At 44.0% G+C, this 576,716-nt stretch overlaps 1 protein-coding gene and 2 pseudogenes across 2 annotated transcripts; 1 reads left to right on the top strand and 2 right to left on the bottom strand.

The window, feature by feature from the left end:
* Positions 1-102,426: 102,426 nt before the first annotated feature.
* Positions 102,427-498,575, bottom strand: LOC126419043 (atrophin-1-like). Of its 2 annotated transcripts, none has more exons than XM_050086112.1 (5): positions 498,296-498,575; positions 134,528-135,412; positions 121,947-122,334; positions 117,604-117,971; positions 102,427-103,317 (listed from the first exon to the last, which is right to left on the bottom strand). In XM_050086112.1, the coding sequence occupies exons 2-5, from the start codon at positions 135,296-135,298 to the stop codon at positions 102,841-102,843; spliced, it is 2,004 nt and encodes a 667-aa protein (XP_049942069.1). In that variant the 5' UTR covers positions 135,299-135,412; positions 498,296-498,575; the 3' UTR covers positions 102,427-102,840. The 2 variants fall into 2 exon arrangements, with proteins under 2 accessions (XP_049942069.1, XP_049942070.1); XM_050086113.1 differs by lacking the exon at positions 498,296-498,575 and adding an exon at positions 241,464-241,501.
* LOC126420150 (5S ribosomal RNA) lies at positions 194,426-194,542 on the top strand (annotated as a pseudogene).
* LOC126420027 (5S ribosomal RNA) lies at positions 323,544-323,661 on the bottom strand (annotated as a pseudogene).
* Positions 498,576-576,716: the final 78,141 nt, after the last annotated feature.

Genomic DNA, 576,716 nt, shown 5'->3' with positions numbered 1-576,716 from the left:
CTATACAGGATCCAGCACAGGTGGATGAATGGATAGACATGATTCCAAATTGCAGACAGCATTTCCAGAATAAAGTATTACACTATCAGCGACTCGTGTGTGTACCTGTGCACTCAAGACCGCATTTATAGAACCGTGACGGTAACGTAGTCGCGACGATCGTATTTTAAATAGCACGGTCCTTACGCGAAATGTATGTTGTGGTCTTTAGATCCCTCTGTGGTCAGCTTCAGATGTCATTTCTCAATAGCGTTCCTCGAAAAGAACATCGTATTCCCTCCACTGATTCCCATTTGAGCTACCTGTTGAGTGTAATCCACCTACAGAAAAAAAATACTCGCCGTGCAAAGTGACTCTCACGATCAATTTAATTTCGAATTGACGAGGAAATTCTGCGGTGATCGGTAGTTTTGGCATCAAAATAGTCGAAGTTTTTTTTCCTGGTTTTACGCAGGGTGGGAATGTCTCTGCTGATGACTTGTGATCCGTGGCAGTACACTCCGCTGGACGTCACAAAATAATGAGAGGCGACTGTAGTCGAATGTATAAACGATACCGATTTTGCTAATAAAACTAAATGATAATGGACTTGTCTATTTTTGCGGAAAGAGGACATTTATTATCGTCGCGAACGTTTTTTTCCCTTTTTTATTAGTTGCTTTATTAGAGGAGACAAGTTGATGTTAAATAGTCCAGCGTAGAACGGCGAGTGCCTTCCCTACAAGGCCGTGGCTCTCCCTTGGTCCCATCTGGAGTGTCCTACGGATGGGTCGGGTTACGCTACTTAATTTCCCTTTTGTGTTGTCAAGGAGGGCCGCCTAAAGGCATGGTGCATATCACTAGTGCCACGGAGGGCCTGCAGCTGTACGAGGGTCGGAAGAAAAACAGAAAATGGCGCTGGACACAACCGCCCTCTTTCTAGGAGAACCAGTGCTTGGGGGATGTGTGGCTATATTTTACGCAAACAAGTTGCACTTGGGTGGTCAGCCGTCCTTTTACCCCTATTTTAGCGACTATACACATTTTTGTTCAGGCATAGGGTCATCGCCTTAGGGCAGCGGGCAACTTGTGGAAAGCTGAGTGCGGGTAGCGAGCTGGACAGTTCTCCAGAATTTCATTGTTGTCCCAAAGGGTTCTGGTCATTCTGAGATTTACTTTTAACATATTGCAAGAGAGAATTTCTGATGTTAAATAAAAGTGTTTTCCATCTCAGAACGAGAGGCCTATTGAAGGTGTTAGGGACCTGCCTAATCTGTGTCAGGTCGTCACCGCAGGTGCGCCCCCTAACCATTAGGGGTGGATGTGTCACTATACTTTAGACGAACAAGTTGCATTTGGTACAGCCATTCTTTTATCTCCTATTGTCTAAATTATACCAGCTTTTGTGTCGGTGAATAACCATCAACTCAAGGCGGATAGTGGCCATCATGTGCCGGAGGCTGCTGGTGCAGTAGCTCCCTCCCTCCATCCAGCCATCCTGCACGAGGATGGAGGGAGTGACGGGAGTGGGCCTCGATTTTCGGCAGTTTCGTGACTGTATATCGAGGAGAACGCACATTCAACCACCGCCTCCTCGGTAGTCTTTTAGGACGATGATTTTCCTCAGTGCATGTGTTGCATTATGACCCGTTCATTACGAGTACTGGTTCTTACACAACAATTTCGAACTGTAATTAGAAGTGTGATGCATTTTTTCCATCAGCTGTGACAGTGAGTATTGGCTTCGATTACGTGGGCCGCAGAATGGTCTTTAAGCAGGCATCTGTAGCGAACTCTGACTTCAAACAGCGATAGATACTGCATGCTTACAGGTAATACACTTTTTGAACTCCTCTCTATCCAGCACCAGCATCTCAGCAATTGAACGTATTTCCCTCCAAAAAGAATAAAGATAGTATCTTATACCCTAGGCTTTTTCCCGCCAGTTTGTAGGTGTAGGGTAGAGTTGGTGTGTTTCTGCCGTTGGTTCTGAGTGGTACTGCGAAATTTTTTCCCTGCAGGATAACACCAGTTTTATGGTATCGTCAGTTTTTGGGCTGTATCGCGATTTTATGCCGTCCTTGTGCAGCTCTGTGCATGTTTTTGTTGTGGTCTTCAGTCCTGAGACTGGTTTGATGCAGCTCTCCATGCTAATCTATCCTGTGCAAGCTTCTTCATCTCCCAGTACCTACTGTAGCCTACATCCTTCTGAATCTGCTTATTGTATTCATCTCTTGGTCTTCCTCTACGATTTTTACCCTCCACACTGCCCTCCAGTACTAAATTGGTGATCCTTTGATGCCTCAGAACATGTCCTACCAACCGATCCCTTCTTCTAGTCAAGTTGTGCCACAAATTTCTCTTCACCCCAATTCTATTCAATACTTCCTCATTAGTTATGTGATCTACCCATCTAATCTTCTGCATTTTTCTGTAGCACCACATTTCGAACGCTTCTATTCTCTTCTTGTCTAAACTATTTATCGTCCATGTTTCACTTGCATACATGGGTACACTCCATACAAATACTTTCAGAAACGACTTCCTGGCACGCTGTGCATACAGTTGTGAAATTAGGACCAATCTTTGTGATTAACTACGTAATTAGGATCGATCTTTGCTTCAGTTTCCCCACCCAAAAAAAAAAAAAATAAAATAAAATAAAATAAAATAAAATAAATAAATACTTTACGCTAACCTAGCCTCCCTCTTCTGCATATGGACAGCTTACATGTGTTGGAGGTGCACTTGGGTTTTCCATCCAGTAGAATCAGGGTTAGAGTCCCATAAAGGGCACAGCCATTTTTAATTTCCTGTCAATTCCAAGTGCCTCTGGTGGTTTAATTGTGTTAAGAGGGTTTCACTTGGACTTTCCACCCAGGAGGACCAGGGTTTGAGTCCCTGATTGATACCACCAATTTTAATTTTCCGCGAATTCCCGGGTGGAGCGGTGGGTTGGGAAGTCAGCACAGGTCTGGGACAAAGAAATTTCCACGAAAATTCGAAGTTCCCGCCAAAATTAGAAATTCCCGCCAATAGGACAGGTTGGTGGGAGTGGGGGTGGGGAGGGGGGAGTGGGAGGAGGAGGCCGGGGCACACATACAGCTGAGAAAACACGTGGCGTCATCTGGGGGCGGGGGTGGGCATGGTCGGTGGCGGCAGAGAACGGGTGTGTGCGGGGGCGGGGGTGATGAATTGATCAATTTAATTAATTTGCATATCAATTTGTTATCAAAATTGCGCTGAGACCCCCACTACCCTACTACTCCTAATACCTTTCAAAATGCCTCTCATAAAAAACAGGATTTTTCTGGGGCTCATACATCGATTTATTTTGGTGATAGAAAGGTAGGATCAAGTGTTCTGGATAGCCTTGGGCTTGGCACCATTCGTATATCTAACAGAAGGGTCGTTTTAGTGCTACTATCCTACAGCATATGGTTATAGTACGAATTTTACACTCTTCCTCCTGTTTAGGCAAAACGAGTATATCAGTTGATTCTTTTTACATTCGATATAGTCTACCGTGGGCCTTAAGGAGCTTATAGAGGTACCATAAGCTCATAGGCAGTTGCTTAGAAAAAGAAAAAAAAAAAGATTATTTCCCATTGTTTTGTACCGAAACCGAGCCGCAGATTTCAAGACTTCCATGCACAGAAAACTGCTGAAATTTTTACGTCACATTGCTGTGATACCCACCTCGAACTACCTCATAAATTTTCTTATGTCTTCGTCCATTTTCGAGATACAGAGATTCACTCTTACTCTACCGATACACGCAAAATACGCGGGTAAAATCTCGTATGTAGCGAAAACGTAGTTAAGAAAGTGGCGTATCACGGAAAAATATGCTGCAAAGTGTCTCCTTTATCATCATAAGAGTTCCGTGAAACCCATTAGTAGTATTGAAAAACATGTAAAATTTTTGTGCACGTAAAATCCGGTGTGAGGTGTAAAATATATAGTTTTGCATTATTTCAATCCTTCATAAGTAAACTATCAAAACTTTACAGACACATTAAATACTTTTCATACAATAATACGCTCTGCCGTGTGAGGGGGAAGAAGGGAACAAATGGAAAAATGCTTCCATAGAGCCCAAAAGAGACGAATATGCTCCAGTTTAAAAGACTCTGACTGAAAGGTTGGGTACTAGCTGCCTCAGTCTACTTTTCTGAGCACTTTTAAAAATTTTGCCGCGCAAATATATTCGCGCTTTTTTCTGCTGAGAGAGGGAGACAGTGGGAGTGGGAAAGAGGTGGAAAAGTAAAAAATACTGGAAGACAGTAGTAGTGGTTATGGTACAGAAAGAGGGAAGGAGACGGTGGTAGTATGAGAGAAAGAGAGGGCCATAGCGGCAGTGGAACGTAGTTGACAGTAACAGAACAGTGCTAGAAAAGGAGTGAGGGAGGCAGTGCCAGTGGGATTAAAATAAAGAGGAAAAGGAAGTGGAAATGGGTGAGAGAAAGTGACAGTGAGAGATAAGAGCCTGTGACAATGATAACGAAGAAAAGAGACAGATAACGACAGTGAGAAGAGACCGCAGCAATGGGAAGGAATGAATGAGATAGTAGCAGTAAGAGAGAGCAAGAGTCTGACAGTGATAGTAAGAGGAAACACTAGTAGTAGGATAGAACAAAGAAGACTGTGGCTGTGAGACAGGAGACAGTTAGAGAGACGCAAAGAGGTAATGACCATAGTTGGACTGAATGAGTGAGTGAGAATGGGCAAGCGGGAATGTATGTGGATGAGCGACTTACAAGTTAGGGGGGCTTGTGGGAGAGAGGGGCGATCTGCATTTAAAAATGTGTATGAGTATGTTCTCATGCCAAAATATTTGGGAAAATTTTTAAAGGTACTGAGCAACGTAGAAAGAGGCAGCTGGTGTATCATTTTTCAGTCAGAGTCATTTAAACAAGAGAATATTCGCCCTTTTGTGCTACAATAGGAGCATTTCTCCGCTGGTGACTATACTCTGGATTTTTTTCTCGACTGAGGTCTTGCATGAACTGAACATGTTGTAGTAACCCACGTGCTCAATAAATGTTGATTTTATGAGACACTCTTTACAGCATCGGGGAAATCGTTCTACATATCAACATTCCGGGTTGCACATGAGCCGATAGAATCTTCAAGTTCCTTCCTCGCAAAACCGTTCATAATGTGTAATGGCCACAGAGCTCTTACTGCGATTTTTCTCTTCTAGAATAGCTTTAACTTTCAACGGTATTCTGGTCCTATCACGCGCCATTAATCGCGACGTTGCCTCACACATTATTACGACCTCAGCTCAAGAATGCCGTAATGACAGCTTCAAGTGCTGCGTCGACATTCTCAGTGAATCCTCTGATTTTTTTTGTCCATGTCTGTCCACAGTTAACGAGGCAAAAGTCCTTTTTCTGAAACGCCCGTCTCTTAAGCTTTTGTACGTGGGATGGTTTCGGTAACGATTTACAACTTGTAAAAAACGCTATTCCTACTCAGGCACCAACGAGAATACTGTACAAGAAACCTTTTACTAATGAGGACACGTTACTTAAGCTGAGGCTTGTGTTTTTAATCATAACTCAACTGCTCATACTGCACTTAAAGTTCTAATGTATTATACAGGGTGTATCATAATTAATGGCGTAAACGCATTCAATTGAAAGTACACGATACTAGAAGCAAAAAAGTCCCAGTAAACATAGGGCCGAAAATGCATTCCCTTAAGAACTAAGAGCAATTTTTCATCTTCGATACTGTGAAGCAAATCTCTTCTACTACAAGCTCTTTGCTTTCCACATTTTGTGAAGTGATAATATGGCCCAAACAAGAAAAAAATGTCCGGTAAAAATGTCCATACCTTAAAAGTTATGAGCACTTGTCCATTAGAAGAGTTTTGTTCCAAATTACCGCAGATAAACAAGTGCTCATAACTCTTAAGGTATGCATTTTAGAGCACATGTTTACTGGACATTTTTTTCTTGTTTTGGTCCATATTATCACTACCCAAAATCTGGAAAGCAAAGAGCTTGCAGTAGAGGAGATTTGCTTCACAGTATCGAAGATTAAAAATTGCTTGTAGCTCTTACGGTATGCATTTTCGACCCTATGTTTACTGAGACTTTTTTGCTTCTAGTATCGTGCACTTTCACACTATATGCGTTTACGTCATTAATAACGATACACACTGTAAAACGAGGTAATGTAGAGTTTAACTGCCAGAAACTAATTCAGGAGGTACGGCATTCAGATCTTCGCTCGGTCATTCTGATTTCTGTTTTTGCCATGGTGTGTCTAAATCCCATGATCGCTTCACAAAATTATGTGACCGTCGATGATAAATTACAGTGAAGTGGCAAAAGTCATGCGATAGTGATGTGCACATTTACAGATGGCGGTTTTATCGCGTACACAGGGCATAAAAAGGCGTTGACGGAGCTGTTGTGATTCATGTGAAAAGGTTTCCGACGTGATTACGGCCGCATGACGAGAATTACTAGACTCTGAACACGGAATGGTAGTTGGAGCTGGGTGCATCGGACATTCAGTTTCGGAAATCGTCAGGGAATTCAATATTCCGAGATCCACATTGTCAAGAGTGTGTAAGAATACCAAATTTCAGGCATTGCCTCTAACTACAGCCAAGGCAGTGGCCGACGACCTTCACGAAACAACCAAAGGCAGAGGCGTTTGCGTATAGTTCTCAGTGCTAACAGGCAGGCAACACTGCGCGAAATAGCGGTAGAAATCAATGTGGGGCGTATGACGAACGTATCCGTTAGGACAGCGAGGTGAAATTTGGCATTAATGAGCTATGGCAGTGATCAGAGAAAGGGCATTTGCTAATAGCATGAAATTGCCTACAGTGCCTCTCCTGGACTCTATATCAGTTGGACTCTAGACGTTGGTCGGATGACTTCCGATTTCAGGTGGTAAGAGCTGGTGGTAGGATTCGAGTGTGGCGCAGAGCCCACAAAGTCGCGAACACAGGTTGTCAATAAGGCACTGCGGAAGCTGGTGGTGGCTCCATAATGGTGTGGGCTGTGTGTACATCGAATGGACGGGTTCCTCTGGCCCAGCTGAACAGATAATTGATTGGCAGTGCTTGTGTTCGGCTACTTGGAGACCATTTGCAGCCGTTCATGGACTTATGTTTCCCAAATAACGATGGTACTTTTATGAATGACAATGCGCCATGTCACGAGGCCGCGATTGGTTGTAAGAACATTGTGGACAGAATGAGATTTTCACTCTGCAGCGGAGTGTGCGCTGATATGAAACTTCCTGGCAGATTAAAACTGTGTGCCCGACCGAGACTCGAACTCGGGACCTTTGCCTTTCGCGGGCAAGTGCTCTACCACTGAGCTACCGAAGCACGACTCACGCGTGGTACTCACAGCTTTACTTCTGCCAGTACCTCGTCTCCTACCTTCCAAACTTTTAACATTCTGGACAGTTCGAACGAATTATTTGGCCTCCAAAATGGCTAGACATGAATCCTGTGGAACGCTTATGGGGCATGATGGAGGGGGCAGTTAGTGCACTAAATTCTCCGCCAGCAACACTTCTGCAATTATGGACGGCTATAGAGGCAACATGGCTCAGCATTTCTGCTGGGGACTTCCACCGACTTGTTAACTCCATGGCACGTGTAGTTGGTGCACTACGGCGGGCGGGAGGTGCCCCGATGCAGTATTAGGAGGTATCTCACGACTCTCGTCGCCCGAGTGCGAGACCACGCCTTGCCTTTTTCCTTTAAAATTTTCTACAGTTTTTGGTGATTGTCTTTCGGGATACCAGAAGATTTCTTGGAACGATTTTTGGGAGCTTTTGAAAGGGAAACACAGATTTACAGATAGGTTTTACAGGAAAAAGATTGTCTGGTCACCTCTCCGTTAACACGTGCATATGAATCAGGAACATATGTAACCATTGAGGCTCTGATTGGTAGACTGTGACGTGTCCGTCCATATGTGCTGTGAGATCATCACTAAATCCTTGACTTCACTTGGTCGCTGGAGGAGGAGTGTAAGCTGGTCTGAGGTATTCGCATTTGCCAAGAAAGATCAGGTGGTTAAGGAAGTAGAAGAATGTAGCAATACTGCAGTTACACTCCCGTGTTATTCTCATGGAATCGGGTCGCGTATTGTCTTCCTGATTCAAAATGGTTCAAATGGCTCTGAGCACTATGGGACTTAACTTCTGAGGTCATCAGTCCCCTAGAACTTAGAACTACTTAAACCTAACTAACCTAAGGACATCACACACGTCCATGTTCGAGGCAGGATCCGAACCTGCGACCGTAGCGGTCGTGCGGTTCAGGACTGTAGCGCCTAAAACCGCTTGGCCACTCCGGCCGGCTGTCTTGCTGGAAACTGCCACGTGAATGCACTGGTACGCGAAGCACCACTTGTAGCTCCCGTAATTCTTCAAATAATTCTACGCCCTGGCAACACAGTTAAGGATGACCATTTGTCGAAACCAGCCAAATGAGCTCGACCGGTAATGGAGTCAGTATGGTGTACGTCAGCATATTCAAATTTTAGGTCCTTCGATAACTGTGTTTAGTCTACAAAATATTTAACATATCCCAAATACTGAATGAGTCCAGGAAATGTCAGGATACCAATAGTCCAGCGGGAAATTGAACACCAACACTTTCTACAACAGCCTCCATTCTTATCTTGGAGGAACACATTTATGCAAAAAAAACCGGGTTATGATGTTGTCAGAGTCATGATCGCCGGTGTTGCTGTCAGATCATCGTAGTAACAACAACAAAAGCAATTATCTCTTGGAACACATCTTAGAAGAAGCATAGAAGACTTCGACCTAGAATGAAACAATCATTTTGGTCTGGGTGAAGAGTCACGTTGGAATTAAAGACTATGAAGAAATCGATATTTGGGCTACGGAAGTGGTGTACTCCAGATTAACCAAATACGTCTTTGTACTACCAGGATTTAAATTAGAAACCAATGGAGTGTCAAGCTACAATTGTCATATGAAAGTACGGCGATGGATTTTTGCAGTAGTGGTCCCACATATACTAAAACATTCTCGCTATGATAAAAGTAAATTGCAACAGAAATTACCAAGTGTCTATATCGTGTCTTATATCTAGTATTCTGCTCATCTGCCAGAATGGAGAAGTGGAAGAGGGAGAACGAGGTAGGAGGAAACAAAACGTAGAGTACGAGGGGCGTCGAATAGGTAATGCAACACATTATATTCCTCGGCCAATTTCGGTTGAAAAAATTCGAAATTTCTAGTAGGGACTATTCCGCTTCAGCCCCTATAGTTTCATGAAGTTTCGATGTAGCCTTCAAAGTGGCATCTGTAACGAAGGAGCGTTCCAAGGAGAGAGCTGTCATTGAGTTTCTTCTGGCGGAAAACCACTGAATCGCAGATATGCAGAATGTCGACGGAGATCTGGCAGATAAGAGAAGCACGATGAGCTGGTGGGCGCAACAAGGTCGCGTAAACCTGTCCGGTCTCCTAGTTGACGGTCCCCCGCACACAGCTGACTGCTGCAGTGCTGGAACGTGCGGACACTCTCATTCGAGCTATGCGACCGGTCACAATAACAAGCCTTGCTGCCCAACTGGATGTCACTGTTGATAGTGCTGACACGTTCGTTCACCAGTTAGGGTACTCAAAGGTGTGACCCCACTGGGTTCCTCGCCGCTTAACAGAAGACCACAAGGAGCAACGGAGGACCATTCGTGCGGAATTGATTGCGCGTTACGAGGTTGATAGCGATTACTTTTTGTCGAACATCTTTACAGGTGACGAAACACGGGTTCATCACTTCGAACCGGAAACAAAACGGCAGTCCATGTGGTGGACTAGGAAGGACAAGTTCAAAACCGCACCCTCAGACGTTGAAGTCATGGCGAATCCTGCCTCGGGCTTGGATGTGCGTGACGTCTTTAGGTTAGTTAGGTTTAAGTAGATCTAAGTCTAGAGGACTGATGACCTCAGATTTTAAGTGCCATAGTGCTTAGTGCCATTTGAACCATTTGAACTCAAGGTTTCAGACAAATATGTGAACCCGAGAAGAGCTCGTAAAACTTCATTAGACTGCTCTTCTTCATCCACCCTACAGCCTGTATCTCACAACTTCCGACTTCCATCTGTTTGGCCCACTGAAGAATACACTCCGGGTGAAGCTGTACGTGGATGATGGGAAGGTTTTCGATGTAGCAAGACATTAGCTCCGATGTCGACCAGTAGGGTGGTACCACGCTTGCATACAGGTCCTACAAGTAATGACAGTAATGTCGCGTGTGGCCGTCACATTAAACGGATATTATGTTGAAAAATAGGGTTTTGTAGAAAAAAGAGTGCGGAACAATATTGTATTTTGGAGTCCTAAATGAAACCAACCTGCTTTGAGGGGAAAAGAAGTGTTACATTACTTACTGAACGTTTCTCAGTATCGATTCAGCATCTTCCCACCTCCCTACTGTTATTACAGCACCGAAGAAGATATCATCATGGTTTTTCAATGCCTCAGAAGACGTTATAAAACAAAGGAATTCCTGCAGGAATTGGTGGCGGCTGGATACGAACTTCCAAATAAAGTGAAATCTTCGTTAGAGTCGAACGATATAACCATATACAGAAAATTATACTATTCTTAGTAGACAGTCAAATATAGATATAGATAAGGTTCCAGATACATAAAGCAGTAAGTAATTATCCTGTATGATAATAATATTTCTAAATTAGGGTAGTTTATACAACAACTTTTTGTGAGTAATTATACCCTGTTATGTTAGAGGCATCACCACGAGTGATGTAATGTGCCATGCGAAACTACAGTTCTAGACCAGGGCAACTGATACAAGAGAATACATCCGCATTTTTCGAAGGCCCACAGAAGAAATATTGAATTTAATTGATGAAAGGAGAAAATATAAAAATGCAGTAAATGAAGCAGGCAAAAAGGAATACAAACGTCTCAAAAATGAGATCGACAGGAAGTGCAAAATGGCTAAGCAGGGATTGCTAGAGGACAAATGTAAGGATGTAGAGGCTTATCTCACTAGGGGTAAGATAGATACTGCCTACAGGAAAATTAAAGAGACCTTTGGAGAAAAGAGAACTACTTGCACGAATATCAAGAGCTCAGATGGAAACCCAGTTCTAAGCAAAGAAGGGAAAGCAGAAAGGTGGAAGGAGTATATAGAGGGTCTATACAAGGGCGATGTACTTGAGGACAATATTATGGAAATGGAAGAGGATGTAGATGAAGATGAAATGGAAGATACGATACGGCGTGAAGAGTTTGACAGAGCACTGAAAGACCTGAGGCGAAACAAGGCCCCCGGAGTAGACAACATTCGATTGGAACTACTGACGGCCTTGGGAGAGCCAGTCCTGACAAAACTCTACCATCTGGTGAGCAAGATGTATGAGACAGGCGAAATTCCCTCAGACTTCAAGAAGAATATAATAATTCCAATCCCAAAGAAAGCAGGTGCTGACAGATCTGAAAATTACCGAACAATCAGTTTAATAAGCCACAGCTGCAAAATACTAACACGAATTCTTTACAGACGAATGGAAAAACTAGTAGAAGCCGACCTCAGGGAAGATCAGTTTGGATTCCGTAGAAATACTGGAACACGTGAGGCAATACTGACCTTACGACTTATCTTAGAAGAAAGATTAAGGAAAGGCAAACCTACGTTTCTAGCATTTGTAGACTTAGAGAAAGCTTTTGACAATGTTGACTGGAATACTCTCTTTTAAAATCTAAAGGTGGCAGGGGTAAAATACAGGGAGCGAAAGGCTATTTACAATTTGTACAGAAACCAGATGGCAGTTATAAGAGTCGAGGGACATGAAAGGGAAGCAGTGATTGGGAAGGGATTAAGACAGGGTTGTAGCCTCTGCCCGATGTTATTCAATCTGTATATTGAGCAAGCAGTAAAGGAAACAAAAGAAAAATTCGGAGTAGGTATTAAAATCCATGGAGAAGAAATAAAAACTTTGAGGTTCGCCGATGACATTGTAATTCTGTCAGAGACAGCAAAGGACTTGGAAGAGCAGTTGAACGGAATGGATGGTGTCTTGAAGGGAGGATATAAGATGAACATCAACAAAAGCAAAACGAGGATAATGGAATGTAGTCGAATTAAGTCGGGTGATGTTGAGGGTATTGGATTAGGAAATGAGACACTTAAAGTAGTAAAGGAGTTTTGCTATTTGGGGAGCAAAATAACTGATGATGGTCGAAGTAGAGAGGATATAAAATGTAGACTGGCAATGGCAAGGAAAGCGTTTCTGAAGAAGAGAAATTTGTTAACATCGAGTATAGATTTAAGCGTCAGGAAGTCATTTCTGAAAGTATTTGTATGGAGTGTAGCCATGTATGGAACTGAAACATGGACGGTAAATAGTTTGGACAAGAAGAAAATAGAAGCTTTCGAAATGTGGTGCTACAGAAGAATGCTGAAGATTAGATGGGTAGATCACATAACTAATGAGGAGGTATTGAATAGGATTGGGGAGAAGAGAAGTTTGTGGCACAACTTGACCAGAAGAAGGGATCGGTTGGTAGGACATGTTCTGAGGCATCAAGGGATCACCAATTTAGTATTGGAGGGCAGCGTGGAAGGTAAAAATCGTAGGGGGAGACCAAGAGATGAATACACTAAGCAGATTCAGAAGGATGTAGGTAGCAGTAGGTACTGGGAGATGAAGAAGCTTGCACAGGATAGAGTAGCATGGAGAGCTGCATCAAACCAGTCTCAGGACTGAAGACCACAACAACAACAACATTGATATGCTACAAAGGGAGATCATAGTTTCAGCTTAGCTGGCCTACAAACCCAAAGCAGTTTCTAAGGATCATTGCCAGTTTGAAATTCAGCCACGGCTACTACCGACAACATCTTCATAGGCTCCTTTTTGTTACCACACCTTATACCATCGTCATACTGTAACTGTGAGGAACTCCTATTCTTACGTCCTCGATAGAGAAGGGAGTCCGACTGCCTGATTACGGCACTGGTCCGTATGCTCAACCGCTTCCTCTTCATGTGATAATCCTCTTGTGTACGAAGAATTGAGATACTAATATGTTAGTAGTGTCATCTGTTTTAAAAGTTGAAATTAAATTGTAGCTGTTAAGTTTCGATTCTGTCGCGCACGCTCGCACGTGTGTGTGTGTGTGTGTGTGTGTGTGTGTGAAATCTCATTGGTAACTTAAGGAGCGAATGTATTTTTTGCATTATTCACCATGTAACTGAAGTTTTTTTACTGTATAAAACGATGTATATTTGGTCTGGTTGTATGGATGTATTCGAAGGGCAATAAACGCACACGAAAAAACGCTCCTCTATAGTGTGAACTCCAAGTATAACTAGGTGAAAGACATGGTGACTGGCTTTATGAGTTATGTCCGGAGGCCAATAAATCAAAGAAAAAGAGACAGTTTCTAACGAGTCTCTAATGATACAACGTTAATTACAACGTTATAGCAATCTTCATAAACGACGCTGGTGATTCGTGCTGACGCGACAGCCTTCAATCTTACAAATCTGCTTCGAATTCAGGCCATATGAAAAATAAAACATCTTATCGGTACATCTTAAGCTGAATTGATGATTATGTTTTATGTACCAAACGTAGTATCATTCATGGTGCATTTTCAGTGGTATAAACTGAACGCATAAACGTCTGCATCAGTGATTCCAATTTTCAGCTTTACAACTTATGGAAATTCCAGAGGTGAACTACATATACAAGTGTGTAGTGTCTGTTCTCTCGGACATGCCCGACATGTTGCTTGATACAGCGGCCGTAAATATAAAATTTCAAATGAGAGACCGGCAATAGCTGCAATCGAGCATCGAAATAGTTCGATGGTAAATGTTGAAAATCTGTGCCGGAGGAGGATTCGCACCCGAAGCTCCCGCTTAATGCGAGCCTCAGCCATTGGAATACGCTGCTCGTGAGACCCCAATTCTAAATCCGTCACACGCTAGTAGCGTCCACTGTCCATTCTCCCATTCACCCACCTGCTCGCACGAGTCCTGTATTCCTGCAAGAGACATGGACCCTGTTGTGTATTCACATTTAAGTTATCAAGGCACACACACACACATACTCTAACTATACCAACACAATTTCCATAACGCGCATTACCAAGCGAGGTACTTTATGCCCTCCCAAAAAAGTTAAAAAATCAACAAAATTCGTTAATTGTTGTTGACTCGTATTAACGGCATAGACTCATGTTCAGAAAAAATCAGAACACCTTGAACGACTAGAGATAGGACGTTCATGTTCAGGGGACATGTACATTAGTATGTTCTGCAGAAATGATTAAGATTACAGTCACCTCGATTCGGTATGTGTCCTGTTGCCCAGTAGGCACGGGATTCGCCATTGGCTCTGATAACTTGTTCTGCACCTGATGGCATCGACGCGTATAAGGTGCGAATGGCGGCCTGTGGTTTAGCCATCCTAGCTGCATTCACCTGGTTTCAAAGTTCGTCTGTGGTGGTTGGGTCTGTCTCACAACGCTGCCCCTCTCGTTTCACCATATCCCACACATTTTCTAATGGCGACAAGTCCGGTGATCTGGCAGGCGAGGGCAAAAGGTTGTCTTCCTGTGATACCAAGAGGCACGTGCTCGTGCAGAAACATGTGGTCGTGCATTGCCTCGCTGAAAAAAAAAAAAAAAAGTCTGGGGTGTTGCGCAGAAAGGGTATGGGTGGTTACGTGTCGCAGGTTGTCATGCACATGGGGGACAATGGTCACAGTGCTCTGAACATACACCAACTGTGATCTGTACCCAATAGCACCCTTTGCCATAAGGCCTTGAGCTGGCGCTGTATGTCTTGTGCGAATGCAGGCACTGTGATGCTGCGCCCCCTGTCTATGGCGAGCCGAAATGCGGCCTTCATTTTTGAACAAACAGAACCGGGATTCGTCCGGAAACACTATCCAATGCCCTTCCTGTCCCCAGTGACGTCGTTCCATACACCATTGCCGTCTAACATGTTTCTCCACATTTGTCAAAGGTAGGCGGAGAAGTGGGCGACGTGCACGTAATCCATGCCGTAATAAGCGGCGACGGACAGTCACTCTGGTAGTGTACGACGTGTTACAGTGTACCACTGTTCCGGAAGAGCCGAGGAAGAAGCAGATCCTGCAATGCTGTTCGAAGGAGGTGTCGATCTCCTCGAGGGGGGGGGAGGGGGGGGGGGGAGGGAGCGTGTAGTCTGGGTGGTGGGGCCTGACCCATCTCGCCGTGTTCTACGGCCTTCCGTGAATCATTCGGCATACATCCCTTGCATTGCCGAAACATATCGTCCACACGAGCAGCAATTTCCCTATGGATATATCACGTTCTCTCGTGCCAATAACGCGCCCGCTTTCAAACTCACCGGTTTGACGGTACGGTTCTTGCGTATATCTGCGAGGCACCCTGAACGTCTTCAAGTTACACTGACCAATTACCATCTGTTCATAGTGACAACTTGAGCCGCAGGCACATTTTACCGGTAGGTGGTATTGCGTCACGATATCAATATTGCCGCTGAACCCGCGGGTCAACAAGGTTCAAACGCCAGTCATTTCTGCATGTCGTACTAACGTGCATATAATGTGAATCTGAACGTCCTGCCTCCAATCGTTCAAGGTGTTCTGTTTATTCTGAACATGGGCATGCATTATTGCATTATAGAGAGGTGATGATGTGTTAGTGGGGTCCATAACCTGAAAATATCTTTTAGCACACCTTTAACAACCTCACCCCATTTTTAGTAACGTGTTTACCAAGCCGAGGGGACATTATGACCACCACAAAAATTTAAAAAATGCAAATTTCGTCAATTTTTATTCATTTTTACTCACAACATACATTTTAAAGAGATACAGCTGTTCAGGTTAGGTCCTGAACTTGAAAATATTGAATAAGGCAGTCATCGTCCAAAGTGACATTTACTACTATGACTTAAATTTTTGGTCGCCGGTTCGAATCCTGCCTCGGGCATTTATGTGTGTGATGTCCTTAGGTTAGTTAGGTTTAAGTAGTTCTAAGTTCTAGGGGACTGATGACCTAAGATGTTAAGTCCCATAGTGCTCAGAGCCATTTTGAACAAAATCGTGAGATATGATGCACTGAACGTCAAGAATTAGATAAAAAGTCTCTGATCATTTCACTGTAAAGAATAAGTCTCGATGTAGAAAAATACAGAATAATATGTCTAAAAATTTTATGAAATGTGCAGACAAAATAGTGACGGTAATTCATGTCGTGCCGATTTAATCGCAAAACAATTAAGAAGCCTGTCATCTGAATTAAAGAACTGTTAGGATAGGTGTAACTCAAAAAACTGCTAGAAATTAAAATTAAGGCCATTGATGAAGCAAAATATACAAAATTGGGAAACAGAATCTTCTTTATACTGATTCTGGGGTCTACGGCACTATCGCGTTTGTCGCGTACGCCTATGTTAATCTACATATAATCTCTTTTGAATCTAACGTGGATGAACAGCTTTTTATTTTAAAAAAATACAAGTTTCTTTTTGAAATTGGATTAAACTTCACAGGACGACTAAAAACCTCCCTTGAGTGTTTTTCAGTGTCAAGAATATCGGTGAAGCGCTCTGTTTTGAAATGCAAAATAAATAACTCAAACTGGTATCCAAGTCGCCGGTTGATAGCTAATGAAATGCTATTGCCAGCCTCATCGCTGGAGTTTCCAAATCAGAGAATCTCGAATATCGTCGTTGCCTCTTTCTGAAATTTTCAAACGAAAACGTCGAACGTCGCTTTGTATTTCTCGTACCTCCGTTATTTAGATACAGTTTTACCCACAGTCACCTTGTGTTTTCTTTTTATGTCAGCTTTCCTCACGAAAAACCCAGCACAGATTACTGACCAATGAAATGGTTACATAGGAAACGATGGAGCAACTTTTGGACACAAGAATTCGCATGCGTACGCGTGTTCTCTAATGATGTTTGTGCATGCGCTTTCCTTTCCACGTGTCAACCATTGTACACGATGGAAGAGCCATCGTGTGGACGCACCGCGTACAGGGAAAGCGGAAAACATCAACCGGTAAGTAATAAAGCAGGCGAAAGTGTGTGTTGAGTGTTGGTCATCGAAGAGGATTGTGACGACAAATAACAGGACGAACCTTCAAAAGTCACTGCAGCTCTGTATGTCGCACTCGTGACCCCTGTTGTTTGTTGTTGTGGTCTTCAGTCCAGAGACTGGTTTGATGCAGCCCACCATGCTACTCTATCCTGTGCAAGCTTCTTCATCAAAAAGCGGCTCTGAGCACTATGGGACTTAACATCTATGGTCATCAGTCCCCTAGAACTTAGAACTACTTAAAGCTAACTAACCTAAGGACATCACACAACACCCAGTCATCACGTGGCAGAGAAAATCCCTGACCCCGCCGGGAATCGAACCCGGGAACCCGGGCGTGGGAAGCGAGAACGCTACCGCACGACCACGAGCTGCGGACGCTTCTTCATCGCCCAGTACCTACTGCAACCTACATTCTTCTGAATCTGTTTAGTGTATTCATCTCTTGGTCTCTCGTGAAACCTATCAGCATCAAAATAATACGAAGGGAGCTCCATAAGCAGTAAATTGCATGGCGAGCTGGAATTCCAAAACTACTCATGGGTTATGCAACTACCCATAACAGGGAAATGTGGTGCCGAAGGCATAGAACGTAGAGTATGGAGCAATAGAAGGAAGTGCCGGCCGGGGTGGCCGAGCGGTTCTAGGCGGTACAGTCTGGAACCGCGCGACCGCTACGGTCGCAGGTTCGAATCCTGCCTCGGGCAAGGATGTGCGTGATGTCCTTAGGTTGGTTAGATTTAAGCAGTTCTAAGTTCTAGGGGACTGATGACTTCAGAAGTTAAGTCCCATAGTGCTCAGAGCCATTTGAACCATTTTTAGAAGGAAGCCATTTGGTGGGATTAGTCTTGGGTCCCCCGCCCCCTCCCCCTCATGAACCATGGACCTTGCCGTTGGTGGGGAGGCTTGCGTGCCTCAACGATACAGATAGCCGTATCGTAGGTGCAACCACAACGGAGGGGTATCTGTTGAGAGGCCAGGCATACGTGTGGTTCCTGAAGAGGGGCAGCCGCCTTTTCAGTAGTTGCAGGGGCAACAGCCTGGATGATTGACTGACCTGGCCTTGTAACACTAACCAAAATGGCCTTGCTGTTCTGGTACTGCGAACGGCTGAAAGGAAGGGGAAACTACAGCCGTAATTTTTCCCGAGGGCACGCAGCTTTACTGTATTCCTGGGAGATGAAGAAGCTTGCACAGGATAGAGTAGCATGGACAGCTGCATCAAACCAGTCTCAGGACTGAAGACCACAACAACAGTCTTGGTTCACACTGTTACCAACTTAGCCGGCCGAAGTGGCCGTGCGGTTAAAGGCGCTGCAGTCTGGAACCGCAGGACCGCTACGGTCGCAGGTTCGAATCCTGCCTCGGGCATGGATGTTTGTGATGTCCTTAGGTTAGTTAGGTTTAACTAGTTCTAAGTTCTAGGGGACTACTGACCTCAGCAGTTGAGTCCCATAGTGCTCAGAGCCATTTGAACTGTTACCAAGTTCTGGCCATTCCAGTAGTGAAACATGGGTTTCGTCATGATATGGGCACCCATATCTTAGCATTTCATGTGGCCTATGTTATTCTACAAAGTCGCTTTACTGACAAGGATTATATGACTATTTTTGCTGATCGCGCTCATCCCACAGTAAAATATTTGTTCGCGAATGGTGAAGCTGTGTCCCAAGAAGATAGAGGGCCAGTTCACACAGCTTGTATCCTCCTAGACTGGTTTTGTGAGCACGAGGATGAATTGTCGGATCTCCTCTGTCCATCACCGTAACCAGATCTCGGTGTTACTCAGCCTTTTTGGTACGCTACGGAGAGAGGAGTGCGTGATAGCTATCCACCTCCATCATCGTTACCTGGATTAGCCACTATTTCGCTGGATGAGTGATGTAAGATGCCGTTCAAAACCGTACAGGACCTGTATTTATCCATTCCGCGACGGCTGTAAGATGTTCTGTATGCCAGCGGGTTTCCTGCACCGTATAAGCACGGTAATTGCGTTCGTGGTGTTTCCATATTTTCGTCCACCTCCTGTAGATGAAGGTAAGGAAAAGGAACAAGGCATGTTGGGATAATCCGGTGAGATAACCAAAGCGAAGTCCTTCCAGGACCGGCCCAGGGCGCAGTTGCGGGAGCGTCCAGAGACCGTGCTGGACGGCCGCACCTAGCGCGGAGCGCCGGTGTACTGTACGGTCCGCCGCCCGTTGTCTGCGTCTCCACGCGTGTGGGTCGTCGTTTGCCCGGCGCAATTAGCCGCCGCTAAAGGCGAGTGTACACGGGGCCACAGGGCTAACCGCTCGCCTCACAAAAGCGGGCGGGCAAAACAGAAGAAAAAGCCGCGTTGCGTAAGAGTTAGGACGGGTCCCTCCACGAGAAAGTCGTCCCGGCAGACGCGCTCACCCACCGATGACTATTCCCAGGCACCGCTCCGAGATTTCTCGCTCGTGTCTTGGTACGTATTCATATGTGCCCGGGAAAAGAAGAGAGAAGAATGTACCCATATACACCGCTGGCCACTTAGACTACAACACCAGTGAGGATATCAAATTACGAAATTTTACTAACTGTGCGAATACGATGCTGTGTGAAGAATACATGATTAAGTTTGTACGAGTTTTCAGGCTACAAAGGTTGCGAAATTTAGTGCACAGAACTGCCGTCTTTAGCAGCAACAATAGCTCTGGCCCAACTGGGTAAAAAGAGGAAGTGAGTGTAGATACCAGATACACTGTCATCAAAAATATCCGCACACCTGGTTGAAAATGACCTAAAAGTTCGTGGCGCCCTCCATCGGTAATGCTGGAATTCAAAAAGGTGTTGGCCCACAATGACAACGTCCACTCTCGCTGGCATAAGTTCAATCAGGTTCTGGAAGGTTTGTTGGGGAATGGCACCCCATTCTTCGCGGAGTGCTGCACTGAGGAGAGGTATCGATGTCGGTCGGTGAGGCCTGGCACGAAGTCGCAGTGCCGAAATACCCCAGAGGTGTTCTATAGGATTCAGGTCAGGACTCTGTGCAGGACAGTCCATTACAGGGATGTCATTATCGTGTAACCACTCCGCCACAGGCCGTGCATTATGAACATGTGCTCGATCGTGTTGAACGATGCAATCGCCATCCTCGAATTGCTCTTCAACGGTGGGAAGCAAGAAGGTGCTTAAAACATCAATGTAGGCGTGTTCTGTGATAGTGCCACACAAAACAACAAGGGGTGCATACCCCCCACATGAAAAATACGACCATACCATAACACCACCGGCTCCGAATTTTGTGTCAGCACTACACACGCTGTCAGACGACGTTCACCAGACATTCGCGATACCCACATCATACCATCAGATCGCCACAATGTGCACCGTGATTCGTCATTCCACATAACGTTTTTCCACTGTCCAATCGTCCAATGTTTACGCTCCTTACACCAAGCGAGTCGTCGTTTGGCATTTACCGGCGTGATGTGTGACTTATGAGCAGCCGCTCGACCATGATATCCAAGTTTTCTCACCTCCCGCCTAACTGTCATAGTACTTGCTGTAGACCCTGATGCAGTCTGGAATTCTTGTGTGATGGTCCGGATAGATGTCTGCCTATTACACGTTACGACCCTCTTCAACTGTCGGCGGTCTCTGTCAGTCAACAGACGAGGTCGGCCTGAACGCTTTTGTGCTGTACGTGTCCCTTTACGTTTCCACTTCACTATCGCATCGGAAACAGTGGACCTAGAGATGTTTAGGAGTGTGGAAATCTCGCGTACAGATGTATGACACAAGTGTCACCCAATCACCTGACCCCTTTCGAAGTCCGTGAGTTTCGCGAAGCGCCCCATTCCGCTCTCTCACGATGTCTAATGACTACTAAGGACGCTGATATGGAGTACCTGGCAGTAGGTGGCAGTACAATGCCCCTAATATGAAAATGCATGGAGTTGTGCTTCCTTGGTGTATCAATTCTTTGCCATAGTTCGTCAGCTGTAGTGGCTCTCAAGTGAAGGCATGCCTGTCTTCTGGTAAGCCATGCCTGTCTCGGGCAACAGCCCAACACGTTCCATTACCTTCTTGAAACATACACTTAGGTGACAGTCAGGGGATAAGGATATGGACTTATAGATATGACGATGGCATCACATGCACAACGTAAAAGATGGCAGTGCATTGGTAGATTTGTCATTTGTACTCAGGTGATTCCTGCGAAAAAGTTTCCGACGTGAATATCGCCGCACGATGGAATTAACATACTTTGAAATCGAATTGGTAATTGGAGTTAGACGCATGGGACATTCCATTCCGGAAACTGTTAAGGAATTCAATATTCCGAGATCCACAGTATCGAGAGTGTACCGACAATACCAGGTTTCAGGCACTACCTCTCATCGCGGACAACGCAGTGGCGACGGTCTTCGCCTAAAGACCGAGAGCAGCGTAGAGTTGTGAGTGATAATAGGCAAGCAACACTGCGTGAAGTAACCGCAGAAATCAATGTGGGACGTACGACGAACGTATCCATTAGGAGAGTGCGGCGAAATTTGGCGTTAATGGACTATGGTAGCAGGCGACCGACGCGAGAGCCTTTGCTAACAGCACGACGTCGCCCTCAGTGCCTGTCCCGGGCTCGTGACCGTATCGGTTGGACCCCACACCACTGGAAAACCATGGCTTGGTCAGATAAGTCCCGATTTCATTTGATAAGACGGCTGATGATAGGGTTCGAGTGTGCCGCAGACCCCATGAAGCCATGGACCATAGTTGTGAACGATTCACTGTGCAAACAGGTGGTGGCACAGTAATGCTGTCCGCAGCTCGTGGTCTCGAGGTTGCGTTGTCGCTTCACGAGCACGGGGTCCCAGGTTCGTTTTACGGCGGGGTCAGGGATTTTCACCTGCCTCGAGATGACAGGGTGTTTGTGTTGTCCTCATCATTTCATCATCATTCATGCATATAGTGATGGAATGGACTGGTTTCTGTGGTCCAACTGAACTTATCATTGGTTGGAGAAGTTTTGTTGGGCTACTTGGAGACCATTTGAATCCATTCCTGTTCGCAAGCAACGCTGGGATTTTTGTGGATAACAAAGCGCCATGTCAGAACAATCTGGACAGTTCGAGCGTATGGTTTGGCCACCCAGATCGTCCAACATGAATCACGTCAAATATTTATGGGAAATGACTGAGAGGTAGTTCCTACACAAAGTGCTGCACCTGCAACACTTTCGCAATAATGGACGGCTATAGACGCAGCATGGCTCAGTATTTCTGCTGGGGACTTCCACCGACATGTTGAGTCCATTCCACGTCGAGCTGCTGCACTACGCGGGCAAGTTGGTGTCCGACACGATATTGAAAGGTCTTCCACGACTTTTTTCGCCACAGTGTGATGTCACAAAGACGTCGAGGACAGCGCATAGCCAACCGTCTAAAGACGTCTGGAATATAACACTTATTGTCGATATTACCTGCTATGCGAAATATAGGTGTTGGTGTTATGCATCCAATGGCACTCCACACCAGTGCAGTAGGAACCGGGCGCGTATGGCGACGAGAAACGCAATCTGGCAACGTTCATTCTCCTCGTATCTCCTTATAATGATTAGACCCAGAAGCAGAACCGGGACTCGTCTGAAAAGAGGGCGTGGTTTCGCAACAACTGCCTCCGCTCCGACAATTACGTAAAATGACAACGGCCGGCGGAGCAGTGTGCTCACAACGTGCTCCTCCATATCTGCATCCAGTGACGCCTATGGGCTAAAGGATGACACGGTCGTCGTTCGGTACCGTTGGACGTCTGTGGCGTGTTCAGATTCAGCGGTGTTCCAGACGTCATCGCTGTGTGTGTGTGTGTGTGTGTGTGTGTGTGTGTGAGAGAGAGAGAGAGAGAGAGAGAGAGAGAGAGAGTGAGTGTGTGTGTGTGTGTGTGTGAGAGAGAGAGAGAGAGAGAGAGAGTGAGTGTGTGTGTGTGTGTGTGTGTTGACACTGGTCTTGTAGCAAAAATGCCCGTTTCCCGACTCAAGGTATGTGACGTTGCAATACGGTGCTGCTAGACTAAACGAACGGGTTTTTTTCTCCCTGCGGCTAATTACCTGAGGTCGCAACCCTTCATGACGTTGAGACTGGTCCTCCTGAGCCAATGGATTACATATTCGCTTGACAATCTACGTACATGCTTTGAAAGCCACCGTATGGTGCATGGAGGAGGATACCTTCCGCTACTACTAGACATTTTCTTTCCTGTTTCACTTGCAAATAGAGAGGAGAAAACAACTATCTATATTCCTCCGTACGAGTCCTAATTTCTCTACTCTTATCTTCGTGGTCCTTGCGCAAATTGTACGTTGGCAGTAGTAGTATCGTTCTGGAGTCAGCGTTAAAAGTTGTTTTTCTAAATTTTCCCAATACTATTCTGGGAACAGAACATCTTCCCTCCAAGGATTCCCATTTGAGGTAACGAAGCATCTCCATAATACTCATTTGTTGATCAAACCTACTGGTAACAAATCAAACAGCCCACATCTGAACAGCTACGAAGTCTTCCTTTACGCCGACTTGGTGGTGATCCCAAACACACGAGCAGTACAAAATAACGGATCGCTCTAGTGTTCTATGTGTGGTCTCCTTTATAGATGTGTTAAACATCCCTAAAATTCTTCCAATAAACCAAAGTCGACCATTCACCTTTCATTTTACCGCCCTTACGTGCTCGTTCCATTTCATATCGTTTTGCAACGTTACGCCTAGATATTTAATCTAGGTGGCTGTGTCACACTACCGATACTTTATTCGAACATTAAGCAATTGTTTTTCTTGCTCTTCTACATTAGCTTACGACATTTAGAGCAAGCTGCCACTTATGACACCAACTGGAAATTTAGTCCAAGTCATCTTGTATCCTCCTACAGTCACTCAACGAAGACACCTTCCCGTACACCTCAGCGTCATCAGCAAACAGCTGACTCACTCTGAGCGCTATATCGTTTATGTCTATAGAGAACACAGTTCCCTGGAACACTCCTTACAATACACTTGTCTGATGAACACCCGCCGTCGACGACAACGTGCTGGGTTCTGTAACATAAGAAGTTTTCGAGCCATTCACAAACCTGGGAACCTAATCCGTACGCTCGGACCTTCATTAACAGTCTGCAGTGGGGCACCGTGTCAAACACTTCTCAGAAATATAGGAACATGGAACCCGCTTGTTACCTTTCAGTCATTTTTCGCAGGATATCACGTAAGAAAAGGTCAAGCTGTGTTTCACACAGTCATGAATTTCCGATCAACTTGAACAGTAATATTTCGGAAAGATAAATCATTATCTCCATTGCCACGTTCCTGTCACTGTCATTTTCCAAATCTACCGGGAGACATTCCTCTTCTTAAACGAAGCGTAATACGATATACTGAGAAACAAACCAATAACCCTCATTATCTTTCGTTCCTTATATGCAATGGAGATGACGTTACCCCAAGGGACTTTGTGCGTCTGCACTAAAGTGTTTATTATCAGCATATGACAGCCTCTAGCGCATTGTGTGCTTATTTAACGCTTCTTGTACGCTACTTTCAAGATACTTAAATCTAAATTGATTCAGGACGATCGTCGTATCACTCAGAGAGAAATTGCAAACAATCGTCCTGAATCAACCTGTCAACATTTTGCTTGTGAAACTCGATGGTTGCTGTCACAGGACGTCCAACACATTGTGTGCCACGCAGGTCAGATGTTCCCGTCTCAAAACCTTTAAACTTACTCGCCCAAGACGCACAGTACTCACATCAACACAATCACCATAAACAGCTTTCATTATCTGATGAATCTCCTTTGGGGTGACACATTCTGCTGTCAAGAATTCAATGACTGCACGTTGCTTAAATCGCATTCACCGACTATCTGCGCTGGCTTCCATACTTTACAGTGTAGCAACACAACCGTTTAATGCTAATGCTTCCCGCCAACTGGAGCTAGAGAAGAGGCTACGGGACAAGCCAGTGCCTGCTGCATACCAATGCTGCCAACTGTTGAAGAGTTACGAAGATGGAGGCATTACTTTTCAGTCAACCCTCGTAGGATACAGTGTTAGACAAGACAAAAAAAACTCGACATGCGTAAATTTTTTGTCCCGTACTTCAGTTGACCTACGACGGTTGGAACTTAAACAGTGGCAACTATTTATTTACAGCTCGTACAAAATAGATACGTGTTTCAAAGCTTTACTGACCTTCTAAGTAGTCACCAGTATTGTGTATAACCTGTTACCAGCGATGTGAAAGTCGTAGGATACTCTTAGCAGTGCCAGTTGTGTTGACAGTTCGAGCAGCGCGGTCGACTGCCCGACGAATTTGTAGCAGTTCTGAAGTGAATGCCGTGAAGTGTTTCCTTCAGTTTAGATATTGAGTTGAACTTACGAGGGCTTAAGTCAGTGGAGTGCAGTAAGGGGTATAGCACTTATCAGCCCCATCACTCAAACAAATCGGTAACATCTTGCACTCTACATGCTTGAGCATTGTCCATCAAAATGATGGTCAGGTCCTGCAGAAAGTGTCATCACTTCTGTTTCTATGCTGTTCATTTTTGGAACACAACCTACACAATGCTGGTGACTACTTTCAAGACCAGTAAAACTTCGAAACACTTATCTATTTTGTACGAGCTGTAAATAAATAGTTGCCACTATTGATGTTCCAACCCTTGTACATAGGTCAACTGAAGAATAGGATATTACTGCTAGTGAACAACATACGTAACACTGGAATCCTGTACCTCAGATGAACTACTAAGGCTCTTCATTCGAACTATACAAGTCAACTGAAGAACGAGATACTAGTGCTAGCGAGGTCGAAAAAAGCGACATACGAAAAATTTGTATCCTATTCTTCTGTTGACCTATGAAGGTCAACTGAAGAAAAGGAGACTACCTACGTAGTTCAAATGAGGTACTGGATGCCAATGTTATGTAAGTCGCTTTTTTCGTCTTTACTAACACTAGTGTCCTATTCTTAGGTTGCTTTTATATACAGGGTGTAAATTTTAATTTGACAAATCAAAATAACTCGAAAAATAAGCTTCACACGAAAAAATTTGTAGTATCCAAAGTTGATTATTTTCGAGGAGAACATCTGCTGGTGCTAAAATTAGCCCGCCACCCCAGCCCGCTGGCGGTGGTGTGGGAGGCAACTTTAAAATTTCAAATAGGAACCCCCAGTTTTATTGCAGAGTCAGATTCTACATAAAAAACTACGTACATTTTGTCTTAAACATTTATTTGATTCTTGGTAATTGGCGCTGTAATTAAAGAAAATCAATGTTCTCATTTTTGCGAGGAAAATGGTTACGGATAAACAAAAAATACTTATTTACTTCGTAAATTATGATTCGTTAGAGCTGAAACTCTCACTCTCTCCCCATAGGGTGGGGTTTGAGAGAGAGGAATTAGAGTTTTACAAATGTAGACCCAAACTTATCCGAATCTGCGGAAAAAATTAATATTTGGGTCAACATTTGTAATAATCTAGTTCCTCTCTCTCAAACCCCACCCTATGGGAGAGAGGGAGATTTTTAGTTTTAGCGAATCAAAAGTTACGAAGTAAATAAGTATTTTTTATTTATCCGTAACCATTTTCCACGCAAAAACAAGAACATGGATTTTCTTGAATTACAGTGCCAACTACCGACAATCAAAACAAGTGTTTAAGACAAAACTTACATAGTTTTTATGTATAATCTGATTCTGCAATAAAACATTAGGGTTCCCATTTGAAATTTTGGAGTTTCCTCCCGCCCCATCCCCAGGGGCTGGGGTGGCGGGCTAATTTTAGCACCAGCAGATGTCCCCCTCGAAAATAATCAACTTCGGATTCTACAAATTTTTTTGTGTGAAGCTTATTTTTCTAGTTATTCTGGTTCACCAACTTAAAATTTACACCCTGTAGGTCAACTGAAGTACGGGATACAAATTTTTCATATGTCGGTGTTTCCACCTTCGATAGTACTACTATCGACTGAAAAATATCGTAGTAATACTAGTGCTAGCTAAGGCAGAAAAAAGTGACAATGTTTATTTGTATCGCATAATGTAATTAAGGTAGATAAATCCATACCTACAAACGAAGATCAAAAATTAAAAATTATCCAGAATGAAATACAATTCTTCCAAAATATCTATAACTCACTAAGAATGAAAATAAGAACCAAATTACTTAGAACTAACAAATTATTTAAATTAATATAAGCGTCAAATTCTTATATATTGCCTAGTCCTGTCTTTTAAAAACTTATTCATTTATTTCAGTTTACAACGATGACGCCTCACAACAGAAGAATACCAATTTATTATCTACGTCTCGAAAATATCGATATTAATATCCGTGAGTAATCTATGATATCATTGGTCAAAGTCGACGGCCTGTATCCCATTCTTCAGTTGGGAGGAGGGGGACCCGAGAGTAACAATGTCAGGTGTCAGAAACGATGTGTCGTCATCCTTCGATGGCAGCCCATTAATCCACTTTCAAATAGCGCAGTAAATATTTCAAGCTTCAACTGTAATTGTCCTTTGGGAACGGCCATTTGTATCACGACGCTGTGTAATATACTCTATTTACAGTCTCTTTATTGATTAAACTGATTGTAATCGGCGATGTAGAAGAAATAGATAAAGTGCTAATTACGATAACAGATGTTGCTTTGATCAGCGACGAAGTAAACATGCGTCGATATGAACAACGTGGCGACTATAGCGTCATATCCTTTGAAACTAAATAAAACAGTCAGTTCTGACGACGAGAATCTACTGAATCGGGAAAAGAAATGTTTCGAGTTACAACTACGATGTTCAACTAAAGATTATTAAGAGAAACGTTTGTTGGAAAGAATGTAAATTGACTATAGATTCGTTAAAAAGCTCTCCACAGTTCTAATAGATATTGCGTAAAAAAATAAAAAATAAAAAAATAAAAAAATAAAAAATTTATTTGGTCATATAGGTAAAGTGAAGCGTGCGACGCACGCTTATGAATATATCTATGTATCATGAGTAAATCTTCTACAGTGAGAATTTCAGATATTTATCGGAAATAAACACGAATCGAGTGTCGTACAAAAATCTGCAAACCTGTAATGGAAAATAGGACGCAGAACGAATTTAAAAAAATGATCGTCGAAAAGAAAAAAGAAAGATAACTCGACTAAATATTATAATTTCTTCCTAAATTCCTTTTGAAACAAACTATGATTGACAGTCTTACTCGGAATCTATTATTACCCTACTCTTCGCGTATTCAGGTGACACTACTTTCCAATATTAGCACCGTCACACTAAAGCAACATTGTGAAGCCAGCAAGGGACTCAGCGTCAGCGCTACTTAGCAAAGGCGGAATGTGCTGAAGTACTCACGTTTCGCAAACGTCCGCTCTGCGACTGCAGCGAGGGGGGCGATGCCGTCACTATGACCGTTGTCAACTGCTTGGTTTCCGCGGAAACCACATCGGGACAATAACAATCGTCACCGTTCACTTATCAGCAAATAATCCGTTTTGTGATCTCTGTAAATCACATACTTTTCGATTTTCATCACTCAGTCTGTTGATCGAACGATTTGGAAAAGTAGAAGTGAATCATGGGCTGTGTGGCAACCGTAAAAGATGAAGCGTTTGAGATATACTGTTATAGAAGGACGTTGGAAATTAAGTGGACTGATAAGAAATGGAGAAGTTCTCTGCCGAATCGCCGAGAAGTGGAACATATACGTAATTTCTTTACTGGCTACAGTAATGAAGCTTTCAAATGTTACAGGGTAAGGATGAAGTATTTAATGCTGTGCTTACAAATTCTCTAGTCATTACCCGTTTGTTGCGAATTCGACAGCCACAGTCTTTTCTATGTGCAGCTCAGTTTTCAACGAAAAAACTGAGTTTTAGCTATAGATCATATTTAAAAACGAGATAGTTGGTACAATGTAATTAAAACTGAAGTGAGAGTAAATGAAAACGATGTGTACCTCTCTTGATTCCCAGAAATTATGTATGAGGACACTAAGTATTCGTAAAAAAAGAAGTCAAATACTCACACAGTACAACGTCTACTTCACTTGATATAAATAGATTTAGACAGACACAGAAGCAATGACACAAGGAAAAACCAACAGCGAGCAGAAAAACATTGCTAAAACGCAACAAGCATCTGAGCTCTATTAATGCTGAAACGTCTCCGATCACTACAAAGATAGCAGCTGTGTGCGTAATACCCTGAAAGACGTGGTTGCTTGAATACGTCATATGGCCATTCTCTTCATTTAACTTATCAGCGCACTAATGTATTATGTTCATATTAGTCAGATTCTTCATTCGTGTGTTCAAGTTAAAAGCAGCTGCTGTGCAAATTGTTTATTGATTCTGGTACTGTGTGTGTAATAACTGAATGGATTTTTTTCGCCACGCTATACTCTTCGTTTTATTCGGTTAGGCCATCGTCAATGGTGGGTTTTTCTTTTCAGTTTCTTGCTTAAAATGGAGATGTGATGTCTGTTTGCAAGTTGCACTAGATTTTTTTCTTATGGCACCGATACTGTAAATAAAAAATTAATACAAATTGGAAACTAGAAACGATGAACAACGAAATACATCACAACGAGGCTGACAATGAAGTCTACTAGTAAAGCAATGTTTTTCGGACGGCCAGTAACGCAGATTGGTCAATAACAACAATCGTATAAAACAACGGGGTGGTATGGAGGAAGGCGAAGGCCGCCTCATTCCTCACAGACATTCTCGTCAACTGTCTGTACTGACTTTACTAACAATACAAGGCGAATTCTATACACCACACACTATTCAGATCAGCACTAAGCAGAGCACTGAAACCGGAAAGTAAAATTATTATGCGCTGGTAAGCGTGTTAAATGGAGTGAACAGTCTAATGAGCACACACCATGGACTGAGAGTACACCGAAGAGAGAGAGAAGCATTGAATAGCAGAAATGAGATTGGTGATAAAACATCGAAATTGAGGACGACTAAGTAGGCCAAGTGATGTAATTCAGTCTTTATTTGAGAACGAGTTTCCGAGAATGTAGGTTTGAAACACTACATTTCACAGAAGTTGTAATTTTATCCCATAAAAAGTTTAGAATAAATGTGGAATGGTAAACTGCATTTCACCTCAGGATGAGAATTATTCGGTGGTGGGATAAAACACAAAGACTGCAGCGCAAGTAAAAATGATAAGATTAGTTTGCAGTTAGGATTTTGTTCAAACAAAACTCCACACTGAACCACTTTCTGCTCTTTGTTAATATGCAGTACAACGCTACAAAATACGTCGCAGTGTACAGCAAGAATGATAGGGCTTCGTATATAAACTAACTTAGACCTGAGGTTCTAACAGAAAGGATGAAAACACGCGTGTGGTGGCACGCTTATTGCGCGCACTCCACAGCTGAAACATAAAATAAATCTGTATAGATAATCAGTGATGCCTAAGGTATGTGTTAACTCGTTTTAACTTACTATTAACATTATTATTCATAATGAACTTAGAAATAGAGGAGTGGTGATCTTACGTTTGTAGAGAGAGAAGACGAAGTCGATAGCAAGAATGCCTCTAAGAGAGCTTCCTTTGTTTTATGAAAATGAACAAAGAAGTAATTCTATCAACTCTAACACATTGAATCGAAGGATACACGTATTTCTCAGCATTCTACTTCGTTACAGGACAAAATTTAATTTGGTTCAAAGTGAATAATAGACTGTGTGAAATCCGGAGAGAATCGAAGCGTTTCAGACGTGTTGCGGTAGAAATATGTTGAAAATTACGTGGACTAATGAGATAAGAAATGGGCAAGTTGGCTGCAGAATTGGCGAGGAGAGGAACATGTGGAATACACTGATAACAAGGAACTGACATGTCTTAAGACACCAGGAAATAACATCCGTGGTACTAGAGGGAGCTGTAGAAGGTAAAAACAGTAGCTGGAGACAGATGTTGGAATACATTCAGCAAATAATTGAAGGCTTTGGGTGTAAGCTCTACGATGAGATGAAGCTGTTGCCACAGGGGAGATATTATTAGCTAGCCTCATCAGACCGGTCCCTGATGACAGGAAAAAACTGACTTTCGTGATGCTGTCCACAGAAGACTCCACTTCTTACGAGGTGGTTTAACTGGTGTGTGATGTCGGCAAGAAAGAAGGAAGAAAGGTTAGGTTTCAACAGATCCTTCACGAACAGATCAGTGGAAATGCAGCTCGAGCTCAGATATGTCAAGGATTGGGACGAAATCGAAGTGCCCTAATCAAAGGAAACATAAAGGCGTAAGCTTAAATCGAATTAGGGATTAGGAAAACTACTGAAGCTTCATAACTGGTTTTCCTGGCTGAGTTTGGGACCCCGATCGTCCCAAAAGTGAGTCCAGGTCATTTACCACTGCACCACTTAGCTCTGTTTTTATAGTATGCACATACATATCACTCGATGTTTGCTTGCGTGAGGGACTCTGTTTCGAGCTGGAGAGTAGCCTCTGAGGAAGCTTCTTTCGCGATCTGTTTTCGAACTGTTGTGATGAACATGCATCGTGAAAATGAATTAATTACAAGTAAAATGCAGATTCCGTAATTTGCTCAGGCGGCATCGGTAGGAGAACGCTGCCTGCGTAAGTGATTATTTAACCGTGCCATGTGAGTAAGGAGAGCGGCCAGTCCGTACTCTGTTGTGTACACTAAATTGTGCCCCTGCATGGCCGCTACCCGCCGTGACGATTTCAGACTCGCAGCTTGTCTACTTCGGTCACCTGCCGCCGTAAAGCATGGGGGAAGACTCAGGTGTCCTGTGTTAGTAACATCACTGGACGTGGGAATAGTCTGAAAGGGTATTTCATCTCGAAGTTGTGATAAGTCGCAAAGAGAAATTGTCGTTGCTCAAAGTTTGAGCACTGTCGTCTTTGAGCAAATGAAGAGCGTCGATTTGACCCTGTACATTTGCCGATATTATCTTCCAATCTTTCATTTAGATAACAATGCTTCATCAGATGTAAATAATGGCGTATCTCTAACTGCTCACTGGCGCTTCAACCCAATATATCTTACATCCTAGTTTGCTGTTACATCGCTTCCTGGTTACTTCACCGTAAGATTCACAGTTTCAAGCTGCCCCATAAACCGAATTGTTACTTAATATTACCCCACTAATCAACTTAGGAGCTCCAAACTCGTAATTCATAACTCTGGCAAGCCCTTCAAATCATTGTAGTGCGTCGCAACTAGACGTGACCGTTCCGCACGAAACCCGAACAACGGCTCCTTCCTCACCTTCAGGCGCGTGATAGCTAGCGCTTAAGCACTATTGAACGTAGAATAGCAAGACAGTACCCCCGCCGGACAAAGGCGCGACGCCCAGCAAGTTCCAGAGAACCACCGATGCATAAGAGGTACGATGTACTACGTCATATCACTATTGGTATTAGTATCCCTTACAACATGCAGCATCCCAGCAGCAAATCACAGCGTACGACAGAGCCGTTGGCGTTACATTAGTTAAATAAAACCGCCAACCAAACTATGCTGCGAGCGCCTGCTACAGCACATAGGATGCTTTGCCTAATAATAAACTAGATTATCTGCAGATGACGCTATCGTTTATCGACTAGTAAAGTCATCAGAAGATCAAAACGAACTGTAAAACGATTTAGAAAAGATATCTGTATTGTGCGAAAATTGGCAATTGATCCTGAATAACGAAAAGTGTGAGTTCATGCTAAAACAAATCCCTTAAACTTCGGTTACACGATAAATCAGTAAAATCTAAGGGCCCTGAATTCAACTAAATACCTAGGAATTACAATTACAGACAACTTAAATTGGAGGGAACACGTAGAAAATGTTGTGGGGAAGGCAAACCAAAAGCGACGTTTTATTGGCAGGACATTTAGAAAATGGAACAGTCATACTAAAGAGACTGCCTACACTACGCTTGTTCACTCTCTTTTAGAGTACTGCTAAGCGGTGTGGGATCCTTACCAGATAGGATTGACGGAGCATATCGAGAAAGTTCAAAGAAGGGCAGTACGTTTTTTATTACCGCGAATATTCATGTAGATGTAGATGGAAGTCCCACAGTCCCGATATTGGCGAGGGATCGCACAAAGTAGCGGGAGAGCTACAGTAACTCCTAAAAGGTATCCGGACACATACTGGTGGATATGGTATGGTGTCTATCCTTCGACTTATGGCGGCTTGACTGTCTGACTGTAGAGGAACGGCAGCCGATTCTTCCTCAAAAGCCGAAACTAGATAAGGTTGCAACGCTGAATGCTGGGGTCTGGAACAAAGTCAACCTTCTAATTCATCCCAAAGCTGTTCCATAGGATCTAGGGCAGGGCAGGGCACTCCATTTCAGAAATTTTATCATCCACAGACAGTTGCCTCACGGGTGCTGTTTTATGACAGGCTGCATTGTCATGGTGGTACAGCTAGTCACCATCATCAAAATGTTCTTCTACTGTTCGCAGTACACAATGATGCAGAGTGTGTTCATACATTTCTGCGTTTAGCGTTTTCTTAAGCGCAGTAAGGGGACCACAGATTAACTATGAACAACACGAGCGTACCGTAGCGCCACGTCCCCTGTACTTCACTGTTGGTACTACACATGATAGCAGGTAAACATTCTGTAGGCATTCGCCAAACACCAACCCCATCATCTGATTGTCATGAGGTACAGTGTGATTCATCTCTCCAAATCACTAGTTTCCAGTCATCCATGGTCCTTTGGCGTTGCCCTTTACATCACCCCAATCGTTGTTTAGCACTGATTACAGAAATGCGTGACTTACGAGGAGCTGAGCGATCATTGTATCACATTGTTCTTAACACCCTACGTATAGGTATTGTGCTAGCTAGACTGCTGATAGTACTTTGGAACTCATGAGTGATTCTTTCCGTTCCATTCATGCGTTTTTTTAACCCCCCCCCCTCCCCCCAACACTTCACGGTCCCTTTCCGTGGGACAGGGAAATTTGACTGGCCTTGGTTTATCGGTGGCTGTTTCTTTGCATTTGCAGCCCACATTCGCATCACCAACAGTGAACTCGGGCAGCTTTAAAAAGGTTGAGATACACCTGAGGAATTTGTTACTCAGGTGACATTCAATGACTAGTTATCGTTTAACCCGCAGCTCGTGGTCGTGCGGTAGCGTTCTCGCTTCCTACGCCCGGGTCCCCGGGTTCGATTCCCGGCGGGGTCAGGGATTTTCTCTGCTTCGTGATGGCTGAGTGTTGTGTGCTGTCCTTAGGTTAGTTAGGGTTAAGTAGTTCTAAGTTCTAGGGGACTGATGACCATAGATGTTAAGTCCCATAGTGCTCAGAGCCATTTTTAGTTATCGTTCAAGTTACTGACCTCCCCCGACCGACTGTCCCTCTACTGACAGAACGACGTTCCCCACGTCCTTTTACATTGGCAGATCGGCCTCTCGTGACGTCTAGTGCTCCATTCCGTATTACATAGGGGTATCGTCATCGGTAGTGCACATTAAACCAGTCTCCGGTATTAAGGCCACAACGAAAACAGCAACAAGGCTCCATAAAAAGCTGGATTGCGACGAACGTATTTACTATGAGGTTTAATACCGTTGAACCAGTATATAACACAACCACACGCGGCTCATTTGCTTTGAACAAAATTGTACACAATCAAAATCTTAAATATGGGTGTAAATACAGCAACTGTACGACAGTAAACATGGAGAGGTTGAAAAATCATCCAACCAGTTGCAAATGATGGTTTATTTTAACCATTAACCTAGGTTTCGACGATTTTAAAATAGCCTTCTTCAAAAGGTACGAGGGTTGCCCAGAAAGTAATACACCGCATTCTTTTTCGTCAACAATTCTGTATTGAACATAACGAGAATTATACATGGGAAAGAATGGTGTTTTATCTCGTCATCCTATTTTTCCACGTCATCTCCATTCCATTCTATGGCTTTCCTCCAGCGTGAAACAAGGGCGTGTATGCCATTTCGGTACCAATCCTTGTCCTGGTGGCGGAGGCAGTTCTTCACTGTATGAATCACCTCCACATCGTCCTCAAAATGTTTTCCACGAATGGGATCCTTTAATGGCCCAGACAAGTGGAATCCGAAGGGGCTTTGTCTGGGATGTAGAGTGGATGGGCTGACACTGTCCAACCCTGTTTTGCGATGTGTTCAACAGTCCTCAGACGTGTGTGGGGCCGAACGTTATCGTATTGCAGCAAAATACCTCCTGGGATGCTATGGCGCCGAAGTAGCTGGAAGCGCGTCTTGAGTTTTGTTAATGTGTTGACATATGCTTCTGAATTAATGGTACCGCCTCTTGGCATCACATCAATTAGAATCACACCTTCACAGTCCCAGAACAGGGTGATCTCGACATTACCAGCGGAAGCAGTGGCTTTCCGTTTTTGCTTCTGTGGGGAGTGGGAATGGCGCCATTGCATCGCCTGTACTTTTGTTTCGGGCCCAAAATGGTGAACTCCGGTTTCATCACTTGTCATCATCCGGGACAGGAAGGCGTCCCCCTCAGCTTCAAAACGCTGCAACAAATCAAGACAATGTTTTTCCTGTGCGATTTGTAATCCACCGTTAGGCGCCGCGGGACCCATCTTGCACACACTTTTGAATATCCAAGAGTGCGGATAATTGCATGCATACTTACTTTGCTGATTGACAGATGCAGCGCCAGCTGCCGAGTCGTAATGTGTCTGTTCTTGCGAATGACAACATCAAATCGCTGCAACATGTCAGGTGTGACAGCCGTGGATGATCTCCCCGGCTACTGCAAATCGTGGAGCTCCGCCGAACCGCCTTCTGATGACTTCACCCTCCATGCCCAGCGACTAACTCTTCTTCTGTCAACAGCAGATGCTCCACAGACTCTGCTCAAGCGTTTTTGAATATTCCCCACAGTTGTTTTCTCTGCAGTGAGAAACTGATTGACGGCACATTGCTTGTAACGTGCATCACGTGCAAACGCCATTTTGAAACTATCCTGCAGCTACGCTGTCTGTCGGAAGTGAGGGATACTTAGCGCGCTCACTCAAGAGACTTCAAATAATACTTACTTAGCGTTTCGCATTCGTAGCATCGTTTTCGGCTGAGAAAAAAAATGCGGTGCATTACTTTCTGGGCAACCCTCGAATAATGGACCCTAAAAATTCCATTGGTGCATACAAAAATATTTCAAACAAAAGATGTAGTAACAATTGTAATGCTGTTTATGACATACTACTGTTCAGCACTTGCTAGCTTGTGCTGTTGTTTCGTGTCCTATTTGCTAAGGAGATTTCAGTACCATGTAAAGTTGTATGTAGTACTTTGTTTATTGATGAACAGTGTAACCACTTGGTTTCTCTTCGTCTAATTAGGCTGATGACCATTTTCATTTACGTAATTTACGGTTTATTTTAAAACTGCCTTAACTTCGGTCTGTATCCCGCTAGCTCAACTACTCCTCCCTGACAAAAGTAATCATTCGGTTAGCGAAAAATAGTCCGATATCTTTTCCATTACGCACGATCACGGTCAAAACTAAATTCCTTTCATAGGACTGAAATTATCGATGAACTGTTATAATAGTAGTAGCCGGTAGTGCTATAGCGTGTCCTGTATTCTGCGGCCATTATATGATCGTACGATGCAATACGCAACTTTTGGCTTCAATTGAGACATTTCACTTTTTTCTTAGTCCATTTCACATCAAAGACAGCATCCAGTACTCTGAATATGAACAAGATTTTGCAACAGGTAAGGTAAGTCTTTACGCGTATGCAGGTTGCAGAGACGTGCTTTGTTCTGCAGGTGGGTATATTTCGATGCCCTACATTCAAGTATTATTATTACAGACTGGGGCTCAGAGCCTCATTGCACGTCAACTGGATACAGGCCACGCTGGTTAAACACTCTCATATTTGCTGAGATACTAGAGATGATTTCTCCTGTTCAGAAAAATACGAGTTCTTCTTGCAATGCCTTCTGTTAACCGTTGTGGTCGTAATGTGAGTGTTAACTGCTCAGGTAACTTTCTTTTATGCTGTTGTAGTCAGACTACATTCCTAAATTTGTCGAATGGGTCAAAACTTTATTTATGACCGGGCGTAGCTTTTCCAAATGAGGTCACGTTAGAATTTACTTGCACTAGTAATCCAACATTTGACCGAGCGGTACGCTTACAAGCTTTATTTACGTCAAGACGCGTTTCGGGCTTCACCGATCTTTATTTGACATAAGGTAGTTAAATGTTCGTCAATAGGCGTACAACGTTTTTTTCTCTTCTGCGTGATAAACGCTGCAGCTGCCCTGTACAGAGCTAAGATTTTCTTAGGTACCAATTTTTATATTTAAAATTATCTGACTCCTAGCTCTTTTTTTTGCCTTTATATGCATATCACGATCACTTTTAGCTTCGCCGATGCGCTGAACTACATGTACATCACTCTCCGCAAGCCACTTCACAGTGTGTGGCGGAGGCTACTTCTGATACTACCAATCTACATCTACATCTTCATCCATACTCCGCAAGCCACGTGACGGTGTGTGGCGGAGGGTACCTTCAGTACCTCTATCTGTGCTCCCTTTTATTCCAGTCTCGTATTGTTCGTGGAAAGAAGAATTGTCGGTACGCCTCTGTGTGGGCTCTAATCTCTCTGATTTTATCCTCATGGTCTCTTCGCGAGATATACGTAGGAGGGAGCAATATACTACTTGACTCCTCGGTGAAGGTATGTTCTCGAAACTTCAACAAAAGCCCGTACCGAGCTACTGAGCGTCTCTCCTGCAGAGTCTTCTACTGGAGTTTATCTATCATCTCCGTAAGGCTTTCGCGATTACTAAATGATCCTCTAACGGAGCGCGCTGCTCTCCATTGGATCTTCTCTATCTCTTCTATCCACCCTATCTGGTACGGATCCCACACTGCTGAGCAGTATTCAAGCAGTGGGCGAACAAGCGTACTGTAACCTACCAATCCCCCCTTCCCTGTTTCAATCAGAATGACTGACGGTAAGTCTCTGTATTACATCTAATCTTCCGAATTTTCTTGTCGTAGTCGTTTCGCGATATGTGTGCGTCAGGATGTAATATGTTGTCCATCTGTTGTTCTCTCTATAAATTTCAATAGTAAATCTCTCTGTGATGCAGTGCGCCTCTCTTGTAGCGCCTGCAGCCGCGCGGATTGGCCGCGCGATTTGAGGCGCCACGTCACCCACTGCGCGGCCCCTCCTACCGGAGTTTCGAGTCCTCCCTCGGGCATGGGTGTGTGTGTTATTCTTAACGTAAGGTAATTTAAGTAGTGTGCAAGTCTAGAGACCGATGACCTGAGCAGTTTGGTCCCTTAGGAATTCACACACGTGTGAACGTTTGTAGCGTCTGCCACTGGAGTTTTTTGAGCATCTCAGAAACGCTGTCGGGCGGACTAAACGAACTTGAGACGAAACGTGACGCTGTTCGTTGGATCTTCTCTATCTCATCTCTCGGTCTTACCAGGTGAGGAGCACAGACTGGTGAACAATACTCAGGAATCTGTCGAATAGGCACCTTCTAAGCCATTTCCTTCGTGGATGAGTTACATTTCCTTAAGATTCTTCCTATGACCCTCAGTCTGGCATCTCCTTTTTCGACTATTAGTTTACGTGGTCATTCCACTTAAGGTCGCTCTGGATTTTACGGTAGACAGAGTTTCCAGCAGTTTCTCATCAAAAGCATATTTATACAGCAGCGAATTTATTTTTTATGTGTAGGAAATATGTTACATTTATCTACGTTCAGTGTCAACTGACAGACCCTGCACCATTCTCAATCCTCTGCAGGTTATTCTGCGAATCTTCTGGCGTTGCTACTTATTAATAGACAACTGTAGCATTTGCGATCATCCTTAATGACTTCCGACGCTTTCTAGTACATCACGTATACACATTGTAAACAGTAACGGTCCTGTCACACTTTCTTGGGGTGCTCAGGAAATTATCTTTACAACTGTCGATTTTGTTCCATTAAGAGCGACGTGTTGAGTTGTATGTGTAAGGAAGTCTTGTATCCAGTCGGAAATGTGGTCTGATATTCCGAAAGCTCTTATTTTTTTCACTGAACCGCAGTGCGGGACGGCGTCGAATACCTTCCTGGTTTCAAGGAACACGGAATCAACCTGAGAGTCGTTGCCTACAACTCTATGGATCTCTCGAATGAACAGAGGGAAGCGAGTTTCGCAGAATCTCTGTTTGGGAAAGCTTGTTGATTTTTATAGAGGAGTTACCTCGTTGTACGAAAACGTTAGAATACATGGGCACAAAGCATATTCCATAGTTCTACAACAGACTGACGTCGACGATATAGTCATATTTGTGCTGGTGTAAGCTGTTGCTGGCACACCGGTAGGCGAAGATGAAGCGCGAAAATCGATATTAGGCACTGGATGATGAGCGCCTATCACGAGAGAGGCCAGAGACACACCGACAGGCAACACACCGCCAACACCCTCTCGACAGCATGCGTTTAGGCTGTCGCCTCTGACAAGATGGCCTCACTGACACACTCTTCCAGTTTGGCGTCCGTCAGTATCGTCTCAGGCTACTACAGTCCATGGCGACCAGATTAGTGCCTATAGCGGGACTAGCAATGAAACTAAGGTTTGTAATAGCCAGATTACCGATACTGTCCGCAGGGGGACTATTATTGTAGAGCTTGTACCACAGAACATTGTCTCTATTCCAGTTAAGTAAATTCTTTAAGTTCATGTAAATAAATAAGCGTATTAATCCACATGTGCATTTGTGTTGTCGAAAGAGGGTACCGGCCACCCATAACAGCATCCTCTCCCTTGCTTCCATACGATACAAGACTATAGTGGGAACGAGGGTACTTTATTGTGTGCATGTGGACCACGACCCTTCTGGAAAACGGGGATATCCTGCGCTGTTTTCCAGCAGCTAGGCACCCTTCGTTGCTCCAGCAATCTACAACAAACTTCTGCTAGAAGGGGACAATATTCTTATGTCTAATCTTTGTAGGATCATGCAGGTATCTCATCTGGTCCAGATACCTATCAACTACTAAGCAATTATAGTTGCTTTTCTACACTCATGCCGGCCGGAGTGGACGAGCTGTTCTAGGGGCTACAGTCTGGAACCGCGCGACCGCTACGGTCGCAGGTTCGAATCCTGCCTCGGGCATGGATGTGTGTGATGTCCTTAGGTTAGTCAGGTTTAACTAGTTCTAAGTTCTAGGGGACTGATGACCTCAGATGTTAAGTACAATAATGCTCAGAGCCATTTGAACCATCTACACTCATGCTCATAAATTAAGGATAATTGCAGAATGTGGTGCCACACAACGTGGCACTACACAAAACTGGCGCTAATAGCATAGGCACATAGGGAACACACAACACAGATCTATAAGTCCACGGTATTGGTGATAAATTGAGAAAACCGTCCCGAGACGCATGTGCTACAAAACGCCACTGGTTCCTGCGCATGTACCCCGACATCAATATGGGATATGATCACCACGCACACGTACACAGGCCGCACAACGGGTTGACATACTCTGGATCAGGTGGTCGAGCAGTTGCTGGGGTATAGCCTCCCATTCTTGCACCAGTGCCTGTCGGAGCTCCTGAAGTGTCCTAGGTGTTTGAAGACGTGCAGCGATACGTCGACCGAGATCATCCCAGACGTGCTCGATGGGGTTTATGTCTGGAGAACAGGCAGGCCACTCCACTCGTCAGATATGTTTTGTTTCAAGCTACTCCTCCACGATGGCAGCTCGGTGGGGCCGTGCGTTGTCATCCATCAGGAGAAAGGTGGGACCCACTGCACCCCTGAAAAGGCGGACATACTGGTGCAAAATGGCGTCCCGATACACCTGGCTTGTTACAGTTCCTCTGTCAAAGACATGCAAGGGTGTACGTGCACCAATCATAATCCCACCACACATCATCAAACCACGACCTCCATACAGGTCCCCTTCAAGGACATTAAGGGGTTGGCATGTGGTTCCTGGATCATGCCAGATGAAATCCCGGCGAGAATCACTGTTCAGACTATACCTGGACTCGTCCGTGAACATAACCTGGGGCCACTGTGTGTCTGGAGACAACAGTTCCAGTGGCTGCGGTAAGGTCCCGAGCAAGGCCACCTGCAGTGCTCCGTGACCGTGTGCGGGCACTGATGGTGAGATATCGATCTTCTTGTGGTGTTGTACACTGTGGACGCCTCGTACTGTAGCGCCTGGACGCGTTTCATGTCTGCTGGAATCGTTGCCATAATCTTGAGATCACGCTTTGTGGCACACGGAGGGCCCGTGCTAAGAACTGCTATGTTTGTCAAGCCTCCAGTCGCCCTAGTATTCTACCCATCATAACGCCATCAATATGTGTTCTTTGAGCCATTTTCAACACACAGTCACCATTGGCACGTCTGAAAACGTCTTCACATTTACTCACTGCTGCGTACTTTGACATCCACCAACACACCTCTGCGTACGTGGGCTGCTGCCAGCGCCACCGTGCGATGAGCGCAGGTCAGATGCACCGCATGGTCATACCCCGAGGTGATTTGAAGCAGCAAACCGTCCACTAGAGCGTTGTTTCACCATGTATCAGCATTATCCTTAATTTATGAGCATGAGTGTATTTAGTGATCGGTTATCTCAGTATACGGAATACCACCGCAGATTATCTTCCCTGCATAATGCAGTCTCCATTTTATGCACAAAAAATGGCTTCCTCTCATGTTAAATCAGTGTCCGGAGGTAAAATAGTCCCCCATTCGGATCTCCGGGGGGGACAACTTGAAAGGAGGCAAAAAATCAAAACGAGAATTGGTACCTGGAATGTCAGAACTCTGCTACAAGCAGAAAAACTAGAAAACCTTAAAAGAGAGATGGAAAAGAATCATATGGACCTCGTAGGAGTTGCTGAAGTAAGATGGAATGGACATGGAGAGTTGCAGTCAGATGAATATGTATTCTACTACTCAGGAGGAGAAGTAAAAGGAATTAATGGAGTAGGAATGATTATGACAAAGGAATTGGCTAAATGTGTGGAATATATAGAGTATGCAAATGACCGGGTTATTGGTGTAAGGCTGAAAGGAGCACAAAAAGATTTACTGATTGTCCAGGTGTATATGCCAACTTCAGAACATGATGACCAAATTGTAGAGGAAACGTACAATGTAATAGAGAGAATAATGGACGAAAATAAAAAATGCTGCAAAATAGTAATGGGAGACTGGAACGCCATTGTGGGAGAAGGGAAAGAGGGAAACATAGTAGGCAGTCATGGTCTTGGAAAGAGAAATGACAGAGGTGAATGGTTAATTGACTTCTGCAGGGAAAGGCAGCTGATAGTGGCAAACACATGGTTCAAGAACCATAAGAGGAGGCTCTACACTTGGAAATCACCAGGGGATAAATATAGAAACCAAATCGATTTTATACTGGTAGAAGAAAGATACAGGAATGGAATCAAGAAGGTGCACACATTACCAGGTGCAGATATTAATAGTGACCACAACTTACTTATGGCAGAAATAGAAATAAGAATGAAAAAACTGAAAAAGGCGACAATGGTGAAGAAATGGGATCTAGAGAAGATAAGGTCCAACAAAGAACAAATTACAGAAATGCTGTCTCGGGACTTTCTAAACACATTACGAGACAAAGAAGCACCTGATAATGCCAACGAGTACTGGAATACGCTGAAAGAAGGAATCATTAAAGCAGGACAGCAAAATATAGGATATGTAAAAGGGAAAAGGTCAAAAAAACCATGGGTCACACAAGAAATGATTTCCAAGATGGAGGAGAGAAGAAAATTGAAAAACAAGAACACTGAAGATGCAAGAAAGATATACCGAAGGTTAAATAACGAACTGCGAAGAGAAACAGAGCAGGCTAGGAAAAAATGGCTAAAAGAGGAATGTGATCAAATTGAAGAACTGGACAGGAAAGGAAGATACGACTTACTATACAACAGAGTAAAGACTATGACATGGGAACAAAACAGAGCAGGAAGTGCTACTATGGAAATTTTGAGTAAAGACGAAGAGGTAGTGTATAAAGATCGTGACGATGTCCTCCAGAGATGGGAAGAATATATAAAAGAGCTATATGACACAAATAGCAAACCAGAAACTCTGGAACTTGAATCACACAACAGTGTAAGTGATGAAGAGAAAGGACCGACCATCATAATGGAAGAAGTAAAGTCTGCTATTGCTGCAATGAAAAATGGCAAAGCAGTAGGTACAGATACAATACCGGGAGAAATACTAAAATGCTTGAACCACAATGGAATAAGAGAAATATTGCGGCTATGTAATAAAATATATGACAGTGGTGAATGGCCTGAGGACTTTTTGACAACAGTAATGATTCCATTGCCGAAAAAACAAGGAACCAAGAAATGCAGCGAGCACAGGACAATCAGCCTCATTTCACATGCAGCCAAAGTGATGTTAAGAATAATTAATAAAAGACTTGAAAAAGTAATAGAGGAGAATCTCGGCGAGGAGCAGTTTGACTTTAGACGGAATACGGGCACCAGAGATGCAATAGGGCTCCTACGAATCTTAGGAGAAAGGTTTATTGAAAAAGGAAGAGACCTATATATGTGCTTCATCGATTTAGAAAAGGCATTTGACAATGTGGTTTGGGACAAGCTGGCGACTATTATGAGGGAAAAGAGAGTGGACTGGAAAACCAGAAGACTTATAAACTCATTGTACCTTAATCAAAAAGTTTCAGTTAAAGTGAGAGGAGAAAGTACAAACTGGATCAGACTAGGGAAAGGAGTAAGACAAGGATGCTGTTTATCACCTACTCTTTTCAACCTGTACTTGGAAAATATGATTGACCAATGCTCATTAGATGACAAAGGAGTAGAAATTGGAGGAAGAAGAGTAGGGTGCTTGAGATTTGCTGATGACATGGTCCTTCTAGCCACAGGGGAAAAAGAATTACAGGATTTGGTGGACACCATTGCAACTAACGGAAAAAAATATGGAATGAAAATGAACACAAATAAAACAAAAGTATTGGCAATAGGAGGAAATAAGGAACTAAAAATTGTGCTGAATGGAGAAAAACTAGAACAGGTGCAAAATTTTAAGTATCTTGGAAGCAGGATAGACACCGACTGGAAGTGCACCACAGAAATTAAAACAAGGATAGCAATGGCAAAAGAGGCGTTTTATAAGAAAAGGAGAATCTTCTGCAGCGGTATGGACAGAGAACTCAGAAAGAGACTCATAAAATGTCTCGTATGGAGTGTTCTTCTATATGGCGCTGAAACATGGACTATGAGGAAAAAAGACAGAGAAAGGCTGGAGGCTTTTGAGATCTGGACATGGCGGAATATGGAAGGAATAAGTTGGATGGACAGAGTAAAAAATGAAGAGGTACTGAGAAGAGTGGGAGAGAAAAGGCAGTTACTAGATGTAATAAAGAGAAGAAAAAGAAATTGGATTGGGCATATATTAAGAAAGAATGACGGACTGATAAAAACAGTTTTAGAAGGTTGTGTAGAAGGGAAAAGGAAGCGAGGAAGGAAGAGATTCCAGATACTGGACGACATGATGGACGGTACAACATACAGCAGCTTTAAGAAGGAAGCAATGGATCGCAGAAAATGGAGACGCAAAGGACCTGCTAATATAGCAGATAACTGATGATGATGATATCTCAGTATCTCGTACAATTTCCACGTCGTACGATGATTGAAAGGAGGAACTGTTTTATGATCCTTCGCTGTGAAACATCCGATTATCTCATTGCTCTCTTTACGGTCATTTTCGCCTCGGACAATTATCATTTTTTGGCTAGTTTTTGACTTCTCTTGAGTCTGTGATGCAGCACAACACCAACCAAATTGCCGACGTATGCGTTTATGCGCTTGTTTGTACCGGAATTACATATAAATTCAATTAGAATTATCTTACACATTCTAAAACTACATCTAGAGACTGTTGTGTACATAGACTTAATAATGATGACACTGAAACTTGATACATGACAATGTAAGGCTATAAAATTGGTTAATAAAGCATGTATGTACCGCAAAGAGTTGCTATAACTTGTGTTGTAAGTACTGTAAGGCTCTAAAATTGGTTAATAAAGCATGTATGTACCGCAAAGAGATGCTATAGCTTGTGTTGTAAGTACTGACTTTAAACTAATGATTTAAAATTGCTATATTAGTCAGTAATATGAATGATTATCTACCTAGTGGAGTAGAGACAGGCTAGCATTAGCAGAATGATAAATAAACTAGAGTGTTACAGAAGATCTTGTGTGTGCCGGCAATTCAGGTATGCAGGTATGACATGGTTGTGTTGTAGAAGACAATTCTGACAGGTATTCTTTTACTACAGGAAACTCGTAGGTGAGGACGCCTACTGGAGCCACAAATGCCTTCACTGTGGGAACTTTGGTTCGCACGAAGACAATCGCGCCCCTTTGTTTTCCCATGACTTCGATTTTTGGTCCCATGTTGAACATAAAATACAAGACGGACACAGGTTTACACTGTCTCGAAGTACCCACTAGTGTCGCGTATCTCTCTCAGTAGGCCGCACCCGCTCCAAATCGTTTCATTCTATCTGGGAAGAAGCTTCGAACGATCGTCACGCTCTTTATACCGAATGTAGTAACACGCAACTCTGCCTGAAGACACTAACAGCTTGTACGTGTCAAGTAACTAATATGTAGTTGCTGAACATACTAAATTTGGTCGGGTGTTGACTATGTAACGCGCCAATTGGACATACTTTATATGATCAAAAGTATACGGACACCTGGCTGAAAATGATTTACAAGTTCTTTGCACCCTCCATCGGTAATGCTGGTATTCAGTATGGTGTTGGCCCACCCTTAGCCTTGATGACCACTTCCACTCTTGCAGGAATGCGTTCAGTCAGGTGCTGGAAGGTTTCTTAGGGAATGGCACCCCATTCTTCATAGAGTGCTGCACTGAGGAGAGGTATCGATGTCGGTCGGTGAGCCCTGGCACGTCGGCGTTCGAAAACATCCCAAAGGTGCTACTTAGGACTCAGGTCAGGACTCTGAGCAGGCCAGTCCATTACAGGGATGCTATTGTCGTGTAACCACTCCGCCACAAGCCGTGCATTATGAACAGGTGCTCGATCGTGTTGAGAGATATAATTGTCATCCCCGAATTGCTCTTCAACAGTGGGAAACAAAAAGGTGCTTAGAACATCAATGTAGGTCTGTGGTGTGATATTGCCACGCAAAACAACAAGGGGTGCAAGCCCCCTCCATGTAAAACACGACCACACCATAACACCACCGCCTCCGAATTTTACTGTTGGCACTACACACGCTGGCATATGACGTTCACCGGCCATTCACCATACCACATGTGCCATCGGATCGCCACATTGTGTACCGTGATTAGTCTCTCCACACAACGTTTTTTCACAGTTTAATCATCCAATGTTTACTCTCCTTACACCAAGCGAGGCGTCGTTTGGCATTTACCGGCGTGATGTGTGGTTTATGAGCAGCCGCTCGACCATGAAATCCAAGGTTTCTCACCTCCCGTCTAACTGTTATAGTACTTGCAGTGGATTCTGATGCAATATGGAGTTCATATGTGATGGTCTGGATAGATTTCTGCCTATTACACATCACGACCCTCTTGGCGGCCTCTGTCAGTCAACAGACGAGCTCGGCCTGTACGCTTTTGTGCTGTACGACGTCCCTTCACGTTTCCACTTCACTAACACATCGGAAACAGTGGACCTAGGGATGTTTAGGAGTGTGGAAATCTCGCGTGCAGACGTATGACACAAGTGACACCCAATCATCTGACCACGTTCGAAGTCCATGAGCTCCGCGGAGTGTCCCATTCTGCTCTCTCAAGGTGTATAATGACTGCTGAGGTCGCTGGTATGGAGTATCTTGCAGTAGATGCCAGCACAATGCTGGCATCCCCCCTAAAATATATGTTTTTGGGGGTATCCGGGATACTTTTGATAACACAGTGTAATTTGCGCGGTATCGCTAAGGACGGCATCCAACAACTCTATCATTCAATGTCAGGCGGAATAACCGCTTGCGTAAGTGCAAGAGGCGGAACAAGCGTTATTGACTTGTTAAATTTGTGATAAACTTTCTCTTTAATAAATAATGCAATTTTTTGAAATTTTCACCATTTGTTTATGTGTACATGTAAATCACATTTACCGATTTCCGTCCCACTCGAATAATTCCTTCGCGGTGCTTCGCTTTTCCTGTTCACAGAGTGCACATTTCAAATATAAAGTCACGGTCCAGATTATCCCAAAAGAAATGTAACTAACATAAACATTATAAGAGCTTTTGAGATATATAGATCCTATCTTTTCCAGAATGCACATTCCTCATACACTCAGAAAACTACCTGCCAGACGGAGAATCAGCGGTACAAACGTAGCTAACCTTCTGGGCTTGAGGTCGTTTACATGGGGAACCGTTAACATTGAATTTCATCACAAGATGTCTTGTCACCTCCCTCCTCTGCAATTAGGATAATGAATCACCATTCAGAGACGGCTGCACAGAGTAGATAAGATTAATTCCTGTGCCGCACTTAGCGGCAAATTGCGTAATAACCGCGGGTAGAAGTTGTACCTGCACCACACGAACAAGGGAAAAAGAAGAAGAACTAAGAAGCGTTTCTCCGTTCTGTGAACAAAAAAGCAACGTCGAGTCGCTAGTCCTTGGTTGGTTGCGCAATGGAGCGCATGACTTTTTCTTCTACTCCGCTCTTCGTTAAGAAGCGGCACTGCAACAGGACTCTCCCTTCTGCTATCATCTCCTGTGACGAGCTGTGAATTTTGTGCTTCATCAGCATCTTTCATAGTAAATAATTACCATACTACATATCTTCCATGTCCGATAGATGTACACTACTCATAATAAGCTACCTATAAGCGTGTCTTGCAAAATTTTTCTTTGTGGTTACGTAGGTATAGCGGAAAAACATATGGGCTTCAGTTTCACTGAAACTTGTAGCGTGAGCTGAAGAAAATATATGGAAGAGAATTAACTTACAACAATGAAGATTATCGCTGCAACAATTCACTTCAGCAAACACCATGGTAATGCGTCGTGCTTTACACTATGAACATACAGCTGACGTTATTTACTGGCTAATACAGCTTTTTGTTAGTTTAGATTTTAGCCGTGTAGCCGAGACGGCATAAGGAGGTCTCTGACAGTTCATAGTGCTGTTGCTCTGAGGCATTGGCATGGAGAGATTTACAAAATTGCGTTACGCTATTGATTGAGGTAGGCTCGTGCAGCTGTCGCACCCAACCCACTGCAACTGTTACAGAACAATGTACGCCGGCTCAGTTGTAGTTGAGGCTATGTTCCACAGAGACAGAAAACATTTGTTTTTCTCTACAGAGCAAACATAATTGCAGTGGCAACAAAGGAGGAAAAGATGCAAATATTAGGAATATTATAATAGTAAGTGAAGTATTTCAATCGCAGACCGTAATACGTACGGTAAGAGTCTATTCCATTTCTACAAGGCAAGAAACAACTTGAAATTCGACAAACGTCTTGCCATTATCACCCGATTTTAAAATCCATTTATGTAGTGTTCAGAAGTAATGATTCTCAACTGCATATAATCACAATGAAGGCCTTCAACACGTATTTCACCCAAGAATAATCACTAACGTACAACACAGTGCAACAGGAACATAATTGTTAGAAAAAGATTTTACGTGTAATATTGATAAAAGCAGAGTAACAAATTTGTACATTAGGGAAAGAAGTAGTAAAAATCCAAACAGTGATATAAACACAAGAACAATAGGAAAATTTTAAGTAAAACAAGTAAATCGCTTCATAAACATGCTCGTAGAAACAAACAGGGAGACAACATAGAAGCATTAACAATTAAGTCAATAGAGAAAAAAAAACTACAGGAGTGGGAACAGTAGCAGACAGAAAGTAACATGCAGTGCCCATGGATATTCAAGAATATATGAATAACACAAGTACATACTATAAAACAGTAATTTGAGAAACCATAATCTGATCCAACTCTTAGGTTCCAAATGAAACTCGTTGCAAACAGGTATTCTAGTGACGAACATCCAATGTTTCCATTCTTAATGTTTCACGAGTGACAGAGAAGCTCATATGATCGAACTAATAATACAAATATAGTAATAATTATTACAAGATGTGACATTCTAGGAGAGGGCTGATAGTTATCAAATGCAGCTCCAACAAATGCACTATGAACTCAAGATTGTTCGTAGAAATTTACTGAATTTTCCTGTGTTCGTTTTCAGTTGCATTATAGAAGGAAGAAAAAGCTAGAATGAAGTGAACGTTTATCGTGCTATCTGTGTAAAGGACTTAATTGCTATAGTTGCCTTAGTCATTGTTTTATGAAGGTGCTGTCCTCAGTGAATATGAAATAGAATGACAGGATCTCTCGGTTGGAATGAACAGTCTAATGAGCACAGGATATGGACTGAGTGCAAACCAGAAAAAGGCAGTTAATGCTTTTCTAAACACTCACTAATTTACATTTGTAAATAAAGAAAATTTGCGTCTTTACGTTCATGTGCTAGCGCTATGACGGATCCGTACCAGATAGGGTTGATAGAAGAGATAGAGAAGATCCAACGGAGAGCAGCGCGCTTCGTTACAGGATCATTTAGTAATCGCGAAAGCGTTACGGAGATGATAGATAAAATCCAGTGGAAGACTCTGCAGGACAGACGCTCAGTAGATCGGTACGGGCTTTTGTTAAAGTTTCGAGAACATACCAGTATATTGCTCCCTCCTACGTATATCTCGCGAAGAGACCATGAGGATAAAATCAGAGAGATTAGAGCCCACACAGAAGCATACCGACAATCCTTCTTTCCACGAACAATACGAGACTGGAATAGAAGGGAGAACCGATAGAGGTACTCAGGGTACCCTCCGCCACACACCGTCAGGTGGCTTGCGGAGTATGGATGTAGATGTAGATTAAGTTCCTTGTGAAAAATCACTAAGTGCAGCACATCACATTACTGTTGAATAGTAATATTTTCGGCTAACCCTCGAATATCTAAATCTCGAGTTCAGCACTTGTGCTCATATGTTAAAGTTCTACAGCCAAACAGTGTAAAATAGTACAAGTTTGGCTCTTCAGCTCTTAGTAAAGTCCAGCGCTAGCTAACTGGCGAAAACTATTATAAGCCCAGCTCTTGCCCTCGTAAGTTAGAGTACCACTTTTCTATAACAAGACCCCAGGTGTACATTTGTACAACAGTCTTATATACACTCCTGGAAATGGAAAAAAGAACACATTGACACCGGTGTGTCAGACCCACCATACTTGCTCCGGACACTGCGAGAGGGCTGTACAAACAATGATCACACGCACGGCACAGCGGACACACCAGGAACCGCGGTGTTGGCCGTCGAATGGCGCTAGCTGCGCAGCATTTGTGCACCGCCGCCGTCAGTGTCAGCCAGTTTGCCGTGGCATACGGAGCTCCATCGCAGTCTTTAACACTGGTAGTATGCCGCGACAGCGTGGACGTGAACCGTATGTGCAGTTGACGGACTTTGAGCGAGGGCGTATAGTGGGCATGCGGGAGGCCGGGTGGACGTACCGCCGAATTGCTCAACACGTGGGGCGTGAGGTCTCCACAGTACATCGATGTGGTCGGCGGAAGGTGCACGTGCCCATCGACCAGGGACCGGACCGCAGCGACGCACGGATGCACGCCAAGACCGTAGGATCCTACGCAGTGCCGTAGGGGACCGCACCGCCACTTCCCAGCAAATTAGGGACACTGTTGTTCCTGGGGAATCGGCGAGGACCATTCGCAACCGTCTCCATGAAGCTGGGCTACGGTCCCGCACACCGTTAGGCCGTCCTCCGCTCACGCCCCAACATCGTGCAGCCCGCCTCCAGTGGTGTCGCGACAGGCGTGAATGGAGGGACGAATGGAGACGTGTCGTCTTCAGCGATGAGAGTCGCTTCTGCCTTGGTGCCAATGATGGTCGTATGCGTGTTTGGCGCCGTGCAGGTGAGCGCCACAATCAGGACTGCATACGACCGAGGCACACAGGGTTCAAAAATGGCTCTGAGCACTATGGGACTCAACTGCTGAGGTCATTAGTCCCCTAGAACTTAGAACTAGTTAAACCTAACTAACCTAAGGACATCACAAACATCCATGCCCGAGGCAGGATTCGAACCTGCGACCGTAGCGGTCTTGCGGTGGCACACAGGGCCAACACCCGGCATCACGGTGTGGGGAGCGATCTCCTACACTGGCCGTACACCACTGGTGATCGTCGAGGGGACACTGAATAGTGCACGGTACATCCAAACCGTCATCGAACCCATCGTTCTACCATTCCTAGACCGGCAAGGGAACTTGCTGTTCCAACAGGACAATGCACGTCCGCATGTATCCCATGCCACCCAACGTGCTCTAGAAGGTGTAAGTCAACTACCCTGGCCAGCAAGATCTCCGGATCTGTCCCCCATTGAGCATGTTTGGGACTGGATGAAGCGTCGTCTCACGCGGTCTGCACGTCCAGCACGAACGCTGGTCCAACTGAGGCGCCAGGTGGAAATGGCATGGCAAGCCATTCCACAGGACTACATCCAGCATCTCTACGATCGTCTCCATGGGAGAATAGCAGCCTGCATTGCTGCGAAAGGTGGATATACACTGTACTAGTGCCGACATTGTGCATGCTCTGTTGCCTATGTCTATGTGCCTGTGGTTCTGTCAGTGTGATCATGTGATGTATCTGACCCCAGGAATGTGTCAATAAAGTTTCCCCTTCCTGGGACAATGAATTCACGGTGTTCTTATTTCAATTTCCAGGAGTGTAGTTTTCACCCATTTTGAATTTTAAATTATCAGTCACCTAATTAATACAGAAACTTCAAACATTGAGGTTTTGTGTCTGAATGAATGAGCAAGCATGTGAGTATGTGTGTGTTTATGGACATGTGTGATAAACTATACATGCTTCCACAGGTATTAACAGTAGTCAGTGTAACATATTTGTCTATCATTATCTTGCTGGGAACTCTCTTCAGTCCATACAGTTTTAGATATTTCGAAAATACATCTGCCAACAACAGAAGATAGCATCGTCCACCCTTGCTAATGGGCAGTAGTCCGAAAATGTCAACTGCTTGCAGCTTACCTACTTTACTCAGTGAGATGTTCTGTATCTCTCCTTGGGTGGCAGTTGTGCTCCACCCTCTGGCACCTATCATATGCACTCAGTTGTTTGCTGGCGCAGTTAAATAAAGCATAACAGTGCAAGGCACCAATACCTTCCTTTGACCGATGGTGTCTATGACTATGAACTGCACATGTTCTTCTGGAAATCAAAGCTGCCACTCATCTTTACTTCTGTCTTTTCTTCTGAATAGTACCTGTTTTCAATTTTTGTAAGATCTCATCAGCATTTATTCCCATTTTATCCCGTAGCTTACTTTTATTAATTTTAGAATTGTGTCAGTATTCTGTACCTGTTTTATGTCCTTATACTTCAAATACTCTTTCCCTTCATGTAGATCATTTTCAATTCATCCTCTCTGTCATCCTTCACAATATTTTCTTCACTTCCAAGCATCATGGAAGCACATCAGAAAGCACATCAGAAACCGCACTGTCTGGACCTTTCATATACTCAGACCTATACTGAAACTATTGAATCTACCATTTAACAGTTTGCAGTCCTACAGGTAGCTGAAGGATTTATGGTCAGTCGCAACGATGGTTTCATGTTCTTGCAAATTTATTTGGAATTTCATGAACCCCATACTGCCGCTGAAATGTGCTTATCGGAAATTCCATGTGCTCTCTCATGATTAAACGAAAGCAGCACTCCGATATTCTGTATTACCTCCCTCTATTTTCTTTTGGGTGAGAGAAACACCAATCACAATATCCGAGACAGCAGTTGCAAAATAAAAAAGAGTAGACGTGGCAGCATAGTAAAGCAGTTCACTGTTTTATAAATTGCTTTTTATTTTCTCAAAATCTCTATTACAATCAGGGATCCATATTCATGACACATTTTTCTGTAATGGTCATGACAGTTTAGATGAATTTAGGGTTTCGTCATTCAAAAACATTTGCTACATGATGCACGTGCCCATAAAAGTCTTTAGTTGCTTCCAATTCTTCAGCTTTGCACATTATGCTATTGCTTTTATTTCATCATCATTACGCAGAACTCCTTATGACGATAGAACGTGTCCCAAATAATTTAACTTGGCCTTAACAAATTCAAATTTCTTTCACTTTAGTTTCATTTAATCTTTATGTTAAACTGTGAACACATCCTATATTAAATTTTAGTACTCCTGCCAAGTTGCTTTCACACCATTAATATGTAATTGGTGTAAATAGTAAGCTTGCTCATTAGTTCACTACCAAGCACAAAACTTACCATCCTTAAGAACACAGCAACAGAAATGTGAGCTCGAGAATTACCACTTTGCATTGGTTTACCCTAGCTTATAACAGAAATGCAGTGTATTTTTTGCTCTTCTGTATTAATGACAGTTGACTAAACACAGCTGTCAGGCCCATGCTCAAGATTAACCTAACGTTATGAAAATCTTGAATTATCTAATTCATATTTTCAGGATGGTCAATTTCCTTAATCATTACGTTATTTCTCTTTTTCACATTTAAAATAATTCTGACAAACTTCTCCACTTTCTTTACAACTGTCACAAGTTTTCTGTACTCACTTCTACACCAGTCAGGCACATCCCAATCTAACGTAGGTTCGAGTTCTGCTGTTATAGTACACTAATGGCCATTAAAGTTGCTACACCACGAAGATGACGTGCTACAGACGCGAAATTTAACCGACAGGAAGAAGATGCTGTGATATGCAAATGATTAGCTTTTCAGAGCATTCACACAAGGTTGGCGCCGGTGGCGACACATACAACGTGCTGACATGAGGAAAGTTTCCAACCGATTTCTCATACACAAACAGCAGTTGACCGGCGTTGCTTAGTGAAACGTTGTTGTGACGCCTCGTGTAAGGAGGAGAAATGCATACCATCAATTTTCCGACTTTGATAAAGGTTGGATTGTAGCCTATCGCGATTGCGGTTTATCGTATCGCGACATTGATGCTCGCGTCGGTCGAGATCCAATGACTGTTAGCAGAATATGGAATCGGTGGGTTCAGGAGGGTAATACGGAACGCCGTGTTGGATCCCAACGGCCTCGTAACACTAGCAGTCGAGATGACAGGCATCTTATCTGCATGGCTGTAACGGATCGTGCAGTCACGTCTCGATCCCTGAGTCAACAGATGGGGACGTCTGCAAGACAACACCCATCTGCAAGAACAGTTCGACGACGTTTGCAGCAGCATGGACTATCATCTCGAAGACCACGGCTGCGGTTACCCTTGACGCTGCGTCACGGACAGGAGCGCCTGCGATGGTGTACTCAACGACGAGCCTGGGTGCACGAATGGCAAAACGTCATTTTTTCGGATGAATCCAGGTTCTGTTTACAGCATCATGATGGTCGCATCAGTGTTTGGCGACATCGCGGTGAACGCACATTGGAAGCGTGTATTCGTCATTGCCATACTGGCGTGTCACCCGGCGTGATGGTATGGGGTGCCATTGGTTACACGTCTCGGTCACCTCTTGTTCGCATTGACGGTACTTTGAACAGTGGACGTCGCATTTCAGATGTGTTACGACCCGTGGCTCTACCCTTCATTCGATCCCTGCGAAACCCTACATTTCAGCAGGATAATGCACGACCTCATGCCGTGAAACATCTATTTCTCTTTAAATAATTCAGTATCGTTATCCCCATCAGGTATTACACTGAAATTATCTCTAAAGACAAAGTTCTCCGCACTTACCAACTCTAGCTTCCTCGCAAAACTAAACTTCTCATTCTTCGAGACTTCAGAACTAACAGCTGATAGCATCCAGCATGAGCTACCCAATCACTGGCCTTATAATTAGTTTCATCTTTTTCCATCGAGTAATGGCTTAATTCCTTACTCATAAACGTCATCATCAGTTAAATTGATCTGTACGATGTCTTCAACAAAACTAGATACCAGTGTACTATCTACTGTATCCACAACCATTAATTGCATCCACAGTCAATAAGTGCAAAAAACTCTGGATAACACACAAATCATTTGCACATGCACAGCCTTGTAATTTCTCATCAACTTCAGCTCCTGTTAGAAGTTCCATTGTCTGCACAAGAGAAACCCCATTACTGGAACATGCACTCCCCTGTACATAGCTGTCCAAAAAATCATTTGATGCAGGCTGCACTGCCTGCAAACAACATAGATTAACCACAGCCAGGAATGATCTCACTGCATCTAATTCAATGTCATTTATGTTGTCATTCACACAATCACTAAACTCTGGGTAGCATATATTTGTTTCCTCTGGTTCAAAATGGTTCAAATGGCTCTGAGCACTATGGGACTCAACTTATGAGGTCATCAGTCCCCTGGAACTTAGAACTACTTAAACCTAACTAAGCTAAGGACATCACACACATCCATGCCCGAGATAGGATTCGAACCTGCGACCGTAGCGGTCTCGCGGTTCCAGACTGTAGCACCTAGAACCGCTGGCCACTCTGGCCGGCTTTTCCTCTGGTGTCACAGGTGATTCTGATTCTTACATTTGCACGAGATAAAAAGCTGCTAATTCAGTACTATTATCCTCAATCTCCACAATCATTCTACTCTCTTAATTAAATAAACTCTCGATATCAGCCTCCTCTTCCTGACCTTTCTATTCTCTACTTTTTCTACCTTTATTAATTTTCTTTTATCATTTAAGCTGAAAAAAATGTCCACAGAAATGATTTTTTCGCAAGACTGCATGTATTTTAGAAATTATTTCTTCTTTATCCTCTTTATTATTACTATTATAAAATTCCCACTAGTATACCCATTAGCATTCCTTTCTTTGGTCCTATTCTGTACAGAAATCATTGTCCTATCTAGGATTCCAGTTGGAATCATTTTTAGTTTCCTGAATTTAACCTTGTTGCTCCCCTCAGTTAACTTCATAAATTTGTGGTCCATAATTTTGCATCCAACTGTGATCATTCCTGTGCTACAAATGACCTCTCTGATTTCTGTTTCTCTCAGTAAATCTTCTGCTGCTGCTTCTCTAATTCCCATCATGATCCTTGTTTCTGTAATTGATGTGGTCTTCATTTTCCCAACACCTATTCTGTCTGTATTATCATGCTGGTTTCTTTGATTGTCACTTTGATTATTCACCCAGTATGTCTATAACAAATTGATAGATCTATCTTTTCAACAAAATCTAAAAATCTCTCTACTGAGACAGCAAGGTAGTGAATTAACTCTCGCTGTAGCGGCTCAGGTAATTTCTTTTCAGTGTTGACATTTCTCTTAATGCACAAAGTGGCTATCAAGATGACCCAATTTCTTCGAAGCCTCCTGAAAAAATTCCCTCATTGAAAATCTTCCAGGTCCATCCAGGAGTCTACTTTGTTTAACTTGACTATAGTACCTATTCAAAAACCTCTGTTTAAAAACTTCAGATGTACTGAACTGGTGAAAATTGAAGTCTCTGCAGATTCCACCAGTAATCATTATAGAAAATTGATTTTCGCTTCATTATTCATGCATGGTACGAAAAAATCCCTACAAGAAGCTAGAAAACCAACAGCATGATACGTTTTTTATTACAAACTACGATCACAGGCCATTTCACATTTGCAATAACATTTTCAGTTCTAAATTACTTGTTCTGCTATTTACTTTAATAAGTTCATTTTCTTTACAATTACCTCTTCTATCTCAATTCTTAAATTGTCAGCAGTGATCACCACTTGCCTTTCAGAACAGATCTGGGTTTGTCATTGCTAACTACAATTCTTCACCCATTCAGCTAGTGCCTGCATCGTCTCTGCGTCCCTAGCATCACTCGTCTTCTTGCTTAAATCACTAGAAACTATGCAGAATGACATCTTACATCTATTCAAACATGTGCTTACCTCAACGTACTTTTTATTTAAAGTACAATATTTTGAGCAGACTGACGGTGTTGCTATGGGTAGCCCTATGTCTCCCATAGTAGCTAATCTTTTTATGGAAGGCTTCGAGGAAAAGGCACTTCAGTTTCTGGAGATATGTGCACGACACATTTGTAGTTTGGCCACACAGACCAGCAAAGCTTCCTGCATTTCTGGATCACCTTCACTCCCTCCATCCCAGCATTTGCTCCACCATGGAAGTGGAGAAAAATGAAGACCTCCCGTTTCTTGATGTCTTGGTCCGCAGAAAGAAGATGGTTCCTAGGCGCACAATGTGTTTCGCAAACCGACCCACACTGACCTATATCTACGAGCTACGAGCTGTCGTCACCCTTCTCAACACAGTAGCGTGTTGCGGACTCTCGTTCATAGGGCTAGAACTATCTCTAATGCAGGGAACGTATCAGCAGAGCTTATCCATCTGCTGTCTGCATTTGTACGAAACGTATACTCTGATAAACAGATCCGATCCGTAGTGCATTTAAACCTGCACGCACTAAAGCTCAAGAACAACCAGAAGAAGCGGAGAACTCCAAGAGGATGGTTTTTCTACGGTATGTTGGTGGTGTATCCTTTAAGATTGGCAGGCTATTCAAAAAACATCAAATAAAACGTGTCTTCCGCCCTCCATCGCGTGTGCAAACCATGCTGGGTTCAGTTAAAGACGACCTAGGTCTAAGGAGATCAGGGGTATATAAAATCGCTTGCTAGTGTGGGAAATCGTACATTGGCCAGACGTGTCGCACTGTTAAGGATAGACGTGCTGAACATAGACGTCACATCAGACTGGGTCATCAAGAAAAGTCTTCTGTGCCTGAAAACGGTTTTGACACGGGAACACAGCATGAACTACAGAGAGACAAAGATAATTTCGTTCGCTTTCATGTACTGGGACTCCATCATTGAAGAAGCAGTCGAAATTCGTATAAATAACGACCTGATCAACAGAGACACGGGATTTCAACTCGTCAAGGCATGGGAACCAGCTCTACCGGTACTAAGGCACAGTCGGCCGTAGTCGATCGAATCCGAGTCAACATGGGCGGAGAATCAAAGTCCGCACACTTAAACTGGGCGCCAACACTCCGCCCACACGCTTGCTGGGCTGCTATTTGCAGCCTCGTTTTTCGCACTTCGTGAATTAGAAGCCCATGGCCCGTTTGTATGGCAGGGGGCACTGGATGTCACTGTGCTCTATGATTCGTCTACTATGACGTAATAGCCGTAACCCTTGCTGCCTGCGCTCTTCTAGCGAGTCAGCGTATATATTGGCGAGCCGTTGCAGCAACATGACTTTCTACCTAACCATTTACGAACTTACTATCCACCTCACTCCTACTCTCAAAGACCTTGGTCTCACCCTCGACCTCCACCTCACCTGGACTCCCCATCTCCTTACAATCAAACACAAAGCCCACAACAGACTCCCCTCCCGAAATTCCTGTCCGACCAGACATAGGGAAAGCATCCTTGCAACATCCTTTACACATACAAATCCTTGATCTGCCCCATCCTTTGTTATGCTTGCGCTGCTTGGATTTCCACCCCTTCCAGGTTCTATAAGCCCTCCAAATCCTAGAACGCCATGCACTCTGCTTCGCCTTCCATAGCCGTCTGCTATCCCCCACGCGCATCCTCTATGACCTCATCCTCTTCCTCTCTTCCTCCTTTTCCTTGAAAACATCCACACCCTGTATATTGTCCGCTGACTCTATCCCCCCCGCCCCTTGGTCTACCCCTTCCTCTCCACCCCCACCCTGTTGCTAGATCTTGTCTTCCCTTTTCATCTCCTGCCCTGCCTGTCTCCTGCCTCATGGTGCACACCTTGTCCCCCCCTTTTTCCTCTTCCTCCCGCCCCCTCCCCCTCCCCTCTTTTTCCCTCCTCACAGACCTCCAGTCCCTCAGCAGGTCCCTATCAGTGGTTTTTATTTTTTGAGAGTGTTCCCTCGTTTCCAGTGGTTTTGTTTTTTAAGTTTCTCGCTCTGTGTGATTTTTATACTGTGGCCGACTTTTAACTTGTGTTTGAGTACTGTGATTTTAAGTGTGCAGTGAATTGCCAGCTGTGTTCTTTTAACTTCATGTCAACTTTTTAACTGTCCCCCCTGTGCATGTCCCCATATTAGTGTATGTCTTAATTCCCATCATCTCCATTTGATGTGTTTTTTATGTCCCCCTTTTATCACCCCCATTTTTTGTAAGCGTTCCCCTTTCACTGTTTTAAAACCTTTAGCTGAAGAGCGGTGGAATGTGCAGCTGCCAGCACACTAAAATAAAGAAAAAAAAGCAACAAGACCTCCCGCATTTTTTCTCTTCTCTCAGGCCTCCTGTCCCTCGGCAGGTGCCTACCAGTGGTTTTTATTTACTGTTATTCTTGGTCTGTGCTCCTTCGTTTACAGTGGTTTTTCAAGTGTTACTTGGTGTGAGTATTTCTATGCTGTGGCCGACTTTTAATATATGTGAGGCTCCAGTGTATTTTAAGTGCCCCTCAATGTCAGCTGTGTTCTTTTATTTGTACGTCGACTTTTTAAATGTCCCCCAGTGAATGATCCTGTGTTAGTGTATATTTTAACTTCCATTATCTCCATTTTCTGTGTTTTTATGTCTCGCTTCTTCCCCCTTTTTATGTATGAGCTCCCCTTTTTATATTTTTTCTAAAGCCACTTGGCTGCCCATATGGGGCAGGGGCATTAAATTACAATAAAGAGAAAAAACAGCAACATATCAGTAGTTACCTGAAGATGACGAGCAGCTATCTCGTCGAAATATTGTGCAGCTTCCACAACATTATCTGACCCATGAACCATTGAAGCAAATTTTTAAGTTCTCATAGCTGCAACTCGAAAATATTACAAATCCACATAAACTGTCCTTCGAAAAAATTCGATCTTTTTAAAGTTGCGACCGATATGCTATTCTCTGAAATGCACGTCTGTTCTTTTCCAAGTATCGAAACGAACTCTCCACAATCAAAACGACAGCTGTCGTTGTGAAAATGTTCATATACACATCTCTCCTATTACTAGCAGACAAACGGTATATTAAATGGGTCTATAATTTCAGCAGCTTCCTAATGATGTCCTTATATTTTTTAATGGAGTTCATAGTATTTAAATCATTCATAGATTAATCAGTTGGGTAGCTAATTGGCAGTTATTTGCTATTCATTTTTATCAAACATAAGGAAAATTAAGAGATTATGGATAACTACTGTAACCGCTTTTTTCTGCTGCCACTACTTTTACAATATACAGTTTATTTTACGTTAAACTACATTTTTTTCATTTTCAAGTGAACATTCTAGCTTATAATTCAAAATACTCTGTATTGTATCTATATAAATGTCTGAAACTACATTTCTGTAGACACTTGGTTTGTTAGATTCGCTTAAGGCGTGTAGGAGACATTAATTTTCAAAATTGTCTTAAGCCTGATAATGCTTTAGTGACTGGATAAGGCAGGTCTATTCGTTTTTGAGTTCACTCGTCGAATGAAAATATTTACAGCCGCTATTAAACCAGATGTGGAGCGCGACTAATCCAAACGGCAATAATAACAAAACAAATTCCCAATGGCAAAAGACATTTGCAGGCAACTGAATTAATGTGATGAAAAAGTTTTTCTGTTCTGCGGCAACGCATACTTACTTTCAGGTATTTCTTGCCTTAGTTGGTCCAAAACACTTTCGTCCTTTTCAAATGGTCAATAAGAGGAATCCCAATAGTGCTCCAGGAAGGAGCCACAACTTTCAGACAGATGAAATTGACTTCACCTTTTTGCACTACAGACTCGAGCATCCACCCCAGACTCAATCAGTATTTCATTTCTGATGTGAAGTGGTAACAAACTGGTGAATGTAATCACTGAGTTCATCTTAGAACGCTCCAAAAATTTCTCAGAATTTCGTTTTCTCATAATTCAACAAAGATTACAAATAGGTAAATTCATTATGTAAAAGGTCTCGTTCTCTTTCTTGTGATTTGCCTACGATGTTATCTATTTGAAACACTTTTAACTATCTATCGTATGATACCAAAATGGACATTTTCTTGTTATTTTCATCTGTGGTTGAAGTTATGGGTCATTTTTGGCATTCATTAGCATCTGAAAATATGAGGCATGCTGTAATTCGGCCATGAATTTGTTAACTGTTTTAAACGAAGAACATACTTCTTTTAAATCTTCACCAATATTGGCTATTGGGAAGAAACAGAGGACTGTAGTATTAGTGTCATCTTAGTCTTAAGAGACACCGTGGTAAGATAGCGGGTCCAAAGAATGCTCAGGAACGCATGGCGGTTTCTGCATTCGTAGATGCAGACAGCTGTGGAAGTACATTGTTTCGAACTTGATGTCAGTTTGCAGCTAGGGGGCTAATGTACTTTTATGTGGCACGATATGTCTGGATGACGTCATTTTCTATCAACAATTTTCTCGTCCGGCTGAACACCGCATTGGAGATGAGTCCTTCTTAGCCAGTCGCTACTAGGTCAGACCTGTGCCCAAAACATACGGCCTTCTTTCGTCAGGCAGTATGTTATGCTATGCAGTGGGCGAGCCGCCGATCTTTTATGGGAAACTAGGCTACGGGTCACGCAAGGCCAAATGTGTCCAGCGGCGCTGCAGAGAAGCCTGCACGAGGTCTACTTGTCTAAATTCAAATCAAGGTGAATTTTTGTTAGTAGGACTGAATTTATCAGGGTAACATTATTTTGATTAACGTTGACAACAGTCTCGAACGTCAAGAACCCTTCACTTGAATGTTGTTAATTGCATCCAGTTTGAAACCTCCTTGTCTTCCTGCGCTCCCTTACGAGGAGAAGCAACAAATAAGGCATTCCTCTTGAAATATTGGTCCACAGAAGCTTCAGATTTGGTGGGTATCCATATTTTGTTTCTATAAATTTATTTTCCCTACATGATTTTAATATCAGTTTCATGTACTTAGAAGGTTCAAACATTACGTCAATGTGCCGAATCAGTCGTTTGGAAATTCCGAACTCTCTCTAACAGGAAGGTAGGACAGCCTTTAGTTCTACTTTGTACGTACTGATTCACTTAAAATCAACAGCACTGTGAATATTTCCGATTCTAGATGGAGAATTACTGTTGTGATTCCCCATAAAAAAGCAACAGGAATGATTCACGAAGCTAATTTATGCGTTGATAATGACAGTGGGGGTGATTTGAATATGCATGGGATACTGTTGCAGAGTTGTAGTGTTAATACTTCATCACTGCACCCGCACTCACTCTCCCACAGCGTATAGAATGACAAATGTAAAGTATGAGACATGCTTTCCCGCTTCAGCCACACATGGCAAGTATAGGAAATGTTTTATCTGTATTTTTGCTTCTATTATTCGTTTAGCATAAGAATATTGATTTCTGGCGCTTTGTTTCATGTTTAACGTGCACCGTTCGGGACGCAAACGAGCGACATCCATCCAAAGCAACCTGCAGCCAACCGACGGAACTAGCCATAAGACGACAGCCTGTAGTGAGTATGTGATAGTCGGAAGATGGGTTTCGGCCAATTGCGTCGTCTTTTGAAATTGTTAAGACATTGAAAAATTCATTGTGACTGAAATTATCACATACAGAGATATTCAATCTCACCTCTCTCATTATCGTAACTGAGGTAATATGTCGGCTTTTTAAAGACGCCGTTGAGCCTACATCACTTTATATTTTAAAGCTGAAATTTGAACAAGATCATGTAAACTGCGTACAAGAAAATACAGTTATTGCAGGAACAGAGTAAATTTATTTGTTGCATAATAACCTGTTTTTCTCATTCATTAAAAATGAGTGACGTAAGGAGAGAATAACTGCTGCAATCAGAGTGACTAGTTGTCTGTTAATAGAAGTGGTGTAAAATACAAATTTTGTGTTCCAAAGAAAAGAACTTCATTGCTCAAAAACCTTATAGCACAGGTATTGATACGGTGGTTTTAGATTTCTGCGTCGACCCTATATCATTAAGTAAAAGTGTTAATTTAGCAAAATCCACGAGTATCTACCAATTAAAAGTTCAAAAGAAGCTGGAAAGAACATTCACTTAAGTTTTCAGAACTTTGTTGCGACTCTGTAAAGCATATTTAGACGCTTCTGTGCAAACAATATCATCTTTGACTTTTAGACACTTCTTTAAAATTATATCAAATGGCGCTCTGTAAATTCAGTGGTTTTTACAAGGTGCTTAATTTAATGAACGTTTTTAAGTCACCTACGCTGATGTTAGGTTAGTTGAAAGTAGCATCAGTTTTTCTAAATTTGTCACCAGAAGTATGAGTAGTTACACGCTTTAAGCAGTGTCGCAGTAGCGTAAAGTGGAAGTAACTCTGTATTTAAAAATCAAAAACCGCAAACGCAGACTATGACGTCAAGACAGAGCCGATATTTTGATGGATTCTGAGAATTAAAACCTTGCACCACCAGAAAATATATAAGATCACAAGTGGCACGGGTGCCTCAAAGGGGTCAATAACACATATGTATTGTAATGATGGCATTTCATGAAATAATTGCACTAGCTTATTGTGACAACCGCCACTGTGACTCACAGCACATCTGCTACCACCTTTGCAGTAAACATGCACATTCTTTCTACTTAAAAATGTTTACATGTTCCAATAGTATAAGTTTTACATTGTTGTTCGAATCACTGTATTGGTCCATTCTGTAAGCTGCAGATTATTTCATTTCAGTGAAAACAACACACTTGCGGGCTTTCAAAAAGAAATGACATGGTGACGTGTTGGCCATCAGATACGTACCCTCCGACTCAGAGTTAAAATATCATAGATTTTGGCTGGTTTCGTTGTCTAGGGGCTGAGATACGTAGTTGCCGCATTACAAGCCAAATACTGCTGAGTCTACAGTATACAATATGAATATACACATGAATCGAATGGCCGAAGGTTCCTATCACTTGGCAATACCGAATTTTGAATGTTATATAGACATTTATTAATGAAACACTGCAATTAAGTAAATTCTGCAGGTACTATTTTAATGACTTTAAATTATGGGTACGAGAGCAGAAGTACCTTTAAGAACGCCCTTTATTACTGTAAAACACTTATTCGAGTCGATGGTCCAGCAATTAAGTAAAATATAAGTTGAATAACTGGGAAACAATAGATTCCTACTTCATACAATTAGTTATGAACATCAACGTATCTTGCGAGATATTCACTTCTAAACGCATACTACGAAATATTTCTATCTCCCGCAACCACGTGCAGATTGCTCCACTCTCCATTGTAGTTCTTGCGACCGCCCGCCGCTGCTTCACGTCCAGCATCCTGTGTTCATGCGTCCGTCGCGCCGTACTGTCCAGGAATCTCCCGTACTGTTCAGAACTCCCCTGTCCTCTCTCGAAACGATCCTCTTCCCCCACTTCCAAGTAGTCTCTCCATGTGTCCTTTTTGGAACGATCGCTGTGATTGGTTAGAGCGCTCCTGCCCTGTCCCCAAGCCTATGCACACTTACAAACATAATGAAACACATTCGAAATATTGGATTTACATTTAAATAACTTGAAATTAAGTAAATATTCCTATGGCTGGACCATAAACACGCTCTAACATACATTTTTAAATACATAAACAAATTAAATAAACATATATCAAAGGAATACAACAGAAGTAAGCCAGTAGCCTGAGGTCTCTGTGCTTTCTAAAACACAGTAAATAATTGACCAATTTCTTCATGAATAGTATATATCGGATATAAACAAAGACATACATGAATAAATATATTTATAAGCACGCTTCTAACGTTTTTTCGTGTAGCTGTGGAGTACTTATGGCCTGACGCGATCGATAGTGACAGGCCACTTAGACCTCCATAAACTCATGTACTATTCAAGTTACATGCCTGTAATTTATACAAATTTAGGTTTACGCTAATAGCTTTCTAAAGACACGTCGATCAAGAAAATCGGATGAACCGTTTTGATTCTGGAAATTTGTTGCTGGGTGTTAATTGTATAATTTATCGTCAGATACTAGTCTTTAAACTAATAAACATATTGAAAACCTGATTATGCCATCAGAATTGTCATGCAAATAATGGGAACGTACATGTTTCTTTTTGAGGTATCATGATTCATCTGGCTACTATTAATTTCTATACGAACTGTGAAAGGTTTCACAAAGTCTGCCTTCTTTGGCACTCCCAGCATGTCTTCTTCACCGACACAGCGTCACCATTGAATTCCGACACGGCAGGCTGAACCCTGGCTAACGTTCGGCACCACGCAGCCGCCAAAAGCCGCGGCCCACCGAGAGGTCCCAGCGTGGCCACACCAACTCCGAACTTAGAATATTTTCAGCGTGCCACAAGTTGTCTGTTACCTCACACACTGTTTGAACATCTTGCATAGGAAACACATATCCAATACAGACAGATTCCCAGTCGACAGCTAAATTAAAATCCTACTACTGATTACCTCTATTTCTGGGCAGTCTTATAAATTACTAGTCGTTACCCATGGCTGAGCTCACATATCAGTAGTTTTCTTATGAAGAGTGATGGTAAGTAAGCTGCCGGACGTGCAATGGCATCAGCTGCCATCATGTGTCTGCCTGTTTGGATAAGCATAACTCACAATACAGGTGGGCATGGACGGGAGAGCGCATCTATGCATCGTGTTACTGAAGTAACTGTACATTATACCACTTGCACATTATGCAGCAATAGTGTGGATGTATAGATTAAACACAATGAAGATTATGTAAGCATTGTATTCATTACTTTACACCAACCAATAAAAGCATTTTCATAAATGTGATTAAGATCAAAATTATAAGAATAAATAGCATTTTGAAAGAGGAAATATTTTTCCACAAAATTCATAAGTATATTTTACTACACGCTTTCTAAAGCGGCCTATGCCATTCCTCAGGGCTCAAGCTGTCTCCATACCAAATTTCATCGAAACTGGATCAAAGGATTAATTGTGATAATCTAATAGGCAGAGTTACTTTTGCATTTATAATATTAGTACTATAGTTAAAACTTTCAGTTACGGTATCTTTTATTTCATGATAGGATTTTGATTAAATAAAACCTAACAGTGCCCCAAGCAATGCTCAAAATGTCTGTGAAAACTTCATGAAAGAGACTAGCGTGTTCAAACAGACAGACTCGATGGTTTCATATAAAACTTTAAACCGAGATATACTTTTTTCCATGATCCAATTTTCAGGAAATAAAGCCTATACGGTACTCCAAGCTATGCTCAAGTCATCTGTGAAAACTCCATGACAATTTGTCTGGTAGTTTTGGAGGTTAGCGTGTTCAAATAGAAAGACAGATATGAAGGATTTTGTTAGAACCATCATCATTAGTGTTCTGCCAAAATGCAGGTTTTCACATGGTAGTTTTTCAGGCTTTCCGGTCTTCTGCCTTCCTCTTCAGGTCCGCATAATTTGCTCTTCCCTTTGTGTCGTCTATCATCTTGTGTCTCCTTCTTCCTCTCAGTTTCTCCCACAAACCTTCATCTACTAGCAAGCACTCCCTTCTCAATGAATATACCAACCAGTCCTTTTTCCTTTCTCTTATAACATTCAGCAGACGTCTTTTCTCACCAACCCTTTCCAATGCTCTTTCATTACTCTCTCTTTCCATCCAGCTTATCCTCTCCATTCTCCTCCACAACCACATCTCAAATGCTTCTAACCTTTTTTTCATCCACTCGTCTCAGCGTCCATGTTCCTGCCCCATATAGTATAACACTCCAGACAAAACACTTCCCAAGCCTTTTCCTTAGACCTTCATCTAATTTGCCACTTAACAGTCTCCTCTTTCTGTTGAATGCCCCGTTTGCTATGGCAGTTCGAGTTTTCACCTCCTGGTGACACATCAAGTCCTCAGTTATTGTGCTCCCAAGATATTTAAAATTTAAAAAAAATAAAAAAAAACATTAACTACATCTTATTTTCCGTTGTCTGGTCCTAATGAAATAAAATGTGTACGGTGCCCCAAAGCAAAGATGGTTGCCCAGAAAGTAATGCATCGAATTTTTTTTATCAACCGAAAACAATGCTACGAATGCGAAACGTTACGTATGTGTCTCCTGAATGAGCGCGCCAAGTATCCGTCACTTCCGACAGATAGCATAGCTGCAGGACAGTTTCAAAATGGCGTCTGTAAGTGATGTACGTTACAAGCAACGTGCCGTCATTCAGTTTCTCATTACAGAGAAAGAAACTGTGGGGAATATTCAAAAAGCTTGTGCAAAGTCTGTGGAGCATTTGCTGTTGACAGAAGGACAGTTAGTCGCTGGGCATGGAGGGTGAGGTCATCAGAAGACGGTTCGTGGGAGCTCCACGATTTGCAGTAGTCGGGGAGACCATCCACGACTGTCACACCTGACATGCTTCGGCGAGCTGAAGCTGTCATTCGCGAGGACGGACACATTACGACTCGGCAGCTGGCGCTGCTTCTGTCAATCAGCAAAGTAAGTATGCATGCAATTACCCGCACTCTTGGATATTCAAAAGTGTGTGCAAGATAGGTCCCGCGGCGCCTAACGGTGGATTACAAATAGCACAGAAAAAACATTGTCTTGATTTGTTGCAGCGTTTTGAAGCTGAGGGGGACGCCTTCATTTCCCGGATGATGACAAGTGATGAAACCGGAGTTCACCATTTTGGGCCCGAAACAAAGCTACAGTCGATGGAATGGCGTCATTCCCAATCCACACAGAAGCAAAAACTGAATGCCACTGCTTTCGCCGGTAAGGTTGTGATCACCATGTTCTGGGACTGTGAAGGTTTGAGTCTCATTGATGTGATGCCAAGAGGCGGTACCATTAATTCAGAAGCATATGTCAACACATTAACAAAACTCAAGACACGCTTCCGGTATCTTCGGCGTCACAGCCACCCAGGAGACGTTTGGCTGCAACACGATAACGCTCGGTCCCATACAAGTCAGAGGAGTGCTGAAGACATCGCAAAACAGTGTGGAACAGTGTTATTCCATCCACTCTACAGCCCTGACCTAGCCCCCTCTGACTTCCACTTATTTGCACCATTAAATGATGCCACTCGTGGAAGACATTTTGAAGACGACGAGAAGATGATTCAGACAGTGAAGCACTGGCTCCGCCACCAGGACAGGGATTCGTACCGACTGGGCATACACACCCTTGTTTCGCCCTGAAGGAAGGCCATAGAACGGGATGGAGACTGCTCAGAAAAAAAAATAGGGTGTGTAGATAAAGCACCATTCTTTCGTGTGAGTTAATTCTCATTATGTTCAATAAATAATAGTTGACGAGAAATATGCGGTGCATTACTTTCTGGACAACACTCGTATGCTCAATTTTCCTGGAAAACACCATGAAAATTCGTCTAGTAGTTTAGGGTGTTAGGGTGTTAAACAGACCAATGGCCGGATACAACGGTTTTAGATAAGTCGATATCCTTTTTCTGCAAACTGATTTTGACTTAGTACAGTCTATGTGGTCCCCAGGCTGTGCTCTGGTTACGTGCGAAAACTCCGTGAAAATACTTCTAGTAGTTTTGGAGAACCGTATTCAGACAGACACGACAGTTTTACAAATTTATTATTAGCACGATTCTGATTTTGTAAAATCAGTCTGATATTATGGGGTTCCTATCTATTGAATGTGGTACTTTCCCACTTACTTTGGGTTATAAGCACTCTCAGTAGGCATCACGCCAGTACAGTGTAACAATGACTCTGACGTTGATAGTTGCTTCAATTCGGCGAGACAAAGAGTCTATGAATTTCTTTCAAGTGTACCATATCCAGCTGCAGGCACTCATTGACGATTAGATTCCACTGAACTACCTTAACGAGGCGATACTGATTGTTATGCACCACCTGTTGTTATAGATAGCCCCAGAGATTTTATATGGGATTAAAGTTGGTGTTTTAGTGGGCCAATACAGGCGTCTCAATGTTCCTGAGTGTTCGTGAAACCAAGAACGTGTGCTTTATGCATCGTATAGGGACATGCACATATTCAAATGACGGTAGTATCACGTAAACAAGGTATAAAAGGGCAGTGCATTGGAACAGTGTCATTTGAACTCAGGTGATTCAAGTGAATAGGTTTCCGACGTGATTATGGCAGCACAAAGGGAATTAACAGACTTTGAATGAGGAGTGATAGTTGGATCTAGACGCATGGGAAATTCCATTTCGGAAATAGTGTCAAGAGTGTGCCGAGAATACCAAATTTCAGGCATCACCTCTCACCACGGACAACGCGGTCGACAGCCTTCACTTAACGACCGGCAGCAGCAGTATTTGCGTAGAGTTGTCACTGCTTACAGTCAAACAACACTGCGTGAAATAACAGCAGAAATCAATGTGAGACGTACGACGAACGTATCCGTTAGGACAGTGAGGCGGAATTTGACGTTAATGGGCTATGGCAGCAAACCACCGAAGCCAGGGCCTGCAACGCCTCTCCTGCGCTTGTGACCATATAATTTGGATCCTAGACATCTGGAAAATCGTGACCTGGTCAAGTGAGTCCCGACTTCAGTTGGTAAGAAGTGATTTAGCGTTCGAGACTGACGCAGACCCCACGAAGCCGCGGACCCAGATCCAACAAGGCACTGCGTAAGCTGGTGGTGGCTCCATAATGACGAGGGCTGTTTTTACATGGAATGGACTGGGTTCTTTGGGCCAACTGAACCGGTTAAGGACTGGAAATAGCTCTGTTCGACTACTAGGAGACCGTTTGCAGCTATTGATGGGCTTCATGTTCCCAGTCAACGATGCGATTTTTATGAATGACAGTGTACCATTTCATCACGCCACAGTTGTTCGTGATTGGTTTGAAGAACGTTCTGGGCAATTCGAGCTCCCCACATGAATCTCGTCGAACATTTATGAGACATCACTGAGAGGTCAGCTCGTGCACAAAATCCTTAACTAGTAACACTATCACAATTATGGACGGATATAGAGGCAACACGGCTCAGTATTTCTTCAGGGGCTCTCAACGATGTTTTACGTCCATACCACGTCGAGTTGCTGCACTACTTCTGGCAAAAGGAGGCCCGATATGGTATTAGGAGGTATCCCATGACTTTTGTCCACTTAGTGAATACACACAGCTGTTGTCACTTTCATCATCGGAAACATTAAAATGAAAAATCTGAGTGAGTGAGTGCAAATCAGGGTACGAAAACCAAATCCAAAACATATCAGAGAACCATATGAGAAAAAGTACCCCAAGAGCTGTATCTTTATTCTACCGCACGACCAGTTTCGGCGGCACATTACAGCCATCCTCAGGCCTCACCAATGCGCATTTACTATGGGATCCTTGTGACTAACACACGAGAACTAGCTTTCATCAGGAGCTTCCAATTGGAGACAAAATGGTGTCGAGTATAGACTCCTGATGAAAGTTAACCCACCCGTGCTAACAGCAAGGTTTCCATAGTAAATGCGCCAAGGAAATCAAATACTCTTTTGGCAGTGGTGGGGTCTGAGGATGGTGGTAATATGCCGCCGAAACTATTCGTGTGATAAAGACGTTCTCAAGATACAGCTGTGGTGGTACTTTTTCTCGTATATATCATCAGCTGGAGTCCTTCGTCCATGCAATAAGATGAACATCCATAGAGGACCACCTCAGGTCTGAAGTATACCCTTAACAAGCTAAGGGTACAAAAAATGGAAATGAGAGTACGGCGTTGTTGGCTGGGAGTCCCCCATTCGGGGAAGTTCGGCCGCCGAGTGCGAGTACTTATTGCATTCTTCACCACATTGAGCGACTTGCTACACGCTAAGGGTAACATGTCTCATTAGTCCGTCTGTGCACTTGATGCCTTGCATAATTTGAAAAGAGGCAAAATCGCGACTCAGTGGTCCAAATTTCATGGCTACAGTCAGCTGCAGACCGGTTTCTGTGTTTGGCCCATTGAAGACGTGTAGTTGTATATTCCATTGTAAGCAATGGGCTTTTGGAAGGTACTCGACGCAAGACATTCAGTGAATGTAGCAGCCTCTTTAGTGAGCACTCTTATGGTGGTTAAGATGGACACGCATTCACTGAAAGCAGCAATTCCTGCCTGGTTTGGAACCGATTCTCTTTGATGGTCCGTGACACTGGTGTTCGGTCCTAATCCTTTAAGATCCTTTTACGAGCAGCCTTCTTTGCTATGCTACATGGCTATGAATGGTACATCGTTTCTTGGTGATAGTCTGAACAGTCCGGATTGGTATCCCAACAAATCAGGCAAATTCATTCGCCTTGTCGCCATGGGCACGTCCAAACGGGCTAGCTCCGATAAGCCATTCTGCAAGTATCCACGTCAACCTGTCTCACTGCACAAATTCCAAACAACAGACTGGCACATGTGCAACACTTCACTGGCGTGATGTGAGTGCTGAAGAGTCAGATGAGCGCCTGGTACCATATCTACAACACTTAAAAGCATTGGTTCCCAATCGGGGAGTAACTACCTCCTGAAGGATACAATTATATTTTCTGAGGGCTAAAAACTAAACGATTCGACCCTGATTCAGTCCCAAAACTAAAGTGTTTTCAAAAGATCGTTACTATTATCAGAATTTTGTAAGACTCAAATACTGATTATACACTCCTGGAAATGGAAAAAAGAACACATTGACACCGGTGTGTCAGACCCACCATACTTGCTCCGGACACTGCGAGAGGGCTGTACAAGCAATGATCACACGCACGGCACAGCGGACACACCAGGAACCGCGGTGTTGGCCGTCGAATGGCGCTAGCTGCGCAGCATTTGTGCACCGCCGCCGTCAGTGTCAGCCAGTTTGCCGTGGCATACGGAGCTCCATCGCAGTCTTTAACACTGGTAGCATGCCGCGACAGCGTGGACGTGAACCGTATGTGCAGCTGACGGACTTTGAGCGAGGGCGTATAGTGGGCATGCGGGAGGCCGGGTGGACGTACCGCCGAATTGCTCAACACGTGGGGCGTGAGGTCTCCACAGTACATCGATGTTGTCGCCAGTGGTCGGCGGAAGGTGCACGTGCCCGTCGACCTGGGACCGGACCGCAGCGACGCACGGATGCACGCCAAGACCGTAGGATCCTACGCAGTGCCGTAGGGGACCGCACCGCCACTTCCCAGCAAATTAGGGACACTGTTGCTCCTGGGGTATCGTCGAGGACCATTCGCAACCGTCTCCATGAAGCTGGGCTACGGTCCCGCACACCGTTAGGCCGTCTTCCGCTCACGCCCCAACATCGTGCAGCCCGCCTCCAGTGGTGTCGCGACAGGCGTGAATGGAGGGACGAATGGAGACGTGTCGTCTTCAGCGATGAGAGTCGCTTCTGCCTTGGTGCCAATGATGGTCGTATGCGTGTTTGGCGCCGTGCAGGTGAGCGCCACAATCAGGACTGCATACGACCGAGGCACACAGGGCCAACACCCGGCATCATGGTGTGGGGAGCGATCTCCTACACTGGCCGTACACCACTGGTGATCGTCGAGGGGACACTGAATAGTGCACGGTACATCCAAACCGTCATCGAACCCATCGTTCTACCATTCCTAGACCGGCAAGGGAACTTGCTGTTCCAACAGGACAATGCACGTCCGCATGTATCCCGTGCCACCCAACGTGCTCTAGAAGGTGTAAGTCAACTACCCTGGCCAGCAAGATCTCCGGATCTGTCCCCCATTGAGCATGTTTGGGACTGGATGAAGCGTCGTCTCACGCGGTCTGCACGTCCAGCACGAACGCTGGTCCAACTGAGGCGCCAGGTGGAAATGGCATGGCAAGCCGTTCCACAGGACTACATCCAGCATCTCTACGATCGTCTCCATGGGAGAATAGCAGCCTGCATTGCTGCGAAAGGTGGATATACACTGTACTAGTGCCGGCATTGTGCATGCTCTGTTGCCTGTGTCTATGTGCCTGTGGTTCTGTCAGTGTGATCATGTGATGTATATGACCCCAGGAATGTGTCAATAAAGTTTCCCCTTCCTGGGACAATGAATTCACGGTGTTCTTATTTCAATTTCCAGGAGTGTATAAGTTATCAATAATTACCTTTTTAACTTAGTAGCATTAATGCGGAGGTTATAGGTTCCTCACATAGCCACCAAGTAGACACATATGTTGTCCTTTGCCTAGAAAATCACTGCTGATAAAAGTGAGACATACACGTAACAAATGTTAAATGTCTCAAGAAAATGTCGTCTCCGTAGACAGTACCTGCAGTAGTCCAGAAATTGCTTCATTACAAGCTTCAAAGCAGCTACATGAATTAATTGACAGCACGACACAGCAGTAGCTACGAGTTGCATTCAAGTTCTAAGGCCTCCGATTTTTTTTCTAATTAAATACTCACCCGAAATCGATGAAACTGGCGTTACTTCTCGACGCAATCGCTCTGCAGACGTACACATTTTTCACAACGCTGACGCCACGATTCCAAGGCACCTGCGAAGGCTTCTTTAGGAGTCTGTTTTGACCACTGGAAAATCGCTGAAGCAATAGCAGCACGGCTGGTGAATGCGCGGCCACGGAGAGTGTCTTTCATTGTTGGAAAAAGCCAAAAGTCACTAGGAGCCAGGTCAGGTGAGTAGGGAGCATGAGGAATCACTTCAAAGTTGTTATCACGAAGAAACTGTTGCGTAACGTTAGCTCGATGTGTGGGTGCGTTGTCTCCCTGAAACAGCACACGCGCAGCCCTTCCCGGACGTTTTTGTTGCAGTGCAGGAAGGAATTTGTTCTTCAAAACATTTTCGTAGGATGCACCCGTTACCGTAGTGCCCTTTGGAACGCAATGGGTAAGGATTACGCCCTCGCTGTCCCAGAACATGGACACCATCATTTTTTCGGCACTGGCGATTACCCGAAATTTTTTTGGTGGCGGTGAATCTGCGTGCTTCCATTGAGCTGACTGGCGCTCTGTTTCTGGATTGAAAAATGGCATCCACGTCTCATCCATTGTCACAAGCGACGAAAAGAAAGTCCCATTCATGCTGTCGTTGCGCGTCAACATTGGTCGGCAACATGCCACACGGGCAGCCGTGTGGTCGTCCGTCAGCATTCGTGGCACCCACCTGGATGACACTTCTCGCATTTTCAGGTCGTCATGCAGGATTGTGTGCACAGAACCCACAGAAATGCCAACTCTTGAGGAAATCTGTTCAACAGTTATTCGGCGATCCCCCAAAACTATTCTCTCCACTTTCTCTATCATGTCATCAGACCGGCTTGTACGAGCCCGAGGTTGTTTCGGTTTGTTGTCGCATGATGTTCCGCCTTCATTAAACTGGCGCACCCACGAACGCACTTTCGACACATCCATAACTCCATCACCACGTCTCCTTCAACTGTCGATGAATTCAAATTGGTTTCACACCACGCAAATTCAGGAAACGAATGATTGCACACTGTTCAAGTAAGGAAAACGTGCCATTTTAAGTATTTAAAACAGTTCTCATTCTCGCCGCTGGCGGTAAAATTCCATCTGCCGTACGGTGCTGCCATCTCTGGGACGTATTGACAATGAACGCGACCTCATTTTAAAACAATGCGCGTGTTTCTATCTCTTTCCAGTCCGGAGAAAAAAAATCGGAGGCCTTAGAACTTGAATACACCTCGTACATAAGGGCTACTATAGCACTGTAGACAGTTCTATTACTATTATTATTATCAGAGTGGTTGGACACAAAGAAATAACAGCCTAAAGTCGCTCAAATTCTGTCAGTTCAGAAGTAAGGAGTACAGAAATCGAGCGATTTAAGAACAGTAAGTATAGTGTACACCTCTGAACTCGTTTGATTTTAAATGGGGTCCCAGTCTGCAGGTCAAGCAAGTGTCACAGTGGAGAGGAGTAGTGCAGGGGAGGCATGTTTTGTAAGAAGTGTCTAAGCTCACTATGGATAGTTAGCTTTCTTTTCTGAGAAGGAGTTGTGGGTTGCACTTGGCGATGTACCATGAATTCCTTCTTCATTCATTCTCAAAACATACACACACACACACACATACACACACACACACACACACACACACACACACACAGAGAGAGAGAGAGAGAGAGAGAGAGAGAGAGAGAGAGAGAGAGAGAGACGGAGAGAAATGCCTCAAATGGCTCTGAGCACTATGGGAATCAACTTCTGAGGTCATCAGTCCCCTGCAACTTAGAACTACTTAAACCTAGCTAACCTAAGGACATCACTCACATCCATGCCCGAGGCAGGATTCGAACCGGCGATCGTAGCGGTCGCGCGGTTCCAGACTGTAGCGCCTAGAACCGCTCGGCCACTCCAGCCGGCATATATATATATATATATATATATATATATATATGCACACACAAACTAAATACCATTCCTCTTTCATCATTTTAAAAATAAAAGTTTTCGAAAAAAACCTTTCATTTTACATTTTATTTAGGTGCTAAAGTTGGTGATAACGTGGGGTGGCAGCAGATGGCAGTGGAATGGGAGGGCAGGGGGTACTATCTAATGTCTGAAAATGGTCTAAGAAAGATTGGGAACTACTGCTATAAAGCGATCAGAGCGCTCTATTAAGGGTGACTAATATTTTACATCTGCAGCAATAACATCAATAATCCGCAAGCCATCTGACGGTGTGTAGCGGAGGGAACTTCTGATACCACTAACTGATCACTCCCCTCCTTTTTCCACCCACAAATGGCGCATGGGAAGAATGATTGTCGGTAAGTCTCTGAATAAGCTCTAATTTCGCTAACTGTATGTCAGAGGAAGTAATATGTTGTGTGACTCTTCCCAGAAAGTACTCTCTCAAAAATTTCAATAGTAAACCTCTCCGATATGGACAACGCATCTCTTGTAGCGTCTGGCATTCGAATTTGTTGAGCACCTCGGCATCGCTGTAGCGCCGACCGAACGATCTCGTGACGAAACGCACAGCTTTTCGTTGGGTCTTCTGTACTTCTTCTATCAGTCCTGCCTGGTAAGTGTCCCAGACTAATGGACAACACTCAAGAATCGATCGAACATGCGCCTTGTAAGACACTTCTTTCGTGGATGAGTACGTTTTCTTAAGATTCTTCTTCTGAATCTGTCTGGCGTCAGCCACGCGGTCTAGGGCGCCTTGCTACGGTCGAGCGGCTCCCCGCCTCCTCCCCCCCCCCCCCCCATTCGGAGGTTCGAGTCCTCTCTCGGGCGTGGGTGTGTTGTTCTTAGTGTAAGTATCGATAAGTACACTGTCGTACGATCTCCGGAGCGAGCGCTAGTATTTCTGGGTCGTTGTCTGTCGGGAGTGGAGTCGGGGAGGAGCACCAGTGAGTCGCGGACAGCCAGTATATGGCGAACGCTGGCCATACACATGAAATGTCCGACGGAAGGAGATTGGAGCGGGAACGACCGCCGGTTGGTCGTTCGGTTGGTCGTCTCATTGGGCGACGTGTATTTGGTCTTTTGACCGTTTCTGGGCCTCGTCAGTTGGTGATCTTACCTGACGTGGGTCGGTTCCTTCCCCGTGCAGCGAAGTTGTCGCCGATGGGCAAGAGTTACCTCTGCATGGGTGGGTCCGAGCCAGTCTGCCCGGGTCGCATTGTCTCCGAATCCCTAACGGATAGCCAAGACTCGCCGAACCGTTGCCGTCACTCATAACTTGAGTGGGGACGACCTTGGTTGGTCGTTCGGTCGGTCGTCTCATTGGACGACGTGTGTTTGATCGCCGACCGCTTATGGAAACTCTGTGTGTGTGACTTGTCATTTCTCCTTGTTGTTCCACGGTGATTGGTTTTGGATTGTCGCAGTTCTTGGTGCAAGTGTTTGCGTGGAGCTGTGTATAACTTCTGTGATTTCAGCTCAGCAGATGAATGCTGTCTGCGTACTGGAGTAGCCAGTCGGTCGGTTGCGAGAAAGGGAATTGATTAGGTTGTTGACTGGTTCGTCAGCCGTCCCTAGGTCGTGCTGCTACCCGATTATTTAGTGTTACGCTTGGCTGCCTGTCTCACTGAAACTGTTGTTAGAGTTTCCTCCCCAGTCCGACCCTTGGAACACTTCTGAGCACCACTGTTCTGTTGTTTGTGATTGTGATTTTCTTTTGTCGCAAGAACTGTGCCAGACCTTGAGCCGTGTATTAATGTTGTCTGTTCTGTGTTCCGTGGGTTCCCGGGTTCGATTCCCGGCGGGGTCAGGGATTTTCTCTGCCTCGTGATGGCTGGGTGTTGTGTGCTGTCCTTAGGTTAGTTAGGTTTAAGTAGTTCTAAGTTCTAGGGGACTTATGACCACAGCAGTTGAGTCCCATAGTGCTCAGAGCCATTTGAACTTTGTTCTGTGTTTAGTAGCCGGCCGGGGTGGCCGAGCGGTTCTAGGCGCTACAGTCTGGAACCACGCGACCGCTACGGTCGCAGGTTCGAATCCTGCCTCGGGCATGGATGTTTGTGGTGTCCTTAGGTTAGTTAAGTTTAAGTAGTTCTAAGATCTGGGGGACTGATGACCTCAGAAGTTAAGTCCCATAGTGCTCAGAGCCACTTGAACCATTTGTGTTTAGTACTTGCCTTCAGCCGAACATTATGTGAAGTATTTTTTGATTAGGCCTTCAGCCGTGTTTTATTTAAAATTCTTGTTTACTCTGTATTTAGGCCTTCGGCCGCGTTTGTTTTAAAATTTGTGGCTTTCAGCAGTAATGCGTAAATTCCTGTCTGTAAGGTTTCTCTTCAATTGTCTTGAATTCTTTAAATGGCCTTCTGCCGTACTGCGTAAATACTTATATTAAGGTTTGTCTTTAATTATTTTGAATAATTATTTGGGCCTTCAGCAGTCATGATATTTCAAGTTTTCTTAAGATGGTTTTCTGTTGTACTACGTAAATGCTTGTCATTAAAGGTCGCCTTTTATTATTTTGAAGTATTATTCAGGTTTCAGCCGAGGAATTAATTTAAATTTTCCGTAATATGGCTTTTAGCCGAAATTGGTAAATGCTAGCCTTTTAAAGAATTTCCTTTGCTGATCTCAAATATTATTTGGGCCTTTAGCTGATAAGATATTTTAATTTTACTTAAAGTAAGGCCTTCAGCCATGTCTCTAAATCCCTGTGTTTTAAAAGGAATTATTGCAACCTTATTATTGAGAAGTTACTTGGGTCCTCAGCCGTGAATTGATCTTTGTTGTTTTAAAGAGAAAACTGTGCATTGTGTTTTCGAGGAATGAAGTTCTGTGTTCTTGTGTAACTAACAGTAACTGATTTTGACCCCTTTTCACAACCTGATCCGCCCCGTCCTGTGAGACCGGATTTCAGTGGTCATTCCAATTATTTGTTTTATGTGGTCATTCCAGTTAAGGTCGTTCTCGATTATTACTCCTAGATATTTTGCGGTACATATTGTTTCCAGAAATTTGTCGTCAATACTGTAGATGTACAGTAGTGGATTTCTTGTCCAATGTATACGCAGTATGTTACATTTATTTACATTCAGGTTCAACTGCCAGAGCCTGCACAGTTCTCAGTCTTCTGTAGCTCATTTCTTCTGGCGTTGCTACTTTCTTACAGACAACCGCATCATCAGCAAACAGTCTTAAAGAGCGTCCGATGCTTTCTACTACAGCAGTAACGGTTCTATGACACATCCTTGGCGTACTTCGGAAATTTATTCTGTCGATCTTGCCCCGTTAAGAGCGAGGTGTTGAGTTCTGTCTGTAAGGAAGTCTTATATCTAGTTACAAATCTGGCCCGATAAAGGGTAAGCTCGTACTTTTATCACTAAACTGCAGTGCGGGACAGAGCCAAATGCCTTCCTGAAGTCAAGGAACACGGTGTCAACTTGAGGGCCGTTATCTACACCGCTGTGGATCTCATAGAGGAACAGAACTAACCGAATTTCTCAACATCACTGTTCGCGGAATCCAGGTTGCCTTTTATAAGGAGATGTTTGTTCTGAAAAAAATGCCATGATTCTAGAGCGTAATATTATCCGGTTAGTTCATTACCTGTATTAATGAATAAGGGTCACTACTGACCGTTTAATGCTGACTATTCTGATTTTATTGACATTGGCAGTAAGGATGATTAACGTTTTCATGAGGTATCACTACAATGACGCGCTGCGTTTCAATGGTCACCATAAATCAAATGAGACGCACATAAACGGGACATATTCATTGGTTACGAGGACATTAAATAAAGGAAGATGGCGACAGCAAGGTGCGAAGGCATGCCGACGGAACCCGAGGTTGTTACAGGAGGTATACGGCCCACTTTCGTCGCGTTTATAGCCGCTGGCGAACACGCCTGAGTGTCTCGTAAGATATGCGCGTCTGCATTCCTTTCTTTCGTTAGTGTCGCGCCTGTCGGATGAGCGAGCGGCGATCCCAGGGCGCAGGCGCGCCTGTCAAGGAGCGCCGAGTGCTCAAGTGCAAAGCCCGCGCGTTGTGTCAATGGCAGACCAGGAATTACGCCACGGGAGGCCGTGGGCGCTGCCACAGTATTGGGGCCACGGTCGCGCTCCTCATCCATAAAAGGAACAAACGCGCACAGCGCTATTAATCGCCAGGCCGATTGTCCTTTCAGGTTATCGAGGACGAGGAAACTTAGTTCTGCGTACCCTCTATAAGATAGCGCCACAGGTTCTCTCTACGAATTGTATATCCAAGAGCTACTCCTACACTACTGGCCATTAAAATTGCTACACCAAGAAGAAATGCAGATGATAAACGGGTATTCATTGGACAAACATATTATACTAGAACTGACATGTCATTACATTTTCATGCAATTTGGGTGCATAGATCCTGAGAAATAAGTACCCAGAACAACCACCTCTGCCCGTAATAACAGGGTTGATACGCCTGGGCATTGAGTCAAAGAGAGCTTGGATGACGTGTACAGGTACAGCTTCCCATGCAGCCTCGACGCGATACCAAAGTTCATCAAGAGTAGTGACTGGCGTACTGTGACGAGCCAGTTGCTCGGCCAACATTGACTGGACGTTTTCCATTGTTGAGACATCTGGAGAATGTGCTGGCCAGGGCAGCAGTCGAACATTTTCTGTATCCAGAAAGGCCTGTACAGGACCTGCAACATGCGGTCGTGCATTATCCTGCTGAAATGTAGAGTTTCGCAGAGATCGAATGAAGGGTAGAGCCACGGGTCGTAACACACATGAAATGTAACGTCCACTTTTCAAAGTGCCGTCAATGCTAAAAAGAGGTGACCGAGACGTGTAACCAATGGCACCCCATACCATCACGCCGAGTGATACGCCAGTATGGCGATGACGAATACACGCTTCCAATGTGCGTTCACCGCGATGTCGCCAAACACGGATGCGACCACCATGCTGCTGTGAACAGAACCTGGATTAATTCGAAAAAATGACGTTTTACCATTCGTGCACCCAGGTTCGTCGTTGAGTACATCATCGCAGGCGCTCCTGTCGGTGATACAGCGTCAAGGGTAACCGCAGCCATGGTCTCCGAGCTGATAGTCCATGCTGCTGCAAACGTCGTCGAACTGTTCGTGCAGATGCTTGTTGTATTGCAGACGTCCCCATCTGTTGACTCAGGGACCGAGACGTGGCTGCACGATCCGTTACAGTCATGCGGATAAGATGCCTGTCATCTCGACTCATAGTGATACGAGGCCGTTGGGATCCAGCACGGCGTGATGGTACCCATTTCTCCTCCTTACAAAAGGCATCACAACAACGTTTCACCAGGCAACGCCGGTGAACTGCTGTTTGCATATGAGAAATCGGTTGGAAACTTTCCTCATGTCAGCACGTTGTAGGTGTCGCTACCGGCGCCAACCTTGTGTGAATGCTCTGAAAAGCTAATCATTTGCATATCACAGCATCTTCTTCCCGTCGGTTAAATTTCGCGTCATCTTCGTGGTGTAGCAATTTTAATGGCCACTAGTGTGCATTCGTAGTTCCTGCGTCTTGTGCAATCAATCCACAAATAATGACACGAGGGTAATTGTACTGGATGCGTAAGTGGGACAGAGACAGCATGGAGACTGTCACCGGTCGAAAGATCGCTAATAAGCAAAAGCTGCACATATCCGAGGAGAGGCAAAAAGCATTGGACGAAACGAAGATCGGAGCAAACGTCCATCGGCTCCTACCAATTGTCGGTGGCCGGTGCAAGAGGAAGCGTCCGCGTCATCCAGGTTTATTATACGCTTAATCGCTGATCGCGGCCGTATCCCGTGTACTTACACAGAATAGCCTAGTTTCCCCAAGGCGCTGTGTATGTGTGGTGACATAGGGGCGCCAGAGCATATGGAGTTTCATTGCGACAAACTACTTAGAACTTGTAGTTCAGAACTCCACTTATGACGCAAATACACTCCTGGAAATTGAAATAAGAACACCGTGAATTCATTGTCCCAGGAAGGGGAAACTTTATTGACACATTCCTGGGGTCAGATACATCACATGATCACACTGACAGAACCACAGGCACATAGACACAGGCAACAGAGCATGCACAATGTCGGCACTAGTACAGTGTATATCCACCTTTCGCAGCAATGCAGGCTGCTATTCTCCCATGGAGACGATCGTAGAGATGCTGGATGTAGTCCTGTGGAACGGCTTGCCATGCCATTTCCACCTGGCGCCTCAGTTGGACCAGCGTTCGTGCTGGACGTGCAGACCGCGTGAGACGACGCTTCATCCAGTCCCAAACATGCTCAATGGGGGACAGATCCGGAGATCTTGCTGGCCAGGGTAGTTGACTTACACCTTCTAGAGCACGTTGGGTGGCACGGGATACATGCGGACGTGCATTGTCCTGTTGGAACAGCAAGTTCCCTTGCCGGTCTAGGAATGGTAGAACGATGGGTTCGATGACGGTTTGGATGTACCGTGCACTATTCAGTGTCCCCTCGACGATCACCAGTGGTGTACGGCCAGTGTAGGAGATCGCTCCCCACACCATGATGCCGGGTGTTGGCCCTGTGTGCCTCGGTCGTATGCAGTCCTGATTGTGGCGCTCACCTGCACGGCGCCAAACACGCATACGACCATCATTGGCACCAAGGCAGAAGCGACTCTCATAGCTGAAGACGACACGTCTCCATTCGCCCCTCCATTCACGCCTGTCGCGACACCACTGGAGGCGGGCTGCACGATGTTGGGGCGTGAGCGGAAGACGGCCTAACGGTGTGCGGGACCGTAGCCCAGCTTCATGGAGACGGTTGCGAATGGTCCTCGACGATACCCCAGGAGCAACAGTGTCCCTAATTTGCTGGGAAGTGGCGGTGCGGTCCCCTACGGCACTGCGTAGGATCCTACGGTCTTGGCGTGCATCCGTGCGTCGCTGCGGTCCGGTCCCAGGTCGACGGGCACGTGCACCTTCCGCCGACCACTGGCGACAACATCGATGTACTGTGGAGACCTCACGCCCCACGTGTTGAGCAATTCGGCGGTACGTCCACCCGGCCTCCCGCATGCCCACTATACGCCCTCGCTCAAAGTCCGTCAACTGCACATACGGTTCACGTCCACGCTGTCGCGGCATGCTACCAGTGTTAAAGACTGCGATGGAGCTCCGTATGCCACGGCAAACTGGCTGACACTGACGGCGGCGGTGCACAAATGCTGCGCAACTAGCGCCATTCGACGGCCAACACCGCGGTTCCTGGTGTGTCCGCTGTGCCGTGCGTGTGATCATTGCTTGTACAGCCCTCTCGCAGTGTCCGGACCAAGTTTGGTGAGTCTGACACACCGGTGTCAATGTGTTCTTTTTTCCATTTCCAGGAGTGTATATTAGATCAAATGGAAACAAACAGACTTGACTTCTTTGAGGATATCCATACCGAAGGTGACATCAGTGAACACGAGGCAGTTATAGCAACAATGAATACAGAAGTACAACTGGCAACTAAAATGAGCACGACGATTAATACGTTCAGCGAACTAGACAGAGAAGTCGTAGTGTTATTTCTTAATGAGACACTTGAAATTTTTTATCCTTGTACAGGATCATCTATTGCAACTATGGCAAAAGATCAGTGGACCATGCACTGGACAGGTACGTACCCAGTAAAACAGTTTATGATGGGAAAGCTCCTCAATGGTATACAGTCACTGTAAAGAAAATTCTACAGAAATAGAGACTATTGCATAACAGGTATAAAACATGCTTAGAGCTGCAGATAGAATGAATGAAACGCGTTTGGTAGTCAAGAGAGCAATGCGTGAAGCCTTCGGTGACTAGCGTACCAGAATATTGTCGAAAGACCTCTCTCGAAACATAAGGAAATTCTGGCCGTCGTTCATGAAGGCTGTTAGTGGTACCAAAATTTGCGTCCAGTCACTCAGCCGGCCGCGGTGGTCTAGCGGTTCTGGCGCTGCAGTCCGGAACCGTGGGACTGCTACGGTCGCAGGTTCGAATCCTGCCTCGGGCATGGGTGTGTGTGATGTCCTTAGGTTAGTTAGGTTTAAGTAGTTCTAAGTTCTAGGGGACTTATGACCTAAGATGTTGAGTCCCATAGTGCTCAGAGCCATTTGAACCATTTTTTTTCCAGTCACTCATGGACAAGGCAGCAACTAAAACAGTGAATAGTAAAGCAAGAGCATAAGACCTTAACTCTGTTTCCAAATGTTCATTTCCAAAGGAAAATCCCGGGAGTATTGGACCAATTTAATCCTCGTATAACTGAAACATGTGTGAAACAGTTATTAGTGTCAGTGGCGTTGAGAAACAGCTGAAATCTTTTCATTGAACACAGCCATAAGAGCCAGTGGAATCCCTGTCAGACTCTATACTCAGTTTGCGACTAAGTTAACCCGTATGTTATCTATTATCTATTGTAAATCCCTGGAACAAAAAATCGTCCCCAGCAGCGGGAAGAAGACATAGGTCACACCTGTCAACAAGAAGGGTAGCAGAACGGATCCACAAAACCACTGGCCAGCGTCCTTGTCAATCATTTCTTGTTAAATCGTAGGACATATCTGAGCGCAAACATGAAAAGGTATCAGGAACAGAACGTCTTTCTCCATGTCAACCAAAACATGGATCATGTGAAACGCAGCTTGCACTTTCTCATATGACATCCTGAAAGCCATGAATCAAGGCAGTCAGGCAGATGCAGCATTTCTCGATTTCCAGAAGCATTTGACTCAGTACCACATATACGCTTATTATCAAAAGTACGATCGTTGGTGTATCAGACGATATTTGTCAATGGACTGAGGATTTCTTGGTGGGGAGGACACAACATGTCATCTCGGGTGGAGAACCAGTGACAAATGTGGAAGTAACTTCGGGTGCAGCACAGCGTCGGGTGATGGGTTCTCTGCTATTTATGAAGTATATTAACGATCTTTCGGGCAATGTTAATGGTAAGCTCGAACTTTTCACAGATGATGACTTTATTTGCAACGCAGTCTGAACGAAACTGTATAAATATTCAGTCAGACATTGATAAGATTTTAAAGTGGTGCAAAGTTTGGCAACAGGATATAAATGTTCAGAAATGTAAAACAGTGCACTTCACAGAACGAAAAAAAGCACTGTCCTATGAATATAAGTGAGTCACAGTTGGAATTCATAGACTCGTACAAATACCTCTGTGTAACAGTTAATAGGGACACGAAATGGAACTGTCGCATTGTCCCAGTCGTGGGTAAAGCAAGTAAAGGTCTTCAGGATATTGGTCAGGAAAATGCAATGAGTCTACAAAGGAGATTTCTTACAAATTACTCGTGCGACTCATCCTGAAACACTGCTCAAGTGTTTGGGCCCCGTATGAAATAGAACTAACAGCGGGTATCGAACAGATACAGTCAAGGGCAGCCGAATGGTCACAGTTTGTTTGACCTGTGCGTTAGTGTCACAGATATGATGAAAGAACTGAACCGGAAGACTCTTGAAGATAGACGTTCGACTGTCCAGAGAAAGTCTACTAACAGAATTTCAAGAACCAACTTTATATGATAATTTCAAGGATATATGAGTGTTTATACACTGAAGAGTCAAAGAAATTGATACACCTGCCTAACATCATGTAGAGCCCCCGCGAGCACACAGAAGTGCTGCAACACCACGTGACTTGGACTCGACTAATGACTGAAGTAGTGCTGGAGCGAACTGACACCAAGAATATTGCGGGGCCGTCCATAAATCCGTAAGGGTGCGAGAGGGTGGAGATCTCTTCTGAACAGCACGTTGCCAGATATGCGCAATAATGTTCCTGTCTGGGGAGTTTGGTGGCCAGCGAAAGTGTATAAACTCAGAACAGAGTTCCTGGAGCCACTCTATAGCAATTCTGGATCGTCCTGTTGGAATTGCCCAAGACGGTCGGCATGCCCAATGGACATGAATACATGCAGATCATGAGACCGGATGCTTACGTACGTTTCACCTGTCAGAGTCGTATCTAGATGTATTACGGGTCCCATATCACTCCATTGCACACGTCCCGCACCATTACAGGCCCTCCACCAACTTGAGAAGTCACCTGCTGACGTGCAGGGTTCATCGATTCATGAGGTTGTCTCCATACCCGTAAACGTCCATCCGCTCGATACAGTTTGAAACGAAATTCGTCCGACCAGGCATCATGTTTCCAGTCATCAACAGTCCAGAGGAGGCGTTAATCTTTGTGTCGTGCAGTCATCAAAGATATACGAGTGGGCCTTCCGATCTGAGAGCCCATACCGATGATGTTTCGTTGAATGGTTCACACGCTAACACTTGTTGTTGGCCCAGCACTGAAATCTGCAGCAATTTGCCACTTTGAACGATTCTCTCCAGTCGTCGTTTGGTCCCGTTCTTGCATGACCTTTCTCCGGCCGCAGCGATATCGGAGGTTTGATGTTTTACCAGATTCCTGATATTCACGATACACTCGTGAAACTGTGGTACTGGAAAATCCCCACTTCATCGCTACCTCGGAAGTGCTGTGTGCCATCGCTCGTGCGCCGACTATAGCACTTAAATCTTGATAACCTGCTATTGTAGCAGCAGCAACTGATCTAACAACTGCGACAGACAATTATTGCCTTATACAGGATTTTCCGATCGCAGCGCCGTTTTCTGCCTATTTACATATCTCTGTATTTGAATACGCATGCATATACCGGTCTCTTTGACGCTTCAGTGTACATTAGTTATACAAAAGTAACCTTTAATTGTGAAAGGGGCAAATAATTTACAGAAATGTTTGATTCAGCACTGAGTGCTGAATATCATCAAGTTTTATTCCAGCCTAACACCGTTAGTTCCCGTAGGTGGCATTCGCGATGAAGTTTTTCTAATAGTCATCATATAACAGTGTAGAACACGAGCAGTGTTGTTCATGGTTTCACGAAACCATATCCGCTACTACATTTCAGAGACAATTCCGGACTAAATATCGCAAGCCATCAGTTCAAAGACAAACTGTTATTAACTGGTACAATCGTTTCACCGAAACTGGCTGTGTATCTTGTCTTTGATGCTGCAATTGAATAAGTTCGGCATATCGCACCTGGACGTATCTGAATGTGCAGAGAATTTATTTTGCAGCAAGATGGCGCACCACAACGTGACCATTGTGAAGCTGTTGCATATCCCCGTAGAAAGGTGCCGATTAGGATTAGATGCAGCGGAACAAAACCCTAATCCGCAGCTCGTGGTCGTGCGGTAGCGTTCTCGCTCCCCGCGCCCGGGTTCACGGGTTAGATTCCCGGGGGGGTCAGGGATTTTCTCTGCCTCGTGATGACTGGGTGTAGTGTGCTGTCCTTAGGTTAGTTAGGTTTAAGTAATTCTAAGTTCTAGGGGACTGATGACCATAGATGTTAAGTCCCATAGTGCTCAGAGCCATTTGAACCATTTGAACAAAACCTGATGGATCTCCGGCGGTACACTGAAAGGTTGCCGCCCTTCGATAGTGCACTTCCAGCGCTTATCGAAGTGCTAGGTGTTCCAGGTGCCAGCCAGCCAGCCAGCCAGCCAGCCAGCCCAGCGGAGCCGCCGCGGTCCAGCAGCAGCAGCAGCAGCAGTCGTCCCGTTCCCGGTCCCGGCCTGCAGCAGCGAACCCACCGGCAGCCAGCCAGCTAGCCAGCCCTCCTCCTCCTGTGGCACCAGCAGCAGTAGCAGCAGCAGCGGTCCAGCAGCAGCAGCAGCAGCAGCCCCGGCCCCGTCCGCGGCAGCAGCAGCTGCGGCGTTCCTGCCGTCGCCGTCGCCGTCGCCGTCGCCGTCGCCGTCGCCGTCGCCGTCCGACCCTGGTCGTCCGACCCTGGTCTTCGTTCGTCTGCGTCTTCGTCTTCGTCTATTCCCAGTTTGTGTCCTTCCGTTTTCGTGCCGTGCGTTTTTTCTCCCTGACGTCACGTCCGCCCCCACCACCACCGCCACCACTACCACCACCGCCATCGTCTATACCTCACCTTCCGCCGCCTCCACTACTATAACTTGGTGTGCTCAGTCACACCCCCCTCCTTCCATCCCACCTCTCCTCACTCTCCCTTCGCCCTCGCTGTTTGTCGCCCCCTCTCCCCTGTCTTCCTCTCGCTCATCTCGTTCTGACCCTTTCCCCCCACTCCCCCCGCCTGTCACTGCAGCTCCACTGTCCACGCCCAGCTCTCCCCGTCGCCTTCGCCATCACCGCCACCACCGTCATCATCGTCGCCGTCACCATCACCTTCCCCGTCACCATCTCCGGCGCCGACTGCTGCGTCCACGCCGGGACCTGTCCCTTCCCACCACCTCCCCATCGCTCCCGTCCCTCATGTCACCACCCGCCCTTCTGCCGCCGTCAAACGCCCTAGTGGCACCCCCACCTCCTCCGCTCCCAAAAAGGCCCCGCCCCGACCTCCATCCCCCCCCCCAGGGTGCCATGGATGTCTCCCCGCCTGGCCCTGCTCCCACCTCCTCCTCCTCCTCCCCCCCCAGTTTATACAAATATCTCCTGTCCCATCCCGATCCTTCCTTTCTCGAGGCCCGGAACCTCTCCCTCCTCCTCCGCCAACATTTCCCTGGTGCCCCCATCTCTCTCCTTACTCCCAGACGGGATTCTGTTCTCATCTCCTCCCCCAGCCCAACCCTCCATACTGACATCCTCTCCCGTCTCCCCATCACCCGTTTTGGTCCCAACGCCTCCCTTACCCCTGCTCCTTCTCCATCTCCTACCCGCCAACCCCAACACCCGCGTCGCCCGCCGACCCTCACCGCCGTGATCACGCGGCTCAGTCCATCGATCACGGAGGAGGAGGTGTTGGCGGAGCTCAAGGCCCATCCCACGCTGGAGGTGCGGGCGGTCCGCCGCATTTTCAACTCGGCCGGCCCCACCCGCCTTATGCGGGTTTTCTCTGAGGACGCCCCCTCCATTGACCGTCTCCTGAAGGAGGGTGCCCTCCTCTTCCACCAGCGGTACAAGGTCGACCCCTCCCGTTCCCCTCCTCAATCCCTGCGCTGCCAGAGGTGTCCGCGCTATAATGCGCACCCCACAGCTGAGTGCCGCGAGGCCCCCACCTGCCCGCATTGTCAGCAAGCGCACTTCCTCCGGCAGTGCCCTAACCTCCAATCCCCTCCCTCCTGTAATACCTGCAATCTCCCTCATCCCACCTACTCCCAAAAGTGTAAAGCCCGACCCCCTCCAACCACTCCTGAACTCACCGTACCTGTCCGTCCTCTGGACGCCCCCACCCCTCCTGGCAATTCCCTTTGTCCCCCACCCACCGCTGAGGACATCATCAGGTTCCTCACCATCGTCCTCCAGAATGTTCATCCCTTTCAGCGCCCCCACACTCTCCAACAAATCTCCCTCGCCGCCCGTTCCATTTTTCACCTTAAAATGTACGCCACCTATTCCAACAACCAGGCCCATTTCACCTTCTCCCGTCTTGACACCCTCGTCTAAATCCCTATCATGGCGCGACAGCACCGTATCCTTTTCAACAACATCCGCTCCCTTCCCGCCAACAAGAACCTCTTCCTGCACACCCTTGCTACCCACCGTGTGGATGCCTTCCTCCTCAATGAAACCTTCCTCCAACCCCACCACTCCATCCACACATCCCCCTATCTCCTCCACCGCTCCGATAATCCCCTCCCAGTTGCGCGTGGCGGAGTGGCCATTGGTCACCACCGCCAGATCCCCGTTCGGCTCCAACCTCTCCTTCCCGACCCCACCGAACACCTGATCCTTAGTCTCTTCTTCCCCGGCCTTACCATTACCTGTGCCACCATCTATGTCCGCCCCAACGCCCCTCTTCCTTTCGACTTCCTCTCCCACATCGACCGTACCTTCTCCTCCTACGTGATCGCCGCCGACCTCAACATCCATAGTCGCTCCGCTGCCCAGTTACGGCGGTGGCATCGGTTCCTCTCCTCCCTTCAAGGCGACCTCATCCCCATCCCCCAGCACACCCGACCCGAATCCAACTCCGCTCCCGATGTTCTTCTCTCTTCCCCCAACCTCCTTGGTCGCATTACGGTGGATGTCCTGGAGCCTATTGGTAGCGACCATCTCCCTGTCCTCCTCACCGTTTCAGACGGTCGTCGCCCCCACCCTGACCCTCGTAATGACCCTCCCGCTAAGTACATCCATGACTATTCCCATGCCAACTGGAATGCCTACCGGGATGCCCTCTCCACCCAGGTCGATAGCCACCCTCTCACCTATCGCCTTCCCGATGATGTCACCCATGCCGCCTCCTTTCTCCAGCAGACCTTGTCTGAGGCCGTGGAGGCCCACGTCCCTACTGTTGCCATCCACCCCCACCGTCCTACCTTACCCCCACAGGCCGTCCTCCTCCTCCGTGAATCCCGTCATCTCTACCGTGCCTTCTTCCGCACGCGTGACCCGGACACACTACGACGCCACTGGCAACTCCAGAGACACATTCGTAATTTGCTCGCGGCTAAGAAACGCCGGGACTGGCGACAGACATGCACCCGTTTAAATGCTACCCTCCCTATAAACTCGTCCAAGTTCTGGTCTGCCTTCCATCGCCTTACCGGAACTAAGCCCTCCCCCTACTATCCTCTTCTCCATGATGATCACCCCTTCCCTGACGCCCTTAGTAAGGCTAACCACTTTTCCTCCTACCTGTCCGATGTGTTTTCCATCCCCGATGATCCCCAGTTCGACTACTCCCTCTTCCCGGATATCTGCGATCGAACTGACACCTCTGTCCCTCCCCTCGCTCCTGGTTTCCAGTACTTGGACAACATTGCACACACGGACCTCAATACTCCTATCACTGCACAGGATCTCATTGCTACACTCCGCACAAAACGCAACACCGCTCCTGGTCACGATCGTGTCACCTACCGTCACCTTCGTGAGGCTCCTGTCTCTTTTCTCTCCACCCTGGCCAGGCTCTACAATGTAGTCCTGTCCACCGGTTACTACCCCGACCTGTGGAAAACCTCTCGTATCCTCATGTTCCTTAAACCAGGCAAACTGCCGTCCGCCGTCTCCTCCTACCGTCCCATCAGCCTTACCTCGGTCTTCAGCAAGGTCCTGGAATCTATCCTCACCCGCCGCATCCACCAGCATCTCCGCCAGCACCGCCTCCTTCCCGTTACCCAGTGTGGCTTTCGGCCGTCCTTCTCTTCCGACGATCTTCTCCTTCACCTCACTCATCTCCTTTCCGAACAGCTCAATTCCCGTCGCTCCGCAATCTTCCTCTCTCTTGACCTCGAACGCGCGTATGACCGCGTATGGCATTCCGGTCTCCTCTTCAAGCTCCAAACCTTCGCCCTTCCCATTAACTACGTCCGTCTGATCGGTTCCTTTCTCTCCCGCCGTCCTTCCTATGTCACCATCCATAACACCGATTCCTACACCTTTTTCCCCTCCGCCGGTGTGCCCCAAGGCTCCGTCCTCTCCCCCCTTCTGTACCTGTTGTACACGGCGGACATGCCACCGCCGTCACCCCCCATCCACCTTCTCCAGTTTGCCGATGACACCGCCTTCCTTGCCCTTGCCCCCACCCTGCAACGCTCTCAACGCCTTCTCCAATCCCATCTTGACCGGTTCACCACTTGGTGCAACCAGTGGTTGATCAAGGTCAATCCTTCCAAAACCCAGGTGATCATTGTAGGCAAAACCACCCCTTCCTTCCGCCTCCTTGATTTCTATCTCACCGTCTATGGCCGTCCCATCGCCCTCACTCCCACCCTTAAGTACCTTGGCGTCACCCTCGACCGTCGCCTCTCCTGGACTCGCCATCTCCAGACAATCCAAGCCAAGGCACGTTCCCGCCTCCGTCTCCTCAAGCTCCTTTCCGGCCGCACGTGGGGTCTGGACCCCTTCATCATCCTCCATACCTATAAATCCCTCATCCGCCCTATCCTTTGTTATGCCCATCCAGCATGGATCTCTGCTCCCCCTACCTTTTATAAATCCCTCCAAATCCTGGAACGCCATGCTCTCCACCTCGCCTACCGCATCCGTCTCCCCTCCCCCACACGGATCCTGTATGATCTCATCCCCTTCCCCCACCTCCTCCTTTTCCTTGAAAGGATACGGATCCTGTACACCTCCCGTAAACTTGATCCTCCTCACCCGCTCCTCTCCCACCCCCGCCCGCTGCCGCGCCTGTATTCCCACGTCCCGCCCGGTCTCCATCTCTCCACCCTCCTTACTCTCTCCCAAGGTGGCTTCCGCCAGCTCCCTCTCCCTGATGATGCCCTCCTCCCCTCCATCTACCCCTCCTACCAACTTTGATCCTCCCAACCTCCTCCTGTACTTACTCCTCTGGGCACCCTCCCTCCCTTCTCTCCCTTTTCCCTCCCTCCTCCTTTTCTCGTCCCTCGTCCCCCGGGCCTCCCCTCCCCTGTCCCTATCCTCCTGTCCCCATCTCCTAAGCCGTGGCATCCTCTTTTCCTCCCCTCTCCCCCTCCTCACCCCTGTTCCCCTCTTGGCAGGTTCCCGGACTCGCACACGCTCAGTGGACATTCGCGCGCCGGAGATCACCGCCATCAGTGTATCGTGTGTGCCGTCATGTTTAGTGTTCAGTTTCGCCGTCACGCTCCATTGTTCACCAGTGACATCGTCTTCTTCAGTGTTTGTGCGTCGGGTCTCCAGTTCATAGTGTGGATTGTCATCAAGTGTGAACGGCTTCTTGTGCTTTTATATTCTTGTGTCTCCTATTTTTTCCCGCCGTTTTTCTATGTGATGTCTCTTCTTTGTTTATCTCCATGTACTCTCTTCGGCTGAAGAGCGGCGTATTGTGCTGCTGCCAGCCTACCTGGTTGTTCAGGTATCAAAATTACAATAAAGTAAAAAAAAAAAAAAAAAAAAAGATCACCTGATGCAATCCCAATGGACTTCGGTGCATGGAGTTACATTAAAGACGGGATATTTGTTCCGCACCTTCTGGAGAAGGTCGACGAGCTTCGACAGCTAATTTCACAAGCAGTTGCACCTTGCATCAAGACTTGCTTCATGGGATTTGGCAGGAAACTGATTACAGATGGGACATTTGTTGTTACAAATGGTAAACACATTGAACGTTCGTGAATAAAACTTGAAAATGTACTGCATTTAGTGGTGTATCTAACGTTTCTGTAAATTATTTACTTTCTTCACATTTAAAGGCTACCTTTATGTAACTAACTGTCGGCCAGCCGAGCGGTCCTAGGCGCTGCAGTCTGGAACCGCGCGACCGCTACGGTCGCAGGTTCGAATCTTGCCTCGGGCAAGGATGTGTGTGATGTCCTTAGATTAGTTAGGTTTAAGTAGTTCTAAGCTCTAGGGGACTGATGACCTCAGAAGTTAAGTCCCATAGTGCTCAGAGCCATTTGAACCATTTGTAACTAATTTATAAACACCCTGTACTACGACCCCCTACGTATAGCTCCCATACGGATAGTGAGGACAAGATTAGATTAGTTACACCACGCACGGAGGCACTTAAACACTCTTTCTCCCCGCGCTCCGTACATGAATGGAATAGGAGAAAGGCCTAATAATTGCTACAGTGGGATATATCCTCTGTCATACACTTCACTGTGATTCGCAGATTATAAATGTAGATGACAGTTACGATGTCACTACTGAGACAGAAAATGATCCCACCAGAGGCAACACCTTTGTACGACATTCGACTTCAAAACTAGCTGTGTGGAATGATATACATCCTAACAAACAACAATGTACATGTAGAGCTCCGACCGTACTTCCTTGTGCCCCACGTAGGACGCTAAAGGTATGATGCCACAGCTGTACTTGCCAAACTTCAGTCCAGAAATGCAAACCAGGCCGCGCGGGGTAGCAGTGTGGTCTAGGCGCATTGCCACGGTTCGCGCGGCTCCCTCCGTCGGAGGTTCGAGTCCTCCCTTGGGCATGGGTGTTTGTGTTGTCCTTAGCGTAAGTTAGTTTAAGTTAGATTAAGTAGTGTGTAAACCTAGGGACAGATGACCACAGCAGTTTGGTCCCATAGTATTTACTACAGTTTCCAAATGGAAAACAGACAAGGCCCGCTTGGCTTTTAATCTGAATGAAAGGATTACTTTCGTAATGTTTGTAAGATTAAAAGTAATCATAATATTAATAAGTAGTGTAAAATAATACAAATACGTATTAACAATGTATATCTTCACTCTTTGTATTTGTAGTATATTCTATCAGCTATAGCTGCATGGGAGATCATGGAAACAAATACAGCGTCAAAATAAAATACTAAGGCAATATAATAGCCTTAGTAATGTGTCGATGTTTCTTGAGCAAACAAATGTTTTTCCATATCATTAGACTAGTCGACAAATTTTTTTGTCCTTTACTTTCAACTTTCACTGGATTCATGCTAATATTTCCCTCTAGACAATCTTTTTAAAACTGTTGTGTACCTCCACAACGTATCCTTTCTACTGTTCCTTCCAGTGCCACGTGAACTCTTGATGCGAAGTTTGGGTGTGCGTTAACTTATGCCTTGTTCTCGCTATGGATTCTTTTATGTTATCTCTTCACTTCATACTTTCCAGATCATATATTTTTAACAGCAATCAGTTGCAACATCTTTGTTCTGAGTGTCTTCTCGTCGAGTTTTCTCACGAGCTATGATACAATTCTGTGAATCGAACGACATGACGTCATCAGTTGACTCTCATTCAGGACACGGATTTAGGCACCGTCTAGTTACACTGATTAGGGTTTCCCTAAATGTCCTTAAACGCTGAGCTGATTTCTTAAGCACCGGGCTAGATGGCGCACTGGTTGAGCCAGCGGATTCCCTTCCGAGAACAACAAGCTTCCAGTATTGTGTGGTCATCCAGCATCAGTTTTCTGTGATTTCTCTAAGTTGCTTAAGACGAATGCCAGGGTGATTTCGTTAGAAAGGAGACGGACGATCTCCTTTCGGAACATTCTCCACCCAGATCTAGTGTTTCCTCTGACAAAACGTCATCATCTACTTAACACTAAATCATGGCTGCCTTTCTCCCTTCCTTAAATTCATGAAATGAATGTTCCTGGCGCACTGTTTCAGGAGCTGCTGTATCAATCCTGTGATAATTTTTTCTTCATAAGTTGAGTTATTTTGCTGAAGAAAACTTTATTTGCCTGAACTGTTCGGTATCCTAAGTTTAGCTTCTTCCACGCCGCGTTGTCTAGGTCTACGGCATGTAAGTGAATTAGGTCGCTATCAAGAGGCAATTTTTGTGTCAAGCAGTCATTATTTTCGTCTTTGTCTATTATATACATAACCTAAATTCTATGTCAGTTCGGATGTGCCTTCCATTCAATAATCATTACAGACTGGTAAACCACAACATTATAACCATTGCCTGCCGCGACGTTATGAACACGTAACGTGGCAACAGAAGCACGTAAACTGGGAAGACACGGACTGGGGATCACCCTAGCGAAGATGTGGGTTGTAAGTGGAGAAATCCATTGAAACAAGTGACATTGACAAAGGACAGATTATTATTACTCAGAACCTGTCAACGAGTATCTCGAAAACGGTGAAGCTGGTCGAATGTTCGCGTGCTACTGGCGGGAGCATCTAACGAAAGAGGCAGAAGGATAATGAAACTACCACTAGGCACTAAATGGTTGGACATCCACGACTCTTCACACAATGGGGGTTTGGAGGCGTATCTGCTCTGTAAAATAGGATAGATGGCAATCTGTGTTTCTGAGCACACCGTTCACCGTACATTGTCGAACATGGAGCTCCGCAACAGACATTCCCTATGTGTACACATATTGACCCAACGACTTTGTCTATTACGACTGTAGTGGGCGCGGGACCATCAGTATTGCTCTTCGAGTGAATCACAGGTTTGCTAAACTAGGTCTATCGTCATCTCCACACACGCCGTCATCAATGTGAACGGCGGGTTGTCATGTGCAACATGCCACGGAACCAGGATGCTGGGAGCAGTATTGTGCTATGAGATATATTCGCCTCCACTTGCATGGGACCTGTGGTAGTAATCGAAGGCACGTTGACAGCTGGGAACCACCTACATCCTTTCATGCTTGATTTCTTCCACGACGGCAACTTACAACAGATTGTCCACATCTCGGAGTCAGAACTGTGCTACAGTGGGTTGAGGTATAGTGAACTCACGTTGCTGTCTCGGTGATCAAATCCGCCTTGTGCAAATCCCGTGGAACCCATCTGGGTCGCTGTCGGACGCCATCACTGTGTACGCAGGTCAGCGGCCCGTTGTTTACGTGAATTGCATAACCTGTCCATAGACATCAAATGACACATACCTCCACATTCCACAAAACTACCGTCAGATTCTTGATACACAGAATCAGTGATCTATTTCGTTCCAAAGACAGACAAAGAAGCTACTAAGCAGGTGGTTATAATGTTCTCGCTCATGAACATTCGTGTCTTTCTTGTACGTTCACTTACAACGCCCTCTGAGAAACTTAATAAAAGTAAATAATTTTCTTTACTCGACTTAAAAAGATGTTTTTTGGCACCAAAAAAGTCCTTATTGCTGGTTTTCAGTTCATTTTCTGTTTTCTATCACGTTAGTTCCATTAAAATTTCTTCTTTATTCTTAGAAAAGACGAAAAAACGCGGAAATGTTCCCTCCATTTTCAGATGTATCCTTTTTCATTCTTTCTAATGCCTTTAATCAAGTATCTGACTCCATTATTTTTATGTTAGTTCGTTACTTACATTAATTTTATTAACATAAGGGTTGTAAACCCTACTGTCTCTAGATAACTTTCATTCTCGTAATTATTCACATCCAGTCTTCAAAAAAAATTGTTGGTAGAAAAAAATAATTGATAAAATTTCACTAACGCTTGTAATTTATTTGTTCCATAAGTGATTATAAAACTTATTCTGCCCTGTGCAAGATAACAATATAATTTTGAGACTTATATAACTGACAAGATGTAAAATACTATAACTACATTAACAACTCCACAAGTTTCATGTGTCAACATACAAACAAAATTTTAAACAAACAAACGTATTTTACGCATGTGTCTGTTGTCACTTCCTGTACACTTTAGCGCTGTCTGCATTGTTGTAATTTCTGGCTGCTGCTTACTGTGTGGACAAACAACTTTCATGGGTGGTTAGAAAAGTTGGAAATTTTAATTGTCTGCACATTAAATATTATAGATCTCTCAGACAACAAGCAGAATTTGTTTTCATTTATTTTTGTTAGTTTTAACCTTAAAAACTATTTGGTGATATGTATAGCACTCTTGATGAAGTGCGTTGTAGTCACATTTATAATGAAAGATTGTACGTCAAATGTGCATGCTGATTCGGAAAGTCTTGCAGTCAATTCGGAAGTGGTTTTTCCCCCTATCCTTATTGTGTCATTTTCTCTATGGGTAATATTGATGACATTGATTTTGTGTGTGAACTTTGCAGTAATAAGTTCAATGGTGAAAGACAGTGTGTCATTTATTATGTTACTCTTGAATTTTTTCCAGTATCAAGTTCTTCATTATTAAAGTCAGTTGTGACTTTTCTTCTAACTTGACTGGATACCTGACATGACCGTAATAGCGTCATGATGCCGATTTCTCAGTCACATAGATTGACTATAGATTAAGCTCTATCATAATTGATAAAACAGCTTTATAGTGAAACGATGCTTAATTCGAGGTACTTGCCACTTTTGTATAAAGCAAACTCCTGTTTGTCTGTGAACTTATGTGTAGCATGAGGAGTAGTTATAATGTGAACTGCTGTAGTTGTTTATGTTGCAATCTGTAGCCTGAACACTGTTTTGAAGCAGCTCTCCACACTAGTCTGACCTGGGCTAGGCTGTTCATTTCTACATAGCAATTGCAATGTACGTGCACCTGAACTTGGTTTCTGTATGTGAACATTGGCCTATGTTTACAGCTTTTACACCCCTGAATACTCTTCACTATTGATTGCTCCTCAATTTCTCAGGATATGCCTGGAAATGCAACCTTTCTCTAGTAACTTTGAGCCATAAAGCTCTGTTCTCACAAATTTGATGCAGTATCTCTTCAGTAGTTACAAGGATGTAGCCAAACAGGGGGTCCAGGTGTTGTGGAACCCCCCCCCCCCCCCCCACTGCTCCCTCAACACCATGCACCACATAAATGAAGTTACACATGAACTGGCTGCCATGTAGTGAAAATGAAAGATTTTTGATTTTCAGTCATATGACGAAAAATGAATATGCACTATCAACAGTCAACAATGCCATCGATATATTTAATCATCATTAGGTATTCTGCTGCACAAATAGTAAAACTCAATTTCTGCTTCTACTACCTCAGTTCTTAATCTAGTTCATCAACCATCTTCCAATTTAATTCGGCTGCATTCCAATACCTTAGTTTTACATTTGTTGATATTCATCTCATAGCCTCTTTAGAGGGCACTGTGCATTTTGCACAACTGTTCTTCCAAAAGTCTTTTGCTTCTCTGACACGATTACAGTGTCATTGACAAACTTAAAATTTTTATTTCTTCTTCTTGAACTTTAATTCCCTTTCCAAATTTATCACTGGTTTCCTTTGTCACGAGCTGTAAACACAGACTGAATAAAAAAAGGGATAGCTGCAACTGAGTCTCACTCACCCCCTAATTAGTGGTTCCCTTTCATATGCTATGACTCTTGCAATGGCAGTCTACTGTTCACACTATTTGTAGATATCTTTTTCCTCCCTCTACTTTTTCCCTGCTGTGTTCAGAATTTCGAACAATGTGTTCCTGTCAACATGTGTATCTCATTGTTTGGTGTAGATTCTTGGAGCTAGATAGAAAATAATACTTACCATATTAAATTTGAAATTCATGCTACATACTTATGTTACCTGATCAGTCATGAAGCTGCAACAGGTAGTCAGCTGTTCATTGGCTTTTTCACTTTGACTCCATAAGTCTCATGTTAAACTGGTTACTACTGTACATTCTAAATAACATATATTTTCTGGCTGTCTTACAGCAGAAATTCATCACACAGTGTTCAAAGTTATAGGTCCCTAACATGAGACTTACTTTGGGTATTCCTGAATAGAGCAAATTTGAAACATGTATACTCACTTTGGTTTGTGGTGGACATTTTAAATAAAAAACAAGTAATGATAAAACAAATATAAACTAGTATTGAAAGCAGCAATGTTTATGTTGTGTTAGTGAAGTGACTTCATGTTAATGTCACTTTCTTGGGCAAATGACTTGAAAGATAATCTCTTGGACTAAACTGTTTCAACTCAGACATAAATATGGAGGGAAAAACAGTCAATTCTTTCAACATTTTTTAAAAAGCTTTGCAAAGCCAAAAGAAGCAATGCTTGATGAAGGCTTGCTATGTTTCAAGACAATACATGTGTGGTTTAGTAAACAAAGTATATAATGCTATGAAAGCTAGCAAGCTTTCTTTCTTTTTTGTGTGTGTCTGTCGATGACTCAACACTTCTACTTCTTGGTGAGTGGTCTCCTTTATTCCTAACGTATTTATATTGTACCAGAACATTTCTACTAAAGTATATGTTACATATCTCATGAAATAGCACTGATATTTCTGCAAGTGCCAGTGAATTAAAACATATCACAGCTGTTCGTTAAATTGATGTATTTGCAGCCCTACTCAGTGGTATTCAGATTGTTTCTAGACTATTAACCTATGTAGAATTACATTAGGAACATAGACAATACAACTGAAAGACAGTTAGAGTAGTGCTCAGACAGCTTACTAATTTGTTTTTGAAGTTTTCTTTTGTCACAGTATGTTTTTGGTCAAAATGATCTGGAATTTGTGACACACAGGATTACTGTTCAGCTGATAATTTTTTTAAATATGAGAGAGATTCATAAGGGATTGTAGGTGCTCGGTACGACATGGGTCAAAGAAGCATCACTTCAAATTTTCATACAACTATTTATATATTATTGAAAGAATGTGGAAAGAGTAAAAGCTACAATATCCTTATTAAAGACTTTTAAAAATTTGAGAGTTTGTTTCTAAGCTTCACTGGCTATTTCACATTGTTCGAGAAAGAACAAATTTCAAACAACAAGTAATTACTAAATAAAAATTTATAATTCATTACATATAATAAAAAACTTTTAATGGCTAAGTGAGGTTCCAAGTTAATGTAATTTTAAAAAGTGAGCAATGTAGGAAGTTTCAATTTCCTTCAGATGAAACATATTTACATTAGTCTTAAGCCATAGTTATTTGGTTACAGTTTGATTAAGTGGTCCTTCTCTATTTTACTCATACATAAAACAGAAAAGCATTTGACTTATGAATGAAATGACTTCAGTCAATATTTAAACTTGTTGATTACTTCCATAAGATGAAAGAGGTTGCTGCTATGTACATATTACAGCAATGTGATGGTTGTGCGATTATAATACATAGGTGCGGGTGAAAATACTGGATAACATGTTCTACATCATGCGTAGAAATGTTACAATATTTTGCATCCATTGCTGGAGTGTATGTTGGAACAGGAAGAAGAAGGAATATACAATATGACATAGTCATTAAAATACAATCATAAAAACTTAACAGTTTTCTGGTATACTGCAGTTTACTTTAGGTTCCATTAGCTTTCATATGGTTTCAAAAGTAAGAGCTGCATTCTACTGCCACAAAAGAAGAAGAGATTAATGCTGATGTAGTTCCACATTGTGGGCTTAAGTCACCCAAAATTATCCTTATCAATTCTTGTTCGACTGCCAAACTGACTTGTGAATGTCCAGATGACACCAACTTAATAAAGTGTGTACATTAACACAATCACAAAAATTGTATTTTTTCTTTCCTTTCTTTTTATTGTGTGTTTGCCTTTGTAGTGCTGTGTTCAATGAAAAATGTAATTCACTTTGAAACAAACATTCACTGTGGTGAATGCAAACTATATAGCTTTTGAAATACTTTATTGTACATTTAAACAGTTTGTCTTATACTGGGAGTCCTGGTTTAGTATGTATTTTCTGCAACATAGCACAAGTACTCATAAATACATATTCCTAAAATGTCAAATTTATGGTTGGTATAGTACGTTCTGTACAGATAAATTTGTTCTTTCATCACCACAATAAGAGAACTGTCATTTCAGTAGTACTGTAATGTTTTGCTTAGATCTGTGATTGTGACTTTGTAGAGATACTGTAAGGTGGAAGCTGAAGGATGTGGAACAATGAAACAAAATAGCTAACATACATATGCATGATGCAAGCAACAATAAGTATTTCAATGGTTCTGATATTGACAGAAAAAATCTTACAAACCAATTTCCAAATTATTCGTATATGTTCAAACTTGATAGCCAAGCTGACTGTATTCTATTAATGACATTTTTACACTGCCTTATAGTGTTAATCGAATTCAGACTTTCAGTCCAGCAAAACTCTGTGATGAACCAGGAAGCCTGAAACAGTGTCATGTAAAGAAACAAGTGACAAAGGCTCTGCCATGACTGAGGACCTTTTTTGTGAGATAGCCATAAAATTTTAATTATCATTTCAGAAAATGTAGTTAAATAAAAATTTGTTTGTGTGCAGTATATCCTCCCAGTCCTGTTACATAATGAAATCACTGCGCTACAGTACCATAGCACATCACCAGAACATGAGCCAGATCACAATGGTGCAGTCCATCTCCACTTTGTCAGTAGGCTACACCATTTTGTTTTGGGCACTCTACCAGTGTGCTTCAGTACTTTCCAACAATGATTTCATTGTGTACCAGGACTGCAGACTTGCACCTACAAAGAAGGAAGAAATACATTACCTAAATTAATTTGTGGAAGGTGTCAGTTAGAACATTATGAGTAAATCTGGTATTCACATGGGGTGTGGTTGCGCAGCATTTAATTCCTTTTTATCTGTCGCAAACCATAGCATAACTGTATCATGAGATGGGTAAGGAAGTTCTGACACACCAGTTGTCGAAATGTGTAATTAAATTTATTTGGAGACATGTGTTTCTGAAAGACACAATCGCATCATCAAGAAGCAAATTCTATTAATGCCACCATTAATTATGAACACTGTACCATGATACGTATTATGTTTCACACGTGTGACAATGCATGTTTGCCATTTGTTTATTTTTGATTGTGCCTAATGGCAACGAGGAACGTGGGATAAAGTGGCCTGCATGGGAAATGGCCCAATACATATTTTTTGCCATGAACAGTGCTGCAGCCTGGTGAGAACTGGTCAGACTAGATGTAACATACATTTTCAGTCTGACAGAAGACGTTTGTCCTACTATTTTTGCGTAAAATTTTTCTAATTTTCAGTTGTCTGATGTAAGGTAAGTCATTTGTATTGTTCTTGTTATCTCATATATATGCTGAATAATATATTTTTACGATATGAGTGTTTAAACAATGCGTTTTAGGCTACAAATGAAGTTCTTTGTTGCTTCTTTCAGTGTGATGGTTTGCTCTGTGAACAACTAATGCTGACAAGGTGACTGATGGGGGAAAGTGACCACGGTACTTGGAAAGAGTGGTCAAGGTTTCTACTCCAATAACAGTTACTTTCACATATCAAAAACAATACTACAGATGAGATAGAGTTTTATACTCTTTTATATACAAAGCTGTCATCCATCATTCGATCCCTCTAAGGGATTTTGAGTTAATTAATGTATAATAATTAAGACCACCTCTGTTCTCTTATATTTAGCGTAATACAAACACGACTGGAAACGGTCTGCTGCAGGTGCTTGGTATTATTTCTGATATTAGGGCATCAAATTGCCTAGGAAATACGACCAGAATTCAGAACAACGGCTTGGCATCCTGTTGCAATGCCACATTATCTGCTTCGGTAGGGGAAAATGGACACTATGTAAGCCTTCAGAAAAATGGATATGGTTCCTATATATATATATATATATATATATATATATATATATATATATATATATATATATTCCTTTTTCACTTAAAAATGTGTGGTATGCTGTAACACACTTCTTTAGAATGGCCACTTTACCTCACGTTTTTCTAGTACTTGATAGTGGTGTCGTGTGTTGCTGAAACACATTGTGTTGGAAATTAAATAAATGACACATTTGAGCACTGGTGCGTCTTGATTTACGTTTGTCTTCCGTTCTTCGACAGAGCTCTATTGCGCCAGCCTTTACGATGGGCAAATTTTGTGATCATGACTATATATAAGATCGTATCCTCACGCAAGGACGGGAAAATTCATCAGCATTAATTTTTACCCCTGGCAGCTCAGTAATCAGCGCGGAACGCCACATCTCGTTTTTGCATTTCGCGTCGCGGCGCACTTTCTCGGCGGTGACGAAGGAGCGGGGGGCTCAGTCGACGACTTGGACGGTGGCGTAGGCGCTGAAGGTGACCTTCTTGGGCTCGGCGCGGCAGTCGGGGCGGCGCGCCTTCTTGATGACGGACTTGAGGCGGTGTCCGCCGGCGCCGGCCAACAAGTTCTCCGCCGACCGGAAGACGTCGGGCGTGCTGCGCCTGCGCGCCGCCGTGCCGTACAGCGAGCACTGCTGCTGCTGGAGGTGGTGCTGGGGGTGGCCGCCGCCCCCGCCGCCTCCGCCGCCCCCCACGGCGTCGCGCAGCCGCTGCGACAGGCCGCCCAGGAACCTGGCCGCCTCGGCGTAGCGGCTGCTAGCGGCTGAGGCAGCCGCGGCTCGCCTCGGCCTCGGCGGAGACTTGCTGCGGCTGCGCGGCTGCGTATGCGCCTGCGGCTGGGCGCACCACGCGCTGCCGCGCACCACGGTGTACTGCGGCCACGCGCTGCTGGGAGACACCAGCTGCCCGCGCAGGACCTGCCCACACACACAAACACATCTACATCCATACTCCGCAATCCACCATACGGTGCGTGGCGGAGGGTACCTCGTACCGCAACTAGCATCTTCTCTCCATGTTCCACTCCCAAACAGAACGAGGGAAAAGTGACTGCCTATATGCCTCTGTACGAGCCCTAATCTCTCTTATCTTATCTTTGTGGTCTTTCCGCGAAATACAAGTTGGCGGCAGTAAAATTGTACTGCAGTCAGCCTCAAATGCTGGTTCTCTAAATTTCCTCAGTAGCGATTCACGAAAAGTACGCCTCCTTTGCTCTAGAGACTCCCACCCAAGTTCCTGAAGCATTTCCGTAACACTTGCGTGATGATCAAACCTAACAGTAACACATCTAGCAGCCCGCCTCTGAATTGCCTCTATGTCCTCCCTCAATCCGACCTGATAGGGATCCCAAACGCTCGAGCAGTACTCACGAATAGGTCGTATTAGTGTTTTATAAGCGGTCTCCTTTACAGACGAACCACATCTTCCCAAAATTCTACCAATGAACCGAAGACGTCTATCCGCCTTCCCCACAACTGCCATTACATGCTTGTCCCACTTCATATCGCTCTGCAATGTTACGCCCAAATATTTAATTGACGTGACTGTGTTAAGCGCTACACTACCAATGGAGTATTCAAACATTACAGAATTATTTTTCCTATTCGTCTGCACTAATTTACATTTATCTATATTTAGAGTTAGCTGCCATTGTATACACCAATCACAAATCCTGTCCACGTCATCTTGTATCCTCCTACAGTCACTCAACGACGACACCTTCCCGTACACCACAGCATCATCAGCAAACAGCCGCACATTGCTATCCACCATATTCAAAAGATCATTTATGTAGATAGAAAACAACAGTGGACCTACCACACTTCCCTGGGGCACTCCAGATGATAACCTCACCTCCGATGAACACTCAACGTCGAGGACAACGCACTGGGTTCTATTACTTAAGAAGTCACGTCGCGAGACGGTCAGCTGGCGCTCCCTCCACTGTACAACCGATACTGGAACACTTCTGCTCTTACGTGTCGTACGATTTAAAAAACTGAAGGGTCACGTTTTTGAAACTCCGCCAGTCCGACGCAGAAGTGTGAAATTCGGCTAAATGTATAGTTGCGTTTACCAGAACTATGGTTCGGTAGTTTTAGAACACTACATAAATGATTTAGTAAATGGTAGGATTTCCGGGAGTGTTGGTAGCATTGGTAGGGGAAGAGAAACAAATCAGTGTGTGAGAGAGAATATGAAAGTCAATGACTTCGCTTTGTGTTTTGTTTGTTTGTTTTGCATATTATTGGAAACACAAATCGTTCATTATTAGTCCACTGTTTATTTTATGCCCTTGCAAAATATAAATTGCATCAGTTCTGCGTTTTATGTAATCACAGCAATTGCTTTTGATGAAAGTACAGCTTTCATGCACACAGGGTGAGTCACCTAACGTTACCGCTGGATATATTTCGTAAACCGCAAATACTGACGAACCGATTCCACAGACCGAACGTGAGGAGAGGGGCTAGTGTAATTGTTTAATACAAACCATACAAAAATGCACGGAAGTATGTTTTTTAACACAAACCTACGTTTTTTAAATGGATCCACGTTAGTGTTGTTAGCACATCTGAACATATAAACAAATACGTAATCAGTGGCGTTTGTTGCATTGTAAAATGTTAATTACATCCGGAGATATTGTAACTTAAAGTTGACGCTTGAAACCTCCGACGTTCAGTTGCGTGTTGTAACAAACATGGGCCACGGTCGGCGAGCAGCATCTGCAGGGACATGTTTACGATGAAGACCGTGTTTACGAGTGTGGCTGTAGTGCACTGTTGTTGTTTGGTCTAGCTGTCGCAGTGTCCGCATGTAGCGCTTGCTGCTATTGTTATTCTGCATTCGTCTCCGCACGCAGACCAACTGTAGTACACCGTGTTACCAGACGTCTGTGATAGTGTAGTGTTGTAGGAACTGTGACCATGGTGTATTAGAACTCTGAAAAGGCGGAGATGATACTCATCTATGGCGAGTGTCGACGAAATGCAGCTGAAGCCTGCAGAGCGTATGCAGAACGGTACCCGGACAGAGAGCATCCAACGTGCCGCACATTGCAAAACATCTACCGCCAACTGTATGCAACAGGTATGGTCGTAGCACGCAAACGGGTCTGTAACAGGCCCGTCCCAGGAGAAGCGTGTGCAGTTGGTGTGTTAGCTGCTGTTGCCATGAACCCACACATGAGTACACGGGACATTGCGACAGCCGGTGGACTGAGTCAAAGTAGTGTCATGCGCAAACTGCATCGTCACCGCTTTCACCCGTTTCGTGTGTCGCTACATCAGCAATTACATGGTGATGTCTTCAATCATCGAGTGCAATTCTGTCAATGGACATTAACAGAGAATGCGTTGCAGTTCTACCTGTTTACCGATGAAGCGGGTTTCACAAACCACGGGGCAGTGAATCTACGGAACATGCATTACTGGTCCGTGGACAATCCTCGCTGGCTCAGACAGGTAGAGCGACAGCGACCGTGGACTGTAAATGTATGGTGCGGAATCATTGGCGACCACCTCATTGGTCCTCACTTCATTGCAGGGGCCCAAACAGCTGCAACATACATCGCGTTTATACAGCATGATCTGCCAACGTTGCTCGAAAATGTCCCACTGGAAACGCGTCGACGTATGTGGTATCAGCATGATGGTGCACCTGCACATTCCGCAATTAACACTAGGCTGACCCTTGACAGGATGTTCGACGGGCGTTTCATAGGACGTGGAGGACGCATAAATTGGCCAGCCCGTTCTGCTGATCTTACACCTCTGGACTTCTTTCTGTGGGGTACGTTAAAGGAGAATGTGTACGGTGATGTGCCTACAACCCCAGAGGATATGAAACAACGTATTGTGGCAGCCTGCGGCGACATTACACCAGATGTACTGCGGCGTGTACGCCAGAGATTGCAATTGTGTGCAGCAAATGATGGCCACCACATTGAACATTATTGTCCTGACATGTCGGGATACACTCTATTCCACTCCGTAATTGAAAACGGAAACTACGTGTGTACGTGTACCTCACCCCTCATGGTAATGTACGTGTGCGTCAGTGAAAAAGACCAATAAAAAGGTGTTAGCATGTGGACGTAATGTGCTGTTCCAGTCTCTTCTGTACCTAAGGTCTATCACCGTTCCCTTTGGATCCCTACGCAATTCGGTGCTCTCCGATACACACGATCGAACAGCGGAGGAGTGGTACTCAAGCGTAAACTTTAGGTTACAATATCTCCGGATGTAATTAACATTTTACAATGCAACAAACGCCACTGATTACGTATTTGTGTATATGTTCAGATGTGCTAACAAAACTAACGGGGTTCCATTTAAAAAAAACGTAGGTTTGTGTTAAAAAACATACTTCAGTGCATTTTTTTTATGGTTTGTATTAACCAGTTACACTAGCCCCTCTCCTCACGTTCGGTCTGTGGAATCGATTCGTCAGTATTTGATGTGGTTTACGAAATATATCCAGCGGTAATGTTAGGTGACTCACCCTGTATATGAGTGTATGTATGCATGGAAGGTGTACTTGTAGCCTCGATCAGGTAAGATCGTAACTGCATTACCTGTATGTTGATTGAGTTGCATACCTATTGGGCGTTATCTCATTTTTATCGCTTTGTATGCACATACGATCAGTGTCCCACTGGATTCACAGAGAAATTGGAGGCTGTGAACGATCTAAAAACTGACACAGGATATATACAGGGCAGTGTAACCTACGGAACGTTTTCTTCTACATAGTTATTCTCCTAAATATAAACAGTATTTATGGTATAATTGAAATTTTCGATGATTTGTAATGTGGAACCAAGGGATATTATGGTTTAAATTAAAAATAAACACAGATTTATCACTTAGCACTAGAAAATGCAATACCTTCATATATATGAGTGTATGTATGCATGGGAGGTGTACTTGTAGCCTCGGTCAGATAAGATCGTAACTGCATTACCTGTATGCTAATTGAGTTGCTTACCTATTGGGCGTTATCTCATTTTTATCGCTTTGTATGCATATACGATCAGTGTCCCACTGGATTCCCCGAGAAATTGGAGGCTGTGAACGATCTAAAAACTGACGCAGGATATATACAGGGCAGTGTAACCTACGGAACTTTTTCTTCTACATAGTTATTCTCCTAAATATAAACAGTATTTATGGTATAATTGAAATCTTCGATGATTTGTAATGTGGAATCAAGGGATATTATGGTATAAATTAAAAATGAACACAGATTTATCACTTAGCACTAGAAAATGCAATACCTTCAAAAACAAAAAACAAAAACCGCAGTATCCTCAAAAAAAGTAAGACAAAAGATGTGAACAAAAAAATCTCAAACATCGCTTCAATATGTCTATAAATATATAGATAGAACGTTTTTCATCATGATATATATATATATATATATATATAATTATTTCTCATCATGACACACTCATATGTATATATATCATGATCCAATTGAACGTTTTACATCATGATCTATATGAGATTTTTTTGTTCACCTCTTTTGTTTTATTTCTATTGAGGATACTGCGGTTTTTTTTTTTTTTTGAGGATATTTTATTTTCTAGTGCGAAGTGATAAATCTGTGTTCTCTTTTAATTTATACTATAATATCCCTCTATTTCACATTACAAGTCAACAATTTTTGGATAAAACCTGAATTAGACATCGGCGATTTCAGTTATTCCATAAATACCGTTTGTATTTAAGTAACAGGCAGCAGAATAACTATGTAGAAGAAAAAGTTCCGTACGTTACACTGCCCTTTATATATCCTGAGTCACTTTTGAGACCATTCACCGCCTCCAGTTTCTAGGGGGAATCCAGTAGGACACTGATCGCATAGCATACAAAGCGATAAAAATGACGTAACGCCCAATAGGTATGCAACTCACTTAACGTACAGGTAATGCAGTTACGATTTTATCTGATCGAGGGTACAAGGAATACTGCTGTGGACTACGATTATTGATGATAGTCTACGGTAGCCTACTGCAGTTTAAGAACTCTAGTTACACGTCTACAGCCATCCTCTGTGATCGCGAAAAAGAGCGGCGCCCTGCAACATCACCCACAGGCTCAGTGACACTTCAAACAGCAAGGTGTTGACATATGTGAAAAAGGTCAGAGGTGTAAGGTGGGTTAATGATGTCACGTTTGCATCAAATTTCACCACACTTCTGCCCAATGCCATTATGGACGTGTCACCTGATAGGAAGGTCGTCATACCCACTCCTGGCCATTATTCACCCTTTATTGACGGCCGTGCGATGAAGTTTATAGCGGTGACACTCAGCGTTGTAATCACGCAGTTTTGCTATGTGTGGTCGAGGAAAATATTTCAGACACAGCATCGCTCAGAATCGACACGAAAAGCCCTAGGAGGAGGCATAAAGGGCGTCGATAAAATCCCTTGGGGCGTTCATTTGCACACATTTCGTGGTCACCGAGCGAGGTGGCGCAGTGGTTAGCACACTGGACTCGCATTCGGGAGGACGACGGTTCAATCCCGCGTCCGGCCATCCTGATTTAGGTTTTCCGTGATTTCCCTAGATCACTTCAGGTAAATGCCGGGATGGTTCCTTCGAAAGGGCACGGCCGATTTCCTTCCCCATCCTCCCATAATTCGAGCTTGTGCTCCGTCTCTAATGACCTCGTAGTCGACGGGACGTTAAACACTAATCTCCTCCTCCTCCTCCATTTCGTGGTCGAAAACAGCAATTTGGAGTGATGTGCAACATAATGACGTTGCTGACAATCTTTGATATTGCTGAAATCCACCGGACGATTCAACTCTACTCTAAGGACGCTGTGGTACTGTAACCCAATTGAAAGTGAGTTGACTCCTTTGGAATTCAGCGCTGCCGCAATCTTTGCTCTGATATGCAGGGAGAAACCACTACCGAATGTCCAAAACAATTTGACGAAATTTGAACACGATCCGAAGCAACGAAGTGTGTTTAGGTTTTTTTTTCAGCTCTCTTGTTTGCGCAGTCATGTCGCGTGATCATGGGGGTGGGGGTGGAGGGTGGGTGGGTGGCGATATTGACACGTGACATGCATGGGGGCGGGAGGGGGGGGGGGAAGGCAGAGGGTCCCTCTAAGACTCTCCAGATACACAACACACTTGGTGCAACCCGTGGACATTTGTTGGGCACTTTAAAAATGTTCCCGTGCAGAAACAACCATTCACTGATTCCTGGATGCCGACATGACAGGCATCCCTTTCGGCAATCTTCAGATTCTGCATGCCCACGAGCAGACGCTATAACAGCAGTGTAGCGCTACATAGCTGTAGGATATCGAAGGGATTGTCTGCCCACAGGCACCTAAGAATCTGTGAAGAGTTGTCTCCGTATAGGTACATTTTTTAAATGCTCAAGAAAGGTGCGTCAGTGGCGCCAAGGGTGTTACCAAACTTGGGGAGCCACAGAATGAACCTTTGCCGTTTTTTTAATGGATATGTCAATGTTACACCCCGCCATATGAGCACAAAGTGCGAGAACCAGGAGTTGAAACACCCCGAAAGCTCTTCGCTGCTTCGAATCACGTTTAAATTTCATCGAATGAGTTTGAAAGGTCCCTAGTGGTTTCACCATGTATACCAGAGCAAAAATTGCAGTCGCGTTAAACTCCAAAGCGGTCAACTCACTCTCAATTTGATTACAGCCCTAAGATGCCCTTCGTAAAAAATTGAACCCTCCGGAGGGTGTTAGCAATGTCATGGATTGTGAACAACGTCATTCTGTTGCACATCACTCCAAACTGCTGTTTCTGACCGCGCAATGTGTGTAAGCAAACGCCCCAGGGGAAGGGGCAGTTTCATCGACGCCTTTTTACCATGTCCTGAGTCCTCTTATCATCGATTCTGAGCGGTCGTGTCTCTGAAACGTTTTTCTCGGCTATCCATAAGAAAACCACGTGATTTCAACTTGCTGTTCTGAACTCCGTCACAGAGGCACCAAAAAAAGGGGTGAAATGTGGGCAAGAGGGAATGTGTCGATCTTCCCATCGTGTGTCTCTTTCACGGTGGCGTTGGGCAGAAGTATGGAGCAATTTTGTGCCAATGGCACTTCGATAACCCACAGCAGAGTTCAGGTGAACTTTCGAGCTTTGGTCTTTTCCTGCACGGGACAGGTGAAAATGTGTACACTGACCGGGCGTCGAACCCGGGATCTCTTGCTTACATGGCAGACGCTCTATCCGACTGAACCATCGAGGACAGAGAGGGTAGTGCGAGTGCAGTGATTTATCCTTGGCACGCTCCCTGTGAGACCCACATTTCCAACTTGTTGGCCACACACTACATTTGTAGATCCCGGGTTCGAGTCCCGGTCGGGGCACACATTTTCAACCTTCCCCGTTGATATTTATCAACGCCTGTAAGCAGCTAAAATGGTCTGCATTTCATTGTAATTTCATTAAAGAGGAAGGTTGTAGGCACCTTTGCGCCAAATTTCTACATCGTAATGGGAACAATTACGGAGTTTTGAAAAAGTGGCCCTTTAATTATGTTGACTAGTGTACTTTGAATCGAAGTATAATATTGTGCAACGTCGCTACGAGGTACGCAGACGAATGCATCTGAGTGTTTTGAGCAACACATGCAGAAAAAATGGGCAAACCTTTCTTACATCAACAAGTAACATGCCACTGGCAGAAGCACTACAAGACAACTTTTTAGTGTGACCCTGCCTTTATTGTATTAATCATTTATGCTGTTGATAGTTCTACATATAAGTATATAGATAGAAACTCCGTAGATCGCATGTTATTTGATTTATTGAGTAGCTCCGTTTGTCATACGCGAGCATCCTCAGATCTGTGGTACTTACAGTGTATAGCAACACGTGTGATTAAGTTAACCAAAAAGACTCGACTTAAAGAAACGATTTCAGTTCGGTTACTCAGCCACATTGACGTACAACTCTACTTTTATCCATTTTCTGATGATAAACTTCTTTGTTGAAGATAATAGCTGTTGTCGATGTGTTGGTTTCTGCGCTATTAATGAAAGTTAGGAAACGAGATCGTATTTAAATTGAAAGGACAAAAGTTCCGAAATAGTTTTCATCTCGCAAGAGGAAATATTTGTGTAAGAGGGAAAAATTTCTTGAATGGGAGTCATGGGGTGGTTTTCTGCTTACCGTGAGGTAGCCTTAAAAGCGGTAGTCGGTTTTTTTGTATATATATTCGTTATTTACATGGCCCCTTTTGCAGGCAAGCCGGCAGCAGCCAGGTTACTTCTCTTCGGCCTTCGGTTGACAAATAAAAGACATACACAGTAAATTTTTGTGATGATAGAACGCATGACAAGATGATGGTGGTGTTTTTTTTTCGCTCAGTGATGACCAAGACGATGAGGTTGGGGAATGTTCCTGGTTTTGTATGGTATAACATCTGAATGAGAAAGGTGTTGAAGAGGATGTTATGAAAAGAGTTTATGTGATTGTGTATTGTAGTCGGGATGTGTAAATTGCGTTCCATTTCTCCAGATGCACGGTTGACAGTTGCCGCGCGGGTTTAGCCGAGCGGTCTAAGGCGCTGCAGTCGTGGACTGTGCGGCTGGTCCCGGCGGAGGTTCGAGTCCTCCCTCGGGCATCGGTGTGTGTGTTTGTCCTTAGGATAATTTAGGTTAAGTAGTGTGTAAACTTAGGGACTGATAAACTTAGCAGTTCAGTCCCATAAGATTTCACACACATTTGAACATTTTTTTTTTTTTAAATTGCGAGATTTTTGGATTATTCAGACAGAACAGGGAGGATTGGAGCCTTAAGGAAGGGACACTTGGTGTAGCCTATTACTGGTAGAAGAAGTACAACTCAGGGATTATCCTACAGTCTGCGAGAAGGAAGGGGTTAAAAAAAGTTACTCCAGAAGAGGGTGTAGACTTTAGAGTGATCTTAGACGAAAGGAAAATGGGATACGCTGATATACGCGTGACAGCATGTCAGGAATCTCAAGGATGGGGGAGGGGAGATACAATATAGTGATAAGGAGGGTATAACTGATAAATTTTGGGAGTAGTGTAAGTTCCCGCAAAAATTCCATAAGTGAGGTTGAGGCAATTTATCTTTATTTTGTCTCGTTTGGTAAAAGATGATATAGCTGGAACGTGAGGTTTCATGCAACTGTATTGCTTTAACAAGTTTTGCTTAGATTGTAGAGGAATTACGTCTGCTCCGACCGACTTTGGAGCGGTGAGGTAAGAACGGTAGCCGAAGACAGCGAAAGGACAATTTCCATTCGAAAGCGAACTGGCGACAGTCGACGAGACTGGCCAGGATGACACAACGTCCGTTGGACGGTCCTGTGGCTCCACCGCCGTTTCGTCCGCGCCTCAGCGCTACGGAGGGCCGCAGCTCTCGCATTAATGAAAAGACTTTCTCCTCCGCCGGGAAGGCGGGCCCCGCTCCACGCGCTGTGGCTAACGACTGCCCCCGCAGCCAGATTACGGGGCCGTCGCCGCGAGGAACTGCTAGGGCAGATCTTCTGTCTGTTAGCGTAACAGGCTTGCGGAAGAACGATTTAATAGACAGAGCGTCTTCTGTGAACGCCGCGACGGCTTTAAAATAAAGTTATTCGCAAATACTGTCAGCTTAAATATTACACTCGTACACTCTTAATTTCTCTTACTGACTTCTCAGAGAGCTGATCTTCTCGATATTCGCCATTCAAAAAGACCTGGACCGATAATACTTCTCACAAGGGAACCTCCCCATCGCACCCCCCTCAGATTGAGTTATAAGTTGGCACAGTGGATAGGCCTTGAAAAACTGAACACAGATCAATTGAGAAAACAGGAAGAAGTTGTGTGGAACTATGAAAAAATAAGCAAAATATACAAACTGAGTAGTTCATGGCAAGATAGGCAACATCTAGGACACTGGGAACGCAGAAGCGCCGTGGTCTGGTGGTAAAGTGAGGAGCTGCGGAACAAAAGGTCCTTGGTTCAAATCTTCCATCGAGTGAAAAGTTTAATTTTTTATTTTCAGTTTATGTGACAAACTCTTATGTTTTCATCACTTTTTCGGGAGTGATTATCACATCCACGAGAAAACCTAAATCGGGCAAGGTAGAAGAATCTTTTTACCCATTCGCCAAGTGTACAAGTTAGGTGGGTCGAAAACATATTCCTGTCATGTGACGTACATGCCGTCACCAGTGTCGTATAGAATATATCAGATGTGTTTTCCTGTGGAGGAATCGGTTGATCTATGGCCTTGCGATCAAATGTTTTCGGTTCCTATTGGAGAGGCACGTCCTTTCGTCTACTAATCGCACGGTTTTGCGATGCGGTCGCAAAACACAGACACTAAACTTATTACAGTGAACAGAGACGTCAATGAACTAACGGACAGATAATAACTATGCAAAAATAAAGAAAGTAAAATTTTCACCCGGGGGGCGGGGGGGGGGGGGGGGGGGGACTTGAACCAAGGACCTCTACTTTTACAGCTGCTCACGCTACCACGGGACCACAGCACTCCTGAACTCATGTTCTCCTTGATGTTGCCTATGTCGCCCATGGACTACTCAGTTTGTATATTTTGCTTATTTTTTCGCAATTCCACACAACTTCTTCCTGTTTTCTCAATTGATCTGTGTTCAGTTTATCAAGGCCTATCCACTGTGCCAAGTTATAACTAAATCTGAGGGGGGTGCGATGGGGAGGTTCCCTTGTCAGTTTTTGTGTCAGGCAGTGAGTTTTCTCGGAATTCCATTCACAAAGACCTGGACCGAAAATACTTCTCAGTCTTTGTGTCAGGTAGTGTGTGTTCTAAATTATCTACATCTACATCTACATGGATACTGTGCAAATCACATTTAAGTGCCTGGCAGAGGGTTCATAGAACCACCTTCACAATTCTCTATTATTCCAATCTCGTATAGCACGCGGAAAGAATGAACAGCTACATCTTTCCGTACGAGCTCTGATTTCCCTTATTTTATCGTGGTGATCGTTCCTCCCTATGTAGTTCGGTGTCAACAAAATATTTTCGCATTCGGAGGAGAAAGTTGGTGATTGGAATTTCGTGAGAAGATTCCGTCGCAACGAAAAATGCCCTTCTTTTAATGATTCCCAAACCAAATCCTGTACCATTTATGTGACACTCTCTCCCATATTTCGCTATAATACAAAACGTGCTGCCTTTCTTTGAACTTTTCGACGTACTCCGTCAGTCCTATCTGGTAAGTATCCCACACCGCGCAGCAGTATTCTAAAAGATGACGGACAAGCGTAGTGTAGGCAGTCTCCTTAGTAGGTCTGTTACATTTTCTAAGCGTCCTGCCAATAAAACGCAGCCTTTGGTTAGCCTTCCCCACAACATTTTCTATGTGTTCTTTCCACTTTAAGTTGTTCGTAATTGTAATACCTAGGTATTTAGTTGAATTTACGGCTTTTAGACATACAGGTTTCCTTCGTTGTTTACATGTCTGAATTCTGTCTGGGCACCGAGCGAGGTGGCGCAGTGGTCAGCACACTGGACTCGCATTCGGGAGATGACGGTTCAATCCCGCGTCCGGCCATCCCGATTTAGGTTTTCCGTGATTTCCCTAAATCGCTCCAGGCAAATGCCGGGATGGTTCCTGTGAAAGGGCAAGGCCGACTTCCTTCCCCGTCCTTCCTTAATCCGATGAGACCGATGAACTCGCTGTGTGGTCTCCTTCCCCAAACAACCAACCATCTGTATGGGCGTCTTCAATGCAATTTTTGAAATGTACTCGTAGTTGCGAATATCGACAAGCATAAGCTGGACGATGGCATGACGACAATGAATATTTATACTGGACCGGGACTCGAACCCGGATTTCCCGCTTACTGTGAGCGGCCATTTACCATTAGGCTGTTCGAGCACTCTTCAGGGTCAGACGAAAATGTGCATATGTCGTCAAGCATGCATCTACATCATGCACTCGTAAGTCCATTATGTATACCAGCGGAAAAATGCTCCTACCAGAGCACAAAAAATACCAGTATGTTCCTATTTATTCAAAAAAGCTCTCTCACGCATTCAGTCCAGTTCATTGTCATTATCTTTAAGTGTCTCTCTAACTGTCACTGTCTGCACAATCCTCTTTGTTCTATCCTACTTCTGCAGTCTCCCTCTTGCTGTCCCTTGCTGCTAATTTCTCATTCTTTCCCCCTGCTGCTGCTGCCTCTTCTCACTGTCTATGCCTCTCTCTTCCTCGTTGTCACTGTCATACACTCTGTCTCTCATTATCGCAGGCTCTCATTCACTCCCGTTTTCTTTTTATGCTACCTCTCCCGCTCAGGCACTGTCTCCTTCACTTTTCTCCTATTCTCCTGGCACTGTTCTGTCACAGTCAACTGAGTTCCATTGCTGCTCCGTTCCTCTATTTCTCTCACACTGCCGTTGTCTCCTTCGCTCTTTCTATAACACAACTACTACCATCTTCCAGCATTTCTTCCTTTTCCGTCTATTAGTCACTGCCAATGTTTACTTGTCCTTTAGCGTAAAAAGTCGTGACTATGTTCGTGTGTCAAAATTTTTTGGAAAAATTTTAAATGTGATGAGGAAGGTAGAATGAGGTAGGGACATATCCATATTTTTTGTGCTCCGATAGGAGCATTTTCTCTCTAGTTCGTTTCTTTTCCACGTTGCAGCAGGACATGTAGCTAATGTGAAAAGAAATGCATTGGTCAGTAAAGTTTAGATAGTTTACTTACGTCAATCTGAAATAACGCAAAATTAGTTTTACACCTCAGACCAGATTTTATGTGCAAAAAGTTGTTGCTTGTGCTTTAGTACTGTAACACGGGGTTACCAATAATATCGGAGACGTTTTACAGCACATTTATCCGTGGTACGGCACTTTATAAACGACAGTTTCGCCTCACAACCCATTTTACGTGCGAATTTTACGTATACAAGTAGGGCAATTCTGATCATGAGTATTTTACACGGATAGAGATATAAAGAAAATTTTCAAAATTGTTTGAGATTGGGATCATACGAATATATGGTAAAAATGACAGCCATTTGCTGTTCATAGACGCCTTCGAATCCTCAGTTGTGTTTTGGTCCGCTGTTGCCGGCCGTTGTGGTCGAACGGTTCTAGGCGCTTCAGTCCAGAATCGCGCAACTGCTACGGTCGCAGCTTCGAATCTTGCCTCGGGCATGGATGTGTGTGATGTCCTTTGGTTAGTTCGGCTTAAGTAGTTCTAAGTTCTAGGGGACTGATGACCTGGGATGTTAAGTCCCATATCACTCAGAGCCATTTGAACCATTTTTGGTCCGGTATTGATGCCGGAAATATAGTAAAAAATCTTTTTGGGGGGTGTTCTGAGGAACCGCCCATGAGCTAATGCTGCCTCCATAAGTTCCATCAAGGCAATCGTACACCACGTTAAATACAAAAATGATCAACCGGTTTGCTCCATTTGCCTAAGTATAAGGAAGTTTGTAATATTCATATTTGGATGCTGTACTGTTGGCTAATGACACGCCGCATGGGATTAGCCGAGCGGTCTAGGCGCTGTAGTCATGGACTGTGTGGCTGATCCCGGCGGAGGTTCGAGTCCTCCCTCGGGCATGGGTGTGTGTGTTTGTCCTTAGGATAATTTAGGTTAAGTAGTGTGTAAGCTTAGGGACTGATGACCTTAGCAGTTAATTCCCATAAGATTTCACACACATTTGAACATTTGGCTAGTGACACTAAAGCGATCCTTCTGTTCGGCATACACATGCGCTCTAACCGAAAGTCTATCCAAAACAACTGATCCTACCTTTGTATCGTCGACAGAACCCGAAATATGAGCACCGGAGTATCCTGTTTATATGCGTGGCGTTTTGGAACACATTCGCTATGCATGCTGGTGCATGCATATCCATTCCGGTACAGGAGAAGTATTTTAATTGAAAGTCGTTTGCCCAATACATGCGGATACATATGATATTGCAGTGCCTGTGTTGTCCGGAAGTACGATACTATGTTCTTTCGGAGATGAATGCATTGAACAAGACGGGCGCGGTAATATCGTATCGAATGCAGTATTTTCACCGAAGTAAAGTTCAGTACCGAAGTCATGATGTTTAGACCATTAGTAAGTAAATGAAGCGAAATGAATACCGGAACACGTTACAACTCACGTATTGGCTCGTATCACATTATCAGGATGTGAAGGAATGAGACTAGACTCAGACTGCTCACCTTGTTGCGATCCCCCTTGGAGCCGCCTGAGGGTGGGTGCTGCTGCTGCGCAGGCGGCGACGGTGGCGGGGGCGGCGCGGGCGCCTTGTGGCTCTTGCGCGCGAAGCGGCGGCGCTCGGGCCGCTGCGGGGGCGGCGGGGGGCTGGGTGGCGGCCGGGGGCTCCACACTTTGCGCAACTCTGCCGCCTCCAGCTGGTCGGAGCGCGGGCCCAACACCAGGATGGGCCGTTGTTTACCGGTGGTGGCGGGGGCGGCGGGGGGCGGCGCAGGCGCTTCCGGCGTGCTCAGGCTGATGATGCTGGACGGACCGCTGGCCGTCGACGGGCCGCCGCGGCCGGGGGCCGGCTGCGACTCCTGCAGCGGCGTGTCTGCGGAGAGGACTCACAGTGCTGACAGCTGTTTACATGTCACCACTTTCGAAATAAACAGTATTTCTGTCATTAACGGTAATCACATGGTGGAGAGAACCTTTTCCTAGAAATCTGTTGGAGCAGTTTTAGACGACAAACAACCAAATAACCGATTTCAGACACCATGAGCTATCGCAAGATTTACAGTATAGTAGCTGTGAGCTTGGATAAGAAAGTGGAGGCTGTGGTGTCACCGCCAGACACCACGCTTGCTAGGTGGTAGCTTAAATCGGCCGCGGTCCATTTAGTGTCGCCACTGTGTGATCGCAGACCGAGCGCCACCACAAGGCGGGTCTCGAGATACGGAATAGGACTCACCCCAGTTGTACGACGACTTTGCTAGCGACTACACTGACGAAGCCTTTCTCTCATTTGCCGAGAGATAGTTAGAATAGCCTTCAGCTAAGTCCATGGCTACGACCTAGCAAGGCGACATTAGCCTTACATAGTTGATAGTTATCGTATGAAATGTCTCATCAAGAACGATGTATACAACAAGGACGATTAAAAGTTAAGTATTAAAACAGCTACGTACTTTTCTTGTTACCACTTATTACGTATCCTGTTTCAGACCTCTATCTAGCCTAAGTGAGAGTACGCGTGCCTTTCGGCTACTTCAGTGTGGCGTAGCTGTCTTGTTACGCCACAACAGAGGAATCATACAATGCGGACTTCCACCACCGGTATGTGCGTCATTGATGATTTTTATTTTATGAGCTTTAGGCCGTGGTCCTCTGCATATTTCTCTGCCTAATGTTTCGTCTTCCAACACTAGACATCATGAGAGGTTATAAGGACTGTGGAGTTTCATACATAAAAGAGGTCAGATGGCCGAACTCTTTATACACTATCTGATCAAATACAGCGGGGCACCGTTAAGTATGCGAAACTGACCCTGCACGTCACGAGAGGCAGGCCGGGAGTATTGTGCTGTTGATGCAGAAGTGTTAACAGCAGAAAAGATCGATCAGGGGAGCTCAGTGAGTTTGACAGTGGACTTGTCATTCGATGACACCTGCGTGGACATTTCGATTGTCCAGTGGGGGCATTTCAATGTCTCTAAGGCTGCACAAGTCACCCGTTGGTGGTGTGATTGTGTAGTGGAAGCGCAAAGATATAATGACAACTAAACCAACGCCAGGCAGACCGCAGGCAGCGTAGAACATTTTGGTAGGAGGTTACAAAAATTGCGTGGAATTAGCGGGAGGTGTGAACGGCGAGTTCCAAAGTGCTAGCAGCAGTCCAACTAGCAGAACTCAGGAACTTAAAAATAGTCCGGTACAATGGTCGACCAGTTTCTGAAGAGTAATCAGTGCTAGTCCAAGCTTAGGGCAACTGTAATAAGCGACACCACTGGGCAGTGGATGATTGGAAAGAGTACTTTGGAGTAATTAATCGTGCCTTGCAGCACTGGTAACAGCGGTTCCCGTCAGATCACCGAAGTTAAGCGCTGTCGGGCTGGGCTAGCACTTGGATGGGTGACTATCCGGTCTCCCGAGTGCTGTTGGCAAGCGGGGTGCACTCGGCCCTTTTGAGGCAAACTGAGGAGCTACTTGATTGAGAAGTAGCGGCTCCGGTCTCGGAAACTGACATACTCCCGGGAGAGCAGGGAGAGCGGTGACCACATGCCCCTCCATGTGACGCCTGTTGGCTGAGGATGACATGGCGGCCGGTAAGCACCTATGGGACTTCATGGCCTGTTCCGGAGGAGTTTAGTTTTTAATCGTGCTACAGCCAGTGACAGTTCGTTTTTCGTCTGTTCCTCTATTGTACGCAGTACACAATGCTTTGGAACTCAAGGGTGATTCCTTCTGCTGATTTCATGCAACTTTTTACAATCACTTTCTCAATGCTCGACGGTCCCTCGCCGTCAGTATGTGAGTCCTGCCTGGTCTTGGTTCAGCTGTGGTTGTTCTTTCACGTTTCCACTTCACTATTACATCACAAAAAATCGACTTCGGCAGCGTTAGAAGGGGTGAAACGTGCCTGATAGATTTGTTACTCAACTGACACCCAATGACCAGTACACATTCGCAGTATTACCTGTCTTGACGACCTATCCAGCTGTTATCATTTCTCTACTGACAACAGAGACTACCCATTTCAGCTGATGATGAGTCTTTCGGACTCCTTTTATACTGGTGGATCCACCTGTCGTGACATCTCCTGGTCAGTCCGCATTACATAGCGGTGTCGGGAGACTTTTGAGCAGACAGTGTACATCTCGATAGAGGACAGACTCATATCGACATCCGTGATAATGAATTCCTTGCCCCCTGCTTATGGAATTGAAAGTGCCAGCACAGAGCGGCCTCAAGAGCAATAGCAAATAAAGCAAGCCCTTTAAATATAGCTGATGGATTCATTCATAAAAAAATTAGTAACTGCTGGCGTCTGCCGATTATTTGAAGATGGACATACCATACTATGGAGAGGAACACTGAATCATGAGCGGTGACTGGAAAACTGGATGCATGGTACGAATAGTTCGATACAGTTCCCCACAGTCGTTTAATGAACAAAGTAAGAGCATATGGACTATCAGACAAATTGTGTGATTGGACTGAAGAGTTCCTAGATAAAAGAACGCAGCATGTCATTCTCAATATAGAGAAGTCTTCCGAAGTAAGAGTGATTTCAGGTGTGCCGCAGGGGAGTGTCGTAGGACCGTTGCTATTCACAACATACAGTGTGGTCAGCAAATGTCTGAAGCGCTTGTAGGGGTGTTGCAGGGCAGGTTGTACTGAGAAAATGTTAAGAAAAAAATTCGATACGTTGCACAGTTTCCGAGTTATTTAGCATTGAAGTTAGCCAATCGGGGCGTCGCGCGCATAAATTCAAGTTTCAGCTAACGAGACAAAGAACTCGTTGGGCAACACCGCCCCTGTGAGGCCGCTTGAGTGTGAGCGCGCGACGCCCCGATTGGCTAAATTCTATGGTAAATAACTTGGAAACGGAGCAACGTATCGAATTTTTTTCTTAACATTTATGCCTTAGTACAACCTACCCTGTAACATTCCTACAAGAATTTCACACATTTTCTGACCACCCTATATATAAATGACCTTGTGGATAACATCGGAAGTTCACTGAGGCTTTTGCGGAAGATGCTGTAGTATATCGAGAGGTTGTAACAATGGAAAATTGTACTCAAATGCAGGAGAATCTGCATCGAATTGACGCATGGTGCAGGGAATGGCAATTGAATCTCAATGTAGACAAGTGTAACGTGCTGCGAATACATAGAAAGAAAGATCCTTTATCATTTAGCTACAATAGCAGGTCAGCAACTGGAAGCAGTTAATTCCATAAATTATCTGGGAGTAGGCATTAGGAGTGATTTAAAACTGGATGATCATATAAAGTTGAACGTCGGTAAAGCTGATGCCGTACTGAGATTCATTGGAAGAATCTAAGGAAATGCAATCCGAAAACAAAAGAAGTAGGTTACAGCACACTTGTTCGCCCACTGCTTGAATATTGCTCACCAGTGTGGGATCCGTACCAGACAGGGTTGATAGAAGAGATAGAGAAGATCCAACGGAGAGCAGCGCGCTTCGTTACAGGATCATTTAGTAATCGCGAAAGCGTTACGGAGATGATAGATAAACTCCAGTGGAAGACTCTGCAGGAGAGACGCTCAGTAGCTCGGTAAGGGCTTTTGTTGAAGTTTCGAGAACATACCTTGACAGAAGAGTCAAGCAGTATATTGCTCCCTCCTACGAATATCTCGCGAAGAGACCATGAGGATAAAATCAGAGAGATTAGAGCCCACACAGAGGCATACCGACACTCTTTCTTTCCACCAATAGTACTAGATTGGAATAGAAGGGAGAATCGATAGAGGTACTGAAGGTACCCTCCGCCACACACTGTCAGGTGGCTTGCAGAGTATGGCTGTAGATGTAGAATAGGTTTGAGACGTGAACTTACCCCTGGCCACCTCTAGGTGCGTGACTCCATCGCCGTCGGTCCTCTGCAGCAGGTTGAACCTGGCGACCACGGCGGGCGCCTCGAGCCGCTTGAAGACCTGCTGCTGCTGGTGAGGGGAGACTCTGGCCGGCTCCACCCTCTGCTGGGACTTGGCGCTGCCCCCGCTGCTGGTGCTGACGCTGCTGCTGCTGGAGATGCCGGAGGACAGGGAGACGGCCGCCTGCTTGCCCACCGGCGAGGGAGACGGGGACGATGAGTACGAAGAGGAGGGCGACGGCGACGGCTGCGCCAGCGACGAGTAGGCCGGCGGCCGGCCCGGCGCCGCGGCGCCCTCTTTCCGCCGGTGCGGGTGCCGGTACTGGTCCAGCTTCAGTCTTCTGCTCACATCCTGCACACCACACCGCCACTACACTCACTTCCGCCCGCGGCACTGCCGTCACACCCACAGAGGTAACCACGGCAACCAACGGTGGTTAGATCACTGAAACTCATTGTACACTGCCGAAAAAAAATGCCACACAAACAAGGAGTTGTGCGACATAAACGAAAGTCGGTAGGCGCGTTTCCACATCTGAAACGTGATGTCTATTGACATTTTGTGTCGGTCGTATCAGAATGGCACTACTAGCCCCACTATGGGGATGCAAAGCAGGGTTACTTTACGCTACTGCCCATTAAAATTGCTGCACCAAGAAGAAATGCAGATGATAAACGGGTATTCATTGGACAAATATATTATACTAGAACTGACATGTCATTACATTTTCACGCAATTTGGGTGCATAGATCCTGAGAAATCAGTACCCAGGACAACCACCTCTGGACGTAATAACGGCCTTGATACGTCTGGGCATTGAGACAAACAGAGCTTGGATGGCGTGTACAGGTACAGCTGCCCATGCAGCTTCAACTTGATACCACAGTTCATCAAGAGTACTGACTGGCGTATTGTGACGAGCCACTTGCTCGGCCACCATTGACCAGACGTTTTCAATTGGTGAGAGATCTGGAAAATGTGCTGGCCATGGCAGCAGTCGAACATTTTCTGTATCCAGAAAGGCCCGTACAGGACCTCCAACATGCGGTCGTGAATTATCCTGCTGAAATGTAAGGTTTCGCAGGGATCGAATGAAGGGTAGAGCCAGGGGTCGTAACTCATCTGAAATGTAACGTCCACTGTTGAAAGTGCCGTCAATGCGAACAAGAGGTGAACGAGACATGTAACCAATGGCACCCCATACCATCACGCCGGGTAATACGCCAGTACGGCGATGACGAATACACCCTTCCAATGTGCGTTCACCGCGATGTCACCAAACACGGATGCGACCATCACGATGTTGTAAACAGGGCCTGGATTCATCTGAAAAAATGACGTTTTGCCATACGTGCACCCAGGTTCGTCGTTGAGTACACCATCGCAGGCGCTCCTGTCTATGATGCAGCCTCAAGGGTAACCGCAACCATGGTCTCCGAGCAGATAGTCCATGCTGCTGCAAACGTCGTCGAACTGTTCGTGCAGATGGTTGTTGTCTTGCAGACGTCCCCATCTGTTGACTCAGGGATCGAGACGTGGCTGCACGATCCGTTACAGCCATGCAGATAAGATGCATGTCATCTCCATTGCTAGTGATACGAGGCCGTTGGGATCCAGCACGGCGTTCCTATTACCCTCCTGAACCCACCGATTCCATATTCTGCTAACAGTCATTGGGTCTCGACCGACGCGAGCATCAATGTCACGATACGATAAACCGCAATCGCGATAGCCTACAATCCGACCTTTACCAAAGTCGGAAACATGATGGTACGCATTTCTCCTCCTTACACGAGGCGTCACAACAACGTTTCACTAGGCAACGCCGGTCAACTGCTGTTTGTGTACGAGAAATCGGTTGGAAACTTTCGTCATGTCAGCACGTTGTAGGTGTCGCCACCGGCGCCAACCTTGTGTGAATGCTGTGAAAAGCTAATCATTTGCATATCACAGCATCTTCTTCCTGTCGGTTAAATTTCGCGTCGTTAGCACGTCATCTTCGTGCTGCAGCAATTTTAATGGCCAGTAGTGTAAATGCATGCTGTAATGGTCATGAGCGTTAGTTACCATTGAGATTGGACTTAGTGAGTTGACGTCAGTCAAGGACGCCTTTAAGGCGACAAAGATGCCACTATCAACCCCTCACCAGGTCATGTAATACGGCTACGAGCAGCTGGATATTCCTTCTGCCATATTGCAGAACGACTTGGCAAGAACGTAGCCAATGTACATGATTGCTGAATGTGGTGGTCACGAGAATGTACGGTCGCAAGAAGACCGGGCACCGGCCGGCCACATCGAGAGGAAAGACCGCCGTGTTCGTCATATGGCTCTGGCGCATCGTACTACATCTGCAGCAGCAATTCGATCGGCAGTTGGCACCACAGTAACACAAAGAACTGTTACAAATCGGTTACTTCAAAGGCAGCTCCGAGCCACACTCCCTGCAGCGTATATTCCACCGCCCCAGACTACCGCCACTAGCCACTTCAGTGGTGTCAAACGAGAGCTCTTTGAAGGGCAGGATGGAGGTCTGTTGTGTGTTTTCTGATGAAGGATAGTTGCCTCTCGGTGCCAGTGATGGCCGTGTGTTGGTTAGAAGGAGGCCAGTTGAGAGCCTACAATCAACCGGCCTGCGTGCTCGACTCACAGGACCCACACCTGGAGTTATGGCATCTGGTGCATTTTCATATAACAGCAGGACCACTCTCGTGGTCGTCCCCCATACCGTGATACCAAAACTGTAAGTAAGTTTGATGATTCGATCTGTTGCACCCTTGCACTGCCATTCGTGAACAACATTTTAGAGGGTGAAACTTCCTGGCAGATTAAAACTGTGTGCCGGACCGAGACTCGAACTCGGGACCTTTGCCTTTCGCGGGAAAGTGCTCTACCAACTCCTTTCTTCCAGGAGTGCTAGTTCTGCAGGTTCGCAGGAGAGCTTCTGTGAAGTTTGGAAGGTAGGAGGCGAGGTACTGGCGGAATTAAAACTGTGAGGACGGGGCGTGAGTCGTGCTTGGTTAGCTCAGTCGGTACAGCACTTGCCCGCGAAAGGCAAAGGTCCCGAGTTCGAGTCTCGGTCCGCCACACAGTTTTAATCTGCCATGAAGTTTCATATAAGCACACACTCCGCTGTAGAGTGAAAATTTCATTCTAGAAGGGGGTGTTTTCCAACAGGACAAAGCTCGTCCATGTCCTGGTGTCGTAACCCAATGTGCTCTACACAGTGTGAACATGTTACCTTGGCCTGCTCGATCACCAGATCTGTCTCCAGTCAAGTACATGTGGGAGATCTCTGGACGACGACTGCAGTGTCATCCGCAAACATAATCAACCGACCCCGTATTGACCGACCAGGTGCAACAGGCGTAGGATTCCATCCCACAAAATGAAATCCGGCAACTGTACAACACAATGCATGCACATTTGCAATCAACGTTCTGGTGGTTACACCGATTATTAATGGACCACCATTTCACAGTGCAACGGCTTACCTCGATCTTACGTTAACCAGTGATCTTACATCTACATCTACATTTATACTCCGCAAGCCAGCCAACAGTGTGTGGCGGAGGGCACTTTACTTGCCACTGTCATTGCCTCCCTTTCCTGTTCCAGTCGCGTGTGGTTCGCGGGAAGAACGACTGCCGGAAAGCCTCCGTGCGCGCTCGAATCTCTCTAATTTTACATTCGTGATCACCTCGGGAGGTATAAGTAGGGGGAAGCAATATATCCGATACCTCATCCAAAAACGCACACTCTCGAAACCTGGACAGCAAGCTACACCGCGATGCAGAGCGCTTCTCTTGCAGAGTCTGCCACCTGAGTTTGCTAAACATCTCCGTAACGCTATCACGCTTACCAAATAACCCTGTGACGAAACGCGCCGCTCTTCTTTGGATCTTGTCTATCTCTTCTGTCAATCCGACCTGGTACGGATCCCACACTGATGGGCAATACTCAGGTATAGGTCGAACGAGTGTTTTGTAGGCCACCTCCTTTGTTGATGGACTACATTTTCTAAGGACTCTCCCAATGAGTCTCAACCTGGCACCCGCCTTACCAACAATTAATTTCATACGATCATTCCACTTCAAATCGTTCCGCACGCGTACTCTCAGATATTTTACAGAAGTAACTGCTACCAGTGTTTGTTCCGCTATCATATAATCATACAATAAAGGATCCTTCTTTCTATGTATTCACAATACATTACATTTGTCTATGTTAGGGGTCAATTGCCACTCCCTGCACCAAGTGCCTATCCGCTGCCGATCTTCCTGCATTTCGCTTAGAATGTTAATCATTTAAATACGTGACCTGGACAAATATATTCCCGAAAGTCCATTTCGCTAATTTACTTATTTCTTGGTTTCTTCGTCAACCTATAAAAATGTAGCGTCATACTTCATACTTCGATCTGTCATGTGGTGTTGTTACTTATTTCCCTCTCTCTCTCTCTCTCTCTCTCTCTCTCTCCTTTCACTTTACTCGTTACCGTTTTATTAGTAGACGAAGAGGAATGAGTACGAATGTATGACGTGTGTGAGAAATATAATGGGACTGGCTACACTGCGAGCGATCTGGCAAAACCGTGTTGTTCTACTTGTGTAGACCTGTGTGTTCATCCCTTCCAGGTGCTCAGCCCGAGTTTCAGCCTCCCGTACAGCCGTCACGTTTTCTTTGAGAGCGCCATTAATGAAGTTGTGTTTTGTTGAGTGTTACTAAAATGGAATAACGGAACTTGGAGCATCTTTATGCAGTCAAGTTTTCTGTTAAGCTTACGGAATCTGCCAGTGTGATCTTTGAAAAGTTGAAACAAGCCTATGGGGAACATTTCTCAGCAATAGCACAAGTTTTTTCTCAGGCAGAAATCATTTTTTGGAAGGCTGATAATAGTCTGAAGACGAACATCGCCCAGGGAGACCTTCAACTTGTAAAACCGACTAAAACGTCGAACATGAGCGTACTCTTGTGACATCAGACCGACATTTAACAATAAGGATGAGGGTGCTGTAACGTTCCTGCCTCACCGCACCCACGGAAATCACGACATATTTGTAAATAAATAGCCAGATATTTCTGAGAAGCAAGAATATAAATGCCATTATATTGAGGCAAGGACTGCCACCGATCTGTTCAGAGCGAATGCACATCAAGCACGAAGTCTTACGGGAATCAGCGAAATGCCGCGAGTAATGGGGATATGGGGCGAGGGTCGCTAAATTAGCAGCATGTGGGTAGGATGAGGATTTGGAACTGGCGGCAGGCGTGCTGGGGTCGTGGTAACCACTGTGTCCGGATGGCAGCCGGCACGGTAGCTCAGAGTGTTCGGTCAGAGGGTTAGGAGTCCTCTGTAATAAAAAAACTGAGTTAATTGATCAGCAACGAACTTAAACGGGTGTCTTGCGACGTCCGCCCCGAGCAGACACAACGAACAAACACGAACAAAATGAGATTAAGAAAAAAAAAAAAAAAAAGAGATGGCGCAGTGGACAGCGCATCTGTCTAGTAAGCAGGAGACCAGGGTTCGAATCCTGGTCCGGCACAAATTTTCAAATTTCGCCCTTCATTTAAATCAATGCCCGCTCGCAGTCAATGTCTATAATTCCTTTCTGTCATAAATATTTCACTTGCAGCAATTTAAACTATGCTGTGCCTAAGCACACGCTCGCAAATCGCAGTACATTCAAATAAAACAACCAAATATTTGTGACAGACACGGCCAGAGATTGCATTTACTCTTCTATTTTTAATCAGACTGAAGTCACAAAATCGAAGACACTCACTACTGAGAGAGAGCAATTTCATATGTAAATAACATGGTGTATTACAGAAGATACTTCTACTACATAATAAAAAAGTACCTAAAACGCAAAGGCGTTTTATAAAAAATGTATTAGAATACGGGAGGACACGAACCACTTCTTGTGGCTGCAGAACATCAGAGCAAACATTGGAACACATTTTGCACGACCGACCAAAAAGGAAATTGATGGGTTCCTGGAAACACATTGCAAACGCAACACATCCTGCAGTCAACTGGCTGGAGTCTTTGTATATCCAGTTGTCAAGGCAATTTCATATCTCAGTTTCTTTTTAGCTACTGGCGGTTCTCCAGCTTACACTATTACCTATACATACATCTGCAGGGTGACTTCATCATGGCGTTACAAACTTTCAGAGATGAAGAAGGGTAAATGTATTAATTTAAGGTGAGGAAAAATTGTCCAGAAACGACCGAGTCGAAAGTTATGAACTAAAATCTTTGTGGTACCTCTGAAAATAGCACTGTTCTACTACAAGTTCTTTGCTTTCCATATTTTGGGGGGGATGTGCTATGGACCAAAACAAGAAAAAATCGTCCAGTAAACATGGGCTCTAAACCGCATATCTTAAGAGCTACGGGCACTTGCTCAGTAGAAGAGACGTGCTTCAGAGTAGCAAAGATGAACAAGTGCCCGTAGATCATAACGTATGGGTTTTAGAACCCATGTTTACAGAACAGTTTTTATTGTTTTGGTACATACTACCACTTCCCAAAATTTGGAAATCTAAGAGACTGTAGTAGAGGAGGTCCACTCTCGGAGGTGTCAAAACAATTTCGCTTGCAACTTCCTACTCGATCGTTTCATGACCAGGGTCCATTACCTTAAATTGAGACACTTACCCTTTCCGTCATCCAAGAAAGTTTGTAACATCATCACGGATCACACTGTAGACAATCATTTTACCGCTTTATTTATTAGTGAATACGCTAACATACTGTTTTATTTATTTTTGAATATACCTGCAATAACCCCAGTTTTAATAGAGTCGTGGATTTGCACTCGTTGTGGTTCGCTTAGAGAAAAATGACAGAGAGAAAATGACGTCGTTGCCTATAGTGAAGCACCATAAGTGTTGTACCGTTACAGTTTAAGAAACTTGCTCCTAAAGGAAATTTTCAATAATAGTTTAGCAGTATTAGTGCAACATAATGAGTAGAAATGATGTGGTGAATTTTCTAATGCGTTCTTTAGCCTAACTTAATAATTAAATAATTATTTTGTATTAGAGTAAGGCAATGGAAAGGCGTTATGGAAAGTGAGGCATAGATGAATTTCATTTACCTCTGACAGTATATCTAAATGCGGATCGTGGATTAAATGAATGTGCACAATATAAAATGTGCCGGCTATTAAGAAGCATGCCGAAAATAAAAACAAAAATGCGAACGAACGGTCATATAAAAATATTTGACTGCACTCAAGTGTTTTTGAGCTAAGTTGAAAATGAATTGGAAGAACATATTCTTACATTTGAAGAGATGATATTCGATTAAGCATATCGGAAGTAAAAAAACTAGCCTTGATATTGCAGAAACTAACTGAAGCAAAGGTGAACAACTCCAGAACTACAGCTCCATCCGTCAAAAGGAAATGTCTTGTTGGGAGATTCTGAGGGGAAGCTACCACAGAAACTTATTGGTAAAACGGAGAAACGATACTGCTAGTTATGAGAGAAAGATCGAATGGAAAAAATGATCAGTTGCATGAAATGAAGCATGTGGATTCATGCAGTGTGTGCAGGGGTGTGGAAAGGAGCGGAGAAGTGAAAGTGTGATAGCTGCAAATAGTGATTTTATGTAAGAACTCAAGTACAGGACTTTTCTTAAACTCAGACTAGTATACAGGGTAAATCAGCTGCCCCTACGGACCTTGTTTTTTGCAGCCCCACGTTATAGAACAATGTTACTGGCCATTTCTCTCTGGAGATGTGAAGCACACTGTCAAAATATCGCAGAATAACTATGCCAAGATATCTTAGACATATTGCACCAATTTTCTTTATGAAACTGCCGTGGGACATTAACCTAGCGAGTCGTATATTAATCTTTTCATCGAGTTGTTACTTCCACGCTTCACATTTTGATATCTCCTCTTAATTCCATTGTTTCCGATGGTGAAACATGCTTTCTAAGGCAATGATTATGAATTGTATACGAAAGATTAAGTTGCGAAAGATTAAATCCTATAAACGGAATAAAATTACAGAGACAACAAAAACTTCTATGACTACACCGTTAATTATACAAAGAAATATTTGAGACACTTGGATAGGAGTAGCATAAGTAAGGTACGTCTTGGTCCAAAAATACCGCGCAACGCGTGGCCAACGCTCATTTGTATATTTTTACCGTATGGCCTCGTTTGCTAACAATCGCCCAAAGCTCTGAGCGGGGATTTAGATCGATTACGTGGCTGTTGTCTGTCTGGATACCGATCCTGGTACAAACGTAATGTGGTTTGCCTAAAACGAAGTCAGTATGGGCAGCTAAATAGCCCAGTATATCTTTAAGCTCAGGGACATAGTTTACATGAAGGGCAGGGGGGGGGGGGGGGGGGGGGAAATACAATTTGTGGACCCATTGATACAAACTAGGAAAAAAAAATGAAGTGATGATGTGGCATCGATGGTCAAAGTTCTGGTGCCGACTTGTCTTTTCAGTTGATGTCTCAATGGGCGACTAGCTTGTCGATGTGAAATAACGATTAGGATAACATAACACGCAGTCCCGTGTGGAGAAAGTCTTCGACGCAGCTGGGACTCGAGCCCATGCCCGCAACAGGGCACCAGATTTGCTGACCATTCAGCTAAGCAGGTGGACGCAAATTATGTAAACAGATACCTACGTTTCACCACTTTCTGATGTTTGGAAGTTTTAGATTAGTGTTTTAATTTATCTCAAAATTAGCATTCTTCAAATGAAATACCAGCAGCATCATCCTCCTCTTAAGGATGATATTTTTAAATGATATTCTAACTTGTTGTTTAGGCCTTAATGAATAGAGATACAAAAGAATTAAAGACATTAGCTGTTAGTGGGCACTGATTTATATCAATGGGGCAAGTTGAAAATTTTTGCTGGACTGAGATTCGAACCAGCGTCCCCTGCTTACTAAGCAGAGGCGCTGACCACTATGCTATCTGGACGCAGCGATCGCTTCAACTACACGGACTGTCGTAGCACGCCTTCCGTCAGATCCAAATTCTCTACTTACACCACTCACTTCTGATGTAGTACCCTTATTCAGAAACGTGATTACTCGCGGCGTCTCACCGATTCCCGTAAGAGTTAGTGCTTGGTGTGCATGTGCGCTGAAGGGCTCACTGTTCGTGATCATTTTAATTACATATATGTTGTCTGTTGTTTCAGACATGTCCGAAACGACAGACACCACATATACGAGGGCGAGTCAAATGAAAACCTTAAAAATTTCTTTAAATATTATTTATTATGCAGAAGTGGTACAAAGCTATATCACTTTTCAACAGAATCCCCCCCCCCCCCCCCCCCCACGCTCAATGCAAGTCCTCCAGAGCTTACAAAGTGCATAAATTACTTTACAAAAAAATTCTTTTGGTAGTCCGCGCAACCACTCATGCACCGAGTGGCGTACCTCTTCATGAGAATGGAACTTCTTTCCTCCCACTGCGTCTTTGAGTGGTCCAAACACATGGAAATCACTTGGGGCAAGGTCTGGGTTGCTCGCTCTCTTCGTTTCCGGTTGGTGGAAGTGAACCCAGGTTTCGTCCACAGTAATGATTCTTGCAAGGAAGCCATCACCTTCTCGTTCAAAGAGCTGAAGAAGTTCTTCACAAGCATCAACACGTCGTTCTCTCATTTAAGGAGTCAGCTGCCGTGGCACCCATCTTGCAGACACTTTGTGAAACTGGAGCTCATCATGTACGATGTGGTTTGCTGACACATGAATAATCTGTAAACATGCTGCAATGCCTTCAGTGTCACTCGGCCGTTTTCCTTCACTATGGCTTCAACTGCTGCAATGTTCTGTGGAGTCGCAACTCGTTGTGCCTTACTTGGACGAGGAGCATCTTCCACTGAAGACACACCATTTGCGAACTTCATACCCAATTCGTAGACCTGCTGCTGTGACAAACATGCATCACTGCACTGAACCTTCATTCGTCGATGAATTTCAATAGGTTTCACACCTTCACTACGCAAAAACCGAATAACAGAACGCTGTTCTTCCCTGGTGCAAGTCGCAACGGGGCGGCCATGTTTATACTGATACTGCCACGGTGTGTGTGCATCTGCACTATGCTGCCACCTACAGGCCATTCTGAACGCTGTTTGTAGCACGCTTACCAACTTACAGGATAACGGCGCGAAATTTAGATTTGTTATTACAAATTTAAGGTTTTCATTTGACTCACCCTCGTATTTAAGGAATAGGATCTCAAACGTAGCACATTAAGGCAAATGTCTCCTAATTTTTGATGTCATTATTGGGAACAGCGACCTGTCAGTAAAGTAAAATTAATAAAAAAGAAAAAAAAAACAGTCGCGATCACACAAACATTTATTAAAAATGTGACCGGTTTTGACCTCTAGTTGGTTCAAATGGCTCTGAGCACTATGGGAGCCGGCCGAGGTGGCCGAGCGGTTCTAGGCGCTTCAGTCTGGAGCCGCGCGACTGCTACGGTCGCAGGTTCGAATCCTGCCTCGGGCCTAGATGTGTGTGATGTCCTTAGGTTAGTTAGGTTTAAGTAGTTCTAAGAAGGGAACCTCCCCATCGCACCCCCCTCGGATTTAGTTATAAGTTGGCACAGTAGGCCTTGAAAGGCTGAACAGAGATCAATGTAGAAAACAGGAAGAAGTTGTGTGGAACTATGAAAAAAATAAGCAAAATATACAAACTGAGTAGTCCATGCGCAAGATATGCAACTTCAAGGACCGTTTAAGCTCCGGAGCGCCGTGGTCCCGTGGTTAGCGTGAGCAGCTGCCTAACGAGAGGTCCTAGGTTCAAGTCTTCCCTCGAATGAAAAGTTTATTTTCGCGAAGTTATGATCTGTCCGTTCGTTCATTGACGTCTCTGTTCACTGTAATAAGTTTAGTGTCTGTATTTTGCGACCGCACCGCAAAACCGTGCGATTAGTAGACGAAAGGAAGTGCCTCTCTAATGGGAACCGAAAACATTTGATCGCAAGGTCATAGGTCAACCGGTTCCTCCACAGGGAAACACGTCTGATATATTCTATACGACACTGGTGACGGCATGTGCGTCACATGACAGGAATATGTTGTCGACCCACCGAACTTGTACACTTGGCGAATGGGTAAAAAAATTCTTCTACCTTGCCCGATTTAGGTTTTCTTGTGGATGTGACAATCACTCCCAAAAAAATTGATGAAAACATAAGAGTTTGTCACATAAACCTAAACAAATGAATGCAACAGTTTCACAGTCGCACAGTTTTCCCTGTGCTCTGTCAAAGCATATGTTTTAAACGTTTTCAAATTTTTTCGTGTGTACACCGTCAAATCCTGTATATGTCCAAGCAAATGTCCTGGAATTTTGGAGAGCGAAGTTGATTATGTGTGAGTGCCTGAACTTTGATAATTGCCTGAAAAAAAAAATTAAACTTTTCACTCGAGGGAAGACTTGAACCAAGGACCTCTCATTACGCAGCTGCTCACGCTAACCACGGGACCACGGCGCTCCTAAGCTTACACGCTTCTTGAAGTTGCATATCTTGCCCATGGACTACTCAGTTTGTATATTTTGCTTATTTTTTTCATAGTTCCACACAACTTCTTCCTGTTTTCTCCATTGATCTGTGTTCAGTTTTTCAAGGCCTATCCACTGAGCCAACTTATAACCAAATCTGAGGGGGGTGCGATGGGGAGGTTCCCTTGTAAGTTCTAGGGGAATTATGACCTCAGAAGTTAAGTCCCATAGTGCTGGCTCAAATGGCTCTGAGCACTATTTGGATACTTGGTCACTGTGGCTTTTGATTCATTAATTGATTTGCGCAAAAAAAACAGTGATTTCACTCACTATTGTGCGCACGCAAACTGTCTCCGTGTTATTCTGTTAAAGCCAACTGGCACCGTTAAAGAGTAGTTAAAAAATGGCTGTGAGCGCTATGGGACTTAACTGCTGAGGTCACCAGTCCCCTGAAACTTGGAACTACTTAAACCTAACTAACCTAAGGACAGTACACACATCCATGCCCGAGGCAGGATTCGAACCTGCAACCGTAGCGGTCGCGCGGTTCCAGACTGTAGCGCCTAGAACCGCTCGGCCTCCACGGCCGGCTGACCTCTAGTAGTAGGCTAGCTTCGGATAAAGCACGATTGACGTTGATAGCGCTTGGAACAGAGAAACTGAGACAATTTTGCGGCTGGGGTCAGTGCAGCTGTTCCAAGCGTCATCATCACCAACCAGATGGTGCATTATCTGAAGACGGCCCTCTACTACAGGCCGAAATCGGTCATATTTTTAATAAATGACTGCAGTCGAGATCTTTTTTTTATACATATAAATAAAGGTCTCCTACATCTCACAAAATGACCAGGACGAGAAAATCAGAGAAATTTGAGCTCATATGGAGGTTTATCGGCAGTGGTATTCCTATCAGTGAATATACCATGAAAATATGAAAACAAGTCTCCACAAAACACAGTAAGTTGGTCTGAGGAGTAGAGTTGTAGAATTTGGTGTTTACGGTATCCCTCCCCTGGTGAACGCACCTGGAAATGGTTGCAGAGCTTCCGCAGAGCCCGCTCGTTGTTGGTCTCGAAGACGATGGCCTCGAGCCCCGCCGGTGCCTGGGAGGCGGCGTCGTCGGACGTGGCGGCTGCCCAGGCCGAGCGACGGCGCCGCACCACCCAGACGGCGACGCGCGGCAGCGCGGGGTCCGTGTGGCAGAAGGCCACGTCCGCTACGGGGATGATCTCCGGCTCGTGGGCGGCGGCGGCGGAGGCGGCGGGGACGGCGCCGGGCGTCTTGACGACGCGCTGGTAGAGCGACAGCGACTGCACCAGCGCCGCCACCGAGCCGGCGGCCGCGGGCTGGTGGTCCGCCTCGTCCGTGTCGGAGGCGCCGCTGCTGTTGGCGCTGTCCGACGTCGTGGAGGACGTGGAGGCAAGCGGGCCCGCCACCCCCGGGGGCGGCACGGGCCGCGGGGGCGGAGGGACGCCGCCAGGCTTGCCCACCCCAGCTCCCGCGGCGCCGCGCCGGTACACGTGGTCGTCGACGAAGCAGCAGGAGGACGAGTTGCTGACGGCCGTATCGTCGGAGGCGAGCGAGCGCGAGTCGTCGTCCGACTCGAAGCCCTCGTCGTCGTGCCGCGCCGCCAGCTCCAGGCGGTCGTCGCGGCAGCGCAGCAGCGTCGGGGGGCGGCGCTGCGGCCGCGGGGCGGCGGGGCCCAGCGAGCGCACCAGGCGCGCTAGCGACGCCGCGTCGACGGGCCCGCCGCTCAGCGGCCGCCGGCCCAGCAGCCAGCCCTCGCACTGCCACATGCCGGCGGGGGCGGCTGAGGCGGCGCCACAGCCACTGTCGGTCTTACGGGCGTGGGCGGCCGTGGCAGAGGCTAGGGCGGCGGCTTTCGCATCTTTCGCCGCCTCGGACACCGCCTGTGAACAACGAATAACAGACCTGTCGTTAGAACCGGTATCTATTGTGTTAACACAGCACTATAGTTTTGTTATAAGCACGCAAGTGAGCCGTGGTAAATATTGCTGTTTTGAAGAGCGTGCCGCAGCGCGCAGTGTGAAGCAGTCGCCGTCCGTTTCTGGCGGTGGCGCCGCTGTGGCAATCGCAGCTTTGGTGTCTCCCTCTGGTGCGAAAGGTTGCCTGTTCACGTGCATTTAAGGGGCGCTATGAGCTCGCCAGCCGGTCAGTTGATCAGCCGGGTCAGTGTGGGGCAGTCAGTGTATGTCTGTCGTCAGGAATGCTAGTATGCGATAGGCCGCCAGTCTGCTCGAGTTTGTTCAGGCAATGGTCATTGGCGGTTGGATCGATAGGTTGGTCGGTCGCGCACTGAGAACAAGATGATTAGTCCGTCTTGAACGTCGGCGCATCTGAGGTCGCCACGTGAGTCCAGTGGGCCGCGCCGTATAGCGAGGAGTAGTGGCTTCGCGGCCGACACGAGAGCAACAGGAGTCAACCCACGACATCGGTCTGGCCGGCGCGAGCTGCGACGCCGTGAGACGGAGGCGCGCCTTCCTGCGTCCGTTGAAGCGGCTGGCAGCGGACGGTTCGGGAGAGCGTTTTGGGGGTGCTGCGCCAGGTCTTCGCCAGACATCGCAGTTTATTAGACGTTAAGTGATTCGTGATATGTTGTTTCATTTACTTGTTAAATTCTACTTGTTTTCTTGGTGAGTCTCTCGACCCCAGCTTGCTCGTTTGTCTCTCGTCCGCATTTGTTAGGCAGTTAGTGTCTGTCTGTCTGTCTATCTGTCGGTCCGTCTCCCGTACGTTAATAGCTGCCTCTGTCATGTTTGTCGGATTCGGTGTTAACGAATTTATTGCTTGAAGTGTAAAGGCCGAATACCTGAAATATGTTTTTATCTGGCCTATCATCTTGAGAGACGGTATATGTGTAATGTAGAGCATGTTTGTATATTTTATGTACGACTGCATTTCATGGGTTTTTTATTTAAATGGTCATTTTAGTCTATAAAGTTGCCACCCTTCCACCGTAAGAGTTTTTTTTTTATTAAATCAAGTCACACCTTCGGTGGCAAGTTAATTTTTTTAATGTTAGTGTTTTGTACCATGTCCATCCCTCCTACAGGGTGCATAGTTTATGTGCTCGTGTGAGTTGTTAAAATTTTTAGTTTAAAGTAATCTGGTGTGTTGCAGATTTGCACCAGTGTAGTCTTTAGGTGGTTGTTGTGAGCGGTCGTGACTACGGCCTTGTCAAAAGGGAGCGGCAAGGTTCTCAGCCCGAAACCTTATAGTGTCAAAAATTGTTCTTTCTGCCTCTGAATAAATTGTAACTTGATATTTACGGGGTGCTTTCTGATTATAATTTCAAATCTGTTTCAAAAAGAAAAGGGCTTTTAGGAATAAAATTTCCATTTGTTGAAAGAAATTTAATTTGTTTTCATCAGTTATCCACTGGCAACTACTTCCACGCTCACATAGTGTGAATAAATGTCTTAATGTTCTTGATGGAGCGCTGGTAAATGAAGTAAATTCTTAAGAAAAGGTTTTGAAAGTAAATTCACGGTTCAACATGATTGCTGCACCATCGTCCACAGCCATGGACGAATGTTTCAAGAAACCACTGGGAATACGGAAATACAACCGGTACGCCTCGGTTTGAAAACGAGTACTACGCAAAACTACGTTCTCTGTTCTCAGTTGTCTGCACATAACATTGCATCAGTCGAATGAGGCAATCTTTCCGGCCATGTTTTTTTTGTTTTCTGTAGTTCTCCTACATCATTTGAGACGAATTCCGGGATGGTTCCTTCAGCAAGGCCACAGCTGACCAACTATCATATCCTCATAAAAACACTCCTACGTACTCTATCTCAACGAATAATTTGGGTTTCTCTTTTCACAGCATTATGATGGAAAATCTTATATCGTTGTAAGTTGGTAAATAAATTAAAAAAGTAAAAATATTGTGCTCCATTGCCTACTTAGAAAGCAATTTGGGTACGTTCCTGGAAAGACGTTGTTGTTGGCAGACGATAGTGCCGAGGTTCCTGTCAAACATAAATAAAAGGCAAGGGTTAGGGTCCCTTCAACGACAGCGTTATCGTAGAGGGATTACGGTCTCGGTTTGGGCAAGGATGGGCGAAGGGAGTCGTTAGTGTTCTTTTTAACGTCTCCATCACCGCATTCGTCCTACCTCGATATATCTGTTACTGCTGATGCTTACACTCCGCACAGCTCGACGCAGCTAAGTACGTGCCTGGACATATGGCGAGTCCATTCTACTGCTGTACAAGCAAGCAATAAAAGTTCAGTGCAAAGCGCCAGCAATGTAACATTTCTAGATACCGTATCTATACCTTCTTGTCAAGTTTTGTATTATTGTCATCAGTATCGGCAAGACATCTATGCCCTTTATACACTTATATTCAAACTTGTCAGAGTAAGCAAGTAAACGATCTTCAATGTTGCGAGAGCGAGCCGCAAACTAACACTTCCAAATTTTTAATGTGATAACTACTAAAGCTGATTAAATGAAATAAACGTTATAAACCTTCTACATCTTTTTATTCTTTATGTCTACATATTTTCAGCCCTCTGTCGCTAGACGGCTCCGAATTGTATTAGGTAACATGGCGACTTGTAACATAACTATGTCGGCGCGTGAGAAACGGCGCGCTGGAATACAGTTTCTAATTCGAACTGTTGGTAAACACATATAAATATTCTCCTTCAACAAGACAATACCAGACTACACATTTTGACATCTGCAATAACCATACGCCTTGCGTTCAGTGTTGTCGATCATCCTTCATAGAGTCCCGACTTAACCAACAGATTTTCATCTGTTTCCAAAGCTTAAAGAACACCTTCGAGGAGTTCAGAACTGTAGTGATGAAGTGGTGCAAGCAGAAGGGAGGTTGTGCCTCCGTCGCTAGAGTCAAACATTCTACAGTGACGGTATCACCAAACTGGTTGCTCGTTGGGAGAAATATGTTCATAGTCAGGATGACTACGCTGGGAAACAATTATGTAGACATGAAGAATTAAGAAGTAGGATGTTAATAACATTTGTTTTATTTTTAAAAAATCTTAGGAGCTGGGAAATAAATGATCGTAGAAGCAAACGATCATCGAACAAACGACGGGAGTAATGGAAACACGGAGAACTCGATTACAAAAACTCAAGAGAGTTTTGCGGGAGGACACATTACATCCACAATCATACAAGGAATTCGGCCGTGTTACTTTTCTGCACGCCCTCGTATTTTAACACCATGGATTTCGACGTATCTAGTCTGATATTCAGATGTACCAGTTAGTGGTTCCCGTATCTTAAGTGAAGTTTTTGTATATTTAAGCCGCCCATTGTTGACGGAATTGTTGAGACATAAATGTGAAGACGAGGCAGAATTATGCCGACTGCTCTGGTTCTCATACACACTAATAGACACTTGTGGTTCTAACGGTACACTCTTCTCTTGAGAAAGCTGAAGCCTTTGGTTCTCGAATGTGTCGACGCTTATGTTCTCTTAGACAGCTGTAGAGAATGCTTGTCTGTACCAACGGTCGTTATTACTTATGGCGGTAAAATTGCTGCTGCCATCTCTGCTGAAATTATCTGGTTGTTCTGTCAGTTTTACAACTTCTCGCACCTTGGTCTTGAAACATCTGCGACTGTTAGGAGTGGGCGGCTTCGAGGAGGGGGTTGGGGGGGGGGGGGGGGGAGAGGGGCAACGTGTTGGTCGACTACCTGCCCACATTCCTGTGGTTTCCACAACTGCAGATTTTGAAGTCTAGCGAAGGTCGCAGCAGAATTTGTAACACATCATTTCCTGACCGCTCAGATGTATGTTAGCCATGACCGCTTTTGTAGTCGCCTCAATAAGTTTCTGGCTGTAGGGGAGACGATTTTTTTTTTTTTTTTTTTTTTGCAATTCTCCTAATTTGGTGCTTATCGGGGACGATTAGGCTCGTTTTAAGGGTGAGTAATTCCCGTGGCAGCCTGTGTGTGAAAGTCCTAGCAGGAAGCAGTACCGTACAGAAATGCTGTTATTTACAGCGGGGATTTGCCATTGAAACTGCTTGCACGCAGCCACTGAGTCTGATTGGCCGACAGGTCTGAATGTTACATAATTCCACGTAGAGGTTTGGAGCTCGAGATATTGACTGGTCCGCCTGGAGTCCTCGTGGAGTTCAGTTGGCTATCAGCGAAACTTCTGGAATCGAGTTTGGAATATTTAAATGTTTATTTCGCAAGTCTGCAATTACCCTCCGTGATCGACGACATTACTTTCCTGTTACTGAAAGTCTACAAAACATTCGACAGTGCAGTCAGCCCGCAGCGCGTGGTCTAGTGGCTAGCGTTGCTACCTTTGGATTACGGGGTCCCGGATTCGATTCCCGACCGGGTTGGGGATTTTCTCTACCCGGGATTGGGTGTTTGTGTTGTCCTCATCATTTCATCATCATTCGTGACAGTGGCTAAATTGGACCGCGTAAAAAAAATTGGCCTGTGTGAAAAACTGGGACTTTGTACGGGCGCTGATGATCGCGCAGTTGAGCGCTCAACAAAACCAGACGTCTTAAAAACAGTGCAATCCCGTGCGCGGGCCTTGAATTCTGCTTCGGTACTTTCCTGCTTTTCTCTGGGAGTGTTGTGAATTGGTAATCGTGGAAATCGTGGAGTTGATCTGTACAGAGAGGCTCAGAGCTTTCCATGGAGCCATCAGCTAAGTGGAAGTGGTGGTGAGCGGAAAGGACTGACTAGTCTACGGTTAACTGACTGCGTGGAATGTCAGAAGCTTGAACGGGGTAGGGAAGCTAGAAAATTTGAAAAGGAAATGATTGATGTTCTCTAAGGCTATAGATACAGCAATGAGGAATAATTCAGCAAGCAGTACAGTTGAAGAGGAATGGACATCTGTAAAAAGGACAATCACAGAAGTTGGAAACAAAAACATAGGTACAAAGATGGCAGCTGCAAAGAAATAATTAGTAACAGAAGAAATACTTCAACTGATCGACGAAAGAGGGAAATACAAAAATGTTCAGGGAAACTAGGGAATGCAGAAATACAGGTAACTGAGGAATGAAATAAATTGGAAGTGTACGGTAGTTAACACGAAATGGCCTCGTGAAAAATTTGAACGAATCGAAAAGAAATGATAGTCGGAAGTACTGACTCAGCATACAGGAAAGTCAAACAACCTTTGGTGAAATTAAAAACAAGGGTGGTAACACTAAGAGTGCATGGGAATTCCACTGTTATATGCAGAGGGGAGAGTGGATAGGTGGAAAGAGTACACCGAAGTCCTCTATGAGGGGGAGGACTTGCCTGATGATGTGATAGAAGAAGAGACAGGAGTAAACAGGGAAGAGAGAGGGGATCCAGTATTGGAATCAGATTTAAAAGAGCTTTGGAGGACTTAGGATCAAGTAAGGAGGAAGGTGTAGATAAGATTCCATAAGAATTTCTAAAATAATGGCTGGTCCCGGTGGAGGTTCGAGTCCTCCCTCGGGCATGGGTGTGTGTGTTTGTCCTTAGGATACTTTAGGTCAAGTTGTGTGTAAGCTTAGGGACTGATAACCTTAGCAGTTAAGTCCCATAAGATTTCACACACATTTGAACATTTTCTAAAATAATTGGGGGAAGTAGCTGGTGTGTAGAATGTATGAATCTGGCGACATACCATCTGACTTTCAGAAAAATATCATCCACACAATTTCGACGACTGCAAGAGCTGACAAACGCGAGAATTATCGCACAATCAGCTTAACAGTTCATGCATCCAAGTTAATGACAAGAACAATATACAGAAGAATGGAAAAGAAAATTGAGGATGTGCTAGATGACGGTCACTTTGGCTTTAGGAAAGGTAAAAACACCAGAGAGGCAATTTTGACATTGCGGTTGGTAATGGAAATAAGACTACAGAAAAATACAGACACGTTCTTAGGATTTGTTGACCTGGAAAAACCTTCGACAATGTAAAAGGGTGGAAGAGTTCGAAATTCCGAGAAAAATAGGGGTAAGCTATAGGGAGAGACAGGTAATATAGAAGGGCACAAGAGCCAAGTGGGAATAATAAGAGTGGACGACCAAGAAGGAAGAGCTGGGACTAACAAGGATGTAAGACAAGGATGTAGACTTTCGCTCCTACTGTTCAGTCTGTACATGGAAGAACGGAGGTAAAAGAAAGGTTCAGGAGTGAGATAAAAATTCAAGGTGAATGGGTATCAATGATGCGATTCACTGAAGACATTACTATCCTGAGTGAAGGTGAATAATTACATGATCTCCTGAATGGAATGAACAGTCTAAAGAGCAAAGAATACGGAATGAGAGTAAATCGAAGGGACACGAAAGTAATGAGAAATAGCAGAAATGAGAATAGCGCGAAACTTGACATCAGGATTGATGGTCACGAAGTAATGAAGTTAAGGAATTCTACTATTTAAGCAGGAAAATAACCAATGACGGACGAAGCAACGATCATGAAAAGATTAGCACTAGCGAAGAGGGCTTTCTTGAGCAAGAGAAGTATTCTATTTGAGGAAGGAGTTTCTGAGAATGTACGTTTGGAGCACAGCATTGTATGGTAGTGAAACATGGACTGTGGGAAAATCGGAACAGAAGAGACTCGAAGCATTTGAGATGTGTTACTATAGACGAAATTTGAAAATTAGGTGTACTGATAAGGTAAGGAATGAGGAGGTTCTGTGCAGAATCGGAGAGGAAAGGAATATGTAGGCAACACCGACAAGGAGAAGGGACAGGATCATAGGGTATGTGTTAAGACATCAGGGAATGACTTCCATGGTACTGGAGGGAGCTTCAGGGGGAAAAAACTGTAAAGGAAGACAGAGATTGGAATACATACAGAAAATAATTGAGGACGTGGATTGCAAGTGGTACTCTTGAGGTCAAGAGGTTGGCTCAGGAGAGGTCGTGGCGGGTCGCATCAAACCAGTCAGAAGACTGATGACAAAAAAAAAAAAGTTTTTCATGTAAATTCGAGTGTAGTGCTTTTGAGCGTCCCTTTTCCAAGCTTACTTTGAACTGTGTTCTTGTTTTGTTGCTGCAGTAAGTAATAAGCAGTGTCAGTTCTTAACAAGCCAGCTGAAAGGCGTACAGTGAACTGTTAGTGATAAACACATTCTGATCCAGTGGTCGGATCTCGGAATCTTTCCTGAAATCAGTTAATTAGCTTCAATGCTTTTAATTATTGACGTTGATTGAAACTTAACCCCGAATCGTGGGTCAAAGCGAGGCTGGAGACATTTATATCATCGTCAACATCATCATTATCATCATCTCATCTCCTACCAACGATTAGATGTCATAGTCAGCTTTACCGTTCTCTGTCATGCATTCACCTCTTACAAGGTTTTCCTAGTTCTCTCTTCCCAGTTTTTTTTTGTAAATAATTTTCCACAATTCTGTCAACATGATCCTTCCATTTCATTCTATTCTCCTTTATCTTGTCATCACTGAAAAGAGTTATATGTATGATCGTGTGCTTCCATTCGTTATATCCATTTTATTACATCCCCTTAAATACCTCTTGAAATTCATCTCTGCTGCCTGTATACGGGATTTTGCTTTTGTGTTATTGTCCATGATTCAGAATAATATACAGGAGTAGGTGTAACGGTAACTTTATAGAAATTCATTTGAGTTTTCTTTCTTGTTTGTCTTCTGAAAGTTCTTCCACTTGTTCCATAGATAACTTGAAATTTATTAACCTTCTTCTCTTCAACTAACAAACCATCCTTGAGAGCTGAAATAGAACAATTGTTCTAAACTTTTGCAACCGACTGGATTCTTTCCTTTGAAATTATTTATCTTTGTCTTACTCGAAGATATAGTTGAACTATAGTAGGCCTATATTGTATTTTGTTTCAGTCTATATAATGCTCTTTGTATAAGTAAATTATCTTCCGTTTGCAGTACAGTCAGCTGCTCTTCACGATGTAACAGAGTATTTAATGGTATGCTTGATCCTGTTTTAATTCCTAATTGTGTTTCGTCTTCCCAATTCGTAAGTAGGTCGTCGACATATAAATTGAACGAAATCCGGTATTTTCGAGCCTGAACTTATCACAATTTTCATATTTACATATACGAGACTTGCAGACTCTTTATGGTATTAATAAGGTGTTCAAGAACACCTATTTCTCAAATTTTTCACGGAGGGGTGTTTTAATCGAAACCTTTCTCGTAATCGATAAATGATAAATTCGTTTTCAAGGCAAACTCCCGTCGTAATTTGTGTCATTATAAATATGTTTTCACTAAACGTCCCTTCTTGCCTGTTCTTCTGAAATTATTGTGCCTGCAATAGTTTGCAGTCTTTCATTAAGAATTTTCCCATAAATTTTTCTCTTGCATTTAGTAGACTTTTTTCTCTATAATTTCCTGTGTCTTTCCTATGCCTCTTTTAAAAATGGAAATAGCTTTAGCTGTGTTTCAATCTTGAATGGTGGAACAGTGCTTCCACCACATACTTAAAAAGAGAGAGAGAAAGCAAAGTTCTAAGCAAAGTTCTGAAATGATTCCTCCGTGTTTGATTAATTCATATTAATTCGATCTAGGTCAATAGCCTTGCTACTTTTCCTTATATATAGGGCTGTTGTTAATTATTTTACATCTATTTGATCTACAGAGTTACTATCAATTTTTAAATAATACCTTTTATCATTATCTTAGTCATACCATAAATTTGTGTAATGTTGCACCCATTGATTTTCTGTTATACTATTAATGTCTGCAGTATCTTTCTGCGTTTTATTCGTATGCTTCATAAGTTTAAACGCTACGTTCTGTCTTCCGCGAATGTCATGTTCAATGTTCTCCGAATTCAGTACGGTATCTTTTTGTTGCATTTTTCTTTTCTGTTGATATGTTCCCCAGGCTTCATACGTCCGTATTTGTAAGTAGCTGTTATTACCATTTTGTTGTTCTTTAATATTGTTGGCTTTTTCTGTATTCAGTATTTTCAAACCTCTTTTCCGGTTTGATACTTTACTTTCCTCTAGTAATTCATTAGCTATTTTTTATATTTATATGGCAACATAGCAGTGCAGACGAAACATTCTGCGTCACCCAATAAACGTTCGCAGTTGAATCCACGTAATTTCTCTCTCGTGACGCACGTCGCCAAATGGGTGTGTATTCCGACTGCGTCTGGACTGTGACTTTGTGCGGCGCTACGGAAGCTCTGAGGCACGAACGAAGCGAACGTTTTAAAGTATGAGGTCTCACAGGCACCCGAACCGTTTTACGGCCGCGGTAGCCGTACAGCCAGGTAAACTGTCAGTGTAGGAAACGTTTAACGCCGCCCGGCTGGATACCAGGCCGCGTGTGGTGGTCACGTGACCGCAGAGCAGGCTGTAGCGGTGTGCCAGATAGGAGCCAGCGGTAGGAGCCAGCAGTGCTGGTCACAGGCGAACTCTTGCGTCTCCCAGAGTCGCGTTACTGCGGCGGCGGCCGGCAGGCAATGCGATACACCTGTCCACTGGCCGACAGGACGGCTACACGGTCGCGCCCACCCTCTGCTCCCTGAGACTTGTCTGCCTACCGCACGCCAGCAGACAGGTACTCGATTCCTTCTGGTGCTTAGCGTACTTCTGGAATAAGCATTAATTATGTCTTTACCTGCTCGTATTACGTAGGATCGGCGCGTCAGATCCAGACACGAGTGTGCGGTAGAACCGGATCGAGCCCGCGCGACAGGACGTTGACCTAGGTATGGTTTACCGCCGAGCTTGTGTGTAGTTTTTAGGTGGCTCCCATACGTGTCGAGGCTGATGCTTGTTTGATGCCTACGTACTCCTCGACAAAATAGGCCCGCTACAAGACCGATGAATCATCGGAAACTGTACAGAACAAATTAAGCAGTGCTGCGGCTCGCGTTGGTGCTGTTTGTAGGTTTCCGCCCTCTGTTGGAGACCAGGAGTATCGTTTAGTTAACATGGTTGCAGTTGTTTGTCTTCTTCTCGTGTTGACTGGCGCCACTCGGTTCACAAGCGTTGCCTGTCCTCTAGTGGCAGCAGCGGCGGGTATCTTTGAGGCGACGTCGTCGTTTTTATGGGTCGTATGAGTGTACCAGTTCGGTTGGGGACTCAGGAGGAGCCAGGTCCGCGCAGTGCCAGAATACGCCAGAACCGCTAGCGGCACGCATGGACTGCCGGATGGAAGGGCTGTGGTCACGAGGGTGCACGACCTCGTCGTAAACCGGATCCAGCAAGCTTTAAGAAGAGTACATTTCAATCCCGGTAGAGAAATCTCCACCACTGTGATATCTCGCGAGCGATTCTCCAGTGACTTCATGTTGCTGCTCGTAGTGTTAAAAAGGGTTCAAATGGCTCTGAGCTCTATGGGACTTAACATCTGATGTCATCAGTCCCCTAGACCTTAGAACTACTTAAGCCCAACTAACCTAAGGACATCACACACATCCATGCCAGAGCCAGGATTCGAACCTGTGACCATAACTGTCGCGCGGTTCCAGTCTGAAGCGCCTAGAAGCGCTCGGCCACAACGGCCGGCGCTCGTAGTGTCACCGAGGCGAAGAGCAGGGGTGATTCTTCTACTCTGGTGGTAGTGGTTCCTTTCTCATTCTGGGCACTCTAAACACAGTATTCTGGGGACGTGGTGCAGACCGCCGGTTCCGGCTTTGGCGTATTGTTCCATCGTTGCATTTGGTTTATCGGGCGTCAGGTACCTTCAGCAAGATTATTATTAGTCATTCGTTAGACTGCCACTAGTCTGATTTACCATCTTGTGAATGCAACTCTTGGCTGCCTATCTCATCGCTCGCGAAAGTGTTTGTTGCCGGACCTTCTCAGAGGTCGATTCCTGGAGCACCGTCTGGATCAGTTGCTTGTTTTTTAATTAATTTTTGGTATTGTATTTGCTGTTTTACAGCAGGTTTCATAATTTTTTATACTATTGCCGTTCCTGGCGTGCAAGGCCTTCAGCCGTGATTGTGGTCATTTGCCTTAAAATTCTAATCTGGTATTGGTATTTTAGCAGTAAACTTTAAAACCTTATTTACTGCCATTCCTGGCGTCTGATGCCTTCTGCTTTGTTTGTGGCGACTCGCCTTTAATATTTCAATACCTATAATTTGTAAGTTGCAGTGAATTTTGAGCAATTCTTAATTTATTGCCATTCATGGCGAGTAAGGCCTTCTGGTCAGGTCATAGTGGCTTGCTTTTAAAACATTATCTGTTGTATCTGTATTTAATGGCGATTTGCTACATTGTAACTCACTGAAAACACTATTATTTACACTGTTGTTTATTCCTTCGTTAATAACATGTGGTATTTTTTTATTTATTGTTGAGTCTGGAAATATTGGTTTCAAATTGCGTGTAAGTGTAAAAGGCAACCAATAGTAACTGATTATGGCCCCGTCCACAATCGTAACCGAACCCTGCCTTCCCTTGACTACCAGGTTACACAAATAGATAACTGGCGTTCACGTCCGTTCCTTGCGCCGCAGTGCAAACGACTACGCGGCGAGTGATGACTCGGTGTGGTGTGATGTCCTTAGGTTAGTTACGTTTAAGTAGTTCTAAGTTCTAGGGAACTGATGACCATAGATGTTAAGTCCCATAGTGCTCAGAGCCACTACACTGCGAGATGGACGTCGAAATAGAGAAAACAATGACTACTGAAGACTGGACGATCAAGTGCATCGTCAACTGTATCGTGTGTACTCAGAACGGCTCAACGATATGTAAACGGCAATAGTATTAACGAAAAAGAAAATTTTCAGGAAAGCTTGACTTTCGATTTATGGCTATTTGGCGATTCAGAAGCTAACGTCATCGCTCCTTTTTTATACAGGGTGTTTAAAAAACGACCTGGTTGTGGACGCTAATAATTACGAAACATGTGACGTGACTGCGCGGTTGTTGTGTTGTTTGAATGGGCGTGGCTTAGAGTCTAAGAAAATCGCCGTTAGGTGTCAAGTCAATTAGTCTTCTCAATTTGCAGTCAGTCAGAAGTAAGATGGCGTCCGCTCAACAAAAGGCGTTTTGTGTGCAGCAGAATGCAAAGATTGAGTCAGTGATTTCGGTCTAGCGTGCTTTTTGTCAGCGTTTCGGCACTGGTCCGCCTGCACCCAAAAACAGAACAAACTGACTGCAATGAGTTATCTTCAAATACTGCGCAACTGGCTTTTTCGACAACTTCAGAAGGATGCGATGATTTAATTTTCCAACACGATGGAGCTCCACTACACTGATACAACAACGTTAGTCCGTTCGTCAGTGACGCTCTGCCTTAAAGCTGAACAGGGCGCAGTGGACCCCGAGACACTGCTCTGCATTCTTGGCCTCCAACATCGCCAGACATGACCTCATGCAACTGTTTCTTCTGGGGATATGTGCAGAAAAGTGTATTCACTTCCTCTTTACCTCACGACATAGAACAACTGTAGAACCGAATAACAGCCGCCATAACTTCTGTAAAAGGAGAGAAACTGCGTAAAGTTCATAACGAATTTAGCTATCGTCTAGATGTTGTTCGTGCTGCTGCTGGTGGGAACATATAGCATTTGTAATAGCGTAGCTAAAACTTCAAGATTTTGTGAGTATTTTGCAACTCATCCCATATTTGTAGTACGTTTTTATCAATAAATATGGAGTTTTGAAATCAGGTCATTCTTTTGAAACAATTTGTATTTCTTAATGTCAACAAAGCAGCTGCTGTGTTCTCCGCACGAGCTCGATTCGACAGGCTTGCAGACGATTGTGGTCCAAAACAATTTGAAAACGTCAGGATAATTTCAACACAGGGATCTCTGTCTTAATAGTTAATGACAGTAGTTACTCGCTAATAAAGATGTGATTCGCTGGGCCAGTTCGCATCAATAGATACTTAGTGAGCTAGTGCCTCGTGGTATCCTCTTTATATTGATATCTGGTGAAATTGATGACGAGCAAATCAACTGAATTCCATGATCATTCTCCTCAAACCACTCTAGTACAGTTTTTGTCCTATCAGAGTCTCTTTTTTTGATAGAGAGGCCATGAACCACGGAGGGATGACAGTGGAGAGCAATAATTTTGAGGTAATCTGCAGATTTCTTGGAACAACACAGTTCCAGTTACCATCGCCGCTGCCGCCAGAAGAACGTTCACTGCGACTGAGCTCTCCTGACCGACCCACTCTGTTGTTACCGCGTTTTTGCTGATACACAATGTTTAGTACCTCCTTTTATGTGGCGGGCAGTTCCGACTTACACGGGTGTGTGTGGATTGTTTTGATCAGACAGTTATGTCTGTGGTGATTACCGACTCAGTATGCTCGTCGAAAGACCATCGAATGTATACACGGAGGAGAGAAAAGTCCATGGGAAACCTCCTAACATCGTGTAAGATATCCTTCTGCCCGGCGTAGTACAACAGCTAGGCATGGCATGGACTCAACAGGTTGTAGGAAATCTCCTGCGGAAATACTGAACTATGCTGCCTCTAAAGCTGACCATAACTGCGAAAGTGTTGCCTGTGCAGGATGTTATGCTCGAACTCTCACCAATCGATTACGTCCCATAAATGTTCGATGGGTTCATGTCGGGCGATTTGGGTGGCCAAATCATTCGCTCGAATTCTCCAGAATGTTAAAATCAGTCGCTCAGTAGCCCAGTGAGACGACATAGTTGCTTGGGAACATGAAGACCATGGATGGCTGAAAATGGTCTCCAAGGAACAGAAAATACCGATTTCCAATCAATGATCGGTTCCGTTGGACCAGAGCACACACTCCATTCCACGTAAACACAGCCATCACCATCAGCTTGCACAGTCCCTTGTTGACAATCTAGGTCCTTGGCTTCGTGGGGTCTGCCCAACACTCGAACCATACCATCAGCTGTTACCAACTGAAATTGGAATCGTCTGAGCAGGCTACGGTTTTCCAGTCGTCTAGGGTCCAACCGATATAGTCACGAGCCCAGGAGAGGTGTAGCAGGCGACGTCGTGCTCTTAGCAAACGCACTCGGGTCGGTCGTCTGCTGCCATTGCCCATTAACGCCATATTTCCGCACAATGTCCCAACAGATACGTTCGTCGTACGTCCCACATTGATTTCTGCGGTTATTTCACGCAGTTTTCAAAAAAACGGTTCAAATGGCTCTGAGCACTATGGGACTTAACATCTAAGGTCATCAGTCCCCTAGAACTTAAAACTACTTAAACCTAACTAACCTAAGGACATCACACACATCCATGTCAGAGGGAGGATTCGAACCTGCGACCGTAGCGGTGGCGCGGTTCCAGACTGTAGCGCCTAGAACCGCTCGACCACACCGACCGGCTCATGCAGTGTTGCTTGTCTGTTAGCACGGACAACTCTACGCAGACGTCGCTGGTCTCGGTCGTTCAGTGGCGGCCATCGGCCATTCCGTTGTCCGTGGTCAGATCTAATGCCTGAAATGTAGTATTCTCGGTAGTTTCTTGACAATGCGGGTCGCGGAATACTGAATTTCCTAACGAGTTTAGAAATGAAATGTCCCTTACATCTATCTCCAAACTACCATTCTGCGTTCAAAATCTGTTAATTCTGTCGTGCAACCACAATCACGACGGAAACCTTTTCACATGAATCATCTGAGTACAAATGGCAGCTGCGCCAATGCACTGCCCTTTTATACTTTGTTCACGCTATCCTTCCGCCATCTGTATGTGTGGATATCACTATCCCATTACTTTTTTCTCCTCAATGTACTTTTGACGCATCCACGTTTACTCCACAGTGTAAAGTGCGTTAAAAATCTCGCAAGTGATTTCTTTGAACATCTCTGAAAACCTGTCAGCCGAAATATCGACGCACTTGTTAATTATATCCCGGATGCGCTCCCGAAAACTGATGGTAAATACAAGTTGTTGCTAACTGTCTTAATTCCCAGTACACGTGTAAGTAGGCTGTTTAGGTTTTGTATGTTGGTAACGCCACGTAGCGCTCTGTATGAAAATCACTGACTGTGCTGTTGTGCAGTCTGTGGCTGGTTGGCATTGTTGGAATATTCGCTATTGTAGTGTAGGGCAGTTGGATGGGAAGAGCGCGTAGCATTGTGCAGTTGGAGGTGAGCCGCCAGCAGTGTTGAATGTGGGGAGAGAGATGTCAGAGTTGTGAGAGCGGACGATCTGGACGTGTGTCCGTCAGAAAAAGGAAATTTGTAAGACTGGATGTCATGAACTGATATAAATATTATGTCTTTTGAACACTATTAAGTTAAATATTGTTTTTTCTCCATCAAGATCTTTCATTTGCCAACTATGCCTATCAGTAGTTAGTGCCTTCCGTAGTTAGAATCTTTTATTTAGCTGGCAGTATTGGCGCTCGCAGTATTGCAGTACTTCGAGTAACGAAGATTTTTGTGAGGTAAGTGATTCATGAAAGGTATAGGTTATTGTTAGTCAGGGCCATTATTTTGTAGGGATTATTGAAAGTCAGATTGCGTTGCGCTAAAAATATTGTGTGACAGTTTACTGTTGATCAGATTAAGTAAAGAGGGAAATGTCTGAGTGCGTTCAGTTCTGCTCAGCTGTTTGAAAATCAAATAACGTAAGAGGTTTACCAGCACAGTCATTTATAATTTTTCTTAGGGGATGTTTCACGTGGATCCTGCTCCGTAAACAGTGTGACCTGTTGATACACTGTGTTTCGTGTCTTCTACCAGTACGCGATGTTCTTGAGGACAATATTATAGAAATGGAAGAGGAGGTAGATGAAGATGAAATGGGAGATATGATACTGCGTGAAGAGTTTGACACAGTACTGAAAGACTTAAGTCGAAACAAGGCCCCGGGAGTAGACGATATTCCATTAGAACTACTGACAGCCTTGGGAGAGCCAGTCCTGACAAAACTGTACCATCTGGTGAGCAAGATGTATGAGACAGGCAAAATTCCCTCAGGCTTCAAGAAGAATATAATAGTTCCAATCGCAAAGAAAGCAGGTGTTGACGCCCGGGTTGTCGGGGTCAGGGATTTTCTCTGCCTCGTGATGACTGGGTGTTGTGTGATGTCCTTAGGTTAGTTAGGTTTAAGTTGTTCTAAGTTCTAGGGGACTGATGACCATAGATGTAAAGTCCCATAGTGCTCAGAGCCATTTGAACCAAAGCAGGTGTTGACAGATGTGAAAATTACCGAACTGTCAGTTTAATAAGTCACAGCTGCAAAATACTAACGCGAATTCTTTACAGACAAATGGAAAAACTGGTAAAAGCCGACCTGTAGAAATGTTGGAACACGTGAGACAATACTGACCCTACGACTTACCTTAGAAGCTAGATTAAGGAAAGGCAAACCTACGTTTCTAGCATTTGTAGACTTACAGAAAGCGTTTGACAATGTTGAATGGAATACTCTCTTTCAAATTGTGAAGGTGGCAGGGGTAAAATACAGGGAACGACAGGCTATTTACAATTTGTACAGAAACCAGATGGCAGTTATAAGAGTTGAGGGACATGAAAGGGAAGCAGTGGTTCGGAAGGGAGTGAGACAGGGTTGTAGCCTATCCCCGATGTTATTCAATCTTTATATTGAGCTAGCAGTGAAAGAAACAAAAGGAAAAATTCGGTGTAGGTATTAAAATCCATGGAGAAGTAATAAAAACTTTGAGGTTTGCCGATGACATTGTAATTCTGTCAGAGACAGCAAAGGACTTGGAAGAGCGTTGAACGGAATGGATAGTGTCTTGAAAGGAGGATATAAGATGAACATCAACAGAAACAAAACGAGGATAATGGAATGTAGTCGAATTAAGTCTGGTGATGCTGAGAGAATTAGATTAGGAAATGAGACACTTAAAGTAGTAAAGGAGTTTTGCTATTTGGGGAGCAAAATAACTGATGACGGTCGAATTAGAGAAGATATAAAATGTAGACTGGCAATGGCAAGGAAAGCGTTTCTGAAGAAGAGAAATTTGTGAACATCGAATATAGATTTAAGTGTCAGGAAGTCATTTCTGAAAGTGTTTGTATGGAGTGTGGCCATGTATGGAAGTGAAACACGGACGATAACTAGTTTGGACAAGAAGAGAATAGAAGTTTGAATAGAAGCTTTCGAAATGTGGTGCTACAGAAGAATGCTGAAGATTAGATGGGTAGATCACATTACTAATGAGGAGGTGTTGAGTGGGATTGGGGAAAAGAGAAGTTTTTGGCACAGCTTGACTAGAAGAAGGGATCGGTTGGTAGGACATGTCCTGAGGCATCAAGGGATCACCAAATTAGTATTGGAGGGCAGCGTGGAGGGTAAAAATCGAGAGATCAGTACACTAAGCAGATTCAAAAGGATGTTGGTTGCAGTAGGTACTGGGTGATGAAGAAGCTTGCACGGGAGAGCTGCATCAAACCAGTCTCAGGACTGAAGACCACAACAACAACACCAGTACGCGTACTTCATGTTAGGGGGTTTTTCTTTTTTGTGTCACTGCTTTAGCTGACGTAATTCTTAATTCGATCGTCCACAATTAAAAGTCGTCATGTTGAATAACAGTTGAGATACTCAGCGGATGGATACAGTATGGTTCTGTAGCTACCAGGGCAACGGAACACCGCACTGGAGCGAGGCAGCGCAGAGGAGGCCCGGGTACAGTGCGGCGCAGTGCTGTGTGCTCGTGTTGTGGCGTGGCGTGGTGTGGGTTTCATACAGGTAGCCCTGCTGCGCGCTTCCCACGACGGCCACGCGCCAGTGGCGCCGTGCCCGCCCACACACAACACGACACACAACACAGGCACGGCGCACATGCCACCGCCTGGGCACGCCAGCAGCGCCCAGATAGCCATATGGAGAGCCTTATAATGTATTATTTTACTAAGCAACACTGCATGCTTCCTACAGCTTGTAACACTTTTCCGCATGGCCCACCGCAGCTCAATGCTGATTTATGTTCACATGTGGCACTGTTTTAAGAATGACATTCAGGATGAGCTTCTTTGGTATAGTTTGATGCTATGTACCACCTTGAGTAACAGAAAAAATACCTCAGTTCATAAAAAAAAGAAGGATCTACAAAACTGTTCGGGGAAATTAAGGAATACGGGAATACTAGTCACTTACACTACTGGCCATTAAAATTGCTACACCACGAAGATGACGTGCTACAGAAGCGAAATTTAACCGACAGGAAGAGGATGCTGTGATATGCAAATGATTAGCTTTTCAGAGCATTCACACAAGGTTGGCGCTGGTGGCGACACCTACAACATGCTGACATGAGGAAAGTTTCCAACCGATTTCTCATACACAAACAGCAGTTGACCGGCGTTGCCTGGTGAAACGTTGTTGTGATGCCTCGTGTAAGGAGGAGAAATGCGTACCATCACGTTTCCGACTTTGATAAAGGTCGGATTGTAGCCTATCGCGATTGCGGTTTATCGTATCGCGACATTTATGCTCGCATCGGTCGAGATCCAATGACTGTTAGCAGAATATGGAATCGGTGGGTTAAGAAGGGTAATACGGAACGCCGTGCTGGATCCCAACGGCCTCGTATCACTAGCAGTCGAGATGACATTCATCTTATCCGCATGGCTGTAACGGATCGTGCAGCCACGTCTCGATCCCTGAGTCAACAGATGGGGACGTTTGCAAGACAACAACCATCCGCACGAACAGTTCGGCGGCGTTTGCAGCAGCATGGACTATCAGCTCGGAGACCATGGCTGCGGTTACCCTTGAGGCTGCATCATAGACAGGAGCGCCTGCGATGGTGTACTCAACGACGAACCTGGGTGCACGAATGGCAAAACGTCATTTTTTCGGATGAATCCAGGTTCTGTTTACAGCATCATGAATGATGGTCGTACCCGTGTTTGGTGACATCGCGGTGAACGCACATTGAAAGCGTGTATTCGTCGTATCACCCGGCGTGATGGTTTGGGGTGCCATTGGTTACACGTCTCGGTCACCTCTTGTTCGCACTGACGGCACTTTGAACAGAGGACGTTACATTTCAGATGTGTTACGACCCGTGGCTCTACCCTTCATTCGATCCCTGAGAAACCCTACATTTCAGCAGGATAATGCACGACCGCATGTTGCTGGTCCTGTACAGACCTTTCTGGATACAGAAAGTATTCTACTGCTGCGCTGGCCAGCACATTCTCCAGATCTCTCACCAATTGAAAACGTGTGGTCAATGGTGGCCGAGCAAGTGGCTCGTCACAATACGCCAGTCACTAATCTTGATGAACTGTGGTATGGTGTTGAAGTTGCATGGGCAGCTGTACCTTTACACGCCATCCAAGCTATGTTTGACTCAATGGCTAGGCGTATCTAGGCCGTTATTACGGCCAGAGGTGGTTGTTCTGGGTATTGATTTCTCAGGATCTATGTACCCAAATTGCGTGAAAATGTAATCACGTGTCAGTTCTAGTTTAATATATTTGTCCAATGAGTACTCATTTATCATGTGCATTTCTTCTTGGTGTAGCAATTTTAATGGCCAGTAGTGTAGAAGTGAAATAAACAGGAAATGCAAGGAGCTAAGTCGAAATGGTTATATGAAAAATGTGAAGAAATCTAAAAGAAAATGACTGTCGGAAGCACTGACTTAGCGTACAGAAAGTTCAAAACAACCTTCAGTGACCAGAATGAAAATTTCACTCTGCATCGGAGTGTGTGTTGATATGAAACTTCCCGACAGATTAAAACTGTGTGCCGGACCGAGACTCGAACTAGTGATTTTGCCTTGCGCAGGCAAGAGCTTTGCCGACTGAGATGCCCAAGCACGGCTCACAGCTTTGATTCCGCCAGTACCTCGTCTCCTACCTTCCAAATTTCTCAGAAGCTCTCCAGCGAAACTTGTAGAATTAGACTCCTGGAAGAAAGAATATTGCGGAGACATGGCTTTGCCACAGACTGGATGATGTTTCCAGAATGAATGTTTACAGCATATTCAACACAATCTAGTCCAAAATTACAAAAAACAAATACAGATTAACGTTATTTGACGAAGACATTCTGGCACTACGATAGAAAGCTTTCTTCAAGCAAAAGCTGCCATCTGCCCGGAACAGCCAGATATGGAAACAAGTGATGCACAGAAAGGACTTGGAATCGGCTACCACGAATTTATATTAGTCCCTGAGCTAGAAAAAAAGTGAAGGTTGGATGTAGCATAGGAGTACGTAAGGACTAAAGAGGTTAACATATTCTGCTCTCTTTGTGTGTCTCCAATTTTTGTCTCTTTTTTAATTCTGTACTTTGTCAGAAGTCCGCAGACTTGTAAGAAACAGTCTCGGTTTATTTTCTGCGCTAAATATGCGCAAAATCTCGATCTTTCGACGAAATCCCCCAAAATCTTCTTGTGGAGCCACCAACTGCTGTGATGACCGTTTACAGCCATTAGACAGTTTGTAATTTGTCCGCGTAAGTCACTATTATGCCGTGGTACCAGGGATTTTCTAGTGATTTCGTAGTAACGTAAACATTTCAGTGTGTTTTCCTTTGTCTTCTCGACGTCGAGAGCTCGCTTCCACTAAGGTTATAGCCGCTCTTCTGATTGGCGATGTTCTCGCACGTTGTAACTTCTACTGCTTCTTGTTGGATCACATATCGATACCATCCTACCGGCGCCTTTAAGTTTGCAATGGAATTGCAGTTTCCGTCAGAAGCCGGTAGCGGCTGCGTTGGATCCGCCGGACCGAATGGTGCACCTCCGCTGAGTCACTCCTCCAGCAGCTATGGACTAAGGAGCGCCTTCTGTCGCTGCAGTGAAGGATGGCCAGCGGCAGCCAGACACCCCATTCGTGCTCTGGGCCACTACGCTATGCAGACGCCGCCTAGTCGTGGCTCTGACTCAGTTACTAATGGTTTTGTTCAGGGAGCCTCATCCTTGTTGAAACAGAGACCTAGACTTTACTTCTTGCTGTATTACTTGCAGTGAGTCTTCGTACTCTTGGTGAAAAACAAGTTAAGTAGATCTCAGCTTCCCTACAACGGCAGTTGCCTCACCTCAATGTAGCCCACCTCTCCTTACCATTGTGGACGAATGCATACACAACATTCATGAAATAACAAAATCCCATTACGTAGAAATGTGGAGCAAGAATCTACTTTCATCGAACACCATTCTGTGCTTATTTGTGAGAATGTGATCAGCAGCTGTTGATTTCCGAAGTTCTCGATTTTTAACGTGTGTTTTGTGTTGTACACAGCGGTACGGATAAGGCTTAATGTCGTCACGAGAAAGTTTGAACTCATAGTCCAAAGACTTATGTTACGCCTTGACGTGCTACACTCTACGTCATCAGTAATGTGTCTTACATATTTAAATAACCGTCAATCCGTTCCGCCGTCTCCGTGTATTATTATTATTATTATCATTGTCTTCGTAGATGTGAGACAACAGAAATACCATACTGCTTCTACTGTGTTCTACATAGACATAGCGATTCTTTCTTTTTTGTGTTCATCAATACGTAGACCGTCGACCCCACAGAAAACATTTCAGATCGAAACTCAGATTCAGATACTTTAGAATCGAAACTTCCTGGCAGATTAAAACTGTGTGCCCGACCGAGACTCGAACTCGGGACCTCGCTTGATGATATCTACCAACTGACAGTGTTTTGTGCTAACCTTCCGTCACTTAAGACTTCTTTACACAATGTCCTCCTTAATCTATTAAGAAATTCTATGCTTTATACACTTCTCAAATTGTTATCTACATTTATTTTAGTCTCATGGCATGTTTTGATTACAAAAACATCGATTATGACGAACGTAATTAATAATCTGTTATAGTTAAATGTCAAGTATTGATCTCTGTGGTCACAGCCTTTAGCTATTTGTTATTACTGTATAACACCTGACGTAGACACTGCTTTACCTCGAAACCATGGCGTAATTGATAGCGTCATACCGCATCAGGGGATAGGCAGCAGGCCGGCCGAAGTGGCCTTGCGGTTAAAGGCGCTGCAGTCTGGAACCGCAAGACCGCTACGGTCGCTGGTTCGAATCCTGCCTCGGGCATGGATGTTTGTGATGTCCTTAGGTTAGTTAGGTTTAAGTAGTTCTAAGTTCTAGGGGACTGATGACCACAGATGTTAAGTCCCATAGGGCTCAGAGCCATTTGAACCATTTTTGACTGGCAGTCGGTCAGAAAGCAAACAGAAGTTGTAGCCCTGCGCGGTAGCCGCACGGTCTACGGCGTCTTGTCACAGTCCACGTGGCTCCCCCCGTCGGAGTCCTCCGTCGGGCATGGGTGTGTGTGTTGTCCACAGCTTACGTTAGTTTAAGTTAGATTAAGTAGTGTCCAAGCTTAGGGACCGATGACCTAAGCAGTTTGGTCCCATAAGATCTTAGCACAAATTTACATTTATTTTTTCAGAAGTTGGAGCCTGGAAGTTCTTATTGTTAGGAAGCTTTGTGTAAGAGGTTTATCACAAAGCAAGTTTTTATTCCAGAATGCCCGCGAATGGTAAAGGTCCCGAGTTCGAGTCTCGGTCGGGCACACAGTTTTAATCTGCCAGGAAGTTTCAAGTTTTTATTGTTAGGAAGCTTTATGTAAGAGATATAAACCATCCCTTGATTTTTTACAGACTGCCTCAAATTTGCATTTTGCCACTACATATCTTTTTCGACGATGGTGTGTAACTCCGGGAAAAATCTGCTATCCAATCGAATGAAATTACGAAACGAATCTCCATCTAGAAACCTGTGAGATGAGGTATGTTACTTTAATAGAGTGATGGTAGCCTATGTAATACAGAAAATATGGATATGATGCATGCACAAACTTATTTAAAACCAATAATGTGATGGAGGTTCAATTAAGTTAACTGCGAGTAATAACTCTTACTAGTACGTATCTCTGATCGTCGTGCAACATACGTAGTGTTTGTTTGACAGCAACTCGCTGGCTCTGAGGCTCTGAGCACTATGGGACTTCACATCTGAGGTCATCACTCACCGAGAACTTAGAACTACTTAAGCCTAACTAACTTAAGGACATCACACAGATCCATGGCCGAGGCAGGATTCGAACCTGCGACCGTAGAGGTCGCACAGTTCCAGACTGAAGCGCCTATAACCACTCGGCCACATCGGCCTGCTAGCAACTCGCTGTTCAAGCTAACGTTTAGTCCAGATTCTTCTTCGCGACTTTCTCCGCTCTTCTTCGACGATCGCTAGGACAAAAACGAGGTACCACGAAGGAGTTATGAAAATTGGTCACAAATTGATACTGATACAGATATCGACGGAAATGGAAAGTTGTAAACTTTCGCAGCCGGTGGATGACTGTGTGACGCTGCAGAGAAATTTCGCCTCGCAGCTGGCAGGGATTGTAAACCGGGGGCATGTTGATACCGGGGCGCAGAGTCTTTGTGAATTTCATTCAGTGTTCTCACTTGGACAGTAACTATGCCTCGCAGACAGACGCGTGAGAAATACACGGAGGTGTCAGCGTTTCAGAGACGACGTGTAGTTGGGCTCCAATAAAGCATTCACTCCGTCTGCAAGCCACCGGAACCATCCGACAGCCGTGTCATCCTCGGTGGAGGATGCAGATAGGAGGGGCGTGGGGTCAGCACACCGCTCTCGCGGTCATAAGATGGTATTCTTGACCGAAGCCGCTACTATTCGGTCGAGTAGCTCCTCAATTGGCGTCACGAGGCTGAGTGCACCCCGAAAAATGGCAACAGCGCATGGCGGCCTGGATGGTCACCCATCTAAGTGCCGACCAGGGCTCCAATAAGCCGGTTGGAATAATCGACGAAACGCCCAACTTTTGAATAGGAGTGATTCCAATGATTGGCGATGTTGGCGGGGATGGGCGAACTATGGCCGAACACAGGGTAAAGATGGGACTGGTCGGCTCAGAGAGACGACAGAACAAGATGATGGAGCAATAGTCAGAGACGCCTAACAGTTCTGGACTCATCAACATCATCGATCCGGCGTGCAACTGCTGCTTCAGCTACCACAAGGACCAATGACAGGCGGCTCACAGGAAGGAAGCTGAGATCATGGTGCCCCTTGAGCCGACTGCCATTGAACTCTGTACACCAACAAGCCAGTCTGCAGTCTAGTCGGGCATACTCGACTTGGAATCTCATCGAATGGAGTAGAATTATCTTCAGTCATGAGTCCCGCTTAGAGCTGAACCCTGACGACCAGCGAAGACGTGTCTGGAGGCGCGCCAGACAGCGGAATAACTGCTTGCATAAGGGCCAAAGGCGGACCCACACTTTATTGACTGCTCAATTTCTGAAGCTTTTTCTCTTGAATAAATTATGTAATTTTTATGAAACTACAATACTTTGTTTGTCTGTAAATATACATCACCTCCACCGATTTCTGGATAATTTCCAAGAATGATTGCCTATCGAAGTTGGAGGGCTCCAAACAATACATATCGAAGTATAGTAAATCGATTATAGAAGTCTCGTGGCGCGCGTTATGATTAATTATTTGTGATCGTCATTTTTATCAGTTTTGCGTTGTTTCTTCAGTTTGAGAACATTACATCCCCGCCGTAACTGTTTGTGATTCCATTGGGAAATCGACACAGTTTCTCTCCATAGCGAGTGTAACGTGTGCTGCTTCTCGAGTTTTTTCTGCGGATTGCCTCACATGCAAAACTCTAATTCCATGCATATCCGGCGTAGACAAATGTTGAACTTTTTGCCGGAAATATGGACTTCCGCCGGACGAGGAAAGGAGGGACTGCGTTGACTGTGGTGCTGTGAAGTCTGTGAAACTCAGTAAGAGGAGTGTGGACACTGAGATTCCGTTGCAATTTCATTGCGTACTTTGCGGAAAGCGAATCAACATCAGGAAAACTACGTGGTTCGAGTCCTCCAAATTATCGATTCAGACGAGCGTAATTCTTGTGTCGTGCTGGATTCGAAATTACGCGTTGGAAGCCATAGCATCAGAAACTGAGTTATCGGCAAATACCGTGTGTGATTACTTCGGGTTTTGCCGAGAAGTGTGCTACGTGGTAGTGACAAATGACAGTGTGCCAATTGGTGGACCGAAAAAAGTAGTAGAAGTAGCCGAGTCTCGTATTGCTAGACGAAGGAATCGGAGAGGACGACCTTGTAAAAGTGAAGTAGATCATATTTGGGTTTTTGGTGGGATAGAAAGGGAGTCACGCAAGTGTTTCGTTGTGAGGGTATTGTCCCGAGACAAGGTGACTTTAGTGGGTCTCATAAAACATTTCATACTGCCTGGAACAAAAGTCATCACAGACGGGTTCCAGTCGTACCAGACTCTCAAAGCTGAAGGGTTCGAGCACGAATTCGTGAACCACTCTGTGGAGTTTCTCTTCAGACGACGCCAGTGTCCATACCCAGAATATAGAACGGCTGTGGAAGTCTGTCAAGTCTACCACAAAAAGAGAAGGGCGTCCAGGACAGAGGGGCGAGCTTTATTTGTTTCGCTACCTATACTTTCACAACTTGCGTTTGCAGGGGAAAGCCGACGCATGCGACACTCTGCCGATATTCCTGCGCGATATTGGCAGAGTTTACCCTGCGTACGGGAAAAAAGAATTGTCCCTGCATCACGCAGACTGTCACAACACGATAACACCGACGTCGAATAAGGTAAGTCGTCTCCTTCCTAAATTTACAAGTGCTTCTCTAACGCTTTTCTTTTGGCGTCGTTGTAGTGACAACTTGAAACATACTCGTAACGCGCGCCACGAGACTTCCATAATCGATTTACAATCGCAACTTCGATATGTATCGTTTGGAGCCCTCCAACTTCGATAGGCAATCATTCTTGGATATTACCGATTTTTGTCTCGTTCAGCTAATTCTTTCGTGGTGCGTCGTTCTTTCTTTCTTTCATCTTAGTGTGTGTTTTACAGTCGTCTACTTTCGTAAACAAACTGTGTGATTAGTGCGCCAGATGCAGCCGACAGCTAGATAGCTGGATAGCGCCGCGGTCGTTAATCACGAGGAGGAGCACGTTCCACGAAACGCAGCAGGTCGTTTCAGAACGCGCAGCAACCACGACGGATATACGACGGCAGGCGTGCTCGGCGATGAGAAACACGTTACTTTGAGGACGGCATTAAGCAACATAGCGATAAGTGCGGCTTCAGTCGACTGGACTGGATCCGACCGTTTTAAATGCAGACTTGGAGATCGTGTTGTTTCTACAATTTCCCCGTGCCTGCCGGTCTGCCCCAGTAACTCTGTCGGCTCAAAGGCGAGCGGCCGCGTCCCAAGGCAGGCGGCATTTCGCGGCGGTGAAAGGCGCTCGGGACAGGTGCCGTGAACGTGTGTGTGTGTGTGTGTGTGTGTGTGTGTGTGTGTGTGTGGCCGCAGCCAGCCGGCTCAGCAAGCGCGCCACCGATACACACAGCTCACAACAGCGAGCGCGGAGCTAGGAAGCAACGCTTCCACGTCTACAGCTATGGCAGGCGTAGGCAACCTTTCGTAAGCTATCGGTTTGATTTAGAAACTTATTTAAGCTCGCGGGCCACCTCGTCACGTGGCGCGGTAGTAGCGCTCCTAGCACATGAAGTCAAACTCCTTGACCGCGCGGTTCTAGGCGCTACAGTCTGGAACTGCGCCACCGCTACGGTCGCAGGTTCGAATCCTGCCTCGGAATGGATGTGTGTGATGTCCTTAGGTTAGTTAGGTTTAAGTAGTTCTTAGTTCTAAGGGACTGACGACCTCAGAAGTTAAGTCCCATAGTGCTCAGAGCCATTTGAACCTTGTCCGCGACATTGTTTATGGGGTACGAATGGCACTCTTTCCCCGACGCATCACACTAACGAATTATGCTTCAAAATCCGAGTTTTGAGGGAACATTCATTTTATGTTTATTCCGTATTCAGATGTTTACATGAACACTGATTTGTTTTTCACTGATGTGATGGATGGGATTACATTTTCCTTGAGACATATGAGTCTCAATTTTATCTTCGATAATGATAGAAGCTGATGAAATGATTTGAAATTTGTACGACGAACAAAGCTGAGGTGCTATTTCAATAATGGAGATGCTTCGCGATACTGATAATTCAAGAAGGGAAAAATGGACTGAAAGGCGTGAACTGGAGTTTGTGTTAGGGAGTGCACTGGGCTACAGTTGCCGGTGCACCCGTTTCAGGCGTGTGGCTGCAGCAGTACAGGGATATTACAAATAATTGAAGCGATTTCATAAATTCACTGTAACTCCATTCATTGACATATGGCCACGACACACTACAGATACGTAGAAAAACTCATAAAGTTTTGTTCGGCTGAAGCCGCACTTCAGGTTTCTGCCGCCAGAGCGCTCGAGAGCGCAGTGAGACAAAATGCCGACAGGAGCCGAGAAAGCGTATGTCGTGCTTGAAATGCACTCACATCAGTCAGTCATAACAGTGCAACGACACTTCAGGACGAAGTTCAACAAAGATCCACCAACTGCTAACTCCATTCGGCGATGGTATGCGCAGTTTAAAGCTTCTGGATGCCTCTGTAAGGGGAAATCAACGGGTCGGCCTGCAGTGAGCGAAGAAACGGTTGAACGCGTGCGGGCAAGTTTCACGCGTAGCCGCGGAAGTCGACGAATAAAGCAAGCAGGGAGCTAAACATACCACAGCCGACGGTTTGGAAAATCTTACGGAAAAGGCTAAAGCAGAAGCATTTCTTAAACAGGAAACTGGAAAACCGATGGATCGGTCGTGGTGGAGATCATGATCAACAATTCATGTCATGGCCTTCACGCTCTCCCGACTTAACCCCATGCGATTTCTTTCTGTGGGGTTATGTGAAAGATTCAGTGTTTAAACCTCCTCTACCAAGAAACGTGCCAGAACTGCGAGCTCGCATCAATGATGCTTTCGAACTCATTGATGGGGACATGCTGCGCCGAGAGTGGGAGGAACTTGATTATCGGCTTGATGTCTGCCGAATCACTAAAGGGGCACATATCGAACATTTGTGAATGCCTAAAAAAACTTTTTGAGTTTTTGTATGTGTGTGCAAAGCATTGTGAAAATATCTCAAATAATAAAGTTAGTGTAGAGCTGTGAAATCGCTTCAATCATTTGTAATAACCCTGTATAATGGTTAGCATGTTTTCTTACAAGGGGAAGGCCTCAGACATGGCCAACCGATTCGGCTCAGATTTGGTAGGTCGCTTGTGGACAACCTAACACGAAGGAATCTAAGATATTTTGGGTCAACACCCCCGCGTTTTTGAGAAAATCACCCCTAAAGGTTATGACGAGCGGTCGACTCAAAGTTGGCGGGATCGATAGATAATTGTAAATAGAGCATTTTTCATCATGAGGTATGGGGTCAGAAGACGCATACTTTTCCAGAAATCGAGGTAAGAAACTTTTACAACAGCCGCTTCTGTACCCACATGGCAACGCTTTTCGCCGACAGCACCGATACCGCAACGGTCAAGGTAACTGGCTGCGAATCTCGAATAAACGTAGTGGATGTTATTCTTTTGATTTGTATTTTTCCATATCTCAATTGATAGGGATAGGAGGGTTAATAAGGTAAGGAAATCAACAAGGAATGATAATAAGGCAGGCAAATAAATTTCTCAAACCTCTTGGAATAACAAAGAACTAAAATGTTACTCCAGGTCACTTTACGGTGGCTCGTCCAGTCACTGTTACGTATCCTCACTTTTCTTCGAACAACTAGATGGATGGTACTTGTCATATAAACATTCGAAACAAATATACTCACGGCACCAAGACCATCTAATGAATGCAATCTTTCGATAGCTACACTGTTCCTTCCCTATGAGATGACGGAGAGGCAACGGGGACAACATAACTCTCTCCGCGTGCATTCTATCCGATGCCTCGCTGTAAACAAGCGTCGCAAGGTTGGCTATCTGTGATCCCTCGTGAGGAAGTCCCAGCACTTTTACTCGGAGTTGTTTGCATGTGACAAGGCTTAAAAGTTTAATACTTTACTAACTCACGGCGTTTGGGAAATTAGTTTGCCTACCTTATTATTATCATTCCTTATTAATTTACTTACCTTGTTAACCCTCCTATCCCTTTCAGCTGAGACAGGGAAAAATACAAACGAAAAGAATAACATCCGCTAGGTTTCTTCGAGATTCGAACCCGGGTTTCCCGATTCCCAGCCACATACCTTGCCCGTTGCGCTATCGGCGCTGTAGGCGAGAGGCGTTAACCATGTGTGTACAGACGCGGCAGCTGTAAAAGTTTCTTACCTTGATTTCTGGAAAAGTATGCGCTTTCGGACCCCATACCTCATGATGAAAAATGCTCTATTTACAATTATCTATCGATCCCGCCAATTTTGATTCGATCGCTCGTCATAACCTTTAGGGGTGATTTTCTCAAAAACGTGGGGGTGTTGACCCAAAATATCTTAGATTCCTTCGTTTTAGGTTGTACACAATCGACCTGCCAAATCTGAGTCGAATCGGTTGGCCGTCTCTGAGGCCTTCCCCTTGTTAGTAGGTAGCAGCTGTTGGTTCAAGTTCCATATGTAACACAGATTTTAATTCACTTCTTCAGCAGCTATCAGTGTCGAAGGTACTGTTTTCTTACTGACTACATTTTACAACAGCTCTTTTAAAACTTCCCATTGCAAGATTCTCCAACGTGTTTATTAAAGAAACGCTGTACATGACACAAATAAATGTAAACCTCTGAAGGTGGGAGGACATTCATCTTGAAATGTCATTATGGCAAAACAAAAGTCTATAGAGACAACAGGTTGCAGCTAATTCGTTATAAATTACCTTCAGTTTCAAAATTTGCAGTGTTTTATATACACACACTGCACGAGATTTATTTACTAATGTAAACGAGGGAAAGAATATAAAAAGAAAATACGGAAATGAGACAGGCAATAACAGTCGACTAGCAATAAAGAACAACTTTGCTCGTTTTGGCCGTAGACAGGTTATTCGAGCGCGTTAATATCTACAAACTCTATTACCAAGCGTTTTTTAAACATTTGTTCAAAAATACACTTGATAACTGATCGCACAGACATGTGTTGTTTCTGTAACATTAGATAAATGAAACCATCATTTATTGGTTCATTTACAAAAGTTTAAAAGTCTAAATCGCTTGGACTTGGCATATAGCGGCTGTATTATACAGAAGACAAACTGGAAAAATGCGAACAACAGAATGGTGAATTGTTGAACCTATAGTACTCGCCCTCACACGCTCAATGGAGAGTATTTTGCTCGCATCAGTAATTCCGGCTATATTTCTACTATTGACAGTACACCAATACCGGTCTTTAGACGGTCATTACATTAGCATATTGAGTGTGTCAGGGGCTCTTAACCCGCTCTCTTTTCTCTGACGAATTTCTTCCGCGGGTCGAATTGAACCAATCGGAAATGAGTGACGGGGAGTACTTTTTATTGCAACACTAATCAAAATTTCTTACCGTCCCATTCACGAATGGATTATGGAAGACCGACTGCATGTACTCCTCTCCGCAAAGTGTTATTTGTTCTGAAAAGAAGTTCTCGGTTATCTTGCAGGTATTGTTTGACTCTCTTGAGGTGGGTAAGGCTCCTTGAGGCGAGTTCTCGTTCTCTAGATTACGTCACGTTGCGCCCTCTGCAATCGTAGAACGTATCTGCTCGCTGTCCAGTATCGCTTGCAGAACCACAACTTACAACAGGCGGCGAATTACGCGAAGTCCTTCTCTACGATATTCCTTCACCGAGTGCTTCTATCAGCCAAGAAAGAGTAGATCGATTTCATTCAGCAACGTGTTGACTAGAGTTTGTTTACATATCAGAACTCACCATAAAGCATCATTGCTGATTCACTGTTGGCGTGTACCAGTAATAATTTCAGTGAGATCTGAGAACAGTCGAAATCTTACATTTTTATTTGTACCAAGACTATGTACGAGAGATCTTACACTTATTTAAGTAGCAGTGTCTAGGTATCCCTCTCCTTTTTAGAATTTTTTTGAAAGACCTTGAACATAGTCGTCGCTCGTGGAAGCATCCTGTACAGTTTCTCCCTTTGGATTCGCTCTGATCTCTCACAGCTACGCTTTTCCAACTCACTGACATTGTATTCCAGAATCCTCAATAACCACATCACACTAGTCAGAAATGAACATTGTCTATCAAAATACGCTGTTGTAACACAATTTTGACTGGAATACACTGTCAAATTCTGGAAGTTCCAGGGGGAAAATACAGGGAGAGAAAAGTTGTAGACAACTTGCACAGAAACCAGACGGCAGTTGTGAGAGTCGAGGGGCATGAAAGGGAAGCGTGATTGGGAAGGGAGTGAGACGGTGTTGTAGCCTATCCTCGTTGTTATTCAATCCGTACGTTGGGCAACCAATAAATTAAGTCAAAGAAGAGGTCGAGAAGGAATTAAAGCTCAGGGAGAAAAAATTAATACTTTGAGGACTGTCGATAAAACTGAAATTCTGTGAGAGACAGAAGGTAACTTGGAATAGCAGTTGAACGACGTGGGCAGTGTCTTGAAAAGTGGATATAAGATTAACATTCAACAAAAGCAAATCAAGGGTAACGGAATACAGTAAATTAGGTTAGGAAATGGGACACTAACAGTGGTAGATTAGTTTTGCTGTATGGGCAGTAAAACAGCTAATGATGTCCGAAGTAGAGACTGGAAATGGCAAGAAAAGCGTTTCTGGAGAAAGGAAATTTGTTAATATCTAATACAAACTTAAGTGCTAGGAAATCTTTCCTTAATGTATTTGTCTGGAGTGTAGCCTTGTACATGGACGTTAAGCATGTCAGACAAGAAGACTAGAAGCTTTTGAGATGTGGTGTTACAGAATAATGCTAAATATGAGATGGATGGATCGCTTAGGTAATAAGCAAGTTTTGGGGAGAACTTGGCGTAACTTGACTACAAGAATCGCTTGAGAACCCAAGAGACGCGTACAGTAAACAGGTTAAAATGGATGTAGACTGCGATAGTTATTTGGAGAAGAAGAGGCTTGCCCAGGACGGTGCAGCGTAGAGAGCTGCGTCAGACCAGTATTGGGACTGAAGACCATAACTCCAAGAGCAAGACTGTTGATGGAATTGGTCGTTTAAGTAGCAAGTCGTCCCGTACAGCTCCGCTGCGTGGCGTGGACAGGTGGATATGGGTCGCAGGCTAACGAACTGCGGCCAGCGGCCCCAGCGCGCCGCGTCGTGTTACTTTCACTGCTGCTCTCAGCCGCCTCCGGTCCTCGCCTCCAGGAGCGTCCTCATCCCCTTCCCACGCAATGTACTGCCCTTCACCGGGCGGCGATACACAGGCAAGAGCAATGCTTCGCTACAGTACTGGAATGACATTTTGACCGGCAAAGATTTTATGACCTGAATGTCATAGGTAAGGCTATGACGGTGGCGTCGAGAACGCCAACATTATCAAAAAATGGTTCAAATGGCTCTGAGCACTATGGGACTTAACATCTGAGGTCATCAGTCCCCTAAAACTTAGAACTACTTAAACCTAACGAACCTAAAGACATCACACACATCCATGCCCGAGGCAGGATTCGGATCTGTGACCGTAGCGGTCGAGCGGTTAGACTGAAGCGCCTAGAACCGCTCGGCCACACCGGCCGGCCGCCAACATTATCAGTGAACTGTACACTGAGGATTCAAAAGTCGTTGAATTCCACCTAATATCGCGTCAGACCTCCTTTTATCCGGCGTAGTTAAGCACCTCAGCGTAGCATGGACACAACACGTCGTATGTTGTGGACCGGTGACAATTCTGTTTGGGAACATGAAGTTCATGATTTCTATGTAGCCGTACATAGCCGTTTCCAGGCGATAGTCGATTCAGTTCGTTCCACTTAACACAGTCACACCGCTATGGAACAACCAACAATTTTCTCAGAGCCTTGTTAGCTACTTGGGTCCATCGCTTCATGGGGTCTGCGCCCCACTCGAACTCTACCAACATCTATTACCAATTGAAATAGAGACTTATCTGCCTTGGCCAGTGTTTTCTAGTCACCGAGATTTCTTCCGGGTCCATGGAACTCTTCAATCCCTCACGTTTCGTCCAAAGCTACGTTGGACATCTTCGGAGGTGCTCCTGGTTGTGCTGAGTCTTGCCGGTCGTGAAACCCTTCATTGTATGGTCCAAGCGATATGGTCGCGAGCCCAGGAGAGGCGCTGCAGGCGATGTGCTGCTGCTAGCAAAGGCACTGACGTCGGTCGTCTACTGCAATAGTCTGTCAAGGCAAAATTTTGCAGCACTGTCCTAACGCACACGTTCGTTGTACGTCCCACATTGATTTCTGCGGTCATTTCAAGCAGTGTTGCTTGTCTATTAGCGCTGACAACTCTGCTCAAAAGCCGCTGCTCTCGGTTGTTAACTGATGATCGTCGGCCATTACAGTGTCCGTGGTGAGAAGTGATTCCTGAAATTTGTTATTCTAGGAACCGTTTTGACATTGTGGATCTTGCAATATTAAATTCACTATCGATTGCCAAAGTGGTATGTCCCATATGCGGCCATAATCACGTCGGACACCTTTCCACACGAATTATCTGAGTAGCCTACCTTTCTACCTTGTGTACGCGATACTACCGCCATCTGTACATGTGAATATCACTATTCCATGACTCTTGACACATCAGTGTATAATTATTTTAAGAACTACAGAAACAAGGCACATTTTATGTGTTTTTATGTACGTCGCTACGCGCTTCGGGCTTTCAGTCCTCTTCAGTTGGCCTGATAGGTATTTGTATCTTCAGTACGTACAGCAATCTGGATGCTGCAAATGGTTTTCTACTCAGCTTGTGCACAAAAACGGCATAGTATCCGCCATCTTACCGATTACAACATGGCGTATACTACGCCGTTTTTGTGCAAGCTTGTGTGCAAGATACAAGCTAAAAAAGTGGTTGTTCCACTTCTACAAACGCGAAAATCGGAACAACAACAACAAGCAGAGAAGAAAGCCAAGTGCAACATCTCAGCTGCCGTTGAAGTTTTAACGATGTACTACTAACTGAAGATTCATGTATGTATTACGCCAACTGAAGATGGATGCAGACCCGAAAAGCGTAGTGGTAGATGTACCACAGCCGCGTAGCTCAACAACCGGTAAAATGGATAAATTATTGTTGAACTGTATAATGTGGTGATGGTGAGGATTCGGACCCCAACCCATTAAGTGGGAAAAGCTTGACACCATCATCGAGAAATGAGATGCTGATAAAGCTCTGGACACTCCAATTTATGCACATCGTGGTTTACCATGTAATTATCGAACGAATGTGCCCGGTATCGATTCCCATCTTCAAGGAGATCGATTTCTGCTCTCTGCTCTATCTCGAACTAATCGCCGAGAAATCTGGACCACAGTAAAAGTGCATTCATCTTTCAAACCACAGTGAAGTGCATGGTAGAGTGTAATTCCCGCTGTTATACACGTATTAGGGCTTGTTCTCATTCCATTCACATATGGAGCGCGAGATGAATGATTTCTTAAACATCTCCTGTGCCCACTGCAACTAGTCTAATCTTGTCGCCAAGATCTTTACGGTACCGATAAGTTGTAATATATTTCTAGAGTCGTTCATGTAAATCTGACCGAAACATTGTAAGTAGGCTTTCTAAGGATAACTTGCGTCTATCTTCAAGAGGCTGCCAGTTCAGTTCCCTCACACTCTCCTAAAAGTCAAACAAACACGGGACAATTCGTGCTGCCCTTCTTTGTATACGTTCAATATCCCCTCTTAGTACTATTTGGTACATGTCGCACACAGTTGAGCAGTACTTCAAGGTGAGTCGCACGAGTGATTTGTAAGCAGTTTCCTTTGTAACCTGACTGCAATTCCCTAGTATTCTACCAATGAACCGCAGTCTGACATTTGCTTTGCCTACGACTGAGCGTTTGGAAATAGTTCCACTTAATATATCTACAAGTGCTTGCTTAGGCCCACGTATTTGCAACCGTTGGCATTGTTCTCATAGGACACTGCATTTTTTATGTTGTGTGAATTACATTCTGAGCATTTAAAGGTAGTTGCCGATGTTTGCACCACTTTTAAATCTTACAGAGGTCTGACTGAACACTCGCAGAGCCTTTTTTTTATTTCAAATAGTACTTCATTATAGATAACTGCATCACCTGCGAAAAATCTGACGTCATACTGATATTATTTTACTGATGTGCCACTTCACTTTTTATCATGCTGGGTGAGTCTTAACGAGCTCCCCGTTTTCTCTCTGTAAGTTCGTGTCGAGAGTAAGTAGTAAGTGACAAGAAATCACCAGAGGTGTTTTTAAAGGGATACATGTGCCGTTCTTAGGGCCACTGCAGATAATCTGATTGTGGTGAAGCGATGTGGTTTCAAAATCCTCTCGACCTGGACTTTTTTGTTTTTTAGAATTTGGGCTACGAACATTTGTTTCCATCAACAGAGGTATTAATGGAAACATTTTAGGCAAGAGCCCGGTTTTCACACTGTGGCAACAATTTGGAATCAAAACTTTTCTTTAGCAATAGGGAAATATTTTCATTCACAAAGCAATAAACACCGTACGGTAGTTCTCAGAAAAACAGGTCGATCTATTGGTTTGGCCTGTTCAAAACACCGATGTGAACCAAATGTAACCTTTACAGAAGACACTGACTACTGTTAAGGGGAATTTATTTTGCTACCATTTGCGATCGTAAACGTCCATCCTCGAGCAAAGAAACCATCACCTCAGCATCACATTGTAAATGACCATTGATGTTTTATCCTCGATACTGGCATTTGTACTAAGGTACAGCTTGAGATTATTTCACAAATGTCAATCATAATCTCAACTTCTGTTTGATTACATATGTTTTAAGCAGAATTTTTCAAGTGAAATGAACCTATGTCGACACGTAATGGTCATTTCCACTTAAGGATGCTAAAATAATAATTACTCTCTGTGTCTGAGAATGATCGTTTTCGAGCGACAATGATTGCTAAATGAAGTCATTCATCTTAGTAGTTTTCGTTTTTTCCAATATGACTTTCTTTATCTAATATACTTGAAACATCGCTCACATAAAATACTATTGCATCTGCTTTAGAATAAACTATAGAAACGCTGCTTCCCAAATGAACGCGTTCGTACACGCAGCAACGACCATTTCGTACGATCATGGGGAACGTACAAAATTTATGCCTGTAGTGCTTCAGAATACTGTGCGAAGTCCTCTACGAAAATGCGATATTGTAACAAAAGTAAAAAGATGTCGATTACCTTCTTGGCTTTTGTTTCTCAAAGAAACTGATGTCCAGAGACTTCCAGGTGCATTGTACGTGTGCAAATCATTTGATGTTCCACGTTTCAATTTCTGGCTTGACGAAAAAATGCGGGGGAAAATTTTACAATCGATTGTAACGTTATTCCACGTACCTCACAGCCCTTATTGTCATCACGTTATATTCAGCTCAAGTTGTACGACACGAAGAAACCATCCAGCTCCTCATTCGGCCTGTCCCTTTAGAGGAGATATAGTTGCGCGAGAAATTTTTCCCTGGATCAGCAACATCTTTTTATCTTTTCGCTACACACCTTGCGCTCGGCTTACACAACGAAAGCGGCAATTTTCGGAAGATCAAATATCTTCAAAGACCCCGGTAGCCAGTATGAAGCAATCGCACCGAAATGGGCACGTGAACCTGAGTCGACTTGTTAATGAGCAGGTGCACGCGAGACAGCCGAATGCCGTGCTGAAAGCGAAAGTGGGGTGTGCATTTGGGACAGGTCGCGAAGGACCAGCGTACTGCATAACCCAGCGTCTGCCGAGAGACTCCCATAAGGCAATGGTATCATCTAAGTTGTATTTGGGACCATGTAGATTTTACTCTTAAAGGTAGCTAAGCTAACTCAAGTTTTCATGAGATATCGTTTCCTGTGGAAATACCAATACAGACCAGGGATCACTGCGTTATACCATTACATCCTTAAGCTTCTTTCAGCGACATACCGCTACTTAGTAATTCGACAGTCATGTTCTACTCATCGGCCATTTTACACCACTGGCCATTAAAACTGCTACACCACGAAGATGACACCTACAACGTGCTGACATGAGGAAAGTTTCCAACCGATTTCTCATTCAAAAACAGCAGTTGACCGGCGTTGCCTGGTGAAACGTTGTTATGTCTCGAGTAAGGAGGAGAAATTCATACCATCACGTTTCCGACTTTGATAAAGGTCGGATTGTAGTCCATCGCGACTGTGGTTTATCGTATCGCGACATTGTTGCTCGTGTTGGTCGAGATCCAATGACTGTTAGCAGAATACGGAATCGGTGGGTTCAGGAGGGTAATACGGAACGCCGTGCTGGATCCCAACGGCCTCGTATCACTATCAGTCAAGATGACAGGCATCTTATCCGCATGGCTGTAACGGATCGTGCAGCCACGTCTCGATCCCTGAGTCAACAGATGGGGACGTTTGCAATACGACAACCATTTGCACGAACAGTTCGACGTTTCCAGCAGCATCGACTATCAGCTCGGGGACCATGGCTCCGGTTACCCTTGACGCTGCATCAGACAGGAGCGCCTGCGATGGTGTACTCAACGACGAACCTGGCTGCACGAATGGCAAAACGTCATCTTTTCGGATGAATCTAGGTTCTGTTTACAGCATCATGATGGCCACATCCGTGTTTGGCGACATCGCGGTGATCACACATTCGAAGCGTGTATTCGTGATCGCCATACTGGCGTGATGGCATGGGACGCCATTGGTTACACGTCTCGGTCACCTCTTGTTCGCATTGACAGCACTTTGAACAGTGGACGTTACATTTCAGATGTGTTACGACCCGTGGCTCTACCCTTCATTCGATCCCTGCGAAACCCTACATTTCAGCAGGATAATGCACGACCGCATGTTGCAGGTCCTGTACGGGCCGTTCTGGATACAGAAAATGTTCGACTGCTACCCTGGCCAGCACATTCTCCAGATCTCTCACTAACTGAAAAAGTCCGGTCAATGGTGGCCGAGCAAGTGGCTTGCCACAATACGCCAGTCACTACTATTGATGAACTATGGTATCGTTTTGAAGCTGCATGGGCAGCTGTACCTGTACACGCCATCCAAGCTCTGTTTGACTCAATGCCCAGGCGTATCAAGGCCGTTATTACGTCCAGAGGTGGTTGTCCTGGGTACGTATTTCTCAGGATCTATGCACCCAAATTGCGTCAAAATGTAATCACATGTCAGTTCTAGTATAATATATTTGTCCAATGAATACCCGTTTATCATCTGCATTTCTTCTTGGTGTAGCAATTTTAACGGCCAGTAGTGTATTTAGATGTCCGCCCCTCGTGGTCGCGCGGGAGTGTTCTCGCTTCCCAAGCACGGGGCCCGGGTTCGATTCCCGGCCGGGTCAGGGATTTTTCCTGCCTCGAGATGACTGGTTGTTGTTGTGTCGTCTTCATCATCATCATCATTCATCCCCATTACGGTCGGAGGAAGGCAACGGCAAACCACCTCCATTAGGACCTTGCCTAGTAAGGCGGTGCGGGTCTCCCCCATCGTTCCCCTACTCTCTGTAAAGAAGCATGGGACTTCATTTCCATTTCCAGTGTATTTGGATACTTTGTAACTGTGGCTTTTGATTCATTGATTGATTTGCGCAGGAAGTCAAAAGAACAGTGATCTTAAGTTGAATCCGTATTTCTAGATATTTGGAAAGCTTTTAACACCGTTCCTCGCAAGCGACTTCTAATCAAGCTGCGGGCCTATGGGTATCTTCCCAGTTGTGCGGGCCGGCCGCGGTGGTCTAGCGGTTCTAGGCGCTCAGTCCGGAACCGCGCGACTGCTACGATCGCAGGTTCGAATCCTGCCTCGGGCATGGATGTGTGTGATGTCCTTAGGTTAGTTATGTATAAGTAGTTCTAAGTTCTAGGGGACTAATGACCACAGATGTTAAGTCCCTTAGTGCTCAGAGCCATTTGAACCATTTTGAACCAGTTGTGCGACTGGATTCGTGATTTCCTGTCAGGAATGTGGCAGTTCGTAGTAATAGACGGCAAATCATCGAGTAAAACTGAAGTGATATCAGGTGTTCCCTGGGGAAGCGTCCTGGGACCTGTGCTGTTCCTGATCTATCTAAATGACCTGGGTGACAATCTGAGCAGTTCTCTTAGGTTATTCGCAGATGATGCTGTAATTTACTGTCTAGTAAGGTCATCCGAAGACCAGTATCAGTTGCAAAGCGATTTAGAAAAGATTGCTGTATGGTGTGGCAGGTGGCAGTTGACGCTAAATAACGAAAAGTGTGAGGTGATCCACATGAGTTCCAAAAGAAATCCGTTGGAATTCGATTACTCGATAAATAGTACAATTCTTAAGGCTGTCAATTCAACTAAGTACCTGGGTGTTAAAATTACGAACAACTTCTGTTGGGAAGACCACATAGATAATATTGTGGGAAAGGCGAGCCGAAGGCTGCGTTTCATTGGCAGGACACTTAGAAGATGCAACAAGTCCACTAAAGAGACAGCTTACACTACACTCGTTCGTCCTCTGTTAGAATATTCCTGCGCGGTGTGGGATCCTTACCAGGTGGGATTGACGGAGGACATCGAAATGGTGCAAAAAAGGGCAGCTCATTTTGTGTTATCACGTAATAGGGGAGAGAGTGTGGCAGATATGATACGCGAGTTGGGACGGAAGTCATTAAAGCAAAGACATTTTACGTCGCGGCGAGATCTATTTACGAAATTTCAGTCACCAACTTTCTCTTCCGAATGCGAAAATATTTTTTTTGAGCCCAACCTACATAGGTAGGAATCATCATCAAAATAAAATAAGAGAAATCAGAGTCGAACAGAAAGGTTTAGGTGTTCGTTTTTCCCGCGCGCTGTTCTGGAGTGGAATTGTAGAGAGATAGTATGATTGTGGTTCGATGAACCCTCTGCCAAGCACTTAAATGTGAATTGCAGAGTAATCATGTAGATGTAGATGTAAATGCAAATTGTGCGCACACAAACTGTTTACTGTTCGTTTCTCTCCGTGTTATTCTGTTAAAGCCAACCGGCTCCGTTAAAGGGTGATTAAAAAATGGCTCTGAGCACTATGGGACTTAACTTCTGAGGTCATCAGTCCCCTAGAACTTAGAACTACTTACCTAACTAACCTAAGGGCATCACACACATCCATGCCCGAGGCAGGGTTCGAACCTTCGACCGTAGCGGTCGCGCGGTTCCAGACTGTAGCGCCTAGAACCGCTCGGCCAGTCTGGCCGGCTAAAGAGCATTTGAGGACTCCTTACAAGCTCTTTATTAGACGCAGTTTCTTCAGGAATTAATGATCGAATATTCTGTGTCTTGTGACATCCATAATTTCCCAATGGACGATTAAATGTGATGCGGTTTCATCCTCTTCACAACATAGTCTACACAGAGGGGCTTCTTCCTCTATACCCATCACGTGCAGATCTTTCTTAAAGTTTCCATGGCCAGCAATTAGTCGTACCAGGATTACAGAACTTCTCTTGAAACAGGCTTAGGCATCATTATCTTGCCAAGTTTCTATTGTTGGATCTTAGTTCAGAATTCTGCTTTCTGTCACCCAGTCCATTTTCGTAGTTTTCATTTGATTATCTCCGTATTGATGGTTCATTGCCGCTAATTCCTCAGTGACCAGGAACCCACAGCAGGCTTACCCTGTTACTTTGCCCTTGTCTCACAAGTGCTTCATGGCATTCTGCAACGATTATTGATTTCGTTGTAGGAGCTGATAGAGATTTCGGAGCCGCTCGGCACCGTGGATTTCAATACTAGATTACTGCAGACACTTAAAATTGTGTCTACACGTTGTCAAGCGCGCATACAGTTCCATTCCGCTGTGTTTTAATCCGTTCAGTGAAACGCTCCATTTGCGCTTTGAAGACGAAACTTCTGTTTTGGAAAATGCGGCTCGACAAGTATTGCATTGGCTATCATGTTTTGTTTCAGGCAAATTTTTAGTTTTTTGCCAAATAGTAGGTCATTCATGACTATGAATATGTTCATAATCTTCAGCGACTTGTGCGCTGAGCATCACGGAGAGGTTTGCTATTGAAATGCACAGAGAGCACTTCAAGGGAGGACTCGGACAACGCCTTATTCCCCCCTCCCCCCCCCCCCCGCATGCATCTCGTGAAATGACCACGGCGAGAAAATTCGAGAAATCAGAGCTAATACAGAGACTTACCGACAGTCATTCTTCCCGCGCGGCATTCGCGAGTGGAACGGGGAAAGGGAGATACCATAAGTACCCTCCGCCACATACTGAGGGTGGCTTGCGTAGTATGATGTAGATATAGATGTAATGCCTAGATTAGACACCCTTCAAAGACCGATTGTAGATACAGATGTAATATTTGGATTCGTAAACATCAATCGTACACAAATGCAGAGCTTTACAGATAACCAATCTTGACGGGTACTAAAACAGACACATCGACCTATTTTAAAAACAAGTTTTATTCAGGGTTGGCTGTGTCTATACGTTTTCAAGCGCGCATGCAGTTCCATTCCGCTGTGTTTTATATATAAAATTAATTGTTGGTAAGGCCGATACCACGTTGAGATTCATTGGGAGAGTCCTTAGAAAATGTAGTCCATCAACAAAGGAGGTGGCTTACAAAACACTCGTTCGACCTATACTCGAGTATTGCTCACCGGTGTGGGATCCGTACCAGATCGGGTTGACGGAGGAGATCCAAAGAAGAGCGGCGCGTTTCGTCCCAGGGTTATTTGGTAAGCGTGATAGCGTTACGGAGATGTTTAGCAAACTCACGTGGCAGGCTCTGCAAGAGAGGTGGTCTGCATCGTGGTGTAGCTTGCTCGCCAGGCTTCGAGAGGGTGCGTTTCTGGATGAGGTATCGAATATATTGCGTCCCCCTACTTACACCTCCCGAGGAGATCACGAATGTAAAATTAGAGAGATTCGAGTGCGCACGGAGGCTTTCCGGCAGTCGTTCTTCCCGCGAACCACACGCGACTGGAACAGGGAAGGGAGGTAATGACATTGGCACGTACAGTGCCCTCCGCCACACACCGTTGGGTGCCTTGCGGATATAGATGTAGATGTTCTAGCCCTGGTACTTCCCTTGTAAGCGAAGTCATATGAAAACGGCGCCTTCTTCCGAACTGTTAGTAGTTTGCGATGACGAATGGCCTCACACCACATTAATTACCCAAGACGACATACTTATAATCAGTCTGAGTCCCTAGTAGTTACTCACAGCCTTAAAACAGTCACCGCCGGAAGGAAAGTCGTTTCGTGAAGCTGGGCCCTGGAGCACACCGAATGGCTAGGCCACGGATCACAGTCTTCCGACCGTGGTTGTGCCACCGTTGCTCATCTGCCGTACATTCTTGGGAGGCAATCATCATTTCTATGTCCACTCTTCCTACTTTCGCTCGTTCCAACAAGTCTCTTCCTTAATTCACCTGGCCTGCTTAAACGTAGTAATTCGTTTGTGGCTTACGAAGAAATCGTGAAAGAGATGTCTCACGCTTACGCCAACCTAGTCCTCGTTAAATGAGACGAAAAGATAAAGTAATTCCCTTTTGCAACGCTCGTTTCGCAGATGTTCTTCCGCCTCCCCCCCCCCCCCCCCCTCCATCGCTCTGATTTCGCTCTTCCTCTCCTTCGTCCCCCTCCTCACTCCTTTTTCCTCCTCGAGATTAAATCCGCCCCGGGAACGCTGCCCGTTTCAACATAATTAAAAGCTCACTTTCTGTCTATCGGATAAACCGTTTATTACGAAGCTGGAAACGATCGTGTCGAAAACATCAATTATGGCAGCATTCCATTAAGATTACAGCCGGCGCGGTGCGGCGCGGGTGCTCTCCGGGCGGAATCCAGCGTTACAGCCTGCGGCGTTTTTCAGCAGCTGGAACGGTTGGGGGAGGGGAGAAGCGGGGGTGGGGCGGATAGGCGAGAAGATAAGCTGGGGGGGGGGGGGGGATAGAAAGTACAGTCTGCTGGCCCGGATAACAATGCCTCTCTCCAGGCGTGTTCATAACTGCGCCCAACTGCCAACATTCTTCAGTGTATGGGGCAAGTAATTGACAATCGCCATACGAAGTGCGTCCTAAAACGTCAGCCTATGGTATTGCCCAAGAGAGGAAGCAGAATATAAACATAAAATACTTTCACTCGCCAAGACAGCTATATCCATTGGACTGATTTCAGGTTTGGCAATGTGCATCAAGTAGTTGGAAATCATAGGTTTCTTCTTTTGGGATCAATCGATTTGTTGATGCCACACGTCTTTGGAAATCAATTGTATTACGTATCTAACTGGTAGCTCTCAACCAGTTCCGTAATGGTTTATTTCTCGTACGTCTATTTTTGTTATTCGCAGTGTTCTGTTTCGGACTTTCACCCTTCATTGTAGGCCTCATTATATATAGTTCTGATCAATTTTTCACTGATGTAAAATCAGTGCGACGTAGTTGTAGTAATGTTATACTGCGAATGCCTGATATCGTTGTCACAAAAATGCAACTAACAAAGTTCACGAAGAAGCGGCACCTATCGCCGTGTGGACGTAGTTTACTGGTTACGCAGCCAACGTATTATAGATAAAAATGCATACAAAAGCTCACGCAACTTTTCACACAACATAGTTTAATTAGTTAGTTAATTTCTTGTTCCGTAAATAATTTTGCTCGATAAATCGTAATGATGTGGAATGAGTCATTTCACAGTCACATCGTAAATTAATTTGTACCTATGGTTACTTCCTGAACATTTTTTTGGCAAAATGAAGAAAGATATACAGATGTTGTGAGATAGTAAGTCCTAACCACATTACGCATTAGAGTAATAGAAATTATTCCACGAAATTTCTTTTCAAATTTTACTTTGCTTTATGTCAGACATTTTGTATCACTGGGTAAGTGATCAAAACATTTTGTTGCAGCATTGTGCATCCCTTTTGTGCTAAAGAAAATCTTAACGTGTAGAAATGCGTTTCATTTTTTCTTCTGGTTTTATGTTTCGGCCCAGTGATACAAGTGCCTCTCAGCTTTACTTCGTAATGATATCTATTCTGTTCCGCGGAATTGCACGTAACAGATGTCACCGTCTTCCACTTTCGCAGTTTGTAACAGAATTGATATTTACTCCTTGCTTCATGGTACAGTGACAAGAGTGTGCGCATTAAGTTCGAGTGCCTGCAGTAGACAATTCTGCTTCAGTTTAGTGTGTTTGACGGAAGGTACAACTCTATACACGCCTCCACGCTTTACGTGTTTGAAGTACATGTAAAACACTATATACACTTCTTCTAAAACAACGCAGAAGATGTCACGATTAGATAGGTAAATAATAAAGTGAATACAGAGTCTTAACACTATGCAAAGGAAAAGAATCGGTTTTATCGTTGAAATGTTAATTCCAAAAGTTACATATTTAGTTAACACGTATGGTGACTTAAAGAAAACATCGGTTTCACCTGCTTTCGACTTGCGTTAGCATATGTGCTTAAATGCCAGATCCATTAGAATCGCACGTTTTGCGTCATTGCGGCACGGAAAGCTATCTTCCTCTCGGGACTCGCTAAGTGCTAAATCTAGTCTGTAGGGGAGTTAGTGCGGACTCGGCAAGCACACACGTATTGACTGGCGCATTCTTCTTTCATTTTTCCTTGTCTTCATTCCGTAATGACGACTCAGAGTTTTACGCAACAGAGATTTCCGGTGATACACCTGTCCTTGTATTGCAACAAGGGAAATCGCTTTCAGTGTCAGTAGATTATGGCTGTTTTAGTCGAAGTCTCTCTTGATCGCCTCCGCTTTCATCGCAATCGACAACATTTTTGTGGAACTTTGGTAAAGATGAGTCGTTCTTAGATCCGACGTAATTACGAAATCTGAATGTTTTCGCTCATTCTCTTTACATTGATTTAACAAGTGTTTGGGGCAGTTCCCACTGGCTCCTTTTCATTGACGACGGAAGTCATGGCATCAATCTTGCATTGACCTTCTTCACGTGTAATTTGTTGTGAATGATCTGAAGTACTATTTTTCATAAATAACGTACTTTTACTTTATTATGTGTATCTGCTGTGAACGGTAAGGAAAAAAAAAAGAAAAAAACAGCGGCCATATTGTAGTTTGCTAATAATACTGCATATATCCCCGGTAAGAAATATTTTCACTAAAATGTACTCGTGACTGGATCACGTATCTGTAAAACACAAATCAAAAATAATCTGGGCCCAAAGTTAGCCTTTGTTTCTGAAGATCCCCCAAACCTTATACTTTATTTTCCAAGACTGCTGCAGAATTCTGCTTTCACCGCATACGACCAAAGCGACCATCGTTGTTGCGACGACATACGAGCACATTAAACTTTTGCGACCTCCGCTGCCAGACAGCCAATTACGCAATAATGGGATGAAATTTATTTGCTTGAGGCAGCCGACCTTTCGAAAGCCGACGGGCCCCGGCGCAGGGCACTGCATTCCTGCGCGGTTCGATACGGACGATGCGCTACGACTGTGTGTGTGTGTGTGTGTGTGTGTGTGTGTGCGTCGCTCTTACTTTCTAACACGCCCGAGGAACATCATAGCGGGCCTCCTTTAGAAGAGGGGGAGCTACCTCTTCACGGAGGGCTGCAACTTCCGCATTTCACCGCCGCGCGCCGCCACCGTCGCGTACAGCATGTCCAGAGGCTAATTAGAGACCGCGAGCGTGCCCTTGTCATCAATGCGTGACGGCCGCTGCGTGCCTCGTAACACATGTTCCTCTATTGGATAGCTCACCCGCGTTGATGTTCTAGCGACCGTAAGAGAGATAGGCGAGTTGTACGTGCGAAGACGCAGAGGATAGGGTACTCTCTTCTGCCACTGGTTCGTGTACAGTTAACTGGTCTATCTAGCAGCTTCAGGTAACTGATGCACATCCATTAAAGAAATTGGAGGCCCAGGACAAGTAATGATAAGCTAAACGCCAGATGCCCACATACCTCGTCTGTCTCTTTAATGTTCGTTAAGTTCCTCACTGGCCAGGTATCTGGTTAACATGTTCATTGGAATCTCCAAATGACATCAGTCATATTTTCTTTCATTTGCATTTCCAGAGCAATGCAAATATAGTTTTTCTCTTGGCATGATCCTCCATTATAGCTGCAACTTAGACATCCTGTACATACTCAGCATAGAGTTCGATCAATCGGCATGAAGAGTTTCTTCACGATTCCTGGCTCCGACTGTAGGAGATGCTGAAACTGTTGGAGAGTCATCCTGATTCATCACCTCTCAATCTACGCCCATAAGTTTCGTAGACTGGTCAAAGCTTTCCAGAAGACGCTCACATCTCACTAGAAGCCTTCTCATATCTTCTCATTGACAATAGCAGTCAAGTGATCGGAAGGCTACGATAGCAAAGTCATGCTCGCAGATTCTCTCTCAAGCAATTCTGACTCAATCTGGAACGATAAAGTACATCATTGTCCTGCATTTTCGCCTGTAAGGTTCTTCAGCTGAGCAAATATATGCACAGGATCTGCCGTTGGGATGTAGGTTACTATATCGCTCGCTGCTGAAAGGCGTGTTGAGAACACTTCTCTTCCCACTCAAACATGACCGGGCCAGAGTACTTCCACCGCCTGCTTAAACGGTGCGCTGTTGAAATATAGTGTCCATCACCTTGACAGATATTCGACGTACATTTACCTTGTCACCACCGTGCGTGGTAGCCGTGCGGTGTAGGGCATCTTGTCACGGTTCGCGCGGCTCCGCCCGTCACAGGTTCGAATCCTCCCTCGCGCATATCTATGGCTCTGAGCACTATGGGACTTAACAGCTGTGGTCATCAGTCCCCTAGAACTTAGAACTACTTAAACCTAACTAACCTAAGGACATCACACACATCCATGCCCGAGGCAGGATTCGAACCTGCGACCGTAGCAGTCGCGCGGTTCCGGTCTGAGCGCATAGAACCGCTCGACCACCACGGCTGCTCCTCGCGCATAGGTCCTAGGCCTAGGGACCTTAGAAGTTTGGTCCCATAGTCCTTACCACATTTCCAAAACTTGCCCTGTCACTGGTGGTTACTATCGTGTTCCGTTGGGCGTGCCTTCCAGACTACGAAGACCCTCAACAGATACAGAACAAGGGTGCCAAACTGCAAAATCAGTGTGAAGACGTGGGATCGCAGCAACGATTAAGTTTGTAAATCAGGTTCAAGGCAGAACTCCGAACACTGGTTGGTTTGCAGTAATCTGAGCGAATCCTGTGACACGGAAGACTGTTTGTAGCTAATGACCGTGCCATTCTGACTGCTGAACACTGGACTCACACTCCGTGATATCTCTGTCATTAATATTAGACTGCAGATTTAGAATTGTATTGTGTTTTAACGTTTTCTCTGTTTTGAACTGTGATGAATAAAAAAATTTAGCGCACGCCGTCAGTACGAGTAGCTTGTTTCCATGCTTCGAGCGACAGGCAGCTGTTTTCCTACGTCCATGTTAAGTTCTGCTCTGTCATGAGCGGTGAGCAAACCACACATTTGTGTGACGGTAGCTCCGGTGCGCTATAGCGAGAAGCAGGTTGTCCAATGTATGGCTCTTCAACTAACGCTCTCTGTGTCACTCAGATGACCACTGATTTAATTCGCTGTGGATAATCTATCCACAATAACGCTCATCAGTAGCTAACTGCGACCTGTACAATTAATATATTGCTGTCCACGACAGTTGACTCTGGTTTTCCTCTTATCGACGTAATCACGGCAAACTTTTCACGCCATGGAATATGAAAAGCCGTAAAAGCTGTACGACGTCAAAAATGATTTTCTCACCCTCCGTCAGGTCCAACAAAACTAGCTGGTTTTGTGCGACTTGCTCTGAGATCGGCTGTCACGTTGGCGGCAAATACTACACCTATCGTCATCAAAATCACGTGACAGGCCGAACTAATCTGTCGTTTCAGAAGCCGTTCTCCAACAAAGCAGCAAAGTTCAATTCAAGTTCTTATGTACTATCTGATCAGAAGTATCTGGACACTGATATGAGTTTTTTCGACCCTTCGCCTTGATCTCCGTCTGGGAAACTTTGAGAGAGGTGTCTAAATGTCTGTGGCTAGACGACAGCCAGTTATTCCTCAAGAGCAGAATCCAGAGAAGGTAGTAACCTTAGCCGCTGAAATCTTATGGGACTTAACTGCTAAGGTCATCAGTCCCTAAGCTTAGAAACTACTGAACCTAAATTATCCTAAGGACGAACACACACACACCCATGCCCGAGGGAGGACTCGAACCTCCGCCGAGATCAGCAGCACAGTCCATGACTGCAGCGCCCTAGACCGCTCAGCTAATCCCGTGCGGCTACTGTTTAATTCATAGCAAAGCTGGGTGCAGGTCGGGACTCTGGGAAGACCAGGCCACTTTAGGAAAGTTATTATCTACAAATCATTGCCTCACAGATGCTTCTTTGCGATAGGTTGCATTGTCATGCTCATACAAACAGTGATACTGGTAGTCTCCAAGCTGTTCCTCTACTGTACGCAGTACACAACGCTGTAATTGTGTTCATATCCTTCCGCAATTAGCGTTTTGTTAGGCACTACAAAGGAATCACACCCTAACAACGAAAACGTCACCTCCTTGTCGTTGCCACTACATATGATGGCAGGTAACGCTCTCCATGGAGTAGCCAAACCCAAACCCTCCCGTCGGATTGCCACAGGATATGTCGTGATTCCTCCCTCCAAACACTCGTCTTTTGTCATCCACTGTTCATCGGCGTTGCACTTTACACCACCTCAAGCGTTACTTAGCACTGACTACAGAAATGGGTGGCTTCTGTGGAGCAGCTCGACGGTACCACCACACCCTACGCACATTGTATTATCTGGTACGCTGGAAGCAGCTTTGAACTACAAGTGATTCCTTCCGTCGATTTCTGGCGAATTGTTAAAAGCACTCTCCGCATGCAGGACGGTTGCCGTTCGTCAGTACGTGCGGTCTGTCTGGCCTTCGTTTTGATGTGGCTGTTCCTTCGCATTTCCGCTCCACAATCAACTGTCGACTTGGGCAGCTTTAGAAGCGTTGAAATTTCACTGTTTTCAGGTGACTCAGATGACTGGTCCACGACCGAAGTCACTCAGTTCTCCTGATCGACTCATTCCGTTGTTACTGCTTTTCTAGGCGCTACAGTCTGGAACTGCGCGACCGCTACGGTCGCAGGTTCGAATCCTGCCTCGGGCATGGATGTGTGTGATGTCCTTAGGTTAGTTAGGTTTAAGTAGTTCTAAGTTCTAGGGGACTGATTACCTCAACAGTTACGTCCCATAGTGCTCAGAGCCATTTTTGAACTGCTTTTCTATAGACAACACAGTACACCTTGTCTCCTTCTATACTAGCAGGTCCACCTCTAGTGATGTACATCCCGTCAATTCGGCATTACATAGAGGTGTCCGGCCACTTTTGATCACCTAGCGTTATGTGTCTGTTTGTGAACATGAAAGCTGCTAAGGAGATTTTTTAAAACGAGGGACGAGACTATATTGAAATATACTTCAAAATAAAATTGAGATAGAAACCGAGAAAGTAGAAGAAAAGAGTGACTGTCGGGCGAGAAGGTCTTGTATCAATAATATATGCAGCATTAGACAGGTGACTGGCAAGACACTATCAGGTAACTTGCAGACACACATGGGTTTTATAGATTTTCAGAGGGCTTTTGAAAGTGTTGCAAGATCTAGGTTAGAGGAAGCAATGAAAAACCAGAAAATTCATAAATCTGATGTAAGGGCCGTTAGAAAGCTGTATTCAGATAAAACTTGTCGTGTTAAAGTTGGGGAGTTACCATCACAGAAACTTAAGGTTAGCAAAGGACTCAGACAAGAAGCTGTTGACACCTACCCCATTTAAAATATTTTTGAACGAAGTATTACAAAATTGGAAAAGGAGGTGCAAAAATGGGAATTAGAGTAGGCGATGACAGCCAGTTCTCTCTGAATCTCTTCAACGATCAGGCCATCTTTGCCAAGGAAGAAGAGGATTTATGTTACATGCTGAGAGAGCTCAAAGAAGAATATGAGTAGTGGGGCATGAAAATTTTTGCAAAGACTGAAACTTGGCTGTCGGAGGAGTAGGAAGGGAGTTTGTTATCGATGATGGATCTATAGTAAATTGTAGCCGTTCATATAAATATTTAGGGACAATCATTTCGGATGAAGATGGAAGCAACGAGGAAATCAAGCACAGAATAGGAAAGGTGGAAATTATGCAGTTACACTCCATTACATGGAATAAAACGACGTCAAAAAGTTTGAAAAGGAGGATATATGAAACTGTAGTTGAGACCTTTCCTCTGTATGATGCTGAACTGCGGGAAGTCTCCAGGGTCAGTGAAAAGAAATTAAAGGCAATGGAATAGGGTTTTGAAGACGTAGTTGTGAAGTGACACGACGAGATAAAATAAGAAACCAAGTCCTACAAGAACATATGGGAGTTTCAAAACATATTGTAGACACAATTGAAAATAAACGCCTAACATGATACAGATATCTTAGAACAATGTCAGAGGAAAGATAGCCCTCTAAAATATGGCACTGGAGACCTCTGCGACACAGAAAAGGAGGAAGACCCCGGCTACATTGGAACGATGGAATGAAGCGTGCACTGCAGGGTAGGACCACTCAACAAGAGGAGTAGCAGGGTTGAAGGAGATGGAAACTGGGACACGAGACACACCGCATGGTGTAGAAAACTCGCCGAAAGAAGGAAATAAGGCTTGAAGGTCTGATACCAAAGAACGCGGCGAGTCGCTCTGGTGGAACGCACACTGAAGGTGTACAAACTGCATGACGTGTGTGTACAGCGTGGCAATGGTGAGTGTTGCGGCACGGCGCGGACCCCATTTCCGATAATAGCGCCCCCTCTCTTCACCGCTCACACACAATCAGCTTCGCCACCGAATGGGCCGCCAGCCGGTGACGAAACGCAACGCCTGCAGCTGGAGGTAGAGGTGGTGGCTCCTTTCTTCGCCGCCGGCGTTCTGCGTCGGCGGAACAACAGGTGTGTTGACTGACATTCAGCGTAGCTGTCGCTGAAATCTCGTATAAGCAAATGGCACCGTTTATTCGTTAAATTTGTCTGTCTCAGGATGGAGTTTCCGACACTTGCACTGAGTGACGTAGCATAACACACTTAAGTTAGTAGTGGTTCGGAAGAGGCTGTTCCTAAAGTAGGATACATCGGCCGTCAGCCGCTGACTGCTACATACTACTGGGAAAGTCCTCTTCCTGCACTAAGAACTCCGCCCTCGCTTTAGTTTATTGACACACCAAAACGGCTGTGGTGCGTGGCTTTCTTCCAGCATTCGGAGCTGCTGTTCATCCCGGACTGGTAAATAGTTATCCGTGTTCTTAGTGTTGTGGAGGTGGAGTTCATCTACGCCACCAAGGGCAGTCTTTATTAATTAACAACTGGTTCAAAATGGTTCAAATGGATCTGAGCACTATGGAACTTAACTTCTGACGTCATCAGTCCCCTAGAACTTAGTACTTAAACCTAACTAACCTAAGGACATCACACACATCCATGCCCGAGGCAGGATTCGAACCTGCGCCCGTAGCGGTCGCGCGGTTCCAGACTGTAGCGCCTAGAACCGCTCGGCCACTCCGGCCGGCGATTAACAACTGGCATCAGTATGTTGTGGATCATCCCAACAAAGAACATGTAACATTTCGCGTTGTGTAAACTATAGAAAGAATAAGAGGAAAGGAAGTTTACTCACTAAAAAACTATACTTTTAAGCGAGGGTAGCCATGTTTGTATCCCAACTAATGAAGTGCAAAAACATTTTGGTAACATTTTGGCGTTGTGTAAACTATAGAAAGAATAAGTGGAAAGGAAGTCTACCCACTAAAAAACTATACTTTTAAGCGAGGGTAGCCATGTTTGTATCCCAACAAATGAAGTGCGAAAACATTTTGTAAATGTAAAACAACGTGCAAAAGAAATAGATACTACAATTTCACCAATTTACGCTGAAGTACCAGGACAGCTGTTCAGTCGATGCTACGAGTCGGTAACTTCATTACCGCCACATGGAAGTGCGAAACAATCGCTGTATCGCATTAGGCTAAAATATGTGGAACTTACACAAGACCTAATCAATGCTGGAGAAATATTCTTTCAAGAAAATAATTCACTGATGAATGACGGCAGCAGATTTTTACTTGTAAATGACAACAGAGGAACTAATGACAGAATATTGGCGTTTGCCAGCATCAAGGGAAAATCATGTTTATCACGCTGTGAACCATTCTTTATGGACGGAACGTTCGCGAGCTTGGACCCTCGTGTATCGGGCACGCTGATCTTAGAGGTACTTGAGAGGAAACAAACACAATGCCATCTTTCTGAGCTTAGCTGCCGAACAAAAAGCGAGCAAAATGTGATGTTAAATCCAAGGTGATGGGCTGGAAACCTATTTCCCCCATAATGAATTTCGAAATGGCTGTCTTCCAATAAGCAGCAAGTTTCTTTCCTGAAACAGAGATTTCGGGTTGCAGTTATCATTTTAATCAGAGTTTGTGGAAATAAGTGCAGTGCCAGGACTTTGTTCCTGTCTGTAAGGATGATGAAGCAATTCGCTGTCACATCAGAGCGTCATCAACTACAGCTCTTCCTCTGGAAATGTTGCATGCCTTCCACTTGAGTTGGCGTAGCTACTGCATTCGGACATTCGAGATACAGGCCTGTGCATTATCATGAAATAGCGGTACCCCCTGGAGCACTATTAGACAAAGACGGTTCCCGACACATTCGCCACTCTCCGGCGTTTGTTCTTCGGCAGACAAGAGAAGAATTGGATGGTTGGTTGTTTTGGTGGAAGAGACCAAACAGGGAGGTCAACGGTCTCACTGGATTCGGGAAGGAAGTCGGTCGTGTCCTTTCAAAGGAACCATCCTGGCATTTGCCTGAAGCGATTTTAGGGAAATCACGAAAAACCTAAATCAGTATGGCCGGACGCCGGATTGAACCGTCGGTCTCTCGAATGTGAGTCTACTGTGCTAACCACATCGCCACCTCGCTCGGCCAAGAAAAGGATAACAGCACGTTGGTCCTGTATGGACGCATTTGTTAATGAAGTCACCGTAGTTCACGTCTCCGCATTTGTCGCGTGCACTTCGGGAACACACAAATTCCACACTAGACACTTGCCTACATGTTGGTGCGTATACACCAGCATCGGTGTTGTTGACACTCTGCAGCAAGGCCCTCAGACTGCAACTTTTTGATCGTCTCTTATACAAAAGAACACTTTACAGCTATCTAGTACGCCCTCGACAGTGAAACTATCATTTTGTAAAAAAACGAGTGGTTTGCAGAGGAATAACAGCACCAATGCTCAGTTAACACTGTCCAGCAGTGGACTCACTAAAACACAGATAGTTTCGTGACTGCTAGTACGTGTTATTACGAGTACAACTTATTACAGAGTTTCATACATATCTAGAGTTTACTTAGAATTATTAACAATTGATACGTAGAACTTATTCATACGTAAAAACATTGATGATGAATCAGCTTGTTGTGCCTTTAAACAGCCACAACGCTTCAACATCATCATCATCAAAAACAACAGCCTGTTTTGCAGCCAAGACTGTTTAGCTCTTCAAACCTGTACATTTTGCTCCAGTTATCACGCTTGCTCTCAATCATAAGAAATAATGGTTCTACATGCAGAACAAATACTTATTATGCAACGTCTCAACCTCAGAACAACCGGTAAGCTTAAGCGATAGTCTACTTTTTTGTGATTTTTATTTGTTACCAGCTGGACAAGAAAGGCAAGTACTGGATGCAGTATGGCGCGGCAAAATGAAAAGGCCTGTGGAAATGAGTCCAGCTCCCAACTAAGCACCAGCACTAATAAGCTTGTATGCCGTGGAACAAGTGTCGTAAGAAGTGTGATGAAATACGGGCGCAGATGCGAGGCCAATTTGTAACAAGGCTTGACGGAGCTACTGATTGAACACCTTCAACGTCGCAGCTTGCGTCCGGATCATCTCGTAACAGGCTAGCTCCTAGTGAGTTCTTCTCGGACACACATTACGATCAGAGCAGAATTGTGTCACACACTTATTTCGGAAAATAGCACTGAAACATATGCTTAGAAATGCAACAGCATAAAAAGAAACACACATCAGTTAATCCCTATAGGTTAGCCAGATGTCCCGTTTTTCCGGAACAGTTCCTGTTTCAGGTTAAAGAACTCGGTGTCCCGAATAATACTTTCTGAACGGCACTTTGTCTCGGATTTCAGGTTACAGAGAATGGTTAGAAATGCAATAGCATAAATAGAAACATAATCAGTTAATCCCTATAGGTTAGCCAGATGTCCCGTTTTTCCGGGACGGTTCCGGTTTCAGGTTAAAGAACTCGGTGTCCCGAAATATACTTTCTGAACGGCACCTTGTCCCGGATTTCAGGTTACAGAGAATGGTTAGAAATGCGATAGCATAAAAAGAAACATAAATCAGTTAATCCCTATAGGTTAGCCAGATGTCCCGTTTTTCCGGGACGGTTCCGGTTTCAGGTTAAAGAACTCGGTGTCCCGAAATATACCTTCTGAACGGCACCTTGTCCCGGATTTCAGGTTACAGAGAATCGTTAGAAATGCGATAGCATAAAAAGAAACATAAATCAGTTAATCCCTATAGGTTAGCCAGATGTCCCGTTTTTCTAGGACAATTCCGGTTTCAGATTAAAGAACTCGGTGTTCCGAAATATACTTTCTGAACGGCACTTTGTCTCGGATTTCAGGTTACAGAGAATGGTTAGAAATGCAATAGCATAAAAAGAAACATAATCAGTTAATCCCTATAGGTTAGCCAGATGTCCCGTTTTTCCGGGACGGTTCCGGTTTCAGGTTAAAGAACTCGGTGTCCCGAAATATACCTTCTGAACGGCACCTTGTCCCGGATTTCAGGTTACAGAGAATGGTTAGAAATGCGATAGCATAAAAAGAAAGACAAATCAGTTAATCCCTATAGGTTAGCCAGATGTACCGTTTTTCTAGGACAGTTCCGGTTTCAGATTAAAGAACTCGGTGTTCCGAAATATATTTTCTGAACGGCACTTTGTCCCGGATTGCAGGTTACAGAAAAATATTATCATACCATCTATTTGTTTTGCCAAATTCTTGCTTGTATCGAAGTTTTCAAAATGGTTCAAATGGCTCTGAACACTATGGGACTTAACATCTGAGGTCATCAGTCCCCTAGAACTGAGAACTTCTTAAACCCAACCAACCTAAGGACATCACGCACATCCTTGCCCGAGGCAGGATTCTAACCTACGAACGTAGCAGTCGCGCGGTTCCGGACTGAAGCGCCTAGAACCGCTCGGCCACATCGGCCGGCTTCGATGTTTTCAACTCCTGCTATTAACCTAAATACCGTAACTTTTGATTATTGCCGCTGACTGACTCCCTTAAGGAATATTATTGCGTGGTAACGCTGATGAGTTTCAATTAATGTCCCTTGTCTCTGTTCAGTTCATGCTTTGCACCAACGTATCTCTGTTACTCTGTTTGAGTCGTATCACCGTCGATTCCTTATGAAAATGTATGACTGTTTCAAATTAACTCAGAATACGGGTACCTAATAGAAAGTGTGCATTCATAGAAAAATATTCAGAAAAATGGTTCTTCATAAAACGAGGGGCCGGCTGGAGCTACCGAGCGGTTCTAGGCACTACAGTCTGGAAAAGAGCGACCGCTGCGGTCGCAGGTTCTAATCCTGCCTCGGGCATGGATGTGTGTGATGTCCTTAGGTTAGTTAGGTTTAAGTAGTTCTAAGTTCTAGGGGACTGATGACTTCAGAAGTTAAGTCCCATAGTGCTTAGAGCCATTTGCACCATAAAACGAGGGAGAAGTGACTGAAGCAGAATGTGTAATTTGTGTTATGTTTCCATCTGCACGTGGAGGAAGAGCACATATTAAGGGTCATTCAGCTATCGTAAACCATAAATCAGACATGTGCCCTCCAAGCTCTTCAAAATGGACAGTTATTTTGTTTCAAATTAATTCTAATAGGGCAAATTAGTAACGGCAGCGGAATTGGTAATATGCTATCATACCGTTGAACATCATACGTCTTTGAAATCAGTGGAGTGAACTTCTAGGCTAAGCTCCAAACTTTTTAATGATTCAGAGTCAACAAAAAACGTGACGCTGGGTGGAACAAAATCGACAGCAGTTGTGAAGTCTGTGTTAACTCGCGACACTGTCAAACAAATATGCAGTGATCTTTCAAAGGTCCGTTATTTTGGTATAGCTATAGACGGTAGCAATAACAAACAAAAGTGGTTCAAATGGCTCTGAGCATTATGGGACATAACTTCTGAGGTCATCAGTCCCCTAGAACTTAAAACTACTTAAACCTAACCAACCTAAGGACATTACACACATCCATGCCCGAGGCAGGATTCGAACCTGCGACCGTAGCGGTCGCGCGGTTCCAGACTGTAGCGCCTAGATCCGCTCGGCCACCCCGGCTGGCTAGCAATAACAAACTGAAAATCTATTTCCCTTAATTAATAATATTTTTAACCTTAAGAGAAGAGTCCCCGTTTCCGTTTTCCAAATTATGCCCAGGTTTAGTCAGTTTAAGAGAAATTCCCGGTTTGTTACACAGAACGTACGCCAATCCTAAATACTTACAACTATGCTGATGTAATGGAGTCACATAAAATCGTATTGAAATGTAGACATTGTTCAGAATACGGTGAACGTATACATTTCGCGTTACACCTTAGAAACACCTTACAATTAGAAGCAACATAACACTTCATTTGCCCGTGAGTTAACTGAGAGAACGGTCCTTGTTTAGCATACCATCCAGAAGTGTCGGTTTCATAACTGCAAACTTGACTGACTAGCTACGCTGATTCTATTTACGTCTATCAAGACAATCCAAGTCCGCTGCCCTCACTTTTCAATAAGTCTGCAAAGCTTCAAACAGTCTCCTAGTATGAGCGTAGATTATTAGTGTTTAAATTTCCAGCTTCACGCCCACACTTCCCAATGGCCAGCAGTCGTGCCACCCTTCACTTTCAGTTGCTGATACAATGCTCGACCTACTCGCCACCAACAAAAAAATGGTTCAAATGGCTCTGAGCACTATGCGACTCAACTTCTGAGGTCATCAGTCGCCTAGAACTTAGAACTAATTAAACCTAACTAACCTAAGGACATCACACACATCCATGCCCGAGGCAGGATTCGAACCTGCGACCGTAGCGGTCACGCGGTTCCAGACTGAAGCTCCTTTAACCGCACGGCCACACCGGCCGGCCGCCACCAACAGAATTGTCTACTAAACCGCAGCCACAGCCACATCATCATCAACATCTGTATCTTATACCTCACTCGCTTTTCTTTGAAGCTTCTATTCACCAATTTGTTGGCATGCACAAAGCTTTAGCATAACTTTCTGTTTAATCTCACAACTTCGTATTGGAGACTTTGTTTCCCGATACTGGGCTACACGGTAGTAATATTGCTTTTTGTTATGTTTCACTTATATATTCAAATCAAACCTACATACTGCCAGTGCACATATTTGTTCACCAGTGTTAACATTAATTGTACGACAGCTATCTGCTGCGGTCCGTGCGCTTGATCTCCATACAACGATCTATTGTAAGACGTTTTTACATAATTTGAAGGTTGCATAAGTGATATTATGCCGCTATAAATCTACGTGGAAGTCACAAGTTGCTTGGTGACTGCCTTGTTTAATAACGCGTTTCGATATATACATCTTCAGCAGATTAACAAAGGTTTGGGTGATTGTTTCGCATTGCCTTTTGATAAGATAGGTGACTACATACCTATATATGACGTGTTCACCTAAGGCATTATTAATCTGATGATGATGTATATATCGAAACGAGTAATTGAACAAAATAGTCACTACATATAATGTGATTTCCACTTTTTTCTTTTTTTAAAGCGCATAATAGCACTGATGCAGTCTGCAAATTCTATCGTTTCTATTCTTTATCGAGAAGATGCGTGCAATATCGTTACCTTTGGTTCTGGGGCCATACTAGAGACGACGGAAGTTTAATTGGACTCAACAGCCTCTACAGCCGTCCGTAACTGCGAAATTGTTGTCGGTGCAGGATTTTGTGCACAAACTGACCTCGCAATTATGTCCCATAAATGTTCGATGGGATTCACGTTGGGCTATGTGGGTGGCCAAATCATTCATTCAAATCGTCCAGAATGTTCTCCAAATCAGTCGCTAACAATTGTCTCTCTGTGACATGGCGCATTGTCATCCATAAAATTCCATGGTTGGTTGAGGACATGAAGCCATGAATGGTTGCAAATGGTCTCAAAGTAGCCCAACATAACCATTTCCAGTCAATGCTGGGCTCAGTTGGAACAGAGGACTCAGTCCTTTCCATGTAAGCAAAGCCTACACTATTAAGGAGCCACAACCAGTTTCAACAGTGCCTCGTTGACAACTTGGTTCAAAAATGGCTCTGAGCACTATGGGACTTAACATCTGAGGTCATCAGTCCCCTGGAACTTAGAATTACTTAAACCTAACTAATCTAAGGACATCACACACATCCATTCCCAAGGCAGGATTCGAACCTGCGACCGTATCAGTCGCGCGGTTCCGGACTGAAGCGCCTAGAACCGCTCGGCCACAAGGACCGGCGTTGACAACTTGGATCCATGGCTTCGTGGGTATGCGCCACACTCGAAACTTACTATCAGCTCTTACCAACTGAATTCGAAACTCATCTGACCAACCCAATGTTTATCCGTCTAAAAGACGGATAAACAATCGATATGGTCACGAGCACATGAGGCAAGCTGTAGGCGATGTCGTGCTGTTAACACTGGCGCTTGCGTCGGTCGTCTGCTGCAATAGCCCATCAACCCCAAAGTTCTACGTACTTTCCTAACGGATATCTTTTTCGTATGTGCGGGGCTGATTTCTGCCGTTATTTCACGCAGTGTGTGTTGTTTTGTTGGCAACGGCCTTGCTGCATTGGATACACCGGTTCCCCTCAGATCACCGAAGTTAAGCGCTGTCGGGCGTGGCAGGCACTTGGATGGGTGACCATCCGGCAGCCATGAGCTGTTGCCATTTTTTCGGGATGCACTCAGCCCAATGATGCCACTGAGGAGCTACTCGACCGAATAGTAGCGGCTCCGGTCACAGAAAACCATCATAAAGACCGGGAGAGCGGTATGCTGACCTCACGCTCCTCGTATCCGCAACCTCTGCTGAGGGTGACAACGGCGGTAGGATGGTCCCTATGGACCGCTTGTGGCCTGAAGACGAAGTGCTGGTTGTTTGTTAGCACTGACCACTCTACGCAAACGTCGCTGCCCCTGGTCGTTAAGTGAAGGCCGTCGGCGACTGCGTTGTCCGTGGTGAGAAGCAATGCCTGGAATTTGGTATTCTCGGCACATTCTTGACTCTGAGGATCTCGGAATATTGAATTACCTAGCGATTTCCAAAATGGAATATCCCACGCATCTAGCTCTAACTACCGTTACGCGTTCAAAATCAGTTTATTCTCGTCGTGCGGCCGTAATCACGTCTGAAACTGTTTAATATGAATCACCTGAGTACAAATGACAGCTCCGCCAATGCACTGATCTTTTATACCTTGTGTACGCGGCACTAGCGCCATATGTAGATGTTCATGTCACCTCAGTGTAGTGGGGTTCAAAGATAACAGTGGTTTCCGAACGCTACCCCACAAAGAAGAATTATCTTCGTTAAATAATAAACTAATCTTTTGCCACAACTTCAAAAAGTGCGTTAAGTTTCTTTCACTTCCTCAGCCTGTTTTCCTTGATACTTAGAGAAATTTTAATTCTTTTGTTATTTTTAACACTAAATGTGCGAGCAGGGTCGCAAGCGTTACTATCGGCACTCTCTGCAGGTATTATGAGCTACTAACAAAGCTACGGTAGCTTCTAGTCTAATTAAGAGCTAAGTGCGCCACGGCAGACAGCTGCTGGAACATGGGCCGTATCTGCGCGGATCTCAGTGTGGTCGCTTGGACCTCCCGCAGCGGTCTTTTCCCTGTGGAAACAATGGTTAGCCGGCCCCGACAGTGTGCGCTTGACGGAGAAAGTGCGAATGAGGTGCACGGTGCTTTCTCCGCAGTTGGAGGAGCTAATTCGCGAACAGCCGTGGCGGTCAGGACCAGCTCGTGGTCTGCACAGCCCGCAGCCGCCCAAAGATCCGGAGGAATTGGTGTTGCTAGGCTGGAGAAAAGTCACTCCTGCTGCTAGTAGACTGTTCGTAAATTCAGCCGTTTATCACTTTCGGGAGGGGCAAGAAACCGAATGAAAACTTGGTGAATCGTTTCTTTAGTAACACTAAAGCTACACTGAAGAGCCAAAGAAACTGGTAGATCTGCCTAATATCGTGTAGGGCCCCCGCGAGCACGCAGAAGTGATTCAACAAGAAGTGACATGGACTCGACTAATATCTGAAGTAATGCTGGAGGGAACTGGCACTGTGAATCGTGAAGGGCTGTCCATAAATCTGTAAGATCACCAGGGTTGGAGATCTCCTCTGAACAGCACGTTGCAAGGCCTCCCAGATATACTCAATAATGTTCATGTTTGGGGAGTTTCATGGCCAGCGGAAGTGTTTAAATTCAGAAGAATGTTCATGGAGCCACGCTGTAGCAATCCTGGACGTATTCCGTGTTGCATTGTCCTGCTGGAATTGCCCAAGTGCGTCGGAATGCAGAATGGACATGAATCGATGCAGGTGATCAAACAGGACGCTTACGTACGTGTCAACTGTCAGAGTCGTATCTAGACGTATCAGGGGTCCCATATCACTCCAACCGCACACGCCCCACACCATTACAGAGCCTCCACCAGCTTGAACAACTCCCTGCTGACATGCAGGGTCCATAGACCCATGAGATTGTCTGCATGTCCGTATACGTCCATCCGCTAGGTACAATTTTAAACGAAAAATATCATTGCAGTTTCTAACGGATACGACAACTAAATCACAGTCGTGCACAAAATGGCGATTAAAAGATCGCGAATCAAATGAAAAGTGCCGAGTGCATACTTCATTGGGCCAAACAGATGGAAGCTCGTCATGGTCTTGTGTTAGGCGGCGAAGAACCATGCGGGCACAAACACACCTTTGAGTACCCCAGACAGGGGAAAAGTGCATCAACAACATCATCAGAGACATCTAGTTGTGCAGTGAGGCGTTTTATTGTGATCCGTCGATCACCTCGAATGAGTGTTCAAATACTGCAGGAGTCCCAACTGTGTGCACGTGGGAGATCACACAGGTTTGCGCTCCGTTGTTGCGATGATGACAGACGCCTCGCCCAACGATTCATCGTCCTTTAGTTCATTGCCAGATCTCTCAAAGTGGTTCTGTGAAGACTTAAGTGTGGATTGCGGAACAATCACATAGATGTACATTGAAAGTTGTACGTGAATGTCAGAACGCGACAACGTGCTAAGGATACTTCGGGTGAGAGCGGTGCATTGTTTCACTGCAAGGCTAAAAGATTACTTGTCCTCGGATGAAGAGCCCGTTGGGTGACAGGTGGTGTTGTGACGGTGAGAGTAGTTGTGAGGCGGCCCACACAAAGAAGTTACACCGCAAGAGAAATTCACGTGGTGTGGGCCGGGAGGTAGGACTCTCTCCACCTGCAGCTGTGGGCTGAGGAGCGAGGAGTCGGCTCGACCACAGTCGCTCGCCTCTGGCAGCGCGCGTGAGCTCGTGGCGTGGCGTGGCGTGGTGAGGCGAGAAAGTGTGAGATGCGTCTGTCCGGGGTGAAAGCACCCGGCGTTTACACGGCCGCTCTGACGGCACCAGCGGCGCCGGGATCGGCGGGCGGTGGACACAGAGCGAGGAGGCCCAGAGCTGTAAAACTACCGTAGGCTACCGTATACTACCGTAAGCAAGCGTAGACTACGGTAGTTTTACAAGTAGCTTTCGTCAGTTAAGGTCGTATCCGCATTACCTGTACGTTAGGTGTGTTGCATAGTTATAGGGCGTTTTTCCCATAACGGCTGTATTTTTTTTTTTACATAGACGATCAGTGTACATTCCACCCGCCAGGCTAGCCGAGAGCGCTACTGCGCTGCTTCCTGGACTCGGGCAGGCGCACCAGCCCCAGATCGAATCCGCCCGGCGTATTACCATCGTCGGTCGGTGTGCCGGCCAGCCTGGATGTGGTTTTTAGGCGGTTTTCCACATCCTGCTAGGTGAATACCGGGCTGGCCTCCACATTCACGTTCCGTCTCAGTTACACGACTCAGAGACATCTGAACATACTCCCACTTTTCCATTAATTACACTTGAGGAAGACAGCAGGGGTACACTAATTCCATCCCGGGGGTACGGGGTGGCGGCGGGAAGGGTATCCGGCCACCCCTTTCCACTATCCTTGCCAAATCTGTTTCTAAAAATGCCGACCCTGCGACAGCGCAAGACGTGGCACCAGTGAAAGAAAGAAAGAATCAGTGTACATTCCTCTAAAACCCAGAAGCAGTGGACTGTCTAGAAACTCAGGGATAATATATAAAGGGCCAGGTAACGTACAGAACATTTTTGTTCTAAATAGTTATCCTCCTGTCTGCTATTTGAGAACAGACAGTATTTATAACAAAACTGAAACTGTCAATGTTTAGTTCAGGTTTTATTTGTATATTGTGGATTTGTATCCTGAAACAGAGGGATGTTGTTGTAAAAATAAGAGAAAACGATGTAGATTTATCGTAAAGTGCTAGAAAACGCACTTTCCTCAACAAAAAGGTAAAAATAAGGGAAAAATGCCGCAAAACAAAAATACAACAAATTTCTCATAAATACTTTCCAGAGCTTTTATAAAAGATGTTTCTATTGTTTATAAACAACTTTCGCATTCATCATTAATAACAGGAAACTCTTACCTTAGATCATGATGAAGAACGTTATATTGAGTACATAATAACAATACTTACTCATATTTTTAATATTTGTGCATGTAAGCTGTACTTGCATCAAAAATAATTGCTTTGGTTACATAAAAGCGCAGAAGTTATATGATCAACTAATTTTTATTAATTATGAAATGCAACTTATGTTTTATGAAAATGTAAAATACATAATGGACTAATACTGAATGACGTGCTGTTCTAAATACAAGCAAACAAACAAAGAGAAATCGTCGGTTCCCAGATTTTCTTGTTATACATTCATTTATGTTTCTTTCCTTGCAAATTCTATCAATATGTCCGATAATTCTAAAATTTACTTCGTCATTTATGTAGTGTACCAAAATAAGTGAAGCGTCGTATTGGTAGAGCGCAACTCTAGTCAGTCCCATCGAAGGAACATAATATGGGGCTACTCGAACCTCACAGGACTGCTGCTCGGAAGAGCTGGAAATTGCGGATTTGGAGACCCATGAGCAGATGCTTCCGGATAACACATGTATTTATGGATGCCATAATAACGTCTGCCCTTTGTAGACCTACCGAGAAAGATCGTGCAGAAGTTACGACACAGGTCTCGCTCTTAGAAGGGCTATGGTTTAATTCCCTACCGAATCCTTCAGATTTAGATTTTCCGTGGTTTCCGCAAATTGCTCAGGATAAATTCCAGAATAGTTCATCCGAAAAAACAATCTGATTTCCTTCCCCATCCTTCACTAATCCAATCTTGTGCAACGTCTCCGATGATCTAGTCGTGGGCGGAAGTTAACATCTTAATGTTCCTTCTTTTCGTCTTTTCAGCTATTAGACGAGCTATGGAAACCTGTTCTACAGTGCATTCTGAAAAGTAATGCCTCCGGACTTTTTAATGTGAAAACTGTTAAAGCTTTTTAACTAAGCCAATCGTTATTAATGTTCTATATCATTATTCTTCATGTCTACATCTTTACTGCTCAACATAGTCACCATGGCAATGAACACATTTCTCCCAACGAGAGACCAGTTTGTTGATTCCGTCTCTGTAAAATCTTGTTGCAGCGTTTGTGTTTCGTTTGGCACTGTCTTTCTGAATCAGAGGGTGCTCAATGCGGGCGTGAACTCTTCGAATTCAAAACTCGATAACAGGACACTGTTTCTCACGCACCGTCATAGTTACGTTACACATCACCATGTTACACACTACAATTCTGCGGCCTCTAGCGGCAGAGGGCTGCAAAATATTTAGACATGAAGAATAAAGATGTAGACAGTTAATAACGTTTGTTTAATTTAAAAAGCTTTTAAGATTTTTTACATAAATTCGGAGGCATTACTTTTCAGCACCCCCCGTCCCCCGCCTAAACTACATTGCACATGTGAACCATTTCCATTTCTTATCTATATAATAGAAATAAAATAAATGTTGCGTGACATGTTTGTTAGTGCGGCCATTTTCCGCAGCGTGTACGTACTAGTAAATATTCGTTTTATATCATGAAGAGTTACAACAAAAGTTCTCGGCAGAGTAGCACTGAAGTGTCTTACATCTTGCAGCCGATTAGAAACAAAGTGTGAAAGCTACAAAGCCAAAATATCTCGACGTAAGTATCTGACAATTTTTCGTAAGTTTATTGCAAGTGCGCCTACAGCGAAACAACATAAGAGAGGGAGTTCTAATCTTGGAAGCACAAATGAGTAAGTATAAAATCCACTAAGGATGCGTTTAGTACAGGATTAGCCATGAGTATCTACGGGATTTGACACGATCTTTGCGCAAGACCTACAAAGCATACAGAAAAATGACACGCATTACCGGATAGAGAACCTCTTCGAGTTTCCATTCGTAATACACGCGCCGGCGTAGTTGCACACGGTCACAGGCGTGACAGAACCTGTGGGCGAATCATACACTCCGTGACGTCTCATCGAAGTAGTTCGCGCCTGCAGACAGGCAACCCAATGAACACTTTACAAAGCGGGTTTCCTGGGGAATTCTTTTTTCGCTATTTTAATGAAAAACACGCACGTATTGATGTTTGCCGTGTTACAATCGGCATCCATACTGAGCATTTTGTTGAGGTGTTCTGTTAAAGTCCGATACATAGAAGAAAATAACTTTCTCGTGTCCCTCTGTGGTACCAATATCAAATCTATAATTACGTTTCTGTTGTGTTCAGTGTTTCATTTAGGTTCTTACTAAACGTGAATGTGTAACTTTTCAATCAGTAAATACTCCTAGCCGCAGTTAGAGTATTCCTCTACATAACGCTCTTACACTGTGATAAAATTTCTAGGACAATTTTTCACTGTTCCATTGTCAACTGCATACATTGTGTTAGATAATATTTACTTAAGATTATGGAGAATATTACTGTAGAGATATAACAAGCTGTCTGCAACTAGGGCAGTTGATAACATTATTATATATCGATTTTTTTTACAAAAAATAGTGATATATGTTTGCTATATTTTCCACCAGGTGTATCGATATGAAAATGGCAGTATCGGGTACCGATATTTTTATTTTACTTTTTTCTCAATTTTCGTTAAATACTTGAAATTGTAGTGGAACATAATTTTACTTTCACTGTGTGAAGGTATCTTGCTACTTTTTCGGGTTTCATTACGTCCAGTCTTTCTCTTTGACTATGTGAAGCATGCATAGGCGCCACAAAGAAGTCCGATTGCACTGAGGGGTATCTTTTGAATGGAGTAACAATATTTCCGATGTGGAGATATACCACACCAGCTACTTTAAAAAAACAATTTTTTACGCAACTAATGTGCTATTTCTTCACACCAGAATTCATCAAAAACAGTTTCTGGAAATGGTGAAGAAAAATCTAAATGACAAGACTGGCATTTCCGGTGGGCGGTGACGTGCGAGGGGAAATGCCGGCGTAATCGGCACTAGTCGCTTCCAACAAAATCTGCAGAGTTTAACTTCACCACGTAATTATGACACTACAACTGCTTGGTCGCAGGTGTTGGCAGAAATGAAAAGATGGCAAAGCAGACATCAAGTGTTCCCGAGGAATGCCATATGTGACGAAACCGAACGACTGACCCATCGGACACCATTTATCGTGCCACTGACTTGCAGTAATCATTGTTAGCCAAGTGGTTATCGCCAAGCATGAACGTGCATCGTTTTCCTTTCAATTCTGTCTCTAAGGGGGATAGGCAGGTTGCTAGTTTGGTAATGTACAGAATACCTAATAATGAATCAGTACTAAAATATATAGCCCTACAACCGGCAGTATGTTTAAAATGTGCAGCTGATATATTGATAGGCCAGTTTATCGATATTTTTTCTTCGATATATCGATATCTTTCTCCGATTCAACGCGAGACGATATTAATAAATTTTTAAATATCGATTTATCGGATATATTTTTATTTTTTAAAATATCAACAGACCTATCTGCAAGTACTGCTAGGAACTCATGGGGTCCTGGCTATTTCCTTTTCGCAACTACCATCGGGGCCTGACTTTCTCTTTTGGTAATTGCTGGACACCGGCATTATCGAATCATTCATTTTTCACTGTGGAAATAAAACGACTAGTTTTTCGTGCAGAAAATTGCGTTTTCTCACACAGATTGGCTTCGCAGACTGCAGGGCTGCGTGAACTCCTCCAGTAGTAGACTTTGTAACATCCAGTAAGCGAAGCAAATTAATTACGAACGGTGAAATCTGAATCTGAGGCTTGATCGAAACTATCGTCGTTTAATCTGCTCACGCGCACGTTAGGGACTTTCTAATTAGAGTAAAATAAAAAGAGCTATCTTCCACGCAGACTGCACTTCTCCAGCTTCACACTATATGTCGCACGATTTCAAAATCTTCGATGCCATTCTTCCAACCACAAATTCCTATAGCTCAGTTTACACCTCTTTCCTATAAAAATCTTTTGATCTCAGACTAAAGACTTAATTCCTAGTAAGGAACAGTACATTTCAGTCCACATTGATACTACATCTCGAAAATGAATTAAACCGATCCATTTTTTCTACAGTGGCTGTGCTATAACAGCTGAAATGACAATCATGTGTAATTTGGGCTTGACTAGCAATACGACAATCAGTCAAAAAATCCCATTACAGATATTATGAGATGTGTCAGTCGGATGCTTAATAAACGGTAGATGGAAACGGACGTTAAAATTCTGCATTTACATACATATTCCGAAAGCCACTATATGATGTTGAGGTCAGAGGATACCTCAGACCACTGCTAGTCATTCCGTTTCCTGTTCCCTCGCAAACAGAGCGGGGGAAAACGACTGTCTATATGGCTCCACAGGATCCCTAACTTCTCTCTTCTCATCTTCATGGTCCCTACGCTGAATGTACGGTGACGGCAGCGTGATAGTTCCCCTATTAGCTTCAAATGCTCTAAATTTTCATAACAGTGTTTCTCAAAAAGAACGTCGCATTCCCTCCAGTGATTCCCATTTGAGTTCAACAAACATCTCCGTAATATTTGTGTGTTGCACGAACCTATCAGTAAAAATTCTAGCAACCAGACTGTAAAACTGCTGGGATGTCTTCCTTTAATCCGACCTGGTGAGGATTCTAACTACTCTAGCAGTGTTCAAGAACAGGTCACATTAGCATCCTATATGCGGTCTCCTTTACAGATTAAACAAATTTTCCCAAAATTCTCTCAATAAACCAAAAAGAAAGGAATGAAGGAAGACTGGGTTCAACGTCCCGTCAACATCGAGGTCATTCAATAAACCGAAGTCGACCATTCCATCTCTCTATTACCACTCTTACATGCTCGTTCCATTTCATATCGTTTTCAAACTTTATAGCTTCGTATTTAATCAACGTGACTGTGTGAAACAGCACACTTCTGATGCTGTACTCGAACATTACTGGACTGTTTTTCCTACTCATCTGCATCAAATTACATTTTTTTTACAGTTAGAGCAAACTGCCATCCATCGCACGAAGTAGAAATTTCATCTAACAAGGCGACTACCAGACGTGTTAGCCACGGATTTTGATGTTTCTCCGGCATGTTGCAGAGAGTGCTGTCCGCAGTGCTTCGCTAGCGGTTCCCATGTTTGTGAGAAAATAAATGTTCAAGTTTTATGTGTAGCTTCTTACCTTGTAATGTTAGCCCTGTTTCGACAACGCGGAAGTATCGGAATGGCTAATGTTCCTGGCAGTCACGCTTGCGGTACAGGCTTAAATCCTGTTCCTATACTTTCTTCCTCTTTCAGTTTCATCGTACAGAATACTATTAAATAGAACATGTCATACAAAGCTATTGACAAGTAGTTGTTTTCGCCGTAGGACTTTCACAATCATTACAGTATAAATTATATATTCGTCTTACTCGCTATCACTTGCTGTGCTAGAACAGAATTGCCGATGTTAATTGCCGTAGAAGTAACCAGGACACAAATTCGTAGAGCAGCAGGCATGTTTAGTGAAAGTTACTGCCTTGCAGGCACAGGGATTTTTTAGAAGCGGCACCGGAAGAAACCGTCTGAGTTCAAATAGACTGTACTTTCTTCGACCAGTCTGGATGCGAACCACGTTTATTTGATCATTCTCGTTATGACAGGTGCAGTTTACTGAGGCAGAATTAAAGAATGTATTTTTATGGAGTCTTCACTCGGAGCGATTTCTCTACTAGTCTTTAGCAAGCTGGGAGCATGAAAATTTTAACCTGTCTGTAAAAACAAACATCACTGTATTGTCAAAGTGGAGTATACTTCGGTGATATAATTTTTCCGGTCCAGACGAATCATTTCCTTTCATCTACAAAGATCTGATGGTCAAGTATCTGATCTGTCTGCCCTCCCTACGAATCAAGCGAACGTTGTCCAAACATTTGGACTTTTAACTAGGAACCATAACTGGAACACACATTTGAAGAAAATTTGCAGTAATTATTGATATATTTATGAATTTACAATGACAAAATAACTATTCTTGATAATTGTCTATGACATATACTTTCTAAAAATATTCTGTGCGGTGAAACCAAGAAAAAGTACACTGGCGGGATCTGAGTCTACACCACCAGCGGGACAGCTTGGAACATCATCCATTGCACTACTTCCGCGTTATCGAAACGCATCTACCGTTACAGGTATGGGAGGTACGCATAAAGTTTCAGTATCGATTTGATTGAAAACTAAGGGCTGTCGCATGAAAAGTCGCTAGCCACCTATTCAGCATAGGTCCCTCTACAACTCATGAAAACCCATGATTAACAGATCTGATGGTCCTCTAGTAAGTCATCTGGTATCCTCCTACAGTCACTCAACGATGACATCTTCCCATAACTACAGTATCGTCAGCAAACAGTTAGAGATTGCTGCTCACCCTGTCCGTCAGATCATTTATGTGTATGGAGAATGAGAGCAGTTGTCACACTTCCTTGAGACTCTCCTGATGATACTCTTGTCTCTGATGGACACTCGCCCTCGAGGTCAAGGTACTGGATTCTTTTTCTTAAGAAGTCTTCGAGCTGCTCGTATATCTGGGAAACTAATCCGTATGCTCCTACTTGCGTTAACATTCTGCCGCGGTATTTAGTTACTAATTACACTACTGGACATTAAAATTGCTACACCACGACGATGACGTGCTACAGACGCGAAATAAAACCGACAGCAATAAGATGCTGTGATATGCAAATGATTAGCTTTTCACAGCATTCACACAAGACTGGCGCCGGTGGCAACACCTACAACGTGTTGACACGAGGAAAGTTTCCAACCGATTCCTCATACACAAACAGCAGTTGACCGGCGTTGCCTGGTGAAACGTTGTTGTGTATGTGAAATCTTATGGGACTTAACTGCTAAGGTCATCAGTCCCTAAAATTACACACTATTTAACCTAAATTATCCTATGGGCAAACGCACACACCCATGCCCGAGGGAGGACTCGAATCTCCGCCGGGACCAGCCGCACAGTCCATGACTGCAGCGCCTTAAACCGGAAACGTTGTTGTGATGCCTCGTGTAAGGAGGAGAAATGCGTACCATCACGTTTCCGACTTTGATAAAAGTCGGATTGTAGCCTATCGCGATGGCGGTTTATCTTATAGCAGTCGAGATGATAGGCATCTTATCCGCATGGGTGTAACGGATCGTGCAGCCACGTCTCGATCCCTGAGTCAACAGATGGGGACGTTTGCAAGACAACAACCATCTGCACGAACAGTTCGACAACGTTTGCAGCAGCACGGACTATCAGCTCGGAGACCATGGCTTCGGTTACCCTTGACGCTGCATCACACACAGGAGCGCCTGCGATGGTGTACTCAACGACGAACCTGGGTACACGAATGGAAAAACGTGAATCGAGGTTCTGTTTACAGCATCATGATGGTCGCATCCGTGTTTGGCGACATCGTGGTGAACGCACATTGGAAGCGTGTATTCGTCATCGCCATACTGGCGTATCACCCGGCGTGATGCTATGGGGTGCCATTGGTTACACGTCTCAGTCACCTCTAGTTCGCATTGACGCCACTTTGAACAGTGGACGTTACATTTCGGATGTGTTACGACCCGTGGTTCTACCCTTCATTCGATCCCTGCGAAACCCTAAATTTCAGCAGGATAAAGCACGACAGCATGTTGCAGGTCCTTTACGGGCCTTTCTGGATACAGAAAGTGTTCGATTGCTGCCCTGGCCAGCACATTCTCCAGATCTCTCACCAACTGCAAACGTTTGGTGACCGAGCAACTGGCTCGTCACAATACTCCAGTCACTACTCTTGATGAACCGTGGTGTCGTGTTGAAGCTACATGGGCAACTGTACCTGTAAACGCCATCCAAGCTCTGTTGGACTCAATGTCCAGTCGTTTCAAGGCCGTTATTACGGCCAGAGGTGGTTGTTCTGGGTACTGATTTCTCAGGATCTATGCACCCAAATAGCGTGAAAATGTAATGACATGTCAGTTCTAGTATAATGTTTGTCCAATGAATACCAATTTATCATCTGCATTTCTTCTTGGTATAGCAATTTTAATGGCCAGTAGTGTATCTCACTCCTAACCGGTGTGAGAGTACTGACTGAAGTGAACAATCAGGAGATCTTGCTTGAATTAAAATATGACACGGCTAGAACACCGAAAATCTTGTATGACGGCATGAAAACTCTGAAGCCATACCGAACCTCTGCGGTGTAGTATTAACCGGGTCCGTGCAAATTCACGCTTTCAGATTATACCACATGATGCCTGCGTCCGATTCTGGAGCCAGTACCAGGTGCAGGAAGCTGAACCACTTGCTCATCAGTCGGCCAGGGAGGCTTCCTACGCATTCCTCTAAAAGGACGGACCAGTGAAGCGGCTGTTTTCCTCAGCGTCGCCCACGTCTAGCGGTACTTAGCCAGCCAGCTAGCTGGGGTAGAAAGCGGGCTACCGCCGTGGGTGGTGGCCGGTCATTTCGATTAGTGAAACCGCAGCTGCCAAAGTGGCTGAAAGCCCTCTATATCACTTACCGGAAGTTGAATTAACTCGACAGATAATCAAGGTTTTACCAGTAGTAGTAATTGGTAGCATTCGACCGTTTTAAGTCCTACACACAGTTCAACAACCTCTTTTTGAGAGACAATGCTTCCATCGTCAGGTTCTCAAACTCACCTAATTGTTAACACATTTTCGGCGTCTGTAAATAAAACGGAATGCAAGCACATCAGACTGTGGCTCTTGGTCTTACATTAAAATCGGCCACATATGTGCGTAGGCCTCACATCCCTAACCTGACCACGTCTTCCTGATCAGCGTGGGCTCCAAAATAGTCAAGTTGACGCTTCTCCAGTTGTACGGAAGTTGCTGTGAGCTGACGTATCCGAAGAATTACTTTGAAAGGACAGCTACTGGCTTAATCATGTTGCTTTCTGATGGTCAACTACTTACCTTCATTTCCATGATGCAACTTGCGTGTCATCCTCTAAGATCTTCAGACGCTATCGCTATCGTCAAAGAATTATTGTAAATTTATAATTATGCATCTGATTTAAAATAATTCTAAAAAGCCTTTAAGAAATCTCATTCCATTTTCTTTCACTTTCACGTCAAGAATATTGTCGTATTTCTGTCGTATTTCGTTTCTTGAATAGGAATCTACGATTCTTCAAACGAATCTAGTTTTCGTCGTTTTTTTTCGTACAGGATTTGTACCTCTAGAACTTGTAGAGGGGAGTCAGTACATAATATTTTGAATATGAACCGCTGTTCGTAAATGTACCGTTTCTGTTCCACGACGTTTTCAACTCGCATGTGTAACGCATCCACGTCTGCTAACGAAAAGAGAAAAGTTTGAGTTGCTTTTTCTGGTATGCAATAGGGGAGAGAAGATGACATGCACTACTCATATGGACTATTCCCTGTGGAGTCGTAGGCAAAGTTTAATTTATGAGGCTCCTGCAGAGATAGAGAAAGATCTGCTGGCACGAGTTCTGGCCGCTGCAAAAGAAACTGAAGAAACACCAGATGGGATGGAATGTGTGTATCAGATACGCTTCGTAGGTACAATGTCTGTAAGAACGTTGGTCACCACATCGAGCCGCTGTTGTAATGCATCAGTATTGTCAGTATTGTTCTGTACCTACAGTATGTTGGGTTCTTTTTTGTCTTGAAACAATGTAAACACGTAGTGTTTAAGTGTTAATACAAACAAATGCGCTTAAGGGAGAAATGGATGTTTCGTTATGTTTGCTTTTGAATTATTATCTTACAAGAGTACTGCGTCACGCCTAATTCAGTACAATTGTATTGTGTCACGTCCAGTTCAATTCCTTAAGCAGAAGTGGATGCGTTAAGCATCTGAACTGAAACCACCGTAGAACTAAAACGATACGTTTCCGAAGATGATTTTCTATTCAAAATTTTATGCACTCGCTCCCCTCTACAAATCCTAGAAGTTTGTAAAGGAAATCTCCGAACACCCTGTATGTCATTTTCTATTCCCTTAAGGAGATGGCCTGTTTCGTACACATTGTTCGCAGCAACTGGTTTTTTATAGTTGCTTAGTCTGAAAGCAGCTTTTTGTTTCTAGTATACGATCGAAAATGTTGTCCCAGTCTGTCCAGTATACGAAATTGAGTCAATAACTAGGTCGCAAACTGGGACAGCGGCATCAGACCCACGTGTACTACCCTGAAACTTATTTTCCTTGTAAACTTAAGCCATCACCTCATCGTTCGACAAGGCCTTGAAAGCCTGCAGCATTGAGTTCTAGCGGCAGCCTTCACATACAAGGAGTGAGCTCCCTGCATATAAGCTTTTCTTTTCTGCTGACCGCTACGAATTCCTCTCTCGTACAACTGTCTTCAACTCAAGAGTAGAACTTGCAGTCTACGGCCTCAGTTAGATGTACTCCAATATCTGTCTTCCCCTACAGCTTTTGCCCTCTACAGCTCACCTAATACCATACAAGTGATTCAAATGGTTCAAATGGCTCTGAGCACTATGGGACTTAACTTCTGACGTCATCAGTCCCCTAGAACTTAGAACTACTTAAACCTAACTAACCTAAGGACATTACACACATCCATGACCGAGGCAGGATTCGAACCTGCGACCGTAGCACTAGAGCGGTTCCAGACTGTAGCGTCTAGAACCGCTCGGCCACAGCGGCCGGCTACAAGTGATTCCCTGATGTCTTAACAGATGTCATACTGTCATTCTCCTTGTCAGTGTTTTCCACATATTCCTTTGCTCTCCGATTCTTCGCGGAACCTCCTCATTTCTTACCTTATGAGTCCACCTAGTTTTCAACATTCGTCTATAGGACCACCTCTCAAATGCTTCGATTCTTCTCTGTTCCAGTTTTCCCAACGGTCCATGTTTCACTACCATGCAATGCTGTGCTCCAAACGTTCATTCTCAGAAATTTCTTCCTCAACTCAACACCTATGTTTGACACTAGTAGACTTCTCTTGGCCAGGAATTCCCGTTTGGCTGTGCTAGTCTGCTTTTGAAATAAAAAATAAAAAAAAATGTTCAAATGTGTGTGAATCCCTAAGGAAGCAAACTGTGAGGTCATCGGTCATTAGACTCTCACTACTTTAACTAACTTATGCTAAGAACAACTCACACACCGACGCCCGAGGGAGGACTCGAACCTCCGGCGAGAGAAGCCGCGCAATCCGCGACATGACGCCTCAAACCACGCGGAAATTGCACGCGGCTTGATACCCTCCTTTCTCCGTCCGTCATTGGTTGTTTTGCTGCGTAGGCAGTGGAATTCCGTAACTTCATATACTTCCTGACCATCAGTCCTGATGTTAAGTTTCTAGCTGTTCCCATTTCTGCTCCACCTCATTACTTTCGTGTTTCTTCGGTTTACTCTCAGTCCATATTCTATAGTCATTAAACTAGTCATTCCATTCAGCAGATCATATAACGCTTCTTCACCTTCAGTCATGAGAGCAATATCATCAGCGAATCGTATCGCTGATATCCTTTCACCTTGAATTTTAATTCCACTCCTGAACCTTTCTTTTATTTCCATCATTGCTTCTTCGGCTACATTCTTTAAATTCCTGCAAACCACAAGAGAGATGTGTCCTTCGAGTGACGAAGTACCTCTAGACGATGGAATGAATCTACCACCATCGGATAACCAGGGCGGCCGTGACGCTCTCGTTTGTGACTTTTTCTTGTCATTTGCTAAATTATTGTATCCAATTGAACACAAAAAATGGAAATGTGTGTAGGGCATGATGGGCCGGGAGTCCCCCCTTTGGGGAAGTTCCGACGCCGAGGGCAAGTACTTATTGCATTCGACGCCACATTGGGCGACTTGCGCGTCAGAGAAGGTGATGAAGTGGTGAAGATAACAACAACGCAACACCCAGTCCCTGAGCGGAGAAAATCTCCTTCCCCAGCCGGGAATCGAACCCGGGCCCCTTGGCGTGGCATTCCGCCACGCTGACCACTCAGCTAACAGGGGCCTGTGAAATACAATTGTAACCGTATACGGGACGAATTTTGCTGTGGGCGTGCTCTGCGGACAGTCTCTCAGCTCATAAAAGCCGTGCTGTTCTACTCGGGTACACAGTCACAGCACATCTGCCATCTTGTTCTGACTGCAGACAGTAAACCATCGCACGTGTAACAGTGTGTATCGCCTACCTTCGACGCGGAATGTGCTGCTCCCTTCTAGATATGGATAGACAAGAAATTTAAAGTGATAGGCGGTATTCTGGCGTTTGTGACTTATTTATTGACTTACCCTCGTACTTTATCCTCTTACCAACATAATGCTTCAAATTATATCTGACTAGATGATTTTTCTGGAGCGCTACTTTGATGCCGCGAGGTTTAAAAATGTTCTTGATGTTATGCGAGGCCGGCCGGGGTGGCCGAGCGGTTCTAGGCGCTACAGTCTGGAACCACGCGACCGCTACGGACGCAGGCTCGAATCCTGCCATGGGCATGGAGTGTGTGATGTCCTTAGGTTAGTTAGGTTTAAGTAGTTCTAAGTTCTAGGGGACTGATGACGTCAGAAGTTAAGTCCCATAGTGCTCAGAGCCATTTGAACCATTTTTTTTTTTTTGTTATGCGAGGTAGTTCCGCAAAAGGGCATAATAACTATTTTCTTTGTTTAATTTCTGCTCCTATTCTCATCACTTAGAATGAGAAGCAGAAAATAAACAAGGAAGAAATGAAAGCGGTAACTATGCCGTATTATCATACCGCTGCCTCACATCCATAAAATGGAAGGTATTGAAAAGGTTTCACCAAATATGTGTGAGTAGACCCATAGAAAGCGCCGGACTATAATTCAAAGGAGGAAACCTTCTGGCGATATTTCCGAAACCGAGTAAATCGGTAATTTGGAAGTTACAGGAAAACGAAAAAGGTTCAGTTCCAAGACACAGGATAACGAGAGACTGTATACTGATTGTGAGAAGCTGCATAAAACCACGCACTCTACGAATGTAGATTCTAACTATGGAAATTTAATCTATAAACGAAGGCTTTTGAATTCTTGGTCTCCAGTGGTTCATTATTCGTTTCGTTTGTTATTAAACTTACTTTTATGGGAACAACTATTCACCAGTGAACTGCGTGTAACACGATGTGTGCCGAGTACGTAAAGAAACAGTTCCATAGCACTCGTAGTGCACGCTATCAACAACACTCCCAGGCTCCACTCTCGTCAGATTGCAGCGCGGACGGCAGAGAGACGTGCCAGGAGACTGTCACGTGAGGCTCCGGATGGTACCGACAGGGATGTGGAGCCATCCACGCTGATTCCAGTGCTGCCTGTGGCCAGCTGCACTGGGTTCCTCGGTTGAGGATCCAAGGCACGAACAGCCCGATCAAAGTGGTCAAAGAGATTCTGGATTATGTTCAAGTCCGCGACGTTTGATGTCCAGGAGAGTACGCTAAACTCATCCTGGTGCTCTTCGGACCAGGCAGGTACACTGTACGCTGGTACACTGTACGCTGGGTAACACGTTGCGTTGTCATACTGGTAAAAGCCATAGTGCTGAGGACAAACGAACTGCATGTAGGGGTGAACGTGGTTCAAAATGGTTCAAATGGCTCTAAGCACTATGGGACTTAACATCTGAGGTCATCAGTCCCCTGGACTTAGAACTACTTAGACCTAACTAACCTAAGGACATCACACACGTCCGTGCCCAAGACAGGATTCGAACCTGCGACCGTAGCAGCAGCGCGGTTCCGGACTGAAGCGCCTAGAACCGCTCGGCCACAGGGCCGGCGTGTACCTAGTCCCCAGCGATAGATGCATGGTTGTATTGATCCACTGTGCCTTCCAGAATGACGCGATCACCCATAGAATGGCATGAAAATATTCGCGACACCAAAACGATCCCTCGATTGTTGCGGCATGTTTGCTTTCAGACATTTCACGCCGTACACGCCAATGGCCAAGTGACTCGTCTGAAAAGGCCAGCAGTCGCCACTCTGTGGGCGTCCAGTTACGGCGTTGGCGTGCAAACTGCAGCCTTCGTCGCCGATGCACAGCAATCAGCATGGGCGTATGAAACAGGTGCCCGTTGCTAAAGCCCATATGCAGCAACGTTCTCTGAACGGTCGTTGAGGAGACAATGTTGGTAGCACCTTGGTTCGTCTGGGTGGTCAGCTGGTCACTTGTTGCATTTCTATTCGCCCGTACAAATTACCAGAGCTATCATTGACCCCTATCGTGGTGTGGCGTGTAGTACAACAGAGTTGCTTCGGCGTCGGTTTTGGATAGCGTTATTTTTCCATGCACGGTATATTCCAACCAGGCGGAATGCGAACAGTTTACAGACTTAGCAGTTACGGCAACGCTTCCACCGTTGGCTAGAAAGACAATGATGATGTGTCTTTGGACGTCAGATAAATCGCTCGGTTTTCGCGTTACGATAACGACTATACTGTTTTACGCGTCCCCCCCCCCCGCCTCCCCCCCCCCCCCTCCAGAAAAAATGTCTTTCGTCTTTCCACCGATGCCGGCTGCCGTCTGAATGGTTATTGCGTTGACATCGAACAAAGGCGGTGCTCAGATTAACGTGACTGGATCGCGTATATCAGCTATTGTAGGGGTATCGTAATTGCATAAATATATGGACATAATAAGCTGCACTACAGAAAAAGCAATGCAGTAAGTTGGTCGAGGTTTTAGATAAGGTACGGTGCAATGCGCCTAATAATGAAATACAAAGTATAGGTGTTTTAGCTTTTACTAGTGTGCCGGAAGAGTGAATGAACTTTTATTCTGAAAGGTAGATTAATTATTGTAAAATAAGGCGCTTACGATAAAGAAAGTAGAAACTGAATTTAAGACATTCTTGTTTTCTCTAATTTCAGTCTTCTTAGTAATTGATAAAAATTTCTATCTTCAGTTACGCTGCATAGTTTACGTCTTTGAAGAAATGATTGGCTCACGACAATTCTTGGTGTGCTGCGTATGATTATTTCTGCCTCACTAAACACTGCCGACCAGCTCGTAATGGATACTGACTTGCCCGTACTCGTGACTAAAATTGGTCGTGGTGACAGTGCGCTTCCGACTTACGGTTATCTGGCACATTTTGTCTGATTCCCTGGTGTTATGTGATGACATTTTTATCATATTTTGCCTGCACCATGTTTATAAATTTACTGTCTATTTTCATATAGCTACACGTCTGAAAACGCTGATATATACAAGCGTATGTCACATTCGTGTCATTTGAACTTTGGGCCTCCCTCAGAGTGTGAGACCGTTTCTCTTACTTCCAGATCGTATTCCTGCGCCTTCATTATCCGCCGTGAGTAAAAACCTGACGAACAGAGTGTCACGCAAAGAGCGTGAGTGCCTTCCAGGCCCTGCGGCTGCGAGTTAACTGCCGGTGGCTCTCCATCCCGTGGGATTCCTTTTTGTAGCTCTCGTAGCGCGACTTTCTTAGAAGCCGGCAACTGCACTGATTACCGAAGTAAGAGCATCGACCTCCAAATGAGGCGCACGGAATGAGTTATGTGCGGCAGGGTTAGAAACAGGGAGACGGGTGAACGAGTTCCATTGGAATGGTTTTTCGACGCATCTACTGTGCTGCGGATATGAAAAACGGTTCGACTATTCATGCTATTTCTAGCAGAATAGTTTCTCTTCCAGCACCTGCAGTCATCTACTGCAGAAGGGGAGGAATGATTAGGTGAAATGTTATGCTTTAGCCAAGGACCAAACACTCGAAACGTAGATGCCGCCAAGGATGTAGACCTATTTCTATACTTGGTGCTGCATAAATGGTCAGTGTTACCACCTTACGTAAAAGTTCTGTTTTGAAAACCGTGTGTACTTTAAGGGAAAAACTTCAATCGGTATCCTGCCAGATTTTCCTGGACACAAAAGAGGAAAAATAAAGGAAACGAAATAAAAAAATCAGCAATTCTTGGAATCAAATCTGTTGTGTAATTTTGGAACCTTTAAATACAGTCTCTGATTTAGTAAATGTCTAAGCAGAGTTCCCATCAGCAGATTCTCAAATCCACAACTCCCATGGATACCTTGTTCTGTTTTCCTCGGTGTTTCAGGTCAACGTGGTCCAAATTGGTTCAAATGGCTTTAAGCGCTATGGGACTTAACGTCTGAGGTCATCAGTCCCCTAGACTTAGAGCTACTTAAACCTAATTAACCTAAGGACATCACACACATCCATGCCCGAGGCAGGATTCGAATCTGCGACCGTAGCAGCAGCAGCGCGGTTCCGGACTGAAGCGCCTAGAAAACAGATTAGCAGATAATATCATTAATCGTGGTAATGGATACCCGCTAACTAAAACGTGGAAGCCTGTTTTATCAGATATGAAGAAATAACGGCATCTGAATCGGCAGGCTATGAATAATCATTTGTAACGATATACCACTTTCAACAGTATTCACCACCGTATGCGCAGCAATTCTTTTTGCGCCAGGGGGCAGCAGGAACGATTGAGCGAGTGCGCACTGTATCTAGCACATGCGCTGTTTACTTCCGATGCATATAAAGGTGCAGTCATTTGCGAGTGGAATCAGTTATCGCCGAGAGCGGCGTAGTTTCTCACCTGATGATGGCGGCCAGGCGAACCGCTGAAATATTGTGTTCAGATGACAGTTTGATCCGGCTGGAAACCCGACAAGAATTTGATATAGCCTACTAATAAGCCGGGAAAGTCTACATCGTCACAACACGGCATTAAGCTGAGCACCGTTGTCGACAGCGTTATGGATCTCGTAGAGAAACAGAGCGAGCTGTGTTTCGCAAAATCTCTGTTTGCGAAATCCATACTCAGTTTTATAGAGGATGTTTTTATCCTGCAATAATCTCATCATTCTTGAGCATGAAATATGTTTCATTATCCTACAAAAGTTTAACGTCAACGATACAGATCTATAATCATATGCTTCTGTCCTGCGACTCTTCTTGAAAAAAGGAATGTCCAAGCACTAAGTGTCCTTCATGGCTGCAGCGACCTACCGGTTCGAAGCTCGGTTCCGCACACAATTTTAATAAGGAGTGAAGTTTCTGATCAGCGTACATTTCGTTGCAGACTGAACATTATTTCTAGAATTTGTGACTGGTGACGGCCCACAATGTGTTCTTTCAAATTATTATCTTCCACAGTCACACTATATGTGATCTCAGAACGTTCGCCTACGCAGACGAGTGTGCTGTGTGGCACGCACGCATTTCGCAGCGCGCGCGTGGTCCGGAGACCGCGGCGGCTACGAGTGGGCTCCGCGCTGCCAACGTCCCGCGAGTGGCCGCGACCTCGTCAAGGTCGTGCTCCCAGTTCCACGCGGGTGGTCGTGGCGAAAGCTGGACGCGGTCGAGCCTGTCCGAGGAAGCACGATCACAGTCCGCTGTCAGTACTATATTCGAGAACGCGCTCAGAGAGTAATGGGGAGGAACAGCTTTGTTGTGCGACGCAACCTACAATTTTGACACTACAAATGGCCAGCTTAAAGAATCAGATTAACCTGTCGAAACAAATCGTTTTTTTTCGGTATTATTACGGCTGCCGGAGAGTTTCGCACCTCAACTACATAACGATGTAATAAGAAAAAGAAATCAGAGCGATGCAGCTGTCACGAGTACTTCGCAATAGCCTCACTGGGGTTGGTCTCAATCTCCCTGACCAAGCCTCTGAAGACCAGCCAGACAAATGCACGGTGCCACAGATCTTCTGCAGCAGAAGTCGATCAGATAGTCGACTTTACTCTCTTACGTACGCTAGCAAAAACACACACACTATTTGGCGCATAATGTCCTCGAAACAAGTGACACATACTTCTAATCACACGCGACAAATGCCGTCGGGAGGTTTCCCTTGACTATCGGAAATGATCATCCCTGCCGCCCGAGGTGGCCGAGCAGTTCTAGGCGTTACAGTCTGGAACTGCGCGACCGCTACAGTCGCAGGTTTGAATCCTGCATTGGGCATGGATGTGTGTGATGTCCTTAGGTTAGTTAGGTTTAAGTGGTGTGGGGAAGGGAAGTGCCAGTGAGGTGCAAGCTGGTGCTACACAAGACTTACTCCACGCCCATACTAATTTACGGCTCAGAGACTTGGACTCTGACTACGAGAGAGAAGAATAGGATACAGTCCAGTGAAATGAAGTTTCTGAGGAGTATACTAGGGAAGACGAGGAGAGACAGAGTGAAAAATGAAGATGTTAGGAAGGAAATTGGAGTGGAGAAGTTGACTGAGAAAATTGAAAAGAATAGATTAAAATGGTTTCGGCATGTGAAGAGGATGGGAGATGGGAAGAATACCAAGAAGAATGATGGAGTTCAAGATTGAGGGCAAGAGGCCAAGAGGAAGACCGAGAACAAGATGGATTGATACAATAAAGATGAGTTTAAGGAGGAGAAACCTGCAATGGAAACAAATTGTGGACGAAAAATGGTGGAAAGAATGAGTAAAGTGGCGAAGTACCATTGATACCCCAACCAGACCAGATGTTGGACAGAGGGGAAACGAAGATAATGATGCTGACCATTTTAAAAGGGCTGTTAAGTATATGGGGCTATTAAGTTTTCGTATGAGGGCGTTGCTGTTGCATATATGCAGCGAAACACGATTCCTATACGTGTGTAAGCACGAACACGTAGGCAAGCGATCAGTGTGCCACCTACTGCAACCTACATCCTTCTGAATCTGCTTAGTGTATTCATGTCTTGGTCTCCCTCTACGATTTTTACCCTCCACGCTGCCCTCCAATACTAAATTGGTGATCTCTTGATGCCTCAGAATTTGTCCTACCAACCGATCCCTTCTTCTAGTCAAGTTGTGCCACAAATTTCTCTTCTGCCCAATTCTATTCAGTACCTCCTCTTTAGTTACGTGATCTACCCATATAATCTTCAGCATTCTTCTGTAGCACCACATTTCGAAAGCTTCTATTCTCTTCTTGTCCAAACTATTTATCGTCCATGTTTCACTTCCATACATGGCTACACTCCATACAAATACTTTCAGAAACGGCTTCCTGACACTTAAATCTACACTCGATGTTAACAAATTTCTCTTCTTTAGAAACGCTTTTCTTGCCATTGCCAGTCTACATTTTACATCCTGTCTACTTAGACCATCATCAGTTACTTTGCTCCCCAAATAGCAAAACTCATCTACTTCTTCAAGTTGCTTCAAATGGCTCTGAGCACTATGGGACTCAACTGCTGAGGTCATTAGTCCCCTAGAACTTAGAACTAGTTAAACCTAACTAACCTAAGGACATCACAAACAGCCATGCCCGAGGCAGGATTCGAACCTGCGACCGTAGCGGTCTTGCGGTTCCAGGCTGCAGCGCCTTTAACCGCACGGCCACTTCGGCCGGCACTTCTTTAAGTGTCTCATTTCCTAATCTAATTCCCTCAGCATCACCCGAGATAACTCAACTACATTCTATTATCCTCGTTTTGTTTTAGTTGATGGTCACCTTATATCCTCCTTTAAAGACACTGTCAATTCCGTTCAACTACTCTTCCAGGTCCTTTGCTGTCTCTGATAGAATTACAATGTCATCGGTGAACCTCAAAGTTTTTATTTCTATTTCATGGGTTTTAATTCCTACTCCGAGTTTTTGTATTGTATACTTCACTGCTTGCTCAGTATACAGCTTGAATAACATCGGGGTTAGGCTACAACCCTGTCTCACTCCTTTCCAACTACTGCTTCCCTTTCATGCCCCTCGACTCTTACAATTGCCATCTGGTTTTTGTACAAATTGTAAATAGCCAATTACACCAACTCAAATGGGAGAGTTGGTGAAGCCGCCTTATAGTCCCCGCCTTATAGTCCTGTTCTCTCTCCATGCGATTTATGACACCTTCGGTCCCTTAAAAAAGGCCCTGAAGTGTCAACTATTCCTGTGGGACGAGGATGTGCAGGAGGAAGTTACGGATTACTTCCTGCAGCAGGTGTTTCACGAAACGGGTTTCTTGAATCTGGTGCGTCGGTGGGATGACTGCCTCACTGTTCGGGACGATTTTACCTGATTGCCGTACCGAGTCTGGACTGTACGGCCTCTTGGTGGAAACTTTTTGATTGCCCCTTATACAAAACATTTCGACTATATTACACGAGTCGACGATAGCTGAATGCGTGGCGAAAGAGTCTTGTAATAACGAAGTAGATGGTTTTATTATCAAGTGAAAATTTTAATTAAAAAATACAGAATAATATTCTAATAAAAATTACACCATTTTATTTTTAATTACTAATCGCATGAAAATGAATTAAAATTTGGCACTGACGAGTGAACTGCCTTATTCTTAAACGAGAAAATTATAAAAGAAATCTGTCATCAACTGGAAGGTAGCATTGAACGCCGCAATGCGCTACTGTGCATGGATCTATTGAAGGTTGTATGCTGTTCCCTTCTCCCGACCTTTGAACTGACTTACACAGCCAGTTGCAGTGGCACCTACAGTTCCACGTGGGCTCCGTAAAACGGTGTAACTTTGCGCTTTTCAGATTAACAGGCATGGGCAGAAGTGAACGTAGTGATGAGTGACATAAAAAATTGATGATTAAACGGGGATCTAAAGCGAGATGTTGAATCCGTTGTCTGGAATGAAAAAATTACGGACATCAATAATACTGTTTAGTCCTATAAACAAAACAAAAAAAATTCTATTTGTTGTTTCCTTTTTTGTGTCAGATTTTAATTTACTGAGAATATTAGCTTTTCTATGCGATTACTGAGCGAGGTTTCGCGGTGGTTCGCACACTGAACTCACGTTCGGGAGGATGTCGGTTCAAGTCTGCGTCCCGCTTTCCATGTGTGGGTTTTTCGTGATTTCCCTAAATCAGTCCAGGCAAATGCCGGGATGATTCCTTTGAATGGACACGGCCAATTTCCTTCCAATTCCTTGACACAAATCGAGCTTGTGCTACGTCTCTAATGACCTCGACGTTGACGGGGCATTAAATCCAGTCTTCCTTTTTCCCTTTTCCAGGCTATTACTAATTTAAAATTGAAATATATTGTTTTTATTTCAAACATAATTCTACATTCCTTATTTAACAGTTCCATCCTATAAATGAGACGAAACTAGGAAGGGGCCAGTGACTGACGTTGTCCTGTGAAAAGCAGAACTGACCGAATCCCAAACAATCTGAAATTTTGTAGGAAGCCCAACCCTTCGTCACTGCTTTGTTTACGCCTAAATTCATCTACACACATCAAAAAAAGTTTTGCATCACCTCGGTTCCGAGAGTTCCGGATTCTGCACAGAAAATTGGAATAGAGATCAACATAAACATCATTTACATCCTTTTTATTGCTCATGAAAACCACACAATGCATGTTGAACCAACACACAGAGAGACCTTCAGAGATTGTGGTCCAGATTGCTGCACACACGTACCTCTTCCACTAATGCATGCCTGTATTCGTCGTGGCATACTATCCACAAGTTCAGCAAGGCACTCTTGGTCCAGATTGTCCCACTCCTGAACGGCGATTCGGTGTAGATCCCTCAGAGTGGTTGTTGGGTCACGTCGTCCATAAACAGCCCTTTGCAATCTAGCCCAGGCAAGTTTTATAGGGTTCACATCTGGAAAACATGCTGGCCACTCTAGTCGAGAGATGTCATTATCCTGAAGGAAGTCATTCACAAGATCTGCACGATGGGGGCGCGAATTGTCGTCCATGAAGACGAATGCCTAGCCAATATGTTGCCGATATGGTTGCACTATCGGTCGGAGGATGGCATTCACGTATCGTACGGCCGTTACGGCGCCTTCCATGACCAACAGCGGCGTACGTCGGCACCACGTAATGGCACCCCAAAACAGCAAGGAAACTCCACCTTGCTGCACTCGCTGGAAAGTGTGTCTGAGGCGTTCAGCCTGACCGGGTTGCCTCCAAACACATCTCCACGATTGTCTGGTGGAAGGCATATGCGACGCTCATCGGTGAAGAGGACGTGATGTCAATCCTGAGCGGTCCATTCGGCATGTTGTTGGGCCCATCTGTGCCGCTCTGCATGGTGTCGTGGTTGCAAAGATGGACCTCGCCATGGACGTCAGGTGCGAAGTTGCGGATCATGCAGCCTATTGAGCACAGTTTGAGTCGTAACATGACGTCCTGTGGCCGCACGAAAAGCATTATTGAACATGGTGGCGTTGCTGTCAGGATTCCTCCGAGCCGCAATCCGAAGGTAGCGCTCATCCATTGCAGTAGTAGTCCTTGGGCGCTCTGGGCGAGGTATGTCATCGACAGTTCCTGTCTCGTTTTATCTCCTCCACGTCCGAAGAATATCGCTTTGGTTCACTCCAAACCGTCTGGATACTTCCCTGGTTGAGATTCCTTCCTGGCACAAAGTAGCAATGCGGACTCGATCGAACCGCGATATTGACAAAGACGGTCTTAGTTGAACTACAGACAACACGAGCCGTGTACCTCCTTCCTGGTAGAATGACTGGAACTGATCGGCTGTCGGACCCCCTCCGTCTAATAGGCGCTGCTCATGCGTCTTTGGGTTGGTTTAGTGATATCACTGAACAGTCAAAGGGAGTGTGTCTGTGATACAATATCCACAGTCAACGTCTATCTTCAGGAGTTCTGGGAACCGTGGTGATGCAAAAAATGTTTGGTGTGTGTACATCGCTTCTTCGTGGGCGACCACGTTTATTCGATTCAGGTGACCTAGATCGCTTAGCTCGTTCTTAAACTGATTCCTTTCGGCCTCCCAATAATATTTTGAAGATCACATATATATGTTTTCGGTAGTTCTACACGACTTCTTAAGTCGATGGCGTACTAGCTGTCTGCTACCGTTTCGTCCGCAGCTCGTGGTCGTGCGGTAGCGTTCTCGCTTCCCGCGCTCTGTTTCCCGGGTTCTATTCCCGGCGGGGTCAGGGATTTTCTCTGCCTCGTGATGACTGGGTGTGTGTGATGTCCTTAGGTTAGTTAGGTTTAAGTAGTTCTAAGTTCTAGGGGACTGATGACCATAGATGTTAAGTCCCATAGTGCTCAGAGCCATTTGAACCATTTTTTGCTACCGTTTCAGGGGCACAGTGTATATGAGTAGTAAAGAAGAGATGAGAAACCATACGGGACGTTCGCAGTTATCCGCTGTACACCGCTTTTCGCACAGTAAAACCTTTTACGCGACCTCGTATACGTACGGAATGGGTACTACAGCTCAGCATGTGTATTCGTTTTGTGTGTTTGTCTGGCGTGTCGCTCGGTAGCTCAGTTCGTTACCTCTCAGGTTAGTGACCCAACGCTATATTTCTTGAGCGCCAGTTAGTCAAATATCTCTATCTTGTAGTCAGAATCATCTTACGACTGACGTACGTATATCTGAATAAAAGTTGTATATACGAAGCATACAGAACTTTTAGTTTGCCTTTAACTGCCGCATAGTTGATGCAGAAACTAAAACGAGGAGTTAGGAATTTGTCTGTTATTTTACTAAAAAAACAGCTGTATAAACTGTTTAGTGTTTGTAATTCACCGATAGCTATTTAATTCACCATTAAGTACAGGCAGACAGAAACAAACGAACGAAAACCATTACACACCACTTGGTTTTGTCAGCATTGTTGTCTACGAACGCAATTATTTCTGAGGAACGAAACAGTTATCCACTAAAAATAGTTCATAAGATGGTGAAATATGTATAAAGAAAAGAGAAAATGATCTCCTTGTACAAGCTGAAACGATTACGCTAACTGTTCCTTAGCAAGTAATGGTCCGAAAAGATACTATAGTATCTGAAAAATGTGCAATTATGTTTTCCCTTGCTCCTAAAGGATGAATATTTGTCACTGCGTGGATGCAAAAGTTAGAAAAACTAACGTCACAAGAAATAAGAAATATACTAAGAAAAAAATGAGAAGTAAAAATTTTTTCTGGAACAGTAGGCTATTCACGCAACTCAATGAATCATTGACTTCAAGTACGATCTCATGCAGTTTACAGAGACTTATGTTTGTTGATATCTCAGTTTTTCCGGCAACTATGAGAAAGTACTTGTCAATCGATTTGTTACGAAGGTTTAAGTTACCGTCGACACAGTGAATACAGTTACCAATATCAGTCAGTTTTGTAACTCAGCACTTAAAGTTAAGAAAGGCACATAACGACGAACCGTATACATTTTATGACTATGTAATATACGGTATTCTGAATCTGACTGCAAAGCAAATCTTTCTCGCCTCAAGTGAAAGTTTGTTGTTGTGTTTCTGTCTTTATTGACCACTGCCTTTCTCCCCTTTATGCCGTTGGCCTTTAGCTACAGTCGTTGTTTTTTTTCCTTTTTAGTTCCCGTTCCGCCATGGCATTAGCGTAAGCTTTACGACGGACTCAGTGAACTTTCCCCACCTAATATGCCAGCCTAGCTATAAATAGCTGTCATCGTTCCCTTAAACGTTCGAAATACCCGTTTACGCCTTTCGTGGTCGCTTTCCGAATTTTCGACCGATGTCACAAGTACATGCGCATCATTATTAATTGTTGCTCTTATTAAAAAGTAAATCAAATTTAATGTTCAAAAGTACATCACATTTCTCGATAAATCCTTTATCTACTAAAAATTTGAATTTGCTCATTAGCTGTAGAATATACGGCCACATCTACATGACTACTCTAGAGTTGACGCTTAAGTGCCTGGCAGAGGGTTTATCTAACGACCTTCAAGATGTTTCGCTGCCCTTCCATTCTCGAACAGCGAGCGAGGAAAGGAGCAGTTAAAAAGTGCGAGCTCTGGTTTCTCTTACTGTATTTCGATGGTCATATCTCCCTTTGTATGTGGGCGCCAGTAAAATATTTTCTCATTGGGAGGAGACAATTGGTGACTGAAATTTCGTGAAAAGATTTCGCGGAACGTAAAACGTCTTTGTTATATGATTTACACGCTAGTTAGCGTATCACGTCGGTGACACACGCTCCCCCGTTTCACGACAATACAAAACGACGTGCCCTTCTTCAAACTTTTACGTCCTTCGCCTATCCTATGCCACGGATCCCATATCGCGCTGCAATACTCCATGAGAGGACGGACAAGCGTAGCGTATGGCAGTCTCCTTAGAAGACCTGTTGCATCTTCTAAGTGTTCCGTCAATAAAACTCATTTCCAGAATGAGATTTTCACTCTGCAGCGGAGTGTGCGCTGATATGAAACTTCCTGGCAGATTCAAACTGTGTGCCCGACCGAGCCTCGAACTCGGGATGGTAGGAGACGAGATACGGGCGTGAGTCGTGCTTCGGTAGCTCAGATGGTAGAGCACTTGCCCGCGAAAGGCAAAGGTCCCGAGTTCGAGTCTCGGTCGGGCACACAGTTTTAATCTGCCAGGAAGTTTCAATAAAACTCATTCTTCGGTGCGGTGTTCCCACAACGTTAGCTATGTTATCATTCTAATATAAGTTATTCGCAATTGTAATCCGAAAGTATTTAAATGAATTGGCAGTCTTTGGGTTTGTGTGATTTATCGTGTAACCGAAATTTAGCGGATTCCTTGTAGTACTCGTGTGGATGATTTCTCGCTTTTCGCACAGTACACATATGTTGCCTGAATCATTTTGCAATTGGTTTTGATCTTCTGACGACTTCTCTAGACTGTGAATAACGGCATCGCCTGCAAAAAGTCTAAGATGACTGCTCAAATTATTTCCTAAATCGTGTATAAAGATTAGGAACAGCAGAGGGGCTGTAACACTTAACTAGGGAGCACCAGAAAACATTTCTGTTTTACTCGATGATTTTCCATCAGTTACTACGAACTGTGACCTTCCTGACAGAAAACCACGAATCCAGTCGCACAACTGAGACGATACTCCATAGCTACGCAATTTGAGGAACGTTGTCAACAGCCGTTTGGAAATGTATCAATAATGAATTAATTTCAAATAACCCGTCGATAGAACTCATTACTACGTGTGGATAAAGAGCTATTTGTGTTTTCTAAAATTGTTCTGACTAATTGTCAATAGACTGTTTTGTTCCAAGTAATTCAGAACGTTAAAAAATAACGTTTCAAAATCCTACTGCAAATCGACGGCATTGATATGGGCCTGTAATCCAACGGCTTACTCCTGTCTCCTTGCTAGAGTGTTGGTGAGACTAGAGCAACTTCCCAGTTTTTACGTACGTTTATATCTTTTGTACTGAGAATATTACGTGAAATCTGTGACAAAGGAGACTTAACGTGATCCGCGAACACGATACTACCCATCGGAGTAACGTGATCTTTACTCCAGGAGGAGTGTGTGAAAGTAAAGCAAGTCTGTTTACAAAGTAAAGAGTTAGCATCAGAACACCTGCTCTGATGAAGGCAATAAGTACTATGATACTGCCACACCTGCACCGATCTAGAAAGGAGATTTCTTACTTGAATTATAGTGTTTTCTGGAAGTCATAAAGTTTTGTATAAATTACGAAGAGATCGAAAGTTGCTGTATCTGATAAGGGAACCGTTAAGCTACCGGACTCGATCCGACTTAGTGAAGTGAGAGGGAAGTGTGTCAGACTCTTTCATAACAGAGCCTGCATCTTTCCCCTTCCATGTTTGACAATCTGTTCAACATTTACCGCTGGACGAGGCATAATTGATTGTCTGTTTGTTCAACAATATGTACTTACTGTACGGTAACTTAGTTATCTTTCTGTGCTCGCTGTAGACACTTGAGAGTTTGTCTAGCTGTAAGGTTCAGTTATTGCATTTCGCATTTGTAAGCACATGTACATTGTACAAAAAACATTTGCTTGCGAATGTGCCTCATGAATGAAGTGATATGCTTGAAAACGATGGAGGAAAAAACTTATGCTGTTACTAAAACGTTAAAAACGCTTTTCTTGGATTATTTGGTAAGTTTACCCTACTCATCTTTTCCACTATTTCGCACATATTTTCCACGTGTGACTTACGAAGTTCGTAACCTAACATCATTCCTTTTCGTGACAGGAATATGCATTTCATCTCATTCAAGAGAACAAATAAATCATGTATGAAGACGAATTACACCTGAAGATGGACCACAGGGTCCGAAATGCATCGTGTACTGAATAAAACACGAAAAATTGTGACTGAAGGCGTGTTTCAATTCATACCAGTCCAAGCAGTAGGTTGTGATGGAGATGGGATTCACCAATGCAGTAAAAGCCGACATGCTCATGGTGTAGGGAGAATGTAGAAAAATGCAATTTGTTTTCTTACAGTGTTTGTGGTAAGATATCCCAATAGACGTCAACCATACCGGCAATTATTTATCAGCTTAGGTGAAAGTGGTAGTGTAACACCTAGACAACGTAGCATAAGCAAACAAGTGACGACAGAAGAGAGGAAAATTAAAGTTCTTGCTGCTCTTGCAGATGATCTGTACCTTAGCTCGCGCGCAATCTCACGTCGAAGTGGAATGAGTCAGATAATTGACCCGCACACTCTCCGTCGACATCGGCCACATCCCTAGCACATCTGTCTCCATCAAGAGCTGCATGGAAACGATTATGATAATCGTTTTAACTTCTGTACATGAGCACCGAGGCAGGATACTCGAAATGTATCATGTATTTTGTTTAGCGATGAAGCCACATATACCAATCAAGGCCAGGTAAACCGCCGAAACATGCACTAGTGGTCTGTTGACAGTCCACATTATCTTTGTCAGGTGAAACGTCAGCGTCCATGGAATATAAACGTGTAGTGAGCAGTGTTTCATAGACGGAACACTGAACGCAGACAAGTATCGTAGCCTCCTAACAGACAGATGGTAGAAGACGTTCTTCTGCAGACTAGGAGGAAACTGTGATACCAACATGATGGCTGTCCAGCCCGTAGTGCACGAAGTACTACAGCATGTTTTCATGAATTCGTTTACAAATCGGTGGATGGGATGCAGAGGACCTCTACCTTGACTGGCCCGTTCCCCGGATTTGACGCCTGCAGACTTTTGTCACGCTGCCTACAAGGACATACCAACTACACGTAATGATATGCAACGACATATTACTGCAGCCTGCTCGGACATCTCCGTTAAAATGCTAGCGCGTTTGGAGCAGTCGTTCCATACCAGACTGGAAGCGCGTATTGAACACAACCTGTGATGGTCAGTTGTCTCGATAGTGATCAGAACACACGTAACTAGTGTATGAACTCGTTTTGTTCTTTAGTGTGTGCTACCACACAGAGCACTCCGTTTTCAGGCCACAAGTGGCCCATCGGGACCATCCGACCGCCGTGTCATCCTCAGCTGAGGGTGCGGATAGGAGGGACGTGTGGTCTGCACACCACTCTCCCGGTCGTGTTTTTTTGTGACCGGAGCCGCTACTATTCGGTCGAGTAGCTCCTCAATTGGCATCGCGAGGCTGAGTGCACCCCGGAAAATGGCCACAGCGCATGGCGGACCGGACAGTCACCCATCCAAGTGCCGGCCACTCCAGACAGCACTTAACTTCGGCGATCTGGCGGGAACCAGTGTATCCACTGCGGCAAGTGTGCTACCACAGGCATTTTACAAATGTCGGTGAGGGAACTTTTCAAAATACGATATCTCGTAAACGACTAGCACTAGAATCTTGCAACAAAGGCCGCAGACATTCCAATTTGCCTACTTTTAGAATGTTAATATCAATAGCTATTGTTCCGTTTAAAAAGTGTACGTTTGCACAAAAAGTATACTTTCTAAGTGTTATTAAAATATGTTAATTGGCTAACAACATGAGCCCATGATTACGAATCCATTCAGTGAAAACTGCACATCAGTATAACGTCCCATTTCGGTAAAATTTGCGGTTCAAGTTTTAGGTGATTGACCCTGTATACCTGCTAGCGCTGTCTTTGCTGTCGGTAAATGGTTACAGCACGTTGGCGCCGAACATAGGTGATGGTACATTAATGCAACTTGACCGTGTATTTACTATGGTCCTGCACGGGAGTGCACAAGAAGTACAGACCCACCAAGTAAACTCTGCGGTTCAACGTACTGCAGATTCCAGAATATCCGTGCAGACACAGAACTTGAGGAGACGATGGGTGAGTGTAACCTTTTGCTGAGGCTCCGTGGGAACGAGCTGTAGGATATTCGTCTGGCGGCGGTATGTGTACGGACCTGCAGGCGGGGGGAGTGCCCGCTGGGAATGAGGAAGAGAGCGCAGTACGCGGCGAACACCTGTGCCGAGCGCAGCGGGTCTAGCGCTGCCTCCTCCCGCCCAGCGCGGCTATTAATAACAGCGTAGCGGCCGCTCTGCGCAAATACACACAGCACGCCTCCCCGGCGAGCGGTTAGTGTAGGTCTCACCGGTACACTCGTTTTGTTCGTAATCCCAGCAAGCGAAGAGCTCAGTACCAGGAATCTGACACATGTAAATTAGCACCTTACAGCTGCAACGTTTACTGCTACCAAGTCACGCAACATAAATTCGCTACTGCTGTTGCAATTGGTCATAAGCTGCCTGCGGGGCCGAGGTCGCTAACGAACGCTTGTGCGGTGGCAGTCGCCCCGGGGGTAAGCCGGTTCGAATCCTGATGGTGGAAAAAGTTTTCGCTGTCAGTGTCTTGCGGGCAAGGAGAGAAGAGACGGTGGTGTAAAGTGCCTGATCAACAGACTTTGCTCCAGTGTCCTGGTTTAAATACCAAGAACTGCCAGTGCCTCAAGAACTGAGGGCATGTGACATTGTTGATGGTGATCTGCCGGCCGGAGTGGCCGAGCGGTACTAGGCGCTTCAGTCTGGAACCGCACGACCGCTACGGTTGCAGGTTCGAATCCTGCCTCGGGCATGAAGGTGTGTGATGTCCTTATGTTCGTTAGGTTTCAGTAGTTCTAAGTTCTAGGGGACTGATAACCTCAGATGTTAAGTCCCATATTGCTCAGAGTCATTTGAAACATTTGATGGTGATCCGTCCGTCGGATGGGGACATTAAGCCCCCTTGGTGGTATTCGCGAGAAATAGACTATGTGTAGGCACCGGGTTTCACCTTCTCCCTTTTCTCATCATCATCATCATCACACAATACAAACATTACACTACGCTCCACAGAGGTACACTAAACATACATGTAGTATTACAAAAAGCTATAATGGAACTTGTTGGAGACAAACAATCAAACAAGTGGTCATAAAGATAGTGTTAAAGACCTTTACCAGTATGTTACATAGAAATGTGTCCACTGCAACAGGCTTCCGTACATTTCATCTGTTTCTACCGTATCTTTCTCAGGTCTCACAGTCTGTCGATAATGGTATCATCAAAGACGTAAATCGGATTCCACTGAAGCAAATCGGACTCCTCCATGATCTAGCGGCTTCGCTCGCCAACAAAGACGACCGTTTCTCTGATATGGCCCTTCGCAGTAATCTAATAATTTTTCGTCGGGTTTTTCTGCCTCGTGATGACTGGGTGTTGTGTGGTGTCCTTAGGTTAGTTAGGTTTAAGTAGTTGTAAGTTCTAGGGGACTGAGGACCATAGATGTTAAGTCCCATAGTGCTCAGTGCCATTTGAACCATTTTTTCAGTACTTAAATGTCACTGTCATTGCGTCTACATAACACATGAATGCCTATATAATTTCACATTTCGAAACCTGACTTTTGATTTTTAGTATTACCGAATGCAAGTATGTTTCGAAATACCTTTTCTATGCTTTACTATTCCCTGACCTCCAGGTTGCGCGGCAAAGCGTGTTTCTGGATTCCGATATGAAGACAAAGCCAGGGATTATAAATGATGATTCTTGATTCGATTTAGGACTCGATCTGCACGTATTGTCATATGACTATACAAAGCAGTTAATAAATAAAATATCTTGAGCAGTATCAAGTATGAAGTTTGTTAAACGTATTTGTTATGCGTTATGTATTTGTTATACGACGACCGCATCACAAATCGTATATCTCTTCTTCGTATCCTCAATTATCCCGTTTTCTACAATGTCCCATTAAGACGAGCAATAACGTAGAATGGATGTCTTTTGAGACACAAACATTAAAGATATGCGACATGCCCTCAGAATTCTCCTAACGATTTGCAGCCCGCCTGATGTCTTTCTCAGCTAACACTTAAGACATTCTTCCCTGCATATCCACAGAGTTTAACTTCCAGCAGAACGTTTGCTCATTGGAGCGAAGCGCGAACTCTTTTGGACAGGAATAATATAGACAAACCTTCGTGTTCTTCTAAACGGATGCACCAGGACACTCATCTGAAACTTTTTAAGCAAACAACATACACGTATGGCTGGATAGATATCTATGGAATTGAATCAAATCATACCAAGTCACTGGTTGCTTAAGCGATGTCGCTGCAGATTCCCCTTCTCCATTTGGAAAACACATGGGAAGGATACGTTGAAGCACAACTGGCCCTCCGCAACAAAATATAATGAAAATTTACTTCTTATAAAAGATATTTCGTCCGTGTATAGAGGAGAACGAAAGTATACAACAAGAACGACGGTTCCAAATATTTTAACGTTTATGGGATTAGGCCATTCTGCAAACAGATTTAGTCTGCTCTCACGCTTTGTAGTCATTAGGAGACGAATGCCTACATTTAAGACTTCCCACCATTAGTATTATACTTCTTTTTCAGAGTCCAAAGCCACCTTACCCACCCTGTTCATTAAAGTACCAATAATTAAGAAGGAAACATTAAGTACATAAATGCAGATACGAAGTCTTCAACAACACCACTCTTGGAAAAAAACATTCTAGGTACCCAGCCTGCTATAAATTGGAATTGTCTCAAACTTTCAACGACTTTTTTTGTTGTTTGCCTACGCCATTATTGCCACGTATGGGCCAGAATGCTCGGTCGGTGGAACGTGACCTTGTGATATTTCGCAAAGCAGTGTTGATTCATGTTTCTATAATTTTTATGAACTCAGTATTCTGCAAAAGTTTTCGAGACAGTTCCAATATTTCCACAGTTTCTGTCTGATTCACACAGAATATTGCAATTACCTTGAATCCATTTAAAGGGAGCCGGCCGTGGTGGCCGAGCGGTTCTGGGCGCTACAGTCTGGAACCGCGCGACCGCTACGGTCGCAGGTTCGAATCCTGCCTCGGGCATGGATGTGTGTGATGTCCTTAGGTTAGTTAGGTTTAAGTAGTTCTCAGTTCTAGGGGACTGATGACCACAGAAGTTAAGTCCCATAGTGCTCAGAGCCATTTGAACCATTTTGAACCATTTAAAGGGTTCAACACCTTTGATTTTCGCATGTAGCTGGGAGAGGGTCTTTTACCTTGCAAAGCTAAGAAGTATCGCTATATGATGCCGATAATACGTTCCTCGGATAGGCTGACGTCTTTTTTGTTTGGAAACCTTATCTAAATAATCAACTGAATTCCACACTGCCAATTTTAAGAGCTAATTGACACTGGAATGAGTATCAGTAGTTATAACAAAGACAGTGTCTGCACGCCCTTTGCTTCTTGGTAACCTGCGGTGTAAGCAGGGTGATCGTACATGAATACGTTCAACGTATACGTGAGACGTGGCGCCTTAAATGAGCATGAAGTGCAGCGTCGACGTAATCTTATCTAGACGTGACGAATTCTTCGTTGAAATACTATTTTCTTCACCCCCTTTGCCCACGATCAATAGCTTCTATTATTTGTCTGTTCGTCTTTTGACAGTCGATGACATCCCTTGCCCTTATGCTGACTTCCACAGTATTTTTATTCCTATCCACATCTAATCGGAATATCTTCAAGGATATTTTGTTTTCTCACATACGTTGTAAATTTTCAGCCTAGCATTTTTCCTGTGTTTGATTTTATTTAAGTTTCTGGTTTACGTATATTGATGCAGCAATTCCTTGTGCTTTATATCCTACATTCTTGAATTTCAAAGTCTCTTACAAGGCAAAATATCTTTCAGTTTCCATCCAAAACTGTCAATATTTGTTAACCGCATCAAGTGTAAATTTTAGTCTTCTCTGCGACGTTGTGGCAGTGTTCCAACAGTCTTTGGTTGTTACTGAGCACAAACAGAAAATTTAGGTTTATTTTCAACAGATAATAGCTTGTTTGAAGGCAATCGTAGGAAGATTCAGATCCGATCTAAACTTGACGTCGTAAGAAAACGGAATACGTTTTGTCCAGTTAGAATAGAAAATAACTAAAACATACCAGACTGACACCAAGTGGTACGAATACACTTTTCTTTAGCTACGAGATCTGAGGCACCACTTCCTGCTGTGTTGTGATGACTCAGCGGCCACCGAAGGAGGTCTTAGCTAACTCGTTCACAGAATTCGAAACGTGTTTACGTCTGCCCAGAGGTCGCGACTGCCGCTGTTATCGGTGTCCGGATCTGCTTGGTCAGAAGGACTCGCGCTTTCTCATGACTAAATCGGCCCACGCGGCAGTCGTACAGCTTTCTGGAGCCACGATGATCAATGCGAGCTCCAGCAGTACACCTGCTGCTCCCAGCGTATCGCAAAAGCGATCTCGGGCAGCAGAGGATCAGATAACCTCGCAGCTGTCGTAAACACCATCGCGGCGGACCCACTAACTGTTATAAGTAGCGGTTCCGATGACGGCTCCATTGGGCCTTTCTATGCCAGCTACAGAAAACACACGCCATTAAACGAACAGGTGGCCCTAGAGGCAGTTTTCCAGTGGTGAAATTCTTACGTCGTGCTCGAGCGCCTCCCATGATCACAGCGTGAGAAACTATCTATGGACCAACAGTTACAACCGTCGCTATCATCTCTTTCTGTTGATACTGTACGCACATTCCCACTGTGTCTAGCGGTATGGACCAACAGTTACAACCGTCGCTATCATCTCTTTCTGTTGATAGTGTACGCACATTCCCACTGTGTCTAGCGGTAAAAGTACACAGAGTAACTCAGCTGCCCCTGACACTGCGTTTTGCGCAGCCTGCAACACCTAAAAATATCACACAAACCATTAGTACTACAGCAAAAATTAACAGGACCATTTTGTAGAAAGTTTATGTAGTTAACTTTTGTACACAGATACGTTTTCGTTGGAGGGCACGCTTTTCGAGTTATTCAAGAAAACCGTGTCTGAAGTTCACCTTCGTACATTTTTCTTGAATAATTCGAAAACTGCGGCCTCTAGTGAAAACGCACTCGAATATAAAATTTAACTACATTAAATTTCCCATAAAAACTCCTTTTCATTTTTCTGCAGGACTAGTAGTTTGCACGTAGTGAACGAGAGAAAATGTAACTCATGCACTTGACATTTAAAGGTGTTTTGCGTTGCATAAAAACCACAGTAGAGACAGCTGACTCACCCCTCGTATCTTCCATTATCTCTTCGAAGACACGTTCCCCATTTCTTTTCAGTGCTGTACTGAGGCAACAGCTACAGTACATATATATTGGCCCCCATTTTATCGATGGCATTCTAAATGGTGCTATGTATGCTGATTTCCTACGTAATGTTCTACCGATGTTACTATAAGATGTTTCACTGCATGACAGAATGGCGATGTACTTCCAACATGATGGATGTCTGGCACATAGCTCGCGTGCGGTTGAAGCGGTATTGAATAGCATATTTCATGACAGGTGGATTGGCCGTCGAAGCACCATAACATGGCCCGCACGTTCACCGGATCTGACGTCCCCTGATTTCTTTCTGTGGGGAAAGTTGAAGGATATTTACTATCGTGATCCACCGACAACGCCTGACAACGTGCGTCTGCGCATTGCCAATGCCTGTGAGAACATTACGGAAGGCGAACTACTCGCTGTTGAAAGTAATTTTGTTACACGTATTGCCAAATGCATTGAGGTTGACAGACATCATTTTGAGCATTTATTGCATTAATATGGTATTTGCAGGTAATCACGCTTAACAGATGCGTTCTCAGAAATGATAAGTTCACAAAGGTACATGTATCACATTGCAATAACCGAAATATAATGTTCAAACGTACCTACGTTCTGTATTTTAATTTAAAAAACCTACCTGTTACCAACTGTTCGTCTAAAATTGTGAGCCATATGTTTGTGACTATTACAGCGCCATCTATCTCAAAGCGAAAAAAGTGGTCCAACTAAAACATTCATATTTCTTTACGTACTACATGAATATGTAATAAGAAATGGGGGTTCCTATTAAAAAAAAGAAAAAAACCGCAGTTGATATCCGTTTGACCTAAGGCAGCGCCATCTATCAGGCCAACCATAGCGTCATCTGGTTTCCCCCTTCAAGCCAGACAAGTTTCGTTCTTTGTAGTTTTTTCGTTTGATGCTTATTTCGTGAGATATTTGGTCCAGTCACTATCAATGGACCATCCTGCACATATATGACACCTAGTGAATTTAATCGGAAAAATTTACTGGTGGACCCGAAATAATTCTCTGCCCTGTTACGCTACCAAATCAGTCTAGAACCCCAATCAGTTTACAACCACGTTTTTGACTCGCAAGACAAAGTTAAACCCCTCACTAAACGAATGTCAATGATGAAAACTATGCAGCAATGCAGCTACTTTCGAAAAAATTCTGAAGGTCCGACCGTTGATTTGGAGTATGTACACCACTTACAGGTCCTACACCGCCTACAGGTGGCTCCTAAGAACGTTAGTCGATATCTATACATAAAAAAAACCAAGAAAACACTTCAACGCAAAAAAAAAAACAAGGAAAAAACACGCACACTAAAATATAACGCTCATGTTTTCACAGAAACATTTGTAATATCTTGCTGTCTATTAACCTTCACCAAGACTGTGTCGAAACAATACCGTCCAGCTACCTACTGGCTCCGCGACTTGCCTACCAAGGCACGCTCACTTAACGCAAAGCTCGCGAAGGGAAGTGTTTGAGCACCATTTCACTCTGGCGCACAGCGACGGACTTTCAGTTCTTTTAGACTTTCTGTACTGGAAGAACACCGCGGTTGACGGCTCTGTATCATCGCCACTGACTTCAGAAACTCACTGTTGAACACTATCTCTGTCCCAGAGAACACCTATACCTGCGCGGGTTATCAGCCAGTTCCACGATTTCGTGAGCTCCCAAAACACCCCACGGAATTGTTTTATGTTTAGGTCTTCCTGGAAATCAGAATCAGAATCAGGCTTTTTCGTTGGCCATTTTCTGCTCCAGGTTGTAGTGCTGCTGTAAGGCGCTGCTTTCTGCATGTCCGCAGCTCGTGGTCGTGCGGTAGCATTCTCGCTTCCCACGCCCTGGTTCCCGGGTTCGATTCCCAGCGGGGTCAGGGATTTTCTCTGCCTCGTGATGACTGGGTGTTGTGTGATGTCTTTAGGTTACTTAGGTTTAAGTAGTTCTAAGTTCTAGGGGACTGATGACCACAGATGTTAAGTCCCATAGTGCTCAGAGCCACTTGAACCACTTGCTTTCTGCATGGACTTCTGGAATTTTCTCTGCAACGGCGTTTAAATACACCGTCCGTCAGGGGAAAATAACTTGCTCTCGAGATTCAGCCTCGTCGGCTCCAAGCACCATCCACTCTGAAGCATCAAGGGAAGATCGGCAAACGAACACCCCTTCCCCTGCTACTGGACACTGGTCATTGTGGCCGCATAGGGAAAGCACTAGCACACGCACACATCGAAGAGACGACATGTTACACAGTTACCAAATAAAATGAAACGCAGATTGCTGTTTCTATTCCTTTCTAATAACCATAGTCGCCAAGAATATTATTTCGAGTCCAGTAATTTAGAAAATTATCATTGCTAGGAAGACAAGCAGTGTCTATTGAGCACAGTTTTAATGAGGTCAACAATAGTTCTTTGCCAGTCAAGCTGAAGAGAAGCGTATTATTAGTACGTCTATGCCGACTTGAGTGCGCTCGCCGGCCAGAGTGGCCGAGCGGTTCTAGGCGCTACAGTCTGGAACCGCGCGACCGCTACAGTCGCAGGTTCGAATCCTGCCTCGGGCATGGATGTGTGTGATGTCCTTAGGTTAGTTAGGTTTAAGTAGTTCTAAGTTCTAGGGGACTGATGACCATAGATGTTAAGTCCAATAGTCCTCAGAGCCATTTGAACCATTTAGCCGTGTGTGTGTGTGTGTGTGTGTGTGTGTGTGTGTGTGTGTGTGCGGTAAATATCTTTGCCATTTTACATGAACCTGTCATTTTTAATTTTCATTTTGATATAAGGCTGTGAGTGGCTGGATATAGGGAGGAGGGGGAGGGGGGAAAACGGGTGCGGCTTTTTTCTTTTTCTTAATTTTCACACCTGCAAAATTAGACTAGTTCCACCATCTCGGATTTTTCATTGTTTGCTTCATTTTATTACTGTATTTTGATAGCTGGGGAGGGGGAGGGAATGAGAGAGGGAGAGGGGGGCATGGTTCATGGAGCAGTCAGTGACCTGAGTGGAGTGAAGTAAACAAAGTGAGCCAGAACATACCATGAAAACAAAGTGCAACAGAATGAGCAAGCGATTCACCTGACTATTCTAGTTTTCAGTATCAGCGTTAGAAAACTGATCACTGTTGGTGAAAGAGATAAATATATTGCCCGTTGTCGTCAAGAACTAAACGATTTCTCTGTTTCCAATGAAACATAAAAATTAAAAAAATATTATTTTCACTGAGAAAGAGGGAATGAAAAAGTGGAAAGGAAGAAGAAATACTCCCAATTAAAAAGCCACAACACAAGTAATTGTTTGCATTGTCCTTGGTTCAAAATATCTCTGAGCACTATGGGACGTAACATCTATGGTCATCAGTCCCCGAGAACTTAGAACTACTTAAACCTAACTAACCTAAGGACAGCACACAACACCCAGTCATCACGAGGCAGAGAAAATCCCTGACCCCGCCGGGAATCGAACCCGGGAACCCGGGCGTGGGAAGCAAGAACATTGTCCTTGGTTGACTGAATTTGATGAAGAAGAAGATGAAGAAAAACATCAACAAAAACAACAAGATTGCCTTCTTTAATTGTAAGTGAAGAGTAAACAAAGGACACACATCTCATTGATGAAACTTATCTTCTCTCTCTCTCTTTTATTAATATCGTTTTCGAACTTTCATCCAGTCAGCTAGCTTCCACTCCTGATGTTCGCTCCACACTACTGTGCATATTATGTTCTCATTTATTTCAAGGTCGTTTTTCGTTTGGTTCTGTTCTGCAGACGTATGTCTGCATTTGATGGAGTATCCGTGTATGAGACATACAGTAAGGGTACATCTAAGACCAGCACCCAAACTGAAACTTCCAATTTATGTTTTTCTGCAAAATGAGTGGGATCTATTTGATGCAATAAAAATATTTGTGTTCTATATTTCATGGACAACACACAGTTTTATTAAGAATACGTAAAATCATTTTCAATGATTCACCAAGTTAGTTCCAAACTTTTTGCCATGTTACCAATTCCACTCACAAATGAAACATACACTCCAGTGTGTCACCTGTTATTCTCAACTTTTGGACTGTTTTAGTACGTATTCAGATATAACAAATACTTTAGTACGATGTGCGTCTCAACCGTTGTCGAGAAGAGGCGGTTTAGTTGTATGTGCCCGTTGAGAGCTGCGTTTTGATTACTACGCTCCACGGTCAGTTTAGGTTTCGTATGTGCTGTAAATCGAAACAAAATGTTTCTTCCACATGACTTGATTTTGCTTACGTGGTAAAGTGGTATGGCAGGATACCGGTGGTCTTCGGCTATTCATGCAAGGACGAATTTCATTGAATCGATACAGCCGTGACTCGTTTCCCAGATACATCTGGTTAGGGAATATTGCGGTATAGAACCTGCCACAGTGTTGTGGGAGAAGTCGAGACGAATAGTTAAATTTAGAAAACTTGAGGTAACAATTTGAAATTGACCTACAAAAGCCACCTACTTTACAGCGCACTCACCGGCCGCAGAAGATTTTCTTTCTTACGCCACCAGCTTAGTCGTCCTGTTCCGTCATCATTATTGATTTAAAGTTTCCCATGAGGGTAGTGGAACAGAAAAACTTTTGTAAACTTGATGCGAAAACCAAACTTTATGCATAAACTAATTAGGTTTTGAGTTAGTACGCAGTCTGGACATACAACCAGTACGTCATCACAATGGACTCGTTGGTGTATGCATACCTCGTCAGTATAAAAACATCTCTGGAATTGAGAACTGGTAGAGCACACGCTTCGCTTAGCTCATACTGTGACAGTAACAGTATCGGCTGCAGGCCAACAATACGTCAGGCTTCGGATCCGCGAATCTCGGGTGCAGCCGGTGGCCGCGCGTGGCGCTGGCATCGCCCACGCGGAGCGCGAGCGCCTCGCGGGCCGCACCGCACGCGGACGGTCAAGGTCAAGGCGAAGGTCACGGAGCTGGATGTGGATGGCGCTGCGTTCCACTGGCTGGGCGACCCGCAACCGCTGCGTTGGCGCGACAGGCGTGGGCGGCAACTGTCGGCTGCCCGCTGCGCACTCAGGTAAACAACCAGCGCCGCTGCCGCTTGCTGGGCCCTATCCCGTCTACAATTCCGCGCAGCGTGCGCCAGAGCTACGTAGTACTGTACGGCATACAACTACAGATGATATAGGCCACCGCAAGATACTTTTATTTTAAAACTAAAGATGCGCTCTACCAAAACTACGGTTCCATAGTTTTAGTACACTACAAAAATATAGTAGTAAATAACTGTGTTACCTGTGGTATCGGTAGAATTGGTAGGGAAAGAAACAAATGTATCTGTAACACATAAAGTGTGAGCCGATGACTTCCCTATTTTTTTCTGTTTGCTTGGTTCCTTCTTTTGCACATAATTAGAACCATGCATCATTTAATATTAATTCATTGTGTATTTTATACGCTTACGGAAATTAATTGCATTTTATAAGTAATTAAAGATAGTTGATCTCGTAACTTCTGAGGTTTCATCTAACCAAAGCAATTACTTTTCGTTCAAGTACAGCTTGGGCAACGGCCTTGCCGCAGTGGATACAACAGTTCCCGTGAGATCACCTAAGTTAAGCGCTGTCTGGCGTTGTCGGCATTTGGATGGGTGACCATCCAGGCCGTCATGCACTGTTGCCATTTTTCGGGTTGCATTCAGCCTCGTGATGCCAATTGAGGAGCTACTCGACCGAATAGTAGCGGCTTCGGTCAAGAATACCATCTTACGACCGGGAGAGCGGTGTGGTGACCACACGCCCCTCCTATCCACATCCTCCACCGAAGATGACGCGGCCACTCGTGGCTTGAAGACGGAGTGTCAAGTTTATGAATAACAGAAACAAATTTTATATAAGTTCGACAAAGTACTAAAGCGAGGTTTGATATTTTTTGTTTTTCGGTTTTATTTTGCCTTTTTTGTCGAGGCTGTTGAGTTTTCTAGCGCTATATGATAAAACTGTATCGGTTTCTTTAATCTTACTACAACATCTTTCTGTTTCACGTTACAAATCAACAATTTTCGAATAAAACTTGAATTAAACATTGAAAATTTTAATTTTGCTACAAATAATATTTATTCTTAAGTAACAGACATGAGGACAATTACGCAGAGCAAAAATATTCCGATGTTAACTGGTCCTTCATATAGCCTCACTCATTTTCTAGCCGGTTCCCTGCTTCCGGTTTTTGCGTAAATGTAGAAATACACCGATGCCAAATATTAATGAAACCGAAACTTCCTGGCAGATTAAAGCTGTGTGCCGGACGTAGACTCTAACATGGGACCTTTGCATTTCTGGGGCAAGTTGGTAGAGCACTTGCCCTTGAAAGTCAAAGGTCCCAAGTTCGAGTCTCGGTCGGGTACACAGTTTTAATCTGCCAGGAAGTTTCATATCAGCGCACACTCCGCTGCTGAGTGAAAATCTCACTCTGGATAATGAAACCGATCGTTATGAGTTAGCGGCCGATAGGTGTGCAAAACGCCTAAACTACAGGTAGTACGGAAGCGACCTTAACTGACCAAAGCTACTAGGTAAACTAACGCAATCTACGACTACTTATGGTGAGTTACGGTAGCCTACGATAGTTTTACAACTCTAATTCAAACCGATGTCTCGATCAGCTGTCGGATGGCAGTATCCGTTTGCACACTATTTCTGGAGTACAGCTCAATTTATCTTAATTGCAGTACCTACTGTTAAGGTTTCTTCATTTCAGTAGTGAAATATTTCGATGTTTGGTTACACCAAAAGCTGTGTTAAAGCAGTATTACGTCCCGCAGGTAGAGTTGTTTAAAAAATATAATAACCACGTTTTTGAAATTTAAGTAACTGAATTTACGGCTGAAGCTGAGGACTGATATCGTTACCAAGCAGACGAGAATGGCCCTCTGGTTTAGAGTATTTATTTGTCACAAAATATTACGAACTGAATGACGGTGTTCATTATATGTGTATCTCGTAAAAGTACTTTGGTCCTCAGATCTAAAAGTTCAAGAATAAAGAAAATTTTAAGACAGCAGGATGTTAATATCGAACTCAATAGACTCATTATTAAAAAATAAACGCTTTTTTTGTGCAGAAATCGGACATTATGCGTAGAAGCGGATTCAACTCTATCCATAGTACTATATAAAGATACGATGTTTTTTGACGTTTTTGCCAAAAGTCTCGAAAAGTTCTTTACTGATTTAGTTCAAACTTTCACACTATACTGTAAGCCACATTCAGACGGACATAGGCTATGTACGTTTTGAAACAATAATGTACAGGTTTTCTGTTAAAACCGACTGTGTGAAAGAAAATGCTTTGCTGTGGTGTAAAAATGTGCGGTTCCGTTTTCTTTCTTAGTTAGTTTTAACTATGGTAGCAGGGAATTTAAACCATTAGACAGATTGTATCACAGATATCTATTCTTTCTCTTAATGTATAATTTTAAACAAAAATTGTATACACGACAATGTGTTGTTTTCTTTTCTTCCACGCTGTAGGTTTCAACGAAAAACAAGGAAATTATATTTATAGCTTATTGGCTTATGTTTACAACATTGCTACTCCAAACTTTGCAGTCCTACCCCTTCGCAGATTAAACTTGTGCAAAATACTGTCGCTGAAGCTGCTTACCGTCACAGACCCAATAGTGGATAGATCTCTCTTATACTCCGAATACCAATGATCCCAACCGGTTTACCCATTCATTCCAAAGACTTCAATTCCAAATCAAGGTTTCGTTCGCAACAATAGAAAAGGCTCATAGTCATTATGAGGAGCGAAAAGAATATAGACAGAGAGAGGGGAGGAAATGGACGTAGATAGGTGGCAAGAGCAGGAAACGGACAAAATGGGGGGAGGAGGAGGTGGCCAGAGAGAGGAGGGGGGGGGGGATGCGGAGATTAGGACGTACATCCAATCTCCCATATATTTAGCAATTGAGAAGCAATGCCAGATTCGCTAGTTTCTTATAAAAGTATAATAAAACATTTCATTCGTATTGTTGAGGAATAAATCAGAAAATTAAATGCTTTGTTCCAAACAGATCTCTCGTTTTTCTTTCCTGTCGAATCGGTGAGCTATATTACTCACAGAGCAACAAAAACAGGAATTCACTAAAGAACAGTAATACTATTGCTTGTAAAACGAAAGAACTGTCAATACAAAGTTCCAAACTGTCTTTTACCCTTTAACTTGGCGAAATGCACAAGCACAAGCATTGATTACAATCGTCCAGACGACACAAATTCACACTTGACACTTCATTACACGTCGCAGACGCTGTCAAGTTACCTGGCCTAAGCCCTTGCCAATGTCGCAGCGATGATCCAAATCGTAAGCAATCTTTGCACTTTGCACAATGATTTGGTCAGTTGGAAGGTTGGATTCGCGCTTCTCATGTTCATCCAACAATATCCTTCTCTTAAAATAGCGCAGTTTTGAGTTCCATAAAATTGCCCATTAAATATGCGAAGATGGCTTGTCTCTTTTGACATCAACTGCAAACTGAAACGAAAATCTTATTGCAAGAACCTTAATTTCTATTTTAAATCACCCATCATATTAACCTTCTGTTGAATGAAGAAGGAAGATAACAAATGTCAAATGGTGTGTTGCACACTCAGGCAGAAGTTTGGAATTGCTTTAGCCCAATACATATCTATCCAAGAAGTAACATTATTTCACATTATTCCAAAATGAACTCTGTGAAACCCCATGGGGAAACATTTATTATATACACTTCACTGGTATAATTTTATGAAACTCTATACTGAGAAGTTTTGGCTAATCTAAAAACTTTAATTATGCTGTTTAAACTTATTTTCATTACTTGGATACTTACGAAACCGCACGTTATTACTTGGTTACGGGCGATTTGGTACGTACCTGCAACAGAGGAAAGACAGTCACTTCATATTTCAACTTATTTACTGGCATGCCTAAGAAACACGTCAGATTTCAATGCTTTTTCTTCTTCAATAGGTTACCTATACTAACGTATAACAGATGAGAAACGGTGGTACATGGTATCCATTTACATGCAGTTAGGTTTCTTCATGCATGAAGGTGAACAACGTACTACATTTATTTATATGAAATAATTTAGTTTACCACACAGTGAGGAATGGCTAGACGTCTAAGTTAAAGCAAATAAATCTCTCACAGAGCGTATGTGCGAATACGATTATGCAATAAACTAAAAATGTTTACGATATTAACTGCAGAGCATTTAATAAGTTTTCTTTCAATTTTTGGCGTGCTCATTGAAAAATTTACTAGAGCAAGACAGATTAAAAATATATTTATAGTTAATGTAATTCTATTAGGAAATCTATTAGGGTTTACTACTTTCTCAACGATATTTCAGTTAACTTTGGGCGTAACATCACTAATACACCACAACACAAAACGCAAGGCTGTAACATCCGTTGGACCTAGTTTAGGAGATAGACCGAAGAAACACAAATGTACGTTTCTGTGGCATTCACGGCTTTAGAGAAAGCTTTCGGCAGTGTTGACTGAAATACACTCTGCGAAATTGTGAAGGCAGCAGGGATAAAACATAGGGAGCGAAAGGTAATCTACAACTTGTACTGCAGTTATAAGGAGCAGTCAAACGAAAGCGAGACAGTTGGAAGGAAAGTAAGTAAAAGTTTATTATGTCAAAAGCAGCCGCCGTAACTGTTAATACAGTTATAGCGCAGTGGGGCAAGATGATAAGTGTATTCATGGAAAAATACTTGCGGTTGACTACGGAATCGTAATTGAACCCCGGGGTAGAGCTCTTCGTCCGAAGCAAATCGACGGCCACGAATGTCTTACTTCAGGGACCCAAAAATTAGAAAATCGCATGGAGAGATCGGAACTGTCTGGAGGACGTGTGAGGGCTTCCCAGCGAAACCTATGCAGCGTAGTCAAAATAACAACATGCGGGCGAGCTCTCCGAAGTGAATTCATTCTTAGCTCTCAAACACATTTCATCATAGTCTTCAACTGTTTGGCACTAAGTTTTTGTATTTCTCTTAATACAATTTAAAAAGGCTTACAACTGAAAAAAAGGTTTAAAAATACTTCACTTGGATGACTGTATGGAATAGTCGGGAAATACGGAATATGTTGTAATAAATGTACATAATCATATAAATTTGGGAAAAACTTTTATGTACACAAAATACAATTCTAATTTTGCTCTTAAATCAAACTCTTAAAGGAATTATCACTAACATAAAAACAATTTGATTCGGTAACAAGTCTACTAACTTTGTTAACTGCAAAAAGAATTTCTGTAACAATTATTTGTTTGCATAGTAGAGGTGATTCATATAACACGCATCTATACACCACACATATAAGCTTTATCCTCAACACCTGCATGGTCCAGATGGGTTTTATTGGATACCAGTTATTTCGTATTGCCCCACTTGGACTTCAAAACATAACAACAAAACCTACTGTTTCCAAAGGCAACAATGGAGCAACACATAACTGTCTACGACTGTTTAGCTTAATAAATTACACAATTATAATCTTAGTGTACATTTTCAGTAATTGCTGAATATTTTTGAAAACTCATCTCCGAAAATATTTTCAATCTACGAAAACAATTTTCATGTGCCTCAACTCACACGATGTCTGCAGACAAACTGGACGTGCTACGGAAACATTTTGACGTATACAGCGCGTCTTCTGTTTTGGAGCATCATTAGACGCGTCAGAAAGCACGGCACTCCGTAATGCTTGAGTACTCCATAACACCTGAAGTTCATCTATCTCCACAAATGAATGTGGGTTTTCATCGGACCAGCTGCCTAATTTATGCTAGTGATATGAAATCGAGTGAAACTGGAGTATCAACACGTGAAACAGAAAAATTACGGCTGTCTCTGCAACCAGTAAAACTAGGACGCATGTTACATTGCATGTTTTATTAGATATTATTCTGAAACATCAGGTACTTGAATATCGCTTGTAAATCTTTTTATTGATTACCAGTCTCGACAGATCTGTGCTGTCATCATCGAATCTGAAAGTTTAGTAAAGAAACAATCAAAGTCAAGGTGGCTAATACATATATGACCTCATTTAAACACTGTGTACATTACTGAAGAAATAGAACATATCTTATAACATATTAACAGAAGTTAATGATCTGTACAGAGTTGCGCCGGCCTGGGTGGCCGAGCGGTTCTAGGCGCTACAGTCTGGAACCACGTGACCGCTACGGTCACAGGTTCGAATCCTGCCTCGGGCATGGATGTGTGTGATGTCCTCAGGTTAGTTAGGTTTAAGTAGTTCTAAGTTCTAGCGAACTGATGATATCAGAAGTTAAGACCCATAGTGCTCAGAGCCATTTGAACCATTTTGTACAGACATGCGAGCCCTAGTGATGTTGCGTCGGTTTACAATAACAGGTAGCAAGGAACATCAGAGTGTCAAATATAAAATGTCACAAGTGTAAAACCTACATCATGGCGGTCTATTTGTATCAACTGCTGTCGATGCATATCTTATGTGTATATAAATTACCTGAACTACATTTTTATCTTGAATTTATATCGTAGAAAATGTCATTTATATTTTCAGAATATAATTTATCTTAAATCTGTAGTTTTAAAAGTGTTACCTAATTATGTCAAAAGTAATTTTTAATGAGATTCTACTGAAGAAGGAATCTGTATTGTGTCACATGTAGTTCCAGAAGACTGTGAGTACTACAATGTAAACAACTGTATCCAGACTTCTCTGTGCAAATATCACACTAGCTCAGTAGCCACTGTGATGGACTATGACATCAGCACCACATGATGTATGTTTATACTCGTGGTATAAAACTCCTCACCCTATGGGGAGAGAGGGAGAGGTTTAGTTTTAGCGAATCAAAATTTACGAAGTAAATAAGTATCTTCTATTTATCCGTAACCATTCTCCACGCAAAAATGAGAACAAGAATTTTCTTGAATTACAGGCCAACTACCAAGAAACAAAACAAATGTTTAAGACAAAATGTACGTAGTTTTTTACGTAGAATCTAATTCTGCAATAAAAAACGGGGGTTCTCATTTGAAATTTTAAAGCCTCACGTCTCACCCCCAGGGGGCTAATTTTAGCACCAGAAGATGTCCCCCTCGAAAATAATCGACTTTGGATTGTACACATTTTTCCGTGTGAAGCTTATTTTTCGAGTTAGTCTGGCTTGTCAACTTAATATATATATGAGTTAGTTTACACTAGCACCTCTTAAAACGTTTGTTATTCCTCCTGAAAACCTCCGTGTATAAAATTTCTAAAGCTTAGAATTCTAATAGAAGTTGGGGGGAGTGCTTACAGAAACAACGTTTCATTCCCACGGGACCGAAGAGATTTAAAAGATCCCTGTAGCGGTCCACGGCAATCTACGTCGCCCCACGGAGCAGGTGGAGGCACTAAAACGTCTTTCATGTTCTGCAGTCCTGGGGAGAGATGAAACGGACCGAAGGAAGGCGGATGTGAGCCCTCGGCTGACACCCACGCAGGGTGACTCGGTGTGGGGTGTGGGGGGTCCCCGTATCGTAAAAAGAGCCCGGGCAGCGGCCAGGTAGTCGGCTGCAGGCGGCAGGTAGGCCCAGAATGCGGATCCTGGCCTCGCGTTATACGACCGCGCACCCCAGTTACGAGCTGGGTCCAGAACGCGACGGCGCTGCAAGCCGAGTCCTGCGAGCGCGCGTCTGGATCTGAACTACCCTCAGCGGATCACTTCCGACGTCAATGATACGGCTCCGCAGAGTGTTAGGGGCAAAGTTTTATCACCTCGAAATATCCAAGCAACATGAAAGGCAAACAGAAATTATAATTAAAAGAAAAAGATTCGTGCAAGAATAGAATAACACAGATACGAATGATCCTCTACATCCACATTTACATGGATACTCTGCAAATCACGCTTAACTGCCTGGCAGAGGGTTCATCGAACCACCTTGACAATAATTCTCCATTGTTTCTATCTCGAACAGCGTGCGAAAAAAACGAACACCTATATCTTTCCCTGCGAGCTCTGATTTCCCTTGTTTTACTATAATGATCAACGCCAACAAAATATTTTCGCATTCGGAGGAAAAAAATTGGTGATTGAAATTTCGTGAGAAGATTCCCCCGCAACGAAAAACGCCTCTGTTTTAGTGAAATTTTGCGTCGTGTCAGTGACAATCTCTCCCCTATTTCTCGATAGTGCAAAACGTGCTGCTCTTCTCGATGTACTCCGTAAATCCTTTCTGGTAAAGATCTTACACCGCATAGCAGTACTCCAAGATACGACAGACAAGCGTAGTGTTGGCAGTCTATTTAGTATATCTGTTACAATTTCTAAGTACTATTCCAATAAAACGCAGTCTTTGGTTTGCCTTCCTCAAAACAGTTTCTATGTGCTCTTTCCAATTTGAGTTGTTCGTAATTGTAATTCTTAAGTATTTAGAATGCGATTTGATTGATTTATCGTGTAACCGAATTTTAGTGGATTCCTTTTAGCACTCACGTGAGTGACGTAGCACTTATCATCATTTAGGGTCAGTTGCCAATTTTTGCACCATACAGATATCTTTTTTGAATCGTTTGGAATTTGATTTGATTTAATGATGACTTTACTCGACGATAAATGACAGCATCAAATGGTTCAATTGGCTCTAAGCACTATAGGACTTAACTTCTGAGGTCATCAGTCCCCTAGACTTAGAACTACTTAAACCTAACTAACCTAAGGCCATCACACATATCCATGCCCGAGGCAGGATTCGACCCTGCGACCGTAGCAGCAGTGCGACAGCATCATCTGCAAACAACCTAAGACTGCTGCGCAGACTGTCTCCTAAATCATTTATATATACACTTCTTACATGTTTCAGACTCTCCCCTATGCTGACCATCTTTCTTTGCGCTGATTTGTATTCACTACCTTGTTCTGGTTCCCGTTCGGTTCGGCAGTGATCATTCTCAGGGTTGTCTTTCGCGCAGATGTGAGCATTTTGAGACCAAGAGCTAAGGTATACAGCATCCGTCATTACAACCTTAAGGAGAGCAGCTATACTGAAAAAGCTACAAGTAATTATTTGCACGAATCACGTCGCATATCCAGCTCACGATCGCTTAATTCATTGATGCTGCTGCATCGAAATGAACTGACTTCTTTCTTCCTCCAACGATGCATGGAGGGCTTGGGGATGTTCATCTCCGCCGACCGCTACCTTGTCGATTTTGCTGGTGGGCGAAGCAATGATGCATTTGGGCGTTTAGTGTCTTCACTATCGTTGCCTCATTTCTTGTGTCTTCCACTGTGTGATGAATCTGCCACAGATCCAATTGCAAAGGCCTTTCCTTCCAGTTTCCGAAGATTAGCCGCCATTGTGGCTTCTTCTTGAAGTGATAAAAGAAGTTTTCCATAATTTCATCATATGTCACACCCGTTCGTTTCTTTTACGCACCCACACACTAAGAAGAATGCGTTTTTCAGGTGTGTATCTGCTTGTATCCGCCATTATAACACAAATGTTTACAGCTGTATCACTGTGGAAGCAAAACAGAAAACGATCGCATGCCATAGTATTTTCCAGAACCACAAACAAAACAACAGGATTACATGCAGGATTACATGCAATAACGTCTGAATTGTAATTTTAGTGTTCTCTACCAGAAGACTACCAGGAGCACGGAACATTATTTTCAACCTAGAATAAATTTCCCGAACCATGTAACAGCGAAACTATATGTCATTTGAATAGCTTCCGATCGTGACTTCTAGCCCACTCTGCATATAAGCAGCCATCAACGTGACCCTTCTCAACCAACGGTGGTGGAGACCTTGGTTGTAGAAGTATGCATTTTGGCTACACAGGAACCTTCCACCTCTAAAATCAACTCGTCGTTCGTCACTCGGAAATACCTGTCAGGCAATAGCTTCTCATCTGACGAAAGGAGAAGACTTCACTTCGTGCCATGCCAGGAGAATATGATAGGCTGAGAGGTTCATTCTATTTTGGACAGTTTTATTTTCCTGGATTTTACATTTCGTTGGAAGCTGCAGCTGGCAGAAGTAATTCGCTTCCCTAAGCAGCACTGCAGATAACAGAAACACAAGAGTACGACGCTGTTCCCAACGCAGCCGTCGGTAGTGGAGGGACAGGCGCAGTAGTAAATCACTGGGGTGAGAAGAGGTAGTAGAGAGCCATGAGAACGATTCTTGCTTGGCTATCGACACGTAGGGGAACCACATACACTCACGCGCGAAACACGGTCTTTCGTTAGTAACGTTTATTATTGGAAGAACCCTTACGAACAACGATTCCATTCGCCACGCCTTGCAGAAGCGAAAGTAGACTTTCATCTGCGATAGAAATGAAAACAGAAGAACTTGGTAAAAGACTTGTGACGTGCAAGGGCATACTCCATACCGAATGTAGATCTGACTGTTAAGAAATAACCAGAACTAAACAAACTATTGACTCATTATTTTTTGACTTAGTGAAAAATCTAGAAAACGTGTGATTTCTAGTTGTTTGACCATTAACTAAGTATTATAATTAATCTGTCACTTTAAAGATAGGACTGATAGTTTTTATACAGTCAAGTGTTTAATTAATTCTCAAAATCTGTCTGTCGAATTGTATGACATTTGATCTCGTTCACTGGTAACGAATGGTCTCAGAAAGATTAGAAACCACTGTTCTATTCAAAATATCCACGGGTGTACTGCCGGTCTACAGTGTCCAACGGGCACAATATTTCGGCCATCATATATGTCGCCATCATCAGGTGAACTGACGGACTGAACTCCTGTGAACGTGCCGGCACGGTGATCCGTACGCGTACGGATCTCCGTGCCGACACGTTCACAGGAGTTCAGTCCGTCAGTTCACCTGATGATGGCGACATGTATGATGGCCGAAATATTGTGCCCGTTGGACACTGTAGACCGGCAGTACACCCGTGGATATTTTGATTATCAAATACGCCGGGAGAAACTCAAGACTCACACTGTTCTGTTAGCATGGTATTGTACCGTGGGGCCTGGATTTCAGTGTGTAGCAAGAATGCAGCCGTACCTGCAAACAAATATAAAATCGTTTGTACTGCTCTTAGGTGTCAAGCCGGGTGCTGCCGTTTACGTTTTCGTAAACGAAGGCACCCAGCTGTACACCCGAGAAGCAATACAAACACTTGTTTAACGAGGAATGCTGAAGATCGCACAAACATAACAGTAATTAAGGAATTATTTTTTTTGAGGTGACAGTTCAAAATTTATTAGTACCCGCCATACACGCAGCATGGGTGAGAAATGCAGCAACTGTGGCGTTAAATTAGCCACCGTGCGACGTCCTCTCTGCTTACCCACCAGCCACGGCACTCGTTATTGGTCTAGACCGGCGTTTCCCGACCTGGCGGTAATTACCCCTGAGGGATGAAAATTTTCTTAGTGGTAAAACCAGAATGGTTCAATTGCGTTTCGTCATGGAACTAAATTGTTTTTCTATTACTTGATGTAGAATTACTACCATAGGCAGGCGACCATTCAGGTTTGGCAGAACGTTGAAATATAGAAGGGTCTTGATCGCACAATTCTTTATTAGGCTTTACGTGTTTCAAAATTTCATCAGATTGAAGCTGCAGAATGAAGTGTACAAGAAATTAATAACAGAAAATATGCATAAGTGTGCTAAGTATTCTAACATACAGAAATTCTAAATAGTATCGCAGTTACATAAAAATCAAATTTTAGTACAACGCTCACGAAAGTGAACACTTAAACTGATTACAATAAAAATCTTAGTGCTGTCTATCGAACAGAACCAGTATCAGACTGAGTCCACTATCAGAGAGGTAAACGATAGGCAGTAGATAGCGCTAGCAGTGACCACAAGAAGCAAGTCAAAGTATAACTTTACAAACTTCTATACACTGTGATTAAGGACATGTCAGCAACTCGTGAACAAATTTGACAACAAAATTTTTGCTACTTTTGTGGAAGATAAACTCATACTGACAGCATAAAATGTGCGTCGTTGGGTCACATCGTGAAAAACGTTACAGAAGTAGTCTTCAGTCAGTAATCAAAACAGAAGACTATTGTAACCAACAACTGGTTTGGTACAAGATAAACTTAAAACAAATATGAGTAATAAGTAAAAGATAAGTGTGAAGGCATATGTTCACAACTATCACAAAATAAATGTACATAAGTATCACAAAATGAGTAAAATTACAGGAGACGAATATGTAATAAATGACATAATAGAATCATGTAGGTAAGCCAGCACTGATTATAACAACTTGAAACTTACTGATCAAAGGGGCATTTTTTCTAATACTCTTTAACTTCGTGTTAGATAATGTTAGATCCATAAAAATAGCAAAAATGTTTTTGTTAAATTTGTTCACCAGTTGCTGACATTTACTTAATCGCAATGTATAGAAGTTTGTAAAGTTAACTCTGACTTGCTTTCTATGGTCAATGCTAGCGCTACCTACTGGCCGTCATTTACCTCTTCGATAGTTCCATCGCCACACTTAGTTTGGCACGGGTTCTATTTGACAGACGACGGCACTGTCAAATTTGCCTACATGAGATGAGATTTGTATTGTATTCAATTTAAGTGCTCACTCTCGTGAGCTTTGTACTAAAATTTGATTTCTATGTAATTGCGATACGATTTGGAGTTTCTGTGTATTGAAATGCTTAGAAACACACTTATGTATATTTTCTGTTATTAATTTCCTGTACACTTCATTCCACAGCTTCAGTCTGATGATGAAATTTTGAAATGTGCGATCAAGAGCTTTCTATACTTCGAAGTTGTGCTAAATTATTTTTAAAATATCATTACTACTATCACTATTTCGTAAGACAACAATAGCAATTACATAAGGAAGCAATAATTACATTCCTTCATTTCCTATTATTATGGGTGACACGGTGTGGTGAAAGTTACTGCTTGCGAAACGAATGTTTTAACAGGGTCCACTCACTACACGCACTTTGTACGATCCATCCACGACACTAAAATTGAGTCATATGCACTAAATTTTCTTAAGTACCGCATGAAAATGCCTGCCCCGTGTTGTGGGTAGTACTCGTAATAGACGAGTAATTTCTTCATCATTCACTTTGCAACAACAAACTAACTATTCAACACAACAGTAACTGCTACGTAATTATAAAGTCTACACTGCATTATTATTATTATTATTATTATTATTATTATTATTATTGATGTTATTGTTAATGGCAGCGCTTAGACACAAAGCACTGGCAGCCTGAAGGCTTCCACTTTCTGTCAGTTCAGAAATAGGGAGTCCAGCAATCAAGTGATTTACAAAAGTAAGTATAGTGCATACATTTTAATTTGGTTAATTGTAAATGAAGCTGCAGAGTGTGGGTGAAAGAAGTGTCGACAGGCAGAGGGATGGTGCAGAGGAAGCATGTTTTGTGTGGGCCCTCAGTGTGAATAGTTGACTTTCTTTTCAGACAAGGAGTTGCATGTAGCACTTGGGGTGCACTGTGAATTACTTCCTCATTTTACAACAGATTGTGAGAAATAAGCAATACTAATTGTCTTATTGATTCATTAGTCAGTGTTTTATTAAAACAGTTACAAAAACTGAATATAATTTATCTTTCATCATTTTAGAAATGAAAGTGTTCAAAGAAAATTCTTTTGGTGATTTGTCTTGTAATAAATACGCAACCAGTGGTTTTTTAAAGATTTATTCAACCATGAACACGTTTTCGAGCCACTGAAGGCTCATCATCAGATGGGGGTGTTACAAGAACATTATCTTATGGACCAAGTGTAGCTAGATGCAGTGCTGGTGCTGCTGGCGGAAATGACGGAAATTTAGTAATAGGTAGCGAGTTTTTTATGTTTCAGATAATTACAGTGCACTGCTTTCTGATATCCATATCAATTTCTTTCAATATCGTACATTATTAAGCCTTGTACACAAATATACACAATATTAACTACACTTGGTTTTACACTGATAACGGGAAGTAAACGCTGGATGTTTTTACAAAGAATATGGACGTGATAGACATTACACTTTACTACATCATGGTCTTTGCCAAGAGATAGGTTGTGTTGTGGTACAAATGTCACGAACACAGATATTACATTTCAGTAAATGTTGCTAGCTGCTGGAGTGTATTTATTTGGCAACAAAATTAATAATATGGGCTGACAGTTATACAGAAGGTAAACAGATAGAGTGAAACATTTAATGCATAATTAAAAACCTTTTGTAAGTTACAGAATACCACAACACTGTATCAGTATGTACGTCATTTGTTGACTAATAATTATAGCTAATATAAGTCGTATGGTTTTAGGTTGGTTAGTACCTCCAACAATGTTCAAGAGAATTCCCTTAATGTTCATTTTCCCGTTTCAGGTGTTGAAGTGTGGACGCTTGGACGGGTAGTCTACACTGACATGCGTAGTCCACTTAGTGGTGCAGTTATGACCATGCAGGAAACATCTCGTCTTAAGGTTTGTGAGGTGCCTGTGGGAAGATTGTTCGGCACAGAGAAAAAACAACGAAAACACAGATATCTGTTCATACTAAGGTACCAGAGACAAAAATATCCCGGCGGAGGTTCGAGTCCTCCCTCGGGCATGGATGTGTGTGCTTGTCCTTAGGATAATTTAAGTTAAGTAGTGTGTAAGCCTAGGGACTGATGATCTTAGCAGTTAAGTCCCATGAGATTTCACACACATTTGAACATTTTTGAACAAAAATATCTGCACTCACAGGCATTTAACCCTGTATGTCAAAAATTTATTCGTAGTCAGTTGAGGCAATGTGAGCAGGCTGTAGGAATTTATAAGTAGGCTCTTAGCTCGTCAAGATAATCATTCTCACGAAATGTAAAGGCGTTAATTCAGCTAGTCGCTGGTTTTTATTCCTCCTTCTTGCCGTTAAGATATCTTTCGTGTGAAGTGGAAAATGCTACAACTGTTCCTGCAATTTAGGGAACGTTTCCGACGACTTTCATAGCCAGAATTTCGTAACCAGGGAGATTTAATGCGCTGCTGAGGCCAGTGCGACTGCTGAGCTAATGTGATTAACACGGGGAACACACAAGGAAGACGAAGCACGTTGCCTCTCACGCCCTCTGGCGCTAATTATAACCGCAGGAGGGACGATGCTATCTGCATGTTCCCGGCGTTTTCCATATAAAGACTAATATCTAGTAATTTATGAGACACATAACTTTATTTTCATTATTCTAGCAGTAATTTATCGTAGATCGCTTGAGCAACGAAACGTACCTAACGACTGGAAAAAAGCGCAGGTCATTCCCGTTTTCAAGAAAGGCCGTAAGACCTATATCGCAGACGTCAATCTGTTGTCGCATTATGGAATATGTTTTATTGTTAAGAATTATGACGTTCTTGGAAAGTGAACAGCTCCTCTATGAAGATCTACGTGGATTCCGCAAACAGAGATCCTGTGAAACTCCACAGCGCAGTGGACAACGGCGCCCAGGCTGATTCCGTGTTCCTTGATTTCAGTCAGGCATTTGACACCGTCCTGCATTGCCGTTCAATGAAAAAAATACGAGCTTACGGGGTATCGGAGCAGAACTGCGATTGGATTCAAGACTTTCTTGTAGATAGAACTCAAAACGTCGCTCTTAACAGAACCAAATCGACAGATGTAAAGGTAATATTCCCAGTACCACAGGGAAGTGTGATATGACCGTTGCTGTTCACAATATAAATAAATGATCTAACAAAAAGGTTTGTATGCTCTTTAAGGCTATTCGAAGATGATGCAGTCTTTTATACCAAAGTAGCAACGCCAGAAGGTAGTAACAATTTGCAGAACGACCTGCAGAGAAACGGTGAATGCTGCAGACTCTGGCAGTTGACCCTGAACGTAAATAAATGTAACATATTGCGCATTCATAAGAAAAGACATCCACTACTGTACGGCTACACTGTTGATGACACACAGTTGGATACAGCATCTGCCGTAAAATATTTAGGCGTAACTGTCCAGAGCGACCTTAAATGGAATGACCATATAAAACATAGTGGGAAAAGCAGACGCAAGACTGAGTTTCGTCGGAAGGATCTTAAGGAAATGTAACTCATTAACGAGAAAAGTGCCTTATAAGGCGCTTGTTCGCCCGATTCTTGGGTATTGTTCATCTATCTGGGATCCCTATCAGGTAGGACTGATAGAGAAGATCCAACGAAGAGCGGTGCGTTTCGTCACCGGATCGTTTAGCAGGTGAAAGAGCGTTACGGAGATGCTAAACAAACTCCACTGGCAGACGTTGCATGAGAGACGTTGTGCATCAGGGAGAGATTTACTACTGAAATTTCAGGACAGCACTTTTCAGGAGGAGTCGGACGACATATTACTTTCCCCCACATACCTCTCGCGTATTGACCACGAGGAGAAAATTCGAGAAATTAGAGCCAATACAGAGGTTTACCGACAATCATTCTTCCCACGCACTATTCGCTAGTGGAACAGGGTTGGAGGGATCAGATAGCGGTACCGAAAGTACCCTCCGCCACACACAATTAGGTGGCTTGCGGATTATGATGTAGATGTACTTTTATTATGTGTCACAAGAAAAAGATTTGCTCTTCTAAGCGACAGTAACGCTTATAAGCTACCTTGTCTGACAAGGACCACACCGATGGTCGTCTAGTACATACATACAACGCATACACGAGGTATGAATGGGCAGTGCATTATTGGAGCGGTCAGTTGTACTCAGGTAATTCATATGAAAAGGATTCCGACATGGTTACGGCCGGACGACGGAAATCAACAGACTCTGAACGCGGAATGGTAGTTGGAGCTAGACGCATAGGTCATTCCACTTCGGAAATTATTAGAGAATTCATTAAAACGAGATCCACGATGTCCAGAGCCGGGACTATGAAATTTCGGCCTTATCTCTCACCACGGAGAAAGCAGCCGCGATGATCTTCACTTAAAGACTGAGACCAACGCTATTTGCATAGAGATGGCAGTGGTAACTTTTGTATCCCGCCTGGAAGGCGGCGCGGGGGTCTGCTCCTGTAAACTGAAGAGTAGGTCGAATGTAGGAAGTGAGTAGGAGCAGGAAGAGGTGAAAATCTCTCGGTACTGCTCTTAGAATTGGTTTTACTATATCACAATATTAACTGAATACGTAACTTTGCACTGAGGTGCGAAGCCCTAGACCCGTCATATGTAGAGCAAAGCTGAAGTGTACCGGCCGTCTGCTCTTGATAAAATGGGCAGAATCTGCAGCGGAGCTCGTAGAACTGCACAGCGCCTGCTAGAGGGCGCTATCGTCGGTGTCGGTCTTAGTGCCAACTTCAGTACTTGCGCCTACGCCGTGGTATCGTGGCTATCGATACCACAGTAACAGACAAGCAACATTGCGTGAAGTAACCGCAGAAATCAATGTGGAACGTACGATGAACGTGTCTGTTAGGATAGTGCGGGGAAATTTGGCGTTAATGGGCCGTGACAGCAGACGACATTTTCTCTACTAACAGCACGACATCGCCTGCAGCATCTCTTCTGGGCTCGTGACCATGTTGGTTGGACCCTAGACGACCGGAAAACCGTGGCCTATAAGATAAGTCTCGATTTCAGTCAGTAAAAGCTCACAGTTGGGTTCGACTGTCTTGCAGACCCCAAGAAGCTATGGACCCCAGTTGTCAATAAGACACTGTACAAGCTAGTGGTGGCTCCACAATGGTGTAGGCTGTGCTTACATGGAATGAATTGGATACTCTCGTTCAACTGCACCGATCAGTGACTGTAAATAGTTTTGTTCGGATGCTTGGAGACCATTTGCAATCATTCATGGTGCCAGACAACAACGGAATTTTTGTGGATGGCAATACGCCATACCCTGGGTCACTGTTCGCAGTTCGTTTGAGGAATGTTCTGGATAATTCGAGAGAGTGATCCGTCCACCCATCGAACATTAATGGGACATAACCGAGAGGTCAGTTCGTGCACAAAATTCTGCACCAACAACACTTCCGCAATTATGGACGGCCATAGAGGCAGCATGACTCATATTTCTGCAGGGTTCTTCCAACGACTTGTTGAGTCGATGCCACGTCAAGTTTCTGCACTACGCTGGGAACAAGGAGATCCATCACAATACTAGGTGCCAACGGCATTACTGCAGTGGTAACAGTGGTTCCCGTCAGATCGCCGAAGTTAAGTGCTGTCGGGCTGGGCTAGCACTGGGGTGGGTGACCATCCGGTCTGCGGAGCGCTGTTGGCAAGTGGGGTGCACTCAGCCCTTGTGAGGCAAACTGAGGAGCTACTTGGTTGAGAAGTAGCGGCTCCGGTCTCGGAAACTGACATGGGCCGGGAGAGCGGTGTGCTGACCACATGCCCCTCCATATCCGCATCCAGTGACGCTATGGACTGAGGATGACACGGCGGCCGGTCGATACCTTTGGGCCTTCATGGTCTGTGCGGGAGGAGTATATATATAACACAATACTAGGAGCTAGCCCAGGATTTTTGTCATCTTGGCGTATTTCACCACAATCAGGCACTATTTTGGATTTTACGTAACGTACTCGTAATAGGAACACTAAGACACTAAATATTACACAACCGCTCATTATATTTTGCACTGTCACCCCACGAAGCGGCCAGTTACGCTCCCTGCCCAGAAACTCATCTTCCTGGAAGTTATTTTCAAGTGTGTCTTATGATATGACGCCGCTCATGTTCAACATCTTCGAAGTTCTAGATCTAGAACTGAAATCCCAAGCCTTCCGGATGAGCTCTAATTCATCTGCTTGTCTGGTCGTCGTCATTTCGAGGGACATGCGCTATCCTATCAAAAGTATCCGGACGCTGTTACGTAGCACCAGATGTTACAAGGGGCAAAAATGCCTGCACAAAAGGAGGCTGGGAGTATTGTGATGTAAGTAGAGAAACTGATACTGCAGAATGGGTCGGTCTTGAGAGCTCGGTGACTTAGAAGGTGCAGTAGTCAATAGATTTCGCATGGATAACACACGCATCAGGGTGATTTCAAGCCTTGTACAGACTATTGTCAGTGATGTGACTGCAAAGTGGAAACGCAAAGGAAGGACCACTGCTAAATCAAGATCTGGCACACCTCATGTACTGAAGGACAGAAAACACCAAGCATTGCAGAGGGTGGTTCTAAAAGAATCGCATGAAATCAAGGGAAGAAATCATTTGTGAGTTCCAAAGTTCTGGCTAGCACAATAACTGTGAGCAGGGAGTTCAAAAGAATGAGGTACAGTGATCGAGCAGCCCCTCATAATCCAGACATTTCTGCTGTCAACACTAAGCGACGCCTGAGCTGGAGTACAGAACGCCGCCGCTGGACAGTGGATGACTGCACACGAATGATCTGGAATGATGAATCACGTTGGATCCTGTGACAAGGCGATGGAAAGGTTTGGGTTTGGCGAATGCCGCGAGGACGTAACCTGCCATCATGTGTAGTAAACAATGAAGCACGGATAAGGTGGGGGTATTTTCCGTGGTTAGGGTCCAGTTCCTTTACTGGGCTCAAGAAGACGCTAAACTTGGAAGAATATGAACACGTTTTACAGCACTGCGTACGGCATACAGTTGGAGAATTGTTTGGGACGATTACTGTTTGTATCAGCACGACAATGAACCTTGTCATAAAGTAGCATACGCTTGGCAACGGTCTGTGGATGTCCATTAATGGACTGGCCTGACTGACCTGAATCCACTGGAACACCTCTGAGATGAGTTACAATGTCGACTTTGCTCCAGACCCCAGTGACTGACACCAGTGCCGATTTTGGCTTCGTCTCTCGAGGACGAAGGGGTCGCCATTTTGCCGTATTCACATATTTCATTAAAGGCGTTCCCAGCAGAGATGAAGCCATCATATAGGAGAAGGGTGGAAACATCCATTATTAAAGGATGGAAACACCCAATATTAGGTCTCTGTATGTCCATCTTTTCATAGATGTTTGTGGGACTCGGCTGTTCGATACAGGATGTCAAATTAAACACCTTTCAGCCGTCCAGTTTCCAAACTTATTTGATTTGGCTACCAGTTTCGGTGACTTACTACATCATCTTCAGGCCCCTTACCGACGTGAAGGAAGACTCCACCTTGCTTCTGATCAAAACAGGGGCCCGCAATACTGGTATTAGTAGATTTCTGCCTGCTATAGTGATACTTTCAAACAACATCTGCCGAATAATATTAATGTCCACTAATAGTGATCCGGATACTTTTGATAGTGTACTGTATGTGGGAGAAGTAATATATTAATCGACTCGTCTTCGAACTAACTCTCTTCAGATTTCAACAGACAATGTCTGTCTTGCAACGGTCGCCATCCAAACGATCTAGCAAAAAACGCATCGCTCTTTGTTAGATCTGCTTTCTCTCTCTCTCTCTGTTCAATTAATCGAACTTGGTAAAGATCCAAGACTGATGAGTGGTCGTACAGAACTGTTCGAACAAGTGTTTTGCATGCCACTTCTCTCATGAATGAATTACATATTCGTAAAAGTGTCCCATTAACTCTTATCGTGGCATCTACTTCGCCCATAATAAACTCTATGTGGTGTAGGTAGCTCCGAAGGTTACTCCTATATATTTTGCGACTCTCACTGTTTCCACTGATGTTTCACCAGTAGCGTAATCGAAGAATAATGGAATTCTCCGCCTATTTACATACAGTAACACTCATTCAGTGTACAATCGTTGATCGCTTATTGTATTTTTCCACACGGGAAAGGTAAGCACAAGAAGTAGAAAGTCCCGTTAGTAGGTGTCGGTAAGTGGCAACGACATCCAAAACAAATACAGGACGAGGGAACAACACTAAATATTTATCCAGCGGTCTTTTTCCACTCGACAGAACCGCCAAATACCGTGACATGGAATCACAAATAATCTCCGGACAGTCGCATTACAGCAAAGTTCTTCGTAAACTTAATACCTCTACACGAAAGAACATTTAAATAAATAGCAGGCAATTTGGGGAACATGGAAGGAACTAATTACATCCACAGTGAGACACAGAATTTTTTATTTTTATTTTTTTCGAGATCTGGACTTTACTGTAGCAGAATTTGGTGTTTATCTGAACAAGAGGTAATTGAGGAAGCCATTAGAACGAAAGGAAAACTGCTATGTCAGGACGAGAAAATGTGACAGCTGCATAGTACTTCTGCGACAGAGATGATGAGAAAAAGAAAACACCTCTTGAGGTACGTAAAGAGCCAGTGTTGAGACCAGTCGATGACTAGACAAAATCAACGTTGAGTCATGTCGTCCAGGTGACGAACAAGAACGGCGACAGGTTTACATGACGATTCTCGTCCAGGTCTCATTACGAGAGGTGCACACAAAAGAGAGGATGCCATGGTGTTTTTCATTTCTCATCGTACAGACATTTGCCTGCACCCGTTTTACTAATTCGGAGTGAGATTTACCTACCTGCCTGCATTTCTTATTTTTCTTCACGGAAGAAATAATGTTGCCGCTTTTGTAAGGCAAAATGCTCTTAGCTTTGTGTGTTTCCCCTGATGCTGGCGACTTGGGGGACATCCCGACAGGATGGCAATTGTAATGACCTGGCACTTTTTTTCGTGTCTTCGGGGAGCGGATGGCGTCGCAGGTGCACTGAACTCTAGACCAAACGGCCATTGTTCACAAACAGCTACTATGAATTCAGTACCCCTTTCCAAAATGGAGAGTCATCGTAGTAGGCAACCATAACATAACGTGGGGTGGCCTCAAACCGGCAGCTGTTGTGTCACCGTTTCGAAGGTTGCGCACAGGGAGGTCAAATTGTTGCGAAATGTGGGATCACCTTCAAATAGCCGATTTTCGGTGTATATTGCCAGCTGATCCCCTACATGATTGAATGCAGTTTATTGTGTTTAAAAAGGCGACAAGATGTGATATAATTTCGCAACACTGAGAAGTGACTGGAAATTCTCATGCGTCAGACTGAGTATTTATTTGGAACGATTTAAGCAAATGTGAAGGAGGTAATTTTTAGACTGTTGTTCGTTGGAATCTACATCTACATCCATACTCCACAAGCCACCTGACAGTGTGTGGCGGAGGGTACCTGAGTACCTCTATCGGTTCTCCCTTGTATTCCAGTCTCGTATTGTTCGTGGAAAGAAAGATTGTCGATATGCCTCTGTGTGGGCTCTAATCTCTCTGATTTTATCCTCATGGTCTCTTCGCGAGAAATATACTGCTTGACTCCTCGGTGAAGGTATGTTCTCGAAACTTCAGCAAGAGCCCGTACCGCGGTACTGAGCGTCTCTCCTGCAGAGTCTTCCACTGGAGTTTATCTATCATCTCCGTAACGCTTTCGCGATTACTAAATGATCCTGTAATGAAGCGCGCTACTCTCCGTTGGATCTTCTCTATCTCTTCTATCAACCCTATATCTATAATACACTCCTGGAAATGGAAAAAAGAACACATTGACACCGGTGTGTCAGAGCCACCATACTTGCTCCGGACACTGCGAGAGGGCTGTACAAGCAATGATCACACGCACGGCACAGCGGACACACCAGGAACCGCGGTGTTGGCCGTCCAATGGCGCTAGCTGCGCAGCATTTGTGCACCGCCGCCGTCAGTGTCAGCCAGTTTTCCGTGGCATACGGAGCTCCATCGCAGTCTTTAACACTGGTAGCATGCCGCGACAGCGTGGACGTGAACCGTATGTGCAGTTGACGGACTTTGAGCGAGGGCGTATAGTGGGCATGCGGGAGGCCGGGTGGACGTACCGCCGAATTACTCAACACGTGGGGCGTGAGGTCTCCACAGTACATCGATGTTGTCGCCAGTGGTCGGCGGAAGGTGCACGTGCCCGTCGACCTGGGACCGGACCGCAGCGACGCACGGATGCACACCAAGACCGTAGGATCCTACGCAGTGCCGTAGGGGACCGCACCGCCACTTCCCAGCAAATTAGGGACACTGTTGCTCCTGGGGTATCGGCGAGGATCATTCGCAACCGTCTCCATGAAGCTGGGCTACGGTCCCGCACACCGTTAGGCCGTCTTCCGCTCACGCCCCAACATCGTGCAGCCCGCCTCCAGTGGTGTCGCGACAGGCGTGAATGGAGGGACGAATGGAGACGTGTCGTCTTCAGCGATGAGAGTCGCTTCTGCCTTGGTGCCAATGATGGTCGTATGCGTGTTTGGCGCCGTGCAGGTGAGCGCCGGCCGCGGTGGTCTAGTGGTTCTAGGCGCGCAGTCCGGAACCGCGGGACTGCTACGGTCGCAGGTTCGAATCCTGCCTCGGGCATGGATGGGTGTGATGTCCTTAGGTTAGTTAGGTTTAAGTAGTTCTACGTTCTAGGGGACTGATGACCACAGAAGTTAAGTCCCATAGTGCTCAGAGCCATTTGAACCATTTTTTGCAGGTGAGCGCCACAATCAGGACTGCATACGACCGAGGCACACAGGGCCAACACCCGGCATCATGGTGTGGGGAGCGATCTCCTACACTGGCCGTACACCACTGGTGATCGTCGAGGGGACACTGAATAGTGCACGGTACATCCAAACCGTCATCGAACCCATCGTTCTACCATTCCTAGACCGGCAAGGGAACTTGCTGTTCCAACAGGACAATGCACGTCCGCATGTATCCCGTGCCACCCAACGTGCTCTAGAAGGTGTAAGTCAACTACCCTGGCCAGCAAGATCTCCGGATCTGTCCCCCATTGAGCATGTTTGGGACTGGATGAAGCGTCGTCTCACGCGGTCTGCACGTCCAGCACGAACGCTGGTCCAACTGAGGCGCCAGGTGGAAATGGCATGGCAAGCCGTTCCACAGGACTACATCCAGCATCTCTACGATCGTCTCCATGGGAGAATAGCAGCCTGCATTGCTGCGAAAGGTGGATATACACTGTACTAGTGCCGACATTGTGCATGCTCTGTTGCCTGTGTCTATGTGCCTGTGGTTCTGTCAGTGTGATCATGTGATGTATCTGACCCCAGGAATGTGTCAATAAAGTTTCCCCTTCCTGGGACAATGAATTCACGGTGTTCTTATTTCAATTTCCAGGAGTGTATATATCTATGTCTATAATATTACGACTTTAAAGTTATAACAAAAAATAAGTACTTTGCTCATGTTCTGCAACAATTTTTATTCTTCGATGGATGGTTATTGGTTTCATACGCTAACATCGTGTGACGACTGACTGTCATACACACGCAGATAAAGTAGCAAGAGGCGTACACAGATATTAGGTGACGAATTATGACATTTGAAACTCTTGTGGCTAGTAATACATACAGATTTCATACAATAAGAAATTTTTACGTTTCAATAAATGATTATGATTTAACTACTGTAAAAATTGGAAAAAGGAAATTATTATTCTGTACCATACGGTTGCTGATTTCTAGTGTAATCAGAAAAGTTATCGTTCTGCCTTTCTTTGATACTTGAATAATGTCACACTATGTATCAGTTAGTTTTCCACTAGCAGATGTTTCCCAGTGGTTGAATCTGTTATTTGTAGTCTCCAATTACTTTCGTGTTTGTTACTACCTAATTCAACAGCTATGTTTGGTGGTTATGAATATAATTTTCTTACGTACCTTCTGATATCTCTTAAATACATGTTGCTTTGTACCAAATGGATAATATCTTCTATGTTGAATAATATCCCAGCTATGTTACTGTTATTAGGTCATGCAGGTCTAGATGCAGTATTTTTTCTTTGTTGAGTCTCTGAGCGTAAAATATCAAAAAATTATTACATAAGTTACATGAGTATTATTAAAACGCTTAGGCACATTATGTTCACTTTTGTTACGGTGCTGTTCTGTTACTGTCGGCATCCGTTTCCATAAACTAGATGTTGAAACCGTCGACTATCATCGTCACGATGGATGAACAACAACTCACCGAGGCCATTTGGAATGCTTTGGCGTTTCGCCAGTTAAGGTTTACAGCTTCAGCGGCTGCAAGAATTATTTAGAGTGAGCTCCATAACAATGTCGGTTTAAGTCTTCCGGCCTAACCCTCCCCATGAATCCAGGGAAAAAAAGTTCGTGGAGATTGTGTCTGTCCATATAACAGATCCATCTTGTTTATTTTGAAACTAATTAACATTTGGCACAATCACACGCTATTTCAATATGAAATTACATATTTCGTCAACGTGTGTGACTGTGCCGAAGATAAATTATTTTGAAACCAAGCATTTGGAGACTCACTACAGTCTCCAGTAGGACTGAAATGCTGTTCATTCAGAAAAGATTTACCCCGATAGCCCATCGATGCACGAACTGCACCACGTGCAAGCTGAGTATGTTCTCCATCATGATGAAGCCATGTAATACTACAAATTATGTGCTACTCGTCTTCAGAGAAGTGTAAAAGCATGTGTTTAAGTAACGTTTTGCATATGTCTACGTTCAGTCTTTGGCGAAATGTTATTACTCGGCAGGGAGCGACTGAAAATGTGCTTTCCTTTTGTTAAGTCACAAAGCAAATATATTTGAGAAACTATCGGTGGAACTCTCATGCGTCCAGTATACATGCTGGTCAGAGATTTATCGTTGTTATGGAATGCTGTATTCCATCGGTGAATCTAATGAGAGGTAGTGCAATGTAATGTTCTGTTTGTGTTGCACCGAAAGAGTGAAACTCGGTGCTACTGTGTTGTGACCTGCGCAGAGGTGCCGTGCAACTTACCATTTCCACCTCGTGACCGGATTATTGCCAACAGCATCTCCGTCGGTTACATCAGAGACAGTGCATACTTTTCGTATTAACTTACGGCACTCGAAATCCCATACAATTCCTCCACTTACTGCCAGAAGAAAATCTTTTTCACGACAATCATTTTTACTACTGGGAAAAAAGAAGATTTTGGTTTCACGTCCCGTCAACGACGTGGTCGCTACAGAGGAAATAAAAGTTCAGATAGGGGGAAGAATGGATCAAATAATCGGCTGCTCTCTTTTTAAACACAGCAGGTGACATATAGTTTTAGGAAAACCGCTATAAACTTGACTCTGGATGACTGGACGGAACATTGAACCCTGGCTCTCCGGAATGTGGTTTCTGTGCCTCAAACCTTGTGCGTCTTCGTTCGGTGCAGCATTGGGGTTCGAATCGGCCACTCGTATCTCGAGAGATAAACGCTGTCACGCGTTTCCAGCAATGTAAAAGCCTCCGCAACTTACAAAATATAGAAAGAGTGACCGTTCTCGCAAATATCTGCGTTTGGAACTGGCGCGTACAGTATATACAGTGAAACAGACACAAGGTTACATTACAAAAATCCGAAGATTTATGAGTTTCGAGGTATACTGGTGTGTCAGAATAGCAGCCTGCCGACGCGGGACCATAAAATCCAGTAACAAGGAGGCCAACAGCTGGCGGACTGACAGCAGCAAAAAACAAGTAGAAGGACAACGTTTGTTTTCCATTAACAGGTTAGCCGCGGTAAAACTGAACTGCCAATGCTACATTCTCTACCAACGCGGTAATTTTTCACCGGCAGTGTTACAAGAAGCTGTACGTGCTACTAACGCGAAACTCAAGCAGATGTGCTAACGACTCCTACGACTGAGCAACTATTGAACTTCCTGGAAAATTTTGCTTCTTCGTATGAAGGGGGTCTTCAGTCTGTTAAGAAAAACAGGAATAATTGAAGTTTAATTAGTGAAATACATAAGTAGTTTACAAAGAATCCTTGCAGATATTGTTTGACTTTAAAGAATAGTTTCTTTCAAACAGCACCATATGATACTGTCAAAATAATACTTCATTCGGCAGCCGGTTTGATTCTACTAATCATCTCTTGGCACACCTTGTGTTCAACAACTCTTTCATTGACAAAACAATGATGTCGTGATGCGCTGCACAAAAATGGTTCAAATGCCTCTGAGCACTATAGGACTTGACATTTGAGGTCATCAGTCCCCTAGAACTTAGACCACTTAAACCTAAGTAACCTAAGGACATCACACACATCCATGCTCGTGGCAGGATTCGAACCTGCGACCGTAGCAGTCGCCCGGTTCCGGAGTGAAGCGCCTAGCTAGAACCGCTCGGCCACAGAGGCCGGCATGCGCTGCACAGCACAGTGTAACCAGATATTTGCTAGCCGTTCTAAGATCTTTGACATTTCGTCGTGTGATATGTAATCCAACATATCTGCCTGGTTTCACATACAGGCCAATAACAAACGTGGACGACAGCTGCGTAGCATCTACGAGAATGCAGAATGAAATTCATGACAATATGCAAGTCTTCTCCATCTCAGACTATTTCGAACACGCTAGTATATTGGTCATCATAATGCCTGGATGATCATCGTATATATTACACGATGAAAAATATATGGACACCCTTATGTATCTACATCTACATGGATACTCTGCAAATCACATTTAAGTGCCTGGCAGAGGGTTCGTCGAACCACCTTCACAATTCTCTATTATTCCAACCTCGTATAGCGTGCGGAAAGAATGAACACCTATATCTTTCCGTACGAGCTCTGATTTCCCTTATTCAATCGTGGTGATCGTTCCGCCCTATGTAGGTCGGTGTCAAGAAAATATTTTCGCATTTGGAGAAGACAGTTTGTGATTGGAATTTCGTGAGAAGATTCCGTCGCAACGAAAAACGCCTTTCTTTTAATGATTTCCAGCCCAAATCCTGTATCATTTCTGTGACACTCCCTCCCATATTTCGCGATAATACAGAACGTGCTGCCTTTCTCTGAACTTCTTCGTTGTACTCCATCAATCCTATCTCATAAGGATCCCACACCGCGCAGCAGTATTCTAAAAGAGGACGGACAAGCGTAGCGTAGCGTAGGCAGTCTCCTTAGTAGGTCTGTTACATTTTCTAAGTGTCCTGGAAATAAAACGCAGCCTTTGGTTAGCCTTCCCCACAACATTTTCTATGTGTTCTTTCCAATTTAATTTGTTCGTAATTGTAATACCTAGGTATATAGTAATGTAATGCGGAATTGACTAGATGCCACTAGAAGCTGACCCACCAGTGTAAAATGAAGCTGGGACTATTGTCTTGTCAGTGCAGAGGCAGTAACAGCAGAATGGGTCTTTCAGGAGATCTCACTGACTTCGAACGAGGACTAGCCAACGGATGTTACCAGAGTAACAGATCCATTGGGGACCTTTCGACACTTATAAGGCTGCCCAGGTCGACTGTGTGTGTGGAAACGCGAAGGAGCAGCCATGGCTAAAGCAAGAGCAGGTGAACCTCATGTACTGACAGACAGGGAATGTGGGAAGGGAGTAGAATAGGGCACAATGGCCGAGGAACTCTTCATAAGCCACATATTTCCGTAGCCTGTGTTAAGTGAACCTTGGGGTGATCTAAACATCGACGGCACTAGACAGTGGATGTCTGAGAACGAGTAATCTAGAGTGATGAAGCCTTGTATCGTTTCGCCATATGGTATAGCGATAACCTGTGGCGAAACGATGGAAGAGTTTGAGTTTGGCAAATGTCGGGACAGCGTTACGTACCATCATGCGTAGTACCAATAGTCAAGTACAGAGGATGTGGGAAGGTACCCATATTGTGCTTAAGAAAACGCTAAACGCGGAAGGATATGAACAGAGTATGCAGTTTTGTGTACTGCGAACAGTAGAGGAAGAGCTCGGGAACATGATTGTTTATATCAGCATAACAACGCACATAGTCATGAAGCAGCATATGTGAGGCAATGGTCTGTGAGCAATAATTCCAGAAGTGGAATAGCATGCTGTGAGACCAGACTTGATGTGACTTGAATCCAATGGTTTGAGTTGGGTCGACGTCGCTGCAGGCCCCAGCGTCCAACATCAGAACGTTCTCTGGGGTCGGCTCTTGAGCAAGAATGGGGCTGTCATTCCTCCAAATGGTTCAAATGGCTCTAAGCGCTATTGGGACTTAACATCTGAGGTCATCACTCCCCTAGACTTAGAACTACTTAAACCTAACTAACCTAAGAACATCACACACACTCTGCCCGAGGCAGGATTCGAACCTGCGACCGTAGCAGCAGCGCGATTCCGGACTGAAGCGCCTAGAACCGCTCGGCCACATTGGCCGGCATGTCATTCCGCCACAGACTTTGATGCACCTCACTGAAACTGTCCTCGGCAGCGCTCAGGCCGTCAAAAGGCCAAGGGTAAACACTTCCCATTTAGTGCCCATTAAAAGGCATCGGGATTTTTTTTGATTATGTTCGTGTATAGTTCATGATTGTAGGATAAGTGCTTCAGTGTGTGTGTGTGTGTGTGTGTGTGTGTGTGTGTGTGTCAGTGCGTGTTGTTGCGTGCGTGCGTGCGTGTGTGTGTGTGTGTGTGTGTGTGTGTGTGTGTGTGTGTGTGTGTGTGCGTGTGTGTGCGTGCGTGTGTGTGTTTGTGTTTGGATATTACGGGCGCTCAAGGCAGAGGTTATCAGCACCCACGTGGTTCAGAGTTTATTGCAGCCTGAGACGTTTCTATGTATGAAACGATAACAATTCTTTTTTTTTTAAGTTTTGATTTAGGAATATAGCTCGCGCATCCTCGCTCTCCTTCGCCAGCGCTTTGGAAAACATCCAAAAAATAACTGTGTTATGTGGGCCGGCAAACAGTCTCTCACACTATTGCTACATACCTGTATGTGGAAACTTGCCCAAGAACACGATCCCAGTGTTACGCAGCCTACATTTCTAGCCCATGAAAATAAATAATCGCTGCTGTCAGTCACAGTTCTTATTATTTACTTTATCTTGCTGGCGACGCATTTCGTGACACTGTTCACATTTTTTAGAGCGCGTTTATTCTTTATCTCATCTGTGATGTTAGAACTGTATGTGCCTCTACAGTAAGTACTCCGTAAAGCAAGATGATCTAAATGTATCAACAACGTCTTCCTTCGCCGTACAGGTACATTGAAATGTGGTTGTAAATTGTACTTACAAAGTTATGAAAATCCTTTATGCACTGTAAATGTACATCAAAAATTTTTTAACGTATTCGGAAATGCCATTTTCGACTTCGTTATCTTGATTTGAGAACGGGTCTCGGCCCAAAACTAGTCATCGAATGAAAAATAAAATATTTGAGAATTCGATTGGGTTTTACTTTTAGGGATGTTTTTGGTTCTACTACTGTAACTGCTGGTAAATGATAACCCAGTAACTGATTAAGTCTGCATGATTTGCAACAACAAAAAAATACTGCTTTTAATAATATGTCTATTTTCGAGCTTTCTGCCCTAAATTCGTGTTTAATAACTCTCCTAATGTTCTTGATGGAAAGGACAGAATTTCTGCTTATCGTCGGTGAAACTTATTGTGGAATACTCTCTCATTAGATAAGAATATGCACGACCTTGAACGTTCGCTGAAGCAAGCGCCGAGAAATGTTTCGTGTTCTCGAAAGATGTATGCAGATGGCGAAGAGAAATAATATTCCTCTTCTAGTTAGCGTATATGCGGCCTGTCGATGAAGAACATGGACGTTACGCTCTCTTCAGATTTCCATGGTCAAGAACCAACCAACATAGTACAGCTTTGCCATGTAAGGAGACAGAGATGAATAATGCTTCCCGTTTTGTATTTTTATTGGTCGCTTATAGCGAAAGCAGGGACAGGACCGCTTATATGGGCAGACCACGGCTGTCCCGAGCAGTCGGCCATGCCGTCACGTGCCCATGAACTGCATATCGAGTTGGAGGCTATACACCTGCAAGTCACACGCAGCCCGATCATCTTTCAGGGTTCTCGGAGCGGTTGCTGTAACCCACGATGATGGAGGAACTGCCGATCCGTAAGCGCCCTACACAGAAACAACCGTCATTCAGATGTTCCACACAAAATGATCTGAACATTTCTTTCAGTTGCCAGCGCAGGCTTTTTACCGTGGCACTGACTACCGGCTAGGTGGTTTTCACAAAAAACATAGTTCCCCGTTACTTGCAGTATCTTGACTAGGACATCACAATTACTGCGAATTTGTCTGTATGTGTGATATTTATGTGGAAATATTCTGTTCACTATGCACTTCACATGTCTAGTTTACATAAAACTGCATCCATGGTTGTTTTCTTGGCGAAGCTACGAGGGACAATTGGAAAGTAGGGTCCGATAGGGCGCAGAATGGAAACCACAGTGAAAATCCCAAGAAGCTTTGTACAAATGTGTTGGGCACTGTCTCTACTATGCTCGTCGATAGCGTCACATCGCTCTTTTCAGTTCTAAGCGCGTAGTGGGCACGTAAAGGTGCCTAGAAAATAGTGGCTCCCGCCAAGTATGAGAGTCTGGTAAGAAATTTCGCCTGATGTCATGCAGCCAACATAACTTAACCGTCACGCGGTTCCTTCTTCATGACACTCCTCGGTCGCGTTCTGCAGGGGCCATGAAGATGCTCCTGCAACGTTTTCGATGAGATGTGTGTGATCACCCACAGTACAGTCTGCCATTAGCTTCCCCAGAGTTTCATCTCAGGTTATGAAGACAGCATCTTGACACAGACAATGAACTGTAGACCAGCCTATAGAATTGGGGGAAAGCACAGGCGGCTACCTTCTATGACGAGGGTACTGGAAATTTGGCACAACGCTACTATAAAAGTCTAACTCGGAGCACCTGCTATGTACAGAAATAGCAGAAGGTATCGCTAACTGTTGCAAATAAAACAATTTTAACTTTCAGAGTGGTTTCCATTTTGCGACCGATCGGACCTTAGTTTCCAAACAGTCCTCGTATTTCCAAATGTCAGTTTGTGAATCATAAATGAAATTTCCATCCGTATTTCTGTGCTGAAAATCGGTTAAAAAGAGCGAAAGGTGGACGTAACTATTTTTTTCGGGCTTCAATCTTCTGAATGGTTTGATGTGGCCCGCAACGAATTCTTCTCCTGTGATAACCTCTTCATCTCAGAGTTGTTGTTGTCGTCTTCAGTCCTGAGACTGGTTTGATGCAGCTCTCCATGCCATCTCAGAGTAGCACTTGCAATTATTTGCTGGATATATTCCAATCTCTGTCTTCCTCTACAGTTTTTGCCCTCTACAGCTCCCTATAGTACATGGAACTCATTCCCTTATGTCTTAACAGATGTCCTATCATCCTGTCTCTTCTCCGTATCAGTGTTTCCCACATATTCCTTTCCTCTCCGATTCTGCGTAGACCCTCCTCATTCCTTACCTTATCAGTCCACCGGATTTTCAACATTCGTCTCTAGCACCACATCTGAAATTCTTCGATTATCTTCTGTTCCGGTTCCCACAGTCCATGTTTGACTACTATACAATGCTGTACTCCATACGTACATTCTCAGAAATTTGTTCCTCAAATTAAGGCCGACATTTGACATTAGTAGACTTCTCTTGGCCAGGAATGTTTTTCTTTTTTTTTTTTTTTTTGTGCCATAGCTAGCCTCATTTTGATATCCTCCTTACTCCGTCCGTCACTCGTTATTTTACTGCCTAGGTAGCAGAATTCCTTAACTTCATCGACTTCGTGACCATCAATCCTGATGTTAAGTTTCTTGCTGTTCTCATTTCTACTACTTCTCATTACCTTCGTCTTTCTTAGAGTCGCTCACAATCCATAATGTGTACTAATTAGACTGTTCATTCCGTTCAGCATATCATGTAATTCTTCTTCCCTTTCACTCAGGACAGCAATGTCATAAGCCGAATCGTATCACTGATATCCTTTCACCTCGAATTTTAATTCGACTCCTGAACCTTTATTATATTTCCATCATTGCTTCCTCGATATACAGATTGAGCAATCGGGGTGAAAGGCTGCATCCTTGTCTTACACCGTTTTTAATACGAGCACTTCGTTCTTTGTCGTCCACTCTTATTATTCCCTCTTGGTTGTTGTACATTCTGCATGAGACCCGTCTCTCTGTAGCTTACCGCTACTTTTTTCAGAATTTCGAACATCTTGCACCATTTCATATTGTCGAACGCTTTTTCCAGGTCGACAAATCCTATGAACGTGTCTTGATTTTTCTTTAGTCTTGCTTCCATTATCAACCGCAACGTCAGAATTGCCTCTCTCGTGCCTTTACTATTCCTAAAGCCAAACTCATCGTCATCTAGCGCATCCTCAATTTTTTTTTTCATTCCTCTATATATTATTCTTGTAAGCAAATTGGATGCATGAGCAGTTAAGCTGATTGTGCGGTAATTCTCGCACTTGTCAGCTCTTGCCGTCTTCGGAATTGTGTGGATAATGCTTTTCCGAATGTCGGATGGTATGTCGCCAGGCTCATATATTCTACACACCAACGTGAATAGTCGTTTTGTTGCCACTACCTCCAATGATTTTAGAAATTCTGATGGTATGTTATCTATTCCTTATGCCTTATTTGACCTTAAGTCCTCCAAAGCTCTTTTAAATTCTGATTCTAATAGTGGATTCCCTACCTCTCCTAAATCAACTCCTGCTTCTTCTTCTTTCACATCAGACAAATCGTCCCCTTCAAAGAGGCTTTCAATGTATTGTTTCCACCAATCCTCTCTCTCCTCTGCATTTAACAGTGGAATTTCCGTTGTACTCTTAAGGTAACCACCCATGCTTTTAGTTTCACCAGTTTCACCGAAGGTTGTTTCGACTTTCCTGTACGCTGAGTCTGTCCTTCCGACAGTCATTTCTTTTTCGATTCCTTCACATTTTTCCTGCTGCCATTTCGTTTTAGCTTCCCAGCACTTCCTATTTATTTCATTCCTCAGCGACTTGTATTTCTATATTCCTGAGTTTCCCGGAACATTTTTGTACTTCCTCCTTTCATCAATCAACTGAAGTATTTCTTCTGTTGCCCATAGTTTCTTCGCAGTTACCTTCATTGTACCAATATTTTCGTTCCCAACTTCTGTGATGGCCCTTTTTAGAGATGTCCATTCTTCTTCTTCTGCCTACTGAGCTGTTCCTTATTGCTGTATCAATAAACTTAGAGAACTTCAAGCGTATCTCGTCATTCCTTAGTACTTCCGTATCCCACTTCTTTGCATATTGATTCTTCCCGACTAATGTCTTATACTACATTCTACTCTTCATTACCACTGCATTGTGATCTGAGTCTATAGCTGCTCCTGGGTACGCCTTACTATCCAGTACCTGATTTCCGAATCTCTGCCTGACCATGAAGTAATCTAACTGAAATCTTTTCGTATCTCCCGGCCTTTTCCAAGTATACCTCCTCCTCTTGTGATTCTTGAACAGGGTATTCGCTATTACTAGCTGAAAGTTGTTACAGAACTCATTTAGTCTTTCTTCTCTCTCATTCCTTGTCCCACACCGATGTTCTCCTGCAACCTTGAAATAATAAACAGTTTAGTTACTTCATTTCCATCTGTCTTGTTTTCATTTTATTGCGCCACATGGTTAAGTACACTTTACGATATGAATAGTTGGTGAAAACTGTAGCTGAAGGGATTGCAGGAGGAAAAGATCGCAGCAGCAGACCCAGATATGGGTAGATGCAATAGTTTTGCTGAACAGTTGACTTGTGAAGTGAACAACAGCGGAATATTTCGATCGGAGCAGTGGCAGGCAAGAATGAGCAACTAGATTAGCAGCAATCGAGAAATGAACGTTCTCTGGGAAGAACTACTGCGACTTTTATCACATCCTTCTTAGAAAGTTAAAAATATGGAATGAGAAGTCTGTCAGACAACATTTTTAATTCATAAAATGGCTGAAGGTCACATGGCGCTTTAGTCTTGCCACGTACTTCGTCACACATATACCGTATACAGTATGTACTTCGGACTTACAGCTGAATTAACGCGTTGATTTATGATTGGTGCTCGTTAATAGTTACGACTTACTTATGATGTCACATTATATTTCGGTCCATTTATCAGCAAAACTGGTTGTTTAATGAAGTGACAATACAGCTGTGTGCTAAGCAATATTTTCTAAAAACAGCCGGCCAGTGTGGCCTTGCGGTTCTAGGAGCTTCAGTCCGGAACCGTGTGGCCGCTACGGTCGCAGGTTCGAATCCTGCCTCGGGCATGGATGTGTGTGATGTCCTTAGGTTAGTTAGGTTTAAGTAGTTCTAAGTTCTAGGGGACTGATGATCACAGATGTTAAGTCCCATAGTGCTCAGAGCCATTTGAACCATTTTTTCTAGAAACTCATAGAATATTGAAAATTCATAGCACAACGATATGTGGAAGCACTTCCATTATATTTTGTGGTTAATATAGTAGCGCTCTACCGAAACTACGGTTCGGTAGTTTTTGTGGAGTACATAAAGGACGTAGTAAATGGTAGGATTATTGGTAGTAATGACAGCATTGCTAGGGAGAGAAACATAAAATTCAATTTGCTCTTTGTTTGTTCGTTTCTTTTGGATATAATTGCAATCAGACATCGTTCATTGTTAGTGCTTACAAAATATAAATTGCATTTTATAAGTGATAAAAATTAATTAGTCGCATAACTTCTGCGCTTTTATGTAAGAAAAGCAATTACTTTTGATGCAGGTACAGCTTACTTGTACAAACACAACAAAGTCTATATTATTATTATTGTTTTTGTCCCCAACAGAATGTTGATGATGTAAGTAGGCTCTTTAGGTTTTATGTTGTTAACGCCACATAGCGTTCTGTATGAAATTCACTGACTCTGTTGTGTGCAGTCTGTGGCTGGTTAGACTCATTGTTGGAATATTCGCTTGTGTAGTGTTGGGCAGTTGGATGTGAGCAGCGCATAGCGTTGGGCAGTTGGAGGTGATCCCCCAGCAGTGGCGGATGTGGGGAGAGAGATGCAGACGATCTGGACGTGTGTCCGCAGAAAAAGGAAATTTGTAAAGATGGATGTCATGAATTGATAGATATATATATATATATGATGACTTTTGAACATCATTAAGGTAAATACATTGTTTGTTCTCTATCAAAATTTTTCATTTGCTAGCTATGCCTATCAGTATTTAGTGCCTTCAGTAGTTAGAATCTTTTATTTAGCTGGCAGTATTGGCGCTCGCTGTATTGCAGTAGTTGGAGTAACGAAGATTTTTGTGAGGTAAGTGATTCATCAAAGGTATAGGCTATTGTTAGTCAGGGCCATTCTTTTGTAGACATTATTGAAAGTCAGATTGCGTTGCGCTAAAAAAAAAAAAAAAAAAAAAAAAAAAAAAATATATATATATACATATTGTGTGTCAGTTTCGTGATGATCAGAATAAGCAAAGAGAGAACTGTCTGAGTACGTTCAGTTTTACTCAGCTGTCTTTGTATCAAATAACGTAGAAGTTTATTAGCACAGTCATTCATAAGTTTTCTAAGGGGACGTTTCAATGATGATCAAACTGAAGAGTTTCCTGTTATTATTGATAGGTGCGAAAGTTGTTTACGAACAACAGAATCATGCTCTATACAAGCTCCGCAAAGTAGTGAAGTAGTGTTTGATATATTGTTGTTTAGCGTTTTTTTGTTTCAGCTTATTTTTGAGAAAATTGTGTTTTCTAATAATACATGGTAATTTTTTTTTCAATTTTCACTACAACGTCCTTCTAATTCATGTTATAAACAAACAATTTTCCAATAAAACTAGAAGTAAACATCGAAAATTTTATTTTTGCTATAAATACCGTTTATTTTTAAGTAACATACCAGGGGATAACTACGTAGAACAAATTTTTCTGTAGGTTACGCGGCCCTTTATACACTGAAGAGCCAAAGCATCTGGTACACCTGCCTAAATCGTGTAGGCGAGCACACACAAGTGCCGCAAGAGGACGTGGCATGGACTCGACTAATGTCTGAAGTAGTGTTGGAGGGAACTGACACCATGACTCCTGCAGGGCTGTCCGTAAATCCGTAAGAGTACGATGGCGTGGCGATCTCTTCTGAACAGCGCGTTGCAAGGCATACCCAGATATGCTCAATAATGTTCATTCCTGGGGAGTTTGATGACCAGCGGAAGCGTTTAAACTCAGAAGAGTGTTCCTGGAGCCACTGTGTAGTGTGGGGTGTCGTATTGTCCTGTTGAAATTGCCCAAGACCGTCGGAATGCACAATAGACACGAATGGATGCAATTGACGAGACAGAATGCTTACGTACATGTCACATGTCAGAGTCGTATCTAGACGTGTCTGGCGTCTCGTATCACTGCAAATGCACACGCATCAAACCAGCATTACACCAGCTTTGAACAGTCCCCCGCTGACATGCCGGATCCATGGATTCATGAATTTGTTTCCATACCCGTAAACGTCCATGTGCTCGATACAATTTGAAACGAGTCTTGTCCGACCTGTCAGCATGTTTCCAGTCATCAAAAGTCCAATATCGGTGTTGACGGCGCAGGCGAGGTGTAAAGCTTGAAACGTGCCCTTAGAAAAAAATTAATGAATTACTGTGCTGATAAACCTCTTACGCTATTTGATTTTCAAACAGCTGGGCAAAACTGAACGTACTCAGACATTTCGCTCTTTACCTATTCTGATCAACACTAAACTGACACACAATATTTTTTAGCGCAACGCAATCTGACTTTCAATAATCCCTACAAAAGAATGGCCCTGACTAACATTAACCTATACCTTTCACAAATCACTTACCTCACAAAAATCTTGGTTACTCGAACTACTGCAATACAGCGAGCGCCACTATTGCCAGCTAAGTAAAAGATTCAAACTACTAAAGGCACTAACTACTGATAGGCATAGTTCGCAAATGAAAGATTTTGATAGAGAACAAACAATTTATTTACCTTAATAGTGTTCAAAAGTCATTATATATATAGCAGTTCATGACATCCAGTCTTACAAATATACTGTCTCTGATGGACACACGTCCAGATCATCCGCTCTCAATACTCCGCCATTTCTCTCCCCACATCCACCACTGCTGGCAGCTCACCTCCAACTGCGCAATGCTACGCACTGTTCACACCCAACAGCGCAACACTACAATAGCAAATGTTGCAACAAAGCCGACCAGTCTCAGACTGCAGACAGCACAGTCAGTGATTTTCATACAGAGCGCTACGTGGCGTTACCAATATTAAAACGTAAAGAGCCTACTTACAAGCTTAGTGAGTGTCGCGCATTCATCAATGATACACGAGTGGGCCTTCGGCTCCGAAGGCACATATCAATGATGTTTTGTTGAATGGTTCGCACGCTGACACTTGATGTCGCAGCACTGAAATCTGCAGCAATTTGCGGAAGGGTTGCACTTCTGTCACGTTAAACGATTCGTTGGTCCCGTTCTTGGAGGATCCTTTTCCCGCCGCAGCGGTGTCGAATGTTTGATGTTTTACCGGTTCCCTGATGTTCACGGTACCCTCGTGAAGTGGTCGTATGGGAATGATACACGAGTGGGCCTTCGGCTCCGAAGGCACATATCAATGATGTTTTGTTGAATGGTTCGCACGCTGACACTTGATGTCGCAGCACTGAAATCTGCAGCAATTTGCGGAAGGGTTGCACTTCTGTCACGTTAAACGATTCGTTGGTCCCGTTCTTGGAGGATCCTTTTCCCGCCGCAGCGGTGTCGAATGTTTGATGTTTTACCGGTTCCCTGATATTCACGGTACCCTCGTGAAGTGGTCGTATGGGAAAGTTCCCTCTTCATCGCTACATCGGAGATGCTGTGTCCCATCGGTCGTGCGCTGACTACAACACCACGTTAAACCTCACTTGAATTTTGATAACATTCCATTCTAGCAGCAAAAAGCGAGCTAATAACTGCGCCACACACTTGTTGTTTTATAAGGCGTTGCCGACCGCTGCACCTTATTCTGCCTGTTTACGTATCTCTGTATCTGAATATATCTGTATCTGAATATATCCTCACTTATTTTAAATTTTCAGATGTTCACAGCTTCCGATTTGTAAGGCAATCGAGTAACACGCTGATCAGACATGGAAACGAAGTGATCGAAATGTGGTAACGCCCGCTAAGTATGTACTCTGTCTTCAGGCCACGAGTGGCCTACCGGGACCCTCCGACCGCCGTGCCATCCTCAGTGGAGGATGCGGATAGGAGGGGCATGGGGTCAGCACACCGCTCTCCCGGTCGTTATGATGGTATTCTTGACCGAAGCCGCTACTAATTGGTCGAGTAGCTCCTCATTTGGCATCACGAGGCTGAGTGCACCCCGAAAACTGGCAACAGCTCATGGCGGCCTGGATGGTCACCCATCCAAGTGCCGACCACGCCCGACAGCGGTTAACGTCGGTGATCTCACGGGAACCGGTGTAGCCACTGTGGCAAGGCCGTTGCCCGCGCTAAGTATGCAATACACGTAACGACCAGCTAACGCGGCAACGGTCTTAATTGACCAAGGCTACCTGGAAAACTGCTGTAGTTTACGCTTACTTGTAATAGTCTACAGTAACTTACGGTACACAACACTAGTGGTTGAACTTGGCCGCAGTTTTGTTTCAAGAGTAGCCCTACCAGCAGATGGCACAGCAGCGGAGTGGATGAGATTGCGTGGAAGCGTCAGAAATAGTGCTGGCCGATGCGCAGGGCGCGCCGCGGGCGCCGTGACCGACATCCGTACCCTGGCGCTCCACGCAACGCACGCTGGGCCATGCCCAAGCCCTCAGCCGCAGCCACAGCCAAGACGGACTGCTGGCTCGCTTCACAACAGGGCCACGGCCGAGTCTCACGCTAACATCACCTCTCGCTGGCAGCCGACGGTCATAGGCCCAGCGCCACGGCATACCGGCTCTCACCATCTAAACTACATGGAGTGCGTGTCGTTCACACACACACACACACACACACACACACACACACGAGCACACACACTATACAGGGTCTCCCAGCAGGAACGATCAGGATTTGGGGATTGTAAGTAGGCTGTTTAGGTTTTTATATTGGTAACGCCACGTAGCGCTCTGTATGAAAATCAGTGGCTGTGCTGTGTGCAGTCTGTGGCTGGGTGGCATTGTTGTAATATTCGCTATTGTAGTGTTGGGCTGTTGGCTGTTAACAGCGCGTAGTTTTGCGCAGTTGGAGGTGAGCCGCCAGCAGTGGTTGATGTGGGGAAGTGAGATGGCTGATTTTTTAGAGCGGATGATCTGGAGATGTGTCCATCAGAAACAGTACATTTGTAAGAATGGATGTCATGAACTGCTATATATATATATTATGACTTTTGAACACTATTAAGGTAAATACATTGTTTGTTCTTTATCAAAATCTTTCATATGCTAACTATGCCTATCAGTAGTTAGTCCCTTCAGTAGTTTGAATCTTTTATTTAGCTGGCAGTAGTGGCGCTCCCTGTATTGCAGTAGTTCGAGTAACCAAGATTTTTATGAGGTAAGTGATTTGTGAAAGGTATAGGTTAATGTTAGTCAGGACTATTCTTTTGTAGGGATTATTGAAAGTCAGATTGCGTTGCGCTAAAAAATATTGTGTCAGTTTAGTGTTGATCAGAATAGGTAAAGAGCGAAATGTCTGAGTACGTTCAGTTTTGCTCAGCTGTTTGAAAATCAAATAACACAAGGGATTTACCAGCACAGTAATTCAATAAATTTTCGAAGGGGACGTTTCAGGATATCACAGGGGCTATTACGTGAACAAATAACTTCATATGTGCGTATGCCCTAATTCGAATGATTCCCGAGACAGGACACATAAAAGTACACTTTTATTTATTTTCTGTACTATTCATTACATAGTCGGGTTTACAGATGCACAACTAGAGTTTTAAGACTACGGTGGCCTACTGTAGATTACCATAATAAAGCGTAAACTGCGGTAGTTTTCCTAGTAGCTTTGGACAGTTAACGATTCCCGTCAGATCACCGAAGTACTGTCGAACTCGGCTAGCACTTGGATGGGTGAGCATTCAGTCCGCCGAGCGCTTTTTGCAAGCGGGATGTACACAGCCCTTGTGAGACTGAGGAGCTACTTGACTGAGAAGTAGCGGCGCTGACTGGGGCCAAGAGGGCGGTGGTCTGACCAAATGCCCCTCCATAGCCGCATGCAGTGCCACCTGTCGGCTGAGGATGACACGGCGGCCGGTCGGTAGCGTTGGGCATTCATGGCCTGTTCGGGAGGAGTTTAGTTTTTATTTCTGAAATGGTCTGATCTGCCCAGAGTTCAGTTTTTTTTTTCTTCTTGGTCAGTGCCGGCCGATGTGGCCGAGCGGTTGTAGGCGCTACAGTCTGGAACCGCGGGACCGCTGCGGTCGCAGGTTCGAATCCTGCCTCGGGCATGGATGTGTGTGATGTCCTTAGGTTAGTTAAGTAGTTCTAAGTTCTAGGGGACTGATGACCTGAGAAGCTAAGTCCCATAATGTTCAGAGCCATTTGAACCTTTTTTTTTTTTTTGGTCAGTTATGATTGTAACAGCGTTACCTGCGTGTTAGGTGTGTTGCATACCTATTGGGCGTTACTTCCTTTCGATCGCTTGGTTTGCGATCCGTGTCTTACTAGATTCGCCTAGAAACCGGAAGCTATGAATCGTCTAGAACCTGAGTGAAGAGATACAAATGGGCCGCTTAATCTACGGAACATTTTTGTTCTACATAGTTATGCTATTTAATTCACGTTGTATTTGAAAACTATTGATTTTTAATGTGAAACAGAGGAATGTTGTAGCAAATACTCTAAAACAATGCAGATTTATCATATAAAACTAGAGAAAACAGTTGCATCGACAAAAAGGCAAAATAAAAACCGCAATATATACACTGGTCTGCATCCGTGATGCAGTGGATTCTTCGAGCAGCTGTTCACCTGAATGAGGGTATATTCTGACGTAGCATACCAAGAAAGTGGAGTCAGCCGATGAGGTGACACGTTTCCACTGATCCACGGTCCCTTCTCGACGATCTCGTACCTGCTGTTATTAAGGAGGCTGTTGAAATAAGAATGAGGGAGAAGAACTTTAACCGTGATAGCGGATACCATCTGAGCTGTGCATGGAAACCAGCGCTCGATGCAGAGAAGCAGCAGAAACGTTCCTTGCAAGGCTTACGTTCAAACGGAAGCACTGGCGCCAACAGCACACACATTGACACCGTCTGCGACAGCAGTACGTAATCGCCGACCAATCACAAGACGACCAATCAGAAGCCGTCCACGGGCTATAAAAGGCCACCATAGCAGCAGAGAAGGCCGTCAGTTGCTCCTGTCGATGCCGATGGAGGCTATCGTCGAAAGCCTGAGATTTTATCCCCAATTGACGCGGCAAGAAAACCGAGAATGCCTTACATATAGGTGGCTATGTGTTTTTATATATTAGTGTGCGACACTCATTCTCCATTCATCTATATTTTAATTAGTTACCAAATCGACCTTATATGTTTTAACTAACAAGACTTACTATCTGTCTCTTTATTGTACAAAAAGTTTATTTTTGTCAGTAGCCATGTCCAGCTTTTATACCACAAGAAATATTACTCTTTTATGGGTGAAGAACGGTAAATTGTATCCACTGACAGCCCATCCCCTGCCCATAAGGGGCGAGGGTCGGGGTGATGGTGAAATAACAATTAATAAAAAAAAGAAAGCCATACAATGAATAACCCTTTGGAGATGCCGCTGAGAAAGTAGTCAGTCAACGGTAACTGACAATTTTCCTCTGCTGCAATGAAGGATTTGGTTGCACGAGATATCGACAGTCACTTGAGAAGTGTTTGCTGCGCGTTTCGCTGAAGCAGTACACATTGTTCGTTAAACACGTGGTTGATTCGAACGTGTTACACGATCATTAGCACGAAAATGCCAGTTGTGCAAAGTATATCAAACGATTCCGTTTGATCAGAAAATAACGAAACTGAAATTACATTTTGTCTCGCAAAGTGTTACGAATTTTATTGATATACCTTTATCGATGTTTTATGTACTTAACAGTAATTGAAACATCATGTATTAAGAATTAGGTGAAAATTAAAGTGAGTATTGTTTTCATAAGAGGCTTTGTAGGATTAACTGACGGAAGCTACTCTCTACAAAACCTGTTATGTCTCCGCGAATACGCCGGCCGGAGTGGCCGAGCGGTTCTAGGCGCTACAGTCTGGAGCCGCGCGACCGCTGCGGTCGCAGGTTCGAATCCTCCCTCGGGCATGGATGTGTGTGATGTCGTTAGGTTAGTTAGGTTTAAGTAGTTCTAAGTTCTAGGGGACTGATGACCACAGATGTTAAGTCCCATAGTGCTCAGAGCCATTTGAACCATTTTTCTCCGCGAATAAGAGTTAGGTCTGACTACCAGTACATGTTAGTAATCTTGGAGATAGTAATTCTGTGAAATGGTCAAAAGTTTGTGGTCAACGGCATCAGAACCAACTTTTATTGCGTTATGACGAGGAAATTCGTTTTCATCTGAAGCAGTCGGTTTGGAAAGGATTGGTTTGTGAAAAGTGCGACGAGTTGAATGGAACTGTATTAGTCTGTGCAGTGTATTCTGTGTCCCTTCGGACAGCTTGCCAGGCCAGGTCCTGCAACAAAACTCGGCAGCCAGGCTGTAGGTGGCCGGGTCAGAGGTGAGCCGGATCTGCGGCTCCTCTCTTTCCGCTGTCGCACAGGTGGGACAGTAAGGCACAGAACAGGACAGCACGGGACGGCAGAGGCCTCGGCGTGTCGCAAGGCTGGAAGCGAGTGGGGGACACGAGAGTGGAGACCTCGCCGCACCGCGATATTATCCTGGCGCTGACTGCCGTGTATCCTCAGGAAGGGGGAAGAGGCGGCTCCTACCGTAACTGCCGGCCCCCTCAGTAATTAGGCACGAGAATTCCCTCGGTCACTCCCCAGGACGACTAGCAGCAGCAAAGTACCAGTCGAATAACGTCCCTGAAACGCAAAACTGGAAAATACGACTGTCCGCCTTCATCGATAATTGAAGTTGTACATGCTAACGCGTTACGCCCACAGCCTTCCTCGAAAATTTTCAGGGAACAGAACAAATGAGAAATAGTATTCCTACAAGTGTCGCAATAATACATGTTGTTGTTGTGGTCTTCAGTCGTGAGACTGGTTTGATGCAGCTCTCCATGCTACTGTATCCCGTGCAAGCTTCTTCATCTCCCGGAACCTACTGCAACCTACATCCTTCTGAATCTGCTTGGTGTGTTCATCTCTTGGTCTCCCTCTACGATTTTTACCCTCCACGCTGCCCTCCAATACTAAATTGGTGATCCCTTGATGCCTCAGAACATGTCCTACCAACCGATCCCTTCTTCTGGTCAAGTTGTGCTACAAACTTCTCCCTAATCCTATTCAACACCTCCTCGTTAGTTATCTGATCTACCAATCTAATCTTCAGCATTCTTCTGTAGCACCACATTTCGAAACCTTCTATTCTCTTCTTGTCTAAACTATTTATCGTCAATGTTTCACTCCCATACATAGCTACACTCCATACAAATACTTTCAGAAACGACTTCCTAACACTTAAATCAATACTCGATGTTAACAAATTTCTCTTCTTCAGAAACGCTTTCCTTCCCATTGCCAATCTACATTTTATATCCTCTCTATTTCGACCATCATCAGTTATTTTGCTCCCCAAATAGCAAAACTCCTTTACTACTTTAAGTGTCTCATTTCCTAATCTAATACTCTCAACATCACCCAACTTAATTCGACTACATTCCATTATCCCCGTTTTGCTTTTGTTGATGTTCATCTTATATCCTCCCTTCAAGACACCATCCATTCCATTCAACTGCTCTTCCAAGTCCTTTGCTGTCTCTGACAGAATTACAATGTCATCGGCGAACCTCAAAGTTTTTATTTCTTCTCCATGGATTTTAATACCTACTCCGAAATTTTCTTTTGTTTCCTTTACTGCTTGCTCAATATACAGATTGAATAACATCGGGGAGTGGCTACAACCCTGTCTCACTCCCTTCCCAACCACTGCTTCCCCTTCATGCCCCTCAACTCTTATAACTGCCATTTGGTTTCTATACAAATTGTAAATAGCCTTTCGCTCCCTATGTTTTACCCCTGCCACCTTCAGAATTTGAAAGAGAGTATTCCAGTCAACATTGTCAAAAGCTTTCTCTAAGTCTACAAATGCTATAAACGTAGGTTTGCCTTTCCTTAATCTAGCTCCTAAGATAAGCCGTAGGGTCAGTATTGCCTCACGTGTTCCAATATTTCTACGGAATCCAAACTGATCTTCCCCAAGGTCGGCTTCTACTAGTTTTTCCATTCGTCTGTAAAGAATTCGCGTTAGTATTTTGCAGCCGTGACTTATTAAACTGATAGTTCGGTAATTTTCACATCTGTCAACACCTGCTTTCTTTGGGATTGGGATTATTACATTCTTCTTGAAGTCTGAGGGTATTTCGCCTGTCTCATACATCTTGCTCACCAGATGGTAGAGTTTTGTCAGGACTGGCTCTCCCAAGGCCGTCAGTAGTTCTAATGGAATGTTGTCTAATCCCGGGGCCTTGTTTTGACTCTGGTCTTTCAGTGCTCTGTCGAACTCTTCACGCTGTATCATACCTCCCATTTCATCTTCATCTACATCCTCTTCCATTTCCATAACATTGTCCTCAAGTACATCGCCCTTGTATAGACCCTCTATATACTCCTTCCACCTTTCTGCTTTCCCTTCTTTGCTTAGAACTGGGTTTCCATCTGAGCTCTTGATATTCATACAAGTGGTTCTCTTTTCTCCAAAGGTCTCTTTAATTTTCCTGTAGGCAGTCTTACCCCTAGTGAGATAAGCCTCTACATCCTTACATTTATCCTCTAGCCATCCCTGCTTAGCCATTTTGCACTTCCTGTCGATCTCATTTTTGAGACGTTTGTATTCCTTTTTGCCTGCTTCATTTACTGCATTTTTATATTTTCTCCTTTCATCAATTAAATTAAATATTTGTTCTGTTACCCAAGGATTTCTACTAGCCCTCGTCTTTTTACCTACTTGATCCCCTGCTGCCTTCACTACTTCATCCCTCAAAGCTACCCATTCTTCTTCTACTGTACTTCTTTCCCCCATTCCTGCCATTTCTTCCCTTACGCTCTCCCTGAAACTCTGTATAACCTCTGGTTTAGTCAGTTTGTCCAGGTCCCATCTCCTTAAATTCCCACCTTTTTCAGTTTCTTCAGTTTTAATCTACAGTTCATAACCAATAGATTGTGGTCAGAGTCCACATCTGCCCCTGGAAATGTCTTACAATTTAAAACCTGGTTCCTAAATATCTGTCTGACCATTATATAATCTATCTGAAACCTTTTAGTATCAATAATAGATGTAGAGGGTAAAAAGAAAATATAGTACATATAAAATTTCGATTCGTTGTTCGAGGGCTGTTCAGTAAGTAAGGTCCGATCGGTCGCGAAATGAAAACCACAGTGAATATCAAACATTTTTTATTCGCAACATCTAGCCACACCTTCCAACTCCCTCTCTAAATATTCGCCGTTCCGACTTAGACATTTGTCGTGTAGTTGTTCAAAGTTTCCAGTACCCTCGTCACAGAAAGCAGCCGTCTGTGCTTTCCATCGATTCTCTATGCTGGTCTTTCTTTCGTTCTTTGTGCCAAAATGTTGTCATGGTAACCAGTGGTTCATCTGTGCAGAGATGAACAACGGATTGGGGCAATTAAGGGCTGTATTGTGTGTGGTAAAACATTCCCCAATGGAAACGCTGGAGGAGCGTCTCCATGGCCCCTGCAGAATGCGGCTGAATATCGTCTTGAAGAGAGAAATGCATGACATTTATGTCATGTGGGCTGCTAAGTTTCAGGCGAAATCTCTGGCGAGATCCACATACTTGGCGGGAGACACTTGGTTTAGGCATTTCTAGGTGATCACTTAGCGCTCTGAACGGAAAAGAGCGATGTGAAGTGATCGACAGGCACATTTAAAACACTGACATACACATCTGTGCAAAGTTCCATCGCATTTTCACAGTGGTTTCCATTTCGCGCCTAAGCGGACCTTACTTTCCGAATACGCCTCGTATCTAGCTGTTCTCGTGTACTCTTCTACCATAAAATAGTGTTCTTTGCGAGGCAGTCAACCTGAAATCTCGATCTGTGAAGTTTAACGCCATCCAACGACCACTGATTTAATAACTAAGGAGAAGGGTAGGCCTCACACAGGAAGCATCAAGTATCAATGGCCAGACGTCTTGACTGGCGTAGCATATTTTGCTTCCGGTCGACGTATAAAAGTATTCAGATAAAAACGTCAAGTGAGTGAATATCATCGCTTTCATATAACTTAGATAATGTAAGTAGGGCATGGCAGGAAAGATGTCTGGAGGCGTGAATGCTAAAGTGTTCCATACAGAATTGGCGTTTGAAGTGGCATCTCATGGCAATGATGGGAGCACACTGCGATATAAGTAATAAGTTTACAATCAATCAATGTAAATATTGGATGTGAATAATGTGTGTGTGTAAATATGTACTGGAGTCTAGCAAAAAAAAAAAAAAAAAAAAAAAAGAACCACGCACGATGAACATGCTTAGGTCATGTTACAGACGACTTCTTGCGAAGCTTCGTACACACTGTGATGGACTGATGAGACTCATTGTCACAGTTCTTTATCGTGTACAGTCTATGGCAGACTTCTTCGCTGTGCCACGCAAAGAATCTATCCACATTGTAAGTTTCACGTAACTTTATGAGGTGGTTGTCTTTTCGTTATTGGTCATATTTATTAGAATACTTGCAACTTGAGTAACTGCCCGAAAAATCAGATGAATTGTCAATGAATTAAGAGTGCAAATTTCGATTGCTAATGTGAGGGAATCAGAAACTGGCAGTCTGAAATTGTTGTCATATTTCTAAATGCTTCGCCCGTGGAGATTCCTTTACAAGTTATCTACATAATTTCAAAGTGTCCATACAAATAATATCTTCCGCCAAGTGTTCGCATCTATGTTTGACTCAATGAAAAGTTGAGTCATACGCAGGGCTGCGGTAAAAGTTCCTTAATATAAATGAAGCAGAGCTGCACACAATGCTGCGTTTTACTTTATGCATAAGGAATACTGAAAGTCACAGGTTTTTGATTCCCAAACTATATTCGTTATGCAGTTGTCCCGAAACAATTGCAATCAATTTGTTGCCACTTAGCGACTTTCATGTCCCTAACCAATTATCCAACTAGGGAAAGGGCAGTCACAGCTTTGTGTGGTATCCGAGCCAAGTTTCGTTTCTGGCGTATCTCCACATGATTAAGAGGTGAACGCTAGGTTAAAGGGCGGAGTGAAATAAAGTGACCCAGTCGGGATTCGATACTACAACCTTCCGGTTTCCAGCCAGATGCTTTACAGCTTTTTTTTCTTCAATTTGTTCGTCATTGTTCTCGGTATCTGGCCTGGGCGGACTTAACTGACACCCCTTCAAATTCACAGATGCATACCTCATACCGCTAGGCCACCACATCAGATACCGCTCTCTTAAGTAATTGTTCCTCCCTCGAATTATAGTGGCTGCTCGCTATGCGATAATGCCGTCCCTTTCACAAATGACCTTTAAGTCATTGTAATTCAGACACTTTGTTCAAAATACCCGTATTTATAAATTATATACAAGAATCTTCTTCGTGAATCAGTTTGTTTATTAGTTAAAACCGGATCAAAGTCCCTATAGCATTTCCTGAGAGTGTCCTGCTCCCTAAAGCGCGCGCGCACACACACACACACACACACACACACACACACACACACACTTACATGGTGAAAATGAGTGTGTCCTGGCATTCAGTTCGTTTAAGTGTTCATGATGACATTCCCAATGCAGTATATGCTGTATCGCTGTTGAAATGGTGGAACACAATGGAGATCCATCGTTGTCTCGACTAGCGTTACCACTGGAGTGTAAACGACAGGCAGTCAGCGTTTCCGCATGCGGCTCCCTGGACAACTTCTAGTCATCGTCAAGATCTGTTCTAGCACACATACTGTGATAAAGGCTTTGATAAAAATGTGGCCGACTCTTTGTTAATCTTAATGCAGTAGGCTTCGATAAAGAACACTATTGTCTTATCCAAACTGGTTTCAACGAAGATTCACCATCACAAAACAGCACGTGATTCGGAAATCATTTTTAGTTACATTGGAGCACCAACAGCTACTATGATGAATCACTCTGCTTTGTGGCGATTCCCTTATCAGCCGGACTTGTACTTTCCTCGGATGTTGATGTTCTGTCCACTCTTCGACCTACCTGAAACCTGTAGTCACCGCTTCAGGGGAAACCCATACAAACCAGGGGCTAAACTGCGAACATATAATTCCCTCCGCAAGAAAGCCTTTTGCTAATCTTTCACAGACTCTGACTTCAGATTTACTCTGACTAATCCTATTCTGACAACACGTGAAAAAAATTCACAGAAGTCAAGGAATAATCCTCTTCCTCATAATAAGTCAAACGTAGCTCGCGAACTAATCATTAGTTCAGTCACTATTATTAATTTCAGCAGAACATCACCGAAAAATCCTCACGAAACACATCCCACTTCTCATCCACTCAGTTCGACGCTGTCTGAACTACTGAATCACGTCCACCAGCAGTTAACAAAGCACTCACATGCTTTCTCATAAATAATACAACTTTGCGCCAACCAATCGCTAACTAACTATGAAGTTCAGCCATCAGAATCAAAATTCAACTGACAAACTTTCTGGGCGCTTCAGGAAAATCATAGCAATAAGAATGTGACAGAACTCATCTTAATTTGTACGTATGTCATGAATTTCAGCAGGCGAAAAATAGGAAAAACGTAAATTGAGACACTGTTGGCTACAGTTCCCTAGGATTTCAGCCCCCTGAATCAAACATTTCCTTTTCTCCCCTTTCTTGTCTCTTATTATTTATTTGTTGCACCCATTGGCCATCTTCCGAATGAGGGCTGTGACAGTTGTGTCTCAAGTATCGTGACTGAAGAGTGCGTATGGAGTTCTTTTGTTCATAAACGGGAGGGAAAGGGTGAAATCGGGTGCCAATAACCATCCCGATCATCTTGAATAGCAACAATGGCTGTCATCATCCCACTTACACAACTCCAGTACTAAAGTCGCATGCTCTTAAGCAACCAGAGTCAATGCCGAATTACTCGTCATTTATTAGGGGAATGCTATAAACGTTTGATGTTAATTGAGAGGGCCATTAATAGCGATAAATGTTATTAATGAAGTTTATAACCGTGTTTCGTTCACTGTAAAAACTCATATACGACACTGAGCCGTAAACCTCTTTACTTAACAGCCATTAAACCACGCGTGTAAATGAAAGTGTTTTGTCAACTTCGTGATGTCGATTGTCGATGGTGCCCTCCAAAAGGAGAAAGTTCAAAGCATAACAACCTGATAATAAAGTAAGAATATAATAACGTCATGCGTGTTTCAGAGAACAAAACAATTATTGCGACTACTTCGTAAGTGTAATATATTTTGAAGAGGCTAACCCTCTTGATTCGTCAACAAATAACTTATGTTTTCGTACAGCTGCGGTTTCATAACATGTTTTCGGTAAGTGTGATTACTTTTCCAGTAGTGGTTTGATTTAATTTGTTTCATTTTAGACAGGTTGAGAACTGTGTCTGGAAAGTATGTTATTAATGGGAAGTATTGCTATAGATTTATATTTAGCTTTAAAAATAGATCTATTTAACTTCAGCAATGCAGAAGTTTATAGTTTGCAGTAACAGACTCCAGTTAGCAATCACAACCGGTTGCTCAGTGTGCTGTCGCATCGCCGATTTTCGCTTGCGTCTCTCTCTCTCTCTCTCTCTCTCTCTCTCTCTCTCAGCTACAATAGGATAACACTAAGTAACTCACATTTTTCTATAAGTAATAAAATAAACTCAGGTGATCTAAGGTGGTGTTATAGGGTGATGCCCTTGACGACTTTAAAAAAGCTAGGTATTTTCGTGGTAAGCTTCAGTATTTCACACAAACTTCAATAAACAGCTTGCCACTTAGTGTGCAGATGTGGGTGCAGCTTCTAATATTCTCGACTACAGTGATTGGTCCCATGAAATTAACAAGCTATTATCTTTTAAAGGCCACCCTTTTCACACAGGGGGTGCACTCAGCCTCGTGATGCCAATTGAGGAGCTACTCGACCGAATAGTAGCGGCTCCGGTCAAAGAAAACCATCATAACGACCGGGAGAGCGGTGTGCTGACTACACGCCCCTCCTATCCGTATTCTCAGCTGAGGATGACACGGTGCTCGGATGGTCCCGATGGGCCACTCGTGGCCTGATGACGGAGTGCTCGCTTTTCACACAGAGTGTGCTCTGGGCTGCACTCTTAATTTCTTGAGAGTTTGCTTTTTTCTACTATCTCCAGAATACCATCTTCTCTATTCACTTTTACAAATGACTTTCGTCTTTAGATATACTTGTTGATAGGCTGTTTTGTCTAAATCACGTGACGAAAGTTTTGTGTTCCTTTTCTGAATATTAGCAGTGAGACTTCTTTCTCTACTCATATTTTTCCCCACAAATCCTTCACTTATCACTTGTGTACCTGGTCTTCATTCATGTATTTCAATGACATCTCCATCACTTTTTGTTTCTTGCCACGACTGTGAGGCTTTCGATGCGAAATAGCAGCACACCCTAAGACAAACGTCTTGTTAGGCTGTTTCTTCTTTTTCGTACTAAGGAAACAATTTACTTTTACTTGCCGTTTTCACTACAAAAGTGATTTTGCTATTAAAGTTTTTAATTATGTGTAGTGTCTGTTTTTTTTAAACAATTTTGATGTCAGTCGATTTTATATCCTTTTGAGTTGCAGACAGTCATCACTTTCGCTTCAGTAGTTTTGGTATTTTAACCACGTTCAATTTTTTTTGAAACTGTAGCAAATTTTACGCTGTTCATGGTGTTTTCTCCTTTCCGCTCAATCACAACGTTGCACAGTCGACGAAGGGTGTAAAATAACTGCAAGTGGTGACCTGCTGACAGAAGCAAGCCGCTTCCCACTTGCCGCGGCACCGATTCCCTCAGACGAAACGGATGCCGTGTCCTCAAGGCCGGGCTGGCCGCTATTGGTGTCAGGGAGAGGAGCGGTCAAGGGGGGTTGGGGGGGGGGGGGAGGGAAGGGAAGGGAGTTCCCACGGCTCGCGGCGGTACCAGCTCCTCCGCGTACATCCTCGCTGCTACTTACAGCACCGAGACTGCTCTGGGTACCGGAGGGGATCGAACACGCCAGTGTGACAGTATATGTGAAATCTAAGTCGGACTGAACACACGCAGCGGAATGCTCAATTCAAATCTAAGCCACTGCAATGTACATCGCATTAAGTCACGTCTCCCAGTTCCTGATCTGCAAATTATGAGGAGGTACTCAAATGACGTTATGCCAATTTTCACTTCTTGGCAAGATATTAACCCCGTTATTGGTGTTATGAAGTAGAAGAATGATACTTTCTACATCTACATCTACATCCATACTCCGCAAGCCACCCGACGGTGTGTCGCGGAGGGTACTTCGAGTACCTCTATCGGTTCTCCCTTCCATTCCAGTCTCGTATTGTTCGTCGAAAGAAGGATTGTCGGTATGCCTCTGTGTGGGCTCTAATCTCTCTGATTTTATCCTCATGGTCTCTTCACGAGATATGCGTAGCAGGGAGCAATATACTGCTTGACTCCTCGGTGAAGGTATGTTCTCGAAACTTCAACAAAAGCCCGTACCGAGCTACTGAGCGTCTCTCCTGCAGAGTCTTCCAATGGAGTTTATCTATCATCCCCGTACCGCTTTCGCGATTACTAAATGATCCTGTAACGAAGCGCGCTGCTCTCCGTTGGATCTTCTCTATCTCTTCTATCAACCCTATCTGGTACGGATCCCACACTGCTGAACAGTATTCAAGCAGTGGGCGAACAAGCGTACTGTAACCTACTTCCTTTGTTTTCGGATTGCATTTCCTTAGGATTCTTCCAATGAATCTCAGTCTTGAATCTGCTTTACCGACGATCAACTTTATATGATCATTCCATTTTAAAACACACCTAATGCGTACTCCCAGATAATTTATGGAATTAACTACTTCCAGTTGCTGATCTGCTATATTGTAGCTAAATGATAAGGGATCTTTCTTTCTATGAATTCACAGCACATTACACTTGTCTACATTGAGACTCAATTGCTATTCCCTGCACTATGCGTCTATTCGCTGCAGATCCTCCTGCATTTGAGTACAATTTTCCATTGTTACAGCCTCTCGATATACCACAGCATCATCCGCAAAAAGTCTCAGTGAACTTTCGATGTCATCCACACTGTATGTTGTGAGTAGCAACGGTCCTACGACACTCCCCTGCGGCACACCTGAAATGACTCTTACTTCGGAAGACTTCTCTCCTTTGAGAATGACATGCTGCGTTCTGTTATCTAGGAACTCTTCAATCCAATCACACAATTGGTCTGATAGTCCATATGCTCTTACTTTGTTCATTAAACGACTGCGGGGAACTGTATCGAACGCCTTGCGGAAGTCAAGAAACGCGGCATCTACCTGGGAACCCGTGTATATGGCCCTCTGAGTCTCGTGGACGAATAGCGCGAGCTGGGTTTCATACGATCGTCTTTTTCTAAACCCATGCTGATTCCTACAGAGTAGATTTCTAGTCTCCAGAAAAGTCATTATACTCGAACATAATACGTGTTCCAAAGTTTTACAACTGATAGACGTTAGAGATATAGGTCTATAGTTCTGCACATCTGTTCGACGTCCTTTCTTGAAAACGGGGATGACCTGTGCCCTTTCCAATCCTTTGGAACGCTACGTTCTAGAGACCTACGGTACACCGCTGCAAGAATGGGGGGCAAGTTCCTTCGCGTACTCTGTGTAAAATCGAACTGGTATCCCATCAAGTCCAGCGGGCTTTCTTCTTTTGAGCGATTTCAATTGTTTCTCTACCCCTCTGTCGTCTATTTCGATATCTACCATTTTGTCATCTGTGCGACAATCTAGAGAAGGAACTACAATGCAGTCTTCCTCTGTGAAACAGCTTTGGAAAAAGACATTTAGTATTTCGGCCTTTAGTCCGTCATCCTCTGTTTCAGTACCATTTTGGTCACAAAGTGTTTGGACATTTTGTTTTGATCCACCTACCGCTTTGACATAAGACCAAAATTTCTTAGGATTTTCTGCCAAGTCAGTACAGAGAACTTTACTGTCGAATTCATTGAACGCCTCTCGCATAGCCCTCCTCAAACTACATTTCGCTTCGCGTAGTTTTTGTTTGTCTGCAAGTATTTGACTATGTTTATGTTTGCTGTGAAGTTCCCTTTGCTTCCGCCGCAGTTTTCTAACTCGGTTGTTGTACTACGGTTGCTCTTTACCATCTCTTACGATCTTGCTTGGCACATACTCATCTAACACATATTGTACGATGGTTTTGAACTTTGTCCACTGATCCTCAACACTATCTGTACTTGAGACAAAACTTTTGTGTTGAGCCATGAGGTACTCTGAAATCTGCTTTTTGTCACTTTTGCTAAACAGAAAAATCTTCCTACCTTTTTCAGTATTTCTATTTACGTCTGAAATCATCGATGCAGTAACCGTTTTATGATCGCTGATTCCCTGTTCTGCGTTAACTGTTTCAAATAGTTCGGGTCTGTTTGTCACCAGAAGGTCTAATATGTTATCGCCACGAGTCGGTTCTCTGTTTAACTGCTCAAGGCAGTTTTCAGATAAAGCACTAAAAAAATTTCACTGGATTCTTTGTCCCTGCCACCCCTTATGAACGTTTGAGTCTCCCAGTCTATATCCGGCAAATTAAAATCTCCACCCAGAACTATAACATGGTGGGGAAATCTACTCGAAATATTTTCCAAATTATCCTTCAGGTGCTCAGGCACAACAGCTGCTGAGCCAGGGGGCCTATAGGGACATCCAATTACCATGTCTGAGCCTGCTTTAACCGTGACCTTCACGCTTTCTGTATCTTCTTGGCAAAAAGTGAACACCGTGGAACATAATTTATGTTCAGCGACGGCCACATGCTCCACCACATACTTATGTGTTCCACTTTCTCCATAAGTAGGCAGTACTACTGTCCAATTTTGTTTTTTATATGCACTATATGAGTACTCACCGTTGCCCAGATATGTATTATCCCAATTTTCTATTAGTCCATCTCTTCTTTCTTCATCTCTCTATCCATCTCATCCTTCATTCCGTCTGTGCCCATCTCCTCCTCCCCCTCTCTCTGTCCATCTCTGCCTCCCCTCTCCCTCGTCATCTTCTCTTTTCCTTTCCCCTGCTTCACCTTCTGCCTACCCCTTCCTCCCTCTGTCTCTGACCATCTCTTCCTCTTTCCTTTCTCTGTCCATCTCCTCTCCTCTCTCTGTCCATCTCAACCTCTCACTCTCTCTGTCCACCTTCTTCTGTCCCTATTTGTGTCCATCCTTCCTTCCCCCTCACTGTATGTCCATTTTCACCTTCCCCCTTGCCGTCTGTCTATATCCCACTCCCCTCTTCTCTATCAACGTTATCACGTTCGCCCAATAGCACGCTGGTGGTTCTAACTCCCGCAGTAATTTATTTCCAGTTCGTGTGTTTGCTTCTTTGGTTAGCATCCACTCCTGGGACTTCTGAACTGGATTCTGTTATAGCAGTGTTATTCATGCTTTTTCTAACCCTAGAATTAGCTTCCAGTGTATTAGTTAGTCCTGTCTGAAATAAACAACTATTTCAACAACCTGTTTGTTCAAGAGTCTCCACAACGAGTTCTCTACCGAGTCTCACCAGCTGCATTTCTAGTAAATGCCTGTACCAGTGTTGGCCCAGATAGAAGAAAACAGTCAAATGCCTTCACTGTGAATTGTCGTTCTGCCTCCTGCTCTGTACCGCTCGGAAGCGCAGACTGACCAGTAACCCTTTTTTCCCTCTCCCACCTATGTCAGGACATGACAATCTGAAGAATATGTGTGTATCATTAGCTGATTTTCCACTACGTTCTTCTGTCAAGCCTGACTCTCATTTCTTCGTAATGAGATGAGAATACTAGCGTCATTATCCAGAAATTGTCTTGGCAGAAGAGTCCTGCAAGACAAATGTTGGAGCGTCCGTCAGGCCTAGATCTAGCTTTCGGTTCTCGGATGGGGAAAGAGATTGGGGCTGCGGAGAGTACAGTCTTTTACTGCGTCGTCCTCCGTCCCTAACATAACTTCTACAGGTGATTAGGATTTTAACAATAACAAAAATTACACATAAAATGTTGCAAAGACCACAATAGTCTCCGATAGCAAATATTTGTTTGTCCAGTTACCGGTTTCAGTCATTACGATCATCTTCAGACTGATCTGTCTTCATGAAGTTACCAGAGTAGGCACAGTACGCCAGCGACGACTCGACATTACGTGTGAGAAGTGTTTACGATTTTATCACCATTTAATCGATGTGACGATGCCATTTGCGGCTATATATTTCATTTGCTTACGCTGTTGACTTCAAGAAGACAGATCAGTCTGAAGATGATCATCATGATTAGGAATTTTGTGACACCGGATAGCTGTCAGCTTCCTAGTAAATGATGTAATACACTACCCTATCACGTTACTGTGGCCATTTATCAAAAGTCTGAATAACCACTTTTTGCACCGCGTACCGCTGCAAGACCTGCACGAAGAGAGTCAGTAAGGTTGTGGAAGGTACCGACATGGATGAGTTGCCACGCATGCTCCAGTGCCGTGGCCAGCTGCTGTAGGTTTTTATGAAGAGGTTCCACGGCGTGAATAGCCAGATCGAGCTGGTCCCATAGATTCTCTATTGGATTTTAGTCTGGGGACTGGAAGCCAGGAGTGTACGGTAAAAGCATCATGGTGCTCTTTGAACCACGCATGTACACTGCAAACTATGTGACACCTGCTGGTAGATGCTGTCGTGGGGGGAAGGGGGGGGGGGGGGGGGGAACGAACTGCATTTAGGGCTGGACATGATCCTCAGAGATAGATACATACCTGTATCGATCTTTTGTGCCTTCCAGAATGATGAGATTACCCAGAGAATGGCACGAAAACACTCCTGCTGCTGCCTGGACCCTTCCGACGATTGTTTCAGGGTGCTTGCTTTCAGATGTTTGAACCTGTATGGACCTTGAAACGTAATTCATCTTACAGGGCCCCGTATGAAGCGTTGGTTCGCTGTGCAGTGATTGAGAAGACACTGATGGTAGCCCCTAGGTTCGTCTGGGCGGTCAGTTGCTCTACAGCTATACGTCCATTCACCGTACACATCTTCGCAGCGTCGTTTACGCGTGCACACCTGTCATTTATGGCCCGTGGGGCACAATGGTTACCTCGGCACCCCATTTTTTTCTTTATTGGATTTCGATTTTCCCCCCCCCCCCCCCCCAGAGGGGGTGGTGGCGGGCTGGCAGCAGCACGATACGTCGCTCTGCAACCTACAGAAAAGTTAAAAAACAGAAGCAGATGATATGAAAAACAAACAAAAGCAAGGCGATAAAACGGTGACTGTTAAAAACTGAAACATGGAGAAAAAGATACGAAGAAAGTATAAAAACAAAACGGTCGGCGATGCTGATTAAAACGCATAGTAAATAGACAGACAAAATTTAAGAAACACGTCGACAGTCTGATTTCTGTTTGCACAAGATAAGAAAACAACTAGAGACAGTATGGTGGCTGTTCGCAACACTGACAGGGGACGCAGGACACTGAACACTTACTTAAAACAGCACTATACTGACGACACGGTGGCATATAGGGGGGGGGGGGGGAGGACCCGGACCGATGAGGGGAAAAAAGGGGGGAGGAGAGGAAAGGAAAAAAGGGGAGAGCCGCTGGAGCGAGGGGACATAAAAAAAAGGGCGGGGGCTGTGCGGACGCGGGAAGGAGTGGGAAAGGCAGTGGAGAGGAGAGCAGACAGGACTCGAGGGAGAGAAGGGAGGCAGAGAAAGGGTAGGAGGGGAATCGGCACATCTTTTGGGTAGCATAGTTCTACCACGCATGGTAATTTTTAATTCCAGCGAGAGCGAACATTTTACGCACTTACCGTTTCGTAAATGCTTCCACCCTTGGCCTGAAAGCCAAAGACCATGCTGTTTTGGACGTCAGATAAATCGCTCCGTTTCCGCATTACCACAACGACTGCATTATTCTCCGTGTTCCGCATCGACAAATTTTATATGCCCTCCACTGATTGTGCTGCCACCTGAAGTCTTTGATTAGTTATCGCACGTTGACGTTGAGCGTAGGCTGTGGTCACATTAATGGGACTGGATCGTGTATGATCATACGAATTTGTTTACATCAGTGGGTAGTATAGTGCTCTAGATTGTTGAGGATCGGGTCATATCCCCTAAGAGGATTTATTCGCGGTGGCCTCTAGGGACAATAGCTGGCTACAGGGTGGTGCTGAGGCGAGGGTCGGCATTCGCTTAGGTGACAACGGGAGCCGGGCGCGTCGACCGGAGGTTTAAATTCTCGGCGCGCCTCTCGGATTACGACCGCGGCGTTCCGCGCCTGTGCTGTGGCTGCGCCCACCCTGCGCCGTGGGCGGAACGTAAACACTGACTCAGTGCCGCCATGGCGGAGGCGCGGGTGGCCTTGGCGCCGGACGCGCCCGCATCTGCTGCGGACACGCACAGCGAGGCTGCAACCCGGCAAACAGCCACACACCTGCTGTGGGTGCTGCTCCAGCACAGGAGCTTCAGCCGCGTCCTGCTGTACATGGGGTTCTTCATCCCTCTTCCTGTACGATGTGGTAGTTTTTATATGCTACGAATAAACGCCGTTCGAAGCACCAGCACATTGAAGTTCTCTTGGAAATGCGTTCTCTTTGGTACTATATTTTATAATAAAACCAGGGAACGCGACAATACTTCGCAATTGTTGAATATCTATAACATACGCCCTGAACCCCTTCTCCCTCCTCTTTCTACCCTCTCCTCCTCCCAGTCCCTTTGTACATCTTTCCTCCGCCCCCAATCTTTGTCCATCACCCCCCCCCCCCCCCCACACACACACACTGTACATCCCATACTACTCATCTCCTCCTTCCTCATCTCTCTACCCGTAAATTTCTTCCCCGTTTTCAAAATGGCTCTAAGCACTGTGGGACTTAACATCTGAGGTCATCAGCCCCCTAGACTTAGAACTACTTAAACCTAACTAACCTAAGGACATCACACACATCCATGCCCGCGGCAGGATTCGAACCTGCGACCGTAGCAGCCGAGCGGTTCCGAACTGAAGCGCCTAGAACCGCTCGGTCACAGTGGCCGGCCTTCCCCGTTTTCATATCCATTTCCTCCCCCTTTCTGTGTCCATTTCTCCTAACTCCTAGGTCTGACTTTATTGCTTCTTACTGCAAACGGAACCTTGACTTGGACGGAAGTCAAAACGAATGGGTAAATCGATTGGAAGCATTAGTACACGAAGTATGAGAGAGACCTTTCCAGCTGCTGGATTTGTGAGGATAATAGCTTTAATGACCGTATTTCACATGGCTTGAAATAAGAACAGACTGGATTATACAGTTAGCCATATACACAATTTCCCTGTTTTCTGTTAAAAATGTCTCGAAAAGGAGACAAAACCGCACATTTTCGCCATACACCTTGACATGTTCTTTCTGACAGTCCGTTTAAAAGAAAATGTTTATTGTATAACATGTCCGCATCTCCAGTGATTTGGGTTGTCCGTTATCTCTAAAAGTGAAGAATTATTGATTTATGATCCTCGATGAAACTTCGTGAATCGTCGATGTTTGTTTGTGTGCTGTGTTCGTCATGTATGATGCAGCCGAAAAACAATGTACCCTAGGAGTTGCGTTAAAACCCCGTTCTTCGATAATACTCGCCCCAAATGATGTTTGCAAGGAACTCCTTTACTTTGTGTATTCTGCAAGAGATGTTTCCATCGATGCTCTTGGTGAGAAAGCAATGATGCCAGTGGCGCCGGTGGTAGCGTCAATTGTGGTTATTTTACCTTTCCACTAGCACAGCATAATCTTGGCGGTTTGTGTAGACACTTCAAAGAATTGCAGTGTTGATAAACATTGTTAATTGTTCCAAGGCGACCAATACATCAGCTTGATAATAGACTGTTGGATCGTATCTGAACGCCAAACGTTCAGTTCGAATTGTCACGTTTGGTCGTCTGTTTAGTCAACGATCCAAATTATTTTGAGCATAAGCTGCAACTGAGCGAGTGGAATTCGATTGTATCAGTCATAATGGATAGTGTTTGAGAAACACTTGTTGTTGTTGTTGTTGTTGTGGTCTTCAGTCCTGAGACTGGTTTGATGCAGCTCTCCATGCTACTCTATCCTGTGCAAGCTTTTTCATCTCCCAGTACCTACTGCAACCTACATCCTTCTGAATCTGCTTAGTGTATTCATCTCTTGGTCTCCCTCTACGATTTTTACCCTCCACGCTGCCCTCCAATACTAAATTGGTGATCCCTTGATGCCTCAGAACATGTCCTACCAACCGATCCCTTCTTCTGGTCAAGTTGTGCCACAAACTTCTCTTCTCCCCAATCCTATTCAATACTTCCTCATTAGTTATGTGATCTACCCATCTAATCTTCAGCATTCTTCTGTAGCACCACATTTCGAAAGCTTCTATTCTCTTCTTGTCCAAACTATTTATCGTCCATGTTTCACTTCCATACATGGCTACACTCCATACGAATACTTTCAGAAATGACTTCCTGACACTTAAATCTATACTGGATGTTAACAAATTTCTCTTCTTCAGAAACACTTTCCTTCCCATTGCCAGCCTACATTTTATATCCTCTCTACTTCGACCATCATCAGTTATTTTGCTCCCCAAATAGCAAAACTCCTTTACTACTTTAAGTGCCTCATTTCCTAATCTAATTCCCTCAGCATCACCCGACTTAATTAGACTACATTCCATTATCCTTGTTTTGCTTTTGTTGATGTTCATCTTATATCCTCCTTTCAAGACACTGTCCATTCCATTCAACTGCTCTTCCAAGTCCTTTGCTGTCTCTGACAGAATTACAATGTCATCGGCGAACCTCAAAGTTTTTATTTCTTCTCCATGAATTTTAATACCTACTCCGAATTTTTCTTTTGTTTCCTTTACTGCTTGCTCAATATACAGATTGAACAACATCGGGGAGAGGCTACAACCCTGTCTTACTCCCTTCCCAACCACTGCTTCCCTTTCATGTCCCTCGACTCTTATAACTGCCATCTGGTTTCTGTACAAGTTGTAAATAGAAACAAGAGAAACACTTACTCGTTTTGTTTCCAAACGCTGTTTATGCTGTTCGTCAGCCTCGGCGACTCGATGATCATGTAGTTGGCTGCATTGGATGTACGCCCACGTATTTTGGCGCCTCACTGGGGGCATTTTCTTTCCAGAGAAATAAACCACAAACTAAAATCAACTGTATGTTTACAGCTTAGTAAACTACCACGAACTGACATCCAGTCAATCTTTTCAATACACCACAGATATGAGTTTGGTCGGGTTGTTTGGGGGAGGAGACCAAACAGCGAGGTCATCGGTCTCATCGGATTAGGGAAGGACGGGGAAGGAAGTCGGTCGTGCCCTTCCAAAGGAACCATCCCATCATGTGCCTGAAGCGATTAAGGGACATCACGGAAAACCTAAATCAGGATGGCCGGAGGTGGGATTGAACCGTCGTCCTCCAGAATGAGAGTCCATCGTGCTAGCCACTGCGCCATCTCGCTCTGTGACCACAGATATGATTATCACCGTTAACATACTGAAATATCGCTTTAAATTGTATTCTTTTCTGCAAAATCTCAATATTTAATACGGAATTTGTTGTACTTATGAGCCGGCCGGTGTCCGAGCGGTTCTAGGCGCTTCAGTCTGGAACAACGCGAGCGCTACTGCCGCAGGTTCGAATCTTGCCTCGGGCATGGATGTGTGTGATGTCCTTAGATTAGTTAGGTTTAAGTAGTTCTAAGTTCTAGGGGACTGATGACCTCAGATGTTAAGTCCTATAGTGCTCAGAGCAATTTTTTTTGTATTTATGAAAACAACTGACAACAGGACTCTCAAACTAAACGTTGCATTTTGTTGTTTTTGTGAAAACGTTTGACAGCAGAAGTGTCAAACCGACCGCCATTTTTATTTCATTGGGACTTTCATACAAGATTACCATCCAAATTTCCGTCTTCTGCAGTGGATTTCCAAAAAATTTTATTTCATACAAACCTTGTCCTGACAATTACGAACACAACAACAACAACCAAAACGTCAGCCAAATCGGTGGAGCCGTTCTCAAGTGATGATCTTTAATTACATGCGGCAACTGATTTTTATTTGTATAAATGAAGGGAAACGACATGTTGCTAATCAAAAGATTTTCTTATTAGGTGCTTCTCATTATTATAACATGTTTGCTATGAAAGCTGTAATACGTGACTCCAAGTTATTTGTTGATTTCTACTTGATTATTACTTGCTATAGTCTGGCTGGTTGGTAAATTAGGCGCCGGATGTTCGTAAGTGCCATTTTCGGACGGCAAACTTTCTTCCAAAGAACATGCACCGAAAACTGAAGTTCTGACAGTATGCCTACGACGCATGGCCAGTCTAGCTTCCCATACTGTTAAGCAACACAGGCCCTTCCAAAATATTCTATTAATAGTGAAAAGGTTGCAATATGAGAACTCTTTCGTTCAACTTAGTTAATTTATTTTGCTTTAATTTCAAGCATTACGTCCCTACTTATTCTGTTCGTAATCACACTACAGTTATAGTCACTCATTTATAGCCATCTTATATGAGTTCGGAACAGCCAATTTCTCACCTTTAATTACATATCAACTCCATAGATACGAAATTAATCCTTTGTTTCAAAACCATTACTGTTACCACGATCGCTTTTCGCACATACATATGCGTCCTACTCGCATGACAGCTCTGGTGCGACTGACTCGTTCGTTCGTGCCAAACAATCTCCAGCTCAAACCTGTCCCTCCTGGGACGACGGGACATCTGTCAGCTAGGTCATTGGGCTCTAGCAAAGTAGCGCAAAGGTGGACTCGATTCGTCAAGTTTACGATCGATGTCTGTACGCTTGCAAAGTTTACAGGTACAGGCAGCGCTGACTGTAGATTTATCGAAAATGAGTCGCGTTTGATACCAGTTTTACAATTAAATGTCAGTTAATGACTATCCATGGTTCAGAACGCCGTAGGATCAAAGATATAGGGTCAAATTACCATCTGTGGACCACGATGTAGTAGTTACAAGTACTAACTGTCATCAGAAAGGATACTGGTTCGAGTCCTTTCTAAATAAATTTTTTTTCATCTGTGCGTTTTTTAAAAGATTCTAGGACTTACAAATTTAACACAAGCGTGTTCTGTAATATTGGAGTTTTAAGAGATCTGCTTTCATGAGTAAGTTTGTCCTATTTTGTAAATGTTCCAAGAACACGGAATAACAGACTCCACGCTTGCTCTCTAAGTCATTGCCTGATTTGCTCGCAGTTCGATATTTGTTTTTTCATCCAAAGAACTCCCCAAAGTTCGGCGTACATCATCCCTTTATAAATACTGTGTGTGAATGTGTACACACACACACACACACACACACACACACACACACACACTTAGTCTTACATGAAATGCGGAATAGTTGATAGTAATATTGCCACGAGCGGTAGCGGATGTAGTGTAGAGCAGCGAAGTGGTTAACGTGTTGCACTTCACCGACGATCTTCGGATTTGAATGGAGTAGCAGCAGTAATCAGAGAAGAATGCTCTTAGACTTGTACTAAAACGTGTTAATAATGAAAGAATTGCTATCCTATGTACAAGACTGCAATACATTTGTCTCGCACTATTTGTAACGGAAGTTTTAAAATCTGATGTGACGACTGTCTGAACATGGACCATCTATTTTTGCCTTGGATATCATAGTTTTTATTTATATCTGCCACTTCAGTATTTCCAGCTTACTGATCTACAAAAGCTGTACGGCACAGTACACAGTAACGTAAGATACAATGCGGCTGAGCGCTGTGTCTTAATGCCCTACGGTAATGCAACTGGAGCCTTATATCGCGAATGGACTAGCTCGGTGAAAGTGGGTAATGTGTTATCGGGGGAATTTAAAGTTAGCGAAGCTCTTCAATACGGTTGTCCACTGGAACCTCAGTTGTAAAAAAAAAAAAAAAAAAAATCTGGACTAACTGTTAAAGACATGGAGAAGTAACTGTAGCCCGATGGCAATACCAGTGAAAGATAATAGACTATAGGCTCTGCTACACGCTGATGACCATGTGATAATGGCAGAAGATACGTATACGCTGAGACTCTAGCTGAGGAAGTTGAAGAATATCGCAAATGGTTGTTGAATATAAATATAAAAAAACTGTGTAAAAGATACTGGGTGGTGGCGTATGACACGTCTTATAAGCTGAAAATTTCCGTATAAAATGTTGTTTTTCTTTTGAATATCTAGATCAAAGTATACCTACGAATGGAAAGAGTGTAGATGATTTTAAAATAAGAATAGACTAGGGAAACGTGTTACTGGATAATTAAACTTAACCCATTGGAATAATAGGATCACAAACAAAACTAAAATGATTATATACAAAACAATAGTAGAGACCATATGTACAAAAAGGTCAGTAGTTTGGGACATAAGAAGAAAATGGTCAACTGTTCTGAATTGAAACGGGTTACTGGAGTAGGTAGCATGCAACGCATCTGGGTAGAAGACCCTGTTAGTTCGGTGAAATCTCGTCTTGCCTTCGGCACAAGCAGGTGCTGTAGGTAGACGAGGCAATTGGACTGCGGTTCCAATGGTTTATATATTGTAGTCAGATAACATGTTAATTAATAAATGTGTTAATTAAATTCCCTTAGAAACTTTGAGTACAGATACCTTATTCGAAAACAAGAAAAAAGTGTCTACTAAATACGGGCTCTAAAATGCATGAGTGAAGGGCTATGAACACTTGATCATCATCGTTGCCGTGAAACAAAACTCTTCTACTGTACAAGTGCTCCTATGTGTTAAGCGATGCATTTTAAAGTCCGTGTTTGCTACACATGATTTTCTTGTTTTGGTGCGCTAACAAACGTATGGGAGAATGACGGTTTGGCGGTGAACTAATTCAGAGCTTGAAGAGATAAATCTCAAAGCAGCTGTGAAGAATGGCGATGAACATGTGATGGTGTGGGAGTGCATGTCGGCGAACGGTGTTGGTGAATTGGTTTTTGTTGAGGGTAAAATGGACCAGTTTAAATACCTCAGAATACTGAGGTACAATTTGCAAAAGAGCGCTGGAAACATGTGGATTGGAGTACATTTTAAGTTTTATCAAAATAACGACCCGACACGTACAGCCTGAAAAGTGCAGATATGGCTGTTTTTTAACTGTCGAAAGGTGCTTCAATGTAATTGTGAATTTTTGGGACAAACTTGATAAGGAAATGAGGAAAACACCAATCACCTCTACAGAACAGCTGAAAAACAGACTGCAAGAACAGTGACCGAAAATATCTCCCTAGTATACCGGGAAATCAGTGGTGAGCACTTCAAGTCATCTCAGAGAAGTAATTAAGATAAACAGACTACCTACCCGGTTCTGAATTTTTGGACTACGAGTATAAGTAGAAAGAAAGGCGTCCGAATAATTTTGTGCAATACTAGTTTTGTTTTTTATTGCCTTTGTTAATTTTTACGTTTGTATTTGCAGTGTTCTTTAGAAATACGATGGAGATTAAATTCTTACATTCCTTAGAGGCACTTGTATTTACTTTATGCCAGTGCTTTATCATTACTGAAATCACCAATACAAAGGGAAATATAATACGTCATGTGTGTTCGAATAATCATGTGAGCATGTATTTTAGATTTGAGCTAAACCCGATATTATTCAAAGAGTTTACCGGTTGAAATTTTGCTAACTTACATTGCTAAGGCTTTCTGTCTATTTACGTCACAGTAATTCCTGTGCATCTGGTTTCAGCCCAGTCTGTAATTAATGCATATTACTTGTGTTCATCTTGTTTAACTTATTTTTATATTCAGGATTAATTTCACAGCGTGCTGTTTTAGTTAAAGTGTTGTGGATGTTGTTGCCTAAGTTTTATTAATAAAATGGCTTTATAGAAGTAGCTCGGTTAATTTGGATCCACTTAAACAATTGAAGCACTACTTCTCTAACACTTGAAAAATTTCACAGCGTTTTATAATTGCCTATTGGCTGTTCTGATTTGGTGAACTTTCAGGTGTGACACTGGAAGCGTTGGATAAATGTCAAGTATATTTGGAACATGTACTAACAGAAATATTTTTTGTCTGTTATATAAGGGCCGAATCCACACAGTGCTTTGCTCAGTTTATTTGACACAGAAGTTGTAGTAATGTTAATACTTAAAGCTTCAAGAGAAAGTTTCTCAATTTGCAAAGATTAAATCTTTCGCTTGTTTTCTTAAATTACTTTGAGACTGTTGAATTTATAGTGTTTTAAAGAAAAAGGAAATAGTTTTCTGCAACTTTTTAAATTAATTTTTTTTTCTGGGTGACGTGTTATGTTTTTGTGCCCAGACACGTCAACACTCCCAGCTCTGTGGTTGCTAAGACATTTCAATTTCCCTGTCACCAAATTCATGAAAGGTAAGTAAAGTCCTTTCAGGAGGCAGCAACAGTCCCGTTATCACGCTAAATCCATTCGTGTAATTCCTAATGTGTTCTGTGACCAACGCAGTAAGGACGTACTAAGTTCTCGCGAGACAAATGGACGTGGAGAGCGTGGAGGTTGTTGAACGAGCCTTTCTGGGCGCCTGTCGAGGCTAGGGCGGCGAAAGTGGCACAGCACAAGCCCAGCGCAGCGCGGCCGTATGAGCGGGTCTCATTAGCGACTCCACGCAAGCCGGCCCCACCACGGGACACAGCTGCCCGAACTGCTGCCGGTACCTGTGTGGGTCTCCGGAGGAGGCGCCAACTCGATGCGACACATGAAGTGTCCGGAACAGCTCTGTCTGCGGAGCGTCAGAGAGCTTTCGTAGACCCTTGCTGCACATCGGACACATAGTGTGACAAGTCATGGGATAGCGATATACGCATGTACAGATGGCGGTAGTATCGCATACACAAGGTATAAAGGGCACCGCACTCGCGCAGGTGGTTTATGTGAAAAGGTTTCAGATGTGATTATGGCCGCACGACGGAACTTCGAACTTGGTGAAAGAAACATGGGACATTCCATTTTCGGAAATTGATAGGGAACTCAACATTCCACGATCCACAGTGCTCCGAGTGTGCCAAGAATACCAAATTTCAGGCATTACCTCTCACCACGGACAACGCATTGGCCGACGGGCTTCACTTAACGACTGAGAGGAGAGGCGTATGCGTAGATTTGTCAGTGCTAACTGACAAGCAATACTGGGTGAAGTGACCGCAGAAGTCAGTGTGGGACGTACGATGAACGTGCGAAAGTTCGGCGAAACTGGCGTTAATGGGCTATGGCAGCAGACGACCGACCCTAGTGTATGTGTTAACAGCACGCAATTGCCTGCAGCGCCTCTCCTGGGCTCGTGACCATATTGGTTGGTCCTTAGACTACTGGAAAACCGTTGCTTGGTCAGATGAGTCCCGATTTTAGTTGGTAAGAGCTGATGGTGGGGTTCGAGTGTGGTGCAGAACCCACGACGCTAGGGACCCAATTTGTCAACAACGCGCTGTGCAAGGTGGTGGTGGCTCTCTAATGGTGCGGGCTGTGTTAATATGGAATGGGATAGGTCTTCTGGTTCAGATGAAGCGATCATTGGCTTTGCAAGGTTAAGTTTGGCTACCTGGAAACCAGTTTCAGCCATTCATGGACTTCATTTTCCCAAAAAACGACGGATTTTTATGTATGACAACGCGCTCATCGGGTCACAGTTGTTCGCAATTGGTTTGAATAACGTGTGGTTTCGCAGGATCGTTCTTTTCGGAATTGATGCTGACTGCTACGGAAGAGTGCATTTTAATGACGTCTTAGTGTATTCAAACAACACGTCTACGCGTATGTGCTCGTGCAAGTCAATGTGGTTGTAAGGCCGGCCAAGTCATTCTACACATCTTTTGTAGGGAATTGGTATGAGTAATTCAAGATGACTCTTTGTTCCATCTAAACTTGTGCTCCGTACCTTGTGACCGTCAAATTGTTCCGGCACTTCTTCTTCGTGTTTGATGAATTAATAATCCTCAGGAATGTGTTTCAATAAAATTATCATTTCTGAGTTCAGTATTGCCTTCCGAACGTTTATTTGTTTTTATAGGTGATTTACAAAACCTTTAAGAGATTCGGGAAACAGAAGTTTTTGAGAACATCGCTTGTGGAGAACAGTAGTCTGGGAAAAGTACTTTAAAAATGAACTCAAACAGTCTCGAACACAAAAACATACGTTTTGTGGTAACCGATGTCGATCAGTCGACGTTGGTGGAGTTACACCACCTGCTCCAGTCACCACCTCCACCTATCATCATGGTATGACGGTCTGAAGATGGTCAAAAACTGGCCGAAACCGGATATCACAAAATAAATGTTTCGTCTGCCGAGACTGTTTGTGCTCATTTTTAAACGATTCGAGAAATAATTGAGACGAATTGTTGTTCAGTGGAGGCATAGATATCTCACATCACATTCACATCTATTTAATCAAGATACACGTCGTTCGATGAAGATAATGAACTCGATATAAAAAACTGAATATCAGAGTCAATGCAGTGCGAGTGAACATTATAAGGAAATGAAATACACACTTAGTACGCCGCGATAGCCGTAAAGAAACTTCATTTGTTGCAAGATGGCCGGTTTCAACAGTCTTATGTTGCCATCATCTGGTCTAAGAGAACATTAAAATAATGAGGGGGGGGGGGGGGGATGGAAAGATTACAACTAAATTCAGGTAATACAGAAAATACAAAATTTCTCTTACCTTATGGAACTTAATATAAGTTTCACAGTGTATGTGAAATTGTGTACTTTATATAAGAGGTAAAATTAATTGTGATCTCTCCAACTCATTATTTTCATGTTCTCTCCTTGGATCATATAATGACAGCATAAAACTGTTGAAACTGGTCAGCATGGATCAATGAAGTTTCTGTACTGCAATAGCGACGTGTCAGTCAGATCGCCCCACAGCACTATATGTGTTCCTTTCTAGGCAGACATTATACGTCGAAAGACATTTAATTATGAAAATGGAACAGCAGATTCCAGCCTTGGAAGACAAACGGAAATTTCGACGTATGATTCTGGATCGATGAAAATTATGCACAGTCCAACATGTGAAATGACCAACAAGTAATAAACGAATCAAAAATTTCAAAAAGTAATGGGGAATCGAACCAAAACACGCCCCCCCCCTCTAATAATATCAAACCCATCTCTAACTCCCTGACTTTCTTCACTGTCAGCATGTGTAACACAATACACCCACCTCATAGCTAAGTTACACTATGTTTCATGTTGTAGTGTAATAATTCATCGACTTTAGAAGTAGCAAAGGGAAAAAGTTTTCATTAGAGGTATTGCCTGTTAAAAAGATGATTTTGTTTGATAATATGACACACCACAGTGTGATTATGTTACTCTTGTCTATAAACATTCTCGTAATGTACACCCCGAAGCAGAGATTGTGACATGTTTGCTCCACTACGTTTGCCCAATCGCTTCTTTACTAACCTGTCTTGAAATATAGCATATTCACAAAATAAATAAATATGGGTGCGTCTGGTTCAATTTCTCCTGCGTTTATATTGTAGCACTCTGCTCCCAGCAGTCACTGGAGGAAAACTGTGTGGTGATTACCCTATCAGTTAGATCTGCGAGCACTGTCTACGTTTCCGAGTACAGCGGGAAAAGGCTCATGAACCTCCAAGCAGCCATATATTGCGCTGTGAAGGTTGTCAACTAAAACTCTGGCTCCGCTGAAAGAGCTGGCTGGGATCCCGGTGTCCTTGTCCCAGTGACTTTGGCGCCACACGGCGCTGTTGTTTGTGCTGGCGACCGCGGCGAACAGCCGAGCGAAGCCGAACTACTTCCGCAGCGACCTGCGCCCGACCTTCCCTGGGAGCCTTGGAGCCGGTGACAGTCAATGATGGGGGTGCGCCGATCACGGGCGCTTAGCTGTGCTTTGCGGGCTGGCCGACCTCGCAGGCGGCGGGACCTCCGCTAACGCAGCTGATGCTCTCGCAGCGCTATATTTAACACGAGGACACCGCGCCATATGGGTGTCCGAAACCTTTGTTATCTGGCACTGTCCTACAGGACAGATTTTTTTCCTGTCTCGTCTTTGCAAATTAGAACCTGTAAATTGGGAAAGAGTAATCTATCTATAAGGCGTCTTTAAATTAGTTATGCACAAATAACCTTTAATTATGGAAAGGGTAAATAACTTACAGAAATATTTGGTACAGCACTGAATGGAGTATACCTTCCAGTTTTATTCCCTCCTAACAATGTCATTCCCTGATAGATGAGCTATTCCAACAGCTGTCATAGAGTCGTATAACGGTGCAGAGCGTTCGCAGTGTTGTTTACGGATTCATGAATCCAAACCAATAGTAAAGTTCAGAGACAATTTAGGGCTAAATAACGCAAGACAAGCCACCATTTCAAAGACAACTGCTATTAATTCCTACAATAGTTTGACAGAAACTGGCTATGAATCGCATAGGACGGCAGTCAACTGTAACTGACGTATTGTACCGTAACATGGTTGAACGTGCAACAGAAGATGGGCGCAGAACTTATTTTTCAGCAAGATGGCGCGCCTCCCCATTATTATCGTGAAGTTGTCGCGAATCTAAGTAGGAATGTACCGATTTAGATTAGATGCAGTGTAACAAAACCCTAGCCACTACGATCATCTGGTTTAACCCCAATGGTCTTCTATGTATGGGGTTACATTAAAGACAGAGTGTTTGTTCCTCCGCTTCCGGGAAACGTCGACGAGCTGCGACAACGGATATCACAAGCGCCTGCCACCATATACCAAGTCTTATTTCACAGGATGACAGGAAAATGGTTACAGAGGAGACATTTGTCGTATTACAGAAGGTAGCCACACTGAACATTTGTAATAAAACTGGAAGATATACTGTATTCAGTGTCGTATCAAACATTTATGTAAGCTGTTTGCCTTTTCCGCAGTTAAAGGTTACTGTTGTACAACTAATTTATAAACATTATATGTATACGCGTATTTATAAAAACCATTATATATATATATATATATCTGCATATGTAATGGTTCAAATGGCTCTGAGCATTATAGGGCATAACATCTGAGGTCACCAGTTCCCTAGACTTAGAACTACTTAAACCTAACTAACCTGAGGACAGCACACACATTCATGTCCGAGGCAGGATTCGAACCTGCGATCGTAGCAGCCGCTTGGTTCCGGACTGAAGCACCTAGAACCGCTCGGCCACAGCGGCCGGCTCTGCATTTGTAGATTACACGTCTCCTCCTAAATCAATGGAACATTTCAACCAAACGTGTTACATACATCACTTACTGTTTATAAAGAAGTGAATGCAACGACCTCTGTAAACAACAAAGACTGGCAAAAACGCCACCATATTTGAAGCCAACTGGAGACTTAGCCACCAAATTTTTCGGTGCCACTTGAGGGGTACTAGTCTTCTGCTAGCACGGAATTATATGTTTGTTTTTTGTTATACACTAGCATTTGCTGCTACCGGTTGGAGAAACGACGAGTTTCGAGAAATGATTCCCATTATGAAGTGTGTTTGTCGTTCAAATGGTTCAAATGGCTCTGAGCACTATGGGACTCAACTGCTGTGGTCATTAGTCCCCTAGAACTTAGAACTACTTAAACCTAACTAACCTAAGGACATCACACACATCCATGCCCGAGGCAGGATTCGAACCTGCGACCGTAGGAGTCGCACGGTTCCTGACTGCGCGCCTAGAACCGCGAGACCACCGCGGCCGGTGTGTTTGTCGTATTCTACGTCATCTTCAGCATGATATTTGTGATGTGCGAACTGCTGCATTATTTTAGTGACTTCACTATAATGTAAACAAGTGTATTTCAGCAATTACAGATGTATTTCACTATAAATATTAGCTAACACGTTTGGAGGTTTAACCTTTCGCTTATTCTGCTTCTGCTTCGAATGACATTTCATACTTGGAAGTACTGCCTTACACACTTATGAGAGATACTTTTAACAGGTCGTTGGTACTTATAATAAAAAGCAAACGATATTTGGGTGAGCAAACATTCAAAAACGTGGTTCAAACGCTTAATTATTGTTGCTGTTCATAAGAAATCCAGCTATGTAGACAAGATTTTTTTTGTTCTAGCGTTATGTTGTTTTTGTGTGACTTTGAGCAGTTGTAATAGAAACGAGGACTTTCATCTTTTTTCTCGTATTGAGTTAGGATACTTTTAAGTCGGAAAAGGGCAATTACCAGATTCCTTAAGATCAATTCATCTAGGTTGAATGTTCATACATTTGTATAACCTGCTGTTTGATTCAACATCCTACAGGACACAAATATCTGACGCGCAAGCTGCTGCTGTCATTGTATTAAAGCAAGTATTACTATTTAATAAGCAAAACCATTGTTTTTACAGTCGCACTTTTTCAGCAACAGTATGATAATGGATAAAATACAACTGAATCTTAAAACTGTACACTGTTCACTGAGCAAAAAACAAACCTCTACTGACGACCTAATATTTCTGTGGCAAATCTGAATTGAATGTGGAGCAATGAAATAAAACAGGTTTATGGTGTACACTAATTGGCAAGTTTAATAGTAAATAGTGTTCCTTATATGTGTCTACACTTATTCGATATTAACATGTAGTTGACGCTATATTTCTACATTAAGTCAGCCAATTTATAAGAAAAGCCCATTATTGTTCTGAGACAATATCAACTTTGTCTACATTTGTCTGATTTGTTTCCTCGTCTTCCATTGATTAAATTTTGCTGTAATGATGTAACCTATTAGTGAATTAATGTTTTAAGAACAGATTAATCAGAGGACACCATATTACATTCCACTCCAAATTCATAGGAAAACATTAGGTGATCAAACCCAATAAATAAGCGCGATCTACGTCCGAACATTCTGAATAAAGCAAGATATAACCTTACGAGAAAATTATTCTTCCCTACTGGCGTTAGACAATTCCTTAATACCCCTTCTACCACGTTGGACACATACTATACACGCTTTGTGACTCAGAAAAATACTTTTACTTTATATTTCGGTCACAAAACAGTTTTTGTTGCATACACCGAATTAATAGGTACAGTGTGTTGACGTTACAAAATATGGCGGCCGGTTTTGCTTGATGTTACCACCCATGTATGGCACCGCCGCATATCGGAACTTCATGAAACTACAGGAGTTGCAGCGTGTGTATTCCACAATGTTCCACAACAAATTCCGCGCTTTATCAACCGAAATTGGCGTAAATAAAGTGTTGCGTTACTTACTGAACGTCCTCGTACGTTATTATCTGTAACAACGGCCACAAAACTCTGCGGACTTATATGAGGGATTGGGATTTTCCATGTATTGGTTCAAATGGCTCTGAGCACTATGGGACTTAACAGCTGTGGTCATCAGTCCCCTAGAACGTAGAACTACTTAAACCTAACTAACCTAAGGACATCACACACATCCATGCCCGAGGCAGGATTCGAACCTGCGACCGTAGCAGTCGCACGGTTCCGGACTGCGCGCCTAGAACCGCGAGACCACCGCGGCCGGCCTTTCCATGTATTGACAAAGTACTATTTCAGAAGTTTGAAGACGGGGTTTGAGAGCACCAAGAGCCGAGACCTGTTACGTAAAATAGTGTAATCAAAATATTCCGTAATTCATTTACATGGCATTGTTCGTAAACACAGTAACAAAAAATATGCAAAGAGAAAGAGAAAATCTATTCATCATCTTAAGAAAACATTTTCTTTCGAACAAGAAATGAAAGTTAAACAGGGAGAGTTTGTCAAATACTTTACAAAAATTATTCTTGAAAAATGATGAAAATTTGCGAAACTACAGGTATTCCTATACGGCATGCAGCATTGATAACAGATGGTCAATAATTAATGATGTTTTTACTTCACCTAGGTGATTTCAAGCACGCCAAGCACCTTTTTAATAGCTAATGGTTTGTTTTGTATTTGTACAACTTGGGATGTTCGGCATAGCAATCAAATAGGAAAATCCAGATGCTCTCATAAACTCCGTCATTTGATAATGTCAATTTGTATCGTGATTCGCAACCAACGTAAAACTGTAGGTCCCCGATAAAAGGCTGAGTAAGTTAATTGAAAAGTCTGTAGGTTGCGTTCTTCATCCTCGTCTTGCTTCGTAAACAATTGTAAATGCCAATAGCCACAGCTGATGCAGAGTCTCCTTTACGGCTTATTCGTGTTTCTGTGAACTTCATTTGAATTTTGGGATAGCTCTAGTCTGTATTTACTTCTACCATATCTTCTCAGTTATGGAGTTTCTGACAACCACTGCATAAAACAACAAGAGACTTAGTGCAGAGATACGGAGTCTGAAGGTTCTTCTAGCTCCATTCACTCGATACATACTCCACATGAGAGTAGCTTTCAGCAATAAACTCAACAGATACACAACATGCGTACGTTATGACCTAAGCCGATTGCACCGAGTCTGACAGGTGAAAGTCCGTGTTGTTATTGAGACTTCCTTTAAAGTCGATGGGCCAAGGTTAGCACATTCCCTGTGCAGAGCGCTGTAGGAACGCTTCGCCGTTGGAGCAGACCAGTGTTGCGTCACCGAATAACGATGGACCTCGGGCACAATATGGACAATCAAGCCGTCAGGCTGCTAGTCACGGGTCCTGAATCAGGGCCAAGTGACATACATGGCGGTAGCTGCTCATTCTGCTGACACTGTCGTCCGTTGCTCACCTTCCATGTGTTAGTTTGCTCCGATGTACTCCATCGTATATGTTAATATGGAAAGGGGTCAGGAATTGAAAGACAAAGAACGGATGGGCCTTTTCGGTGTACACCTTCCTTTGTATTACGATCCTGCTCTATGCTCGAGGACGACTCCAGGTAGTTTATGCTCGGTGGATACGACGCTGTCCTGTCAATGAGTTCTTATATTGTTTGTTACTGTTACGAAGTAAGCTTCATAGTAGAATATATTGAAATACTCAAATAGGACTAGTTATGGATTCACTGGAAAATCTTTGTGAAACGGTACACTGAAATGTTGTAAAATGTCTTTGTATATTCTAAGGCTCCTTTAACTAATGAAATTACCTAATGATGACCCCATTTTCTGATGACAAACTTCTTATAGCCTTCAAATTGCCAAGTTAAATTAAATTTAGCTGCCAAGAACTATGCCTTAAAAATCTCGACGTAATAAACTTCATGGCTTTTAAAGACCGTAAGCGAAAAGAAATAGAGAATAGAAAGAATGACTGAATTCACCTTTAGGGAAAATACTATCTCCTTCACAAACGAAAAGCACATAGCGAAAAAAATCGGAAGACTGAATTAGCCCGCTTCAGCAGGACCATATACACAACACCGAATAAAACTGCAAAATAAGAGCTGTTCTATCTATGCTTAATGGCAGTGAAATACGAGCAATAATAACTGGAAATGAACAAAGAATAGCTGTGGAAATGAGGTTTCAAGATGAGCAGCTGACTATAGACTATCTGATAGGATATGGAATACAACAGTCACACAAGCACTAGGACTTCAATCATAAATTCAAGAGATCAACAGCATAGAAATATATGGAGACATCAGTTCATAAAAGTGAATGAAAATAGGATGCCTAAAATAATAGGGAAGTGTTAGCCCAATAGGGAAAAGATCAGTAGGTAGATCAAGAACGAGGTGGAGAGATCAAATAGAAACTAACCATAGACAACAGGGATACAGAATAAAAGAATGTAACAGCCAAACACCTAACGATGAAAGAAGGAGAAAGAAATATACTACATTCTCAATGAATTTGGTACTTACGGAACTACATGCAGTAGCTGGGCAAGTCATGGATCTGCTACGTACCTGTAACAAAATTAAGAATGTCAGTTGATATTTGCTACGGCTCAAAAAAAAGTTTCACATCACTGTTTTTACATCTCGTTCCTTGATTCTGCATTAATTTACGTAGTAGTACTCGAGTAGATCTTCATACGGGTCAGTCTGAAAACGTGGATCGTGTTGATCGTGGATGCTTTCAACTACGGTGATGTGCCCCTTTTATCGCTCCGTAACCTACGTAAAGCATTTATGTTGCATCATGTGAAAACAGTATTTGTGCCACGACTCTACATAGCACCATTGTTAGAATATTTTCGTGTTACAGTTTCAACAAGCACATTCAGTGGACAATTGTGTTTTACAAGCTTTCGAAAGAACGCAGCCATTCTGAAGACAAAAGAAAGTTCTCGAAGAACTTCTGATGTACGGTATTTCATAAAACTTATTATTCGCACAACGTCTGCTCTAGCATCCAAAAATGAAGCACAGTCAAATAACAGCTTACTTCCTGGACAAAAGTTCGGAAGAGTTATCGGACTGGTCACCAAAATATGAAAATAGAGTGGTTCGGACACCAGAGTCCTTTAAAAAGAATGCAAGAAAATCAAAACATTTCTTTCATACCAACGAAACAGCTAAAAAGTCTCTGGTTGCCACACGTAAGCGTAAGCAACAAGGCGTGGTGTTGCGATAACAAAGATAGGTGCATAAACAGTATTTGTTTTTTTTGCGTCTTTCATTTGCGAACGTAGCAGTATAAGTACTGACGGCATATCAGTTGTGCAACGCTGTGCGATTTTACTGTCAAAACTTAATTCGCAAGAAAATTATAATAAAAAACCATACTCTTTATAAGAAACTGTTATAAATGTATCTGCTTCAAGCGAGTAGACTGGCAGGCACTGTTTGCCTGATCTATGGACGCCTGAGAGCGCTCTATCAAAGTTCAAACCGCACGGGTAAACTCTGCGCTCACTGGTCTACAATAAAGGTAAAGCCGAAGCGATTAGTTGTGGAGCGTGGGATGAAGTAATCGGGTGAGGAAGGAAGGCGAAACGTGCAACAGCTGCGTAAATTCAAAATGAACATTCTGCTACTGTTGCTTAATAGACATTTTATTTGCCGAGAATTGCACTTCCGTTCCTGTTCCCTTTGCAGTTATCTCTAATAATGGTACTGTGGACTACGGTCAGTTATGTTATTAGAACGGATGAGAAATTCGTCACTTTATGTAGAACTAGTTGGCCACCCGGCGTTGCCCGGGTATTTATTTATTGGAGTCTTCCATTAGTTCATCTTCACCTTCCCCTCCATCTGTCCATCTTCACCCTTCACCCCCCCCGTCCCTCACCTCTGTTCATCTCCTTCTCCCCCTCTCTCTATTCCCTCTTTATCTACCTATCTCTTCCTCCTCCTATCTTCGTCCATCTCTTCCTCTTTCCTTTCTCTGTCCTTCTCCTCTTTTTCGCTCTCTTACCATTTCCAATTCCCCTCTGTTTGTTCCCCTCTCCCCCTAACTGTGTTATCCTGTGCACCTCAACAGGACGCTGTTGCGTATTATCCCACTGAATGGTTCCTATCGTAACTAATATGTGTTCCAAATTTGGTTGAAATCGTTCCGAGGTTTTAGAATGGTATTTTTGCCCATGATTTTGCCCTCATACGCACATGTCAAAAATGTTTCAAATATATCTAACGTATATCATACGCATTTGTGCCTATATTTCATCTGTATCTCTAGCGAATATCGCCCCACAGTCTCATCTCCACGAAACCGAATGTTAATGACGTTGTATCTCCTGAACTACATGCTATGCAATGACGTAATATTCCAGGTACATCCAATGGTATATGTGACTAGTGTCTGTGTCATCTGTTGTGAAGAGAGTTAGTAGTGAAGAAGTAAAAAATTAAAAAGTCGTGCATCATGCTGCAGTTTTCCACGCACCTCACCGTTTATTGTGGCATATGTCCTTAAATTTGCATCGTACTATACTACAATTTCTGCTGGTATTTCCAGAGGCTTTTGTTCGTGTTGTTTAAAAAATGTGTCGCGAATGTAGTAGGAAAGAAGTAACAAATTAAAACGTTATGCTTCACGTGGCATTTTATTGCATGAACAGCGAAAACATAGTAATTTTTTATTTCATCACTTTGCGGGACTTGTCATCGAGGAAAATATTTAGTAATGGGTCATGTGTAAAGTTTGTTCCAAGTCACTAAGTGCTCCCATTCTGACATACTGGATGACTAAAGCAGTGGCTACTGACGGGTCGTGGGTTACACCGCTGTTTCACTCCTATCCACTTCCGTTTGAAAGGTACGTGATTCTTACTTCCACAGCGAAGATTTCCAGACAGTAAGTGATATGTGTGCCAAGTTTGTTGAAATCGTTTCTAGTGGTTTACGAGGAGATGTGGAACATACGCACTTACATACATGCGCACATACATACATAAAAGCATACATACATACATACATACATTGTGATCAAAAGTATCCGGACACCTGGCTGAAAATGACTTAAAAGTTCGTGGCGCCCTCCATCGGTAATGCTGGAATTCAGCATGGTGTTGGCCCACCCTTAGCCTTGATGACAGCTTCCACTCTGGCAGGCATACGTTTAATCAGGTGCTGGAAGATTTCTTGGGGAATGGCAGCCCATTCTTCAACGAGTGATGCACTGAGGAAAGGTATCGAGTCTGTCGGCGGGGCCTGGTGCTAAGTCGGCGTCCCAAAACATCCCATACGTGTTCTATAGGATTTAGGTCAGGACCCGGTGCAGGCCAGGCAGTTATTGTCGTGTAACCACTCCGCCACAGGCCGTCCATTATGAACAGGTGCTGGACCGTGTTGAAAGATGCAATCGCCCTCCTCGAATTGCTCTTCAACAGTGGGAAGCAAGAAGGTGCTTAAAACACCATGTACGCCTGTGCTGTGATAGTGCCATGCAAGCTCCCTCCATGAAAAACACGGCCACACCATAACACCACCAACTCCGAATTTTACTGTTACCACTACACATGCTGGCAGATGACGTTCACCGGGCATTCGCCATAACATTCATCATGCCATCGGATCGCCACATTGTGCACCGTGATTCGTCACTCCACACAACGTTTTTCCACTGTTCAGTGGTCCAATGTTTACGCTCCTTACACCAAGCGAGGCGTCGTTTGGTATTTACCTGCGTGATGTGTGGCTTATGAGCAGCCACTCGACTATGAAATCCAAATTTTCTCAGCTCCCACCTAACTGTCATAGTACTTGCAGTGGATTCTGATAGTTTGGAATTCCTGTGTGATGGTCTGGATAGATGTCTGCCTATTACACGTTACGACCCTCTTCAACTGTCGGCAGTCTCTGTCAGTCAACAGACAAGGTCGGCCTGTACGCTTTTGCGCTGTACGTGTCCCTTTACGTTTCCATTTCACTAACACATCGGAAACAGTGGACCTACGGATGGTCGGCCGTCGTGCCCGAGCGGTTCTAGGCGCTTCAGTCTGGTACCGCACGAGTGCTACGGTCGCAGGTTCGAATCCTGCCTCGGGTATGGATGTGTGTGATGTCCTTAGAGTAGTTAGGTTTAAATAGTTCTAAGTCTAGGGGACTGATGACCTCAGATGTTAAGTCCCATAGTGCTCAGAGCCATTTGAACCATTTTGAACCTACGGATGTTTAGGAGTGTGGAAATCTCGCGTACAGCCCTGACCACGTTCGAAGTGAGTGAGTTCCATGGAGCGCCCCATTCAGCTCTCTCACGATGTATGACTACTGAGGTCGCTGATATGGAGTACCTAGCAGAAGGTGGCAGTACAGTCCACCTAATATGAAAAACGTATGTATCTGGGGGTGTCCGGATACTTTTGATCACAGAGTATGTACATTCATTTTTAGAATATGTTTGGATGGATAATACAGATGGTACTATTTTGTGGATATGTGCTTTTACATTGAACATGTGTTTGGAAGAAGCGACTAAGCCATGTCCCACAGGAGGACAGATTCCAAAATCCCCATCCAGTTATCCAGTTCGAGGTTTCTCCATGGTTTCCCAGAGCCTCTTCGTGAACTGTTGCATTCCATCCCACTCCCTGTAAGCTATTTCCCCACCCTACACGTCAACGAGAGGTAAACGCTAGCCTCACTTCCTTCGCTTCGTGCAGTGAGAGGACATTGCCAGCCAGCGGGTGGCAGTGGACGGCGCCCAGCTGTGACCGGGACGGGGCACTCGTCAATTGGCGATGAGGGCTCGGCTGCTGTGTTAACGGCCGTCTCGTGACTGCCTCGTTAGCGCCTCTCGTCGACGGCCCAAAATTCGGCGAGCGTCACGACACACGCACACACGCACGCACGCACGCACGCACACACGCACACACACACACACACACACACACAAAATCACACACAGCTTGAAAAACTTATATATTGCTAAGATCAGTAAAAGCTGCCAATTTTACTCTCTTCTCATTGCCCAATAACTTTCCTACATAACCAGTTATTTGCGGCACATCAGTGTATATATATATATATATATATATATATATATATATATATATATAGTGACTGATTCTTGTTATAAACCGTCCAGTTTTTCTTATCTCCAGTAGACGTCGTTTAAAATACACTGACGGAAGAAATTCGCAAGAGCAAGGAAGAGTTGTGCGACATAAGCGAAAGATGGTAGGCGTGCTTCTACATCTGAAAGATGACGTCTGTTCAGACATCGCGCCAGTCGCTTAAGAGTGGCACTATCAGCGCCACTATGAGGAAGCAAATCAGGTTTGCTTGAAATATAAACAGTAGCGGTTGTCAGCGTTAGTTACCTTGGAGATGGGATGTGGGGAGTGGATGTTGGTCAAGAATACCCTTAAGCCGACAAAGACGCCTTTATCAAGAAAAGATAGGTCTGAATGAGATAGTGTAATAGGGCTGCCAGAAGCTGGATGTTCCTTTTGCTATATTGCAGAAAGACTCATCAGAAATGTAGCCACTATATATAATTGCTGACAGCGGTGACCATGGCAAGAAGATCGGGCTCCGTACGACCACTTCGTACTATCGAGAGGGAAGATCGTCTTGTTCGATGTATGATTCTGGCGCATCATATTGCATCTGCAGTAGCACTGTGGCAGCAGTTGCCACCACAGTGATACAACGAAGTAACAGTAACATCACAAATTGAGTCCGCCTTGATGCAAAACACCGTGTTATTTGTTTATTTCTTTATTATCGCAAATTAGTTTCGGCGACAAATATCACCATCATCAGTGGGGTATTTTAATCTAAAACATGCAGAAAATGGTATTGTTGTACAAACACAGTAAAACATTACTACATTTTTACAAATCGTCTTTTGAAATATAGATTTATACTGCCTTATTTATTGTAAGCTACAGCATGTTTTAAGCTATTATTGGCGGTGTTGGCACAGAAATTATGTCACCAACAGCGCCAATAATAGCTTAAAACATGCTGTAGCATGCAATAAATAAGGCAGTATAAAACTATATTTCAAAAGACGATTTGTAAAAATGTAATAATGTTTTACTGTGTTTGTACAACTATACCATTTTCTGCATGTTTTAGATTAAAATACCCCACTGATGATGGTGATATTTGTCACCGAAACTAATTTGCGATAATAAAGAAATAAACAAATAACACGGTGTTTGCATCAAAGCGGACTTAACTTCTGATATTACTGTTTTTCTATGCAAACACGGTCCAAATGGAAGAGTTCCAGGATAATATCATTGATACAACGAACTGTTACAAATCTGTTACATAATTTGCGATTTCAATGGTATCTAGCGAGAGCTCATAGGAGGGCGGGGTGAAGGTCTGTTGTGTTTTCTGATAAAAGCTGACTCTACCTCGATGCCAGTGATGGCTGTGTCTCAGTTAGAAGGAGGCTAGTTGAAGGCCTGCACCCAACCTGTCTACGTCCTAGAAACACTGGATCTACACTTGGAGTTATGGTCCAGGGAGAGATTTCGTGTGAAACCAGGATCACTCTCGTGATTAGCTCACATAGCCCGACCGCAAAATTGTAGTAAGTCTATTGATTCGACCTGTAGTGCTCTCATTCATGAACAGCAACACAGGAACGGTTTTCCTACAGGATAACGCTCGCTCACATACCGCTTTTGTAACCTAACATGCACTACAGAGTGTCGACATGTTGCCCTGGACTCTTCGATCAGTAGACCTGTCTCCAGTCAAACACATATTGGACATCACCTGACGACAGCTCCAGTGTCATCCACAACCAGCACAAGCGTCGATGTATTGACCAACCAAGTGCCAACAAGTGTGGAATTCCATCCCACAAACTAACATCCGGCAACTGTAAAACACAATGCATGCAATTTTGCATACTTGCATTCAACATTCTGGCGATTACACCGGTTATTAATATACCAGCATTTCACATTTGCAATGGCTTATCTCGTGCTTACATCAGCCTTTGATCTTGCAATGTTAATATCTTAAATAAGTCACCTAGGTAAATGCATTCCAGAAATTTCATTATTCTACATGAACTAGTATTTTTGTGTTGCGATTTTTTTACCGGCTCTGTATACGCGACATCCCGAAGCTCCGTTACGTGATATGATTTGTACTGAATGGGACTTGCTGAACCACAATTACAGTGCATCCAAGCACACCTCTAAACTAAAATCACACGAAAAGGAGAGCGTGAAGCCACAGAGACCGCTAGTGTTACCAGTATCACTGGGTGGCTAAAACAGTCCCAGGAGCAGGCTGTCCAACGGCTTCCATGGGCAAGAAACATTTGAGTTTGTGTTCCATATAATTACTGACTGAATTTAAAAATTCTGAAATGCTGTCATGATCTGGTCATTAACGGCAGGTTCTGTTCGAGACCAAAGAAAAAATGATTTTTTTTGCATAACTTAAATCACTGAATTGTTATACTTGCAAAAGGATTTTTTGATTGTGAAAGTATTTTAGAAGTTATAGCGTGTTGAATGGCACCATGCGCAGACAGAAACATAGACAGTTGTAGGCGCTCGATTAAATGGCTAAAGAAAAGATTCGACTAGTACACTAATTTCTGTCCAATGAAGGCATGCTTAAAATATGCACCACTGGCGATAAGCAAAGTGTCAATGACAGCTGCAGCGACTCGAGACACGTCTTCGCTCGTCATCGGTGCTCACTTCGAAGCGGGATTCATCACAGAAGACAATTCTACTGCAGCCAATGAGATTCCAGGCCGAAGATGTGTCTGGAGACGGGCTGGACAGCCGTGGCATAGCAGTCTGACTGACGCCCAACATACGTCCTGATAGCTAGGTGTGGTGGTCAGGGGTACCATTTCTTCTCAGAGCACAGCGGTACGTCGTCGGTATTCAATGCCCCGTGTTGTAGCGCTTCATACGAAGCCGTCCTGGTCTCACATTTCAACAAGATAATGCCCGCCCGCACACGACGTTAGATTCTGCTGCTTGTCTTCTCGGTTGCCGAAACCAACCTTGGCCAGAAAAGTCGCCGTATCTGTCTCCAATTCAGAACTTTTGGAACATTATAGGCAGGGCTGTCCAACCAGCTCGGGATTTTAACGATCTAACGCGCCAGTTGGACAGAATTTGGCACGATATCCCTCTGGAGGACATACAACTGTATCAATCACTGCAAAGCCGCATATCAGGTTGTATAGAGACTACAGGTGGAACAATACAGTATTGAGTGGCTCAGTTTGTGAAGCTCTTTCCCTAAATAATCCAGTTTTTCTGAAATTGTAATGATTTGTTTGCCTGTAGATGTACATCACGTCACTATGACTCAGGTTTTAATGCCCTGAAACATTGGCCTTCAAATGGAATCTGACCCATAAGTAAATAATAACCCGAGCGGTTCTAGGCGCTACAGTCTGTAACCGCACGACCGCTACGGTCGCAGGTGCGAATCCTGCCTCGGGCATGGATGTGTGTGATGTCCTTAGGTTAGTTAGGTTTAAGTAGTTCTAAGTTCTAGGGGACTGATGACCACAGAAGTTAAGTCCCATAGTGCTCAGAGCCATTTGAACCATTTTGAATAACAACACAATCTCAGTACTTTTACTTTATACGTTGTAGTGACCTGGAACTTTTTCATGGCACAATGGAATAATAAAACGGTGATTTAACACAATCTAAACCAAGATAACTTGAAACCATAACCTTTTTAACAAATTTCATCCAGCTACTCGCTGCCAGTGCGATGAGCGCGAACCAAAGATGATCTCTGTATCCTACGATACATAAGATATTGAAATGGTCTCGTATGGTAGCTAAAATATCGACATCCTTGTCACAACAAAAACGTGTCTTGAAGTTGCACTGCGACTCATTTATCTTGTTAGCTCAAAATTGCATTGGGAAATTGAATAATCCTTCTGCTGAAGACAGGTCGTTTTTCATCGTGAAATATCACAAGACAATCTGGTTCTCTCGTAGACGAGGTTCTTAAGGGAGCACGTGGATACAAAAACCAGGAAACCATCCTTTATTCACAGTGACTCCCATAACATCGCTTAATGAATGGAAAATCAATTCAATATACTATTTTCAGATTCAGATATTTGAATAGAAAATAGATACTAATTCTCACTGGTCCTAATCAAGTTGTGAAACCACAAAAAGGGAAGTACCATTGCCTGTATGGAGTGCGGTTCAAAAGTCTCCCACCTGAATTAATCTTAAAACAACGTAATGGCTAATTACACAGAGGCAGTGCAGGCAAGCAACCATCTGAGCAAAAACCTGTATCATGTTGCTTTGACGTGTCCATCTCAATATCATCTGGCAAATGTCTGTATTAAATGTAACGATCAGGAAGGAAGGCCAAGTTCACGGCAGCAGGCGGAAAATGACAAGTGTCCCTTTGTGCTGCAAATCATGAGGGGCATCGCTAACCGATCTCCACGACAAGGAATTCTATTGGCTTACTAGACTCAAGAGTTTAAGCGGCGTGCTTAAGACATGCCTTCTCGGTTCACAAACAAAGATGAAACTACTCTAGCAGACGCAAGAGTGACTGTTATGTTCGTTGAGACGTGTAAGTGCTTATCGATATATGTATGAATACTTAGTATGAAAGACTTCTACAACAAATGAGTATTCCCACGGAAAACATCTGTAACGTTCCATTGACTGTCCAATAATAGTGTTATTTATGTGTGTTGCTTAATCTTTAACGCATGGACGCCACTGATAAACAGACGATTGTGTAGCAATTTCAGATCAGAACTAATTAATGTACGTGTGATATTCTTTACCTGTTATGCCCCCCCCCCCCCCCCCCCCCGTAATCTAAGAAATTCACTCTAGCAATATTTAGACAGATTGGGATGGTGGCTATATTATTTGTGCTACAGAGTTTCGCTTTCTGTCACCGCAACTTCAGGGGTCGCTGCCAAAACATCACATTAGGGTGGCCGTCCTCCCTCTACTGCACACAAATATCCGGATACCTATTAGTGGACATTAATATTTGGGATCCCTATCAGTGGACGTTAATATGGGGTTTGTCCACCCTTTGAGTTTATGGGCGTGTGATATATGACGCGGATACTTTCATTGATGTCTGTGGAGAAATGACATTTCATTCTTCGTCTGCAGACGAAACCAGAGAAAGTGATGATGTTGGACATCGCCTTCGCTTGAGACTTCACCGTCGATCTCATCCCAGAGATGTTCAGTTGAGTTCAGGTCGGGACTCTGGGCAGATCAGACCATTTCAGAAATAAAAACTAAACTCAACTCCTGCCGAACAGGCCATGAAGGCCCAACGTTACCAATCGGTCACCGTGTCATCCTCGGCCCATTGGCGTCACTGGATGCGGATATGGACGGACATGTGCTCGGCACACCGCTCTCCTGGCCGTATGTCAGTTTCTGACACCGGAGTCGTTAATTCTCAATCAAGAAGCTCTTCAGTTTGCCTCACAAGGGCTGACTGCACCCCTCTTACCAACAGCGCTCGGCAGACCGTATGGTCACCCATCCAAGTGCTAGCCCAGCCCGACAGCGCTTAACTTCGGTGATCTGACGGGAACCGGTGTTACCACTGCGGCAAGGTCGCTGGCAATTAGGAATGTTATTGTATCCAATCCATCGCCACATAAGTGTAATTTTCTGATAGGGAGCTTTATCATGCTTGTACAATCATCATCTTCGAACTGTTCCTCTTGTGTACACAGTACACAATGTTATAAAACGTGTTCATACGCATCAGCATTTAGCGTTTTCTCAAGCGCAGTAAGAGGATCCTACAACGGACCACAGCCTAAACACGAAAAACACCCTCATATCTTATCACCTCCACCGTGCTTCACCGCTGGAACTACACATGATGGCTGGTAACGTTCTCCAGCCATTGGCCAAACCCAGATCCTTCCATCTGATTGTCACAGGGTATAGCGTGATTCATCACTGCAAAACATTCGCTTCCATTCCGTTAGTAGCGAGCTCTGTCTGGTCTTGGTTTAGCTGTGGTTGTTCCTTCGCGTTTCCCCTTCACAATAACATCGCCAACAGTCGACTTGGACAGATCTAGAAGGGTTGAAATGTTCCTGTTGGATTTGTTGCTCTGGTGACGCACAACGAGTGGTCCACGTCGGAAGTCACAGATATCTCGTGACTGAACCATTCTGCTGTTACTGCTTCGCTGCTGACAACGCAATCCTCCTCCTCCCATTTTTACACTGGCTGGTCAGCCTCTCTTGACATGTGGTTCTCAATTCCGCATAGCATAGGGGTGTCCGTATTCTCCTTATAACATAGTGTAGATGAGCTACATTTTCCTAGAATTCTCGCTACAAAGCGACGTCGGCAATTTACCGCACCGCAATAGACTTTACTTCTCTGTCACTTTGCAACTTCACGTCTAGATATTTAATCTACATGGCCGTGTGCGACAGCACACTGCTAATACTGTATCTGAACATTACAGGTTTGGCGTCCCTACTCATCTTCATTAACATACATTTTTCCACATTTACAGCAAGCTGTCACTTATGACACTAAACAGGAACTCTGTCTAACCCATTCTGTATCCTCACACAGCCACTCATAGAAGACACCTTTCCTTACACCACAGCGTCGTCAGCAAGCAGTCGCAGATTGCTGCTCATCCAATCCGTCAGATCATTTGTGTAGACTCCTGTTCAGAAAAACAGAACACTTTGAACGACTAATGATACGACGTTAATATTCACAGTACGTGTATATTAGTATGTTCTGCAGAAATGCTTACCATTTCAACCATGTCGGCTCGCGGGTTCAAGGTGTACATCGATATCGCGGCGCAACACGACCTACTGGTAGAATGTGGCTCGGCTCTCGTTGTCGCTGTAAACCGAAGGGACGTGCAGGTTGCCTCGCGCGAACCGTATCGTCAGATCAGTGAGTTTTAAAGAGGGCGCATTATTGGTACGAGATAATGTGATGCATTCATCCGGGAAACTACTGCTCGTGGGGGACGAAGGTTTCGGCAGTGCAACGGGTGTGCGCAGAATGGTTCACGCAAGGCCATAGAACACGACGAGATGGGTGAGGTCGCACCACTCAGACCAGCCCCCGAGAACATCCGACACTTCGTCCGAATGGCTTTGCGAGAGAGATCTGCCTCTTCCTGGACTCTAGCGCAACAGTGTAACACATCGTACATTAGCAGAAGTGACAGTCCGTTGCCGCTTATTACGGTATGGGTGATGTGCAACTCGTCTAATTCTGCGCCTACTTTTGACGAATGCACAGAAACATGCTAGACGTGAAAATGATGAAAAAGAAGAAAATGATGAAGACACACAGCGCCAACTCTAGGCCTTATAGTGTGGTGTGCTGTAGGGTACAACCACAAATCACAAGTGGTGCGTGTCCAGGGCACTGAGATCAGTGTGACCTACGTGACCGACATCCTGCGGCCCGTAGCCATACCCTTTCTGCACATCATCACAGAAGCCATTTTTCAGTAAGACAATGCACGACCACATTTTACTGCACGGACGCATGCCTTCATAATGTCAGAGGATGTCAGCCTTTCGCCCTGGCCCTCCAGACCACCAGACTTGTCACCAATCGAAAGTGTGTGGGATATGGTGAAACGACGGGTGCAGTGCTGTGACTCCAAAGTCACCCGCTACAGACGGCTGTATCACGTGCCTTGTACACGTCGATGCCGTCACGCATGGAACAAGTTATCAGGGGTTCTGGCGAACCCTGTGCCTACTAGGCAACGGCGCACATGCTGAACCGAGGTAACTGAAATGCTAATCATTTGTGCAGAACAGACTAATGAACATGTCCCGTGAAACTGAAGGTCCTGTCTCTGGTGATTCAGGCTGTTCTGTTTTTTCTGAACAAGAGTGTATGTAGAGGACAACAGCGTTCCTATCACATTTTCCCCGGGTACCGCTGAGAGTGCTTTTGTCTTCGATGAACACTTGCCGTCCTGGAGAATGTACTGCGTGCGGTGAGACTGACGGTGAACGCGCGGCCTACAGCGAAAGCTGAGAGATGTGGAAGTCCCTTGGCAGTCGGTACCAGTGCAGCTGGGTACCGGAGAGTTCGCGCAGCCACAGGCGGCATTCCAGAGATCGGCTGGGCTCAAAAAGCGGACGGCGGGCCAGCGGTTCTTGCGCAGATTCCGGCCAGGGATCTGCGCTGCGCCGACACAATGAGGGGCAGGCTGTGTCCGCGTCTGTGAGCGAGTGCGGACGGAGAAAGCACCACGCGGCCCAGCCACGGAAATCGTCCCAGCCGGCCGCACCGCGGAACAAAGGCGGGACAGGCCTCAGCCGGCCTGATCTGACAGGCCGGGGCTCTCTGTCCTACAGCAGTGGACGCCGCAGTGTACGAAGCTCGACAAATAGAGGGAAAAGAAACCGGGTCGCAAAACGGGGTAAACTTTGATCTGGAAACTTTTGGATTAGAGCAATACCCAAAACGCTGAAAATTAGTGCATGCATTCCAAACAACTTTTAATGGACGTGACGAATGTCCGGAAAATGCTTGCTGCCATGTCTGTGGTTGTAATCCCCCCTCGTTCTATCCCCAGTACACTTGATGGACACTTCGGCAGCGGTGGCCGAGCGATTCTAGGCGCTTCAGTCCGGAACCGCGCAACTGCTACGGTCGCAGGTTCGAATCCTGCCTCGGAAATGAATGTGTATGATTTCCTTAGGTTAGTTAAGTTTAAGTAGTTCTACGTTCTAGGGGGCTGATGACCTCAGATGTTAAGTCCCATAGTGCTCAGAGCCATTTGAACCATTTGACATTCGACTGTAGCCCACGCACAGTGACAACTGTGAATGACGTTCACACGTTCACGCACAAAATTGTGGAAGCGTTAAATAACAAACTAGCAAGTGCTGCTACTTTCTGTGCCATAGCACAATATTCACCTAGGGAAACTGCGGTTTTATGGAACTGATGATATAGCTAACCAATGGAAAATGCCATAGCTAAACAGAAGAATGCAGAAAGTTGCATTTTATAATCCACGCAATATACGCAGGGAGATTTTTCTGAGTAGGGAGAAATAACTTATGGGGTTCCACAAGGCTCTGTCTTATGTCCACTATTGTTCCTCCTATTGTAAACGACCTTCCGTCTAATATAAAAGTAGAAGAATTAGATCGTTTTGCGGATGACGCTAGTATTGAAATCAGTCCAGGCAGACACAGAGGAACAGAAGAAACGGTAAACAATGTTCTTAAAACTATTACTGAGTGATATTCTGCAAAAATCCTTGACATACTCAGTTGCGTACATCTAGGAGTACTTCACCAATGGTAAGTGTAACACATGGCGAGGCAATAACTAGGGAGGAAACATAAGAAACGCATTTTTGAACTCCTTAAACAACTTACTCCAGCTACGTTTGCACTTCGAATCGTTGCAAATATTGAGGAGAAACAAGTCAGTAAGTTCACATATTTAGCGTATCTTCATTCAGTAACGTCATACGGAACAACAGACAGCAAAGGCCGGCCGGAGTGTTCGAGCGGTTCTAGGCGCTACAGTATGGAACTGCGCGACCGCTACGGTCGCAGATTCGAATCCTGCCTCGGGCATGGCTGTGTGTGATGTCCTTAGGTTAGTTAGATTTAAGTCGTTCTAAGTTCTAAGTCTTGTAGGCACCATGACTTCGTGAACATTACTGCGGACCACTAGCAATCTTTGATGTCTTTCCCAACGGATCTGTCATCTTCCACCAGAATAACCGTATTTGTCACAAAGCCATAATCGTGCTACAGTGATTTGAGGGGCGTCATAGTGAACTCAGGATAATGACTTCGGCACCAAATCTGCTTGATGTGAACCCCATGCAACACATGTGGACACCGCCTCCACGCTCATAAACAACCATACTGTCATTTACGAGTACTGTGTCACCTGTCTGCTGACGTCTGGTGCCATATACCTCCTTAAACCTACCCAGAACTTTTCTAATTCATGCCACACACAATTGCTACTGTACAGCATTCGAGAGAGGCACTAACAAGGTGTTAATAAGATGGCTATAATTTTTGGTATCAAAGTATAAGAATACAGCAATCAGCCGCATTGCAGCTGGTTTTTTTATTGTTCTTGCTTATCCATTTCAAATATAAATAGCCATCTTCAGTCCGTCTGAGTGAATTATTTCTCGGACATCTTGCCTCGTCAGTTCAGAGTAAAACCTCGAGCTTTGGACGATTTCCATCACCGTCTTCGTCAGGAGCAACTGACTGTCAAAATTCCTGCTGTGGTGGCCTTATGTAGCCCTAGGACGGCTTATTATTAGTTGGTAGTTGCGTCAAGCTGTCGGAGTTGGTGTCAACGTCTGCGGTGGCGGTGCCATAGCTCCGCCGTAGCGTAAACATAGCGACAAAATCCCAGCACTACATGTCACCTTATGAATTTCCTGGTGTACTGGCAGAATGAGTTTATCTTAATTCAGTCATGTATTTATTTGGGTTACTTTCTAACCGTTCCATCTCTGTAACCAATAAAACTTGGACATATAATATTTTATTAAAATTAGTTTATACACTGAAGTGACAAATGTTATGCAACATATACAGATGGCGGTAGTATCGCGTACACAAAGTATAATTCCCTAAATCGCTCCAGGCAAATTCCGGGATGGTTCCTCTGAAAGGGCACGGCCGACTTCCTTCCCCGTCCTTCCCTAATCCGATGAGACCGATAACCTCGATGCTTGGTCTCTTTCTCCAAACAACCCGACCAACCGCAACCCAACAAAGTATAAAAGGCCAGTGCTTTGGCGCCGCTGTCACTGGTACTCAGATGATTCATGTGAAAAAGTTTCCAACGTGATTATGGCAGCACTATCGGAATTAACAAACACGGAATGGAAGTTGAAGCTAGACGTATACGACATTACATTTCAGAAATCGTTATGTAACTCAATATTCCGAGATTCACAATGTTAAAAGTGTTTCGAAGACACCAAATTTCAGGCATTACCTCTCATCACGAACAACGCAGCGGTCGGCGGCCTTCACTTAACGACAGAGAACAGCGGTGTTTGCGTAGAGCTGTCACTGCTAACAGACAAAAAGCACTTCGTGAAATAACTGCAGAAATCAGTGTGGAGATACGATCAATGTATCCCCTGGCCAAGTGTGGTGACATTCGGCCTTACTGGACTATGGTAGCAAATGACCGACGCGAGTGCCTTTGCTAACACCACGACGTCGCCTGCAGTGCGCCCCCCGGGTTCGTGACCATGTCGGTTGGACCCTAGACGACTTTAAAACCGTGGAATCGTCAGATGATCCTAGTTTCAGTTGGTAATAGCTGATGGTAGGGTTCGAGTGTGGCGCAGACCCCATGAAGCCATAGACCCAAGTTGCCAACAAGGCACTTGTGTAAGCTGTGGTGTCTCCATAACGGTGTGGGCTCTGTTTACATGGAATAGTCTGGGTCCTCTGGTCCAACTGAACTGATCATAGACTGTAAATGGTTATGTTCGGCTACCTAATTAATTTGTGGTAAGATCTTATGGGACCAAACTTCTTAGGTCGTCGGTCCATAAGCTTACACACTACTTAATCTAACTTTAACTAACTTACGATATGGACACCACACACACACATGGCCGAGGGAGGACTCGAACTTCCTACGGAGGGAGCCGCGAGGACCGTGACCAGACGCCTCGGACCACGCGGCTACCCCGCGCGGCCTCGGCTACTTAAAGACTATCTGCAGGCTTTCAAGGTTTTCATGTTCTCAAACAAGTCACCGGCCACAATTGTTCGCGATTGGTTTGGCCATCCACATCGTCTAAGAAGAATCCCATGATGTCCCATGGGACTCAATCGAGAGCTCAGTTCGTACACATAATCCCGCACCGTCAACACTTTCACAGTTATGGACGGTTATAGAGGTACCGTGGCTTAATGCTTCCGCAGGGAACTTCCAATGACTTGTTGAGTCTATGCTACGTCGAGTTGCTACAATACGCCAGGTAAAAGGGGGTCCGATACGATATTAATAGTTACCCCTTGACTTTAGTCACTCCAGTGCATTCCCATAACGAGGTGACTATAGCTATGGTAATAATTTGATGTATGGTATTTCATCGTCATCATTATAGTTCAAATGGTTCAAATGGCTCTGAGCACTATGGGACTCAACTGCTGAGGTCATTAGTCCCCTAGAAATTAGAACTAGTTAAACCTAACTAACCTAAGCACATTACAAACATCCATGCCCGGGGCAGGATTCGAACCTACGACCGTAGCGGTCTTGCGGTTCCAGACTGCAGCGCCTTTAACCCCACGGCCACTTCGGCCGGCGTCATCATTATGCATTTCGTGTTGTTCAAATATGCACGTGATGAAGTGGCTGTCTTTGTCATCAGTCCTCTGGCTGGCTTGATGCGTCCGCCACGAATTCCTCTCTTGTGCCAACCTCATGATACCTGGGTAGCACTTGCAACCTATGTCGTCATTTATTTTCTGGATATATTCCGATCTCTGTCTTCCTCTACAGTTTTTACCATATATACCTCCCTGCCAGGTGCAAGCAATGAAACCGGCAGTGGCTTAATCAAACTTGTTTTGTAACCTTCCCGTATAAATAAAAAAAATATATATATAAATTAATGAAATTTGGATAATTAAGTTCTGTCGTATGAAAACTAATAAGTCTTAGCTCATGAAAAGCTGATAAATTTTGACGTAAGCAGCGCTACGCCATGGCCCTGTGAAATAAATCTGAATCTGTCCGTGAGAAATAAACTGAAAAATTGTTACCTCGTGATGGTGTCGCCGGATAACGCTGTCTATATATCTGCTCGTAAATGGCACAGCTTTGTGCAGTGCTGGCCTATCTACCAATACTGGATGACATTTGTCTGAGATCTGAATTACGAGAAAAACTGACTTTACTTAGCTGCACAGCTGGTCATCTGACTGCTAAAGAAGATATGACAAAAATTCTGGAATATTTTAATTTAGATAAATGACGGGATCGGGACTGGCAGTGACTTAAGGGGAAATTATACTTTTATAGTTGACCAGTAAAAACAATTATATTCTGAAAACCTGTTACGTTACTGATAAAGATCTACAATCCATTACACGGGAAAACTGAATATATTACAAATCTGGGTCAACTGGTGCTGACGAATAACAAAAGAAAAGATTGTAACAAATTCATATTAATGTCTCAGACAAGTGACTTAACTACGCGCATGCCAATAAAAATAATAAAATTTACCATACAGTAGATGGTTGACTTAATTACACTGTTGCTTTTTCATTATATTAACAATTATTCATTTGTTCATCATCATCTCATTCCTTGATATCATTTAGCTCTGCAGCTGATCACAATTATTATTCAGTTCCATATAATAAAATTTTTACAATTTGTTCTGCACTGTGACTTTAACAACTACTAACTATAAACTGCCCTGTACCAGCGACAGACTACAACTACACTGTAGCAGCGAGCGACTGCAACTGCGGCAGAGACTGCTCTGACCTGCGACTCTGTTGCAGCTCTCTTTTAACGGGGGCAAAGATATTTTATGTCTCAGGTAGCGCGTCTGAATGAACGTTCTAGCAAGTGAGCAATACGAGGCGTATTTTTTAAGTAAGTGCCGTTTTGAAATAAAAAAAAGACATGCTAAGATATCTCAATAATTTTATTTCTACATGAAAGTCTGTATCTTAATCTACTTTTATACATAATTTCCGTCAATATTGAGGCACTTGTTATAACGTTGTACCATCTTTTGAATACCCTCTTCATAGAAGTCTGCCACCTGACTTGTTAACCACTGCATCACCACTGTTTTGACTTCGTCATCGTCTTGAAGACTCTGACCGCCCAGGTGTTTCTTCAAGCGCAGGAACAGAGGGTAGTCACTGGGAGCAAGATCGGGGATGTACGGAGCATGATCTAGAGTTTCCCATCGAAAAGATGTGATGAGATCTTTGGTCTGATTCGCCACATGCGGACGGGCATTGTCTTGCAGCAAAACGATGCCCTTGCTCGACTTCCACGGACTGTTGCTTTGATTCTAGTGTGACGTAGGCCACCCATGTTTCATCGCCCGTAACAATTTGGCTTAAGAAATCATCACCGTCGTTGTGGTACCGCTCAAGGAAAGTCAATGCACTGTCTAAACGTTTGGTTTTGTGCACATCCGTCAACATTTTCGGTACCCAACGTGCGCACAATTTTCGGTAGTTCAAGTGCTCGATCACAATGCCATACAAAACACTACGAGAAGCATTAGGAAAGTCATCCCGCAAGGAGGAAATCGTAAAGCGTCTGTTTTCTCTCACCCTATTGTCCACTTACTGCACCAAACTTTCATTAACGACCGAAGGACGCCCACTCCGTTGTTCATCATGCACATTTGTGCGGCCATCTTTACATGCTCTCACCCACTTTCTTACCATTCCGTCACTCATAATGTTTTCTCCGTAAACTGCACAGATCTCACGATGAATATCGATCGTTTTTAGGCCTTTAGCATTAAGAAATCTTATAACAGCCCGTACTTCACAGTCGGCGGGACTCACGATTATCGGGGGTATCTTTAACACTCAGTACACAACGTAAACAAGGAAGAATCAGACTGCAGTGGCGTCAGTGCGTAGATTAAGGTACAGGCTTTCATGTAAAAATAGAATCATTGAAATATCTTCGCATGACTTTTTTAAATTTCAAAACAGTACTTACTTAAAAAACACGCCTCGTACATCGAGATTACTTTACCTCCAGCAGAGTGATGAACCCCTTACAGTTTAAATACATTGGGTGCAAGCGCTATTCTCAGATGAACAGGAAAGAATGCCACGGCGGGTCGCATCATAACAGCCGGGAGATCGACGATTCAATAAAAATATTTTCAAAAAATGGCTCTGAGCACTATGGGACTTAACTTCTGAGGTCATCAGTCCCCTAGAACTTAGAACTACTTAAACCTAACTAACCTAAGGACATCATACACATTCATATCCGAGGCAGGAATCGAATCTGCGACCGTAGCGGTCGTGCGGTTCCAGTGTGTAGCGCCTAGAACCGCCCGGCCACTCCCGCCGACAAAAATGTTTTCATTTCACTGCATTATAATAAACGAAATGTGTATCCTTGTCTTCGTTACACATCTGAGAACTCTGCCCGCGATTTACTGCAATAGAGAAGGGGGCAGGGTCCAGTTGCTGGCGCAGTGCACACCGGCCGAGACGAGGAAACACGTGTAGCGGCCGCCGGGTAGCGGACATCCCACTGCGAGATGTATGTCTGCCGGCCGCCAAGTCCCGCAGTCTGCGCCGACGTAACGGAGGCACGTCCACGCACACCCAGTTGGCAGCGCTGCCTAGGAAGCAGGACCGCGTGCCCTGGAACACGTCTCCGACGCGCCGCAGGCCGCTGGAGTTACCCGCCGCTGAATCTTTCAGCAGCTCGTCCATACACTGTACGTTGCCGCACACACTGAGCAGCCGGAACATTATGACCACATACCTAACAGCTGGTATGTCCACCTCTGGCACGGAAGCAGAGAGGCTTTGGTAGGTCGCTGGAGAGAGTTGGCACCACATCTGCACACACAATCACCTAATTCTCGTAAATTCCGGGGAGGGGGCGATGAGCTCTGACGTCACATTGAATCACATCCCAGATGCGTATGATCGGGTTGAGATCTGGCGGGTTAGGTGAGCCGACACATCAACTGGAACTCGCTGCTGTGTTCCTCAAACCACTGCATCACACTCCTGGCCTTATGACATGGCGCATTATCTTGTTGAAAAATGCCACATCCGTCGGGAAACATGATAGTCATGAATGAGTGTAAGTGGTCTGCAATCAGTGTACGATACTCCTTGGCCGTCATAGTCCCTTGCACGAGCTTCACTGGATCCATGAATGCCTGCGTAAATGTTCCCGAGAGCATTATACAGCCGCCGCAGTACAGGTATCAAGGAGCAGTTCCTCTGGAAGAACACGGATTCGCTTCGTCCCATCGGCATGATGAAGAAGGTATCGGGTTTCATCAGACCATGAAACGATCTACCGCTGCGCCAGCGTCCAGTGCTGATGGTCGCGTGCCCATTTCAGCCGTAGTTGTAGTGCCGATGTCGTGGTGATAAAATTGGAATAGAAAGAAAAGAAAAATTTGGAGTTGGAATTAAAATCCATGGAGAAGAATTAAAAACTTTGAGGTTCGCCGATGACATTGTAATTCTGTCAGAGACAGCAAAGGACTTGGAAGAGCAGTTGAACGGAATGGATGGTGTCTTGAAGGGAGGATATAAGATGAACATCAACAAAGGCAAAACGAGGATAATGGAATGTAGTCGAATTAAGTCTGGTGATGCTGAGGGTATTAGATTAGGAAATGAGACGCTTAAAGTAGTGAATGAGTTTTGCTATTTGGGGACCAAAATAACTGATGATGGTCGAAGTGGAGAGGATATGAAATGTAGACTGGAATTAGCCGAGAGGTCTGAGGCGCTGCAGTCATGGACTGTGCGGCTGGTCCCGGCGGAGGTTCGAGTCCTCCTTCGGGCATGGGTGTGTGTGTTTGTCCTTAGGATAATTTAGGTTAAGTAGTGTGTAAGCTTAGGGACTGATGACCATAGCAGTTATGTCCCATAAGATTTCACACACATTTGAACATTTTTTAAAATGTAGAGTGACAATGGCAAGGAAAGCGTTTCTGAAGAAGAGAAATTTGTTAACATCGAGTATAGATTTAAGTGTCAGGATGTCGTTTATGAAAGTATTTGTATGGAGTGTAGCCATGTATGGAAGTGTAACGTGGACGATAGATAGTTTAGACAAGAAGAGAATAGAAGCTTTCGAAATGTGGTGCTACAGAAGAATGTTGAATATTAGATGGGTAGATCACATAACTAATGAGGAGGTATTGAATAGAATTGGAGAGAAGAGACATTTGTGGCACAACTTGACTAGAAGAAGGGATCGGTTGGTAGGGCGTATTCGGAGGCATCAAGGGATCACCAATTTAGTATTGGAGGGCAGCGTGGAGGGTAAATATCGTAGAGGGAGACCAAGAGATGAATACACTAAACAGATTCAGAAGGCTGTAGGTTGCAGTAGGTACTGGGAGAAGAAGAACCTTGCACAGGATAGAGTAGCATGGAGAGCTGCATCAAACCAGTCTGTGGGCTGAAGACCACAACAACAACAATTTCGCCACTGTTCGTCGCCTGTCCTGTTTTAACAGTCTGCCCGGCCTATGACGTCCGACATGTGTAATGAGGGGTCACCTCTAGACCCCACGACGTCTGGACGTGGTTTCACGTAGGTTTCGCCTCGTGTTGAAGACACTCAACACAGCGCTCCTCGAACATCCGACAAACCGTGCAGTTTCCGAAATGCTCGTCCCGAGCCTCCGGTCGTCACAATCTGCATTCTATCAAACTCAGACAGATCCTACGCCTTACCCACTTGCCAGGTGACGCTGCTACCATCTGGACGGATTCATATCGGTAGCAGGTCGGTGGTCATAATTTTCTAGCTGATCAGTGGAGACTGGTGTACAAAACATAAGGACGAAAGTAACTTTCCCACATTTATCACTACCAAATAACATAGTTCGATGAAACTTGGACCACAGGTAAAAAAAGAACTGCTAGAGTATAGCACAGAAGGTAACTGAAAGATATGTGGCGTGACTCCAACAGAAATGACAATTCTATTCAAGCATAATAATTACACTGAATTCATTGCAGTTTATCATGGTCCACCCGACATTACATACCGCCGGACATGGTTCTTACTGGGGTGCGTGGTCATCACAGAGAACAATTCACGCTCTGGTTAGGAGTTTCTGTGGTAGAGCGTTCCATTTCTCCAGATGCACGGTTGACAGTTGCCGCGCGGGTTTAGCCGAGCGGTCTTGGGCGCTGCAGTCATGGATCGTGCGGCTGGCCCCGGCGGAGGTTCGAGTCCTTCCTCGGGCATGGGTGTGTGTGTTCGTCCTTAGAATAATTTGGGTTACGTAATGTGTAAGCTTAGGGACTGATGACCTTAGCAGTTAAGTCCCATCAGATTTCACACACATTTGAACATTTTTGAGCGGTTGACAGTTGCTGGATGGTCATTGGTGCTGTGGAACGAGCTGCAACATGTCTCCCCAACCCATCTCACAAGTGTCCGACGGGATTTAAGTCGTGGGGATTGGCAGGCCAGACTATTGGCCGTATATTTTCTTGCTCGAGAAGCTCTTTCACCAGTAATGTTTGATACTGTCGCGCATTTTCGTCCAGAAAAGTAAAGTTAGGGCCGAATGCATTCCTGAAAGTTGCACATTGGGAAAGAGCACAGGGTCACAGTGACGTTGAGCGGTGAGTGTAGCCTGTCCTAAGATTTTGAAGTCAGTACGCCCATGCAACATTATGCTGCAACATTATACCTCCCAACATCATAACATTTGGACCACCAAAACGATCAGGTTCGAAAATATTTCTTGGTGCATTACGTGTTCTCACTTTTCGCCTTAAGAGGATACATCCAGCATTGTCGAACACTGTCGTTTTGGTGGCCCAGGTGTTATGATGTGGGGAGGCATTATGTTGCAAGGAAATACTGACCTCCAAGTCTTTGAATACGATGCACCCACCAGTCAACGTTACTGTGACACAACACTCCAACCCCATGTGAGTCTTTTCAGCGGTGCATTCGACCCTGACTTCATTTTTATAAATGACAATGCGCGACCGCTTCGAACAGCACAGATTCAGAGAATGACACGATATTCAGCTTTGGACTGGTCTGCCTGCTCCCCAACGTAAATTCTGTCGAGTACGTATGGATACGTTGGGGAGACGCTTTGTAGCACCTGAACCTACATCAACGTATTCCAGGACGTCCATAAGCGCCAAAAATGTTCAGCAGTTGTCGACTGCGCTGGTTGAGGAATGGAACGCCCTACCACAAGAACTCCTTACCAGCCTTGCGGCCAGCATGGGAGCACGATGCACAGCACCTATTGCCGTCCCTGGTGACCACACACCCTGATATCGTTCTCGTTCAATGTAAAGTGGACTATCATAAATCGCGCTGACTTCAGCGTAATTATTGTGTTTCAATTAGTTTCATTTTTGTTCGTCTCACTGCGTATTTCTTTCTGTTACCTCCTGTACTGTACTGTACCATACTGTAACAGCTCTTTGCAAATAAGGCCCAAGTTTCACAGAGTTACGATTCTTGGAAGTGAAGTATCATGCGAAATTTGTTTTCGTCCTTAAGCTTAGGTCATCAGTGTGGGTTTCGCGCCTACAGCACGTAAAAAGTAAGTTTTTTTTATTAAAATTGAAATTCCTCTAGCTCGCTATTAGTTTCTACGTTGCGTCAACGCCTGAAGATGGCGTTGACGCAAGGTGGAAACTAGTAGCGAAGTAAATATAAAAGTTTAAGTACAGCTGAAGGAATTTCATTTTTAGTAAAAATTATACCAGCTGTGTCCCACCTTCATCTAGTGTAAATATGGATGTACGAAGATACAAAGTAAGTGGTCTGATGCGACTTTTCACTGGTTCAAATGGCTCTGGGCACTATGGGACTTAACTTCTGAGGTCATCAGTCCCCCTAGAACTTAGAACTACTTAAACCTAACTAACCTAAGGACATCACACACATCCATGCCCGAGGCAGGATTCGAACCTGCGACGCAGCGGTCGCGCGATTAGAGACTGTAGCGCCTAGAACCGCTCGGCCGACTTGTCACTATTAGCCCTCCTGTATCAGTCTTGTCTAAATCTACATCTATAGTCCGCAGTGCACCTTACAGTGACGGAGGATACTTTATGCATCGTTATCACTTTCCTCCAGTCTTGTTCCAGTCGCGATAGGTCCACGGAAAGAACGACTATTAGTAAATCTCAGTGTGAGCTCGAATGTCTCTAACTTTACCTTCATGGATTTTTCGCGAGGTATTCGTAGGAGGAAGTAGTATATTGTATGTATGTATGAAACCGCGGACCTAGAAACGACGGAGAGTCTTCGTCCCGCCATGTCCCCCAGTGGTTCACAAATCCACAACAGGCCACAGCAGCACATCCACCCCACCACCGCCCCACACCGAACCCAGGGTTATTGTGCGGTTCGGCCCCCAGTGGACTCCCCCAGGAACGTCTCATACCAGAAGAGTGTACCCCAAGTGTTTGCGTAGTAGAATAATAATGGTGTACGTATACGTGGAAACGGTGTTTGCGCAGCAATCGCCGACACAGTGTAACTGAGACGGAATACCTAAAGGGAATCAGCCCGTATTCGCCGAGGTAGATGGAAAAACGCCTTAAAAACCATCCACAGGCCGGCCGGCACACCGGAACTTGTCACTAATCCGCTGGGCGGTTCGTGCTGGGGACCGGCACGCCTTCCCGATCGGAAAGGAGCGCGGTAGACCGCGCGGCTAGCCGGGCGGCTAGCCGGGCGGGCTAGCTGTATATTGGATGACTTTCCTGAGAACCTAAGCTCTCAGGATTTTTGTAGTAAACCAAAAACCATACCGTGATACACACCGTCTCTCCTCTAGGGTCTGCCACAGGAATTGGCTGAGTATCTCCGCGCTTAGTAAGTGAAATATCTCCGCTATTTCCTCTGTGTATCTTATCTGGTACGAATCTCAGATTGACAAAAAACGTTCAAGTGTTGGTCGAATCAGGGCTTTGCAAGCCATCTCCTTTATGGCTGATAACACTTGCTGGGGATTCTTCCAATAAATCTACCTGGTGTCTTGATAATTTTGTTATCGCGTGGCTTGACGGCCTGTATATAAATTTCAAAAGAAAACAGCTGTGGCTGGCTCTGAGCACTATGCGACTTAACTTCTGAGGTCATCAGTCGCCTAGAACTTAGAACTAATTAAACCTAACTAACCTAAGGACACCACACACATCCATGCCCGAGGCAGGATTCGAACCTGCGACCGTAGCGGTCACGCGGTTCCAGACTGAAGCGCCTTTAACCGCACGGCCACACCGGCCGGCTAGAAAACAGCTGTTCGTGAGGGGCTGCACAATTACCAATGTATCTGCTATGGCCGATTTCGACTTCATACTCATTATCAGGCAACAAGCAGCAAAAGACGTTACATTTACAAATCAGTCCACCAAAGCACATATGTGGAACCACTTTTAAACATTAACATGGTACGTATTAAATAAGAACAGAAAGTACATAATACATGCGGAAGAACCATGTTCAGTATTGAGTATCCACATTATCTGATACATCGACGTCAACTTATCCTCTCAATATGTTCAGGCATGTGGTTCCACGTGTGCACTGGTGGACTAATTTTTATGCCAGATCTGTTGTGTCCTGATGCATACAGATTATCTGAATGTTGATCGATAATGACTATAAAGTCAAAATTGGCCTGTAGGAAATAAACTGAAAATTTTACAGCCCATAGCGGACAATGTCTTCTTTTGAAAAATATCTGGTATCAGCATTACCTGCGATTAGTTTTAAGTGATCGTTTCACTTCAGATCGCATGTGACGGCTTCCTGAAATTGTTCTGCAATCGTGTAATCATGCAATAAACGAGCCTTCCTGCCTGTTCACTTGCGATACGTTACATTTGTTTACGTTGCAAGTGCCGGTCTTCTGCATGTCTTCCTGCTCTTCGCTACAATTTTCTAGCGTTGCTGCAACATTGAACATAAAAACATGATCTGCGAAAAGGCACCAGCTCGTTTATGTATACTGTGATAAGGAATCGTACTGTACGCATTCAGTTGAGGTACGGCCAGAGATGCTGTTTTGTCTGAATACTTCTATCGGTTGGTAATGACACGCGCTGTTCTGTTTGCTAGGATCTCTCCAGTCCAATCGCACAGCTGCTCTGATATTCTGTACGCTAGTATTTTGTTCATTTGGAGGCAGTATGGAACTATGTCCGACGCCTTCTGGAAGTCAAGAAGATGGCATCAACCTAGGCTCCGAAATCTGCTGTTTTCTGGATCTCTTGTACGATTAGAGCGACCTGGTTTCCACACAATCGTCGTTTGCGAAATACTTGTTGGCTCCTGCAGAAGAAATTTTCAGTCTAGAGAAACGGCACAATAAGTGAGGAATAGCGTGATCCAAAATTTTGAAGAATGTAATTTTCCCGCTTGGGGAGTTTTATTTTCAAATAACTACTTTAGATAAGCTCAAAATTTAGCGCTTTTGATAGTTTACATAACGAAGTGCTGTCTCAAAATCTGGCAGGAAACCCAAAGAATTTCTTGTCAAACGTAAAGTACAACAGCGGCAAGATGCAATCAATTCCTTAACTGCGCAATAACAATGGTAATGTCACTGATGACAATGGCACTACAGCAGAGTTGTTAAACACGTTTTCCCGAAACTCCTTCACCACAGAAAACTAAGTAAATATTGCAGAGTTGGAATCCAGAATACCTGCCAACAAGAGTAACTTAGAAATAGATATCATCGTCGTAGCGCAGCAGCTCAACTCAGATACTAGATGCAAGACGTCTGGTTCAGATTTTATACCAGTCAGATCCCTTTCAGACTGTGCTGATACAATAGCTTCGTACATATGAATCAAGTACAACCTCTCGTTCGTCGAGAAGCCCGTACCTAAAAACGGGAAAGTTACACAAGACACACCGATACCCAAGAAAGGAAAGAGGAGTAATCCTCTGAATTACAGACCCATATCGCTAATGCCGACTTCCAGTAGGATTTTAGAGCATATACTGTGCTCGAACATTATGAGCTATTTCCAAGAAACCGATTTATTGACTAACAGCCAACACGGACTGAGAAAATATCGTTCTTGTGAAACACTGTAAGATCTTTATTCCCACAAAGTAATGAGTGCTATCGACAGGGGATGTCACTCTTCTTCCATATTTATAGTTTTCCGGAGGGCTTTTGAGACAATTCCTCACAAGCGACATCTATCAAATTGCATGGCTATTGAGTATCGCCTCAGTTGTGCTACTGTATTCGTAAGTTTCTGTCAGATAGGTCACAGTTCGTAGTAACTGACGAAAGGCGCCGAGTAAGACAGAAATAATATCTGGCGTTCCCCAAGGAAGTGTTATATGCTCCCTGCTCTTCCCGATCTACATAAGCGACGTAGAAGAGAACCTGAGCAGCCATTTTTGATCTTATGTAGACAATACTCTTATTTACCGTTTTGCAAAGTCACCAGACGATCGAAACCAATTGCAAAATGATTTTCACAAGATGTCTGTAAGGCGTGACGATATCCAAAAGAGTACTAACAGAAATCCGCGAAATTTCGGTTACACGATAAATTAAACAAATCTAAAGTCTGTATATTCATCTACATGCTTAGGATTACAATTACGAATAACATACATTGGAACAATCACAAAAATGATAGCCGGCCGGAGTGGCCGAGCGGTTCTAGGCGCTACAGTCTAAAACCGCGCGGCCGCTACGGTCGCAGGTTCGAATCCCGCCTCGGGTCTTGATGTGTGTGATGTCCTTAGGTTAGTCAGGTTTAAGTAGTTCTAAATTCTAGGGGACTGATGACCTATAGTGCTCAGAGCCATTTGAACTATTTTTTGAACATAGATGATATTGTGGGGAAAGCAAACGAGCGGCTGTGATTTATAGCCAGAACACTTACAAAGTGCAGCACGTCTACTAAAGAGACTGCTTACACTACGCTTGTCCGCCCTCTTCTGGAGTAGTGCATTGCAGTGTGGGGTCCACATGAACAGACTTACGGAGGACATTGAGAAAGTTCAAAGAAGGGCAGCACGTTTTGCACTATAGTGAAATAGGGGAGAGGCTGTCACGGACGTGATACGTGAATTGGGGTGGAAATGATTAAATCAAAGGCGGAACGATTTTCTCATGAAATTTCAGTCACCAAGTTTCTGCCGGCCGCGGTGGTCTCGCGGTTCTAGGCGCGCAGTCCGGAACCGTGTGACTGCTACGGTCGCAGGTTCGAATCCTGCCTCGGGCATGGATGTGTGTGATGTCCTTAGGTTAGTTAGGTTTAAGTAGTTCTAAGTTCTAGGGGACTGATGACCACACCAGTTGAGTCCCATAGTGCTCAGAGCCATTTGAACCAAGTTTCTCGTCCGATTGTGAAAATATTTTGTTGGTGCCCACCTAAATTAGGAGAAACGATTATCATAATAAAATAAGAGAAATCAGAGCTCGCAAATAAAGATGTAATTGCTAGTTTTCCCCGCTCACCGTTCGAGAGTGGAACGGTAAACAAATACTGTAGCTTGAAGGTGGTTTGTAGGACCCTCTCCCAGGCAGTTAATAGTGAATTGCAGAACAATCATGAAGACGTAGATATAGATGGAGATCTTATGATTTAGATGTTGGCCAGTTTCGTCATCTTGGGCATTATCGAACTACTTGTCCTATTTGCATCACAACAAAAAAATGTAGGCATGTTTAGTAAATTCCGCGTATCTTTGTGGACGAAGCGACACGTGATGGTGTCCTTTATAACGCTTTCGATCAACCATGCTATTTAGGGGAATAGATTCACACATGTGAAATTCGTAACTAATAAGAACAGAATGCGACCCTTAGGCGGGTTTTTGTCAGTGTGCCAGAGTATAACACATCAAAATGGATTAAGCGTTTTAAAAAGAATTTACACACAACAGGCCAGCGTCTTAAAAGCAAATGGCTGTAGTCGCTGTTCATATAACAAAAGGAGCAGTGCGAGTGAGGAGAGGGAAAGAGAGAGAGAGAGAGAGAGAGAGAGAGAGAGAGAGAGAGAGAGATAGGGTGGGGGGGGGGGTGGAGAGCGAGGAGAGGAGGGGAGGGGGTGATGAGGAGAGTGGTTATTTGGTTACGAATGTTCTCCGTGAAACGGTGAGAACAGGATCGCGTGCGGTAGGACTTGCAGAGTTCAACGACCTGAACGAAGTCTGCAGAAGCACAAGGCACCCAGGTTCTGTGCAGTCCTGAGTGACGGGCTAATTGCTGGTACAGAGCAGTAGTGGCTAGCGTGCTGGCGAGCGGGCTGGCCGTCGCTGGGGTTTCATGGCGCCAGGTCGACGTGAGGGAAGAGCGGTCTCCGTGGCAGCGAAATCTGCTGCCGTCCGCAGGGCCGAGTGGAGACTTAGCAAGCCTGGCGTGGCGTGGGGCCACGCCGAGCGTCTTGAGCCTACCCCATCCACCGCGGCTGCGTTTGCTAGCTAACGCCTCGTGCCGAGTGCGGGGTGGGCGTGGCAGCGCTGCACGGGGGCTGTGTGTGGCGGTGTAGCACATCGCGACAGAGTGGAGCGGAGGACACGGCAAGTGTAATTGCCCTATCTCCCACAAACTTCGCTCAGTGGAAGAGGGGGTAAAATGAGCGATCGCGTGTCTCGCCTTTTCCGTAAATACTCGACCGTTTATAACAAAACAACGGTCAAAGTTTCCGAGGTACTTTGTATGCCTTTTAGTGAGTAAACAGTTAAACAGACGCAGTGGCACAGTGGCAATCGTCGAGGCTTTACACTTTACCGCCCTGCGTTCGAAATCCAATTATTATTTTTATTTTAATTTTCCATTTATCTACCCTTGTTCGTAAAAGATAGCCACGCGAACGTTTTTAAATGTATACTGAAATAACGTTGCCCTCATTCTTCTACTAACTATATGTCTGGGAAATATATTTAAAAAAAAAGAAAAACAAACAATAAACTAATGGGAAAATTATTTGAAATCGTTTTCGGCGAAATTCTTTCTTTGTACGTGTCTTGCTGCGAAATTATTGCCAAAACGTGAAATTTTCAGCAGTTCTAACGACATGTCGTTCCCGAGTGAGTTTCATAGAACAAAAACATCAGTGTGGTAAACCTGCTTCGCACGATGCTCGTGGTGTTCGGAACTCCTGTGTTTCGAATGTTTCTACGATCGCTATAATCAAAGGCAATGCACAAGATTTTCCTTAAGAATAAACAAAAGAATAAAATGTAAGAATTAATACAAGAATTCACATAAGAGTATGAGAATATAAAAACATTGTAACCCTTGAAAACGCCATACACACGTGTTATATAATAAATGTATGTCATTTATTGTGAAATCAAGGGTTAGCTTTAAAATTAATATAACCCCCATGTATGCCCTAACTTCATAAGAAACATACGTTAGTAGTCTTCTACGGACATGGGTAGATAAAGTAAATGAAAACAATAATCGGGTTTCGAACAAGGGGCAGAGAAGTGAGAGGCAGCAAGGCTAGGCACTGCGCCACCATTTCTCTGGAGAGTAAAAGACATCTAAATTTCGTCGAAGACTTTGACCGTCGTTCTCTCAGAAACGGTCGAGTGTCTACAGATAAGCCGAGAAGCATGTTCTCTTGTTTTGATCCTCTTGCACTGAGCGAAGTTTCTGAGAAATCAAGTTATGACACTTGCCGTGTTCTCGTCGTGAGTATCTCGACATTCAGATTAAGAAATTTAGGATAGTCACGCAAAATTTAAATCCGGTTGGCCAGCAAGGTGTTTGAACTGCGGATGTAAATTTAGGCTCTTAAGCAATAAGAATGGAGAATTAAGAGAATAAATAAGTATTCAGAGGGTAACAGATAGAATAAAGGGAATTCAAATGAATGGGAAAGTCTGAATATCTAGAGACATGGATATAACTAAATCCTTCTGAGAAAGAAACCTTTGTACTACGGTCCAGACAAGTTAAAATTGCTTATCAGCTACCCCGAAGTACGTGGAAGATGAATTCAGTATCAGTTAATGCAAGATAAGACGTTACTACACTATAATACGATTAGAGGCCCTATGTCCCAAGGTGCGATCGAGAAACTAGAAATTAGACAAAGACAGAACTCGAGAAAATCCTACGCTGAAAAAACATAATGGTGGACTGAGGAGATAAGGCAACCATAAACTCTGTACGCATGTAGATAAGATGGGTGAGGATTGTTTCCTATGGCCACATGGGCAGTGTGAGTCCTACAAGACTGAGCAAATCGGATCTTTCGCTACTTTCTGCACGAGAAAGTCAAGGAAGGGTGGTTCGTTGAAGTAGAAAAAGACTTGAAAGAATTTGGGATTTAAAAACAGAAATTTAAAAAAAATAACATGAGGAAGGAACAGTGTAGCAAACGAATGCTAAAGTTAAAGCCCAGAGGTAAGGAAAAGGAAAACTGCAGTTGTAATAGCATGGTCGTGACTTCACCAAAACGGCAAGAACAAGAGGAAAACTTCACTGATAGCAGTTTCAGCTCATGCGTTGCAGAATATGATTGGTTCAAATGGCTCTGAGCACAATGGGACTTGACATCTGAGGTCATCAGTCCCCTAGCACTTAGAACTACTTAAACCTAACTAACCTAAGGACATCACACACATCCATCCCAGAGGCAGGATGCAGAATACGAGTCCACTGTCTTAAGAACTGTGGCACCTACTGATTATGGAAAGAAAGGATAAATGGAGCAAAACTGTGCTAGGATAATCCTGAAAGCTTGTAATGTAAAATGAGATGATGACCACAACGACACAGGCCCTATTTCACCGCACGGTGTGGATGTAACCCAGGAGAACGGCGAAATGTCTGGAGGACACGAAATGTACACCAAGGCCTCCCCTCATTCTGACGTACCAAGTTAGTGAAAATTTCTACCACCAGCAGGAGATGAATTTGTTACCTCTGGGTCGACAGCGCTGGGAACTTCGGCTGCCGAACTGGCTGCGTACTGAGAAGTGAAGTTAGTGCCGAATAGTTGCTGGTGCCTTCTGGAGGCGTTCGGACATTTTTGGAGAGCAGTGCCGAGGGGTCTTTGTTCTGCGGTGTTGCGCCACGTGGTCTGGCCAGCGCTCAGGAAGTGATGCGCCACCGGAGAAACAGGCCGGGCCGGAAGGCGTGGTTTCTCTCCGCCGCTGCTGCCTGTGCCTCGTCTGCGCGCCTCACACACTGGGCCAGCCTGCGACGTGATGCCCTCATCGTCGCTGCCATGGTATTTTCTGCTGCAGTTACGACCACTACATATTCCATACCGGAGACAATATGAAATATGGTGCAACAATCTGTGAACTGTAAAGCTGTCTGTAAAAATATCTACGACCAATAGTTTTTTCCCAAAATCTTCTGAGGCAGTTCTACTTTCGGTAAATGAGCCACGTTTCGTGAGCTGCAGTAAATTTCGTACTCGTGACGAATAGCTCTGTTTTGCAACGATGAAGTAAACAATGATGTCTCATCAACGCTCTCGAATAACAAACAATACATGACAAATAGTGGATTATACATGAAAAATTTGCCATTTTTTCGAGTATTGTTATTTGTGTTCGTCGCATACCGAACAGATTTCTTTCAGACTATATTAATCATAATAATCACCTATATTCATGAATTAGGTTCGAGGAGACTTTTCCGGCGTCAGCGTTTTAGCTCCATCGTTCTCTGGGCCGACCTATATCCCTTACCCCTTTGGGTATGCTCCGTATGAACAGGCCTCGGAAGGCCCAACGGTACCCTCCAATCACCGTGCCATCCTGATCCGATAGACGCCTCTAGATACAGAATAGAGGGGCATGTGGTCAGCACACTGCTCTCCCGGCTTTCGTGTGGTCAACACACCGCTGTGGCTGGTTCAAATGGCTCTGAGCACTATGCGACTTAACTTCTGAGGTCATCAGTCGCCTAGAACTTAGAACTACTTGTACCTAACTAACCTAAGGACATCACACACATCCATGCCCGAGGCAGGATTCGAACCTGCGACTGTAGCGGTCGCTCGGTTCCAGACTGCAGCGCCTAGAACCGCACGGCCACTCCTGCTTTTTCAGCTTTCGTGACCGGAACCGCTACTTCGAAACCAAGTAGCTCCTCCAATCGCCTCGCAAGGACCGAGTGCCCCCTTCGTGTCAACAGCGCTCGGTAGACCCGGACTGTTATCCAACCAAGTGCTAGACAAGATGGTTGGTTGGTTGGTTTTGGGGAAGGAGACCAGACAGCGTGGTCATCGGTCTCATCGGATTAGGGAAGGATGGGGAAGGAAGTCGGCCGTGCCCTTTCAGAGGAACCATCCCGGCATTGGCCTGGAGTGATTTAGGGAAATCACGGAAAACCTAAATCAGGATGGCCGGACGCGGGATTGAACCATGGTCTTCCCGAATGCGAGACCAGTGTCTAACCACTGCGCCACCTCGCTCGGTGCTAGACAAGACCCACAGTGCTTAACTTCGGTGATCTGACGGGAACAGGCGTTATTACTGTGGCAAGACCTTTGGCTTCCCCCCTGGTCCATTTTGTCTACATGTTGTCGTGCGGTAGCGTTCTCGCTTCCCACGCCCGGGTTCCCGGGTTCGATTCCCGGCGGGGTCAGGGATTTTCTCTGCCTCGTGATGACTGGGTGTTGTGTGCTGTCCTTAGGTTAGTTAGGTCTAAGTAGTTCTAAGTTCTAGGGGACTGATGACCATAGATGTTAAGTCCCATAGTGCTCAGAGCCATTTGAACCATTTTTTCTACATGTTGTTCCCATTTCCGCTTATATCTGACGATTTTTTCCGTCATTACAAATATTTTAAACTCATTTATAATATCCACGTTTCTTATTCTATCTTTTGGTTAACAACGTGTGAGGAATTTAATTTCTGACGTCATTATTCGATTTATGTCTTCCTTGCCGCGCGGAGTGGGCGCGCGGTTTGAGGCGCCATGTCACGCATTCTGCGACCCCTCCCACCGGAGGTTCGAGTCCTCCCTCGGGCATGGGTGTGTATGGGTCTTAGCGTAAGTTAGCTTAAGTAGTGTTAAAAAACTATCTCTTATAACTCATTATTTCACGTTTTATGTAACATCTTATTCATCTTTTTTCTCAAGCAAAATATATTTTGTGCCGCTCCCATTTTCCTTTTCCCATCCACTGTACAGTTTTCCTGCTTATCTTTTCCGTCTAAACTCAGAGCTCTCTATTTAAAACGCCATGTTTTAGCCATGCCAGAAGTCATGTAGTCCGTGCTTTCATCTGCCGTTTTTTTCTAATTAATTAACTCTTTTATCTAACAACTGAGGGTCTATTGTCAGTATCAAAACATTATTAAATTTATTTTCATTTAAATAGCTTTATTTGACTATGTTTAACGCCAGCCTTTGACCTGTGGTGTGTTGTACGCGTTCCCACAAATATTATGAACTTAATATCATATATTTGAACGGTGTGGTGTACCATGGCTCCCATACGTTTTATGGAAGACATGTTTATATCAGCAGCTGATGGTATAACTTTATAAATACCTGTTTCGTTAATATCAAACATTTGTTAAAATCGGTTCTGTGGTAATAATTAATTTCCGTTAGTCCTCCTCGTCCACAATTTATAGTACCTCGTCCCATTCTGTCCGATGTGGTCTTACCTGGATGTAGCTGGTACGCATTATGGTAGGGGAAGAAATATTCGACCTCAAGTATTTGAAGAGGGAGATGAGATGGGGGTGGGAAAGGAGGAGAGGGGTGGATGTCGATAAAGAGTTACGGATCATCAGGCCTTGTGACAGGATGGTGGGTTAAACTGCACTGTCTAACGATGTGAGGCACATACGATTGTTAATGATGATGCGTTTGTCGGAAGAGGACGATCAACGGCCTCCTTCATACTGTTCTAAATAGGTGCCCTACGTGTCGGCGCAAGTTTTCACGTACCCTAACAATATTCCCGGATAACAAAACAAGAAATACACTATTGTAAACAAGCAATCTCCATGTTTATGTACCCAATACGTATAATTTTTATACGTTTTGTATACTGGTATCTGTCATCCATTATCTCTTACTTGACTTTTGTTTTATCAGAGTAAATGCGCAATTTTGTCAGGTCTCGTTCAGAAGCTTTGAGTTCCTTCATCAGTGATGCATCTATCGCGTGGCAAACATCGAAAAAGTTCTTAAGCCCCCCCCCCCCCCCCCCACCCCACCCCACGGTTAACTGTTACACTACATGATCATCATATTCCATTTCCCACAAAAGTATTTCACAAGTCGATTTATATGAACTATCTCGTTCAACGGTCACCTAATCTTTGTTACTTCTATGCCGGCCGGAGTGGCCGAGCGGTTAAAGGCGCTAAAGTCTGGAACCGCACGACCGCTACGGTCGCAGGTTCGAATCCTGCCTCGGGCATGGATGTGTGTGATGTCCTTAGGTTAGTTAGGTTTAAGTAGTTCTAAGTTCTAGGGGACTTATGACCACAGCAGTTGAGTCCCATAGTGCTCAGAGCCATTTTTGTTACTTCTATATGATCTACTGCAGTATGTATAAGTATTTCTGCTGATATTTCTAGCTTCTCCGTTTGTAATCATAACTTTTATATTTCCCGCTGCGCTTAAAATAACACGATTATTTTTTGTTTCGCAGTTTGATGAACTGAGAAGTCATGTTATAACTTCTTCTCCCACAGAATTCTTGCGTCTGAGTCCTATAAATCAGTCATTTGATACTGTACATTTCTCCTGTGCTCTGTCATTCATATCTGTAACACTTGAGGTACGCCCACTCGACCGAATGGTAGCGGCTCCGGTCAAAGCAAACCATCATAACGATCGGGAGAGCGGTGTGCTGACCACACGCACCTCCTGTCCGCATTCTCAACTGAGGATGCCACGGCGGTCGGATCGTCCTGGTGGGCCACATGTGCCCTGATGATGGAGTGATTTTTTTTAGGTACGCCTGAGTGATCTTTAACTTAAGGGCTTCCTAACATGACTGCTTTTTCTGCATCAGAACATTATCCAAATTACATCGTGTTAGCAGCGAGAAATATGAGTGCTTATATCGAAGGTTTCTCTGTTTCTCTGTTTCCTCTTACATTCACCTATACATCTCTGTCAGTCTGCAGTATAAGTTGGGAGAGTCGCTCCGCTAGAAGCGCGATCATGTGCCGCTACTTTTTTCGCCGATCATTTGAGGTCACTAGAGTAATACGAACGGTTGGATGGTACAAATACTCGTAATATAAATATAATGGATGACTTTCAATTTCAGACGTAAAATATCTAAATACAGGTCAAAAAAAAGTAAAAAAAGTAAAATTAGCAACAAGCCATGGTTAATAATGGTATTTATAGATGTTTTTGCTTTTATATTAGAACTGACCTGTATTTTTACTCAGTTATGGCTTCTGCATTTCGACAACTAATTGTTATAATTCCTGAACTTTGGTAATCTGAGAAGACCGGAAGAATCGACTGACGGGCGCCTCAGCTTTCTTCTTCCCAACCGCCGGAAAACATTTCGCTTTCATCACGGAACTCATCAGCAGTTAGAGATGGTTTCCGCAGTGGCAGAACGCCGCCTGTCTCACCCTCTGTGACGCAATCAAGTTCTGGAAGCTGTACCAGAGTGACGACAGTAATGAAATATTAGCCACTTCCCGACTCCGAGAGATAGCAATCTTGGGCCTTACCGAGGAAGTCAATTTACCAAAACCAAATTTTCTTTCATCTGCCGTAATAGGCATCGAAGTCAATGTTCCTTAAACGTGTTCTATGAAAATGCTTGGGTACAATTTGTTTTCAATATAAAGAAGTGGAGTTGCAAAACTGCCGTATTTAGCTATGATTCCAGATGTATCTGGACTTTGCAGAAAGCATGAAAAATTTCCAAGTGTGTCATCTTTACTGAAGATTAATGATTTGTGTGCATACCAAGACAGTAATTCCAGAACAGTGATTCTGATTCTGCATATCATTAGGAGCGTAAAATGTCGGTGTAAAGTTACTGAAATATAAATTTAATGAAGTTTCAGTACTTCAGGTAAATATAGCTGTATAGTTGTCAGATTCATATTCTGTATTGTTCAATTGTTCATGATTTGTCTAAACTACAAGATGGTGGGTCCTAAACTGGAGTCCAGGAATAGATAACAACAAATAACTCATTTCCGGTGTCAGAACTAAAACTTCGTTGTCAGTGAAAACTTACACCCCCTTAACAGCGGAGAGTTACTGACGATGCAAGTTTTCATATCGAAATAACGAGGCTGGTAAGATATGAAAATTTAACTCGACAGTATCGTCTAGAACAATTTCGTTGAAGTATTTAAAGCGTATTGTCCATTTAGATTTCAGACAGCAAGGCCAATATATGATTAGGAAAGGTTGGGAAAGATACATCTATGAACTACAGAGGGCTGGTACTCGTTCCATGTGAAGTGCCACTGTTTGATGCATTCAGTCACTACCCAACTTCTGTTAAGAGCAGTTGCACATCCACTCTAGTTTCCCATCTGTTAGGCGTTTACTTCTGTTTATGAGAGGGCTAGGGGAAGGAGGAGAATGGGGAGGTTATGGAGACTTACGCGTCATTTGTTACACAGGACACACTTAGATGTGAATGGAAGACCGAATCGATGGAGGGTGAATTAACTCGGCATCTGGAGAAGTTACGGCCAAGATAATAGCGAAATAAATGTTCCATTTACCTTACAGAAAAGAGTAATACCCAGTTCTCTGGATTTTCTGCAAATAGTCCAAATATAACGACACACAGGACGGAGAAAGAGATTATGTAACGAAAGTAGCTACAAAAACTTAGAAGTGCTGATTTATTGGAGTTCGAAAGTGGTTAGTGGTTATAATGCTTGAATTAATCAATTGAATTCTGAGTTATTACCGTGTTTACGACAGCAATAGGTTTTTAATCAACGCCCGGTCGACGTTTGGGACATCAGAGACAGGGCAGAAGTACATTTCGAATAGAATGGGGAACTAGATCGGCCATCTCTCCATTTGTCTCAGATAATTTAGAAAAACCATGGGAAAACGAAATACGGCAGCCAGCGGGGGCGATGGATCCTTTTTCTATAGAAAGCGAATCTTGTGAAGTGGGCTACTGCGCCACCACGCCAGTCCTACACAAGTTGCATGAATGCTGTTGACATCATGATAGACTGTAGAGTGGGAGATGCTTGAGGGTGGAGAGTAGGAAACGTTTCCGAATAGAATCAGGTAATTTTAACTAGTTTTGCACTAAAACCATGCGTTCCAGTTATTTTAATCATGTAATAGTGAGAGAGAGGTAGCTGTAAAATCAATCACTTCTGACCAGCATAATTCCCATATCTCCCAAATAAACCGCAGTACAACTTCCTTACACAAAGTGGTAGATCGAGTGTTACACACACACACACACACACACACACACACACACACACACACACACACAAACAGCATGTGAATTGCAGAGTAACCATGTAGATGCCTGGTCAGAGATGGTTTGTAGTGGGTGGTTGTAAAATAAGCCGTTACACATGAACATAAGAGTTATTTTATTCCCACATCGATTTACAAGGTGATCGTCGTGCCGACAATTTTGTTGACCACTTGATAAGAAGGGAACTTGATTCCGGCTTGGAAGTACGACTGAGAAAGGTGCAGTGTTAGACAGCACTTGAATTGGTATCGTTAGTAACTGTTCGATAGACATTGATTTGAGAGATTAGGCGTACCATATGGCAGGATTGCAAGTGTTTCGGTTCTCATATTTTATCAGCAATATAAAAGACTCTAGAACAGAGGCTGTCCAAGGTAGAGGAATCTTTATAGCGACGTTTTGGCGATGATACTGATGGCAGCAGATACTGATAACGCTTAAATCACAAACAATACCGACTCGATAATCTACATAGAAGGCGGATTTTATAATTTGAGTTCTCTGATGACGTTTTTTCCATGTTGAAAGATTGAGACAGTTTCGGTTGGCCCGGGGTAAACTGTCATTGCCCAGCAACAACGGTCATTACTAATCACCCTTTCAACCCCGCATGAACTGTACCTGTTGGCAACGTAATCCGTCAGCAGCCATACTACGCATCTAAACTATTGGAAATGTTTCTTCTTTATCCCTTTTAGTCTAAACTGCTACCCTTTCAGACCTAGTGTCTACTATTTCACAAATGGGGCAGTATTAATGGGTGATCGTGCACAGACTTATGAACAATATCGTAGGCCTGCATCCGGGAATTCCACGATAGCAAATTAACAACTTCGCAGAGGTACCAGTAGAGGTTTTTGCGATGGTCTTAATGACAGTGAGAGGTTTGAAGGGCTCCATTTTTCCGTTCGCATTTCTATGTTGGCCTCCCCCCCCCCCCTCCTACCCCTCACCACCTATCTCTCTCGGTCTCTCCTACCAGCTACACTGAAGGGCCAAAGAAATTGTTACAGGAATTCGTATTCAAATTCAAAGATATATAAACAGGCAGAGTACAGAATACAGCGTTGCGGTCGGCAACGCCTATACAAGGCAACAAGTGTCTGGCGCAGCTGTTAGATCGGTTTCTGCTGCTACAATAGCAGGTTATCAAGATTTATGTGAATTTGGACGTGATGATATAGTCGGCACACGAGAGAAGGGACACAGCATCTCCGAGGTTGCGATGGAGTGGGGATTTTCCCGTGCGACCATTCAAGAGTGTACCGTGAATATCAGGACTCCCCTAAAAGATCAAATCTCCGACGTCGCTGCGGCCGGAGAAACATCCTGTAAGAACGGGACCAACGACGACTGAAGAGAATCGTTCGACGTGACAGAAGTGCAACCCTTCCTCAAATTGCTACAGATTTCTATGCGTTGATTTATTACGTTTTTGGCTTGCACTGTAGTCTTTTGTACGTAATATTTTTCTTCTAACGTTAATTTTCTGCGTAAGCTGTTGCTATGTTTCAGGCTGCTTAGATCAGTTTCGATGTTTCCGGGGTGCTGCGAAAGTGGAATATGTGCTGTCACTCTTTAGAGCTCCCATATGTTCTGTGTACCTTGCTCAGAAGTCTCTGCGCGTTTGTCCTGTGTATTGGGATTTGCGTGTGGGTTGGTATATTTCTGCGTTGCTGAATTTCTCTGGATTTTCTTTGTGTGGTCTTAGTTTCTTTCGCATTGTGACGTTCGCTCTGAATTAGCCGGAAGTTACGAGTTCCTATACAGCCACGAGGTGAGTTTACTGAATACTGAAAGGGAGACCCGAGGCGGAAATCGTTGTGTACGTTCACGGTGGGTGTGTATTGTGGAGTGCCTGTCGTACCTCGTAATATCTTGATGTGTACGGCCTGCAAGCTGTGTGGGAGGTCGTCCGCCTCTCATAATGCATCTAATGACGACGGACATCAGCATCGCACGGTCTTCGCAGCAAGATTGCGGGGCTTCTTCTTTTTCTTCTTTTTTTTCTGGTGTTGCTCTGTGACGGTGGTAATGGCTTTAACAAAGGGCGCTCAGTTGACATTGTACCGCCTCGCGCCGGCGCCGGCCGATACGGGCACGACGGAACAAACGGCGCCGCTATCCGCATTGTGGAGTCGGATTTCGCGGACGTGACCGAGCCTCCGCCGGCAGTCTCGCGGTGGAGCCATTATGAGGGCGGGTAGGGGTAGGCGAGGCGCCTGCCCGGCGGGCACGCCTAACAGTGCAGGCCGGCGCCGAACCCCTGACCAACTAACTGTACGCGCCCTTCTCTGGCTCCGGCTGTGGCGCCGCACGCTGTCACGCACCGGACAGTTGTGGGCGGCTGCGGACCGGGCAAGAAAAGCTCCGGCACGATCCCAGGCCCGGCACTGTGCCGACATAATTATCGATTTCCCGCCAGTTGCTCGGCGGAGCGTCGCCAATTTGGACCGCTGCGCTGGTCGTCTGCACAGCTGAGGACGAAGCAGGGCAACTGCCTGAAGGAGAGTAGCTCTAGAGAGGATAAGCTCCATCTCTCCGGACAGTATCGATGGAGTTGTATCGCCCAGTATTTGATCAAATTTATTTGCTACATTTGCCATTACGCTATCTATAGATCTTAGATTTTCCTCGAGACATTTGAGTCTCAACTTTATCTACGATAATGATGAAATCTGAAGAAATAGAATGAAATTTGTGGCAGAGCTGGGACTTGAACCTGGGTCTCCTTGTTTACGAGGTCGGAATGCTACCTATTACACCATCCCAACCATACAGCTAACATTGCTGCAAGGACTGCCCAAGTCGAATGCCCTCCCCAACACAAACTTCAATTCATATTTTAAGCTTATTTTCCCCTTCTTAGATCGTCACTATTGCTGAGGCTGTCTGGCATTGGAATAACACCCTATTGTTGGATGTAATGAGGAACTCCTGTACCTCATGTGTAGATGATCTATAGATCTTACAATTAGATTTTCCTCGAGACATTTTAGTCTCGTCTTTACCTACGATAATGACGGAATCTGAAGAAATGAATTAAAATTTGTACCACGGCCAGGACTTCAGCCCTGGTCTCCTTGCTTAGCATTCCCGCCTAGTAAGCAATGAGACACGGGTTCAAGTCCTGGCCATAGTACAAATTTTAATTCATTTCTTTAGATTCCATCACTACACTGGCTGATGGAAAGTATCCGTACACTACTACATAATGCAGAAATGGCTACTAGATGTCACAAGCCGCCAGTATAAAAGGAGGCAGTCAGTACTGTGTTTATAGTAGAGAAACAGTGACAGCAGAACGGGTCTGTCAGGAAAGCTGAGTGACTATGAATGTGAACCAGTCAGTGAAAGCCATCCGAGTAAAGAAAGCATTAGGTATACTTCAACTCTTTTAAGGCTACCCAAGTTGACTGTAAACCAAGACCAGGTAGACCTCACGTACTGACAGGGACCATAGAGCATTGCAAAATATACAGGGTGGAGAATGTGTCACGAAATTTTAAACCTGTGTAGCTCATGCCAGTAGGAACCAAAATTACTAATGTTGTGTAGGTCGACAACGCACAATTTTTAAACCGCGGAAACATGGTGCCACTAGCTCCGATTAGCCGAGGGATTGCCCTGTTGCCAGATGCTCTGGACAACGCATGATCGCGAATCCTTTGCCTCCCGGAGATCGCGATGTATTCAAGGCGGCTCGCACGCTCCTTGGTAGCGCGCCAGCCTTCCACTCTGGGGGCGAATCCGCCCGGCTCCCAACACATTCATTGCAGTTTCATGATAAGACGTACCGGTAACAAACGCTTCAACAGCTGTTAGTTCGCGTACATAAAGTCTTATACAAATTGTATCGGCCCTGAAAAGGGCCTTTTTTTGTAGCTAGGACATTCTTTACTTAAAGCAGGTGCTCGAACTGGCGACCCTATAACGTGAATCAAACTTGGTAAAGTTGAAACATGTTTTGCCGAACTCTTTAAACTATTCATGGCATTGCCCTGATGTGATTGATGGCATGTTGAATGCCATCCATTAATTGCTTTCCGTTTATAGGTGTTCGCGTCCGAGTGGGGGAGCTAGAACCTTTAAGAAACGCCATAGGAAAAATTCCGGTGGCGTGATGTCTGGTGATGGTGGGGGCCATGTCCTATGATCACCTCTGCCCAATACCCGGCCGTCGAAGAGTTCATTTAAATATCCGAGCACAAGCACGACTGTTACGTGCGGGTGCCCCATCATGCTGCAACCACATGCGTAGCCGTATGTACAGAGGAACATCTTCCAGCAGTCCGGGTAGAGTTTCTGGCAAAAAGTGAAGATAATTTGCTCCGGTGAGTCGAGGAGGCAGATGGACTGACCCAATCAGATGCTCACTCACAATACCTGTCCAATTGTTGAGCGAGAATCGTTCCTGGTGTTCGTGGACGTAGCCTACGTGACGCGAGGATTTAACCTTGCCCAGTACTGAACGTTTCGAGTGTTGTAGAGGTCATCCCGATGGAAGTTTCACTCGTTGGTAAACAACACAATGGCGGGGAAATCGGGTTCTCGTGCAATACATTGCAGAAACCACCGGCAAAACCTTAGCCTGTGTGCAGAGTCCGTCAAAGGAATTAGGTCTTGGACAGGGTGAAAACTAAGTGGATGCTGGCCATCATCCCTCAAAACCTCCCAGTCTAACCGATGAGTGACCCCCATGTCGTTTCCAACCTCTCGAGTACTTGTCGTAGGTCCTTCCTCGAAGCGCTCGAGAACAGTCTCTGCAAATGCAGCATCCCGTCGTGTTCGAGTTCTTCCGCGATATCCCGCTAACGAGCCTGTTTCGCTAAGTCGCTCATGAATTGCTGTAAACGTTCGCGGGTGTGGGTGACGTCTTGCTGGGTACCATTTCTCATACAGTTGTCGAGCTTGATGTGCATTACCGTCGGCTAGTCCATAAACAAAAACCATATCTCGTTGTCCTTTAAACGTATACTGTGCCGCCATGCTTACTGTATGACTAAATAGCAAGTGATGTGTGTGTGTGCTCCGAAGCGAAGCTTACGTGTGAATGCCTCTGACGTGAGGTGGACACCAACAGCAAGACCTGTTCAACACGCGTGCGTATCACGTTGGGGCAGTGACGGGGCGAGAAACGTTCGTGTGTATGTGAACCGACAACATAGCGCCGCCCGTCAACCGGCGAACGGCAACAGGGCAATCCCACGGCCAATCGGAGCGCGCGGCGCAAGTTTCCTTAGTTTAAAAATTATGCGTTGTCGACCTACACAACGTTAGTAATTTTGGTTCCTACTGGCATCAGCTGAAATTTCGTGACACAGTTTTTCTCCACCCTCTATATAACCTTGGAATCAGCGGAAAGAATAAGTCCTGAGTTCTAAACTGCTACCAACAGTCCAGCAAGCACAGTGGCTGTGCGGAGGTAGTTAAAAATAATGAAATCCAGTTGTCGAGCTTCTCGTCATAAGCTACGAATTTCTCCATTTTGCGACAGCAGAAGTGCAGTAAAGAGCGATGTGAATGGACAGTGGATGACTAAATGTTGTGTACGACTTCGTTCACAACAATAAGGAGAGGTGGACTACAGAGTGGTGAAGCAACAATCATCGAAGGAAAGCTGGACAGGAGCAGAATGATTAGCGAGAAAGTTAACACAAAAACAGAAGGTTTAGTCAAGTTGTACTTCTCCAAGGGAACGAAGGCATTACAAATTATGCAATAAGAAACAGAGTCCAGCTATTACAAGAACAACGACGATGGAGTCGGAAGTCGGAGCAGCGACTAGGTGGCTTCTGCGTAGCGCCCTAAATCGAAGTGTCTCCAAGTGTGAGCGGACTGATCCGCTGCCGCGGGCCCTCCTCTATTGTGACGTCAGAGGGCGCTCTAAGTGCAGAGCTACAGAGGCTGTGGCGCAGCAGGCGAGCGCCACTGGGTCCCCCAAATGCTGCACGGCCGCTACCGGCGTTGGAAGGAAACTTACAATTCCGCTGCCAATTGTGATACGCCGGTAGGGTGGTATCAGTATGTGACAATACCACGAAAACGAGAGATTTGGACAGATGAATCACACTGTTTCCTGTGACATTACCATGGATGGGTTTGGGTTTGACAGATGCTTGGAGAATGTTAGCCTGCCATCATGTGTAGTGATAACAGTAGAAACCAAAGAAAGTGGTATTGGGGTATGTAGCTGTTCTTCGTAGTTGTGTGTCTGGTAATTTTACTGGGCTTAAGAAAACGCTTAATGCGGAAGAATGCGAACACTTTTTACAGCACTGTGTACAGTAGAGGAACCAGTCGGGAATGATTGTTTGTGTCAGAATGACAATTCACCTTGTTATAAGCCAGGACGTGTGACGTACTGGTTCGTTGATAACAACGTTCTTGAAGTGGGCTGGCCTGCCTAAACTCCCAACCTTAACAAAATGAAACACCTTACGGGCGAGTTAGTACGTCGAATTCGCTTCAGACGCTAGCATCCGGCAACATTACCTCCTGGTTTCGGCATATGCGGAAGAAACAGACATTTAGAGACGTCACTGAAGTGTGCCCAGTAGAACCAAATCTTCAGATATTCAAGACTTAGGGCGAAGCCGAAGGAGAAAGTTGGACACACCGCATATTAGGGTCCACTAATAGATGTCCGGATATTGTTGATCAGATGATGTACACTACTGGCCATTAAAAAATAAAGGTCGGATTGTAGCCTAATGCGATTGTGGTTTATCGTATCGCGACATTGCTGCTCGCGATGGTCGAGATCCAATGACTGTTAGCAGAATATGGAATCGGTGGGTTCAGGAGGGTAATACGGAACGCCGTACTGGATCCCAAGGGCCTCCTATCACTAGCAGCCGAGATGACAGGCATCTTATCCGCATGGCTGTAACGGATCGTGCAGCCACGTCTCGATCCCTGAGTCAACAGATGGGGACGTTTGCAAGACAACAAACATCTGCACGAACAGTTCGACGACGTTTGCAGCAGCATGGACTATCAGCTCGGAGACCATGGCTGCGGTTACCCTTGAGGCTGCATCACAGACAGGAGCGCCTGCGATGGTCTACTCAACGACGAACCTGGCTGCACGAACGGCAAAACGTCATTTTTTCGGATGAATCCAGGTTCTGTTTACAGCATCATGATGGTCGCATCCGTGTTTGGTGACATCGCGGTGAAAGCACATTGGAAGCGTGTATTCGTCGTATCACCCGGCGTGATGGTATGGGGTGCCATTGGTTACACGTCTCGGTCACCTCTTGTTCGCATTGCCGGCACTTTGAACAGTGGACGTTACATTTCAGATGTGTAACGACCCGTGGCTCTACCCTTCATTCGATCCATGAAACCCTACATTTCAGCAGGATAATGCACGACCGCATGTTGCAGGTCCTGTACGGGCCTTTCTGGATCCAGAAAATGTTCGACTGCGGCCCTGGCCAGCACATTCTCCAGATCTCTCACCAACTGAAAACGTCTGGTCAATGGTGGCCGAGCAACTGGCTCGTCACAATACGCCAGTCACTACTCTTGATGAACTGTGGTATCGTGTTGAAGCTGCATGGGCAGTTGTACCTGTACACGCCATCCAAGCTCTGTTTGACTCAATGTCCAGGTGTATCAAGGCCGTTATTACGGCCAGAGGTGGTTGTTCTGGGTACTGATTTCTCAGGATCTATGCACCCAAATTGCGTGAAAATGTAATCACATATCAGTTCCAGTATAATATATTTGTCCAAAAGGGATCTCTCCCCCGTGTACACTACACATTCGATTTGCCGGCTCAAAGCAGACGGGCCTGCGTGGAGCTCTCGTAACGGCTCCAGGCTCGCAGCGGCTTAATTGCGCGGTGCGGCGTGACGCGTCGGCGGCGGGCCGCCTGTTGTGGCGGTAACGAGCTGCCTGCTGCCTGTCTGGCCTAGACAGGTGCTGGTGCCGGCAGCTGGCGCACCGCAGGGATACGTGCTGGGTCCCGGAGGCTAGGACCCGCGAGCGGCTAATCTCTCACGAGGCTGTCTGCCCGCCCGCTGGTTACGTGGCGTGGAAGACGGCCGTTTACCTTGGGCAGCCGGCAGCCGAGATGAGCTCGTCAAGGGGGTGTGAAATCACCAATTTTGTGGCTTCAAAGGATCTCTCTTTAGCCATGAGACTCTAGTAAGAGGATCAAGCTGGTTTACGCACTCACGTCAGTTAACACTTCGAGTAGCCCAGCAATAGTTCCAAGAACAGGTGGTGGGTTGGGGGGTTGGGGGTGATAACTGGAAGGCAAAGGGTATTGTGGGATTCGGGTTGTGACCGCCACCCGGTCCCCACTTACTACGATTATACGCTTTTCAATGTTTTCAGCTAACTTTTGAGACTAACATTCTCAAAAAAGAAGGTCTTTAGAAAATTGTGAGGTATACTTTTCAGTCATTTGCCTGATGATTAACCTTCATCGATGCCCTTGCGCCCTGATCGGCTGCAGATAACATTCCAATCAGAAAAAGGCACCTTTACACAGGCTCAGTGTACCTGCTGCCAACACGGTTCATGTTTTACAATACGAAAGACGCATATCAGAAATAAGGAATCTATGAACTAAAATGTAAAACGTGTGATGCGAGATATGTAGGACAGACCACGAGAACATTTGACATAAAAAGTGTATATAAGAGCATGGACGTGCAGGACAAACCACTGAACATCTACGCCAACACCAACATACTACAAAGAAGACAAAATGGATATAATAAACAACACAAAACACTTTTTCATCCTACAAGAAAACTACCGTATTCCTAACACTGTAACACAAAAAACAGCTAATAAATCATAAGCCCAACATGTCAAGCCAGAAACTTTTAAAATTAAGAGATCTCTTACTATAATATTGTATATAAAAATACGACTAGACCTTCACCGATGTCACCCACTCACTACCATTCTCATCCATCCCTCCCTCACATGCTACGGTCGTAGGTTCGAATCCTGCCTCGGGCATGGATGTGTGTGATGTCCTTAGGTTGGTTAGGTTTAAGTAGTTCTAAGTTCTAGGGGACTGATGACCACAGATGTTAAGTCCCATAGTGCTCAGAGCCAATTGAACCATTTGAACCTCCCTCACATGGTTCCCATACCTACCGTATCTTTCCAGTTCCTCTCACTAAGAACCGGGTACCCCCACGAACTGTAAACACCACACTCACTCCCACCCCCCCCCCCTCCATTCACACCTCTCAAGCACATGTAACACACCTCTAATTTACTCACACACACACGCTTCGTTGGAACTCACTGTCAGTTCCATCGTAGCGTCCGTGGCTAACCGACCGCGTTCCACGAAGTGGGGTCGGGGCTGTCCCTCAGCTAAGTAACGTAGCTTGACATGGTACCACGGTACTTAAGCTTTTTATGTTTGACCGTGCGTTATTCTGGTATGTATTAGTTTATTTTATGCTTCTGAAGAAGGCTAGATTACTCTAGCTGAAACCTGGGTAAAGGCCAGTAACATTTCGCAACTGACGCGGATTTTTAACATAATAATAAAATAAATGTTTTCCGAGACATATTAGCAATGCTGTACATGGTATGACAGAACACTAACGACACTGCAATAGGAGCAGCCCAACACCACTTCCATTAGACCAATCGTCCTCCTTATTCCGCGTCTTGATGTCCATAGGAATAAAAATAATTTCTCTCTGCAATAAGAGGAAGTAAGATTTACCGTGACAGTGCATTTTGTAGGCTGCGCTGAAACTGATGCTTATACAATCAAATAGTCTCATCATTTCTAAGCTGCTCCTACTCACTTTCCCTGTGGGAATGAATTATTTCACCATGTGATTTGTTTTAACACCGAGACACCAAGTGAAAGATGTCAGATTTCTTTCGACCACATTGGATTCGGCAGTTGTCATTTGAAATAAACAAGACATTTCCTAAACCTTTGCAACAGTAAAAAGCTAGAAAGAAGTTCTTATTGCCCATTAGAAATCATTAAACAGCTGAGCTATAAATAGTGCTTAAATCGGTCCTCTGTACGTTCCCAACATAAGTTGCGACAATAAGTTGCATAGGACGCATGCGATCTTAACGTAAATCGAGTGCACTTCTTATATCACTGGTGTATGGGTCGCCTGAAATTAACAGATCACTTGCTGTTCAGCATATTATATCTTAAATTTCAGAATGTTAAATAACATGCCTTCATACAGAGTCACATAATGTACGTACACAGTCACTGTCAATGCTTAGTCGAGCAGTGACAATAATAGTGCTCTTGTCATCCCGTGCCGTTTCGAGGGTCAGTGGGACGAGCTAGATACGCAGGGATGTCCAACCCGCGGTTCGCGAGCCGCATGCGGCCAACAGCAAGTAACACTGCTGACCAATAAGTGAAAAAAAAAAAAAAAAGAATCCGCATATGAAAAGTTATGATAAATTGAAAATTTGAAATTAGAAATTCCCGCTAAATGATGATGTTCTCTCATTAGTCTAGACATTTTTTTTTCTTTTTCTCAGCGGTGATTGATATTATTAAGTATACAACGCGTGGCCCAAAAACTTTCGCCTCCTTCCAATGTGGCCCAGGTAAACTAAAAGACTGGACACCGCTGTGCTAGAGGAACTTGACTGACGCGAGCTTTGTTCACGAAAGATTCAAAAGCCTGAGCAACATTGTCGTCACAGCATATTAACTAATTATACTCCACTTGTTAATAAATGAAATAAATTTTTGAATGAGTCTGCGATCACTGCGAATATTCTGTGAATAAATCCGTCTAGGTCGCATAATACATATCTTTATTTATAACGACGTCATGTCAAACAGCAGTCTGCTGACAACTAACAGTCTGTAGCGAGAAAGGTGTCTTCTGTTTAACAAATCGTCACTTTTATCAGTTCATTAGCCACAGTCCATGGGGAGCGATGGATAACTTGTGTGATCTCGGTTGCGTACGCGCGGAGAATTAATGGATGCATCATCTTCAGGAAACTACAGCACGACGTCAACAGCTGGATTTTTCTGAGGAGTACTCACAAAAAAAGAACCAAGCTGATGCGCCGATGGAGAGCAAAAGCCTTGAATTGACACATTCTTTTGAGTCGCCGTATAACGAGGAGTTTCTCGGAGTAGGATGTTCTCGCCTCTGTCCGCCACGCTGCACGATGCTCCGGTCGTGAGCTGCGGTGCGCCACAGGAACCTCTTCCCTCCCAAATAGCAAATTACATCGTGAGCGCTTCGTTGCCACGCAAACGTGTTGACTCCTGCGAAGCAGAAACTGCTGAAAGTGATTATAAAACTCTCTGCCTAAATAAACCTAGTGATCTCATACGAAGGACATGATTACCGAAACACTCTGATGTCCTTATAAGAACTTTCGGATACCTAATCATACAGTGGAGGCTTTCACGACTGAATGTCGTATCTAGCGAACTACCGTTTGCCAGAGATGAAAAGGATAGTTAAGTTTTATCCATGTAGGTAAAAAAAAAAGGAAGGGAGGTGGTATTACGTCACAAACTTGAAGCCGATGTACTCCATCTTAACTAGCCCAAAACATTAGGTTCACCGCATTCATACCCCCAAAGTACCCGCTGTGTTACTTCCATGTGACGTCACTCTGTGTCGTATTATTAGAGCAAATACGCATTGAAGATCTGAAAAACGCTTGAAATTGTCTTCCTGACACTATGTTGGTCACGTAACCACTCTATTTTTTAGTATTTAAAGCAGCTGTTGTGCGCACGCGATAGAAATAATGAACAAGGAGCACTCGTAAGTTTGTAGTGCCACCTCCTTTCTTTTTTTACCTTCATGGTTTTGTCTCTGACAAGGATTATCTCTAGTACTTCGAGTCTTTCGCGGTGGCATGCCTGCATAAACTCGGCTTACAAGCCGAGCTTTCGACGGCTATCTCCGCCATCGTCCTCAGTAGTAAAATAGAGAGAGAGGAAAAAGAAAAAAAAAAAAAAACACTGACTGCCACGGTCGGCACAATTTTCCGCTTATAGGAACACGACTGCACCATCTGGGTCCGATCAGAAACTGCCGAAGTGACGCGTGCTCGGAAGGCGAGTTGCACAGCTCGTAACAGCTTTAGTTCGCCGAGGGATCAGTGACCTCAGGGTCCCAGTAACTCTAAAGTTTAATGAGACCTACAGTTTAACGCGGAATCCGAACCACGTCTCGTTCCTGGCGGATCTTCCTATCATTCAGAGTCAAATGCTATGATGAGGGCAGACTAAAATATTCCCTGGTACTACTGGAATATGATACTATTACCTTCCAACTTCCAAGCAGAAGCTTTACCTTTCTTTTTTCCTATCCGTTTCTTCGTCATTTTTCGTGAGTGGTTCCGAGCGGATGTCACATGTCATCTTTCAGATTCAATCAATGAGAAGTTTCCTGAGCTTTTGTACTACAGAGGGTCGTCAGTTCACCGATCGAGCATGCTGAGCTACCGTGCCGGCACCACTAGACCACCAGGTCTGACCCGAAAAGTTGAGGCGTAGAGCCGTTGAGGGGGGCATAAAGAAGACGAAACACGTAGCAGAGGTTTAGGGCAACGTCTTTCTGCGCTTAGTTGAGCTTTAGAACAATGTCCGTTTTCTGAGTTAGTTGTCACCAAAACATCCCGCTCCCCCTACCCCGCCCACATACACACACGCGAGAGAGAGAGAGAGAGAGAGAGAGAGAGAGAAAGAGAGAGAGACATACCTATAAATATACAAACATATGCAACTCCACTGTGTAGCCGATTACGAAGTCCCAGCGATAGAGCCCGACTGGACTGGGAGCAATATACTCCTTTCTCGTTTTAGATAGAACACTATAAACCGTGCGTTTGTGCTGCCTCCACCGCCTGATCTGCGCTTGCACGACGGAATAAGTAACGTTGTTGGTCAGTCGTGGCACCAGAATTATTCTTGGTGACAGAAACAACTTGCAGCACTAATTGGCCTGGAACTGGATAATTAGAGGTGGCGTACAGATCCTTATAAGTAAACAGCACATAATTTTCTTTTTGAATGAGACCAACCGTCGTATAGGACCGTGAAGCGCAGGTAACCATTTGGATACCTGCCAGTATATGGTTAAAGATTAATCCTTCCTTTGATTTACATAGTCGTACGTAGTCCAATCATGCATTCTGTCAATATATTCACTCCTGCGCCTCAGGCTCACTGTATTCATGACATTATATCTTCGCCAGGCTGCAGTAAGGGACGAGATGTCTGACTTATTCACCAAGCGAGGTGGTGCAGTGGTTAGCACACTGGACTCGCATTCGGGAGAACGACCGTTCAATCCCGTTTCCGGCCATCCTGCTTTAGGTTTCCCGTGATTTCCCTACATCATTTCAGGCAAACGCGGGGATGGGCCTTTTGAAAAGGCACGGGAGACGTCATTCCCCTACGTTCCCCATTCCGATGCGACTGATGACCTCTGTTTGGTCTCTTCCTCCAAATCAACCACCCAAACATCTAATTTATTCCATGGTATACTTCGGCATACATACAGTTCTTACATGATTTTCAAACACGTCGTCATATGTTACCGTTCACAATACGCAAAAATATTTTACACTGTTCAAGATCATGTCTATACACAGCAACATTAAATGGAGGACGTGATGTGTCCTCGTGTGTGTAATTCAAATCAAGTTTGTTCCTGAAAGAAGAACAACGAAATTTGAAATTATTTACAGTACAAGACGTACAAGGTGTATTTCTTCATTTTATGTTACAAGGACTATACAAGGCTATATGTAGTGCACAAGGTTTCATTTACACTAAATACGCGTATAGCTTTGACTACGAAGCGCAGCTCCACGAGGAAATGCACGCTTGTGCTTGGTAGAACTGTTCAGAATAGAAACACTGTATCACGGTCATACATATGCTACAAATTCACACATCGAACTACGTAATCTTTCGGTGCAATGCCACTGCAAGCTGCTATCATCTTTCCATGAGCGCTCTGTAAATGTCCAATATTCTACATTACAATTACTGTGTCGCATGAAAAACTGGAACGTATGTATATCTGTCAAATAAGTGTCTCCATTCGTATTGTAATTCTGCGTCGCGCCACATTATTTCACATCATTCATTGCCATTCCTAAATTACGCATGACAGTCTCGTGGTCGCAAAGATAATCCTGTTACAGAAGCCGCGTTTTGTATTTTAACAGTGTCGTCGGTGTGAGCAGAAAATATAAAAAAAGAGAATTAATTTCAAATACATGTTTGACAAACGGATAAGAGATATGTATTGTACACTTTCGACAAAAACACTTCATAGACCTGCTCAGATTCTATCAGGTAGGTTTTCTCTAAGAGAAATTCATGACTCAATGAAATAGAGTGTTCACAGATTCCACTATGTACATTTCGACTAAGTGTAGTGCTGCGCACTACAAGCTAAAAAGAAATTTTAATCATTAAGCTACTTACAGAGCTAGGAAATATGGCTGCCTGTGTAGTAGATCTGGTACGTACCTGAAAAAGAAAGACGAATTCTGTCAGTTCATGCTTGCATATGCCTATGAAAATGTGTCAAAAACAACTCAGGTGCTTAAAGCGGACGGTGTGCGCTGTTTCTCACAGCTTAACCTACACGTAGTTCGTCTGCTGTTTCAAGCAAATATACCCTACGTGTTATAATTTCTAAACAGAGTTATATTTTGAAACACCGGCTAGGAAGGTCTCAAGTTAAAGTCATATTTCAGCATACAGTTCTAATTTGTCAAGAAGTTTCAGTGTCTTGAAAAGTTGATGCTGCTATCTGAGGAATGATCTTCATTGTTCAACTATGAATAACAGACCACAAAAGACACAGAAGGGGCTCTAAGAAAGCAAGAAAAATGTTGAAAATAGCTGCATTCTCATTCTACTCTGACTCTTTTTAGCGCTCAAGTGCTTGCTTTTCATATATGATGCCGCAGCTTTCAAGACGGATCTACGTAGACACAGTTTCGACTACATTTATTCTATATCCTTGTTAGAACAGTGGAGATAATTCGAGACGTTGATGACAGATAAAAGAAACGAAAAAAAGAAGGAAAAAATCAAAGTAGTGCTAGGAGGGCTGTACAAGAGCCATTGCCTTCTTCAAACCAGCCCGCTGAACGATAGTAATGACCGCTTAAGCTCCTTGACTATTATAGCACAAATACCTTTAAAGGAAAACCAGTAACTGATATGGACATATTTGTCTGAAGAAGTGAACAAGTAAAAAAAAGTTATTTTAAAGCTTTTATAATCTTAAATTGTTTGCCGTTCGTTCACAAACAAATAAAACTGGCAAATGATGCGACGAATAACTGTAGAAAGCTTATGTATACCACCAGAAACAAGAGTGGGTGGACAATGGTGCACAGGACAATAGAAGATCACAAAGGCAGGGCTGTTGTGTGCTCATGGGACACGTTACACGCGACGTAGAGTACGCAACGGCGAGGTCCGGTTGTTCATCCACTTGCTCCTGTGTCGTGTGATCTGAACTTAACTGTCATGTCTCAGTCTAAGTGCATGCTTTATTTACGAAATACCGTTTGTCACCGATGTAGCGTTGACACTCACAAGAAGCACCATCGACATCTGAGAACCAGTTCTCCACTGCATTTTCAGCTGCCCAGAGATGTATCCGAACGTAAAGTGTTCAGTCATGTGAAGAGTCACAGCATCAGTAACATTGTGTAGATGTTTGCGTGTTGGAAAGCTTTCGTGGACAGTGTGTGGTGATCGCTGAAGCTCTGGTGAGTGACTAGTCCTGTAGTGTCTATTATAAATAGATAAAATATTAGAATAGACGAACATATCCAGACTCGTCCACATCGCTCTAAAAGGAAAGATAAATCGATCATCAGCCTACGATGTTGGCCGAACTACAGCAAGACTTTTATATAAGATCTTTTTTATTTTAATATGTACCCACCTCAGTGGGTTAATTGTTTCTTTTTGTTCTGTATACAACAGTCTTCCCGCAGACTCGTCATATAATTTACTACAGTACCTGATGTCCCCTGAACGGTCGTAACTGCTGCACTAAGTGGACTACCCCTGTCAGTATAGACCATCATGTGCATCCACACTTCAACATCTGATATGCTGCGCAGGAGAAAAAGGTATTAATGGCGTGCTTTTGCCACATGTGCTTGGAGATATTTCCCAACCTAAAAACATACTACTCCTAACAGATTTAATTACTAGTCGGTAGATTAAATAAATTCTTATGTCGTGTTGTTCAGAACACTGTCCTCAGTCGCCATTACAAATACCTGCACTTACGCCTCTAACATCCTGTATATGCGGAAAAAAACAAGTGTTCCTGAGACTCGAACTACAATATATGTCCATTTCGTACACTTTCCGTTAGTGCGTAAAAAAAACTTCAAAGACCAGCGCTAATGTCCTGTATTAATTCCTTCGGATAGAAACTATTGTTGTCCAATGACAGTGAGGCGCACATCAGTATTTCCCCCTATCTGAGGCAATTTTGACGGGATCTCAACGTGTTCAGAGGTTTTCACTACTGCAGGCGCGCAACGGTGATCGCACGACATTTGGCTGCTTCATCTGCCATATGAATGTGTCAGAACGCCATCACTGATTTTTTATTACTATTGAGGAACAATGTGAAGCACTTTCACTTCGCTTTCGTGGAAAAGGCTTTTCACCAAGAACCAAGTGATTTCCGAGAGTAATGATGTACATGAAGAATTATATGAATGAGGCTGGCCGCTTTACCATACTCCTGCAAGTCGACTACATCCCGCAGCTGGGGTATCAGGCGAATTTTCTTACCTCTGTAGGTGCCCAACAGGCATCTGCTCTTTTTCCCCTCCTCTTCATCGTCACAATGGTCACCACAGCTTCAGAAATTAGTTCTTTGGGGATTCCTAAATACTGAGATGTTCTACTAGCTGCTGACAACAGGAACGAACTATAATGACTGAGCATGGAAGAGACGCCTTGAACGCTTCAGACTACACCTCAATATAAAGAAAATTGAATACCTGCCAATAGATGTATATAATGCGGACACCATCATGATCAACAGCACAGATCTGCCAAAGACAAATATTTTTCAGTATCTCGGCTCAAAAATTGCTGTAGATGGATCACCCACTCCTGAAACCACAAATCACGTTTGCAGTGCATTTATTCAGTGGCGGGCAGGGAGTGGTGTGTTTTGTGATAAGAAATCCTGCACCCAAAATGTTCAAATGTGTGTGAAATCTTATGGGACTCAACTGCTAAGGTCATCAGTCCCTAAGCTTACACACTACTTAACCTAAATTATCCTAAGGACAAACACACACACACCCATGCCCGAAGGAGGACTCGAACCCCCGCCGGGACCAGCCGCACAGTCTATGACTGCAGCGCCAAGACCGCTCGGCTAATCCCGCGCGGCAATCCTGGACCCAGTCAAGAAGAAATTATACCGCTCTGCAATCTGTCTAGTTGCGTTGTATGTTAAAAAAGCTGTTAATCCACAACAAAAGAAGCCACGACTTGCTTTAATGGAAATCAAAATGCTTCGATGGATATCTGGGATGACAATTTCTAATCACTTGGTGGCTGGTGAAATTCGCTGGCAGAACGGGGTGACGTCTATCGTTGAGAAAATAAGGAAAAGCCGTCTGTGTGGTTGTGGTGGTACTTCCAGCAAAAAAAAAAGAAACAACAGCAAAATATGGATTTTCATTGGAAGGGGATAGCAAACGATGTACTGGGAGAAGAATGAAACGGTGGCTGTATGTATTGTGAGAAGGTGATATGTAACAGCTTGTAAATATTTGAAGAACCTCATGATCACCGCCAAGCGTTGCTGATAAAATTTCTTTATTTAACAATCAGTTTTGGCCATGGACCAGCACGCGTACTAGCCGATGTAAAATCAATGGCATCAAATAATAAAATCCATTAATTCGTCATTATTATCATATATTAATATAAATTACATCGTCCATCACAAAATGTACCAGACAGTGCACTGATTCGTACTACATCATCAGCATTAACGTTGTGAACAGAGGCAGTCTATATACTACATATTACTATATGATAACAGTGATGAATTCGCAGATTTTATTATGGGGCGCCATTGATTTTATATCGTTTAGTACTATGTTGTAAACGATTTTATGAACCTGATGCTGCTCTGAGGACAGAAACTGGTTGTTTACTAAAAAAACAGTATCAGCAGCTCTTTATGGTAGGTTATGACATTCTTCAAAGTTCGCTATATACAATCGATATAGATCTTAAGATACTGGGTCTCTACCCTGACCAAGCACAAGATCGCGTCATTTGCAGGCAAAGAGCCAAAAGGGCAGACCCCGTTACATTGGAAAGAAACAATGTGCAAGATGATCGGACCCCCTTTGTGCCCTATTACGCAGCCGCTGCCCTCCGCCATCTCTGTGAATATTCTCAAAAGCCTCTAATCCCCACAGACCTTGATGACCGAGAGTTTAAAGCAATGAGTGCTTATTCGGTAATTGTGGGTTTCACATCCCCTTCCGTTTCAGATTTCCATAAATGACAAAGAGCGAACACTTGAATGGTTCCTTCAATGAAACTGCTGTCAATTGCCTCCCTATGGTCAGCCAACAGTGATTCATCGGTAATAAACTCGACTCTAGGCCCTCTCTCATCGAGACGTCTGAGCCGGAAGCGGCTGGCGGGGTTTGGAGGACCCTCAGGACTCTCTCGATTGCAGGCAGCAGGTAATTACGCACACACAGCCGCCGCCGGAATTAATCTGCTGGCCCACCGTCGCTGCAGCCTCCCGCTGCTGTGGGACAATTACTGTGATGCCGGGAAATGCAGGGGCCTGCCTATAGGATAGAAGGGTTCTTTCTGAAATATTCCATTTTTATCAGTGATAAGCTAAGGAGGTATCAGGTTGCACATCTGGTGTCAGTTTTCACACTTGGTTGACCTATATTCTAGGTCACCACCGCTCTTTTCCTTCCAGGAACCGCCAGAAGTTGATCAAGGTCACGTAGGGCAATCACCAGTTTCTGCTCTCCTTCCCCTACTCCTCTTCTCTCTCCTTTCCTCTGGGCCAGTGACGATCAAGCACGCTCCCACTCAAGTGAGGTAGGGGGTTGGTTGATCCTCATTGGTTCGGAGGGGAAGAGAGTGGTAATGGGGGATGGACTGGTGATTCCCCTGGGTGTCCTTGACCAATTTCTAGTGGTTCCTCAGGGGGAGGGACTGGGGATGACCTTATCAAAGTCCGCCAAATGTGTAATCTTACACCGGATGTGCATTCTGATACCCCTTTATCTTATCACTGATAAGAATGGAATGTTTCAGAAAAATTCCTGCTATCTTACTCCTGCCAATGAGGTGGCACAGCGATAAAAAAAGAAAACCCTCTGTTTTCGAATACTGAGGGCTCAGGTTCGAATTACTATCCCACCACACTGATGCGGTGTTTCTGTGATTCCCATTAGTCACTTCAGACATGATGTGTCAAGGAAGTGTGAGTTGTGTAAAGGTAGGGGGACAGAAGACAGGCTAATTAGAACAAAAATGGGTGGAAGCAAAATAGTACACTAGTCCCAGTACTTTTCGCCATCGTTAAGGGGGAGATTATAGCACGAGTGGGACTGCGAACAGTAGAATAGCAGACGAGATAATTAAAGAAATGAAGTTTGAAGATGATTTAGTGCCTTGTGGAAATGGAGAAGCAAAGGTACAAAAACGCTAAATGTGTGGGAAGAAGTGGTGGGACAGTATGGATTGAAATGTAATGTAAAGAAGTGTGAGGCCATAATGAGAATGAGGAACAAGACGCGAGTAGCAACAAATATAAGTAATAGACAGCAAGTGGTAAAGAAAGTGGAAGGTTTCAAATACGTGGGGAGTGCAACAGAAGACAGCAGCAAAAGCGATAAGGAGGTTAATGAAAGTAGAAGGAAAGCACATGGATTCGGGCAGAGTGTAAGAAGGATGTTCGGGAGCACGGACTTAACACCAAAAAACTGATATACCGAGCGTATTATGTTCCAATACTCACACAGCGGAAACGCGAGTAATGAAGAATTGTTACAAACACTACATCCATATTCCGAAAACCACCACAAAGTGCATGGTCGAGGGTACCTTCTGCACTGCTAGTCATTCTCTTTTCTGTTGTTCTCGCGAATGGAGCGAGCAAGAAACGACTGCTGACATGATTCCATACGAGTCCTTGTTTTTCTTACTTTGTCTTCGCGGTTTTTACAAGAGTCGTACATTTGCTGCAGTAGGATCGTTCTGCAGTATTTTGAAAATGCTGGTTGTCCAACCTTTGTCAATAGCGTTTTGAGAAAAGAACGACTTATTCTCTCCGGAGATTCACATTTGAGTTAACGTAGCATTTACGTAATATTCGGATGTTAAACGAACCTAATCGCTCAATCGATTCGATGTGCATTTTAAATTCTACATAGTGGAAACAGTGCTAAATAACATGTCGCACAGTCTCTTTTACTAATGAGCTACACTTTCCCAGGGACCTCTCAATAAATCGAAGTCCATCATTCTCTTTCCCTTACCACCAACCTTACGTGCTCGTTCCATTTCGCAAGCCTTGCAACATAACGCGTAGTTATTTAACCGTCGCGACTCTTTCAAACAGTTCACACTAGTGTTGTATTCGGGCATTATAGGATTGTTTTTCCTACCCATCTGTGTTACATACATTTTTTTCACGTTAGGGCAAGCTGTCACTCACCACACTAAATATAAATTCGGTGCAAGTCTCGTGTTCCTCTTCACTCAACGTCGAAACTTGACCGTGCATTACAGCCTGCTCAGTAACCAGTCGCACACAGCTTCACAGTTACCCGTCAGTCTGAACTGGGCCTTGAAGGCTGAACGGTACCGACCGGCCGCCGTGTCATCCTCAGTTCTTAGGCGTCACGATATATATATATATATATATATATATATATATATATATATATATATATCGAGACGCCGCGAAATTTGTAATTTTGCATTTTGCCGTACAAAAATTTTATAAACCTGAGGAAGTGAATGTTAAAATTGATATTTGGCTTCTACTCTCCTCAGTACAAAAATTCGCATAAGATCTTAAAATGACAATTCATTTCGCATGTAACGAACATTGATGTGACAAAACCAGCACCAAGATTGGAAAAATACACCGAAATGGCATAAAATAGCACAGAATTTGGCAACTAACCCCAAATCTGGCAAGAAACACCGAATATGGCAGAAAAAACCACCAAAGTTGGCAAAAAATAATATTAAAAAAGTCTTTCGCCAGAATCCTGCAATTAATAACACTGAGTTTGGATGAAAACGTCAATGAATTTGGCAAAAGAGTTACACTGCATTTCACAACAGAATATACAGACTTTGGCAAAAAATGACAACGAATTTGACCAAAATAACACCGAATTTGGCCATAAAACAGATTGATATTTTCCTGACCCTACGGAGACCATACGCTAGGACACTTGTTAACAGTCTGCACTGTGGGACTGTGTCACAAGGCCAACTCGTTTCGAGACAGGTTTTTGAGTGAATAGCTACGAGTAGGATTCGCCTTCGGACAGCTGTTACTTGCAACTGAGGCCCGCGACGTCTACGGTATCCCGCAGGTTTCCCGGACACCGGCGCCCGCCCGCGGTTCGCCGTTTGCTCGCGCAGCCGTCCGGAGACGCAGACGCAGACGCAGACGGCTCCTGTCCGCATTCCACGCGCCGGGTTTCTCTTCCGCGCTGCACACTCTTCAGGCCGCGTGCATGCTTTCCGCCTAAAACTTTCTTCTCCGATGGGCGTTAGCGGTCACAACCGGAGTAAATAGTGTATGTCAAGGTTGTGAGAGCGTGCAAGGCTGGTACGAAGCATCACATTCCTGCCTCAAGCCAAGTTTGACGAAGTCTGTGCTCTTATCGTCGTTTACAGAAAATGCCTCTTCTATCAGGTCACATTCCTGGTTCGGTTAGAGGAGGGGGCCGCAACACCAACGCTAGTAGCGACACTATAACATCGCACATCAGGTTTGCTTGCACGCTGGATGAGTCGTGAGCATTAGAGACTGGACGGGGTGAGCCGATGTCAGCCAAGAATGTCTTTCAAGTGACAAAGGTGCCATTATCAACACCTCACTTAGGTCATGTTATAGGGTTACGAGAAGCTGAATGTTCCTTCTGCGATACTGCAGAAAGACTTGGCAGATAGCCGCTGTACATGACTGTTGACAGTGGTTATCACCACAGTGCCACAACGAACTGTTACAAATGGGTTACTTCGAGGAAGTCTTCGAGCCAGACGCCTTGTAGCGAGCATTCCCCCGACCCCAGACTACCACCATTTGTGATTTCAGTGGTGTCAAGGGAGAGCTCATTAGAGGGCAGGGTGTAAATCGTGTTTGCTGACAAAGCTGGTTCTGCCTCGGTGCCAGTGGTGGTCAGTTGAGGGCTTGCAATCACCCTGTCTACATGGTAGACACATTGGACCCATACCTGGAGTTATGGTCTAGGTCGCAACTGCCGATTTGTGCGCTAATCTGGTGATTGGACCTACTGTGCTACTATTGGTGAACAGCATACCTGGGGGTGTTTTCCAATAGGATAACTCTCTCCCACATACCGCTGCTGTAACCCAACATGTCCTACACGGTGTCGACATGTTGGCGTGGCCTGCTCGATCAACACATCTGTCTCCCGTCGAGCACATATGGGACATCATCGATGAAAACTGCAGCGTCAGCCGCAATTAGCATTAACCGTCCCTGTATTGACCGACCAAGTGCCACAGGCACGGAAGTACAGCCCACAAGCATACATCTCGCACCTACACCACACAATGCACGAACGTTGCCACGCTTGTATCCAACATTATGACAGTTAAAATGATTTAAATGGCTCTAAGAACCATGGGACCTAACATCTGAGGTCATCTGTCCCCTAGACTTAGAACTACTTAAACCTAACTAACCTAAGAACATCACACACATCCATGCCCGAGGCAGGATTCGAACCTGCGACCATATCAATCGCGCGGCTCCGGACTGAAGTGCCTAGAACCGCTCGCCCACCAGGCCGACCGTTTTCTACTGTTCCCTTTGTTCTGAGACATGACGTTGGGTTTTGCGTAGCATTTGTAAATACATTGTTTCTACACATTTTAATGCTTCATATGTAGGAAAGCTACTTGGAAGATTTTGTGGTAAAATCTTCTAGAACATAGCAAAGTCTTGCTATTCCTGTTTGTTGCAGATCAAGGTTTAACCGGTTTCACGCTGACGAGACGCATTTTCAAGTTAATCTGCTACAGCTTGCATACGATTTTGAGGCCGCTAAGTGCAAAAACTATTAGTGCCTGCTATGAAGGCGTTGGAAAAGTCCTCACTTGGCTGGATTACATTAGGCCATAAAGCAATACGATCTCCCGATGTTCTGTAAGTCACATATACTGGCATCATCAAATGCAATGGATGTTGAAAGATGCGTCAATTTTCTTAGATAATTACGGGTCATCACTGAGGAAATTACTAATTTGGACCTGAAAAATAGGAGGATAAGGGGTAGAATGCGAAATCATGGGATCAGAATCCCGTGAATGTGGTACGATAGCAACTTACTGGTGATGAATTCCTGATGGTACTTGGAAAAAGAGCTATCTCGGCCGCGATGAGGGAATGATGACGTCGTGTGCAGACGTAGCCACTAGTAAGTCATGGCGGATACTGACACTGGCAATGGGCCCATCTGCCGCACGAGAGCTGGTAGTGTAGATAGAGAAAATAAGGGTTGTTTGATACTGCGGTACTTTATTTTTCGATGGTGAGTCACTTTTCAAATTAAACAGCCAATTGAAGATAAACAGCGGGTGTTGCTTGTCGCTAGTAATATTATTCTGACACTTTTAACATAATGGAAAAATTCTGGATTCTTGTACTTAGTATTTTTCGATTTGTAGAAGTCCCACTAATTAAAACTTAAAACTGATTAAAATGTGAGTTATTAAAACTGAGTTTCGGTTCCAAGGACTACTAGTTTGCAGTAGATTAATGCTTACGATGGCAAGGTAAATTAGGGAAACAGTTAAAATAGAGAAGGAAATCATGCATTGCATTTTATGTTGTCAGGATATGTACCTTATAGAATGGCTTAACGTAATCCAGCCAAGTGAGTACTATTCTACATTGTAGAAACTACTAGATTTTGTATTTGACGGCCTCTACATCGTATCCATGTTGTAGATTAAGCGGAAGATGTGATTCGTGATCGTAAAACCGACTGTACCTTGATCTCACATTAACGAGTATTAGCAAAAAAAAAATTAAAAATATTTTAACTTGCATAGATTAAGCTGAGGTTGTGCGCATAGAAAACTTACATATTCGGAAGATGTTGCTGATTCTTCAGTTACAGAATTTCATGGTGAGCAAAATTCTGAACATTTTTAAAACTAGTTATGTAGCGTGTGGACTGTTAAGCTATAGTTAATCAGTCGTGCGCATTCTTGCACCGTTGAACATTAGAAGGTTTTCTAGTATGGAACATGTGTTATTTACAAATGAACTGAGTTTCTTTAATGTCTAAACAGGTTTCCCTGACTTGAATACGCGCATTTGTGTTATTTCTCAATAGCTTGTGCTTTAAAATATGTTCACTTTCTAACTGGGTTTTCATAAGACTTCTATATAATTTGAATTCACTCACTGATTATGGGGGTGTTGTAAAGTAATAATGTAACAGACTATTAAATACAGTATAGTTAAGATTTTCGCGACTGCAACACTTTCATATTGCATTAGATTATTTATTTGTTCCTTTGGTACATTACCTGGTTGTACCTTGGAACATTCTTAGAATATGGATTAAACATTCCTTTTCTCGAGTAATTTTTGTAATTTCAGAAAAAGATTGCATCACATTAAAAGTGAATGCTATTATTTAAAAAAATAGGAATATATATTAAATTTCTGTCACACAATGTAAGCTGTCTTTCAGAGGATAAATGTAGATCCAGAAGAGCAACACCACCACAGCTTATGTAAAGTCATTCCTTAAGTCCAACTGATCATCATCTAACAGATATCCAATTTTTCTGTCTCCGTCCTTCTGTACCGGGTGATTCAAAAAGAAAAAAACAGCTTGTAATTGTTTATTGCAGACAAACAATGAAAGACAAAAAACATTCCGCATGGCACTGAACAGAGGGAAGCTGAAAGGTCTGACACAACTACGCTGTTGTTTGTTGCAACATGGCCACTACACCACAAGAGAAATCATTCTGTGTGTAGGTATTTGCGCGAAGTTAAGTGCAACGTGCGTTCCGTCGTCGTTTCATCAAGAAGCTGTGTCTGCAGAAGCAGGACTATGACTGGCATGCAAAATTCGTGGAAGTAGGTTGCATGTGCAATGGGAAGAGCAGACGTGCGTCTGATTAATATTTCGAGTGTATCTGAAATGCGTTCACACACAAGACGTGCAGGCCAGGTGCCTCAACTTCCTCAAACAACGGTGTGGCATGTTTTCAAACGACGCCTGCATATGAAACATTAAAATGCTGCAACTACTGCAGCAATTGCGTCCCGGCAACAATAAAAGTCAGTACGAATTTTGCGTTTCAGTTGTCCAGACTATGTCAGGACACTTTCTTCCGAACGACAATTTTTTTTTTTTTTTCGAATGAATCAAAGTTTCATCCATCGGGTAAAGAATTTGGAAGTGACAAAATCCTGGCTACGTCGTCAAACACGAAAAAGGGACTCACTGAAACTGAATGTATTTTGCACTGTTTCTTTTCGCAAAGCTGAGTGACTTTTTTTTATGAGGAAACTGAGACAGGAATATCGTACCTGGAAAAGCTGCAAAATTGGTTGTTTCCTCAACTTCACGAAGATTCTAATGCTTTTATTTTTATGGGTGAAGGTCTCACTTTCACCTTGAGGTGCGACGTTATTTTAACACCAATATCAAACAAAGATGGACTGGAAGATGTGGAAAAGACCTTGGTCATTGCTTTTGGCCTCCCACATGGCCAGACATCACACAATGTGATTCTTTTGCTGTTACTTTGATGTTTGGATTGTGGGGCGCTCAACTGCGGGGTCATCAGCGCCCGTACGAAGGCCCAATTTTTACACAGTTCAATTGTTGCACAGTCCAACACAGCCATTATCACGAATGATGATGATGAAATGATGAGGACAACACAAAACACCCAGTTCTCCGGCAGAGGAAATCCCCAACACGGATGGGAATAGAACCCGGGATCCTTTTTTGCTGCGTAGGTACATAAAAGACAGTATTTCACCCACCTATAGCCGCTACTCTTCAAGCGCTGAAAAATCGAACTGTTGAAGCTGTCGATTCCGTAAGTAGGGACCTGCTGATTCGTGTGTACAATGAAATGGAGAACCCCTTCGATGTTTCTCGAGGAACACATGGTGATCATGTAGAGAGTATGGTATAGTGTCTGTGCAAACATAAAACTTCGAACCTCCCTGTATCCAGCATCATGCGGAACGTGTCTGTATCTTACATACACTACTGGCCATTACAATTGCTACACCACGAAGATGAGGTGCTACAGACGCGAAATTTAACCGACAGGAAGAAGATGCTGTGATATGCAAATGATTAGCTTTTCAGAGCATTCACACAAGGTAGGCGCCGGTGGCGGCACCTACAACATCCTGACATGAGGAAAGTTACCATCCGATTTCTCATACACAAACAGCAGTTGACCGGCGTTGCCTGGTGAAACGTTGTTGTGATTCCTCGTGTAAGGAGGAGAAATGCGTAACAACACGTATCCGACTTTGGTAAAGGTCGGATTGTAGCCTATCGCGATTGCGGTTTATCGTATGGCCGTGCTGGAACGCAACGACCTCGTATCACTAGCAGTCGAGATGACAGGCATCTTATTTGCATGGCTGTAACGGATCGTGCAGCCACGTCTCGATCCCTGAGTCAACAGATGGAGACGTTTGCAAGACAACAACCATCTGCACGAACAGTTCGACGACCTTTGCAACAGCATGGACTATCAGATCGGAGACCATGGCTGTGGTTACCCTTGACGCTGCATCACAGCGATGGTGTACTCAGCGACGAAACTGGGTGCACGAATGGCAAAACGTCATTTTTCGGGTGAAGCCAGGTTCTGTTTACAGCATCATGATGGTCGCATCCGTGTTTGGCGACATCGGGGAGAAGGCACATTGGAAGCGTGTATTCGTCATCGCCATACTGGCGTATCACCCGGCGTGATGGTATGGGGTGCCATTGCTTACACGTCTCGGTTACCTCTTGTTCGCATTGACAGCACTTTGAACAGTGGACGCTACATTTCAGATGTGTTACGACCCGTGGCTCTAACCTTCATTCAGTCCCTGCGAAACCCTACATTTCAGCAGGATAATGCACTACCGCATGTTGCAGGTCCTGTATGGGGCTTTCTCGATCCAGAAAATGTTCGACTGCTGCCCTGGCCAGCACATTCTCCAGATCTCTCACCAACTGAAAACGTCTGGTCAACGGTGGCCGAGCAACTGGCACATCACAATACGCCAGTCACTACTCTTGTTGAACTATGGTATCGTGTTGAAGCTGCATGGGCAGCTGTACCTGTACACGCCATCCAAGCTCTGTTTGACTCAATGCCTAGGCGTATCAAGACCGTTATTACGGCCAGAGGTGGTTGTTCTGGGTACTGATATCTCAGGATCTATCCACCCAAATTGCGTGAAAATGTAATCACGTGTCAGTTCTGCTATAACATATTTGTCCAATGAATACCCGTTTATGATCTGCATTTCTTCTTGGTGCAGCAATTTTAATGGCCAGTAGTGTAGATTGTAATAACAAACTGAAATCTGTTTTCCTTTTCGAATCACCTTGTATATTATTCTTGTCTTGCCCGGATGTGGCGACAGCAATTCAGCCAACTACTGGCAAACACCACAAGCAGAGCCGGAGGCGGCGTGGACGTCGCCAGCGCCGGCGCCCCTTCCTCTCCCCGGTCTCGTCTCCTGTGCTATCCGGTAACGGGACCGGCCGGCGGCCCGGCGCTGGGTTTCTCTGCGCCACTTACCGGGCTGCACCCACAGCCGCAGCCGCTGCCACATAGCCGCGCGATGCCTTCCCCTGCTCTAAGCCGTGCCTACCTCGGCGGCAGTCTTCCGCGACGATTCGGAAACGCAGACCAGGGTACTGGCGTCAGCGGCCCGCTCCCGCGCCAAAGAAACTGGTATAAGCATACGTATTCAAACACAGAGATATGTAAACAGGCAGATTACGGCGCTGCCCTCGGCAACTCCTATCAAAGAGAGCAAGTGTCTGGCGTATGTTAGATCGGTTACTACTGCGACACTGGCAGATTATCAAGATTTAAGTGAGTTTGAACGTGGTGTAATAGTCGGCGCACGAGCGATGGGACACAGCATCGCGCTCGATCGATCGTTATTGTACTGCGATGGAATGTGGTTTGTACGAGTGTAACAGCCATAAAACGGACAGCATTCTAAGAAATGGCAAGATTTACGTTCAAATGGCTCTGAGCACTATGGGACTCAACATCTGAGGTCATCAGTCCCCTAGAACTGAGAACTACTCAAACATAACTAACCTAAGTACATTACACACATCCATGCCCGAGGCAGGATTCGAATCTGCGACCGTAGCGGTCGCGCGGTTCCAGAATGAAGCAACATTTACGCGACCGGCAGTCAAAGAGTTAATCGTTTATTCATGTACAGAAAAGCATCCATAGAACCATGTTAGGATATACATTTAAAATTTTCCCTAACGTAATGACATATTTCTGCACTAGTATTTTGTGAAACAGACCGTTTTACTAAATTTCATGGCTTTACTCTACCAGAAATAGAGTACCTTAGGTTTTCTACTGCTTGTAGTGCTCTACGAATATACGAATATATAATTTTCACATCTCGTAAGTCCGCCACACAGACATGTGACTTTTCACAGATGTAATGTACATAGCATGCTGTGATCATCAGTGTCAAATAAAACTGCGTAGAGTTCCATGAGTGATTCGTTAAGCACATGCTTTGAAAATGACATTAGCATTGTCTCGGCAACTCAGCATCTCATGCTTTTCTCGCTTATACTTTTTTTTTTTTTAACATCATGGCATCTACTGCAGTTTAATTCAATATAGATTAGATTTACTAGTTTCCTTAACGGTATTGGTCTCGGACATCAACATCGTATTTGTAAATGGAGAAATGGAGAGTAGCTACTAATGATACTTCTCATAATAATTTGATAAAGCACTGTATACATTGCCGCATAGAAGGTGAAGTACGAATGAAATATACTTCCTCTTCTATTCACTTCTTTGCATTGGCCATATGGGACCCTTTGGGTGTCTCTGACATCTGGCCAGGTTCCTTTTATTTTTCAATGTAGATATATACATTTTTACAAGAAAATGAAAGAATGTATGTTTTAATATATTACAAAAACTATAAGAAAATCTAAAATTAAAGGGACCAGGAAAGATAGTAACTGTTGGGAACAGAGAAATGAAAAGGGGAAGAAAAAGAAGGAATGGAGTTAGAACATATCTATGAATGGACAACAATTTCAGGGTTATAGTTTGTGATACGTATGTGCACAGTGACAAGTACAGGGAAACTACTGTTATTTCAAGTAATAAATCACTGGTTTCTTTTTGAATGTGGGGAAGTCTGTAACTTCTCTGATGTTATGCCGCAGGTTATTAATACTTGAATGGTTTCAACACTGAGGGACTTGGCATAACACTTCTTGCTTGATGGAGGACTAAAACAAATTTGGAATATAAAGATTGGGGGCCTCGTGAATGTTGCTGATGTAGGACTGCCATGCAGTGTGTCCCACGTCTTTAGCAATAAAATTATGCAGGTGGTAGAGAATACTAAAGTGACTGCTCAGAGGTAAGGAACGAATGTTCGTAAATGAATGCTTAAAGTGGTGCTAGGTCCTAAGCGAGCATTGTGTGTGAAGCATCAAGTGTTTGTGAACCTGCTTGTGTTTCATAACAAAGAACTGCGTGCCTCACTGACTGGGGCGCTGTTACCTTGGAAAACAATGCACAATTGTCGGTGATGGGTTTACAGTGGAGCCTGCCACAGCGTACAGTCGATGACTTTCGAAGATAGAACGTCACTCGTTATAGGAACTTGCAGACATATACTTAATGATGATGCAGAATGATTTAGTTCCCCGAAAACCACAAGATCGTAGAGAGAGAAGTTTCGGAAGAAACTGCATCCCAATTGAAAGAAACTCATCATCGTGCGTAGAAACTCGCCAGAAAGTGGATCGTTGAAGCCAGAAGGAGCTGGACAAACTTCTAGACAAAGAATGACTTGAGCAGAAAATTTTGAGATGGTATGGGAGAAAACTCATTAATGATCATCCCATCAGTTTGCTGCCAAAATGCGCACATCGAAGAATGCGGTGTGTAGAGTAAAGGTGGAACAGCAATTACATCCCTGCGATAAAAAGTATAAAAAAAACATTTAAAACATCGTAGCCAATGATCTTAAGCTCAGTATTTAATTTTGTCTGTGGGTTATGTTGTTGTAAGTGACTCAGACAAGCAGTCGATTTGAGCTGTCATTACGATGTGTAGAAAGACAAACTAGGTACGTTACTTTTTCATTTTATTGAATAACAAATTACAATCTTTTGTAGCTTATCCTCAGATCCTTTAGTTAGGAGTTAATACGAAGCGCAAACCGTCATTCGGCAAGTATACAGTTAGGTTCAGTTTTAACTGAAGCTTTACCAACTGACAACCTGCACTTCGCAGAAATTCGTAGTTAATAAATCTTATTATCACCTAAAAAGGGTCTGAACCAGTTATCTTATAGAGTAAAAAGTGTCGTAGATAGTGAAACAATGCAGAGTCTAGCGGCGGTAACATTGATAAAATGTTCTAGGGCTGCCAGCTGCGCCAAGTGGTTAAAACGCCATGAGGTTTCGACCAAGCGCTCCTTGACCATTGCCAAGAGGAACGACTGCTGATGGGCTGCTGGTACGTCCTTATATACACCAGCCGCGGTTGTCACGTGATTGGTGCTCATGAAATCACTATATAAGGGCATACGTTAGGTCCGCCTTCGACGCGCCCGCTTTAACCTCGTGATCGCTGGATTCGCACGCCACCCTATGCTGCAGGCCGCCGTCTATATTTATTTCGAAGAGTTCTTTAATCACAGAGTCGCAGAAGCCGTTAGTGCGAGCCGTGGCAGAGGTATCGACGAACTTGATCCTGTGACCGTTTTCTAGAGCATGCTCAGCTAAAGCGGATTTTTTGGGGTAATGTAGGCAGAAAACTCCCTTAATAGAGATGGCGGCCTGCAAATGGACGTGGCGTGAGGATCCAGGGGTCACGAGGTTGAAGCGGGCCCATCGAATGCGGAGTCAGTGTATACCCATATATGGCGATGCCGTGAGCACAAGTGACGTCAGAGCCGACAGCTACAGTGTACAAGGACCTGTGATCAGCCCATCAGCGATCATGCCATCATGGCAATTGACTACTATCAGAAAGCTCGAGGCATCTTAACCAGTTGACGTCACTGGAAGCCCGAGAACATCTTATTCGACCTAGACGGTGTTTGTCTTTCACTTGGAGTTGGTCACAGTGGCCACTGTAGACGCTATCTCTTCATATGTTTGAGCCGTGGCGGGACTGGTGCCGGGGCTATCTTTGGTTAGGCATTATCGATTCCCTCTGGCAGAAGTTTGTCTTTGGAGCCTGGGCCGGCTCAGGATATAGCGGGCAGTACCGAGTGGAAAGGGACAACAACGCTGGGCACGGCACGCGGAAGTGTGCGATTAACAAGACGTTGGAGAGACGACAGCGAGCACGGTGTGCCAGAGTACGGGCGGCAGTTAGCGCTTGATCGTACTGGGGTCAGCAACAGCGGGCCGGCGCTGTGGCTTCTTGGCAACCTCTTGGAGCTCTATGCATGTGCTCGCTTCCGTGAAGGAACACGCTGTTACTATCGGATTAAGCAACGTCTGGCGTCTTCGCCACATGGATCCAGCAGCTGGCATCAAGTTAAGTAATTCAAGTCCTACCAACGATTAGTGAAACATAATGATGACTGCTCTTGAGGCAGCAAAGCGTTGCAAGGACTGTGATGTGATATTTCATGCCTCTTATTAAGTGTGTGCTTCGCTCCTTAATAGCACTGCTCTTACTTCAGCTGGCAAGTGTCTAAAACACTGATACGTGTATGCAGCCTTACGGAACGATCTATATTCCGTGTCTAAAGACTGCCGTGTGGTACCTTAAAGGCCCACATAAGGTGCTCCATGTGATGCTTGGGTTTTAATGAGCCACTTCCGTTTGCATCATTCGTGTACGCGGTTCTGCTTAAAGGAATGAAATCAGTTTTATTATTGTCAATTTTATCCACGTAGTTTTCTGTGTAAGTTTGAGCATTAAGGTGAAGGAGGGGTAGTTCGGTTCCCTGTTGTCGCTTCTGATTTATGTTTCAGAGATCGGAAGTATTGTGCCACTTAAGTGCAGAGCCCCCCCCCCCTTTTAAATTACTAGCGGGCGTAAGGGCGGTGGACTTCGCCTGAGCTCGCGTGTGCTGTTTGGTCCCGATTTCGCTGTTCAGAACGGGGTGGAAGTATAAACGGAGTGCCGGCCAGAGTGGCCGAGCGGTTCTAGACACTTCAGTCTGGAATCGCGCGACCGCTACGGTCGCAGGTTCGAATCCTGCCTCGGGCATTGATGTGTGTGCTGTCCTTGGGTTAGTTAAGTTTACGTAGTTCTAAGTTCTAGGGGACTGATGGCCTCAGATGTTAAGTCACATAGTGCTCAGAGCCATTTTTTACAAACGTAGCCCACATCTTAATTCGAAGATAAGTACTCAGGCGCCTCCACCGTTCGTAACCAAGCCGTGGCCTCACAATCTCGGGCCTCAGTTATTGTACAAGCTGCAGTTTTCTAAAACTCGCGCCGGGCGGAATGGCCGAGCGGTTCTAGGCGCTACAGTCTGGAACCGTGCGACCGCTACGATCGCAGGTTCGAATCCTGCCTTGGGTATGGATGTCTGTGATGTCCTTAGGTTAGTTAGGTTTAAGTAGTTCTAAGTTATAGGGGACTGATGACATCAAAAGTTAAGTTCCATAGTCCTCATAGCCATTTGAACCATTTTTCTTTCTAAAACTTGTGGTGACTCTGCAAGGTTGCCCGGGTTAGATGTTTTAAATATTTGTCTTAAGAATTTTGAGGGATTTCTAGAAGAATGTGTCTTAATTGAAACCATTTTCTTAAATTGCGGTGCAATTCAGCCTTAGTGGCGTATGTCAATTTTGATGTGGAAATAATTGGGTTATAATTGAACAAACTGTCTACAACCTTGTAAAGTTGTTAGGTAATATATCGCCCGGGGGGGGGGGGGGGGGGGGGGGGGGAAGGGAGGGCGGTTTTCAGTCTATGTGGAAATAATAATTGATTTCCTGGTAATTTGATGTAAAGCCTATTTTAAATTATTTACTTGGCCCGAGTGGCGGTTTTTTTTTAAATGTTTGCAAAGAGATTAATTCGCTTTTGGTTCCATACAACAAGCAGTTTGTAAAAGTGGTCTGAGTGGCGGGTTTTTAAATGTTTTCAAAGGGATTAATTCATTTGTGGTTTTATATAACAAGCAGTTTGTAAAGTTCGCCTGAATGGCGTTTCTTAACGAAATTATTATCTGATTTATGATTGCAATCCTCTTAATGATTTACCTATGATGCAAATAAATATGTTGAAATGAAATACTCACTGTATGGGTTAAGTCCTTCCACTCCCTTTATATTAAAGGTTAAGGAAATTGCAATTCAGAAAAGGAAATAACGTTCCAGTTTATACTTTGCTATGTTGCTGAAATGTTTATTTAAATAAAAAATTAATGTTCATTTCAGATAGCTAGTTTCTTACGTCAAAGTATTCAGTTTATGATCTTCTACAATTTGCATAAATTTGGGCCTAAAGCTATGGAGACAAACGATGTTTGAAGACAGATGCTTTTCGTCCGTTATCGGCCCGACAGGAGTGCTGCAGCGCTGGACGCAGTCCTGGAGAGATGAGAGAGGCGGCTGGACGGTTGGAGCCCCTGGAGCGGAGTTCCTGCGCCGCCACGCGCCAGCCGCCAGCTCTTCCGCGTCCGACCGCCAGCGGCGAGTTGCGTCACAGGCGGCGAGAGCGGCTGTTTGCTTTGCAGAGGGCCCGGATGTGAGCCAGCAGGTCAACGCGCCAGCGGCGGATCACGTCGCCGCACCGCGCCTTAACACAGAGCGTGCCGCGGATAATGCACCTGCGCTAACGGCCCAGCGTCGCCAGGACCCCTACCGTCCCGCGGCCGACACAAATATTCCGCCCGTGCTTGTCTAGATCTTTAACAAAACTGAAACGCACTGATGATGTTTGTTTCAGCCAGTGACCACCAGTGTTATTATTTTGCTAATCTGTGAGTACTCTGGACTCTGATACAACCAAAACAGTACTCTACCGCAGGCCGCGCGGGATTAGCCGAGCGGTCTTCGGCGCTGCAGTTATGGACTGTGCGGCTGGTCCCAGCGGAGGTTCGAGTCCTCCCTCGGGCATGTGTGTGTGTGTGTTTGTCCTTACGATAATTTAGGTTAAGCAGTGTGTAAGCTTAGGGACTGATGACCTTAGCAGTTAAGTCCCATAAGATTTCACACACATTTGAACATTTTTTTGCTTCCGTACGTGGTATTGTGGGATATGTGGTACACAGACAATCAGAATTACTTTTCCCCTTATTGATTTTTGATTGAGATTTTTACTGCAAGTCGTAACTGGTACCTGAATTTTGGTTGCTGCCTCTTCGAATGATCAGCTTCTGAACTAGTTGGTGACGTATTACAGTTTGGAGGAAGTTCTTGTTCTTTAAGGATTAAAATACGACTCTGTTAGTTACTTGGCCGTATTGCGGTTAGCTTTGAGCCCAAGTTTTCGTAGCTTTTCATACCTAAGGGTCCACTGTTTTAAGTAAATAAGATCAAACAGCAATCTGCTTTTCGTGAGAAAGGGAGATTGCTCAGTACACAAACTTCCTTCAAACTACACGTCCTGCTACACCAAAATTGGTCAGTGGAGTTCAGCTCCTTACTATTGCACAAGAACATAATCCAACTACTGTAATTAAGAGAGGTTGTTACTTATTGAATGAAAACTATAGAGAGTGCATTTCCTTTTCCTGTATTTTAGTGAACTTTGTACACTCACAATTCTAATGTTACGTCACCGTTTTATTTATTTCCACGACGCGTTTCAAAGGTTTAAACCTCCATCATCGGGTGAATTTACATTAGTTAGTATGGCATTTGTGTGTGTGTTGTGTTACGATTTTTTGGAGGAACTCGTGGCACTGCCTCCAGTGGTCACAGGTCCCTTTCGCTGTCGTAACACATCACATGTATACTGTCACATTTGTAAACAAATTGGGGTCTTCGTTTACAAATGTGACAGTATACATGTGATGTGTTACGACAGCGAAATGAACCTGTGACCACTGGAGGCAGTGCCACAAGTTCCTCCAAAAAATCGTAACACAACACACTCACAAATGTCATACTAACTAATGTAAATTCACCCGATGATGGAGGTTTAAACCCTTGAAACGCGTCGTGGAAATAAATAAAACGGTGACTGGTAACAGTAAACTTGTTGTTTGATTTAATGTCAATAACAGTCACGGTAAAGCCTAACCTAAAATATTCGCATTTAAACTCACAATTCTGTCGATTGATTGACGGCGACGACAATGAAGTTCACCTTCTTTACCAAAAACAAGATATTTCTATTCTTCACTTCTAGAAGATCTGTATATATAAATGTTTGGCAACTCTTACACACACTTTACTCGGTTTTATCACTAAAATATGTTTTCATTAAATGTAACAATACGTTATGAGCGACGGCCTACCAACATGTCCTCTTTCCACAAGATACAGATTAACAGTTCTCTTTTTTTAATAAATCAATTGTCTTGTTTTTAGAGTCCATACTCAAAGATTCACAACTACTATCGTTGCGGGGATTGCACGCTAAAGAGTTTGTTGCTGTCCAGTTGCGCTTCACTTCACTTCAAGTACTTTTTGAATCAAATTTACATTTATGATATTTACACACATTACTGAGTTTCTCAGAGTAGAATCAGACACAAATTAGTTAAAAAAAGGGGCAGTCAGGCTCACATAACATTACACCCTGTCCCAGTTCCATTCGGGTGTGGTACACGGAAAGGGCGACTGTTACATAAATTCGTGCTTACACAGGTGGATCGAAACCTGCAATCGTAAGTGTAACACAAGAGTGTTACGCCCTGTGACGACGACAGTTTATTGCAGGCTGACAGTGTTAGGAGCCTCCACATACGGATGTGTCCTTCGTAAAACTATGTGCAGAACAAGGACTCGCCGAAACAGACGGCGAAGAACGAGGTACCGCAGCAAGATTGTTACCTCGCGACGGTACCACGTACCAGAAGCAACGACGGATGAGAGGCGGTGGTGTAGACATATCCAGAAGAGTTCTCATACACCCCCACCATCAGCTCGCTTACTTATGTCTCATCGTAGTGCCTCTCAGACCAATCAGCAATCATCGCCGAAGACAATTGTATGAGACAGAACTCTGCATCAAAGTTCATCAACAGTTTTACTCTGCCAGAAGAGACTGGTATCATCTTTTGTATCAAGTGATACGTTAATGTTCAGTGAAATTCCACCCGCCACGTGACTTAGGTGTTAGTTTCAAGCCGTCTATATGTATCTATGATCTAAGGCAAGGACACCATAATCGAAAGCTGACATGGGTCAAATGAACAAGGTTCAAGATAAGGCAAGCTGGAAATTTTTTACCATAGAAAAGTAAATTTATTTGTAAATATAGTACAAAGTCCAAGAACAACGCTAATATTAGTGTTTCTTCCAAACAATTGGCATCTCTTTCCTGCTACTATCTTCCTTATCTGCACATGATTAGGTATTTATTCTATGTTTATGACATATTTCGAAAAGAACAAATAAATCATGTTTTACAATAATTTAAAATCTCGAAATCTTGATTCATACTCATTTCTGAGGCTCAAGATTTTTGTGCTTGTGTTTTACATGATTTTACTTCAATGGAACAAGATTTTTTTATATTACATATCTTAAAACGAGTTAAATTTCCATTTTTCTACTCCTTCTCCCACAAAACTAGCTTAAATTTGAATGCTATAACTTGACCATACATGTTCGTGTTGATCTGTTCTTTTCCTTTACGTTTCAGAATCAAGTCATATAGGTGTTGTTATAAAATAATGTCATATCAGCTTTCTTTCCTTTTTTATTGTTCCAGTAAAATAACGTGTATTAAATATAATGAATTATTTATGCACTGAGCCATTAATGAGACAGAAAGATTTATAAAATATGAATCCATGGTGTTCCAAAATCTGGAGGAATGGTTCTAAATTACGATATCCTTGTGGTGTAATCTCTATCATGTGTATGTCTCTCTCCTTCTGTCACACCCTCCGTTACCTTTCCCTTCTCCCGGCTTTGGTCTGTTAATATGTATCTATCATTGTAAACACATGTAAGTACAAATAATTATTTATTTCATTCATGTAATGACTCTTGTTTTATCACAGTTTAACATAACCTCTTTAGTATGTTACTGACGGGTTTCCAAGTAGAAATGTAGGTGAGTCTTGTTGTAGGAGCGTGAATAACCGGCTTGGATGATATTATTTATCCGACATTGCGGTTATCTCGCCGAGAAAACTACAAGTTGTAGTAACTACTTAGGACATGCATGTCATTTGATTAAAACCGTGCGATTGCTGGTGCGAATCAAGTTAGCGCACTTGAGATGCTACAAACCCTCAAGTCACGAAAATACGCACCTAAACCAGTTATTTCGAGAGAATAACATTTGTTTTCTTATAAATTTTAATCCATAGACCTTCAGTCAATTTAACTCACCCAGTGTTTGTCAGAAACAGTCTTGTGTAACGACGTTTACTTCTTAAAGACTGGTACATTTCCACCGTTAAGCCCAGAATTGTTTTAAAACCGTTGCGCAGGATAGCGAACATAAGTCTGTTTAGTGTGACAAACCCGAACGATCGGCTTGTAATTGATGTAAGAAATCGGAGAACTGTCGCTGGATTAACACCCATATTCATTATCTTTGCACACAATACTTCTTGGTGAGCAGGGTGAATCTTGGATCCATTATAAATTTCGCCTTTTTTTCAGTAATACTGCATAAATACTCTAATCATCGAAGGAGCTCCATCGGAAGCTACAGAAGGTAATTTCTACAGGGGCAGTACTTCTTCAGGAGCTAAAAAACAAATATGTCTCGTCCTGTACAAGTGTTTCCCATCGGAACTAGTTCTAATACTTCATCAAAAGTGTTGAAATCCGTGTCTCAAGTACGAAAAAAAGACAGTTAATACACTACTGACCATTAAAATTGCTACACCAAGAAGAAATACAGATTCGACAAATATATTATACTAGAACTGACATGTGATTAAATTTTCACGCAATTTGGGTGCATAGATCCTGAGAAATCAGTACCTAGAACAACCACCTCTGGCCGCAATAACGGCCTTGATACGCCTGGGCATTGAGTCAAACAGAGCTTGGATGGCGTGTACAGGGACAGCTGCCCATGCAGCTTCAACATGATACCACAGTTCATCAAGAGTAGTGTCTGGCGTATTGTTACGAGCCAGTTGCTCGGCCACCATTGACCAGACTTTTTCAGTTAGTGAGAGATCTGGAGAATGTGCTGGCCAGGGCAGCAGTCGAACATTTTCTGTATCCAGAAATGTGTATGAGAAATCTGTTGGAAACTTTCCTCATGTCAGCACGTTGTGTCGCCACCGGCACCAACCTTGTGTGAATGCTCTGAAAAGCTAATCATTTGCATATCACAGCATCGTCTTCCTGTCGGTTAAATTTCGCGTCTGTAGCACGTCGTCTTCGTGGTGTAGCAATTTTAATGACCAATAGTGTAGTAGTGGGGTACTTCTTCAACATCCGCAATCTGGTCATAGCCATTCTGAAGAGAGTAGTCTGCAAAACACCAGAGTGGGATCTTCTTTTATGCTCTTCGGCTCTGTCAGGCGATAGCTGCTTAGCAAAAATATTCATTGCTAATCCGGTTTTGTGCGGCTGCGCGTAAGGTGAGACGATATTTGCATACCGCCGTACTGGTGGAGCGGGCAGCATAGATAACCTTTATAAGGGTCGCATGCGGCTCGCGGGCCGCCGAGTTTGGCACCCTCGGTCTACGGCTCCGACGCTGCTGGCTGAGCGTTCCGGCTAGGCCGCGGCCGCTCGGGGAACCAGTCGCTCGCAGACGGAGGAGCCGGCCGGCGCGGCGTCTGCTTCGAGCACGGCCTCCAGATGCCCGCTCGCGATACGCGCAGCGCAGAACGTGTGCCGCGCATTAACATGAAAAACACGAGTCTCGCCTGCGCGGGCCGCTCGTGCAAGAATGCCTGAGAATCACGTTACGACAGGTAGGCCGCCGCCGAGCCGCACCAAAATAAACCCGCCAGTCGCGGCATCAGTTTCCACGCTACCGAGCACGGCCGGCCGGCCAGCCCGGCTCGTAAATCCCGGCATCTTCCTTATTATTTCATCCCGCGGCCCGTCACTAGTCTCGCGCGTATACTTCCCTTTGTTGATTTATTGGGATAAGGCTCCGTTTAATCATATTCTCAGAGCCGGAGATCTCCTCCGCCCAGCTGTGCAGATTCAATTACAGATCTTCAGCACTCCCTAATCGTGACCGCCTGCTTATTTTTAGTGCTCACCTGCCGGATTCTCGCTCAAGGGTTAAGTGTATCGCTGCTCTTTTAAGCTAAGCAATTTCCGAGACACAATGTGAGGATTTTGATAGAACATTCATGTTTTCACTTATCAATTTCATCGCATCAAGAGGTCGTCTAGAGATGTGTGAGCAGCATAGCAGACTTAGTCTCTTTGAGGACCATAAAGTGAAGCGGCTAAATTCTGTAAGAAAAAAAATATAAAAATAGTATATCAGGAAATAAAAATAGTTTCAACGAATATAGCAATCAGGAGCGTCTCTGCACGGTTCCAATAACGGACTTAGCGAAAATGTAAGGAATGTTACCGAAATGGCTTACGAATTTCAACCGTTTTTGCACCCTGACCTCGTAAAAATTGAAGCGAATAATTCTTTCACGCTCCTGCGGAGTGCACGCAATGAAAGTCATTCCAACGAAACCCCCTTTTTTTCTGCGGGCTCTGTGATTAGCCACCATTCTATATGGCTGCACCACAGTTTCGTTTAAAAGTTCTTATCTGGAAATATGTCTCTCCTACTTCACAACGAGGAAGCATCACCAGCTTGGCCACATAATTTAAGGAGAAATAAAAAAGCACACTTGCAACATCTCAACCCCAGCAATCCGACACGCGTGAAAACTTGGGCCATAATTCTGACAATACGCAGTTATGACCCTCTGAAAATACAGCTTTTAAACTTTCCGTGCAAAGGAAGTTTTTCACTCTCTCCGCCCCAGTGTAGACGCCTTATGCTCTAGCGCGAAGCACTGTATGATACAGTGAGTAAGAGTTTTGTGTTTCCGGAGTGGGAAGGAGCGCCTGGTCCCCGGCACGAATCCGGCCGGCGGACTTGTGTCGAGGTTCGGTGAGCCGGCCAGTCTGTGGATTGATTTTAGGCCGTCTCCATCTTCCTCGGCGAATGCGGGCTGGTTCCCCTTATTCTGCCACAGCTACACTATGTCGGCGATTGCTGCGCAAACAAGTTCTCCACGTACGCGTACACCACCATTACTCTACCACGCAAACATAGGGGTTACACTGGTCTGGCGTGAGACGTTCCCTAAGGGGGGGGGGGGGGGGGGGGGGGTCCACCGGGGGCCGAACTGCACCATAACCCTGGGTTCGGTGTGGGGCAGCGTAGGGGTGAAGTGCACTGCGGTAGTCGTCGTAGGGGTTGTGGACCACTACGGCTGCGGCGGGGACGGAGCCTATCCGTCGTTTCTAGGTCCCCGGTTAACATACAATACAAGAATTTTGTGAATTACTTGTTTTCACATTGTTAACAAGTTTTCTTCATTGTGCAGGGTTTCTAACCTGTAGCTGGTGAAAGACATCTCTTTGCTTTGAAAATTTCTATGTATCGATTCACAAATACAGTGTAAATGATTGAAACTTATAATTATATCATTAAAGAAGTAACGTAGCGCTATTTAATTATTAACTACGCCGATGTGCTATATTTTCTTTGGGTTTTGAAGCTAGCATTATTAAAGTGAACTACAATCGCAGGAAATGCGCTATTCTTCAACGTGAATGGAATCATTAAAATGTAAATCTAAAATCATTAACTTTATTTCACAACAATTCTTCAGTCGCCTCGGCGTATTCATTCTGATTTTGAGATGTATGTACAGCTGTAGAATATCAATACTATAACACGTTAAAACAGTACTGATGTACACCCAAGAGCTAAAATATTATGACCACCCTCTTGAAAGCTTGTTTGTCCTTCTTTGGAACAAAATACATAATTAATTCTGCGTATCAGGAATCCGACAGTTTGTTGGTAGGTTTATGGAGGTATGTGACATTAGCTGTCTACGTATTGGTCATGTAATTCGCGTAAATAACGGGTCGCTTATTTGCGTACGCGGTGATGGCTTCCGATACCGTCCCATATGGGTTCCATAGGATTTACTTCAGGAGATTTTTGTGAACGAGACATCATCGTGAGTTCACTATAATGCTCATCAAGCCATTATAGCACGGTTCGAGCTCCGAGGCACGGACAATTATGCTGCTGAAAGATGACATTGCCGTCGGGGAAGACATTAAGCATGAAGGGATGCAGATGGTCCTCAGCTGGCCTAGTGTCTTCGATTACTACCACAGGTCCCATGCAAGCACAGGAGAATGTCTCCCACAGCATCATACTGCTACCCGTGGTGCGCTGCACGTTTCGAGCCGCCGTTCACCTCGATGACTGCGTTTGTGGAGACGACCAGCCACCTAATGTAGTAAAAATGTGATTCACCCGAAGAGCCGACAAGTTTCCTTCGATCGACTGTCAAATCCCGATGGTTCCGCGCCCACTGCAGTGATAGCTGACGATATCGTTGGGTCAACATTTGAACACATAGGAGTGGTCTGCTGCGGAGCTTCATGTTCAACAATGCACGATGAACGGTGTGCTCCGAAACACTTGTGCGTGCACCAACATTGTTCTCTTTCTTCAGAGAGGGCACAGATCACCATCTATCCTACATTACAAAGCACACAAGCCTACTAACCCCACGTTCTGCGAAGAGTCGTGGACGTCCAGCCATATAGCTCCTAGTGGCAGTTTCACTGTCCTTCTACCTCTTTCCGTAGTTGCTCACGATAGTAGCACGTGAACATTCCACCACCTTCGCCATTTTAGAGATACTCGTTCACAGGCTCTGCATAATAATAATCTGACCTTTGTCAGAGTCGCTTATCTCAATGGATTTCCTCATTTGCAATCCATATATACGCTAGGGACATCACCGTTCGTGTCTGCTCCGCTTACATACTTTTCTTACCGCGCCCCGTGCCCGCAGCGCCACCAGGTGGCATCCAACGTCGCGGTGCTCATAATGTTTTGGCTGGTGAGTGTATATGGGCGAGAGGCTGACGTACTACGTACTCAACATTACTTACTATTTGTCGCGTAGAATAACGTTTTCTCAATCAAGGTTTCAAAACACAATGGGCAGATACGACCACCTCCCGCCTGCTCTTCGCTCGCCTCCATCCGGCGAATGAGAGGGCTTTGGTTGTCACTCCCCTGCAAAGTACTTCTCAGTCGGTCATTAAGCGCATGCAGTGAGTTGAATCGAGTGACAAAGGGCAGGTGCGGGCGAAATTTGAAAGCAGTAAATTCGGAAAGTCATAACTGCGTACTGTCAGAACTGCAGTTCAAATTTTCACACAGTATCGATTGGCGGGCTGATATCTACCAAGTGTGCCTTTTCTCCTTACAATATGAGATCAAGGAAGTGATGTTCCACTGTGAGATCATCCAAAGACGATTCATTAAACTGTAAGAAATTTTCATTAAAGTATACTCTCTGCTGGAGAATGAAAAATTCATTTCAGAAATATCCCTTATACTGCCGTTATGTGGTTTACTGCATAATAGATTATTTTAGGAGAACCTGTCAGCGATGTGTGGGTATATCTTTGCGGAGGTTTCAAAGAAGATGGAAGATACACTATGTGATCAAAAGTATCCCGACACCAGGAGGAAAGTGACTTACAAGTTCGTAGTACCCAACATCGGTAATGCTGGAATTCAGAATGGTGTTGGCCAACCCTTAGCCTTGATGACAGCTTCCACTCTCGCAGGCATACGTTCAATCAGGTGCTGGAAGGTTTCTTGGGGAATACCAGGCCATTCTTCACGGTGTGCTGCACTGAGGTGAGGTATCGATGTTGGTCGGTGAGGCCTAGCACGAAATCGGCGTTCCAAAACATCCCAAAGGTGTTCTATAGGACTGACGTCAGCAGTCTGTGCAGGCCAGTCCATTACAGTGATGTTACTGTCATTTAACCACTTCGCTACAGGCCGTGAATTATGAACAGGTGCTCGATCGTGTTGAAAGACGCAATCGCCATCCCCGAATTGGTCTTCAACAGTGGGAAGCAAGAAGGTGCTTAAAACATCAATGTAGGCCTGTGCTGTGATAGTGCCACGCAAAACATCAAGGGGTACAAGCCCCCTCTATGAAAATCGAGACCACACCATAACGCCACCGCCTCCGAATTTTACTGTTGGCACTACACGCGCTGGACTTAACTGCTAAGGTCATCAGTCCCTAAGCTTACCCACTACTTAATCTAAATTATCCTAAGGACAAACACACACATCCATACCCGAGGGAGGACTCGAACCTCCGCGGGGACCAGCCGCACAGTCCATGACTGCAGCAGATGGCGTTCACCGGGCATTCGCCATACCCACAAACTGCCATCGGATCGCCACATTGTGTTTAGTGATTCGTCATTCCATATAACGTTTTTCCACTGTTTAATCGTCGAATGTTTACGCTCCTTATACCAAGCGAGGTATCGTTTGGCATTTACCGGCGCGATGTGTGGCTTATGAGCAGCCGCTCGGCCAAGAAATCCAGGTTTTCTCACCTATCGCCTAACTGTCACAGTACTAGCAGTGGATCATTATGCAGTTTGGAATTCCTGTGGGATGGTTTTGATAGATGTTTGTCTGTTACACATTACGACCCTCTTCAACAGTCGGCGGTCTCTGTCAGTCAACATACGAGGTCGGCCTGTACGCTTTTCTGCTGTACGTGTCCCTTCACGTTTCCACTTCACTAACACATCGGAAACAGCGGACCTAGAGATGGAAATCTCGCGTACAGACGTATGACGTAAGTGACACTCAATGACCTGACCACGTTCGAAGTCCATGAGTTCCGCGGAGCGCCCCATTCTATCTAATGACTAATGAGGTCGCTGATATGGAGTACCTGGCGGTAGGTGGCAGCACAATGCAGCTAATATGAAAAACGTATGTTTTTGGGGGTGACCGGATACTTTTTTGATCACATAGTGTAACTGACGGACGCACTAAATGGGGCCTTGACATGTACTTGAATCTACATCTATTTTGTACCCCAGAAGCCACTCTACGGTGCATGGTGGAGTGTATCCTAGTACATTAGCTTCTATCACCTTCCCTGTTTAATCCGTGATAAGCAGGTGGGAAGAATGACTGTGGATGTCGCCGCTAATTTTTCTGATTTTATCGTCCTGATCATTTCGCAAGATGGATGAAGATGGAATTTCCACCGTAAACTTCTCCGTGGTCCACAACGCCTCTCTTGTAGCGTCTGCCACTCGAATCTGCTGGGCACCTCCGCGAAGCTCTCGCGTCGTCTACGCAACCCCATGACGATACGTGCAGTGTTCAAGAAGCGATCAAACAAGTGTTTTGTATTGTAAGCCGCCTCTTTCGTGGATGAATTACGTGTCCGTAAGATTCTCCCATTGCAGCCAAACCTGGCATTTGGCTTTCCGCCAATTTCTACCACGTGGTCATTTCCCTTTAGGTCACTCTGAATGGTTACGTACTTTACAGTACTTACTATTTTGAGTGATTTGTCGCAGTCAGTGCAGGCAAATAGTAACGAATCTCTTCTTCTAATTACGCATATTTATTTACTTACAGGGACAATGACTGCAACAATCGTCGATCATCTGCAGGTCTTCCTTTATGTTTCTACAGTCTTCTGGTGTCGCAAACTCCGTGCAGTCAGCAGCATCGTCCTCGAATAGCGTCACCGAGCCTTCGACGTTATCTACTAGATTATTAACATATGTAGCTCAATCCATAAGAGCATTTCACTTAAAAAGTCATGGTCTGGGTTCTCGACCTGTTCAGGTGCACATTTCCTATCTGTTAGAAAGTGTCCAGTGCGTGATTTACCCCGCAACTACAAACTTCATTCATGACACTTTTCAACTTCTAATTCGATGCAGTTAACGTCGAAAGCTTTACACCAGTAATCTTGAACCAAATTCCTGCTAGAAAACTGATACGGTCGTGGCACTGGAGCTTTGAGTTTTAAGCTAAGACAAGCAAAACTTGTTTCTCACCTTAAATTGCTTTGTCGTAGATGGGAGTTATTTCGTACTTCGAAAGATCCATTACAACCGTTGCTGTTTCAGTATGAGGACAGTGAACTCGGTCTGGCAAATGAAACTGCCAGGAAATAGCACAGAGAAAATTTGGTAGTTTGGCAGAAAGTTGATAGTCTTGGAATAAAAAATAGCGAATGTTGCAACCCCAAAGCAGATTAAGGGATTCTCTAAATTCAGATCTTTCTAAGGAAAGCACCATTTGCCAACAAATAGACTGCAACAAAGAATTAAAAATATTTACTTCAACGAAAGGCGTTATATATTAGGTATGAACTATTCGTGCTTGCTGTGAATTTTCTGTTTTTCATTCATCGTTTGGGACTTATGTTTTCCGCTTTCCGGTATCAGTTTGTACCTTGAACAACAAACTTCATCTTAAATGCGACTAGTTAAGTTCATTCTCTCGCAGACTTCAGTTTAACAATTCCTGCGTACAAAATAAAAATTTAGCATTTTTTGTGTTTTTGACTCGTTCTGAAGTCATCTTCAAGCTTGGTGTTTAATGATTGAGAAATCAATGATTTATGAATGGCTGTGTTCGGAGTATGCACTAATTATGTGAATAGTGCATTAAGTTTTCCGTGATATCATGGTTAGTTACATTTTATTCAAGTTTAATAAAGTTTACACAAAATGCCTTTGACGATACATTTATGTTAAAATGGTAACTGGTATATCTGGGTGCATAAACATTCTCGTGGACGTCCTATAATCGAGCGTTTCGCAATCGTAACCTAAAATTTCACAGAAAAACTTTACCATTACTGCCACAAGAAATCCACAGTTTGTAATTCAGACAAAGTCTAAGTGTAGGATGGTGTCTAACGGCTGCTACAACCCGATGAGATTATGTTTCACTTCATCTGAAGGGACTGTTGCAAGTCGCGCAACAAACAAAATTTACAAGATCAAAACTGAAGTGGGTAGTAGTTCAACGGCACTTGCTTCAACACTTCACTGTTAGAAGATAAATAAAATACTCTATTTATATTTGTACCGTATTGTAAGCTCTTCCGCATAGTAATCTGTGTTAAGAGTTCCCTTTTCAACTATGCATTGATATCTCCGAAGTGAATTTCATATTAAATCATTTCGGTATAATAAACGTAACCACAGCAAATAGACTTCTCTAAAATACATAAAAACAAATAGCTTTCAGTCGCAAACCGAATTTGTTTCACTGATATTGCAACCAGTCTATTATAAACGAAATTTAAGTAACAATTATTATTACTATTTTGTCATCACCATATCAGAAATTTCCTACTGTGGCAAAACATATTACTTTTTCCATAAATGAAGTATTCATCAAGCCCGCTTCCCCCAGTCCCTTAAACTGAGACATGGATGGTATATGAGTATATGAAAGTGCAGGAGATTTATTTTACAGAATTCAGATAACTATATCATTTCTCTTTTTACTTTCAAAATTAAGATGACATTAGTGTAATTAAAGGACCAATCTGTACATCCAAAATTTGTCTCCAACATTATTAAACTGTCGTATCTTGCCAATGAGTAGATACTTATTTGTACACTCAAGCCCCTCGGTGTACTCTTCAAGGAGTCAACGCTTTGTGTAGTAACATTTCTTTCATAAAGTGGAACTCAATGACCCACCAGATTCGTTCAGATGAACCTATCATGTTCAGCCTTCTGCATCGTCAAGCAAGTATAATCATGTTTAATTCTCTCCCCAGACATTTTGTGCTGGCTGGAGGTGTACTATACGTATTTTTGGACTTGTGCTGAATAGCCAGAAAAAGCATCGTGTATGAGACCCTTAACAGTAAATGCCCAGTGCCTTCGTAATACTGTGTTAAGTCAAGTCTGATTACTCGTTATCACGATTTTAACATATTTTGATCTTTCTTGTAAGACCTGCGACCTAAGGGTACCATGGTGCTTAATTTAATTATATTAATGCACACTGAAAACGTTACTTGATATTCTCTGTCGACACGGAGAAAAATACTCATTTCATCGTGGCTGTAGACACATGGCTATTTAGGATATTACATCCAGAACAGATAACTGGCTACGAAATAAAATGAAACATTGTATGTGTCTTTTTAAGGATCCAAGCTGACTTTTGTAAACAGTTAATGTGCTGACGGAAGAATGAACTAAAGAAACCTTTCAACATAACTTTAGAGGACTTCGTATCTTCTAACTCTTTGGCTAAGTAATGACTCGACTTTCGTTGACGTGCCTACCATGTTCTGATATTACAGGGCGAGTAGAACTCTTCACAACGATTAGGAGATAGAAGCCATAAACGTTTAATGATTTAAGGATAGGAGAAGCAGAATTAGTTAAGCAAAGATCTTGAGAAAACTTTCAAATTACGAAAACTTTGGCAAATGAAACCCTTTACTTGCAAATTAGATGAATATTTCGACCTGGCCCATAACGTCTCGCGCTGAACACTGGGCGTGTTTTCTTGTACAATACTCCCCGCATGGTTCTTGTGGGGTTCCCACACCCGTTACATTACTTTTCGGGTGTTATGTTATTGTAGCAGACATGCAGCGCACAGACGGTTAAAAACAAGAAAATACACAATACTAGATTGACACAGATGGTATACGCAGCAAGTGAGAATCCTGCAAGGTAAATAAGGAGTTACGCTGTAAGTTTAGAAATGTTAGCCTTATTCAGAATTATAGTTGGGTGGCTATGGGTAGTAGACTACAAGAACGAAAATCTCAAGCTCTTTCCTACTAATTAGTGTAATTGGTTGTTGGTTAAGTTTAAGTCAAACAGAAAGCTTCCTATAATAGTTGTTAGACACATTTAATATGAGGTAAATGGCAGGATATACTATATGGTGCTGCTCAGGCGAACGCTTTAGTTGATAAATTTTCTTACTCTTATCCCCATCCTCGCTGTATTCTCGGTTATGATCTGCCAGACTAGCTCCGATCTTTGACCCGCTTCACTAACCAGTCTTGTATGCGCACGATAAAAATGCTAATACGGCACTTTCATTAATGCAACACAGAGCAACAGTGACAAATCATGTTATACGACCCGTCCCACATTCTGGTTGCGTCACCGGCTTCTCTCGTAACACAAAAAAAAAAGTAAAGGTTTCTGGGAGTGCGCCGTATCTCCACGAACTGCCTCCCTCGATTATCCGAACCGCGCGGGTGGCTGCTAATCGATTAGCGATGCGACACCGTCGCAGGGAGAGCCGCGATGCGAAATCCAGTCGTGTAGCGTTTTCCGCCGGCGGCCTCGCATTAGCGTTTCATGCTGGTAGCAGCGAGAACAGGGCGCGCATTTGCTTTTAGCGGCGGCTGCCGTTCAGGAGGCGATAACCGCTCGAGTACCGGCGCAGCGCTGTGGGGCTTCCGCGTGCCGCGGTGGACCTGCCTAAAGGCCCGTGACGGGCCGCTAGCCGGCGGCAGCCTCGGGGGGCGCTGGCCCAGTCACCCTGCCATTCCTCGCCGAGTTTACTCCCTGTCCAGGTGATATAACAGAGGCCATCCGCCGCTGTGGCCGAGCGGTTCTAGGCCCTTCAGTACGGAACCGCGCTGCTGCTACGGTCGCAGGTTCGAATCCTGCCTCGGGCATAGATGTGTCTGATGTCCTTGGGTTAAGTTAGGTATAAGTAGTTCTAAGTATAGGGGACTAATTGATGACCTCAGATGTTGAGTCCCATAGTGCTTAGAGCAATTTGAACCAAAGTTTTGCATCACCTCGGTTCCGAGAGTTCCGCAACCTGTACAGAAAACTGGAATAGAGATCAACATAAACATCATTCCTACTCTTTTTATTACTCATGAAAACCACGTATTGCATGATGTACCACCATACAGCGAGACCTTCAGAGGTGGTGGTCGAGATTGCTGTACACGCCGGTACCTCTAATACCAAGGAGCACGTTCTCTTGCATTCATGCAAGCCTGTATTCGTCGTGGCATACTATCCACAAGTTCATCAAGTCACTGTTGGTCCAGATTGTCCCACTCCTCAACGGCGATTCGGCGCAGATCCCTCAGAGTGGTTGGTGGGTCATGTCGTACATAAACAACCCTTTTCAATCTATCCCGGGCATTTTCGATAGGGTTCATGTCTGGAGAACATGCTGGCCTCTCTAGTCGAGCAATGTCGTTATCCTGAAGGAAGGTATTCACAAGATATGCACGAAGGGGACGCAAACTGTCGTCCATGAAAACGAATTCCTCGCCAATATGCTGCCGATATGCTTACACTATCGGTCGGAGGATGGCAATCACGTATCTTACAGCCGTTACGACGCCTTCCATGACCACCAGCGGCGTACGTCGAACCCAGATAATGGGACCCCAAACCATCAGGGAACTTCCACCTTGCTGCACTCACTGAACAGTGTGTCTAAGGCGTTCTGCGTGACCGGGTTGCCTCCAGACACGTCTCCGACGATTGTCTGGTTGAAGCCATATGCGACACTCATCGGTGAAGAGAAGATGATTCCAATCCTGAGCGATCCATTCGGCATTTAGTTGGGCCCATCGGCATCGCGCTGCATGGTGTCGTGGTTGCAAGGATGGACCTCGCCATGGACGTCGGGAGTGAAGCTGTGCATCATGCAGCCTATTGCGCACAGTTTGAGTCGTAACACGACGTCCTGTGGCTGCACGAAAAGCATTATTCAACATGGTGACGTTGCTGTCATGGTTACTCCGAACCGTAATCCGTAGGTAGCGGTCATCCACTGCAGTGGTAGCCCTTGGGCAGCCTCGAACGAGGCATGTCATCGACAGTTCCTGTCTCTCTGTTTCTCCTCTCTGTTTCTCCTCTATGTTCGAACAACATCGCTTTGGTTCATTCCGAGACGCCTGGGCACTTCCCTCCTTGAGATCCCTTCCTCGCACAAAGTAAGAATGCGATCGAACCGCGGTATTGACCGTCTAGGCATGGTTGAACTACAGACAACACGAGCCGTGTACCTCCTTCCTGGTGGAATGACTGGAACTGATCGGCTGTCGGACCCCCTCTGTCTAATAGGCGCTGCTCATGCATGATTGTTTACGTCTTTGGGAGGGTTTAGTGACATCTCCGAGGAGTCAAAGGGGCTGTATCTGTGATAGAATACCCACAGTCAACGTCTATCTTCAGGAGTTCTGGGAACCGGGGTGGTGCAAAACTTTTCTGATGTGTCTATGTCAATGAGCTTGCAGATAATATTAATAATAATCTCAGACTGTTTGCAGATGATGCAGTTATCTGTGTCAAATTACCCTCTGAAAGAAGCTGTGTAATTATTCAGTTATATCTTGATAAGCTTTCAAACTGGTGGGAAGATAGGAATTTTCTTCAAATGATCAGAAGTGTAGAACCTCTGAAAGAAGCTGTGTAATTATTCAGTTATAACTTGATAAGCTTTCAAACTGGTGGGAAGATAGGAATTTTCTTCAAATGATCAGAAGTGTAGAAATTGTACATTTCACAAAACGAAAAAAATAGTTTACTGTAACTACAATATCAATGAGTCAGTGTTGAAGTCGGCCAACTCATACAAATATCTGGGTTTAATGCTTTGTAGGGACATGAAATGGAATGATCGCATAGACTCAGTTGTAGCTAAAGCTAGTTGGCAGATTGCCATTTATTCGTAGAATACTGGGGAAGTGCAATCAGTCTACAAAGGAGACGGCGTACCAGTTACTCGTGCGACCGGTTCTAGAATCCTGCTCAAGCGTGTGGGACCCATACCAGGTAGGACCAACAGGGGATATTGAAGGTATACAGGGAAGGGAGCACGGATGCTCAACGATTTGTTTGGTCCATGTGAAGGTGTCACAGAGATACTGAAGGAGCTGAAGTGGCAGATTCTTGAAGATACACGTAAACTATCCGGAGAAAAATTATTAGCGAAGTTTCAAGAACCGGCTTTAAATGATGACTCTAGGAATGTACTACAACAGCCTAAGTATCGCTCACATAGGTATAGTGAGGGTAATGTTAGAATAACAACTGCACGCAGAGAGGCTTTTAAACAATCATTCTTCCCGCGCTTCATACGTGAAAGCAACGGGAAGAATTCCTGATAACTGGTAGAGTGGGACATAAACTCTGCCATGCACATCACGGTGGTTTGCGCAGTATAGATGTAGACGTAGATGAAGATGAAATCTGTTAAACCGTCAACGTAGTGCCACCACAACGTTCGCAGGAGGCTTGAGTCTTCGAACTACAGACAACATCCGTAAAACTTAACATCAGGAAGATTGAATAAAAATGCCTTCAGTCACCATGTTTTCGTGTTGTATTTAATTACACTGTGGTGTCATCCAAAGATCACGGTGCCATACCATAGCCGGCAACTCACACCGATAGCCATGAAGTCAGCTATGTCCCGCTACAATCCGCACCTATGAATGGGAGGCTCTGGCAGAACCACACTCTCGTTCCAAGCGCCGCAACGCCCCCACACGCAGGCTGACATACATCCGACGAGAGGAAAGCTCTGTGCAGTTCGCGACCTCCGATCAAGAAGACAACATCGATTAGTCCGTGATCATGGGTTACTCACATCTAAGATGGAACTGTACTTCGAACGACAGTAGAAGAGTTTAGTAAACGGGTGCATCAAGTAATGCTTTAATATTCAAAGACAGTTGTAAATATTCGGTACATTTCTGTGGCTGTGGATTACATGAAGTTAAGTACAGCGTTTTATCGTTCTTGTAGTAAAGTGAACTAATATTTCATCTGACGTAGTTCCACTCCCCCACCTCCAAGAGTAGTCCAAGAACCCGCCGTTACAAGCGGGCGATTGTAGTTTCATGAGGTCATAACTTACACTGTGCATTTCGGGCCCTGTGAGTCCTTCTTCAAGTGAAAATCGTCTAAGACACAATTTAAATTTGCTCTTCAATGGGGTGGGTTGCATTTTCCTTTTATGGGACAGTTAGATGTTAGGTTACGTATTTCACAAATCTAGTGCGGAAAACCTGTCAAAAACGTTGGAAAAACAATGATAAGCTTACCGAACAAACAAGGAGGAACAGTTTTATCCTTTTGCGACCAGCATACATTAGTTAATTCTTTCTGTCGTCGCCCGTCACTTCACTCAAGGAGTGCATTTGCTTAGAACTTTTAAAAGAATTCAGAGATGTAGTTTAACCAGATATGGTCAAAGATTAAGTTTACCACATAGTGTCAGAGAAATGAGTTTTAATAAGATGAGATATGCAACGAAAAAAATTTTAAATAAGTCTTTAAAATCACTAAAATAAGTAGCAAAATTTTTCTGTCCATTTAAGGGAGACTCAGACTTTTTGATTTTGTGGCGCTATATTTCCAGTAGTTCTAACAGATGAAGGGTCGTGCCGTTGGCTTCAGTGTGTACTACTTCCAAATTGTTTTCTGATCTGTTGATAATGCTTTTGGTTTCTAGCACATACTGTGCAATATCTAAATTTTCAAAGCGATTGAGTCTGAAAGCATTTATATGTTCTTAAAATTGGTTTTGAAATTGATACTTGTTTTCCCTACGTAGCAGGCACCACAACTGAGTCGGGATTCTTCATTACCTCCACTGCTACTGAATTTCTGCTTATCTGTTTTCATCTTGAGGGTTGGTAAGTGTACTAACTTATTATTAGTGGAGAAGCCATTGTTAAATTGGTTTTGCTGACTAGATTAACAATTTTTTGTTAAGTGGAGTCTAGGTATGGAATGCTGGCAAATATTTTCTCTACTTTCTTAGTGTTAAAATTTGTTTTCTTATTTTTGTCTACTTATGTGTCCAAATTATCACTTGTTTCGGCTGTGCAGCCATTGTTTACGACACTATTTTTTATTCTGTGCAGCTCTGTATTAAGGTAGATTTATTCTAAGTGAGTGTACTCTGTATAGCATTGACCTAAAGGCTGCATGTTTCTGCGCAGTGAGATAGCATGATCAGTTACCCATTGTTGTATCTGTGTATGTGTGTTTCCTGTGTATGTTGAATTTATGTTTTTGTTGGAGGAGATTGGGGAACAACTTGCAGTATTGAGTTCTTTCCAAAAAATTTGTAAAATTCATGGTACAGCATGAGGACAGCAGAGCAGAAATTTCCTCGGTTTTAGAGTCACCAAACTCCAAGAAAAACACAAGTTCAGCCTACACAGAAAACGCACGTACACAAAAAAGTATGATACGCAAGACCCACGAGGAATCTTTCGTTTCATTGTATAAAGAAAGAGAGCTTCCATTTGGAAGGACAAAAGAACCTGTCTCGATCCCCAGGAGACTTCGTAGGGAAACACATCAAGCTAAAGCGTACACCAATGGTTAGGTCAAGTGGCAAGCGTAAGGACGGGCTATGGGGGAGGAAGCACCCCGCTCCCCCCCCCCCCCTCACCCCCCCCCCCCCCCCCCCCGCCACCACGCACACACAAAAATGCGCAAGGTGACTTTGGTTGTATGACAGGTGCAGGATGTGACCAACGCAACACCCAACAATTCTGAGTTCTGAGAACATCCGATCACCTCAGGAGAAAAAAAAAAAAAGTCACTCTGCAATTTCAAGTTCTTGCACCATACCGTTTTAACGTCTAAAAGCTGCGGATGTAACCTTATTTCATTTGCTACCTTTTACATGTGATCTGTAGTGTAAAGCTTAAGATAGGTGAGTTTCCAATTCACAAAGTGCATACATTTGAAACGAATATAATTCGATTACCCATGAATGGTACTTAGTTCAGCTGAAAACAAGATTAAGTGACGTTTTTTAGTTAGCTATAAAGTAAATTTATCATAAAGGGAGAGGTTGGATTGAATAGAGCTTTACTGGGCTCGGTCCTACAATAGTTGGTACATCGCTGAATTGTTATAGGGGTACCAGCAGTGTATCATGAACTGTGAAGCGCGGTGCAACTGGGCATTTCGCGCATTCACAAACGTTGCCAGAACTGGAAGAAATGGTAAGTGACAGATAAAAATCAGAGAGCTAAGCGAGAGTAGAACTCGGAATCTCTCCTCAGCGGAACAAGTGCTCCAGCGCAGCTGTGGAAAACCGTTTTTTTGAGTTACCGCACTTGCCACTGATTTCCGATCTTGTATTTTGCAGCGAAATAATCAGAACAAGAGGAGTAGGATATTCGGTGTGAGTGTTATGTTGATCTCTAACAGTATGGTCCATTGACGACATAGCGTACAGCACGTTTTCCACATACCTAATGGTGGCAGACGTGTGATCGTCCATGCTGTAAACTAATTATGATCCTGTGGATTGTAACTTTTCTTTGACTAGAAGAAAGACATTTCCATAGTGACTAAAATGTGCAAACTGTTGTTACTTATGTAGCACAGGCGGCAGACCCTCGTGGTATTGGAATACAGTTCTAGTTGTTAAGATATCGAGAAATAGCTCAAAAGCTGTTTTGTCTGTTCTAATACGAGTGAATTCTTCGGGATGGTTTTCAGTATTGTTTACGGTCACAGCGAACTCACTTCACGGTCCTAATATTTATTTAGTTGAGTAGAGTTAGCCATCCATTTTGTCATAACGCTTGATGTAAGCAGACGTAATACAGGTAATCAACACAGGAGAATATTCCGTGTGCAACTTTATTAATAGTGTTTTAAGGCTTTAAGGCGTTACAGTAACTGTGTTTAAAATGGCCGGGACGGGTGACATGAGCATCACGGGAAGGAAGAAATGAAACAGTTAGAGAGAGAGAGGGAGAGAGAGAGAGAGAGAGAGAGCGATGGTTGGAAGACAGCGGTAACAGAGAAAAGGGGCGAATGTGAGAGCCTTGGAACCCACCGATGATGTAATTAGAGACGGAGCAAAAGCTCAGACTGAACAAGAGTCGGGAAGCTACTTGATAGTAGCCTTACGTACATGCCGGCATGTTTGTTTGTTTGTGTGTGTGTGTGTGTGTGTGTGTAAGGGGGGGGGGGGGGTAGCGGTGATACAACATAAAGAAAGGCCTAGACGGGAGATAGAACATGTCTGTATATATTAAACCGGGGACCTAGAAACGCCACAAAAGACCACAGCTGTCCAACCACCCCACCGCCACCCCACACCGAACACAGGGTTATTGTGCAGTTCGCCCATCCCAACCTCGCCCGGAACGTCTCATACCAGACGAGTGTAACCCCAATGTTTGCGTTGTAGAGTAATTATGGTGTACGCGTACGTGGAAATGGTGTTTGCGGAGCAATCAACGACACAGTGTAACTGAGGCGGAATAACGGGAACCAGCCCTCATTCGCCGAGGTAGATGGAAAAACCGCCTTAAAAACCTTCCATAGACTGGCCGCCACACCGGACCTCGACAATAATCCGCGGGCGGAGGATAGAACATGGTGAGATAAATAGGTAGAGAGCGTGGGGTTCAAATGGCTCTGAGCGCTATGGGACTCAACTGCTGCGGTCATTAGTCCCCTAGAACTTAGAACTAGTTAAACCTAACTAACCTAAGGACATCACAAACATCCATGCCCGAGGCAGGATTCGAACCTGCGACCGTAGCGGTCTTGCGGTTCCAGACTGCAGCGCCTTTAACCGCACGGCCACTTCGGCCGGCAGAGCGTGGGGGTTCCGCCCATAAGGCACTAGGAATTGATCTGTTAGTGTAAAATATTCCACTGAAGAACTGACTGATATTGCGTTCTTAACATTACAGTGGTTCCGCAGCTGTAGTAGCTACTACTCGCTAGAGCGGCTGAAGCAATCATTTCAGTCTTGCAGAAGAAGAGGCTTCATCGTTAGCGGTTGACTGGGAAGGAGATAACAAGAACAAGCGTTCAGATCGTGACCACCGGCGTGGGTACCGAAGTAGTGGGTTATATCCCAGACTACTCCGCACAGTTCCCATTCGTAATGCCCCGAACTTTGAATGTGGGTGTCAAGCTTGGCACCGGAATCCACCTCCTACACAGAACTTCCCGTTAGTGTCTGTTACAACACAATTAGAACATTACACAGCAAGAAGAGTGTGAAATAAGCTCTGATACATTACGTTGTGGAAAGGCGTGCGGCGTTAGCTCCGTAGAAAGAATCAAGTTGTTCGCGAACACACTGGTAGTTAATTCTTGGTGCAGCATCACTAAAGTTCATAAAAATGTGATACAATGAACATGACCCCATTCCCAGAAAACAGCTACTCGGTGTCCATTATGCTTTACGATCGTGTGTACGTTCCGCTGTTTATCTTGTGTGTTACGTGTTACAAACATGGTCATCATTCACGATTATTACTAGCACTTCTCCCTCAAGGCCTAGTAAACTAGTCTCAGATGCGATATGACATCATCGGAGTCCAATTACAGAATCTTAGCGCATTCTTTGTTTCCGGTCGACATTAGACAGAAGATGGTTGTGTGGGACGGGAGAGGCGCCAAACAGAGGAAATGACGGAATTCTCCGCGACCTCGATCACGCGAGTCTGATAGCTTTAGGCGGAACGGCGGTGGGAAATCGTAGCTAATGGAAATGGTGATGCCTGCGCTGATAGTCCGACCTGGTTCCCGAGATACAGGCCTTCCGACTGGTGGCCGGCTCTTCATTAGCTCCGTAATCTTAAGCCGCAAGCCGTGCAGGGTGGGCGCCCTTGACATCGTATTACTGCGCGCGCAACCTTGGTAGTATAACAGAGAGCTCTGTGTTACCTGGCAAGGTAAAACAGCTACTTACTGTGGCCGAGGATTACCTGCCTGCTGCGAGCTCCATATTGAAACCCGAGCTGGTCAAGGAGAAGCGCATCTTGACTAATGCTGTACGCACCAGACTTGTACGTGAATCACACGCCGCTGCGAATGGGCAAGTGACTCATGTTTCCCTAAATGACATTTCTACGCTTGGAATAAGCTCACCAGGCGGTGAGGTTTCCAGTAATCCACGTTAATAACGACCGAGTAAGACGGCGCAGAGGCTAATGGACTCGCATTTGGGAAGGCGACGGTTCAAATCCCCGTCCGGTATCCAGCTTTAGATTATCCGCAGCCAATACCCGGGTGGTTCCTCTGAAAGGTTACGGCTGATTTCCTTCCATATCCTTCCCCAATGTGAGCTTCTGCTCCGTCTCTAATAATCCTGGTCGTAGACGGGACATTATATTCCAAGCTTCCTTCCTACTATAACAAATAAGAATTGATTTTCAATAAGAGTTTGGATTAATGTGTCTCAGTATTCCATGATATTCTGTGTTACAAATTTTACACGTACGATGTAACGTTGTTTCGCATAAAACTCACCAATGGACAAATAATTCATTGCTAAAGTAAGTTTAATATTTTTGACGCCGTTTCTCAGGAAAAGTATTTCTGTTTTTCCGAAAAGTAGGATGTCTTTTATTTCCGTGACAGTTTTTCACTGAAGCTGAAATTCACTAACGATAAGAAAAGACGATTAATGTACAGCACCTACTAAAACCAGGAACTGATAATAGGAGTAAAATCTCGAGAAAGAAAAGTACCGCTTAAAAAAATTGTAGCTTATCGATACAGTTGTTAGAGTTTTATGTTGAAGCAGCTGTTAAGAAACTAGAAAACTGCTTCAGAGAAAAAGGAAAATTGTAAGGGAAACAGATGGAAGGTTCTAAGAGAAACTATTACAACACGCCGGAGAGGAGAAAACTAGCATGTGGTGAGTGTTAAGTGTAGCATACTCACCATACTTTGCGCAGGATATGGATTAAGGGTAAATAAACGCAAGATTGAAATGATGAAGAGTGAGAGGAAGTAGAACAGTGCCAAGCTTGAGAGTGATGATGGAGAAACACGTGGAAGAAATAGAAGATGATTGCTACCTGCATCTTCCTGAGATGAAGAAATCTTTCACGCTTGCAGTAATCTAGTTTCCCAGACGTGCTCGCCGAAGTAGTTTATAACGGTCCGCCGGAGACACTGGTCCGCTGTGACAAAACACTCAGAAAATATCCGTGAACAACCTCCGGAATTTTTGTCGGTGTAGTTCATCCTGCAGAATAAGTGCAGAATATGAAACCAGCATTTAGACTGTTTTAAAATTAAGCTATGCAGTTGAAATCCAACACTGTACGAAAGCAAAATTTGGAATGCCAGAAAAAAGTAAAATGACAGAGTGGAATCTGCTGAACTGTATTGCCACAGAACTGGTTTACAACCAGAGACAGATAAAACAGAAGATGAAGACGTAATATGTAGAGTAATAGGATGACACGGTCAATAACTTGACAATTTCAAGGAGCGCGTGTTAATAAGTAATATACTAAGCAATCTGGCACCAAAGAGAGCAAATAAGAGTGGAAACGATACAGTAAGGATTGGAGTTATTGCGAATCTGAGATATAAAACACATGAAAGAAGGAGCAACTGAAGGATAGATTGATGTACCGTCAACAAAGACGTCATTATAACGCAATGCAAATTCTGTTTAGGTAAGATTGGTGACAAAAAATACAAAAAATTGAATAAAGAAACTCGCCGTGTGTGATTTAGCCGAACTGGGGAAGTTTAAATAAGCAGGATGTAATGGATCTAAGTGGAGATATTTTTATGTGTGGTACCTTAATATGTACACACTTCATTACGATAATTATTTTTCCTCTGCGTCGAAATCATCCCAAAAACACGCCATAAACTTTACGACCTGATGTTTTCTAAAATGTCGTACTGCACCACTAGGCGGACTATGCCTGTCAATATAGGCTAACCGCTCTGCGCCTATATATCCACTCTTCAACACCTGACACACTGGCCAGGGGGAAAATAGCACTAGTGGCTGGCTCTTACCACATATACTTGGACTAACCAACCTAAAAACATTTCACTTCTAATGACTATAATTATTAATCTGTAAATGAAGTAAATACTGATTTAATGTTGTTCATACACCGTCCTCAGTCAGCAATAGGAATATCAGCACTTATGCCGGCCAGTGTGGCCGAGCGGTTCTAGGCGCTACAGTCTGGAACCGCGCGACCGCTACGGTCGCAGGTTCGAATCCTGCCTCGGGCATGGATGTGTGTGTTGTCCTTAGGTTAGTTAGGTTTAAGTAGTTCTAAGTTCTAGGGGGCTGATGGCCTCAGAAGTTAAATCCTATAGTACTCAGAGCCATTTGAAACATTTATCAGCACTTATATTGGTTACAACCTGTATATGGTTGCGCAAGGATTGGAAGTACGCTCCGTCCAGATGTGAGTTAGCTCCTTTTACCGGTAAGTCATCACACTTGATTACCCAACAGACATGAGGGCATGATGAGCATGGGTCACGGTGGACAGAAATGGGCCATAACAAGTACTACGGGGACTGCGGGCAAATGAATGAACCTCGGAAGCCGTTCTAAGAGTGGCTATTTGTGTTGGCAGTGAGTGTGCGGCTGGGTAACGCTGCGGAGAGGCGGCGAGTGCGCATTGTGCGCGCCGGGGGCAGGCCGGCTGCCCGCTATGGGAACTGGGCTAGGCCGGTACTTGGCGGGCCTCCTTACATGGGAACCAGACCGCCGGCCGCGTCCACACAGCCACCGGGAGGCGGCAGCGCTGCTCCTCTCTGCTCTGGACCATCGCAAAGTGTGTGTGGCGCTGGAACTACGGCCGTAGCAACGAGGGCCATGCCGAGTTTCGGACGCTGTTACGAGCTCCGTCTTCAGGAACTATCTGAAAATCTCATTTACTGAGACACAATATCGGTTACATTTTGCAACGTGACGGAGTACGAAAGGTAGCTGAATTCTATAGGGTAGAGAAAAGCAAACTGATAATAAGGGCGCGGTGGGGTATTGAACTTCGTATTGAACATAATTTTCCGCGTAACTTCAGATCGGAAATGACCTTCGTGGAGCTACTGCTATAGAACGGAAGCCATCAGCCAAGAGCGCGCGGAAGTGAAGAATTTTTGAAGCAGCGACAATCGTTCGTAACAAACCAGAAATTTTCAAGAAGGAGTTACAATGATTTCTTCGATGACGTCAGCTTTCAAGCGATGTTGCAGAGGGCACATTCGAGCACTTGCTGCAAAGAAAAAAATGTCATGTGAGAGAAAAGAGTGGTTAATTTGTTTTTTTTTTTTTTTTGTCATCACGCGCTCAAGTCACACATACTTCTCCACTATTTTTCTTTGAATAAAAGTTCATTTACACTCAATGTACATTATCAATAATAAAAACATGTGGTCTTTGGATTTCATTGCTGATAGCGCTGCGCATTGCAGTTCCACACATCGACTAACTTACTAAAGTCCCGTTTCTCGAGACAGCTTATTCTTCTTCTTATTTTTCCCGTGCATATGCCATATCTACACAGGGTCGGCATCTTAATCTGGATTTAGCAATTTTAGTGGTATAGGGTGTGGCTGGATGCTCTTACCTATCCTTACACCATGTCCCTCTATACTTCTTCACTAGCCGCGCGGGGTAGCCACATGGTCTGGGGCGCCTTGTTACGGTTCGCGTGGCTCCACCTCTCCCCCCCCCCCCCTGTTGGAGGTTCGACTCCTCCCTCGGGCATGGGGGTGTGTATTGTCCTTAGCGTAATTTAGTGTAAGTTAGATTAAGTAGTGTGTAAGCTTAGGGACCGATGACCTCAGCAGTTTGGTCCCGTAGAACTCACCAAAAATTTCCAAATTTACTTCCATACCTTTCGTATTCGGAAACCAATACAGGGCCACCCACAAATCGTCGAGGCTGACTCTGTAGAGACAGCTTGGACAGGCCGGGAAGTGTTCCATGTCCTGCACAGCACCACAATCGCACTTTTCGTCATCCATGTTACCCTGTCCCCACCTGATCATGTTTGTTTTTTCACAGGGCCACCCCTGCTCTTACGCGATTCGTGGCCCTTGTATTCCAATCTGTTGTGGAGCCGCCGGGCAGTACCTGTGCGGCTGGATAGTCAAGTGCTGGTTCTTCAGTAGCCTTTAATTATGACCCTTTTACGGGATCTCAGTCGTCCAGGCTCGCACTCAGTGCCAAAGAGAGGAAGTCGATCATCGATGGTTCGCCTGAGCCTCTCTGCGAATTCGTGAGATTGTATTCGGGAGCTGGGACTCGTAAGACCAGCAACCCTGCAAGATTTTGATAGGGGCGTGGGTTCCATACCATTAAGGTTTATATCGACTTTCTTCGCGTGAGTTGCACTGGTCCATACCGCGCAGGTGCATTCAGCTATTGAAAAGGGTAGTGCTTGGGGGGCAGATCTTTTCACAGTGGTGTCTATATATGAGGGATCTCTCCAACATCAGACCTAGATAGGTTGCTTTATCTGTGTGTTCCGATGTGGTATGGTATCATTTCAGGAAACATCAAGCTTTCGCTTTGCTTGCCAAGATCAGAAATGGAAAGCGATTGCTTGAGTGCACTATAACAGGACGTTTCATTTGCAAACTATTATGTCACTATTATACACACATCAAAAAAATTTTTTTGATCACCCTGCTTCCCAGAACTCCTGAAGATAGACGTTGGCTGTGGATATTGTATCAGAGACACAGTCCCTTTGACTGATCAGAGATGTCACTAAACGCGCCCCAAGATGTAAACAACCATGCATGAGCAGCGCCTTTTAGACGGAGGGATTCCGACAGTCAATCAGTTTGTCATTCCGCCAGGAAGGAGGTACAAGGCTCGTGTTGTCTGTAGTTCAACCACGCCTAGACGGTCAACACCGCGGTTCGGTCGGGTCCGCATTCTCACTTTGTGCCAGGAAGGGCTCTCAACAAGGGAAGTATCCAGGCATCTCGGAGTGAATCAAAGCGATGCTGTTCGGACATGGAGGAGATACAGAGAGACAGGAACTGTCGATGACATACCTCGCTCAGCCCGCCCAAGGGCTACTACTGCACTGGATGACCGCTACCTACGGATTACGGCTCGGAGGAACCTTGACAGCAACGCCACTATGTTCAATAACGCTTTCCGTGCAGCCACAGGACGTCGTGTTACGAATCAAACTGTGCACAATAGGCTGCATGATGCACAACTCCACTCCTAACATCCATGGCGAGGTCCATCTTTGCAAACACTACACCATACAGCGCGGTACAGATGAGCCCAACAACATACCGAATAGACCGCTCAGGATTGGCATCCTGTTCTCTTCACTCATGAGTGTCGCAATTGCCTTCAACCAGACAATCATCGGAGACGTGTTTGGAGGTAACCTGGTCAGGCTGAACGCCTTAAACACACTGTCCAGCGAGTGCAGCAATGTGGAGGTTCCCTAATGGTTTGGGATGGAATTATCTGGAGCCGACGTACGTCACTGGTGGTCATGGAAGGCGTCGTAACGGCTGTACGATAAGTGAATGCCATCCTCCGACCGATAGTGCAACCATATCGGCAGCATATTGGCGAGGCATTCGTCTTCATGGACGACAATTCGCGTCCCCACCCTGCACATCTTGTGAATGCCTTCCTTTAGGATAACGACATCGTTCGACTAGACTGGCTAGCATGTTCTCCAGTCAGAAACCCTATGGAACGTGTCTGGGATAGATTGGAAAGGGCTGTTTATGGACGACGTGACCAACCAACCACTCTGAGGGATCTACGCCGAATCGCCGTTGAGGAGTGGGAAAATCTGGACCAACACTGCCTTGCTGAACTTAAGGATAGTATGTCACGACGAATACAGGCATTAATCAATGCAAGAGGACGTGCTACTGCGTATTAGAGGTACCGGTGAGTACAGCAGTATGTATCACCACCTCTGAAGATCTAGCTGTATGGTGGTACAACATGCAATGTGTGGTTTTCATGAGCAATAAGAAGGGCGGAAATTTTCTGTACTCGTTCCAGAACTCTCGGAACCGAGGTGATGCAAAACTTTTTTTGATATGTGTGTTTCAGCAAAGTCATTCCTGAAAATCTCAAAGCCTGTCTGCTCCCTACGTGTAAGAAAATCATCTTTACGCGTTCCGACGTTCACCGCAAGTACGAAGAACTGCACAGATAACCAACAACGTACTGAGCACGTGGATGAAGCTGAGAAGGCAAGACCGAAGCGGACAGATTTACACTTCCAGAGGTAGAAAAAATTAGCTCTGATTAAACTGTCATGCTTGGATATGATGGTAGAAGGCTTGTCAAGTAAACTGGGTTAATAGCCTGTCTTTCGGAAGTGTACTGCTTAGTCATGAACACTTTGCTGCGTCACTATTTGCAACGTTGTAGTTTAATCGTAACGGCGTCTAATTAACTACATCTTTCTGCTAGAACAAAAAATAAAAAATAAAAATTAAACTGTCTATGAAAGTATCATTAACAGGGATTCCCACAGAACAGTCGTTTATAATACCTGCTGTAAATGTCCTGTACACTTAACCCTACGCAAAAATTGTATGGTTATAGATTATCCTTCTTCTTTTGCTGATATCGTGAAGTACTTGGAAGAATTGTTAAATCGTATAGCGCAACATTTTATTTGTACTGAACACATGCTTTATAGTGAATTTCACACATTTTACACAGTCAAATGTTTTACGAAGAGTCACCGTACAGCTTCATAAACCCAGTCTTATGTTTTGCCCTTAGTGTTCACCTGTGTTGAAATGATAATAATGTGGGTGATTCCTCGTTCCCTGATACTGAAATTTTTAAGCTGCGCGCAGACTAGGTATCGAGAACAGAACTTCAGTAACTGAAGTACGAATACATATATTTGACGTTTGACGCTCTATATGCAAAAGTCTTTAAATCTAAAAGTTTTTTCCGCTTGTACCCTCATCATAACAGTCCACTAAAATCCTGTAGCTGACGTTTACCTTGCATAGTGCCAAAGAGTGTTAGAAGTTCGTATACACTCCTGGAAATGGAAAAAAGAACACATTGACACCGGTGTGTCAGACCCACCATACTTGCTCCGGACACTGCGAGAGGGCTGTACAAGCAATGATCACACGCACGGCACAGCGGACACACCAGGAACCGCGGTGTTGGCCGTCGAATGGCGCTAGCTGCGCAGCATTTGTGCACCGCCGCCGTCAGTGTCAGCCAGTTTGCCGTGGCATACGGAGCTCCATCGCAGTCTTTAACACTGGTAGCATGCCGCGACAGCGTGGACGTGAACCGTATGTGCAGTTGACGGACTTTGAGCGAGGGCGTATAGTGGGCATGCGGGAGGCCGGGTGGACGTACCGCCGAATTGCTCAACACGTGGGGCGTGAGGTCTCCACAGTACATCGATGTTGTCGCCAGTGGTCGGCGGAAGGTGCACGTGCCCGTCGACCTGGGACCGGACCGCAGCGACGCACGGATGCACGCCAAGACCGTACGATCCTACGCAGTGCCGTAGGGGACCGCACCGCCACTTACCAGCAAATTAGGGACACTGTTGCTCCTGGGGTATCGGCGAGGACCATTCGCAACCGTCTCCATGAAGCTGGGCTACGGTCCCGCACACCGTTAGGCCGTCTTCCGCTCACGCCCCAACATCGTGCAGCCCGCCTCCAGTGGTGTCGCGACAGGCGTGAATGGAGGGACGAATGGAGACGTGTCGTCTTCAGCGATGAGAGTCGCTTCTGCCTTGGTGCCAATGATGGTCGTATGCGTGTTTGGCGCCGAGGGGACACTGAATAGTGCACGGTACATCCAAACCGTCATCGAACCCATCGTTCTACCATTCCTAGACCGGCAAGGGGACGTGCTGTTCCAACAGGACAATGCAATTCCGCATGTATCCCGTGCCACCCAACGTGCTCTAGAAGGTGTAAGTCAACTACCCTGGCCAGCAAGATCTCCGGATCTGTCCCCCATTGAGCATGTTTGGGACTGGATGAAGCGTCGTCTCACGCGGTCTGCACGTCCAGCACGAACGCTGGTCCAACTGAGGCGCCAGGTGGAAATGGCATGGCAAGCCGTTCCACAGGACAACATCCAGCATCTCTACGATCGTCTCCATGGGAGAATAGCAGCCTGCATTGCTGCGAAAGGTGGATATACACTGTACTAGTGCCGACATTGTGCATGCTCTGTTGCCTGTGTCTATGCGCCTGTGGTTCTGTCAGTGTGATCATGTGATGTATCTGACCCCAGGAATGTGTCAATAAAGTTTCCCCTTCCTGGGACAATGAATTCACAGTGTTCTTATTTAAATTTCCAGGAGTGTACTTCCACGGGCATTGTCAATTCGAATCAAACCTTTCTCAGTGTAAGGCCGCGTCATTATAAAACACTAAAACAACTATGTCATTGACATTTCGACCGTCTTTGTAGCGATTCTCCGCAGCCTAGCACCCAGGCGCATTTTATTTAAAAACCGAAGGGTACAGGTAGAAAGAAATTAGTAGTCTGGCGTCACGTATCACTTTAGCAGAAGGATGTGTAACCCTATGTCTATCTGCCCGCCGACCGACTTTCACGAACTATAAGTCATGTAATGCTTTAACACAGTGGTCAAAATAAATGTTGCATATTGCAGAAACTTTAAAACTGAACATTGTGATCCAGAAACACGTTATGCTATCAATACATTGGTTTGTTGGTAATGTTATTGTAGCAGAAGCAGTCCATGTTTCTACCTCGAGGGGGAAGTACGTGCAGTCTATGACAACGGTGTCACCTGTAAACATTGCAGAGCTTGTGCATCATTACAAGAGTTGTGTTGCTTCAGGATAGTTTGGACAACAATAACGTACGATCAGTGGCTTCCTATAGTCACTCCTATCGGGCAGCGAATGAAACAGGTCGCAGTGAATGTCACTGTGAGTCAAAGTAATGTCTCTGGAATATGGAACAAGTTTCTAGCGACAGGATCAGTTGAGGATCGTCACAACACTGACCGCAGAAGAAAAACGACAGGTGTGCAGGACCGGTGTCTGGGTGTTTTTTGTGTTTCCCCAAAATTTTCACATCTTGGACAAGGAACCTTGTGGAGATTGGCGCCTCAATTGTATAGAGTGTCTAACGCTATACTACAGTCAGCTATTTGGAAGGATGTAGATTACAGCAGTTTCAGCAGAGGTGAAGAACGAGGGAAGGAAGTTTAGAATCTATCTGACCCTTAACATAGACAAATGTAATGTATTGCGAATACATAGAAAGAAGGATCCTTTGTTGTGTGATTATATGATAGCGGAACAAACACTGGTAGCAGTTACTTCTGTAAAACATCTGGGAGTATGCGTGCGGAACGATTTGAAGTGGAATGATCATATAAAATTAATTGTTGGTAAGGCGGGTACCAGGTTGAGATTCATTGGGAGAGTGCTTAGAAAATGTAGTCCATCAACAAAGGAGGTGGCTTACAAAACACTCGTTCGACCTATACTTGAGTATTGCTCATCAGTGTGGGATCCGTACCAGATCGGTGTGACGGAGGAGATAGAGAAGATCCAAAGAAGAGCGGCGCGTTTCGTCACAGGGTTATTTGGTAACCGTGATAGCGTTACGGAGATGTTTAATAAACTCAAGTGGCAGACTCTGCAAGAGAGGCGCTCTGCATCGCGGTGTAGCTTGCTCGCCAGGTTTCGAGAGGGTGCGTTTCTGGATGAGGTATCGAATATATTGCTTCCCCCTACTTATACCTCCCGAGGAGATCACGAATGTAAAATTAGAGAGATTAGAGCGCGCACGGAGGCTTTCAGACAGTCGTTCTTCCCGCGAACCATACGCGACTGAAACAGGAAAGGGAGGTAATGACAGTGGCACGTAAAGTGCCCTCCGCCACACACCGTTGGGTGGCTTGCGGAGTATCAATGTAGTTGTAGATGTAGATGTATCGACTGTCGACAATGAGTCATTAGAAGTGGCGTAGAAGCTCGGATTAAGGAGAGATGGGGAAGGAAATCGGCCGCGCCCTTTCAGAGGAACCACTCCATCATTTGCCTTACGTGATTTAATGGAAATCACACAAAATCTTGATTACCGAAAGAGGATTCGAATTGTTGTCGTTCTTCCTAAACGCATGTATGCTGGTCATCAGGGCACAACACAGACTAGCACGGAGATCTGTTTCAAATCAGTCTGCGAAACAAAGACCACAATTACGACAACATTCACGCTTGGCGAAGACTGCAGAAACAATCTGATATTCCCAGTCTGAATAAGACTAATGTTCCGGACTACTACCCCTAAGTAGCCCTGTAGATAAAAACGTACACTAAGGCGACAAAAGTCATGGGTTAGCGATATGCGGTAGATGGCGGTAGTATCGCTTACACAATAGGGGCAGTGCGTTGGCGGGGCCGTCATTTCTACTCATGTGATTCAAGTGAAAAGTTTCTGACTCGATTATGGCCGTACGACGGGAATTAACAGACTTTTTGATTCGGAATAGTGGTTGGAGCTAGATGCATGAGACCTTCCACTTCGGAAATCGTCAGGGAATGTAATATTAGGGAATTCAATACTCCAAGATCAACAGTGTCAAGGGTGTGCCGAGAATACCAAATTTCAGGCATTACCCCTCACTATGGACAACGCAGTAGCTGGAGGCCTTCACTTAACGACCGACAGTAGCGGCGTTTGCGTAGAGTTGTCAGTGCTAATAGACAAGCAACATTGCATGAAATAACAGGAGACTCATCGTGGGACACACAGTGAACGTATCCGATAGGGCAGTGCGGCGAAATTTGGCGTAAATGGACAGTGGCAAGAGAGAACCGACGAGGTAAGCCTTTGCTTACAGCACGACATCGTCTGCAGCACCTCACCTGGGCTTGTGACCATATCGGTTGGACCCTAGACGACTGAAAAATCGTGGTTTGGTCTGATGAGTCCAGATTTCAGTTGGTAAGAGCTGATGGTAGGGTTCGAGTGTGGAGCAAACCCCACCAAGCCATGCATCCAAATCGTCAACAAGGCACTGTGCAAGTTGATGGTGGCTCCATGATGGTGTGGGCTGCATTTGCATGGAATGCACTTGGTCTTCTGGATCAACTGAACAGATCATTGATTGGAAATGGTTTTGTTCGGCTGGTTGGAGAGCATTTACAGCTAATCATGGACTTCATGTTCCCAAACAACCATGGAATTTTTATGGATGACAATGCACTATGTCACAGGACCAAGATTGTTCGCAGTTTGTCTGAAGACCATTCTGGGTAGTTCCAGCAAATGATTTGGCCACCCAGATCGCCCGACATGAATCCCATCGAATATTTATATCGACAGGTCAGTTCATGCACAACATCCTGCAAGAGGGAACACTTTGATTATCAATGGTTATAGAGACAGCATGGCTCAACATTTCTGCAGGGACCTTCCAACAACGCCGGGCAAAAGGAGGTCCGACGAGATATTTGGAGGCATCCCATAACTTCTGTCACGTTAGTATATGTCAGATTGTTCTGTGTTGCTGATCGGCGTGTAAAACTTCAAGATGGCTGGAACACATTCTTGCGACAGTCGCAAGTCTTTTCCACTGTCACTTGCGGACAGCTCCAGTTTCTCATACCGGTGACTCAGTCAGCGCCACTCTGAACAATGCTCTCCGTATCCCTCCTTCAACCCCAACCTTCTCTCTCAGCCGGCCGGTGTGGCCGAGCGGTTCTAGGCGCTACAGTCTGGAAGTGCGCGACCGCTACGTTCGCAGGTTCGAATCCTGCCTCGGTCATGGATGTGTGTGATGTCCTTAGGTTAGTTAGGTTTAAGTAGTTATAAGTTCTATGGGACTGATGACCTCAGAAGTTAAGTCCCATAGTGCTCAGAGCCATTTGAACCATTTGAACCCTCACTCTCGCGGTACCGAACAGACAAAAGGAGACAGTTCGCCTGCTGCGCTGAATGAGCTGCACCGCCAGAAATCCACTGCTGACACGACAGTCGCCGTGGCTCGCGTCTCCCAGCACGCGTGGCGCGGTAGCACGTGGTGGCGGCTGCAGTGGCGGCGGCCGCGACGCAGCAGTCTGCCCTTGCGGAAGGTCAGTGCGGCGCTGCGACACTCAAGGACAGCGGCGGCCGGCAGCGGGCGCCGTCAGCTGGTCACAGGCGGGGGCGGGGGCGCTGCTCCACATACCCTTCCTCGTCTGCGAAATCCTCCGCGCTTCACTTCGAGGCTCAAGCCACCTTCTACACGAGCGGCTTTCTCCTCCCAATCGAACCCCTTCTATGCGAGCGACTTTCTCATGTCAGTCGACTGGTCGTGACGAGTGAACCTACTGCAGCGCCCCTGCCGTTCTATTCCTGTACTCGCCTGTCACGAATGGTTTTCATTCACATGTGAGCACCAAAATTGCTGTGCAGTTTGGCCCCTGAACATTGAAAGTAAGGTTACGAGTGATTATCCTTTTTTACATAAAACTCGAAGTACACTAACAGAATTCATGAAAAACAACTATATTACAGCGACTTACAGCCAGATTGTTTGTCAGTCGATTGCGACTGTTTCAAGAACATGAAAAGGTTTTCCAAAGACTGTTATCAGTCACAGAATGTGTTCATTTACATCTACGTGATCACTCTGCTATTCACAGTAAAGTGCCTAGCAGAGGGTTCAATCAACCACATTCAAGCTCTCTCTCTACCATTCCACTCTCGAACGGCACGCTGGAAAAACGAGCACTTAAATTTTTCTATGCGAGCCCAGATTTCTCTTCTTTTATCGTGATGATCATTTCTCCTTATCTAGGTAGGTGCTAACAGATTGTTTTCGCAATCGGAGGAGAAAACTAGTGATTGAAATATCACGACAAGATCCCGCCGCAACGAAAAACGCCTTTGTTTCAATGATTGCCACTCCATTCACGTATCATGTCTGCGACAGTATCTCCCCTATTTCGCGATAATGCAAAACGAGCTGCCCTTCTCTGTACTTTTTCGATGTGATCCGTCAATCCCGCCTAATGCGGATCCCACACCGCACAGCAGTACTCCAGAATAGGGCGGACAAGCGTGGTGTAAGCAGTCTAGTAGACCTGTTGCACCTTCTGTGTTCTGCCAATGAATCGCAGTCTTTGGTTTGCTCTACCCACAACATTATCTATGTGATCGTTCCAATTTAGGGTATTTGTAATTGTAATCCCTAACTATTTAGTTGAATTTACAGCAATCAGATTTGTGTGACTTATCGCGTAATCAAAATTAAGCTGATTTCTTTTAGTACTCACGTGAATAACTTCACACTTTTCCTTATTCAGGGTCAATTGCGACTTTTCGCACCATACAGATATCTTATCTAAATAATTTTGCAAGTCATTTTGATCATCATATGGCTTTACAAGATGGTAAATGAGAGCATCATCTGCAAACAATCTAAGATGGCTACTCAGATTGTCTCCTATGTCGTTAATATAACTCAGGAACAATAGAGTGCCTGTAACACTTCCTTGGGGAACACCGGATATTACTTCTGTTTTACTCGATTACTTTCCGTCTATTACTACGAACTGTGACCTTTCTGACCGGAAATTACGAATCCAGTCGCGCAACTGAGGTGATATTCCACAGGCACGCAGATTAGTTAGAAGGCGCTTGTGAGAAACGGTGTCGAAAGCCTTCTGGAAATCTAAAAATATGGAATCAATTTGACATCCCCTGTCGATAGCACTTATTACTTCATGACTATAAAGAGTTAGTTGTGTTTCACAAGAACGATATCTTCTGAAACCTTGCTGATTATACGTCAATAAATCGTTTTCTTCGAGGTACTTCATAATGTTCGAATACAGTATATGTTCCAAAACCTACTGCAAATCGACGTTAGTAATATAGGCCTGTAATTCAGCGGATTACTCCTACTTCCCTTTTCGTGTATTGGTGTGACTTGAGCAATTTTCCAGACTTAAAATTATTTAAGGAAGCAATATGTTCAGTGGCAATACAAAAACATTTAACCGAGGTACACGTAAGATATTAAAGTTGTTATGTACAGTCTCCGTATGAGCTGCGATCGTTTTCGTTTCTGTTTCTTGACGAAAGACAAATGCATGATGGATGTTCTTCACAATGTTCGTATGGTAAATTCTCCACACCGTTGAGAACTGAAAGAATAGGAAAATGTCGACCTAACATTTCAAAACATCTACATTTATTTGCTCGATAAAACTATGGCCGTACGAACGAATCAAACAATATTTAGAAGACAGAAAACAGCCCTTTTTTGCTTTATCCCTTGTGTCTGGGTTTCTTTTGAAGTGCCAAATAACTTCTAAAATTATTTTTCTTGTTGAAAAGCTCGGACTTTTTCACTGTTCAAAAAATTTTCATCAACAAATATTTTTTCTTTTTGTGTTCTACTTGTAAGCTTTTTGTTTGACCAGGTATTGTAAAACGTAAATATCTTTTAGATATTTCACCTCTTCTGATGAAGAAAAGTGGTAGGAAAAGTACCAGGCCGTCGTACATACTTTGCAGTGTGTCCACACAATAAAGACAGTTACAGAATAAAGACTACGAAGAGGCAAAAGCACAGAATCCATTACCTCGTATTATATAAGGGTGTAATCTGCGAGAACAGGTTAACTCATGATGTTAGCAGACAACGCTACATTCCTTTACTTTTGCACAGCCTCAGTGGACAGCTTACTCAAGATTTTAGAACTCCACACTCGCCATAATCAATTCATAACTCGCACCGCTGTTCCACTTGCGACGTGGTTGGCGGCTATTTACACCCAAGCATGTGATGGGCTCCCATGAAATGTCGATCTTCACCATAAGGTCGCTCGAGTAAAGCGTGCTTTAAATAGACCTGGCGATATAAAGAAACAGCCTGGCATTTCAAGGCTGTGAAGGAGTAGTTGAAAAATGGTGCAAAGTGTGACACAACCACAATATTGGTGGACAACAAGTGGGATCTGTCGTAGGAACCAGGGAAGTATGTCCCTAATAAACATCGTGTACACTGGTACTTTTAAACAAGGAGTACGTAAGCATTGACCGTGCCTGTCCATGCGTTGACTGATAACTTACCTTGATGGCTCTTCACAACTGTTACATAGGAATTATCGTCGGCCCAAACATGGCTATTGCGACTGTTTAACTTTCGATCTTTGGTGAACATGCTTCATCCGTGAAACTGATTTTCGCTTGTAACTTTCGACTCGATTGTTTCCTCGGCCGTACCTCAAATCGAGACATTTAGCCTTCCCCGTCATTCCTGAAAGTATGTAACATCATCATGGGATCAGCCTGTATAAAGTAGGAGGTCTTTTGTGCAGATTCTCTGAAATTGTAATCATTTTCATAACCAACCATGGAGTACAGTGCAGGCAATTTATACATTGTAGTTCTAAGGGCCTTAGTGTACAAAGGATGAAGATAGAAAAACCTTTGAATCTTAAACCGTGGTGTAACGTCCAGCTGACTACAATGTCACTGCAGACGGAGAAAACATGGCTGGAAACTTCTACGGATTTTATTAACACTTCGCTTGAAATTCACCTTCCCGAAAAAGCGTTACTGTAGGGGGTGAGGTCCGTTACCAGTCAGATCTATGATATGGTGGACATCCCTCATGCTTGCAGTCCTACGCTGTCTGGACACATTTCCAGTGATTCCTAAATAAATCTTTGATAAGAATTACCAACAAGTTTATTTGTTGTAGAAAGTGTATTGTAGACGGTGGAGTTTATTTTGAAGCATAATGCAAAATAACTACTCCTAAATACAGCTAGGTCTTACAGTAGTAGGATAATAATCGGAGGATGAGCTTTATACATTCGTAGTTTTTTTCCCTCAACAGAATTAAGACAGAAATTGATCGGCCACCTCACTCGTCAAGAATAATCCAAGGTGAGAAATTAAAATGTTTGACCGGATCCGTAACATTTTACTCAGAAATACTAGAACTTGTTAGAGGTCATGGGAAAACAGCAGTTAAAGTTTAAGTTGCACGTGCTTATGGCCTGTTATTTGGTTTTCCTGTTTACTCCTCGGTAAATGACATGCGCAATTACTTGGGCGTATCCAGTAGGAATAATTTATACAGAGTCTGTGATATAAGATGACGTGACGAAGCTGGGAGACGTTTGGTCCACCTGGCGAATGTGCTTTAAAAGGCACGCAGCTTTTTTTATCAGTTACTAACAGTTTGCAGTCTTGCTATTTGGTTTAAGTAGAGAGAAAAAGTGGCTAATAAATCTGCTAATCAGATCAGGACTGGACTTTTCAAAATAACATGTAAGCAGTACTCATATATTTTCGAGCACACCTGCATTAGTGAGAGCTTGATGATACACCTTGAAACCGCTTTTAATTTCTCCCGGTTCCAATGCTTTAAAAATATTACTAACAACATCACTGAATAAAAAGCTGGTAAGTCTGGCGACGTACATCATATTGAAACTGTGCAACTAAGGAGCTTAACATTTTTCCTCCATCAGCATACTATAAACTTGGCATGCGAATATCCATCTGATGCAACTGAAGCACGTATTTTATGAACGTTTATAAAGTTGAAATGAAAAATGTTGGAAACTTTATACACATTCCAATTACATTGGATCGCCTTTTCGCAGGGCGGACCGCTGACAGACATGCAGGGAAAGATTAAGTGAGGGTCTGGAAGGTACCGACAAGGTGCGGAGCCGTGGCCAGCTGCTCTAAGTTTCTCGTTTGAGGATCCAAGTCTCCACCAGCCCGATCGAAGTGGTCAAACAGATTCTCGATTGGATTTAAATCCAGAGAGTTTAGTGGCCAGGGAAATTGGAAATTTGCGCTAAGTTCCTATGGGACCAAATTGCTGAGGTCATCGGTCCCATTACTTAATCTAACTGACAGCCCGATCGATGTGGTCCCACAGATTCTCGATTGGGTTTAAATCCATCGACTTTAGGGGCCAGGGAAATTGGAAATTTGCGCTAAGTTCCTATGGGATTCCTATGGGACCAAACTACTGAAGTCATCGGTCTCATTACTTAATCTAACTTAAACTAACTAACGCTACTGAAAAAACACACACACACCCATGCCCGAGGGAGGACTCGAACCTCCGACGGATGGAGCCGCGCGAACCGTGGCACGGCGCCTGAGACCCCGCGGCTACCCCGCGCGGTAGTGGCCAGGGGAACTCACCGTGGTGTTCTTCGAACCTCACACGTAACTGTGAGATATGTGACACTTTGCATTGTCCTGCTGATAAATGCCATCGTGCCGAGGAAAACCTAACGGCATGTAGGAATGGACATAATCCCCAACGAGAGATACATATCTGTGTTGATCTACTGTGCCTTTCAGAATGACAAGATCGCACAGTGAATGCCACGAAAACATTCTCCAGCTTTCTGACGTTTCACATCGTACATGTTAATTGGCATCTGTCCTTCCACCACAATGCACGTATAGTTGCGGTATTGGCACACAAATTCAGAGCTTCGTCGCCGATGAACAGTAGTTAACGGGGGTGCATGAAATTGGCGCCTGCTGCAGGGGCCCATCCACAGTAACGTACCCTGAATGGTCGTTGATAAGACACTTTTGGTAGCCCCTGTGGTTAATCTGGGCGATTAGTTGCTCAACTGTTGCACGTATATTCGCCCGTACGCACCTCCGTCATCTACGGTCCTTGCCTCGTCACCGGTCTTGGATAGCGCCATTTTGCCGTGCACGAAATACTTTAACCACGGCGGCATCCGAACAGTTTCCAGACTTAACTGTTTCAGAAATGCTTCAACCTTAGGCCAGAAAGCCAATGATCATGCCCTTTTGGACGTCAGATAAATTTCTTCTTTGCCGCATGACGACAATGACGGCACTCTTTTCCGCTTCCCCCGACACTCTTTTTACATTCGCCACTGCCAACGCGGCAACCTACCCTCTGTGAGTAGTTATTGCACGTTGACGTAGAACATACGTTTCCAAGAAGACTTAATAGACTAACCGCCTGGGTAGAGAGCGCTCGCGGTAAAATGGGTTGACAGACATGATGTAGCGTAGCTGAGGCGCAAACCGCGCGCTGTCTTCAGAAGAGAGGCTAGAGTTGCTATGTACCAAAACTACGGTTCGGTACACTATATAACTCACGTAGTAAATGGTAGGATTACCGTTAGTATTGATGGAATTGGTGAGGAAAGAAACATAAATGAGTGTAACAGAAAAACTGGGAGCCGACTGTTTTTTGTGGCTTGTTTTGCACATAATTAGAACCGCACTTCATTCAGTGTTAGCCCATTAAGTATTTTATACCCTTACAGAATACTAGTTTCATTTTATAGGAAAAATTTGTTGGTCTCGTAGCTTCTGCACTTTTGTCTAACTAAAAGAATTGCTTTCGACGCAAGTACAACTTCCATGCACAAATATAAAATATTTATGTAATTATTGTAATTTTCTAGTCAATAGAATGCTCTTCATCATAATCAAAGGTAAGAGTTTCCTGTTATTATTGATAAATGCAAAATGAGCTTATTAATAACAGAAAAATGTTTTATATCAGGTCGACAAATTAATGAATCAGTGTTTGATGTTTTTTGTTGCACTGTTCTTTTCATTTTACCTTTTCGTTGAAGAAATTGTATTTTGGAGTCCTGTATGATCAATCTGTAACATTTTTTTAATTTTTGGTACAACATCCCTCAGTTTCACATTACAAATCAACAATTTTCGAATAAAACCTGAATTAAACATGGGCAGCTTCATTTCTGCTATAAATACTGTTTATTCTTAAGTAACAGACAGAAGGATAACCATGTAGAACAAAAATGTTCCGTAGATTATACTCCCCTTTATGTACCCTCACTCAGTTTCTTCGCAGTTCACCACTTCCGGTTTTTAGGAGAAATTAGTAAGACAACGATCACATCGTAAAGAAAGCAGTACTTATGAAGTAACGGCCTATAGATTTGCAACACACCTAACGTACAGATAATACAGGTACATTCTTAACTGACCATAGCTAGTAGGGAAACTGCTGTAGTCTGAGCTTTCTTATGGTAGTTACGATAGCCTACGGTAGTTTCACAGCTCTTGGAATGGCCGTGTGTTAAGTTGGTGGTAGCCTTAAACGCCAGCTTATATACTTAATCGCTCAATACTTAAAATGGAGAGCAGCTTTTTGAAATCGCTGAAAAGAAACGTTGCGGCTGGGTCAGGAACTTAAAGCGTAGGTCAAACATAACGCTAGCAATTCATAACACGTCAATGCAGGATGCCTCTCTACAGTCAAAACTTAATAGATCTGATATGTGACAAGCAGCTGCATGATAGGCTTCGTAAATTTTTCACGACTTCACAAGTTCACAGGTACGATTGTGTCAGTGTTTGGATCCACACATTAAAGCTAACAACGTTTTTCCACAGTGAAGCGAAAGAATTCTATCCACAGAAGGTCATTGACAGGCTTTAATTTAAAAGCTCATCTTCGAATTGGCTGTGCTCAGAAAGTGGTACCAGACATTGACACTTTAGTAAAAACAAAAATAAGTAGTATTCACTGACATCTTGTGTTTCTATGGTTGACGTATGAATAAAACAGTCACGAAAAACAAATTGATATTAATTTAAACTTCGTCCGATAACGACGTTCTTCGTAAGGCTGAGTCAATCTAAGAAATATTATTTTCATACTTAAGTGCCCCATGTTCTTCAAATCATAAATTAAAGGAAATGTAATTTTCGTTTCATTGTCGTTTCCGATGAATGCGACAGTCTTAAGAGATAAATTTTCCACGAAAGGTATTACTTAGCCACCGTGAAGCGATACATCTCAGCAGAATTAATATTAACAGACGCAGAACTGACTCGCTGGCAACAGTTTCACGTACTGAGATGGCTTGTTCCGGATCCTCCTCCCTTCCCTCCTCTACCCCTACCATTACTCTCCGTGAGCCGATCGGTTGCTCACCGCTGAGGCATCAGCGCGAGCCAGGTCGCACGAGCAGATCAGCGAACAGGCCAAAGCTACGGTACTTTTGGTTTTGCGTTAGGATATTCCAGGACTGCTTGAAGACGTCCTCTTCGCTAAACGTCGGAAAATGTGGCACATAATGGAGAAGCAGCACATTTTGATGTTTGAAACGGAAATGCCGTGTGGCTATGGCCTGCATTCGGGTAGACCGTTCGCCTGGTGGAAGTCTTTCGAGTTGACGCCACTTCGGCGACTTGCGTGTCGATGGGGATGAAATGATGATGATAAGGACAACAGAACACTCAGTACCTGAGCGCAGAAAATCTCTTACCCAGCCGGGAATCGAGCCCGGGCCGTTAGGTATGATATTCGGTCGCGCTGACCACTCAGCTACCAGGCGCGGACATTTTGATGTTGACATAGAATGACATGCATTGTACTGTCTGTCTAATTTACCAGAAGTGTAAGAAAGAATCGATAACTCGCTGTACAGTACTGCATCCATGCGCAAGGACGACACGTGGGACACCATCTTTAATAGTTGCTGATTAACAGTGAATTGCAACTCGTAACGTAGTACTTCTAATTAAGGTAGACCACGTTTGAAATTCGAAGCCAATTAGATAGTGTTTAAATAGAAAGGGTGGCATTTCAAACTCACTTGTACTAACTAGTAAGTATTACATAGTGAAGTCAGCTGAGGATCCTAACCACGTATTCGAAGAATCTATGTTTCCAGTAATGTTTTTGCGTCAAACATCGAGTGCTTTCAACAGTGTTGGTGTTCTAGATTTATTATGATAAATCCCAGATAAAATATCTTTCATAATTCTAACATTATTGCTTTTGATTTCAACAAAATTTTTACATTTACCAAAGTAACTTTACCCTTAGATATTCCCATCATTTTCTCCACACACCTTCTATTTTCCATAACAAAACTTTCTACTTTGCCGTTACCTTCTGCCTCGCAATGAGATATAAAATTCGAAATATCTCAAACGGGTGACATTAAGTAGCATTTCATAAGATAAATGAATTCACATAAAATAATCATCGGGAAATTTAGTCCTGTCACATTGATTGCAGTCAATAATTCCTTTTGAGAGCGCCGTACGGCGCAGCTCACAGGTATCATTTTTTCTCAGCTACATTACATTATCATCCTCCTCAGATTTAGAGGTTTCTCTAATTTTAAATGTTCGTTAGGTTTACAAAAGTGTTCGCTGGGTTGTTGACAAGTACATATTTTATCTAATACAAACTGACGGAGAAACTCGCAACACCAAAAAATAGTTAATGGAAACTAATGTAATTTCGCGAATACGTTTGTCAAGGTAAAATATTTAAGGTGGTTAGCATTGCAATATCACAAGCTAATGTAAGCGTGAGATTAGCCGTTCCAGGAGTGCGGAGTAGCCTCGCGGTCTCCGGCGCCTTGTCAAGGTCCGTACGGCTCCCCCCCCCCCCCCCCCCCCCCTCACGGGTCGGGAATGGGTGTGTGTGTTGGCCGTAGTGAAAGTTGCTGAAAGTTACTTTAAGTTAGATTAAGTAATATGTAGGCTTCGGGACCGATGACCTCGGCAGTTTGGTCCCATTGGTCCCATAAGACCTTACCACAAATTTATTTCCAAATTTAGCCAATCCAAATGTGAAACCCTGCTACATTAATAACCGATGTAACCGGCAGAATGTTGAATGCAAGCATACAAACGTGCATGCACTGTGTTGTAGCCTACAGATGCCAGATGTTAGTTCGTGAGATGGAGTTCCATGCCTGCACTTGGTCGGTCAATACAGGGACGGTTAATGCCGTTTGTGGATGACACAGGAGTTGTCGTCCGGTGATGTCCCATAGGTGCTCCATTGGAGACACATCTGGTGATCCAGCAGGCAAAGACAACATGTTGACACTGTTCAGAGAATTTTGGGTAACAACAGTGATATGTGAGCGAACTTTATTCTGTTGGAAAAGGCCCCTTGGAATGCTGTTCATGGAAACAGATCGAATCACTAGATTTCTGTACACATTTGTAGTCAGGGGGGGGGGGGGGCGGGATAACCACGAGAGAGCTCCTGCTGTCAGATGTAGGTCCAGTGTGTCCAGCACGCAGTCAGGCTGGTCGCGGGCCCTCAAGTGGTTCAAATGGCTCTGAGCACTATGGGACTTAACATCTGAGGTCATCAGTCCCCTAGAACTTAGAACTACTTAAACCTAACTAACCGAAGGACATCACACAAATCCATGCCCGAGGCAGGATTCGAACCTGCGACCGTAGCGGCCACTACGGCCGGCGCGGGCCCTCAACTGGCCTCCTTCTAACCATCACAAGGACGTCACTGGCACCGAGGCAGAACCAGCTTTCAGCAAGATACACAACAAATATCCACTCTGGCCTCCAATGAGTCCTCGCTTGACACCATTGAAGTCGCAGATGGTGGCGGTTTAGGGTCAGTAGACTGCACACTACACGGTGCCTGGCTCGGAGCTGTTCTCGAAGTAACCTATCTGTAACAATTCTTTGTGTCGCTGGGATGCCAACAGTTGTTCAAATTGCTGCCGCAGATGCAGCAAGATGCGCCAGTTCCATATGTTGCATACGATGGTCTTCCCTCTCGGTATTACTGTGTGGTCGTCTTGAGCACGGTCATTTTGCAACCGTACATGTTCGTGACCACCGCTGCCAGCAGTCATGTACTGTGACTACATTCCTGCCAAATCTTTCTGCGAAATCGCAGAAGGAACATTCAGTTTCTCGTAGCACTGTTACACGTCCTTGTCAAACTCACGGAGTGACCGTTACAGCAGACCTGAGCTACACCCCCATAGTGGTGCTACTAGCGCAACCCTTACGCGTCTTCACATGTAGAAACGCGCCTACCAACTTCAGTTTACGTCGCACAGCTTCTTCTTGGTGTTACGATTTTTTACGTCAATTTATTTAGGACTGCATTGCCTTTTTCCTCGTAACAGATCATTTCAACAAAAAATAAAATGAAACGCTTCACTACCTACCTGTCTGACAGATTTTACATGTTCTAAACTGTTTAATTGCAACGATATTTTGACGGATCCTTCTCATGGCATCACTTGTTGTTGTTGTTGTTGTTGTGGTCTTCAGTCCAGAGACTGGTTTGATGCAGCTCTCCATGCTACTCTATCCTGTGCAAGCTTCTTCATCTCCCAGTACCTACTGCAACCTACATCCTTCTGAATCTGCTTAATGTATTCATCTCTTGGTCTCCCTCTACGATTTTTACGCTCCACGCTGCCCTCCAAAGCTAAATTTGTGATCCCTTGATGCCTCAGAACATGTCCTACCGACTGGTCCCTTCTTCTTGTCAAGTTGTGCCACAAATTCCTCTTCTCCTCAATTCTGTTCAATACCTCCTCATTAGTAATGTGATCTACCCATCTAATCTTCAGCATTCTTCTGTAGCACCACATTTCGAAAGCTTCTATTCTCTTCTTGTCTAAACTATTTATCGTCCACGTTTCACTTCCATACATGGCTACACTCCATACAAATACTTTCACAAAACGACTTCCTGACACTTAAATCTATACTCGATGTTAACAAATTCCTCTCCTTCAGAAACGGTTTCCTTGCCATTGCGAGTCTACATTTTATATCCTCTCTACTTCGACCATCATCAGTTATTTTGTTCCCCAAGAAGCAAAACTCCTTTACTACTTTAAGTGTCTCATTTCCTGATCTAATTCCCTCAGCATCACCCGACTACATTCCATTATCCTTGTTTGTTTTTGTTGATGTTCGTCTTATACCCTCCTTTCAAGACACTGTCCATTCCGTTCAACTGCTCTTCCAAGTTCTTCGCTGTCTCTGACAGAATTACAATGTCATCGGCGAACCTCAAAGTTTTTATTTCTTCTCCATGGATTTTAATACCTACCCCGAATTTTTCTTTTGTTTACTTTACTGCTTGCTCAATATACGGATTGAATAACATCGGGGAGAGGCTACATCGCCGGCCGCGGTGGCCGTGCGGCTCTAGGCGCTCCGGTCCGGAGCCGCGCTGCTGCTACGGTCGCAGGTTCGAATCCTGCCTCGGGCATGGGTGTGTGTGATGTCCTTAGGTTAGTTAGGTTTAAGTAGTTCTAAGTTCTAGGGGACTAATGACCACAGCAGTTGAGTCCCATAGAGCTCAGAGCCATTTGAACGATTTTTAGAGGCTACATCCCTGTCTCACTCCCTTCCCAACCACTGCTTCCCTTTCCTGCTCCTCGTCTCTTATAACTGCCATCTGGTTTCTGTACAAATTGTAAATAGCCTTTCTCTCTCTGTATTTTACCCCTGCCACCTTTAGAATTTGAAAGAGACTATTCTAGTCAACATTGTCAAAAGCTTTCTCTCAGTCTACAAATGCTAGGAACGTAGGTTAGCCTTTCCTTAATCTTTCTTCTTAGGTGAGTCGTAAGGTCAGTATTGCCTCACGTGTTCCAGTATTTCTACGGAATCCAAAATGATCTTCAGCGAGGTCCGCTTCTACCAGTTTTTCCATTCGTCTGTAAAGAATTCGCGTTAGTATTTTGCAGCTGTGAATTATTAAACTGATAGTTCGGTAATTTTCACATCTGTCAACACCAGCTTTCTTTGGGATCACCATCAACAGAAAATTTTCACGTCTTCACCGAAAAAAGAAAGGAATATCCTCATGCCTTATTATACTACTAGTTACCGAAAACGGTGTGCTAAAGTAGGGCTGTTATGTCGTCTGCGCCTTTGTGCTGTCGATGCTCGAGAGTCATTTTCTTGGTATGGTGATATTCCGCCCGTGGCCAGCAGCGACCCTGGCGCAAGCCGGCTCCGGCTCTGCTCTCGAGTAGAAATCAGGTTGCCTCGCCCTGCCCCCCTCCCCCCCCCCCTCTCTCTCATGCTCCCACAACCTGACGCGGCGCTGTTTCTCCGCTAATTGCTCCGGTTAACATCTCGCCCCGCGAAGACGCCAACACGCAGGGTGGACATCCGCTGCACGCCGCACGGCAGGCAACGAGAGCAGGTATCACTACAGCGGACCTAACTCGGTCCATCCATTCCGACGTCTCCTTCACTTTTGTTTACCATTTCGGAAGAAAGGCGATCAGAGTTCAACGACCCGTCGACGACAAGGTCATTACTGACAGGACAAGTCTACAGAACAAAATTGGACGTGTCGTTTAGGATAGCTTTTCCTCAGATGGGGATAGAGGGGTACTGCCACACACGCTTCCTTACAATGCAGAATACACTTGTTTGCCAAAGTTAAGCACAAAAACAGCTTTCGGATAATGTGCCACTACCAGGTAACATACGAGGGGCGTTTGAAAGGTCCTTGGAAAGCCCGAGAGATGGCACCGCCGTCGCGTATCGAGGTCATGTATAGTGTAAGTAGGCTTTTTAGGTTTTTATGTTGGTAATGCCACGTAGCGCTCTGTATGAAAATCACTGACTGTCCTGTGTGCAGTCTGTGGCTGGTTGGCATTGTTGAAATATTCTCTATTGTAGTGTTGGGCAGTTGGCTGTTAACAGCGCGTAGCGTTGCGCAGTTGGAGGTGAGGCGCCAGCAGTGGTGAATGTGGGAAGAGAGATGGCGGAGTTTTGAGAGCGGATGATCTGGACGTGTGTCCATCAGAGACAGTAAATTTGTAAGACTGGATGTCATGAACTGATATACACTCCTGGAAATGGAAAAAAGAACACATTGACACCGGTGTGTCAGACCCACCATACTTGCTCCGGACACTGCGAGAGGGCTGTACAAGCAATGATCACACGCACGGCACAGCGGACACACCAGGAACCGCGGTGTTGGCCGTCGAATGGCGCTAGCTGCGCAGCATTTGTGCACCGCCGCCGTCAGTGTCAGCCAGTTTGCCGTGGCATACGGAGCTCCATCGCAGTCTTTAACACTGGTAGCATGCCGCGACAGCGTGGACGTGAACCGTATGTGCAGTTGACGGACTTTGAGCGAGGGCGTATAGTGGGCATGCGGGAGGCCGGGTGGACGTACCGCCGAATTGCTCAACACGTGGGGCGTGAGGTCTCCACAGTACATCGATGTTGTCGCCAGTGGTCGGCGGAAGGTGCACGTGCCCGTCGACCTGGGACCGGACCGCAGCGACGCACGGATGCACGCCAAGACCGTACGATCCTACGCAGTGCCGTAGGGGACCGCACCGCCACTTACCAGCAAATTAGGGACACTGTTGCTCCTGGGGTATCGGCGAGGACCATTCGCAACCGTCTCCATGAAGCTGGGCTACGGTCCCGCACACCGTTAGGCCGTCTTCCGCTCACGCCCCAACATCGTGCAGCCCGCCTCCAGTGGTGTCGCGACAGGCGTGAATGGAGGGACGAATGGAGACGTGTCGTCTTCAGCGATGAGAGTCGCTTCTACCTTGGTGCCAATGATGGTCGTATGCGTGTTTGGCGCCGTGCAGGTGAGCGCCACGATCAGGACTGCATACGACCGAGCCACACAGGGCCAACACCCGGCATCATGGTGTGGGGAGCGATCTCCTACACTGGCCGTACACCACTGGTGATCGTCGAGGGGACACTGAATAGTGCACGGTACATCCAAACCGTCATCGAACCCATCGTTCTACCATTCCTAGACCGGCAAGGGAACTTGCTATTCCAACAGGACAACGCACGTCCGCATGTATCCCGTGCCACCCAACGTGCTCTAGAAGGTGTACGTCAACTACCCTGGCCAGCAAGATCTCCGGATCTGTCCCCCATTGAGCATGTTTGGGACTGGATGAAGCGTCGTCTCACGCGGTCTGCACGTCCAGCACGAACGCTGGTCCAACTGAGGCGCCAGGTGGAAATGGCATGGCAAGCCGTTCCACAGGACTACATCCAGCATCTTTACGATCGTCTCCATGGGAGAATAGCAGCCTGCATTGCTGCGAAAGGTGGATATACACTGTACTAGTGCCGACATTGTGCATGCTCTGTTGCCTGTGTCTATGTGCCTGTGGTTCTGTCAGTGTTATTATGTGATGTATCTGACCCCAGGAATGTGTCAATAAAGTTTCCCCTTCCTGGGACAATGAATTCACGGTGTTCTTATTTCAATTTCCAGGAGTGTATATATATTATGACTTTTGAACGCTATTAAGGTAAATACATTGTTTGTTCTTTATCAAAATCTTTCATTTGCTAACTATGCCTAACAGTAGTTAGTGACTTCAGTAGTTAGAATCTTTTATTTAGCTGGCAGTATTGGCGCTCGCTGTATTGCAGTAGTTTGAGTAACGAAGATTTTTGTGAGGTAAGTGATTCATGAATGGTATAGGCCATCCTTTTGTAGGGATTTTTGAAAGTCAGATTGCATTGCGCTAAAAATATTGTGTGTCAGTTTAGTGATGATCAGAATAAGTAAAGAGAGAAATGTCTGAGTACATTCAGTTTTGCTCAGCTGTTTGAAAATCAAATAACGTAAGGGGTTTATCAGCACTGTAATTCATAAATTTTTCTAAGGGGACGTTTCAATAGTTAGTAGCATCTTTGGAAAGAACGCACACCAAGTTTCAGCCACAATGGTATCTTTAAATATTAAGAAACTAAAAACCCGCCTCGAGTGCGAAAAAAGCACCTAGTGTTAAGTGTTAACCCAGGTTTCGGCGTAGATAACTACACCTTCTCCAGAACAACAATAAAACGCACAAGTGCCTAAGAAGACCTTTGTCAATGATTAAAGGAACACCATAGCTATACATTTATAAACGAAAAAGATTGCTTAGATGATAGGGAAAACTAGATTTATTGGATGTCACGTTCAGAAGCAGATTCGACAAGAGATGCTGCAACACTGCCTGTAGTAACGGGTAGGAACTCTTCCGGAGAGTGCAGAGCGTAGGAAGAGAAAATAATATCTGCAGCGAGCGGCCGTGAGACGCTTCTGGCTACTTCCTTCGCACCCGCAGATTTCGCGATTTCTGCTCATAATGCGGGACAGAGATGATCCAGCCTATAGCTGCGGTAGAAACCGTGGGACGCGCGCAGATGTCAGGAAGTGGCGGCAGAAGAGCTGCACTCAGAGGCTCGTTCCCACACAGCGCAGCACAATGGCGGGACAGCGATACGTCGTGGAGAAACACCTGTAATTACGGGAAAGCTGATGCAGCTCTTCTGACTAGTTGTCTGGAAATGTCTGCGTAAAGTTCGCTTGGAAACTCTAAATGAAATGCCTACAAAATTATTTCTCCCAAAATGTCAATTTTTTCCTAAGGAAAACGTGATTATTAGAGACGTGTAGGAATCATCTGCGTCAATAAATATGGCTGAAAAATATTTGTAGTTTCCGCCCTGAAAATCGGCTCATCGAATTGTTGTAGCCGGCCGCTGTGGCAGAGCGTTTCTAGGCGCCTCAGTACGGACCCGAGCGGCTGCTACGGTCGCAGGTTCGAATCCTGCCCTCGGGAATGGATGTGTGTGATGCCCTTAGGTTAGTTAGGTTTAAGTAGTTCTAAGTTCTAGGGGACTGATGACCTTAGATGTTAAGTCCCATAGTGCTCAGAACCATTTGAACCATTTTCTGAATTACTGTAAATAACTCATATTCCGCAGAGCTCTGGATCTTCAGCTTACGTAATATTTTTGTTAAGTTTTTCGGCAGACGAACAATCCACTCGCTCTGGCCTTCTGGCACACAGTGTATACCTGTCAGTTCAACTTGATGTGGATCCCACGCTCCTGAACAGTTCTTCAGAGTTGACGGTACAAATGGTATGTTACGAAGTGCTTTTTGCATACTGACTGCAGTCTCGCAGTATCCTACCAGTGGAGCAATGCTTGCCATTTTCTTTGCATGCAACGGACGATCGTGACAGTTCCCCTTCATGTTTTCTCTCAAAGGAGGTGACTGGCTTCAGTTGTAGCTAGGCAATCGTGTAGTCAACAGTCACTTGTTTTCTATGCTTTTTTTCTTCATATTAGGCTTTAGTTCCTAATCTCTGCCTCAGGCTCGTATTTATCCTCGCTCTAACATCATTTTACTACACGTTTTATCGCAGAATACGTTTTTAAGCATAAATGTGTTATTTGTCGGGTAAGTCATTAACGTATAACGGTAAGAGTAGGGGACCCACCAAATTTCTATGAACAGATCCAAAATGACCTCTATTCGTGTATGTGACTCTCCGTTCACGATAAATTATTAACGCAAGGCGCACAGCATAAACTCCATCGGTAATACAGCAATTATCTGAGGATACCTGAAATTATTTCTCCATCTAAGAATAACTCTTCACCCAAGCTGTTGTTGTCTGCTCTGCTAATCAAGAAGTTTCTAATACAGTGGCGTACGTGGCTATGTGTTCCGTACGTACTTGCTTTTCTCTAGCTAATATCGAATTCTTTTGGATGATGACGCAACACGAATTCACGTGATTACCACTATCCATAACTTTCTAGATTTCGTGCAGCATCTTTTACGAGTACGCTAGTGTTATAGTTACTTGGCTGTTTGATGGGACTGAGGAGGGAGTGTAGTTGTGATTCAGAAGTACTTCTGATGTTTATAAAAAGATTGTTGTATCCTTTAATTGCGACAAGATCAATCGATATTAATAAATCGACATCGCACTGTTATCTGGGTAGCATACGAAATCCCATAGTCGACTGACTAGTTTAGTTAATGATGATGGCCTTCACAGTTTTCGCAAGCTTGGGGAAAGCATTCCGCAACGAAAAGTAGAATCAAACGTCAAAAATTCGTTGATAAATCGAAATAATATGCAGGAATAGGAACAGTAAAAGTACCGGGCACGACATAGGTCTTCAGTTTTTCCACCCCTTCTGCTTTAGTTGGACATATGAGAGGAACTTACAGAGATAGAGCAGTGGATAAGACGTTGAGATTTTGCTCTCCGTTCATCCATCCAAATTTGAGTTGTTCTCAGAAAATCTACAATACTGTATTTACCTGAAAGTATATAATTAATGATACGTACTTAAAGAAAGCAATTTTGAAATATAGATCAAATTGGTCTTAAATTACCCCTTTTCCGCTTTCTTTCTTGTACTAGTGTTTCTAATGCGCTTTTTTCAAATACACTAATGGACTCTACGTGTTTTATTTCTCTTTTGACTTTGTTGGGACGCTGTAATGGTTAGTAAGACGCAGAAACAATTACTGCTGCTGCAGACATTCATTTATTCCCCCTTCTTCTTGTTTCTGACAACTGGTTCCTCAAGGAGAACAAGAGCAGAGGGCACAACAACTTTCCCAGCCCGGCTGAGCGAAAAGAAACGTGGAAAAAATCCTTGCGGAACTTAATATTTCAAAAGACCGACGAGGCCGAAAGCAAAGACATTATGATACATAGGGCAATATCAGTTTACCTGGTGAGGCAGAAACAGAGACGGAAATTTCGCAAGTACTTCTTAATGTGTCAATTTTGATGTGGAAACCGGTTATGTCGTCCATGATGCAGAAATCTGCTGAACTAAAGGAAAATAATAGTTTCTTAATATACAGGAAACTGAAGGGAAACCTGCGTACTAAGGGATCATTGCCAAAGTCAAAATTTTTTCTAAATTTGAAAGTTTTACAGAACACTTATGAAGTGTGGGCTGGAGGAGGCGGCTTATGCAGAAGAAAAAGTTTACCACTCTGGACGACTATCTTACTGTTCTGCGACAGACACATTTCTTCTGGCTTCCCTGAAAAGTAGCAGGCTTTGAACAAAAGGAAGTTGTATTGTCTGCTCGGTTTCCTAAGTAGTGATCGCAGGTCAAGGATGAGGGAAAACAAAGATATAACTGATCTTTGCAGCTGATTCGTAACACTAATGGGAAATGATAACAGCGGGAATCTGATCTAATGTACTGCATGAATCATTCTCGCACCCATTTGAAGAGATATAGCACTACGTGAAACGCATATGAGGTATGCCGGAGCGAGATTCGTACCACAGTCCAAGCGTGTAAGAGTTACTTGCCTCGATCATTACACCGCTTCTTTTTGGCAAGTCGAGGCTGGCTATAAAAACGGAGGGACAAGTCGTTAATATGACAGTTATTGACACGGGAGGAATTCCTGATGCCTAAGTAATGTCTTTCCTAGTCAAAGTTTATATTATTTGTCATTTCACGTTAAAAAATGACTTTATAAACTAATTGGGCAAATAAGGTAGGTCTTAAGCGGAATGAAAGAGAAAAGAGGCACGTCAGCAACATTGCCAGCAGCGGGGAGAATTTTAAGGAATGTGTGACATTTATTACATGGACGTTGGTAAGACTGGATCACTTGCTTCGGGACGTTGGATGAAGAGTCTGGGGCTTTCGTTTTTGTTCCTACAATGGCCCAGTGGTCAAGTGGTTCGCGTTTGCCGGTGTCAGCTACTTACTGGTTTGCGCCCGCCCGTTTAGCCGTGCGGTCTAACGCAATGCTTTCTGGGCGGTCCCCGGCACGAATCCGCCCGGCGCACTAGCGTCGAGGTCCGCTCTGCCGGCCAGTCTGTGAATCCTTTTTAAGGCGGTTTTCCATTTGACTCGACGAATGCGGGTTGGTTCCCCTCATTCTGCCTCAGTTACACTGTGTCGGTGATTGCTGCGCAAACACTTTCTCCATGTACGCGTACACCACAATTACTCTACCACGCAAACATTGGGGTTACAGTCACCTAGTCTTGGACGTTACCGGGGGGGAGGGGGGAATCCACTAGGGGCCGAATCGCACAGTAACCCTGGATTCGGTGTGGGCGTCGGTGGGGTGAGTGGACTGCTGTAGCCTGTTGTGGGGTTGTGTACCACTGCGCGCTACGCCGGGGACGAAGCCTCTCCGTCGTTTCTAGGTCCCCAGTTCCGTAGAATAGAATACAATACAATAATGATTTGCAGTTTGTTTTTTTCAGTCTGCTGGCTGGATGCCAATCCTGCCGCCAGATTCGCTGGTTACGCTAAGAGAAAAGTAGTATGGGCGTCTACCTGCAAGTCGTGTAGTAAATGTTTTCATTTTATATATCGCTTTTCCTGTCATTGTTATTGGGAACCCTCAGAATTTCCCTAAATGAATAGGCGCCAAGGTCCAAAAACCAGAACGACTTCCACTTGATAGCTTCAAAAGGAGGGTCACGATTTTGAGTACCTGACACGTTCTAAAAGGGTTTCAGTTCCAATTTTGGTGGAAGGACTCTGTAATGGTGTTCACCGTTTAGAACCAGATGATACGAGTAACACGATGGCGAACATTTAATCACTTAGCCTTCATTCGTCGCTGTTTGACCTGCTTCCAGTCTTCAATTGCCTTCAATGGCAGTTAATGCGGTAAATGATCCCCCGACGTCATTCGACCACGAAGGCTATTCCAGCCATTCTTATTCTCACAAGTTGCACCGAGAACCGACCCCTCCCAATCACGTAGCTGTCCGCTACGTCCGGATGACGCAGTCGGATTGCACAGGAGCTGGTCCGCGGTTCTGTAATCACAACGACGTACTTCACCTTCTATCTTGTGTTTTCTCGAGTTATTTCAGCATCCGTGAAGTTGTTCTCATTTAATGAAAACCAGTGCACTTCACAACTTGGTTTCATCAGTGTCTAGAGAGTTTGTCTTACTGTAACAATGCTTCAACGAAATCACTTCATCTATTTTGCTGAGGGGAGCTGTGTCGAACGAACTGCAATGCCGCGCTGAATGAAGATGAATGTAATGCAAGCATTCTACTGTGCGATACGAAAATTAACCGATTGGTAGTAGAAATAACAAGTATTTATTAACGAAGCATGAAAAGTGAACTGCTAGTAATTGTTAAGAGGGCAGGACATTTCCGTAGTTACAGCGCGTTTCCCGTACATAGTAACAGGCAGCAGTTGTGGACGTTAAGTGTAGGGAAAGAGGCAATACGTGCTCCTCAAGATGGATATTTACACTCGCAGCGTCCGAAGTTTGCTGCAAGGAACATACAAGTGAGGAATGTCAGTGTTTTGCCTGGCGTTACTACCTGACTGCACGTTTTCATCGCTTTACGTCACAGTCACACAACGGTCGGTATAAGCGGTGCTCTAACTCAGTAGAACGCAAGTATCAAGAACAACGTGCCCCAACTTTTCCGAGAGACCTTTTGAGATATAACCTTGAAGCGAGTCAGAAAATTCGACGGAAATTTCGATGACTGGATTACATCTCGATCCTCCCGAATGTAAGTCAACGCTTACAGACAGTGGATTCACAGTCGGGAGGACTTAGTTTCAAATTCCAGTCCTGTAATCAAGGTTTAGGTTCTCCACCGTTCCCCTGATAAACAAAGACGAATGCTTCTATGATTGCTTTGAAAAGAAAAAAAGCGATTTCCTGTCTCACACTTCCTCAATCCGAAGTTGTGATCCGTTTGCAAAGACTCTTCGTCCACAGGATGTTAAATCTTAATCTTCCTTTCTTTTCGCTTTTGTTAATAACTATCACCCAAAGTAGAGGTTTTTTGTTCTGTATACGTTATCACAGCACGGAATACTCTCATACTTCACTTTTCTGAACAGCATCAAGGAATTACACGTTATGTGTCTTGCGTTAGGTCTGAGAACACACTGACCGAATCCACGAGACGCATTATTTTCTAAAACTTTCCTGAATTCTGTCCATGAATCAGTCATTTTCACCTCTAACATCTGCAGTTCGTGGTACACCTATGAAGAGTCTCTTCCATGTGTGTCAAAGTCCTCCACAGTCTCTTTCCCCTTTCCGTCTACACGTTTGTAGCACCTGGGGAAATCATATTTGTTGTGTTATGTCATATTGTTTCCCTTTTTCTCCTATTTTTGTCTGATTTAAACTCTGTAGTAATAAGGATCAACTCTATTCTTATTTAGTTATTTCTTACGACATAAGACCTATATCATTATTTAACTTTCCTTGAAAATCTAATTGCCACAGTGCGAATTTTGTTCAGTTTAACGGAATCGACGTGACAAATATTTAAGGTTTCAGTTTTGTTTCTAGGCTATTTCTGTGTTCTCCTCGTAGACTCTTAGGTGCCAGAATCCAACAGCGGGTTCGGTGATCACGACTTCTGAGCGAACAGCATATTTCGAACGCCATCAGTGATAATTCCTACGATTAATATTACTAGAGAATATTTACTATCTGCCTAGGTGATATGCAGAATAGTTTGTGAGATGAAAGTGTAAAATACTGCAGTAGGGAAGTCGGTGTGATCTATCTACATGTAATTACCTCTTCCTTTTTTCCCTCAGTGGGAAAGATGTTTACAACGACTCAGGCTACTTTCGTCAATTAGTTGAGGAACATAGAGCTAAAGATGAAACGCAGAGGCGACGTGACGTGACGTTTCGAGGCCTCTGCCCATACACCTGCCGATGGAGGGCTTCCTGTTTTCGTCGCAGAGGATGACGCGGCGGAAATGCGACCTGTTGTCCGAGGCCCGCTTCTCGCAGCCAGTCGACTTGGCGACGGTCAAGGCCGATGGCCACAAGAGAGCACTCGGGGATAGACGAAGGACTGCTTCGGTAACCAGTAACACGCTGCAGTGCCACAATATCACACGGTACCTGCTCACGATTGAAACGAGTATGTGTGTGTGTGTGTGTGTGTGTTTTATAGGAAGAGTAAGACAGACTCACTTATGGTGGAAGTGATGAGTCAGCTCTTCCTTTGTGAGCACGGCAGCACAAAACCCCAGAACTGGCCCAAGGCTGGCTACTCTTTCTATTCTTTTAATACCTCCTGTTCTTCAAAGTTGATTTGTATTGACTCGTGTGTAATCCACCCAAACCGTTGACATACCTCGTAATCTTAGATTCCATGTCAACGCAATTACATCTACCAGCTGATATCGGACTCACGTAAGGTATCTCTAACGCTTTGATCTGCCAACGAGTTTGCAATGAAATTCACTTAACGCCGTTATGTATCTTCAGTTTACATCAGCTCAAGATACAGCCGTGAGAAACACAATGAGCGACGCAGATCTTGTAAAGTGGCTTCATATTTACTATAAACGGTAAAGTTGTCAGCATGTATGAAGCTGGTTTGAACATCACAATGCTTGGTGCGTTGACATGCTTATATCTTCCCGAAAACTGAGGGAGATTTAAGAAAAACACTAGAATAGAAAGGGCATCGAACTGGATAATTTATTGTTTACTCGCTGAATTAGCTGATTCAGACCAGTATTTTCAGCGTATCACTGTCACAGGTGAGGAAACATCATATTATTAGCGTTATGCTTCCTTAAAACAATCTATATGGACGTGTCCGAAAGAACAGACACCACACAGAATCCGCAGCTGTTCTACATAAATGTAAATTGAAGGTGGAGATGGAAAGAAAGGAAATGGAAGAGGAGGAATCATTGCTGTCAGCTGCACTGGAATGTCACGAGAAATCGGCGGTATCGAGTGAAAATGTGTACCGGACTGAGATTCAAACCCAGGATCTACTGCTTACTAGACAGGTGCGACAACTACTGCGCCATCCGGAACACAATATCATCGTAACTGCACGGACTACCTCGACACGCCTCACGGCCAGTTCACGCTCCCACAGAGCGCCATCTATCCACAGCCGCTGACCATTTTCTCCATATTCGCTCTTCCCAGATTCCCTCAGGAGGTCGGACGTATTTCTGTATCCGCACTGAAGAAGGTGGGTTCATTGCCCAGCTAGGCCTGTCAAATTATATTAATGTCTGTTCTTTCTGACATTTCCTTTCTTTTCCTCTCCATCATCAATTTACATTAAGAAGAGAGTCTGTTACGTGACTCGCCCAGTTTGTCACCAATTGACTTAAATCCGACACTTTAAGCAGCCACGGAAGTACGCCACGATCTAGCACATTCATTGAATTGTTAAGTACCAGATAATTCCGATTCATTTTCAAAGGATTCTTCACGTCACAATCTGACCACTATGTTGCAAACGAACCCAGGAAAGGATTTGTATGTTTCGACATTTACAGAATTACTCGAAAAACGGGTGTGAGCATGCTATCTGTTCCTCCCACAAACAGTGCGTGAGAAACATGACTGGCGCTTCTATATACGTGCACTAATCTCTTGTTCTTGTGTTCGTTATACACGGGGATTCAGCAGCCCCTACCGATTCCTTTTATGCAACCCGCAAAGCCTCCAGATACCATGCATCATAAGATTTTAGTATTACATCGCTCGCTACACATAAACTGTTAGCCCTACAGAAAATATGAAAAGAGTCTTCTTGTGGGAAAGTTAATGTAATTAAAATTTGTACTGAGCCATAGTTTTCGAAAAACGTAGAAAAATGACTTCAAACACGCCCTCACTCCAACACTTAGCCCTCATCAGTCAGGATTTTTAGTATCTTGTTCATGCCACTCCCTCCTATCATTGTACAAAAAATTGCAACTGAACAAATTATTTCCCACTTCGACCTTTTTTGGTCTTGGTTGACATGTTTTGTTACGCCAGCGGTGTAGTCGAGCACTTAAAAACTGTGAAATTGACGTTTGTGTAAATTTTTACTAACAATTCTTGTGAATTTTAGCAGCGCAAAATAAACAAATATCCTCTTGTATTCGTCAAGCCTTCTGACTGCGAAACTACTGTGCTTGTAAAGGTTAAATTAGCATAGAATTGTCAATTGAATTAGTTTTATTGTAATACTTACAAAAGTCGTTTTTTTCTTTTATTACCCTCATGTGCACATTTAATGTCAACGAGATAATAGATTATGCTGATGACATAATGCCCAATAATAGATACTAAAATTGGTCTGATATGGGGGATAGTACGTGCAGTCGGAAATTTTTGTACTGTGGTAGAAGGGAGTGCCATATACAACATACTAGAAATCAGAAATCCTGACTGGTGAGGGATGAGTGCGGGGATGGAGCTGCGTTTTCCTTCGATGACGCAAATACTGTAGCCAACACAAAATCTAACTACATTAAATTTTCTACAAAAAGGACCTGTTCATTGCTTTTGCAGTACTAAAGTTTGCACCTAGTAGCGAGAGAATATAAAAGGCTCGAGTGTGATTTTGAGTGTATTGCGGTAGGGGCTGCTGAATCACACCCTGCAGTATAGACCGTTATATAGTGTGTCTTCTCTTTTAGTCCCTTAAATTTGCCCAGTACGGTTTCGTCAGAAGATCGACGACTTCCCTGGGAACATCTTAACAGTGTCTGCACTCCTCACTAAACGAACCACACCTTTGTGAATGTAGCAGTACCCACGTTAATATTTCCGATCTTTTCCTGTAACATGACACTGCGAGATCATTATTTCGCTAAAAATATAAATTTTGTTTGTCAAATGATACCTTTTCCCTGCAAGGACCTATATTTATTTATTCATCAGACTAACATATACGTCACGACTGATCAAGTTCGACTACCTCACCGTCTTCATTTTTCACAACCAAACAAGTGTACGGTCACGTACTGGTGCCATACATACACAAAACAAAGCTCATGTGCACTAAGTGGCATTATATTATCAGATGTTCCTAACAGTTACCGACGGCAGCTTGTGATATGTTTTCTGCCCGTGTGCACGTATGCTCGTATTTTGTTCATTAGACGGCAATGGTGAAATGTATTGAATGCCTTTCGAAAGTGAAAGATCACAGTATCTAGCTGGGCGCCTGTATGTACTGCTTTCTTTGGTCTCCAACCGAAGAGAGCTGGGCTTCGCATGATCGTTGTTTTCGGAACCGGCGTTGATTCGTGCGGAGGAGATTTTCTGTCTCCAGAAGTGTCGTAATACGCAAGCATAAAACATATTCGAAAATTCCGGAACAGAACGACATCACAGATATAAGCCTACAGTTTTAGGGGTCAGTTCGACGATTCTTCTTGAGAAGGGAATGCCTGAATAATTTTGGATATGAAGTGTGATTTTCGCCACATTCACATTATGCACAGGAGGTAGTCTCATTTCCACTCTTTATAGACCTGTATCATTGACGTTAATATGTTGTGGAATTATGGAACATGTTTTATGCTCAATAATTATGACTTATTGGAAAATGCATTGATTCCGCAAACAGAGATCCTGCGAAAGTCAGCTTGCTCTGTTCCTTCATGCGATCCACAGCGCCATAGACAACGGTGCACAGGTTGCTGCCGTGTCCCTTCACTTCAGGAAGGCATTTGATACCGTCCCGCAATGCCATTTAGTGAAACAAATACGAGCTCATCGTGTAACGGAACAGATTTGCCACTGGACCCAGGACTTCCTTGCAGACAGAACTCCGTACGTCGCTCTTAACGGAACAAAATCGATAGATGTAAAGGTAATTTGCGGAATACTCCAAGGACGTTTGATAGAACCATTACCGTTTACACTGTATATAAATGATGTAGTATAAAATGTCGGAAGCTCTTAGAGGCTGTTCGCAGATGATGCGGTTGTGTACAACAAAGAAGCAACGCCAGAAGATAGTATCGATTTGTGGAATGACCACCAGTGAACTGATGAATGGTGCAAGCTCGAGCAGTTGACTCTGGATATAAATAAATGTAATATATTGCGCATACATACGAAAAGAAATAAGGAAGGAAGGAAGATTGGGTTTAACGTTCCGTCGACATCGAGGTCATTAGAGACGGAGTACAAGCTCAGGGGTGTCACGGATGGGGAAGGAAATCGGTAGAGCCCTTTGTAAGGAACCTCCCGGCATTTGCCTGGAGCGATTTATGTGAATCACGGGAAACATAAATCTGGATCGCCGCACGCGGATCTGAACCGTCGTCCTCCAGAATGGGAGTCTAGTGTGCTAACCTCTGCGCCAACTCGCTCAGTCATAGGAACAGAAATCCACTACTGCGCAGCCACACTATTAATGACAATCCGCTGGAGACAAAAAAATGGTTCAAATGGCTCTGAGCACTATGGGACTTCCCATGTGAGGTCATCAGTCCCCTAGGACTTAGAACTATTTAAACCTAACTAGCCTAAGGACATCATACACATCCATGCCCGAAACAGAATTGAAACCTACGACCGTAGCGGTCGCGCGGTTCCAGACTGAAGCGCCTAGAACTGCTCGGCCACGCCGTCCGGCCGCTGGAGACAGTATATACAGTAAAATATCTAGCAGTAACTGTCGAGAGCGACCTTAAGTGGAATGATCACACAAAACAGATAGTGGGAAACGCAGATGCCAGACTCAGGTTCATACGAAGAGGCTTTTAAGGTGTTTGCTTGATCGACTCTTGAGTATTGTTCATCAATCAAAATGATTCAAATGGCTCTGAGCGCTAGGGGACATAACATCGGAGGTTATCAGTCCCCTAGAACTTAGAACTACTTAAACTTAAGTAACCTATGGACTTCACACACATCCATGCCCGAGGTAGGATTCGAACCTGCGACCGTAGCGGTCGCGCGGCTCCAGACTGAAGCGCCTAGAACCGCTTGGCGACCACGGTTCACCAATCATGGATCTCTACCAGGTAGTACTGATAGAACAAATAAATGAGATCCAAAGAAGAACGGCGCGTTTCGTCACGGGATCGTTTACCCGGCGCGACATAGTTACGGAGATGCTGAACGGTCTCCACTGGCACACGTGACACGAGGGCGTTGTGTATCACGGAGAGGTTCAATATTGAAATTTAGAGGGAGCACTTACCGGGAAGAGTCGGACAACATATTCTTCCCCCACCTCCATATACGTCTCGCGTAATGACGACGAGGAGAGAATTCGAGAAATTAGAGCCAATACAGAGCTTAGCGACAATCGTTCTTCCCACGCGCTATTCGCGAGTGGAACAAGGTTGGAGGGCTGAGTGTTGTTGTTGTGGTCTTCAGTCCTGAGACTGGTTTGATGCAGCTCTCCATGCTACTCTATCCTGTGCAAGCTTCTTCATCCCCCAGTACCTACTGCAACCTACATCCTTCTGAATCTGTTTAGTGTCTTCATCTCTTGGTCTCCCTCTACGATTTTTACGCTCCACGCTGCCCTCCAATACTAAATTGGTGATCCCTTGACGCCTCAGAACATGTCCTACCAACCGATCCCTTCTTATAGTCAAGTTGTGCCACAAACTTCTCTTCTCCCCAATCCTATTCAATACCTCCTCATTAGTTATATGATCTACCCATCTAATCTTCAGCATTCTTCTGTAGCACCACATTTCGAAAGCTTCTATGCTCTTCTTGTCCAAACCAGTTATCGTCCATGTTTCACTTCCATACATGGCTACGCTCCATACAAATACTTTCAGAAACGACTTCTTGACACTTAAATCTATACTCGATGTTAACAAATTTCTCTTCTTCAGAAACGCTTTCCTTGCCATTAGAAGTCTACATTTTATATCCTCTCTACTTCGACCATCATCAGTTATTTTGTTCCCCAAAAAGCAAAACTCCTTTACCACTTTAAGTGTCTCATTTCCTGATCTAATTCCCTCAGCATCACCCGACTTAATTCGACTACATTCCATTGTCCTTGTTTGTTTTTGCTGATGTTCGTCTTATACCCTCCTTTCAAGACACTGTCCATTCCGTTCAACTGCTCTTCCAAGTCCTTTGCTGTCTCTGACAGAATTACAATGTCATCGGCGAATCTCAAAGTTTTTATTTCTTCTCCATGGATTTTAATACCTACACCGAATTTTTCTTTTGTTTCCTTCACTGCTTGTTCAATACACAGATTGAATAACATCGGGGAGAGGTTGCAACCCTGTCTCACTCTCTTCCCAACCACTGCTTCCCTTTCATGTCCCTCGACTCGTATAACTGCCATCTGGTTTCTGTGCAAATTGTAAATAGCCTTTCGCTCCCTGTATTTTACCCCTGCCACCTTCAGAATTTGAAAGAGAGTATTCCAGTCAACATTGTCAAAAGCTTTCTCTAAGTCTACAAATGCTAGAAACGTAGGTTTGCCTTTCCTTAATCTAGCTTCGAAGATAAGTCGTAGGGTCAGTATTGCCTTACGTGTTCCAACATTTCTACGGAATCCAAACTGTTCTTCCCCGAGGTCGGCTTCTACCAGTTTTTCCATTCGTCTGTAGAAAATTCGCGTTAGTATTTTGCATCCGTGACTTATTAAACTGATAGTTCGGTAATTTTCACATCTGTCAGCACCTCCTTTCTTTGGCATTGGAATTATCATATTCTACTTGAGATCTGAGGGTATTTCGCCTGTCTCATACATCTTGCTCACCAGATGGTAGAGTTTTGTCAGGACTGGCTCTCCCAAGGCTGTCAGTAGTTCTAATGGAATGTTGTCTACTCCCGGGGTCTTGTTTCGACTCAGTTCTTTCAGTGCTCTATCAAACTCTGAGTAAGCGCCACAAAAAGTACTCTCTACCACATGCCATTAGGTGGCTTCCGCAGTATGATGTAGTGTAGATGTAGGAAATCGGCAAGTTTCCGTGGAGCTCGGTATACTGGCCTAATAGCGTATTTACGTAATATGTGCCCAGCCTTGCTGAAGGCCACACTGCACAACGGAAGGAATGCTTTGGATGCATCTCCGCCCGTTGGCTGGATGGGTTCGATGCATCAGATCAGCTGCCTGCCTGCTGGCCCAGGGTGAAAGCCCGGCGAGTGGCCGCCGGTATAGCAGGTACGGACAGGAGGACAGCTGTTTCTTTTCCTCGACCGCCCCGGCTGGAGCGCTCCAGCGCTCCCCCCGTGGCATTTCTGAGCGGAGCTGAGCAGAGCAGAGCAGGGCCGGCCGGAGGCGGCTTCTTGCAACGCGGCGCCGCGCGGCGCGGCGGCAGTCTGTTCCCGCCACTGCCGCGGCCGGTCGGGTTTTTGCGGCGGGCGCCTCGCCTCCGCTTGCTTTCTCCCTGGGCTCCGGCCGGCTCCCCGCTAATCCAGGCGCGCTTTCCCTGGCGCCAGCTTCCCATCATTAAATAAATATCGAGCAGGGCCAGGGTCGTTAGCGCGCCGGACGCCGCTCACGACCTTGTGCGACTTTCGTTTCCGCCGCGCCCGATGCAATTACCAGCTCGGACGCCTTCCGACACTCTCTCGCCTCAGTGGACGGGCGCCGGCCAGCGACCGATTCTTGTGGCGTTGCGCCCTGCGAGAGCAGTCTCTGGTTGATTGTACGCTGACAGTGCGCAAACACTGTTCACAAAGTTCGGCAATTGATATAACCTATGCATTTTTATGCTTGGCTCCACAGTCGACAACTACATGGCCACCCTGTGATGCACACTTGAGTGTTTAGCGGTGGATTACAGAACCACTTTCGGACCATTTCTCCAGCTTTCACTTTTGAATTGCACGTCGGCAAAATAAACACCTCAGTGTCTCCGCGAGAGCTCGGATTACCGTGGTCTCTTCTTTCTGTGTACGTGAGAGTCCTCATAATATTTTGAGCTACTTGCTGATGCCTTCAACTGACATTCGATTTATTTTAAATGAACAAAAAGACCTGCGAAATGCAAAATTCCTAGACAACTTTTTACCACTTCTACGAGGAAGCGTTAAGAGAACCATAGTATGTATAATTATCACTATGTTCGTTAATGAAGATAACTGTAATACGAAAGATGACACAACCATAAAACACGTCATGAAATATTTTACTCGATTTTCATTGTTTTCGGTACTGTTTCATCAGAGTAGTATCATAGACTTTTTACAAGTTATTTTAAGGAAATTACATACTGTCATATTTACACCAGGGATTAACGACAATGAAATGTGATTGCCACCAAAGACGTATAGTTTAATTAACACCTTTCTGTAAAATTATGGTCCGCAGCTCGTGGTCTTGCGGTAGCGTTCTCGCTTCCCGCGCACGGAGTCCCGGGCTAGATTCCCGGCGGGGTCAGGGATTTTCTCTGCCTCGAGATGACTGGGTGTTGTATGTTCTTCATCATCATTTCATCATCATTGACTCGCAAGTCGCCGAAGTGGCGTCCACTAAAAAGGACTTGCAATACGGCGGCCGAACTTCCCCGCATGGGGCCTTCCGGCCAACAATGCCATACGATCATTTCATTTTCATTTAGTAAAATTATTATAATCTTCCTAGTTGCAAGTACGTTAAAAAGATCGACCTTATATGTACGAGGTTTGGAACAGCTGCTCAAAAGTAAAATAACGAAAAAATATTTCTAATCTATTTTAAAACAAATGCATATACTCATAAGAGCAACGACGTACATGGCATACTACACCATTAAAGAAACACCCATAAAATAAGTTATAGCTCTGTCAGTACACCTTGTGATACAAATTATACCTTTGCTAAATTCATAAGTGATACTAATGCATTCACTGTATAATGCTTCTGTTTTAGGTACCTGAAATCGGCCTAAGGCCGAAACTGTTCAATCGTACATCAAATAAACAGAATTTAGCTGAAGATTTCACCAAATCATTTAAAAAATTCATTGCTGCTGCAGACCCTGTCGCAATGAAAAAATATTTTGACAATCGGCGGAGAAAGTTGGTGATTGAAGTCCCGTGACAAGATCTCGCCCCAATGAAACACCCATAGTTGTAATGACTGCGACCCAATTCGCGTATAATACGCGTATCCTCTCCGTTATTTCACGACAATACAAAACTATTTGTTCTTGTATGAACTATTGCGGATCCCTCCGTCAGTTTAATCTGATAACGATCCCATACCGCGCAGCAGTAATCCCGGAGCGGGCGGACAAGCGTAATATACCTAGCCTCTTTAGTAGCTTTACTGCAGATAAAACGCAGTCTCTGCTCTGCCTCCATCACAACATTTTCCTTGTGAAGATTCAAATTGACGTTCTTCGTAATAGTAATTCCTAAGTACTTAGTTGAATCCACAACTTTTAAAATGGTATCACTTTCTCTCCTAATTGTTTCTCTGTAGATGGTTACACTAATAGCTCCCTCCACCCATCACTGCATGGGCGAAGACATATAGCAATCAACCAGAACACTATGACCCCTACCTAATTGCGGGTATATCCATCTTTGCCAAAGACAGCTGCGGCGACTAGTTATCTCATGGAAGCAATGGAGCCTTGGTAGGTTGCTGAACGGAGTAGGCACCACATGCGCATACACAAGTTACCTAATTCCGTTAAATTGCGTGGAGGGCGGCGATGAGCACTGACGCCACGTTCAGTCACATAGCTGATGTCTTCGATCGGCTTCAAATATGGCGAGCGCATCAATACTAACTCGCCACTATGATCCTCGAACCACTCCATCACACTCCTTGCCTTGTGGCATGGCGCATAATCTTGCTGAAAAATGCCACAGCCGTCGGTAAACAAGATCGTCACGAAGGGGTGTACGCGGTCTGCAACCAACGCACGATACTCCTTGGCCATCATGGTGTCTTGCACGAGCTCCACTGGACCCATGGATCCCCACTTGAATCTTCCCCAGAGCATAATGGAGCTGCCGCCAGACTGTCTGCATCCCGTAGTACAAGTGTCAACGAGCTGTTACCCTGGAAGAAGACGGATGAGTGCCCTCCCATCGGCAGATGAAGAAAGTATCGGGATTCAGCAGACCATGCAACGCTCTACCAGTGCGCCAACATCCAGTGCCGATGGTCACTTGCCCATTTCAGTCGCAGTTGGCAATATCGTGATGTTAAAATTGGCACATGCATGGGTCGTCCGCTGCGGAGGCCCATCGTTAGGATTGTTCTGTGCACTGTGTGTCCAGGCACTTGCAATCTGCCCAGTATTAAAATCTGATGTTAGTTCCTCCTCAGTTACCCCCTGTCCTGTTTGATGAGTTTGCCCAGCCTCCGACGTCCGAAATCTGTAATGAGGGGTAGCCGCCCAACTCCACGACGTCTGGACGTGGTTTCATCTTGTTTTCGCCACGTGTTTAAGACACTCATCACAGCACTCCCCGAACACCTGACGATTCGTGTAGTTTCCGAAATGCTCGCGCCGAGCCTTATGGCCATCACCATCTGCCCTCGGTAAAATTCATATCGTACGCCTTCCCCATTATACACAAGGACAGCAAGCTCACTGATACTACATGAACCGTGCCTGTGTCTGACTAGCAGCCATTCCTAGCCACGTGGCGCTGCTGTTGCCTTATATCGATAGTAGGTCGGTGATCAGAATGTTCTGGCTGATCAGTGTAATAGACACTAATATCATTGATCGTCGAATCGAAAATAAGTTAAAATAGTTGAACCGAGTATTAGTGGCTCTGACAGGGAATATAAGCTGGATTCTATTCTAAAACAAACACACACTGAAACAAAAGAAACTCTACCGTGAAGGACAGTATGAGCTGTATTAATCGTCTGCCAATGGTGTCATTTTAATTCTGTGTGGAGGAGCATGAAATGATTATGTAGCTCTCCCAACTTCTGTCGGCTTTCCAGGCCTTCAAACGGCTACTTCGCAGTCAAGTTAATCCTCATTTGACATGACGAGACTGAGTGAGGCTTCTTCCAGACATCCTATCAACAAAAAGTCGCAGAGAGATGCACACACCTAGTTTCCAGGGCTGCCAATATATGAAGTTCTCAGTCTTTTCGCGGAGTAGAGTAGATGGGTCTGCAAATGGTAGCTATGACTAATGGCTAACGGCTAATGGGTAGAACACTATCGTTTATTATTTTTAAAAGCGTCGATTGTGAAGGCCTGAAATTTTCTATCACCGTAGTGCCCGACTGGTATGATTATCAGGATTAGCAAGAGTGAGTTAACATTTTTTTAGGTTTTTATGATCAGTAATATGATTGGTTTAATGCGCCCTCCCAGATTTCCTCACCTGTGCCGATTGCATCTCAACTTCCTTAGTTACTAATTGGCTATACCGCACTGTAAAGCAGAGTTCCTTCTTCAATCCCATCCGACTGAAGAAGTTCTCCGACTGAACTGCAAGCGTTCCTCGTTCCTTCCAGAGCCCAGACCTTGGAGCATTCTGGGAAGGTGGACAGCAGGACGCGATATTTCAACGAGTGGCGCAACCGCAGCGGGTGTGGCTAGGTGCCGGCCCCGAGGGCACGGCCCAGGAAGACGGCGAGTGCCCTTCACAGGTCACGTCGCCGCCCCCACCTGCTGCCGCCGCCGCTGCTGCTACAGACGCCCCCATCCGGCCAGGCCCTTCTGCTCGCTGCGAATGCCGGCGCCGGCGAGTCGGCCGTTGTGTGTCCGGCGGCGACAGACTCCGTCCATTCCAAGGCGCCATCCGATGATCGAGACCTCAGTTTGGCTCTTAAAAGATTTATCCCCTTCATTGTACGTACTTCTGACTGCCTTTCGTTTTCAGAGGCAATCTATTTTATAAAATAAATTAGCTGCTGCCGTGATCTGGTGGTGAGGGGAATCCTGGAATGAGCATGAAGAAAACCTGCCGCGGAAAGTGCATGAAATGAAAGTGTCTTGTTTTACTTCCTGAGAGCGCAACTATGATCTCAAATGTTTCTCGTCGAATATACCGACGTCCATTCGACCTCTGGAGCAGAAAAATTTATTTACGGACGACTGTTACCCCGTCGCTAGGCATCAGCAAGTCAGCACTCCACTTCGAATTCTTACCACCTTGTCATGGTGGGCGGCCTAACCTAACTAACAATGTCTCCACTGTCAGCCAAACTTGTGCTGTCATTCACGTTGAGCAGTGTGAATAGCGTAATGCTTAACTCAAACAATATCTGTTGTATTTAGATTCGTCTGTCGCTGTAGTCGACCTCATTTGCGTTAAGACGCTTACAGCCCCTTGTATTGGTAAAATTTTCGTTAACATTTTTGTCCGATGACATTTTCCCTTTCGTCAGTAATATGGTATGCAAATATGACGTCATTCTGAGCATCGTTTTGAAACTGGAATTTTAATTATGGCGATCCTATGGTAGTTTGTCTCAGATGGTTAAAAGTTTAATTACACTGCTGATCAGGTAGTTCATTTAAAGACGGGGCTTGTACAGGGGGTAAACAAAAGTATGGAAACACAAAAAAACACAATGAGGTGTAAGAAAACCATTGGAATTGAAACAGCTTCCAGTCGTCTCGGAACAGATAAATTCAGGTCCAGTATGATTTTGGAGGGAATCTGATACTATTCTTCCTGCAAAATAGCGGCAGTTTCAGGTAACAATGCTCCAACCAACAGTACCAGGGCACAGTATTGTTGAGATCTGGTAACTATAGCGGCCAGGGCAGATGCGGCAATTCAGCCTCGTGCTCACACAAGGGCCCTGTTGTCTTGGAACGCAGCAACACCATTGGATCACAAACATTGTACCATGGGAGGGACCTGACAAGGCAAAATGGTCACTTGATACTTGGCACTAATGTGACCTTGCAGAGTAACCAAGGGGACCATAGAACAGCACTAAAAGGTTGCCCAAATCACCACAGAACTCCGCTTGTGACATTTACTCGGCCATAAGTGTGAAACAATACTCAAGCATCCTTCCTTTTCAACATAGTCAAGGTTTTACAGCTCCGGCACCACAATTCCCTGTTACGGGCATTTGCATCACTGGTGAGTGGTTTTGGAATTCCATCTACACCTGGAATTCCTTGCTTAGGTGCCCTCTTGTTTTGGTGCTAACAGTTTTCGCGAGTGCGAAATTCGGTTCTGCAGTGGCTTTTGCAGTGTCGTCCTCTTTTTTTTTTTTTTTTTTTTTTTTTTTTCACAGTCCTCTTCAATGATTGTCCGTCACCACCAAGCTCTTAAGTCTGCATTGTGACTTGGTAGCTGATATTTTTCTGCCTTCCTTGTATGCGATATAAATCTTCGATATGATGCGTCTTGAAACACCAAACACTTCATCTACCTCGATTTCAGAAGACCCACAACACGAGCACCAACAATTTGCCCATCCATCTTCGAATTCACTTCGCTCCGACATGGTGCACTCACAACAGCACAGAACACTGATCTGACCACGCCTGACGGTTTGGGATGTGTGGCGGGCGTTGCGCTGGTGCCGTTCGTGCTGAGACACAACAGCGCAACATGCAGGCTTGGCTGATATCTGCATCTATGGTCAGGCACGCGTGAATCGAGGTGTTTCCAGATTTTTCTCCAATTTCTGTAGTATTACGTGAAGTTTGATTATAGAGGAGGAGGCTATCAAAAACTGGTTATTATGAATAGGAACCTTCGCGATAAGACAATAAAATTACATTTCTCAATCTGTGCAGCCTAATGTTTCAGAGAGAGAGAGGGGGGAGGGAAAGACACACACACACACACACACACACACACACACACACACACACACACACACACACAGAAAGAGAGGGGGGGAGAGAGAGAGAGAGAGAGAGAGAGAGAGAGAGAGAGAGAGAGAGGGAGAGAGAACAGATCAAAGAGACGGCGAATAACGATGATATAATGGCTGGGACATCACAAGTTAGAGGTTGTAGGTGAGTTGGCCATCTCTGCTAGCACAGCGTCCTCTGCCCCTTAAATTCATAAAAAAATTGCATTCCTATCATAGCACTTGAAGCGTTAGTTGAATAATGTAATCTCTTTTTGTTTCAAAGTAATTTCGTTCTTTGAAAGTGCGTGCTTTTATTAAAGAAATGTGTCAAGTTGTCTATGAAAAATGAAATAAAACGTCTTCGAACTGTAAATTAGGTCAACGATATCACAGAATTCAGTCTGTGGGTGAAACGAATTATAGCATTTGATCTGTACACACACAAAAAAAAGAGCGAGTAGCGAAGCCGGCTAACTGTATCTTCCCCACTTCTCTTGTCTCCATCGAAATTACCAGGTCTAATTTGTCTTATTATCTCTGTAGTAGATATAGATTTGATTTATAACTAAATATTTCTAAAAACGGATTACATTCGTGTTATCATTTATAACTAACAGTTCTCCAAAAATGATTAAGTTGTACACGAATTATGGTTTCTGTAATATTTGTTTCAGAAAACTTGTTGGAACAGCGGGCTCAGCAGATCATGGCAAAGAGACACAATGTGCCGAATGCAGCTGGCGTTCAGGCGTCGATTTCATTCTGCCATAAGCAAAGCGCGTTTGAGTAAGTGCAAATTACGTAAGACCTGACCATTGTCGCCGAATTGTGAATCTGCTGCTCTGGCTTTTGTCAGATACCGGCCCCACAGAAGTGACACTGGTGTTACATTACTACGGCTCGTAAATGGCGAGCAACTTCAGCAGCCAATTATATTCTGAAATCATAGCATTCTTTTTAGATGCGTATGAGATGCGGTAGGGAGAATACGCGCCACCATCAACTATGATGATGCTCCATTGCTCAGTAAGGAAGAAATTAAATTCACTGTGTTCGCAGCACCTGAAGATGTCGGTCAGTTGCGCTTGACGAAATATTGTGAAATTTTCACAATAACATCCAACGTCTCGCCCGAGAACCACAGTTACAACTAGATATTGCAGTGCCTGTGTTATTCCGAATTACGATGCTACGTTCCTTTGGACATCCATGCATGTCCAAACGAGTAGGCATTGCACTCACTACAGCCGTTATGACATACAGGAGATGTATTCGTAATTGCGAATTTGGACAGCCATAAGCTGTGTAATGGAATGCTGTCAATGAAAATTACAAATGGAAGTTTGGGTCTGGTTGTGAGTCATGGCTCCGGTAGCCTAATGATGCCGGTTGGGTAGCACAGCGTGATCGGCCAGAGGAATGGCTGTCCTCTATAATAATAATAATAATAAAACTGAGTAAATGAATCAACGATGAACTTGAAAAGGTGTCAAGAGACGTGTGCCCACTCCAAATGCACGATAAAAGAAAAGGGTAAGGTGACCGCTCGCGATAAGCTGGAAATTCGGGTTCCTTTCCCGGTTCACGACAAATTTTCACTATTGTCATTCCATTATGCAGCTGATGATGTCCATATTAGCAACTGCGAATACACATCACGGATTTTTACAACCAGTCCGTCGGGAAAGCCTCAAGCAGCACATTCATTTGAGAATCTGATTTTTGTGCAAATTTAGCTACTTTATTCAAATACATTACTGGCCATGAAAATTGCTACACCACGAAGATGACGTGCTACAGACGCGAAATTTAACGGGCAGGAACAAGATGCTGTGATTTGCAAATGATTAGCTTTTCAGAGCATTCACACAAGATTGGCGACGGTGGCGACACCTACAACGTGCTGACGTGAGGAAAGTTTCCAACCGATTTCTCATACACAAACGGCAGTTGACAGGCGTTGCAGCAGCAGCATGGACTATCAGCTCGGAGTCCACGGCTGCGGTTACCCTTGACGCTGCATCACAGACAGGAGCGCCTGCGATAGTGTACTCAAAGACGAACCTGCGTGCACGAATGGCAAAACGTCATTTTTTCGGATGAATCCAGGTTCTGTTTACAGCATCATGATGGTCGCATCCGTGTTTGGCGACATCGCGGTGAACGCACATTGGAAGCGTGTATTCGTCATCGCCATACTGGCGTATCACCCGGCGTGATGGTATGGGGTCCCACTGGTTACACGTCTCGGTCACCTCTTGTTCACACTGACGGCACTTTGAAGAGTGGACGTTACATTTCAGATGTGTTACGACCCGTGGCTCTACCATTCATTCGATCCCTGCTAATCCCTACAAAAAAAAATGGTTCAAATGGCTCTGAGCACTATGGGACTCAACTGCTGAGGTCATTAGTCCCCTAGAACTTAGAACTAGTTAAACCTAACTAACCTAAGGACATCACAAACATCCATGCCCGAGGCAGGATTCGAACCTGCGACCGTAGCGGTCCTGCGGTTCCAGACTGCAGCGCCTTTAACCGCACGGCCACTTCGGCCGGCTGCTAATCCCTACATTTCAGCAGGATAATGCACGACCGCATGTTGCAGGTCCTGTACGGGCCTTTCTGGATACAGAAAATGTTCGACTGCTGACCTGGCCAGCACATTCTCCAGATCTCTCACCAACTGAAAACGTCTGGTCAATGGTGGCCGAGCAACTGGCTCGTCACAATACGCCAGTCACTACTCTTGATGAACTGTGGTATCGTGTTGAAGCTGCATGGCCAGCTGTACCTGTACACGCCATCCAAGCTCTGTTTGACTGAATGCCCAGGCGTATCAAGGCCGTTATTACGGCTAGAGGTGGTTGTTCTGGGTACTGATTTCTCAAGATCTAGGCACTCAAATTGCGTGAAAATGTAATCACATGTCAGTTCTAGTATAACATATTTGTCCAATGAGTACGCGTTTGTCATCTGCATTTCTTCTTGGTGTAACAATTTTAATGGCCAGTAGTGTAACAGGGCAAAACGCTTCACTCTCCAATCTACACAGAGCAACAGGTCGGTGTTATACCGGGAACACAAAATGCTGCGGTGGCGGCTGCGGTCGCAGGTTTAATGCATGCAAAGTAGGGTCGGTCGCTACGTACAGAGCCCGGCAGCAATCGCCGGGCGCTATCAGCCGCTAGCCATCTACTGCGCAGCCTCAGATATGAAACACGGCGCGCTGGCCTGCCGCGATGCAAATGCGGGCCCACGTGTACAGCCCAGAGACGTACCGGCCGTCCAAGGCCATCTCGCGAGATAACAGAGCGTGTGGAATTCTGGAAAACATGTTGGCCGCCGCAATGGCGCGCCCGAAAACAAGCGGTTTCCTCAGAGCGACATTACGGGAGCCGGAAGAACTGGCGAAACTCTAATCTCACGTCGCCGTCTCGGCCCTGCGCTCCAGTCTACGCCCTATTCCCACGTATCAGCCGCGCCTGAACACCTCTCGTTCACTTTGCTATCTCTCAAGGCCGTGTCGTAATGTGAAAATTTCAGCAAACAGGCCTTCTTGCGGTTCACACCATTACCGCAGAACAGGTATGGAATTAGCATTCGAATTTTTCTAAGCTGCGACTTTCTAATGATCGCCCCTGATATTAGTGGGCAGGTTTCAGTGGCACATTTTGAGGCGTACACTTGGATGTAAAGAGACTTGCATTCTCGACGAGCGTGGTACTAACCTTCCTCAGGCCACCCAGATTTAACTTCATATTTGTTTTTACCTGATTCACTTCCTGTGAACTTAGGGCTGGATACTTTTAGAGGCTCACGACTACATGCCTTCTTCCATCCATTTTCAACTTAGGATATGTGCTGTTTCTAAGCGCATCGATACCAACGCGAGTAATCTTCATACAGGGTGGTCCATTGATAGTGACCGGGCCAAATATTACAGCGCTATCACAAAGGAAAAAAGTGCTCCAACTAAAACATTCATATTTCTTTACGTACTACAACAATATGTAATAAAAAATGGGGGTTCCTATTTTAAAAAACGCAGTTGATATCCATTTGACCTATGGCAGCGCCAACTAGCGGGCCAACCATTGCGCCATCTGGTTTCCCCCTTCAAACTAGACGAGTTTCGTTCTTTGTAGTTTTTACATTTGATGCTTATTTCGTGAGATATTTGGCCCGGTCACTATCAATGGACCGCCCTGTATACTGCTTACAATACTGTCTCCTGTAATCGAAAAGAAAAGAAAGTCTCTCTTGAGTAAGGGGCAGTTAAATGAAAACCGAACACCATCGAATGGTTACATCCAAAAGTAATCACCACACGCGTTAAGACATTTATCCCTCTGGTAGACGAGATGATCGATTCCTGTTTCTTAGAACGGAGTCGGCCACTGACAGATCCGCAGCCGCACCATTATTGCACTTCCTCGTCCAACTGAAACCGACGTTCACCAATGTATTTCTCCAGGCCACCAAAGATGTGAAAATCACACGGTGAAAGATTCGGGCTGTATAGAGGATGTTGCCGTGTTTACCCACAAAATCGCTGCAGCGTAGCCTTAGTCCGATTGGCAGTGTGCGGATGGGCTTACCGTGCCTCTTACCGGAACTTGGGTGAACAGTTTTGGATTTCTCTGGCCGAGGACATGTGGGATGCTTCCACAGTTGGCATTGTCCTCGCGCTCGAAATTTTGGCACCATGTAAGGTCAACATGACATTTTTCGGCCACAGTGGCTCTCTGCTCGTTGAGTTGCTCGAGTGTCGAACCACAATGAAGGCGCAGCGCTCTGAAGACACTTTGCAGAAACTGCGACGCGCTATAAAATCAAAACGTCCAGGAATGCTGTCAGGTTGTACCATACCGTTGCAACGCCCGCTCACACACTGTCATTCGGGCGGTAAGCTTCAGTGGATTTTCTGGAAAACACTGCAGAATCCTGATAGCAGCCGAGTGCGTTCTACGAAACATGGATTGGCGATCTCGTCTCCCTGTGCGATGAATGTCTTAACGCCGCGCGGAGTGCCCGCGAGGTTTGAGGTGCAATTACGGGGCCCCTCCCGCCGGAGGTTCGAGTCCGCCTCAGGCATGTGTGTGTGTGTGTGTGTGTGTGTGTGTGTGTGTGTGTGTGTGTGTGTGTGTGTGTTGTTCTTATCATAAGTTAGTTTAAGCAGTGTGTAAGTTTAGGGACCGATGATCTCAGCACTTTGGTTCCCTACACATTTGTTAAAAATATCTTAACCAGTATGGTGACTACTTTGAACCATCTCATGGCCCGATTGTGGCAAGTGTTTGGTTTTCAGTTGACTGCCCCTTCTAATCATTTTCTAGCAGTGTATAACTGGTTCCTTTCATAGTCACCCGCCGGCCGGAGTGGCCGAGCGGTTAAAGGCGCTACAGTCTGGATCTGCGCGACCGCTATGGTCGCAGGTTCGAATCCTGCCTCGGGCATGGATGTGTGTGATGTCCTTAGGTTAGTTAGGTTTAAGTAGTTCTAAGTTCTAGGGGACTGATGACCACAGCAGTTAAGTCCCATAGTGCTCAGAGCCACTTGAACCATTTTTTTTCATAGTCACCTGATTACTGTGCAAATAATCTGGTTTCAATAGATTTCGTAATGAAGAATGAAGTCAATGTTTCGCACTGAATGTTGGATATGATGCGATAAATCTTTCATTTCTAGGCAGAGCATACCGTGTGTCGCCTTACTAACAAAAGGGTAAAAATTCACTCTATCTCAGAGCGAATTTCAGTCGGGTTTCAATTGAAACCCAAATAAGGTGGGACACTCTAGTTCGGTTTGTAGTTTGTGGCAATTATTGCCTCGGACTCAGTTAAGCGCAGTGGATTGCACAGTGGACTGTCATTCGGGAGGAACGGAGTTTCTATCCTGTTCGGCCATCCTGGTTCAGGTTTCTGTAAATAGCTTAAGAGGAATGACGGGACGTTTCCTTTAAAATGGATGTGTCCAACATACTTCCCCACCCTTTCCATACTGTAGTTCGTGCTCTGACTCCACTCCCTCCTTCGGAAAATAGAGGTTGCACCCTAATCTTCCTTTCTTCCTTCTATTCTGTCAACACAGTGCTGTAGAAAGTCACTCAGGTTACTCTTCCAGTCCATTTCACAGAGATTCAGTTGTAAAGACAGAACGTTGCTTACCTTCTTCACCTTGCATTACACTAGACGACAGCCCGTAGCAAAATGCTGCGACGGTTGAGAAACGTTTTCGGTCGATGCAATAACGAACAAGACGTACCATTCCGAGTGTATGAATACAGTTTTTGAAGGAAACGTCGACTGTTTATTATCCTAGTATCCAAGAAAACTTGTAACTGGTACAGAAAATGTGTTCATGATGTCAACTCTCATCAATAATTTGGAGAGTCTGCCAGATTAATCCTTTTTCTAATGTAATTGACAGCTTTAGCTTATAAGTAACAAAATAAGTAAGAAACAAAGTATGTAAGTAGCATAATCAGGGTTACATGCGGTATCAAACGAAATTTATGAATGTATTGAGAATTTCTGGATAGGGATGATGCAGCATGTTATCTTGGATGGAAAGTCCTCGACAGAAGGAGAAGTACGTTCAGGCGTGCTCTAGGAAAATGTTTGACACTCTTGTCATTCATATTGTATATTAGTGACATGCCACTCAATGTTAATACTAACCTCAGATTTCACTCAGACGATACTGTTATCTCTAATGATGTGCTATCTGAAAAACGCTGAAAAAATGTCATGTCAGATCTTGATGAAATTTCAAAATGTTGCCTAGATTAACAACTTGTTTGGAGTGTCCGAATATGTTAAGTTGTGCACGTTACAAAATGAGAAAAATAGTATGCTCTGACTTCTCAGTCAGCTAATGCAAATACCTGAATGTAACAATTTTTAGAGATATGAAGTGGAATGAGCGCATAGGCTTTGTCATAGTAAGAGCCAGACTTCGGTTCATTGTCAGAATACTGAGAAAAAGCAGTCGATCTATAAAGGAGATTGCTTCCAAGCACTAGTACATCCCATCTTAGAATATTAGAATCTGTTCCATGTTCCACTCGTGAACGGCGCTTGGGAAAAATGACTGACGATAACGTTCCGTATTAGTTCTAATTTCTTGGATTTTCTCGTTGAGGTGTTTTCGCATGATATATGTGGGAGCAAGCAATATGTTGCCCGATTCTTTACGGAACGCAGCCTCTCGGATTGTAAACACTGAACCTGTCCCACATGCATAACGCCCTCTTTAACCGTCTGCCGCTGCAGTCTGTTGCGCATCTACGTAACGCTCTCGCGAAGACTGAACGATCTACTGACGAAACGCGCCGCTCTTCTTTGGATCCTCTCTCTCTATCTCTCTCTCTGTCCCTGTCTCTCCCTCCCTGTCTTTCCCATCTATCAGTCCAACAAGTGTTTTGTAAGCAACTTCTTTCGTGGCTGAGTTGCATTTCCTTCAGATTATTCCAATGAATTTCAGAAGCCATTTGCTTTCCTATAGTTTGTTTTCTGTGTTCCGCTTTAGGCTACTCCTCCGGATGGTTACTCCAAAGATTTTACGCAACTTACTGTTTACAATGATATGTCGTCAATAGTCTAATCGAATATTTGTGGCTTTCTTTTTAGTCTATATAAGCGCAATTCATTACGTTTATTTCTGTTCATGATCAACTGCCAGCCACAGCACCAACTGATTCTCTGCAGGTCTTCCTGCAAACCGCTACAGTCCTCTGGCCTTGCCACCATTTTATAGGCAATGATTCATTTGCGAAGAGTCTCATGAAGCCCCCAGCTACACCAGACGATATGCGCCATCGAATCGCCACAGCATACAGTGGCATATTATGCAATGTACTCCCATCTGTTGGTCCATCTCTCGCCTGGCAATTGAAAATGTGCCTCGCTGTCGATGGTAAACAGTTTAGGACACGCTTAACTACGTTTCGTTAAGAAAAATATTTATTTTGTGGGTGACATGTCATCAGTCAATGTGGATAAAAATTTTAGTTCATTTCGAGTGTACTCCGTCTAATGGCAATTTCTAGTAATAAATGTAGCCAAATTTGCCCAATAGCAAGTTTTTTACCTTTAAGAAGCATTCAGGCGTCTCTAGGCAAAGACAGGTCGGTGTTTTTGTTTTTCAAATCTAAGAAAGTTAATAAAGTAGTCTTTTTCTGTGATTGGGGCTGTTTATTATGAAATACATACGACTGACGTTTCTGTTTCGGCTTTGACAAGCAAGCAGAAAAGGTGAGAAAAGGTGAGAATCCACAAAAAGCTGGAAACATAGACAGATTTGAAATAGTTTTCCTAAGCCCCACCTGATGCGCCAGAAGCTAGTACACGTCGTAGTTCCATGTACAAGAATATAGGCGACCATGCATCTATGTCGTATAGGAAATGAGGTTTTATCTTAATAGCGTAGGCCTCTCCTGCTGCATGTAACAGCTCTGCTTGGTGATGTTCACACCACAATAGCCGACTCTGGCCCAATTGCTTTCTAATTTTAGAACATTTCTCGGTTTTGCGAAAGGTTACAAAGTCAATATTAACAAGCGCTGTATGACTGTAATTTTCTTACCAAGAGCTATTGAATGCAGTTGTCAAAAGTATACGGTTACATTAAAAAAGAAACTTGTTTCAATATCTTGACTGATACCAGACTTCAGGGAATTATCCAGAAAAAAATTACATGCCCCTCATTATGCTATCAACAGTGGAGACAATCGTTTCGATACTTGGAATAGTTCACGAATAATCGGTTGTTACGTCTTACGTGACTCTCACACTATACGCTTTGTTAACAGTAACGGTCGTATCACATTTCCTTGGGGTACTCCTGGAATTATCCCTACGCCTAACGATTTTGTTCCGTTAAGAGAGACGTGTATCTATGTGTCATGAAGTCCTGAGCCCAGTCACAGACCTGACCGGATACTTGACAAACTCGTATATTAGCATATTGCAGTGCATGTGTTATTCAGAAATACAGTGTAATGTTCCTTTGAACATGCATGCATTTCCAAATGAATACTGCACCGTACTTCTGAACAACACAGGCGCTGTTATATCGTATTTACTCGCCGACACTGTGCAAGCGACTTTCAGTAATAAATGTCTCCACTGTGCGGGAATGTACTTAATGGGTGTTCGACTGCGGGTTGTAGACACGTGTTTGACGACATATAGAAGTTTGCGTCTGACCATGAGTCCTGCTCGGATAGTCTAACGGTAAGGCGACCGTCAGTGTTATCAGGAAATCCGTGTTTGGGTCCCAGTACAGCACACATTTTTACTGTCGTAATTCCATTACAGGGCTGATGATAGTCCATATCCACAACTGCGAATACATCTCAAGTAACTCGCATTTTGTTCACTAAATGGCAATGTACGACTGTATCAAATGCCCTCCTGAAGTCAGAGAACACAGCATTCAGCTGGGCGCCGATGTCTACAGGGCTTTGAATCTCACGGACGAACAGAGCAAGTCGAGTTTGCGGAATCTTTGTTGATCTTAAATAGAAGAGATTTGTATTCCCAAAATCGTCGTAGATTGGTGGAACGTTTGGGAAGTGCGAATGGCGTGACGGCAGCACGCACCTGTTACTTCCGGACGAGGCGAAGGTAGCCATCACAGCGTGGAGGCTGGCGGCATTCCTGGCGGCCTCTTGCTCTTCGCCGCCGGGCCACTTTCACCACGCCCAGGAGGCCCTCCTGAGGAACGAGCGCTGCTCTGGGCGGTAAAAGCCGGGCCCGAGCCGCGACGCTGTAATTACAATCAATTTCCTCGCAGCAGATGCACTTGTTAACGCAGCCGCCGCTCTTTATGTAAATGCTGTATAAGTATTCCATCACGTCCCGCCACCAGACAGATTTTTATCTTGGCCCTCTTTTTGTGCTCTCGAATTACTTCGATCCTGCATTCACCAGGCTGTGGTCAGTACCCTCCCCCCCCCCCCCCCCCCCCCACGCCCGGGTTACCCAGTAATACTGTCGACGCCGGGGGACCGCTTTAGATAGCACCGAGGGGAGCGCCTAAATGGGGAACGCTGTCTTGATCGGAGCGCGCTGCGTAAAATGTTTCTATAATGTCGGCACCGTTACGTTAAGCACTGGGAGCCGGGGAGATTACAGGGGAGCTGGGGTGAAACGTAAGCGATAGTGTCTCTGTAGCGTATTGGCGCCAGAGGAGGGTAAGAAGAAAAGTTGGAAAGAACTTGTGACCTTGTGTTAGCTAAACAATAACGTCAAGTATTACTGAATATCCAGCACGCCACTCATTTCGCAACACTTTCGGCTAGTCAGAGCAGGAGTGCCCAAGTGAAATTCCGACGGAACACTCCGAGACTCCTGGTATTTTGATTTTATTTATTTTATTTTACACGTCTAGTTCCGTAGGACCAAATTGAGGAGCAAATCTCCAAAACCATGGAACGTGACGGTATATGATATTACAATATAACAATAATAACAGATATAAAATGTTTATGAACCCAAAGAAAGCAAGCATAGGTTTATGTAAACGCAATCAACACTATAACACAGGAATCAGCTTAATTTTTCAAGGAACTCTTCGACAGAATACAAACAATGACCCATGAGGAAACTCTTCAATTTCGAATTGAAAACGCATGGATTACTGATAAGATTTTTGAATTCTTGAGGTAGCTTTTTGAAAATGGATGCAGCAGTATACTGCACATCCTTTCTGAACAAGAGTCAAGGCAGTGCGATCTAAATGCAGATTGTATTTCTGCCTAGTATGAGTGAAAGCTGCTAGTTCTTGGGAATAAGCTGATGTTGCAAGAAACGACTGTAAAGAATGTATACATTGAGAGGCCAGTATCAGAATACCCAGACTAATGAACTCGGGTCGAAAAGAGGTTCGCGAACTCAGACCACTTGTCGTCCGAACCGCTCGTTTCCGAGCCAACAAAAAACCGTAGAGAGTGGGAAGAGTTACCCCAAAATATAACCATACGTTCATTAACGAATACCATCTCTATGGCATTGTTAAGTGAACGGACGAGGTATTGGAAGAAAGACAGTAAGTGTCATTCGTAAATAATTGTAATAATCAACACTATTGTTCGTATCTGCGTTCGCGCTCACCTCTGGCCCGCATCCTGTAGCCGATTTATGCAATGAACCTCTTAGAACGAAACAATTAACGAACAACTGGCTTCCGCCGTCTCTCGCGCGACGGTTCACGTTGGCCATCTCCACTCAGCTCTTTCAAAATAAAACAACATTTCTCAACAATTGGCCAGAGACATAACCGACGTGACCGTCCACTGTGACCGTCGTTATCCAGCAACTTCCACTAACACACCGGAGTTTCTGCCTCAAACCTATCAATCAACGGTCAAGAGACTCCTTGGGAACAAATGCGGGTCTGCTTCTCTCAGCCAACAGCAAGTCACTATGCTGTTTCAGGTGCTTTGTGACGCAGTAACACGCCAAACGACGCCTACACCTCTCAGAAGGCTTCCCTAACAAAAAAAATGGCTCTGAGCACTATGGGACTTAACTTCTGAGGTCATCAGTCCCCTAGAACTTAGAACTAATTAAACCTAACTAACCTAAGGACATCACACACATCCATGCCCGAGGCAGGATTCAAACCTGCGACCGTAGCGGTCGCGCGGTTCCAGACTGTAGCGCCTAGAACCGCTCGGCCACACCGGCCGGCGCTTCCCTAACACCAATGCTTGCTCGCATTGTACAGTATTACTCTTGGGTTGACTCAAATTTTCCATAAATATTAGAATTTAGCCGAGACAAGTTTATGCATTAACCCGAAGCGAAATATCTTATTATTGATTTCATTTGAATGAATAGGCTGAAGTAGATCAACTAGTTGGAATTTCATACTCATCTCAGAAGCTGAATCTGAGAAGTAGAGTAAAATTTTACAAAACAAGAGAAATCATTATATCCATTGGGATAGTAAGTTCTTTGGTGTGCTAATCACTCCTGTTTTTCTGCTTGGTATGCGCACATGGAGTCCAAAAACAAAACCCTTGAATTACCTTAATGCATCTGAGATGTGCATCTACCAGACAGTCCTACGTACTGTTTGGGCAACTTTTTTCTTTCACTTTTCACTCTACTACTTTAAGGTTGTTTGAGAACCAGTCCATTAAAAAGTCGCGTTTGTTTTCGACCATATCTCACAGCAGATACACGAGTAGCGTTGAGGGAATCCTAACTGGGAATATTTGGGAGAGGACCTCTGGTTTCAGCAGTAGCGTGATAATCAAGGGCAACCAGTCGAAAATCTTGCTCAGAACTCGGTGGATTGAAATAATTTTAATTTTTTTCTGGGACAATGTTATCAACTGATGAGCATTCTTTGAGCTCAGCAGATCCTCTATTTTACGTGTGTGTGTGTATGGAGAAGGGACCGGGGGGAGGGGTTCTTCCAAAATAGCTCTGGAATTTCTGCAGCAGTTTCAATTAGTCATGGTACACATGTGGCTTACTATATGACAAAAGAAAAAAGAAATAAGTAAAGTGAAGAAAACGCATCCTTGGGGTAGAGATACAGAAGAACAAGGTGGTGACAAGTAAGGATAATTGTAAAGCGTGTGAAGAAATTAACCAAATTTCGTGCACATGTGGCTCTCTGTCAAGGAAAAGGTATTGCGGAGTGAGACGCCACCAGCAACACTAGGAGTGTGGGTGAAGGTGGAGTAGAAAGAACAGAGAAAGAAAATTTTCTATTATACAACTCCATGTATGATATATCCTGGTCGCATACAACTCCATGTATGATATATCCTGGTGGCACACTGTGTGGAGATATGTAACATATTCTCCATGTTGTGGCGTAACAAGACAGCTACGCCACACTGAAGTAGCCGAAAGGCACGCGCAGTCTCCAGTAGGCCAGATAGAGGTCTGAAACAGGATACTTAATAATGTTATAAAGAAAAGTATGTAGCTGCTGGAATACTTAACTTTTAATTTTTCCTTGTTGTATACATCGTTCTTCATGAGACATTTCATACGATAACTATCAAACTATGTAAGGCTAATGGCGCCTTGCTAGATCGTAGCCATGGACTTAGCTGAAGGCTATTCTAACTGTCTCTCGGCAAATGAGAGAAAGGCTTCGTCAGTGTAGTCGCTAGCAAAGTCGTCGTACAACTGGGGCGAGTGCTAGTGCGTATCTCGAGACCTGCCTTGTGGTGGCGCTCGGTCTGCGATCTCACAGTGGCGACACGCGGGTCCGACATGTACTAAATGGACCGCGGCCGATTTAAGCTACCACCTAGCAAGTGTGGTGTCTGGCGGTGACACCACATTCCATATCTCATTAGAAGGAGCTTTGAAGGAAACATGCGCAGCATAAAAATTTTGAGCTGGAGAACAGCTTTACTCAGTTTATAGGACAACATTTGGAAAGCGAAAATTACAGACCAGTATCCTTAACATAGGTTAGTTGCAGAATTCCTCAACATACTCTCAGTTCGAATATCATAAATTTCCTTGAGATGGAAGAACCCTCTAGTCACGAATCAACAAGGTTTCCGAAAGCATCGCTAATGCGATATTCAGCTTCTCAAACGGCATCCAGCGAAATATGGATGAAGAGTAAAGGTGGATTCCATTTTGCGAGCTTTCCGAAAAGCATTTGACACGGTGTCCCACTGCAGAACGTTAATGAAGGCACAGGGAATAGGTTCCCGGATGTGGGAGTGGCTCAAAGACGTCTGAAGCAATAGAACTCGACGGAGAGTATTCGTCAAAGACAAGGGTATCATCAGAAGTGTCGCAGGGAAGCGTGATAGGACCTAGGATCGCTGTTGTTCTCTACAAACATAAATGATCTGGCAGACATGGTGGGCAGGAATCTGCGGTTGTTTGCTGATGATGCCGTGGTGTACGGGAAGGTGTCGGAAGTTGAGTGACTATAGGAAGATACAAAATGACTTAGACAAAATTTGTAGTGCGTGTGATGAATGGCAACATGTAGTTAATGCGGATGACTAGGAGTAAGAGACCCGTAATATTCGGATACAGTATTAGTAGTGTCCTTGTTGACATAATCACGTCTTTTAAATATCAGGGTTTAACATAGCAAAGCGACATGAACTGGAACGAGCATGTGAAGACTGTAGAGGAAAGGCGAATAGTCGACTTCGGTTTATTGGGAGAATTTAGAAAAGATGCGGTTCATGTGTAAAGGAGACCACAGAAAGGTCGCTAGTGCGAGCTGTTCTTGTGTACTGCTCGAGTGTTTGGGATCAGCACCAACCCGCATTGAAGGAATACGTGCAAGTGGTTCAGAGGCGGACTGCCAGATTTGTTACCCGTAGGTTCGAGCAAGAAGCAAGGTTCACGGAGAACCGTCATTTGAAACTGACTGCAGAACGATTCTACTGCCACAAACAAACATTTTTCGTAACGAGGACGTGTATAAGATAGGAGAAGTTAAGGCTCATATGGAGGCACATGGACAGTCTTTTTGGTCTCTCTCTGTTTGCAAGTGAAGCAGGAAAGGAAATGACTAGTTGTGGTACAGGGTACTTTCCTCCGTACGCCGTGCGGTGGCTTGCGGAGTATGTATGTAGAGGAAGAAAAACACAACTTTGTCATCCCAGGCACTTCTGTTACAGAGGAAATTTTGATCTAGCTCGAACGATTCGCTCTGTTTTGAAACTCCGTGGCAGATTAAAACTGGGTGCTGAAGCGGGGCTCGAACCCGCAACCTTGAGTTTGGCGGGCAGCGCTCTTACCGACTATATTAACCAGACGCGACTCACTATGAGCTCTTACAGTTTCATCTCTGGCAGTACATCTCATGTACTTTTAAAACTTCACGCAGGCCTTTTTTCTCAGTCGGAGAGAGCACTGCTCGCGAAACTTATATATGATTTATAATAATATTGAACCAACGAGGCAGATGTTCCAGCGGTGCTCAATAGTTCCATTTTAGAGTCACATCCTTTTGCAGTACAGCTTTTATTGTAGTCATTTTGACGCCAACGAAACTTTCAGTTACTTTCTTTCGTCTTATTGTGCGTGAAAAGCGGCTCCTTAGACTTTTCGCAAATGATGCGGTGTATGGAGCACACTACTGCCTGAAAAACTAGAACGAATATCCGGTAGGTTCTTGATAACATATGAAAGTGGTTTGTAGCTTGGTAACTTGCTTCAGATATTCAGAAGATAACACTGTGCACTTCACAAAACGAAAACACGTGGTACCCAGTCACTGAGTTACAAATGGAATCGGTCAACTATGGGTTAAACATTTGTAGCGACATAAACAGGAACGATCACATAGGCTCAATCGCCGGTAAAAAGGCGATAGACTTCGGTTCATTGGTAGAAAATTAAGGAAATGCAATCAGTCTGTAAAGGAGGTTGCTCACAAATACTCGTGCGGTCCATCTTAGAGTACTGTTCAAGTGTGTGGGACCCGTACTAAATTGGAACAAGCAGGTGGTACTGAACATATACAGAAAAGAGCCGCACGAATCATCACAGTTGTCTTCGACGCAAGGGACAGTTTCAAGGAGATGCCGAAGAAATTCAACATGCAGACACTTGGTGACGGACGCAAACTATCCAGAGTTTCAAAATAAACTTTTAAGCCATGTATCTAGGAATGGACTACAGCCATCAACGTACCACTCCCGTAGTAATCATGGGGACTGGATCTGAAAAACAGCGGCGACCGCATAAATGTTTAAGCAGTTACTCTTCCCGCCCTCCATATGTGAACAGAACGGGAAGAAGACCTAATAACTGGTAGAGTGGGAAGTAACCTCTACCAAGCACTTCACTGTGGTCTGTAGACTGTAGATGTATATACCAGAAGAGAGAGAAAGCAGAAAACGTCGAAGATAATGCCGTCTATGTTTAACGTCAATGTAAATCCTAGAACGTTGTAGCAGAACGTAGAGCTTTCGTACTCATTCTGCAGTAGTGAGTTGGTCGTTGGCTGGCGTGCTCTGTTCAGAAAGACGTGCCAGTGTTTCCGGAGAGTGTGAAGAGGCGTATTAAGTCCTGAAGCGGTTCGAAGACTCTGCAGCGGCGGCGGCGGCGGAGGACCCTGATTCGTCGGGGATCCGCCGCCCCTAACCGGTCATCAGTGTCGGAATTACCATAATGGCGCTTTCTGTAATTACGGTAACGACTTCCTGCCCCTGATGGCACCTGCGCCCCCAGCGGCGGCTGAGCTTCACACGACCGCAGAATAACAAAAGCTCACGGCTGCTACCGACAAAAACCGCTCTCACCTCAGAGGACCAACTCCGTCCTAATTGTCCCCGAGATTATACGTGTATCCGCTGTGGACGCAAAACGTGCAGTGAATCGCTCTTTGTTTTTCGGGAATCTATATCCGCATCCGAAAATTTGAGGGTTTTCAAGATCCATGATATATACATGGTATTTTGGTGACGGTGAGCTATCTAAAGACCGATTCACACTAGACATCAATGGAAGAGAAAGGCAGGCGTCGTCACCATCAAATGGTGGTGTGATTGCACTGGACGGAACGTCAGCTCAGCGTTATTTCGCTTAGCTCGGTGCAGAGCGGTGAAAGTGAGTTTATGAGCTATCACCCCAGAAAAAAGTTTCAGAAATATGGAACTAGTGATGGTAAAATCTAAACAAGGCAGCTCGTTTTGCATTATCGGGAAATATTGGCGAAAATGTTACGGGTGAAATAAGCGAGTTCGGGTGGCAATAATTAAAAGAAATGCGTTTTTTGTTGCGGCGAGATCTCTTCATGATATTTCAATCATCATCTTTTATCACCTGTAGCGAAAAATATTTTACTGCCACCAACCTACACTGAGAGAAATGTTCAGCATAACAAAATAAATCAGAACTTGTACGGAATGATTTAAGCGATCATTTTTCCCAAGGGCTGTTAGAGGTGGGATGCTAGAGAAATTGTCTGAAGGTGGTTCGAAGAACGCTCTGCCAGGCCCTTAATTGTGAACTGAATAGCCATGCATATGTAGATAGAGTAATCGCCAAAGTAAACATCAGAGTTGATGTACTCGATAAAACTTGTAAACTGCCCAAATGTAACAACAGGGAAAGTGTCGTCCAAAATTTCGAAACACCGACATTCGCTAGTCAAAATATACAATATGATCGTAAATTCCCGTGACAAACTTCTAGGACTTGTAGACAGAAGTTATTTTGAATGGGAACGCATGTCCGGAAACGTTATCCAACGATAATACGGAGCGCCAAAGCTTAAGCGCCGGCGCCTGTAAATATGTGTGTGTACAGAGTGGTTCCGTGATGATGTTACAAACTTTCTAGGATGGTGGAGACGGATAAATGTATCAATTTGAGGTAAGGGGGGGGGGGGGTCCCACGTTAGGAAACGAATGAGTCGAAAGTCACAAGCGAAAATGATCGGATCCCTCTGGCAGTGGAATACATGTACTGGTAAAGCTGTTGCTAAGCATGCAGGGTACACAACTTTCAGAAGTGGTAATATGGACAAAAAAAAAGACAGATTTTTCAGTAAACATAGGCTCTAAAATACATACCTGAGGAGCATATCTTCAGCTTTGTTGGTGTCAAACATCTCCTCTACTGATCAAGTGCTCATAGATCTCAAATTATGCACTTGAGAGTCCATGTTTACTAGACATTTTCCCTTGTTGTGGTCCATACTGGTACCTGTGAAACTCGCCTACCCTAAAAATTTAGCAACAAAAGTACCGATACATGTATGCCACCGTCAAAGGTATCAGAATGGTTTTTTATAATTTTCCACTCGTTCGTTTTCGGCGCAGGGACCCTTACCTCGAATTAGTACGTTTTCCCGTCTCCAACACCCTTGAAAGTTTGTAACATCATATACATTAAGAGGGGCTGGTGCCGTTGGATGGCGTTTCCGAAAATAGGTCCCTATTCAGAATAGTATATACTCACTCTCCTCTAAAAGTCCTAGAAGTCTGTAATGGGAATTTGCGAACATCTGTATACATAGAAGTACATAAATCGATATTTATCTACATCTCTGTCTATATCCATATCTCTGAACTGCTTGGGAGAGGGTAGGTCTACTTCCTACTGTACTAGCTAGTATGGCTTCTTCCCTTTCCGTTCACGTATGGAGTGTGGGAAGATTACCTCTGCGTGCGCTGTAATTAATCTGATCTTGTCCTCACGATCCCGTCGGGCAACGTGCATCGAGCAGGTAATGGGGGAAAAGATAGCGGTACAAGAAACAGCCAACTCTCCGTCACACACTGTAAGGAGCCTAGTGGAGTATAGATGTAGACGTGCCATTTGATGTGCAGAATTGAATATACAACGTTTTGTTGAAAGCAGGAGAGAGGCCATTTGCAGAAAACTAGTCAGTAATCCTTCGATACAAATTATTTACAGTTTCCTCTACTGCTGTGAAGCCAACGGCTTTATCACAGCAGTAACACTGGTTCCCGTCGGATCATCGGAGTTAAGCGATGTCGGGCTTGGTTCTGGCACTTGGTTGGATGACTGTTCCGGCCTGCCGAGCGCTGTTTGCATGCAGGATGCACTCAGCCCTTGTGAGGCAAATTGAGGAGCTACGTGACTGAAAAGTAGCTGCTTCGGCCACAAAAGCTGACAACGACCGAGAGAACCGACTGCTGACCACATGCTCCTCCATATCCGCATCCAGTGACAGCTTCGCCTGACGAGGACACGGCGGTCGGTCGGTGACGTTGGGTCTCCCGAAGCCTATTCGGACGGAGAGAGAGAGGGAGAGAGAGAGAGAGAGAGAGAGAGAGAGAGAGGGAGAGAGAGAGAGGGAGAGAGAGAAAGTTCTGTTGCTTTGACATTTATTGAGGCTATTTATAACACCTGTGTCTCCAAGTGAGCATTTGTAGGTAGCTTAATTGATAGGAATCTTGTTGTCTTGTCCTTACGTACATGAAGCAAATTTTCGCACGTCGGAGTCTTAAATAGCAGCGACGTGTGCAGAGAGCGTGCGTTGCATGTGGTTGGCAGCCCTGGCCACAGTGCGCCCGGACGCTGCCGGAAGCGCTTCCTGGGCGCGCCTGCAGGAAACAAAAGACGCTCATGACTCACGCAGCGGACAGCGGACAGACAATTCGGCGGAGCAGGTGGTTGTTGGCCCTCCCGCCGGGGGGTTCCACTGGCCGAGGAAAAGAGCTCGCCTCAGAAATGGGAGGGAAAAAGGGAGACGTCCGTTGTGTTTGGGCACACACGCACCTGCACGCCGAGCCGAACCGAGACGCCACACTTGGCAAGTGGCCCGCCGTTTCCGGCGTTATTTATTCGCACTTCGTTAGCCGCCGCGCACAGCACGCGCCGTATCGTATCGCGATCCGTCCCGTAACGGGTTCCGGCAGCCTGCACCAGCCCTATTAATGAGTGAATCAGTGAATCAACAGTATAACTGGCAGGGAAAGCGCCGCGCCGACCACGGAGTCCACTGCGCACGTAAACAAGACCTTCTTCGATCCATTTCTGAGGATTGTGAAACCCTGCTCGCTATGTTCGGCCACTAGACCCAGAAAAGGGTAGATATCGGTGCCACAGCTTGATGTGGTGATACTTCCAGAAGGCATTCGATTCAATTTCGCACTGCTTCTTAATGAACAAAATATGAGCGTATGCATTATCAGACCAGGTGTGTTAAAAATTGGCTCTGAGCACTATGGGACTCAACTTCTGAGGTCATCAGTCCCTTAGACTTAGAACTACTTAAACCTAACTAACCTAAGGACATCACACAAATCCATGCCCGAGGCAGGATTCGAACCTGCGACCGTAGCGGTCGCGCGGCTCCAGACTGTAGCGCCTAGAACCGCTCGGCCACTCCGGCCGGCACCAGGTGTGTGATGGATTGTTGGGTTCCTAACAAAAATAATGCAGCGTTTAGTTCTTAATGGAGAGAAATCTTCAGACATTAAAGTAGCTTCAGGCGTGCTCCAACGAAATATGTATGGCGCCATTACACTTTGCAATGTGTATGAATTATCTAGTGAATAACGTCGGGAGTTCCATGGGGCTTTTCGTGACGCTGATGCTGTTGGTGTCCGTAGATGAATGGTCAGCGTGGATTACTGCCATGCGCGGGACCCAAGTTCGATTCCCTGCCGGATGGGAAATATATAATCCATTCGGGGACTGGGCGTTAGCCGGCCGAGATGGTCGGGCGGTTCTAGGCGCTTCAGTCCGGAACCGCGCGACTGCTACGGTCGCAGGTTCGAATCCTGCCTTGGGCATGGATGTGTGTGATGTCCTTGGGTTAATTAGGTTTAAGTAGTTCTAAGTTCTAGGGGACTGATGATTGGTTCAAATGGTTCTGAGCACCATGGAACTTAACAGCTGAGGTCATCAGTCCCCTAGAACTTAGAACTACTTAAACCTAACTAACCTAAGGACATCACACACATCCATGCTCGAGGCAGGATTCGAACCTGCGACCGTAGCGGTCGCGCGTTTCCAGACTGAAACGCCTAGAACCGCTCGGCCACACCGGCCCGCGGGACTGATGACCTCAGATGTTAAGTCCCATAGTGCTCAGGGCCATTTGAACCATTTTTTGACTGGACGTTGTGTTATCTTCATCATCATCGTAACGCAAGTCGCTGAAGTGGCGTCAAATAAAAAGACTTGCACTAGGCTGCCGAGCAACCCTAGATGAATTCTCCCAGACAAAAAGGCCTTATCATTTTCCTTTTTTTTAAGCGAAATGTAGCACGAGCTACAGAGGACAGTTGCTTGGTGCAGCGACTGGCAGTTGACCCTCATCTCAAAGAAACGTAACATACTGAGTATAGATAGGGAGAAAGATCCATTACTACACTATTACATACGATGGCATAACAATCACTGGAATTAGTCACAATCATTAAATATCTAGGAGTATGCCTACGGAGCGATTTAAAGTGGAATGACAACGTAAAATCAATGGCAGGTAAGGCAGATGCCAGACTGCGATTCGTTGGAACAGTCCACATTAAATGAAGTCACCCACAAACGAGGCAGCTTGCAAAACCCTCGTTCGACCATTACCTGAACATTGCTCGTCAGTATGGGATCCATGCCAGACAGATCTGATAGAGGAACTACAGAAGATCCAGAGAAGAACAGTGGGTTTCGTTATAAGTTCACTTAGGAAGTGCTAAAGCGTCACTGAGGTGCTGAGTCAGCTGCATTGGCAGACACTACAAGAGAGGCACTGTGCATCATGGCGTGGTTTACTGTTACAATTCCGAGAGCCTGCGTTCCTTGAACAGTCACCCAACAACTGAAACAAGAAACGGGATAACTGTAAGATGTATACGAAGCACCCTCTGCCACATACCATGAGGTGGCTTGAGCAGTGCAGATGTTAACTGCTCGAATGTTTAGCTTCGACACCAGAAGGAATTAAAAGACGACTAAAAAAAATTCAGATGGAGTTGTTGGTCCTGCTTAGTCGGTAGCCGAGCCTCTTCCGAACATCGACGCTTCTCTTATAAATATCTTTGGGAGAAAGACGACGTTACAGGAAATTTGTCTACTCTTGCCATTGTATACGCTGCGTCGTTCGTGTCTGATAAGGAAAAACTGTATACCGGTTCTGTAGTCGTACCTGGATATTCCAGAAAAAGTTTGCCATCGGAAAGTTGCAGATTTTATTAGGCTCGCGAGGCAAGCTCAGACGGATCACTTAATTACGCATGACCATGTACGATACTTCTGTCGGTAGGGCTATTGAACAGCTTACAGCGTTAACATTCTCAAACAGCCTGCTTTACTCTTTGTAGTAGAGACAGAAAATAAAAAAAAAAAAACATGAGAAATGAAAAAAAAGTATAATGTTTACAATACAGTTTCCACCGATAGACAACTAAAGCTTTATCAGATAGCTGACGCCACAAACATAAAATCATGAAAAAGAGTGTAGTTCGTTATACATGGAACGTTAACTGTGTCACTGCTGTGTGTGATTGCGTGGGCGTGTAGCGAACGCTGGTTACGAGAATGTGAGAAAATGAGCGTCTCGGTACTGTTTGAACCTTTGTAAAAAGACTATAACAGATATTGTGTGTCCATTTATTACTGTGTATTTGCTTCACATCGGGAGCGCAATGGAAATCCAAACAAGTTCCCTTCCACCACTAAAGGTGAAGGTGATTTACTCTGTCGGAAAGATAGTGTAAAGTGTTTCCTAGGATACAAAAGGGATTATTTTTATCGGTTAAGCTACAAGGAATAAAACAATAACCGGCGAATACTGCAAAAGTACACCGAATGAAAAAATACGCCTCAAATCGGCAGGGTTGAAAAATAAAATGTCTTTTACCAAGACAAAATAACTTAAAATCATTTTTCATCAGAGCAGCGGAAAAATTATAATATACAAATCCAAACGATTTGAACATCAACCGTATACATGAGATCTGGCAGGTCTGAGTTGACCTGATCGTACGTCTACAGGGAATTGTGACTGATAATCGTTTACAGTCCAGTGAAGAGGTTGGCCATTCGCTGGTGGATTTTTGCAGACTTCCCTAGAGTCTCACTGCGAATTATAGAATGTACGCACTGGAAAAACACGGGACGAAGTGCATTGGTTTAAAAATAGATTACGTCGAAAAATAAGTGCATTTTAACGTAAAAGCGCGGTCCTTCAGTGGTGGTCGAGGTATTTTTATCAATTCTGTTATGCTTCTTGCCCTCAAGTATTCTTCGCTGCAATGGGATTCGAAACGCGAATGGCAGTATGTAAACTCACTCATTCTGTTGCACGTATATAAACTTCTGATGACAAAATTCAGTACTAATTGGTAGGTGACGTATAGTACATGTGGCCATTATTCCCTCCAGTCTTACACAAACCAGCCTTTCGATATAAGTTATTACATAAATATGCGTAGATTTGTAGTTAAGCTGACTAGGTCGCATTTTAAATCATACAGCAGATGAAAAAATGATTTTATTGATCAGGAATAAAACGATAACCGGCGAATACTGCAGAAGTACACCGAATGAAAAAAATGCATGACGCATTTCGGAATTATTTGCATCTTCAGAAATTCAAGTGCAAAGGTACCACAAGGATAAGAACATTACCAGTTGTGTAAGTAACATCACAGACTTCTCTGTAAAGAGTTACTGTGTGAGGACGAGAGTTTGATGAGGAGGGTGGACTTACCTTAGTTATACGGCGCTCGTATTAAACAGCTGTTTGGCCGGCCGGAGTGACAGAGCGGTTCTAGGCACTTCAGTCTGGAACCGCGCGACCACTAAGGTCGCAGGTTCGAATCATGCCTCGGGCATGGATGTGTGTGATGTCCTTAGGTTAGTTAGGTTTAAGTAGTTCTAAGTTCTAGGGGACTGATGACCTCAGATGTTAAGTCCCATAGTGCTCAGAGCCATTTAAACAGCTGTTTAATCTGGATTCCCAAATAATCAATTGCGTCGAAACTTTCCCCTACTCCTTACTGCGTCGCAAGTGTCTACGCAAACGCACACACGGTCACAGAGCGACCACTTGCGCCAATGAATGGCGAGTCGGTGTTGGGTTCGCCGACCTACCTTGCATTTAGCGCACACAGCAGGGATTGTGACGCAATAGACGAGTAGGGGGAACGACCCGCCTAGCTAGCTCCACTTGCGCCACCAGGAAAGCAATAAACATACACACCGAGTCGGCTTTTGTGGCAGGTATAAACAACACAACATGCTGCTTGATCGATTAGCGTAATAGTGTGGACCGTAGCCAGAAGACATTACTTTGTTCAGTCAACTAGCACACATGTTACTTCTGTGAAAAGGCAATGCTAATCTCTTTACCCACTCTTCCTGCCTTCTATCTAAGACTGATATCCTGGACGGTCCGATTGAGTTTAAAACTGTGGCGATGTTTTGCACTCTTTAGTTACACTTGATACAAATTAAGTTAAAATTGTTTCTTGCTATGGTCAAGTTGGAGATGCGCCATCAGTAATTGTTTACAGTTACTGGTTTCAGAAAAAAAATCTTTATGTGTGAAGACTGCAGTTTATTATTTTTATTGATTACTAGTTTCGGTTTAAGTTGTTAGCCATCTTCAACTGTCTATGGTAAGAAAGGGCTTTCTGCGGATGAGAGACTAATTTGCTAACATTGAATATAGATTTTATTGTTAGAAAAACTTTTCAGAAAGTGTTTTTGTGGATGGTAGCCAAGAATGGAAGTGAAACGTCGACGATGAACAGTTTAGAAAAGAAGAGAACAGAAGCTTTTGGAATATGGTGCTGCAGAAAGCTGAAGATTAGGTGGGTAGATCACGTAGCTAATGAAGAGGTACTCAATAGAATTGAGGGAGAAAGAAATTTGTGACATAACCTGACCAGAAGAAGGGATCAGTTGGCAGGCCACATTCTGATTCGTTTTGACATCGTCTATTTAGTATTGGAGGGAAGTAGGGGTGGGGGGGGGGGAGGAGGAGGATGGAGAGGTAAATATCGTAGAGGGAGACCAAGAGATGAATACAGACAGCAGATTCAAATGAATGTAGATTGTAGTAATTATTCGAAGATAAAGAGGGTTGCACAGGATAGAGTAGCATGGAGAGCCACATCAAACCAGTCTTGGGACTGAAGACAACAATAAAAGACGCAGGAATGGAATAGAACAGAAGATCGAGAATACAGGTACGATCTATTGTCGACCATGGCTTACGGAGTATATGTGTATACATGGATGAACAGTGTACAAGTGTTCCTTTCTGCAGTATCATCGTCGAATCACAAAGCAAGTGGTGTGGACAACAGATCGTGATCCTCATTTTACCTGGTTCCCCGTTCACGAGTTGCGAAGGTACGTGGCTGCAGCAGCGTTAGTAGGGGGAGTGCCCATCTCTCTGTGCTGGCTGGCTTTAGTTGAGAGTCATTGCCGCCTCAGCAGTACCCACCGTTAGCTGTAATAAACTCCAGTGGGCAGTTATCTCGCCACTCGGCAACGGTCGTCGCTTGTTACGCTTTTTTAACATCTTGTAACGGTTTTTATCTCGGTAGCGAGCGCACGAATCTTTCGCAGCGCACATAATAAAACTCATTTGCCAATCCGAATGTACCTTCTGCGCGCTAATGAATGGCCCAAAATGACACAAATCTCTTCTAAAATGTATCTTCAGAATGGCAGAATACCATGTGTTGCGGGTCTAGTTTTCATTATATACACTGCTCAACATACAGGATAATTGGTACTCAGTCAGTGTGCCTTCGAGTACAGAACTCAGCTGCCCATTTTATGAAATCATAGATTGTGATGCGGGTTCGAACTAAAGGCAGTTTACAATTGTACGAAGTTCCATTACACACACAAAATAAAATACGAATTTTGGTTTGCTTTCATTTACGACTCGTCTACGAAGGTGTTAATTGACTATGTTCAAGATTGTTGATCTATAAAAACCATCCAGAAAACCGGATTTAGCAACTTAGGTATATACGGCCAATTTCAAGTTGGATGTTGTTGCGATAAAGTGCTAGTTGCCCGTAGCTTAGTTTTATGTCTGCTAGACGGTCTGACGCTACCACACTAGTACGATGGAAGTTTATTGTAAACTAGAAGTGCCTTATTGCTTATTACTTTTATTTCTACAAAAGAGGTCGAAAAGCGTCTGAAAATGCTCCGACAAAGTTCACTAGTTGTACAATGATTTAAATTTCAAGTACTGTTCGACATAGCAAATGGTTCCAAGAAATAACTTTCCTTTTCTGCCTTTTCCCATTAATTTAAGAAATTATAGCTGTTCTGACAAGAATGCAAACCCTCCAAAGTCACACATATGTCATGGGTGCCCGATAAGGTACGAGGTATCAGTCGCAACAATGAATTCTTGTAGTGGCGAGCGTTTCGATTTTGCAGGCGCCCAGTTGCATTCGACCGTCAGTCATGTGTTTCTTCAACGTTCACACGACTTTTCGTGTGATTATGGTACAAAGATCAGAAGATATATTGAAAGACCTAATCGACTTTTTTTTGTTTCGTTTTCCGCTGTGAGCGACTGAAGTTTTCCATTAATTCTCTCTGCTATTGTGTATCGAAATTTACGGAAGTAGCTCCGAACTGTTACAATGACCTCGCCTGATCATTGACACTCAATATGATTGGATCAAAGTAATTAATCAAGAGAATTTACACTTCAGAGATATATTTTTTTCAGCGTTTCATATACTGGGCCTACCCCGAAGAAGGGTAGAAAGGTCTGTGATAGATTCGGCCCACTGTGGAATCAACTTTTTTTCAGCCAAATATCACACGAGCTTCTAAACGGGGTCCCAACTGCGGTTATTCGTTACTTGGTTTGCCGTTCCAGCATTTGAGCCACAATCAAGGAAAAAATTTGGAGATTTGTGGTAAGGTCTTACGGGACAATATTGCTGAGCTCATCGGTCCCTTAGCTTACACACTACTTAACATAACTTAAACTAACATACACCAAGGACGACACACACACCTATCCCTGAGAGAGCACTCGAACCTCCTATGGGGGAAGCCGCGCGGAAGGTGACAAGACGCGGCTACCGGCTACCCCGCGTGGTACTACAATCAAGGAAAACCTCCAGAAAACTTTGGTTGGAAACGGGAATTGGAGCCGTTTTCTTTATGTGTGTAAGAGAGGCAAGTCGATGATCTGCTACCAGGTAGCGAATATGCGCGACGGAAATACATCCCAGTAGAACTTCACACTTCTTTTGCTTATTACGGAGGTTTCCGATTTCAGTTAGTCGAATCTAAAAAAAATCGTAGGTAAATCATATCGACTTGGAAACATATTTAGCCTAGGTAAAACAAACTTATTTTGTCATTGCATCACATGTTTACGAAATTGCTGTTTATACATAAAAAAGCGATACACGACTAGATCTTCCGCGACGATAGTGCAAAATCTGGTCGTGTGTGCTGTTGAGAATTCTTCAACGCTCAATTTGGCGTCATCGCTTCGAACAGACTCCAATACGCGGAAGATACTAAGGAAACTGATTCGGTTAGCCCAGACGAGGAGAAAGGTAAATTGAGAAAATAAACAAGCAACGTAGTTTTCAGTAATTACTGACCAACATATATTATTCGTTTCTGAAATGTTCACACGTGGCAGCAGAAGTGTAATACATGTGGAGGTATTGCCGCTGTTTGAATTGTTTCGTGCAGGTTATTTTTGTGGAGAAGAGATAGTCAACTCTTGTTCAGCTAGAGGGTAGCTAATATCAGCCTCCTACGTATAACATTCATTTCTCACGCCATTTTACTTCTTGTAAATGTGCCTCGCGATGCGATTGTCAGTCAATGCATTTAAATTGTACTCCTAAGACTTCACTGGAGAAGAGTTTCGACATGACATATAGAGTCCTCTATAGCTACTATGTTTTTTTATATTGGCCTTTTCTTTTTCTCTCTCTCTCTCTCTCTTTTTTTTTTTTTTTTTTTTTTTTTTAGTGACGTAAATCTCCATTCGTACTAGCGACACGTCGCTTTAATGATTCTGACTGTTGTCACTGATATGTACTTCTCCTCCAGTGAACACCAGGCCTTGTGTCATTGAACGAAGACGTAATCGTAACGGCATTCTCCGAGACGAATACAACAACGCAACAGCGAAGCGTTTTGCTGTCTTCCAGTCTGAAACTGTGTAACTCATTGAAAGTAAAACCATAGTACAAGAAGAGATCAAAAAGTCTGCGTTTGCGGGCTTTGCTGCAGCGTACATGCAATCCAACACGACGCCGATGCGGGTATATGAGCACCGACATGCAGGCAGGGTTAGTGTGGTCTTCGAATAGAAACATTTTGATAGTTTATGATCTCAAAAAAACGTAGCTACAGACAGTTATAGATTAAAGATATGTTGATATCACGATGAGCGCACAAATCACTTTTAGAACTAAATGTTGCCTATAAAAAAGACAGATCATAAAGCACTAGACTGGATGTCTTTGATGTAGTGCGTGGAAAGTATGATGCTTGAATGAGACGTAATACCAAAGATAGAACAGTCTTCTCTATCGCACACTCAAACAAAGACACTGATTTTTAAGACGAAGTAACTGCGGAAAATATCTGAACTGACGGTTTTTAGATAGAAACGTAATTAGAATCTGCTGTGTCCAACGAATATCCCGCAAATGGTCCTGGAAATTACATAAAATTAAATAAGTCGCTCGTAGGAGAAAAAATAAAACCTTTTGAAGTCTCATCCGTCAGTGAAACTGGAAGAAAACACAATAAAAATTCACTCGAACGCTTCCTGTACAGTGTCCTTCGGTATGAGTACAGATGCAAGTACGTGGGTAGGCGATTTCAAGCCTAGACAAAGTGAAGGAAGTTCCTAACTGTATACGTCATGCTGGATGAACAAAAGTGAGAACAAAAGTGAGAATAGCATTTCAGCGAACGTAGAGGCGAAATAAATAATAAACAGAGAAAACTCGCTCTGTGAGTCCACACTAACGACAGCTCAGGACGTCACGACGCTAGACGAGTACTTTAGAACAACACAGAGTAAAAAGCATGCTGTGGCAAGTTACCCTTCGAAAAGAAATGCCGATATCTTAGTTCATCGAAATGTGAGGTCGCTCGAGGGTTGCAAGAATTATTACGTAAACATTTTCTACTTATCATATGTACTGTCGTTGTGCCCTTTGCTTGCGTTGGTGGTGCGTTCTGACAGTAATTCCTGATCCCATACAAAAGGTGTGAAAGCTCTAACTGGGACGCATCAAAATGAATGGCAGGTGAAATGAGTCTTCAGAAAAAGATGGAAATAAAGGAAACGAAGAGATAAATGTTGATGAAAAGAACCGCTACTGTACTGGTAGCACGATATCACTTTCACATTAGCTGCGAGAGAAGAATAACTGTGGATCTGAAGAGAAAGTGAGAGTACTCGCATGAGGACACGATGTAGCAGACTAGCTCATGGGTGTAACTGAAAATAGATCGTAAGCCATGTGAGCGAGGTCTCGAAAAGTAAGCGGACAATTGCCGGTAAAGTTATTAACTCTTTTCGAAATGAACTGTCTCGGTGACGCGTTGTACAATACACACATTCTCTTTATTTCAATACTCAAATTCACGAACCTCCTCTACTCAAATCGTAAACTATTAATGGACATTAACGCCTGGAAATCTTCGAAACATCAATATTCACACAAACGTAAACTCGTAAAAAACAGAAATTTACGCCGCTATTGCTGTGTAGTAATAAGAAAATCACTGAATAGTAAAATAAGTATTTGGCAGTATTGTATTGTTCTTTCTGTTCGTTACGTATCTGGCCTTCTTTCCCCTAAAAAGAAACCCAAATTTATACCGTTCGAATATGTACAAAGTGCCTAGTAGACGTTAATAACGTTGTACCATCTGTTCTATATACCAGTGTTTCTTATCATTCTATTGCTTGGTAGCGCACAGGAAGATTTTTCTATATTCCTGTGTAGGTCAAATAATTATTTACGATTTCTTTTCTGCAGTCCCTACGCGACCTACAGTCAAGAGGCTGAAAAACATTACTAAATTCTCTGTTGTAAAACCCGCACTTGGGGTTTTCTAAGCAGCTTTTCGCGAAACTCCTTTCTTGGATTGTGTCCCAGGTGATTCTTGTCAGCAATTGCACGACACTCCCCCACTGGACGAACAGACGGCACCGTCCTTTTCTTCATATGGTACGTAACGTACTGATATGGATCCCAAATGTGTGAGCCATACAAAGATGCAGTCATATTGTCAAAAATTACAGCGTTATCAGGTTTCATGAAGTGTAAATGTTTATATGTATCTCCATTTGGTTCGAAAAATGGAGAAATAAAACTAGAAGTGGAAAGACGCAGAAATGGCCGTCTAGAATGCAGAGTAATGAAGCGAATATGAACGGAAACAGTTAGACTGACGCTACCAAATTGAAACGGTGTGCGTGAGTGGTTGCCCTTATTCTAGTAACTAACTACGTGGAAACAGAGGAGAGACAGAAATATTTGCTGACGATATTGTGTCTATAGTTCAATAATTCTAGATAAATTCGAAACATATAGCTACGCCAGAAGATAACTGACACTACATCTGCAGGAAAGCCGTGAGATTTCATCGCTACCACCCGGCTGGGAGTCGGAGCGGTTTTCACCGTAGGTACGCGCCAGGGAATCTAACGTTCGCGTAATATCCAATAAGCGTTTGCATTTGCGGTAGTCGCTGTCATTTTAAAACTGTCAGTCGAAGCCTCTTCAATCTCCTGATGTTCATAATAAATAACGAATGAAGCGTAGGTATTTAGAGGCTACCGACCTGCAGTGAATAATGTCTCCATGGATGAAACAATAGATGCTGATAAACATGTAGATTCCGTCTTTCTAGATCTCCAAAAGGCATTGGACGCCACACTACATTGTCCACTCCTAGCAAAGGTACCATCTTATCGAGTATCTATGCTGGTATGTGACTGGCTTGAGCAATATTTGCCTGATACAGCCGTGTGCGTTATACTGGACGGCGAACGTTGTGTAGAAACGAAAGTAGCATCAGGAGTGCCCCAAGGAAGCGAAGAAGGACCTCTATTGTTTGCGGTATACATAAATGATTTCTCAGATAGAATCAGAAGAAGTATGACACCTACATCTATGCTCCTCATGCCATTTTTCGGTTTTTGGTGAAGGGTACTTTGTATAGTGCTGCCTTCCACATTTTCAGTTCCTCACGCGAATTAAGTGGGGGAAGAACGACTGCCGGTAACCTTCCATGTTGGCTCGAAACACCCTAATTTTATCTTCGTGATCTTTTCGAAAGATTTACAGCAGCTGGGAGGACTCTTCTAACAACTTAGACGCTAGGAACTTGAACAGTAAACTGCTCCGTGATGCAGAACATCTTTCTCGCAACGCCTCCCCCTGCAATTTTGGCTGTGCGACTCCGTAACGCGCTCGCGCTTACTAAATGAACCTGTAAAGAAACGCGATGCTCTTATTTGGGGTCTTCCCTATTTCCTCTAGAAGTCCTATTTGTTACCGATCGCAATACTCATGCATTGGTCGAACAACTGTTATGTAAGCTACCTCCTTTGCTAACTGACTATATTTTCTGAGACTTCTTCTAGTGAATCTTAATCTGGCATCCGCATTTTCTGTGATTAGTTTTGTGTGGTCGTTCCGCTTTAAATCGCTGCGCGCACGTACGTGTTTTATGGATACAATTGCTTCCAGTGACTGTTCTGCAATCATGTGATCATACAGTAATGAGTCTTTCTGCCTACATATACGCCATTCGTTTACATTGAGGATCCATGCACAGAACGTCGATCTTTCTGTATACATGCCATCACCCGCGTAAAGCCTCATGTGTATTGTGAGAAGTAACGGACTTATAATACTCCCTTGGTTCACGCTCGGAGTTACTGTTACGCCTGTGATGGTTCGCTGGCAGTGCAGTTCCGTACAAGAAAGTATCGCCGTTGGACGATCCTGACTGCAGAAAGATTTCAGCAAGATTTCCGTTGCTACTCTCTTCAAATGTAGATAAATGTAAGTGTAGATAGTTGTAAGATAAATCGTCCAACAAGGAGGAGAAACCGTATAGTACTTGACTACAAGATTAGCATTTTGAGCACGCCAAATTATGTATGTATTTAGTATTAGTAATAAGAAGTGATACGGAATCGAGCGATCTTGTAAAATAAGTTTTAGGGAAAGGGAATGCAAGACTTAAATTTGGTGGAAGGGTTCGGGGAAGATGCGATAGATATGTACAGAGAAACACATACAAGCCGCTGCTGTGACCAATTCTAGAGTGTTGTTCCAATATTGGTGTTCTCATCGAGTAGACAAGACAGCAGGCATAGAATGAATTCAGAGATGCGTTGCCAGGATCGTAGCAGTTCGGTTTAGCCCATATGAAAGTTTAACAGGAATCCTCGGGGAATCTCTGAAAGAAAAACAATGTGCACTGCTGGGTAAATTCAGAGAACCCCTGTTAGAAGAAGAGTGTGGGACCATTATGCTCGGGAGGACGACGGTTCAATCCCGCGTCCAGCCATCCTGATTTAGGTTTTCCGTGATTTCCCTAAATCACTACAGGCAAATGCCGGGATGGTTCCTCTGAAAGGGCACGGCCGACTTCCTTCCCCATCCTTCCCTAATCCGATGAGACCGATGGTCTCCTTCCCCAAACCACCCAACCAACCAACCATTATGCTAGCACTGTACCTAGTGTAGAGATCGTGAGGATGAGAGAGATTGCCGGCCTCAGTGGCAGAGCGGTTCTAGGCGCTACAGTCTGGAACCGCGCGACCACTACGGTCGCAGGTTTGAATCCTGCCTGGGGCATGGATGTGTGTGATGTCCTTAGGTTAGTTAGGTTTAAGTAGTTCTAAGTTCTAGGGGACTGATGACCTCAGAAATTAATTCCCATAGTGCTCAGAGCCATCTAAACCATTTTTTTGAGAGATATTAGGATATGTATATAGGCAGTTATTTTTCTCCGCACTCAGTAAGTGAAAGAAACAGGAAATAATATCGACAACATTGACATGAAGCAGCCCCCTCCATGCATTGTACAATGTCTTGCGATGTGTACACGTGGTGTAGCAAAAAGGTATGGCCAAACTATCAGCAAACATCCCTCACACATGGAGGAAGAATATACACACCTGGAAACTGAAATAAGAACACCGTGAATTCATTGTCCCAGGAAGGGGAAACTTTATTGACACATTCCTGGGGTCAGATACATCACATGATCACACTGACAGAACCACAGGCACATAGACACAGGCAACAGAGCATGCACAATGTCGGCACTAGTACGGTGTATATCCACCTTTCGTAGCAATGCAGGCTGCTATTCTCCCATGGAGACGATCGTAGAGATGCTGGATGTAGTCCTGTGGAACGGCTTGCCATGCCATTTCCACCTGGCGCCTCAGTTGGACCAGCGTTCGTGCTGGACGTGCAGACCGCGTGAGACGACGCTTCATCCAGTCCCAAACATGCTCAATGGGGGACAGATCCGGAGATCTTGCTGGCCAGGGTAGTTGACTTACACATTCTAGAGCACGTTGGGTGGCACGGGATACATGCGGACGTGCATTGTCCTGTTGGAACAGCAAGTTCCCTTGCCGGTCTAGGAATGGTAGAACGATGGGTTCGATGACGGTTTGGATGTACCGTGCACTATTCAGTGTCCCCTCGACGATCACCAGTGGTGTACGGCCAGTGTAGGAGATCGCTCCCCACACCATGATGCCGGGTGTTGGCCCTGTGTGCCTCGGTCGTATGCAGTCCTGATTGTGGCGCTCACCTGCACGGCGCCAAACACGCATACGACCATCATTGGCACCAAGGCAGAAGCGACTCTCATCGCTGAAGACGACACGTCTCCATTCGTCCCTCCATTCACGCCTGCCGCGACACCACTGGAGGCGGGCTGCACGATGTTGGGGCGTGAGCGGAAGACAGCCTAACGGTGTGCGGGACCGTAGCCCAGCTTCATGGAGACGGTTGCGAATGGTCCTCGCCGATACCCCAGGAGCAACAGTGTCCCTAATTTGCTGGGAAGTGGCGGTGCGGTCCCCTACGGCACTGAGTAGGATCCTACGGTCTTGGCGTGCATCCGTGCGTCGCTGCGGTCCGGTCCCAGGTCGACGGGCACGTGCACCTTCCGCCGACCACTGGCGACAACATCGATGTACTGTGGAGACCTCACGCCCCACGTGTTGAGCAATTCGGCGGTACGTCCACCCGGCCTCCCGCATGCCCACTATACGCCCTCGCTCAAAGTCCGTCAACTGCACATACGGTTCACGTCCACGCTGTCGCGGCATGCTAACAGTGTTAAAGACTGCGATGGAGCTCCGTATGCCACGGCAAACTGGCTGACACTGACGGCGGCGGTGCACAAATGCTGCGCAGCTAGCGCCATTCGACGGCCAACACCGCGGTTCCTGGTGTGTCCGCTGTGCCGTGCGTGTGATCATTGCTTGTACAGCCCTCTCGCAGTGTCCGGAGCAAGTATGGTGGGTCTGACACACCGGTGTCAATGTGTTCTTTTTTCCATTTCCAGGAGTGTATGTTGCCGGGACATGGGCCAAGCATCACTTTATTTCCATGTTAAAGCTCATTTTCTACTTGTATTTATAATTACAGTAATTCTGGGAAACACACAGGAACAGAACCTACCAGCGTTAAGTGATACGTTTTCTCACATGAAATATTCAGTGTACCATCATAGGGAGCACGGATCGTTTAAGCCTGCTACTCGCGACTGTGGGAGGCCTAAAAAGACGAGGGCACCTCAACTGAACTTCTTCTTGCAGTTGAGGACAACAATTGTTTGGTGACTGCCTCACGAGGACCTGCTGTATCCATACCATGTACAATCTGTGAAGCAGTATCAGCAGCGGATTTGGCTGCACGCGTATACTTCTGCAAATCGTTTATTAAACAATATGTGAACTTTCACTCTAGTGCAACGTGATTAGATTGTGAATTTTTACAATCAACACGGGTGGTTCATGGTGTGGGTTCCTGTAGTCATGTCCTAGTTACTTCGGAATAAGGCTGGGCATCTTGGACATATTCTGAGTCGTGGTGTAGGGCTTTACATTAGGAAAGAAATGGAACCCAGCGTAGTTGCAATAAGGTATGTAAACGAACGACTGATGTGGATAGATTTGACAGTGTCTAGCAAGAAAATTAGGATTGTGTCAGTATATTCGCATTGTGAAGGGACAGATCAAGATAAGATGGATAGTTTTTATGAGGCACTCAGTGATGTAGTTGTTAGAGTAAAGGACAAGGACAGTGTTCCGCTCATGGGTGATTTTAACGCCAAGATTGGAAATCGAACAGAAGAGTATGAAAAGGTTATGGGTAAATTTGGAGAGGATGTGGAGGCCAACAGGAACGGGAAACAACTCTTGGATTTCTGTGCCAGTATGGGCTTAGTAATCACAAACTCCTTTTTTAAACATAAGAACATTCACCGGTACACTTGGGAAGGCAGGGGAACCAGATCTGTCATTGACTACGTAATAACAGATCAGGAATTCAGGAAGGCTGTGAGGGACACACGTGTATTCAGGGGATTCTTTGATGACACTGATCATTACTTAATCTGCAGTGAAATTGGGATTGTGAGGCCGAAAGTGCAGGAGGTCAGGTCCATATGTAGGAGGATAAGAGTGGAGAAACTTCAGGATAAGGAAATCAGGCACAAGTACATAACAGCGATCTCAGAAAGGTACCAGTTAGTTGAATGTAGTCAATTACAGTCATTGGAAAAGGAATGGACAAGGTACAGGGACACAGTACTAGAATTGGCTAAAGAATGTCTTGGAACAGTAGTGTGTAAAAGTAGGATGAAGCAAATAGCTTGGTGGAATGAAACAGTCAAGGCAGCCTGTAAAAGGAAAAAGAAGGCGTATCAAAAATGGCTACATACCAGAACCCAGGTAGACAGAGAAAGTTATGTTGAAGAAAGAAACAAAGCCAAACAGATAATTGCAGCATCCAAGAAGAAATCGTGGGAAGACTTTGGAAACAGGTTGGAGACTATGGGTCAAGCTGCTGGAAAACAATTCTGGAGTGTAATTAGCAGTCTTCGAAAGGGAGGTAAGAAGGAAATGACAAGTATTTTGGACAGGTCAGGAAAGCTGCTGGTGAATCCTGCGGTTGCCTTGGGCAGATGGAGGGAATATTTTGAAGAGTTGCTCAATGTAGGTGAAAATGCGATCAGTAATGTTTCAGATTTCGAGATAGAATGGGATAGGAATGATGATGGAAATAGGATCACATTTGAGGAAGTGGAAAAAATGGTCAATAGATTGCAGTGCAATAAAGCGGCTGGGGTGGATGAAATTAAGTCGGAACTCATCAAATACAGTGGAATGTCAGGTCTTAAATGGCTACACAGGATAATTGAAATGGCCTGGGAGTCGGGACAGGTTCCATCAGACTGCACAAAAGCAGTAATCACACCAATCTTTAAACATGGAAACAGAAAAGATTGTAACAACTACAGAGGTATCTCCTTAATCAGTGTTGTGGGTAAAATCTTCTCAGGTATTGTTGAAAGGAAAGTGCGAGTATTAGTTGAGGACCAATTGGATGAAAATCAGTGTGGGTTTAGGCCTCTCAGAGGTTGTCAGGACCAGATCTTTAGCTTACGGCAAATAATGGAGAAGTGTTATGAGTGGAACAGGGAATTGTATTTATGCTTTATAGATCTAGAAAAGGCATATGACCGGGTTCCTAGGAGGAAGTTATTGTCTGTTCTACAAGATTATGGAATAGGAGGCAAACTTTTGCAAGCAATTAAAGGTCTTTACATGGATAGTCAGGCAGCAGTTAGAGTTGACGGTAAATTGAGTTCATGGTTCAGAGTAGTTTCAGGGGTAAGATAAGGCTGCAACCTGTCTCCACTCTTGTTCATATTATTTATGGATCATATGTTGAAAACAATAGACTGGCTGGGTGAGATTAAGATATGTGAACACAAAATAAGCAGTCTTGCATATGCGGATGACTTAGTTGTGATGGCAGATTCGATTGAAAGTTTGCAAAGCAATATTTCAGAGCTAGATCAGAAATGTAAGGACTATGGTATGAAGATTAGCATCTCCAAAACGAAAGTAATGTCAGTGGGAAAGAAATATAAACGGATTGAGTGCCAAATAGGAGGAACAAAGTTAGAACAGGTGGACGGTTTCAAGTACTTAGGATGCATATTCTCACAGGATGGCAACATAGCGAAAGAACTGGAGGCGAGGTGTAGCAAAGGTAAAGCAGTGAGCGCTCAGCTACGATCTACTCTCTTCTGCAAAAAGGAAGTCAGTACCAAGACTAAGTTATCTGTGTACCGTTCAATCTTTCGACCAACTTTGTTGTATGGGAGCGAAAGCTGGGTGGATTCAGGTTACCTTATCAACAAGGTTGAGGTTACGGATATGAAAGTAGCTAGAATGATTGCAGGTACTAGTAGATGGGAACAACGGCAGGAGGGTGTCCACAATGAGGAAATCAAAGAAAAACTGGGAATGAACTCTATAGATGTAGCAGTCAGGGCGAACAGGCTTAGATGGTGGGGTCATGTTACACGCATGGGAGAAGCAAGGTTACCCAAGGGACTCATGGATTCAGCAGTAGAGGGTAGGAGGAGTCGGGGCAGACCGAGGAGAAGGTACCTGGATTCGGTTAAGAATGATTTTGAAGTAATAGGTTTAACATCAGAAGAGGCACCAATGTTAGCACTGAATAGGGGATCATGGAGGAACTGTATAAGGGGGGCTATGCTCCAGACTGAACGCTGAAAGGCATAATCAGTCTTAAATGATGATGATGATGATGAACACGGGTGGGCTATCGAGAATCCTCACAAAATAGAGCAGTCACGTCATCAATAAAGATTTTCTGTCAATGTCTGGGCCAAGACTGGAGGTGACTTTATAGGGCCTCACGTTCTTCCAACCAGCTTTAACGGAGAAACTGACAATGCTTTTTTAGGGAATACTCTACCTGTTCTGCTAGAATGTATGTCTTCACAAATGCGACAAAACATGTACCTCTTGCACAATGGTGCTCCTCCTTATTTCAGGGTTAATGTCCGGAAGCCTCCGTGACAAAAGTGTAGGTGGAGGGGCAGCAATTCCTTGGCCTCCGCACTCACCAGATGCAAACTCGCCTAGCGCATCAGTGATTCAGTGCGACGATGGGTCGATGCGTGTATTCTTGTTAACCGATGCCTTCATTAAGAATGTATTTCGTACTGTGTTGATACATCCTTTACCTGTGTGTTTTACTTGATTAATGTGTTGCGGAGATGTAGAAACGGAAATAGACATTCCTGCCATGTCACAGTAATAATATAGTGCAAGGAAAATTAGAGAACGATAGCTAAGGAAATAAGCTTGCTCATTGGATTAAGTTTGATGCCGCGTTAACGATTATTGAAATCGTTCCTGAGTAGTATTGGTTGGAAATAGCTATAATACGATGTGATTAAGCTACGTTAAAACGTTTCTGCAGTTTACGAGAGTTCGAACGAAGAGCTGCGGCCTACAAGAAAATTATGAAAGGTGGACTTCTTCAGCAAAATTATCATCTTATTGGAGATCTAATCTCTGCTGCTATCTTTCAAGACTGAAAAAAAGGAGGTCGCGAATAAGACGATACAAAGGTTTACCGACACATCATTGTTGTAGTACGCACAAGCAATGCTAGCGAAGCGCACGCGGCACAGAATTTGTAAGTTTTGTGGAAGCTGCTTTGGAGATAGCTCCTCCCTCCACCCAGGTGCCCGCGGGTGCATTCTGCAGACGCGAGATGTGCTATCTGAGGAAGCCGGCTGCCGCTTCCTGGATGTCCGCAGGCTTCCGCGGGAAAGGTTCCTCCAGTGAGAGTACCAATTAGCAATTGTATCCGCTCAGCAGGCTTTGCCGAGGTTCGTCTCGCAACGGGCTTGTCCGTGGACGGGTTCTCGCCCTCGCAGCCGCACATCGGCACCCGGAAGGGCGAAGCTGTGAGGGAATCGAATTGATTCATCATAAAACTCCCACCTTACACCTTTTTTTGCAAAACTGTCCGTGGTCCTGACAGGACGGCAGCCAATTTTTAGCCACTCAAGGTTTTCGTTCTCTTGATTATAACTTTGGATAATTCCTGGTAAAGATAACTACGTCTTCGGGTAGTTATAGTGTCTTTTCTTCACAACAAGGGACAGTGCGATACATGAGAGTTAAATAACGGCTTCCTTCTATTGCACTGAAACATCGTACTATTTTAAGGACCGTGTTCATTTAAAATAACAGCATGTGGTGTATACAAATGAAATAACATGAAGAGGACTGTGGAGTGGAATATCTTACGCGGCGAAGAAGCACCAAATTCACGTATTCACGTTTGCATCACGCTGATGTTCCACTGATGTTCTCTGACTAGTGTGCTGATGCCCTAAAGAAGAACCTGTGCTTCTAAATGTATACTGACATTTAAAAAATACATGCAGAATGGACGATGGTATTTGTGATACAACTTGTACAATGGTTAGATAGTTCAATATATATCAAGCGATTCTCAAGGCGTATCATCAATCTAACGTCCTTGCTTTATAGTAAGAGCATCTTCCTGAACATCTGTAGATACCTTTCTCGCACCAATGGCAGTTACTTTCAGCCTTCTTAAAATGTTATTACGTTGCGGACGTGTAGACAGTTTTGTTTGCATCCTTACGAGATGAAGCGGTGGTAAGTACACGAAATCGTCTTATAACATCTTAAAATGTCTATCTTCCCGTAACCTTTGTCTCTTAAGGGTCATATAGAGGCGGATCTTGAAAATTCTCGATCGTCAGTTCAGTCATCACATAGATAAGCATTCCACGTGAGAGCTGCTGAAGTATTTACTTGTACCTTCTAAGAAGAATTCAGTTGTATAATAGGACGTTACAAAACTGTTCCAGGAAGAATGAAATTTCTGTTGTTAGATTGTTATTATTATCACTATTTCAGGCATCAAGTATTTTTTTGAAACCCTTATTAAGTCCTAATTTCGAGATAAAGAAGTACTGCACTTTCAAAGAGCTACAGAACCGTCTGCGGACGTAAGGGCACAGCAACAAATTTTTATATGGAACCCAGACAAGGAAATGCTGGTAGCCTTCAACCAGAGTCCAAAAATGGTCTGAATAATGACTTACTGCAGTTGCAAAAAATCCAGATTATTATCTGTGAAACTGCATTTGTAGATGCAAGGCCGTGGATAGAAACATTCTTGTGTTCACATAATTTTTATTTTTCCTTTGCGACAAATAATCGGTATGACACTTATCCTTCGAGCACAGATACAAGTTGGCCGCGGCGTATGCGCATTTTTCTCTGAATGAATGCTTGTAAACAAACAACGACAATCTTAATTCTGTGCATATGAGGAGACTGTTTAGCAGAATCGGGTGGTAAACTTCATGGTAATATCTGCAGTACGCTATACCTCCTGTTATTTCAAACAAGGTCTTGGAAGAGACATATTCCTCACACAGTTTCCCCTTCATTACTGGATAAGAGCTTCTTCCTTCATTTCCCAAATATTGCGATACTCAGCTCTACCCACTTAACTATCTCATCCCTATTTCCGGTCCTCTACTCACCTCCCATCTATAGGATTGCTACACTGCGCGCAGTACAACATTTTGCCGAAATATCAAGCAGATTCGTTTCGAAGTCGCTATCAAGGAACTTGGTTAACTGACGTCAAAATAACAGCTAAGAAATGTTCATGAAAACGCTTTTACATATAAGCCGATGTTTGCCGTCGGATGCACTAGTACTTGTAAATGTATCGGCACAAAATGAATCCAAGCAAAGCAGAGAGCATCTTAAAACGAGCTTAAAGGTGTCGAGCAAGCAAGGTGACGGAGACGACTATGTCTGCATTCTCGATACATTCCTGCCGGGCCGCCTGCAAGCCCCCCAGCAGCCGTTGGCCGTGAAACCCACTTTCCGCGCATCCGTATCTTCCCGACTGCATTTCTGCCCCGCGGCTCCGCGTCTGCTACAGCTCCCGATCATCCATGGACGACACCTCTGACTCGTGGCTCCGCCAAAGTGGCAACATTAACTGTGGTAAGCGTACTTACCGCTAATCTGCTTCCGGTTCTGGACGTAATCCTCGCGCCGTTTCTTCTTCCTAGGTCAACTTCACTATGAGTCTCCAAGAAAAGAAGAAGAAGAAGAAAAAAAGAAAGAACTAAACAGAGCAGTCACACCCTAGTAAACCGTGACGTACACACAGTTCGGATACTTCACTGTCACCACGTATCGGCGGTCGATTCGGCTCGTTTCGTCGTGTAGACTTGCCCTGGTCCGCGGGTGCTGTAGGCACTTTGACTACGCTGTTCACCGCATGACGCGTGCGCGATGAATGGACACCTGCCGCTAACCGAGGAGCTCCTCGTGCTCGGCAGCCGCCGCGCTCCCCCCACCACGCCCCGTGCCGCCCCCTCCACAAGCTGCAGCTGGCGCCGCGCGGAAGAAGTAGGCTACTGGCGCGGGCTGCCGCGCATGCGCAGACTACACTGGGAAATACTAGACATCCGTCTCTCCGAAAGCACATCTGCGTGAAGCATCTAATCAAAATGTTTCTGTTATCAGACAGAACGCAAAAGTAAAAGGCATCTGTATCAACCGGTTGACATCTATTACATTAGATTTAGGTTTGTGTTCCACAGACCCAAAAAATGAGATGATTCTCGTTGCTGTGGAACATGTCAGAAAGTTTAACATAAAAACATAAAACATTTGAATATAATACTTACTACCCTGGTCATTTGTAGAAATAGGTGAATACAGTGAGGTAAACTGGAACAGCTAATATTCACAGAATTGACATGATGTCAGAACGAAACATTGCTATGCAATATTAATAAATTTATCATACACAAAAAATCTAATGTTGACTGTTGTGACCAGTGTTGTCAAAACTGAAATCTAACACACATTTTTACTTAAGCTGGCTTAACAGTCTCTGTTAAGATATTCATCTATAGAGTAGAAGAAGCTGCCTATCAAAATGTCTTTCAAGCTCTGTTTAAACTGCGCTTTATCTGAAACCAAGTTTATAATGGTTGCTGTCAATTTATCGAAAATGTTTGTTCCTGAATATTGGACCCCTTTTTGGACCAAGGTAGGTGATTTTAGGTCGTTACGTAGACTGTTTTTATACCTAGTATTGATACTATGTATTGAGTCATTTTTTAGAAATAGAGATGTATTACTTGCAACAAATTTCATTAAGGAATAAATATACTGAGAAGCAGTGCTTAGAATACAAAGTTCCTTGAACAGATGTCTACATGATGTTCTTGAATTTACACCAAAATGATTCTAGTCACACGCTTCTGCACCCTAAAAACTTTTGCTCGGTTTGATGAGCTGTCCCAGAATATGATCCCATATGACATAATAGAATGAAAGTAAGCAAAGTATGCAATTTTTTTTATTTATATCTACTACATGTGACATCATTCTTACTGCATGTACAGACTTGTTTAGGCGCTTAAGCTATTCTGTGGTATGCAGTTCGCAACTGAATTTATTATCGAGTATTAAACCCAGAAATTTAACACTGTCAACCTGTTCGATCTGCATGTCTTTATTTGTTATTACCATGCTGGAAGGAAGTCTCTTACAAGTTCTTAACTGCATATAGTGCGTCTTCTCAAAGTTTGAAGACAGTGAATTAGCTTTAAACCACATTAATGCCAGCGAAAATTTGATTGGCAGCTATTTCTAAATCTTTACTTGACCTGCTACTTATTGCAATTTTGTATCATCTACAAACAAAACAAACTTAGCATCTGGCAATGTAACAGATGAGAGGTCATTAATGTACATCAGGAAAAGCAATGGACACAAGATGGAAACTTGAGGAACACCACATGTACTTAATTCCCAGTGAGATGAAGACAAACTGCTTACCGCACAGGTATTTAGTAACGACACCCTTTCTTTGTTTCCTGTTAGATAGATAACACTCAAACTGTTTCGCAACTTTGCCGGTGACACCATAATATTCTAATTTACTGAAGAGAATGCTTTGGTTCACACAGTGAAAGACTTTTGACACGTCACAGAAAATGTCAGTAGCCTCTAATTTATTATCTAATGAATTAAGTACATTCTCACTGTATGTGTAAATAGCTTTCTCTACTTCAGAACCCTTAAGAAACCCAAACTGTGACTTGGACAATATGTTATTTGCCGTCAGGTGCTTAAGGAGACGCTTGAACACAACATTTTCAAATATTTTTGAGAAAGCCGGCAAAAGAGAAATTGGTCGATAGTTTGATGGTATCTTTTTATCCCCCTTCTTGTAAAGAGACCTAACTTCAGCATATTTTAACTAATCTGGAAATGTTCTGCTGATAAGAGATTGAGTATTGCTTGATAAGTGTCTCTAACCTTTTCCATGCTGCCCCAGCACATTTCCCGACGTCACCAACTTCACACCGTCCATTAGACAGTCGTCTCGATCTTTCCCCATGTCTTCGAATTCATCAATCGACATCCTTAGTCCTTGGACTATCGATTTTCTTTGCTCCATGTTCCAGCCGCTATCGTTTCATCTTCATTATAGTCGTCATTCATTCTTCCACCTCAGGCTGTTCTGTGATCAGTGTAATTGTTTTCCTGTATTTCCTCGTAATTCCCAACGAGCATCTACCAATTTCTCGTAGCTCAGCCACAAATTGTAGCACAAAAAAGTATTTGTCTCAGTGCCAATCGTCAATATATGTAAGATGTTGACGACATACTAAATCTGATTCAACACAATGAAGTTGGTTTCCAAAAGAAACTAATTACTGCTGTGGTCTGTGCATATCTTTCTGCAGTGTATGATACCGAACGACTTATCACGGAAGTTTGTTAAATAACAAGTGACATTCGACTGAGTGGCGTGTTAAGAGGCATGCTACAGAATTGAAGCTTCTGCGTAACGCTCCAAGGGAGGAAATGCAAATGGAAAACCAAAATATGGATTTCCCCTGTTCAGTTCAAGATGTTTACACATGACCAGCCACACCAGCTGGAAATAAAGCGATTCGTATATGCAGACGACATAGCCATTGCTGCTAAAGAAAGAAGTCTTGAAGAAATTGAAAAGAAAGCAGACAGAAGCTTTGGATACCTTATGGAACGAAAATCATCTGCGAACTAATCCAGAAGAAACGCAGGTATGTGCATTCCAGCTGAGTAAGGGAGAAATAAGAAAAGAATTGGGGATAGAATGGAGAAGGTTTAGACTACACCACTGCACCAATCCAAAATGATTGGGAGTCAGCGTAGACCATACAGTTACAAAAACTGCACTGGGCTAAAAGCAAAAGTATGTACAAGGAACAATATTATATGTAAACTAACTACATCTACGTTGAGAGCGCAGCTGGGGTTATTCGATCATTCGCAACGGTCGGGGAGAATGCGGCACAATCGTGGGAGGTATCTTGCCACTCCAGAAAAGGAGATGTCGTTTAAATGAAGCTGCAGGGTAATCACCGAGTGTCTCAGGCTTGCAATCGTCTACGAAACTTACTCATTTGCGGATATAGCACCTCCAAATATCAGACGCAAAATAGCCAGTGAAACAGAGTGGTAAAAACAACAAACCAACTCACGGCACTCAATGTATTACCAAAAAACCGTTACACCTCGTCTTTAATCCAAGGAAGAGCTTTGTACAACAGACAGTTCCGCTAGAAGGCCGATCTGAGACACGCCGCTTATCTCTTCGGTTAGATTCTTCAAGATACAAACCTGCATTCCAAAGAGGAAATCACACAGAAACAGCAGCCACTGCAGTATAGTACACGGAGGAACTGAATAATTTAAGAACAGGCATCGGAAGATGCTAGGCAAACATGGTTAAGTGGTGATATTCTCAAAATGACCAGTGCGAATGCGGAAAAACACAGATGATTGAAAATTTGCTCATGTGTCCAACGACAGAGTTTGTTTGCAGAGCGGAAGAACTACAGCGTTAGAAATAAATGATGCGTATTTCCGAAAGTTTGATGTTGAACGGTGTGATCCAGAAATACGTTAGATATCAGTACACTCGTTTGTATGGCCGGCCAGTGTGCCCGAGCGGGTCTAGGCGCTTCAGTCCGGAACCGCGCGACCGCTACGGTCGCAGGTTCGAATCCTGCCTCGGGCATGGGTGTGTGTGATGTCCTTAGGTTTAAGTAGTTCTAAGTTCTAGGGGACTGATGACCTCCGATGTTAAGTCCCATAGTACTCACAGCCATTTGAATCTTCACTCGTTTGTTTGTAATGTAGTTCTAGGGGAAAAAGGCCATGTTTCTACCGTGAGGGGGCGGGGGGCAGTATCGGCTGTACACGGCAATCGTATCACCTGTTAACGTCGCAGTGCATGTATTGTGTGTCATTACGAGTATTGCGTTGCTTCAAGATGGGTCAGACAACGAAATGAAAGATCAGCGTGCTCCGCATAGCAAACTCTAATAGAGTTGGGAATGACTGGTCGACGTCGCAGCGAATGTCCCTATAAGTCAAAGTGATTTCTTGAGAAAATAGGACAAGTTTCTAGCATCTCGTTCAGTTGACGGTCGTCACAGAAGTAACCGCGAAAGAAAAACAGCAGGTGTGCAGGACCGATATCTGGGCATAACAGCAAGCAGAAACCCTCATCACAGTACTGCACGGCTACTGCGACTGCTTAAAACAGCTACAGGAAAGCAGATGTCTACAGAAAGATTCGAAACAGGCTTCATCAGCAGGGATTACGTGCCAGAAGAACTCTCATTGCTCCTCCTCTAAATCGGGTTTGGAGAGAGTCTCGTGTCGCACTGGCACTGAACCTTTGTTTACGGACTAGGCAGCAGTGGGAGACAACACCCTTTCCTGACGAGGCCCGTATCAGTCCCCACCCTGACAGTACTGATATTCGAGTATTGAGGCAACGAGGACAAAGTTTAAACCTTAACTGTATTACAGACCGCCACCATTATCAAGACGATTCAGCCATGTTTTGGGATGGAATCACGTATGGCCCCAAGATACCCCTTGTGCCAGTACATGGAAGGATGACTGGTGTGATGCGTAGGGACGACATTCTTGTACGCATTGTGACTCCATTTGGTGAAAATATCGGAGCGGTATCCACGCTGATGGACGACAAGGTACCTCCATCGTCACAATCTCGTGAACACCTTCCTAGTGGAGCATACCATCAGTCCGATAGAATAGTGTACACCTCCTCCAGCTCTCAGCTGAATTGGGAATGCATGAGCCACGCTATGACGATCGGTCTGTAAGCGTCCTGCCCTACCAGAGACCGAGCGAAGTGGCGCAGTGGTTAGCGCACTGGACTCATATTCGGGAGGACGACGGTTTAAACACGCGTCCGGCCATCCTGATTTAGGTTTTCCGTAATTTCCCTAAATCGCTTCAGGCAAATGACGGGATCTTTCTTTTGAAAGGGCACAGCCTATTTCCTTCTCCATCCTTCCCTAATCCGATGGGACCGATGACCTCTCTGTTTGGTCCCCTCCTCCAAATGCACCAAACAGTCCCACCAGAGACCTTACAGGGCATCAAAGAGGCCACTGAGGGGGAATGAGAGAATATTCCACTGGCCTGGATTGACAATTTGGTAAGTAGTGTGCTTACCCGCGTTCAAAAACGTGTCCAATTTTGAAGAGGGCCAACTGGCTCAAAAAAACAATGTGTTATGCCATCAAGAACTTGTTGTGTATGCAGTGGAGTATTTTGTTTGTTTTTGTTTTTTGTTCTCTTGTTTGGGTTTATCAAGTGGAAATCTTTATTTCTTCTTTATTTTTGACTTCTCATGACTGTAACTGACAGAACAAAATCTGTTCTATATCTTATCATTTCCAGTACTAACAGCAAAGCAATATGCAACATTTATTTTGATCGTTGCATTTTTATTCAATGAGAAGGCCATTACAGCTGCAGAGTTTTGGAAGAACAGAGCTCAGATGTTCTCTCCCGGACAGGGAAAGCAAAAGCAAGTAGCCACAACATTGTTGCCGTTGTCGGTATGTCGTACGGAACAGAGAAGGCAATCCAAAAGAGTGATCTCAACATGCGGCGTGTTGCTGCCAAGTTCGTCCTCCAGCATACCGACGCAGGAACAAAAGGAACACCGCATCGATGTATACCAAGAACGTCGTCAGTGTGCCGTGGATTTCCCGTCCTTCACGTCGAGGATCTGTACGGGTAACGAACCATGGGTGTACGGGCACGACCCTGAGAAAAATCAACAGTCTTCACAGTGGAAGAGCCCATCATCTCCACGAATGAACGAGGCGAGGCAGGTGCGCCGCATAACCGATTGCGTGCGCTTCGTCTTTTCCGACTTTCAAGGCATTGTGCATCAATCCTCAGGGTCCAGACTGTCAATAGCGAGCTCTGCTGTGTGTAAACGTACATACACAAATACAGTTGTTTCATGTAAACGGAACTAGTCTCGAAACTTTTAGATTACCCCTAGTACAGGGTGTTTTAAATAAGATATTTTTCTCTGCAACTTGTAAAATAATAAGTGAAAGGAATGTGTATTTATATAGACGTAATAAACGTTACTCTTTCTGTTGAATGATTAAGATAGTTCACTTATTTTCCAGTGTGTGACAGCAATGGGCTATGTAAGTATTTTTAGATAGAGACTGGTATTTTCCATTCATGTGTGTGATGAATTGAATTACTTTTAGCACAAAAATTCTATTGCAAAATTTAATGAATACTAAATGTAAGATATCTGTATGCAGACACTCTAGCTTAGTCAGGGTTATACGGTGCTGTCAAAAAGTATTGTGAAACTGCAGTCGCATTATCGCTGGGTGTGCGGGCGCGCTGCCAGAGCTGTGTGGAACGGAGTCGAGATGTGCAACAGTAGAGTCGATTCGCGCACGTGGAATGGTGGAAAGAGTAGCGCCGGGGCGTGTGTGTTGAAACAAGGCCGTAAGGCTGCGGTACTAAAATACGAAATGGCTCGGCGTAACTTTGATGTGGCCAGGCACAGTACAAGGCATTAAGTGAGCACAGTATAATCACTCCAGCAGGAAACCTATTAATACAAACAGTACCTTGGGTCCAGTTTTTATTTTTTGTGGAGCTGCATAAAGAAGAGCCTGTACCAACGAACAATGCTTTACAAGCACCGACAACAACTCAACACTAAAATAATTGTTTGATTAGACTTACATACGGATTGCCAGCGTCGTAGTTAGTTTTGTGACTGGATAAAGGCAAGTTATTTGAAAGTTCAAGTGGTTCAAATGGCTCTGAGCACTATGCGACTTAACTTCTGAGGTCATCAGTCGCCTAGAACTTAGAACTAATTAAACCTAACTAACCTAAGGACATCACACACATCCATGCCCGAGGCAGGATTCGAACCTGCGACCGTAGCAGTCACGCGGTTCCAGACTGAAGCGCCTTTAACCGCACGGCCACACCGGCCGGCGGTATTTGAAAGTGTCGATTATTAATTCTACCTAAGACAATTTACCAAAATAGGTTGCACCCTATCCATATTGCTAACCCGAGAAAATCCCAACGAATGAGAAGCAATTACAATGTTTTTCTATAAGAGGATTAAGTCAAAATAACTCAGCAGTGAGTAACTATTTTCTGTGCTCAAAGAAGTAACGCCGGCCGAAGTGGCCGTGCGGTTAAAGGCGCTGCAGTCTGGAACCGCAAGACCGCTACGGTCGCAGGTTCGAATCCTGCCTCGGGCATGGATGTTTGTGATGTCCTTAGGTTAGTTAGGTTTAACTAGTTCTAAGTTCTAGGGGACTAATGACCTCAGCAGTTGAGTCCCATAGTGCTCAGAGCCATTTGAACCAAAGAAGTAACAATAATTAAATAATCAATTATTTGATAGATAGCAACTAACCAAAGTGGTTATGCCTAGTAATTTAAACAGCGATTTCAAAAGCAGTGCTTAAAAATGTAAAATTCAGGAAAAGATATTTTTGTGTGCTTTGTAAGTGATTAATAAGTTTTCATTTTACGCAACTGCAATCTGCCAGAAGTCATTGTTAAGTCTTGAGTAAGCAATGGTAGTAATCGTACAACGTGATTTTCAGTAACTGTTAACGAATAATAATGAAATTTGAAATTATCTGAGATCAAATCAGTAAAATCACTTCCAGAATTTTGACATACTGTCGCAATTGAAAATTAGCAAAGAAAAAAGTTCAAATGTGTGTGAAATCTTATGGGACTTAACTGCTAGGGTCACCAGTCCCTAAGCTTACACAATACTTAACCTAAATTATCCTAAGTACAAACACACGCACACACATGCCCGAGGGAGGACTCGAACCTCCGCCGAGATCAGCCGCACAGTAGCGCCCTAGACCGCTCGGCTAATCACGCAGAAAATTAGCTCTGCAGATAACGTGACTGTGAATTACATGAAAGTAATTTTGATCATGGTTCCAATCATTACGATTTTTTTCCAATTGAAATGACAGCATTTGGTAATGAATAAGTACAAAAACCTTTTGCGCAGAACTAACGACAGTAAGCATGGCAGCGAGTTAAGCCACGATTTTTGTATTTTACGTAACCAGTCACAACTAATGAAATTCTGTTCTTCTCTGTTCATTAATAGTTTCCATATTTTATTATTTGATTGAAAAGCTTTTGACTACTGTGACAGATCCATCTGAAGCCGTACTAACGTGTTATTAACAACTTCGTGATATTTTTGCCTGATAACGAAGTATTGTTACATACATTTACCAGTAATACAAATCAGTAATTACATATACAGTAATTTAATTTTCTTTGTTGATTAACTAAACTAACTACTCTTTCCAATTTTGCAGCTACTGTGAATCGATTCATTCTTTATTTTCCATTTTACTTCAACTGAAATTCGTTTTCTTATCGTCTTTGATAAAAGCACTGAGCAATCGCGATACGGTTATAGCAGCACTTGGGTTTCACCGATTTCAATTATTCTACGTAGTAGCACCTTTGCCATACAACAAGAGCTTTAGCCACAGCGTTTATTTAAATCCAAATTAACTGGAAGTGTAAAGGATTGTAATGTATCTTTCAAATGATATCATATTTCTATCAGTTTTAGTTAGGGAGCTAAAAATGTTAAAACTTTTAGAGGTGGATGAAACATGCCGTACATGACTGGCTGTGTTTAGATGGACCTTCTGGTGGCAGGCATGAGTATGTTATGTCGTTTGTCAAAGAAGGTGATACATTAATGTGTGTTGCGAAACCCCCGGAGATGAAATTATCATTCCGCATTAACTCGCAGGTACTTTGGAGCATGAGATGTATCGAGCTTTTATGGTCGACCATTTAGGTGCTCTTCTTGGAAACGTCGGTTTAGATATTAAAGGCCGTATGTAGATGCAACACATTGTACACCCGGGCTATTCTGCGCTTGATGCTGTACAAGAATTTTAACATGATTTCCTCGAAGATGATTAAGGCGCTGTGGCTCTCAGGAATAGCTCACACGACCACCAAATTTAATATCAGAAGGTCTTTTTCTGGAAATATCTAAAGAATCGTGTTTGTGTCACCGACCTCACAATCCCAAATACTTCAAACATTGCATCGAGGAAGCTTTTCGCTTCGTGACAAGAGCAACTTTTTATCTCGTCCACATGTCGTTTAGAAGGCTCAATGAGTTCTGCATTCAGGAAAGTGGGTTTTAACACCTCACTTAAATCAACATTCCGCTACCAGAACATTTACCTGAACACAGCTTGTAGCAAACGGTCTCAAAATTTTTAGCGTTGCTAGCTCTTTTACTGAAATTGATAGAAATCTAAATTAAACTGAATTCTAAGCAACTGTTTTAAATATATGGGCTACATGACAGAAAAAAATTTATATTTCAAAATTATATCTCGTTGGTCTAACTCTCTGGAGAATAAGTAAATAAACTATTTATTACATTTATCTACCTAAACAAACATTAATTTTACTTAATATTTTGTAAGTTACAGAGAAAAAAACACCTTATCTAAAACAAATTTACACGTATACAAAAGAAATGAAGTTTTCGATGCATTACAGGCAGAGGTATTTCGCCTTAATGGCATCACTGGCAGGTGACAGAGCTCCTAAGCCATAGTGCAGTGGGATTACGGGAATGCTGACAGTGTTAGCTGAGTGATTTTGCAGACATTTCTGGCTTGACAATAGAATTGGAGGGTTTTTATATCGTCATGGAAACAATTCATGATATTATGATGTAAGACAACGTAGCAGGCGATGCTTCTAGGAGGTAGGAGCAAGTAGACAAGTGCAATTACTGAACCGAAGAGATTGTTCGATACTGGAGGAAAATTAGGGCTTTCTTAAACCTCATGTATGATTGGCTGAAACGATAATGTTCGAACAACATTATGGAGCTATTCTTGATTAACGAAATCAGCTATGTGGGAGTGGTGTTTCATGGAGTACAAAAAAAAAATTCAAATGTGTGAATTCCTGAGGGACCAGACTGCTGAGGCCATCGGTCCCTAGACTTACACACTACTGAAACTAATTTATGCTAAGAGCAACACACAGACCCATGCCCGAGGGAGGACTCGAACCTCCGACGGGAGGGGCCGCGCAGTCCATGACATGGCGCCTCAAACCGCACGGCCACTACACGCGGCGTGGAGTGCATGTGGGGATCTCTGTCACTTTGCAAAGCGAAGGGCCATGTGTATGCTATTGCGGCTTTTGTTTCTTTACAAGGTATAGAACCGTGGTTCAAAGAGAATGACGGAATTTCGGCTCAAGAGCGTAGCAGGAAAGTGATATCACGGTTAGGTTCCCCATCCTGGGAAGATAATGTAGAGCGACGTCTGAAGAAGCGACTGATTTTTGTTTTATTGCTAAGTGTGCGGTAAACTGCTGCATATAACAGAAAACTTGTGAATGCTTTATGAAAGCTTTAACTAAAGGTATGGAAGTGCGTAGATCTGAGTAAAGCCACATTAAATGATTTTGTTTCTGCGGAAAGTTACGCGTTCATACTTCTATGACTATGGACTATTTTTTACATATTATTATTGATCTTAGACTTCGCTTACATTTGAGTAAAGGCTTACTAAACTATAATGTTATTTCGGTGGAAAATAACGCTTTAGCCAGGCGCTGTGGCCGTTCGGTTCTAGGTGCTTTAGTCCGGAACCACGCTGCTGCTACGGTCACAGGTTCGAATCCTGCCTCGGGCATGGATGTGTGTGACGTCCTTAGGTTAGTTAGGTTTAAGTAGTTCTACGTCTAGCGGATTGATGATCTCAGATGTTAAGTCCCATAGTGCTTAGCGCCATTTGAACCATTTGAACTGAGGCTTTTGTACTGATGTGACCGTGGAGACTCCTTTACTTAGTTACTGTTCTAAGACTGTTCTTTCCAAAGATTCCAGAATATTCACTGAAACAGGTAAGTAGAGACGTAAGTAGTCGATTACTTCCTGTCCAGACGTCGGGCAATATAGTCTCTTTTATAATGCTCTTTAGCGTCTAATTACAGCCAGGGAATAAGTAACTCTTTCTCAAAAATGAAATGAGTACAATAATTTAATAACACTCTTTAAATGGTAACACAGGCGTGATAACTAATAAAATTTTGCTCCCATATCAAATCGAGGATGCTGAGCATTGTTACAATACTACAGAATGAGTTTTCGCCATACAGCGGAGTGGGTGCTGATTTGAAATTTCCTGGCAGACTAAAACTGTGTGCCGGACCGACACTCTAACTCTGGGTCCCTGCCCTTCGCCAGCAAGTACTCTACCGAGCTATTCAAGAACGGTTGAGAACGCATCTTCACAGCTCTCCTTCCACTAATTCGTCTCCTCGTACCTTGGAGTCAAAACGACAGACCTAGAAGCGGGGGCAGTTACTTCAGATTCATTTCTCTTATTCACCGTGGGATAATTAAAACACTTTGCTGATTGTGCGTGTCGCACATCGTTAGGAACGTGGTAAGAGAGATTATTCTATAAACACACAGAGGAAAGTAGGATATCACTGTCGTGCAGAGATCCATATATAAGGTGTATCACAATTACTAGCGAAAACTGTCAAGGGAAAGATTGTACGATAGTAGAAGCTATAATATTCCAGTAGACGTGCGTCCAAAAATGATCTGTTTGTAAAATTACGTGAATGTGTTGTTACGAGCCGAGGCTATCTTAACCATGAAATATTATCTTTGTTAGTATTTACATTATATGCTTACTACTTTCAATACGCTGTTATTCAAAAGTTAAGGACGAAAGCAACCTTTACATTATGTGCCATTGCCAAGTAACGTAGAACGATGAATCTTGGACCACACATAGAACGAACTGCTACCGTACAGAACAATGCAGTACAGTACAGAATGTAACTGAAAGAAATACGCAATGAGACGAACAGAAATGACACTTTCACCTAAAGACAATAATTACACTTACGACACTGCGGCTCATGAAGGTGCCCTGGGCATTACAAATGGTGGGACGTGGTTCTTAATAAGGTGTGTGATCGCTACGGACGGCAGTGGATCCTCTGTAACGTATCCTCATGTTGGCTACAAGGCTGATGAGGAGTTCTTGTGGTAGTACATCGCATTCCTTCACCAGAGCGGTGACGTCTGTTGGATGGTCGTTGGTGCATGTAGACCTGCTTTAATATGCCTCGTAAAAGCGACCCACACGTATTCGACGGCATTTTCGTCGGGTGAACAAGCAGGCCAATCCATTCGCTGGACAGGCTCACGTTCCACGAGCTCCTCTACCTATGCTGTTAGATGCTGCCACTCATTGACATCCATAAAAATGGAGTCAGGGGCGAATTCACCCCTTGAAAAGACACACATTGGGAGGTTATACAGTGACACAATACCGTGTTCAGTGATTTGGAGGTGATTAAGTCCATGCAACACTATTCGTCCCCACACGTAACACCTGGACCACCAAAAAGATCGTGATCTACAATGTTTCTGGGTGTAATACGTGTTTCCACTTCTCGCCATATGCCGGTAAGCCCAGCATTGTCAAAACATGATCGTTTCGGTGGTCGAGGAATTAAGGTGTGGGGTGGCATAAAGTTGCATTATCCAAATCTTTGAACGCGGTACGCCTACAGGCCAACGTCATTGAGACGCTGTACTCTATCCCCATGTTCTTCTTTTCATATGTGCAGTCGGCCTTCACTTCACTTTTATGGGCAACAATGCGCGATCGCGTAGAACAGCGCAGTCTGAGGAGCTTTTGGAATACGAGTATATTCTGCGAGTAGACTGGACTGCTCATTCCTTCGACTTAAAATCCCATCGAGCATGAATCGGGTGCGTTGGGGAGACGCGCTGCAAGACGTCCACATACACGAACTGCCGTCCAAAAGTTTTCAAGCGCGCTAGTGGGGGATGGGACGCTCTGCCACAAGAACGTTTTAACAGTATCGTGGTCAGCATGGGAACGCGCTGCAGAGGATGCACTGACGTCGAAATGGTCACACGTCCCACTAAGGACCACGGCCTGCCTTTGGTGATGTCCAGGAGATCACCAGAAATAGCGGTGACTTCAGTGTAACTACTGGTTTTGTATAAAATCGTTATTTATGTTCATCTCGACGTGTTTCTTTCAGTTACTTTCTGTGGTATAGTGCAGCAGTCCTTTCTATGTATGATCCAAGATTCCTCTTGCTATGTTACTTGGGACTGACACATCATGCGAAAGCTACTTTCGTCCTTAAGTTTTGCACACTAGTCTATATAATTTCGCTTGTTGTCGCCAAATCTAAGAAGGCAAAAATACTAGGTTCGCCTCATTGAATATCAAGAATTTGTATACTAAACCCTCCATAAAATTGAAATATTAGGCTCATCGTAAAAAAGTAACCCCTCAATTTGCGAAACGTGGAAGTAGATTTTAGAGAAATGCACGTTCAGGAACTGTTTGTCGAACTTTTGTAAAACATTGACTCTCTCAGTTAAAACTGACATACTTCATCCTACTCATTTACATTGTTCAAGCTTTCAATTTACACAGTTTTTAATTTATTCGGTTAATATCGTATTTTCTTCTCATTGGGGACTTCTGCTATCATGTGTAGATGGTGGGTGGAAGCTTCACCATGATAACTACATCTGCGTCATACTCCGCGAGCCACCTAATGGCGTGTAGCGGGCGGTACTTTCGGTACCGCTATCTGATGCCTCCAACCCTGTTCCACTAGCGAATAGTGCGTGGGAGGAATGATTGTCGGTAAGCCTCACTATTGCCACTAACTTCTCGAATTTTCTCCTCGTGATCAATACGCGAGATGTATGTGGAGGGAAGTAATATGTTGTCTGACTCCTCCTGAAAAGCACTGTCCGGAAATTTTAATAGTAAATCCCGCAGTTATGCACAACACCTCTCTTGTAACGTCTGCCAGTGGAGGGTGTTTAGAATCTCCGTAACGCTCTTTCACCAGCTAAACGCTCCCGTGACGAAACGCGCCGCTCTTCGTTGGATCTTGTATATCTCCTCTATCGGTCCTACCTGATAGGGGTCCCAGATAGATGAACAATACCCAAGAATCGGGCGAAGAAGAACCTTATAAGCCACTTATTTCGTGATTGAGTCACATTTCCTTAAGGTTCTTCCGATGAATCTGAGTCTGGTTTCTGCTTTTCCCACTTTCTGATTTATGTGATTCCACTTAAGGTCGCTATGGATAGTTACACCTGGATATTTTGCGACATGCGCTTTCTCCAGCTGTTTGCCATCAATAGTGTAGCTGTATAGTAGTGTATTTCTTTTCCTATGCATGCAGAATATGTTACATTTATTTACGTTCAGGGTCAACTGCCAGAGTCTGCACCATTCATCAATTCTCTGCAGGTCGTTCTGCACATTCTTACTATCTTGTGGCGCTGCTTCTTTGGTACAGATAACTGCATCATCTGCGAAGAGCCTTAAAGAGCGTCCGACGCTTTCTACTAGATCATTTATATATACTCTAAACAGTAACGGTCCTATCACACTTCCCTATGGTACTCTGAATACTACCTTTACATCTGTCGATTTTGTTCCGTTAAGAGCGGTGCGTTCAGTTCTATCTGCAATCGCAAATCTGCTCCGATACTCCGTAAGATCGTATTTTTTTCATTGAAGGGCAATGAGGGACGGTGTTATTTTCACGCCATCCAGCCTTTGACAAATGAGAATTCTCCGTACTGTTCGGATCCGCTCAGCGCCTCTGTGGATCACTGAACAGTATGAATATTTTAGGATTTATCGTAATTTATATTATCTTTTCTCTGTAGTGTTAATAAGTTTTATAGTTCCTGATTTCCCTTTAAGAAAATTAATGTTAAATTTTCAGAAACCCCTTATGGTTTGTTGACGATCTACAGGGATATTACAAATGATTGAAGCGATTTCACAGCTCTACAATAACTTTATTATTTGAGATATTTTCACAATGCTTTGCACACACATACAAAAACTCAGAAAGTTTTTTTAGGCATTCACAAATGTTCGATATGTGCCCCTTTAGCGATTCGGCAGACATCAAGCCGATAATCAAGTTCCTCCCACACTCGGCGCAGCATGTCCCCATCAATGAGTTCGAAAGCATCGTTGATGCGAGCTCGCAGTTCTGGCACGTTTCTTGGTAGAGGAGGTTTAAACACTGCATCTTTCACATAACCCCACAGAAAGAAATCGCATGGGGTTAAGTCGGGAGGCCATGACATGAATTGCTGATCATGATCTCCACCACGACCGATCCATCGGTTTTCCAATCTCCTGTTTAAGAAATGCTGAACATCATGATGGAAGTGCGGTGGAGCACCATCCTATGGTACGTTTAGCTCCCTGCTTGCTTTATTCGTCGACTTCCGCGGGCTACGCGTGAAACTTGCCCGCACGTGTTCAACCGTTTCTTCGCTCACTGCAGGCCGACCCGTTGATTTCCCCTTACAGAGGCATCCAGAAGCTTTAAACTGCGCATACCATCGCCGAATGGAGTTAGCAGTTGGTGGATCTTTGTTGAACTTCGTCCTGAAGTGTCGTTGCACTGTTACGACTGACTGATGTGAGTGCATTTCAAGCACGACATACGCTTTCTCGGCTCCTGTCGCCATTTTGTCTCACTGCGCTCTTGAGCGCTCTGGCGGCAGAAACCTGAAGTGCGGCTTCAGCCGAACAAAACTTTATGAGTTTTTCTACGTATCTGTAGTGTGTTGTGACCATATGTCAATGAATGGAGCTACAGTGAATTTATGAAATCGCTTCAATCATTTGTAATAGCCCTGTATATAATTTGAAACCGGTCATCACTAATAAATTAATAAATTATCTACTGATTTGAAATTCAGACTGATGTTTTCATTATAAGTGAATTTAAATCGCTGTATTCCTACTATTTTATCAAAAATCCTTCTGAATAATACTTTTAAGACCTTCTCGTTTAGTTCACATAATCCGTAATAGCATACACTGGAATGCAATTATCGATCTGCGATATTTGTTTGGTAAAGTAATATCGAGTTTAGTGGCTCAGCTAGTGCAGATACCAGTAAAAAGAAATGGGATCCCAAGGAAACTAATTTGCATAAGTTGCTAGAAACGCCGGCACCGAAAAAGCTTGTGGCGATGAGTGATGCATTCTAACTGAAGACGCCCTTGTTTGTCCTTGGTAACCTGCGTGTGAGTCTCGTTCTCAGGTTAGTCGTGCACGCGATGTTACGTGTCGTCTGTGACCGTCACCGTCAACACACCGTGACAAATGCCAAAAAGTTCGAAGGCAAAAATAAATCATATAATTTGCAAACATTTGAGGCATTTCAGCTTCTTCAGTTCGCATTGATGGGAGATAAAATGATTTCTCTCGATTTCTTCATTCCAGCATCCAACTCACTAATATTCAAAGCAGATTTCGTATAAAGTTTGACATATCGCGACCCATCATCGTTAGGCGCTTGTCTTTCATAATTAAGTGCAAACGTGAGACACACATATACGAGTGGATCTCGTTGTTGGATAAGCTTGTCAGTCCGAAATGACTATTACTGGACTGCACGTGGTCAAGTAGAACCCCCAAGGAACGACGAACTCTGGCAAAGCCTATACAGATTTTCCGCTAAAATTTCAGTACGTGGAAAATACACTAAACCGTCAAAGAAACTGGTATAGGGATGCTTATACAAATACAGAGATACGTAAACAGGCAGAATACGGCTCTGTGGATGGCAACACCTATATAAGACAACAATTGTCGGGCGCAGTTGTTAGATCGGTTACTGCTGTTACAATGGCAGATAATCAAGATTTCTGTGAGTTTGAACGTGGTGTTGCAGTCGGCGCACCAGCGATGGGACACAGCATCTCCAAGGTAGCGATGAAGTCGGGATTTGCCCGTACGACCATTTCACGAGTGTACATGAATACAGAAATCCGGTAAAATATCAGATCTCCGACAACAATGCGGCCGGGAAAAGATCCTCCAAGAACGGAACCAACGATGACTGAAAAGAATCGCTCAGAGTGACAGAAGTGCAACCATTCCGCATATTTCTGCCATTGTGCTCTTACGGATTTATGGACAGCCCTGCAGGATTCATGGTGTCAGTTCCCTCCAGCACTACTTCAGACATTAGTCGAGTCTGTGCCACGTCGCGTTGCGGCATTTCTGCATTCTCGCTGGGGCCATGTACGATATTAGGCAGGTGTACCAGTTTCTTTGCCTCTTCAGTGTATGTCTCACTTTTCGTTTACAGAAAATTTATAGTATAACTGAGTGTATGTACACATACAACTGTATATATAATTGTAAACAAATAGTGTAGTGTAAATGCAGCCCATGGATTATGCATGAGGAAACCTGAATAAAAGGCAATAAATTTACATTACATCTGCCACTGTTTAACTTCAAGTTTTTTTCTGATGGTGGGAATCCGCTTGTCGCGGGGGCTAAGCATGTCATTGACTGCCAAAAGAAAGATTCAGGAATAAACACACACCTAACGTTGTTTCAAATGTTGCGGAATTAGAAACAAGTTGAACTGTGAGACCATAATGAAATCTATTTATATTCAGTCTTAGGCCTGCAAACTGAGACCCCATAAAGTAGTATCTCAAATCCAGAACTCCTGTGGATATACTCATCTCTCTGTCGTTTTTTTCTTTGCTCAGGGTTGCAGGTTCACGGATACATGTGATGTCTAAGGTCATTTGAATGGCTTCAGTAACAAACAGAGACACTGTGTATTGTTCATTATTATGAGCTTTTAACACAAAAAGAAAGCACGTCTCTTCTGCGCTTTACCACAGCCGCAATCGGTGCTGTCACGATGTTAATACTGAAAGACTAGTATACAAAGAGTCATCTGTAGCTCTCAGACCAAATCAATCACTGTGACATATATTTTCATTTTTATAAATGTAACTACAAAAAAGTGTCTAGTATAAATCCTACAAAGAAAAATGAATGTTCTCAAAAGCGTTCGACTTAAATGTGGGTGGTAATATCGAATCCTAGACTGATCTTTGGTTAATTTGACCCTAAAGAATGAACTGTCAAAGTTAGATTACGAATATTCAGTGACAGTGTACAGATCGTTAATGAATTATATTCAGAGCTTCTATTGTTGTGATATTAAATAAATACTCTGGTTTGATTGTATCTAGCGAATGAAATATTTTCTATATGGTCCAAAAATGACAGAATCTTGTTATATCTAGGTTCAGGACTATCAAAAGAGTAATTATTCTCTCATTATATAGTAACAGTCGGTGGCAGATATAGTACTAAGTCAATTTAGACTGCTTATGCTTCTCCGCTTCGTAGTATTGATTTACGTGAAAATAAGAAATCAAACTTCAGGCTCATATTAGCACTGAATAGAACTAAGGAGAGAGCGTAGCACTATTGTGGCTCACGTCACTCTACAAGAAGTGCCGTAACTCACAGAAAGACCGACACCCTCATGAAAGGTAGTTACTTTTATAATGGCAGCTGATGAAATCATTCTTACAGCGTCATCCAAGCCCTACATCAGAATTACAAAGTGTTTTTTTTTTTCTTAACGAAATAATCGTTTAAAGAGTTTCAAATGACACTGAAGATTAATTTTCAGTAGCTGTCAGTGAATCAAGAGAGAATTCACATGTTGCCCATCTTGTGGGCATGAAAATCATATATATAATATTTTAATTGAGCTGGGTTGACATGGAGACAAAAGGACTAAATCCACTCAAAAACTTAATCATTACAAATACGTCAAAATAAAAACCAAACAAAATTATTTTGAGCACTCCCAACGACTATTTGTCTAGAAGCAAAATGAAAATATATCAAGCAAATATTATTTAGCTAGATGGGGGACAATAACTAGCACGACTGCCTTTCTTGTATCTTTGTACGTTACGAAGATACAGGTATGAACAGCAGTTCATCTTTTTAAATAGCACCCTGAATTTTTTATTGGGTAATCCACTTCATCTCCTCAAGCTCTGTTAAAAAAGTGTATCACGTAAACACGACGTTATTAAAAATGTAAAACCAAAACTGACTTTGATCCTCCTGCAGTAGCACACAGCGCAAATTTCCAACTAACGTAAGTCGTTTACTTGCCGGCGCTGAAAGTGGACAAATAGACTCACAACGAAAATGCACACCGGTTAATTAGTAAAATGTCTTCAACTGGAGATTTGTATGAGTACAGTCTACACCAACAAAGAGAAGATAGGAATGCCACTAATCTATGGGAAATATAAGTTAGCAGAATAGTAATTGCAGTATTGTTTCCGCATTTGTAATACGGATAAAAGGAGTACGGTACAGTAGTACTTGTAAACGATTTGTTGTGTACAGCCGAAGTAGTCCTTGACTAAAAATTGTGCCTTCGTAACTTTTCCTTTAACACGTTTGCAGGTAGGCTGCAGAACTCTACACGGAGCGATAGCTTGAGAGGAGCCCATTTCACCAGCGGATATCCTCTCGTCTTCTTATAATGTTACAGGAAGAAATAAGTTCCAATCCAAGGCAACGAAATCTCATAGAACTTGCGAAGGTGAGGGTCGGTTGTCTGGAGTGGTCAAGATAATTCGAATTACATGACTGTATATTTGATTGGTTTTGGTTAGCTGATTACAAATCTGGAATCGGATGTTGCCAAGTTAAGTTACCAGTAATTTAATTGACTGAGATTCATGAAAAAATTGTCTTTTAGATGAATCAAGTTACCTCTTCCGAGGTATATTGACCCCGTACATTGACTATGATACCTCAAGTGCAGTGAAAGCAACGACAGACTGTATCACTGACTCGGTTAAGAATGTAATAGGTCCAGCACACCACGTTGCGGTTCAGAGTTAAACTACGAAAATCAGTTGCGGAGAATAATACTTGCAGTTCCTCTTAGCAGCTATAATTTTGACAGTGCGTTTCATTCGTTGTCTTCTTTCTGAGTAAAAAATTTCAGGGTCGTTTTCGACATGTCTTATTGGGTCATTCCCTTGTAAGTTTGTAAACAGTCTGCATGCCGCTGTGGTTAAAGTACACCGTCCATGACAAAATGACGGTGTCCAAAACTGGCTCCGAGGCAACTCTGGTACACCAGGGTCAATAGATGACAGGGGCGAAAGACGGCTGCCGAGATGTGTACGGGCAAAGAGACGTGCAGCATTTGAGCAACTGACCGACCAGAAGAGACAAGATGCTACCAACAGCATCTGCTCAATGAGCGTTCAGGGAACTTTGCTGCGTATGGGCCTCCACAGCACGCGCCTGGGTTATGCACCCATGATGACTGTTGTTCATCGGTGGCGAAGGATGGAATTTACACGCCAGTACCGCAACTGTATGTTATTATTACTTCATTAGTTTGGACAAGAAGAGAATAGAAGCTTTTGAAATGTGGTGCTACAGAAGAATGCTGAAGATTAGATGGTTCAAATGGCTCTGAGGACGATGAGACTTAACATCTGAGGTCATCAGTCCCCTAGAACTTATAACTACTTAAACATAACTAACCTAAGGACATCACACACATCCATGCCCGAGGCAGGATTCGAACCTGCGACCATAGCGGTCGCGCAGTTCCAGACTGAAGAACCGCTCGGCCACTCCGGCCGGCGAAGATTAGATGGGTAAATCACGTAACTAATAAGGAGATTTTGAACAGAATGGAGAGAAAGAAATTTATGACACAACCTGACTAGAAAAGGTTGATAAGACACATACTGAGACACCAAGCGGTCATCCACTTAGAACTGGTGGTAAGTGTGTGGAGAGGAGGGGGAGTGGGATAAAATTGTAGAGGGAGACCAACAGATGAATACAGTAAGCATATTCGAAAAGCATGTAGGTCGCAGTAGTTATTCGGAAATGAAGAGGCCTGCAAGGATGGATGAAGTAGTATGGAGAGCTGCATCAAGCCTGTCTTCGTACTGAAGACCGGAACAGAAACAACAACACGGCATCTGTACGTTCACTGCCTGATGACAGATGTCCTTTTCAGATGAATCACGTTTTATGCTTCATCGAACAGATGACCATTGAGTTCTATGGCGTGAAATGTGTGAAAGTAAACAACCGGCAACCAGAAGGGAGCGTTATGGTCTGGGGAATGTTTTTGTGGCATTCCCTGAGTAATCTCGTCATCCTGGAAGGTACTTTGGTCCTTGGGGACCAAGTCCACCGTGCATGCAGTTTGTTTTTTCTCGGCACGATGTCATCTTCCAGCCATCCAATGAAACGGGTCACACACTTCACAACGTACGCGCGTGGGGCGAAGAGTACCGGGATGAGTTTTCCTTACTCCTCAGGCCATTGAACTCTCAGGATTTAATCCCAATCGAGAATCTGTGGTACCACCTCTATCGGTCCGTTCGTGCCATGGATCTTCAAATGATAAACCTAGCCCAGCTGGCCACGGCACTCGAGTCGGCAAGGCTCCAATTCCTATCGGTACTTTCCAGATCCTCACTGACTCTCTTCCTGCACGCGTCGCGCTGCAAAAGGTCTTTATTCAGGCTCTTGACAGACTGTAACGTCTCCCTTCCCTTCTATCGACAATGTTAGAAATATATGACCGTGTAAGCACGTGCCTAAGGAATTGGAATAAAATGTTGAAAAAGGCTATCGTTCCGAAGATTCAATATAAAGTCGATAAATGAGGGGGAGGTTAACAACAAGATGCCTTCTAGGACAACTTATTCCGCTTACTTAAGTACTGTAAAATTTAGTATGGTTGTTCGAAAGGTTTGTGCTATCATTCACGTAATGTACCAACGAGAAGGGGTACCGCTTGGACCGGAACAGAATAATAAGAGTTACTGAAATAATTATAGCTAAAAGAAATACGGTCGCCAGCCCAATCGGGCAAAATTTCTGTTCGGTAGGTGAATTAATGAGCCGAACAGTCAATGTCAAGAATTACTCGAACACGCGCGGCAACAGAGGGCTGCACGCATGTTAGCAAGAACAATTGAAACATTTACGTAATAAAGCGAGAAAGAGAATAATTTGCACTCGAAATACCGTTACTAATAGAGCTGAAATTTTGAAAACATATAAGATAAAACTTAGATTAATGGTTACTTACTGTTGTAAGTGACAATGGCGCTACCTCACAATAACGTCTACTATTTTCATATGAATTTTGGAAAATGGGAAAAAACAATTAAAATAAACTCTATTGACTTCTGAACAGGGAAGTAGAAATTGATAATTACTGTATCAAAAGGTAATTATTATACTTTAGCACGACTGCAAGTCAAAATGTGAACCAGAACTTTACTAACAACAAATTACAATAATCACTGATATTTGCACTCAATCATTAATTCTAGTTAGTGCTTTTGTTCATAGTGCCAGGAATCATTTTAATTTGATCAGTTGATTTACTATTTGCAACAATTAGATCGCCTCAGATTAAAGTTCAAATTTAAAGTTAGTGGGACTGAAATTACTGAATGCTTTAAGTTCAAATCTTTAATCTAACTAAATCATTTAGTTCAAAAGCAAAATTAACTGGCACTGCAATTTTCATTTTTCATAAACGGTACTCGGATTATTGTAACAATAGGACAGGACAGGAACCTACTTGGTGAATGATTTTAGGAGAATCACCGGTAAAGAGTTTTGATTAAACTACGACAATTATTCACTCGCTAAACACCACAAAGCTGAGTAACACCGCTACAAAACTAGTTGACAATAAGCCGTGAGGCAGCAATCTTACTTCAGTCCATTCTCGCCGTGACGAAGTTGCTGACGACGATACTGCTGGTGGCTCCTTCCCATGATAACTTGCGAGTACGGGAGTTACTGGGAATGATATTGTCGTGGCGGGTTCTTGATGTTGCTGCAGCCAATATTTCACCGCCCACGCTCATAACTTGCCACGTGCCCCTTAACAATCACTCCTCCAATACAGTGCATGCCATCCATGCGTCCGCACTTCACCAAGTCTCACACCAGAGTTCTCTCTCTGTGCAGCGCTCGCTCTGAAGTAACATCCTCCCGCGTCCAGAGACGTCGCTACTCCAACGATACTTATTCGTTGACAAAAGCCTAACGTTTGCCTAACATCCCCTCAGCGATTACTCAGCGATATTTACATAATATACATAATTGATTGTACAGCGAAATAAACAAATTAATTCATACATCGTGTACATATAAATTTACATAGAGATAAAAGCAAGTATATATACAATAATAAATGGTCAAAGAGCACATCGACATGAAAGTGTTACAAGATGATTGCATTAATGTGACTGGATAGTGTACGCGTGGTTCAAATGGTTCAAATGGCCCTGAGCACTATGGGACTCAACTGCCGTGGTCATCAGTCCCCTAGAACTTAGAACTACTTAAACCTAACGAACCTAAGGACATCACACAAATCCATGCCCGAGGCAGGATTCGAACCTGCGACTGTAGTAGTCACACGGTTCCTGACTGCGCGCCTAGAACCGAGTGTACGCGTGGTCTAAGTTTCATCGAGTTATGTTACTTGGCAGTGACAAATCATGTGGAAGTCACTTTTGTCCCTAATTCTTGCTCTCCAATGTAGAATGAATGTTTTCAGCACAATAGATTGGCAAAATAGTGGAGACTTCAACCTTATAATATCACGACCTGTAACAATGCACAAAAAGTCACGTTAAGCGTCGAAGCAACTGTTACAACTGCACAAAATATTGCAGGCAGAAGCATTGGGTTATACGTAGCCGCTGTTAGAGGGAAGAAGCCCTTGCGCTCCGTCCCCGGTTTCCGCACAGCACGGGCACGCCCTCGCAGCAGCTCGGCCGGCGCGCACGGCCGGCTGTATCGGGTTACAAACAGAAGTTCGCCGGTCAGTATCGGCTTCCCGCACAGCAGGTGACGCGCGGGGCTCTGCAGCTTCCAGCGGCCACGCCTCGCGAAGCCTGCGGTTTCGCGGTCAGATACCCGATAGCATTTTACCTCTGGTACTGTCCGTGACACTGGCTGTGTGTAATCGCATACCCTCCCGTCACATCGGTGGGCGTGTCCCGGAGCTTTTACAACAATATGTTGGCTCCTTGCCAGCTGCAGCCGTCTCTCAGGCCTGCAGTGCTACTTGGTCGTCAAGGTGTTCCTGTGGTTACCACAGTGGACCGTCGACGTGGAACTCCTGGGTTCGCTTCGGTAATTACCCCAAATTTTTACCTGAAAACTTGCTTAAAATCGGTTTCGGGTGTAGAGAGATAATCGTATTCAAATTACTGATAGTTGGTAAGAGCAATTTCAAACGTCTGTCGTTCGGCTACAAACAGACACAGCGCCAACATCATGTTATCGTTACTCGGAAACGGGTTAAGATTTATACCAGTACCACTCCGACATCCGACGCTCTTGACGTTACGTGTCACGTGTCGCCAACTGGATGAGACAGACCAAGACGTGCTAACGTGCATGGCGAGATGACTAATCGCTTGGTTTAAGCTTGTAGGCTGTAGGGGGGACGTTGATGAAAAACACACACTATTTCAAAAATACTCCAAAAAATGGCTCTAAGCACTCTGGGAGTTAACATCTGAGGTCATCAGTCCCCTAGACTTAGAACTACTGAAACCTAACTAACTTAAGGACATCACACACATCCATGCCCGAGGCAGGATTCGAACCTGCGTCCGTAGCAGCAGCGCGGTTCCGGTCTGAAACGCCTAGAACCGCTCGGCCACAGCGGCTGAAAAATGCATCAAATCCACAGTTTTGGAGATATGTCAATGAAATTTAGTACCACGCTTTAAAGGAAAGTAACACATTTACATATAAAATACTTTTATTATATATATCCAACGCTTTTTGAATGAAATTTGAAGTTTCATTCTCAAAATATAATGTATGTTATTTTTTCTCAGAAAGTATTTAAGAGATTTCTACCAAAAATTTCTCTATTTCATCTCTTTATATGTTGAAAGCTCTTCTCATGAGGTTTTTGGAATAGGTCCAATAGGAGAATTTTCATAATTTTTTAATTATAATTCCACAAATACAATTTTAAATTCATGCAAAATTCCAATCACTTTGCCCCATATCTCAGCTTACAATCATAATTTCAAAATTTTCTCTTGAGACAACGTTTATTAGATTTACAGAAATATGTGTACAAAATTTCATAATTCTAGCATTCATAGAATCTGAGGAAAAGGTACATAAACTTAAAAAAAATTTAAAGTTCAACCTAACTTTTTTCCTTATGTCACTTCTTCAGAAGGCACCACATTTGTACCCTGGGTCGTCTTTCCCTTCAAGGCTTCTATTCTGGTTTCCTGTTGTCTGTCTTCTTTCCTTTACCAGGTCTTCAAATGACTTTTCAGCAGATGTTCTTACTTCGGACGTAGCCTCATTGCTGGTTTGTCGTTGTTTCTCACGTCTTCCATTCACTAACTTATTCAAACGTAGTTTATCCAGTTTTTTTATACACTCTTTGTGATCGTGTCATAACTGAGTGATGAAAGAATCGAACACTTGTATAAATCTCCGTCAGTATCACAAGGAAAAAAAGAAAAATTGCTTCGTCTTAAACGATGCAACTAGTTTGTTACTGTTTGCAAGATACGGAACAGAGTCAAAGATGATCTATAAAACCAAAGAGTATGTATCACGGCCTTCTAGATGCATCCCGCACACGTTTGGTTGAAAGTAATACACAGAATCGTTGTTCACTAAGCTGGCATTGAAGTGCTGCTTCAAAACGTAGGCGTAGCAGGAAGGCTACGTCACACTATTAATTAATTTCCAGGCACTTAGGATGCGATTTCAACATTGAGACATTGGGAACTTATTGTCCATGAGTTGTACTAACAAAAAATAAATCTGAAAATTCACATTTTTGGTCAATTTCATCAACATCCCCCTTAAGAACTGATCCACCACCATGATTAATTAGGTTAAGCCCTGATTTATGCTCTGTTATATTAATATTTTGACACGAAAATCAATGTTTTAACTCCACCTGACAACGAGAAAGCAAAAGAATTAGTCACACTAGTACACGCATATAGAATGTATGCGTAACGTGAAACAGATACTTATAACTTGTGTAACTAAGCACCAAACCACGTGTAACCACTGTTACAGCCGTCTCAAAATTACAGAGTGTAAATTTGTTTAGCTTGAAGCTAAACACGGTGTAATGGGATGATCTCCCTTGACTGTAATCACAATACTTTAATAGGAACATCGTCTAGCACAGAAAACACCTCATCAAGGAAAATGAATACTAATTAGGTCAAGGACAAAACCCGCACGTACTACTGTAAAATCTAAAGCCCTCACTACCCTTTTCTGCGCAAATTATTGCATGAAGACATCGATACAAATACTATAAAAATTTACCACAGCAAATTAACGCTCCAGCGTCACTGGTGACGCTTACCTTTCATAGGCTGAAAATTTATACATGCAGAGAGTGGAATACTTACGTTACTAATTCGTGGGATGAACTGCGCATAATCGAATTATTTCATTACCTGTATAATTATTTATAAATGAATTGACAAATGGGGATGTTGACGACAAATATGTCCAAGATGGCGCACAAAACTTGTGCTTCAGCATTACACATGAGAGTTAAATAATTGACTGGTCAGAACCTGAATGAGTAACTACTAAACTGAACTGATACTCTGCTTTAAGCTCAAAATAATCAAACAGTAGATAAACACCACGTGGGCTTTACAATGCGCAGGAACATGAATCGAATTTCTGTTAGTCACAGAAATTCAAATTTTGTACGCAAGTCTTCCAGTACTGCATTAAATTACTTGAAGTGCAGGAGAGAATGGTGGAGTTGAGTGCATAAAGCATTAGGCTGAATAAGAACGATACAGTACTGCAACCGGTTTTCAGTTACGAGGAGTAATCGACCTCTGAGCTTCTGTAATAACACGTGACTAACTGCAAGACCACACTCGCAATTCATCACCATTTCAACGCATGAAATGAAGACCGTTTAAATGTGCAAAATACTAACACGTTGTGTATTAATACCCACTGCAAATAACTGTAGCGGTTTCTCATTTGCTATCGCTGGATTACAGCTCATGGCAGCCACGACCAAAACCAAATAATTACTGGGTGACCCAAAAGTCCGTTAAGATTTGAAAATTCAATTCTTTACGGAATCATGTAGACAGCAAAAATTGACAAACATGCTTGAAATAACAGGATGTTTTATTAAAACCAAAGAAACAGATGCTGGATGACAAGGAAGCAGCAAGTCTGGCCAAGAATGTTTGGACCAGCAGAAGAAATCCTCCATGTAAAATACTATGTGGGGTCCTACACGTGTTAATGTTTGGACCAGCAGAAGAAATCCTCCATGTAAAATACTATGTGGGGTCCTACACGTGTTGTTCACCCTCCACAAGAAGGCGCTACAGGTTCGTTGGCTGATTTGGAGGAAGGGAACAAACAGCGAGTTCATCGATCCATCGGCTTAGGGAAGGATGGGGAAGGAATTCGGCGTTGACCTTTCAAAGGAACCGTCCCGTCAGTTGCCAGGACGCTACAGATTGAGAGATATGTCACCACGAATAGACTACTCAAACGTTGGAGGAAACTTTGTCTGATTTTTTAAAATGAAATACACTTATCTTGAGCTGTATTAATTTTCAACGCGATAATCCTTTCATTATATACTATTAAGTTAGAAAGATATAGCCGTGTTTCATTAACTAGTGCACTCATTTACATTTTCTAAGAATAATAATGTATTTAACTTTCACTGGTGTAGTCATCTCGCCCCTTAGTCAAAGACATCTCACACCCGTACTGGAACAAGGTGAAGCTTTTGTACTAGGCTGTAAAACTGACAAAATAATTTCTACTATATTAAAACAAAAAATCGCCACTTTACGTAAAATAGTAAAGAAGATAATACAGCTACCACAAAAAACCAGTTGATTGCAAATTGTTAATTGTTAACATCGTCCAGTAGCACCGGCTTCCCCTACGTGCAAAGTATATCCACCATTTTCGACTTAACGAATTCGACAAATATCCAATACATGCGTCGTAAACTCATTCTCGGCTGCAAGTGTGAATCCTAAAATTAAATAGTTACGAAGTTACGAAGCTCGGAACATGAAACTATATACCCTGATTTTATTAAACGCCTTTAATTCTTAGCAGCACTTCCGGTGGTTGAAAATTTCACATGAAATATTCTATAACTGAGTTTGCTGACAATTGAAAAGTCAAGAAATGTGTCTGCCAAATAGTAAGAGGTATGGCTCGTATCTGAGTGGTCTCAGGCACGGCAAAGTGCCTCGGTCGACGTATTCACAGCTGTTTCATCAACGTTCTACATTTGAGTAAACAGCTGACTGGCTCATCACACACGTAGCAACACACTCTCAGACATGACATGCTTGCCACGTTATCCGACATTACGATGGATTATACTACGCCTTTTTAGTCTGTATGTCATTTACGAAGAGTTTTTGACGGAGTGCGTCATATATCGTTTTGTATTGGTACTTCCTCTACGAGAGATAATAAATTTCGTAGCAAAACTGTGGCGTAATTGTCTCGCACAGTAGCTTTGCTGAAGTGAAAGCTTTTGACCTTCCTTCTGATGCCTTGCAGCGAACGAGTTTTTCTCGCATTTAAGACATTAGACAGGTGTTCCAAACGATCGCTTTTGAAATACATTTTCTGCCATCTGATTTACTGTACATGCTGTTTCTTCATGTGACATCAGGTAAATGTCGGGAAGTCTCCTGCAAATTGTCCGCAGTCGATTTTTTATTCCTTATTGGATTTCAATTCCCCCCCCCCCCCCCCCCCCCACAGAGGGGGGGGGGGGGGTCGGGGGCTGGCAAGAGCGTAATATGCTGCTCTACAGCCTACAGAAAAGTTAAAAAAGTAATGAGAATAGAAACAAACCAGAAAAAACAGGCGATAAAACAGTGACATTGCAAAAAACTGTAAAATTTAGGGAAGTTGTGGAATTTAAAATATAAAAACACTGTGGTGACGATGCGGATGAAGACACACAAGAAGCAGACAGACAAAATTAAAAAAAAAAAAAAAAAAAAAAACATGGCGACAGTCTGGTTTCTGGTCAAACGAGATAAAAGACACAACTAGTGACAGTATGGCGGCTGTTCGCAACACTGACAGGGGATGCACAATGCTGAACACTCACTTATAACAGCACTATACAGGGGACATGGCGGCAGATGGGGGGGGGGGGGGGAGAGGACCCAGACCTATGACGGGGAAAATGGGGGGAGGAGAGGAAAAGAAAAAAGGGGGAACTGATGGAGAGAGAGGACATAGAAAAGGGGGGCTGGGCGGACATGAGAAGGAGTGGGAAGGGCAGTGGAGGGGAGAGCAGAAATGACTTGGGGGAGAGAAGGGAGGCACAGAGAGGGTACGTGGGGAAAAATGATGGAAGGGGGGGAAGAGGGAGCCCAGGGAAAGGGCAGAGTAAAGGAGGGGGAGGTGAGGATCAGAGTTGATAGGAGGAATAAATGGAGGGCGAGAGGACATCATCCAGGAGGGGGAGTCGACGGAAGCCACCTTGGGAATGGAGATGAAGGGTGTAGAGGTGAAGGTTAGCAGGGACACAACAGTGAAGGCGCTGCCTAGGTTGGGGGTTGGAGAGGAGAGGAGCAACCAGGGTATGAGGAGGATGAAGGCGGCAGGAGGTGTAGAGGATGCGGATATGTTCAAGGAAAAGGAGCAGATGGGGGAAAGGAGTCAGGTCATAGAGGATCCACGTGGGGGACAGGAGGCATATATGGAAGGCAAGGTGGAGTGCAAGGCGCTTGAGGATCTGGAGGGACTCAAAGAATTTGGGGGTCCGCAGGCAATTTCCTGCTCCATACTTATTAAATTCTAGGTGTTACCTAGCATCTTAAAGACGTTGACATAGATGGGATGTTCAACTCTAATCTTCCTTCCTTGCACATTCTTGACACAGATAAATCTTATTAGCAGATAAAATGGTTTACGCGTAATTCACTAACTAGGAACCCTTGAGAGTGAGGTCGCAAAAGACTAGTGATGTTTATGGCATTCGACGCCACACATATTGTCTACCATGCAACGACAATATTGGCTGCTAAAGGCAACAGGGAGCGCTACTGGAGGTATCCAGCTGTGAGCATAGCATGAAGGTAGTTGTTGGAAGTGTATTTAAGCAACAACTCTATTGCTATCCTCAGCAGCTGACGTTCGTGTAGTCACAACACCTGCTCCTTTCACTGCAACGAAGTATCATCGTGGATGTAAATCCTAGTTTTAAATTTAGTTTCATGTCATGTATTCTGAACGTTACTACTATTAACAGACTTCCCTCTAAATCCAATCTGTATTTATATTTCACTATAAATGGACTGAAGATGATCATATTCTGACCGAAACCGGTTGCCATTGAAATCAATATTTTGTTACGGGTCAAGACTGATTTATATCCATTTTAATCAATTTATTTGCATCACTGATCGATGGTTTTAAAATTGCAGCTTGCCATGCCAATTCCTGCTCATGGAGCTGCCTTCGTATTGTTTTGATTCCGACGGATTCCGCGAATACGACGATCAGTTCTGTCGTGCTCTTATTTTACGACACAATCCTCTTCAGTGATGCGAACACAATTTCTTTCGCGTTGACTTAGCGGATGGTGTTTTTCCACTCCCCTGTATGCTTAAACGCTTCCGTTGTAGCCAGCCTGACGTTTAATTCTTATTATACACTTACATTAATCCAGTAACGTTGTGAGGTGTCAGGCAAATCCAACACCTTCCATGAAAACCCTGACATGATAGCAAATCCGGCATTATGTCACGTAGCTCCAAATAAATCCTGACATTAAATTAACCAAAGTAATACGATCAACGAGTGAGCAAATGGAATACCACAGACTAACACAAGAACGCTTAAATGTATGTCATACCTTCCCACCGTGAAACAGACGCAGTTCCGAGGGGAGAAACGAGAACAGAAGCCGAGAACAGAATCGTGTAGGCTAGAGGCCCTACGATAAGGGACGGACACCCACGTCGCCAGCTGACTGCCTAAACCACCCCCCAGCCCATGTTAAAAGATAGAGCCCTCCAGAAGAACAGTATAGATCTTACGATAACACTAAAAGGGCCACACCGGCTGCAAGTTTTAGCGTGAAACTTTTTCGCGTCTTTGTTACGTTGCGAACGTTAAAAACATTGCCCCACCACGAAACGTATAACGTTTCTCATTGGATAGACAGAATTTTGTAGGTGGAGCTTAAGGTTAACATTGAGACCCTGACTGGTCAGTTGAAAACACAGCCAGATAGCTTTTTTTGAACCAACTTCGGTAAATTGTAGTAAGGAGAAGTTAGGAGAGAGTTGCTTCCGAGATGGCGAGGTGCATGGAGCTGTGCCGCCCGCCGCCCCCTGACACTGCCTAAACACCGTCAAGGTAATGAACGCACGGGATGCCACATAACAGCACATAACGCTTCGCTCAGAACTGCAGAAGTGGTTCAAATGGCTCTGAGCACTATGGGACTCAACTGCTGAGGTCATTAGTCCCCTAGAACTTAGAACTAGTTAAACCTAACTAACCTAAGGACATCACAAACATCCATGCCCAAGGCAGGATTCGAACCTGCGACCGTAGCGGTCTTGCGGTTCCAGACTGCAGCGCCTTTAACCGCACGGCCACTTCGGCCGGCAACTGCAGAAGTCTCATCTGTTACATCCCCTTTTTTAACGTCATAGTAGTGTCGATCGTCAATTAAATCTCATGGTGTTCACATTTGCTACTTGAAGTAAAAATCTGAAATGCGATGATTTTTCTGTTATATAATTATTGAGAAGCCACATCAGCCACTGTAATTCACAACAAGTTAGATAAGTACTTCAAGATAATTGAGGGTCACTACAGACCATTTTGATAGTTTTCTCTTTTATGAAACTTAAATCTCGATTATAGATGTGATATGCCATAGGTCATCCTTCGATCCATTGTAGAACTTGGAAACCCATTCACTTAATATTCGTTCACATTTTTGTTGAACGCAGTTGGTTTTTATCATCCTGTATTAAAATATTTCTTTTATCAATAGTGCAATTTATAAACAATGTTTTGTGAGTAGAATAAAATTTCCAGTGGTAAACTTAACTGCTTTGTCGACTTTATTTTACCAGCTAACTAAAAATAGGAAAGCCTTGAGCCTCTTCCACTAAATTCAGTTAGTATTAAGATTCTTTTGCAGAGAGTGCAGTGGAGCTGACACTGAAATCATTAAGTATTTGACTATATGATCGCTAGTCTCACTGAACTCTTCTGAACTCTACATGTCATGTGTGGTGTGGCGTCTCCTTACCAGCAACAGGTCCCAGGTTCAAACTAGTCAATTCCCTAAAAAGCACGCTCAGAGCGTTGTTGCGCAAAAGTGGTAGGGAGACACGACTTAGAACAAACAGACACTACGCAGAATGTTAGAGAATGGTGACCCTGCCAGGATGGTTAAATACCATGATTGAAGGTCCACCACATGCTTAACTAGATCAGAAAAATATCCTGTTAAAAATTTTTCGTAATAAAAATTTTTTTTTGAAAGGCATAAATAGTTGACAACATTAGCTGCAGCGATAGACAGTATGAAAGTATTCAGTAGAAAGTGAGACATTCTAGGAGAGACAATAGCATAATTAAGTTATGAATTTTAATATTGTTTGAATTAAGTTTTCTCTCCAATGCAAGTGCACAGGTGGCGGATACATCGTTGACAAGTTGGTTCTGACCCAAAAATTAAGTGAATGGATTGTCAGTCTTGGGTATAAGAAGTGTCAATTCGTGTGAACATAAAGTTTATGAAACGCGTGAGATCGTATGAGCGCATGTTGACGCAAAGTAGGGCGCGTGAATTGCTTTTAAAACAGAAAATATGGGATTCGGAAAGATTTGCAATGGCAGATCGAGACATTGACCGCATTGAGGTAGAGACCCAGCATGAAGATGGACAGAGAATAGAGGACAGTACAACAGACGATGCAGTATCGCGAGAAATAGGACAGATAACGCACCATAACGAGGCTAATGTACGCCAAGGCATAGAAAACGTAGGTCAGCATACGACAGAGGAGCAGGAAAGTAGAGAGACAGTCGATGAGGATTATAACTTGCGTCTTGAATACGTAGAACCCATAGTACAAGTAATCAGAGCTCCCTCACCACAGAGTACAAGAAATTCGAGCAGAAACGTGTCACCGCACAGTTCAATGCAATCGGTTGCAAGCAACTTGGGCGAAAGTACAGAGCGTGGGACGTCAGAAGAAAACGCAATAGGACCCACTAATCTGGCAGAATTATTACAACAAATGACGGAAACCATGACAAGACAAAATAAAGAAATTGCGAACCAAATTGAAATTCAGAATGCAGAAACGACGAAACAAATTGCAGAAACCACGAGACAAATGCGTGAGATTAAAGAAAAAAACAAAAAAATTCAGTTACACCCAAGTCATATTGAAGACGAGGCAACGAGGCAAAAGAATCTCGAGAAGTGATAGGATACTTAATAACAGGTCACAATCAATTGAGAACAGACATTGACAAGGTACAAGCGGACGTACAAACATTGCGTAATGACATTCAGGGCCAGATCAAGACATTATGTAACAACACCCAGTGAGAAGTCAAGCAACTAGAGAAACAGATAAACGTAATTACTAGACAAGCAGCAGGTACAGCGCGTGAAATTGTTGAAAACAGTGTGTTACACAAACGTATCACAAAAGCAGCGCTAAAAACGCATGATAATCGCATAGTCAAAATAGAAGCGCAAACGAAGCAACAATTTCAGAAATTGCGAGCAGAGTTGTTGCAAACCATTGAAGAGCGTAGTGAGCAAGATCGAACAGGCACTGAGTCTGCACCCACATCCGTATCTGTAACAGCACCGGAAAAAGAAGCAATTAACGAAGATATAATGCATTTTCGATTCCAGTCACAAGCGGAAAGTAACATACGTGAAATCAGACAGCCTGCACCGCAACAAACACGTTTCGAAATTCTTGATGAACAAACGGCAGCACAGACACATGCAGAACCACAAATGTATGTTTCAAGACAGTCTGGTTCGTGCAATGAAGCGGCAAGGTTAGCCAGACAAGATACCGAACCAATACGTGACAATGGAAAGCCAGGTCGCGAAGAGTACAGTGCAATGCATTCAGCTACACGTTCACAACCGATGGAAGAAAATTATTGCATACCACTCCAACGATACTACGCAAGGGTAGGCGAAAGTTACAGTGGACAATATCCAATGGATCTACCACAACCGGAGAGAACGACGAGAGAAATGATCAGAAACAAAAGTGGCGAAGAATCGCGAATTTCATATGGAACTATAACGAAGTACGACAACGATCATTTCCTCACAGTCAGAAAATTTCAACACTTTCGAGAAGGAAACTCATTACATCCACGAACTTTTATTGATCAATTTCGAGTAGGATTACCAGAACTCTGGACGCTAGCACACAAATTAGACTATATATGTGCACACATGTCAGGAACAGTCGCAGAAGCCATGCAGAATGTTGCAGCGACATACCGATCGTTCGAAGATTTCAGAGAGAAGTTTCTATCACGATAGTGGTCCAGCGAAGCACAGAACAGAGTGAAGTACGAATTATTACAGAACCCATATTTTGAAAATTCAGGAGAGAAGAGTCCCGTGAAATTTTTCGAAGTGATGGCAAAGCATAATCAATGCTTAGATGTACCATACAGTGACGGAGAGTTGATTAAATTATGCTCGACGAAATTGCCATTGAAATACCAGCAATCATTAGTAGGTCGCGGAGGCAATGACGTCGAAGCATTTAAAGGAATTCTAAGGGAACTTAAGTTTATATTTTCGGAAGATGACGCAAGAAAAAGACGAAGCGAAAGTGAAAACTAAAGCAAAAAGCAGTGGAATCCACAAGGCACAGTACGAAGAAACAATAATTACGAACCACGTGATAACTTCGCACCGGGAAACGACAACAGATTTCAACAAAAAAACGGTTATGAATTTAGAAGGCAATACGGCAATAACTATAATTCACCCAGGAACGGCAACAACTGTTACAGAGGGAACAATGACAACCGGAACGGGTATTGGAGAACCAATAGACCGACAAATTATCAACAAAGAAACCAATATCAACAAGCGGAGCAAGAAAAGAGAATACAGATAGAAGAGGTGAAGGTAAGACCACCAAACCCCGAAAAACGCTCGAATTGACAGCTAAGTGCCCATGCCAAAGAGAACGACTCACCGACCCAGGATAATTGCAGCACCTTGAACAGAGAAGTAAATACCTTATCACGAGAAGAGAAGAAGGAAGAAACAAAACCGCAGGGACCAGATGAAAACGAAGACAAGAAAATAACAATATCGTGTTGGGAGGAAATTCATTGGGAGAATACTGACGAGGAAGATGAATTATCAGAGGCATACACAACGAATTTAGGAGAAAAGGACGAAGTAATGAGTATTGCAGAGCCATTTGAGATGGAAACCAGGGAAAGCGAATTCAATGAGGATAATGCGCAGTCGACAGAAGTTGAAAATAAGTTACTAGTGGGCACACAACCCAACGTATATAATGAAGGATTTTATGAAGCGATAATTAGAGCATTTAAATGCGATTATGTGGAAGTAGCGACGAAGAAGGAGAAGATAGACGAAGATGAGGAAAAAGTAGAAGATGTTGAAGAAAGCGTAAATTAAGGAAGAAATAGAAAAGAGGAAATAAAAGAGAGAAAAGTAGCAGTCGAAGCTTATCCTACAGAAAGTTTGAATTCACAAGGGAAATTCCTGAAAAGACTCATGTATGATTCAGTGGAGGATTTGTTGATGCAAGAAGAAGAAGAACGGAACCAGCCCTTTCAAACTCAACCAATTGTGAAGGCCATGGTAAAGCATATCCCAGTCAATATTGTAATTGATAGCGGAAGTGAACTGACTGCAATCTCAGAAAATTTATTCATGCAGTGTAATGCCAATGAGGAATTGACAGTTCTGAAAACACGTAAGATTAAAGCAAGAGGTCCTATTAGAAACAACGCTGCGGAAGTTACGAGACAAACAAGGTTAACTCTTTCGTGCCAAGGTCAAAAGATCGAAGCCAACTTCATAATTATACCTAAACTAACTGTAGATTTGATTATAGGTGCAGATTTTTTAAATAAGAGACGAGCGATAATAGATATGGGGAAAGGTAGCGTAACATTTGGGAATGTCACACATCTCTTTGAGCAAAAGCTAAAATTAGAAGAAATACCAGTTATAAACCAACAATTAAGAATGATGCGAGATAAAGAGGATGAAGAATTAGAATGGTATGCACAAAAGGGGGAATCGACTCAACTCATGTTAGAAGACCATAAAGAAATTGACGAAAAATTTCAAGAAGTTCAAGTAAATAATCAGCACGATATTTCAAGTTTATGTTGCACATAAGATCGTCAGGAGGAAGAAGAATGAAGAGAGAGGAAGGTGGGGAAAACAAAGTAGCTTCAATAAAAACCAAATCAAAAATAACACCAATAGTACCATAGATTAAGGTGAAGAGATAAAGCGTAGATAGTCTAACAGCATGAAATACTAAAATGCTATACATCACGACACTACACAAAAATAAAAAACGAATTTGAGGATTCTTGTAGAAGTGAAGACTCAAAATATCTTAGAGTTGTAACATGGAAAGGGCACCGAAATTTGTAAAGCTTTTTAAAAATGGCGTAAAACAATGTAGGTACTAGACATATGTTAGATGAATAAAAGTAAAACTTTTTGTAAGAACCACTGTAAAAACTCCAGCAACAACCAGATGCAACGTCCCACAACTTGCAACAAGAGAAGAATAAAGAAAGAAAAGGACGTAATTAGCAAGACACGATTCCTATAAGGCAGAAGCGTTGAGAGAAGGGAAAGGACAGCGAGACCAACAAAGTATCCGAAGTGGGCAGCAAATCTGCTGCTAAGCAGAACCACAGAGTGGCGGAACCCTGCTGGGACAGAACACGGAAGGCCAAGAGGGTCCTGGGACACCCCGACTCAGCGGAGGGAGCAAAAAACAGCCTGACGAGAAGATGGCTTGGGCAAGAAACCACTGGCAAAAAAAAAAAAAAATGTGTAAAATTCACACTACTGCTATTAAACAGCACGCTGCAGTACAAAACTGAAGAAAACTTCCACAAAGTAAAAGTGACATGTCCAAACAAGTTATCAAACTGTTACTAAGAGGAGAACTTCAAAGCGACTAGTTATCAATAAATATTCCCATATCCTGCCCAGAGGTGAACCAAGAAGCAAGTAAGAAGCAGAGAGAAAGCAGGAAGAACAGAAGTTGAAGATTCGCAAGATTGAGACCAAGAAAGAAGATGGGTGAAGAATAGACGACATAATTCCCAAATCCCTATCCTATTGTAATCTAGTCGTCTGCGAAGTATCACAACGAAAACGACTGCTTTCAGCAACGCATAACAATGACTTTCACGCATACAAAGCCAGTAAACCACGAGATTCTGTACTCACAGCGCCATTCCATTATGGGACCTCCACAACAGCAACACACCACGCAAAGCCAACAAGGAACAATGAACGAAGCTGTACATCAAATACTTGCCCACATCCATCTCGCTCAAGTCCATCACCTTCGTGCAAAAACATTCGCCAACGTCATGCTTAAACATTCATAGGATTGTATGAATGTGTGATCAAATTATGTGATGTAGGAATTGTGCAAATGAAACGTGTGAAAAACTAAATAAGTTAAGCACACCAGACATCTAATAAACTACAAAATAACAGTCACTGACTATGGACTTATGTAAAAATAGACTATCGATAAAAATAAGTCATTAGTTCTGAAATGGACAGTATATAAAGAACAAAAGTAAGGCATAATAAACACCAAAACTATACGCCACTTATTTTCTCCACATAAAAAATATAAGAATAACTATATTTTACTTATTTTCTCCTTATAAAAACAAAGAATAAAAAATTATCTTGTTGGATGTTTTCCTTTTTTTAAACATTTGTACCATTTGTTGGGATAATATCACAATACTTGTGTATGTACTCGTATATTTCTTTGTCAAAGCAATTCTTGGAAATGATTCTTATTTGTTAGTGTAACAATGTTGAAATGAGTGTCTAAAAAAAAAAAAACAATTTACTTGCACATGATATTTAGAAAATGTGTTAGGAATAGATTTTACTTAATTACTACATTTATAAAAAAAATATTTCTAAGAAAATCGATGTGAAAGACTCCTCACTTTCAATAACATACTTCTTAAAAAAAAAACTTCACACTTAAATAAAGAAAGAAAATAATTAAAAATTAATAATGATAATAGCATAAAAATATTCTTCTCTTGTCAATATAAACATATTTTTGACAATAATGTGGAAGAATATAAAAATATAAATTAGTAATACAGACTAGCATAGAACCAATATAACGTAGCTGAACAGTGGGCAACAAAATTTAGATAAAGGAATAATTTTTGACTGACTTAGACAATGACTCAATCATTGCCTAACTTCAGTGCAAAAATTAAGTCCGAAGGGTGGTGATATGTAAGGTGTCAGGCGAATCCAACACCTTCCATGAAAACCCTGACATGATAGCAAATCCGGCAGTATGTTACATAGCTCCAAATAAATCCTGACATTAAATTAACCAAAGTAATATGATCAACGAGTGAGCAAATGGAATACCACAGACTAACACAAGAACACTTAAATGCATATCATAACTTCCCACCGTGAAACAGACGCAGTTCCGAGGGGAGAAACGAGAACAGAAGCCGAGAGCAGAATCGTGTAGGCTAGAGGCCCTACGATAAGGGACGGACACCCACGTCGCCAGCTGACCGCCAAAACTACCCCCCAGCCCGTGTTAAAAGATAGAGTCCTCCAGAAGAACAGTATAGATCTTACGATAACACTAAAAGGGCCACACCGGCTGCAAGTTTTAGCGTGAGACTTTTTCGCGTCTTTGTTACGTTGCGAACGTTAAAAACATTGCCCCACCACGAAGAGTATAATGTTTCTCATTGGATAGACAGAATTTTGTAGGTGGAGCTTAAGGATAACATTGAGACCCTGATTAGTCAGTTGAAAACACAGCCAGATAGCTTTTTTTAAACCAACTTCGGTAAAATGTAGTAAGGAGAAGTTAGGAGAGAGTTGCTTCTGAGACAGCGAGGTGCGTGGAGCTGTGCCGCCCGCCGCCCCCTGATCCTGCCTAAACACCATCAAGGTAATGAACGCACGCGGTGCCGTATAACAGCGCATAATGCTTCACTCAGAACTGCAGAAGTCTCATCTGTTACACCCCTTTTTTTTAACGTCATAGTAGTGTCGATCGTCAATTAAATCTCATGGTGTTCACATTTGCTACTTGAAGTAAAAATCTGAAACACGATGATTTTTCTGTTATATAATTATTGAGAAGCCACATCAGCCACTGTAATTTACAACAAGTTAGATAAGTAATTCAAGATAATTGAGGGTCACTACAGACCATTTTGATAGTTTTCTCTTTTATGAAACTTAAATCTCGATTATAGATGTGATATGCCATAGGTCATCCTTCGATCCATTGTAGAACTTGAAAACCCATTCACGGAATATTCGTTCACATTTTTGTTGAACGCAGTTGGTTTTTATTATCCTGTATTAAAATATTTCCTTTTATCAATAGTGCAATTTATAAACAATGTTTTGTGAGTAGAATAAAATTTCCAATGGTAAACTTAACTTCTTTTTCGACGTTATTTTACCAGCTAACTAAAAATAGGAAAGCCTTGAACCTCCTCCACTAAATTTAGTTAGTATTAAGATTCTTTTATAGGGAGTGCAGTGGAGCTGACGCTGAAATCATTAAGTATTTGATTATATCATCGCTAGTCTCACTGAACTCTACATGTTATGTGTGGTCTGGCGTCTCCTCACCAGCAACAGGTCCCAGGTTCAAACTAGTCAATTCCCTAAAAAGCACGCTCAGAGCGTCGTTGCGCAAAAGTGGTAGGAAGACACGACGTAGAACAAACAGACATCACGAAGAATGTTAGAACGTGATATGCATATTTTCTTCTTGTTGGTGTAATGTGTGCGTAATGTGGGGATTGGTTCATATGGGGTAGGACTGACGATTTCTGAGGCTACCAATTCCTATTTTTCCTATGTATCTTTCTGTGGTGATTGTCTATATAGGTAGTGGGCAGTGTGTGACGGTTCCCCAGCGCCGTATCATTCCGCTCATTCAGTGCTCTTTGAGAGGATTAACGTTTGCGGGAACTGGGGGGCACCTGGTAGGCATGGAGCCACTTGTAGCCCGTAGCACATCCACCGGGCAACGACAATTTTCTATAGGAGTCTCCCGACTGCCCGTGACCACACACATAGTGGTGGGGGCGACCGTACATCAGCTGTGAACAGCGAGCAGCTCCGGGGGAACCAGCGTGATACTATTGGTTCATGATGCGGAAAGTGCGTAACATCACCGATACAGGCCAACTTTTGCAGTATGCCAATGCACTACCAGTGCCACTATTAAAAACAGTCCACGAGGTATTCTGAGGAGAAAACCAGGTAGGTTCCTATTGGTCGGTATTCGCTAGCAGAATGAACTGTGTCTTACCATTCCACGGAACTAGCAACTTTCCGAAAGGGTTCATGTAATTCTGCATAATGAGCGCACCACTTTTTTAAAGCAGGGTTTCAATCGGCCAAGGTAAAGACAGTTCTCCAGGTTTCTCCACGTGTAATTTTGTTGGCATCGCGAGGACAGAAGAGACAGACTACAAGTATTAGAGTCACTCGATTCAGTTTTTTCACTCTTAACGCTGTTTGATTAGTACTCTGAAGTCTGTCTCCGATTCTAATTCTCTTCAGACTCAGATTCTGGGAGAGTCATTGGAGACATTTGCAACTTTAGATTCGGAGAAAAGTAAGCGTTCGGGCAGAGCCAACGCATTGCACAGCTCAGCTTCGAACGTGTCAGTCTACGCAGCGATGAGCTGATTCAGTAGTATTCATCAGGGAATAGGTGCGTTTTAGTGAACGCTGATCGATCATGCTTTGTACGGTGATCTCTTGCTCATAATTTTGTAGTTGGGTTCTCATGCATGCTTGTCCTCCTCACTTGCTGAATCGACGCTATTATCGTGACCGATGCGACCCTGTGTTCCAAAATGGTTCAAATGGCTCTGAGCACTATGGGACTTAACATCTATGGTCATCAGTCCCCTAGAACTTAGAACTACTTAAACCTAACTAACCTAAGAACATCACACAACACCCAGCCATCACGAGGCAGAGAAAATCCCTGACCCCGCCGGGAATCGAACCCGGGAACCCGGGCGTGGGAAGCGAGAACGCTACCGCACGACCACGAGATGCGGGCCCCTGTGTTCCAGTCTGCCAGTTTATTTACCAGAGAATTTTCCTCCTTTCGTGATCTACCCATCCTGGCCTAAAGTTATAAACGTAAGTACTCTCAAGCACTCAGCTTTCACCTAGCACTCATCTCCTGTACGAGATAAGTTGCTTAGCTTTTTCATGTCGTGTGTTGGTTTGCTTCAATTCACTCTGTCAGTAAATTATGATGATTATGATATCTTGTCTAATTTCAGTAGACAACATTTGCCTCTGCTACATTCACAATTATTAATTTTATACAATTCCCTCTGCCACGGTCCATTTGTAAGGGCGACATATGCATTTCGTTTCCTTGCGCAAATCTCATTTTGGTATATCTGAATCGTATTGGAACGATACTCGGGGATACTCGATGCAGGTCACTGGCTTGTTCCACTAAGACTTAGCGCTAACCCCAGGGACATCTTGCAGTGCGGTATAAATCTTCGATAGGGTGCCTCCTGAAATACCGAACACTTCGGCTACCTTGTTTACGGTGTGCCGATGGTATCATCGCCACGTGTCCGACGCCTCTGAATGCCGTGCAACCTTCCCATGCCGATACTACACTGTGGCGCGAGCTGCGTCCCCCAGGTGTCGCCATCTGCCGACTGCCATGATGGGCAGTCGGAGCCAGCTACGTGGAGAACGGTTGCAATCAGAGAGCGAAGCGGAAGAGTGGAGCCCCGGACTACGTCAACCTGCTACACGAAACGTTCCGGACAGAAGATGCCTTTGGTCGGTATCGCGACACCGTGGATAGTATCGATCATTAACGTTTTTCAGCAATAGCGAGCTGTGGTGATTGGAACGGTCGTCGCCCAGGGGTCTGAATAACGGGCGTGTTTTATGTGGGTCAGCTGTGGCGTGTATTTAAGTAAGAAAACTCTGCGGGAGGGGTAGTCCGAAAACTTGTCATGTTACCCATATGTATTGTATTCAGGTGGTTATTTTCGTGTCCCTTTCAGAGACAAATTTTGATAGTTGTGTTTGTCTTTTGTAACTGTTTGCAATGAGCAAAGATAGACGAATGAGGAACAGCAGTAATTATGATAGGATGAGTGTTATATTCACTTCTGACTGTAAAGTTTTTCTTGGCAAAGGTACCATATTAAATTAAATTCAACGTTTAATTGCAAAGTTTTTTGACATCATCATTATCATCATCATCATCATCATCATTTAAGACTGATTATGCCTTCCAGCGTTCAGTCTGGAGCATAGTCCCCCTTATAAAATTCCTCCATGATTCCCGATTCAGTGCTAACATTGGTGCCCATTCTGATGTTAAGCCTATTACTTCAAAATCATTCTTAACCGAATCCAGGTACCTTCTCCTTGGTCTGCCCCGACTCCTTTTACCCTCTACTTCTGAACCCATGAGTCTCTTGGGTAATATTGCTTCTCCCATGCGTGTAACATGACCCCACCATCTAAGCCTGTTCGCCCTGACTGCTACATCTATAGAGTTCATTCCCAGTTTTCTTTGATTTCCTCATTGTGGACACCCTCCTGCCATTGTTCCCATCTACTAGTACCTGCAATCATCCTAGCTACTTTCATATCCGTAACCTCAACCTTATTGATAAGGCAACCTGAATCCACCCAGCTTTCGCTCCCATACAACAAAGCTGGTCGGAGGTTGAACGGTGCACAGATAACTTAGTCTTGGTACTGACTTCCTTCTTGCAGAAGAGAGTAGATCGTAGCTGAGCGCTCACTGCATTAACTTTGCTACACCTCGCTTCCAGTTCTTTCACTATGTTGCCATCCTGTGAGAATATGCATCCTAAGTACTTGAAACCGTCCACCTGTTCTAACTTTGTTCCTCCTATTTGGCACTCAATCCGTTTATATCTCTTTCCCACTGACATTACTTTCGTTTCTGACATGCTAATCTTCATACCACAGTCCTTACATATCTGATCTAGCTCTGAAATATTACTTTGTAAACTTTCAATCGAATCTGCTATCACAACTAAGTCATCCGCATATGCGAGACTGCTTATTTTGTGTTCACATATCTTAATCTCACCCAGTCAGTCTATTGTTTTCAACATATGATCCATAAATAATATGAACAACAGTGGAGACAGGTTGCAGCCTTGTCTTACTCCTGAAACTACTCTGAACCATGAACTCAATTTACCGTCAACTCTAACTGCTGCCTGACTATCTATGTAAAGACCTTTAATTGCTTGCAAAAGCTTGAATCCTATTCCATAATCTCGTAGAAAAGACAATAACTTCGTCCTAGGAACCCGGTCATATGCCTTTCCTAGTTTTTTGACATATTGTTTTAAATCAATTTTTTTGTGTTGTTTTTAAAAGTATCAGTAGATTTTGCTGGATGATTAGTTAAAATAAAATTATGCTTAGAACTGTTGTATTACGCGTACCTCTTCACCCCCAGCCCTTCTACTTAATGCTCTGTTATAATGGAGACAGTCATACGAGCATCAATAATTTGCCCATGTTAGAATTCACTTATCTCCGGCATCCTGCACTCACAACTACACAGAACATTTTTCTGATCGCGATTGATACTTGCAACGTACTGAAGATACTGATCAGGGGTTGTTTGTGGTAAAAGACAACAGTGCAATCTGCGCGCTTGGATAGCATCTGCATTTATGTTCAAGTATGCATTTCTCGCTATTCGTAAGGGTATTTTTGTTCCATCGTTACAACTACACGAAAATGCGAGTTTTTCTCACCAGACGAGTTACTCTTTATTGAAGTAAAACATCATCAGAGGTCTGTAAGTACGATGTTTAAAATCTGATGTGCTTTCTAGATCGAGAAACAGTTCTTTAACAAGATGTTGGTTTAATGAGCTACTTTTTGATCTAGAAAAAAACATCATATCTGTAAACATCTTTAATCACAGACCACTGATGATGCTTTACTTCCATAACACGAAACACGTCTGGTGAGAAAACCTAGCATTTTCTTGTAGATTTAACGATGGAACAAAAATACCCCCAGGAATTCTAAAGCAATTATGAACGACATGGCCACACAAACGAAGAATTTCTTGCTACGTTTCCATATTTTTGTCCGGTTCCTATAGTGGCCAGAATGTACCTATATGCACCGGACAGGAGCTGCACTGATAGATAGTTCGCTGAGGGCTGTTGACTTCATCTTGGCGATATTCAACTGGATTGTGGAACTCGCTACTGGGTTTGGCTATGGATTGCTATACAGGCTATTAGTGCTTCTGACAACTTTGCGAGGACTTACGGACTTCCTGGTATTTTTCTTCCAACATCACGTCTGCTCGCCCGCGCCTACCCAAATCGGTCAGGTTTAACTTTATTCTGTTGCTGTTTAATTGTGAATGCACGTTGGTAAACTGGTGCCAAACAACCGTGCACAAAAGTTCGCTATCGTATCGACATCTTCTCTGTCGAACGATGGTTTTTATCGTCTTTGCTTGGTGTGAAAGTCAACTTCGGCAAAGAATGCTCTTTCAACCATAAAATGCGTTGATCAAAATCTTTGCATTTCCTGGCGACGGTCTTGAATCCCAACGCATGTAGGTTGTGTTACTTGTCCCACAATTGTTGATCATGCAAATTTTGGACTATGTTTTATTTCGCAATTTTAATGTGCCAGTACGCCACTAAGCAAGCAGATAGCTCGTTTCGAATAATTTTCGGAGGGTTCTAGCTCGCAATCATTGAAACTTTCTCAGGGACATCGATAATCTTCAGATTTACTAGTATGCAGTGTAGTGAATTTTCGTTTGCAGATATTCTTCAGATGTGTCGAGAGCAGATATCGCTTGCTCGCTGTCTGGAATCTAACAAAACTGCTAACTGGATATGTTGCTGGACTCGCCTTTGTAAAAGTGATTGTTCCTCGGCGGCGACCTCGTTGTTCCATTGCGAGTTCGCTCCGACACGTTCCCACTAACACACTGAAAGGATTTCTGACAAGAAGTAAGCTACTTTCCACATCTGAATGAAATTGAGGGCTAACTTTTTGGCGATTAAATGATGTGACAATCTGATGTCCATTACCTTATTGTACATACCCAGAAATAAGGTGCCTGCACCACAACGCTAGTGGTACTTCGTGTATCGTTTCACATTTCGCAGATGAGATAAGACTTGCTGGCCGTTGATTTATTTGCTTGAATGAATGTTCCTACGACAATGTTAAGCCCTGTACTATGTGGTGTGCTGCAAGGGGAGTTGAAGATATCGCTAGTCCCCCACAGTAAATTTTTGTCGTAATATTCTGAAACAGTACTGTACAGCACAGCATTATTTTGTCCAGTTTCATCGTTCACTGTTGAGTGTCCTCGTTGTACTAAAAATTCAATTTTCTCAGTATATTTATGTTATCATTGGACTATGTTTTTGTCTTATTTAAAATGTATTAACAGTATCTTAACCGATGGAGAACCAAACATAAACGTTGATATTATCAGTTTCTTGACATGAATCAGAGAGAGTAGGGACAGAATATCACCCGAAACTAATCTCCATTAGTAACAGTATGAGTTCCGAAATAAAAATTGTCACCATAATAAATAACTTTGAATTATTTCTTTAACTGTTGTATTCAGCCAATCGGCTGTAATAAGACTTGGCCGGCCTTCAACACCAACAATATATACCCTGCAGAAGGAATAAAGACACCTCTAATGTTTTAAACATATGCCAAAATAAACATTGAAACTAACCTACATATTGCAACAGTGAATTTTAGTACATGGGATAAAAATGTATTAACGTAACTTACATTACGTTAATAATTATGGGCATAAATTATGAGCCAAAACGCCCAAGTCAAATAGCAGACTTCATAGATTACGTCCCTAGGAAAATAGCAGGAATTAGTCCACAGATACAGCTTATTATGAGAACACACACTGAACTAAATGGACGAAAAGGCTTCTCGGCCGAAGGAGTAAAGACATTTGATCGAAAGCGGAAAAGAGATTAGTGACTGGGATTGAGAAGTGATCTGTCGGAGCTGAGCTGGTGTGGTCGTGTGGGGTCGATCTGCCGTGCGTTGATCTCGTCAGAGGATGGAGATACGAACAGACAAAGAAGTGAGTACAGTTTCAAAAAAACTGAATGATTTATTCAAGACAAAGCACTTCACAAACTGAGAAAGTCAATAACGCGTTGATCCACCTCTGCCCATTATGCAAGCAGTTATGCGGCTTGGCACTGATTGACAGGAGTTTCTAATGACTCCGTGAGGAATATCGTGCAAAATTCTATCTAATTGGCGCATTAGACCGTCAAAACCCCGAGACGGTTGGAGGGCCCGGCCCATAATACTCCAGACGACAACCACACATTATAGTCTTGTTTTCCATTTCTTTTCGTAGCGAGACTCCTTCATTTGTTGTCCACGGCACCGTTAAAGCACAGCAGTACGTAGATCAAATTTATGCCCTGTTTTGTTGTCCTTCATGGCAAGCCTCTTGGGCTTACATTTCAGCAAGCTAATGCCCGCCCGCACCCAGTGAGGGCTTCTACTGCTTGTTCTAGTGCTTGCGAAACCCTACCTTCGGCAGCAAAGTAGCCGGAAATCTTCCCAATTAAGAACACTTGGAGAGTTACGCTCAGGGCCCCTAACCAGCTCGGAAAGTTTATCCTCAAGTCTTGCGCAGCAGTGTACACTACTGGCCATTAAAATTGATACACCACGTAGATGACGTGCTACAGACGCGAAATTTGACCGACAGGAAGAAGATGCTGTGATATGCAAGTGATTAGCTTTTCAGAGCATTCACACGAGGTTGGCGCCGGTGTCGACACCTACAACGTGCTGACATGAGGAAAGTTTCCAACCGACTTCTCATACACAAACAGCAGATTACCGGCGTTGCCTGGTGAAAGGTTGTTGTGATGCCTCGTGTAAGGACGAGAAATGCGTACCATCACGTTTCCGACTTTGATAAAGGTCGGATTGTAGCCTATCGCGCTTGCGGTTTATCGTATCGCGACATTGCTGCTCGCGTTGGTCGAGATCCAATGACTGTTAGCAGAATGTGGAATCGGTGGGTTCAGGAGGGTAATACGGAACACCGTGCTGGATCCCAACGACTAGCAGTCGAGATGACAGGCATTTTATCCGCATGACTGTAACGGATCGTGCAGCCACGTCTCGATCCCTGAGTCAACAGATGGGGACGTTTGCAAGACAACAAAACATCTGCACGAACAGTTCGACGACGTTTGCAGCAGCATGGACTATCAGCTCGGAGACCATGGCTGCGGTTACCCTTGACGCTGCATCACAGACAGGAGCGCCTGCGATGGTGTACTCAACGACGAACCTGGGTGCACGAATGGCAAAACGTCATTTTTTCGGATGAATCCAGGTTCTGTTTAGAGCATCGTGATGGTCGCATCCGTGTTTGGCGACATCGCGGTGAACGCACATTGGAAGCGTGTATTCGTCATCGCCACACTGGCGTATCACGCGGCGTGATTGTATTGGGTGCCATTGGTTACACGTCTCGATCACCTCTTGTTCACATTGACGGCGCTTTGAACAATGGACGTTACATTTCAGATGTGTTACGACCCGTGGCTCTATCCTTCATTCTTTCCCTGCGAAGTCCTACATTTCAGCAGGGTAATGCACGACCACATGTTGCAGGTTCTGTACGGGCCTTTCTGGATACAGAAAATGTTCGACTGCTGTCCTGGCCAGCACATTCTCCAGATCTCTCACCAACTGAAAAGTCTGGTGAATGGTGGCCGAGCAACTGCCACGTCACGATACGCCAGTCACTACTCTTGATAAACTGTGGTATCGTGTTGAAGCTGAATGGGCAGCTGTACCTGTACACGCCATCCAAGCTTTGTTTGACTCAATGCCCAGGCATATCAAGGCCGTTATTACGGCCAGAGGTGGTTGTTCTGGGTACTGATTTCTCAGGATCTATGGACCCTAATTGCGTGAAAATGTAACCACATGCCAGTTCTACTATAATATATTTGTCCAATGAATACCCGTTTATCGTCTGCATTTCTTCTTGGTGTAGCATTTTTAATGGCCAGTAGTGTATTTTGTCATTCACTGCGAAACTAAAGTGACTTTGCCCTCGCCCCCCTCCATGCACCCTGCTTCCTCCCTCGCTACACGACCATGTCTGACGACACCAACTATCTACAATATATGTTCCCAGTTTTTTAAATAACGTATGTCTTCGCAGACAGAATGCAGAAAGAGAGAAAAACCTGTAGAATTTTGTCTTAGATGACTGTGGGAAACCGTATAGAGACCCACGCAAGCTGTCTTACACAGTGACGTGGTTTTAAGCCACAACGTGACCTGCCTCCAGTCCTTCACAGTAGCAAATAAATCCAACGACTGAATAAAATTCTTGTGAAGTGGCTCCAAGTTAAGTTATTCTGATTTACGCTGCAGCAACAGCGGCCAAACGCCGGTTATGATTCTACATTATGATATGAGCATCCCCCAGAGACGAGTTTAACAGTGCCGCCAACACCTACGCCTAAAAACAACGTTGGTATTATGTTTCACGAGCAAACTCTCTTGCTCAGCGTAGCTGCCACGAGCGAGGACGACCATAAGCATCAGCAGCACTGGCAGGTCAGTGCCCCGCCTACCTTCGCATTGGCCCACGGTAAAAAGACGACTCCAACACACTGTGCGGTCTGCCACACTTTGGTTGGCGCGGACAGGCAATTCATCATCGCGAACTGAGCGCAGCGGCGAATACAGGCGTGTAGGACGTCGCTTTTCAGCGTCTTGTTTCTGCGGAGGCATATCGCTCCGAGGGCGAGACGTGAGCTGACGGCTCTGACGTCCCACCACTACGCCTGTTTTCGAGGCGAACAACGAATCCTCGCAATACGCTGCGTGGAATGCTTTCTTTTTTAGAGCATAGCAGTCCACTAAAAAGATGAAGTATTCATACATTGCTTTCAGCACGTAAAAATGACGAGGAGAAGCAATAAATACGCTCTAAAAAAAAAAAAAGGGAAGAAAAACTTGTAAAGACAAGCAAACCATTACAATTTCAGAACATTGGATCATTTATTCAAGGCAAAGAGCTTCACAAACTAAGATAGTAACAAATTGACTCATCTCTGTCCCTTATACAAGCAGTTATTCGGCTTTGCAGTGATTGATAGAGTGCTTGGACGTCGCCCTGAGCGATATCGTACTAAATTCTGTCCAACTTTCACGTTAGATCGTCGAAATCCCCAGCTGGTTGGAGGTCCCTGCCCATAATGCTCCGAATGTTCTCAATTGCAGAAAGATCTGGCGACCTCGCCTGCCAAAGTAGCGTTTGGGAACCGCGAGACAACCAGTAGAAACGGGCGCCGTGTGCGGAGGGGCATTATCTTGCTGAAATGTAAGCATGAAGGGCAACAAAATGGAGCGTAGTATATCGTCGACGTACCACCCCTTATTGTCGGGTGGTATGTCGGATGACATTCACTTTGGTATCCTACTACTGCCCGGGAGCCTCCAGACACGTCTTTGCTGGTCATCGGGGCTCAATGGGCATCGGAATTCATCACATATTCCAGGTCCCGATAGCCAACGAGGATGTGACTGGAGACGCCCTGGACAGTGTTGGGACACCATCCCGAATGTATGAATGTCACCCGCTTTACGGCCTGACAGCAACGAGTGATTGTTTGGGGTGCCATTTCATTTCGTATCAGAGTCCCTTTAGTTGTCATCCACAGCACCCTTATAGCACAGCGGTACGTCGTCGATGTTCTATGACACGTTTCGTTCCCCTTTATGGCAAGCCACCCTGCGCTTACGTTGTCTTCGTGTTTGCCAAACTCTAGCTTGGCCAGCAATGTCGCCAGAACTCTCCCCAGTTGATAACTTTTGGAGTGATATGGGCAGGGCCCTCCAACCAGCTCGGAACTTTGACGATCTAACGCGCCAATTGGAAATAATTTGGCACGATATCCCTCAGGTGGACTGCCAGCAATCCTATCAATCAGCGCAAAGCCGAACAACTGCTTGCATAATGGCCAGAGGTGGACCAACGCGTTATTATATGAGGGTGGTATCCGTTCTTTGGGACATGTGTGGTATCTGTTCTTTAGGACATGTGTGGTATCTGTTCTTTAGGACATGTGTGGTATCTGTTCTTTAGGACATGTCCGAAAGAACAGATACCATCTTCATATAGTTAAGGCTAACCGGCCATTGACCTTCTTCTTCTATGCTGGATGCACACGCATTGTCCGAGCTCTCAGGGGACTCGGTAAGATTGCCGCGAGTAATGAGGGTATTTGGCAGGGGCACTACGAATGTAGTGTGTGGACATTAAGTTGGGAATGTGGGTCTCACGAGGAGTGTGCAGTCGCACTATCCTCGGTGCACTCGGTGGCTCAGATGGATAGAGCGTCTGCCATGTAAGCAGGAGATCCCGGGTTCGAGTCGCAGTCGGGGCACAACTTTTTAACTGTCCCCGTTGATGTATATCAACGCCTGTCGGCACCGGAGGGTGTTGATTTAATTATCATTTCAACGCGTTATTGTCTTGCTTAGTTTGTGAAGTTCTTTCTCTTGAATAAATCGTTCAATTCTTATGAAATTGTTACCATTTGTTTGTTTACAAATCTGTCGATTTCCACCCTATTCCTATTTCCAAACCATTCCTTCGTGGTGAGTCGTATCTTTCTTGTCTTAGAGTGTTTTTATGAATACGACATGATTACTTTCGTTTTTGAAAACGTTTGCAACTATAGTGCCCAAGCGACCCCTTAAGTGTTTCTGATAGTATTTTCTTGTTCTGTCAAGAACCTACGGAGAGTTCAGTTAATATTCAATAGTATTACATGCTTGACATCTTGAGTGTGTCCCATGGACGTCCTATGGGATTCATGTTGGGCGATCTGGGTGGCAAATCATTCGCTCGAATTGTCCAGAACGTTCTTGAAGCCAATCGCGAACAATCGTGGCCCAGTGACATGTTTGTAAACACGAAGTCCATGAATTTCTGTAATCAGTCTTCAAGTAGCCAATATAACCACTTCCAGTCAAAGATCGGTTTATTTTGACCAGACGACTCAATCCATAACATGTAAACACAGTCCACACCGCCATGGAGACACCATCAGCTCTCAGAGTGTCTTCTTGACAACTTGGATCCATGGTTTCTTGGGGTCTGCACCACACTCGAAACCTAGTGTTAGCTCTTACCAACCGAAATTGGGACTCATCTGGCCAGGCCACTATTTTACAATCGTCTAGGAACCAACCGATATGGTCACGAGTCCCGAAGAGGAACTGTAGGCGATATTCTGCTTTTAGGAAAAACGCTCGCATCTGTCCTCTGCTGCCGTGGCCTGTTAATGCGACATTTCGCCGCACTGTCCTGGTGGATACGTTCGTAGCACGTCGAAGCTGGCTGGCTAATATGTTGTCACTGGTGAGAGGTAATGCCTGAAATGTAAATTTGGTTTTCTCGCACACTTAACAGTGTGGATCTCAGAATATTGGATTTCCTAATGATTCATGAGTCTAGCTGCAACTAACATTCCGCGTTATAAGTCTGATGATTCGCGTCGTGAGGTCATAATCACGTTGTAAACCTTTTCAGATGAATCACCGCAGTACATGACAGCTCCGCCAACGTACTGCCCTTTTATATATTGTGTACGCGATACTACCGCCATCTGTATATACAGGGTGTTACAAAAAGGTACGGCCAAACTTTCAGGAAACATTCCTCACGCACAAAGAAAGAAAATATGTTATGTGGACATGTGTCCGAAAACGCTTACTTTCCATGTTAGAGCTCATTTTATTACTTCTCTTCAAATCACATTAATCATGGAATGGAAACACACAGCAACAGAACGTACAAGCGTGACTTCAAACACATTGTTACAGGAAATGTTCAAAATGTCCTCCGTTAGCGAGGATACATGCATCCACCCTCCGTCGCATGGAATCCCTTATGCGCTGATGCAGCCCTGGAGAATGGCGTATTGTATCACAGCCTTCCACAATACGAGCACGAAAAGTCTCGACATTTGGTACCGGGGTTGCGTAGACAAGAGCTTTCAAATGCCCCCGTAAATGAAAGCCAAGAGGGTTGAGATCAGGAGAGCGTGGAGGCCATGGAATTGGTCCGCCTCTACCAATCCATCGCTCACCGAATCTGTTGTTGAGAAGCGTACGAACACTTCGACTGAAATGTGCAGGAGCTCCATCGTGCATGAACCACATGTTGTGTCGTACTTGTAAAGGCACATGTTCTAGCAGCACAGGTAGAGTATTCCATATGAAATCATGATAACGTGCTCCATTGAGCGTAGGTGGAAAAACAGGGGCCCAATCAAGACATGACATCACCAACAATGCCTGCCCAAACGTTCACAGAAAATCTGTGTTGATGACGTGATTGCACAATTGCGAGCGGATTCTCGTCAGCCCACACATGTTGATTGTGAAAATTTACAATTTGATCACGTTGGAATGAAGCCTCATCCGTAAAGAGAACATTTGCACTGAAATGAGGATTGACACATTGTCAATTGAACCATTCGCAGAAGTGTACCCGTAGAGGCGAATCAGCTGCTGATAGTGCCTGCACACGCTGTACATGTTACGGAAACAACTGGTTCTCCCGTAGCACTCTCCATACAGTGACGTGGTCAACGTTATCTTGTACAGCAGCAAATTCTCTGACGCTGACATTAGGGTTATCGTCAACTGCACGAAGAATCGCCTCGTCCATTGCAGGTGTCCTCGTCGTTCTAGGTCTTCCCCAGTCGCGAGTCATAGGCTGGAATGTTCCGTGCTCCCTAAGACGCCGATCAATTGCTTCGAACATCTTCCTGTCGGGACACCTTGGCTCTGGAAATCTGTCTCGATACAAACGTACCGCGCCACGGCTATTTCCCCGTGCTAATCCATACATCAAATGGGCATCTGCCAACTCCGCATTTGTAAACATTGCACTGACTGCAAAACCACGTTCGTGATGAACACTAACCTGTTCCTGCTACTTACTGATGTGCTTGATGCTAGAACTGTAGAGCAATGAGTCGCATGTCAACACAAGCACCGAAGTCAACATTACCTTCCTTCAATTGGGCCAACTGGCGGTGAATCGAGAAGTACAGTACATACTGACGAAACTAAAATGAGCTCTAACATGGAAATTAAGCGTTTCCGGACACATGTCCACATAACATCTTTTCTTTATTTGTGTGTGAGGAATGTTTCCTGAAAGTTTGGCCGTACCTTTTTGTAACACCCTGTATGTATACCGCTATCTTATGACTTTTCACCTCAAGCGACTATTAATTCTCAGTGTGTGTCGCCACCCCTGCCGCCGTCACCAGCGTCGCTTGTTTTGTCCTTAGCTTCGCTGCCTGTGGCGTCCTTCATGTCACTGTCATCTAGTGTGCGACACCTAACTCATCAACCACAGATTCATCACCAACATTTCTGAACGCTAGTTTCCTACCAACCTCCCAAAAGCGATATCAGCAGTCTTCTGTATGATAGTGTACGAGATTTCAATATCCATTCACCCCTGTAACTCCCCTTCATTACTTCTTTATACTCTCCCTTCTTGAGATGCTTCCCACTGAGATGTTGGCTCGTTCTGTTACTCACCACACATCTTCACAACCGACACAGCTGTTCACCCCTATCATTTGTAACAATAAAGCCAACGTCCACCACAGCAACACTAAAATGCCTTCACAAATTGAACTGCCAGCTGCCAACCCCAGCATAAGCCTCATCATCGCTCTACTAACTTCTCATTCCCGAAGAACATCTTGAAAGAAAATTACACTCAGCAGACCCGCCACGCATTCCCGAAGTGGAAAGAAAAGAACGCTGTCAAAGCCTAATACCGCTGTATTTCCAGACTTCACTCTCATCACCTCTAAAATATACATATTTTGTCGTATTTCTTTACCTGATACCAATTTTTGTAAGTTGTAAAACGTTATCGCCGGCCGGGGTGGCCGAGCGGTTCTAGGCGCTACAGTCTGGAACCGCGCGACCGCTACGACGACAGGTTCGAATCCTGCCTCGGCCATGGATGTGTATGAAGTCCTTAGGTTAGTTAGGTTTAAGTAGTTCTATGTTCTAGGGGACTGATGACCTCAGAAGTTAAGTCCCATAGTGCTCAGAGCCATTTTTTGTCATACGTTGTCAACAGAAATAACATCATAGTTTCCAAACTTAAATATGTCCAATCTGATATTCCTCAGAGATTCCGTAATCGTGAAATCCTTAGATCCTGACTCTCACTCTCTTGATACATATCCCTCCATAATATTTGGTCCTCAAGGAACTATTGTTCCCTCACAATCCTACACGTCCCAGACAAATCCAGTCTGATATCGCCTGGCAATATCCACTGCAATGATCGTGATCACAATGGACGATGCTGATGATGCGATCACAGTGGACTCCTGAGGCTCAAATCTGAAAACTCTCTGCAGTTACAAAGTGTTTAACCTTGTATTTATTGTCTTTATATTATCAATCACTGATCGTATTCTCGTCAATGGCGTTCTCATTTCTTATCAATACGGCGAGCTTCTTGATCCCAAGCATATGCATAATGTTGTCAGCAATGCCATACGTTTTGCACTAGTTATCATAAAACGTAAAGAACTTACCCTTCTTCTCCACTAGTTTCAAATGTAATAAGTTCATCAAATATCGAAATATGTCATATGCACCTTTTATAAGATCAGTAACTCATTCCACTCCACGTTATGCTGTAAACGTGTAGGAAAGGTCCTCCCATCCCCACCACTCCACTCTAACAGTCCCCTAAATCACCGCTCTGCTGAAGAAATACCCATTTGGTTACCATCATCTTTCAGAATATCCAACTCCCCAGTACTGGCATATCTTCCAGCAATTGACACTCGCCGCCAGCTAAATGCCATAACCACTCATTGCTAAAACCTTTCACGTTTCCTTACTGCCTGGCTACGTATCTTTATCCGATGGTAATCTACTATCATATTTTCAGTAAATCACCATATTTACGCTACCGAAAGAGACTTAACAATTAAATACGAAAACTTTTAGTCCTGAGACTGACATTTGACGTTTGTACATTTCTGTATAGCTCAATACGCAAAAGAATACAAAGAACGATTAAAGAGATACTAGATGATAATATGAGCTTCAGAAAACATTGTAGTATCACAGAGACAAATTTGAGCTTGTGCTCGGAAATGAGAGAAATGATAGATTTAAATCACATCTTCTTGGAATTTGTTGTTACCAAGTCAAACCGTCCGATAAAGTCAACTAAATGGAATGCGTGCCTCGTACATTGCTCAAACTAGAAAAATTGTATTTCGAACAATAGAGGATGCAGCATACTATTTTGTAGGAACAATGAAATGTCCGCTACATCTACATCTATATAGTTACTTTGCAAATCACATTTAAGTGCCTGGCAGAGGGTTCATCGAACAACCTTCACAATTCTCTATTATTCCAATCTCGTATTTCGCGCAGAAAAAATGAACACCAATATCTTTCCGTACGAGCTCTGATTTCTCTTATTTTATTGTGGTGATCGTTCCGTCCTATGTAGGTCGGTGACAAAAAAAAAATATTTTCGTATTCGGAGGAGAAAGTTGGTGATTGGAATTTCGTGAGAAGATTCCGTCGCAACGAAAAACGCCTTTCTTTTAATGATTTCCAGCTCAAGTACCGTATCATTTCTGTGACACTCTCTCCCATACTTCGCGGTAATACAAAACGTGCTGCCTTTCTTGGAACTTTTCGATGTACTCCAAAAAAATGGTTCAAATGGCTCTGAGCACTATGGGACTTAACATCCATGGTCATCAGTCCCCTAGAACTTAGAACTACTTAAACCTAACTAACCTAAGGACATCACACAACACCCAGCCATCACGAGGCAGAGAAAATCCCTGACCCCGCCGGGAATCGAACCCGGGAACCCGGGCGTGGGAAGCGAGAACGCTACCGCACGACCACGAGATGCGGGGCGATGTACTCCGTCAGTCCTATCTGGTAAGGATCCCACAATGCCCAGCAGTATTCTAAAAGAGGACGGACAAGCGTAATTACTTTTAGATTTTCATTATTTTAATATCATAAAAGTTCGCAGACTTTATGACCTTCGCGCACGTCCGTGATTATATATATAAAAAAAAAAAAAAACCTAAGGAAGTTTTAAGTAGTGTTGCAAACTTTGGAATAGGTTTGTATGATGGCTCACGGTTCCAAGTACAAGGAGCATTAGAAGGATGTTTTACTTTTGAATACATTACGGGAAAGGCATTGATCAATGTCTTACAAATATTTACTATTAAAAACAGTCTTGATCACGATTTATTTATCAAGGTGGCCGGTTTCGACCACTACTGTGGTCATCTTCAGACCATTGAGTAGGAACCTCTTTCTGTTGAAAAATCACTACTTATAAAAAAAATAGAAGGATGTTTGTTTCTCGAAGTTTTCTAATACGTTCTTTGTTTGTTCGAACTACAATATGCAACAAAAGGATAACAGAGCTATCGATTGAACACGATCGCGTTTTGAGGCGCTATGTCACGGATTGCGCGGTCCCTTCCCCCGGAGGTTCGAGTCCTCCTTAGGGCATGGTTATGTGTGTTGTTCTTAGCATAAGTTAGTTTAAGTAGCGTGTAAGTCTAGGGACCGATGACCCGAGCAGTTTGGCCCCTTAGGAATTCACACACATTTGAACATTTGAACACGATCACAGTTGATAAAAACGCCACCATCCCAACCCTGCCGGGGGAATGCATTATTTTCCTAACAACCTTCTTCAGTTTAGTTTAACTGAAATTAAGATATAGTCTTTGACAATTCAACCGACAAACAGGTGAGGTTGGAGCAGCGTTAGGGCTTTGGGCTTGTACTGAGATGGAGCGGCTTTCAAATCTCCGTCCTTCTACTCTTATTTAAGATTTCTGTATCTGCCGAAGTCACTTTAAGAAGACGTCTGAAAAAACCATGGCTTCTTCCTTCTCTCAATTTTGTGGAACTAAGTTAATGATCATCTGTAATGACCTCGATGTCGGTGGGATTTTAAACTCTAATCTATTTTTCTTCCTTAGATCAAAAATGAAAGGTTGTGAAAGAGCTACTGATGAGGGATAAGAAGTATTTCAGATGTGCTGACTGAAACATAGCTGTATTTCGTTATTCGAGAATAGCTCATACGTTTCTGTCGAGTAAAACATAAATTACACCACTCTTCCACAAATGCAGTACCCTAGTTCAATTTGAAAAGCACAGTAAATGCTATCATTTGTCGTTAAAACAACACGAATATTTCAGCAGGTTTGTGTAAACAGCCTCGTGCAACATATCTCTTCCTATTCCTCTCAGTTGCTTCCATAGCCACAGTAAGATACTGTCCCATTATTCTGACCATCAGAATGCTCACCTAACAACACCGTTTTGCAGACCGTACCTCTAAAATTATATCCCATCCACGACCACTGACTCGTTCCTCACAATTCCATTCTAGTCATAAACTTTATATACACCAGGCAACAAAATTACGTAAAAGGTTGTTACCAGTCACATTATCATCATCATCAACAATAAATGAATTCACAACCATCCTCGTAGAATTCATAATACTGTCATATTTCCCGTGATTTTAGGGCATTCTTCTTTTTCTTTATCAGGTTTCAAGAAAATATTAATCTCTTGATTCAAAACATGTAAACAGTAGAACGATTGCTGAATAACGGAATTTTATCCATAGATTTAGCGTCATGTGTTCTTCTTTACTCAGTTACTTTGTTTCGGAAACAAAATTGAAGATATAGATACAGCACCATGAACATGGAAGTGTATCGACGAAACTGTTTTCTCGTTTATAGCCGTGAGTTTCTGTCATGAAATTAAAGTACATGTGGAGCATTATGTTGTGAAACCTTTTTTATTCCATACTATCGACAACTTCCGAAGCCCCCAACGTTCCAACGTTGCACTCTTGTTTTACTCCACTGTCTGAAAAATCTTCTTCGTTGCGACTTATGAATAATTCAACGTCTGGCAATAGCACTTGATATTTCGGTATGAGGTACATGATGAACTGTGTGAAGCATTTCGTTTTATTTGCAAGGTAATAACATAGCGTTTCTTACTGATCAGATATACTCTCAAGGAATGTGAAAAGTGACATGTTGTTACCTTGAGAAACGCCTCATAAAATTGATTGCATATAATTATATAGCATTCCGCCTTTTAAATAGTAACACTCGAGACATTTGCGAAGGTTTCTATTTATTTGCCGATGCAGCTCAACACTTCAGATCATAACGAAGGAAATGCTGCATAAAGGTTTCATTTATTAATAAATGCGTGGAGAGGAGGCATTTAATCATTGTGTTCTGCGTTCGACGTGCAAATTAAGATATTGCTGGAGCGTTAACACCAGTATTAAACCGCTGTCAGCGCTTTATTCTTCTCGATATTATACCATCGAACATATCAGAGACATGCAGTAGGCATCTGGAAGTTCTAATTCTATGAAGTGTTTTTTTGATAAAAAAATCATTACGTGGTCCTCACTTTATACTGACCAGAAAAGGAGAAAAAGTAAAATCAGCTCAGTAATATTCTGTGTCAGATAATATACTATATACATTCTTGAAATTCGTGCCTTCAATGAACCACTGCATACGTTGTTCAAATTGATGCATCCAATGAGCCACTCACTATCAACAGTGTTGCACTCCATCTCTCCATACTGCGAAGAGTTTGCAGTTTAATGCAAAAATATGGTGCAGCGTGTGATGATCATCTCTTTCACTTTGTAAATGACTGCAGAAAGCGAGGCTGAACCACTCTGTATTGCATTTCAATGTAGAAAGTTGCTTCCTCCTTTACGGTTTAAACCTAGGGGCATGTCATTTACTGATTATCGTACACTAGATTGAATTAATATAAGTATAGCTGTCATCGACCTGAAAGGAAGCCTGACCACCAATGTAGTTTACTAGGCATGTTCCCGTTGAAGGCAATATACTTTTACTTTTCTCCTATCTGTGCACCAACTATGAAAAAAAAAATCCTAGTGCAAAATGCACAACATCGCGTACCTAATATAAAAACTGTACTTAATTTGTTTAAATGAATTGCCTAGAGCTATATTTTATGCATTACTTGTTCTGTGTTCCACATTTTGGCCACATTTCCCGACATTGTATAACTACGTCAAAACTGTCTGAAACAAATAAATATCGAAACTGCTTATTAGTTTCAAATTAATTGCAGTACATATTTAGACAATAACTTGGCCACATTTCAATACCGCAGAGTATTAGTGGCTTTCCTCTCCTTCCATCTCCCTCCATCCCCTACCAAACGTCCTTGACACATTTGTCTGTATGATCCAAAGTGGTTTTAGATAAATGGATGCAACTGAATGTTGTCACAAGCGTACTGCAGTGCTGTTTCTTTTATATTGCAGCTTATTACTGCACTCTTTTGAAAAAAATTTGTCTTTCCATAATTCGTGATTAATCGGTACAATTTTAAGACTTTTATATTTTAAATCTCGTCAAATGATGCTATCTACATGTTCAGCTACGATTATAAAAATTTTAAATTTCAAATATTTTCAGTTTATTTTGCCAATGAAAGGTAACCCGGTGGGACTATTTAAAATAATTGAGAATGTTGGCATAATTTCAGTGTTATAACAACATTTATTTTCCCAAAATAGACATAAATTACGCTGAACATGTTATTGATTTAATACCGTAAACAACTAAGAGGTGTTTTAAGACTACACTGGATAAGGATCCTGGGTGGCAGAGACAGTTTAACTAGTAGAGCGAGTCAAGTACTCTGTACCTAGAAATGTGGATGATGCAATCTGAATTGATCTGACGCTGAGCAGACTTTGACTGATCAAATCTACTGAAGTTTCTCTACAAAGGTGCAGCTGAGAGCAAGTGGAAATTGAGATCTGTACCCCCTGACAATGCCGGAGTGGCAGTACGTTACCCTGTTTGCTTTGTGCGGCGATGTAGCTGACAGCTGGCGAGATGCGTGCGGCGGAAGTGAGACGTGGAGGTGGCACCTGTGAATCAATCGCGGCCACGAAAGAAATGCAAAAATCTCACGGTCTAGCGATCAGGTAGACAGATCGCAATTTACTCTCTACCAGAGCTCTGAAATCACGGTAGAGTTCAGCGTGTGACACTGCCGTTCGCTGGTCGTACCAAGGACCAATTTGGCTCACATATACAACAGAGTGCACAAGGATACCAACCGTCAAAACCGGTAAACAAAAAACGAATAAGTGCGCCCTCGGCAAACGAGTAGCTGGGGATGTTTGAAGTCACACTTTCAGTACAGTAAGAACTTCACTACAGGCTCCCCAATCTAAACTACTTGCAAGTGAAGTCAGTCTCAGGACAGGCCGCAAGTACTAACCACACATGCCAGAGCTTCGACCAGAAATGCTCCTCCAAAAAAAATCCGTTTTCCCGCAAAGTGCACGAACAACATCGCCTTCACCCCCTCTTGAGCCATTCACAGGACTCTAGAGGCTCTAAATCTCCCCTCCTACATGACAGCACAAACTCATGTCGAGCCAGAGCAAGAGTTAAGAAACCTGCATGTCTGTAGAAATAAGAAACCGCCAGTTACAGGCTTCTTTTAAGTTTTCGCAGGGGGGGAAGATGATTTTTTTGAAGTCGTGTCGCTTCCCAACCCAAAAATCAAACAGATACAATCTCAAAGATCTATATCTAAATCGCCTGTGCCTTGGAGCTTGTTAGTCCTACCTACGAAGTGTAATAAAGATTCTATCTCCAAACGTTTCTCAGGCGCCGGATTTTTCTTATACAACCGAGCTGGCCGTGGAAGTGGTTCACTGGCCTCCTTGCACTATTGGCCAACACGAAAACTTGTGAATTTTTATTACCTATGGGTCTGCACACAGTGTTCAGTTTATGACTACACTGTGTAGATATATTCCTTTAGACCATCGCTCCAGCCCAGGCTTCCGCTGGCGCCATGGCAGGTAGCATAGCATTGTTCTGCTGGAGACCTGTCTTGATGAGGGATTGCCCTGTCTGCCCTCTATGGCTATGGGCCTGTTTAGCAAGATTTACTAAGGAATGGACTTGCCAACAATTGCTTTCAAATCCCAGCATGCCGTTTCTATGTGCAAAGAATCATAAAAATATCTCATTCTGTTAGCGCTCTACCAGGCTCCATCAATGTCTGCTCAGGCATTAACTTTCTAGAGTCTCACTCAAGGTGCATCTGGTTCTAATAAAATCTTTAATAATTTTTTATATGCGAAGAATAGGTGAGAGAGTAACTTTCACCTCTCATCTGCTTAAACAATAATTTACTGATGTTTTATTTTATTTCATTCTGGGTGTGAAGATAGTCATTATTTGTAATCGAAGCTAGTTCTGTAATGTGACTAAATGCAGCTTAGACTGTTAAACAAATATTGAAAAAATGTATACAGTTGATGCATCTCTCATGCTGTATGGTGCCTGAGCCGGCCGAAGTGGCCGTGCGGTTCTAGGCGCTACAGTCTGGAACTGCAAGACCGCTACGGTCGCAGGTTCGAATAATGCCTCGGGCATGGATGTGTGTGATGTCCTTAGGTTAGTTAGGTTTAACTGGTTCTAAGTTCTAGGGGACTAATGACCTCAGAAGTTGAGTCATATAGTGCTCAGAGCCATTTGAACCATTTGTATGGTGCCTGAGTGTTTTATAGAATTGCAGTAGTGGGCATTAAATTTCCACAGAAAAATTGCCCTGGTGAAAATATTCACATACACACTGCTCGCAATGGTCAGAGGACTAAATTTCCTGTCACAGAAACTAGCATTTGATCACATAAACATTTCCTGTCTCATGTCTTATGGGAAAACATGTGCTATGGGCATACTGGTACGCCGACTGTAATGCACAATACTTTTCTATAAAAGGAGCTGAACATTGCATGGAATATGGCACGACAAGTGATGATCAGAAGTTATCGACGAAATTTACCTTCTAGAACCTGAAAGAAATCTATTAGAATAATGCAAACAAAGTATGAGAAATAATTCTCATGGAAGTAATGATAGTGCTGAACGCAGAAGATCCCAGACAGTTATCATTACTGAATGATCTACACTCCTGGAAATGGAAAAAAGAACACATTGACACCGGTGTGTCAGACCCACCATACTTGCTCCGGACACTGCGAGAGGGCTCTACAAGCAATGATCACACGCACGGCACAGCGGACACACCAGGAACCGCGGTGTTGGCCGTCGAATGGCGCTAGCTGCGCAGCATTTGTGCACCGCCGCCGTCAGTGTCAGCCAGTTTGCCGTGGCATACGGAGCTCCATCGCAGTCTTTAACACTGGTAGCATGCCGCGACAGCGTGGACGTGAACCGTATGTGCAGTTGACGGACTTTGAGCGAGGGCGTATAGTGGGCATGCGGGAGGCCGGGTGGACGTACCGCCGAATTGCTCAACACGTGGGGCGTGAGGTCTCCACAGTACATCGATGTTGTCGCCAGTGGTCGGCGGAAGGTGCACGTGCCCGTCGACCTGGGACCGGACCGCAGCGACGAACGGATGCACGCCAAGACCGTAGGATCCTACGCAGTGCCGTAGGGGACCGCACCGCCACTTCCCAGCAAATTAGGGACACTGTTGCTCCTGGGGTATCGGCGAGGACCATTCGCAACCGTCTCCATGAAGCTGAGCTACGGTCCCGCACACCGTTAGGCCGTCTTCCGCACACGCCCCAACATCGTGCAGCCCGCCTCCAGAGGTGTCGCGACAGGCGTGAATGGAGGGACGAATGGAGACGTGTCGTCTTCAGCGATGAGAGTCGCTTCTGCCTTGGTGCCAATGATGGTCGTATGCGTGTTTGGCGCCGTGCAGGTGAGCGCCACAATCAGGACTGCATACGACCGAGGCACACAGGGCCATCACCCGGCATCATGGTGTGGGGAGCGATCTCCTACACTGGCCGTACACCACTGGTGATCGTCGAGGGGACACTGAATAGTGCACGGTACATCCAAACCGTCATCGAACCCATCGTTCTACCATTCCTAGACCGGCAAGGGAACTTGCTGTTCCAACAGGACAATGGACGTCCGCATGTATCCCGTGCCACCCAACGTGCTCTAGAAGGTGTAAGTCAACTACCCTGGCCAGCAAGATCTCCGGATCTGTCCCCCATTGAGCATGTTTGGGACTGGATGAAGCGTCGTCTCACGCGGTCTGCACGTCCAGCACGAACGCTGGTCCAACTGAGGCGCCAGGTGGAAATGGCATGGCAAGCCGTTCCACAGGACTACATCCAGCATCTCTACGATCGTCTCCATGGGAGAATAGCAGCCTGCATTGCTGCGAAAGGTGGATATACACTGTACTAGTGCCGACATTGTGCATGCTCTGTTGCCTGTGTCTATGTGCCTGTGGTTCTGTCAGTGTGATCATGTGATGTATCTGACCCCAGGAATGTGTCAATAAAGTTTCCCCTTCCTGGGACAATGAATTCACGGTGTTCGTATTTCAATTTTCAGGAGTGTATAAGTCATAGTCTCATGGCTCCTCAAAGACAGTTGTTACAAAAATGAATTTTTATGCTCAACCTGATGAGGAGACCATGTGAACATAATGCAAAAGGTATTTAATGGGTTGATAATTATTGAAATACTAAAGATACAGTTAATTTACATAAAATAATGTGGTTAATGGTTCAATGGCTCTGAGCACTGTGGGACTTAACATCTGAGGTCATCAGTCCCCTAGACTTAGAACTATTTAAACATAACTAACCTAAGAACATCACACACATCCATGCCTGAGGCAGGATTCGAACCTGCGACCGTAGCAGTAGCGTGGTTCCGGACAGAAGCGCCTAGAACCCCTCGGCCACAACGGCCGGATAACGTGATTAATGTTAAAAGAGCCACGTTGTACCAATGCCATGATAAGGCAAGGGCTTCATGAAACCAATGAAAACTACAAGAAACGTTAGGTAAATGGACAACGAGTTTTCTCAGCTCGATTACGAATCAGCTGTACCATATGCAGTGAACGAAAACCATCTTACGATAATCGAAACTGGAAGTCCTACTTTGTTAGCCATACCGTCTCAGAAGAGACAAGAGCTCGTTTCAATACGGATTGCCAAGCTTGTATTTGCAGCAAAAAGTTACCTCGTTTCCCGGCGCAGGTGCACAGAGAAATGCTGTTCACAATTCTCATCGCAGTCTCGCATGTACAAAACCGGCCTGCAGTCATATGTCACTCTCCTTCCTTCTCAGTATATTTCAGGGTAGCCATGTTTCTCATCACACCATAACACACACAAGAAGCGAACATATCGGAAGCCAGAACGGAATAGGAATCTTTGGTCGTCTTCATACCCAAAAGCCAAGGAACCGCCTTCAGACCTTATTCGCTGAGCCCTGCTCAGCAAAAGGACCTTAATTAAGACTGGAGTTACAAAACTAGCCGAAGGCTACTGTACAGTATCATAAGTTGAATGTTGCAGTTTTCCTAGCACCTTTGTTCAGTTAAGGTCATACCCACATTACCTGTACATTAGGTGTGTTGCATACCTATCGGTCTGTACCTCATAACGATAGCTTTCTTCACGTATGCCATCAGTATCTTACTAGGTTCCCCTAAATGCTGGAAGCAGTAAAAATGTGAATTTCGTGTAACTAGGGCGTCCCGTCGAGTAGACCGTTCGCCGGGTGCAAGTCTTTTAATTTGTCGCCACTTCGGCGACTTGCGCGTCGAGCTGGAAGCAGTGAACATCTAGAAACAAAGTGAGGATGTACTCGCCTAAAGGACAGAGTAGTCTACGGAACATTTTTGTTCTACACAGTTATCCTCCCGTCTGCTACATGAAAGTAAACTGTATATACAATTAAATTCAGTTTTTAGACGTTTAATTCAAATTTTATTCTAAAATTGTTGATTTGTAACGTGAAACAGAGGAATTTTCTATTAAAAATAAAGAAAACAATACAGTTTTATTAAACAGTGCTAGACAACGCAGTTTCCTCAACAAAAAGTTAAAACAAAACAAAGAGCACAAAACAGAAATACATCAAACAATGCTCCAATGCTCCAATACTTCGTCGAACTTACATTAAAAAATGTTTCTGTTATTCATAAACAAGTTTCGCATTTATCAGTAATAACAGGAAACTCTTGCCTTTGATTATGGTGAAGAACGTTGTACTGAGTGCAAAATAACAACAATAATTATACACATATAAGCACGTAAACTGTGCTTGCATCAAAGGTAATTGCTTTGGTTACATACAAGTGCTGAAGTTTGAGATAAATAAAATTATATTGCTCATAAAACGCAATTTATATTCTATAAGGATATAAAATACGCCTTGGTTTCACACCGGACGATGTGCGGTTCAAATTATGTGCAAAACAAACAAAAAACAAAGAGAATTCGTAGGGTTCCAGTTTCTCTCTTACACAGTTCATTTATGTTTCCTTTCCCACCAACGCTACCATTATTAATGGTAACACTACATTTACTACGTCATTTACGTAGTGAACCAGAACTACCGTGTTGTAGTTTTGAAATAGCACAGCTCTAGTTAAGACAAATCAGTGTAGCGTAAACAACAGTGGCTATACAGACAATCGATTAGTGAGCACAGATCTCACAGCAAATGACTGAAAGACTGCTCGCGAGCAAAAGACGGGTAAAATATGAAGCACGGAAGTAGGCAATAATAATAATATACAAATTTCATAGTCATTCAATGCGTAACTAAAACAGGTTTGAAATCGCAGAAACGTCTTGAATAGAAACTAATACAACAGCAAATCCTCTTCCACAACAGCTAAATATAATTTTTTAAAATGTTTATTATTACAGTCTGGGTTCACACAAGTGCGAATATTTGCGACTGATATCGTAGTAACGAATATTTTTAAAATTTTTTGAATAGTTATGGAATCTCTCTCGTCTCTCCACTAAATTTCAGACAAGCACTGCTCGATTCAGATCTAAGGTTCCACTGGTCAGTTCGTGCGATAGGTAACCATCAACTGGAGCAGCTCCATGCTGATAACCATTATCGCCTCTGAAAAGAAATTTTGTACCACCTTCACCCTACGCAAGTGTCCATGGCGCTGCAGTACTTCAGTTCGGTGCCTCTGTGCAGCAACCATGTTTCTCAGACTGCCAACGAAGATGTGAAACCTCATTTTCCAGTTCAACAGGAGGCGTTACAGCTCCAAGATACCATGGCTGATCACCTACTTTCGTAGCTGAGGACTCTAATGCCTGTGTGTGTTGTTGGGCTTGACCTGTAAGTATCTGTTCAGGGAAAAAATTATCGTGTAGTGTCTGATCGGCAACGAGGAGAAAGACCTAAGATAAAACTCTTGACTTCCAGGCGTCACGCCGAAGTCTTGGATCAATTTGCCAAATCTCCATAGCTCGGAGCGAGTGCATATTTCTCCGTTGACATACTTCAGATGAGGACGTTAAGCTTGCGTATCACTACGTCGTTCCTGTGATTGGATATGCAGTAACTTTCTCGTGACATGGGTGAGTGAAGAGAAAACGCTAAGAATTTCTTTCTGCGATGGGGCTATTAATAAAGCTGCCAAATCTTTCACTGTTTTATCGTTTTGTGTTTATGTTTTTCCTCAAAGGTCGCATTTTCACTTTTGTTTCAGTTCGTATATTAGCAGTTCTCTTAGGTAATGTAGTTTTTGGCGAAATCAGGTGAGAAATTTTGTGCTCTGAAGCACCTTGTAACGCTATTTTCATGTTCTTTGCAGGCCATTTCCCACACTAACTGAAACACGTATTGTACGAGCTTGTAAAGTTGAAGGTACCATATTCTAAAGGCAAATGACACGTTTTGTTAAAAACCTTGAATATGTGCTAATCCATCTCTTCTTTTTAGTCATTTTCCGTTTTAAGTTATGTACTCCCTGCTATGGTGGTCAACCTTGGCTCAATCGTCCAAGGTCTTGTTTTTGTTTTGGATCATGTTTGTTTATTTTTACTGACAGTCGTTCAGGAGCCATTCTTTGTAGATATTCAGTCTATCTTCTATAATCTTCTTCTGACTTTGCTTTTACGTGTTGTATGTCTAGCTCGTTTCTTACATCAACACTTCTGATTACATTTGTTCTTTTACATCCCTGCATTTCTTGCTATTTGGTGTCCATCGACGATTCACTCCGTTATAACAGTGGTGATAGAGCAATGATCTCATAAATTTCTTATTTCCTATGTTGCAGACTTTTATACTGCAGATATCTGCTGATTGTTGCTTATATATTATTTCGATGTATTTTTGGTATTCTTATATCACACGACAACCAATATATTTGTTCTATTTGACTTGCCCCATTATTTAGTTGTTAATGACAATTTTGGACCGAATTGCCTGTTTACCTACAAGAGTTTATTTTTGAACATGTGCTATAGATTCAATTACCTCTATGCTGGTGTAATTAGCTGCATCCGAACATAAACTCATAATAACGTGGCGCGTAACATTGACTGCAACAGATTTTTGTAGGTAACAGACGTAATGGTCACTGCAGATCGCAGATACACTCGGTGGATCGTAGTGTCTACGTCTTAGTTACAGAATGATGGTGAGCCGTCTGCCCATGCGATATCATGTCTAGTCCTTGATCAGAGCTGCAAAGTCAGCAACAATCTGTCATAGACGAGGGCTATGTTGTCGATTCAGCTTTGCGCTAACCCACGATATGGTATCAGCAGGAATATCTAAGCGTTTTCCTTTCGAATAAATTCACATCCTCGACATTTACGTGCATAAGCAGAGATATAAAATGTTCCTCATATAGACTTATCAATAAATTGCGTGATTAACATGGATGCTAACCATAAGAACGGTATAAAAATCGATATTCTCTAGTTATGAGAAAGTGATTCTCATCTGAAAAAGAAGAAGTTGTTAATTTTGAAACAAGAAACTTTTTATTTAAATTTATTCTATGAAAAATCTATCACATTTTCAATAGCTTACAAGTTTTTTCAAGTGTCAGGTGTTAAAATTACTTAAGCTTTTCATTGATTTTAGATGAAAAACAATTTATAAATATGGTTGATTACATTAAGCAGATATAGACGTGTGTCGCTTTGGATCGGAGCAGATTCTGTTTGGTTTCGGGCAACTAGCGGAAATGGTAGAGACTGCCAGTCTTGCTTCCGAGATTAAGGCGGAGCTCACCATCTGCAGCATCGTCGATAGAACCGACTGTGGTCCTTTGGTGCAGAGCCGAGTGGAGGGTCTGAATCAGAGGCTCAAGCGGTTCTGTGGCCGTGTAGGCTCCAGATTCCTTGACTTGCGCCATCGGGTGGTGGGTTTCTGGGTTCCGCTTAATAGGTCAGGAGTTCACTACACACGGGTAGCGGGGGCTGTTTGGAAGGGACTGGTCGGTTTTTTAGGTTAGAGGGTCTCAGGCAACCACAGAAGAGACGTCCGTCAGAAAGTGAGCAGGTAAAACACAGTAAGGTAGTTGTAGAAACGATTGGTATTGTTGTTGCACATTGTCGTAGCTGTGTTGGGAAAGAACCAGAGCTCCAAGCCCTAATAGAAAGCACTGAAGCTCAAATAGTTGTAGGTACAGAGAGCTGGCTAAAGCCGGAAATAAGTTCAGCCAAAATTTTTTCAAACGATCTGTCAGTGTTCAGTGTGGCGTCCCCGCACTCCAACCGCGTGCTGATATTGTCGACTCCGTAGAGCTGCTACTTCCACAGCTCTCGCAGTGGAGATGAGACACGATGCGCGATGACGTAGGTCCCCGTTGGTGAACGGGAGACAGAAATGCGAACTCATACGATGGATGCTTCTTCTGATTTAAGATTGTATGATTCATTGCCCGGATATGCAGTAGTTGTTAAATCTTATCTCATGCGCATCGTACACACCACCAATTGCGAGGAAACATTGTAATTATCAGTCTTCTCGTACGTTGTTGGCTCGTTGCTATGGAGCTGTTGAGCCTGTATGAAGCGAGATCCACAGATACTCTTTGATCACGTCTGAGTGAACCTACGCCGTAATGTTAAAAAAAAATGTTCAAAAGTTCTCTTTTCAATTAATGAAGTAGGTATTTTGATATTCAGATTAAATCACTTTATAATGTAGTCCACGCTTGATATTTCACTTGGAACGAACAGTTTATTGTTCCTTGGCCACTAAATACTTTATAACTTTCGCACCACACATACACGCAGTTGGTTGGTATAGTCAGTTCCATTAAAATTCTTCAGCGTAATTGTATTATCTTCGTGAAGTTGTGTAATTGTGTCCTGCTCGAGACTAATTGAGTGTAGCCCTTTGATATACATCCGCTCTTCTTTTAGTAACAACTATTTGAAAGTCAAGTCCAATATTCACTAGTTTCGTCAATAAAGTTCAATTAACCGTTATGCACGGTTAAACGCGTCTATCAGTTCCTGTCTCTGCTTAAAAAATCAGTTTCCGAAGTTCGTGAATCACGTCACGCAAGAAACACTTCTGAACGCAAAACAATCTCGGCGCGTTCCGTACTCTCAATAATTAAGACAAGAATTGTTCTCGCACGTCTTTACAGGACGAGAACCAGCAAGCGACTTCTTCTGTGAAAGAGTATTGTAGGCGCATTGAATTTCTTCGTTGCGCTTACAACTCTCTTCCACATAAAAGTTGTCTCTGACTGACATCACCTTGGACTTAGCTTTCAGGATATTAATTGCAATTATCACATGATATTTGTCCATTAATTAAATCTGAGGTTTCTTCCTCCTCTTTTCATAACAAAAACTCTCAGTGATGTATAATGTTGTTATCAAAACTTCTTGGTGTTAGCTTATCGGCAAAGAGGTCGTATTTGCCAAGGTAACTCTTCCCCACTCCATATCATGTTACTCTGTCTTAATTGACTTTAAGGGGGTCGTTGGGGTGTTATAGCAGAAAGGATAGATTAAATACAGTTGATGGTGGAGTATTTATTGCTGTCAGAGGCAGTTTGCGTTGTAGCGAAATTGAAGTAGGTAGTTCATCTGAAATAGTATGGGTAGAGGTTATACCTAAAAATCGGACTAAACTATTAACTGGATCGTTTTACCTACCCCCCCCCCCCCCCCGACTCAGAAGACTGACTTCAATCTACCCTCTATATGCTGGAAAAATTATACGTTTAAATCCGGCGGGGGGCATAAAACATCATCCGAATTTGTACTGAATGCTTTCTCAGAAAATTATTTTGAACAATTAGTTCATGAGCCCACTCGAAGCGTAAATGCTTTTAGCAACAAATAATCCTGGACAAATAGTGAGTGTTGAGACGAATACAGGGATTAGCGACCACAAGGCAGTTGCTAATAGGCTGAATACCGTAACACTTACAACCATCTGAAAAGAAAGGCAAAGTATATCTATTTAAAAAAGCTGATAAAAATGCTCTTAATGCCTTTTTAAGAGACAGTCTTTACCCCTTCCGATCTGACCGTGTAAGTGTAGAAAAGTTGTGGAATGTTTTCAAAGAGACAGTATTAACAGTAGTTGAGAGATATATACCACAAAATTAATAAGTGATGGTACTGATTCCCCATGGTCAGACCGTTGTTGCAGAAGCAACGAAAAAAGCATGTAAAATTTAAAAGAATGGTTCAAAGGAACACAAAATCCCCAAGATTTGCAAAGTTTTACAGAAGTTCGAAATATGGGCGTACTTCAATGCGAGATGCTTTTAATAATTTACACAACGAAATTCTGTCTCGAAATCTGGCAGAAAACTCAAAGAGATTCTGGTCATACATAAAGTACACCAGTGGCAAGACACAATCAATACATTCAGAGCGCGATAACAGCGGTGAAGTCACTGATGACAGTGCCACTAAAGCAGAGTTATTAAACACGGTTTTCCGGAACTCCTTCACCAAAGAAGACGAAGTAAATATTCCTGAATTTCAATCAAGAACAACTGCCAAGATGAGAAACATAGAAGTAGATATCCACGGTGTAACAAAGCAGCTTAAATCACTTAATAAAGGCAAGGCCTCCGGTCCAGATTGTATACCAGTCAGGTTCCTCTCAGAGTATGCTGATAAAATAGCTCCATATTTAGCAGTTATATACAACCACTCCCTCACAGAAAGATACGTGCCTAAAGACTGGAAAATTCCTTAAGTCACACCAATACCCAAAAAGGAAAGTAGGAGTAATCCGCTGAATTACAGGCCTATACCACTAACGTCGATTTGCTGTAAGGTTTTAGAACGTATACTGTATTCGAACATTATGAAGTACCTCGAAGAAAACGATTTATTGACATACAGTCAACACGGATTCAGAAAATATCGTTCTTGTGAAACACAACTAGCTCTTTGTACTCATGAAGTAATAAGTGCTATCGACAGGGGATGTCAAATTGATTCCGTATTTTTAGATTTCCAGAAGGCTTTCGACACCGTTTCTCACAAGCGTCTTCTAACCAAACTGCGTGCCTACGGAGTATCGCCTCAGTTGTGCGACGGGATTCGTGATTTCCTGTCAGAATGGTCACAGTTCGTAGTAATAGACGGAAAGTCATCGAGTAAAACAGAAGTAATATCCGGCGTTCGCCAAGGAAGTGTTATAGGCCCTCTATTGTTCCTGATCTATATTAACGACATTGGAGACAATCTGAGTAGCTGACTTAGATTGTTTGCAGATGATGCTGTCATTTAGCGTCTTGTAAAGTCATCAGATGATCAAAACTACTTGCACAATGGTTCAGATAAAATATTTGTATCGTGCGAAACGTGGCAATTGACCCTGAATAAAGAAAAGTGCGAATTATTCACATGAGTACTAAAAGAAATCAGCTAAATTTCGATTACGCGATAAGTCACACAAATTGAGGGCTGTAAATTCAACTAAATACTTAGGGATTACAATTACAAATAACCTAAATTGGAACGATCACATAGATAATATTGTGGGTAGAGAAAACCAAAGACTGCGAATCATTGGCAGAACACTTAGAAGGTGCAACAGGTCTACCAAAGAGACTGCTTAAACTACGCTTGTCCGCACTATCCTGGAGTACTGCTGTGCGGTGTGAGATCCGCATGAGGTGGGACTGACGGATGACATCGAAAACGTACAAAGAATTGCAGCTCGTTTTATATCATCGGAAAATAGGGGAGATAGTGTCACGGACATGATACGTGAATTGGAGTGGCAATCATTAAAACAAAGGCGTTTTTCGTTGCGACGGGATCTTCTTATGAAATTTCAATCAGCAGTTTTCTCCTCAGATTGCGAAAACATTCTGTTGGCACCCACTTACATAGGGAGAAATTATCATCACGATAAAATAAGAGAAACCAGAGCTCGCTCGGAAAAATTTAAGTGCTCGTTTGTCCCGCGTGCCGTTCGAGAGTGGAACGGTAGATGTCTAGCTTGAAGGTGGTTCATTGAACCCTCTGCCAGACACTTTATTGTGAATAGCAGAGTAATCACGCAGATGTAGATTTAGATGTCAGTATGAAACATTAGCTTGATATCACATATCTCGAGCCATCAATAAACACTTAATTTGTTTGTCTTGTTCCTTGGGCAGAGGAGAGACGATCACTGGTCTTCAGAGTGGTCTCATGCTACTCGCCACGACTTCTTCTTCTTCTGTGCCAACCTCTTCATCTGATAACAGCACTTTGTTTCTATACGGACCCTTCCAGCACTGTAGAAGTTATTCCTTGATATCTTAAAACATGTCTTATTATCCTATGTCGTCTTTTAGTAATTAGGTAGGTAACGGAAGAAAACATGGCGGGTATAATTTGTAGTGGGGGACCAAGGCTTGAAAATAGTAAGCAGTTATAAATGGACGTCGGTTTCAGTAATTAATTACAAGTGAAGAGACTTACAGAGAGTGGCATATTAAGGAGAGCCGCATCAAACTAGTCTTCAGACTGAAGACAAGACCAAAATAAGAAAATTTTTCCGGGGTGTACGAAAACTAGTGATTACTTACTTGCAATGCCCAGCTGAAATACACGCAAAACATAATTATGAAATTCTAAGGCATTGGGATACGCATCTGTAAAGTCAATGTATCGAGATTCTGGTAACTGTGTATAGATATCGAACCCGCCTCCACAGCTGAGTTCGCTAACGCACATTTTTGCAGTGGCGTAAAGTCTCTGATCGCTAGTCCCACCACCAATGTTATGGACTGAACGCCAAATCTCTCTGCAGTGTCTCATGAATGGAGGGCATGTGAAACTTTTGATGGTGATCCGTCCGTCGGAAGGGGACTTTGAATTCGGAGGAGCCTTTGGTACCATTCGAGAGGAGTAGGCTATGTGCTGGCATCAGATTTCACCCTCTTCCTTCCTTTGATCCATAAAAACACAAACGCAGAACTAGATTGTACAAGCAATTCTTACCGTCATCCACACGGTATAGGTACACACCTGGCACTTGTTAACAAGTCAGAGGAAGGTAATGGCAAACCACATATACCAAGACCTTGCCAAGAGCAAAGATGCAATACTGGTACGCGTCTGAAGGACACTGCAGAAAATGACTCCGAGCACTAGGGGAGTTAACATCTGAGATCATCAGTCCCCCAGAACTTAGAACTACTTAAACCTAACTAACCTAAGGACATCACACACGTCCGTGCCCGAGGCAGGATTCGAACCTGCGACCGTAGCGGTTGCGCGATTCCAGACTGAAGCGCCCAGAACCGCTCGGCCACACCGGCCGGCGACACTGCAGAGTACATGGATTCAACAGAGGCACTGCAGTATACACGGAAGAGCCAAAGAAACTGGCACATCTGTTTAATAACGTTTAAGGCCCCGCGAGCACGTAGAAGTGCCGCAACACGATGTGGCATGGACTCGACTTATGTATGAGGAAGTGCTGGAGGGAACTGACACCATGAATCCTGCAGAGCCCTCCATAAATCCGTAAGAGTACGAGGAGCTGGAGATATATTCTGAACAGCACGTCGCGAGGCATTCCATCTATGCTCAATAATGTTCAAGTCTGGGGAGTTTGGAGGCCAGCGCAAGTGTTTACATTCAGAAGAGAGATCCTGGAGTCACTATGCAGCAATTCAGGATGTGTGGGGTATCGCATTGTCCTGCTGGAATTGCCCAAGTCCATCGGAATGTACAATGGACGTGAATGGATGCAGGTGATCAGATAGGATGCTTATGTACGTGTCACCTTTCAGAGTCGTATCTAGACATATCAGGGGTCCCATATCACTCCAACTGCACACGCCCCACACATTACAGAGTCTCCACCAGCTTGAATAGTCCCCTGCTGTTATGCAGGGTGCATGGATTCATGAGGTTGTCTCCGTACCCGTACTCTTCCATCCGCTTGATACAGTTTGAAACGAGACTCGTCCTACCAGACAACATGTTTCCAGTCATCAACAGTCCAATGCCGGTGTTGACGGGCCCAGGCGAGGTGTAAAGCTTTGTGTCATGCAATCATCAAGAGTGCACGATGGTTCGCGTAATGGTCCGCACTCTGACACTTGTTGGTGGCAAAGCATTGAAATCTGCAGCAAATTGCGAAAGGGCTGCACTTCTGTCTCGTTGAATGATTTTCTTCAGTAGTTGTTGGTCCAGTTCTTGCAGGATCTTTTTCCGGCCGCAGCGATGTCGGAAATTTGATGTTTTACCGGATTCCTGATATTCAAGGTACACTCGTGAAATGGTCGTACGGGAAAATACCACTTCATCGCTTCCTTGGAGATGCTGTGTCCCATCGCTCGTGCGCCTACTATAACACCACGTTCAAACTCACTTAAATCTTGATAATCTGTCATATTAGCAGCAGTAACCGATCTAGCAACTCCGTCAGACAATTGTCTTACATGGGAGTTGTTGAGCGCAGTGACCTATTCTGCCTGTTTACCTATTTCTGTATTTGAAAAAATTGTCAAATGGCTCTAAGCACTATGGGACTTAACATCTGAGGTCATCAGTCCCATATACTTAGAACTACTAAAGCTAACTAACCTAAGGACATCACCTACATCCATGCCCTAGGCAGGATTTGAACCTGCGACCGTAGCAGCAGCGCGGTTCCGGACTGAAGCGCCTAGAACCGCTCGCTCACAGAGGCCGGCATATTTCTGTATTTGAATACGCATGCTAACACCAGTTCCTCTGGCGCTTCGGTGTAGTATTTCGTGTCCAAAAACAAGGCCGCGACTTTATTCAAACGTCTCTCCCTGTACTGGATTCACAGTCTCTCTCCAAGTTTTGGATAGAGACGAAATAGTTACATATGGAAGTCTGGGTCTGCCGGATAGCGTGCACGGATATCCGAAGCGATTAAGGAGAGCGCTCACTTAAAATGATAAAATCCGGGTTTCAGTCACGTTCTGTCATAAATTTTCATTGTCACCAATCAATACTGCAGCTGGAGTTTAACCATATTCGCAAATGCGTATATCATAATTGTTCTGTTACAGTAATATCTGCAAGCGACCTCAGCAGCTGTCGGGTAGTAACCATCTCTTTGAAATACATGGTGTATTCGGAAAGTAATATTCGACTGGTCGCGAAATGGGAACTAAAGAGAAGATCAAAAGTGATTTATTAGCAACAGTTAGCTGCAACCTCCATCTACTTCTCCATATAGTCGCCGCTCCGACTGAGACAATTATCGTAGCATTTTACCAACTTCCCAATATCCCCGTCAAAGAAGGCAGCCATCTGTGCTATCTGCAAACTCTCTACGCTGATCTGCAGCTTGTTGACAGTGTGTTCATTGCCGGCTGTTCATGTGAGCAGATGTGAAAATCTGAGGTAGCCAAGTGCGGGCTTTATAGTGGGTGATTGAACACCTCCCATCGAAAACGCTGCAGGAGCGTCATCACTGCCTCTGAGGTGTGTAGCCGAGAATTGTCATGAGGGAGGAAATGCAGACAGCACGTTTGTGGGCTGCACGAAATGAGGCGAAATCTCTCACAGGTACTGATATCTGGCGGGTGACAGTATTTTATAGCCCTTTTTACATGCACATTGTGCGCTCAAAACTGAAAAGAGCGACGTGACAGGCATACTAGAGACACTGTACAACACTTATATGCAAAGCTTCATCAAATTTTCACTACAGTTTCCGTTTCGTGATTGACCGGACCCTACGTCCCGAGTAGCCCTCGTACTAGCTGCACCTGATCAAAAGTATCTGGCTCCCGCTGCGTACCGCGGTATTGACCACCAGATGTCAGCTACGGTCGCAGGTTCGAATCCTGCCTCGGGCATGGATGTGTGTGGTGTCCTTAGGTCAGTTAAGTTTAAGTAGTTCTAAGTTCTAGGGGACTGATGATCTCAGATGTTAAGTCCCATAGTGCTCAGAGCCAACCAGATGTCAGAATAGTCGTACCCGCCCGTATAAAAGTAGGTGGGGAGTATTGTGTGATTTTCTCTGCCTCGTGATGGCTGGGTGTTGTGTGCTGTCCTTAGGTTAGTTAGGTTTAAGTAGTTCTAAGTTCTAGGGGACTGATGACCATAGATGTTAAGTCCCATAGTGCTCAGAGCCATTTTTTAGTATTGTGTGATCAGTAGTCCAGCAGTAACAGCAGAATAGGTCGGTCAGTAGAGTTCAGTGATTTCTAACGCGGACTGGTCATTGGGAGTCACTTGAGTAACAAATCCATCAGGGAAAGTTGAACACTTGTTAAGCTGCCCATTTCGACTGTTGATGTGTCTGGTAAAGGGAAAGGCGAAGGAACAACAACTGCTCAACCGAGCCTTCGTGTACTGACGTACAGGGACCATAGAGCTTTGCGGAGAGAGGTCGAACAAAATCGCACAAAATCAACAGAATGAATCAGTCTTGAGTTCCAAAATGCTACCAGCAGTCTCGGTAGTACAGTGACTGTGAGCAGGGAGTTAAAAGGAGCGACATACAGTGTACGGACAGCTCCTCGTAAGCCACACTTTTGTGCAGTCAGTGCTGAGCGACGCTTGAGGTAGTACACATAAAGATACCACTGGACAGTATATTACTGAAAATGAGTGGTTAGGAGTGATGAATCACGCTACTTCCTTTGACGATCCGATGGAAAGGTCTGGGTTTGCCGAATTCCTAGAGAACATTACCTGCTATCATTTGTAGCGTCAACAGGTAGGTGGCGTTACAGTGTGGCAGTGATTTTCGTGGTTAGTACGTGGTCTCCATATTGCCATTAAGAAAACGCCAAACGCGGAAGGATATGAACACGTCTTACAGCATTGTCTACTGCGTGCAGCAGAGGAACAGTTTGAAGACGACAATGGTATCAGAAAGACAATGCACCAAGTCGCAAAGCTGCATCTATGAGGCAGCGCTGTGTGAATAACATTCGTGAGATGGGCTACCCTGCCCGAGGTCCAGAGCTCAACAAATGGGAAACCTTTGGAATGAGCGGCAACGTCGACGTGGCTCTAGACCCAACAGTCCACCTACCTTCACTACGAAACTTCCTGGCAGATTAAAACTGTGTGCCCGACCGAGACTCGAACTCGGGACCTTTGCCTTTCGCGGGCAAGTGCTCTACCATCTGAGCTACCGAAGCAC

This window comes from Schistocerca serialis, chromosome 9 (assembly GCF_023864345.2).
Source record: "Schistocerca serialis cubense isolate TAMUIC-IGC-003099 chromosome 9, iqSchSeri2.2, whole genome shotgun sequence".
In the NCBI taxonomy this organism is placed as follows: domain Eukaryota; kingdom Metazoa; phylum Arthropoda; class Insecta; order Orthoptera; family Acrididae; genus Schistocerca; species Schistocerca serialis.
This window is presented reverse-complemented; position numbering and strand designations above follow the sequence as displayed.

What these genes read in the sequence shown, in the direction of transcription:
- LOC126419043 (XM_050086112.1), bottom strand. Translation starts at nt 135,298, where the DNA reads ATGTGGCAGTGCGAGGGCTGGCTGCTGGGCCGGCGGCCGCTGAGCGGC. An exon ending in AGCTCTGCAACCATTTCCAG is followed by an intron (nt 122,335 to 134,527) that starts GTGCGTTCACCA and finishes TGTGGTGTGCAG; the next exon opens with GATGTGAGCAGAAGACTGAA. An exon ending in CCAAGGGGGATCGCAACAAG is followed by an intron (nt 103,318 to 117,603) that starts GTGAGCAGTCTG and finishes GTGTGTGGGCAG; the next exon opens with GTCCTGCGCGGGCAGCTGGT.